Source organism: Mirounga angustirostris, unplaced genomic scaffold (assembly GCF_029215605.1).
Source record: "Mirounga angustirostris isolate CCGP_5_RB_7025 unplaced genomic scaffold, mMirAng1.0.hap1 SCAF_4, whole genome shotgun sequence".
Lineage (NCBI taxonomy): Eukaryota > Metazoa > Chordata > Mammalia > Carnivora > Phocidae > Mirounga > Mirounga angustirostris.
Genome location: NW_026991712.1, coordinates 9395890 through 9972605, shown reverse-complemented (window position 1 = coordinate 9972605; position 576716 = coordinate 9395890). Strand labels below are relative to the sequence as shown.

General features: G+C 45.2%; 5 protein-coding genes across 10 annotated transcripts in view; 1 reads left to right on the top strand and 4 right to left on the bottom strand.

Annotated features, from left to right (window-relative positions):
• Positions 1–31924, top strand: part of EFR3A (EFR3 homolog A) — a 115011-nt gene extending 83087 nt beyond the window's left edge. For all 4 annotated transcript variants that reach the window (XM_045895866.3, XM_045895864.3, XM_064587863.1 and 1 more), the window contains 11 exons: positions 495–667; positions 1130–1205; positions 5460–5621; positions 6299–6430; positions 7604–7671; positions 8608–8735; positions 16273–16364; positions 20756–20804; positions 24778–24881; positions 25396–25445; positions 29411–31924. In XM_045895866.3, the coding sequence (XP_045751822.1) occupies positions 495–667; positions 1130–1205; positions 5460–5621; positions 6299–6430; positions 7604–7671; positions 8608–8735; positions 16273–16364; positions 20756–20804; positions 24778–24881; positions 25396–25445; positions 29411–29516 (1140 nt within the window). In that variant the 3' untranslated portion in view covers positions 29517–31924. The remainder of the gene's footprint in view (positions 1–494; positions 668–1129; positions 1206–5459; positions 5622–6298; positions 6431–7603; positions 7672–8607; positions 8736–16272; positions 16365–20755; positions 20805–24777; positions 24882–25395; positions 25446–29410) is intronic.
• A 3823-nt stretch (positions 31925–35747) lies between these two features.
• Positions 35748–65082, bottom strand: OC90 (otoconin 90). The gene is made up of 13 exons (XM_045895576.1): positions 65037–65082; positions 59758–59823; positions 58374–58430; positions 55950–56124; positions 53387–53499; positions 51166–51294; positions 50963–51004; positions 49689–49739; positions 45944–45997; positions 41660–41776; positions 40385–40556; positions 37627–37733; positions 35748–36085 (listed from the first exon to the last, which is right to left on the bottom strand). Exons 1-13 carry the CDS (start codon positions 65080–65082, stop codon positions 35748–35750), a joined length of 1467 nt encoding a protein of 488 aa, XP_045751532.1.
• Positions 65083–72687: 7605 nt separating this feature from the next.
• HHLA1 (HHLA1 neighbor of OC90) lies at positions 72688–106065 on the bottom strand. The gene is made up of 15 exons (XM_045895574.1): positions 105987–106065; positions 104828–104887; positions 101022–101078; positions 99864–99947; positions 99096–99176; positions 98908–98991; positions 93704–93787; positions 91540–91596; positions 91343–91435; positions 88655–88900; positions 82687–82755; positions 82293–82367; positions 77041–77197; positions 74025–74107; positions 72688–72731 (listed from the first exon to the last, which is right to left on the bottom strand). The coding sequence occupies exons 1-15, from the start codon at positions 106063–106065 to the stop codon at positions 72688–72690; spliced, it is 1353 nt and encodes a 450-aa protein (XP_045751530.1).
• A 13691-nt stretch (positions 106066–119756) lies between these two features.
• Positions 119757–431238, bottom strand: KCNQ3 (potassium voltage-gated channel subfamily Q member 3). Its single transcript, XM_045895863.3, has 15 exons — positions 430562–431238; positions 174883–174973; positions 173392–173518; positions 169375–169547; positions 164950–165105; positions 163375–163485; positions 161720–161815; positions 160342–160436; positions 153393–153419; positions 137467–137669; positions 136486–136588; positions 134049–134180; positions 132146–132244; positions 130381–130465; positions 119757–128751 (listed from the first exon to the last, which is right to left on the bottom strand). Exons 1-15 carry the CDS (start codon positions 430942–430944, stop codon positions 128017–128019), a joined length of 2616 nt encoding a protein of 871 aa, XP_045751819.2. The 5' UTR covers positions 430945–431238; the 3' UTR covers positions 119757–128016.
• Positions 431239–500233: 68995 nt separating this feature from the next.
• On the bottom strand, positions 500234–570503 carry DNAAF11 (dynein axonemal assembly factor 11). 3 transcript variants are annotated; one of them, XM_045895862.3, is made up of 12 exons: positions 570411–570503; positions 561301–561468; positions 556322–556399; positions 547963–548135; positions 545886–546111; positions 539372–539564; positions 536603–536680; positions 531982–532047; positions 528426–528495; positions 527400–527495; positions 508008–508093; positions 500234–501260 (listed from the first exon to the last, which is right to left on the bottom strand). In XM_045895862.3, the coding sequence occupies exons 1-12, from the start codon at positions 570418–570420 to the stop codon at positions 501083–501085; spliced, it is 1422 nt and encodes a 473-aa protein (XP_045751818.1). In that variant the 5' UTR covers positions 570421–570503; the 3' UTR covers positions 500234–501082. The 3 variants fall into 3 exon arrangements, with proteins under 3 accessions (XP_045751818.1, XP_045751817.1, XP_054368423.1); XM_045895861.3 differs by having other exon boundaries at positions 500240–501260; positions 539372–539563; positions 545909–546111; XM_054512448.2 differs by lacking the exons at positions 500234–501260; positions 508008–508093 and adding an exon at positions 518899–519018 and having other exon boundaries at positions 539372–539563; positions 545909–546111.
• Positions 570504–576716: the final 6213 nt, after the last annotated feature.

Below are 576716 nucleotides of genomic sequence, written 5' to 3'. Positions count from 1 at the left end.
AAGATTTTATTTATTTATTTATTTGACAGAGAGAGACAGCGAGAGAGGGAACACAAGCAGGGGGAGTGGGAGAGGGAGGAGCAGGCTTCCCGCCGAGCAGGGAGCCCAATGCGGGGCTCGATCCCAGGACCCTGGGATCATGACCTGAGCCGAAGGCAGACGCTTAACGATTGAGCCACCCAGGCGCCCCAGGGAGGGAGAATCTTAAGCAGATTCCACACTGAGCACAGAGCCTCACATGGGGCTCGATCTCATGACCCTGAGATCATGACCTGAGAGGAAACCAAGAGTCGGACACTTAACCCGGCAGCATCACCCAGGTGCCACAAAATCCTCATTACCTTATAAATTTCCTTTTTGTTTTTCATTCAGGCTTATGTTCATACTTGCTGTTTCCCTAAGCTTATGGTTTTTATAAAACGGTTTGAGAATTTTACCAAAGAAGGACTCATGACAGGTTTTTTTGTTTCTTTGTTTTTCCTCCCTGTAATCAGGTAACCTCTGGATACAAAGCAAAGACAATTGTTACTGCACTGCCTGGATCTTTTCTGGATCCTTTGTTATCACCATCCCTCATGGAAGACTATGAACTGAGACAGTTAGTCTTGGAAGTAATGCATAATCTCATGGATCGCCATGACAATAGGGCAAAACTTCGAGGGATCAGGTATTGGGCCATTTTGAAATAGGCTTAGTGATAATGTTTTTAAGTTCCCACATTAATGTAGTCAAGTATTGTGATTTTTTTTAATCTAAGATTTTTAAGTTTTATTAATTCAAAGTTTTATTTAATTGGTATTAGACAATTTAATTATTATATTTAAGATAGCAAATATTTGAAGGTCATTTAATGTACTTTCGGAGATCTCATCTACTAGTAGTTACTAGTAACGTGAATTTTATTTTGGTTTTGCTTTAAACTTAAGAATGACAGGAGTCAAGATGAATTTATGAATTCCCCTTAATTGAGCTTGGTAATTCAGTAGTGTCATTGCGTATAGGCTTATTTCAAATGTTCACTGAAATGTGTTAAATAGTTCAAACTCCTAAGTATAACTATGATTTGCCTAAGAAGACATGATATTATGATTAAATGTGCTATTCATTAAGAATTATATGTTGTCTCTAGAATAATACCAGATGTAGCTGACCTAAAGATAAAAAGAGAAAAAATTTGTAGACAAGACACAAGTTTCATGAAAAAGGTAAGATTGTTTTCTTAAAAATAATGCATGATATAAGTTATAGCTGTTCGAATTGTTAGGTAGTTTTATATTGATCCTCTGACTTTAAAAGGAAGCCATTGAATTTTGTGGAGTTGGGAATCTCAAGTCGCCATCTTTAGCCTCCCCACATTACCGCAACCTTCTTGATGGCGTCTCTTCCAGCCTGTGTTTAAGTGTTGGTGGATGCTGCAGTGGTTCTGAATTCTGCATTTGAGTAAAAGTGTCTCCCTGTAATTTCTGTCCTACACTCCTCTCCACCCCAGGCACACACACTTACTCCACTTTAATGTTTTAATGGCTTCAGGTTTTTGGAAACACTTATCACCATTGAATAAACAAATATAATGAGGGTTTTATGTTTTTACTTTGTTTTTGGCATTGTTCTGTCATTATTTGGGATATAAGGATGAGGTAGGCAGGATCTCTGCCCTTAAACGTAATACGTAACCAGATTTTCATTATGATCGGTTGAATTTTGTACGTCTGTTGGCAAGTGGCTGAATTTAGGGAATCGTGACACCTAAATTTGTGTAGCATATTGAATAATCTTTCTGTGTATTCTTTATCCAAAGCTTGAGCACTTAGTATTTGCCAGCTTCTGAGCTCAACACTGAGAGATACAGTAGTATCCACGACACACATGCCATCTGGCCTCGCGATATCCCCGTCTTGGTGGATAAGTGAGCCTTGGTGTGTAGAGGTGCAGGGACAACAGACAGAGAGCCCGTAGGAAGACAGGTGCAGAGATCTGTAATCCATGTGCTTCTTTGGCTCATTTCTACAGCGTGCTTTGTCCCTGTCACCATCTTTATTTTGCTCTCTCTATTACTGTTGATTGCTGTGTTTCAGGTCAGTGTCCCCACAGTTTAAAAACTTCATTTGAAAAATGATTTCTAAAATAACAGTTACTAAATTAATGTGACTAGAGTAATTCTTTAAGTTTGGCTCTATTGTGTATGAAAAAAGTGGCTAATAAGGAGGGCAAAGGCATTAGCTCTTTCCAACTTTTGCTTTTTTCAGTATTTCCTTATATTATCCAGTTACTGAAAGAAACCGTTTCTCATAAGGGAAGAACTTTTAATCATGATTAATAGAATGAATTTTGAAAACTCACTGATAACTTTCAGGTTTTGACTTCATATAATGATAGTAAGAAATCCTGAATTTGGGGACTGGATTTATTTTATTTTATCTGGTATGACAGTGATAGAAATAATTCTTCTCTTTCCTTAATTTCGCTAGCCAACTAATTTTGAAAGGGTCCAGTTGAACCGAAAGATTGGACTATTATTCCATGTTAAATTTTGAATTCTTTTTTATTTTTTAAAGATTTTATTTATTTATTTGAGACAGAGAGAATGAGAGACAGAGAGCACGAGAGGGAGGAGGGTCAGAGGGAGAAGCAGACTCCCTGCCGAGCAGGGAGCCCGATGCGGGACTCGATCCCGGGACTCCAGGATCATGACCTGAGCCGAAGGCAGTCGCTTAACCAATTGAGCCACCCAGGCGCCCTAAATTTTGAATTCTTAAAGTTGTTCTCTGAATTAGTTATCCTTCGATTTTATAATTTAAAATAACTGGCTAAGCATTTGTTACTGTTAGTAGAAACCACTTCTTTTTAGTATATTTTTCTTTTGGTTCAATCTGTTCACTTTTTTTGTAAATCAAATTTTATTTTTACAATTGGACACCCTTTTTCATTTACCTTCCAATTTATCCTATCAGTCAAAATGCTGTTCGGTTTTCTTAGGCGGCTTTATTTGGCACCTTATGGAAATTTCAACAAAGACCTAAAGAAAAAAAAGTTGGCATTCTGTAGTCAGGGGATGATGGACTGCCCTTTGGATATTACTACCCAGCCTAAAACTGCTCCACCTGAATGTTTTAGGGACGTCGTAGACATTGGGTCGATGTTTGAAAGACTGTCCTGGGGCAGGAGGCTCTCACAGTTTACCCTGGGAGGTGCTCCTTCACAGCTTCTTTCCTAATGAAGCTGTACTTGCAGACACAAGGAAAAGCCACTGCCACTCAGTATCTAGTGTCTCTTCAGGGCTCCTCTCCTAAAGCTATAATCCTGGCAGACTGTCACCAGATGGAAAGAGCTCTTGTTAATGGTTTCAGCAATTCAGGGAATCACTTAGCAAAAAAGGTACCAATTATTACGAAATAAAAAATGCACTGGCATTATTTAATTACTCTGAAGTGAACAACAGTGTAGGCCTCCCACATGCCCAGCCTGTCCACAGCTCCGTGTCGTCCACAGTGGGTAGCAGTCCCCGTGCTTTTATGAAAATGGACTCCTTGCTTCGTTTTCTTTGCAGGTTGCCACCTAAGTGTACATCTATCGATTCCTGAACAATACAGTGTAGTTTTGTCAGTTTTTGTATTTTGAGTGAAAGGAACCACTTGTTACATGTTCTTTTATGTTTTCTTTCATTTAGCTCTACTTTGGTAAAATTCATATGTGTAGCTGTATGGTGTTGCATAACAGGAATATACCACAAGTTATCTGTTCTCCTGTTGGGGACATGTGAATTGTTGCAGACAGGGCTGCTGTGAACCTTCTTGTACATGTAGTGTACCGCATGTAACTCCCATTTCTCTAAGGCCTATAGGAGAGGCATTGCCAAGTAGTGGGTTCTTTAGGTTGATTAGACAATTCCAGACCACTTTGTGAAGTCATCACACCAACTTACACTGTATTATTATAGTTACATAATGTTAGATTTTAATGTTGTCTAACCTGATGGGTACATAGTAGGTATAATATCAACTTGAATTACTTAAGGAACCTGACATTAAAACTCCCATGTGTGCAAGCTTTAATGTTAATGATGTTTAGGAACCATAGGATTCAAGAATAGAGTTGGAGAGGGCCCAATATATAGACTGTTGTTGCACACCCAAGCATAGAACCATTTGAGAGAAGCAGAATCTGGATTCAGAAGACTGTGTTGGTCTTATTCAGTCCTTTCCCCTAAAATGAACAGTCAGATGAACCTGCTGAGAAATAGGCCTGGGGTGTTAAGCTAAAGTCCCTCCACATATGAGTGAATAGGCCCCTAGTCTTAACCCTGGCTGAATATTAGAATCACCTGGGGTGGGGTGCCTGGGTGGCTCAGTCATTAAGTGTCTGCCTTCGGCTCAGGTCATGATCCCAGAGTCCTGGGATCGAGCCCTGCATCGGGCTCCCTGCTCAACAGGAAGCCTGCTTCTCCCTCTCACTCCCCCTGCTTATGGTCCCTCTCTCGCTGTGTCTCTCTCTGTCAAATAAATAAATAAAATCTTGGGGGGAAAAAAAAAGAATCACCTGGGGAGCTTTGTGCTTCAGAAATATTTGGGCATCTCCACTAACCAGCTAAATCATATTGGGGGTGGGCAGTGGGGAGGGTAGAAGCATGGTGGTCATTCCACTTTCTCAATGATTGTAGTTTACAATTAGTGTTGAAAACCAATGCAACAGGTTGAGTTAATTACCACATAGTAATTAACCACATAGTCACATAGTGACTTTAAATGGAGAACACACTCAAATTTCTGTCAGCTCTCACTTAGCAGCTGAACCTATACTCAGGAATGCTTTAGATAGGAAAAGCTTTTCCATTCTGTATTAACATATTGAGATTAGTTTGGTTTAGGGGGAAACCTTTTGCAGTCCCTGGAGTGTTTCTGTAACCTCTTCCCTCGGCTTGCCTTTGGTCACTCCACACCAAAGTGTAGTGGAACCTGCAGATGCTCTTCCTTGGACAGCTCCTAACCTACCTCACAGGAGATTGCCTCCAAAGGCGAGAAAGCCTGAGTATATTTCCCCTTAGCCAAATGTTTTTTTTTTCTTTTCTTTTCTTTTTTTTTTAATCATTGCCAAGGCTGTATTGCAGAAGTATCTCCCGTAACTCTGTCAGCCATTTCAGCCTTTTCCCGAATCAGGCTATAACTTGCTTTTGTGTTTTCAGATTATCACTAAAAGCATCTCGTTGTTTACACTGGTACTCTTTCTTAGCTGCTGTTTTTATTTCTGGTTCATGCTTAAACTCTATCTTAGCTGGTAGTTGTATATCAGCATACTTGTTGATGTTGATAATTGTAATACAGTTTGACCCTCTGGTTATTAGCTTAAGTTTCTCTTCCGTGTTAGGTGATAAGACCACCTTTTAGGAGGTTAAATGCATATGAAATCTGCCTGTACTACTTTTAAGCAAAATCATCTTTTTCCTTTGTCGCTTCCCTTCTCAGAATGGGCAGCAACTGTACCGCCACATATATTTGGGCTGTAAAGAGGAAGACAATGTTCAGAAAAACTATGAGCTACTTTATACTTCTCTTGCTCTTATAACTATTGAATTGGCCAATGAAGACGTGGTTATTGATCTCATTCGATTAGCCATTGCTTTACAGGTATGCTTTCATAATCTTTCAGTGAAGAAAACTTTTTTTTTTTTTTAATGAACTAGACACCATCTTTAAAGTGGTGTTGCTGTTGCCTTTATCCAAGGACATGAATTTTAAAAGGGAGGTTTCTAGTTTTAAATAAAAAATACTCCAAGTTATGGTCATACTCATTCTTTTAACAAATATTGAGTGAGCATCCGCAGTGTGCCACATTTACTCAGAAACTTGAGAATATTGTGAAGGGGGGCAGCATGGCCCCTCCACCCATAGTCTTAAGTCTAGTGGGGAAGAGGGTCGTTACATAGTCATTACATATGTAGCTGTCTCATTGGAGTGTGCAAAGGACAGTGTGTGATGGGAATATGTATCAGATGTATTTTAGTGTAAGATACATATGGGTACGTGTGCGCATATATATACACACACACACGTATGTGTGTATTTGTGTATCCCCTCCACCCCCCAAAAGACTTTCCTAAGAAAGAGCTATTCAAGAGATTGAACTCTCCTGTAAATGGACATTTATTCTCCTTTCAGAATTCTTTAAAAAACAACTTCTTAAAAGGTAACAGTTTTGTTGTCACTCCAAACGACCTGCGGTTTTTCCGTATAATCATAGAGAAAACACTAATGGAGCATAAGACCTTTATCTGTCACAAGCTGTGTTTGTTTTTTTATTAAAGGACAGTGCGATTATCAATGAGGATAATTTGCCCATGTTCCATCGCTGTGGGATCATGGCGCTGGTTGCGGCGTACCTCAACTTTGTAAGTCAGATGATCGCTGTCCCTGCATTTTGCCAACATGTTAGCAAGGTAAGATGTTTGGAAAAGTCCTTCGACTTGATTTTTATATAAAAATGGCTGATTTTCCTCTGGACTGCTGATTATTTTTAATTTTGATGATTTGAGTATCAAATTACAAAGATAATGCTGTAAAAGTATGCATCACTTTTTCAGTAGTGACTTAACTGAAACTAAACTAAAACTACAGCTAGTGTTTATACTTTTCCTTGATGCCTGTTGCTTTAATAGAATTTTTTTGTATAGTGGTCAAGTAGAATGCATGGTTTTCTTCTAGAATGTCATGTGAATTCTAATATATAATTGTTTTCCTTTTAAGCCATTATGAATCTTAGTATCTAAATTATTTTTAGTTATACTGTTTTATACGATTTTAGTTATTGTTTTAAATCAGTCTACTTGAGCCAGGTCTCAAAGGTTGAAGGAAAACATTTGTTAGAGATTTGTCTTGTCATTCAACTATATTCAGCTTTTGTCAGCAATAAGTCATTAAATAGCTACTTACGCAATTTAATATGAGTTTCAGAGCCTCTAACTTACCTGGCAGAGGAAGTCCAATGTAATTTTTATTCTTTAAAGATACTGGTCAAGGAGAGCCTCATTTTTCTGAAATTGGAAGCACATCTCTCAGTCCATGCTAAAATGCAGGCTTTTAGTGCATTCTAAGAAATAAAACTCATTCATTCGTTAGACAAGTGGTTGACTACCTGATGCCTGCCCTTAGAGATACAAATGCTACAAAAGCAGAGTGCCCCCCTCTCTAAGTTGCTCACGGTGCAGAGGAGCCTGACCTCAGAAGTACGTTGAGACCTCAGGCACGTGCTACAGAAGAGTGAGAGTGCCCACGGCCTTGGGCTTTGTCAAGGGGTTTCCAACGCAGTGGCACTCGAGGTGTTCTTATCCTTTTGTCGTAGGTTCAATCAGATGCGGTACATCATTGTTTTTTTATTACATGTATTATTTTATTGTTACAGTTTTGTTACCTTCTGGATTTTTAAAATAATAAATGTGAAAATAAAATGAACCCTGCTTGTGTGCTCTAAACATAGCTTAAATTCCAAAATAAAGTGCTGGTATCTTTCCAAATGTTTAATTTCAGTGTTTTTGGTTTTCCAAATTTTCAGAGCCAGGTCCTGAGGAATGAGGTTTTTGATTTTTTTTCTTTTGTTTTTGGATATTTTTCAGGTTATTGAAATTCGAACTATGGAAGCCCCTTATTTTCTACCAGAGCATATTTTCAGAGATAAGTGCATGTATGTTAATTCTTTACATTTTAAGGAAAGGGCACTGGCTTGAGAAACCTTTCAGTGATGATTACGAAGGAGTAAACTGTTAGGCTATTTTCGTGTATTTCGTATTTCTGTCATTTAATGCATGTGACTTCTTTCCCTTGCTATAAAAGTTCTTGTACAGTGTAAGTGTAGACTCATGCACACACAGAGTCAATCTTTGATGAAAAAAATATATCTTACCTCTTTTTAGTATGGAGGTATATCTCAAATATAGCATGTTCTCATATATAAATAAGCATTTCCTTAAGAGAATACAGTATCCTATTCAAGACTTTCAGCACTCATAGCTAACAGTACTCACAAAATTGTGGGACAGAGAGTGTATTAAGAAAAACAGTGTTATACCCTTCCTTCTCCCTTGCTCTTAAAATAAGAACATATATGTGAACAATACTTTATTCAGACTTTGGAGCTGTAAAAGCAGTGTAATATTGGAAGCATCAGCATAAAATAATGTCAGACAGCTTGAGAAGAAAGTGGACCTTTTTATGTGATTGGGCTGGTGCTTCCTATCACTTTGATAGGTGTTTCATTAGCAATCGCTGAGCTACAGTTTGATTTTTCTTCTCTCAGAGTTTTAATTAGGTTAAAGCTGAATTTAGTCCTCTTCATCATTTAATGTGTGAATACCCACAGAATAATTAAGGCTGACTTCCCCATTGGAACGTTATTGGAGAAGGATTCACAGCAGAATGCTTAACATATGGGACCACATACCATGTGTTTTTATAGTCAGATTGGTCACCAAAAATACACTGATTTTTCTATCACTAATTACAGTTTAAGTTGTGTTTATATTTATATTTAGGCTTGGATCTAGCATGCCTGCATGTTAACTTATTTTTGCTCAGTAATTTAAATAATGCTGAATGACTTTTGTTATGATCAACCCGACAGGCTTCCAAAATCTTTAGAGAAGCATGACAAAAATTTATACTTTTTGACCAACAAGATTGCAGAGTCACTAGGCGGAAGCGGCTATAGTGTTGAGAGGTTGTCGGTACCGTATGTACCCCAAGTCACAGGTAAGAGGAGGGTAATTGGAACTCTAACTCTGGTGATGATGTTTCGGTAATTTTTCCATTAACACAGTTAGCAATGAAAATTCATTGTTTGTATACTTACTTTACCACAGTTTTTCAAATGCTTAGGTTTTACTTTCACTTAAATTTTGCTCTTGAAAACCTTTTGGTAAATCTCTCATGATTTTATCATGAACAAACGGAGTCTTTAAGTGATTGTTAGTATTATACTTAACATATTATTGTACTTCAAACAGAGGAACCCATGGGTATCTTTCTTCATTAACCCATATTGTGTTTGGCTTATGGAAATATATGTAAGTTGTTTAATGAGTGATTTGTGACTACTGAGCTGAATGAGGCAGGTAACTGCTGTCATTGGAAGCGCTGACTGCTTTGTAAAAAAAGTCTTCAGACCTTTTAAGTTAAGAATGTGTTTTCCTCTGTGCACCATGTATTTCTTTCCGTTCTCTTCATTGCCTCAAGTAATTCTGTTGTTTTTAAGGCAAAACTGCATGGTGTCTTGCATTTAGTGTTTAACAACTAAAATCAAAGTGTCTCTGTTCTGCGCCTTCATTGTCATTTGATGATCATATAAGTATTAAATTTGACAGAAGAACTACTTCTTGCTTTGGGGACACCTTTGTTCTATATGAGAATTGTTTGACTTAGGCAGTTTTCTGGATTAATCACTAAAAATAGCACAATCTTTGTAAATAGCTATCTTTTTTATAATGTGGATCCAAAACATACACATTTATTACAGTGATAGTTCGTAATCCTCTGAGATGTTAATGAATGCTTTTGCATTTTCTTTTACATTCTACGCTATGAAAGTTCTATACCTCATGAATTCCTTGGGGATATAACAGTGGTACAGTTTTGTAATTTAAAACATTTTTTAAAAAAGACCTTAAAAATATTTCATTCTTATAATTTGGATTTAGCTCTCTTTCCTTCAGGCAAAAAACCTGATAAACCCAGGCACAAGCACAAAGGTAAATCCAAGTGTCAGTTTGGCCTGCCCTTCCCTCACCTGTCCTCTAGGAAAATAGCTTAATAAAATTTGCCTTTTAGAAATGGAGCCAGTGGCCCGTATATTTTATGTAGTAGTAAGTTCAGTGGTTATTTCCCTTTACCTTCCCAGTAACCATAGTATATTTTCACCTTTGTTGTTTCCTTTTACCCTGTTCCTTTAACTCTTTTAACAGATGGGACTCTTAACAAGTAACAATTTTTAATGAAAATTATGGTACTTGTTTTTTTTAACAGATGGTTTGCTCTCCCCCCTCCCCCCCCCCAATAGATGTATTCTCATTCTTAATGCCTCTCTATCATTGACTGGAAGAATTCTGAATATTTCAGTATATATTTAATTTATGTAACTGCATAGAAATCCCTCAGTGTGAATAAGGTTTTTCTGATTTATAAAAACTTTGATAGTTTAGAACCAGTTTATGGCATGTATGCCCTGCCTTAATGCAGAGTTTGAAGATGCAGTGATGCTTTATGGTATAATCAATTGGTTATTAAAAATTTTTTTTGCTGTGTAACCATCAGATATTCATTTAAAAAAATCAGGGATTTAAGAAGAATATATCAAAAGAAAACGCAAAACATACTTAGTTTGCTGTGTATCATGCATATACCTATCATCATGAAAATATTAGCAGCCATTTAGTGTGCATTAACTCTGTTCCAGTCACTGAGATAAGCACTTGTATTCATTTTCTCATTTAATCCTTAAAGGTTTGGTGAAGTAGGTAGCATTATCTTTGTTTACAAATGAGAATAATGAGGTGGAAATTAAATAATTTCAGTAGGTAACACTACTGTTTCCCATGTACATAAAGATTGTTCAGTCATCCCTACTGATCCAGATTGTTTCTTTCATGTATTCCATAAACCTTGACTGACTGCCTACTATTTACCAAAAATTGGTGTGGTTTTGAGGGTAGAAAGATGTTAAGGATTAAAATCTGGTGGAGAAGGCGGACACATGATTAAAATATAATGGTAGTGGGTTCTAAAGAAAGAAGAAGTGGTCTGCCTAAAAGTTATTGAACTGTTGGTGACTGACATATAGTAAGTGGGCCCTAAATATAAGGTGGTTATAGCATTTTTCTTTAATCTCAAATCCACCTAGAACTTGAGTGAATAGTGTAGGTCTAGGCATGTGCTAAATACTCCTCCATGAGGGGGTACCGTAATAGATCAATCAGCTAGATCAATCAGAAGTGTCAGTGGCTGTAGTAAACTTGTATAGTTAAATGTTTATGAGTATTTACAGTTCCAGCTTCAATGCAAACAGAAGCAAAAACGAAGAAAATAGGTAGAAGTCCCTACTTTCACAGAATTGATAGTCTTTCTCAACTGGGTTCTTCATCTGGACCACAAAGCACAGAAGATGATTTGAGTGACTATTTTCTCAGTTCCCCCCATGATGGCGTTTTACCAGTTTTATTCCAGATGCATAGCAAAGAAGCTAATTCATTATACAATTTGTCTCGAACAGGACAAATAACTGGACAGTTACAGCAGACCTTCAGGGCTATGATCAGAGAAGTTTGGGGTCCCAGGCAGCAGCTAGGAGAGCATTTGGTGGTCCAGGTTTGGTGGGCCAGGGATGTCTTCCAAAGGGAACAATTCCTGGGCTGAACCTGAAGCAGGTGTGAGGCAAGTGTTTTCTTCAGAAGTGTGATGGCATGTGTGAAAGAAGGGACATAGGCAAGAACGTGATTCTTCAGGGAATTAGTATGAAGTTAGTGTACTTAGACTGAATCAGAGGAGTAGGGTTGGGAATTGTAAACACAGGTTGCATATTTTGCACTATTCTGCAAGCATTGGGGAGTCAGTGAGTGATTTTAAACAGGGTTAGGCATTGTACAAGTATTACTGTGGTGGTATTACAGCATAGTGGAGATGGAGCACCCATTTAGAATGCTCGTCAGTAATTTCCAGGAGAGAGGACCATGGCCTGCACTAAGTGAGAATACAGAGAAGTGGGTGGATTCTAGAAAAACCTACAAGAAAGAATTTATAAGCAGTTGATTGGCATGAGGGGACAAGGAGAAAGCCAAAGATTTGTCTTGGTTTCTGCCTTGGATGCTTGGGTGGATGGATGGCACACCACTGAGGGTAAGAGTGGAGTGTATTTGCTGCTTCAGTTGCTTTTGTTTTTTTTGTTTTTTTTTTTTTTTTTGGAGAGTTGGGTGATATGACTGGGTTTAATTGAAGAAAGAAAAAGATGCACATTTTAGATGTAACTGTCTATACGTTGTTTTGGATCTTGGATGACAGAAAGGAGTTTTTATTCACAGAAATGAATAGGAAAAAGTGGCTAGTTTAGGGAATCAGCCTCTTGCTGAGTATCTTTGACAGTGAGCAACCGTGTAGGGTGCCCTGTAGGCAGTTAAGAGTCACAGATGGGTTTTGTGTGGGAGTTCAGAGGTTGTAGTGAGCATAGCTCTGTCTAAGAATTGCTTCTAAACTCCCAAGTCCTAGTTAGAAACAATAAGGAGAGACGATGGTCACCATTGTGAATGAATAGCAGACACAGGAAGCAGAGCAGGAGGAGGGATGGGAAAGTGACGAGGGCACAGCAAGCAGTGTCTGGGACGACCCCAGCCCATCTTGAGGATGGAAAGCAGCGGTCTTCCCAGAGACCAGTGTATCACTATATCAGACCCTGAGATGGTGACAGGGACGTTCTCTAGACAGCAGGACGGTGTAGTCCGTGGAGGCTGCAGTGAGGCTGCTTTCAGTAAGCTTGGAAGAGCAGGTCAGGAACAGACGCAGGTGGCCCACAGGGACCAGGGGCATTATCTCCGTAAGCTCTGTTTTAGAAACCTTACTTTCGTGTAGATGTCCATGATATCTGATTAGAGTTGTACCTGGGCTTTTCTGCAGTCACCTGTAAGCACGTGATTGTATAGGTCAAAAGAATAAAGTTCTGAGAACATAACATTAGAGTTTCCCATTACGTTTTATTTTCTTCCCTTTAAAATTTTTTAATCTTAAATCAGCTCCCTCTGGACTATGTTCTCATTGGTTTTTGCCATCCAGTGATTCCTTCCCTGCCCTCACGCCTCTCTTCCCTTTTTATTTTTATCTTCGACTTAAAGCTGACTTTACTGTGCTCCCCATCAGCCTTTGTATGTTAGCCTAGAAATCCTTTATGGGTTTTTTTGTGAGAAACAGGCTGCTATTCCTCATTTTGAGTTCTGATGAGGTCTTGACAGCTGACCAGCTTAGAAGGTAAAAGCAAGTCAGCAGTGATGACCACATACTACTTTGTAGCAGTTCTATTGATGTCATTATGTTTGGTAATTTATATCAAAGCACATGATCGTGAAGAAAAAGAATACAATGTCTAGGTCGTAGTCATAGCCACACGCAGGAGATGGGGTATTTTCAGTCTGAAAACCGTAGCAGCGCAATCTGTATTGATGTGTCACAGTTGAGTATGTATTCGTCTGTACCTACAGCCTTCTTAAGCAGAACCCGAGTGAATCCTGCGTGGTAGGTGCAAAGCAGAGTTTGTCACTGAATTCCTGCTGTGATAACCGAGATAAGGCATTAAGTTACATGTCTTAGTACAAGGCCCAAGAAATGTTTGAAGGGTGCCGTTGATGGAAGGGTGATGGGGAAGATCAATCATAACTGTGATAGTAAGTTTTTGTATCTGAAAGAAAGAGGGATAAGTAAAAATAAATGGAGTAATATTTAAAATTTTAAGGAAGTGATGTAATATTCATTTAGGCCTTAGAAGATGTGAAAATTTGTATAGTGGGAGGATGTAAAGAAGGACAAGAAATAAAGTGTTTCCAGTAGGGGTTTCTGTTTCTAGAAAAGCATGGAAGGCAGGAGGCCAGAGCACGCTCAGAGATTGGAAAACAGCACATTTTACTTGAACATTAGATAAATTAGGGAGCAGTTGAAGTTACTGTTGGTAGATCTGACCAGAGACCCCAGAATGGCTTTTTAATTCATCAAGAAGTGGGTGGCTTTGTGGAGTGATGTGGTTAGTGTTTTAAGAAACTTATGATATGATGGTGGCATATAGGGAATATTGTAGAAGGGGCTATTACTGGTGAGGATGGACTGGGTCGGTGATTCTCATCTGAGGGTGATTTTGCCCATGCCAGGAAATACTTGTCTATCCTGGAGACATTTTTAGTTGTCACCACTGTGGGGCAAGGAGAGGTGGGGTAGGCCCTACTGGTTGCTAGTGGGTAGAAGCTAAACATCCTGCAATACACGGAAAACCCCCCCACCACAAGAATTATCTGGCCCAAAAGATCAGTAGTGCCAAGGTTTAACCCTGGCTAAGTTAAGTTGTGATAATAATCATAGGTTCTTAGTGGGTTTTTTTTTTTTTTTAAAGATTTTATTTATTTATTCATGAGAGACAGAGAGAGAGAGAGAGAGAGAGAGGCAGAGGGAGAAGCAGGCTCCCAAGGAGCAGAGAGCCCGATGCGGGACTCGATCCCAGGACCCCGGGATCATGACCTGAGCCGAAGGCAGACGCTTAACCATCTGAGCCACCCAGGCACCCGGTTCTTAGTGGTTTAAAGCAGTAAAGATTTGTTGCTCAAATTAACTGTGCATAACTTCATAGCATCCATATCTGGAATCCAAGCTGATGGAGTAGCTGCTCTCTAGAATGCTGCTTGTTCTTTATTGGCCAGAACTAGTTACATAGTCCCTCTAAACCACAGAGAAGCTGGAATTGCAGTCCTCCTTGCTGCCTAGAAAGAGGGTGAACAACCGTATTTGATCACCAGCTTCAATTACCACCATGGAAGCCTACCATGGAGTAGAAGTGGTCAGTAAGAAACCAGTTTCTTCATCTGTGCTGGCCTTCTTGTGGTTCTTTATTCTTGACTCTTTCCGTAGAAGAAAATCACAGTATGTATAAAATAGGATTAGAGAGATGGGGTGTTGCCAGATTATGAAGTGACTGTGCTGTCAGACATAGATTCTAGACCTGAGCTTCCCAGCTGCTTTTGGGAACATTTCAGATGTGTCTGGATATTGATCTCCTTAGCCCTTCTAGTAAATGGGTTGTGGCTGGGGCAGTCAGAGCCTACAGTGTGAGCAGCCTCTTCCATTTTACTCTGACATGTTCTAAACCCAACTGTAAAAGCTTGGGAAGCTCTGTATCAGTGCGTGGGCTGTATTTGTTTTAAAATTATAATTAAGACTAAAAATGATTTACTTTCAAAATAACACTATTAGCAGTATAAAAGGGAGAGATCAGGTAGGAAGCTATCCTAAGAATTCAGGCAAAAAAGATGCAGAATTTTAATGATGGCCCTCTTGAAAATAAATAGGGCAGTGTGACATAAAGATGGTTTATTAGAGATGTTAAAATTGGGTTTAGAACATGTTGAATAGAATTGACTAATAGGAAATTGGAAATACTGAACTGGAGCTCAGAAGAGAAAATATACTTGTCCAGTTCAACTGTGGTTGAATAAACCTCTAATTCTATGTATTGGAATACATAAAGTGGCTTCATTTTTTTGGATGAAACCGTAACTATTAGTTGTTCTCCTTGCACCCTGTCCTTCTCCATTGTGCTTCATTATTTCTGTAACTATTTGTTTATTTTGGGTCTTATCTGTTAGACTGTAAGCTCGTATGGACTACATTCAGCAGTCTGTCCCTAACACCTAACATGGTGTCTAATCACTTTATAGATTTATTGAATGCCGAAGGAGAAAATCGAAGTAGAAAAAAATGTGTGGGGGGAGATTATAATAAAAAAAAATTCAAATTTCCACGAAACGGTTAAGCTAAAATGGGCCTAGGGATAGCTGTTGAACTTACTGGGTGGGAAGACACTCTTTTGAGAAGAGTGGTTAAGGGCAGGATTATAACTTCAGGGGTTAAGAGTAGGTAGTGACAGATTACAGCAGTTGGTTCAGACCAAGCATGTTTGCAAAAGTGGGGAGAAAGTAGGCACTGAAGTGAAGGGTAGGTTTTTCCGGATAGGTGAGGAGCCGGTGGAGTTGAATGGCTGGAAAGGGTGGAGAAGGAGCTATTGACTGAAGCAGCAGATCCTTTCAGTCCACAAATGTGGTGCATGGTAAACACTTGCAGACATGGGTTCCTGAGCTAGATCCATAGTTAGTGCAGCTTTCACTGTTCAGGGGAGAAATGAGAGATATAAGGGCAACATTGTGAGTGTTCAGTAAAAATGAATGTATTCAATTTAGATTATGTAATTCCTCCTTTTAGTGTTGACTTTTGTTTTTTATTAAACTATTAGGGTAATGGTAATGTTGCTGCTCTGAATGCCCCTTTTTGGAAAATAAAACTGTTAACTTTAGTTCACCCCATCAGTTTTTTTTTTTTTTATCTGCTTGATAAAATTTAAAAGTCTGAGAACACAATGCTTCATACATTTAGAAAGAGCAAAAAAGACAACTGTTTATTTTCTGAGATTTTTTGAAATCTGAAATAGGTAGAGTTTTTAAATGATATACCATTTCTAACTAGCAAGTAATGGTGGAAAAAACCATTTTGATTTTAGATGAAGATCGACTTTCTAGAAGAAAAAGTATTGTGGACACCGTATCCATTCAGGTGGATATTTTACCCAACAGCATTCCTTCTGATGATGTGGTAAGTTGCTGAAAGTGTATGGCAGAGTACTTTCTTGAGATGGGTATCAATTTAAAATAACTTTTTGCCCCTCCATGCTTTCAAACAGGAGCAAATATAACTCTAAATTATCCCCATATCGACAGTGCTATTAGTAGACATTAATCTGATTTAGCCTTGAGCTTATTTTTTATTTTACTAAACTCATGTCAGCTCTCAGTAAAGATACATAAACTTAACATTGTGTGTTATGAGGTCATTAGGCTTTACATTGTAATTTAGTGTAATAAAAGGAACTGTGAAACAGAACTAAGTTTTTATCAGAAATGTTATGTAAGGCCTGTTATTAAATTGGGAGGTGCTCCAAATTCTATTTATTTTTAAAGATTTATGAAACGAATTAGGAGAATAAAGGGAACTGTACAATCTCATGTGAAGGCAAGTACTGTGTGGAAGGTTTCAAAGCCTCAGCTGGGAGGGAAACTTTTTTATCCTTTGATAGTAACTATAATGGCTTTAATGTCGGCTACACTGTATCAGTGCCCCGTGTACTCTTTAAGAACTGTGACTGACTTGAAGGGTCAGAGATTTGATGCTCTCCTCCTGTTTCAATAGAACACAGAAGTGTATCCTGAGCTTTAGGAAGAAGAAAACAGCCAGTATTGTCTAAGACTTACTCTGCACAAATCACCAGAGAATTTTTTGATGGTCAAGTAAAAATGCTGAAATACCAGGATGTCAGCCTCCTCCTTGGAGTTTATCTGTTGTTTGCCTTCCTAGGTTTTTCATTATTTCTCATGGTACAGTATAAATAATTAAGAGATTATCCATCTAAGAAAAGGGGAAGGAATTTGCCTGAATTCATGCTGTCACAGCGCTCCCCCCCCCCCCCCACCTCCCCAATCCCTGTCAGTCTTCAGGAATTGAACTTTTTGGTGGCCAGTTCCAGCCAATTAGCTTACATCTTTTATGGTGTTCCACTCCCCATTAAGTAGAACCAGTCAGTTTCATTAAGAAATTATCAGCAGTGTGTCAAGAGTAGTTAAGAGGCAGTTAGTGTTCATTTTGAAATAGAGTGGGTGTAGTTTCTTGCCAGTTTAAAGCTCAAGAAAAATCATCTTCCTGTTTAAATTCACCTCTTGAAAGCCATCTTAACGTATATACTTTTTTACTGGTCAGGAGGGTATTGTGCTAGCTCTGTATTTTAATGATTATGAATTTGTTGCTGTTACCTTTTGGGGGAAAATTAATCTAAAGCCTTGGTTTATACACTTTATCAAGAGTGCAGTAAATTTTATTGAGTGGTATCCCATTCTCTTTTTGTTAACCATTTTTATTTAAAAAAATATATATATATACATATAGCACTTCAAGGTGTTGCAAAGAAATCAATCTATTTTGATAAAAACATTTTATCATTCCGGGACAAAAAGAACTAAAGAAAATATTTGCATTGTATAAAGACTTAACTATAGGAAGAAGATTCTTAAACATACATTTTGCAATTAAAAGTCCATTAATACATTTGTTAACTTGTTAAAGACCCTGTTTTTTCTTTGCTGTAAGTCCTAAGTCAAATATGCTGCACACCAAGCATTTGAAAAGTTAAGTACAGTTTCTTACAAGATTTACCTGAGCACATTGGTGTTTCAAACTCATTTACCATTATGGAATCTGATTTTGCGTATTAGGAATGACTGTTCAAAAACCAGAAGACAAAATAACATTACCCTCTAGACTGGAACTAATTAATTTCATAGCATGGAAAGGAGAAATACACGTCAATTAAGTGCTCACCAATTAATGATGTAACAAAATATCAAACTATGAATAAGTATATTTGCTAACAGTCAAATAAGAGAATTACTCATTTAAAAAACAGTACTCTTGTATTTGATAAAAATTATTTGAAATTTTATATACATAATCCCAGTTAATCCTCAGATATATCCAATATCTGCTTTTAGAGCTTATATATTTTTTTAAAGTCAGAATGTTTAGATGAGATCATAGCAAACTTATGTTTTCCATAGATATAACTCAAATTGTTACTGTAGTCTAATGAATAATCACCACTCAGTTCTTCTTTCTAAAAGGTCATAGTGCTTAATTATTTGGGGGAATGAATGGGAGGCTATACATATTACATTTTCAGTGCATATTGAATTTTTCTTTGTACAAAATTAAGTCACTGGTTGGCTAAAAAGAATTGTCATTTATTCTAGGATAAATAACAGATCTTTGTTTTACACACTCCTGCCTTTTCCCATAAACGAATAAAGAAACTTGCATGTGTGCTAACAAAACAAGTCTAGTATAGTATGAGTCGGAAGCTGCTCTGCTAGGTGCTATAAAATTAGTAAGATATCAGCGGAAGTAACATAACAACTAGTCTGATTGGAAGAAGACAAACACATTTTATGTAGGCTCAAGGGTGTTGTACAGTCTAGGTTAGAGCTGTAGATCATGAATAAGGCAAAAGTCATCAAGAGTAAAAGGAGTGTTGAAACTCCTCGAGCCTGGTGCCTTTGCACCATTTCTCCAGAACACACAACTGGTGTTCTAGAGAGGCAAATAGACTGTAGTTTGGTTGGGCACCAAATGAAATAGGTGGCTTGTACTTAGTAGCTACACTGTATGAAAAATAGGAATTGTTGAACACTAATATAAAGCAGTTGGTCTTTTTTTCCTTTTTAAATAGGATTCACAAAAGGAAAGAGTGGGAAACAAGATTGAAGCCAAATTATAGAAGGTTTTGTCACCTGCCTGAGGGCTTTGTGTGTGATTTGGTAGGAAGTAGGGAAACCCTGAAATTTGGGCAGTGTCATTATCACGGCTATGCTTTCATGAAAGGAATCTCAGAAGCGTGGCTAGGCTGAACTGAAAAGAAGGGACCGGAGGTAGAGAGGCCATCTAGTAGATCCTTTTACTAGTCTACAGTTTGGGTAAGGAGGACCTGCAGTAGCCAGGCTGGAGATAAGGTAGGGGACAAGAGAGCAGTAGCCTGTTCCGGAGCAGGATGGGCAGGTCCAAGAAGTAACTAAAAGGGAGTCCGAGAAAGGAGGTTAAAAACAAGAAAGGAGAGGGGCAGAGTGACTGTATCAGGATCATCCGAATTAGGGAAAACAAGAACCAAGAGAGAAGAGTTCTTGGAATAAAGGACTTTAACTTCTCACTTACCAGGGATCAAATAGGTAATAATTCACAGTTATATGTAACAAGGAGGCTGGCCTCGTAGTTCTTCTGTGTTCTTTTCCCTGTACTGTAGTTGCTTCTCAGAAGTCTAAAACTCCTCACCAGTTGTAAGAACGACAGTGGGTTTTTTTCATTGAGGTACTAGACTGCTACTAGGTACAAATAATTAATGAGCCAGAGCCTAATCCTGTATATCTGCTCCAAATATCTAGAACAAAGCAACCGAAGATTCCCAAGTTTAATCTGACTTCAACTAGAAATATGAACCCTCAGTAGAAAAACTGAGGTAGTGGAACGCTTGCTGCTTGATTTCCAGCTAAAGCCTTTGTATTACAGAGAAGCTAAGGTGCAAAGCATGAAGTCTTGCTTTCGTTAGTCTTGCTGCCTTAGACTTAGCAAAAGAAGCTCATGAGCTAAAATTAGGGATGACCAGAGGCCCAGGCAAGTACTCAGGTATCATTTCATAACTTCTATTCAGAGATACTATAGTAACTGGGTGTATTGCTCCCCCTGAAAATGTGCTGGTGCCGTAAAAAGTATTACTGATTTTTTATCATAAGGCAATTGATTTCATGCCTTTTATATATCTCAAAGCAAGAAATGGGGGAAGCTTCTTATTAAAAGGTATTTCTGGAAAATAAGTGTAGGTGGTTGACCTTAGAAGACCCAGAATATGAATGTTTTAAGATGTTAATTGTACTCATTTGAACACTTCCCAAAGTAGTGGTGATTCTTGCTTCTAAACCATTTAAAGTTTTCAGTTTATTTTTTATTTGTAAACTGTATATGGCACCAAAATTATAGAGGGTGTAGAGTATACTTAGTTTTCATTTATTACATAACTGAACTGTATTGACGTTCTTTTCTCTGCCTTGACTCTCTCAAAGCACTGTTCACTTAGGGAAGCCTAGTTCAGTCAGTGGGCCTCAGGCCTGTTGCACACTCCGTGAGTGGAGATGGAGTTCTGTAACTCAGTGGTGGTTGGGTTGCCTACAGGATGCTGATCCTGCCAGCCTAGCATTAATCCCTGCAGTAGGCCACTGGTACCGAGGAGCAAGGGGAGATTATGGGATACTGTGGAGGATAATCACAAATCCAGCCAGCACAGAGAAGAAAAACAACTATAAAAGTTCTTAGATGACTTGTAACTAGGTGAAGGTGTTATTTATATTGACCTTTCTTAACTCTTTATTTTACTTAAAATCACTTTTCTCTAGGTTAGTAACACTGAAGAAATCACCTTTGAAGCATTGAAGAAAGCAATTGGTGAGATTTTTGTTAACTCTCCTAATGATTTGCTAGCTTATCTCTGTCTTAGTACTTGATGAGGTGCCAGAATAAACAGAAGCAGCATGGCATTTGTGCGTAGATCTGTAATTGATTTATTCAGCTATGTTTTTTATTTTTTATTTATTTTTCTTAAAGATTTTTTACTTATTTATTTGACAGAGATATAGTGAGAGAGGGAACATAAGCAGGGGGAGTGGGAGAGGGAGAAGCAGGCTTCCCACTGAGCAGGGAGCCCGATGTGGGGCTCGATCCCAGGACCCCGGGATCATGACCTGAGCCGAAGGCAGATGCTTAACAACTGAACCACCCAGGCGCCCCCCAGCTGTTTTTTAGACTTATACTTGTCCTGTCTTATCAGAGGTAGTTCTGCTCTGTACAGTGACTGTCCTAGAATTAAGAAAGCACGTCAGTATATTTTAATGCCACACTTATTTGGTAGCCAACCTGCAGGCTGCTCCAACTTCTTAGGAGAAATAGCATGCTTCCTTTTGTAGGACATGGGGGGATGAAAATTCTGAATAAATTGAGTAACCTAACAGGCACACAGTAGTGTGATTAGAGGCGTGTTTCTAATGGGGCAGGAGAAAGGAGCTGGCTGAGATTGTTAGCAGGTAGGCATGAGAGAGGACCATGTTAACTCTTGCTGTTTTATCGGTGAGATCATCGGTGCAGAGAAATTACCAAACTCTTCTGAGATCACATAGCAAGTAAATGCTGATGCCAGATTTTGTACCCACAGTTGACTGACTGTAATCTTTTTACTTTGCATAAAATATTACTCTGATTTTTTTTCTCCTTTGTCCCTTATGGAAATAAGTTTTGTATGATTTGCCTCTTTTTTAAAATTTTAAAACGGTTCTTTCAATTAAGTATTGATATAAATTACTGCTAGGCTAATGATACCTTGTTCTCAGTTTTTCTAACTGGTAAAGCAATATAGGGTGGAAATGGGCTCTCATCTTTTCAGAGCTGTTAGAAGAAAAAAATTAGTATCAAGGAAAGTGGAGTGCTCTAGCACCCATCATCCATGAAGTAAAATCTGACCTTTTTTGGCTTAATCCATTAGAGGATTTTTGAATTACTGTAATACAATGTCAAATTTACCAAAATAAAATTAATTGAATTCAGTAAGCAATTTTGAACATCCATTATATGCAATATATTTTGAGACGTTTAAAGATTAATAGGACATGTCATTGGGTGCGTGGCTGGCTCAGTTGGTGGAGCATGTGACTCTTAATCTCAGGGTTGTGAGTTTAAGCCCCATGTTGGGCATGGAGCCTACTTAAAAATAACAGTAACAACAGGATAGGACATGTCGAGAAATTTACAGTCTAGGACAGTGGTTCTCACAGTGTGTCTGTGGATCCCTCAGTAGCCTGTGGTGGCTCTTTCAAGGGATCCTTCACGCAAAACGTATTTTCACCTAACAGTGTCTTTACGCTGTTAGCCTTTGTACTACGTCAGATAACAGGAATGACGGAGACCATAGCACCACACTAGTCTAGCAGTGATCGTACTCCTTAGTACCACACACACACAGGTACTTTAAAATGAGATTTTATTTAGGAATGCTCTTACTGTAAATTATTTTATTAAATCTCAACCCATGGGTACGTATCTTTGGGAAGTACACATAAAGCACTTCTTTGATTGCCTTGATTTGCAAGCTGAACTAGCTGATTTTTTTTTAAAGATTTAGAGAGAGAGTGCACAAGTCGGTGGGGGGAGGGGCAGAGGGAGGGAGAGAGAGAATCTCAAGCAGACTCCCTGCCAAGCACGGAGCCCAGCACGGGTCTCAGTCCCATGACCCTGAGATCATGACCTGAGCTGAAGTCAAGAGTGGGCTGCTTAACCGAACGAGCCACCCAGGCGCCCCTAAACTGGTCGATTTTTATAAGGAACACCATTTTTATTTCAAAAAGAAAGAAAAAAAGACTGACAGAAAACCTGTGGTATTTGGTAGGCATTTTCTGGAAAATAAATGAAACAAAGCTGTGACTTTAAGAGGAAAAACAAAACCATCCTCACTGTATTTGCTTCTAATGATAAAATTTGCACTTTGAACAAAATAAAATTTTGACTTTTGTCTGCTATTGTGAGTTTGACAGCACCCAAATATTTAGACGCTTCTAATGAGATCAGTGGTAGTAACTACCAAATATGATTTTAAAAATCTTGTATAATGAAACATGTCTACATTTAGAGGACCTGCCTAAATCACTGGATCAGTATTCCACATGACTATTGCATGATGTTACAAAATCATGCATAAATAAAGATTATTCAAAGTGTAAAATAGACCAATGGATTTTACCATAACCAGTTACAAAAAGTTTATTAGTAAGATTTCAAATTTCGTATTGCAGCTAACTTTTAACAAAACTACCACTTTTCAAATTGTGTTGTAATGTCCAAGAAAAAAATACCGACAGTTCTGTGAAAGGCTATTAAAATACTCTTTCCCCCAGTACATACCTCTTTATATACTTCAACCAGAATAACACACTGCAGTGGTTTGGATGCATTTGCAGATAGAATCCAGCTGCCTTCTATTAGGCCAAGACATTAAAGAGATTTGTAGAAATACAAAGCAATGCCATTCTCTTCACTGAGTTTTTTCACTTTGGAAAGTATGGTCATTTTTTCATTAAAGAAATGTTATTTATGTTAACATATAATGGTGTCATAATTTTAAAATGAATTATTTTTAAAGGAATTAAATGTTTTTAAAGTTCCTCAGTTTTATGTTGTAATATGGAAAGTATCAGTGGATATAACGATTTGGTTTTTTCATAACTTTCAAGGATGTAAAGGAAAGGACTCTTGAAACCAAAAAGCTTGAGAACTGCCTAATGCATGGCAAACAGACTTGCTGCTTACAGGCCAAATTTAGTTTGAAGTATCTTCAGAAATTGACATAAGACCAGGGTGTATCTACCTCATCTTGCCCACGTTCCCTTATTTCCTACTGCTTTTACCTGACCTAATGTAAACATTTATGTGTCCCGCCCGGCCTCTGGCCATTTGAGCTGCTTACCCTGTTCTAGTGAACAACAGAGAGGTGATCATAAGTCTCTGTTAGTCATTCAGAAGTGTATAAATTCTTCAATTATTTTAACCTGCCACAGTTTCAAAGGAAAAATCTGTAAAAGCCTGTTTCCTTTCTACCTGCTATTTCTATTTCCACTTTTTAAAACTAGCTAATTGTAACCTACAGTTTGTCTACCTGAAAAGCAGCCTGGGTTAAAGAACGTAGAACACCGTGTATTTTATCCTGTGAAATTCTTGACCAGGAAAAAAAACAAACAAAAAAACAAAACAACCTGAAGAATTGCTGGGGGGTTGCGGTAGACCATTAACAAGCCATAAATCAGGCCTTTTTCCATATTCTTAAGCAGATGTAACGGGCATTTATTTATTTTACTATCTCACAAACTTTGGTCAGGCCACACATCATTTTAAGATAAAACATGTCTTTTCAAACTGGAAATAAATGCAAAAGTCTGAAACAATACGTTCCAAATGGCTGCTCTGTATTTCCACTGTGCCATTCAGTATCAAGTTCAGCAGACTTTTAATTTAGTATCTCATGTACCGAGGCATGAGTAGTCATACAAGAATCATCTTTCAGGTGGGGTCTTGAGGTTGTTTGGCTTGCAGGAAGTTGTCATTCTCCTGCTTTTTGGGAAGAGAGACAAAGGTGGTCTTTGAGAAAGGATCTTGTACTATGTAGCTTTAACCCTTAGATTAAAAAAATGTTTTGTGTATCTGCTCTCTAGCCTTATAGACATTTCAGGGATGTTCAGTCTTTTGCTTTTTTCCTTTTAAACCTAGTCCTATAAATAACCTTTATTTTTGATTTATAGAGTGTTTGCTTTTATGGTCATGGCAAGGTTCTGTGAAAATCTGTAATCCCTTTAATGGGTCTTTGTAAACATTTATATAGATACCAGTGGAACGGAAGAACAGGAAAAGGAAAAGAGGCGTCTTGTGATAGAGAAATTCCAGAAAGCACCTTTTGAAGAAATAGCAGCACAGTGTGAATCCAAAGTAAGTGAACAAATAGTAAAGGGGATGTGGGAAGAGTTTGATTTTGTGGACATCTTCTTGGTCATTAGTTGGTAGGTTCCACGCTTCGTGCAGATCCACAGAACACACGGGAATGTATCAGGTGGGGACTGAAAACCCTGGTGGCCTGGCTGGGAGGCCTCGGTGATCTGTGTGTGTAGTACAGGTCGATGGAGAAGGCAGCTCCTGGACTGAATGTTGAGGATCATTGCTGCTGTGGTACTTCTTGTGTAGTGGGTGTCAGGGACTTGGCTATGGGTATTTGGTTTTATGTGTCTCTTGGTTTGTTTCTCCCAGTGAGCTAGGAAGTGGAAGAGAAACTTGACATTAAATTCCAGTGGATGGGACAGAAGAAGCCAAAACATGAAAGCGCTCTGTACCATCAGCTTTGTGGTTGCACTTATGCTTTGTCCTTTAAATTGCATTTGCATTAGTACAGATGGATATTTGGGAAATAAAAAAATCCATTCTTAAACATTTTTTTTTCTCCTTGTAGGCAAATTTGCTTCATGATAGACTTGCTCAAATACTGGAACTCACCATACGGTAAGGATTTTATTACTACAACAGTGATAAAATAACAACAAAATAGAAATTGTTAAACCCCCATGTAGATTTGTGGCTGATCATGTTGAAGTAATAGTGGTTTTCAGTTAGGGCAAACACAAGATCACAGAGGTGCCTCTGTCTTGGTGGTTATTCTGTTTGGACAGACCTTGATAGCATTGCTTCTAAGTGTCTCCTAGCTGTCCTAGCTTTCCTTTTTAGATCATTCCTTCCTTCCATGTGGTCCGATAAGGAAATCTGGGTAATTTAGAAGACTCACATTCTAATGATATGTTTAACCAGGTAATTTCTCATATTTAACCCATTTTCATTTGCAAAAAAATGCAGTTTTATATGGTTCAACCTCATGGTTCTTTCCAGGGCAAGACTGATTCTCCCTATGCAGATGGCTCACTTAATCATTAGACTTCCTTCAGTCATATCCCATTGCAGTCCTGTTGTAACTTTATGTCCCAAACATACGGCATCTAACATACTTGGACACGTGGTTACATACTTGTGTCTGTTGGTGCTGAAGTAGGGAAGCACAAGACCGAGGGAGAGACAACAGCAGGTTCCCTCTAGGGAAAGTGTTTATGCACGTCCTTCCGTGACCTCAGTGTGGACGCTGGCCTTTGTCTGAGGTGGCACAGTGGAGGAGGCATAGTTCGAAGCTGTGCTTTTGGAGTTTTTTTTATACATCAGCTGTATGTTTTATATTTTTAACCTGATGAGCTAAGTCTGTTTTGCTTCAAGCACAGGATTCTGTAAATAGGAGAGACAGGTACACGTTGTCGTCCACTTGCTTTTTTAGTTCATTCTTTTTTCGGCTGTCCTGTGCAAGGCATGTTTTCATCAGTACACCTCTTATTCTAGGCATTTCCCCACCAAGCCTGCCACCCCCACTAAGCTAAGAATTACTCATTTAAAAAATTTCAGAACAGAAATTCAGACTATAATACACAATATGTGATATACCTTAGATTCAGAGAAAATTGATGGCTGTGGGCATTTACTTACTTGGTGCTGTTAATTATAATAGTTATGGTCGATTTTATAATGGATCTTATTCTGCATGTTTTCTATCTGTTATTTTTGCTAATTCTCACCACAGTCCTGAAAATATAGGTAGATGCTATTTTTTTTTGCTTTCTAGGTAAAAACACTGAGGCTTTAGAGAAATAACTTGTTGTAGGTCATCCGGCTACTGAGTGGAAAAATAAAAATTCAAATCCATAACTCTGTTCTTAAAAGGAATGTTGCTAGGACCCACCATGTTACATTTAGTCACACCGTCATGGCTATATGGATTGAATATTTTAGAATAAGGATTATGACTAATTCTGTTTTATCGGTACTCCAAAGCCTACTAATAGCATTTATTGAGCACTTACTACTAATAGTTATTATTTATTGAACACTTCTGCTTTTCTAGGCACTATACTAAGGACATTATTTCATTTAATGTTTATAACAGACCTTTAAAAAGGGTAGTGATTAATTTTACTTGGCAAGCATAGAAACAGAGGCACATAGAAGTTAGGTAACTCATCCAAGGTCACCTAGTTAGGAAGGAGGAGTTCTGGATAGCTTACATGATACAGAGCTTTTTGTTCTTGTTTGATATATTTCCTCTTGTTCATTTGCCTACGCTCTAACCACCAGACAGAGGAAAGGGTTTGTTTTCTCAAGAAAAGAAACAGAACAAACTCTTACACTTCAGTCTCCATTGTCCTTTCATTCCCTTTGATCTTAGTGCAATAAAGAAAATGATAAGGAATGCAAAGAAGCAGGAAAATACAGTAAGGGGAGTAAGCAGCCCCACAGATGATCCAGTTATTGGAATTAGTAGACAAGGACCTAAAAATACACACACATGTACATTAAAGAATTTAAAGGGAAATATACACATGTTTTAGGAGAGAAGAGGAAACTAAAAAAGAACCAGCTCATAATGCAAGAACAGAGTGATACAGTGCATGAAAAAATTTCATAGGATGAGCCTAATAGTATATTGGACATTATAGAAGAACGCTCTACAGTGCTCACAGGAATATAAAATGTACAAACACTTTGTAAAATTTTAGCAGTTTCTTACAAAGTTAAACATATACCTGCTCTTAATCCTGTAATCCCATTTCTCAGTATTTATTTACCCAAAGAAATGAAAACTTACATTCACAGAAAGATACGTACATGAATGTCATAGCAGCTTTTTTCATAATTACCAAATGTTCATCAACAGGAGAGTGGATAGACAATAGACAAATAGTGATATTCTTAATATAGTGAAATACTATTCAATAAAAAGGAACACTTTTGTTTGTTTGTTTGTTAAAAAAACATCTTGAGCAAAAGAAACCAGACATAAAAGAGTGTAGCTTGTATGGACCATTCTTACAGGCTATATGTATAGACTGTATGAAATTCAGGAACAAGCAACACTAATCGTCAGCAATAGCAATCAGAACATGGTTGTTGGGTGTGGGGATATGGGAGTAGGGAGAAATTGACTAGGGACACAAAGGAACTTTTTTTGAATGACGAACATGTTCATTATCTTTGTTGGGGTATGATCACACGAGTGTATATGTTTGTCAATTCTTGTCAAACAGTATACTTAAAACCTGTGCATTTCACTCTGAAAATTATCCCTCAGTAAAAAAGGGGGGGATATTACAACTATTGGAATGGTGATTGCAAAATAATTATTAGTTGCCAGAAATAGAATAATATATTAGGAAAATAGAAACAACTGAATAGCTTAAGAACAGTTTACAGTTAGACAGTTAATATGAAGTTAATATTTGTGCATACATTAAAGTCATTACTATATGAATGGTAATGAAAATGTATTCCCATAGATTCATAACCATAAAACACTAACAAACTCAAAGAACTAAATATGACTTATATAAAATAACTATAAATCTCTGAAATATGCATAGGAATACATCATAAATGAAAACTCACACCTTGCTTTGAATAGAAAATTAGTATCTTAAAGACACCAGTTCTCTGCAGATGAATCTATAGTTTTAGTCAGAAGATATCATAAGTGATTTTTTGGTAAGATTTTTAAGCATTTGGCAAAACAAAACCCAAAACACAGGGTTGAGACTCAAATAGTACAATTGTGGAAACGCATTAATATCATACAAAAAAAATTAGTTTCCCATATTGATAAGAGAAAAACATCTGAGTACAAATATAGGCAGTGGACTCAAATAGACAATTTGTTTTAAAAGAAACAAAATGGATACTTAATCTTTTGTGGATATCTTTGTGATAGGTAGCACTAGTAGTAACCCAAAAATTAAAAATAAAAATAGGAATGAAACCCCTTTTGCCTGCCAGATTGGCAAAGACTTAAAAAAAAAAAAGAAGAAAAAGAGAACAAATATACTCCAGTGTTGAATGTATAAATTCCTAGTATTCTGGCAATATATATCAAAGTCAAATTTGAGTATGCTTTGATTAAGAAATTGTGTTTGTAAGACTGTAAACCTAGAGACAATCAGGATAAAATGATGTGTGTATAAGAGTAGACCTCTGAATATTATTTATAATACTGGAAAATGGAAATGAACCTGCATTTATCCACTGGATTAGATCAGATACCCTTACAGTGTATCCACATAATGAAATACCATGCGGTCAGCAAAAAGGACAATATGTGTACGTATGAAAGATTTTTCTGCTAGTGAAGCAGAGCAAGCTTACCAGAATGGTATAGTGTAATCCTATTATAAAAAATTACACACACACATACTCAAAAGAAAATGTCTGGTTCAGACTTAAGAACAGCTTGGTAGCACTGTGATCTTTTGCCCCACATAGCCTTGTAGCTAGCCAGCAGCGACGCTGGGTGTCTCACTCAGCTGTTTGCATGCAGTTAGGAGAGTGTTCTGTGAAATGAACAGCTTTCCAGTGAACCTGTTGACCGTGCTTGTTCTCTCTTACAGCCCTCCTCCCAGTCCATCAGGAACACTGACCATTACTTCTGGGCATGCCCAGTACCAGTCCATCCCAGTCTACGAGATGAAGTTTCCAGATCTATGTGTGTACTGAGTGGCTCATGAAGACCTCAGCGTAGGATCTAAAGCCGAAAAATGAAGGCCACGCTGAGTTTTCAGGGTTTACTTAATGTGTATTAACATAATGCTTGAGAATAACAGTGAGACTTCTCTTCAACCAAACGCTTGGCACACACCACATTAGAAATGGTGGAGCCATCCATGATTTAGAATACTTTAGAAGATGGATTTCTTTTGCCGTTCCTGTTGGCTTTTGAAGTTGGACATGTATCGATCTCCCATTCCACAGTTAAGCAGTATATTTTAAACTTTTCACAAACATGTAATTTTAAAACATATGCCTCCAGAGGGTTGAAGATGTATGAAGTGTCTACTGTATTTCTTAAACATCTGCACAACTGCTTAGAAATAGAATTGCTTTTGTGTTTGTTTATCTGCAAAAGCAAATACATACAAATATATTGCTAATCTTGGGGCTGCAAAACTGTTCTGTGGCTTGTTGTCCCCACGTTTTAGATGTTGTGATCTATAACAACATGTGATAGGCATTCCTCAACTTGTTTATGGTAATAAGACATCTGTTGAGTAATAGTCCCACAATATGACCAACCCTAAAATCGCCATACTTAAAAGTGTCTAGTTCTTGTAATACTGTGTTTTCTGCCAAGAGTTTGACCATTCTACTTGAGAGAAGCTTAGCGCTTACTCTTGGCATACCAAACTGTGCAATATTTTTTTACATCATAAGATGTATTCGTTTACAGACTATACTTTGAAATTATAGTAGTATTTTGCTGTGGCTCCATTAATGAAATCAGATCTATATTTAGTGTAGGAAAAAAAGACTTTTAAAACAGCTACTAGTTCACCTGTGAAGAGTGTGTACATTTTGAGTTCTATCAAAAGCACATTACTTACATTTTTATATTATGCATTGTTTAAAATCTTCGTAGTCAGAAAATTCTCCAAATGGACTTTTAATTTGTAAGATTTGAACTGTTCAGTTGTATACATTTGTTGAGGATTTGGTGTATTACATTTGAAAAGAGTGCCTATGGCTTTAGCAATCGAGCGTGCTACGGATCGTCATTGTGAGCTTCTGTTGATTTAAGTTCCCAAAGTTACATGTGTACTCTACACACGTGCTCAGAGACCTGTAGTGTTTTCTCAAAATTATGTACATTTTAGTGAATTCCATCACACAGCAAAAATGAATGACTTTCTTTGCAAGTCTTATAAAATTCTCATAGGACATTTTTATAGAATAACCTCTTTATAATTGTATTGCCTTTTCCGATTCAGTTTCTTTTTACAAAGAACAATGTACATATCAAAAATTGTAGCTCAAAAACTAATTCAGTTTTTTTTTTAAAGATTTTCATTGCATTTTATTTTATGACCACAGCAACAATCAAAACTGCACTAGAAACAAATTCTTAGCAATAACACTAATTCAGTTTTTATCTTTTGTTTTTGTTTGAGAACCTACAGTGAGAATGGCAGGTTTGAGTTTATGATTATTATGATTATTAGGCACCTGTACAAGAAACAGAAAGGTCAGGAAGTAACAAAAGAACAAGCATACCCCAGATTTTTTTAATAAATGAAGTACAGCATCTTGAAACATCTTTCAAAATAGCCTAGTCATTTAAACCCATAAAATGATACTCAGCCCTCCTGGGCAGTGTGTTAAATGTAGGTAAGCAAGACCTTGTTTCAGAATGATAGTGCAGGCGTTGAACGGCCTTCTTGTAGCTGTCACTGTAACTTTGCCTCTTGAGTGGGTAAAATGTGTCGTCATATAATAGGCCAAGTTTTCTGTTTTTTATTTCCCTTTTTTTCTTCTTCTGTATTTTTAAAGAAGTGTATTAATTTTTGTGCATTTAACAAAATCTCAGCAGGGGGACATGCAAAAAAACAATCATCATCCACTTGGATGTCGTTTTATAGATTAACACTGTGTGCTTTTGTATGAAAAATATATATAATTGAATAGTATAAGTAAAGGAGATCTATATTCAGTTGGACTCATGCAAACAAACTTTACAGAATTTCATGTTTCTCTGTGGTACAAGAAATGCATGTATTGCATGTAAAGGAAAACCATTTGAATTAATGTTGATCACACCTTTCTTTTGGTCTGTTTGTAAACTGTTGATGTGGGGTTTGCAGGGTTTTTTTCTTGTTGTTGTTTTTAAATCACAGTAGACTTCTATATGTCCTAGATGACTCAACTGGTCTTGTTAATAATGATTCCCAAAAAGTGGGTCTTTTCTTTGGTTTGTCCTTTCCAGGAGATTGCAGGACATCCTGCCAGGTAATGGGTGTGTGTTCCGTATTCTAGCCAGTTTGGAGACAGAAAGTTTAGGATTTGTTGAAGTTCACCATATGGCTATATTTTTGTAGATATTTAAAACTCTTAATAAACTGTTAGTCATTCTCTTTTTGCTGCATACACTTGCTTTGTTTTTTTCCTTTATACTGAATAGCTAACATATAAACATTCCTTATATTTGTGTTGACTTTGTGCTTATAAAGAGTTCGACTGTCATTGGAATTCACCTGAATACACACACACATGCCCGTGCACACAACACAAACACCCCTTAATGCTTCTGAACTCATTATCTTTTAGAATAATACCACACTTCACCAGCAATTAACATTTCTCTTCCTCCTATCTGAACATGGAACTCATTTGTCTTATTCATGCCAATATATGTAATAAATGTAACAAGGTGAGTTTTTTTAAAATGTAAAAATTCACTTCGCAATTCATATATAAGCAATAAAACAAAATCAAATTACTTCTGGATACGTGGATATTTATAATTATTACATTTACTATATTAAGTTTATTTAATATTTTGCTTTAGTTAAAAATGAAGAGCTTGGGTAAAAATCAGGTTGCCGCGTGGATGCATCCTCACTTCCATGGAAGGAGAATCAGAACCATAACTGCTGGTCACGGCGAGATGCGGTGAAGGCAGAGCACGTAGTGTGAACTGGGAAAGTGCAGTTGCCTTCTCTGCTTCAGTTTTAATGTTTGCATCTCAACCCTCTCTCCTTGTATAACTTACACAAAGGATCTAAGAAAAAGAATAGTGGCTCTGGTTCCCTGTGCCACCCTGGTTTGCTTATTCCACCTCCAGGAAGCTGCGGTGTAGAAGGAGCGTCCGTGTTACGTGCTGTGTCACATGCTTTCTTTCCAGCCTTAACTGGTCGGACCCTGTCAGCTGTTCTGATAGATACTGATTTCAAGCACCAAGTTCACATGAGTGAAAAAGTAGAGCCAAGGTAGAACTTCAGGCGCCGCCTCCTACTCCTGCTATAAAATTTGCCAGTTACCTGCGCTTTGAGCCGCAGGCTCTGCTTTAAGAGAACTTGTGCTAAGACAGAGGCCGGCACGCAGGGGTTGTTCTGGGCTGCGATCCCAGCAGACCCGGCCAGGGCCTGAAACTGAATTGCAAGGAGAAAAGGCTCATTAAGAGGATTTATGTAGGAATTGTCCATCACTGTAGGTGACTGGAAGTCTGTCCTGCTGGACGTGGGTGGCCTGTTGGCAGCAACCCTCCCCCCATTTCAGGATTGTGTGTGCTTGAGAGCCTAGTAGTTTCCCAGGGTGCCCCATGCTTCCTCCTCAGAGAAGTCCTGTGTCAGAACGCATGAAGAAGGGAAGTTCGAAGGCAGACGTTGTCAGATCCCACCTCTCTGAACGAGGCAGGTCGAAGCCCATGTGCAGCTGGTTCACGCAGCAGTGTGTGGAGTAAGAGGTAGGTGTTGGATGATGTTGAGTCAGGTCAACAGTGTCCAGCAGAGCACCATCTAGTTTGGCATTTAAGGACGAGACTAAAGCTAGGAGCATCAGATTGACAATTTCCACACGTCCCCCATCTTGCTTAATGAGTCGAGGGATTTTTAAAGATGGGAGATTTTAGGACATGTTTCCATGCTGATAAGATTGATACAGAAGAAGATAATAAATTGGTTAAAGAAGGAAATATTGGGATGCCTGGGTGGCTCCGTCATTTAAGTGTCGACTCTTGATTTCAGCTCAGGTCATGAGATCAAGCTCTGCATCTGGGCGTAGAGCCTGCTTAAGATTCTCCCTTTCCCTCTGTCCCCGCTGCTCCCCCGTAACCCGCGTGCGCTTTCTGTCTCTAAAAAAGAAAAAGGAAATACTTAAAGGAATCCAACCCGAGAAGGCAATAGAGCATTCATTATACACAGAGCCTAGTTGGAGGGATTGACCTTTGATCTGAATAAGGAACGCTTAACTTCATTGTAACAAGACGGAAGAGAGAGACTGCAGGTAATTTTGTAGCTTTGGCAGCAGGAAGATGAGGGCATTCATGGGTCTGTGCATGTCATGTGAGCATGCAGACACCAACAGCCTTTATTCTGGACTATCTTCTCAATGTATTCTAGCAAACAGGCTCTAGGAAGGTAGGGATGCCCACCCTTTGGAGCCAAGGGCAGGCCTTACTGTTCTGTATAAAGATAATGTGTTTCAGGCGCCCGGGTGGCTCAGTCCATTAAGCGTCCAAGTCTTGATCTCGGCTCGGGGCTTGAACTCACGACTGGGACTGCCGGTGGGAGTGGACCGTTGGGACCTCGCTTCGGGCTGAAGGAGGGAGGAGCCAGCCAGCCATGTGCTAGTTGCAGCCAGTGCCCGCTCTGCCACTGGATGCCCGCTGGCTGACTGAAGCACCTGAAGGCTTTCTCTGCCATGGAGCCTGCTTTGTTCCCGTGTGCAGCAGGCCAGAAGGAGATGTCACCCTCCCCGGGAGTAAAGGCTGATGTGACAGAAGCTGATGTCCCCACCTCTCTCCTCTCGCGGTGTGTAGGGTATTCTAGTTGTAACTGGCTTGGTAACGCATCCTTCACTGGCTACCTTTCCTGCCCTATTTCTTCGGCCTCCACGCAGGCTTTCCCTCACTTGCCAACTAAACTTGCTCTCGAGTTCTTGTCAGAGGGGTCACTTCTGGGAGAACCCAGCTTTGGTGGTTAGTTAAGGTCACCAGGTGAAAAAGGTACCAATGTGTTGGATTCACCAAAAGGTGCTCATCACGGGACGCCTGGGTGGCTCAATTGGTTAAGCATCTGCCTTCGGCTGAGGTCATGATCCCAGGGTCTTGGGATCGAGTCCCGCATCGGGTTCCCTGCTCAGCGGGGAGTCTGCTTCTCCCTCTGCCTCCCCACCTGCTCGCTCTCTCTCGCTGTCTCTCTCAAATAAAAAGTCTTTAAAAAAAAAAAGTGCTCATCACATGAATCCCTTGGAAGGCAAGGAAGGAAGGATGTCTGCTATTGGCTTGGCACCACGACCTTTTAATTTCTTAACTTTTGCCAACTTCAGAATATTTTCCTACCATGAGAAGGTCAGCAACACTGAACTCTAGCGGTTCTGCTTTCCTGTCTGAGGAGCAGGCAGGGACTCTTACCATCTCACTACCAGACACGTGATTTATGGGGATTGAGAACCAAGGATGTGATGTGAACCAAGGACTTCGTGTTCCTGTCGAATATGGAGGGAGGTTCTCGTAACACACTACCTTCTGCCTGGTAACACGGGAGAATCTCTAAAGGGTTGGTGAGTGATAGAAGGATGGATATAATTTCAAGTTTTTACAATTACCATGATATTAATCTGCCTCTGTCAGCATGGGCGTTTAAACCCCCAAAACTTCCAGCCACTGGAATAAACCGTATTAAAAAAAAAAAGTTGGGTCCTCGACTTTTTTTTTTTTTTTTTAATACGGTTTATTCCAGTGGCTGGAAGTTTTGGGACCTTCTTCGTGGTGGTGGTGGCCGTGGCACATGGACACTCAGAATAACTTGAATGGCAGGTGTGTTTTTAGGGGCACATACCAGAAAAGCTGTCGTTTTAGTCCTTGGCACATATCCTCGGGTTATTGGTGTCCCACAGGTGATCCCCTAAGATTGATTAAATATATAACCCCCTTTTTTTTCTAATAGAAGGTAAAGTAGCTTTCAGTGATGAGGGAGTGGAGATAATTTTTGACTCCATGGCTCTGTCATCTTACGTTTGGCATTTACTCATGCACTAGTATCTACAGCATTTCTTCAAAACAAGACCAAAACAAACACTGATTGGAGTTTTTATTGAGCTCCCAGGGTGCACTGAAGGAAGTATAGAACACATTCCCATGCGAGCTGACAAGCATCACAATGCAAGGGGCTCGCCAGCTTTGAGGACGGGAGGACAGAGATGGAGGCACAAAGAGAGGACAGTAATGGGAGGAACCTATTGTGGGGGGCGCTTGTTGCTTTCTCCAGGGGTCTCTCTGGGGCCATGTTGTCGCCTAGTCCCCACAGGACCCAGTGACTTCCCCAGAAATCTTCTGGTTCTTCTGCGGCCCTCTGTGTGGGACATGGCCTCCTCGCTGTCCTCCTCAGAGCTGGAGCCAGGGGAGGAAGCCACAGGGCCCCCGGGCATGCTGTCCTCGCAGGACAGCTGGTGGCCCTGGCACTCATGTGCGCCCGATGACTTGAGGCTTTGGTTAAAGAAGGCAGAGGCCACGCACTCGGCCACCGTCTGGTCACAGGCACAAAGCAGCTTCGCACACAGGCTCTGCCCCACACCTTAGAGGGCAAGAACAGAGTGGCAGACGTGTGACGTAGGGTGGCATGTGGCCAGCCTGCCTGCCGCTTCAGCCCTGTCCCCCCACCCACCATCTTGGAGCCTCGTGACGTCCAGCATCCGCGATCTCCCTGCTGGGAATATTCTCACTTTCTCCTGGTGAACTCATACCTGTTTGTCAAGACTCCCCTTGGCAGCCCCTCCTCCAGAAAAGCTTCCCTGAGCCCCCAGGGTAGAGGGAATAGCTCCCCGTGGGCTCCCATCAGATCCCACCTGTGGCTCCTTCTATCCCAGCAGGTTGTGTGTTAATGACATTGTGCATGAATCAACTGTGTCTGTGTTTACCTTTCCCTCTCGCTGGATGGAGAACCTTGCTGGCAGAGCCCATGTGTTCAAGCACCTAAGTCAGTCCTTGACCCCTATTTCCTGAGTTGGCACTCGGAAAATATTTTTTGGACAGAACTGCTAAATATCTTACTTCCTTACTTCTCTGGGCCAGGCCTTCCCCCTTTGTCAGATGGAAGTAGTTCTGGAGCAGTCTATTTTAACATTGCCGGATAAAATATGGGATGCCTGGTTAAATGTGAATTTCAGATCAATATGTTCATATAAGTATATCCATTTGGGGCATACTTATACTCCCTGCCTCACCTGGCACCGCAGCCGTCCCTCACCCCCACTTTCTGTTCTTACACTGCCAGGAGTTCCCCAAATGCCACGATTTTCCTCTTTTCACTTCTCTTGGAACATCCACACCCAGCGTGGCCATCTGAGAACCTGACAACCTCTTCTAAGATCCCTCCTCACCATCATTCTGACTCTGCTCAGTTCTCCCACCTCCGCGTCCTGCTCTGGGGGCTCAGACCCCCTCCGCAACTCCCGGAGCCTCTGCACTCCGGTGAGCACCTTCCACCTGGGATGAGAGCAGTCAGTCACCTGCCCGACTGTCTGTCCTCCAGGCTGTGGGGGACTTGGGGCAGGGATCGTGCCTGTTCAGTGCCTTCCTAGTTCCCAGGAAAGGCGTGTGGGATAGATGAGTGAGTGAGTGAGTGCGGGAGTGGCACGGGGCTCCTGCACGTGACAGGTGCACGTGGTCCTGCACGCAAGGAGGCAGGGAGGTCCCTGCCGCTGCTGAGCGAGGGCAGAGTCCAGGCCCCACTCCTGCTCCCACCACCAACTTCTTTCTACAGTGTGACCTCGGCCTCGGCCGCCTCCTCCGTCAAGGGAGGACTCGGGGGCCTCCGCACAGGATGGTTGGAAGGATTAACCCTGTTAGTCCATCTTGAGAGCTTTGGCCGGCACGTGGCAGGCACTCCATAAGCATGGGCTCTGTTGTTCCTGGTCTGCTCCTACCCAGCTCTGACTTTCGGCAGCTGACTTAGCCTCTTGAACTTCCGTGCCCTCAGCAGGATCAGGGAGTAAGTGTGCCCCACGGTTAAGAAAAGTATTAAATCACATTATAGATGAAAACATGGTTGGGAAAGCATCGGGAGGCCTGACCTGAGTGAAGGCATAGCTCACTGAACAGGCCCACAGCACTTACACTTGGCTGTACCGTCCACACACTCCACTGGTGACCGAGGAAGCCTCTCAAGCAGGCAGCCCAGTTTCCTCACCTGCTCCAGGCAGCAGTGGTGGGAAAAACAGCACCTAAGACCAAGGAGAACCCAGCTGAGTCAGGAATTCCTACAAGGACTGCTTCTCCCACAATCCCTACAGAGAAGCCAAGCCCTCCTTTCCAGTGCACATAGGACCACCATGTATGGTTGTTTAGGTTGTGCACTGCACAAAGATGCCACATCTAAAACTGTCAGCCACACTGTATGTATATTATTATTTACAAAAAATCTTTTTTTTGTATTCTTATAATCACTTTGTTGACTGCAAAGATAACGATTTGTATATTTATGCCAGTAATTTGCCAACAGATGGAACTAGTCTTGAGGAAGGGGTGCCATTTTTCGTTTACATAAAGGTACCATCAGGACTAGCAGTGACCCCACTCCCTCCAACATTTTACCTAATAGAACAGTTAATCTCACATCCATAGGGCACCCCTTTGGACCCCAGCCTTGAAAGAGGGCAGAGTAATGATCTTGAGCATAAATAAAGAACAACATCTGGCAAAGCGTCCAGCATGGAGCAAGACCTCAATAACCATATGGGAATGAATTGGTATCAGTATCAGTAGGGCCTGATAAAGCCTCACAGTCTGCAGGTCCCCCAGCCACATGGACATCCAGAGGAATCTTGTGACAGCTCCAGCCCAGAGGAGCTCCCACTCTCCCAAAATCTTCCCATCACCACTCACTCAGCCCATCCTCAAATAGTTCTTACATGGCATCAGAGGCCACAGCCAGAGCAGGGCTCCGTCATGGCTGGATGCCTTTCTGTAGAGCCTGTGCTGAGCCAAGTATCAGCTTCCCATGTTGCCAGCAATGGGGGGAGCACCACCACTGTGCCTGGCACAGTGGCCAAAGGCTGGAGGTCTGTGTCGGTTACAAATGGCAGTCCCACTCAGTTGTCTTCACGGCTGAGCCACACACTCTTGGTGCGTGCACCTGCCTGGGGCAGGTGGTGGTGGAAAGCTAATATCATAGTTAAAATCTAAAGTCAGTGAATAAATCTGAAATCACCTGTGATCAAAATACCATTAGAAGTCACTCAAATTGCCCAGAATGTAAAGTATACATAGTTTTGAAAAGACACCCTTGCAGAAGGTGAGATCAACTTGAGTAACTCTTCCTTGGTCAAGGCGATGGCTTTGTTTTAATTTCTTCCCAGTGGAGGTCAGGGAAGCCATATTGTAACTTACTTGCCTGCCCGATCAAATCTCATGTTTTTGTGAAATATGGCCAGTGGTCAGGAGCGACCCCGGTTTCTTTCCATGGGGTTCAACAGGACACAGTGACTTCTGCCTAGACTCTTACCGCTTGCTTTGTCTCACTGAGTACTCTGTCTCGGAGAGTGGAGCCCACATTGTTGAACTTGCTCATGTAGACATGCTTACGATTCCACAGTGTGGTCTACACTCTGCTAGAGTAGACACATCTTCCGTGTCACCCGGTGGGAGGTAAGTTTTGAAGGTGGCCTGGGAGCAGAGCCCCTACCTTCCTCCCCACCGGATGCCCTGCAGAGCTTGGTCGGATGGTAGGGCCAGATGGCCGTGAGCAGTGAGGGGAGAAAGGGGAGGGAGGTGGGTGGCTGGGGGAGTGACACAGCCAGCCAGACACCTGCAGGTGACGTGCCCCATGTGCCTGCCATCACTTCAGGCTGCATATTAACGACACTGAGGCTTGTCTTCTCCCTGTCTCCAGTATCTACTCCAGCTGTGGATTTTCCTTCAGCAACCCCACCATCCCAAGGGTCCTACACCTTTTGAGCGCAGAGCCCATTGGCCATGGGCTGGGACAGTCCCCACGTGTGGGCAGGCTTTACATCTTATCAACTCTACTCTTGGAATATTCCTGCAGCTCATGTCTAGGTTGACTCCTCCACTGTTCCCCCTGTTTTGACGGCTGCATTTATGATGTTGGTGGTCTTTTGGTTGAAGTGCCCATCTCCTGCACCAGGCAGCTCCTCTGGGGATGCCGGGAGTTTCTTTCCCTCTGCTTCCTTCAGGTTTAACCATTTGTGTGTCTCCACCACCCAGCATGGTGCCTGGCATAGAGCAAAAGCTCAAGAAAGGAGGGTTGAACGCATACATAAATGAATGAATGGATTCGCCAATGCACGAGGTCCCTGAAAATTTTTCCAAGAGTGGCAGATATAAAATTGAGCAGCTATACTTAAAAGTTATTGAGAAGCTGGGGCACCTGGGTGGCTCAGTTGGTTAAGTGTCCAACTCTGGGTTTCGGCTCAGGTCATGATCTCAGGGTCGTGGGATTGAGCCCTGTGTCGGGTTCCGCGCTCAGCACGGAGTCTGCTTAAGACTCTCTCTCCCTTGCCCTCTGTCCCTCCCCACTGCTCACTCTCTCTCTCTCAATCTCTCTCTAAAAATAAGTAAATAAATCTTTTTAAAGAAAGTTATTAAGAAGCTAACTTTCATGTGGCCCCCTGCAGGGCAAAGACCTGGACCAAAGACCACATAGACAGGTCAGGATCTGTGTGGCTCTGCCCCTTCACCGCTGAGTGACCGTGGACAAGTCTGAGCCTCAGCTGCCCATGATGGTGAGCGGCCGTCCCGAGTCAGGCAGTGCTCTCTGTGAAGCCTGAAGCCATGCCCACTGGAGAGGAGAGTTATCACCTCCCACGGGGGACAGCGTCAGCACCACCGGCCTGCCACCCTCACATGTCCCTACCCGTCCAGGGCATCCCTTGGCTCGCCTCGTCCTTCTTGCCCACAGTAACAGCCGTAAGATTCAAATTCTTCTGGGCATCGGGATGTCAGGCAGAAGAGCATCTCTCCGAGCTGAGGCATCACCCATGCATTGTCCCTACTTCCCAGATGCAGGAAGGTGAACCTGTCACAGGCTGATGAGAAACAGGGCTGTCAGGAGAGCAGGGACATCGGGACAGAGTTCACACCAGCAGGCAGTGATCCAGATGGGTATTGAACATCCAAGGAAATGCTGTGTTCCCACCTCCCATTGCCCTTCTGCTGGGAAAGCTGCTACAGGCTAGTCCCCCTGTCTAGCATCCCGTCTGGCATGAGTTGGCTTTCAGAGAGCCAGTCTTCCTTGCCAGGCCTCTACAGCTCCGCCCAGACTCCTGGTTAAATCCCCCTGAAGGGTGGGGGGCTTGTCAGGACCAGAGGTGCTCTTCGGCCACATGTGATTGCTGAGTAGAGTGACCATGTCCCGCTGAGGCCCGGGCAGCGCCCAGCGTCCTGGAGGCATCCTGTCTGTCCTCCTAGGCCTCCTGACTCCAGCAGGTTAGCACACTCTGCCTGGGTTTGCCTTCAGAGCCCTTGATTTTTCTTTCTCTGCCCCTGCCTCTGCCCTCCTGCACCCTCCTCTCCACCCTTGTCCCCTCCTTCTCTGCCTGCAACTTTGGCCAAGCCTGGCTACAGTCCACTGTGCAGACCCCATGATCACAGGTTCAGTGGCGGGGTTGGCGGGGGGAACCAAGAAGCCAGGGCCCTTGCGAAGAGCTCCCAGCCCAGCCTCCCTCTCAAATGCTGCTTTTTCCATCACTCTGCAGTGCATGCTGTGGAGGGCTGGCCTGGTACTAACAAAGCCCTCCTCTGTGGCCATAGCTCCTTGCAGGTGCAGGGCCACTAGTGGGGCCCCTGGGAAGAGGAGAGAGAAGGGGGAGGGAGTGAAAGCCCAGGTGTTTCCTTCTTTGCAACAACCTGGTGCGCACCATGCCAAGCTCTTCCCTTGGGCACCAGTAAGAGGGATGGGAGCATTAGGCCAGTGGGCCCCTTTCCCCAGCTCAGCAGCTGAGTGGCCACAGGCAAGTCGGGTCCCCTCTGTGTCCCATGACCTCACCTGGCAAGGGGTGGTCCCCTCTAATCCCACCGACATGAAGAGGTCACGGTATGACACCATGGCCTAAGGGCCTTTGTTACCAACCCATCCAGAGGATCTCAAGTCTGAGAGAGGACAGAGGCTTCTCTGCCTGCTCCCACTCACCTTTTCCAGTTGTCTCCTCCAGGCCACTTTTGATGGATGACACAGCTAAGCCCAAAGATTTTAAACCGGCGGGGACCATGGTTACTCCTTTTGTCGAGACAACAATCTCTGCAGATCCTGAAAATGCACAACATTATGGCTCATATTCAACAAGCAGTTCAGGAAGAGGTTTGCAGATGGACACACGATCAACCCCAAATGCAGATATTTCAGAAGAACAAAGTGTTAGGATAGCATCCTCAATCTGGGCTTGCAGATCCACAGATGTTACATGAGAATTTCCAAATACTCTGTGATACAGAGAAAGAAACAATCAACAAAACTAAACGGTAGCCGATGGAATGGGAGAAGATATTTGCAAATGACATATCTGATTAAGGGCTAATATCCAAAATCTATAAAGAAATTACCAAACTCAACACTCAAAAAACAATCCAGTTAAGAAATGGGCAGAAGACACGAATAGACATTTTCCCAAAGAAGACATCCAGATGGCCAACAGACACATGAAAAGATGCTCAACATCACTCATCATGAGGGAATGAAAAGATGCTCAACATCACTCATCATGAGGGAAATACAAATCAAAACCACAATATCACCTCACACCCGTCAGAATGGCTAAAATTAACAAGGCAGGAACAAGAGAAGTTGGCAAGGATACAGAGAAAGGGGAACCCTCTTACACTGTTGGTAGGGATGCAAGCTGGTGCAGCCACTCTGGAAAATAGTATGGAGGTTCCTCAAAATGTTAAAAATAGAACTACCCTATGACCCAGCAATTGCACTATCAAAGGATACAAAAATACAGATTCAAAGGGGTATATGCACCGCAATGTTCACAGCAGCATTATCAACGATAGCCAAACTATGGAAAGAGCCTAAATGTCCATCAGCTGATGAATGGATAAAGAAGATGTGGTATAAATACAATGGGATATTACTCAGCCGCAAAAAAGAATGAAATCTTGCCATTTGCAATGACGTGGATGGAACTAGAGGGTATTATGCTAAGTAAAATAAGTCAGCCGGAGAAAGACAAATACCATATGATTTCACTCATGTGGAATTTAAGAAACAAAACAGATGAACACAGGAGACAGGAAAAGAAAGAAAAAGAAAAGGGAGGGGAGAAAACCATAGGAGACTCTTAACTATAGAGAAGAAAACTGAGGATTGATGGAAGGAGGTGGGTGGGGGGGTGAGCTAGTTGGGGGATGGGTACTAAGGAGGGCATTTGTGATGAGCACTGGGTGTTATATGTAAGTGATGAGTCACTGAATTCTACTCCTGAAACCAATATTACACAAGCTAACTGAGTAGAATTTAAATAAAAATTTGAAACAAAAATAAATAAATGAAATGTATTGTGCTAAAATATTAAATAAATAAATGGAACATAAATATAACAAACACATACTCTGTGATAACGTTACATTGGACAGGACCCCACGCTAGACCAGCTGCGTGACATCTTGCGACAAGGACTGTCCCAGACTATGTCATATTTACTACCATGAGCCTGCCATGCATGGTGTTCACAAGTGAAGAGATAAGAACGGTGGAGAAATGAAGCTAACTCCTGGTGCTCAGTAACGTAGGCAAGCACAACCCGCCTCGAACTCCTGGGAATCCTGGAAGACCTTCTCATCATAGTCTGAATTAAGTGCCAGGCCGTCCAGGTCTCCCTTCGCTCTGCGTCAGCCCCACCTGTTCTCTTGACCGGAGGCAGTGACACTTCCAACCCAATCTGGTCCAGACAAAGGGAGCTTTGTAGGCTCTGCCCCACCGTCTGCAAAGCCAGAGCGCTGGGAGAAGCCTGGGCATCTCAGGGGCCCCCTGACTGGCAGTCTCTCCCCAGACCTGCCATATTGGTTTGCTTCATACATCCGGGCTTCCATGTCTTTGCTCAGTGCTCTATTCCCTGGGGGGTGGGAGCAGGGCTTTAGTGGCCCTGTTGCACCCTCAGTCCTCTGGGTCTAACTAACATCATGCCCCACCCCCTCTCCAATCCCACAACAGAAACCCATGAACTGGTTCATTTTCACCATGCTCCAGACTGCTGGTAGCTGACAGACTCTTTCCTTGACCAGACTTTAGACAGGCTCCTCTGGGCCCTCTTCTCAACCAGGCCTCAAACTTGACCTATGAGAACTGCAAACTCGTGGCACAAACTATTTCATCAACGCCCTGCCCCCACACTAGGAGACTTACACCAACCCCAGCCTGGTTTCCCTGGGATGACCCAGCCTCCGGCTTCCTCTTGACTTCCTGCCCAAGAAAGCTCAAGGCAGCCCAAAGAACTTACAGCTTGAGACCCACACTGACCCAACACCTGCCTTGCCTAAGTTTTCAGAAAACAGCCCCCATCCCCTTTTTGGAATTTTCCCCTCCCCTGATTCTGCCGGACTTCCGGCTTATTGTCCACCCTCCCATTTTCCCTCTAAAAGGCCCAGTCATCTCCATACAGATCAGAGTTGAACATGGTTACCCTGGAGTCTCTCTTCCCCGCTACGGAAACCTGAGTAAAATCTTTCTTTCCACCTTTAACAAACACCTGGCTCCGTTTCTTTTTGAGTAAACTCACCCAGTCAGTGGAGTGGAGTGGGTAGAACCCAGTTTTAGAGGTAAGGAAATCTGAATATGCATTTTAGCTCAGCCACATACTAGCTATGTGATGTTGGGCAAATCACTAGCCTCTCTCAGTCTTGATTTCCCCATTTGTAAAACTGTATTAATAATACCTGTTTTGGCGTTTGAATAATCCTTCTAGCTAAATGCCTAGCAAGGAGGGAAGAGTCAAGACCAGCCATTAGAATCACTCAGTGAGTGTGAAGACACATCTGATCTGGGGTGAAGACTCCAGGCGGAAAACTCGACAAGCAGAAAGAGCCCCAGAAGTCCGTGTGTGCTCCCTGCTGAGTCTGAGTGTCCTTCTAGAAGCCCTCACCCTCTGAGCAAGAACTCTCTGGATTCTTGGTGCTAATCAAATGTGAGACCCCCCACCTCATCCCCTTAGATGAGAGCATGCAGCATTCATCACTCTTCCTGAATGGCCGCCCCATTTGGGGAACAGATTCCTCTTGCCCTCGCACCCCCAGCCTGAGAAGGTCACTGTGCACCTGAGGGCAAAGTTGGCCCAAGTCTCAATGCCCTTAGCGCTGACACTGGTGACCCATCTCCCTAAATTCGGTTAAGATATGGGAATTCTGTCCAGGCCTGGTCCAAAGCTTCCAGAGTGAGAGGCCAGTCCAGCTCGGATACAAAAAGCACGACTTTCCATTTTCATCAGAGAGGAGAAGGGGGAGAAATGAGCTACTGTGGGTTTTTTCTATTAACATGGTAGAGGTTTTTGTCCACTTGCTTTTAAATAATAGTAGGCAGCATCAGCCATGGGATACAAGTATGAGGGTAAGTTGTTTCGAATTTCCTCTAGGGCAATTTGGCAACATATGGATACATACATATTGTATGGATACACATAATGATTACACCCTCAGTAATTCATTTTCTAGGAATTTACTGTGACAAATTAATCAGAAGTGGATGGGTATAAGGTGTATATCTATTATTGATAAGAACAAATGTTAGAAATAATTGGTTAAATGCATTATGGTATTCCACACCAGAAACTATGGTATAGCCACTACTAAAAATCATGTTATAGAAAGATATTTAGGGCGCCTGAGTGGCTCAGATGGTTAAGCGTCTGCCTTCGGCTCAGGTCATGATCTCAGGGTCCTGGGATCGAGTCCCGCATCCGGCTCCCTGCTCCGCGGGAAGCCTGCTTCTCCCTCTGCCTCTCTCTCTCTGTCTCTAATAAATAAATAAAATCTTTAAAAAAAAAATAAAGATATTTAATGTCAGGGAATATCATCTCATTTTTTAAGTGATACAGCTCAGACTGCAAAGCCGTGGCGCCAAGTGATCTCAAAATCATTTTAATTATATTCATGGATATGTTCGGGCAGGTGGGAGATGTCAGAAGGGAGCACCTTCAGATAGTAAAAGTGGCTATCTGTATAACATGGAAGTACAGGGGATTTAAGTAGAAAACAAAACACAGTTTTCTCTATTTTTCTAAATGTGTCTCTTTATCAGGTAGGGTTCCATTTCTTCCTACTAATGAATCTACCTTTTAACTTCGTTTGTCTACTTTGGGGGTGGGGACAGCATAAAAGTAAATTAGTCTCAATGATTCTTCCGTGTTTTAGAACACACTTGAGCTCATAAACGTATAGGGACAGCCATCATCCGCAGGCTAGAGAAGCCGAGTGTGCTTACCTGGAGGGGATGTGGTCCCAGTGGCTTCCGTGTCTTTCTGGTCCTGGCCCGCTTCTGCCCACAACAGAAGAGAGACAGGGTGAGTGTTGACCCCAGCCTGTCCCACCTTGGTATCCGGGAGCAGTTCCCATCCCATGGGCACAGGAGGCAACATTGCTCCGTGCCTCGTCACCTCCCAGGGGAGCTGGTGATGGCAGGGTGACTGCTAAGACAAAGAGGCTGCGTCCCCAAACACAGACGTGCTGGCAAAGGCAGCTGCTGCCTGTTGGGCTAGAAGCAGGTGCATCTTTGAAATACTTTAGGAAAGCAGACTTCTCCGGAGTTCAAACAAAAAAAAATTTTTTTTAATCACATGTTTTTGAACAAAGAGAAACAAGGCAGCAGAACTGTGGATTCTAGTTCCCTGCTCTGTGGCTCCCAAAAGACTGCTGAGCCCTGGTTCTTGGTAAAACGAGTCCGTTATTGTTTAACCATTATTAGGCTCCTACTATGCTGTAGACTGAATGTCTGTGTTTCCCCCAAATTCATGTGTTGAAACCTAATCCCCAGTGGGATGGTCTTGGGGGCTTTTGGAGGGTGATTAGGTCATGAGGGTAGAGCCTTCATGAATGGAATTCATGCCCTTATGAAAGAGCCCCCACAGAGCTCCCTGGCTCCTTCCACCATGTGGGGACACAGCAAGATGGTGGTTATCTATGAACCAGGAAGTGGGCCTCACCCAACTTGACCGTGCTGGTGTCTTGAGCTTGGACTTCCAGCCTCTAGAAACCATGAGAGAGAAATTTTGTTGTTCACAGATGACTCAGTCTGTGATATTTTGTTGTAGCAGCTAGAACGGACAAAGACATACTACATGCCAGATACAGCATTAAGCGCTTGGTTTGTACCAACTCAACAACCACCTCACCCTCATTCAGAGCTGAGAAAGGGGACACACAGAGAACACAGGTCACTTGTTCTAGGTCATGGAGCTAGGAAGTGGCAGAATGCAAACCTAGGGCTATAGCTGATAGTCCTAACCACTGAGCTGGGCTGCTACTTCTCTTCTGACCATACCACAGAGAGCTAGCGAAGGTAACTCCAACAGGCTTGGGGAAGGAAGGACCTGCCTTAAATTCAATGTGTCAAAGATCAAGATTATGATGGTATTCTGTGGAAATCGGGCTCAGAAGTTGACTGATGATGTGGACATACAAAAGTGCTCCAGCAAAGAGAGAGAACCTCAAAGGTTCTAAACCGAGCAGATGGTTCTCTTCAAAGCAAAATGCTCAGGTTCAGAACTAACAGAATCCTATGCCCTATTACCCCAGGCAAACAACTGCTTCTTAGGGTGCCTCCTTTATCTGTCAAATGGGCCTCCTAGGACCAGGGGGAGGATTCAGAGGCTAGATGAAGGGGCTTAGGAACACGCCAGCCCACCAAGGTCCTCCCTGGTGTCCCTGCCTCTTAATCGAGGAATCCATTTGTTTATCTCTTCATTCTTAGTAATTGGTAAATGGTTATTATGAGTGATTTATGCTTATTAATAAAGAATCCATGGTTATCCATCACCACAAGCAAAGTAAATGGTTAGGTCACTTCTGATGACATCCTTGCCTAGATGTTTTCAGGTGCGAGGCTGTTCCCCATAAGTCACTACCATATCATGGAGACAAAACCAGTCTTGCAGCCCGAGGACAGGTTCAAGACCAGTCCAGCTGGTCTCATGATGGACCATCTGTAACTTTTAACCTCCCAGAGCCTCCGTGTCCTCCATCATCTGAAAAATAGGTCTACTGGTATTTCTTCCAAGCCTGTCAAAGAGTGGTCATCAGAACTGAACATGTGTATTGAGAAGGCGTGTCTCCACTGGATTCCATGCTGTGCTCCTATTGAGTCTGCCCTGCTTACTTGTCCTGGAGGGACTAGTCAGTGGGCAGCACTGGTCCCAGTAGCCACTGTGGAAAGAAACCATTCTACTTCAGTTGTCCACCCAACTCAGCACATAAGCCAGGCAGGGATCCCCTGCAAACAAGACAGCTTTCGGACTGGGGGGCCCAGGAGAGAAAGCTCATGGCAGTCTGATCAGGAACATTAATTGACACATTGGTCCTGATTCAGTGACAAGGAGTCAGATTAGCATCAGGCCTATGTTTGGGTGAAGAGACCTCTCTCTGGGAGAAAGGGCCATCATGTCCCCCCTTGCTGGAGCAAGTCCACGGGGGAGGGAGTTCGGTCTAGCGGTAAAGACAGACGCGGTGGAGGCCTCGAGCCCCAGCCCTGCCACCCAGCTCCCAGTCTTGGACCATTTCTTTCTCCAACTCCATGTACCATCTCAGTGTGGAGATTATGGAAATGATTTCACAGGGTTGTGGAGCAAGAAATGAGATCACATATTTTAAACAAGTTGTCCAGTGTCCTGCATGTGACTCGAGAGTGCATTGTTGTGTTTTACCACCACACCAGAATTTCTGAAGAAGATGCTGGTCCAGAATCTTCCCATGTTCTCTCTCATTTAATCCCCTGCCACCCTGAAGGACAGATATAACCATCCCTTTCCAGGGGTTGGTACACCATGGCCTAGACCTCAAGCTGCTTTTGTAAATGAAGCTGCAGATGAACACAGGCACACCCCCCCGGTTACAGATTGTCTATGGCTGCTGTCTCACTACAATGGCAAACTTGGGTCATTGTGACAGAGACTGTATGGCCCACAAAGCCCCAAATTATTACTCCCTGGCCCAGTACAGAAAAAAAATTGCCAATCCCTGCTGTCCGAAATGAAGAAATTGAAGCTTTGAGAGGTCGAACCATGCTTCCAGAGTCCTGCAGCTAAAAAGTGGGAGAGCCAGGATTCCATCCCAAAGCTGCCTGAGTCCAAAACATAATTGTTTCATTCCAGCATGGTAAGAACAATCACGAGCCCTATACCTTTTTCCTTCGTAACTGATGTTTGTGCCTGCATTCAGGCTGCCTCCTTTTCTGGAGGGCATTTGTGGGCACTGCTAGGTCGTGGGTATGAGTGCATGTGTGTTGGGAGATAAATTTGTCCTCAGTTTAGGATGGCGGTGGCCCCTGTCAATCCTACTGGGAATGGTTGCTGTGTGGGCAGGGCACAGGGTGAAGCTTCGGCTTGGAGTAGGTGCCATTTCTTCTTTTTTCTAGACCTGCTGTCCAAGGCACAGGCTGTCCGGGAGCTATCAGGGATGCGATGCCCTTGGACATGGAGGACAGCCAGGAAGGAGCTGCGCCAAGAGCGTCTGCTTCTGTTCTCATAGCAGGAGCCAAGAAGAGCGATAACACACACTTCTGGGGAGGTGGTTGTGCAGAGGGATCTCCCTGAGGCATAAGGTTGCCAAATTTGGCAAATAAAAATACAGGATGCCTGGTTAAATTTAGATTTCACATGAACAACCAATCACCTTTTAGTGTAAGTATATCCCATGCAAATTCTGGGACATACTTATACTAAAAAAAGTATTTGTTGTTCATTGAAAAGCACCTTCAGATGATTGAGGGTGAATGTCCTGCATCTGACAATTCTACTGAAGTGGGAGTAGGGGTGTGGGAGAAAGCAGAGCATAGAGGGGAGAGATCGGGGGGGCTGTGGTCAGGAGGAACTGAGATTGGCTCTGGAATGATCTTGGGGCAGTTTCAGTGCAAACCTGGGCAAGGGGCATTTTTGGGAAGCTAATTCCAGCCAGTAGGCAGATGGTACGATCAAAACGTGGGTATTTGGATTACACACTGGCCGCCTTGTGCTCACCTTCTCCTGAAAGGGCCATTGCACTGGTGTTCGTGGGCTCCACGGGAACCACTGAAAAAGAAAGCTCCCAAATCAGTGACTGATGGAACCGAGTGTCTAAACCAAGTACCACGAGTCCCAAAGGACAAGCGGGGATTGCTGGACCAAGGGAGGAAGGGGGCTATGAGCAGTGTTGCCAGAAAAGGGCTGCTGGTTCTGTCTTAGGCTTCCCTTGCCCCTCGTACATCTCCTGGGGCTCAGGCTGCCCAGCAGGACCTTGGCTCAGGAGGGACTCCAGCCAGTCCCGGCTTCTGGCCAGGGCGGTGACACTAGCAGACCCAGGCTGTGGCAATGAAAGGTCTGCAGGCCCCGAGGGTTTGTGGCTGTGGAACAGGACATCCCTACTTGGGAAGACCTCTGTTCCAAAGGGAATCAGATGGCACAGAAAAAAGAGCGCCAGACTCAGAAGATACATAGAGATAGGACACGTACACACACTCCTACTCACACATGTACACACTCCCACAGCCCTGTGCACACGCACACTCATGCATGTGGACGCACTGGTATCAGCTTTTTAACAAAGGCTGCAGCACTGGGAAGGAGACCTCAGCCCCAGGGAAGGAGAGGTGCTCTGCCAACGGGTACCTGGAACTTTCCGTTGGGACTGAGAGATCGTGCGAACACTGGTGAACAAGGAATAACAGGCAGAAGCTGAACTCTCGCATTTTCCATAAGATGCATGTTTTAGAGTAGGAATGATCACTTGCTTATTTCAGTAGACAGATATTAAGAGCCCACCCTGTCTTAAAAGGAGGCACACAGAAAACAGCCTCCCCCTCAAGGAGCCTCCATCTGGGTCCAGGCTGCCCTTTCTGCCGTAGGTTCTGGAAGGTAGAGGAGGGAGGCAGCTGGTCTGCTCCCAGGTGACCTCAATGGCCAGGAGCTCACCCAGCCGAGAGAGGCCTTTCTCTGTCATATCACTAGACCTGGTCCCGGTCACACTGCACACCAGGGCCCTGACCATAGAGCAAGAGAGAAAGAATTGGGGTCTACCTCTTAACTGGATTAAATGCTCACCTGTCCACGTAACAAAGAACAGTGTTGGCAGGAGGGCCATTTGCTATTGGATGTGTGAACTGGGTTTATCAGAAGTAATTGTGTCCCCTGGCCAGAGAAAGGCCGAGATCTAGCCAGTGCCGTGGGTCACTCCAGCTGGCCCTGTGGAGGGGGTGCTCCCTCTGTAGTCTGGCCCCCGTGGTCCAAGTAAAAGCAGCTTCCCTGCGAGACCTTACCTCTGGGCAGAAGCGTCGTCAGCTCTTCCGTGCTGGTTGTCTCTGCAAAGAGACACATTGGAAAGCCTGTTTAGAGCAGCGGGTCTGGGGACTGTCAGAAGGTGCTGGCCTGGCTTCTGAAGAAACAGCAACTATTGCTCCCATAGCAGCTCCCGCCCCAGATGGTCAGCCCCACCACTGATGCAGGGCCGGGTTCTTCCCACCTGGAGGCTGAGCCAGACAGAAGGAAGTGTCCAGATGGTTCAGGGAAGAGTTGATCCTGGACTGAGCTAAGCATTCTATGGCAGCCTTGTTGCAGGTACACAGCAGGTGCTCACAAGGGTCCCCGGACTCTGTGCACAGAGCAAGGGCAGAGCAGATTGGAAAATCTCATTTGGAATCCCGAGAGGTAATGCAAGCTCCCAAACTGGCCCCAATCTGCCCGCCGAGGCCCCACTCCTCCGGCAGGCGTCCTCCTGTTATCCACCTTGGCTCCGGGAGCTATAGCAGCATAAGGCCAACCTGGGAGTGGTGCCCGCTCCGTTTCTCACACTCACACCCGACCCGTCGGGCCATCCTATTGGCTCTACTTTTGACCTGTTTAGAGTGTGACCGCATGTCCCCACCTCCACGCCACTACCCTGGGCTTAGCCCCCATCAGCTCGTGCCTGAGTTATCTCAGTGGCCTTCCCCCCCACCCGCTCCTGTCTGCTCTCATGGAGGAGCCAGAACAAGGTGTTCAAGACTCAGGGCAAACCATGTCTTTTTTGGGGTTCAGAACCCTGCGACGACTTCGCAATCTATGGAAAAGCTGCTGTTCCTGTTCTCTTTCCTCCCTCATCACCCCTTTCTGACTGACTGGCCTGTCTCCCAAGCATGCCGGGCACCTTGAGCCTCGGGGTGCACGCACCTCCCAGATAGCCGCCAGCTTGCTTCTCCCCCACGCCTCAGTCTTTGCTCTGTGGGCATCTCCTCGGGGAGGCTTCCCTGCCCAGCCCTCCCTATGCCTTTCCCCTGCTTTATTTCCCTCCATGGCTCTTGTCACTGTTTAACGTACTCTAGCACTTTGATATTTTCAGTGTCTGGCAGCCAGGAGGAGATTTCAAAAGGTCAGGATATCCCCAATATCTAGATGATTGTCTTGCACTTGGTGTAGGTGTTCAGTATGCATCTGCTGGATGGATGGATGGATGGATGGATGGATGGATGGATGGATGGATGGATGAATGGTGCTTTCCCTGTCCACCGTGTAGTGATTTATGCCCATGCACCTCCTCACCTCTTTCCCGATGCACCATACTTCAGCCAGTCCTCTCTACCTGGTCTTTGGGGTCAGTTGAATCTGGGCTCAAACCCTGACTCTACCACTTAGCAGCTTATGTGACTTTGGGCAAGTTATTTAATTTCTCTGAGCTTTCCTGTCCTTATCTGAAAACTGGGAATAGTGACCCCATCTCATAAGATTGTTGGGACAGTTATATCTGCTGGGTATAAAGCCTATGGCACATAGTAGGTACTCCTAAAGGGCGGCTCTCATAGAGCACCCCCAAGGTGCCATGCACCTCTTCTCTCTGTGCCTTTGTCTCTTTTAATTCTTCTGCCAGCATTGCCCAGAGACACGAGATAAAATCCCTGGTGAGTAAGGTGGAGAGCTGAGATTTGCATCAACACATGTCTGATTCTTACAAACAGCAGCAACCACAAACCTAATTCATCCATCCCTGCCTCTCTTCTACTTCCAACCCTGACTTCTTCACATAGGCCAGTCCCTGTGTTAGCCGTTCTACATTTAGCACTGTTTCCATTTAACAAGTGTAACACTGTTTTACACTTAAGCATTGTTTAGTTTTTATGACAAATCTCTGAAGCAGGTTTTCTCCTCCCCATGTAGAGGCTGCCACTTGTTGAGTAACTGCTCCCATATCACACAATGTATCAGTAGAAAACCATCTGTCTCCCCAGGCTCCCAGGGTTGCTACAGTATAAAACTGTAAATCAAATAACCTGCCCATCAATTATTCTTTCATTTCAAAAAGCATTTATTGGGCGCCTGGGTGGCTCAGATGGTTAAGCGTCTGCCTTCGGCTCAGGTCATGATCTCAGGGTCCTGGGATTGAGCCCCGGATCGGGTTCCCTGCTCAGTGCAGAGCCTGCTTCTCCCTCTCCCTCTGCCACTCCCTCTGCTTGTGCTCTTCTGTCTCTCTGTCAAATAAATAAATAAAATCTTAAAAAAAAAAAAAGCATTTATTGTGCATGTACTCCTTGCAAGGTACAGATGCCAGAGATCTAGCCCTCAGGGGGCTTGGAGTATAGATGATGATGTCCTCAATGGTGGTGATGATGGGGGGGGAGGCCCTTGGAACCCTGGGTCTGGTCCAGGCCTGGGATTCTTGAACTGCCTGTCATTTCTCAGCCCAGCCCCCGGGGACACCTGGAGATGCTCACCACATGTGATCCTCTTGCTGACGCAGTTGACATCTGTGCTGAGCTTGGCAGGGTCTTGGAGACAGTCCATCTCAGCGGCCTCTTCAAAGCACCTGCGGTGCTGGAAGCAGCAGCTGGGGCAGGTAGGGGAGGTCAAGGTGAGAGCGTGGGGGAGGGTGAAGAGAGGGGAGTCTGTGAGTATTGTGTCTCTGGATGATTCCTGGCAGTGACCTGTTTCAAATAGTGCTCTCGTGCATACACACACACACACACACACACACACACACACACTATTTGAGTTATTTTACCTACACAGCAGGTGCTATTATCATTATGAGCATTTACACCCATGGGGACTGAGACGCATAGTGCTCAATAACTCGCCAAGGTCAAAGTTGATCACAGAGTGAGGCTGACGCTAAAATGGGAGTCAGGAGGCTCTTGCAGTGCACACATGAGGTCAGTGGAGACCAGTGTAAAAGAGAAAAAATATATAGACAGGTGATGGCCTTGGACAAGCTACTAATGTTCTCAAATTACCTAACTCAAGAATTTTTGGAGATTCAAGAAAACATCTCTATAGATCCTGCCCTGAGGTAGGCACTCAATAAATGACAGCAATTATTCTTTGAATCTGGTGTGCAGGTTCAAGGTGGAAATGGCCAGCCCTCCAGGTGTTTGGAAATCCACACCCCCAACAACTGAACTGTGTACCGTCATAGGAATTGGGTGTGGCTCATTATCCTGCCAGTTTGGGGCCATGAGCAGTTTCATCATTCAGACAGTGAATTACTGCTTCATTTCTTTGACTTCCAGGTTGACAAGGTATTCTAATAATTAGAGGAAGTGGTAAGGGAGGACCCGAAAGGTAACAAATTCCCAGAAACCATCCTGACGCTCTGCTGCATTCAGGATCCCACTCTCTCTTCCTGAACGTCAACGAGCTGAGTGCCGGGAGGCAGTTTGCTCATGGTCCCAAAGATGGGAAATACCCTTCTTATCCAGAGGCAACTTACACCTTCCCTTGGAGATGTGGAAAGGGGAGAGATCTATCGCTTGACTCCAAAGCCATTATCCCTGATCAATCAAGGATATCTCCCTTTTTATTTAATTAACTAATTAACTTGAAAAGCAGTTGGGGGTTGACTGCCTGGTGTGAGTTAATTTACCCCGTGCTGTGGTCCATGCTGAGGGTGCCAAGAAATAACACGGTGCAGGCCCCCCTTAGAGGACACTGGGTGGAGCAGGAGGCCGTGGCCATGCGCTGTCCCCTGTGGCCGGTGTTTGAGGAGCATGGAGGTTACCCTGGCGCCTTGTGGGCAAGGCGTCCGAAGAGGGCGTCCTCGTGGAGAAATGCCAGGGCAGACAATGGGCTGTCCTTCCCAGGATTATGAGAGCGCACACTCCATCACACCGGCTTCGGGCACAAGTACCACGCCAGGGAGGTAGGGCCATGGATCCCGGAGTACGGGGAGACACGTGGGCTCCGTTTCCTGCTTTCCTCCCGCTGGTGCTGTTGCTGTCGCTGTGGCTGCAGTTACTGAGATTACTAGTATTGCTAGTACTGTTACTACCCCTGGCATCACCCTACCATTCCCGTTACCGTTGCAACCAATCACTAATACTCTCAGTAAGTAAACTCAATGAGCCAGGGAGAGCCCCAGTCACCGTACTGTGTACTTGGTCATTTAATCCTAAATAATAATCCTATAAAGAAGGTATTATTACTTCCTCCATTTTACAGAGGAAGAAACTGGAACACAAAGAAATGACGTACCTCGCCCAGGGGTCACGCCATCCGTAAGGAGCAGAGAGCCGGAATTACAGGGTCACGGGTTGCACGCCTTGACACACAGAGTCTACCCAATTTTCCCAACTGCCCCTCCCAGTGTCAGTATCTGTTTATCAGATCCTTGCTGACACTCGATGCTTCTCAGATTTTAGATTTTATTGCCAGTCTGATGTGTAAAAGCGGATATCTTGTGTTAATTTCCCTCCCTGTGTGCAGGGAGGGCACGTATCTTTACCGACTCCTCATACCTTCTCTCTATTCCCCACTAGCTGTTTAGCTCTTTGAGGCAGGGATAGTATTCTGCTTATATTAAGCACAGTGTTCAAATGTTATTGGAGCACGTTTGTGGAAAATTAAACAGAAATCTTCATAGTTGCTTTACCCCTGGTGGCCAGGACTGTCTGAATAAAGAATAATTTTCTTATGTTTTAAGAGTCACCCGGGAGCTTGTTTGAAATTCAGACTTCGGGGTCTAGCTAAAGGTGGTCTGAGTCAGTAGGTCTGGGGTGGGTCCCTGGAATCTACATTTTAGCAAGCATCCAGGTAGTTCTGATACCTGAAGACCCAACTTGGAGAAACACTACACGGAAATTCTGCATATCAGACACATATGGGATCTTGACAACTCCCCAGGATGTGAGACAATCACAGAATACGTGACAGTTTAAAGGCGAGGCAGCCAGTCACCCCACAGGTAAGGAGAATCAAGACAAGACAAGAAAGCTCTCCACATCTGTGCTCTGCCCAGGTACCAGCCAGGCCTCTGACAGCTCACCTGTGGGTGTGGCTCACCTGTCAGACTCGTCCACAGGCGGCCCCTCCATCTCAAACCTGCAGGCACAGCCGTAGTCCTCGAAGTCCCGGGGGCAGAGACTGGCCACACACTTCATACCACTCACGAACTGGAGCAGCTCAGGGAAGCTGGTGAAGACAGCCTGCAGCCAGGTGAAGCGGGAGCCCAGGCAGTCTGCGGGGAGAGGACAGCGGGGAGGGGACTGGGAACCAGGGTCAAGGAAGGAGCACCTGTGCCTGGGACTTCCCACACCTCAGCAACCAATAAGCCCCTACTGTATACTCACAACTGTTCTGAACAATTGAAGGGAGGTGGGTTTATAAGCCATGGCCCCTGTTGGTTGTCCCCCTAACAAACAGTCATTTAATCCTTCTCCCTTACCAACAAAGCTGAAAGGGACTCAGGGGAGGTGAGCCTCCTCCCTAAGTCCCTGTGGACGTTTGACACTTGCTCATTCTCAGCTGGTCATGCTAATCCCAGGTTCCATGACAGTGAGTGGCCTGGGACTGAGCACGTGATCCAGATCTGGCCAGAAACACTTAAGGGGAAGTCTGTTAGAGGTTTTTGGGAATTATTTCTTTCATAATAAAGAATGCAGGCATGTAGGGACGCCTGGGTGTCTCAGTTGTTAAGCGTCTGCCTTCGGCTCAGGTCATGATCCCAGGGTCCTGGTATCGAGCCCCGCATCAGGCTCCCTGCTCCGCGGGAAGTCTGCTTCTCCCTCTCCCACTCCCCCTGCTTGTGTTCCCTCTCTCGCTGCCTCTCTCTACCAAATAAATAAATAAAATCTTAAAAAAAAAAAAAAAAAAGAGAATGCAGGCATGTAAAGAGATCCTTTTGATCTACACTTTTCTCCTTCCTTAAATATGGGTAAGAATATGCTGGCCAGGACTACAGCAACCACTTGGCCACCATGAGGCCTGAAGTCTAAAGTTGAAGAGCCAGTAAGCTTAGTTATAGCAGCGGGGAGAGAATGAAGCTGCTGGGTCACTGATACCTGTGCTAAGCTCTTGCACCAATCCTGGTGCTTTCAGCTTTGGTGAGATAATTAAATGTCTTTGTTATTTAAGTCACTATGAGTCTGCTGAATGGATTCCAAATGATACAGTCCCAGCACTGGGGAACTGTAATCCAGTGCAGGAAGAGAAGGGATATAGACACTAATAATTTGGGGCGCCTACTATGTGCCAGAAATTGTGCTAGATGCTTAAAATAGAATAATGGTTAAGCTTGCTAGTGAGTCACACTTTAGAAAGCATTCACTTGGTCCATCACCGCATAAACTTCATGTTAATCCTGCAGGGCAGACGCTATTCTGTCACTTCTATTTCACAGATAAAGGAACTGAAGGTCAGAGATCTGCCTGAGGTATCAACCAGTGGTAATGATTTGCCCTAAACAAGAATGCTCCTGTAAACAAAATTGGCAAGAGAACGATTTCCAGTTTTTGTTTTGTTTTGTTTTTGATTTTTACTTTAAGCATGCTCACCCTCCCCTTTCTCCACCCGTCTGATCAGAGGACTGTTAAATGCTAACAGGGTGACCCCACAGCCCTGATTCTAATGCACAGGGTCACCCACAGGGAAGCTTGGGGAGGTCAAAGAGTGGTCTGCGAGGACTAGTTTCACCCAGACTATTCTAGTTTTTCCTACCCCATTCAAACTTCCTTTCCCGTGTTTTGTTTCCACATAGCCTAATCAGAAAAATGAAGAAATAATTCTGTACTGAAGGAAAAAGACACTCTAAGGCTTGTGTGTGTTTATATAAATATTCATTTTCACTCAAAAACATATGGGGCACCCACACTTAGTCACCTACATATTTTCAGTGCCGTCCTCTGGCAAGCATGGTCTAATCCAAGAGCAGTTCAGCGCTCCTTGCTTCTGTCAATCCTGTGATAGCCTTATTTGGGGGCTACTTCTAGAAAACAATGATGGGAACCATCATGGTGCCTGGCAATCACTGGTCACAAGATAGATACCTAATTGAGAAATGGAATACTTGACAATCTTTGGGATTCTTAGGCTTTATGTATGTATATTTTATCATGTATATTTAGTAGTTGGGGAGAGAAAATCCAACAACTTTGGTGGAGGGCACTCAGCTCTGGACACAGAAGAGAGCTCCCTCCTTCTTGGCATGTCACATAACTCCCCTCAGTTCCTCCCCTGTGCAACAGGGGTACCTTTCCCTTCCTGGCCAGGTGTGGTCAGGACTAAGGAAGTAAGGACTATGAAGGCGCCTGGCAGCTTGGTGACTCATCTTGCAGTAAAAGACACCACTACTCTCTGGATCACACAGCTCAGAGCTTGCTGGGGTGGTGGGAGCAGGGGAGCCCCAGGCCCAGTAGTTTGCTTAGAGTTCCCACACTCACCCCATGCCCTGACACCTGGTGGATAGAAGCACCTTGGCATTTAACTTACCAAAAATGTCGGCGACACTTTCGACATTTTTAAACACCCCAGGGAAGGATGTGATATCTAAGTGGAAGGTAGAGAAAACAAATCAGAGAGCTCTGGTTTCTCCCCTTCCCCTGCCCTGCCTCCTCGCCCTGCCCCACCCCTGTGAAGAGTAAGCAAAACCCTTTCTCTTTCTCTAAGGATAGATTTGACCTTGGACTAACTTTCTAGTAACACGGGTTACCATGGAGACCCAAGAAGATGAGACAGGAACTGTGTTACCAGGCAACATTGCTCGGTGGTACAAAAGACCCTGGATGATAAGGTGTATCTGGACTTGGCAAGGACCATGGGTGAACTATAAATCCCTGGTGGGAAGTCATTGTCTGGGGGCTCCCTCAGTGTGATAACTCTTGCAACTGAAGCATGTTTTTTCTGGGCATCCCGGAAATTATACCTATGGAACTGTTACTAGAGATACTAGTTCTAATGCAGACTGAAGCTTCTAGGCCAGGGCAGGTCCTGTGGCTGCTTCATGTGAGTCCCATTCCCTTGTACCTGAGCTGCTCCCTGGGGGCTCCAGGGAGATGTGGGGATCACCCCCGGGGCTACTCTCCTTGAAAAGGAATGACTGGCATGGCCTGATGGCGCACAGGGCTTCCTGGCCTTGATCCTTCCAAGTGCCAAGTGTGGCCTGTGAGTCTTAACATCTACTAGAAGTTCTCTTTGGCCTGGGCATTGCCCTTCCCATGGGGGTGATGGCATTTTGAGAGAGGTCAGATGGTCATCTGGGTCTGGGTGGGACTGATCACTTTGTTTGCATGGGCTCATGCACAAAGAACTTGGTGACTCAGCTCACCTCTCTGCAAGGTGGGAAATGAATCTTAAATTCTGGGCCAACGTGACCAGATGGTTCACTATGCATCATGGTCTTCAGCAGTACCCATCTAGGAACCCACCTGAGAAATCTTCACAATCTATCACCAGGAAAACCTCCCCTTCCCAAAGGAACAATTACGGGTCCTCTTTTCTTATCGGTAGAGCTCTGGAATACCTTTTCTTTCTCTTTTTGTCTTACCTTCTAGAAGGCTCAGAGCTCAATTTGAAGCTGAAATATTGTGACCATATAACCCTCACGATCAGCCCATTTATTTCCATCCCCTGTTCCCTTTTCAGCTAACCTTCATTTGATGGAAGTTGTAATATTTTGTCTCCAAGGAGAGAGCAGAGGTGGGTCAGACTGAGGGGAGACTGCGGAGGGGGAGGCTTTTGAGTCTTATTTGAATCGCTTTGCCTACAAGAGCCCCAGCAGTGAGTGGTATATTCAGAAGGGGTCATTCTCCCTGCCAATATCCTAGACAACTTTCTACCTGGTGAGGTCGCCTAAGAAAAGTTCAAAAATCCTTACTGATATTTTTTGAGAGTCCCGGAGGCAGCTCCTGTGGAAGGTGTGGGGTGTCCAGAGGATGGCCCCCTATAATCAAGGAGGAGAGAAGGGTTAGTAGGAGCACTTCCACTTGCTGGGAGGGGCAGCCAGGAGGGAAGGGGATGCAGATAAATTCAATTCTATGTATTTTTTTCTAGAACCTGCTGTGTGCTGGGTCTCTGATGAAAATAAGGTGGTCCCAGTGTTTCAGATGGGTTGGCCTTAAGAGTAGCCTTCTGGTGGAAGATAGAGAGATTTGGGAACTCATCTTGAACCTGTTGTTGCATAGGAAGCAAACCATTTTAATTTAGATTGCATGTTTGGAGTGCCTTAAGATGAAAGATAGGCGGAAATAAGTGTGGACAAGGAGAGGCCCCCCCAACCCCCAGAGAGCTTATCATCAAGGACAGGGCTTTCCCACACTATCAGCACACAAAATGATCAACAGCTGTTAGGGATCCATGCATGCTGAGACTCAGCCCCCTACCCTTCATTTATCCACAGTGGAGACATGGTGAGAGGATGCAAGTTTTGAATTGTGTGAAATATTTGGGCAGGGAGCCAGTGGGACTTGGCCCTTTCCCATACTTGGTCACTAGGCTGGGCTATGTCCCCAGGGGCCTTGAGCGCTCAGTATGAAGCAGGGGATCTGCAGGGAATCGAGAGGGGCTGGAGCAATGCTGTGATATCAGATGAACTTGAGCCTGCAAGATCTGACCGCATGGGGGCGCCTGCGTGGCTCAGTGGGTTAAGCGTCTGCCTTCTGCTCAGTTCTTGGTCCTAGGGTCCTGGGATCGAACCCCTTGTAGGGCTCTCTGCTCAATGGGGAGTCTGCTTCTCCCTCTCCCTTTGCCCCTCCCCCCTGCTCATGCTCTCTCTCTTTCTCTCTCTCTCAAATAAATAAATAAAATCTTAAAAAAAGATCTGACATCATGGATCAAAGAAGTGTGTCAAGAGTGGATTAAGTAGCGCTGAGAGGTGTGCTGAGGACACGAAAATGTTACCCCAGCCATTCATCATTATTATGACTATTACTACCAACTTCTTCCACTCACTGCCCCCTGTCCCCTCCACACTAACAAATGGTTTGCATTGCTTGGACCTCACCTCTTCATCCACCTCATCAACACCATGGACTTATCTCAGGGGCACAGACGTCTTTAGCAGGTGCTGTCTGCAGGAGAGCAGTCTCCAATCTACAAACCCTGTGGGCTCGCCCTGGGTCCAGGCAGCCCCCAGACCCTCTGCTGTCGGGCCCTCCAGGGATGGGTTGGGGGGAGGCAGCCGCCCTCCTATGCACCGTACCCTAGCCCGTCCACATGACGAAGTCCGCCCAGCACCAGCCTCCCTCCCAGCTGGATGTGCTCTGTGGCTGTGGGCAGGAGCAACCTCTCTGGTCCTCTGGATTTCTCACCATTAAACACAGAGGGATGGTCCCACTGAGGGACATTCCCACTGGCCCAAGAGCCATGGGCTGCGCAGGGAAGTGCCCTGCAGATGTTCAGAAGGTGGGGAGACCCAGGACTTCCTTCAGCTCCAGGTGAGCCCTATCATAGAGCCCACGTAATTGCTCTGGTGCATTCCATATTTGGTGTAATTGCCTCAGAAATGATTTAATTAGCATACCAGCCAACAGCTAAGAATATCTGCTGCCTACTCAGGCAGCAACTGTGAAATAGCCCCTGGTCCTCGATAATTACTTCTCTGGTATCTCCTTGGCGTCCTGGCAGGTGGAGGTGGTCTGCTCACTGAGAAACAGCTAAGAAGGATGCATGCCCCCTACTCCCACCCCTACGTACTCTCAGGGTGTTGACACCCACACATTTCATTAGCAACAAAAGAAGCACCCTGGATTTGAAATTACTGATCCCAGAGGACTGAGTTGGCTCGCTCACAAAATCCAGAGGGGAGGCAGGTCCTTGGGGATGGGAGAGTTCTGGTTCCATGGGAGTGCTGCTCTAGGGGAAGGAAGCTAGCATTCGTCCCGTTCCAGGCTCAGTTTTGCAGGCATCCCCTCAAATCCAGTGCTTTGCCCAGTGCTGTGGGGCACGTTTTGCCATTGCCACTTTATCAACAGTGAAGTCGGGGCCCATGGAGGAAGCTCTAGCTTCTTCTGCCCTGGAACCTAAGGCTTCCCTCCATCTGCCCCTGCCTAGCTCTGCCAAACCATCTCCCTCTTTGAATCCCATGCTTCTGGGATGCTTATCATTTTCCAGACACCAAACTACTTCTTGCCATCCTGGCTTGGCTTGTGCCGTGCCCTGAGCCATGACCTGCTCCCTTTTGCGTTACTGACTTACGTTTTCGGATTCCATGCAAAGTTCGAGAAGTCCTACCAAAACCCCAACATGGGCTGGCGTAGGGATACCTTCCCTGGCTCCCGTAATGTGGGCACATCCTTCTCTCACTGCACTTATGACCCTATGTTGCAATGATCTGTTTATGTGACCGTTTCCCCCACTAAATTAGGAACGTACTGAGGGTCAGAACGCTGACACATTAAAGCACACGTTCAGTAGATAGCTCTTTAATGAACAAATGTGCACATAGTGGTTGAACTACGCCATCAAATGGCCAATTTCTCAGCCAGTGAGTGATGGCCCACTAGAATCATAGCGTCCTAGCCTTGTAAAGTTTAAGCAAAATTAGATGTCATCTCGAGAGAGTGGAAAGATGCAGTCTATTGGTGGTTACGAGTGGTGTTTCATATTATGAAGTATTCTACCCAGAAGATCAACCAGGGATGTACAAAACCCACCTTTGTCCGGCCCCTGTTCCCAGAGGTTCTGGAAGATGGACATGCAGAGAACGGGGAGTAAGAACCAGTTTCGCTGTGTGATGTGGGCTGGTGGAGAGCTCTCCAATGAAGGGAGCATGTGGTGTAGGTGGAAGGTCCAAGGAGATCTCCCTCTCCTGACAGACCTGACCACCATCCCACCGGCAAACGTCTGCCCTTTGAAGTCATGAGCCAACTCTCAGTGAAGAGAGGAGGGAGGGCAGCCCCTGCCCTGGGTGTGCTAGGGAGGCGAACAAAGAGGCTGCTCCCACTCCTGCCACAGGGACAGAGAAACATCCCAGAGGGAGGCCTGGTAGGGCACAGAGACCCTCCGCATTGTCAACACGCCCAACCTTGCCTTGAAATCTGAGTCAGTAGTGGGGGGCACAGCTGCGAGAAGGTGCCTGGCAGAGCTCCAGTTCTGCAAGCGGGGTGCTCTGAAGGCCCAGGCAGGGTTTGCACTGGCTCAGTGGGTGTAACACCATGGACCACCCAGGTCCTGGGGTACATGGGACTCTTCTGATGGACTCCTCCCTGGTGGCCTTGCCAAGGGCTCCTCAGATCCAGCAGTGATCATGGATGCTCCACCTTCACTGGCGCAGCATCTGATCTCTCCCCCTTCCTGGTTGCTGTCTCATTGCCTCCCTGTAGTGCCTGGACCAAGATGTGGTGTGTTTGTTGGGTGGGCAGTGTTATCTCTGTGGGAGTCACCCACTTAGCCCTGCAAAGTTGGGGCTGCAGGTATGGCACATTTAAATCCTCACGGACATGCATATGCTTGCACCTAAACTTTCTATGGCTATAATTTTTGGACTCTCGCTGTTTGTGTCTGAGAATAAAACCTCCCAGGACAGATGCCTAAATGCTTGTGACAGTTTACAATAACAGGAGACCATTGCCTCAGCCTTATAGAGAAATAAAACATTTAAAGAGATGTGTAAAAGGTGTCTGGGGGTTGTTGAAGGGGTAATTTCAATCACAGGGAAATTTATTGTTTTGGAAAAGGAAAAGGTCAGTTAGAGAAGAGAGTAAGTTTGAAAAATTAGAAGAATGGGCTTTGGGGGGTGAGACCTCATTTTATTTTAAAGATTTTATTTATTTGAGAGAGAGAGACAGAGAGAGAACGAACAGAGAGGAGAGGGAGAAGCAGGCTCCCCGCTGAGCAGGGAGCCAGGCACGGGGCTCGATCCCAGGACCCTGGGATCGTGACCTGAGACGAAAGCAGACACTTCATCGACTGAGCCACCCAGGTGCCCAAGATCTCATTTTAAAGAATAGGGAAGAAATTGAAAAGCTGTAGACTATTTCACAGTTTCATCATCAAAGACGAGACAAGTCAAGACCACAGTTGGAATTTGATCGAGACGGTTGAGGTCTTGGTAAAGGCGGAGCCCCGGCAACCAGCCCAGCGACGCTATCCCTGGGAAGCCACGTCACAGCAAAATGGTTTAGATGAGGAAAAAAATCATCCATGAAGGAACTCAATAATCAAGAGAAAACCAGCACCTCCTGCAAGTGGGTGTCCACCTGTCCTGCAGGGAAGGTCTGGGATGGTGTTTGGGAGCACTGGGGCCTGAAGAAAAGGCTTGGCGTCTTCTGTGAAGTGCTGTCATTTCTGCTCACAGGCTTCTGGGGAACATGTAAACCTCGGCAAATCCACTAACTCAGGTCAGAGTCACGATAAATTGTCAACAATATTGGTGGATTCACTGTGGCTCACCCTCACTATTGTGCTTAGAAAGGAACCGTAGAAGGAGGCTCAGCGTGTTGGTGCTGTGTGGACCCGAACAGGAGGAGGAAAGGAGAAAATGTCTGGATAAGTGGGTGATATCAGTCACGATGGAGCCTAAGCAGCTGTAGGAAGGAAAGAAGTGAGTTGGGCTGTTTGAGAGTTGCACCAATGTGCAAACAAGAAAGAAATTAGGAAGGAGCCAGAAGTCTCAGATTTGTAGCCAAGACTCCATGCAAACTCAAAATGACGACCCTGCCTGCCAAGGAGCTCGCTCAGGTGTCTTCAGGCTTCGGTGGGGTGGAGACCCTACAATGTGGGGTAGAAGTGTTTGCCTCTCCGCCAGACACACCGGCACAGGGGAAAGGGAGCTGCTGCATGTCAAGAAGGCTGACACACTCACTCCGAGGAAACCAGCGAAACACGGGACAGAGGTCCATGGGCAAAGGGAAGAGGGGATGCGCTATCAGGGGGAGGGATGGTTGCCAACAGGCCACCCAGTGGTGCTTTTAGTGCCTTTGGCTCTGCCTGGACGTCCACCTCATCGCCCATCCCATGCTTCATGCCCTGGATAGGGTGCTTAAAATATCAGCTGAACTAAACCCATAGCTTATCGTTACTGTTTGATTTCCATCACTCCTAGGCAAGGGGATAAAAGTAGTAATAAGCAAATCAGATGACATTTGACAGTCCTCCCCAGTGTTCATATTAATTATGGACCAAGCCAGAAATGCAGTGTAAAATATCATTACTCACCACCATGCGGGGCCATCAGCATACTTAGGAGGAGAAGCAGGATCATAGCGGGAGGGCAAAGGCTGCGGGGCTGAGGCATCAACTGGAAGAGCCTCCTGGGAGAGAAGTCAGCGGAATATGATGAGGATGTTTTCAGAGATCCCGGGAAATAAGAACCACCAGAGCTCTTCATCCCAGGGTGGAGTGCAGAAACAGGAAGAAGCCCTGAAAGGGTTTCTGTCCCAGCTTTGCCACTGACCAGCATTAACTAACGACATTCAGGAGATCACGTTCTCTCTCCGAGATTCATCTGCAAAGTGGAAACTCAACCAGGTGCCCCTTGAGGACACAGATCTGGTTATTCATTTTCCCACGGTCATTTATTGTGTTTCGGGCACATTGCAAGGATGCGGGAATGCACAGTGAGGGAAAAGCACTCCTTATCTGTGACTAGTTCACAGACTAATGAACTAGGAGGCAGTTGAATGAGTGCAATAGTTTGACTTTTGTAGACCGAACTGTAAAAAACCCATACATTGGGCTACAGCAGCCTTCCGAATACACCTTTAGCAGTCTCACTTTGGAACTATCCTACCATCACTTGACCCAGGAATAAATCTGGCGACCGCATGGTGGCGCTGCCTGCTAGCAAACTCCATCATCCTTCCCTTCCTGTAGCTTCAGAGCAATTTGAATACTTCGTTGCAGTCCAGGCGTTCAAGAGATAATGGCTTTCGGGACTGGGGGGCACGGTCCAAGGACCTACCGCCTTTCAATCGTCACTGCCCTGCATTCTGAGCCGCTCAGCAAATATTTAACTTCGGTAGGCACTTAGTGCACTCAAGCAGGTCAACCATGTATTTAATAAAGAAGGAAAAACATTAAAGACCAGAGGGATTTTAGAATAAAATCTTAGCTCCCTGGGAATATAACTCCATAAAGACTGTCAGATGGATGGTTGACTTGTGCATATTCTGCCGTAAAGCAGGTTTTGAGAACCAAGTGTGAATGATAATACAGTGTGATCCTGCTACCCCAGGGGGCACACAGGGCTGCTGGATACGGTTGTGTATGTTGTGCACTGTGCAAAGTTGTGGCACTGAGGGGCACGTAAGGGCTGAAATGTAACCAGTGCTCCACTCCCAAGCTTGTTCTCTGCAGGGCTGCATCAGCCTGGAAGAAGGAACACTTTCTGTAGTTTGTTCTCCCAGAGGCAAATGCTGCCCCATGTTCTGGCAAATGTCCCAGGGTCATGGTGGGCCACTCTGACTTGTGGGCAGGGGTTGATATTGGGGAAAGTGTCCCAGAGGAGAAGACATTTGTAGGTTGTAGGATCACTACCCTGTGAACCTTCCCCAGGGCCTAGCCCAGCCTCTGGTGGCCATAAAGTAAACGTTTGTTGAATGGGTGCGGAGGGCAGAACGTGAGTTCTCGGAGATTCTCACTTGGCTCAATCATCTTCTCATACTCTGGCTATTATCTGATGGGCATGATGCTCTGCTTTAACCTTTGGTAGCCACATCAATTCCTACAGCAGGTTCATGTTAAAGGTTAGACGGGCTCTCTGATTGTTCTGCAGAGATTTGGATCCGAATGACCCTTGATCAAGGCCATGAAACCAGACTGAAAATGCCGGGTGAGCCCTGGGACGTCTCCAGATGGAGAGGGGCTGCCCTGGCAACTCCATGGGTGAACGGCTGAAGGCATTCCAGCGGGTCACACCCACTGAGGTCATGCCCATGTCACCACCTGGCACTCACTAAGTCCTATTTGCTATTGTCGCCAGCATGCCATGAGAGAACGCTAGGATGCCGGAGCTCTGAGAAAGCGCTGGAACCATCTTGTTCAAACTCATTTTACAAATGAGTTCACTGAGCCTTAGAGACTGGCGATTTATGGTCCGAGTGTCCCACTTCCCAAATGTCCAGAGCTCATTATAACAGTACTGCTTCCGAGGCTGTTGTAAGGACTGAATGAGCTCCTCCACCCAGGGCACTGACCACACTGCGTGATGGAGAGAAGCGGCTTGGAAACATTCCCAATTATAGCCACTGAGTCTAGCATGCAGTAAAGGCTCCAGAAAGACCAGCTGTTACAATAAAGGCCCCCATTCCCTGATTGAGCGGAAGCCTCTGTCTGGTGAAATGAAGGAGGGTGCTCAGTTTCATGCAGTGGATGCTGTTCTTTTGCTCCTGGGACACTCATTTCAGGGAGGCAGTCCCCCGGGCTGTCCTGACGCATCCAGAAGACGCTAGGGTGACGCTTGTCAGAATTGCAAATATGTTGATTGGATTTTCAAGCATGTATTTCTTAGAAGGCAAATGAGCAAAAGTGACCCTGTTACAGACAAAGTCGTGACTCAGCTCTGATGTATTTGTTTAAAGTAGGTTACGGGGAGGGAGGATGGGGGTCATTGTTGAATGGGGACAGAGCTTCAGTTGGGAAGACGAGAGGTTTTGGAGATGGATGGTGGTGGTGGTACCACAACATGAATATACTTAATGCTATGGAACTGCCCACTTAAAAATAGTTCAAAGGGTAAATTTTATGGTATGTATATTTTACCACACTTAAAAGCAATGTAATTTATACACTCTAGGACTTTCTGCCTTTAAACCCTGCCTTGCATTTGCAGGGTCATTCTTTATGTCGGGTGCACCACTAAGCACGCATCTTAGACTGCCTCGTCAGGACTCTCACTGGCACACCTCTCGCTTTCCGTGCGGGGAACTGAGGCTCAGAGAGGTCCAGGAGGGCCAGGGCAGCCCCGGGCGCAGAGCTCAGACTGAGCCGGCCGGTCCGATGTAGGTCTTCGGGCCACGTATGGTACCCGCCCGAAATGGCCATCCTGAGCATTAAACCCCCAACAAGCAGCCTAGCCATCATTCACTGTTCAACTCTCATGATTTTTGGTAACGTTTGCTAGGGAGGCCCCTCCAAGTGGCCAGCCCCTGGCTGGGGTGTGGTGGGACGCGGCAGTTGACAATCCCCAGCTGAGCGCCACGAGAGGGAGGTGTGTATGCCAGCCGGAAATGGTGGTACAAGCCCAGCGGGGCAGGCACACTAGGGTCTCCAGGTGGGAGGGCACCGGCCGCTGCTGAAATCCAGCAGCTGTCTGTGGACCACGCCAGGTGCCCTTGGCTGTCGGGCTCTGTCCACCTGCAGGAAGGACCACCTCCTCTTAACTGACCCAAGGAGGCCTCCGGGGCTAACAGTGAACCTGACTGTCCTTGAGGAAATGAGGGCCCCCGCACCTTGCCTTGGTCTGCAGGCACTATCTGGGGTCCTGGCTGGGCAAGCTGTCTCCTGACGAGTGACTGCGAGGCAGCGTGGGAAGTGCCTAAGAGCAAAAGGGCTTTCTAGCGGACGGGCCCGGGGTGGGCTTGGCCTTTTACGTACTGAGTACCCTGAGCCAGGTACCAAAGCTATTTGGAACTCATTTTCCTGGGCAGTAAAATGCCCAGATGATGGTTCTTCATCATGGTGTCATGAGGGTTAAAGGGGGCACCGTGCCTGGCATGTAGTAAGTGCTCGGGAAGGCTGGCCCATTAACTGATGATTACTGTATTTTCATATGAGGTGCCCTAGGGAGAGACATTGGCTCACACAGGTTTGCAGGACCCTCACTGATGTGATGTAGTGGATTTTCCCCCAGGTACATTGAACAGGTGATGTCCCTTTGGCATCGCATCTCCTCATACGTCCATCCCGGACTAGCTAGCACCCAGGCCTCAGGCACCCTCCTCCCTCCCTCTCTTCTGCCATCCGTAGCTTCCTTTCTTCATCCCTCCATCCTTCCCTCCCTCCCTCCCTCCTTCCCTCACTCCTGCCCTCTTTGGCTCCCTACCCATCAGGAGAAAGGGGGTGCCTACCGTGAAGGTCCCACTTGGAAGCAGGTGGATGAACGATGCTCAGCTGTGAACAAGATGGTGAATGAGCCTTTATACCCCAAGGGAAGACCCTTAGTCACGTGACCCCCTCCCCCTCCTCACACAGAGAGGACCGCCTTTTGTGCAGGTTGGCAGGTGGGAGGCCTCTGAGGGGAGGAGGACATAATAATGCTATGACTTGGAGCAGGTGAGGCCCCATATTAAGAGGCCCATCTTGTGCCTCAGAGGAGACCCAGGCTCTAATCAGAGAACAATGGCTCCCCTGTTCCCCACCCCCCACCTCACCTCAAAGGCCTGGAGGCCCAGGGATTGTGTCTTGGGGTCATCAGGGGAACTCTGGGGGATGAAAGACCGATGAAAGGCACATGGGCTCTCCCACAAGGAGAAGGGCTGGCTTTGTCTGCTCTAGTTAATTCTTCAGCAAGAGGATCTCTGGGGTGATTCTTCTTATATGTTCCTGGCCTCAGGCCTGGGAATTCGATGCCTCTTTCCTTTAGGGGTTTCCTGCCCCAGCTGTGGGGTCAGGTGAGACGGGGCTTGATAATCAGACACGTGAGGATCAGGTGCCAGCCCTGCCCACTCAGCAGTGGGACGCTGACCTGTCGCTGCTCGGGCTTGGCTCCCGTGTGCATTTCGTGGGGATGACCCCACTGGGACTGTGCGAACAAGGTGAGCCGGGTGCGGTGCGTGGAGGGGCTGGTGATCCTAGATCCTCCAGAATTTCAGGTTTCCTTTCCAGATCTTAAGGAGAGCGAACGTCTACTGAGCGCCATTAGGTGCCATGTGTGTTTTCACGGGATTGTGTCCTCTCGTCCCTGAAGCTGCACCCCCTAGCTGCTCTGCTAATCCTATACTCACGACCCTCAGCAGGACAGCCGATGCCGAGGTGGGGGCGTTTGTCCGCGCTCGCAGGGATGGGCTCCTCCCTGGCTGAAAGGTTCGCCGGCTGCGAGCCCTCCAAGTGCTTCACCTACCACCCACCTGCTGGAGCACAGGGGTTCATCCGACGATTAAATCTGGGGGAGCTGAGCCTTTACAGAATCCACCAGCAGGCTTCTGCAAATAATTAATTGCCCCTGTGCGTTGAAGCTTTTGTTTATAGATCATTAGTTATTGCTCAGTGTCTCGTGAGCGGTGATGATGAGCAAGGCCACGCCGCCCCGGTCCTCACCCACCAGCACGGAAGACCCCTCATCTGTAAACTGTTAGGTCAACAGGCTGTATGGCTCGGTGCCCAAATTCCTGCCTTCCTCCCCCCCCGCCTCCCTGATTCCCTCGCTCCTTCCAGTTTAGCTTGTATTTTGAGCATGAATGAAACAGACAGGAATGCGCCTGTGTCTTTGCCTCTGGGGAGAGTCCTGTTTGGTGATGTTACAGGTGTAAATGCAGAGTCCCCTCCATCAGCAGGCATGCAGTAACTGCCCCATCTTTTTTTACCTTGTCAGTGAACCACTGATGGCCACATATGCACAAATCACCAAGAACTCTGGAGTGGCAGCACCCCCTGAGGCCTCCTCATTGCCCTAGGCACTCCCCAAGTCGGGACTGAATTCAGCTCAGGAGGGGTCAAACCTCCGCTTGACCTCCAGCAGACCGTGAACTCCAGGCTCTGGTCAGTTTGCTCTTGGGTCCTGTTTTCCTCCCACTGCTGCTGCTGGTGTGACAGATGGTGTGGCCCTAGAAAATTGGTCCTGTGTGGTCCTCTGAGCCTTTGTCTTTGCTGCAAGGTCAGATCCCTGCATGGGCCTCAGAGGTCCTCCACACGTGACCTTTTCAAAGTTAGCCATGCTCAGCCGTTATCCCCAAGGCTTTCCCCACAAGTGAACAGCCAGGGTATTGGGACCAAGTCATTTGTCCCACCTTCCCTGATGATAAATTACTCTTTGGGGAACCTCTGGGATCTTTTCCCACCCAAGATCCTTCATTAATATCAATGTTATCCATTAGAGAAGGTCTAGTTAGATTAACCCACACCTGATGAATGGTGCTATTTCTTGATTCCTAGCCAGATATGGGTCCCTTTGTCCTAGTGGATTTACTGGGTCCTCCTCAGCTTGGCAAACTAGAGGGCACGCTGCAGGCCCCCAAGAATCATGACAACAGGTATTCATGAGCTTGACCTTTGCATAACTTTGAGGGTCTCTGGAATGTTCTGGAGATTAAAAATATATCTGTGTGTGATCAGAGAGGGAAGTGTCGGGCCGCTTCTCTCTCCAAAGCTCAAGGTCTATCTTTCCAAGAGCCTTGTTGTTCACAGGGCGTGAGAGCAAGAGCCCTCAAGTGTCTTCCACTGGGGGGAAATCGGTTCGACTTGGACTGTAAATGGAAGTGAGTGTTTTCACCAAGGGGCATAGATCACAAAGGTGGGAGATTGATGGCCAGGCAGCCTACTAACGTGAGAAAGTGGAGCCAGAGCTCCAGGCATAGCAGTGAGGAACTAGGGGGTCCACCGAGGGCCATGGAAAGAGCAGACCGGCTCAGGAACGCTCTGCAGGGAGAGTTGGCATTCACAGGGGTGTTGGGGCAGCCCCAGACTTGGAGAAAGTTAAAAGGGACCTGAACCGATAATGGGGACACCTTCGCCTGGGGGTGCGCAGGAAAGGGTTGACTCAGCAGGTCTAGGGTGTTTGAACCCTGCATCTGCCAAAGAAAAGTCTAACCCTTGAACAGCACCCGGGGGCTAACCTCTGAACCCTTGGAATCTCCTGCCTGACAAGTGTCTGTCCACCTGGGGCTTTGGGCCACGCCAGACTTAGAGTCTAAGCTAACAGTGTGGTTTATAGTGGGGGCCTTGGGACGCCATGTCGCCTTGACCTCTGGAGAGCCTGGAGACTGAGTAACTGAGATCAGCTATGTGGGCACTTCACGCCTACATGCTGGTCCCCAGTCAAAACCCTGGCCTCCATGGCTCAGACGAGCCTTCCTGGTTGCCGATACTCCATATGTGTTGTCACGTGACATTGCTGGAAGAATTCAGTGCTGCCCCTGCAGCTTCACTGTAGAGGACAGACAGAGGTGGTGCCCTGCCCTCTGCCCCTTTTATCCTTGCTGACCTTAATCTCTGTCCTTTTGCTGTAATAAGCAGTAAATGTGAGTATAACAGCTGTTCAGAGCTCCATGAGTCCGATTAGCGAATCACTGAACCCGAGAATGCTCTTGGAGACCCCCAAATACAGTGGGACCCACAGAGGAGGAATCAAGACAAGACATCAACAACAAAAAACCCACAAACTCTCTATGTTTCTTCTGAGGGAAGGTTCCCATCACCTCCTACTTAGGGGGCTTGGGAGATTATCTGGATCCTATAATCCACAAGTCTGATTAGTTGTACATAACTGAGTGTGAGTTAATGGTATAGAGAAATCATATGTGAATCTCTCCACAGTATGGTTTCACTTTTCCTTATTTATCTTGCTGTCTTCCTAAAATACCAAGTTTAAGTCACTTTGGGTACTGTGTCAGAGTCTCGGAGCCTGCACTAGTTTGTTCCTGCTAGTATGACACCCCTCAGCCCATCTCTCCAGTCTCAGGATTGCTGCAAGCATCATGGGGGTTCCTTGAACACGAATTTAGGTTTCGATGCAGCCTCTAACACTTGGTCTTCCACCTTTCCAGGATTCACAGGAAAGAAAGAAATGTGACTTCCAAAAAGAACCTCTTAGGTTGATTGATGATCTGGCTGGTGCCTGGTGAAATCTGCAAGGACAGACCACTGGGGCCAGGGGCCAGGGTGAAGAGATGTCGTCTAATGTATCCTTAGATCCCATCGCTTTCTCAAGGCCTCACACTGACTGGCAGATATTCTCGAGGCATTTTTGTTTTAAGGCTGGAAGGAAAAAAGAAGAAGGAATTCAAGGTAGTGAGAAAGAAGGAAATGCTACAGGGAATAAACTCAGGCAGCATCAGCGATGGCCCAGGCTCCTCCGGAGGGCAAGGGTAGGGCAGGGCAGTGGACAGGGGACTCAGGAGTCCATGTCAGAGAGGAGGAAGGATGTGGGCAAGAACCCCCTGGTTAGCAACCCAGTCAAGAGGAGAACAGCCTTCAGCTCTGTACTCACTGCCCAGTGATGGTTTCCCGATACCCAATTCTATCTACCTGATCGCCCCAGTTTGCAGAAAGCTAATCTAACCTCATGAATATGTTGTTCAGGAGATGTAATATGTTGTCTGCGTGGAGATTTTAATGTGCCAAGGACAAAAGAAGAGCTAGTTAAGCATAAGTAGCTTGTAAAATTCCCTGCTCCCTCTGCCCATGCCAGGCAAAGGGATTTCTGTCTTTGACTGCTGAGCCCCCCACGCCTCCACCTCCAAATGCTTGGGCTTTGTGCTGCAGAATGAAAGTAATGTAAGTTCCATGTAGCTCCATGATTTTTAGAAGGTCAGAGTCCTTTGACTGGATAGTCCAGGTAGATGGCCAGAGCATTAGCTTGGGGACTAGCTAGGCCAGATCGGCCACTTTAGTCTGCAGGAGTGGGAGAGAAAACAAAGTTCACGTCTGGCCTCTCTGCTAGTAAATGAGGCTTTGATGCCATCAGGACCAGAAGAGGGTACCATATTCCCTACTGCTAGCACCTCATGATGCCTTCTTTATCTTGCATTATTCGGGGGCACCTGGCTGGCTCAGTCGGTCGAGCATATGACTCGGGTTGTGAGTTTGAGCCTCACGTTGGGTATAGAGATGACTTAAAAATAAAGCCTTAAAAAAAAACAAAAACAAAAACAAGAACAAGCTTTTTGTTGGATTATTTGTACTCATTTTGCTTTGGTCAGGAATTTAAGTGTTTCTCTTTGATTTTTCTTTGTTCATTTGTATTTTTAGCTTATGTGGGAGTCCAGGTGGATAAGAAACTTGCCCAAGATCAAAAGGGCTTGGTTGGGCTGACTCCTGCTTTTCTTTTTTTTTTTTCTTTTTTCCTATACCCAACTGCAAACATTGAACTGTTAGGTGAAGAGTGATCAGAAATACCCTCCACTCTTTTTGTCTAGAATTAACGAGGACTACATGAGCTGCACCTACTCTTACTGGCCCCCAATGACGGCAGGACAATCAGTGAGTTCTAGAAACCTTTCATAGAAGGCATTTATTGTCAAGTTACAACATGGTCAAGTGTATACTTACTGTGGGAGTGGGGCACCCTTTTCACCCTCTGACAGAGGTATGTTGCATTCTTCAGAAACCAGGAATAGTATTCAAGACAGTACCTAAAGATTCCAATTAGAGTGGAAAGCAATCATCATGCCTTGTGGCTAATGGAAGACAACCATCATTGAAAAAGTCATCACGGCCAACTACTCACAGCAAGGACCCCCTCTCCAACTTTACAGGGTGTAGGAGGAGAGGCAGAGGATGAGGCTGAGCGGGGAGAGGCTTAGACTTTGGAGTGAGAAAGATATATTTTTAGTCCTGGCCTCATTCCTCACTAGGATGTGTGACTTCAGGCTGAGCGCTCACTTCTCTGGGCCTTAGATTTTTCATAGGCAGTTGAAAGGCAATGCTAGAATCTACCCTCACAGGTTATCACCAGGACTAAGGGAGCTAACATGCGCCAAGTTCCCAAACAGGGCCAGGCTTGTAACAGGTGCTCGGCAAATGATGATGTCCGATTATTTGTTTTTCACGTGAGGTAGGCTAAGAACGCGGGGCTCTTACAGTTAACAAGACAGAAAATGCTTGCAAAATAATATCCTGCTCTTGGCTGGGGCTGCGGGGATGGCTTCGAAGGGCTTTAGTGAGAGAGCACCGAGCACATTATTAGGAAGAAGAGCTTTCTGTGCAGGCTGTACCACGGGCTCCCTGTGGACTCCAGGGATTCACCGCCCTGTCCCTCCCTCGCCGGATACATGAGGAGGTCCGGCTAAACATCTTCCCATTTCTCTCCCATCTCCACCACTCTGTGATTCTAGCACACCCCAGGGAGCAACTAACTGCTTGAGTAAAGCTGGCTGTAAAGATTCCCCAGGCTCCGTCACCCTCCATTTCCAGGATGCTGTGACTTTAAGGAAACCAGGGCACAGAGATGGACTGATTTGCCTGAGGACTCACTGCTCTCAGGAGAGAGTGTAGCTATTTCCCCAGGTAATCCACTTCACGCCAGAACGCACTGCCATTCTAATAGGGCTATACCCATTTTGCAGAAGAACAAACTGAGGCTCAGAGACGTTACACGACTAGCCTACAGAGCTTGTAAGTCCAGAGCCTAAAGTTAAACCCAGTCGGCTTGGTTTCACCCTATCCCCCATACAGTACACTAGGCTACCTACTAGCTTTGAGAGCCCAGTTCTGTGACCTAATCCCTAATCTCCCCTCAGCTAGCCTTAAGTGTGCAAGCTTGGCAAGATGTTCTTCTAACAACCACAAACCAACTGCTTAGAAATTTCCAAAACAGACAGGATATCAAACGACCCTGGGGAATGGGTTCAATCTGTTCTGAATGAAGGAGGAAATGCACAGCTGGGAGGAGCTGCTGGGGCTCTAGGGGAAAAGTCCAGACCTGTTTGCAAGCGCTCGCCAGATGCTTGAAGGAGCAAGGCCTTCCTGAAAAGGGACCTCTGCCTTTTCTGCAGCCACATTGCCTATCTCAGTGGGTCTATGATGTTCCGGGCTGCCTCTCGCTGTCCATGTTTGCACTTGCTATTCGTTTTGCCTGGAGTGGCCTCTCCCATTTCCTGCCCAGGAAGCTTCTATTCCTCCATCAAGCCCTATTAGTTGCCCTGGGGCCCACGGTGCATATTGGGATCTGCTACAATGCTCGTCATACTGTTTTGTAATTTCTCTTTACGTGGCCAGCTTCCCCACTCAAGAATGATTTTTTGATCACAGGGGCTGTGTTATTCAACACACACACTGAGTAAAGCCAGTCTCCCACTCTGTTATTCTTAGCCTGTACTCAATGTTTAGTATGAGATCATAGAACAGTGCACTATTAAGTGAACATACAGGGAAAAGGAAGGGATAAGCTCAGGTTCCTAGATGCTTCATTTCTCTAAATTTTAACTTAAAACTCTTCTCTGCGGTATTTGCAGTATAGACTTTTTAAATGTGATTTTTCTCCAAAGGGATGCTAGGAATAGGTCCTGCCTCTGGGTACGACTTGGTTCTGTCCCTTACTAGTCATATTTTAATTTGGGTTTATGACCATTTCTTCCACCCAACTTTGAAATCCTCAGTTTCTGGGTCTATGCCTGATTCACCTCTTAATTCCTGTGGTTCAGCAAAGTGCATAACAAGTGGCTAGGACTCAACTCATTGTTGATTTGAAGAGCTGCTGGGGGAAGGTCTGATAGTGGGCTGATCCTGTAAGAAAACATAGTTGCAAAAGTTTTCTCTTCTTTAGGATGAGATTTGGTGATGGGGAAATGCATCCACATCTCTTGCTCACACCTCGGGTCTATGGATCTTGCTCATTTCCCTCTCTGGGTGGAGGAAACATTCACATTGATTGAGGGATACAAGATAAGGATGTAATGGAAAGAGGCTGCAAACCTGGACTGGGGACTCAGAGAGAGTGGATGTTGGAGGTTTAAGAAGCTGAAGGGTCATGAGAGGACTTGGAAAGGAACATTAAAGATCTGGGAGAGTGGCCCCAGACCACTGGAGCAGAAGTGGTCATCTATGTTTGTTTGGTTCTGGGTTTATAGCCAAGACTAAACCCCAGAAGAAAGGGTAGAATGTCTATGCTCGAGGGCAGGAAAACGTCCAAGCCTAGAACTTCTAATATGAAGTGGGGTCTGCCTTCTAAATTTCGTTTTACAATCTTCTCATTTGGCCAGCAGATGACTGCTAGGGATTTAGAAAAAGCTGGAATTTAGATAGACATGTCCTCTGATTATTCTCTTCTGGCAAATCTCACCAGGCGGAGGCTAAGAGGGCTCCAGGACCACCGGAAGTCCTGTGTGATCACTCCACAGGTATGACTCAGCTCGGCTCAGTTCACACCAACTCAGCTCACCTCCACTAGACTCAGCCGCACTTGCTGTGTCAGGCCCTGCACTGGGTTCTGGGGACCCAGAGATGAATGAGTTTCTATCCTGGCTCTCAAGGAGGTTATGGTCTAGTAGAAGACCCACCGGAGAGTCTCTTCCTTGAGGCAGCCCCGAAATACAGACTGTGGGAAGGGACACCTGGTTCCGGTTACCTCATGGCCTCCGTCCTGGCCTCTCTCTTCCGGCTCATGCAGAGGCATTGCTGGAAAAAGCGGCACAGCTCCATCAGGCAAGGGTTGATCTTCTGGATGGCCAGGGTGAGGGGAGCGGTGGTGATGGCCCCCTCTTCGAGGATCAGCTGAGGACACCCTGGAAGATGCAATCCCAGACCACTGACATCAATAAGGATTTAGCAAGCATCTTCCCTCTGTTAGGTACTGTGCTTGGTGAATAGAGTCTTGCCCCTGATCTCAGGTGGCTCTGAGACTGACAGGTAGACAGCGTTGTTTCATCAGTGCCCAAGAAAGCTGCTGTGAGAGTCTGAGAGACAGGTGGAGAAAGGTGGGGTCCAGTTCCCAGAGGAAATCAGAGATGGTTTCACCAAGAGCAAATATTAAAAAAGGATCTAAAACATTAAACAGAAGTGGATCAGGTGGAGGCATTTCCAGGGGAAGAGGTAGAGTATGTGGGGACTCATCATCATGCAAAGGGATGGTTTGCTGATAGGGAAATGGAGAATAATTGGATGGTATGGAGGGTGTGTGTGTGTGCGTGTGTGTGTGCATGCGTGTGCGTGTGGACATATGTGTGCATGCATATGTCTGAGTGTGTGCATGCATGGATATGTGCATTTTGCATGGGTATGCAGACATATGTATGTACATGCATGCAGACTGTATAAGTGGATGGGTGTGTGTTGCCTGACGATCACTGGGTGGATTAAAGGAGACAATGTATACAAAGCAAAGTTCCTGCTATGGAATAAATAATAAATAATAGCTATTATTACTGATTTATTTAAAAATGTATTGAACAGGACACCTGGGTGGCTCCATTGGTTGAACGTTTGACTTGATTTCATTCAGGTCATGATCTCAGGGTCTGGGATCAAGCCCTGCTCAGTGTGGAGCCTCCTTGGGATTCTCTCTCTCCCTCTCCCTCTGCCTCCCTCTGCCCCACCTCAACAAAATGTATTGAGCATTCACTACATGCTGGGCACTCACGGACACAAGAGATACAACAACTCATAGACACGAGGAAAAGAGGCAGAGCGCCTGGGCAGCTCAGTCAGTTAAGCGGCGGACTCTTGATTTCAGCTTAGGTCATGATCTCGGGGTCCTCAGATTGAGCCCCCACCCCCGTTCAGTGGGGAATCTGCTTGGGATTTCTCCCTCTACCGCTCCCCCTGTTCTCTCTCTCTCTCTCTCAAATAAATAAATCTTTAAAAAAAAAGGAAAAGAGGCTTCCTCTTACAGAGCGCAACTTCTAGTGATTTGAAGATTATATTAGGATGTTGATAATGATCTTCCAACAAAGAATCACTAGTTACTACCAATAAAAATGATCTAAAACCTGGAAATAAGTTCTGGGTATTGTCTAGCCAACACTTGGGGGATTTTCTGGTTATATAACAGTGTGTATCTTTGATTGATTGATTGAGTAGGTGATTTTGCAACTCTGAAGAGGTTAACTGATAGCAGTGTAAATGACTCTTGTCTGAGAGCAATGCAAGTAATTCTTGTCCGTAAGCAATGTAAATGAATTTTGTCTGGTAAAGGTGCAATTGGTTTTTGTCTAGTGGGAAAAAAAAAAGAATTTTTTTGCTGTAGGATATCAGTTAGTAAATCCATTTCCAAATTCCTAGGACTAACTATAAAAATCCCTGTTCCTCAAACTCTCCATTGAGCCGATCTTAACTAATTCATTAATTAATGGTTGAATAGAATCTCTGGCATGTGTTCATTCCATATTTTTATGAGTCATGTTCTTACCTTTTTGAAAATTATAATTTAGCAGTTTTAGATTTACTTATTTATTTTTATATTTGTTATTATTATTTTTAAAATTTTTAATTCCAGTGTAGTTAACGTACAGTGTGACATTAGTTTCAGGTGTACCATGTAGGGATTCAGCACTTCTGTACATCACCCAGTACTCATCAACACAAGTACACTCTTCATCTCCATCACCTGTTTCATCCGTGCCCCCACCCACCTCCCTTCTGGCAACCAACAGCTTATTCTCTATAGTTAGGAGTATGTTTTTTGGTTTGTCTCTTTTTTTCCCCCTTTGTTTGTTTTGTTTCTTAAATTCCACATATGAGTGAAATCATATGGTATTTGTCTTTTTCGGACTGACTTATTTTGCTCAGCATTATACTCTCTAGCTCTGTCCACATCGTTGCAAATGGCAAGACCTCATTCTTTTCGATGACTGAGTAATATTTCATTGTATATATATACTACATCTTCTTTGTCCATTCATCTATCAGTTATAAATTTATTAAAGTGAAGAGAGGGTTCATAATGTTAGAGAAAGGTTTAGTAAAAAACAATGTAGGAAGGAAATGTATTTTGAATAGTAAACCCTCTGGAATATTTGTCAGTTTTTGTAAATATGCTATGACTTTTTACTTTAACATTTATTACACACCTGCTACTTATCAGGTACTTTTCTAAGTTTTTTACATACATGACTTCATTTAATTCTCATAAAATCATGTAATGTAGATATCTATTTTATAGAAGAGGATACTGGGGGTCTGAGTGATTCTGTAGTTTGATCAGTTATACAGTAGGCAGTGACTCTGGCAAGACCTGAGTCTGCAGCTCATACTAGCATGTTTTATACTGGAACATCCTTACCATTCCTGAGGCTTGATTTCCATGCCCCCTTCCCCTTCCCAACCTCTCCCATGCTTCTCCATCTCAGGAAATGGCACTTTGTTGCTCAGTTGTTCAAACTTGGGCAGGATGTTTGGTTACCTCCTGGTGATCACTCCACCACCATCACATTTCTTGATTCCTGAACACCACTCAAGTGTCCCTATTGAGTCAAGTCTCACACAGCTAACTCCTAGTTCTAGCCCCCATCATCTCTGGCTCTGGTTAGTACAACAGTCTCCTTGCCAGTATTCCTACTCCTATCTTCCCCTCTTTGGTCTCCACTCTGCAGCCAGAGAAAGTTTTCTGCACCACAAATCTGGCCATGTCACTCCCACTTGTCTTAGAAAAGGTCCACACCTCCTTCCATGGCCCTGGGGATCCACCCCCCACCCCACCTTGCCAGCCTATGCCCCCTTGTTCCTCATCAGTCTTTCCTGTAGCACCAGAATTCCTGCCACAAGGAGTTTCTTAGGCCCTGGGAAACATCCATCCTTTCCTGCCTCAGTGCCTTTGCATAAGCTGTGCCTCTGCCTGAGATGCATATTTAGAGACAACCCTGTTCAGATGCCACTTTCTTAATTGATGAAAACCTCTTGAACAATCCCTCCAGATGGAGCTAATCTCTTCCTCTCTGGCTGCACATAGCATTCACCTCTTTTTCTCTTTTTTTTTTTTTTTTAAAGATTTTATTTATTTATTTGACAGAGAGAGACAGCGAGAGAGGGAACACAAGCAGGGGGAGTGGGAGAGGGAGAAGCAGGCTTCCTGCTGAGCAGGGAGCCCAATGCGGGACTTGATCCCAGGACCCTGGGACCATGACCTGAGCCGAAGGCAGACGCTTAACGACTGAGCCACCCAGGAGCCCTCACCTCTTTTTCTCTTAAGAACCTTACCAATTTCTTCCTCAAATTGCAATTATTTTGTACAAATGGAGAATCTTGGGAGAGATAACATGAAGGGTGGAATGAGCACAGGCTTTGGAATTAGACAAATGTAGGTTCAAAATTTAGTTACTTTTTAAATGTAGTGCTCACTGAAATGGCTTAATGAAGATAACATTACATTACCTTACAGAATTATTGCAAAGAAAGAGTAAAAATAGGCTTAGCACAGTGCCTGGGAAACAGTAGGAGCTCAATAAATATTCACTGAGTGGGTGAGTGAATCAGTCTCAAAGGACTTTGTGGCATGATTTTTTTTTTTTTTTTTTTGTGAATGGGAAGAATCATTTGCCAGAAGTCCTCAAAACCCCTTTATTTTACACTTATATTTCTCATCGGATGGATGGATGGATGGACTGAAGAGAGAGAGAGAGATAAATAGATAATAGATAGAGCTATATAAGTAGATATAGATACGATACAGATAGTTATACAGTCAACTTGTTTTCTAAAACTCAGTCTGACAACTGCCCTCATGTGTACCACCAGTGTTTCTTTAGAACCTCTGGGGGAAAAATGGCTATAATTTCTTTCAGCAGTATAATCATGGCTTTGTGTCTGAAAGGCCCATTCACTGCAGGTTGGGAGTGGGGCTGAGGCAGATCTTCAGTGTATGAAAAAAGAGACTGTGTAGTCTCCAGGAATTTAATTATGCCCCGCTGACATATGCCTGGATAGTCCAGGAACATTCAGGAAATGAGCATAGAAAGGCATCCAGGAGTGGGAGGGGCCTGAGGATTCAACCAGCTTTGAAGGACTCATTTTGTATCAATTTCTGTCTTCTGGAACAGAAAAGAAGAAAAATGTAGCATGAACTCCAGAAACTGAAGCGCTGAGCCTCTGTGAGGAGTGTCGAAAACCCAGCCATAAACCCAGGACATGGTTTCCTCTAGAATTCCATAGAAATTAAGTGTCAGTGGTGGGGAAGGCAGGGTGTCCTTTAAAATGCAACAGAAGTAGGGGCGCCTGGGTGGCTCAGTCGGTTAAGCGTCTGCCTCCGGCTCAGGTCGTGATCCCGGGGTCCTGGGATCAAGCCCTGCAATGGGCTTCCTGCTTGGCGGGGAGTCTGCTTCTCCCTCTCCCTCCACCCCTCTCCCCGGCTCATGCGCATGTGTGCTCTCTTTCTCTTTCAGATAAATAAATAATCTTTAAAAATAATAAATAAAATGCAACAAAAGTAAACTGCACCCAGCGAATGGGGGTTGAATTTTGGAGTCATCCGTTCCTCCTTCTGCTGCCTTTGCTGACATCAGGCTCATGAAAAGAAACAGCCTCTGTTTGCAAAGCTCACAGTGCCTTGCTCAATAGGTGTTCACTCGATAAAAGTTGATTGAATTGTTATGTGGAGCTCTGTAGTTCCAAATCACTTCCACACACGTTATCTTACTCAATACAAGGCCGTGGGGAATAAAGACAGTTTTAGTGCCCACAATAATTGTTATTATTCTTGCTTCCCGGTCGAGGAAGCTGAATTCCCAAAGCCAAGTGCCGGAGACCCCCTCCCCGGTAAATGGTAGAGCTAGGATTTAATCCCAGCAGTCTGAATCTGTATTTATCAAACAAAACTCTTTTTATTGAATGACACAACCTCATTCCAAACAAACAGGAGCAACAGATTAGCAGGCTGCCGGTACGTACTTGAGACTTGGTGGGGTCCTGGGACCAGGGCTGGCTCTTCTGCAGGGGTAAATGGCCATGCCGCAGGAAGGTCACCTGCAAGGGGCAAGAATGGCCATGCAACAATCAGCACGAACGGGTCTTGGGTGATACACATGACTAAGGAATAAGAGCATCTTAAGGATAAAGCGTTCTAAAAATCTATAGGGAATTGTAGCCAAGAAAGAGGGAGAGCTTTATGCAAATTTAACAACCCAGCAAGCCTTGTAAACTAGTTCTCCTACCTCTTTTCCTGCTTGAACCAATGAAGTACAATGCCCAGCTTAGTCAGCCTACTGGTACCCCTGTCCCCCACCGAGCCCCAACCCCAAATCAATGTGGTATCAGGTTTCTCTTCCCAGCTGCATGGTCTTACCTGTCTGTGGATATTTCGGGGCCGGTGCCTTGGTTGGACTCGGGGTCTGTGTGCCATGGGTGGAAGTTCCTGGGATCAAGTGAGGGAGGGGTGAGCCTGGGTTTTTCTTGGGGTGCCCGATGGGGAGAAGAAGCCCCACGCCACCAGTCCTGCCCTAGTCAACCATTGGTGGTTATTAAGCCAGGTACCCGGCAGGGAGATGAGGATGCAGAACTGAGTAAGAGATAGAACCTGCAGTGGAGGCTCATCCAGGGTAGTGTAGGAAATGGGCAAGTCCCAGGGGTAGCTGTGATGCATTGTGTCAGATGCAGCTGGAAGCCAGCTAACACTAGCATGAAATGATGAAATGCATGGGAGAGGCTTGGCGTGTCGTGGGCAGGGTGAGAGCATGGCTGCTCCTGGGTGAAGAAAACGATGCTTTTCACTCATCTGAGTCAGTGCACACACTCACTCCATTCTCACCCTTATAAATTGTCATCTTCATGATAGAACATGGGCTCATCTCAGCAATTCTTTTGATCACGTTCATAAAGTCCTGGTTTAAGGACCCCTTCAGGACATGATCCTTTGCTGTCAGGCTCCTGGTCCCTGGCAAAACCAGCAAAGCAGCCTCCTTATAGGGGGTGAGGGAGAGGGAGATGTGACAGGTCGTTTCACTTGTGTGGTGAAGTGGGAGAAAAGAGGTGAGGCTGACCTGCACGTGAGCAAAGGATGGAGGCTGGGGACAGATGACATCTTCTCTGAGACACAAGAAACACAGCGGTTAGCGAGGAGAACGGGCCTTCCAGGCAGAGCAAGGAGCATAAGCAAAGCCCCAGACAAGTGCAAGGTAGGTGTTTGCTATGGCTGGATGGCTGGACTCTTGGGGATGACGTGGAGGGGTGAGGTGGAGGAGGAAGCCGGCTGCTTGTTACTTATGCTCCCCTGCTAGGGCCACGTGTGTGGCAGCGTCACATTAGACCCCGCTTCTGCTCCAAGCGACCACTGCGTTCACACCCGAGCTGGACAGCATCACTCATGTAAGACGACTGTGGTCAGGATCCCTCTGCAGGGCAATCTTGCCGTTTTCTTCGGGGCGGGGAGGGGATCGACATCTTTTTGGGATTCCTCTTCGGGCACAGGACTTAAGCCTCCTGTACACAGAAGGTGTCAGCTGATGCTTGCTACCTGGGTGTGTTTCTATGTCGTTCTAGAAACTGAGCAGCTTTAACCACAACCGAAACACAGAGTTTACTTGTCTGTGGTTGCTATTTACAGTTTAACTAAATGACTGCATAATGACAGATGCTTAGAGCGGAAAGGGACCTAGGGCGAAAGCAGACACATGCTCGCCTCGGGTAGTGTCCTGTTTGCCCTGCCCTTGCGAAGCGCGTCTCTGGGAGCTGGCCAGCATGCTGCACTGTGGGCGCAGTGGGACGGGTTGGTAGGCGTTGCCATGGGCTGAGTGTTTCCCAGGTGCTAGGTGCTGAGCTGAACACCTTATCGAAGCCACCTGATTCAATCCTCACAGCCACTCTGAGAGTAGGTATCCCCTGCCCTATTTTTGAAGATGAAAAAGCCAGGACTCAGAGAGATCAAGAGAACTGCCTGGAAAACAGTATGGAGGTTCCTCAGAAAGTTGAAAATAGAGCTACCATATGAACCAGCAATTGCACTACTGGGTATTTACCCCAAAGATACAAATGTAGGGATCCAAAGGGATACGTGCACACTGATGTTTATAGCAGCAATGTCCACAATAGCCAAACTGTGGAAAGAGCCAAGATGTCCATCGACAGATGAATGGATAAAGAAGATGTGGTATATATATTCAATGGAATATTATGCAGCCATCAAAAGGAATGAAATCTTGCCATTTGCAATGACGTGGATGGAACTGGAGGGTGTTATGCTGAGCGAAATAAGTCAATCAGAGAAAGACATGTATCATATGACCTCACTGATATGAGGAATTCTTAATCTCAGGAAACAAACTGAGGGTTGCTAAGTGGGGGTAGGAGTGGGAAGGATGGGGTGGCCTGGTGATAGACACTGGGGAGGGTATGTGCTATGGTGAGCGCTGTGAATTGTGTAAGACTGTTGAATCACAGACCTGTACCTCTGAAACAAATTATACATTATATGTTAAAAAAAAAAAAAAAAAAGAAGATAGCAGGAGGGGAAGAATGAAGGGGGGGAAATCGGAGGGGGAGACGAACCATGAGAAACTATGGACTCTGAGAAACAAACTGAGGGTTCTAGAGGGGAGGGGGGTGGGAGGCTGGGTTAGCCTGGTGGTGGGTATTGAGGAGGGCACATTCTGCATGGAGCACTGGGTGTTATACGCAAACAATGAACCATGGAACACTACATCAAAAACTAATGATGTAATGTATGGTGATTAACATATAATAGAAAACAAAACAAAACAAAACAAAATAAATAAAAAACTGGGTTTTGAAAAAGTAAAAAAAAAAAAAAAGAGAGAGAATGAGAACTGCCTAAGGACAGACAGCATTGGTGAGTCAGGATTTCAACCCTGCTGTGTCTGGAAGAAAGACCACAGCGCATAGCCTCAGGGCTGTGTTGTCTGCTGAGGTCCTGTTAGCCAAACCCAAATGTGTTAGCTCTTATTTCTCCTATGCAATCATGTGAGGTCGTTCCCTGATTACAGCTGTCAAAATTGCATTCCCAGATCTATTGGTGAATTGATTTTGAGCCTAAAGTTAAGACTTTGCATTTATACCCTCTATTTCTTAAGAAATTTAGGTGGTTCAGCAAACGTTTCCTGAAAGCCTGCTATGTTTCCTGGAACAGGAGACTAAAGACTCAGGCCCTTGAGAAGAGCATGGCCCAGAGGGAGGAAGGTCAAGTTAATGGACAATAAGCAGTCTTATGATCTACCGACTCTGGTGAGCTTGGAAGAAGGGCCTCCAGCTGCAGGTACGGAGGAAGTGATTTTAAAAACAAATGCAATAAATCTTTTTTGTTTGATTATATGCGTAGAAAATATGGAAAATTCATGACAGTGGAGTGAAGAAAAATAAAATCATATCTACTTCCCAGATGTAGTCAAGGTTAATACGTTGTGAACCTCTTTTCAGTCTTACTTTCTATTTTCTGTGTATGTTTATTACACACATGTAAATATACATAGAAACAGAATTGGGATCATGTTTGACAATTTTTTCCTTGCTTTTTATAACTCAGGCTTTCCTGATAGTACATGATTACATATTAATGCACATATCATTTTTGTATGTAATTAACAAGAATGCTACATTACATTGCATATACTTCGTGTATATGTAATTAACGTAATAACATTAATACATAGTAATACTACACCAAAAAGGCAGTCTGGAGGAAACAGTATTGGCTCCCAGTGGTCACTTCTTTCATGGACAGTGAAAAAGGGAAAAGAAGAAATTGGAAATTTCTAGGGTGCCTGGGGGACTCAGTTAAGCATCTGCCTTCGGCTCAGGTCCTAATCCCAGGGTCCTGGGATGGAGCCCCGCGTCAGACTCCATACTCACTGGGGAGCCTGCTTCTCCCTCTGCCCTCCCCCTGCTCATGCTCTCTGTCTGTCTCTCTCTCTAAAAAGTAAATAAAATCTTTAAAAAATATATTAAGAAAAAGAAATCGGAAATTTCTAAATTGGGCACATAAAAGAGAACGGGTGTGGAAGATTCCTGCAAAGAGGGAGTTTTCATTCACTCATTCTTTCATTCATTCATTCAAGGTGGGAAGAAAAGGGTTGGAGTAAAGAAAAGGAAGAGAGAGTTCACTTTATGGTTATTAATTATGATGCTAACTTAGGTTTTATTACTTTTCTGTGCATTATATTTCAAAAATTTAGAAAATGTTTTAAAGACAGACAGTGCTAAATTTAGTTTAGAAATGGGGGAGGTGGGAGCGAGCATCCTCTCTTACCTGAGGTTGGGTGGCCCTGGGAGGAGCTGCTGTGTGTGGCCGCTGTCCTAGCTGGAGGCCTGGACAGGCTCCTCGTGGTGGTGGCCTTTGAAGGAGATGATGGTGTGGAGGCCAGTGTTTCCCAGGGAGGTCCTGCAGGTGCCCAGGGCATGGGTAGTGTGGGAGTCCACGCCTGACTGCTGGTTGTCACCCATGGGGTCCTGGCTACCTTCCCGGTAGCTGCACATGGGACAGTAACAGGCCACTTATATTCTTGACCGTTTTGATTCTGATATAAAATTACCAAAACACTGAAAAGTTATCAGAGGGCAAATGCAATGTGCATGCATAAAACAGGTAACTCAGGGACCTAAGCTCTACCTTGAACTGGAATAAATGGACCAAAGTGAACTTTATTTTCCTAACTACTAATTTTAAGAAAGAAACCTCCAAATTCCTTGGACATCCAAATAGCGGGCTCTCTCAAAGTTCAGAGCACGTTTCTCATTGCATGACCCAGTGAAAAGGTTACAGGGTTTGAGGTGAGAAGACCGGGGCGGGTGGGCGGGGGGTGGTGGAAACTGCTCCCGCCTCGCCCCATGTTGTGACTTTAGGGGCACGTGACTTCATTTTTAGCTTTATCATTAGAATGGGGATGATCATAATGCTAACAACAATAATACAGTATCACAGCGTTGTGACAAAGACCAATCTTCCCTCACTGGTCTTTTAAACAATTCTATAGGTTCTCTCATTCATTTCCATGGTAGGCATGAAAATAATTTTTTCTCAAGTTTTTAAAACTAACCCCCTTGGAAAATTTTAAATCTATAAGTTAAGTTGGGAATGATTGCCATCTTTAAAATATTCAAATTTCTCATCCAGAATGTGGTATATCACTTTATTGATTTAAATATGCCTTTATTACCCTCACTAAAGTTTTATAGTTTTTCTTATATAAAACCCAGCACTTTTCCTTCTAGGCTTATAGCTAAGTATTCTATGATTTTTCTTGCCACTAGCAATCACATCTTTTTTTTTTTTTTTCATATTCTTCTGGTAAACTTTCTAATTATGTGGAAGTATCACGATACCGGCTAGTGTACTAACGACTTTCTGGTTAGTGATGTTGATTGCTTTTCCTCATTCTTGTTTTCCTGTCTGCCTGACTCCCATCAGTTCTCACCTCCTCCAGGAAGCCCCTTGCTGGGCTCTCCGGGGCCATAGCTCTTTGTAGGCTAGACCGTAACTGTCAGTTGACTTGCCCGTGTCTCCCTCCCTGGTCTGCACACTCAGGAACGAAAGGGAACGTTGAGAGAGCTGTGCTTTAGCAGCTAGCCTGGAGTCTGGTATTAAATACATGTCTTGATGAGTGAATGAATGAATGAATGGATTCTCTGACTCTCGTCCCTCGTCATAACTCATTGAGACAGTACTGGCTTTTAATGAAAGCGTTGTCTCCATTGTATCTTATTTCCAAAGAGCGTGACGAAGATGTGGGGAAGGAGGAACTCACGGGCTGACCCACCACGTGTGGCGGTTTTCCGTGCTGGTTTCAAGTCATTCACATACTCTTGGCATCATTTTCCAGCCCACTACAAATTCACCCAACCCTGCCATAAAATACGGCCCTCATTCCGCCACATGGTGTTCATTTCAGGAGAGACATTGCTAAATGCTTTGCTGAAATAAAAATACATCTTGGTACATACAGTGCACTTCACTTATGTAAGACATTCTTACTGGGGGGTGCTGGGCGAAGGGAATCAGGGAGCTCTCCGATGTCTTGTGAGCTCTCTGATGTCTTAGGCCATGTCTTGTGAGTCCTAAACTATTTCAAAATAAAAAAGTCATACAAATAAACGTTGGCAGGGCCTTATGCCAATGATGCTCACTGCCTTTGTTTGTCTGTAATGAACTCACCCTGGCTCATGTCGATCTCTTATTTCAGGGATGCTGAAGAAGAAAGGGGTCAGTGGAGAAGGGATAAAGGAAGGATTTAACTTATTTATGTGAGCCTAGGGGGAACAGGAGGGAAGAACAGGACAGGAGGGGAACCTGCGAGAAAGTCTCTTACCCAAGGCTGGGAGGGTGTGGGGGGCGCTGCCCTGCGTGGCCATGGCCGTGGCCCGGGCGTGGAGCTCCAGAAGCCTGTCTGTGCTCACAGCCTGTTGTCCATCTGCAGGGGATGTTGTGTCTGTCCAGGGAGAGGTTCTAGGAGCAGGTGCCCTGGTGCTCTGAGCTCCGTGCAGGCGGCTTGTCCTCTGTAGTGTCTGCTGGCTCGTGGGTGTGAGCTTTGAAGTCACAGCCGTGCCCCTGGGAGCTGTACATTCAGGGAGACGGTCAACGGCAGCTTTTATATGCTTGACACTTTGAGCACTAAATTGTCAAGCCACTGAAAGATTGTTGGACAGCAAATGTACTGAACGCAGAGATTCAAATCTTACTTGGAACAATACCATATGTCACCAAAGAGGAGCGTTTCTTTTGGAATGGCAAAGGAAGCTCAAATATCAATTTCCAGAAACACTGTGCAGAGAAGCACTGTGAACAGAATGCAAAGCTGTCAGACCGCAAAGTATCAGACATTCGACATGTTTCCTGACAGAACCCGAATCCGTCCGAGTCCTTCGCCCACCTCACAGCCCTCAGCCCTTTGATGGCACTTTTTCCTAGAAGGGGGACAGGGTTGCTCCATGTGTCCTGTGCGTGTGACTAGAGATCAGAGGCGGCATTTGGGGGCATCAGAAGCTGCTGGGCAGAAGCTGCTTGAAAGACAGGTCCCCACCGAGATAGCAGGAAGGTTCAATTTGGAGGGAGATCTAGCCGGTGCCCTTGGATGCTCCATGAAGACAGGGAGGAAGAAGCTCAAGTGTTCATGTGACTTTCTAACTCCCTTTGGGCAGCCTTTAGTGGTGGGGGCTGCATGTTAGGATGACAGGCTCCCAGGAGCCCATGGGTCCCTTCTTCTGGGTTAACTAAGGCCAGCCTGCAGGCAGGTGGATTCCAGCCCCCACTTGCCCCTTTGGCAGGTCACTGTGCAGGGCACATCCTGTGCAACAGTAAGTCGTCGTCTTGCAGCCTCATCTCTTCTCTCCTGCTTCACTTCTGGGATCAGTAATACCCACATGCACCACAGGCCTGGTGCTTGTTTCCAGATCAACTGGACATAGGGCTAAGTGCCTCCCAATCAAATCGTCACTCAGCCAGGTGACTGGCTATCAAACACATCAACCTTACAAATACGTGTCCACTTGTAAACATGTTCTTTCTTCCCAAGCATTCGTACTTCATAAAGGAGCACAAATGGGAGCTACAATTGAGATTGGCCTGGGAAGGTCATGGGAGGACTCTCTAAAGAATTGAAATTGACTCGATCCTCGGATCTGTCCTTAGAATCAAGTAGGTGAAGGGAATCCACCAAATGCCCATTTCATCTCCTTATCAAGAAGCCTCACTCGATGCAAGTTGAGGTCCTTCCTCAGCATAACTAAGATAAACAAACATAACTGCAATAAACGCAAATCAAGGCAGCCCACTGAAATGGAATTAGAGATTTACTGTAGATTTCATTTTACTCCAAGAAACACTGATGAAGAACCTACTATGCACATGGTACCATGCAGACACCAGGGGGAAGACGACTGTGGGGCTGAAAGAGTTTCGGTGTCTGCCTTCAAAGACCATTCAGTGAGGAGACACATGGCAAGTCACCTGTGTTCCAGCCTGGAGTAACACTGAGTCCAAATGACGGACGAGTGTCGTGTTATAGAATGGTAGAAGACAGAAGACATATTTTGATCGGGGGATTTTTAGGAAAGAGGAGGCAGCTGCTGAGCTGGTGACTGACAGACAAACTGGGGCTCTGAAATATGGAAAAGTAGGGAAGGAGTTCCAGGCGAGCAAAGTGTCATGGGCATGCAGAGAGATGCCATCTGCAAGAAGAGGCAGGAACTTCAATGTCATTTGAGCAGAAGATTCAAGGAAAGAGAGTAGATGAGGTTTGGCATGCTGACAGAGCAATGTATACTCCAGGCTAAAGGCTTTGGACCCTCGGCTCCTGACCCTCTGCTCCTGCAGTGAGGAGACAAAACCCAACTGTATTTTAAGACTATTGCTCTTACAGCAATGGATTGATATTTTAAAGACATATGAAACTGGGTCAAGGAAGACTGGTTCAGAGGCTATCTCAGGTCAAAAATAGATGACAAGGACTGCAACTAAAGTTAATCACAGCAGCAGCAGATAATCTTGGGGGACCAGCCAGATTCTGGAAATTAATTCAGCTAAAACTGACAGTTAAGCGTAGGGGCGAAAGTGGGCTCAAAGGTGGTTCCAAAAATGCCCCCCGTGCCAGGGAAAAGGCAAGCAGATGGGTAGGAGTGTGTGCAGAGGGGTAGAGGGTGATTGGGTAGGGGCTGGGTATTATAGGGTGACAATGTCTACAACAGGGTCACTAATTCAATTACCTACAAAAGCCAAGTAGTTAATATGAGAAAAAAGTGCCAGGCGATAGGGAGCAGAGAGGTCTATGGAAAAGAGGAGGAATGTGTCCCTCCTAGTGGGAGGGATGGAGACAGTGCCTACTCAACTCCAGTTGAGTTACCAGATCTTCACTTGTAAGAGAATCCAGAGATTAATTTTCTCTAGTGGTGAAATCCTTTGATTTTAGCACAGTGTAGCTAAATAAAACACCTGAGGGCAGCATTCGGTCTTCAGTTCGCTAGCTGAGTTGGAGACTATAGTAGGAGTGTGGGGGGTTTACACTCACCCAGAACGCCAGACATGCTGCTGGTGAATGTGTAGTTGATGACAGGAGATTTCTCCGCCATCTCCCAGAAGTCAGAAAGATTCCTTCCTGCAAAAACCACACAAAGAGGATCGAATCTTGGGTTCACCTGCTAGAGGGTTCTGTTTAATTCTCAGCTCAGAGAGCTTGTCAAAGAATGGCTGATGATTCACCTGACTTTCCTGTCATCACACAGATGAAGATGCAGTCGGATTCGTTCGTTTGACTCACTGAAAGACAAACCAGTACCCAAGACTTAGCAAGGCGTCTGAAGCTGTAGGTCTTTGGTTGAAATGAAAATCAAGCTAGAAATCCCTAGCTCAGGATGTTACAGGAAAATAAGGCTAATTCCTTCCTTTTAAGGCAGCCCTGATTTTCTGGGGTTTTTTTTTGGGGGGGTGGCAGGGGATACAGTATAATGTAATGGCGAAGGGCACAGCCTCTGGGGTCAGCTGCCAGTATTACAACATCAGCTCTGCCATTTACTAGCTATGTGGCTTTGAGTGAACTGCTTGATGTCTCTAGGACTCAGTTTACCTATCTTTTTTTTTTTAAGATTTTATTTATTTATTTGAGAGAGAATGAGAGAGAGCAAGCACATGAGAGGGGGGAGGGTCAGAGGGAGAAGCAGACTCTCCGCTGAGCAGGGAGCCCGATGCGGGACTCGATCCCGGGACTCCAGGATCATGACCCGAGCCGAAGGCAGTCGCTTAACCAACTGAGCCACCCAGTTTACCTATCTTTAAAATGGCGAACATTCGAATTCCACAGTTCCTCATTTGAGATTTCCAAATCCCGAAATCACTGTAAGATGGAAGGTTTTGTGTGAGTTTTGTACCAAAACTTATTTGGTGGCAACCTGACTTGAGAGATATGAGACTATTGACAGTCTTTATCTGTTTTGTTTAGTGTAAAGGGCCATGTTGCTAAATGAATGTGAGTGTGTTTGATTACGGTATGCTGCCCTGGATGCTGCTGGTTATGTTTTATCATGTATGGTATAGATGCCCTGTTAGACCTGCAGAAGTCTGAAAATGAATGAATTTCTAAGTGTACTTGTCCCTTAAGATGCTGCCCAAAGCTGGGTTAAGCCTCCGACTCTTGATTTTGGCTCAGGTCATGATCTCAGGGTCATGAGATTGAGCTCCACATCCAGCTCTATGCTGAGCATGGAGCCTACTTGAGATTCTCTCTCCCTCTCCCTCTGTCCTTCCCCCCCTGCTTGCACCATGCTCTCTCTCTCCCCCCCACCAAAAAAATTTTTTTAAAAAATATGCTGCCAAAAGCAATGTGGACATTTGCTTGCATGTCCTTCAAAGGATGGTTATGATGACCCAATGAGCTAATGTGTGTGGTGCCTGGAAGATAGAAGAACTCAGTAAATAGTCATAATAATAATAATTATCACTATGAATGTGGTCCTATCATTATATATATTAGCATAGTGAGCAAGAGCATGGACTTTAGAATCAGATCACCTGGGTTAGAATGCCATTTCTGCAGAATAACCTTGGGCAAGTTACTTGACCTTTCTGTACCATGGTTTCCTTACCTGTAACATGGGGATAAAAATGTAATTACTCCACAAGGTTATAGTGAGGATCCAATGAGGGAATACATGGACAGCCCCTGGAAGAGTCCCTGGCAGCTGATGATATCTACTACTATTTCTCTTTCTCCCTTCCCTGTTTCTAATACAGTAGTTGTTCCATGGTGCCACACACTGGCCTTCTGATGAGGCCATGTGTGGGCAATTGACTAGATCTGTGCTTTGCAAAGTGGGTCACTGGGGGAACGCAACTTGCTTGGGGGTTATATGAAGCCACCTTGTGAATGAGGCAGATCTTTCTCAACAGTATGTCTGACATGGGCTTGGGCTGCATATAGATCTGATAGTAAATTCTGAACTGACCTTGAGCAAAATAGGCAACCTCTCCCAATCTCAGTTTCTCATCTTTAAAATGGGAGTATAGCTATCTAGAAGAAGCTGTTTTCTTGATTCTGCCTAGATTCCCCTAATTCTGAGCCCTGGATTCTTCCTCCAACTTTTTAGATACCAGGAATAGCTCTGATTGGAAGATGGTGCCTTCAAATACTAGTGGTTGAAACTGGACAGCACTGATTGTCTAAAAAATACTTACACAGAGGTTCCTGGCAGCTCACCTGTGGCAAGGCTTGGCGGTGGGGGGGGTCCACTAGCTTTGATTATATACCCATGGCAGATGCAAATTCGTTTTGATTATATTTTGATTACATTTTGCAAATATTTTGATTTTGATTAGATTTTGCAAATTTGTAAAATCTCCAATTTCCCATGCATTTTCAAGATGAACACACCTGAGAGGATGGAAGCTGACTTAAAAATCTCTGTGAGGTAGCTGGTAGAATTTCCAATGACGTCCACCAGTAGGGCTGTGAAATCTGCAAGAAGGATTGACGAAATTTAAATTTCTGATCCAGAAACTTGAGGGAAAAATGTATCATGTATTTGGACTTTTCAGAGTAGATTTTACATGTTTAATTTTGTCCAGTGTTTTGAGGAATATTAACGATCACACAGGGAACTATTACTAATTATAAAGATGTCTTATTTCCAGGCAGGGAGAAAACTTCTGGATCCACCATCATAGTCCCCTTCCTCCTCCCATTGCCCTCTCCCTCCAAATCCCTCTGTGCCAACTCCAAATGGCTGTGAAAAGCCACATTACTGAATAATGGTTTTTCTCATTTGTTGTCCCCTGTTATCTCCTCTAATTGCTTTAGAATACCAAGTCCATCTGACAGGAAGCAGCCTCACAGTTATGCAACCTGAATTTACATAGTTTTGGATTTTCAAAATGTGATGTCAGCGTTAGTGGTGGGTTATAAAGAGACTAGAACCCTACACAAAACAGAACCAGGAACCCCTGCTCTTGTCTCCCTTGTTAAGAAGGCTGATGGGAGGAGATTGGGAGAATTTCACATTTCAGGCTATCAAATCTTTGTGAACTCTCCCTCTGAGCAGAGTCTGAATAAGGGCCATTGCTTGACATGGTGGACACCATTGACCAAGGAAAGTTCCCAATGTACCTCCAGGCAAACTGCCGCTACCTCCTCTGCTGTTCATTCATGGTTTTCCAGGATCCAACAGGTTTTTGGCTTACAGAACAAGGATATGAATTCTAGGAGCCCCAAACAGTAAGAAGAAGCTTCTGGTGTCATCTGGATAATCTCCTTTTGTGCTTTGTAAAAACACTTCTTTTACTCAATGGGATTATGAGCTCGGGTGGGGGGCAAGCTGATTTGAAAATATAGAACACAGAGGACTGGAAATGCAGAGCCCAGAGAGGCAGGAAAATGTCATGGGACAACCAAGGGAATGTTCAGCATGTGAGGTCAACAGGAGGTGGACGCCACTCAACGTGAACCAGAGCCATGGTGCGATTTTATCATACTGCGCGGACACATGGTCAACCTCTGGGAGGAGAGGCGTGGTAGAACACCAAAGCAGATGGAGACACCTGGCCATGCAGAAGTGACGTCAGCTTGGGTGTCCTCCTTTCCATGTCTATTTAGACCAGTCTGTCCTTGGTCACACTGTGGAAACTGAGGAAGGGTATTATTTCATTATTTCTTCCATCTATTTTCTTCCTACTTCTCAAATGTCTTTTTTGTTCATTAGTTCATTTATCTAATAAACATTCACTGAGTGTTTGCAGGGCACCAGACACCTGCTCGGTACTGAAGGGTTGTGTGAGACACCATCTCTGCCCAGCAGAAGCTGAGATTAGTGGGAGAGAGACTCGTAAGCAGACCAGTAAACCGCAATCTGCTACTAACACCTCACAGAAGCCAACACCGTGGCTCTGGAGTCAGGACACCAAGATGGAGTCCAGGTTGTGCCCAAGTTTCTGAGAGATGATGGAACTTTCCCAAGGTCCCAGAGGGTGTGGTGGAGCTTGAATTTGAACTGAGGTCTACAATGGGCGAAAGCTCCCACTCTTCCCAATGTTCCCACTGCTGCTCAAGCAACGTCTTACTCAACACACTGTGTGAACTCTCCCTTCAGAATGGCTTTTACAATCTCTCTATGAGGCTTGGAAGAGAACCAGCTATCATTATCTCAGAGACATTCTTTGTTTTGATGAAAATTTGAATCTAATTTACCAGCAATACCTATAGATGAGTGATTTCTGACTACTTGTATATATACATAGAAAATAGGGGGAAAAAGCCTTTTTGCCTATCCAACTGGTAATGATTTAAGAATGTGTCGTAGTATTTTGTGTTCGCAAGGGTGTGGAAAAACATGTGCTCTCCAACATTATCGGTAGAAGTGTAAACTTATGCAAGATGTCTTAGAGGAAATTTTAGCAATTTGAATCACCACAAAATTGTTTCCCTGTCAGACAATTCCATTTCAAGGACTGTATCCTACAGCGTAATTAGGCAAGTACTCCAAGTACTCTAAATACACAGGTATTCATCATAGCATTGTTTATAATTATAACAACACTGGGGATAAACTAAGGTTCCATCAAGAAGAGACAAATTAAATATATTATGGTACATTCTTTCAACGAATACTATGAATTCATATGAAGGATGAGACATATTTATATTCACTGGGCTAGAATGGCTTTTAAGATGTACTGATTAGTTTAAAGGTGGATTGTGAGGCTGTATGGAAAAGGTGGTAGATATGGCTGCCTGTCTCTCAATAACTCTTCTGCCACCTTCCTTTAATAAGAGAACATGAAATTTCAGTTGGGCATATGGTGGTTTAACATAAAATTACATTTTTGAGCCTATTTGCAGTTGGGTGCAGCCATATGACTAAATTCTGGGTGATAAAGTGTGAGAAGAAGCCATGTGGAAGGTTTCCAGACTGTGTTTATATAGTGAATGGGAATATCATCAGTTCCTTTCTCCTCTTCCATGTGGCTGGAATGCAGATGAGATGGCAAATCATCCTGGATTATGAGAACAAGGGCAATGCATTATGGGAGGCAGAACAACAGCCTAGAATGAGCCTGGGCTCCCTAAACCGTCAACTAGAGCAGCCCTGGTATGTTTACCAAGATGGTCACATACGAAAACTATTACCTTCCACCCTCTGCCAGGCACCTTATTTTGGGGTCCTTTGTCATAATAGCCTGGTTTGTATTTTAAATAATATAGAGAATACAGACTGGGATGGGTAGATAGATGGGCAGATGGATGGGGTAGGTGGGATGGTAGACAGGTAGGTTAGATAACTAGTTGACAGATGGCTTAGGTGGGTAGATTAGAGAGGTGGCTTAGACTGCCTTGGGTGATGTGATTACCTATGGATGTTGGGATTTCAGGTATTTTTTATTATACTGTCCCTGTTGTATGGCATTTTGACATTGTAATACGTTATTTTTTAGAATCAAGAAAAATTAAGCTATTTTCATTCAGAAAAAGAAAAAATATGCAAATACACCCTCACAAGGGGGGCTTTAAGTCAGAGTTGAGAATATTCAAGTGAAAATGATCCAGGTCTGAAGAGTACCCACAGAGACATCTTCCCCCAGGGACCGAGCAATGGCAAGATGCTAGCCTGCATTGAGCCTCTCATGGCAATGATCTGAGGGGAGTGGACACCAGCACATTGTGATGGGTCCATTGGAAACCTCATAAAAAAATTCCTGTGGCCTACCGGAGGAGCAGCGTGCAATTTTATCAGTGGTGACGACCTATGGATCAACTCTTCAAATAATCGTTTCAAGGGTGTGGAAATATGCTTTGGCTCACCGAGGGGAATTAGAAACTCTTTCCCTGCAGATGTGACTCCACTTTTTACAATCAGGGCAGGGACACAGTGCCCACACTAAACTGGGCCCCCAGCAGGGGCTAATGAGAGGCTGAGGAAACTGTGGTAATGGACAACATTTGTCCTCCCTCGGGTAATTTGTTGAGAAGATTTGAAGGGCCGGTTAAACAAGATAATGGCTGTGAGGTACTTGCTGCAGGGCCTGGCACACAGTACTCATTCAACATTACTAATTACTCTCTTTAAAATGTTCACAATATTTGTTCCAGAAATTCCACTTCAAGGAATCTATCCTTTGAGAGTAATCTGGAAAAGGGGAAAAAGTTTTATGCACCAAGATGTCCAATACGGGATTTTTTTATGTTAAGAAAAACTTAGAATCCACCCAAAAGTCAACAGTATATGGCTAAGAAAATGCCGACTTTTACAGGTTATGTAGTCACTACAAGTGTTTGCAGTTTGCAGCCTGGAAAATATTTTTAAGGTTGGGTCAAATGAGAAAAAGACCAGGAGGCTTTTCCACTTTCAGGCCTTACTTCTCTTACAATCCCTTTTTTTTTTTATGAAAAGCCAAAGAGATCCTCTTAAAATGTAAGTTAGATCATATCACTCCTCTGTGTGGACAATCACCTTGGCTTCCTTCTTATTCATTGTGAAAATCAAAATCCTTGCTGTGGACTATAAACTTCTACTTGATCCTCAACACCCTCCCTGCTTTGCTCCCCCAGCTCTGAGCTCATTTCCCATGCCATCTGCCCTGGCTCACCTGCTCTAGCCATGCCGGCCTCTCTCATCCTTACCCTGCTGCCTGGGCTTTTGTCTGGAACACTCTGTCCCTGGGTACCACAGGGCTGTCTCTCCACTTCCTGCCTCATTAGAGAAGACTTCCCTGACCCCCACTATATACAGCAGCTGTACCTGCCCCCACTTCCCTCCTCACCCTTTCCCCTGCTTTATTGTTCTCACGGTCGTGTTAGTAGCCAACATACCAGGCATTTTTGACTCTCTGTCCCTTCCTATAGAATCTAGTCCAAGAGAGCAGAGTGTGTGTATCCACTTTGCCCAGTGTGGTACCCCCACACTTAGAAGAGAGTTTGGCTAATGGTATGTTCTCAGTTAAGAACCACTGAATGGGAGGATTAGTGGTGAGATACTAACGTTCAGTTTTACTTTTCAGGATTCTCTTTTAATTTTTAACTATAAAAGTAATACAGGAGTATCCTAGCATTGACAATAAGATCCGGGGATACCCTCGTGTACTGCAAAGCACGCATCATGATCTTCTTTCAGAGGTAAACACCTACATGTGTCCAGAGATGTATCTCTTCACCAATGACAGTGTATTCTACACATTATTTTGTAACTCTGCTTTTCTAATTAATAATGGCATGGAAATGTTTCCAGACATGGGCCCAATCTGGCCACATCCATTCATTTATGCATGGCCTCTGCCTGCTTCCCAAAGTTTAGACTATTTAACCATTTTCCTAATGATGGGTATTTACCTTGTTCTCAGAGTTTTCTGTTAAAATAACGCTGCATGAACATTTTGTTCTTGCCCCTTTGTTCAGACATAACTATTTGTCTAAGATAAAAACCAAGAACAGAACTTTCTGTGACAGTGAATGCGTACACAGCTAAGCATTATAGGTACCACCGTCTTTTCTTATTTCACTCTAAGGAGAAAAAAAATCGAGTCAAACTTACCTGAAAGGGGACAAGCAAAATCAGGAAGGCCGCAAGCCTGGCGGGTAGCTCCACCTACCTGATAAGTCACTGGTCCTGTTGTTCAGACAGTAGCAGTACCGGGTGGGGAATCTGGTGGTGTCCACAGTCTTCAGGTTGGAAACTGTGAAGAGACAACGATCCACAGGGCGGTCCTGACACCAAGCCTGGCCCTGCCGGCCCACCCGTCATCATCACCACCGCCAAGAAGAGCCGGGCAGCACTTACTGTTGTAAATGGCCACAGAAAACTTGTGGAAGGCAAAGGAGCTGTAGGAAGTGATGCTTAGCAAGGAGAAGAACTTGGTATCTGCCAAAGATATTAAAATAAAAGAAGCCATCAGACAAATGCCTCCTGACAATCATAATACCATCAATTAATAAACAGATAATAGAAATTAAAAATACAATGAACAAATAATAAAAATAAATAACAAAAACAAATAATACAATAGCACACATTGGAAATAATACATAAAATCACTTAAAAGCAAACCAAAAACTGCATACGTACATGTCACTTGACTATTTCCTGATCTGTCCCTAAGCCCTGACAATTCTCCCACAGTGTAGTTGTGACCAGAAATGCCTGCACATAGGTCATGTCTGGAATGCAGCTTGCTCTCCAGATGCTGGTGAGCCTCTGACTTCATTTGGATATTTTCAATCTCATCAGGTGTCAGGCAGGACACTGCATTCTCCATCTGAACACGGAGAAGCTGGGGCGCAGAGAAGTGCCCTGTCTTGCCCATGTTGCAGAAGTGAAGCAGGTACAAGGCAGACGTGGGCCTGGATTGTGCTTTTTACAAACTGAGGGTTGCTGGAGGGGAGGTGGGCGGGGGGATGGAGTAACTGGGTGAGGGGCATTAAGGAGGGCACGTGATATGATGAGCACTGGGTGTTATACCCAACTGATAATTTATTGAACACTACACCTGAAACTAATGATGTACTGTAAGTTGGCTAATTGAATTTAAATTAAAAAAAAAAAAGGTACCTTTTAAATAAGCTCTATTCAGCATTCCATTCACCAGCTCTGTCAGGTTCAGGGCAGACAGATCGACCGACCTTGCAGGCAGCTCTGGAAAAGATTCGCGGATAATGTCACTGGCAGGCTTTTCTCACAACGGAAGTTCCCTGTTTCTGACATTGAGGCAGACATGCTTCCTCTTTGGACATTTACTGAACTCATACCCACAGCTGGGCGCAAGGAATTCAAAGATAAAAGGCAGTGCCTGCGCTCAGGAGGTGACAGCCGATGGCATACATCATGACAAGTTAGATAAAAGAAGTCCACGTGAAGGACAGGAACACTTACTTAGTGAATAATTTATCTCTGCGTTTGGAGACAGTAGGGATGGGTGGGAAATGTTCACGTACAATGGGAAGCCCAAGGCACAAGTCCTCAACAGCACTGCATTTGGAAATGACTACATCATCTAACAGACAATGCCCTCACTGGGCAATGGCATCCCTAGGAAAAAGGTTTTTTAAAATTCTGCAATTCTGGGGGCGCCTGGGTGGCCCAGATGGTTAAGCGTCTGCCTTCGGCTCAGGTCACGATCCCAGGGTCCTGGGATCGAGCCCCACATCAGGCTCCTGGCTCAGCAGGGAGCCTGCTTCTCCCTCTCCCTCTGCCTCTCCCCCTCCTCGTGCTCTTTCTCTCTCTCTGTATCTCTGTGTCTCAAATGAATAAATAAAAATCTTTAAAAAAAGTAAATAAAATAAAATTCTGCAATTCTGATGCTTGGGCTCCATTCTCACAGATTCAGGTTGAATACGTCTGGGATGTGGCCCAGACGTCCCCACCAAAATCAATCAACCAATCAATCACTCTCCCAGATATTGGTAGCAGGTAGCCGAGTGGAGAGACCCTGCTAGGTTAAAATCCCCCCATCTCCTAGCTATTCCCTGAACATCCAGCACAGCAGTTGACAGGTAGAAATAGTGGTTAATGCTCCTCTTTACATTTTTACTAACATGGTCTTTTTCAACGCTTACTTAACGCTCAGAGAGTTCTGTGCATCACACAATCTGAAGACTGGTGAGATGCTACACTGGGTTGTGGGGACTGAGAGTGGGGGTCTGGAGAAGTGGGGGAGCTCCTTTGGCAGCTGGGGCCACCCACAGGGCCCTAAGGGAGGAGGGGACTCACCTGTGGTATCCAGAAAAGCCACCCTTTTTCCCCTCCTCTCTTCTCCAAGGCCAGGAGCTGGGGAGAGAAAAGGCTTCAGGGGAGACACAGGAACCTGCAACCCCAGCCTCAAGTTGCTGGAGAAACCCTGGGGGTCTCTATGCAGTGGCCTTGGGCTAGTGAAGGTCAGAATCACTGGGCCTATGAAAAGGAAGAATCCTCTCCTGACACTGTAGTCTCCTTGGACTGACCTTGGCCTAGAAATCAACACTTTAATAAACAGGCGGGTTTAGATCACCAGGCAGGGTGTCTAATCTATCCCATCCCTTTACCGGATCAGGAAACCGAGACTCAGAGTGGACAAGAAACTTGCCTGAACAAGAGAGCCCAGGACCTGCTTCCTAAAAGCTGCAGAGCAGTGGCTGTTCGGAAATATCAGGTCACCTGCTCACTCAGTGGGGTCGTGCTATCAAAGAAAACGTCATGGGAAATCTTGAAATGCTTAAAGCATACATTCAGTCTTTATTCATTCAACAAACACTCACTGAGGGCCAAGCAATCATGCTGGGTGTTGGGTCTAAAGAGGTCGAAGGAAAGGGGCAAGTCTCCACCTCTGTGGGGCTTACAGTCTGTGCCTTGGGCAGGAGAAAGGACCCGCACGTGTAGCTGCACGTGAGGCGTGGTAGACGGGGCACGGCGGGATGCTTGAGCTCCTCTGTCAGGGCGCTTGGCCTGGTCTGGCGGGGAGGGGAGGGTCTCCCAGCGGAGGTGACAGAAAGCTCAGCTGTTTTGGACTAGGTGGCATTATGAGCATCCTGCATTTGTTGCTATTCTCGTTGCCATGGTTCTGTTTCCTGTTACATACCAGGGTACCAGGTGTCCATTTGACAGATGGAAAAACCAAGGCAGAGACAGGCTGAAAAATGTGTTCCAGAGTTCCAAAGCAAGTCAGGAGTCAAGGCTGGCCTAGTTACCTGCCACACCGAGGACAGGAGCCTCTTTTTCCTTTTTAACGTCTCTGTTTCCAGACACTGAAATAAAAGTTCTCATGAATGAAATAGGATTGTGAAAGCACAGCCTCACAATTTGTAACAGCCTTCCAAGTCACCTTGTCCAGCATTCCCTTAGAAGGGTGAGGAAATTAAGGCCCCGGAAAGCGAAGTGATGTACCTACATCCCATATCTAGCTGGTGGCCCTGTTTCCCCTCCCCGGAGTCCTTGGTAACCACCTTTCTACTCTCTGCTTCTAAGAGTTTGACTATTTTGGATATGTCCTAGAAGTGGTGTCATGTAGTATTCATCCTTCTGTGGCTGGCTTGTTGCACTCAGCTTAATGTCCTCCAGCTCCATTCATGCCTTGTGTATGGCAAGATTATCTTCCTTTTTTTTTAGATTTTATTTATTTATTTTGTCAGAGAGAGAGAGAGCACAAGCAGGGGGAGCGGCAAGCAGAGGGAGAAGCAGGCTCCCCACTGAGCAGGGAGCCCGATGCGGGACTTGATCCCAGGACCCTGAGATCATGACCTGAGCTGAAGGCAGATGCTTAACCGACTGAGCCACCTAGGTATCCCAATTATCTTCCTTTTTAAGGCTGAATGGTATTTCATAATATGTATGTACCACATTTTCTTTATCCATTCATCTGTGGATGGATGTTTAGGGTGTTCCCGGCTTTTCAAGCAGCTTGTGGGAACTTCGATCCAGTTAACTTCTGTCTGCTTAAGCCAGTTTGACCTTCCAGCAGGTATACTTCTTGGTTAAATACTGGAGCTTTGGGATCAGAGGTAGGTGGGGTCTGTGGTTCTCCTTCCCGACACATGGTTACTGGAGGAGGTGGGTTATGTGACCACAGCAGGAACTCTGAGACAGACGTTTGCCATCAGGCAGGCCCAAAGTTGGCATCCAGCTTGCTCTCCCATCTGGTGCTCTGAGTGGCCCTCCACCTGAGCGGTCTACATGATGTATCCCCAGTGACATTTGTGGTGGACACTGACTTCGCCTGTGACCAGGCCAGGAAGGAGAGACCTCCGTGCAGGTGAGGGATTGGGGTCATGTGGGCTCCCGAGCTCCAGGCTACAGGGGTGCTCTAGGCTATGGGGCTTGCAGGATTCCTGAGCCTGTGAAACCAGGTTGGTGGGCCCTGTGCAATTTTCTTAACCAAGAACTATCTTTGGACACCCTTCCTTCCACCAAGGAAACATCATTTCCACCAGTCCTTTTTATAATTGCAAACCTGTGGGTGGATTTTGCTAACTGTATTTGAAGTGTGAACCGAACAGCTCTGAAGCAGAAATTTCTGAATGGGATGCCATACAGAAGCAGTTTTCAAATAAATTGCCAGACGGAGAATATAAAACTATTGGTCTCTTTTTGTATAAAAAGACCACCATAGTAGTATAAGATAGAAGGTGTTGCTACTTTTCATACTTTTTCATGCTTACTATTTTAATCACCTTTCATCCTTTATGATTACCTGTGGAACAGAAATTTTTCCCATTTAAAGAGGAGGAAAAAGGCTCAAATAGGGGAAATATTGATTGAATATTGATTGAAAATTACGCTGCTTAGAGACGCCTGGGTGGCTCAGTCAGTTAAGTGTCTGCCTTCCTCTTGGGTCGTGATCCTGGGGTCCTGAGATCCAGTCCCAGATCGGGCTTCTTGCTCTGCGGGGAGCCTGCTTCTCCCTCTGCCTCTGCCTCTCTCTCTCTCATGAATAAATAAATAAAATCTATTTTTTAAAAAAGAAAATTACACTGCTTATACACAAGAAATTGGTACAACTATTGTCCTCTGGGGAAGGGAAGAGTTTGGCTGGGGACCATTTTAACCTTATACACTTTTGTACCTTTTGCATTTTGAACCGCATGAGTGTACTAATTAAAAATAAATAAAAATTAGGGGTGCCGGGTGGCTCAGTCGGTTGAGCATCCAACTCCTGATTTCAGCTCAGGTCATGATCTTGGGGGTGTGAGATCGAGCCCTGTGTTGGGCTTCACGTTGGGCTCTGTGCTGGTCTTGGAGCCTGCTAAAGATTCTCTTTCTCTCTCCCTCTGCCTCTCCCCACTGCTCGCTCTCTGTCTCATGTGCTCCCTCTATTAAAAAACATTTAAAAATGAAGAGTAATCTCCCCAACCCACCCCCCATTATCCTGCTTGTTTACCAACAAGTTAGGAAAAGCAACCAGGCCCCTGCATCCTACGTGTTCCTTATGTTACAATGCATTCACTGTCTTGCTGTATAGCCAATTTCATAACATCAAGAAGTAAAAAGAAAAGACAAAGAAAGATGAAATTATTGCAAAGGTGATGATGGCACATGACAATACCTCCCATTATGAAATCTTCCATGGTTCACAGAATATCATGATCTTTGTGGATTTAATAAGATCATGAGAATCCAGGTGTGCCATGAACCATAAAGCAAGAGCAACTCCCAGGAACTATTCCTATGACAGAGCTTGAGCTATAGACGCAACATTAGGAGAAGGAAGGGAAAAATGAAGGGGGCGAAATCGGAGGGAGAGATGAACCATGAGAGCCTATGGACTCTGAGAAACAAACTGAGGGTTTTAGAGGGGAGGGGGCTGGGGGGATTGGTTAGCCCGGTGATGGGTATTAAGGAGGGCACATACTGCATGGAGCTCTGGGTGTTATACGAAAACAATGGATCGTGGATCACTACATCAAAAACTAATGATGCATTGTATGGTGACGAACATAATATAATAAAATTAAATTAAAAAAAAAAAAAAGAAAAAGTGAGACCGAGAGAAGCCGAAGAGTTTGTCCAAGACAGAATGAGCTGGGCAGGAGCACCTGCCCCTTTACCTGTTGTGGGAAGGAGGGTCATGACCTTTTCCTTCTTGGCTTCTCCTTTAACAGCAGACACTAAAATAAGAGAGCATTCATCAGAGAATTATAACCCAAATTTGACATCATAAAATATTTCAAAATACTCTTTTTAAAGATGAGAAAATTATGATCTGAAATGGTGACATGTCTTGCTCAAAATCCCACATGTAGTTTGTTCATTCAATTTAGTCACTGAATATTTATTGATCAACTGTAACAACACTAATGACTGACAGTGTTGTTTGGTAGCTGGACTTTAATAAGCATGAGTGTGTTAGGTGCTGGGGATACTATGATGAACAAGTGGGCATAGATTCCATCCTTATGGAGCTTACAGTCTAGTCAGGAAGGCAGACATGAAGGAAAAGAAGACTCAGGATATTATTGCAAACGATGTTGAATACTTTGAAGGGCACTTTTAGGGTGTGTAACAGGGAGCCTGATTCATCTCAGTGGTCTGAAAGCTTTCTGGGAGGTGATGTGTGGCTGAGATCTGGAACATGAACAGTATGTGAATAGGGTGTAACTGGCTGAGGGGGTATTCAGAGTGTAGATGAGAGTATGTGCCCAGGGGCTGAGGTGGGCATAATTATTACTTTAAAGAACTGAGCAAAGGCCAACAGTGATACAGCACAAAGAATCGAGGAGGCAGGGTAGCAAAATGTATTTGTAGGAAATGGTGATGGCAAGGTGGACAGGGTCTTGTATAGCATGTGAAGGACTTGGGATAGTATCCAAAGAGAAGTAGGAAGTCACTGCATAATTTGGGGTAGGTGGAATGAGGGAGAAGCCTGGGAGATCACCCAGGCTGGTGAGGGGAGAATAGGTCATGGAGAGGCAAGAGGAGAAGCAGGGGCTGATTTCGAAAGCTCTCTTAGTGGCCCAGAAAAGAGAAGACAGAGGTTTGGACAAGAGTTGTAACAGTGGATGTGAATATAATTCTGTTGCAGAAATGGGACTCAAGTTCACAAAGTCAGAGGATAAAACCAGAAATGGGGAATTCATCATTGCCATTTTGATCAAAGTCATTTAGGATTCTGGCCTGAGACATTGGCTGCTGCCATTCTCCAAAGCCTAATGAAAACCCAAACTCATCATATAGAACAGGCACTTTTTGAAATCTGAGTGGACCTACCTGTGTTCCAAAGGGACAGGACACACGTAAGACCCACACATAGCCTCACTGGAGGACAGGGTACCAGGAAGCCTGGCATGTCTGTGAAACTCTGGCCCACCTGGAAGGAAACAAACAAGCCCTTGGAGGAAACAGGTTATATTACTAGGCACATGGATGCAGAATATCCTTGAGTCATTAGAAATACAATCTGTAGAAGGCTTTCAATAGTTAGGATAGGTTAGGTTATGCTGAGGTAACAAATTAACTCCATCATCTCATTGGCTTAATTCAACAACAGAAGTTGATTTCTTGTTTATATCAATACTTGCTGCAAATTGATGGGGAACTCTGCTCCACACAGTCACTCAGGGACCAGATTAATGGAACTTCACTGCCTTGTAGTTCTCTGTCTGGTCCCTGTGGGCTCCTTAGTCATTGGTTCATTATGGTTGTTGAAGGGACAGAGCTGGAGGATTATGCACCAACTCATATGCTCTGGCAGGAAGTGCCATGCGCACTTTTATTTATAGCTCATACCAGAATTACTCCCATGGCCCTGCATAACTGCAGAAATATGAGAATCTGGGAGGGGGATGCATGCATAATCACAAACAATCAATGTCTCTTCCATGGGTTTTCTGGCTGTTTAGCTGGGAAATACCCTCTAAATACAGCATCACTGCTGCTTATAAATAGGAAAATAATATACAAATGCATGGGAGTGTTCACGTTCCTTCTTTGTCTTCAGCACTGTGTGCCAGGCATTTGCTATACAGAATCAGCATGATAGTTCAAGCTGCAAAGCTGAGACTAATAATAATAATGGTGGAAAGTTATCAAGTGCTTGGGGCACCTGGGTGGCTCAGTTGGTTAAGCGACTGCCTTCGGCTCAGGTCATGATCCTGGAGACCCGGGATCGAGTCCCACGTCGGGCTTCCTGCTCAGCAGGGAGTCTGCCTCTCTCTCTGACCCTCCCCCCTCTCATGCTCTCTATCTCATTCTCTCTCTCAAATAAATAAATAAATAAAATCTTTAAAAAAAAAAAAAAGAAAGAAAGTTATCAAGTGCTTTCTGTGTACCAGACACCACACAGAATGCTGCCCAATGCAAGTGAGGTCATCACTTAGTAATTACAATATCTGCATGCGTAGATATTTATGTAATGCCCACTTAATATACGGACTGCACAGACTTGCTTTGAAGAGAGCAGAAATTTGCCATTGGTAGAGAATGGAATAGACCTTGGAGAGAAGGAGAAAAGTCAAGAGAAAGCGCCCTGGGGTTGGGAAAATGTCCCAGGAACTGAGCATCTTTGTAGCAAAATGTATTTGAAGAAGTTCTGCTGTCCGTTTAGGATGGAACCACCTTTGGAATTTTCTTGAAATATCCTCGTAAACATTTAAATTGCTTTTGAATTATGGGTAGATACTAGAATGGCATTGCTTCTAAATGCCACCCTGGACAGAGAGAGTCCTTACCAGGGGGCGAGAGATTAGGGCTTTCTTGTAGTCCTCTTACTCTCATAAATATGTTTACTCTCTGAATCTGCTTTCCTCATCTGCAAAATGGGGATAAGAAACCTAGCTCACTGGGTCTTTGTGAGGATTTAAGCTAATGAGTCCAAAGCATTTTACCCAGTGTCAGGCACATAGTAGGTGTTCAACACGTATACCAGTCATTGTGTGCTGGCTGGTGACACAGGGACAGATCAGACATGCCCCTTTCCTCAGGCTGATCTATAACTTAGAGGAGATGGACACACGAGCGATTAATTCACACTCAAGGCCAACTGAGCTATATTCTCCATAGCGAGATTTACAATGGGGATGAGAGAGACAGACAGACAGACAGGCTGCTGAGTCCAGGACTTAGCACACTCTCCAACAAAAGGGTACGGGGGTGAGGTGGGCAGGCAACATGGCAAACTACGTGAGGATTCTTTCCTCTGGCACCTCAACTGCTATGGAAACATCACCTCACCTTTCTGAGCCTTGTGTGTAAAATGGACAGAGTCATAGCCACCTTGAAGATATTTCATGAAGATTAAACGAGATCAAGAAATATGGCCCTTAGCGCCATCTCTGGACTAGGGTAGATACTTAGGAATCCTAATTCCTTTTTCGTTCTCTTGTCTTTTTCTCTTTTCTCTTCCTCCCTCTCCCACTCCTCCATCTCCATCCTGGGGCCCCACATCATAGCAGAGGTGTGAACAGGTACAAATATATAGTTGAAAAATAATTATCTGTATCTATATAATGGATACATTTCCCTTTTTTGACTCCTGCTTCACTGTGTTAACCACTGTCTTCCATTTACGACGGATAAACACGCTAATATTTGTTACCTTAAGAATGCATTTTTTATTGATTTTTTTTTTCTTGGAGAAAAATGTCTTTTTCCTTCTGTCTAGTTTTTTATTTTTGACCATTGGCCAAAACTGGCTCAATCAGCTCAATCAGCTCAATTGGTTCAATAAGCTATGTGTTTGGAGTGGGTTTTCCAAATCAAGCAAATGAAAATACAGGACACCTAGTTACATTTGAATTTGAGATAAACAATGGACAATTTTTTTCATATATCTCAGGTGGTATTTGGAACTACCCTAGTTTGGAAAGTGGGAGAGTTTTATTAAAGAGAACTTGCTTTTACCGCAGGCTGGATGTGGCACTGAGCCAGGAGTATTGCTCAGGGAGGTCTCTGCTGCACTAAACAGAATTTGTGGATTGAACACGTGAGCTGAGAACTGTGAGTGTCAGACCCTCTAGCCTTCAGATAGCTCTCTCTCCTTGTTCTAGCATTTCCACATTGCTGCCTTTTGCTTTTAGCCCCATTGGACCCCAGAAAGAGCAGTGAGAAGATGGAGAGAGATGTAGGCTGCATACAGTGGTTCGTGGGGCCGGGGAGGCTCTGTCCACCCTGCAGCTTACACAAGCAGAACTGGCTGGATTTTGCCTTTCAGCCAAACTAAGGAGGTCAGGCCTCTCTTGATGCCCCCGGGGGAGCTAGGCCACCGTGGGCCACTCTAGGGCAGGGGGAGGGTCTGGGGTTAAGTCAGAGACACTTGATTTTAATCTTGAGTTGGCCATTGACTGGTGCTGTCTGGATTAAGGCACTTGACCTTCATTCACTCAAAAACAGTTGTGGAATGCAGGGCATCACCAGCACGACCCTGGAGCCCGACTGCCTGGGTTTGCTTCCTGGCCCTGCCTTTCGATAGCTGTGCAAGTCACTGAGCCTCTCTGTGCCTCAGTTTCTACCCAACACTATCCTGAGGACTAAAACATGGTAAACAGTGTCTGCCACAGAACAAGTGCCATGTATATGTTTAACCAGTAAAAGTCGTGGTACTTAAAAGACATTGGCACTCCAGTAGCAAGCAAGGCAGACTGGATTCCTCATTCCGACAGAAATACAGTCCTTAAAGTTATATCTTACAAAGACTGGATCAGATGTCCAAAAATTTACCCTCAAACTAAGTTATCATTTCAGTGCATTCCCCGTGGCTCTTATCGGATAATTATTCAAGAATCATTGTTTTCTTCAGTGACATTGGCAGAAAAGCTAGTCATATGACAATTTGACAACAGTACTAATGTGCTGACAAGGATCAGAATATGCTGCCCCCGAATATGCCACCGAAGGCCAATGAGAATGAACAGATGCAGAAACAAGCCTTCCCAGAGCTTCTCTTATCTGATTAAGACAAGAATTTTTTTTTAAGATTTTATTTTTTTATTTGAGAGAGAAAGAGGGTGAGAAACGTTCAAGCAGGGGGAGTAGGAGAGGGAGAGGGAGAAGGAGGCTCCCCGCTGAGCAGGGTGCCCTACATGGGGCTCGATCCCAGGACCCTGAGATCATGACCTGAGCCAAAGGCAGATGCTTAACTGCCTGAGCCACCCAGGTGCCCCAAGACCAGAAACTTCTGACAATGCGGACTGTTATAAATCCCCTCTCCCTGGAAAGTCACACCAAAAGGGGCCTGCACACACATACCCTATCTTACATCAAAATAATCCCTATCTTCCATTTGTTTCCCCAGATCTTTACCTTCCCACAATTTAGGACCCTGGGAGCTCAAAACCCTTTTCCTCTCCTTGTCACTTCCCCACAAATTTATCATCCTTCTGTTAAAATGATGGGTAAGCCTCAGGGCCTGACCAGATCTTTTCATTTCATTTCTGGGAGGCCCATAATATGCATATGACATAAACCTTTTCTCTTGTTAATATGTCATTTGTCAGTTCAATTTGCATGGCCCCAGTCCATGAACCTAGAGGATAGAGAAAACATTTGTTTCCTCTCCAACAGTGTAACTTATGGAACCTCAATTCTGGGGCATCATGTCTGGTATTTTACCTTCTCAAGCATCTTTTGGGAAAGACAATGATATTCCCATCATATGAGAGCAGGACCCAGGGATCAGAGGTGGAATCCCCTGCTCGGGGTCCGACGACTCCTAAGTGGGAGCACTCTTTTGAACCAAAGTCTCTCAGACATGAAAGAAAGTCTGTTTCCTTTTTCACCATGTTCCACTCTACCACCTTCCCCTTCTAAATACCACCCCTAAGTGCCACGAAAGGCTTGATGTGGTAAACAAACAGAATTGATCATTTCAAAGTGTTTTGGTGGGCGGAAGGGGTTAGAAATCCAGTCACGCTCCTGGGAGTAGGGATGAGAAATGCTGTTATGCCTGAGCCAAGAATCTGCCCAAGAGTCTTGTCAAGTGAATTTATAATATGTCTGCATTTTATTGGCACTAGCCCTGGAGCTCGAAATGTGAATGGAGGGAACAAACCTGCTGGAGCCTTAATTAAACATTGTGTTGCTTCCAGTTAACAAAGATCACAGATCCACCAGGGTTTGTTTGGCCGGCCAAGTAAACCTACCTTCCCCACTGCACTTTGCAGCCAAAAGATGCCCAATCAGATACAGAATAAATGCCATGTTCCCTGGCGAGGTAAAAACTCACACAGAAGTCCCACCTCATTTGGGTCAGCCACAGGGAGAGCCTCATGGTTCTCAGTATCTTATGATCCATTCACTCGGCAATCTTCCACACAAGGATCAGCTCCCTCTTCTGCGGAGGACCCAGAGGCTTGGGGGTGCCAGACAACTTACCCAAGGTCCTTAAACTGCTGAGTGCAGCTGGCTTCACACTTGGGCAGGCAGTCGGCTCTAAGGCCCAGGAGACAACCCCAGAAGGCGAGCTACTGCCTCTGCAAGAAGAGTTAATGCAGAAAAAGAAGTGAAGAATCTAATATTTGTTGACTGTCTGATATGTTTGAGGAAACCAAGGCTCAGACAAGCGACTGGCCCAACAGAACGCAGCCGAAAAGCCAGGACTGAAACCCCCATCTGTTTTGCCACCCAGGTCTCTGATTGGCTGGCCACTGACTAAGAAAGGATAATTTTTAGCTGTTGCTTTGCTATCAGACAGTTTTTAGGGCATTCTTTTATCCTCATTCCAATATTTTTGGATTAAAGATGATGTTTCCTTTATCATAGATGTGAGGACAGGCCATCCCAGCAGATGACTGCATTAAGATTCTAATCAACAGCTTAAGGGAAAAAAACCAGAGACAGTGATCAAGGGGTGGAGTCTTAGTTTAAGTGCAATGTAGATAGTGGGTGATAGAAACTTCTGTCATTCAGCAAGCAGGAACCCAGAGCTGGGGAATGAGAGCAGAGGCATCCCTTATCTGGTTTCATGCTTTGGGGAAGAGAGGAAACCAAAGGGTTTTAAAGTATCTACAATATATGACTTACCTGTCTCCTGAGCAGGATAAATGACTTCAAAGAATTTAAGCAGTCAGAAAGATTAACAGCTAAGTCAGAGCTGTGGGGTTTATATGAGTTCTTAGTGAAAGACACAGAGGATGGGGGTGGGGAAAAGCTTGATAACTTTGCTTTAAATCCTTCAGGAAAAAAAAAAAAGAAAAAAAGAAAAAGAAATAATAATCCTACCAAGAACTCAGGGCGGTGAAACAGGATCAACCCCGTCGGAAAAAAATGCCTTTACTAAGGGCTGAATAGGCTCCGTGAGCAGAACGACAATGCACTGATTCAGCGTGGGATGGGAAGCCTCTTCTGACAGTAATTACGTGTACTGAAGGAGCAGAACAGGATCACTAGGTGATGATTTTCCCTTCCTGTTGTAAAGGTCTGTTAGCCATGCATCACCTGGCATGCAGGCCAGCGCAAGTCTTGTGAAGAAATGGCTCGGTCCTGTTGGTCAATTTTAGCAGGTGCCCAGAGCAGGGCAGGCAAGCCTCACCCCCTCCGTGTTTTTATAATGCCTGAAATAGTTTTACATTTTTAAATGGTTGAAAAAAAATAAAAAGAACAGTATTTCGTGACCTGTAAAAACGATAGGAAATTCACATTTTGGTGTCCACAAATGAAGTTTTATTGGCACATTGCGACACTTATTCATTTACATGCTGTCCGAGGCTGCGTTTGTGCTAAAAGGGACAGAGTTGAGGAGTTGTGGCAGAGACGGATGGCCCACCCAGCATGAAATATTGAGTGTCTGGCCCTTTACAGGAAATGTTTGCTGACCTCAGGCCTGGAAGCACCTGCAGAGTCAGATTCCTCCCACTCTTACCACCCAAGTTCAAGGTTGATTTGTCTTGTCTAGACTGCTGGCTCTTCTGTTAAGTTGTCACCCTGTTGTACCACCCCTTGCTTCCCTGAACAAATTTGCCTTCTATCAGCCAGAGAGATCTTGTTTTAAACAACGTTGCTGAGGCACAATTTGCATACTATTAAATCCACCCATTTTCAGTGTACAATTCAATGGCTTCTAGGTAATTTAACAAGTTGCCTAACATCACCACAATCTAGTTTTAGAACATATTTGTCACCCCAGTAAGATTCTTTGTGCCCATGTATGGTTAATCCTCCTACCTCTACCCCAGCTGCAGGCAACCATCTACGTTTCATTCCTGTAGATTGGCCCTTCCTGGACATTTCATATCCACAGAACAACAAATATGTGATCAGAGAAATCTTTCTAAAGCATGAATCGGATCAGGTCACAATCTTGCTTAAAATTCTCCCATAGCTTTCCCCAGTACCTGGAATAAAATTCCACCTCTTTGCCCTGGCCCACAAGGGCTCACATGGCTCCCCTCTTCCTAAGTCTTGAGCTGCATCTCACAGTACTTTTTCCCTTGTTCATAGCCTTGGAGTGACAGCCCCAGATACTTCTCCCTTGCTGTTCCCTCTAATTGGAATGCCCTTCCCCTGCCTTCTCTAAGGCCTGACCCCTTCCTAGCCTTCAGTTATCAGTGTAAATACTGCCTACAATGGAGTGTGTGTCACCAAAGGATGCTCTTGTAATTACTCTGCTTATCATTATACATTCTAATTATTCTGTTTATTTATTGGCTTGATTATGGTCTGATTCCCTGCCAGAGATGTCAGATTCATGGGCTCAGGGCCCTCCTCTTTCATATTCACCACGATGTTCCAGGATCTAGTGCAATGCTTGACATAAATATTCATCGAAGGAGTGAATAAATCAATTATTATTCAGCTAGACATTTGATAAAAATCTCCTAACTGTTCTTTCTCCTTTTTGATCCATCCTCCCTATTTCTGTCCATTAGAAATATAATGCAAACGACACATGCAATTTAAAATCTTCTAGGGGCACCTGGGTGGCTCAGTCATTAAGCATCTGCCTTCGGCTCAGGTCACGATCCCAGGGTCCTGGGATCAAGTCCCACATTGGGCTCCCTGCTCGGCGGAAAGCCTGCTTCTCCCACTCCCCCTGCTTGCGTTCCCTCTCTCGCTGTCTCTCTCTCTGTCGAAAAATAAAAATAATATCTAAAATCTTCTAATAGCCACATTTATAAAGTAAAAATGAATCAGGTGAAATTAATTTTAAGAATGTATTTTAGTTAACACAATATCTCTAAAATAGTATCTCAACATTAAAATCAATATTAACGATCATTAATAAGATTTTTCTGTACTAAGTCTTCAAAAGCTGGTGTGTATTTTGTACTTACAGCCTTTCTCAATTTGGACTAGTCTTATTTTAAAGACTCAATAGCCACCATGGCTGGTGGCTACCATGTTGGATAATGCCGCTGTCGAAAATCGAAGTGATTTTCCCAGACCACAAAACTGACCATGTCACTCCCCCCTTCACTGGCACCTCATCCCCTCTCAGATGAAGCCTGGGTGTGCTAGTCTGACCCGTGCAGAGTTCCCCACAATCAGACACCGGCCCCCTCCCCCTCCTATCTCTGTCACCCCTGACCTCACACGTTCTTCTCCATCAACACCAGACAGCTTGGGCTTCTTACTCAAACCCCTTCCCGTGGGCCTTCCTCTTGCTGGTCGGCTATGAGCAAGGGAGAAAGCAGCATGAGGTGTTAGTAGAGAATTAGGAAGCCCTGTGGGCCAGGGTGAGGGATTGGGATTTAATTTAGCTGTTGGAAACAGCTGTGGGAGGGTTTAAGCAAAAGAGAGACATGATCTAATTCATGCTTTTAAAATAGGCCTTCGGCTGCTACTTGCTCCTTGCATCTACCCACACCCCAAACTTCACCTCATCCTTTTTTTCCTCTTCTCTTTTTTCTTCTTTTTTTCCCCAAAGATTTTATTTATTTGAGAGAGAGAGAGAGAGAGAGCAAGAGCAGGGGGGAGGGAGGGGCAGAGGAAGAGAGCGAAGGACAAGCTGACTTCTTGCTGGGCAATCTTGGGGTTCTGGGATTGAGCCTCACCTCATCCTCTTTATCTTCACCTCAAACATCCCCTTTACCAGGAAGCTTTCTCGGATACCCTCCCATCCCATTAAGGGTATTGCATTCATATTCGTCCTAGCCTGCTGTACGGGGGTGATCTGTTTGCTTGTCTGTCCCCCTCAGGAGGTTGTACACACCTTCAGGGCAGGTACCCCTGTACTTCAAGTGTCCTGCACCCTCAGCCCCCACCCTGGAGTCCGACAGACACATGACAACCAGCAGTTTGACAACTGAGTGCATGAATGTTTGTTTTCTGCCCTTGGTTTTTCATTTGGCTCTCAGAGAACTCCTATTAATAGCCCTTTTTATTTTCTGGGCCTATCACCTTTTATTTATTACTCTGCCCTATTCAGTCTGCATCTTAAATGATTCCTGGAATGTAGATGCTGGAAGGGACTCATTGGGTTTCTCTTTTTCACTCAATGTTCCTTGAGCTCCTCCTCAAGGCAGGTGTCATGCTAAGGACTATGGACACAAGGGTGGACAGTTCTCTGTCCTTGCCCCCAGAGAGCTCACTGTCTATGAGTCATGGATGATTACAATGCAGCATGAGCAGGGACACACAGGAGTGTGACAGCTTTGGAGAGGGCCACCACACTTGATCTAAAGTATGTCAAGGAAAGCTTCCTGAAGGGCCATGATTTTAAATGACACATGCAGGATAAATATTTCAGAGCTAAAGAGTGGGGGAGAGTAGTGATTTCGCAGACTTTGATGTGTATTAGAATCTTTTGGAGGGGGCGCCTGGGTGGCTCAGTCAGTTAAGTGTCCCGACTCTTGATTTTGGCTCAGGTCATGATCTCAGGGTTGTGGGATCGAGCCCCGCATTGGGCCCTCGCTCAGCGTGGAGTCTGCTTGTCCCTCTCCCTCTACACCTCCCCCTACCCATCTCTAAAACAAACAAACAAACAAACAAAGAAATAAAATCTTAAAAAAGAAAAGAATCTTCTGGAGGGCTTGTTAAAATCCAGATTGCTGGGTGTGGTCCCCAGAGTTTCAGGGTCTGGTCTGACCGGGGCCATTTGTGACGAGCCCCCAGGGACTGCTGCTGTGGTGGCCGGAGGCAGGAGCTGCACAGAGACCGCGGACATTAGCACAGCCTCGGAGCAAGCAGAAAAGGCAGATGGTTCAGGCTGGCTGGAACGCTCTCAGGAGGTGCCGAGAGGTGGGGGTGTTGTTGGAGAGGGACGAGGCCAAACCCTGTCTACAAGAGTAACATAGGAGACTTGTTTCACCTGTTCGGGGTGTCGGGACCCAGCTCTGAATAAGCAGGTGGAGAACTCCTGCTCTCCAGGCTTGTACATTTCAGTTTGGGGACATCAGTTACCTCCAAGTCACTGTTTTCATCTGTGAAACGGAGATCACGACAGTAGCCTCCGCAGAAGGTTATCGGGATTGAATGGTCACAAGGAAAGAGCTTACAACACCTGGTTGCTGGCAAACATTTGATCATTGTTACCATTATCTGCCTAGAAAGATCGCATTTCCCCACTTTTGGCTGATTCCTGTGAGACATGCCTGTTGTGCTTACAATGAAACTTCTGGGTGAGGTGGGGGAAAAAAAGCCATAGCCGTGGTCTGGCTTCTGTGATTAGAAAGCTCTGTGGCCTTGGTCAGCTGCTTAACCTCTCTGAGCCTCATTTTCGGATTCTTAAAAATGCAGTACAAAAAGACAAATATTGCATGATTCCACTTACATGAGGCCCCTAGACTAGTCAAAATCATAGAGACAAAAAGCAGAATAGGGGTTGCTGGACTGTGGGAGGGGGAATGGGGAGTTAGTGTTTAATGGGGACAGAGTTTCCATTTTACAAGATGAAAAGAGTTCTGGAGGTGGATGGGATGATGGCTGCCCAACGGTGTTCCATGGACACATGGAACTGCACTCCTGAAATGGTCACTGCGGGATGTCTCTACTCGAAGCTCCCGTTCACCTCCTCTCTCTCAAGGCCACTCCCGTTGGGCATGAGACCAGCATCCCAGCAGGACTGACCTTGTCAAGGTCACCATGACCTCCACAAGGCCAACTCCTCCTCTCACTCAACTTCTCAGTAGCACTTGGTGCCACAAGTCGACCCCTTGCTCCTCGAGACCAGGTCTGCACTCGGCATCCCCAGCATCACACCCTCCTTGTTTTCTTCTCTCTCATCAACTGCTCTGCTCAGCCCCCCTGGCTGGGTCCCCCTCACCTCCCTGACTGCTGGACATTACAGGGTACAAGTCCTTGGATATCTTCTTTCTTCTCTCTACACTTGCTCGCTTGGGGATGTCATCTTGTCTCATGCTATCTACATGTTGTTGAATCGATTGATTGATCGATTAATCAATAGATGACAGATACAGAGATGCAGCTTCAGCCCCTAAGAATCTCCTTCACTACACACTCAACCATGTATAAAATATTTCCACTAGATGCCCCACATGCATCTCAAATTTAACATGTAAAAAGCCAAATTCGGGGCACCTGGGTGGCTTAGTCGGTTAAGCATCCGACTCTTGATCTCAGTTCAGGTCTTGAACTCAGGGTCGTGAGTTCAAGCCCCTCACTGCGCTCCATGCTGGGTGTGGAGCCTACTTAAAAAAGCAAAATAAATTCATGTCCTTATTACAAAACCGGCCCCTTCCCCAATCTACTCCTATCTCAGTTAATGATACCTTCATTCTTCCAGGTACTCAATAAAGAATTTTATAATCACCCTGGATTCTTCTGCTTCTGTCACACCTCATATTCAATTCATCAGCAGACCTTGCCTTTTTGACTTCAAATATATCCAGATTCTAAACATTCTCACCACTTCCGGCACTGCCGCTCTGGTCCAAGCTACTCTCGGCTCTCACCTGGATTATTACTAATGTGGTGTGGCCTCTGATTAACCTCCTTGCTTCTGCCCTTTCTTCTGTTAGTGGATTCTCAATATAGCGGCCAGAAAATCTCTTTTTAGCATAAATCAGGTCTAGTCACCCCTCTACTCAAAGCCTTGCAGTGACTTCCCATCTGACTCTGAGTGAAAGCAAATGTCCTTATAATGGCCCAGGAGGCCATTCACAACCTGACTTGCTGCTTCTCTAATTTCATCTCTGACTCCTGTTCCCTCTGCTAATTCCCTTGCCCTTCACTGGCCTGACACTGACCTGCCCAGAACCAGATGATGAACTGCTGGGAATGTTTTCATACTTGATGTGGAGGCAGGATCCAAAGACAATTGGACTTTTCTCAGGGGGGATACCTTACACGGCTTCAGTGAGGGGAAGCCACTGGGTCCCACAACAATTTGATGGCCAAGCTCATTGTTGGGAGCTGACATTAGTAGGAATGATACCTGGCTCCCAGGAGTATCTGGGATGCTGGGCTATGAATGGGCCATTGCTTCATTTGTACAGATGGAAAGAGATTTTCTCAGGGATATAATTTTCATGCTCTTTCTCTGTCATACAGTTGCATGAGACCGGAGGTGGGTAAGTTTTGTTGGGATAGGAGTATGTCACTGCAGAGTGGAGGCTCTTCTCATAACTGTAAAGTCAGCCACAGGCTTTTCTGATGACAGATGTGGACCTTGGAGCTGGATGATGACCTTCTAGAAGAAAAGCGGTTACCTTCCCTGGTTCCTGGAGGCTACAGGTACCATGTTAACAATGAGTCACGTTCATGGGCACCATGAACAGCTTGCCCAGTGTTGGGCAACTTTGTCCTTTGATTTACAGATTGAATTGTGGCAACCTAGCTTGCTTTTGTGTATGTAGTGTTTTTAAGTGGGCTTGTGTACCGGATGCTTCTGTCACTCCACCCTGTGTGTCCTCTGCCCACCTCTGAGTTCACCTGCTGTGTTGTGCTAGACAGGCTGCAGTCGCTGGCAGCTTCACTGGCCATGTGTCTCTGCTCCTCTGCTTTAGGGTTTTGGCATTTTGGGGATTGCTCTGCTGTAGCACAGGGAAACCTGACAGAGTAGGGGATTTAGCACCCCGGGAACAACCCTCAACCAAGGAAGAATGGGGGTCAGTGTATGAATGCCCTGGATTCTGTCCCAAGGTAGAACGACCTTTTGGTACATTTTACACAGGTTCTCATGAGGTTCTTGGTGGAATTTGAGCCCAGTTACCCATGGGATTAGCTCATTCTTTATTGGCTTGTCTTCCTCCCTGTTCCACTCTCCCCATTCTCTCAGTTGTGTTTTCTGGGATTACTTTCCAAATAAACTCCCTGCAACCACCATCTTGTCTCTATTCTTTTGGAAACGCAAATTAAGGCAACCTGGCATGTGGACACAGGATAGAGTCAAAAACTGTCACTCACTGAACATTTGCTGTTTTAGATCCTTCGCTGACTTCTATACAGACATCAACTCAAATTCTCCACCTTCCAGATGATGAACCAAGGCATCAAAAGATTTAGTAACCCCCCAGGGTTTCCCACGCCAACTCCTTCCTCATGAGAAAACATCCCTTCCGACTTACTGACACTAGAGAGAGGCAATCTGATGTGAGCTTTCCTGACTTCCTCCCTCACCATCTTTCTGTCTGAGCCACTCATTTGTTCTTCCTCCCACATGGTTTAGGAGGTGAAGCTTCTACAAAGGCAGTAGCATGAGGCTTGGGGTTGGAAGTAGGTGGTCCTGGGTTCCAATTGTGACTCTTCCCCTTATTAGTGTCTGACCCTGGCCAGGTCTCTTTTTGTTTCTGGGCTTCAAGTCCCTCATCTATAAAGTGGGAGTAATCATGTCTTAAAACTGCGATGATTGGATAATATTTTACTAAATGCTGTACTTCCAACCTGTATAGGGGCTGTTTCTGAGGAAGAATGCAATCCATATCATGTACTTTTCATGATAATGAGTTTCACTCTTTACTCCATCAATCAGTTTCTTTCTTGTGTCTTTATTCTCTCCCTCCTCTCCCACTCAATTGCTTCTTTTCTCACATTTACTAATATGCTCACGTCTCCTCTTTCACTCCCTCCCACAACTGGTAACAGACTGCTTGTCACTCCATGTTGTCAATGAAGCAAACATCACTCTGCCCCATGATCATTGAAATGTCTATTTATTAATAAGTGGTGCAGTATTTGTTTTAAGATAGAACATAAAAAATCAGGTAAGAAGTGTTTGCATAATATATATGGAAATCAACCTAGTAAAGTTGTTCAAATATTGGACAGAGCCAGAATAGAAATTACACATACAGTTTAAAAATTACAGGAAATCATACTATAAAGAGCACTAAAGGCCACTTGTGGAATAGTCGTGTTCCCGTGTAAGCCAGAATGTGAAGAAAGCCTACTTGTAGCATGGAGACAAATTCAGGGAGCAAGGCACCAGAATTCTATGCCGTTAAAGGGGGTTAAAGAAAATACAATCCCAAATCAAATACAATGGATTCTTGTCACTGGAAACCTCAATCTGCTCTGCAGAGATTGGTGTTTTCCATCACTGCTACATTAGGAAAAAAGAAAAAAAGAAAAAGAAGAATAGCCATATCCCATTGAAAGAAATGTAGAGAGCATTTTTCTCTTTAAAATAGGAAATGATTGACAGATCTGATGAAGTAGGCCCATCTTTCTAAGGTGATTTTTAAGATGGGGCAGAGCCTGCCTTCTGTCTCCAACAGTAAGATCTCTGATGCTTGGAACATGGCTGCCACCAATCTTGGACGTAGTCCTCCCCACGTGCATTCTTAACCCTCCCAGGAACATGGAAGGTGGAGCTGCTCTCCCTTCCCTTGGAAAAGTGTTCAGAGGGGAAATGGGGCCTAATTACCAGATCAGGTTGACTTCTCACTGGGGAACTGTTATATTTTTAATATTGAGTAAGAGAAACACAACTGTTGTGAGCTTTTGGCCTCCTAAAGAATGTTTCTGCAGACTCACCAATCTCTGCAGAATTTCCAAGGTCTGAAATAAGGGTCCAGCCTCAGGACAGAAGACCAAAGTCAGGAAGACATTTGAATTTGTTTGGATAAATCAATGACAGGAGATCCTCGGGGTGGGGGGTGGGGGTGCAGGGCAGAGAACAAGGGGCGTTTGTGGGATTATCTGCAGCCACGCCAAACTCCAAGAACTAATGGATTCCACTATGAACAAAGTGAAAAATTTATGCAGCATTATTTTCTGCCACTGACAGCTGAATTGTGAACCTACTCAAAGGAACAGGTAGGACCCACTGATTAGCTGAGTGGAGCAGCTGACATTGGTTCTCTCCGGGGAACCGATGGGTCTGACTGTTTTACTATAAAGTCCACTGGGCATAGGAGGGCAAGGTATGGGGGACGACTAGAGGGCATGATGTGGGAGCATTTCCACTGGCCTGGGAGATGAGATAGGTGAATAATCTTTGAAGGTGTATGAGCTTTGGTTACAATCGCAGCTCTACTTCTATAGTGTGTGGCCTTTGGCAAGGCATTTCCCCCCTCAGGTTCAGTTTCTTCAACTCTACGATGGAGACATTAACACCGCCCACAAGGGGTTGTGGTGAGGACCATGGGAAGTCCAAGAGAGAGAACCATCACATCACATGCAACTCACAAAGACAGCTTAGGGTAAGTTTCTCTCTCCTTCCCGGACCCGTCTTGTGGGCAGAGTGAGACATTGGAAGAAAACATGTTCCCATTTTTCACTCCTCTCAGGCATCAGGTTGTAGTCAATTTGACACATCTAAGAGGAATTACACATATATTCCTAAGCACTAGGCCAGGCTTTTGACTGCTTAATTACAAGTTACACTCAGGTTATTCTTATATAGAGCCCATGTTTGACTTATTTCCCCAGAATGGGGCTATTTAGAGGCTAAGAAGACAGGTAGACTGGTAGTCTAAAATTACTGCCACCTTTCTGACTTTGCCTTAGGAGTTTCTGGTTCAGTCTGATTCAGAAGACCTGAACATCCTTCTAGGAGTTTAGCAAGGGCTATTGGGGAGCCTTGCCAAATTCTAGCAAATTTGTCCCAAGCACAGCACAGCGTAAGTGGAAACCATGTTAATTCTCATTTGAGCCAACAGGGAGGCCAGTTTACTTTCTAAAATAATTTCCCAGTTACACAAGATGTCTTAAGTTGAATCCTGTCTGCTTTTCTGTAGTTTTAGGTGACAAGCCAAGAGTACCAGTTGTGACCCAGCAAAGATGGGCATTCTCTTGGACAAAGCAGGAGAAACAAGGCATGAGACCCAGGGATCCCACCGTGAATGGACACCTTAGTAGAACTAATGCCTTGGGGTCATATTGATCCCCAAAGAAATCACATCCTATTTTCTAAAATCAAACCCACTAACTTTTTTTTCAAGGCAAAATCCTGCAAAAGGATTGGCTTATAGATGAGGATACCACCTGAGGCATGGCTCTGGAGCTGAATGAGTTTAAGTGATTGGGCCAAATTGCTGAACCAGTCCAGGCTTGGTGGGACAAGGAGGGGACAAAGTAGCAGAGGTCAGAGAAGTGGAGGGGAATGCCTGCATGGCCATGAGGTTGTTCTTCATTCCTTTTTTCACCTGCACAGGGAAGCAGTGGTTTGTGCCAGGCCTTTGGAGGTCAGCAGGATTTGGGGAGAAGGAACATTGCCTTTAAAGGCATGAGATCAATCATATTCCAGAAATGTGTCTGGTTTAGCAGTTTCTCTAGTGGGCCAGGAAGTTCTCCATCTCCTGGGCCAACCCACAATGTTTTCTTCTCAGTTGCTATGTGACTGTCAGTTTTTGATCTCCAATATCTGGACCAGGAGTTAGGAGACCTGGGTTCTTGAGTCACTCTGCCACCCAATCACCCCTTCAGCCACTGGGCGACTAGTGTGATTCCCTTTATGCTGAACCTCTGCTTCCTGATCTAAGAAGAGAGGTGGTTGTTCTTGGTGATCAAGGTTTGTTCTTGCTCTGAGCATCTAGGAATCTATAAAACTGTATCTCCCTGCATCTGTGACAATGAAGCAAGCCACTAGTCACAATTTTCCTACAGGGATAACAAAGCTGAGGTTGTTAGAAGCTGGGAACAAATTCCCCTGGGGAGAGTTTGAGCGAGCTTGAACTCTTTCTTCTGGAAGTTCTCCATTCATTGCTAGGGTGTTGTCTGACAGACATCGTGGCATGCTAACTTTGCTCATCGCAACCACTAGTTCCTTCATATTTAATGGTTCCTGCTACTTGACTTCGCCTCCTACAGATCATCCTTTGAGAGAATGGTGCAACATGCAGTATTGTGGGTCCAGTGGAACTGCCACAACCCAGCCAGTGCAATCCAACAGTCCTGCCACCTTCATTCCAACATTCCTGCCATTCCTTGTTTCATTTATAGAGATGTACTTTTTGAGAAAAAGCCCCCATAAAAGTGCCTGAATCGGTATGGCATTTCCACTACTCTTTTTCCAAGAAAAAGATTTTCTGGGGGTAAATTTGGAGTTCATAAGTAATACTGAGGACTGAGGCAGTGGACTCCACACACAGTATTAAAAAAGGATACGTGTGACAGTCTCCAGCCACCACTGTACTGGGGTCTTTACATATACCAATTGTTCCATTTGAAAATCAAAACAGACCAAGAAAGTCAAACACTTGTGAGAGTCCTAAAACTCAAATTTTCATCCAGGTCATATCTATATCCTTCCTATCTCTGAGATTCCTACTGCTGGTTTCCCAAACCACTAAAGCTATGGAGATAGCCTGGTCCCTAGCATGTTCTCACCTGGGCATCAGGTTAGGGGACTTGTTGAGGGGACTGTTGGCTCAGTTTTGAATAGCGTAACGGAATGTTGGATGATTTGGATACAAAGAAAGGACTTCTAGTCTTTTAAAATTTAATTTAAAATTTAAAATTTTAATTAAATTTAATTAAAATTAAAATTTAAAAATTTCATTCCCAAATAAGTGAGCCTTCAAGGATGAGTGAGGCCATGAGGCAAATTCCTAAGAATGCCTGAGGTTCAGAAAGCAAAGAAAATCCGTATGGTCCTAAGTGCCTTGGGAGCATATTCACAGAAAACAAAGGCCAGCTGTGTGGCATCTTCTGGGGGAAGCCAGGGGTGTGCTTGTCAGTACTGACCAAAGTGCAGTTAACTTCTTAGACCACTGAACACATTTCTTCTCTTGCTCCAGGAGAATTTTATTAGCAGTGTCCCACAGGCAGAGTGACACCTTTCTCTTGAAATAGATGTGTCTTGGCTTGTACCATAAGCGTCTCTTGGTCAACACAATGAAATGGAAGTAGCCCAGCTTCTTGTCTGGACTCAATCATTATAGGGATTTGGAGAGGAGGAGAAAGCTAGTTTTTTTCCCAAGAACCTTCTCAGATACTCTAGAAACTCCTTTGTACACAGTGTATTTGGAGCTCTAAAGCCCAAAGCATTGAACCCAAACTCAAAGTCCTCATTCAACAACTCAGTCTTTCCTGCGCTGATGGGGTCATTACCATTTTGATGGAGAATTCTTTCTCTCACTTTTCTCCATGCTCAATCTCCCATTGATTCTAAGTGAGGAAGAGCTCCTATCTGTAGAGTTGTCTTCAGGGATAAAATCAGATACTTTCCATTCCTGGTAGACATAGTTTGAAGGGACCTCCAATATTTGAGGCCTCCAGATTCCTAGCTTTTTGGTGGCAGGAACTGTGGTTTTCTTAACTCTGAATTTCCAGGATGTTACACAGTGCCTAGCAGACAGTGGTGCTTAGTAAATCTTGTAAACAAGCAAATGAATGTTTTTATTACATTCTCAGTAGAGTGGTATGGATTTAGAAGAATGGTCTTATAAATTCTGAGTAGATCCTATTGTATTAGGATTTCCTACAAGTAATTATTCTTTCAACTTACAGTGTCTAGGAACTGCCCTGCACAAAACAGGCAAGGCATAATGCAGTCATTATTGACAAATAAACTCATCTTGAACTATGGTATATCTTGAGGGTTTTCTAGATGCCTTTATTGAAATTAAAGCTTCATTATATCATTGTTATATCTACTAAGTCCAAGCTTTCAGTTCCCAGAAAAAGTATAGTCAGTGAATAGAACTTTCTCATTTTGATGGTTTTTTTTCTTTTCCTCCCAGAGTTCTTTTTCTTAAACTTTTCATGTTTGCTGTGTGCTAGTGTTTTACTGTCAAAATGCACCCTTGATCTCAAGTACTTTCTTCTCAGCCCGACACGATCACCTCTCACCTAACATTTGGAAGATAGCTTTATCTCATTCATTTTGATCCTCCTAAAAAATGACCCCTTAAAGTTCTCCTATATCATATTGTGACACACAGAGACAGAACACCTATAATGGGCTTACACTTCCACCTGAGGAAATCATTCCTAGTTTTTACAATGGAATTAATTTGTCACGATTTCATGGGATTCTGCTAAAACTACTGTAGTTTCCTCGGCTAGCTTCAGGACCACTGGTATACCTGAAGTAGGATGATCTTGGGCCACATTATTAACCAGTTCTGTTGGATTTTTCCATCATGTTGTTCTTTCGTCCGACAGAAAGATCTTTGTGGAGGCACATGTTGTTTTTCCCCATAACTTAAGTTCAATCCCACACCTTGAATTCCTGCTTCATCAGTGCCAGCCAGGTGATGATGTTGTCTGTGAGCAGGCAACTTGAACAGTTTTGGCTTGCTTTTCTGGAATGGCCTTTTTTTTTTTTTTTTCCTTTTAAAGGGGTATCAAAGCAGAATATTCCAGAAGGTCATTTTTCTCTTTTTTCTTAGATGGGAAAGAAAAGCTCTTAAAAAGTCTTATCATTTAGTTATTCATGATCATGTATTTTGTCTTTGTCTGCATTGATAATGGCAGCTTACTACATGTTGGAGACATGATGGTAATTGACATAAACCCAGTCAATCCCTGTCATCCTGGCCTTATGATCCAGCAGGGGAGGCTAGACTGCCCTCCTATGGTTTAAGAAATAATACAAGCTCTTATCCTTTGTAGGTTTTTCAAAGAACCTAAGGCAGTCCTCTAACTTTCGATCCGTGGTAACTATTTTTAGCTTGAGGATGAGAAAGTCTCACTTGTCCACCTGAGAACTCCACTGAGTTCCTGGCAAATGCATCTGTTGGTAAGATACTGAGGCCAGTCAGTTCTGCAAGAATATTAATAAGGTAGGTAAAAATAATTGGTGCATATGTGGAGAGTTTGATTCATTCTCCATTTTTTTTTTGTCTCAAATAACTCACGTACATAAAGAAAACATAGTAACATATTAGATGATAGGTAGCTCAATCACTTGTAGTAAAAGATTCTAGGCGGGTCAGAAGCAAGAATCAAGCCCTAAGGAAGCGGCATAGGATTTCTTAGGTCATTAACTCCAATGGCACTTTCATGCATATGATCCATTCCGTTTGCCCTTCAGATTGCAAGAAGGTCAAATGGCAAACCATAGGGGAGGAGGGTTCAGGTCTGAATTGTGTGATCATTCTTGTGTATTTCCCACCTTAGACTTCAATGCCAACACCTCTCTATTTGTGAGATTCTCCATGTAAAATGCCATCTACCTCTCACGATGCTTGCCCTGGGCCAGAGACGGCAGGCTTTGGTTGTGCATTTCTAAAGTCAGGGACCACACCTTCAATACTATTGTACTCTGAGCCTTTTGCACAGTACCTGTTGACTTGTGGGTTGAAAGGAACCAAGATCTGAGAAACTAGTTCTTCGCTCCAACAAAGTATAAGGTTCCTGCATCACGTCATGATGAAACCACAAACCAGATGTCTGTCCCAGCTACCACTGCTTGACAAGACTGTGAGGAGAACATCAGCGGCATTTGTGTGTAGACTGTTAGGCCCTTTTGATCATCTTGATGGTCACCATGGCGACCGTCCACAACCAGTGCTTAGATGTGGGATAAGAACAAGACAGTGATAGTGTGGTGCTGTAATTTAGCTAATCTGGCCCAAGCCTAACAGAAACCTTTTCCATCAAAGTGTTTCAGAAAGTAGCGACACCTCAAAAGAGGCCAGAGGATGGCTTGTGCTTAATATTAATACTTATTCACTAGGGCAGTGCTCTCCAGGGGCTCTGCTTACACTTGGGTTAATCTTATGGCTACGTGTGGTTTAAAAAATCTGGAGGAGTAAAACTGGATGGTTCTGAAAATTTTTCCCATTTGCATATTAATAAATGTTGAAGCTTGCTTGCTTGAAGTGCTTGTTTTATTCCCCTAGATCCAAAATGCAATGCATCAAGCAAGCATGTTTTGCAGTAAAAGCAAACAGCCCCCTCCTGCTGGATAAATTGTGTACAACAGAGTCCAGGTATCTTGGCACAATTTTTAGGTCCCACTCTATAAAGGGCAGAGTGGTGTAGTAGGAGGAGACCAGGGCATGGAGCGAGTCAGCTGACTGGGTCCCAGCTCTCCAGGGGACGATGATGTGACCCCAGGCTTGTCTCTACCTGAGCCAAAGGTTTCTCATTTTTACAAAGGAGAACTTGGACCAGATAATTTCTGGTTTCTAATTTTCATTTGAGATGGATATTTTGTACAAATACCATGGGGAAGAATGTGAGTTGAAACGTCATCTTGAAGGCACTGATCTTAGCTCCTGCCCAGAGGGGTACCCTACTTCTGATAAATTTCATTATCTTTGGCTACATAAATTGGAAACTATTTGAAGTTGTGTATTTTCTCCCCTCCAAGTCATAACTCCCTCGAAATGCTACACTTGGGATTACCAGGGATGAGGGAACAGGCAGGACACAGATAATGGCAGACCAAGTGAGGTCCCCTCGAGAGCTTTTAGATGGTTTTGAGAGTTTTTCCCGAAAAAAAAAAAAAATTCAAAAAAATTCGTGGTTTTGGATAGGTGATGACCGTCTGTTCCTTTCCTAGTGTTTTAGCTCAGTTGACCACCTCTTTGATATGTAATGCATTTTTGTTCACAAACTATTTGCTTACTCTAGAATAATTACTGGTCTTTTTTACACAAAGGGGCAGTGGTTTGAGAAAGAACTTAAACTACATTCCCTGCTTACCAAACCAAAACCCAAAGCAGCCAACCAAACGGACAGATAGCACAGCTCATCAATAATTTCTCCCCGTCCTGGTCCAATCATGATTTAAAGTAAGAACAGCAGATAAGTGTGTATCCTAGAAGAGATTAGCGGTACCATTTATATATTGTAAAGTCATGCAAACCATGCTTAAAAGGAAGCGGCTTCACTGTGGTGACCTGGGGAGGAGGAAGGCCATGAAAAGCCCCTGCCCGGGTGGGGGGCCGCCACACACATGCATGTGTTTGATGTAGCCACTGGTGATCTCACGGTCAAGTGTCAGGTGTGAGAGCAAGTGAGCTATACAAAGTCTGTCTACATTACAAGGAGGACTCAGCCACGACCCCTTCTAAATGGGCTTGTTGGGAGGGGTCCATACTGAATCAGAAATCCCGTCCCCTGTGGATGACAGAGGTATGGAGCCACTGGGGGTGAAGGGGTCCGTATCCGTGTCTGTCTCACCCTCGGCGAGGTAACGTTTCTCCCTCATCCAGCTCGACCCCCCACTCGGGCCAAACACGTAATCGTCTCTGTCTTGGGAGATGCTGAAGCCACTTGGAGACCGCTCCAGCTCCTCATGATTGACCGACATCAGGGACAGAGGCGTGTCACTGTCCCGCGTGATGCTCCGTCTCTGACGGGGGGAGACCCGGTCCGAGCAGGGGCCGTGCAGGTCAGCCTGGGAGTGGTAGCTCACTCGGGAGTCGAGAAGAGTCAAGATCGGCAGGACGGTGGGCCTTTCCGCATATGTCGCTGCTGAGGTGGAAAGCGTTGCTTGAGCCTTTCCAGAACTGGGTCCTCCTCGGGGCAGGTTCACTGGGTCGTGGGCAAAAAACCCATAGGGGCCGACTTTGTCGAGGGGCAGCTGGTGGAAGCTGTAAGGGGCCTCGGGGGGGCCCGTCTCGGAATAGTTGCAGATGATGGTTTTTAGATCCGAATCTCTGTTGTCCTCTAGCTTCTCCACGTCTGCGGGTGAGGAGGTCCCCTTGGTCGGGTAGTATTCCGTGACGTGCACCTGCAGCCTTTCCATGTGCTGCAGGTGCATATCCACCAGGAAGTCCAGTTTCTTCCCCATGTCGTGAACCTGGGAGATACAAGGAAGTGGGCATCACTGCTTTTCCAGGGTGGCGGTGGCTCTTTCCACTCCGGAGGAAATACCACTGGAAAGCAGGAGGGTTCCTGCAAATCATCATCTTAACAACAACGGATTATTTCACGCGTCCTAACTTGGAGCCTCGCACATGGATTCGTGCTAATGTAGAAACAGCCTGGCAAAAGGGCTTTCTGGGAAGCGGAAGTTGGGACCCGGGAAGGGGTCTAAAGACAAGTGGTACCCCAGGAGGAGGTGGCTTTGCTGCTGCCATTTGGGAGTTCTTAATTTGCAAATAGTCGCTTACACAGAAGCCTGTGGGTGGTTAGTGTCCGTCCCTCCCACGGGCTGTGTAAGCCTCCTGGACACAAGGGCAGAGGGGAGCAGGAACTGTGCCTCTTAGAACTGGAGGTCCTACCTAGGGGCCCTGGAGTGGGAGCTGCACTTGGGTAAGCAGGATCTGCTCCAACCTGCAAAACCTGGGAGCTGACTTAATCTTTGTGAGCGCCTACACACAAGTGCGTGTGCATGTGTGTGTGTGCGCACGAGTGCGTGTGTGGTGTTCCCTCCACGACAATTCACAGCTCCCCAGAAGGCACTGCAGGCAGGGAGAGCACCTCCTCTTCTAGGTCAGGCCAGGTAGCACAGTACCACGTAGAGGTTGAAACAGTATTCAAGCCTGAACAGTAACTACTACTTAAGAGCACTTAGTAAGTACCTGGCTCTGCTTGATGTCCCTTAAAGACGTTGACTCATTTCATTGCCCACTAGCCCTGGGAGATGAAGACTATGATTATCTCTCTTTTGCAGGTGAGGAAACCGAGGCAGAGAGAGAAAATGGTTTGTCAAAGGTTACAGAGCTGGGAAATGGAAGGGCTGAGATTACAAATTAAAATTTAAAAATGAAAAAGGATATTCTTGATATGCCAAGAAAGAGCAATCCTTCAAATTTCCTCTTGCCTCTCTCGCACAGACCAATGTGGGGTCATGAATAAAATAAGAGGCCTGGTAGGGATCCTCGTGGAAACTGACGGAGCCATCCGTCCGGTGCACAGCGGAATGGGCTCTGCTCTCACAGAAGCCCCTTCAACGGAGGAAGTGACACGTGAGCTCCATGGGGTGCTGGGTGGGAACGGCTTCTCTTTCTGCCCTGACCGAAGCCACCCAGAGCCTGCCCTGCTCCAGGCCCCTTCGTGTGGGCCACCCACTGACCTGGACTCTGAGGCATGGAGGACTAGGGACACAGAAAGTGTGGCGAAGGAGACTAACATTTCTTCAGGGAGCAGCACCTCGAGGTACGTGCGAAGAGCAGCTATATCTATCGAGTGTCTGTTGTGTGTCAGAAGCTATTCCACACGATTCACGGGTGCCAACTCATTCAATCCTCATAGCCACCTTTTGAGGTATTCGAATCCCTATTTTACAGATGAGGACACTGAGGCTCAGGACAATGAATGAACTTGCATGTGGTCGCAAGTACGTGCTAACTCGGGATGTAATTTCCACATCCTTTTTCTGAGTGGTAGAGACTCAACTCTGTTATCTCCCTAGGGGGAAAAAAATGACATTTGAACGCAAATGTTCTATGGCTTGTTTTTTCGGTGAGGGAAAGGAGAGACCTACCTGTCTTTCGACTTTCACGAACTTCCCCATCATGCTTTGGTCTTCAGTTTCAGATGTGGATGCTCTGGCTACATATGGTTCATTCCTAGGAAAGAGCCAGTGAGTCTGTAAGATCGTCGTACCTATTTGTGCTTCGTCAGGCTGTCTCAGCGGAGGGGGCCATGGTCCCTGGATCTATCATCCCCATGCTCACGCTTACGCGGTCTGGAAGAGGCCCACTCAGCTCTGGAGGCACGAGCAAGTCAGGAAAGGGTAGTGTTCTCCTGCCTTCAGCACTGGGGTCTTACTTACTCTTCTCTGCAGCAATAGTTGAAGCCAAATATTAAGGTGTTTTTAGGAGGCTTTGGGCCAAAGTTAATAAAGCACCTCGCTGTGTCTAGAGGGTTCAGGGCCTTTAAATCACATTCCTTAGACTGCTTCTTAGAGAGAAGAAGAAGAGAGAGAGAGCTTTTACTCTGTGTGGGGGTAGGCTGGGCGGGGCTGGGGGTTGGCTAATCTCTGAAATTCTGTAAGGTGGGTATATCTCATCTGTTTCATTTGGTTAAGGCAGGGAAATAGATGCAGGATCTGGAAAATGGTGCAAAAGAGGTTGCTGGTGGGGAATGGGATTGAGATGGTTCCTTGGTGGTGCAGGTTATGTTCAAAGTAGAAGAGAACCTGCAGGGAGCCTGGCTATTGCTCAAAACCATCGTGTCAGGCACTTTGGGGGTAGTTGGTTTTCTCTTTCAGAGCGTCCTGACTCCTGCTCCGTCCCTGGCCTGTCTCCGGCTGAGCGCTCTTGAATTAAAGCAGACATGAACCGTGCACTCATTCCAGCCCACCAGTGCTTTCCTTAGCTTGCACAGTTTTAAAAACATTTCAAAAATAAGGAATTTCATATGACATCTGGATATTCAGTTTTTCTTGAAAAAGTAGACTCTCTGGAACCAGAGGATATCAATTCCTAAAATTAGCAGCAGCAGAGCAGAGGGACGATGATCTCCTTTAGTTGGCACACATGGCCTCCAGGACCCCCAGGGTCCACCACTCCTATTCCATCCCCCGTACTGAGGCTGAAGGTCAGATGCCTTCACATCATCCCACTTATGCCCTTGCTTCGTTTATAGTACGCAACCTTATCGCTATAAGGTTCGTGGGAGTGCTTTCTTAAGCCTGACTCCTTTACTCATCCACGCTCCCTGCCCTGAAGACCTCTGGGAATAAAGAAGGTATAAATTTGGGCAGTGGACTTTCTCCAGGACTGCTCCTGGTTCATCGGGGCCTGCACAAGGAACATTTCCAAACACTATGTGGGGAGAGCAAGACTGCCCCGGTGAGGGACAGAGTTCTCTGCCTGTGACCAGGCTGCCGGAGGCCTGACACCTGATTTCCTTCCCTGTGAGGGGGTTCGGACAGTGCAGAGCTAATGATGCAGGAAAGGCCAAATGGCCTCAACTCTGCTCACACGAGTTATTCTCTATGTTCCAATAAACTCATGGGGCTCCTCTTCTTTTATAACACGTTGAGGGTTATGTTTATTTTCAGTAACCACAATAGGAGTGTCACTCGCATGGTCTGGGAAGAGGGGCAGTAAGTCTTTAGTACAGAAACCTTGCAAATATTCCCAAACTGGAATAATCTTCAAGCTCTTTTCTTCATTTTATTGAGAAGAATGGCAACCTCCCCCCACCCTCCCACCCTGCCGCCCCCAACCATAACGGAAGCGAGCTGAGATATGGGAATAGGGACGGGCCATGCAGCCTCATTCCACGTCCCCACGCCTCACCTGGGAGACTGCTGGGATGGGTAGGTGAACGCTGCCCCTCTCTGAGACTTCTTATGTTTTGGGGTAGATGGAGGTCCAGGGGTGAAAATCATGTCTATTCTGAAAGAGACACACAAGGAGGGGATTACATTACAAAGAGCTTTACAGGTAAAGAGACGAGAGCAATTCCTTCTCTTCTCTCTTTAGCCAGGCAGGGTTTGAAATAATATAAGAGAAGGGAAAGGGGGGTGGGGAGAGGAGGAGGGAGAAAGAGGGAGTGAAGGAGACAGAGAATTTATAATCTCCATATATTATTATTATTATTATTATTATTATTATTATTATTATTGTGCAGTAGTAACGAGCATATCTCCCCATCCCAGGGGAGAGAGGCAGCTAAACCAGAGACAGGATGAGGGTCACATCTTGTTGGTTCTTATAGGAAATGTCACATGTGCCGCAAGCCTATCTGGTGTTCCAGCATTTTTATTCTTTCCCCAAACATCTAATTAGGCAGTTTTCTTGTACAACCCAAGTCTTCCTTTCAGCTGTGCAGATCTCTGCTGCTCTTCAGGCTTGCTGGCCATTGAGGGGATGGCTCCGCACCCACTCCTGCACCTTGCTTCCATTTCTGCATGAGGCGCCAGCTCGCCATCCATTTTGCCCTGAGCACAACCGGAGACAGATGTCCCCACTGCTCTGCAGGACTGGGCGGGGTGAGGGGCAACCTTGAAGGCTCATTACAGGCCCAGGACCACTAAGACCATGCACTCAAAAGTAGCCATGGGTCACTCTGTTTCTCTGCAGACCTGGTTGTTCCTCCACTAACACCACCATATATTCAATCACCCTTCCTTTCTCTCGGGCCCACCACCCTATCAGCGTGGCTGGGGATATGCAATTCGCTATCCAGGTGGTCAACCTCCAGCCATGACTCTTTGAAATACATGTGCCTAATAAACACTGAAAGCAACGACAGCAGGAAGGTCCACTTTGCGAGCATTAAGATGGGCCAATAATTTTGATCGAGTATGTCCTAGACATCACGCTCCCTCCACTGCTAAGAGAGCCATATTTGCATCAATAACAGCATGTTAGGCTCAGAACTCATTTGCACATCCATTTGTGAAGCTGGCTTTGAACACCGACTGTGTGCCTGCCACTATGCTCGGCTGCAGTTGATATTCCATTTATGGATAAGTCAAGGTCACAAATAAGTGTTCCTCCGACCCAACATCATGGTTAACTTCCTACTCATTCAATCTGATGGTCCTGTTCACTCTGCAGGACACCCCGGCAGGGAAACATGATTCAGAGGAGGAAACCAAGGTCCAGATAGGACTTGACTTGTGTCCACTTGAAATCTCACACAGGCCAGAGGATGAACCCCATGTAGGGCTGTGGTTTTCCGATGTCAGTTCTGTGTCTTGACCCCATATTGCCCTTTGGTTTTTTAAAATGGTTTTTTGTTTTAAAAGGAAATTTTTACAATTCATTAAAGATTTGATCAATTTCCATATTTTCACTGTTATAAATAATACCCGATGAACATTTTTTTAATATGGTGAAAAATTTATATTTAGAATCGGATATTTGGACTCAGTTGATCATCAGCTCTATCTGATTGGCAACATTCAAAGCATCATAGTCAGGGGCTAGTCAAACATATGTCTTTTCTCCATGAGGACTGATCAAGGTGTTGACCTTGGCTAAGGTCAATGTCATAGAGCTTCTTCACAGCCTGTTTGTTGCCTGTTGGCCTTCACAGCCACAATGCTTGATGAACATTTTTGTTCTTAAACTTGCTCCCCAGCACTCTGGACCATTTCTGAATGGCTTTCACCCTGAACTCTAGCTAGATTCCTCAAGCTTCAGTTCCTTCGTGGTCAGGAGAGCAGAGTTCCTCCAGATGCAACTGTCTTACCTGGTCTGAAGGTACTTTATCCTGGAAAGCATGTCGAGATGTCCTGCAGAATACTGCTCAATCACATCCTTCACGTCGTAAGGCCTCAAAGTCTCCTTAAATTTTTTTTTATAGAGACGGAATTGTAGAATTCTGCAAGGCGAAGTAAAGACATGTGTGCTTCATGAGTAGAGAGTAAAGGAAGCCTATTCAAGCCTAGCAAACTCAGAAGCAGGCAGAGCAAAGAACCAAAGAGAAAATGACTTGATGGGGGAGGGGAAGTTTCAACCCGTGGTCCTGGTTCCACCCCTCCGAACCACACAGAGTTAGGCTGGTTGGTACCTCTTCTTCATGACTCCCTCCCTTCAATCATTTGAATACTAATAAAATCATAGTAACAATAAGAGCTAATACTTATTGGGCATTCACTTCAGGTCAGACATGGAGCTAAGTGCTTTATGAACAATCCGCTAACAGATCAACTTGTAGATGATAAGACTGTGGCCCAGAGAGCTCCAGATCTTCCCAGGGCCACCTGGCTAATAATGTCAGAGCTGTCCTCAAACCCAGGTTTGTATGCTGACAAGGCCCACGCTCTTAATCACTGTGTCACACTGCTTTCTATTTGAGGACAGCTGACATAGTTCTTCCTCAACAGACTCTTTAATTATTTGGCTTGTGAGTGCCTAGAAAAGAGAAACTAGCTTCTGTTCCCTGAGTTTTCTCAGCTTCTTAATAAAGGGGGGTACCCAGAACTCATAGATGCCAAAGCCTCGCCTCCATCTTCCTGGTAATCAATAAAGGCACCCAGATGGCTAATATTCCTTGAAAACCCCATCACGGGGTCAACCCCCATTGAGCATGGTGTCAGTTAAAATCCCTCATCATAGGCCAGCGCTGGGAAACACAGCCTACCCCAGGCCCTCCCTTCTACTTGTGAGGGTCTCTTGCCGTAGTGCATTCAGAGTTCATTTTGTTTGTCACAGCCCAGGTCCAGCATCTCAACACTATTCTGGCTTATTGATTATGCCATCTAATTCATGTGCCATCCTTTCCAACTGGGTGCCCTTTTATAAGCCTGCCCTTGATGCAGCTCCCTCTGAGGTAGGTATCAGTAGGACAAATCTGGCCTACTGCCTGTTTTTGAAAGTGAAGTGATGTTGGAACACACCCACCCCCGTTCATGGACGTGCTGTCTGTGGCTGCTGTGTGCCACGGAGTTGGAGCGAAGAACTCGAACCGAGACCTGTGGACCACAAAGCCCGAAATACTTACTATCTGGCTCTTTACAGAAAAAGTTTGCCAACCCCTGAACTAAGGCATCAATAAAAAATTCTAAAAAGACCAGGGCAGAAGCCAGACCATGGATCATCCCAGCAGAGACCTCCCTTTTCTTTTTCTTTCTTTCTTTCTTTTTTTTTAATATTTTATTTATTTATTATTTGGGGGTGGGTGGGAGGGAGAGAGTGTGCACAAACAAGGGGAGGGGCAGAGGGACAGGGAGAGAGAGAACCACACGTGGACTCCCTGCTGAGCATGGACCCAATGAGGGGTTTGATCCCACGACCTTGAGATCATGACCTGAGCCAAAATCAAGAGTCTGACACTTAACCGACTGAGCTACCCAAGCGCCCCTCATTTGCTATTTCTTTGAATAAGATCTTTGAAGAAGTTATGAATCTAAGAGGTAATGCTTTAATCTTGCCATAATTCTGTCACATTGCATGTGTGGTGTCATGAGAAACCAGGTCAACGGCTCTGCTGAGGTTCACATCTTATAAACCTATTGTGCGTCCCTGATTGATTGGACTACGAACCTTGCTAAAAATATCACAACTAGTTCTTGGAGAATCCAGCTTAGTTTCTAGAATTCACTGCCACTGTTGTAGAGTGCTTATAAGCCCCTCTCCTGATCCAAGTTTTCTGTTAGTAAGCCTATTTTTATTTTCTAGTGGAATTCTGAAGTAAAACAAAAATAGCCAGGGTAGATTATAGTCTTGTCTGATACACACACACACACACACACACATAATTCTATAATTGACTATCTTGTTGAAAATGCTAATTAAAAAGAGCTAGATGGATGGAGACAGATAGGAAGAGCTATTTTGGGTAAGAAACCTATAAAGGAAGAAAACACCACATCAATATACCCCCCACACCAGACTTGTAAAATAAATGGTGGCCAAAGCCAAACAAGAGCATGGCAATCGGAAACAGTGTCAGGACCCCGTGGGAGCATTATTATAAACCAGCGAGCAAGAGTTACCCATGATGCCTTGCTAATGTAGAAATCATTTTTCTTCAGGCAGCATGCCCGTTCGAGTAATGACATACTCTGGGACCTGACTCAGGAGTTTCCTGACGGGGCTTCCTGCCCACCTTCCCAAAGCCAATATCCTGTGGGGGCTGAACTGGGGTCTGCATGGGCCCTCAGTGGGGGAGGAGGGGGCCTCACCTGACGGCTCGGATGGCGGCCTTCAGGGTGGGGATCATCTCTTCGATGAGGAAGTCATTCCCGTAGGCCCTGTCTTCCGCCATGGGATCACCTGTCCCAGCATCTGGGAGGGAGACACACAGATCAAACCGCAGGCCATAGCACTTGGAAAGGCTTGGGGACCCCATTTGGTCAGAGCCTTCGAGGCTCAACCGCCAGAGTCTTCGCTCCCACGCCATGAAACCATGTGGTGTTCTCCAGTTGTGACGCCGTTCAGGCCTTCTTAGCAGGTCCTTCTATTCTCCAGACATGAGTCGGAGTTGCCTGTGGTTCAGGACTGTTGACTGGGGAGAAGGCCAGCAAGGCAGGGACATGAGTTTTGGGGTTCCTGAGTGGTCTCTCTGAGGCAGCAAAGGGCATCCACGTGGGTGTTACCGTTGGACACCCGAGTCCAGATTCTTGCTGTCAGTCACTACCTTGGTGACCTTGTGGGGTCACTTTCTGAGCCCTCCCTGTCTTCCCTTGTCACAAGTAAAAGAGACACACAGAGGAATTGCTCCCACTGCCCCCACAGGGCTCTCTTCTATGACTTCTTCCCTCCCCCTGGGGGTGCTGAGGCCCCTGGGTCTCCAGATCATCCTGCACCTGGCCCTCTCTGTTGACCTCCATGGAAGTGCACCTCCATGTGGCCACCCTTAGGAGCCAAGGCTGTGAGTCCCAAGGCTCCCTGGAGGCATCTGTGCAGATGAGTGTGGCGATCCCGGCCCGGAGAACAGCTAACATGGGAGCCCCCCACTCCCCGAGCTGTGGGGATGCGTCACAGATGTCCCCAGCCCAGCGGGCGTGCATGAGATGAAGCACGAACCTGGTTCAGGAAGGTGGGGATGGGCTGCTCTAGAGATGGGGCAGGTCTTCTATCGGGGAAGAAGGGAGGGGAGGAAGGGGAGAGCGAGGCAGAAGGAGGAGTGGAGGGGACAGAGCGAGGGACGAGAAAGGCCTCACCTTCGGAGCTCTGCCAGAAAGCGTAGGCTTTCATGCGGAAGGCGGTGCGGAAACGTTCTTTATTGTTTAAGCCCACAGGCTTTGGTTCTTTAGAAGGACTTTCTTCTATGGCATCTACATTCAGAGGGGTAAATAGCTTTCCTTTAGTATTGCTACCACGAGGATTAGAAAGGCGAACCCGATCCAAGAGACCCAGCTTTTGGCTACAAAATAAGCAAAAGTGAACAATTTTCCTCCTTGAGTGCAGGCTTTTGTAATTACCCGTCCCTCTCCATAAAGACTCACACATTGACCTCCACGTGTGATGGGGGGAGGCGAGCCCTCGGCGCTAAAATTGATTTAACAGCTTGGACTGGGACAGGGCTTGGCAGCTTCCTAGCCATGACACTGTGGGCACGTTTCTTAACTTCTCTGCACCTCCCTTTTCTCAAATGTTGACATGGAGCTCAAATGGCCGAGAGGACAGCAAATGCCTAGCTCCCAGTGGCAGGTGGCTGAGCTTCATGCCTTCCCCTGTCCTGTCTCTTCAGTAACTTCCTTTGTACCACTTCATGGTGCGCAGGGAGCAGCTCTGGGCAGACTCGAATGACATAAATTACAGAAAGCAGGTACCCTAACCCGGATGGTTAGAACTTGGAGGGGGAGGTGGTCCCTGAGCTTGGATGGGAAAAACATTGCATCTTTAATTTACTAACCTCTAACAGAAATGAGTGTATCTTTCAATGATGAATGTAGATAATAAACCCTAGTAATACCCTCAATGCCCTGGTCTTATCCTGTGCCTTCCACAACAGAAATCCCAGGGCATTTTAGATCCTGTTATCTCCGGGGACTGCTGTGCTCATAGCTGTTTCCAAATGATGGTAGTATTCCGACCGGCCACGGGTCTTGTCCTTAAATCCATCACGGAGAAGCCCATATATAACTGCATCTCAAATGTTTCAATATTTTGATAGTTACCAATACAATCAGTTTCTTTTGCAACCGTATGCATTTTACATATGAATTGAAGATTGTGATTCTGAGAAAAGGTCTCTGGACTTCATCACAGGGCCAAAAGTGTTCTTGGCACAAAAAAAAAAAAAAAATAATAAGTCCAACATAAAGTAGCCCTGGTGCAAAACTTGTGTCCAGCCCCACCCCTGGCCATGCAGGTGACCTTGGGCAAATCTGTGCACTTTCTGAGCCTCAGGTACCTCATCTTTAAAATAGGGGTGCCCACTTTCTGCTTCATCTGGTTGCAAGGAGAGGATGTTTGCCAAGGATTTGGCATAGAGCCTGGCACGCAGTAGGTGCTCTATAAATATTAACCTCTTCCCTCTATTTCTCAACCTGCACCCTCTCCCTAGTGGGCAGGAGGAACAAGGCCCTCTCTGTGGGGTACATACCAGAGAAAAGCCACATGGCGAGTTTTCACACATTGAGAGACTCGACTTGGGGGCTTCCTCTCATTACCCCCCAACAGGGTTCGGCACACAGTAGGTGCACCATGTGCTTGTGGAATAAATATGGGCTGTTGACGCAGCTCTGCCTTGGCCTGAGCTAATTTAGTCTTTCTAAGGACTGTGTCGAGTGATTGCAGCCATGTGTTTCCTGCCAGAAGCTGTTGGTGTCTCTGGCGAGGTGCAGTGGGGAGGTCATGGGTGCAGGAGCTGTGGAGGAGGGTGGAACACTCCCCCTGCAGAGCAGGTGCCCCACGCCCTCTGAGCACCAGGTCCTGAATGGTAAGTGGGCCTAAGAGCACCTGCTGCGTAGAGGTCTGGGGAGGATTACATGTGATAACAGCTGCAGTATTTCCTGCCTTCAGTCTGGCACAGAGAAGGCACTAGGACGTATTTGGTTAATAAATAAATGAATGAACATATGGACGGGCAGCCGTTACTCCTGGCTCCCTCTGGACTGTTCTCTCTCACCCAGCATCGTTAAACTAATAACCTGACCAGAGTACATTCCGGGAAACTCTAGTACTCGGATGGCTCTATCCTCCCCGCGCCAAAGACAAAAATTTTCAGAGTGGCTTTCCTGACCAGTTCGAGATGAATGACTGTTAGGACAGAGAACTATATCAGGGTCCATGGGCTAGAAGTCCTGGACAAGGCAGGACGTCGACTGACAGAGGGAAGGCTTTCCTACCCATGAGCTCAGTACAAGGGGGACTTTAAGACAGTCTCTCCTCAGGTCTGCTTCTTTTTGGCCCCTGCTTCCTGTGTCTTGCTAGATCACCAAGAGGATCTGGCTTTCCATCTGCATCAAGCCTCTGCCTGCCCCGAGTCCCACCTGCATGCCGTGGCACGCCCAGTTCCTCCAGCTGCCATGCGCCCTGCCTTCTCAGCCCACCTCACTGCTATCTACCTTTAAAACGGCCCAAGCGCCACCCCATCCCTGGAAATCAGGGACTCCCCATGTGCTCCAACGACATGCTGCAGTTTTCTCTGTCACGCTCATACACACTGGTGCAGACCATATTTCCACGTCTGTCCCCCAATCCAGTCCCCCCCGCCCTGCCCCTGGAATGTGCAGTCCCAGCAAAGCAAAGACTCGGCCTGGTTATCTTTGAGCCCACGACCCGCCCTTCCTCAGCACATCCCCAAGTTCAGGGTGGCAGTGAAAATCATGACCTTTGGGGCAATCCCAGCCCTGAAGCATAAGATCCCGAGGAACATGTGAGCCGGGACACAGAAGTAACTCTCTCTGGCCCCAGCTCCTCACATGCGCAGTGAGGACAGCCCTCGCTGCCCGCGGCTCTGTGAGGGTTAAATGAGGGAGTGTGTGGAAAACACTCAGCCCACTTCTGGAATGAGGATTGGAGAAGGCTTCAGGACATGCTGGCTGTCACCATTATCTTGGTAAATAATCCTCTTCCTGCAGAAGCAGGAAGAGGGCTAATGACATGTGTGTTAAGGATGGATAAAATTTCCTGAGCCACGAGATAAGTGTTGTTTTTTTTTTTTTTTATAAACTGAAGATAAGTTCTGGGGATTTATATATTATTTTACAGTGCTTCCTAATGCCAGTCACACACACTCACCATTGCCACTGAACTTGACCTCAGCAGGAGATAAGTATATGCGGAGCTTCATTCCATGATCAACTAAGCAAGACAAACGTAATGGCAGCTGCTCTGTTCTGGCTGGAAATCTCAGCATAACCGGCAGAGAGTTAGGAAGTTAAGGACAGGGCCCTCTGGGTTCTATCTGTGCTGGGATTTAGGATTTGCCTGTTTGGCATTTCAATGCTTCATTGCAACCTCTAAGAGTCTGAACTGCTTCAGCTATGTTTACGTGATACGCCATGGTCGCAGATAACGGTTTATGAGAGAGAGATTCCAAGCATGTTAGGAACCCAGAGGCGTCAGGAACAAGTCAGAAACCTCAGATCTGAATTACTCCCAGGCATCACACCTAAGAGACTTATGGAATTCTTCCTCCAGTAAAGTGGGTGATCAGCTTACTTCTTAATCGCGTTGCTAGAAATCCAAGACTCCAAAGGATAACCAGATGCCAAAGTTCACCCCCGAAACTCAAACCCATCTCTGCCCTTCTCTGTACGGATTTCTAGCACATCAATGAGGCCTTGTGCTTAGAGGGTTCCACAGGTCTTGCAAGCAAAGCCTTCCCTGGAGCTGACATCAGATTTTCTTGGATAGCCGGGGCCCCTGATTTATCAAGTGCAGACAAACAATTTTCAAACATAAATTGTAAAACTGGAAATAGACTGGAGAAAAATAAAATCAAGAAGTAAAAATTTGCCCTGGCAGAGACAGCCCTTGCCCCGGGCTCCTGTCTTGGGTCACCCCAGGTACGCTCAACTCTACTCAGTTCCTTGACACTCACACTTCCACGCCTTTGCGTATGTCATGACCTGTACCCAGGAAAGCCTTCATCCCCTTCTTTTATCTAAACGACTCTGACTTTTCATATGAAACTTGGTCCAAGCATCTGCCCCAAGGCTCACTTCCCCTCGCAGTCCAATTACCTATCCATTCACTGTGTTTTCTGTAGGCATTTCACAACCATGGCACTTGGCCACCATAATGAAATCTTTGACTTACTGGGACTCTCTCGCATCAAAGCAGTGGTTCTCAACAAGGGACAATTATGTGCCCACCCCCCCCCAACAGTGGACATCTGGCAATGTCTGGAGTCATGTTTGATTGACATAACTTGGCAGGTGCTCTTGGCCTCCGGTGGGTCAAGGCCAGGGATGCTGCTGGACATCCTACAAACACACAAGGCGGCCCCTGACAACAAATAATGATCCCACCCCAAATACCCATGTTGTTGAGTCTGAGAAACTAAAAGGTAAGCTATTTTTCCGCAAACCATACTTTGGTCAATTATCCAGCATCTAACACAGCACCTGGCACGCTGTAAGCACTGAAAGTATTATTTGGATGTTGAATGAATGAAGGAATACAATATGTGATCTTCCAACCTCAGCTGAGAGAGGGAGTGCTGTGTGGTGGAAAGAGTGGACTTTGGAGCAAGAGACCTGCATTCAAACCTCTGCTCTGTAGTTAATATTTCAACTTGGTTAAGTCATTAGCTCTTTCTGATGTAGTTTTTCCACCTGTAAAGTAGAGCTGATGTTATTTATTTATTCAACAAGAATGTGTTCTACACCTTGTAAATGCTAGGCTCTTGGTAACTTGCTGAGGATATAGTGGTGACTGAAACAGACATGGTTTTCAGCCTCCAGTGAGCTTATGATGAGGTCAAGAAGACATACAATAAGCAAACAGATGCATAGATTGCTAGAAATCTGACCAGGAAACCAAGAGAGTGCTGTTATGGAGTGTAACGGGAGGCTGACTTTGATGGAGTTGTAAGGAAAGGCCTCTTGGGTGGATGGAAAGACCCATTAAGTGGCCAGTCTCAGTAGTCAGGTCCAGATGGGAAAGCTAAGACCTGAAGGGTGAAAAGAAGCCAGACTTCAAAGAAAAGGGGCAAGCACTCCCTGGGCAGAAGAATCACATGCTGGGTTTGTGTAACAGAAGGGAGTATATGACCAGAACAGTATGAATGAAGGGCAGAGTGGCACAAGGTGAGGTCAGAGGCCAGATCAGTAGGGATTCTAAAAATAGGATTCAGAATTAAGAATAGAAAATAGAAATTTCTGTTTGATTTTAAGGGCAACTGGAGGCCAGTAAGAGTTTTAAAAACTCTTTAAAAAGGAGAGAGTATTCCAACTTTGCATTTAAAAAAGAACACCCATGTTCAAAGCAACGCTATTCACAATGAAAGTCCATTAAAGAATGAATGGATAAACAAAATGTGGTCCATCCACACCACGGAATATTACTCAGCCTTAAAAAGGAAGGAAATTTAGACCCATGATGCAATTCATCTTGAAAACATTATGTAAAGTGAAATAAGCCAGTAACAAAAAGACAAATAGTATATGATTCTGCTTATATGAGGTATCTGGGGTAGTCAAGTTCATAGAGACTGAAAGTAGAATAGTGTTTGCCAGGGGCTGGGGGGAGCAGAAAACGAGGAGTGTTTTTAATGGGTACAAAGTTTCAGTTTTACAAGACCAAGACATTCTGGAGATTGGTTGCACAATAATGTGAATATTTACTTGAACTTGAATATATACTTGAATATATATTAACACTATATACTTGAGAGTGGTTAAGCTGATAATTTTTCTGTTATGTGTATGTTACCATAATCAAAATGGTAAAAAAAAAAAAAAAAGAATGCGATGGCTGCTTGGTTGTGGATTGGAGGGGAATGAGGACCAAAAGAGACTAGTGAGAAGTCACTGAAGTTTTCCAGGAAAGACGTGCTGGTGGTTTGGACCAGGGTGGTCACGGTGGGAGCAGACTAGAACTTTGACTTGTATTTTAGAGTAGAACCACAATAGTCTTCCCTGATGGACTCCATGTGGGTTGTGAGGGAAAGAGATGGATAAGGAAGCACTGCTACGTTTCTTTTTTTTAAAGATTTTATTTATTTATCTGACAGAGAGAGAGACAGGAGAGAGGGAACACAAGTAGGGGGAGTGGGAGAGGGAGAAGCAGGCTTCCTGCTGAGCAGGGAGCCCGATGCGGGGCTCGATCCCAGGACCTTGGGATCATGACCTGAGCCGAAGGCAGCCGCTAAACCGACTGAGCCACCCAGGCGCCCCAACACTGCTAGGTTTCTAACTACACAAATGGGTGGGTGGTGATGCCCTTGCTTCAGTTGAGCGTGATGGGACCAAAAAATGGGGTTTGGAGAGGAAACCAAAACTTGAGTTTGGCAGCCCCTTTCCATGACACATAAGCAACCACGCAGATACAACTTTGTGCAAGACTGTCGTGTGATGCAGATTTTACTAAATTATGAGAATTTGCCTCACAGCTCAAATAACTTAAATTGAATATTAGATATCACTACTAAAATATGTTAGAAAAGTGAAAAAAAATATAAGTTAATTTTGCTTTGTATCTGCATAAGGAAACTGGAAAGAAAGCTACCCTAGAAATTAAAAAAAAAAAAACAAAAAAAAAAAACAAAAAACCTGTGTGTGGGGGGATGGGAGGGTGGAAAAGAGTTCAGGGGGACACAAGTTGGACCACATTTCACTGTATGGCTCTACATTATTTTGATTTATAAACCATGTAAATGTTTTTTTTTCCAGAAAAGTAAAATTAAAAAAATTAAATTAAATTAAAAAGTAATTTAGACACTCTCCATTGGGAATTGCTCAGTGGCTCAGCCATCCTCCTGGATTCTGACCCCCCTGTACACTCCCATGTCTCCTTCTAATACACCCCCTTTAGGTTGAGTCCTTTCTTGCTCCAGTGTAGATTTTTCTCACTCCCAATTCAATTAAACTCTCTTTTGTCTCTAATTTCAAATTCAGCTCTATGCCCATTTTTTGCACATTAAAAACTCATAAAAGCGCTCAACAAGGTACAAAGAGAGACCTAGAAGTGGTACTTTTAAATGTAATTCATGCTCCACCCTCCCTTTCAGGATATGGAATAAGATGGTGATAGTAGGGAGTGATTCTCAACTAAGCTGGGATGCCATGGAGAAGTGGGAAGGGAGAAAACCCAGCAGGTAAGTGAAAGAATGTCAAAGGCAAACTGCGCTTAGTGAACAACTTCCCTTGGGACCAACCTGACTATATTCTCTACCCTCCTCATGCCACCTTTGTTGGGCATGTGTGTCCAGGAAAAGCTAGTGAAACTTAAATTAAAAAACAAACAGACAAACAAAATTCAGCTTGGGACGTGTTAGGAAGGAAGACTGAGAGGCATCCTGTCAAGGAAAACACTTACAGACCTTGTCTTTCTTATCTGTAGCTATAATCCCTACAATGGTTTCTGGGACACAGGAGGGTCTTCACAAATAATCACTGACTAAGAGGATGGATGGATGGATGGTTGGATGGGTGGGTGAGGGATGAATGGATGGTGGACACAACAAGAGTACAGTGTCACTGCAACCAAGAGAAGAGTCTTTTGGAAGAAGAGGTCAATCTGTCTTGAGTTATTTGTTGTGAGAGCCCCATGGGCACAGGCTGAGTGACCAGCACAAAGCAGTCAATCCCACCTATAGGGGCTAAAGCCTTAAGTTTGTTTCTACTCTCCTTCATGCTTTCATCCTTCCATCTTTCCAGATAGAAAGAGTGGGGCCTTATAAAAGACATACAGCCCTCTTTTAGAAGCTTCCTTTAGCACCACAGTCTGCCCCAGGAAAGACCGAGAAGGCAAAGAGATAAAGAAAACAAACAAACAACAAGAAAAACCCCCAAAATAAAACACCTGTCAAACTGTCACCATCCATGTGCCAAGCCTTTGAGGTTTTGGTGTCCTATTTTTTCTTTCTGAGAAAAGACTATGAATGCAAATTGCTATCTCAACTGTTTCTTTTTAATCAAGTGGGAAATCTTAACTGGGGATTAGATGACAATGAAGATACAGCAGGCGTCAGGGGCTGGAACTTGACAGGCCCTCCATTAATGGCATCAATGTTGAGGAAGACAATGATGATTTCTCTAGCTAGCTCTCACATTGTTTACAGTAGAGCTGGGAGAACCAAATAACTCATATCCTTTGTTTCTAGCTACAAAATAAATTTCCCTATCCAGAAATGCAGATGAATTTTATTTAGGCATTTTGTGCATTTTCCTTGGGGCATCTGCATGCTATTCTTCTTTATTGCGTTGGCATTCCTAGGGATTTCTCAGATAGAAAAGATAGCCTGTGGAAAGATCACTTCAAACTGTTAGTTTGAAGGCCAAAAGCATGAAGGAGGAAGGGACAAAATTAGGGTCTTACTCCCTCCCTTAGCCCAGTGAAAAGCTACTCAGTCCTTCACAGACTAAAGCAAAGTGCCTCTGTGGATCCTTTCCCAATCTGCTGCTATCGGCAGAACTCAGAGTTCCCTTCTTTTTTTGTTCTCTCTACCCCTGTGTCAGTAATATTCCCAAACCAGCACCCTCCACACTCCACTGTTCTTCCATTGACACATCTGTCTCCCACCAGATTATGAGGTCCAATTTTCTGGGAATCTCCAGGGTCTGACACAAAGCAGGGCTCTTAAGGAAAGGAAGGAAGGAAAGAAAGAGGGAGGGTGAGAGGGAGGAGAAAAGTATTGCAAAGCTAGGATTCAGACCTATGTTGATGTGACTCCTAAGCCAGACCTGCATTATGTAGAATAGACTGTGGACTAGGCTTTTGTAGAAAACCCAGAAGTGTGGGTGCCAACAAAAATAATAGTGATCATGATTAAAGCAAACCCTGTGTAGTACTTGTCATGAGTAAGGCTCTGTTCTAAGCATCTAAGTCTTACAACAGACGCAGGCAGTAGGTGGTCTCACCATAACTATTATATTGTGGGGAAACTGAGGCACGGAGGTTTGGCAATGTGTCTAAGAGCATGCAGTCAAAATTCTTAAAAGTGACCCATAACTCTTAGTGTCTAATGTAGCAACATAACATGGGCCCAATTCTGCTGCCCTGACCACAGACGCAGCACACAGATCCTGAAGTTGCTTAGTGCTCCCCTAGTCCGACCTAACCCAGGTAAGTGGTGGTTTCTAAGGGACTGTCTGGGTTGAGGAAAGACAGGGCAGATAAAGCAGGGACGAGGAGGCAGGATCGTGACTGGATTGGCTGCTGGGCTACAGAAACAGCTTCATGACTTGGAAATAACTCTGATGTGTTAATCTGGTTCTCTTTCCTCTGAACAGATTTGCAAAGTTAGCTGAGCCAATGGCCTACTTAAAATTCCTCTGATCCAGCAAATCTGGGAATCTCTGAGTCTTATTCCAGGCCATTTACAGCTGGTGCTCAGAGGACATGCAGACACACACTAATGTGAGTGAGGAGAAATACATTACTTTCCATCCTAGAAGAATTACTTTCTCCATGAATCCAAATCTCATGTATGAAGAACATACCAATTGACCAGCACTAATCTCTAATGAGAATTTACTATGTACTAGGCCACAGGTATCATTCCAACCAGCCTAGAAGGTTGTTTCTATTGTCATCCCCATTTCACAGATGAGGACATGAGGACAGGAGAGGCTGCTTGAGTCACCCAAGAACACTCAGCTAGTAAGTAGGGCAGTCATGCATTGAGGTCTAATGGACTACTTCTGGAGTCTGTTCTCAGCTCCTGTTGCTATGACTACCTCCTAATTCTACCACCTGGTTATTTTTAGTCCATGGTTAAACAGGAGAGAGGACCACAGTTCTGGAGGGAGCCAGGCAGATGTAGGATCCAATCTTATTTGTGCAATTTGGGCTGAGATTTGTGTGAGTTCTTTCACCTTGCTGAGCCCCCGGGTCTTCATCTGTGTAGGAGATACTGAAATGGAACTCTCATAAACGTCCCTCTCAAAATCATGTATCCTGGATCTGCTCAGTGTCCCTATATGCAAACCAATCATGCTTGCTGTTGGCAAATGTGGAAGATTAAAATGTGTTTCCCAAAAAATATGCTCAAGCCCTGACCTGATAGCTGTGAATGTGACCTTATTTGGAAATAGAGCCTTTGTGGATGTAATCAAGTTGAGATGTGCTCATACTGGAGTAGGGTGAGCTCTTAATCCAATCACTGCTGTCCTTATAAGAGAAAGGAGAGGGAGGCTTGGGTAAAGAGACACAGACGCACACAGAGGGAAGAAGACCATGTGAAAATGGAGGCAGATAATGGAGCGATGGGTCCACAAGGCCAAGGAATGCCAAGGATTATCAGCAACTACCAGAAGCCAGGAGGAGGCAAGGAAGTGTTCTTCCCTACAACCATTGGAGGGATATGGCTCTGACAACAGCTTGATTTCAGACGTCCAGCCTCCAGAACAGGGAAAGAATGAATTTCTGTTGATTTGAGTCACCCAGTTTGTCGTAATTTGTTATGGCAGCCCTGAGGAAACTAAGGCAGCACATAATGAGGGCATAGTGGGTGCATGATGGAACCACGCCGGAGAGCTGCGACACAGCTTTGTGTGCTAAGGAACGGTGTGTCGTGAGTCGATGGGAGGCTACATGAAAGGTAGGGAGGACCATCTTTTTACATAGTTTTGCCAAGTCATAAAAATGGAATTTCCATACTTTTAGAAGAACTGAGAAGAAACCTCCAGCCCTCAACTGGCTTTTCCCCACCGGAGGAGGTGAATTATCTGATTAACATGTTTTATTGACCCATCTTCTTGATTGGGTGAGCTTCCATATTAAAGGTCAGTTCTGTCTTCAAGGACACACATGGACTCTCTCTGGCTCTCAGTGCCCCATGGCCCCAGGTATCTGGCTGGGAGAGTGTTTGCTCTGTGTGCTGGTCCTAAGGCCAAACTTAGTGGGAAGTGTTAGGGTACTTACTGTTGCTCCCAGAGCCAATCCTGCCTCACACAGCAAATGTGGCCTATATTTTGATCTGTTTCTGACTATTTCTCAGTTAGCTCATAATTCAGAGAGAAAGTGGTGCTATGACTAGGCGCTCCCTATACTCCAAAAGGAAAATTGAGACTAAGCCCTCAGGACATCTTGAGGATCAATCACCCTGAATTTAAACGAAATTGGTCCAAATCTTACCCCTACATCTCAGCTACTCTGTAGACTGGACCAGTGTTGCAGGGTCTGCTTGGCAAGACAGAACATTAATAGCTATGGAATTGTGTCCAAGACTCTTATTTTGCTCTGGGCAACAATTTTCTCATCAGTAAAACTGGGGGATTGGATTAATCTCTAAATTCCTGCACACCTTTAACAGGCGCTGATTCTAGGGCACAGAAGGAGATTTATTGCAACATCATCCGTCACCCTGTGAGATCAATTTCAGGTGGCCAGTGTCACAGGGAGAAGGTAAAGTGTGAATTATAGTGTCTGACCAAATGCTTCTTCACTCTGTCGGAGATCCTGGCTCTGTGCCTTTCCCTCCCTCCACAGCCTCCTCTCATGGCAGGGACTCCAGCTACAGTGAGCCAAGGGAAAGTAGAAGAAAACCAAACAAGCAAAAGGGGACATCTGCAGGTTATCTAACTGTCCCTGACACCTATGACGACCAGTACGGTGCTGGACCCACACACCATGGTGGTAACCCAACCAGATCAACTTTTGTTCTTGCCACTGTCTAGTTGCAGGATCCTGTGCAAATCACTTATCTCTTTGAACCTCAGTTTTCTCATCTGTAAAATAGGGATTCAAAGTAGTATCTTCCCCATCAGGGTGGCTATGACGGCTAGATGTGTTTAGGATTATGCCTGGCAAATAGGAAGCATTCTTTATAAATTATTGTTATTATACTTAAATTCTTTGACCCAAAGAATGATCCTTACTAAAGGGGAGCACTCTGCAGAGGGGAGGACATAAGAACAAGATAGGAGATAAAGAAGAGGCCTGGGATGAACATCTTCCCTCTCCCAAGATGGATACAGAGCAGAAGAGTCCCAGATGCTGCTGTTAAGATGGAATTGTTTGAAAATACAAAGTAAACAATACGGCTCAAGCAAGCCGTTACTGTCAACAGTTACCTGTTTTGAAAATGCACAAAAACACTATTTTCTCTCAAACAAATGCCTCTAATTATTGGCTCTGCTGCATGTCTACTGAAGAGTTGTGAATGAGGTTTAAAATGATGTCCCTACCATAAACTTTCAGCCTTTTCTGGTATAATCTATGGATTAAATGAGCCTCAGTTTGGTTTATTGTTGATGTTCTTTAATGCAGCATTATTTTTGGGCATCTGAAAAATTTCAGGTGGGATTTATGCCTGTCATGGGTAGCTGTCATTTTTGCCTGCTTTATGTTTTCAACCCCTGTTCTCTGGGGGAAAGGGACCCTATTCGACTGGGGAACTGATTCCTCCAACTTCAACCAAGTGATTCTAATGGGGGCTGGCCCTCATGGCATCTTGAATGCACACTGCTCACTCTAACAGGTGGACACAGGACCCAGAGTTTGTCTAGTCATGGCCTCTTACTCTCTGAGCCATACACATTGTCCAAAGCATGAGTATGTGACCCAAATTGGGCCAATCTAAGGGCTTCCCTGGGGTTTCCCAAATTGGTGTTGGGTGAAGGACAGATAGAGAAGGAGGGAAAAATACATGATCATGGGGCTGCTTGCCCCCACACCTTCATGAGTATGCAGAAAGTCAGTGAGAGAGTGAAATCGGGAAGGAGAGTGGAGACAAGAGAGGAAAAGAGAAATCCCAGAAGAATCCCATTCCTTGTTTTCCGGGGATCTCACCCTCTCAGGTGGGGGTTATGTGAGCCATTAATCTCTCTCTTAGTCCAAAGTTTATGGAAAAGGTTTATGGGTTTATGACACTTGTAGAATAAGAGTTTGTCCATCCACCCATCCATCCACATGCTCACCCACCACTTTGTCAGTAAGTTAATATCTACTGAAAGCTAACCAAGTGTCAGGCTGTGTTCCAGGCACAGTTTTAGGTGCTGGAGATAACTCAGTGAACAAAACAGAGCCCAGCCCCTCAGAGGCATTCTACCTAGTACAGAAGGCAGACAAAAAACAAATACATAACATATTGGATAATCATCAATGCTAACAATGAAAATGAAGTAAGATCAAGGACACAGAGACTGATGGGGCGTGGGCAGAGGGTCAAAGAGGGTCTCTCTCAGCAGGTGACATTAGGCAGAGTTCTGAACAAAGTAAAGGAATGAGCTGTATGAAGATGTGATCTAAGAGTTCCTGGTCGAGAGAACAAGTGCCAAGTTCATAGGTCTTCAGACTAACCGAGCTCTCTCTCTACCCCTGAGGACAAGGAGGGCATGGTAATTACCTGTGCTGCTTGGGACTCAGCCTGATAGGATCCGGTCCAGTCAGATAGACCGGAAATTGAAATCCCCACCTTGGCTACTTCCGTGCTTGGTGAATGTATAAGTTAACTAAATGCTTGAGCTCAATCTCACACAAGTAAAATGATGGTACAGAACCTTCTTCATTAAGTCATTTATGAAGGGGGGTACACTCTATACTTCAGGTACAGTGTTAGCTCATGGTCTAGAGAGGAAGAGAGAATTTAAAGTTTTGACTATACACAGAACAAAGGCTTTATAGGGAAGTACTGAGTCCTACCTCAGGGCACCATGACGGGTAAGAATGGATGAGGGTGTGTGTATGTCAGCTGCCTCTGTTTTTATAAGAATTAATTAAGACGACCTAGGAAAAGTACTCAGATCCTGGTAAGGGCACAAGAGAAGCTGGTTCTGTTCCTTCTGATTAGCCTCAGAATCATAGATCCTGAGAAGCCTAAAATGATCAAAGCCAACTCCCCAGCCACAGAGAACTGAGATATGTTAAGTCACAGAGAATAGAACACTTTCCTCAGTCTGACACTTGAACACCGGGGTGGACCACCTACGCTTGGAGGGGGCAGTGAGATGAACTCCAATCTGATTCTGGCTATTTAAAAAAAATAATAAATAAGACCAAAACACCAGTTATCTGGCAAGCTGTTGAAGAAGTTAATACAAAGGTGGAAAATGTCCATCTGCAAGGATTCATCTAACACACGTGCACACTGCTCATCATTCTCTCGCCTTGCTCCCTGCCCTCCTGGATAAAGGAACTGATGATGCCTGGGTCGAGGGTTCTTCCAGAACGTCCACCAGGTCTCACGCCCCGCCTCCCAGCTTTGCAGCTAAAATCACACCTGGTGTCTCACCTGCCAATCCATCAACCAACCTGTCTGAAGAACAAACCCAAAATACCGCGCCAGAGCCTGGACGAGGGAGACCGCGTGGCTTACGTAACTGACCTTGTTCTTCTTCCTGGGAGGGGGGAGGATGAGCCAGCAAATGGCTGGCAACTCTTACCCTGAGAAATCATGAAATGTGTTTTCCCTCTGCACCCCTGGCAGAGCAGAGAGTTCTTGAGAGGGGCGTGAGGAACTTGCTGAGATCCCAGACAGCCCCTTTGTGATAACGGGAGCAGCATCCCCCGCAAAGCCTCAGAATGCATCTCCCCAGGCTCCAGGTAAGGCGGGAGTGCACGAGCCAGTGTATACGTGGTTTTTTGTATGTACATTCCAATTTGGCTGAATTTTGTTCATGTCTGCATAGAAAAGGCTCTCAGGTAGATATGGTAGTTCACTTAGAGTGTCAACACCTGCATGATTAAAAACCCTGTTGGTCATGAGAGAAAGAGAGGACAAAGTACCCCTCTGGGAGTCCTGAGACCTGGACTGTGTAACCCTGGTGCTCACGGGTTCAGGATTTGGGGTGAACCTGCCCTCTTCTATGAAGGGCACCTCGGCTTCGACAGGTGTATCTAGGGGAGGCTATCTGAGGTGTCTTCCTGCTCTGCCTCTGTGAGCTGTTGCAGGTTCTCTGATGACAAAAGTCCCCTGATGTTGTCATTGTCCGTCATTCGGCCCCCTTCTATGATCCCCAAACGCCCCTACAGTCCAAACTGGGTCCAGGCAAGAAACATTCCATCCATTTCAAGACACACACAAAGGAGGCAGAAAGTCGGAACTGTGCTTCTGCATGTGAATTAACTGGTGTGTCTTTAACTGTTTTTTCTCAAGAGGGATTACAGATGGGATGGGGCATCATGGGTCCCATTCAAGAGGATTAGACCAGGCTTCCCAAAGGCCACTGTCCTCAAATTGTTCCCTTATAATGTGGCCCAGTGTCCTGCCACCCCCTCCACCTGAATTCTGTCAGCTCTAGAAGGACAGCGGTGGAGCCTAGTGTCCAGGAGACAGATTGCAATGCCTCACAAGTAGTTTCTCAACATAAGGGATTAAACTAAATCTACATTTATAGTTATAAATATATAAATAAGCTGATTTTGGTGAGAGATGGTTTTTCTTTACAATCCCAAGCAGAGGCCAGAGTCCCCCTGATATGGTGACATCTTGAGAGGGAGAGGGAAGGGAGGGACACAGAAGTGCTCAGAATCCAGAAGCCCACCCTGCCTCTGCAGTAGCCTGGGGTGAGGTGGGGTTTACAGGGATCATGAAGGATCGTCTTGATTCACTTTTTGAGGAGCCATCTGTGAACCCGAGAAGGAAAGGAAGCAATATATAATGAAATAAGGTGGTCTTCATATTCAGACTTGAGTTGGAATATTGGTCTTGTCACTTGGTAGCTCTGTGACGCAAGGGGGATAACTCAGATGCTCTGAGCCTCAATCTCAATCCACAAATGGGGGGTACTAGGGATGGTCTTACACTGTGGCTTTGAGGACCAAGTGAGACAATATATGTAAGGACTCCAGGCACGGAACTCCAGGTGCTCCTGCTCACCAAGTGGCTGTAGCTATGATCACAATTGAGTTGTCCTTGAGTAAATTAACATAAAATGGCAGAGGAATAAGGTAGTCAGCAACAGCAGTGAGCCCCAAACTCAAGCTCATGACCAGCATGCTGCCTAGGGTCCCTACACCATACAGAACTGGCCCCTCTGTCCCGACATGGTGGTGGGAAGAAGGGAGTTCATGATCAGAAACGTACCTGGATGCTGCCTCCAGCTGGTCTTTCCTAAGAGGGAATGAGAAAGAAAAACATAGAGAAAGTATAAATTGCATGAACAGCTTCGCCTCTCCCCACAATGGGCCCCAAAGCGTCCCTTGGTGAAGATGAAGGCACACAGTGGCGCTCTAGGGTGAGATGGTGAGTCTGCAGGGGAACCAGTGAATGAGCTGACTTTTTCCGGCCAGACCCCAGGCCCCATCACAAAGGCTTGGCCCTAAGCTCTTAGGGTTCTTCCAGGTCATTCATTCATTTACTCACCCAGAGGATGGTTGCCGAGCTCCTGCTCTGGCCCAGGCCTTGTGCGGGGTTCAAGGGATTTGTTTAGCAGTGAGGACAGACCAGAAAACCAGGAATTTCATCACTTAGCGCCACACCCCCCGTCACTCTGTCACCACCACGTCACCATAGTTGACATCATCCCCATTATTGCTAATATTTATTGGGCAATAATTATTAGGCAGATACTATTTTTGGTTCTTTAGAAGGATTAACTCACTTAATCCTCATAACAACTCTATGAGGGAAGGATTAATATCATTCCCATTTTCCTGATGACAAAGTGAGGCACAGAGAGGTTAAGAACATTGCTCAAGTTCTCACAGTTAGGAAGTAACAGAGTCAGGATTCGAACCCAGGTGATCTGGTTCCAGAGCTTACCCTCCTAACCACGAGTGGTATGCACAAATTCCAGACACTGAGCCTTTGCCCAGGCTTTGCCCGGAATAGTGTTGCTCATCCTTCAAGTTCCAGCTGGAGGGACCTGTCCTGGAGTTTCTTATCCAAATCCCCAGGGTCTAGGCTGAGCTAATCTCTTAACACGTGGGACTGGACTCTGAACACACTCTTGTACAATCACACGGTAGTCTATGAGCTGCTTAGAGCAGAGCCTCTGTTGCTTTCAGCTCTGAAATTCAGCATCCCAAAGCCTGCCTGGCATGGGGGAAATGCACAATAAATGCTGAATGAATAAGTGGCTTATTACTGGGGTCTGGGGGTAGGAGAAATGGGGAGCGAATAAGAGGTATCATGGTAGAGAAGCAGAGGGACCAGCTGGGGGGTTCAAGTTCATGGGTCAGCTCCCTCTCTAATCTCAGGTGGCCTTGGATGGGTCATACATCTCTGGGCCCATCTCTCTATCTGAAGCATGTGCACAGAAAACACTCTGCCTTTCTAGAATTCTCTGGCTGTCTGACTCTGGAAGAAGGGAAAGCACTGAGAGGAGAGGGAAAAGGTGGAGGGGTGGAGGGCAGGACCTGCACAGGGGTGCCATGGAGAGCAGTGTTAAAGAATAGAGCCCCCCCCCCATTCCTTTCTCATTCTCCAAGACAAGGATTCCATGCCTTCTCTATCATCGCACTTCCCACCTCTCCCTTCCCCCCCAGGCTATGAACTTGACTCACTTCTTACGGAGACAGATCTGCCCCGTGTCCCCCCACCAAGTCGGCAACCTCGAACACTTAGCCCTGCCCACTCTGCTTCCTTTCTGTGCACACGGATGCAGGGTCCACACCCCTGATCCTCCACTCGTGCTCCAGAACCCATCCCTCTGCCCTGCTCTCTCCTCCAGCCTCTCCCCTCCCCACTGCATTCACATTCATCCCTCTCCTCTAGACCCTTTCCATCATGGCAAGAGTCCTGGCCCCACATTCCACTCCATCTGGCACCTGCACTTGCTGTCCCCACGTGTTCATTTCCACATCTCTCTTTGGTCTTTGCAAGCTTCTATGCCCATTGCTCCACGGAGATTGCTCCAGGCAAAGCTCCAAGAAACTCCAAGTGATAAACATCCAGCGGGCACTTCCCTGTCTGTGTCTCCATCAACCTTGTCATAGGATCAGCACAGTTCACTGTTATGCCCCCAGTGCCAAATACAGTGCCTTGCATGTAAGAGAGGTTCAGTAAATACCTGATGAATGAATGGGGTAAATAAATAAAATATTTGTAACTACATTCCAGACAGAGTGTTTAAGCCCCATTGTCGTTCACTAACAGTGGTTTCTCAGGACTATATTTGGGTGCCTAGTGTCTTTCCTTCCTGCTATAACACCAATACTTCCTTCCAGCCCAGATTCAACAAGCAGAGACTGAACACCTGCTCTGGGCCAGGTACTGTGACAGGTGCTTCCTTACATTCTATTCAATTTGACCTTCATGACAAGAATCTTCAGAAATGGGTATGATTAGGGCGCCTGGGTGGCTCAGTTGGTTAAGCGACTGCCTTCAGCTCAGGTCATGATCCTGGAGTCCCGGGATCGAGTCCCGCATCGGGCTCCCTGCTCAGCAGGGAGTCTGCCTCTCTCTCTGACCCTCCCCCCTCTCATGCTCTCTATCTCATTCTCTCTCTCAAATAAATAAATAAAAAATCTTAAAAAAAAAAAAAGAAATGGGTATGATTATCCCAGTAACCCTTGTCTTATCTTAATTTTACACAATTTTCTCCCTAAAAAACTTTTTTTTCCCAGAGTTACAATGGGCTTTGGTGTAAGACCTTGTTTTCATGTTTGTTCCATCACTGACTAGAGGGGTGACATTAGGTGAGCTAATTAATCTCACTGATGCTCTGATTCTTCACTGATAATATTTGGGTTATGAAAATGGAGTTACCCCTTCTTCTTCTCTTCCAGGGCATTCTAAAGATAAAATGAGCATCTCTTAAAGCAGATCCATGTTACTTGGCCATGGAGGAGGATTGCTACATATATTTCCTTCTCCATTGCTGAGCCCTTCAATAATCTTGATGCTGGTCATAAAAAGAGTTATACAAAAAATGAACGGGGTCTTCTTGGTGAAGTAACTTCTACCTCTTGGGCCTAAGTCTTGCCTCCATTTTAGTTCTACTATCTAATGCTTGTCCAGTATGGTAGCCACTAGTCACATATGACTAAGTTAAAATTAAATAAAATCTAAAATGTAGTTCCTCAGTGGTACTAGTAGTAGTCAGTTGCTCAAAAGCCACATCTGGCTAGTGGTACCATATCAGACAACACAGATGTGCCTTAGATAATTCTACCACAACATTTAGGGAACCAAGTGGTATGCACATTCCCTGTTGATGGAAAGCAACAGGTGGTCTTAAATAATTTTAAGTAGTAACAAAATAAAAATAAAAAAGGTATCCATCACCACTAGCCTAAACATATATATCCTTGTGAATTCATGAAGGACTGCACTGAGCTGGAAACCCTGTTTTGGGACCACTCCTTGGGATGGGCTACACAACTTCATCTTGCAAAGTCTTTGGGAGGAATGTCAGAAGATGTCACCACCATGGAAAACCAGTCTGGCACTTCCTCAAAAAATTAAACATACAGTTACCCATTCCACTCCTAGGTATAAACCCAAGAGAACTGAAAATTTGTGTCCACACAATGTGGACATCAGCATAATAGCCCCAAAGTGGAAACCTCCCCAGATGTGCATCACCTGCTGAACGGATAAACAAAACAGGGCATCTATAATAGGTATTACTCATCCATAAAAAGGAATCAAGTTCTGATACACAAGACAACCCAGATGAAATCTGAAAACATGCTAAGTGAAAGAAACCATACCTAAATGACCATATACTATAAGATTTCATTTTTATATGAAAAGTCCAGAATAGATAAAATAGAGATAGAAAATAGATTAGAAGTTGCAGGGGTTCAGGGAAGGGGGAGCCAGGAGTAACTCCTAATGGGGACAGGGTTTCTTTCTGGGGCAATAAAATGTTCTGGAATTAGATAGTAGTGATCAAGACCCAACTTTGTGAATATACTAAAAACCACTGAATTGTTCACTTTCAAAAGTACTTTTTAGAGTAAGTGAAACATAATAAGGTTATTTTTTTTTTTTTAGAAAAACATAAACAAAAGACAGTCTGTAGGAGGCAGGTGAGGACAGCTTTACCATGAAACGTATTGAGTGGGTTGAAATTCAGGGACATTCTTTTCCCAAGGGACTGACTTGTTTCAGAATGGTTGCTAAGTGAACCTCTCTATTGACTTTATACTTTTGTCCTTGAAGGAAAGAAAAAAGAAAGAAAGAAAGAAAGAAAGAAAGAAAGAAAGAAAGAAAGAAAGAAAGAAAGAAAGAAAGAAAGAAAGAAAGAAAAAGAAAGGAAGGAAGAAAGAAAGGAAGGAAGGAAGGAAGGAAGGAAGAAAGAAAGAAAGAAAGAAAGAAAAAGAAAGAAAGAAAGAAAGAAAGAAAGAAAGAAAGAAAGAAAGAAAGAAAGAAAGAAAGAAAGAGAAAGAAAGAGGAAGGAAGAAAGGAATGTTCTCTCTCAGTTTAAAAGCCATTCCCGTATCACAGCAGCTGTCTGCAGTACAATGTATTCCTCCAAGTGTCTGACAGCCAGGACAATGCTTTATTTATAATATATCACCCCAAAAGAATGGGCCTCTTGCCAAGACTTTGGGCTGCACAGCAAACGGAAATCATCTCGGTTATGCACTCACAGGGGTTGCACCTGTTCTTGCTTCCGAGTCCAAGGTCACTCTGTCCTTTTCAAGGGAGTCCCCCTGCCCCTTCGAGGACTCTTGTGACCCAAAAGAAGACTGATGTCATCCCTAACCAGAAATGATGATGGCAAAACAGAACTTTAGAATCAAAGGAAACCACAGAGACCATCTTCTGAGCCAGTGAATCTAACTGCAGGTGAGGAGATGCAGTCCATAAACCCAAACTCCATCACTCATTTATGGAAGCCTCGATTCTTCTTTCTCCCTAAGTCTTCTGCCAGTCATTACTCCCTGACACCCCCCCCCCCCCCACACACACACCTGCTTATTCCCTTTCTGGTCCTCTCTGCAACACCCTTCTCAAGCTTCTACTTTGGTCTAAGCCCTGGCTTGCTCTCACCCTGAACGCTGCAAGCCTTTGTTAGCTGATCTCCTCACCTAGAATCTTGAGCCTCTCCCACCCACCTCCATACCCTTCCTGTCATCTTCCTGACACACTGATCTGATCGTGTCATACTCGGGCTCAAACAGCTTCTCTTTGCCCTCGGGATCAAGGTCAGATTCCTTCGCATGTCACCTGCAATTGGTGGATGGGACGTCCTGAGTAAGAAGCAGCACCTGCCACTGGAGGATCCAGAAGGGAGAGGCAAGCAGGGGCCCAAGCTCTCAGGGCCCTGTCACTCATGGTCTGGTTGTGGATTTTATTCTCTTTGTCTTGGTCATCCATTGGAAGGTTTAATGCAGGGAAATGAGCCAGTGGAACCCCGATCTCTTGAGTCTCCTTAAATCTGTGCCACAATCTGGTGATGGGGGTGAAGGGCCTGGGTGTAGGTCCCATGATAGATGAGTGGGAGGGCGGGCTGGGGATGGAGGGGCCATTTGGCTAGTGTTGGGTCACGTTATGGTCCATGAAACCAAAGGGGTGTGGAAGACACACACTTCCGAGCCGGCCCAGCTCCTGATGTGAGACTGAGTGACCCTCTACTCTTCCTCCCAACCCAGGAGGTACGGCGGTTCCACATTCCATCCACACACTGTACGTCCCAGCTCAGGACTGCAGTGTCTAAAACCTAGAGAGGGGGCGCCTGGGTGGCTCAGTCGTTAAGCATCTGCCTTCGGCTCAGGTCATGATCCAAGGTCCTGGGATGGAGCACTGCATTGGGCTCCCTGCTCGGCGGGAAGCCTGCTTCTCCCTCTGCCACTCCCCTTGCTTGTGTTTCCTCTCTCTCTCACTCACTCTCTCTCTCAAATAAGTAAATAAAATCTAAAAACAAACAAATAAAAACCTGGGGAGGCGTGAGGCACAGGCTGTTTTAGTAGCCCAAGTAGTGAAAAGGCCAAGGGCTTTGGGGGCCTCTTGATGTGGCAGACATTGGCCAAAATGCCCGAAGTTTCTGAACCCCAGCTCGCCCCGCTGTGAGAGTAGCCTGGTGACCCGACCTCTCCACCCGTCTCCAGGAGCGAGCAGGAGCCACTCTGTCAGCCTAGCCCTGTCTGTCCAAGATGCTTTACTCCACCCACGTCACTGAAGCGGCTGAAGGCAGGTGCACGACCTGCATTTCCGCAGCCCTCTGCTGATTTTAATGCACCTTAGCGTTTGAGAGCCTCTGGGCTCTCTTACAGGGTGCCTGTGAGGAGTGAACGAAGTGTGAACTTGGATCTCTTGGATGCACTGGATGTCCAGTGAATATGAACTTCCCTTTTCCCTTTCACAGGTGCTGGCTGTGGGCAGAGATTCTTATTTTTTTTCCTGAGGCAATTAACTAACTAATTAAATTATTTATTTATTTAGATTTTATTTATTTATTTGAGAGAGAGAGAGCACAAGCCAGGGGAGGGGCAGAGGGACAAGCAGACTCCCCGCTGAGCACAGAGCCCAACGCAGGACTCGATCCCACGACCCTGAGATCATGACCTGAGCCGAAATCAAGAGTCAGACGCTTAACTGACTGAGCCACCAGGTGCCCCTGAGGCCTTTAATTTAATCTCCACCTCTAAGAATACAAAACAACATCTCTGGGTTATTGGAGGATTCCTTCTGCTGCTTCTTCTGCCTGCCTGTTCCCAGTATCCAGAAGAGTCTGCGGGTACAGGCCATGGCCAGGGGCGGGGAGCACCCGGACTGCTCGTGAGGCCCACTGTGCTGGCTCCCCACTTCCTCAGACATCGGCCCTGCTCAAACGATGATCGGACCTTCCCTTGTCAGCCACTCCACACTGTCTACCTGGCAACAACCCCTCGTGGGGTCACCTGGGGAGCTTAAAACGGTACAGATGCTTGGACCCCACTCTTATGGGGTTCTGATTTAATTAGCCCGGGGTGTGGCCTGCACAGTGGGATTACTGAAGCTCCCCGGTGATTCTAACAGGTGGCATACACTGGGAACCATACGCTGTTCTCCAAGAAACTATGAATCCACAGGCACAAACACAGACCCACGGAAGGGACGGCCAGTCACACCCGGAGCATTCAGACGGGTTGCCACTTGCCTGAAGAACGGAAAAGAGACGACCGATTCATAGAACCTCCATGTCGCCACGAGATCAATCCTGTTGGGGTTGGTAGCATAATACCTCCAGGCAGCCTGAGGAGGAGAAAAGAGGGGCTGGAACCACCAGATAGAACTGCAACACTCTCACAGAATCCCGCAGCATGAAAACACTTGGGAAGCTCCTGACTCCTAAGAGTTTAAATATGCATCGAGGTGACATGCAGAGAAGCCAGGTTTCCTGGCTTTTGTAGCTCCTTTGGGAAGGAATCCTTCTTTGACCCATCATCTTGGAGCCCTAACTGGTACTGTGGGGGTGTGGAGAAATGCAGTAGGGAGAAGAGGGTGCTGGGTATAAAATCCCCGGAAGGAGCAGGGGTTACTCCTGATGCAAGTTTCCCTGAGACTTCTTAAATAGCTAGGAGGATAAACATTGTCTTTTGTGCAACTTTGGGTGCAAGAGACGGCCCCAGAGATGACGTTTGATTCGAATGTGCTAGAACTTCAGGACTACTGTGATGGTCTGGGGTTTGGGGGATAATAGAGCATACCCTTAGAGACAGGGACTGGCCATGGCACTACATTATGTAGGATAACATCATGTACCATCCAGTGTCAGACCCACAGATGCACAGAGACCCTCAGTACACCGGACGCAAGCTCATGGTGGGTGGTCCCACGCAGCTGAAGTCAAGGTTCTCCACCCTCCTCTTCTCTGTTCTCTCAACAGCCCACAAAACCATGAATGAGAACACTTCTGCCTTTCTCCCCAGCTTGCACTATCCTCCCCACTTCCAGCCCACACTGCGGGAATTATGGAGCTGCTGGGCGTCCAACACCCACTGGTGCGTGATGGCCTACTGGGCAGGATAAATGGGCCAACTGTCCAATACTGAGCACAAGCAAGGTGTCTCCTCCTCTCTTGGCTTATGGGTTCTCTGTCCTTGGCTGATATGAGGGGCCACATCTTGTAGCTGACTGGCTAAGCACCTGGACTCTAGCCTGGTTCTTCTTGTGAGTCCCTAGGTCAGGACAAGGTGGGAAATGGAAGGAGGAGAAGCCTCGTATGGACTCAGACCCAAGTCAAATTCTCCACTCCAACACTGTTAGTAAAACAGCTGATGGCTTGCTTGGTCCCTGTTAGAGTCCTGTGTCTCTTTCTCACTTGGCTTAGAATCTGGATGGGAGAGAGTTGGGATGGTCGTCATGTTCATGCCACGAGGACAGGTCGAAAGATCACCATGGGAACACCCATAGCCGTGTACAAGCAAGCATGGCCCGGGATCCCATCCCCAGCCCGGGCACACCCACCGCCGTACAAGCATACACAGCCCCACGGGAGCTCCCGCCCGATCCGGTTCCTCCCCCGGCAGACAGACCTGAATGAGTTCAGCGGCCGGCTTCCTCCTTTTCTCAAAGTGCTTCTGCCGGTGTTGTTCCTGTACCTTGAGTGCTAGTCCTGACCCCAGGATGCCCTAGAGGGAGAAGTCAGGCCTGGGTCAGCCCCGCTGGCCTCTCTGGGGGCCCCACCCCAACTCCCAGGGCCACAAAGACTCCTTTATTCTCTTCCAGGGAGTAGGTCGCTGGGTTACGTGGAGGCTTGATGTCAGGAAGGCCTGGCTTCAGTTCCTGACTCTGCCACTTTCCAGAGGGGAGAGCCTGGGCAAGCCTCTTATCTCCTGCACCTCAACTTCCAGGGAACCGGGCTAATAGTACCTTCCTCATAATTTTGTTAAGCAAAACCTGAAACCATCTATCGGAGCCATTTGGTAAGAAGTATGACACAGAACAGATGCCCAGTAAATGCTAATGGAATGTGAAAATATTTTAGCCGCTTAACTGGTCACTTAAGACTTTTACTGGACTCTCCCAGAATTGTGACCTGTTTTGATTTCCAGGTCAGACTTCCATGCGGATTACCTGGATAGAAGCTCTCCCTTTTCAAGTTGGGAGAGAACTTCGAGACCATGCAGCACCCCCACAGCCCCTGACCTGTTCCAGATGAGGAAACTGAGATTCACAAAGGCCACATGCCCTAGGTCATCGAGCTTAGGAAAAACAGACAAGGTAGGTGACAGTGGAGGAAGAATATCACTAAGGCTAGCTCTGGGGGATGAAGGGGGTGGAAGTGGGCTTGCTCCATAAGAAGGTTCATTCCAGGGGCGCCTGGGTGGCTCAGTCGTTGAGCGTCTGCCTTCGGCTCAGGTCATGGTCTCAGGGTCTTGGGATCAAGCCCCACATCGGGCTTTCTGCTCAGTGGGAAGCCTGCTTCTCCCTCCCCCACTCCCCCTGCTTGTGTTCCCTCTCTCTCGCTGTGTTTCTCTCTGTCAAATAAATAAATAAAATTAAAAAAAAAAAAGAAGGTTCTTTCCAGCTTCATTATTAACAGCCCGAGCCCACAACCCAATAACCTTGTGATCGTGGAAACCTGATTGACCTGAGCCTCAGTGTTCTCGTCTGGACAATGGTGATTAAAAACTCACCAAACTCACCATGATGTCATTAAATGAGATTGAATGAGATGTAGGTAAAGCATTTGGCATGAGTCTACCACACAGTAAGTCCAACAAATGCTTTCTGTGACTGTTGTATTATACTTATGGGCACTGGGCTTTGGGGAGGTTATTCTATCATGGGTCAAGTACTCACTCTTGAGGACGATGCATTTTTTTTTAACATAAGCCAGTAAATGAAATGGTAGAACAAGGGAAGGGAGCTCATGTAGAGGAAGGACCCGCCTATGCAAGGTGCTGGGGAGACAAAATCCCAACCCCCAGGGAGCTCACAGTCTGGGGGTGGGGGGCCGAGGGGAATGCAGCAGGGGACCAGAAATGCCTTTATGGAGTTATGCCCGGGGCAGGCGGGGTGTCAAGTCAGCTTAAAGAAGGCAGCCTTGAGACTGGGATTTGTAGCAGCCAAACCTGTGGAGCTAAGGGTACAATAGGGTGGAAACTGAGCCTGAAAGGTGCAGCTGGGCCCGGGGGACAGGGAGGGGTCCCACCTGTCACACTAGGGAGAACGTTGAAGTACTTACGGCTGGGAGGGCAAAAAAGGAGACACCAATTAAGGAGAAGGTGGCCGCAATCAGGCGGCCTTCCCACGTTTTGGGCGTCTTGTCTCCATAGCCGATGGTGGCCAGTGTGATCTGGAGGGAGAAGAGATTGGACGTGGGTCTTTGCAGGGAAGTCAGGGACACATCAGCCGAGCTCCACCTGTAAGTCGTACTGCTTGGGGACGTGATTCCCACGGGAGAAAAGGTGCCAGGTGCCGAGTAATTACACGGGCGCCTTGCAACCAGGCCAGTTTCTAAGTTAAGGATTTCCTCCATAGAGTCGATCAGCTGACAAATTTTTCAATCATTGCAAACATGTGCACGTGCATTCTTGGCATATTTACATGCTTGTGATTTTGTGTACTGCTATGTTTCCAATGCACACATGCTGATGCGTGTACTTACATGTATTGTGTGCATATGTGTGCATGTCTCCCACCTGTGCACATGTCTGTCCTGCTGCACGTTGTACAGTCCTTGGTGTGTTTACAAGTGTAGGTTACTGTGTGCACGTGAATGCACAGGACAGGACAGCAGAGCAGTCCAGCGTGTGGCCTCTGGAGCCCAACTGCCTGAGTTCAAATCCCAGGTCAACCACTAACTGGCTCAGAGATCTTTCTTGGATTAATTACCTACTGGGCAGGATAAATGGGCCAACTGTCCAATACTGAGCACATGCAAGGTGTCTCCTCCTCTCTTGGCTTATGGGTTCTCTGTCCTTGGCTGATATGAGGGGCCACATCTTGTAGCTGACTGGCTAAGCACCTGGACTTTAGCCTGGTTCTTCCTTGTGAGTCCCTAGGTCAGGACAAGGTGGGAAGTGGAAGGAGGAGAAGCCTCGTATGGACTTGGACCCAAGTCAAATTCTAGTGGTTACCACTTCTTGCCTCAGTTTCCCAGTCTTAAAAAAGGGGGCTAAAAATAGGAGTTCTTTGAATTTAAAATGTCAATAAATGTGAGGTGTTTCGAACAATGCTCTGGAGCAAAGTAAGCCTTCAAAAAATGTTAGTTTGGGGCGCCTGGGTGGCTCAGTTGGTTAAGCGTCCTACTCTTGATTTCAGCTCAGGTCATGATCTCAGGGTCGTGAGATTGAGCCTCGCATCGGGCTCCGTGCTCAGTAGGGAGTCTGCTTAAGGATTCTCTCTCTCCTCTCTCTGCGCCTCTCCGCTCATGCTCTCTCTCTCTTAAAAAAAAAAAAAAATGCTAGCTTTAGTACCATGTGTTCCTGTGGGATGAGCTGTGGGTCTCTGGGTGTGTTTGAAGGTCTGAGTGCACATGTGTGCATCTGCGACTATGTCTGTCTGCACATGCATGGCTTAGCTGATAACAGCCTACAACTAATGAAGTAAGGTCCCTGAGAGATGATGAGACCAGACTGTGCCCAGCCCTGACTTCTTGTAAGCACTAAAGAAAAGCCCGTTCCAGGTGCATTCCCTGCAGAGGGAGCTCTGGCCTGTGCCTACAAATGCAGCTGCCCACCTGAGCCCTCCCCTGCCATGCCCTCCACCTCTCTCTAACAGTCAGTCCCCTTGGGGGGCCTTCAAGATGGTGACTCACCAGGCCCCACCAAAGGGCATCTGCATAGGTCTCAAATTCCTCCTTCACCTCTTCTCCTTGTGCATCAACCTCTGGCACATCTTTCTCAACCAAGTAGACAAGAAATGAAGAAAGGATGAGCGTCAGGAACCCAATGTACCAGGCAGTGATGAGCTCCTGGGAAAGCAAGCAGTGGACAAGGGAAGTGGTCACTGGGAAGTCTGCGGATGGATGCTGGAGGCAGACGCGCCAGGGTTGGGGTCCAGGTTTACCAGATCCATGACTGTGGGCAAGTTATTCACCTCTGAGCCTTACCTCTGAGACCTACCTTCTTCTTCTTCTTTTTTTTTTTAATTTGAGAATAGTTGACACACAAGGTTACATTAGTTTCAGGTGGACAACATAGTGATTGAACAAGTTTATACATTATGCTGTGCTCACAAGTGTAGCCACCATCTGTCCCCATACAGTGCCATAGCACTGACCATATTCTTTCTGCTGTGTCTTTTATTCCCATAACTTATTCATTCCATAACTGGAAACATGTATTTCCCACTCCCTTTCACCCATTTTGTCCAGCCCTCCACTCCCTTCCCTCTGGGAACCATTAGCTTGTTCTCTGTATTTATAGGTCTGTTTCTGCCTTTTGTTTGTTCATTTGCTGGTTGTTGTTGTTTTTAGATTCCACTAATGAGTGAAATCATATGGTATTTGCATTTCTGTCTGACTGATTTCACTTAGCATAATATCCTCTAGGTCCATCCATGTTCTCACAAATGGCAGGATCTCGTCCTTTTTTATGCCTGTGTAATATTCCATTGTGTATGCACATCACATTTCCTTACCTATTTGTCTATCGATAGGCACTTAGGTGGCCTCCGTATCTTGGCTACTGTAAATAATGCTGCAATAAACATAGGAGTGCATGTGTTTTTTTAAATTAGTGTTTCCGTTTTCTTCGCGTAAACCCAGTATTGGAATTATTGGATCATACGGTATTTCTGGTTTCAGTGTTTTATTTTATTTTATTTTATTTTATTTTATTTTGGTTTCAATTTCTGAGGACTCTCCCTACTGTTTTCCACAGTGGCTGCACCAATTTACATTCCCACCAACAGAGCATGGGGGTCCCTTTTATCCACATCCTCACCAACACTAGTTGTTTCTTGTCTTTGTGATAATAATACGGTCCTTATTTCCATCATTAACAGAACGAGTGTATGGCTCGAGGAGAGGAAGATTTCTGTCTCCGGATGACCTTGATATCACAGCTCAAGAGCCTTCACAGGGAGGCAGGAAGGCAGGTGAAATGGGCATCCGCCTCTGAGTCAAGGCACAGGACTCAGGAGACTTGATTCCAAGCAGGGCGGAGCAGATCCAGGATAAATCAGCACTACCAGGAAACTGACAGCAGGGGGAGCTAGCGTGGCATAGCGAACCCAGCCCGGCCACTGATTTCCTCTGTGACCCTGGGCAAATGGACCCCCTCCCCAGCTTCGGTTTCTTTATTTTCAAAATGAAGGGACTGGATCACAGTTCTTAAAAAGTGACCTGTGTACTCCCGATGGAAGGAAGGCAGGCAGTTTTTATGTTAAAGAGTCACATACTGATTTAAGCGATATTAAAAATCAGCATAAATTAAAATGAGCATAACATCTTTTATTTCGTGGATATTATCACATGATAGACTAGGACATGTGAGTAGGTGCACAAGAGCGAGTTGATTTAGAGAACAATGCTAAGGAATAGTAAGGATGGTGCAGGGATATGGCAAAGATCTGCAGATCACCGAGGTTTCAAACACCCTGACCCAGACAATCCCTAAGTCTCTTTCTATTTCTCTCATTCTATTCCAATTTCAAAGTTCAGCATGGTATGTTGGGCAGAAGAAAGTCAAGGTTATTGGCAAACGCAGTCTGGAGATGAGGCCTGACGCTCCTCCTAAGTCATCCCAGGGAACAAAGTTGTTCTTATCAATATACTTTATCTGACCGTCAGCGGCCAGGCAGCCAACCTCTGGGTCCGGAGAATCTCGGGCTTGCTTCCTGCCTCTCTCCGTGCCTTTGCTCACATTGGCCTCTGTCCCTGCACTGCCTTTCCCCGTGGGATGAAGAGAAGAGCAGCGGGTCATCTTGAGACGTGCATCAACTCCATTACGGAAGTTTTCCATTGCTCCATGAGATCGAGTTCAGCTCTAGTTCCTTTACGCTTTCACTATTTCCTGAGTAAGCTTTCTCGAAATCTCTAATACTTACTGTGCCCACTGCTTAGGTCTGGCTTCCCCCACAGCGTCACATACACTTGTGTGAATTCACTTTACAGCCCAGAGAGGTTAGCTTTGATGGTGCAGGCAATCCAGCCAGCCACTCCCTTCAGTGAGTGCCCTGCTCAGGCTTAGAGAAGACAAAGGCGAATTGGGTAAGTCCTTCCCCTGCGGCTGTCTGGGCAGGAGCCTCTCGCCTTGTTGAGTGCGGTTTCTAGCATTCCTATGCTCTTTCATTCCCTCTGTCCCCTGAATGCAAGGCAAACGTTTCATCTGGTGCTTAGCTATGGAAATTGTTGTCTGTGCATGAGCACACAGGAAAACTGGTTGTGTTGGATTATTAAGAAGTAGCATAATGGTCATTAACGAGGAGTGAAAATGTGTCCCAGTTCTGTGTTTTGCAGTCATTTAAAAGGCTATTCAAGGTAATTCCGACTTTACACGATTTTTTGCCAGTAACTCTGTGGCAGAGCCCGTGGCTGTTCCTCGATAGCCACAGAATTCTGCACATGCCTGAGCCGCCCTGAAGTCGGACTGGGGCTGGGGGTGCTAGGGGGCTGGGGTGGAGCCAATGTGGGGGAAATTCGGCAGCAACTTCCTGCCTGTTCCTTAAATCCATTCTGCAGGGTGCTCCCGGCCCCTTTTTGCTGCCTCGATGACTCAATGCTCATCTTCAACACAGATGAGGGCCACCTAGCCCGCGTCCGACATCGGAGAAGACATCGACCTTTTTTTGGTGCCAAGAGTCTCTGGGGCCTCTTTGTTCTGGTAGCACAGCCTGGCCTTATCCTAACTTTGAAACTCTAACCTTGTGCCACATGGGCCTTCCTGAGGAGCCGATCATGGAACATGGCCCAGAGGCCACAAGTTTGGAATGAATGGTTGAGGAAGTAAAGTGCTAAGTGCCCGTTACCAGGCTTAGAGGAGGAACTGGGCTAAGCTCTTGTAGTTACTAAATGGGGAAGCGGGACTCCAACCCAGGTGTGTGCTCACCTCCTCATCACACTGCAGACCCCAGAAGTGAAGGCTGGCCGGGCAGCCGCTGGGCAGCTCTGGAAAAGCACCAGGCTAAGCAGGGGGACGTGTGAGGGGGAAGAATGGCAGGTGGAGCCTGACCAGCAGTTGCTTTTCTGCCTTTGGTCTCCTACCACAGAGATTGTCATTTTGTCTCAAGTTCTGCCCACCTGACCTCAGTTGTAGGGTCTGGTGGTGGCGTGGACATATCTCGTCCCCGGAATTACCCGGTAGGTAGGCAACTGTTTTCTATTCCGAATCGGAGGGAACACAGGACGAGAATCGAAACCAGCCATTTTCAGCCCTGATTTCTACGGGAGCCGTGAATCAGCTCAGCTCCATGGATGAAAGGTTAGGTGTTACTAGCATGTCCTCTGATAAGAGTGGAAGGTCAGGTGGAAAACCCTCGAAAGAAAGCTCTGACCTCACCGAGTCTGGGGTCAGAGGCAGCACAGACGGTTTAAAACGTGCAGCATCGTGAGGTGGACTCTGGGCGCCTTTCATTTGTACTTCATTTTATTTAGGTATTTGTACTATTTGTGAAGAAAAGCATATCTGGAATAACAAACACTACCAGTAATGAGTGCCTACTATTTACCAGGCACTCAAACGTACCTCTTCTCATGTGAGCAGCCAGAAGGATCCTCATTTTAACTACTGAGGCAGCTCATAAAAATAGAGCCCGTTCTAAGTCTTTTCACTCTAGGAAGTGAGCGCATTATCGTCCGCATAAATGCAGGAGCCAAGACCCACTGAGGTTACAGAAAACCCCCAGCGTCACACCAATGGAGTTTGGACTCCCACGAGTCTGGGTGAGTCCGGAACCTTTCCCTCCCATCCCGAGCTGCCTTACGTTGGCTCACCTGACCCCCTCAACCACCTGGAGGCAGAGCCATTATTCTCTCGAGGTTAGAAATAGGAAACCGAGGCTCAAGGAGAGCTGAGAGACTTGGCCACGGTCGTCGGCACTCGGTGGAGCCGAGGACTTGGACCCAGCTCTGCCTGCTCGTGCTCGCTGCGGCACCCCCGCTGGTGCCTCTCCTCTTCCTCCTCCTCCTCTTCATCATCCTCACCAGCGGTGGCCGAGTGACCACCCTCTGGGGATGCCGTGAGGGAGGGGGATGCCCCGAAAGGCACAGGTCGGGGAGAAGGTTCTCCGTGGCACTTACTTTGCTGTGGGCGCAGATGGCCGAGCCCAGGAGCTTCCACGTGCCGCCCCTGCGGTCCATCCGCAGCATGCGCAGGATCTGCAGGAAGCGCAGACTGCGCAGGGAGGTGGCCAGCACATTGCCCTGGTTTCCCACGGCAACCACCGGCACAGAGGCGATCAGCACGAAGATGTCTGGGAACGAGGACAGAGGGGTGGCGGGGGAGAAGGAAAAGAAGGTCAGGCGAACGCGAAGGAACCACCACAGGCACTGGACAGAGCCTGAGCATGGGTGTCTGTCTTCCCAAGGCTACAGGGCCGGATGGACATCGCCGAGTGGGGACTGGATGCGGGCCTGTCAGGCTCCAGCCCTAATTCTCCATCCCAGGGAAGGGATTCCCCGAGGTCCCCAGGGTGACAGGGTCACTCGCAGGCCCAGAGGGGTCAGGGATATGCCCCGGTCGTGTAGGGGAAGCCTGAAGCTCAGACGTGGTTGAAGGCAGGTTTCTCCTAAAAGCAGCACCGAGTCAGGGCCTTGGCCGTGAGTGATGCACAGGGAGATCATCTCAGGAGGCATGAGAGAGGGGAGAGGGACACAGGAAAGGAGAGAGGCAAGGTAAGGGGAGTTATAAGCAGCCTCCCAAGGTGGTCGCTCTGGAAGATGGGAGCTGGGACCTCTGTCCGTTGGCTCCCGTCCCCTGGTGGTGGAGGGTCACCCCTGGGGTTGCTGATGGCCCCACACTTCTGAGCTGCATGGCCTGGTGGTCTCCCTCAGCTTCAGGGAAGGCCCTGAGCTAGACTGCAGTAAAACATGAAGCCCACCCATGAAGTGGGAGGCTGGTCTCCACAGAGGTGATGTGAAAACGTCCACCACAGCTGTGACTGAAAGCAGAGAAGGTGGAGGGGATGAGGGGCTTCTGGAAGGGCCAAGCTGGCTCCTGAAGCCAATAGCCAAGGACAGAGGAGTATGCCCTGGTCCATCCCTATTCCCTTCAGTGGCCCCCAACACCCATACCAACCATCTCCCCACCACACTACAGAGGGTCCACAGGTAAAAGGGACCCCGTAGCCAAGTAAATTTGGGGAAAAATTGATGAAGCACGTTTTGCTACTGTAGGACTTCTAGAACCTTCAAAATGCTAATATGCACTGTGGCTCTCAATTACACACACGAAGCAGAGCCTTTCCCCAAAGATTTTGGCTATAGGACTATTTTTTTTTTTTTTTGCAAGAGCATCAGGTTCTAAGGGACACACTGGAAGAGATGTTTATCCACTGGGTAAAGTCCAAGCACCTGAAAACCCTCTGACCTGTGAGCCTTTCAGAATCTGGTGCTCTTTGCTGAGCACAGGGCTCTCTCAGACCTCCATACCTCTGTATGTGTCGGTCTTCCCGCTTGGAACAGGCCCCTCAATTCACACCTGGGTACGTCTGCCCTTTCAAGGTGTCTCCCAGATGTGCCTAACTTTGGGGAAAAGCTCAGTGTCAAACATCTGGATACCAATATGTCTACCCTTAGCCAGGCCTCTCAGTTTATCTGTGCAAAGTTACCCACTTTTAATGTTTGCAGAAAGCAAGAGGAAACAAAACCTGGATATGGGGTAAATGTGAGTTGAGTCTATGATGCTCAGAGAGAATGGGAGATTCTGGCCCAGATGGACGCACTCACACCCGAAATGGCAGGGTCTGGGGCTGCCTTGAGTATGAAGGCCATGATGTGCCCTGACGGATAACCACCCTCATGTCAAACATGCAGAGGAAAGCAACAATTCTCGCAAGGCTATGTTATGGGAGAAGTTGAGAGGAGGAGAGCAGAAAACACAGGCATCCCAGAAAGGAAGCTAGCCAGGATGGTGATGCTGAGGGCTGGCCTTGGCTCTCCAGGGGAGGTTGGCAGTGAAGCGTGATCCAGAGCTCAGTCAAATCAGCCCCTTTTGGAATAGTGAAGACTGTTCCATGGGGAATGCTCTTTTCCTGGAAGCGTCCAGGCTCCACACAGTACTAGGATGTTCTCGAACTGGGTGAGAACCTCTGAATTTGGGTATAAAGTCACCTCCCCCACCCCCTGCCAACACACGCAGGCTTGCATACAGGAGCGGGTGTGCAGGACTTCTGGTCAGCACTGGACAGGACTCTCCAGAGGAGAAGAAGTCCACCTAACACCTTGCAAAAGACTCGAAAGGAAGACAGAAGAAGAGGGGGAAGGCAAGCTGGGGTTGCTATGGGCTGAATGTTTGTGTCCTCCCAAAATTCAGCTGCTCAGATCCTGGCCCCCAATGGGATGGGCTTAGGAGGCGGAGCCTCTGGGAGGTAATGAGGTCATGAGGGTGAAGCCTTCACGAATGGGATCAGGTCCTTAATAACAGAGTTTCCGGAGAGCTCCGCGGCCCCTTCCCCGGCGTGAGCACACAGCAAGCAGACCAAGAAATGGGCAGCCTGTGACCTAGAAGAGGGACTCGACCGGAGCCTGGCACCTTGATCTTGGACTTCTGGTCTCTGGAACTGTGAGAAATACATTTCTCTTGTTCATAAGCCCGCAGTCTGTGGCACTGTTATAGTTGCCTGAATGGACTGAGACAGGGGCAGACAGGGAAGGAGGACAAAGAAAGAGAGAAGGTTGAAAAATATGAAAAGAAATCAGTAACTACAAAATCCTCCAAAATTGTGTGCACTCATGCACTCACACCACATAGCCTCTCCTTGCATTAAACGTGCTGAGCGATACACAAAACCCTCAGGTGTCCAACCTCAGAAGGAGATGGGAAGAAGGAAGAGCGAGTTCAACAGGCAGTCAAGCGGTACAGTCACTGTGCCAAGCAAACTGCAAGCAAGGCAGGGCCCCCCTGGTTGCCCAGAGAGAAGTGCGGCACATAGGACAGAGGACGGCTCCAGCTCTCCTTCCCTGGGCTGGCCATCTGCATCCAAAGGGCTGTGTTCAGTCCTGGGGGTCATTTTTTAAAAGGGCGGTGAGCATGCTCAGAGAAGAGCAAGAACGATGCTGAGAACCTGTGGTACAAGGAACAGCCAGAGCCACTGAGCACCCTTTTCCACTGCTGGAGTGGAGAGAAGAACAGAACGACTGAACTCAAGTATCTGAAGAGAGTCAGAGACTTCAGATGGAATAAATACGTTGGAAGGTGGTGAGCGCCCCAGAACTGGAGATATGCAAGCAGGTGACCACTTGCAGGCTGCTATGAAGGGGAAGGGAATATCAGACGGGCCGGCGTGTTGGACTAGGTGCCTTTGGAGAGCCTTTCAAGGCCCTGTGATCCTGTAACTTTAATCATCACTAGGAATTTGAGGTTCCAACTCCTGCCCGTCACTGTTGCTCTATGATTTTAGTGGGATCTTCAGATGGAAACATATGGGTTCATGCTGCACCAACAGGGGTAAGTGGAAGTGTCCACCTTCTCTGCTATCTAATGCCTGCACCCAAAGGGAAGGGTGTCAGAGACATCTCTCCAAAGCAACTTGGGGGTCAACACCCAGCAACGTGGGAGGGATGGAGGGCACAGGTGCTAGATTCTTCCAGACCTGATGTTATTAGGATGGAATCTGCGGCTTACTACCTGTGTGACTAGGAAATGACTCAGCACTGTGAACCTCAGTGTCCCCCTCTGTAAAATGGGCACAACGTGGGCCCATAGAAGTAATTCTCAACCAGCAGTGGTGTCACCCCTCCCATGCCCACAAGCACCAGTCTGGAAGGGTGCAGGCAGTTTTGGTTGTCACAATGCCTGGAGGCTTCCAGTCTAGGGACTGGGGATGCTCAGCGTCCTACAGTGGGCTGCTCCTTCACAGCCCAAATGCCAAGAGTGCCCCCCATCACGCTCATTAAGAATCACAGCCCTGTAGAGCCATCAGGAGGGCAAGCCACAGAAGAAGGAATTCTGCGTCCGGAACACTGGAGCGGCTCTTCCTCACCGAGGTAGGGTCAGAGGCTGCGCGGGCTTCCATAAAGCCACATTTCCTCGGGGAAATGGCGCACCAGGAGCAGGGGGACCGGGGCGCCCCCGACTCAGGGTCAGGGCTTACCTACCGAGCATGCACAGGGGCTTCCTGGCAAACTTGAGCCTTCCCCGCCAGCCTTTATAGCGGCAGCAACATCCGGCAGCCCAGATCCTCAAAGCAAACTCGGCTCCAAAGATGAAAATAGCAAATGTTTCCTGCATTAAGAACATATGGAGAGACACGGATCAACTGGGACCCAGTTGTCTGGGAGTACAGATTTCTGCTCTGAGGTTCTGAAGAGCGGGGTTTCCGTTGCTGTTGCTGTTTTGGTGGTGGAGGGGGAAGAAGAACACGTTATCACCTCCGGGCACTTTTGGACAGTCCCCGTGTCCATGCTAATGTGCTAACTGTCCCTAAGAGCAGCCTTGCAAAGGGATTCCTTGTTTTTTCCTCTCTGTTTTGGTTCCAATGGATCCCTTTAAAAAAAAAAAGTCTATTTTATGTACGAAAAGCCTCTAAGTGCGGTTAAATTGAAAAGAGAAGTTATCAATGAAACACAGTCTGCTAATCCCACCCAGTTGCCTGGCCCCGGGAATTGCTACTTACGGCCAACAGTTACTAAGCAGGGCTCCTGGGCCAGGCTCTGCTTCAAGTGTTTTATGATATTATTCTCATTTTATGTTTCGAGAAACCAAGGCAAGGAGTAGGTACACAAAATCCTCCAGACTAGGACGTGGCAAAGAGGGATTCCCACGCTGCTAATCAGGCTCAGAGCACCAGGCTGTGCTGTCTCCCTGGACCCCGGGTTTCCTCCTTCCCTCCTGCCTCTCTTGTTGGTCAGGCAGACACCTCTGCCCCCCCCCCTTTGGTGACCTCCTGGGACCCTTGGGGAGTTGCTGCTCTGTAATAATCCCTGAAACCTAGTTCCTGGAGCTAGATGGCTTCTCAGGATTCACCTGCTAAGATCTTAGCGTGAGACTGTGTGAACTGGAAACACCTGCCTTCAGAAGGAATCCCCCTGACTCCGGCATCATGGATGGCATGCTCAGTGCGAGGTGAAGGTTCTGCTATTTTGTAGACCCTAATTGGGGGGCTGGCACCCCTTGCCTGTATAGATGAGGGAACAGAGATAAAACAGGCAGAGGTCCCAGGAGCAAGGATGTGGAGTTCAATGTAGAAATGGGATTTGGTACTTGGCCTTGAAGAGAGTCAGAGATCCTCAGGGTTTTAAGGAGAAAAAGCAGAGGCAGGTTTTAGAACAGAGAATGCCTTTGTGTTAACTTTCAGAGGATTGAGAAGCCGCCATTTATCATATAACTAATGTGCCTTGGTTTTTGCTTTGACCTTGTTTGTGCCCCCTTGTCTCTAGTCTAGAATAACAAATACCATTCCCTTCCACCTGTGCCCATGCATACCTGCCCAACTGATCCAGTCATTGCTTTCTCTTGGGACTGGACTTGGCCAGGAAGCCAAAACCAGTTGTGCCCAAGGGCAGCCTCCTTGCTCTCAACTGTGAGAGTCCAACCAGAGGCATCTACCCCAGAATCGCCCCCCCCGGGGGGGGGGTGCACAGTCTCACCAGTAATAGCAGCCAGTCTCCCGAAACAGTCTCGTACTCCCTGAACGTGGTCAGCACGGCCAGAATCAAGCATCCCAGGACAATGAGGAACCTGGAGGGAAGGAAGGAGGAAGCATCTAGTCCCGGCTAGCTCCAGAGGATGGTGTCAACCAGGATGAAGCGACAACTTCCCTGAGACGTTGGCATGTGCTTGATCTGTTTTACCAAGTAACCTCATCACAAACCGATGGGGCAGGTAGGAATTATTATTCCAGCTAAAGAAAACAGATCTGAGGAAGGGTAAGCAATGTGCATACTTTTACTTAACCAGCTAGTTAATGGAATGAGCTGGGTGGCTGCAGACACCTTTCATATGAAAAGTTCCCACAAGCTTTGGTAAAGCAACAGGAATATAAATGAATGAAGAGTGTGTCCTGCACGTATAGGACAATGGTTTTCAAACATATGAAACGTTCTTATAACGGCTTAGTATTACTCTTTTTAGAGTCCCTGGTTACTGAAGGAAATTACCTCTTTCATCTGAGGCCCTTCAGAATTGTTTCTGAAATTGCAAAATGTACTTCCTACTAGAAAGAACAGGACCCGCCACAGAGAAGGATGCAGAATGCTGCTCCTGGAAAAGTCACGGAGAGGTCATCGGGTTCATGCCCCTGTCTCAGGCAGGAGCAAACTGCAAACAATCCTTTGAGATTATTATCTGCGTAAATTCAGTTGGCGGGGAGGGTGGGGAGAGGGAGAGCATGTAGCACATGTGTGTTCATGTGTGCGCATGCTTCATCATATCGGCAAAGAAAAATGGCTCTCCCTCCCTCTTGGTGGAGTGTCTCTGGTTCAGTGCTCAGCACCAGGCTCCCTAGGGTCCATGGGTGACACTTGGTACTACACACTCCAGGTTCTTCTGCTCTATGTGATCTGGCTCCCCACCCTGCTGGGTTCCAATCCATGCGCTGTGGGCTTGCTTGTGTAAGTGGGGACCCATTGGTGCATTCGTTTACTCGATCATTCATTCATTCCTTCAATTTTTATATGGCAGGCACTGGGGACACAGAGCTGGAATTCCATGATGAATAAGCTGGATTTGTCCTTATGAACTCACAGTCCAGCCAAATAGAAAGCTATCTCATGCCATGATGGTAAGGACCACAATGTAAGGTTTGAAAATGTCTGCTCCTGGTCTTGCCTGGGGACCCAAGTCCTGGCTCTGACCCTTGGTGATCTTGATCACATTTTCTGATCAATAAGCCTTCTGATCTGCAGACCTGAATCTATATTTCCAACCTTGTCTAGGAACCTAAACCAGATTTTCAACTCCCTCCTCTGGGGCCATTTTACTTCAGTTTACGGCTTGGGACCCATGCCTGGAATCTGCCTACCCCGAACCCCAAATCTTCTCAGGTGATGATGATGATGATAACAACATCAACTCCCACACCACCCATTAGTGAGCACCTACCCCTCACTACTTTACATCTATCAGCTCATCCTTACACCCACCTTCCAGGGTAGACATGAACTCCCATTTTAGAGATGAAAAAAATTCATCAGACGGATTCATTACCATCTGGATAATTGTGTTGGCAGTTAAAAAGACCAGAGTGTGGAGTCCAAAGACACAGGCTCAAAGGGAGGCTCTAGTACTTTCTATGTGATCTTGAGTAGCTCACTGACCTTGGGGACCTCAATGATCACATTCATAGAATGGGAATAATGGATCCACCTGGAGATCATGGCTATTGTGAGGACCACAGGAGACAATGGATGGGGAGTGGTTTGGTCAACTGTACAGGATCATGCAAATGATGCCTGGTGCTGTCCCATTCACACACTCATCACTGGCTGGGCCTGCTGGGGAACGGGCTCTTGGATGATTCTGCAAATCCACACTCCAGTTCTGTCAAGACTGGATTTTATTCCTTCTTAGGCTCTGGAAATAAGCCCTAGATTAGAATTCCCTTCTGCCTCTTATGCTGTGTCATCTTGGGCAAGTTACACAACCTCTTGGTGTCTTGGCTTCCTTATCTAGAAAACGAACCCAATAAAAGTACCCACGACCTCCATTATTCAATGATATAGTCTGTGTCAGGTTCCTAGAGGAGTGCCTTCACTAAATGTTAGCTATTATTTTATTCTGATTTAATGTATTGAGTGCCTCCTGTGTCCCAGGCACAGCACTGGTTTTAAGGATACAAACATGAATAAAATCTAGCCCTCATTTTCAAGGAACACCTAGTGCAGTGGAGGAAACACAGGACAGATAATTACAGAGGTTATGATCTGAGTGTTCACCACATGCTTTCAGGGTACAAGATTGAAAGCCTCCAAGAGGCTGTGGCCAAGGGGTTGGAAGTATATTTGAGGCTTAGCAAGAGTTGACTGCTATGTCTCAGTTTATCCAGGACATTCCCCAATTTATGTGTGTTGACCTGGAGTATGGCCCCCGAGGCATCGTGAATGACATGCGCATATGCAGAGAGTGCGAAAAGTTTATGGACACAGAACCCAGTTCAATCTTCTCCTTTAGCAAGGGATGCGGGCCTTTGATGATCTGGACTTGCCGTCCTCACAACCTTATCTTCCGCTGCTTCCCCACTCCTAGGCCAGCAGTCCTGAATGAGAGCATTTCCTCCAACTCTCTGAGCCTATTTGTGCCTGTCTCGATGCTCTTCTCTGCCCACTTCTCCCAACCTCCCTCCACCCCCCATTCTCCTTAACAGCCTTAACATTCTGTCTTAACAGCACAAGTCTTGCTTTGCCTCCGGAGACTTCCATGACCTTGGCTGCTCTCTACGTGTTCTCCAGTGTGACCTCTCCGCTGGGGTCACAGAGCACCCCATTGCATTTCTATTCCAGTGCTGATCATAACCCATTGTCATTTTGTAATCATTCGCTTGCATTGTGTATTAATTAAAACATACTGTCTTAACTATGTTGTGGACCTGCTGAGTTTGAGGTTCAAGTGGAAATATCCAGCAGGTTGATCAAAATTCAAGTCTAAAGCTTAGGGAAGAGGGTTGGGCTGGAGATCTAAGTTTCTTTCAGCTTTTACAGTCTACGATTTTATTTTATTTACTTATTTTTCATTATTTTTTAAAATTTTATTATATTAGTCACCATACAACACATCATTGGTATTTGATGTGGTGATCCAGTCTATGATTTTAGAGCCAGCAAAAGGAATCATGAAATGCAGTTGCAACCTGACTCCCAGCAGCAGGGTGTGCAGAACCAGGCTTTAGCCAGCAGGGGACAGCAAATGCCTGGCAGAGCTCCGCATTTTCTCATACCTCAAGGAATTCAAAGCACCAGCAACCTCAGGGAATTTACTTTCTGAAACTGGAAAACAACCCTTAACTGATAAAGCTAAGAGCATCAAGGAACCCTCCTTAATCAGGGAAGGGGAAAATGCTCTTTGGTCCTTCACACTTTTTAATTTACTCTTACGATAGGCACTTGATCTCAGACACACAGACCAAATGACCAGTCTCACCACGGAAGCCAGATGTGTGTGGGAGACAGGGTCTTCCCTCCTCCTATCGTTTTTGGCTCTCTCACTCCCCCCTGCTTCACCAATGATTCTTTTACTTCCTCTGTCACTTTCTTAAAGTTTTTAATTTTAATTCCAGTGCAGTTAACATACAGTGTGACATTAATTTCAGGTGTACAATATGGTGATTCAACACTTCCATACATCACCCGGTGGTCATCAGGACAATGCACTCCTAATCCCCATCCCCTATTTCCCCCATTACCCCATCCACTTCCCCTTAGATAACCATCAGTTTGTCCTCTAGAATTTAGACTCTGCGCTTTTTTTTTTTTTTGGTCTCTTTCTTTTATTCCCCCTTTTGTTTTGTTTCTTAAATTTACATATGAGTGGGGCGCCTGGGTGGCTCAGTTGGTTAAGCGACTGCCTTCGGCTCAGGTCATGATCCTGGAGTCCCGGGATCAAGTCCCACATCGGGCTCCCTGCTCAGCAGGGAGTCTGCGTCTCTCTCTGACCCTCCCCCCTCTCATGCTCTCTATCTCATTCTCTCTCTCTCAAATAAATAAAATCTTTAAAAAAAATTTACATATGAGTGAAATCATATAGTATTTGTCTTTCTCTGCCTGATTTATTTCGCTTAGCATTATACTCACTAGCTCCACCCATGTCGTTGCAAATGGCAAGATTTCATTCTTTTTATGGCTGAGAAATATTCCATTGTATATATAGACCATATCTTCTTTATTCATCTATTGATGGGCACGGGCTGTTGCCATAGTTTGGCTATTGTAAATAATGCTGCAATACACATAGGGGTGCATGTTTGAATTAGTGTTTTTGTAGTCTTTGGACAAATACCCAACAGCATGATTGCTGGATCATAGGGTGGCTCTATTTTTAACTTCTTGAGGAACCTCCATACTGTTTTCCAGAGTGGCTGCACCAGCTTGCATTCCCACCAACAGTGTAAGAGGGTTCCCCTTTCTCTGCATCCTCACCAACACCTGTTGTGTCTTGTGTTGTTGATTTTAGCCATATCACTTAGATTCCTGCTCTGCAGCCATCCCTGTCTCCTTCACTCGACTTTCTCTGACTTTTCCTCCTTTCCCCTCTCCTTCCTCCCTCTGCTCCTTGCCCACACTCTTCCTCCTCCCAGCGCCTGCAGGATGGCCAGGGTCTGTGGTGGATGTGAGTCTGGGGGAGAGCCAACAGCTGTCCTCCTATCTGCGGGGTCCTGGCTATCTTAGTGAACGAGGTCAGTCAGGGTCAAGGGTCTCAGACACGCCCTTAAATCACACACCACCTCCTATGTGCTTCCACCGGAATCCTCTGCATCTTCTCCCCAGGCTGGGGTTGTGGAGGGTGGGAGGGAGGCTGCTTCGCAGCTGTACTTGGAGTCTCAAGTGTAAGGTCCAAGCCCCTTGACACCAAACCTCTGCTGGGTCACAGCTCTGCACAGTGGCACCCGGGATTCCCTGCAGCTTCTTCTCAGCCAGGCCTGGACTTCCTTACAGGAACAAAGCTGGACCCGCTGGGAATGAGTGCCTAACAGCCAAGGGTTACCTACCAGCTCCCCTCGGGGTGGGACAAACAGGCGGTGAAAACTCTAGAATTTATCTAATCATTTGTGCATCATTTTCTCATGTACTCATGAGAGGTGGGGTCTCAGTCATCATTATATTTACATCCCCATTTTACAGATGAGGAACCGAGCCTCCAGGCTCAGGTGGTGGGGTCACAACAGGAGTAGGGTTAGTGCCAAGAGTGGTCACGGGGCCCGCAGGGAGACACTGCGGGAACAGGCAGGGCACAGCCAGCCGGAGACCGGGGAGGGGGCTGCCGGCTCGCAGTTCAGCCTCGGCAGGACAAGCCCATCCCTTCTCCTCTGGACTCCCAGGTTGGGAAGAGAAACTCTCAGTTCCCTTTCTGGGTAGTTCCCCAAGATCCCAGCTGGTTCGTGCTCCAATTACAGCTGCTCACAGGCAGCTTTCGGAGAAGGCAGGAGCTGACCACTGGATTCTCCTCCTTGGGATCCCTGTCTGTGCGCCATTGAGTGGAGATATGTAGAAACGCTCTCCCTGGCCAGGAGGAGGCAGAACTGAATCCTCTAACAGAGCAGGTGTTGCTGGCGCCACAGTAAGCCCACAGGTCCCGATCCTCAGTCAGCACCCTTGGTTCTTGCTCTTGAGCAGGAAATACAACCCCTCAGTCTATATCAAAATCCTACTGACCCTCAACAGAAAAGCCCCAAAGGTAAAGCACCCACTATGTGCCAGGGATTTCCTTATTCCCTACGAATCAGTCCAACAGCCTCTTTGAATCACAGTGACTGCTATCTTGCTGGTAGATTCTCTCTCCTGCTGGCTTTGATGACAGAAGCTGACCTGGAGGAGAGGCCCATGTGGAACTGAGGGTGACCTTCAGCCTATGGCCAGTAAGGAACAGAGACCCTCAAACCAACAGCCCCCAGGGAGCTTGGAACACCCACAAAAGGGAGCTTGGAAGAGGATCCTTCACCAGTCACACCTTCTCATGAGACCTCAGCCCTGGTTGACACCTTCATTGTGTGGTCTTTGTGAGAAACCCCAAGCAGAAGTCTCAGGTAAGCCATGCCTGGATACCTGCCCCACAGGAACTGAGATGATACATGTGTGTTGTGTTAAGCTGCTAAATTTTGTGGTAGTTTGTTATGTAGTAATAGACAACTGATACTGGTGAAGCAGGATCTGGATCTTGGCCACCTAGAAACTAGATGACTTTGGATAGGTTTATTTTTCAGAGCCTCAGTTTCTCATCTATAATGCAAGGGGTTTTTGTTATCTTATTCTTTATCCCAGTCCTTATGGTTAAGAGAGACTGCACAGGGCAGCAAAAATCCCCATAACCAAAACCCATTTCTCTAATGAGGTCTCCATGCAAACATCCTTGATGATTTCACAGCAGTTTATAACCTGGTGTGCATGGCTATGAGGGGCCGTCCCTGCCTCTCCATCAGGTATATCACCCAGTAGTACAATGTGAACTATTTGCAGAGTGAAAAGGCAAAACTTACAGAAGATGCAAAATTTCATGAAGTTGATGGACATGATGATGGAGAGATGTTCTAAATACAGCAAAGCCATTAACAAGTGACAATCTCACTCCAACAATGAAAGACAAATCAATTGATACTTCAAAGGATTAAAAATCTCATACAATCCTTCCCTCCAAATGCTGAGAAGATAAAATGTAAAGTCATATTGTAATATCATATAATTTGGGCATAGAAAATATACCCTCAAATTAACACTCGATTCAGTCTTTGTTCATTCTAAAAATTAGAGCATAGTTGCAATTATAACCTCTATTTTGTTAATCATGAGATACAATAAACACATTTTTGTATTTTAATTTTTTTGTGTGATAAAGTACTAATGAGATATTTTCTTCGCTGTTTGGTATGAGGTTTGGTCCCATTTCCAGCAGATTCTCTTCAAGTAGATTTTCACTGATTCCCATTAACTGCAGAATAAAGGGACTCTCTAAATCTGCCTCATGGGATGGGCATGGGGTTAGAAGAGAATCACATTATGTGAAATGCCTAGAATTCTGGCAAACATCAGGCATTCAGAGGTGCTGCTTTCTTACCCACCTTCCTTCTTCTCTTATGCTCACAGAGAAGAGTAGAAAAATTGACATTAATAATACATAGGGAAAAGAAAAGCTTTGTCTTTAAAAACTTCCATATTCTTGAAATGAGGCAAAAATATCATACATAAATAACCGCACACAAATCTATATCTATATCTGTCTATACCCTATCCACACCAACCTATAAATCCATTCGTGTGTAATGTAGTAGATGCCGGTTTTGACCATTTAAACCAGGAGTTAGCAAACTACAGCCCTCGGGCCAAATACAGCTGGCTGCCTATTTTTGTAAATAATTTCTTTTTTTATACCACAGCCACACTTACTTGTTTATATATTATTGGTGGCTGCTTTTGTAGTGAATAGCTGCAGGAGAGGCTGTCTGGCCTACAAGCCTAAAATACTTACTATCCGGCCCTTTAAGAGAAAGTTCCCCAACTCCTGACCTACACTAAGAGTCAAGGGCAATTTAACCCCACCAGGATCATCTGAAGATACATTCCACATCTAACATGAGGCAGAAAAAATATTTTAAAACTTAAAAGGGATTTAATCTTTTTTTTAAAAGATTTTATTTATTTATTTGACAGAGAGAGACACAGCGAGAGAGGGAACACAAGCAGGGGGAGCGGGAGGGGGAGAAGCAGGCTTCCCCCTGAGCAGGGAGCCCGATGCGGGGCTCGATCCCAGGACCCTGGGACCATGACCTGAGCCGAAGGCAGACGCTTAATGACTGAGCCACCCAGGTGCCCCAAAAAGGAATTTAATCTTAAAAACACCTTTGTTGAGTTCGATACCAGATTACTTCACATGATTAGAGGAATACAATAAGAACATATGCAGGTTTATGGAGAAAAAGAAATAAAAATTTAGGGGAAAGAATACAAATAATAAAATACTTATACTGAATAAAAACTCATACAAGGCCACTGCTTAAGCTTCATTAGTTTCATGGTGAATCTGCCTCTAGAAACATCTATGTAAGTTTTTTGGTATGCTACCATGCATTTTTCTTGAGTGTCCCTCTTATTAATGTTTTTTTTTTTTTAAAGATGTATTCATTTATTTGAGAGAGAGAGAGAGAGAGGGAGCATGCATGCATGGAGGGGCAGAGGGGGAGGGAGAGAGACAACCAGACTCCAAGCTGAGTGTGGAGCCTGATGCAGGGCTTGATCCCACAACCCTGAGATCATGACCTGAGCAAAAAAACAAGAGTCCAATGCTTAACTGCCTGGAGCCACCCAGTCGCCCCTTATTAGTGGTTTTTAAACAAGGCAACAGCCCTGTTTGAACTCACTGTTGCTGTCCCAGGAGCATTTCTGTAGATGGTACTAACTGCATGACTTTGGGCTACAAGGCAAACTTCTCCATGACCTGACCAAATGTCATGAGGACCTCCTGTCGGGGAACAGTCTGGGCCCTGGAGCCGGACACGTCAGGGTCTCGGGTTCCCCTTACCACTGTGCTTCTGGCTCCTCATCTACAGGGAATGAAGTGCCAGTTACCTACGAGAGTTCAATGATGTAACAGATATAAAATGCTGAAAGGCAGGCATGGACACTCAGTAATTAGCAGTTTCCTTCCAATTTGCCCATTTACCAAATATTTATAATTGGGAGCATACATTTGGGAATCAGGCATAGAATGAGTTTAAATTTTTACTACACTACTTACCATTGTGTGACATTGGTAAGTAACTTAACCTATCGGGCCCTCCAATCCCTTGAATTCATTATGGGGATAATTATTCAACCTCACAGAGTTGCTGCGAGGACTGAAGTGCCTCACTTTCTCCATCTGTAAAATGCGATGATAAAATGTTAGGCCTTGCTTAATAAATGTTAGCAATTATTATTAATATAATGGTTATTTTCTATTATTCTGTAAAACACAAAGCCTGGGGAATTTGTAAGTTCTCAATCGGAAGAAACTGTCATTAATACAATATATTTGGAATTCTTCAAACACATGCCATCTTTGGGTAACTACCAAGTGACACTATTAATTGTAAGACACGTAATTGTATAAACTACTAAAAAGAAAAAGAGGAAGCTGCCAAATAAATTATGACAGCCACTGATTGTACTTCACATCCTCATTTCAGAGATGTTAAAATGGGGGAAAATATGCATTCAGAATTGATGAAACAGAGGTAGGTAACATTGCCTTATAACCAAGTCCTCGGAAACCCTTTGACCAGGACAAGGTGCTAACACATGACTCAGGTGTGTCAGAAGGGCTGGAGGTAGATCCTCTGTCCCCAGCACTCGTGGGGCACACCAATTCAAGTCTGGGTCCATGGTTTATTTGGTCCCAGACCTCCTAGTTTTATTGGCGATGTTATAACTCTGAGTTTGTCTGACTCTCCACATATTTTGCTGGAACTAAAGCTCCCATATTTTCATGGAATGAGACTTTCTGGGGCTCACCTAAGCTAGCAGAGTGCTGGAGTCAGGAGCTGAGATTTGGGAATCGCATAATGTTCTGAAGTCTGCCAGGCTTTATTCCTTTTTTGGACTTGAAACTAACAGGCACCCCTGTTTATAATGACCTGGGTTTGGATCTGGATTCCTCTTGTGAGCTGTAGAACTTTCAGCAAGATGCTCCAACTTTCTGAGTCTCAGCTCTTTTATTTGAAGACTTAGAGATGAGGATGCAAAGGGCTTCCCACAGAGCTGTGATGAGTACTCACTGGGGTAAGGTGTGCAGGTGCCCTGTGGATCTGCAGCCAGAGTGCAGAGTGCCCTTCTCACTCTCCCACTCCTTCAGCAAATTATACCCATTCTTCCTCTGATGTACTATCAGACATCTGGTCTACTTCTCTGTTTCTATGACCAATGCCCTTGTCAAGCCACATCGTTTTTCCCTCTGATCACTCTGGTGGTCTCCTGACAGCACGCCTATGGCCCTCCACTGCCTCCCTTCTAATCCCTCCTGGGAGGGCAAGCCTCCTTCCCAGCCTCATTTCCATCACTCCCCACCCACCATATGCACACAGTCTAGCGTCATCTGAACAACTTGGTTCATTAGAAAGAAAAAGGTCTTAGGAGGTAGGCTAAGCTGTGTTTGGATTCTGGATTACATTTCCAGCCATGTGTACTTGGTCACATCGTCTTGCCTTTGAAAACCTCAGTCTCCTCATTAATACAATGAGGCTAATAAAACGCCACTGTGAACCTGTGCCAGGGTGCTGTGATCCCTTTGCGGGTGAAGAGTGAACACCAGTGAACATCAGTCACTTGCAAACCCCTTCCCATGCCTGAAGTGCAGACCCCACTCATTTTCTCTCACAGCTTTCAACCATGCTGATCAGATCCTATCATCTTACAAAGCTTTCCTGCATGCACAGTGCATCCCCAGGGGAAAAAAAATACAGTATTTCTTTTATGCCCATTTAGGAAAGCAGATCCTAGAATGTTGGAGAAAGCGCAAAGCTACATTTCCACTTGGGCCACTTTACCAAGACCGTTTTTATTGACTTTTTCATAATTTCTTCAAGACCTTATCATAGGACGCACAGTATCAGAGAGCTGGATGGGGCTGGGTGGTGCTCACCATCAAAAGAGATAAGAAAGTAAACCTTGAGAAATCAGAAGAGAAACAGCAGGGGGTTACTTTGCTTTGTTGCAGGAGTCTGCATTACATTATAGGGTGGGAAAAACAAAGGCATGATTAAAAATCCATAAGCCTCAACTAAAAGTCCAATCAGTTTTGTGAACAAAACAGTCTTTGTTTCACACTGTGGGTGGTATTTTTGAGGTCTGAATCCATCCTTCTGGAGACATCCAAGCTGCCATAGGAATGATACTGAACAACCTCAAGAAGAGGTTTAATTTAACAAACACCTGCAGAGCACCTACTATGCTGTGATATTGTGATTGAGGATAAAAAATACATGTGGTCTTCGTCCTAGTTTCTGGCACAGAGCTCCTAAACCCCTTTTAATTTCCTAAGTGATGAGAGCAATCAAGGTGTCTTTTGTTGAATGAGGTGATTTTTGGACCCATCTATGGATGGGGGCTGGTGGCCAGGAGAATGAACTGCGTGGTTAGAGGGTTGGAACTTTCAGTCCCTACATCCAACCTCTGGGTAGGGCAGAAGGGCTGGAAATTGAGTTCAATCACAGATGACCAATGATTTAATCAATCATGCCTATGTAATGAAGTCTACATAACAACGCCAAAGGACTAGGTTCGGAGAGCTTCTGGGTTGGCCAACATGGGAGGAGCAGCAGTGTGCCTGGAGGGGGCACAGAAACTCTGTGGCTTTCCCATATCTCACCCTGTGCATCTCTTCCCCATGGCTGTTCCTAAATTTTATCCTCTTATAATAAGCTGGTAATCTAGTCAAATGTTTCTGTTTCTATGAACTGATCTGGCAAATTAATGGAACCCAAGGAGGGGGTCATTGGAATCTCCAATCTATATAGCCATGAACACAGGTGACAAGCTGGATTTTTGATTGGTGCCTAAAATGGGCCAGGAGGTGGTCTTATAGGACTGAGCCCTTCAACTATGGAATCTGATGCTGTCTTCAGGTAGATGGTGTCAGAATTGAGTTAAACTGTAGGTCACCGGCTGGTGTCAGAGAGTTGCTGGGTACTGTGAGGACCCTCCCTCCCCCAACCATGAAACAGAATGGGGGTGCAGAGCTCTTATATGTGCATTTCTGAAGCACCTATATGAATGAAGCACTAAAGGCAGTAGTGGGGAGAGCATGCACTTGACCATCAGAGACTGCCTTAGATCCCCAGCCCTTCCTGTTCAAGTTTTTGTGACCCAGACAAAGTTATTTCATCTCTCTTAGCTCCCTCATTTGTGCATTGGTAACACCAATGTCCACCTTGCAGGACTGCAGCACAGACTGATGATGAAGGCTGCAAAGTCCCTGGAGGCACACTCAGGTAGGTGGGAGGTTCCAGGTGTGCTCAATGGTAATGTGGTTGTGACTGCAGGTACTGGGCACAGCACTGGCTTCCAGGGAGGCCAGAGCAGAAACTGTCTAGAGTAGCTGCACCTATAGATGTTGCAGTGTAGGGTCACTGCTCTCTCACCGAGAGGGCTAGAAAGGTCCAGTAGAGGCTCCCCAGCTCCCCTTCCTCAAGCCTGCCTGGAGAGAGTCTTTGGTCTATGAGGGTGGAAGGGGAGAAGGTGATGGGGGAATGGCAAACAGTCTGCACAGTTCCCCTCTCCCCTTCCTTCCTTCCAGAAGGAGAGGGGCATATCTGTCCTAGGCTCACAGTAGACGCCAACATTGTTTCTCTAGTCCTGCCTCACGTGTCTTCCATCTGGGCATAAGGACCTTCTGAGAAGACTTGGAGTATGTAGTCCAGAGTCTACAGTCCAGAGCGTGTGCTCTAGGACACCCCTTTCCTTCCCCTGTCACCTCTGCTCCCAGGGGCTTCCAGCTCTCCATCAACAACCCAACAACATTTTCCCACCTCTCATCGGTTTCTGGTCACCTTGCCTACAATCAGATCCCTCATCCTGGACATTTCCAGTCCTCTTGAGTTTAAAAGACTCAATTCACAAAAGACATTCTGAAGCGAATGATGCAGACTGAAATAAAAGAATCATCATATTTCATTCTAAGCCTAACAAATCAACTCTTTTCTTCCCCCCCCCCGCTGTCCCCTCTCCAGCCCAAGGACACAGGCATATACAATTTTTACATATTGCTTTGTCACAACATTATGTTCTACATTTTATCTTATTAAAGCATAAATATTCTTCCACTTAGCTATGAAATATTCAAAACAATCATGTTTAATGAAAGAGCAGCATTCAATGACATCAATGCACTGAAATATATATAACTAGTATCTTATTGCTAGATATTTAGGTTTATATTGCTTCCAGTTCTGTGTTATTATAAATAAAGCTAGAGTAAATATCTTTGTGCATATAGTTTTTCCTCATTGAGGACCAATTCCCTAGAATAAATCTCCAGTATATCCGGACTTTGAACATTTGTATGGAATCTTGATACATTCTTCTGGATTATTCTAAAAGGATACATGACTTTACACTGTCCCCAGGAACATATAAGGACCTTATTTTCACCCAGTTTTACCAGCAATGGTTATTACCATTTTGCTAATGGACTTGCTAGTTTAAAAGGAATAAAATGGCACCTGGGATTTGCATTTTAAAAGAGAATAAAGCCCTGCACCAAAATACAAGGTACCTCTTAAGGGACCTCCAGCTGAGGGACAAAGGTTTTAGGAGAAAAGGAGCAAGTTTTCCCAGCAGCTTGGAAATTATCCCAAGTAGTCATTCACCTTCTCCACCTCCATGATGGCCGAATCAGACTCCAGCCTTTTCAACTGCCTTCAGGCTGAAGACAGTGGGAAAAATGCCAATGTGTAATTGGTGTATTACTTACTTTTCTCACCATGCCCTGGAGACTTTTCACATTCACATGAAAAAAAATGGTGCTTTCAGACCCAAACCAAAAGGTGTAAACATCTTATATTTTCTTATCTCATTAGCACCTTCCTACAAATGGCTCCACTGTTCCTTTTGAGAGCCAAACACATAGACACAAAGTCAGATCTGGGTTCCATGCTGTTTTTCCCCCAGCATGATACAGCCCCGATTATTCTAGATTTTTTTCCCCTCTCCTTTTGGAAATCTCATTAGAATGGAAACACTTAGTGGTTTCAAGTTTCCAAAATGAGAGATTAAAAAAAAAAAAAAGTGTGCCCCATGTTAGCATTAGCATGGTGGAGACACATCTGTCTGCCCAGCTGTGCTCTGGAAACAACAGTCATCATGGCTGATTGTTTTAGCAATTCCCTTCTCTCCTTGGACTCTGCATTTATCTTTAAACGCTCCTGGATTTTATATTCACTCACTCAGTCCTTGATTCAATACATGTTTACTGAGTAATTACTTTGTACTGAGCCCCTTGTCAAGGTACAGAGGTAACCCAAGATTCAGGTTTGCCTTCAAGATATTTATGGCATTATAAGGAAACCAATTATTCCAGTGGAAAGTGATCAGCATTAAAGTGTCCCTCTGCAGGGACAGAGGATGGTCAAGAGCACCCTAATAAGTTCTCAGGGGTTACCAGCTATTAGCTATAATTTCAAAACTGCATAGCATCTTGGGGCTTTGAGAGGAAAAACAGAAGATCACTTACTAGCCATGGGTGTTAAGAATTATGCCAAGCTTGGATTCACCTGGCTCTACTGTTCCCAGCACTTAGGACCAGTGCCATACGTAAATTGGAGTACAATATTTATCTGGGGGTGCACTGAGAAAAAGGCACTAGTTGCTATGTTTTTCTATGCAGGAAAAGAGAGATGGGAGGGGAAAGGAATACTAGGATCAGGAAATCTGATTTCAAGTCTTTGCGACCAACTACCTGGGAGATCTTGGGCAAGTGGACTCTGAGCCTCAATTTCCTCATCTGCAAAGTGGGTCAAAGAGCTTAGAGCAACTATTAGAGGTAGATTGAGAGAATCAATGAGAGCATGCATGCAAAATTCTAGTGCAGTGCCTGGTACACAGCTGGCCTTCAACTCACATTCATTCCACACCTCTCTCTCCTAAGACACCTTTTGGATCTAGAACATGTTTGTGATTTTTACTTGCATCAGGGTCTAGAAGGTGCAGCAGGTTGTGTTCTGGCCTTCAGGCTACTGGAGAGGAGGTGGACAAGACAGAGTATGGCTTAGAATAGGCCCCTGGGGCTCAATTATGGGGGAGTGGTGATGGGCAGGAAGCAGGCAGGCCATTTCTTGGGAACCATTTACCTGTGTAGGAAGAGAGAACACCTGTGGGTGTCTGGGACTTCTAGACACACTGGGAGTGATGCCATCAGGCCTCATCTTCATTGATGATGACAGGCAGTGGGGTTTCATGTTCATTGGCCCTTGCCTCTCTCATTCATCAGTAACTTTCTGACCTCTTTGTGAGGTATCCTCCTCATTCCCTGAACTCACATCACCCCTCTATATCTTTTCTTTTTCTTGTCTAGCAGCATTTATCAGAGTACATGGGGAAAATGGCTGGTAGCAGCTAAGCACAGGTTGAATGGGGCCTTGCCCTCCTTAGGCAAGAAGAGCTGGATATAGAAAAAAATGTTTGTGTCAGTAGAAAACTATGATGCCAGTTATGAGCATACCTTATCCTGAAAATTATGTTTTAGCAAGGACCTTCTCCCCAGATGTAGTGCTGAAATGGATTTTCTAAGCATCCTGTGTCCTGGAACAGGAGTTTGTAAAGTTGCAAATTAAAATCACCTATGGATCTTAAAATTCCCAAAAGCCAGTGACTGCTCCCAACCCATGAATCTCCTAATTTAATTGCTCTGAGTGAGCCCTATGCTAGCCCGGTTTTTAACCTTCCCCCACGTGACAGTACTGTGCAGTCAGGGTTGAGAACCACTTTCTGGAAAGAATAGATCACCAGCTAACACTCTGGGCTTTAGAGTCAGACTGTATGGAAGTGAATCTGGTCCCAGCTGGTCTGAGTCAGAGAAGCACATGAGCCTGCAGTGGGCAGCTGCCCTGGGAAGGCCATCTCTGCAGTCAGAAAGAGAGGGCTCTGAATCACAGCTCTAACACTTTCTAGTAAGGGGCACTGGACAAGTTACTTAGTATCTATAGCCTCACTATTTGTATGAATTTTCCAACAAGTTAATACAAATTTAGCAGCTTAAAAAACATACATTTATCATCTCACAGTTTTTGTGATTCAACAGCCTGGGCTCAGGTTAGCTAGGGCTTCTGCTTAAGGCTGGAATTGAAGTGTTGGCCAGAGCTGGGTTCTCACCAGAGGCTTGACTGGGGAAGGACCTGTTGCCAAGCTCCTTTGGGTTGTCAGCAGAATTTATTTCCTATGGCTGTAGGGATTCATAATGGCTGCTTGCTTCTTCAAATCCAGTAATAGAGAGAGACAGACAGGGAGATGGAGATAGAGATAGAGATGATAGAGATAGATAGATAGATGATAGATAGATGATAGATAGATGATAGATAGATAGATAGATAGATAGATAGATAGATAGATAGATAGATGATAGATAGACTAGCAAGATCGTGCTACACTTTTATGTTATCAAGTATATCAGGAGAGGGGATCAAAGCGTTGACTGTAAAGTCTATCCATTACACTACTTTCATCTGGAAATTGGGGATATTATATATACCTAATGGTTAGTTGCAAAAATTAAACAAGACAATCCATTACAAGGGCAGGACACATGACCACTCAGTGAATGCTTTATCATCAACAGTCTGCACAGAAGCCACTCTCACGCAGCTTCCCACATCAGAGGTCATGGTGTCCTTCTCTGGGCCCCCGTAGCATGCTGCACAGACCTGTCTCGGGGCAGATGTGGCACATTGCAGCATCTTCCATCCATCCACCAAGCCTGCTGGGCCCCTAACTGAAGTCTTGCTGTGTGTCGGTTGCTCGTCAAAATGTAAGACATGCATCATTTTGTCTGATCCTCACAGCAAACTATTGGTACACAATCATTGCTATTTTCAAGATGGGCAAACAGAGGCTCTACAAGGTATAAGGAAGTGCTTCAGTGGAAGACTCTGCTCTGTTCAGCTCACACCCTTCTGGGTTATCTTAAGTCTTTCATTGTCTTTATTGACTTTAGTCTTTCCCTGTCTCTGAGCTATTTTATAACTGTAAACTGTATATAACAGATAACAATGCAAACTAATTCATGTCTTAAAACGTGCAAATTCTGTCCTGTCTAGTAAAGATTCAATTGACTTCTTTCTCTCTTGTCTTATGAAAAAAACAATGTTACCTCATTTGCCCATTCATCAGATCCCATTTGAGCCCTTTATAACATTTGTCTGGTTCTGTCAACAATTGTAAATTAAAGAAAGTCCTTAAAATATATTTATTTTTATATCTGTATGAGAGTCATGAATTTACTTTTTTTTAAAATTATTTTTTAGCAAAGTTTACATATATTTCCTGGGCCACATGGAAACAAGCATTCAAACCCATCCAGGTTTGTCTGGCATCAAAACTCACATTCTTGACCAGATACTATAATGCTACACACAGGGTAAGTGCACACTGATGCTTGTATTTGCCCATCTGGTCAGCTGATGTTCTTTTACTCATCAAACGCAGAGCATAGCATCCCACACTCACTTTTCCATCTCCAGGGGTTTACCTGATGCTTGCAATTCCTGAAAAATTCCTGCAGAAGTCCCTTCCATTGGCTTCAGCCCCAAGGACCTCTGCAAGTCTTTCCTCTAAAGAAGTCAACACCTGTTTCCCCATAAATTCCACCCAATTGTCCTCTTTTTCCCTTCTGAAAATACACATAACACCACCTTTCTTTCACAAGTGGCTCTTTGAGCATTGGAAGGTGACTCTGAAGGTCCCAAATGTTTTCTGTTTCTGAATCAGGCTCTTTAAACCTGGCCTCCTTTGATAGACCTTCAAGCATCTTTGCCATCCTTTTCATTCTCTTTCAGACACATTCTGCCTCTGTGTACACTTAACAAGGGATCCTTAGATCTACCCACAAGGCGGTCTGACTACGTATAGTGAAAGGTCCCCCTTTTGTAGGTCCAGGCACGGTGACTTTAAGAAGACTCTTCAGATAGAGATTCACCTCGGGTAACTTGTCAGGCTTTAGTCCCCAGGCTGCAGACCCTATGCTCCTCCTGCAGACACGTCCTCCTTGCATCGCTCTGCTTTGCTTCCACTGACGTTACCATCCATCCGCCTGAGCTGTGATGCCGGCTTTCTCCACATAGGCATAAACTACTTGGGGTAACTCTCTCCTTGCCTGAGCCAACCGGGGATGCTCTTCTGCATACACAGCCTTGCAGGCAGTCACCAATGGACTGCCTGGGGCTGTGGATAAAGGAGGTGTGCTCCTTCTGGTCCCACCATGGCCTAGTCAGCCAGTCTCTGATTTCACTGGAGCTTGGGGCACAAGAATGACACTGCTGAATTTTCAAAGTGAAATTATGGAAACATAGGCATTTTTCCCCCCAGTTATTATTGTGAAAGCAGGGATCATTTATTAATGCTTGTGTAGTTGACTTCTTCTTGGACCTAAGTAAAATCCTCTTCTTTTATCTTTGCTCAATTTCTTCTTCTTAGACTTGGCCATATCTCGAGCCTGCAATCATTTTGGAAACTCAGGTCTGTTGCTGGAGCATTAATGTCTGCCCCAGCTTTGCCATCTGAATAACAGTCCTACTAGTGGCACACTGGACTTCACTAATGAAAGAGCCACTATTCTTCCACAGCTTCCATGAATTTGATGCCCTTTCCTAGCCAGACCCTCCCAGGGGGAAAGAAGGATTCTGGCTTAGGTTTCTCACTCCCCTCTGTCTCCCGGAGCTCATTTTCCAGAGAGCTTGCCAGTTTTCACCCCTCTATTATTTGAGAGTAGCTGCGAATAGGATTGGGGCTCAAAGACCCAAACCAATACCAGCTACACTCAGCTCCTGCAAGGTGCACATCATCCCCTCCAACCCTGATAATGGCAAAGCTTGTCCTTGGTCTGTCCCTTTCTTGCTGACACACCACAGGCTCAGAGGATGTGGAGAGAGAGAGCTCTCTGAGTGGGCATGTCTGAAGGCCAGCTACCGCTTTGGTAGGCTATTGCAAGCTCTGGTTTGAAAACCATCCTAGCCACAGTAGCAAAGACCCCAGATCCATTTATCAAGGCCCCTGTGACCTCATGGGGCTCTAATGGGGACTGAGTAATCAATGCTTCTTGAGGCCGAGTTATGGGCTGCATGGGAAATGTGTCATGAGTTCAGCATTTCAAATGGGATTTTTTTTTTTCTCGTCTCTCTTTAGAGATGAGGACACTAAGTTTTCTCCTTGAAATGAGGACAAGAAAACACACACACACACAAAGAGAAGGAAAATATGCAGAATGACTCAGAATTAAGGTGCCCAGCTAATGCATTGTACATACATACTTGTCCTCACCATAAAGCTTTGGGATCTATAAAGCAAGGCATGGAGGAAGTGGCAGTGAAAGACTCCAGACTGGAGTCAGAAGGCCTGGGTTCTAGTCCTGGCTCTGCCCCCAACAACCTTAGTGACCTAGGGCAAGCTATGTTTTCTGTCTGAGCTACAATTTCCTCCTACTAAACTAGATAATTTCTGTAGATCCTCAACTACTTCTAATACTAACACACAGACCACAATTTAAGCAATAGATGTGCTCCTGAAAACACAAGGGTAAATTTTGTACCCCCAACTGGAGTTGATTTTTAATGAGCCAGGCTGATATTTCCTTCTCTTTTTCTCCCTCCTCCACCTTCTCCCCTTCTTCTTTCTTTTAGGAGCAGAATCCTTTCTTCAAAAGCAAATCTCATGCAGGAGCCCAATAAATATGACAGAAAAAGTATAGTGGCTTTATGGGGAGGGATGAGGGAACCCTGCTTGTTTGCCCATCTTGGTTCCTCTCACCTCCTCCACTTCCCTCCTTCCATGCACACATGCAATGGGCACCATTTGTGAAGCATCGAATTAGGCCATTTTCTTATTTGAATGAGTCCTTGTTTTGATGAATGCTCTACCCAGGAAAGCCAATATGACACCGCCACATGGGGCGCTAACAAAGCACTTTCATGTCATTATCCCATTTACTCTTCTCTACAAATCTGTTGGGCTGGGTGATTTAACCCATGCCATAAGTGAAGACGCTTGGCCTCAGACAGATGAGAGGTGGAACATGTCATTCCTGACCACTGCTGTTTCCCAGGCACCTGGGGACAGTGTCTAGGGCATAGCCAGGGGTCCAAGAATAGTTGTTGAGTGAATGGCAGCAGAACTTGCTGACCCTCCTCAACCAATCCCTGCCAGGGCTAGGGCTCCAAATCCTTTTGACCTTTGCTGGTTCATAGGTACTGAGATTTCTTTTTTGGAACATATGATCACTTCCAAATATCGCCCTATATATGTGGATTGTTGGTTGGGCATGCCTATTCCCCTCTTCCCCCTAAACAACAGCAACATATTATCTAAGAGCCATACCATCATTCATAGAAGAGATAAACCTGTATCCCACTGTCTTCTCTTTGGAGAGACAATTAGGGGAAAATAGAGAAAGACAGGTATTCCAAAGCCTTGAGTAGTTCTGTTTGCGCTGAACAATTGTAGCAGATGATTCTCTGACTGCTTTTATTACTCCCCAAGCTTTTGCCTCCAATGAGGTAAACCTGCTATTCTTCTTTGGAAGAAGAAGCCCATGGACTGCTGAACTGCTTTATCTGTAGTTGAGAGGAGGGCAGGAAGTGCCCACCAGATGGGGGTGGGGCTTACCCAATGACTGATGGGTAAGGAAGCTCTGAGCTGCAATTCACATTCCAGAGCTCCCTGTGAGATCAGGTTTAAGCTTCCCTCCATGGAACTTTGCTAAAATCATCCCTTTGTATTCTGTAGCTTACAGTGGGTTCTGGGGAACTTGGGTAAGACTTGCAACTGAGGGTCCATGACTATCAGTAAACATAATGATCTGAGAGTATGCAAAAAAAGCATAAATAGCCACATATGTCTGTATAATAAGCTCTGCTCATGAGCCATGGAGAGGAGGAGTTGCATTTTGTGGAACAGCTGTAGGATAGGAGGCCAGAGAAATGGAAGATGGGAGGCTTTAAGGAGAAGAGAGGGCCAAACCCCATAAGAATGTAAGACAATAATGACAACAACAACAACAGCAATAACAAAACACAACTCTGCAATGGCCTCGAAGCTCAGGAACATTTGCTGCATGCATTATCATGTGTGTGATATTCTGAGGGACTTCAGGGGAAAGGGGCTGTGTTCCAGGTCTGAACGCCACACACATCCATGAGGAAGTGCTGATTCCTTCCCTGGATGATGTCTGTGCAGATTTCTCAGCCAGAGGACAACAGGCAAACATAGCCATGCTCCAGCTCAGTGCTCAAGGAGACTGGGTAGTGGGAAGCAGACTCTCACTGGTGGTGCGATAGGGTCCACTTGGACCCCAAAGGACAGGGAACTTCAGTGGACATCTGGGTTTCACAGTTTGGATGGTACAGACCCCCAGAGGAAGGGACAAGTGCACCAACAGCTCTTAACACACATCGGAGAAGGTGAAAAATGCTACGAAAGGGTGCAAGCAGGGTGCTAATGAAGCCTCACAGGGGGAGAGAACACACCTCACTACTCAGTTGTTTGCATGCACTATATTAGCCCAACGTCCTCTGAGACAGCACAGAAGGGGAAGAGTGAGAGCACTGGGGTTCCAGAGTGTGCATGTGTTAAGTGGGCAAGAAATGGCCGTGTCCTGGAGCCAGTTCACGGGGCTCTGGAGGGCCCACTGTTAAACTCCCGGGAACCTTCAGCTGTAAACACAACTGTTATTAAGAACCAAATGATATAAACTTACAGTGAAAACATTATATTAAAAACAAAGGTAATAAACGCTCAAAATTCATCGCTACCTAATTATTTTACATTTCACTGTTATTTATGCTCTTGGTGTTGTTATATCCTTTGTTTTCTGTATGATAGAAATATTATATAATGGTGCCCATCTCTTCCTTGTGTTCAGTGATGTCACCCAGATAGTTTGAACTTTACTGTGGTGGAATTCTTTACACCACAGAAATCAGCAAACACTGCAAATCAGGACTCTTCCCTTCCCCAGAATCTGAACTGGTTGTTAAATGCTTACTCTAGTACCTCTGGAGAAGAGTCCTAAAAGAGTGTCCAGACAGGGTGCAGAAGAAATAAGTCAAACAACTTCATTCATTCATTCAACATTGCTTATTGAAAGCCTACTATGTGCAAAGTGCATGTAGTCACAATTTCTTCATGGCTGGCTGTAACAGCAGGCTCAGTCAAAACTGACTGGCTTAGTTAATTGGGCAGGGGCCCATGTAAAACACTGGAAGTCCCAACTATTGAGCATCTTCCCATAAATGCATTCTGATGACTTTCCAGCTCATGGGCAACAGTGACTCCAACTAATAGCTAACAATGAGCTGCCAAGGAGGGGTCTAGCCAGACCTGCTTCAATAAATAGATAAGGATCATTTACAAGCAGCCCATTAAGTGTTTGCATGCAAACGGCCCTGCCACGCTCCTTGAAAAACAGTTTGTTCTCCTAAGGAGGTTAAATATTTTCAGTCTTGTTTGTGTTATTAATTTGCTTAGCCAAGTGTGTGGTTGTGGGTGCATTTTTAATAGAGGATGCAAAGACCTTGCAAAATGAGCCTTATCCTTGAAACCTAAATGAGAGAGGTTTTATGAATCCCATCAAAATGACCAGAGTTTGCCTGTATTCCAAGGAGTAAAGATCTGTGCCCCACTCAGGTAAGGTAGCCCTGGGGAATGAAATAAAAAATGAACAAACTCCAGGATGGTGCCTGCCTAGCACCTAGGACAGTACCCAGCAGAGATGTAACCCACAGTGTGGGGGATATAAGAGAACAATGAACAAGGCTGGTAATATTGTAGCCCTAGCACCTAGAATAGCACCTGCCAGGTGGTGGGCATCCAGTAAATTTCTATTGAATGACTGAACGCTTCTATGCCATAATTCTAACCACAGTTTTGATCAAAAAGGGTCTTCTAAAAATGGCAAAGAACAATAACAGAAGAAAAAGAAGGAAGAAGGGGGATTTATAAAAAGAGTTAGACTCTCTTCATATCATATCTCATTTAATCCTCACAAACATCTGGAAGGTTTTATTATCTTCATTTTATGGATGAGAAAAACTGAGGTTAATCAGGCCACCCAGCATCTCCCAGGTAAGGAAGTACAGAGGGAGGTCAAAATCTGGTCTGTTTCAATTCAAAATCCATGTTCTTTCCATACACTATGAAATGGTGACAATTTTCCTGGAAATGCTCAATTTAGAGAGAAAACTTTTCCCTTGCCCCCAACCCCCCCAGTGTGATGAATTTCCCACACTGGAGCAGACAGAAAACTGAAAACTCACACCAGAATCACAATGGTGTCCTAGCACCCCTTCCTCACTTTCTTTCCTCTTTCCTTGACCATAGAGGAATGGTGTGTGTGTGTGTGTGTGAGAGAGAGATTATTGTTTTCCTTTGTTTTCTTGAACTTCAACGTTTGCTTCAATAGTGAGCTCAGTGCTAAACTCTACTTACAGTATCTCTATCCCAAAAAGTCTTTGTAAGTTGAGCACTATGGTCTCCATGGTGGGATGAGAAAATTCAGAAAAGGAAAGTGATTTGCTTGAGGTCAATACCAGTAAATGCAACACTGGGGAATTTAGCACAGGCTTATCTATCTCAAAAGCCTTTTTCTGCTAACGTTTTTCTGAAAAGCCAGTGTGTATGGGCATTGCTTGGGGGCCTCACTAAATGCAGATGTTGATCCAGTAGATCTGGGGTGAGGCCTGACCAAGGTCTCAGGTCACATTTGATGAGCAGGTGTCAAGGTCAGCAATTCAGTCAGTTACACAGAACCTGTTGGTCATGCAGGGTCAGTTCTCAGTTCATTCTCCTGTTCACCAACCACCTGGGGGACCTGATAGGGCTGGGGGGGTGGCAGCCATCTATCTCCCCTGGAGCCTGGGGGGGGCTACCTCCCTTTATCCCCTCTCTATGTCTGGGCCATCGCACTCTTCACCCTGGGACCCCACAACTTCCTGTTCCTCTGTCTTCCCATACACACAGCAACTACCTCTGTAAGTGGCCTCTGAGCCTGCAGTCTTGGCTCTTTGAATCCATTTTTCTTAAAACAGTCATTGTGAGATTTTACGATGTAAATCTGATGATCTCATTCTAGTTCTCACACTCCTTCAAGAAAGAGAAAGGCACCACCCCCCGTTGCCCTGCTCCAAATCCTCTTTAACAAGAGTACCTTCGTTTTCATCTGCTGTGAACAGTGTGGTTCAACACAAGATTGCTTTGAAAAGAAAAGATTTTGCTGCTAAAGAAATATAAAAATACCCCTGACTAACTAATCTGTTTCTTCCATTTTAGAGATGAGAAAGATGAGTCCCAGAGAGGTCCAACCCTTTTCCCGAGGTCCCCCAGGAAGATAATTGTAGAGCTGGTATGAATCCCAAAACCCTGCTGATAGTTTCTTTGGGTTTCTGGTTCTCTTTTCCATTACACCACACTCCTTTCTCCGCCTCTTTTTTCGCCAGATATTACTTTTCTAAGATCTACTAAGTGAGTTCCTTTATTGAGTGAGAGCAATATCCTCAAGTCTGCATGCCTTCTCCAAATCTGCCCCCTGCAATTCCAAGCATAAAGAAAAGCAGAAAGACATGCAGACTCTAGGTTTGTTTCCATAAAGAAGCCCGCCCCAGACTAGATTGACTGCTTGCCCATGAAATCCTAAGCTTGGGGACAGTTGGGAAGAAATAAGCAACAATCATTCCAGCCACCATCTCCTTTCCAAAATTGGAGGAAGAATTTTTAAAGCTTTTAGGAGGTAAGCTGATTCTCATGACATGATAAAGTGAGTGCAGAAACTGATCGAAATGAATACTTTGGGCCCTGAGCTGATGGATTTTTTCCCCCTAAAGTATTATTTGTTCGAAAAATATCAAGAATATTCTTTGATGAAGGAAATTCCTCCCTTCAATCATGAAGTCCACCAGAAAGAGCCTCTGTTTACCAGATCCATAAAGGAAACAAGGATCCCTAAAGTTGGTTAATTTCCACATTGATCCATTGATCTCAACACCATCTAGGATAAATGGCTAGAAAACACATTCACAGTGGGGTTAATACATAGTCCTTGAGTGAATATGTATGTGGTGAAGCCTACTATTTGCAGAGAAATAAGAGAAGTTGGTATACAATCACTTGCTTGGTTGAATGGTCAAGTTGGCCCAGAGAAGAGAGAGCTTACAGTGGATCTAGAGTGAGAGAAGGTATTCTGGGTGGGCTTTGGGTTAGGGAGAAGAAAACAGTCAGGAGGAGCAAAGTCTGGAGGTAGGGAGGTATGTGTCTTTTGCTAGATACACTAAAGAGGTGTCAGGCTGGAAAGAAAGCAAGAGCCATAAGTAGAACATCTTAAAATCTGAACCAAGAGCATTACTGTCTAGTGCAGTCAGCCACAGGAAGGCTTAGGACAATGTCTTTCATACAATGTAGGAGTGTACTCACGGGTGGTTTACAGGGAACTTTTAGTAGTATAAATATAGCTATATGTTTAAAGCAGATTTGAAAAAAGAATTTAGCACATGACTTCACAAATAGCATTGCTTAGGATTAAATTTATGGAGTAAGAACCAGTGAGTTTCCTTAAAGAGAAAAATATTAAATCAATACCAACTTGGTTGTGACAAAAATCATGAAGGTGAACAGGAGTGGTTGGTAACTGACAAACACTTGGCTGAAGCTATGTATCAAGGATCATTATTGGTTGTCTCATCAAAGTCACACTGTGTGTGAAACTGCTTTGTAAATTCTGTTCCTCCACAAATGTGAAAATTCACACACTCAACAGATTAAATAAGACACTATAAACAATAATGACCAGGAAGGAAGGAAGGAAAGAAGGGAGGATGGATGGATTTTTATAGACCTACTAAGAGCCAAACAATGTGGTAGGAACAAGACAGTTTTCTGTCCAGAAGGGAGGTAGGCAGCTCTAGAAAGAACTGTAATCTCATGTAAGAATTAGTTTCATGGAAATGGGTACAAAGTATGAAAACATGTGGAAGTCATTAAAGTAGGCATAGTTTGCAGAGGTGGGGGTATTTGAGTTTAGCACCTTTCGCCAGATGGAGCTATCATCTGTATTAGTTACAATGAAAGCACTGATTTTAGTACATGCACCCCAAGATACTATAATCATTGAAAAAGCATAAATGCAAGCTATTACTATTATGTTTTCTGCAATGAATGATATCAAACTTTAGTGATGACCTATAGACTCATTTTAAAGTGCACATTTTGGAACTCTTCCCTAGAGGTTCTGATATGGTATGTGTGGAATGTGGTTGGGTTAATCTGAAATTTTAGTAAAACCTCAGTAGAGTCTGATGCAGTAGGTACACACGTTGAAAGACTCACAGTAGGGCACTTGTCTTGAGCACTGGGTGTTCTGTGTGAGTGATGAATCACTGAATTCTACTCCTTTAACCAAAATTGCATTGTATGTTAACTAGAATTTGAATAAAATTTTGAAAAAAAGAAGAAAGACTAACTTATAGAAGGTAGGGATCTTATTTACTTTTGACCCCTCAGTATTGAGTACGATGCCTTGTGCAGAGCAGGTGTTGAATAAATGTCTGGTGAACATGAAAAATAATAAATTATTAAAATCCAATAACAAATCTAAGCTCCAGAATAATATTTTGTTTTCCAGTGGATTTAATTTATTGATTTAAAATTTATATTTACATCCTTCTAGAAAGTAATGGACATAGCCCATAATTAAAATTCAGTCACACAAAAACATAAACTGAATTAATTGCTTTTTAAAATTTAATTTTATGGATTGATTAGCCTAGACTCAGGCTTATAGGCTGCTGGGCCTCCCTTCTGGCAGTGGAGACTCTGAGTATCTATATGCCCTTGAAAGTGAGGAATCGGGGCGCCTGGGTGGCTCAGTTGGTTAAGCGACTGCCTTCGGCTCAGGTCATGATCCTGGAGTCCCTGGATCGAGTCCCGCATCAGGCTCCCTGCTCAGCATGGAGCCTGCTTCTCCCTCTAACCCTCCCCCCGTCATGTACTCTCTCTCTTTCTCTCTCATTCTCGCTCTCTCAAATAAACAAATCTTAAAAAAAAAAAAAAAGAAAGTGAGGAATCGTTCTTCTGAAGAACATTCTGCCTTGCTCCTCTCTAATTCTGACCTGTCTCCCTACTAATTGGTCTCGATTAGAGGGGGTCTGATGCACCAGGTTCAATCAGCAGAAACATAATGTACCCTCAAGAACTATACCCAAGGCATGCTTTCTCATTTTGCGATTTCCTATCTCCAAAAAGTGTTAAAATTAGATTCATTGTGGCTAATTAAGTCAAAGGGAACAGGACAATCCTTTTTCTAAATGGCTGAAAAATGAGCCAATATCCAGTCCAAGGTCAACTTCGATACCTTGATTTGGAGACTTTTGAGCTCTCAACCCTGTGTCTTAGCTTGCCATTCTGCTCATTAGAAGCTGCTGTGCCTAGCATCGCCTATACAATACTGGTTCAGTTAGTTGGAAGAATGAATAATGAAGAAAGGAAGGAAGAAATGAATAAATGAGCGAATGCATGAAGGCAGGGCGAGGCCTCATTATTCAGTATTTACTGTGTTCCAAGCATTATGCGAGGCACTAAATAGGATGATGGACAGAGCAGACATGGTCCCTGCCCTCTCCAGGCTTACAATTTAAAGGAGGAGGCTGCATTCATCAAGTATTTATGATAAATATAAGACAGAATGGACCCACAAGTTTGTCCCCTGTTTGTGAATCAGGAAGTGATGTGGAAGTGATCCCAAGAAGGGCTTGTTCTGAGTGAGCCCCAAGAGAAAAACACTGCACTCTGTAGGTAGAAGCAACCTTGAGAGATATTATTCCCCAAAGAAAAGAATTTATAAAACATTTTCACACTTCCCATCACGAATATGAAAGTAGCTAGTGCTAAGTCCCTTTGTGGAGTCAGTGGGCCCTGAGATCTTAGCCAGGATGCACTGGATCCCAGAGGAGTCAGATACTCAATCTAGAAAGATCACTGGAATCATCTTCTGGGAATGAGGGAGGAAACTGTCCCTGGGGAAGCAGCAGAGAGCCTCCTGCTCTGCTAAAAACTCATTAGGAGCAGGTAGGATGGGGGGCAAACCAGGACAGAGGAGCTAAGGTGGGTGAGGATGTGGGCTTCAGGCCGAAGACCAGCAATGCTATGAGACTTCACCCTGCTTCCATGTGATGCCAGCTGGGTGACAGCGATATCCTGGAGCTTGCTCACACTGTCTGGCAAGAGCCAATTATGAGCACCTCTTCCTGACTCTGATTTCACTCACTTTACACGAGTAGCTTGAAATTGACCACAGGGAGAGTACATCTACCACAGAAAGTGGCAAGTGCCACAAACCAGGGGCTTTTCTTTAAAAGTTCTTTCGTATTTAGCAGCAAGCACACCATTGGTTATGGAGTCCAGGCTAACAGCCTAAAGCCCCTGCACAGAATTAGGCATTTAGAACCAGAGTTGTACTGGAGTAACACTGCTGCCTTGGAAGTAATGCATTTCCCATTATGTGCTGTCAGCAAGGAGATTCAACTAGCACATGGGGGCATGGAACACATGATCATGAACTGCTTCCTCCCCCCAGAGTCTGCATTCCTGTGCTAGAAATAGTCATGGAAGGTTTTAAGACTGCAGTGGTGATAACATACGTATGAAAATTAAATACCACACTATGGAGTGTTTTCATCCATTACTGGTGGAAAATGAGGGGGCTGTGTGTGTGTGTGTGCACGTGTGCATGTGTAGGAGCCCATAGGCAGGTCTGGAGAATCATGGTTTAGTGGTTTATCTAAAATAAACCAAGGAATTGACAAGTGGCCAAGGCCCAAATTGGAATAACTTCCAAGAAATACAGAGCCAGAATGCCATTATTTTACACACCAAGCATGGTGTTCTTAAAAATAAACTCGAGTTGTAGCTATTAAGGACTGTGCCATTTTGCAGAAGCATAAAGAGAGGCAGCTTGAGGTTAGTGCAAGGTCGCCCTGTGGAGACAGCAGTGTATCAGGTATCAGTGAGCTCCTGGAGCTGTAGTCTGACAAGCAGAGAACGACAGGTTTCATTGTAGATACCGCCAAGACCAAATCAATGAATATGAACTGAGTGAGCAGGATATCGTTCCATGCCCACATTTTGGCAACACTCTCTAAGTGATAAAAATAAAAGTAACTAACATTCATACCAGGATTTTGAGAATTTCAGATCCATTATTTTACTGCAGCATCACAGGATCCTTAGAGGAAAGTATCACTGACTTCATTGATCAGAAGACAAACTCTCACTTGCCCATGGTTGCAGAGAGAGAAGTGGCCCCCACAAGTCAGTATGTAATCTAGGGCTTAATGCATACCTCAGTTCCACGAGATCCATTTAATGGTTCTTAATTCTGCCCCTGAGAAACATCCCTACTTCTCATACCTGAGTCTTTCTTAGACTTTCCAAGAGAGTATGATTCTCTCTTTTGCCCTCTGTCTTCACTTTAGAGTGATGCCATTTTTACTATTAGGGACAGAGCTGTTTGGGGGTTGTTCTGGATTTAACTGTGTCCTCAGATTCATATTATGCAGCCCTAACCTCCAGGACCTCAGAATGTGAATAAATTTGGGGATAAGGTCTTTAAAGAGTGATTAAGTTAAAATGAGACCCTTAGTGTGGTCCTAATCCAATCTGACCGGTGTCCTTATAAAAAGAGGAAATTTGGACATAAAAAGAGACACCAGGGGCTTGTGCACACAGAAGAAAGTCCACATGAGGACACAGAGAGAAGGTGGCTGTCTCCAAACCAAGGAGAGAGGCCTCAGGAGAAACCAGCCTTGCCGATACCTTGATCTTGGACTTCCAGCCTCCAGAGCTGTGAGAAGATGCATTTCTATTCTTTAAGCCACCCGGTCTTGCTATTTTGTTATGACAACCTGAGTTGACTCATACAGGGACCTAGTTGACTGCTGTTGTGTGGAAACCTGAACCCACTGAGGGTGACAATTATCAGGGTCAGTGGCACATTGATTCTGCCGGTGGAAGCTTTGTCAGCCTTCTGAGGAAGCGGCCACGGCTCATGTCTGACTCCTCATCTTCTATCTTTGGGTTATAGTAAACACACCCTCATCACGGTTGCCCACTCCGGGGCCCTCCATACCTCTGCTACCGTGCACGTGTTTTATGCTCACAGAGTCTGGCTGACTTCATTTCATGTTTTCACATTTGTCTCTTGTTACGAGGCATCCACTTTTTGAGAGACGCGAGTAACCTTTCAAGCCCATAACAATTACCAATTTTATATATGTTCGGTATTTGTCTGAGAACACACAGCTAAGTCTGTCTCTCCCTACCTCTGTACACAGTGCCTGGCACACAAGATCCACTCAATAAATAAATGAGTGATTTTAAAAATGAGATGAAATATCCCAATGTTCCCAGCCCAGTAGGTGTTCAAGAAATGTCAGTTTTCTCCCTTTGATGGTGACAACTAACACTGAAATTTGGCCCTCCGTGAGATTAGAAGGGAGTTCTTTTCCCCAAGCCCATTATCGGTGGTTTCGTAGACGACTTTGTCATTATGTGCAGTGGGTTCTACCACCATTCCTACTTATTCTCTTGCCTATAAGAATATTGCAAATTCACCTCCCATTGCCTAGGTCTTGCAATATCTTCTTTGCTTCATGAACTGCAGATATGCTCAGACTCAGAGAAGTTAAGAAGTTAAGAAGCATGATAGAGTTCATGCAAAAGTTAAAAACAATATAACCCAACCCAGTGGGATTGTGTTTGGTTCCATCAACAGTGAATAACTGCATTTGATGAAAACTCCTCTGCTCGTGCAAAATCATGTTGACAAAATCAAAGCTACTGCAATTAGCCAGAGGGAGCTCATATTAACTTGTCACACATTTACTTAAGACTCAGGCAGTTCTGCCTCTGGCTAAACTTTTTTGATTTATACAAATCAAGTTCACATGATTTCTCAACTGGTGGGCTTTTTTGAGAACCCAAATTATTCAGGTCTCAAAGCGACAAATGAATATTTTTATTGAATAATAGGGACAGGGGGCACCATATTACACTAAATAATTTCCTTATCCATCCATCTGTTCACTCATCTATTAAAGAAAATATTTATTGAGCACCTACTACGAATCTGGTAAACAATTAGGCATGGAGAATTCATGATTGTAAAAGAAACAGTCCTTTCTTTCAAGGAGTTCCCGATCTAGTACCTATCTCAGAAAGATGTGAGTTTTAAATTAATTACTTCATGAAGTAATTACTCTTGGAAAAAATGTGTATAACATAGCAAACACCCCCAAAATGTATCCTATGTTTTTACTGTTTTCTAGTAGGGGAGTGAAACAAGAAAACATTTTCAGTTCACTATGCCAAAGTTTAGGATAAGGGAAATCTTGGGGTAGAGCTGCAGAGAGTTACCTCTCCCAACCCCAGGGGTGTCTGGAAATCTCCCTTCAGGACTATCCCCTCAGTTGACTCTTGGAAGAAAAGCAGGAGAGGCTGATAAAGAAGAAAGGAAATGGGGCGCCTGGGTGGCTCAGTCGTTAAGCGTCTGCCTTCGGCTCAGGTCGTGATCCCAGGGTCCTGGGATCGAGTCCCACATCGGGCTCCCTGCTCAGCGGGAAGCCTGCTTCTCCCTCTCCCACTCCCCCTGCTTGTGTTCCCTCTCTCACTGTGTCTCTCTCTGTCAAATAAATAAATAAAATCTTTAAAAAAAGAAGAAAGGAAATGAGCTCTATGAGATGAAGATGGGGAGATGGAGGCCAAATCCTAAATAGCTTGGTATGTCATGTTAAAGAACTGAGCATTTAATCTTGCAGTTAATAGGGGGCCACTGAAGGTGAAGGCATCCAGAATATATCATGTGGCATTAAAAATGATTTTGAGCTGAAGACATCTGAGAATCAAAATATGCAGAAAAGGGCTATGTCTGAACTCTACCCCTGCCCTCATCTGCCTAAAAGCAAAGCCTTCCAAAATGATTCAGCTGTCATAAACCCTTCAAGGGAGGCTTACTGTGCTGGGGGAAGATTGAATCCTATCACAGCAAACTAGAAGTCCCCACTGGGATGAGAAATCGCATTAACAAACATAGTCACAAAACTCTCATAACTCCCATCTCTTCCCCTGGAGCCCACTTATCTTTCCCAAAAGTCATTTCTTTTTCCACAAGTGCCCTTCCTCTCCCTCCCCTTCTCCTCAAGATGGTATGAGCTCCAAATTCTAATGACTTCTCTGAGACACATTTTCTGTAATGTACGTATGTGGATAAAGTTTGTCTTTTCTCCTGTTAATCTGTCTTTTGTCAGTTTAATTTGCATGTCCCAATTACTGAATCTCAGAGGGTAGAGGAAAAGTTTTTCCTCTCTGACAGAGGATTTTAAGTAGAGGGAAGGAGTGCACCCATGATCATATTTGTGCTTCATAAAGATCTTTCTGGATGTGTGGTGAAGAATGGCATGAAATGTGCTCCTAGCACAGATTTTCCCAGGAGACTGTTGAGATGAAGGACTCAACCAAGCTAGTGGCACTAGACAGTAGGAGAAGGCGGACTCGAAATACTTTGAGGACTTACAGTTAACTTGCCTTTGTGACTTCAGTAAGGAGGATGGAAATTAGAAGAGAGTAGGGATTGGAGGATGGTGTGGCTAGGAGCTGCCCTTTGCTGAGTTTTGGTACAGAAGCTGGTGTGGAAGAAAGCTGGTAAGTTTAGTTTTGAAGGGTGTATTCAAGGTGCCTGTGAGGTAGTTTCCGGGTGGTGATAGCTAGTCAGCAAACACAGGCTAGAATTCCTAAGACGGCTGATCTGGAGCTAGAAATTTGAAGTCATGAGCCAATAGGTGGTCTATTACATTATGAAAATAGATAGGATCAAACAGGGCATTCACGAAGAGCAGAGGGTGGTAGTAGGGCACCCTCAGACCTTCCAAGAGGTGTGTTCTTGTCGCTAAATACACTGAGCAAGGGAGAAAACACAGCATCACCCCAGGATGGAATATGGCAGGACAGAGATAAGCCCAAGGCTGAATGCATTAGGACTAAGGATGCACCACCATCTCCTACAAGATGACTGGGGGTGGGCAGAGTGCTAGTAAATATTTCAAGCCCTATAATTGGCACCTTTCATAGAATACTGTGGTAAAGAATTGCTGCTGGCTCTGGGAAGGCAGGCCGGGGTCTGATCACTCATTTTCCATCTGGGAAACCTGCTCTGTCAAACACGTTTGTTTCTCTGCCTCGGGGCCATGTTGGATCTAGCTCACCTGTTTACAGGTGACAGCACTCAATGCAGCTCCCTTGAGCTGTCTCCTTGGGGGAGATCCAATCAGCATTCAACCCCTGCCAGGTCTCCCAGCAGGAAGTGCCCCTGGGGGCTGCAGAGTCCTCCTCAGCACCCCGGCAGCTGCTTCTTCAGTTTCCCAGGCCAGGATAAAAACAGCTCCGTGCCTTCCAAGATGAAGCCCCCGCTAGAGAAAAGAGAAATCACACCCACGCCCAGCTGAAATTCGTCTCCCATTTTCCCAGCCTGTCACTGCTGAGAAAGAGACAGCTGCTGCCGCCAGCACAGGCAGAAAGAGGGGGGAAAAAAAGTAAAAAAACAACAAGAAGAAACCACCACACCCTCCAACCTCTCACCATATTAAGTCACAGGAATTTTCTTACAGTGTCTCCCTGCCTCTCACTCAGGAAGGTCCCTGTGACATTATTTTGAAAGTTTCTACAGAGAGCAGGGAGGTGAGAATTTATCCCAATCCATAGGCAATGGAGCAAAGGGAAGACATAATTCTTAAAAGTCATACCCACAGTAGTTTTTGGAAAGAAAGCCCTATTTCTCACTGGCTGTTTCCAAACCTTTTTTTTTTTTAACATTTAGCCGGGGCCATATACATTAGGTAGTTCTCCATAGCTTCAGCAACCCCCATCACTCCAAAATCGCACCCACTTCTCACCAAGAACCCTTGTTTAGTATTACGGGTGGAATTTTGTCACCTCCCTCCTGCCCACACAAAAGATATGTTGAGCTCCTAACCATCACTACCTCAGAATGTGACCTCATTTGGAAATAGGGTCTTCCTAGAGATCATCAAGTCACAATGAGGTCATTAATCCAATATGACTGGCGTCTTACAACAGGGGGAATTTGGACAGAGACACAGGCCTGCACAGAGAGAGGACAATGTGGAGACACACAGGGAGCAAGCAGATACACATGTGATTGGAGTGATGTATCTACAAGCTAAGGAACGCCAAGAATTGCCAGGAAACATCAGAAGAAGCAAGGAAACATTCTTCCCCAGAGCCATTAGAGAGAGCACGGCCCTGCCCACACCTTGCTTTTGGACTTCTAGCCTCGACACTGTGAGAGAATAAAGGTCTATTGCTTTGCACCCAGTTTATGGCACTGTGTTATGGCAACCGTAGGGAAAGAATGAATGAAGATGGGTGGGTCTCCGCAGACGCCTTTAAGCTTTTCCTGCGACTTGTGATGTGCACCCCAATCCTCTGCCAGGTTCCGGGCCAAGCTCATAGTTTGCGTGACGGCTCCAAGTCATAATGCTCATTCGCTCTTTCCCCCGTTCTTAGCAATGGTGGTCCCGATGGTGGCACAATACTTCCAATTTTGCATATTCTTAGAAAAGAAATTTGCATCGATTGAGCTCCCCACAGCATGCCTGGCAAGGTGCTCAACACTTTGGATGTCCTGTACCTCACACCCGCCCTGTGGCCAATAGCGACAATCCTCTTGGTCATTTCCAGCAGAGGTAGTTGGTGAAGGTCACCCAACTAGGAAGTGGAGAGACTTAGTTTTAAATCACAGGCAAATGACTCCTGAGCAAAATGCTCATCCCCCTCAACCACAAAATGATCTATCTTTGTCCATGTCCAAGTCCGAATTCCTGTTTCTGCAAACGTGATCAAGCTACTTTTACACCGGAGCTTCGCAACATTCAATGTGCACACATGAGTCACTGGGGGATTTTGTTACACGGCAGATTCTGATTCAGTAGGCCTGAGAGACTGCATTTCTAACAAGCTCCCAATGATGCTGGCCTATGTACCACACTTCGACTGGTGAGGATTTACACCAATAGAGGATTTTAGCCAATAGTTCCATGGTTTTGTTTCTAACTGTCCTGTGGATAAGTTCTTCATCACACACCTTCAGCGTCTGCTATGCTTCTAACACTGTGCTAGGTAATATGGACACAAAAAAGAATCAAGAACTTAATTTTGAATTCCTTAAGAGCACTGGCTACCATTTTGATTAATTTTCCTTTGAACGGCCAACACAGTGGGCACATAGTAAGCACTCAGTCGGCATATGCTTATGTTGCCAACTTCAAAAATACAGCACTCAAGTACCAAAATCAGTACCAAAATTAACCCCTGTGGTAGATGTTCTTAGTCAACCACTAGCATTTCACTCCCCCTTCTCTTCATTACTAATGGATACCCAGTTTCAGTAAGAACAGCCCAAACATGAATTCCCTGTGGATTGGGTGGTCATGTGACAGTTCTGGCCAATGAGATGTGGTAGACAGTCTTTTGGCTTTCCTTATAAAAGGCCTCCTGTGTCTTCCTTCTGTCTTGTATGTGGGTTTAATGCCCACAGATGCAGTGTTTTATGACACTGGGACAAGTAATGGGAGGGAAAACCAAGATAGTCATTCAGACATGGCTCTGGCATCGTTGAGCTGCTGAGCACATGTCAACAGCTGCCTGCCTCTTATTCCTTGTTATGTGAGAAAAATAAAATCCTCTCCCAGAAGCCAATCTTACTGGTGACCGGTATCACTGCCTGAAGGGTTCCCAAATAATACTACCCCTTCCCAGGAGAGGACATTCACTCATGGCACCAGCAGAGCTAAGAGGGGTCTATTCAAAAATTAGAAGCCAAACGACATCAGACATCACAAACTCATGGTTTCAAAATCAATTCCAGCCAAATAACCACCAGAAGCATATTCCATGACTGGGTTTGGATTCTTCCAGAAGCAAATCTTCTGTCCTGTTTTCATTTTCCCTTTCTTTCTAATCCAGATTCTATTAGTCCATTTCCTAAAATAATTTCAACTCAGAGGCTAGTATGAAAAATGTTAAATCCTAGGTTTACCCGAGGATTGTCAGTTCAACCTCAATATTTTGCCAGGGTGTATGGGGAGCCCAGTGCATTTAGGATGCATTATGGGTTATCTTTGAGCCGCAGGCTCAACATTAGCATTGACTCAGAGCTAATAAATCACCTGGACAGCCCACTCTAAAAGCATCAATGAAAGTCTGGTTTCCCTCTTCAACTCCTAGTGCTGATGGGAGGGGAAAGCAAAGATGTACATTCTGCTTTCCACCGTTTGTCACGCACACGAATACATCTTTCTTCCTCACTGCTTGAGAGAGATGTCAATCTACAAAGGCTCCTCATTTCCCTCTGTTTCAGCCTGTGGACACACACAAAAATGTTTGCCTTTATTAATATTTTATAGAAACTTAATAGAGATATATAACATAAATTAGATCCTTATGCACATATGATGGAACTGCGTGTTAGGTTAACTAGATTGTAAAGTCAGAGAAGAAGATCCTTTAATAATAATCATTTTAAAACACCTTGAAGATCTCCAAAATTGCTCTTAAATTGTCAGAACCTTGCACTTTTTGGGATTTCAGCTGAAGCAATAAAGGAAAAGTCTAATTTGACCAGTGGGAAAAGTGATGAAGTGAATACATTGAGGAACCAAATAATTTATTGTCCAAACCAGACCACTTTTAACAGTGAAAGGCAGAGCTATTAATGTTTGTGCTGGGACAGCAGGAGTAAACTAGAACAGACCTCAATGAACCAGGACATGTGGTCACCCTATAAATCAGAACTGTCGTCTTTAGTTTTCTCCCAACCGTACACAGCTGAATTCTGATCACAGACGTGCATGGAGGAGATGACGCCATATTGCATTTATGAAATAATACAAAAGACTCTTTGCATTTGTATAGCTCCTTATGATTCCTATGGCATCTCATATGGAGGTCTCCCTGGGTCTTCCTTCCAGGTCTTCACCTTCCTAAAGTGGATGCTAACGTCTCCCTTTAAAGGGGAAACTGAGTTTCAGAAGGGTCGTGATTTTCCCAAGACCACACAACTTGGTGGCAATAAAGTCAGAACTGTGCAGAATTGTCTCATCTCTGTGAAAAATGTTTTTTTCTTGGTGGGTGGAAGGCCAAGCTCTTCTCCCATTCCAGATTTGGGAAATTAACTGTGTAATGATAGCGGAAAGTCCGAACTGAGTTCTTGAAAGCCAACCTCAAGGTGGGACTGCCTTCTGAGGGCAGGTAGGGGCAGGAGCCAGGGAGACAGGAAGCTCCAACCCAGGAGCTCTGGAAACAGAAAAAATGACACTTACAGAACACACCCTACATCTTGGGCACTGTGATAGGACATATGTGTATTTCATCTGGTTTGGTTATCACAGCAAACACATGAGGTGGCTATTCATCCCCACCTTTCACATTGGGAAACTGAGGCTCAGGTAAATTAAGTGATCTGCCTGTGGTCAGGCAGCTGGCAAGTAGTAGATCCAAAGCGAGGCTGTCCAGCCTCAGACTTGTCACCACATCAGGCCATCTGTTTGGAACACTGGAAGCCCCAGGACCACCTGCTTCTCTCCATCACCAGCACTGGTCCGCCCACCATCCACCTCACCCGGACCACTTCAGGAGCTTCCCTGCCTTGCCCATGCAACCCATGCTCCACATAGTGCCAGAACCACCATTTCAAAAAGTAAATCAGATCCACTGGTGCTGGTTGCACTACCTTGTGAAAATACTAAAAATCAATGCATTGAACACTTTAAATTTTGGTAAAATTTTGTGGTATGTGAATTATATCTAGAAAAGCCAAAGGACACTGGGCAACCAACAGAACAATAAACTATAAAATTAAAAATAAAAAAGTAAGTCAGGGGCGCCTGTGTGGCTCAGTTGGTTAAGTGACTGCCTTCGGCTCAGGTCATGATCCTGGAGTCCCGGGATCGAGTCCCACATCGGGCTCCCTGCTCGGCAGGGAGCCTGCTTCTCCCTCTGACCCTCCCCCCTCTCATGTGCTCTCTGTCTCTCTCATTCTCTCTGTCTCAGATAAATAAATAAAATCTTAAAAAAAAAAAAAAAAGTAAGTCAGACCCCACCATTCTCCTGCTTAACACTCACCAGCACCTTCCCACTGCACTGCATCTGAGTGACATGCAGCACTTGGTGTCCTACGAAGCACTAAGAGATTGCACTCTGCCCAGTCATCCACCTCCTTGGCTCACTCCATGCCAGTCATTCCTTGAAAACACTGTACAAACTCCAGGTTGGGGACATTTGCATTTACTTGACATGGGGCCTGGAAGATGCTACGTGGCTATATAGGGCTGCTCCTTCACATTATTCGGATCTCAGCCAAAATGTCATTTCTTGGAGACGCCTCCTCAAATAAAGTGAACTAGCACCTCCCTAAGCCACTTTCAATGGCATCACGCTGTTCACTAGTTGATGGCACTCAGCCCTGTCTGAAATCATCCAATGTAAGGGTATCCATGTCATTGTCTACCGCTTGGCATGTGCTCCGTGGGAATGGGTCCATGCTGGGCTTCTTCACAGCTGTATCTCTCTGGCCCAGCCCAAGTGCTGGCAGGAAACAGTGAACAACTGGGATTCTTCTCTGGGTGAATCCATTCAAAAAGCCCAATTCTCCTTAGTGCTGCCACCTACATTGACATGGCAGGGGGACTGGGCAAAACTAGAAAGAGTATAGAGTTACCCACTTGGCTCTTCTTAACTCATGACTCCTGGTAAGAGATTTCTGAGCCCAAGTACAGAATCACAACTGCCAAGGGCAAATGATTTTCATTTAGATGATATTTGATTGTACCTGAGAGCAAATATTTTGAAAATCCTTTCCTAAGAGACAATTGTTTCCCAAATGGTGACAGCTTAACCTTGACCTCCATCGGGTTAGTCAATCCAAACACACAAAACAACCAATAAATCTCTGAAGCTTGCAGAGATCCAATGTTTTTTCTTGTAAGTTAAAAATAAAAAAGAGGTAGTGTTGACCCTGAGGACACAGAGGCCTGACTGAGAACACGGCTGAGATTAATATTAACAATGAAAACAACCAAATAACCATGGCCACCACTCAGTAAGCATCTCCTCATGTGCCAAGTAACATGCAAGAGGCTAATTCATGTCATTCTTTGAAGGCCCATGATGGCAAATTTTGAGGTAATTCCCAAGATTCCCTGGTCCCACATAATTCCAGCAGCTGAATGTGATGGTTTCCAACCCTGTGATCAGGTTATTTTATATGGCACAGCTGACTTTAAGAAAGGGAGGTTGTCGGGTGGGCCTGACCTAATCACATGAGCCCTTTAAATCTGGGACGAGAGGCCAGAGAAAGTCAGAGCTTTGGAGCATGAGAAAGGTTCAAAACAAGGAAGATTCTTCACTGCTGGCTTAGAAGGTGAAGGGGGCCACGAGGCCAGGAATGTAGGTGGTCCCCAAGAGCTGAGAATGGCCTCTGGCTGCCAGCCAGCAAGGGGACAGAGACCTCCATCCTGCAACCACAGCAGCTGAATTCTGCCAACAACCTGAATGGGCCTCGAAGAGGATCCAGGTGAGAATGCAGGGGGCCTATACCTGACATCAGCCTCCTGATGCCCTGAGCAGAGAGCCCAGCTGCACCATGCCTGGGCTACTGTTCCACAGAACTGCCAGCTAATAAAAGGTTCTCCCTTAAGCCACTAAGTTTTTAATAATTAGTTGCATAGCAATGGAAAAGGAGTACACTCACAAAAACCTTGCAAAGTACGCTGAGTCAGATAACACAGTGGGGAGTGGATAACAGGGATGGTGGTGGTACTGGTAACATCCACTGAGTACTTACTGCATGCTCAGGGCCGAGCACATATGATCTCAGTTGATCCTCACACTGCACTTTATAAGGCAAGAAGCAGTATTTCCATTTTTTGTCTGCAGCTGAGGAAACTCACCAACATTCACCTTATTTATGGCACTGGCCCCAAGTTCTGCTTAGAGCAGAGGCATGGTTTCAGCCTAGGGTTAGTCTGGCCCCAGCTTTGTGCCCTGAACCAGCATATGGCACCACCTCCCATAGCCCACACAGGACAGCAGGCAAGGACTTGACAGAGGAGGAAGGGGCCTGGTCCGGTCGCACCCCATTTGGGGGGAGGCTGGTCCAGGCTAGGGGGGGCAGCATGAGCACAGGCCCAGAGACATACAGAGATGGAAGGAATATAGAATTGAAAGCTGGGTGATATGCTTGGGATTTGTGTTTTAATGGCCAGGGCTTCTCGATTGGAAATAACAGAAACTAAATTTAAAGCCACCTAAGAAATAAAGGGAATGTATAGTTAAAATAAAAAATGAAAACCAAACAAAGCCTAGAGAGTCTCCTGGGATTGCTGAGCTGAGTCTAAGGTATTATAAGAGGCAGGCTCAAACGCTCCCTCTCTCCTTTCTACCTCATTCTGTGCAATGTCCTCCTCCTCCTTGTCCTCCTCCTCCTCCTTCTTCTTCTTTCTCTCTCTCTCTCTCTCCCTACATTCCCTCTATTCCCCTGGATTCTTCAGGCAACATAATTACAAACAGCTTCCCAAATACATGTCACACTCCAAGCTCCCAGAAAGAGAATGACAGCTTCTCTCAGGCCTAAGACTGAATTCTCAGGGAGCCCAGCTTGGGTCAGGGCTTCCCACTCCCAGCCCAATCAGCTATTTCCATGGGTCACAGGTCCTAATCTGGAAGCTTCTACTGAATGAATGGGGAAGGAAGAGGGAAAGCCGTGATAAAGGGATGCTGAATAAAGACCACAGGTGTACATAGCAATTGGGCAGGGCAAGAAAAGACTCTGGAGGGAAACATGGGGTTGGGGGGAGCTCATGAAATACTTTATGGGCCTGGCTGATGAGCTTAACTAATGACTAATTAATTGATGGACGGAAAGGCTTAACAGAGCCTTAATTACTAGGGGACTGACACATTACAAAGAAAGCCCTGGGCCTCTTAAATCATTTTATTTGGAGGATCGGCTATTCCTCCATAAATCAGTCCAACCCTGAAACAGAGGGAAATCTGGGGAATGATGTAAGAACTACCACTGCCCCCCGCCCTACTCTAGTCCTCCCTCTAGCTTGGTTTGATCCCATGGACTGATAGCTCTTGCAAACACACCCTGCTCTTGGCAAGTTCCTAGATCCAACAAGATAAAATCAACCATGCTCTAACAGGTGAATAAATAGCCGTGTGAGCGACTGAGGGAATTTGACACCTCTGTAAGTACCTCGATGGTTATTGCCTGGAGAATGAAAGCACATTTCATGGAAGCCACTGATTTAGGAAGCTGCCGATGTGAGGATAACAAAATGAGACCCACAGTAATGTGGGAAAGGAGGAGGCTGGAGGGAGAGCTTTGGTCCTGGAGAAACAGTGGTGGATATTAACACTGAAACTGGCAGGCTGCAAAAGGCTGAACACCACGCTCCGTGCTGCAAAGTCCATGCCATGGGTGACCCCTGTGACGATTCTGGTGAGATGTGATACTTAATACAGGCTGAAGGGATTGAACCAGGCCCTACAGATGGCCACTTTTAAATCGATTGTAGAAAAACTCTTAGTGAAAGATAATACGGCAATTCCTGAATTTGAATCTTTAGCTTTACACGGCAACTGATGAACAATCTTGGCCATTTAAACGTTCTGAGTCTCAGTTTCTATGTCAAGAAAATAACACCTGAGTTGCTGTGAATATCTCAAGGTCCGATGTGATCACATAAAGACCAATCTTTGACAGAGAGTAGGTAATTCAGTCTATGCCAGCGTTCACATCTCCCCACTTCCCTTCAAATCATGGGCTCTGACCAGTACTTAAATCCTGGCTCTGCCACTTATTTTACTACCCTGGAAATGTTTCCTGTCTAATAGAAATTTTGCAGCTTGAGTCTAATGCGCCATTTCCACTTGGGCTGGGAAACACTGCAGGAATTCTGCCTTCATGACCAACAGCTCATGCCACTAAGTGTTGACACACAGATAGACAAGGGAACCAGCAGCCACTCCATCCTCTACGATGTTTACCTCCCTTCCTTACTGAGCCTGGAAAATAAAGCAAACTTTCCTCCAAACAGGCAGCCAATACCTACCTTGATGCCTGGACTATCACAGGAAGCCCCTTGACCAGTACAAGTGTCCTGGCACCCCCTCCCCATAAGGGCAGAGACTTCTAGCTTCCCAGATGCATCCAAGAACCTAGCCTCATACCTGGCACATGGTAGGCTCTCAATGAATATTTGTGGAATAAATAAATGAGTTAATGCGTCTAGAGCGTGCCAGGCACCATATTAGGCACTTTACATATATCCTCCTTTAGTTCTCAGGACAACCCTATGAAATAGCCAAAATTATTATAAATATTCCATGGGTGAGGAAATAGACTTTCGTGATGTTAAATAAGTTGCCCAAGGTCCCACAGCTGGAAAACTGCCAAAGTCCACCTCATGGTACTTATCTGCTTCTAAGTACAGGGTAAAATTCTTCTTACTTCATAAAGACATTAGGCAATAATATTATTTTAAATAATCATTCTGTTATTACAATTATTATCCATCGCCTCCATTTGGCCTTAGAAAAACACTGAGTGGTAGAAGGGAAAGGCTTGTTGCCATTTTTCCCAGAAGTGAAAAAGAAGAGGGAATTTAACTTACTCAAGACTGTATCAAGCATTTCACAATCAAGAGCATCTGGATAGACCAAGGCGATTTTAATTAGCTTAGGAACTTAGTCTTTTCTGCCCAACCACTTAACAACAAAATCAAATTTCTTCTGAAGCAGGAAGTAAACCCAGCTCATTTCCCCCCCATGCATTAGTGGGAAAGAAATGTCTATTTGAGCCATGTAGATTGGCAGATAACGTCTATGTGGGTAAGTAAGAGCTGCTGGCCCAAGAGGTAGGTTGGTTAATGCATCTGCTTGTTTCTGTCCAATAACTTTTTTGTATTCGATCAACATGCATTCATTGAACACCCATTATGTGTAGGTCACTGTGCAAGGAATGATGGGGAGGAGTACGAGGAAGGCATCCCCACCCTTCTAGGAACTGGAAGGGGTGCTGACATCCATGGCATCCAGTATGATGTGCTGGCGACCTATATACCTCGTCTCATCTGACCACCGAAACAACCTTGTAATACTGCCTCTGTTTCTGCTTAGAGCTGTCAAGGGACCTACCCAAGGCCACACAGTGGGAAGTGGAAGAGCTGGGATTTTACTCAAAACCTCTCTGATTCCAGAGCTGCAAATTTAACCACTATATTACACCACCTTCAACAGCACAGCATCTAGTTTAATAATGATCTGTTTCCTTGTTTGTGGTCCTGAGGAGATAAACGGTAGAAAACTCAAGTTGATAGATATGCTAAAAATGTAAATTCCATGTCTGTTCATTTACCACTGACTCTCCAGCACCCAGGACAGTGCCATGGGTGCAGCAGGTACAAAATGCACACTTACTGAATGAATTAATAATTGAATCCGTTTCTGTAACAGAATTCCCGGAGTTTATCCTGGCTTCCTGGAGGAGGTGACAGTGGCTTTGGTTTGCAAAGCAGGGCAAGTGGAAAGGGTGCAGGGAGGGAATTCCAGCAGAAGAACAGCAAAGGTCTGCAAAAGCAGGGATGAAAAGGAAACACTTGTAGAGTTCTAATGGGTTTCAGCCTGATGGGAAACAGAGTCAAAGGAGTAAGTAAAAAGTGAATCCTTTTCTGGCCCATGTGCATTGGAACCCTCATCAAGTAAGACAAAAGTTGCTTCAGGGAAACAGCAGTTACCTTGGAGTCAAATTTGGTGTCAGATCCTGATTCCTATCTTAATAGCTGTGTGTCCCTGGGTAAATTACTTAATCTCCCTGAGCCTCAATTTCATAACAAGATAAAGTTGCTAATGGTTCAAAGTACACAGTAAGTGCTCAATAACTGTTCATTTCCCTTTATTTCTTCCCTTCACTAATGAACCTGTAAGGGTAGAAATGCCCGGCAATTATCCTTGTATCCAGATTCTATGCTCTTAGGCTAATATATTGACTCCACAATTTAGGTCTTACTATTATTGAACTGTGCATGTGTGCCCATCCTTTACTGAGAATCTGAGGGGAAATCAGTGGCAAGAAGCATTAGCTGAGCCTTGGGAGGCCAGCTGCTGAAAGGAAAGCAGATGTCCTGGATGTCACTGTGCAGATTCAAACACCAACGAGTGACTGATGAAGGACCGAAGTCCTTGGTCCTCCACTACCCCCAGAATCTCAGGACTGGACAGAACCAGAGACAGCAGCCAGAGCAGGGTTCTCAAGCTTTACTGATGACTTCTCCATATTTATTTCACCTGTACCATCAACTCCTTATTTTTCTTGAGCTTGAATTTTTAACATTTATTTTAAAAAGGAAACTATATTATTACTTGCTATAAATAGGAGGAAACTAGAAGTAAGCGCAATGGAAAAAAAAGATTATGACTGAATTATAACCAGATACTGTTGCCTGGTGAATGTTCTGAGGCCAGGAAGTCTCTTTTTTTTTGTTTGTTTAAGAAAGAAAGAGAGAAAGAGAGGAAGGAAAGAAGGAAGGAGGAAGAAAAATGGGGAGAGGCAGGGAGAAGTAAAGGTAACGAGTAAGGGATAGGGAAGGGTTAAACATATACTGTCATCAAAACAAGACTTTCTCCTTTTAACCAGAAAGATCAAAAGAACAATAGGGTGAACATTCTTATACAATGTGATTCCATGTTATCTAGCATCCTGTCTCTCCATTTTCTTTTTTAAAAACATCTCATGGACAAAATCCATGTTTGGGAGAACACGGACCCGGCCCCTCACTGTGCACACAGGAGACTGAGGTCTAGTGTGAGGATCCTGAATTCAAGTCCCACTGCCTAGAAATGAGCTCAACGTCCTCTGCTCCCTTCTCCAGGCTGCACAGAAGCCACTCTCATTCCTGCCTGTGTCATACCGTCATTGTTTATCTGCAACTCTGGAGCCTTGAGGTAAACATCTTTTCATTACTTATGGAAGCATGGCTTTTATTGTAAAAGTATCGTGACCACAGCACTGAAGTGAACCAATGAAAAGGAAAGATGAAAAAACTAGCCACATCCCATGACCCTAACCCATTGGCATCTTTTCTGTTGGCATTTCTTTTATGCATTTATTTAATCATTGCAAGGACACTATGCATTTTTTAGCATCTTGAATGGTCTTGTCACATCTCCTAAGGGATGTAAGGTGTCATCTCAAGCTATAAGTCATATCTGTCCATATCAAAAGCCTCAGGAAAGAACTGAGCTTCCTCCTTGATGGTTTTCATGTGTGGTCCATCCTTTCGTTTCCTCATCTGCAAAATGGGAGTATTGCTAGGGTACTTGGTCACAGGGCAGTTGTGAGGGTTCGATGGGATGATAGACAGGAAACACTCAGAATGGGGACTTTCACGCAGAATGAGATCTATTTAAGTTCCTCCTGAGTTATTCTGACTCAGTTTACCATATCTGTGCCAAAACTGGAACTGACCAGATCTCAGGGGCTGTGCAGGGACTTCGGAAAGTTGAGATGGATTCAACTCCTATTCAAAGACCTAACGTTAACCCTCCTTTCCATGTAGGTGCCCCTGCACCTGCCAGATCTAATCTGTGCCTGCATTTCTCATGCCAGTTCCTGCAGTTTCTTCCCCTTTGTAAGCGTGTTGTTTAGGATCATAATTCCAGAAAACTATCCATTCATCAGAGCCCTATTCAGATGTGCTCTCCTACAGAAAATCCTCCCTTCTTCCTCAAACTCTCTCCTTTTATGTCTGTAGCCTATATGACCATCTAATGTTACATTTAGCAATTGAACTCCTAATATGTAAGTGAAATATACTTAGGGATTTTAAAACAACAGATATGGTTAACAAAGTCTGGAGTCTTTAAACCACCTGTCTTCATACCCACCAAGAAAATAACAGTTGCTTCTGCCAGTTGTTTTCCAAATTAATCATCAAAGTGACATTGGTTTATAAATGTCACTGACATACCTGTATCATACTTAATGTATCATCTCCCTATTCAGCATCTCAGGTACATAAGCATATTAGGACATGCAGACTTCCTCATTCTTTCTAACTGCTGCACAGTATTCCCCCTTGGGAATAGGGTCTAAATCTTATTTACCTCAGTAGCCTCTTAACATAGTAGAGTATCAGTTACATATGAAATGCTCAATGAGTAGTTGGTGAATGGATGAAGAAATAAATGAATGAATGAGTGAATGAATGAATGAATGAATGAAGAGAAAAATCAAAGGATCACTCCATAATCCAGACATGGAAATGAGAAGGCTTTCTTGATTTTTTCTTCTCAATCCACTGACCTTGAGGAATCAGAGCATGGGCAGTTTTCCACATGGGACATGGCTGGGGGCCCTCAGTTATTTTAGGGGAGCCCAGCTGCTTACAGTAAACAGACTGCCTGTCCCATTTTTCAATTTCTGTGCAAATGCCCAGAGCCCTTTGGGCACAGGCAAAGGCGATTTAAATAAAACCAGGAAATAAATAAATCATTGCTTCAAAATAGCTAAATGGGATATTTCCAATAAACCATTTCACTACGGGAGAGAAGGAATGTGGGAGAAAAAAATGCCAAGGCAGCAAATTTATGAAGAAGCTATAAAGTTAACAGAAATAGGAGGTTTGCAGAGAAATGTGCTGCTTTAGCATCCCATCATCTGGGTATTGCTGGGGTGTTGGTTTCTTTTATGAAGCAGTCGTGAAGTTGGAAATATAAACACTTTAAATCATTATTTAGCAAGAGGGGAGAAATTTCTTTGCTTAGGCAAGCCCGATCCCTGCCCTGATACTGCCCCTTGTTCATTTGTTCTCTCTCCCCCTAGAAGTTGGAAGTATTTGATACATTGTTACAGTCTGTGCATTATCCACAGCAGGGCATTACATCAGATTATTTAATGGGGTGTTCCATTTCAGAGTTGAGACAGTGTGTTCTCTCTCACTTCCCTGCCTTTATTCAAGCTGTCCCTTCCAGGAAGGTCTTCCTTTACCTCTGTCTTTCCTAACCAACTCTGCTGAGCCCCCAGCTCTCAGCCCAAACATTACCTCCCCCAGAAAGCACTCAGCACCTTGGAGAAGTAGACTGCAGGGGCTCTAAGCACTAGGCGAAACATGGGTACCACTCTGTGCGTGTGCTTTAAACTCTGAGTTTCCATTTTGTAATTTAGAAAAGAGAAAGAATATGGGCACCTATCTCATAAAGTTCATGTAGGTAATGAGATGTTTATAAAGTATGTGCCAATAGACACTGCCTAAGAAATTATAGTCATTGTAATAGTAATTGCCATTAGACTCTTATCACTGGTTGTGGCTCTTATTACATACATTGTTCTGTAGTCTTCTCCTTACCTACCTTTTCCCCTAGCTGCAATCTCCTGGAGAATTCAGGTTCTCTATGAACTCCAACAGAATTTTAACCTTTTCCATGTATATACATTTCCTCTCCTCTATCTTATTTTACCCGCCAAATAAAACGAGATTAAACTGTGTACGCTTTATGTTTTGTTTGGACAGAAGAGAAAATGAGGTTCAAAGAGTCTGAGTGACTTCACCAGGGCTCCCCAGCTAAGGTGAAGTCCAAATCCATAGCACAACCTTGTGTTAACTCACATTAGCCACCCTAATGCCTTGTTTGCCACACAGGCAAGGGAAATGCCCATTAAAGGCTGAGAATGTTCCATTCAGCATGATCGTTTGGAACAAGGAGGGAAGAATGAAAATAACAGTAGTATACCACTTAGCAGGTGCCAGGCACTGGTGTAAGAACTTCACAGACATTAACTCTTTTATCCTAACCCAAACCCTAGCAGTAGGTACTAGCATGATCCCTGTCCACAGGGATGGACAGAGACATTAAACAATTCACCGAAGGCTACCCAGCCCATACGTGGCAGCGTTTCTGCTCTTCTGATACCAGAATCTACCTTTAGAGTGGAGTGGCTCCCCAAAGCTGGCTCCCCAAAGCTGGTCCACAGCCCTCTGCAATCTATAAACTCCATATATAGATATAGATATAACACGGGACTGACAGTGTTCTTTTGCCAAGTAAGCACATAAATAAGCATGTGAATATGCTTATATACTCATGAATACCTAATACATATATATACTCATATGCTTATTTATGTGTTTACTTGGAAAAAGAGAACACTGTCAATCTCATTCTTGTTCATTCTCCAACCTTCACCTCCAGATTAAAAACCAGAAAGTGGCTAGAGCCTGGAGTCCTTCGGATTGGCCTCTAGGGGGAGCTGATGACCCTCTCTGCCTCTCTTAGAACTCAATCCAACACAATGGGCAAAGTGGAGGGACAGCTCATATTCCAACATTTGTTGGGGATTTTCTTCTAATAAGGGTGCCCCAATATTCTTTACCTATCCTTCCACTCCCATACGCTCATTCTGTGCGATTCACATGGGGCTTCCCCTCCCCACTCACCAGGGGTAGGCACAGGTCCCAGATCCCAGCAAACAGCAGATTCCCTCCCCATCCTGCCACAGTGATTGGTGACTACAAGTTAGCTCAGTCAGGGGCAATGCAGGACGGATGTTTGCTGGAACTACAGGAAGAGAGGGATCTCTCTGCTGGGATGGCTCACTGCTGGGACATCATTCCTGGAGCAGGCCGGGTGCAGTCTTGCCTCTGGGAGGGGACAATCTGACAGAGAACGGCATCCACATGGAGAAAAGCCTAGCCGAGAAACAGAGAGTCCTGACAACACCATCTGAGCCCCTGGACTCCGCCTGGCTAGAAAGATCTTCAGCAATTCTTTAATGAAGAAGAACAGACAGGCCGACCCTGTGGAATCATGTCTGTGAATAGGACATGTGTTTAGGCTTAAGTTAAGTACATAGCAAACAGCCTGTGGTTATCATTTCATATAGGGGGGACATAATATATTTGAAAATACTTCATAAAGCCCTAACTTTCCGAGGCGGGTTTAAATAGGACGACACCTACCTTAAAATAAGGAGTAGAAGACTGAGGGCCTCAATGGCCTAGCTGCATATGAATGTGAACAGATTATAAAAGCAATCTCTGAGGAGACATTTGGCCCATTCACAGACCATCTCGCTATCTCCAAGAGGAGTGGGTGGACCTTGAGTTCGGCCCAGGCCCTTTGGGACACTTGTGATCTCCCAGAAGGGCACTGGCTCTCCCCCAGATCAGGGCATCCCTTCCACCAGCTGCTCCTACCTGGCAACATGCAACAAACATCTGCCCTTAGCATACTCCAGGAGGTGACCTCAAACTCATCCCTACCCACTAGCTACCAACATTTTGGCAGAAGGAAACTTTATCGAAGGAGGATTTGGTCAAGTGCAGTTTATCAACGGCTCCAGATATTCTAAAGTCAATGCCCGGACAGACAAGATCAGTATGATGTGAATTTGTACTGCCCTCCAAAAATCTACCGTCACTGAATGGTGTGGAGGTGAGCTGCACAAACTGTTTCTTATTCCTGATGGAAAGGACCATGTCTACCACACAGGATCCCAGTTGGCCTCATCTGCTGTCCACCTCGAGGTCCCTGAGGATGTCCCCATCTGACAGATCCTAAGGGCTTTTACTCACAGGTCATTGGCACTTAGAAAGTGACGCTGCTCCAGGTGAAACACCGCCCTCTTGCTTTTGTCTTTGTCACTGTTTTTTAAGATTCCAGCCAATCCATTTTGCCCTCCTCATCAGTCGAATATTTAAACTGCCTGGAAAAGCACCTTTTCACTTCTTCAGACAAAGATGTCACAAAAGCTTCTACACTGCTCTTTCCAGAATTTGCCCACTCATCTGTTCAAGCAAGAGCACATAGTGATGGAGGGTGTGCTGTGTGCCAGACACTGAGCTGTGCGGGGAGACTCCTCCAAAGCTTGCATTCTAGCATAGTGAGGGGTTTGCTCCCAAAGAAGTAGACACAAGACTTGGAAGTTAGATGTGGGCACGGCTTCTGGCTCTGATTCCAGCTGCCAGCCTCAGACAGATCACCCTCTCTGGGTTTTCATGACCTAGTCTATAAACTGGGACCACAATTCCTCCTCAAAGAGTTAGAAATGTTTAGTGGCATCATGGATGGCAAGGGCCTAGCAAAGTGCCTAGCAATAAAAACAAGAACTAACATCACTAAACACCTACCGTGTGACAGGTAGTTTATGCAGGTAATGATGTTATCCCCATTGTACAAAACAAGAAACTGAGGCACAGAAGAAATAGGCCTGAAGTCATGTCACCAATAAAAGTAAGCTCCTTTAGGTTGAGTGATTCCAGAAGCAATATGCCTTCCTACAGCTTCTGAGACAGAGTGGCCCTCAAGTCTATATGTTTGCATTCTCCTTCTGCCTCCCCTTCTGTTTTACGCACCTTTTCTCTTCTCTCCTTCCCTCAGTGGGCTTAGAGAAAAGATGTGTAAGAGCCACCTGGCATGTTTTGTAACCATTCAGCTTTCTCCTGTTTTCCCTTTACCAGGACTGATAATGCACAACACTCAGAGAATCCAACCATGATTGATTTTACAATGACCTGGAAATTCCCTCCATCTATTCCTGGCCTTTGGGCAGAACCTTACAAGAATTCACAGTAGAAGATGAACTTCTTTTCCACTTGGAGCACCGAAGAAAATCCCACAGGCTTCTTCTGTGACCTACATTCTAAGGTTCATGTGCATAAATAGCCCAGGTGGAGAAAGCAGATGGGAGCTATTTTCTATCAAGAAGATGTAGAGGGAGGGCTTCGAAAGGCCAAAACTGCTAAATCTTTTGACTCTTGGTCCACAGATCGGCATTACCTGAGAAGTGGTCAAAATGCAGACTCTCAGGAGGCACCCAAGACCTACTGAATCAGAATCCGCATTTTAATCAGATTCCTGTGCCCATTAACATGTGAGAAGTGCAGCTATAGCAATAAGGGAAAGGGACAGAATGAACAGAAGAACAGATGACCTCCCTCTCCACTGCTTGGTGATGAGTAGATGCACTCCATTTTAAGCAAATGACTGGTAACCAAGAAATACAGAAATTACAGGGACATGTAAGGAACAAATTAACAATTAAAAAAAAAAACTTGTATAGACAAATTAGGAATACAGACAATGCATAGTGAGATATACTAGCCTCTCTCCTGAGGATGCTATCATGACCACACAACTACTGGATATATCATCACAGGATATACTTCTATTAATGCCTTTGTCACATCATATTTTCATTACATGTGTCTGTGAGCTCTCTGAGGGCAAGAAATACATATTACTTCTCTTTGCATTCCCAAAAGCTAGAAGTGAAGATTTTAAGAATAAATGAATGGAAAAGACCATTAAGGAATGGCAAAATAAGAACCTCCTAAAGTTCTCCTAAAGTCTTCTCCTCCATAAAAGCAGTGAACACTAAAATCAACTCTTTCAGAACTCTGGAAATTGGGCGCCTGGGTGGCTCAGTCGTTAAGCATCTGCCTTCGGCTCAGGTCGTGATCCCAGGGCCCTGGGATCAAGTCCCACATCGGGCTCCCTGCTTGGTGGGAAGCCTGCTTCTCCCTCTCCAACTCCCCCTGCTTGTGTTCCTGCTCTCACTATCTCTCTCTCTGTCAAATAAATAAATAAAATCTTTAAAAATAAAAATAAAAATAAAATAAAATAAAAAGAACTATGGAAATTAACCAAAGACTTAAAACCATCTGGGAGTATTTATTCAAGAAAAACAGCTGAATCCCGGTAGAAATAGCAAGCCTTGTTGCATTTTAACATGCTTTAGTCCCATTTCCCCCTCCCCAGCCCCATGATAGCCTTAGACACCAATAGCCTCACAAATCAAAGTGAAAACCAGCAGTCTAGTAGCCTCTGGAGGGGACAGAATGGGGTTGCAGAACCTCCAAAGCCCAATTCCCAGATAGTTGTCATTACTTGATCTGTCTGGTAGTTCCCTGAAAAATCCCACTTGCAGAGCTTGTCTAATTTGACCTAACTCAGGACTTGAACAGTGAAAACAGTTTTTGCCAAAGAGTATTTTGTTGAAAACAATCTGTAGAAATTGTTAAACACTGCAGCTGATTGAGTTGGGGAAAACAATAATGTAACTAAAAACCTTAAAGGAAAAATCTGAGCTATAAGGGCTCGTGCATATTCCTGCAAATGTTGAAGACCAATCACATGTTTAGGGCTGGGAACATGCCCAGGGCTCTGTGCATGCCCAGGAAAAGACCTGAGAAGGCCCTAAACTCTCACTTCTAGTTAATTATGAGGCTCTGCACAAGCAGGAAGTGAAAGCTAAGGTGGAATTATAAACTGCCTGCCTGGGCATCGAAGGCATGACCCAGCAGGCACAGAATCCCTCATCAAAGACAGGGAGAATTTACTGGCCCCATGAATTTAAGGAAATCCCTGCCCAATCACTAGTTTTTGACTCAGCTAATGTTCATACATGAAAAAGAATACAGATTTTACAGAACTAATTCAGGAAACTCACTGAACAAATAAACACCAGCAGCAACAAGAAACCCTGGGGATATCTGATTTCTAGAGTTGACACATTCTATTACTTAAAATGTCCAGTTTCCAATAAAAAATATGAGTCATGAGCTATGCAAAGAAAAAAGAAAGTATTGCTCATATACAGGGAAAAAAAAAGTAGAAATTGTCCCTGAGGAAGCCTCACTATAAGACTTACTAGACAAAGATGTTAAGTCTGTTATTTTAAATGATCAAAGAACTGATAGAAACCATGTATAAAGAACTAAACGAAAGTTTGAAAATAATGTCTTGCCAAATAGAGAATATCAATAAAGAGGTAGTACATATATGTGTGTATATATAAAAGAAAAAAACAGAAAAGGACAAAAAGTGAAATGAAATAGTCACTAGGACTCCACATCAAATCTGAGAAAGAATAAGCCAACTTGGAGATAGGTCAATTGACATTATTCAGTCTGAGGAACAGAAAGGAAAGAAAAATGAGGAAAAATGAATAGACCTCAGAGATCTTCAGGACACCATTAAGTGTACCAATGTATGCATAATGGAAGTCCTAGAGAAGACAGAGAGAAAAGGGCAGAAAAATATATTTGAGTAAATATGGCTGAAAACGTCCCAAATTTGATGAAAAATATTTATCTACACATCTAAGAAGCTTAATGAAGTCCAAACTTGATAAACTCAGCAAATCATATCTAGACATCTCATAATCAAACTTTCAACAGCCCAAGACAAAGACAGAATTTTGAAAGCTTCACAAGAGAAGCAACTCATCATGCAAAATTGATCCTCAGTAAGAATCACAGCTGATTTCTCATCAGAAGCCATTGAGGCCAGCAGAGTGAAATGGAATATTTAAAGTGCTAGAAGAAAAATATTGTCAACCAAGAATTCTAGATTCAGCAAAACTGTCTTCACAAATAAAAGAGAAATTAAGACAACCCAGATAAACAAAAACTGAATTTGTTGCTAGTAGTCCTGGCCTACAAGAAATGCTAAAAGTTTTTCAAACTGAAATGAAAGAACATTAGACAGTAGTACTTCAAATCCACATGAAAAAATAACAACAGCAGTAAAGATAACTACATAGGTTAAAGATAAAAAACTTTACAAATGTATTTTTTTATTTGTAGCTTTTTTCTCTGATTTAAAAGACATAAAAGATAATGTAGAAAGCAATAATTCTAAATCTGTGTTCATGGGCATTCAAAGTATTGAGATGTAATTTGTATGTCAATAGTAGCACAAAGGAGGGGAGAAAGAATGGAGCAAAGTTTTTTAAAACCATTGAAGTTAAGTTGGTATTAATCGGAATTGGATTATTATAAATTAAGAAGTTATTTTAATTCTTAAGGCAACCATTAAGAAAATGCTGAAAAATATATTAAAAGAGACAAAGGAATTAAAAATAGTACACTAAAAAATATCTAACACAAAAATAAACAGCAACTGAAGAATACAGGAATAAGAAAGATATTAGACATATAGAAACCAAAGAGCAAAATGGCAGATGTAAATCCTACAGTTTTAGTAATTACATTAAACGTAAATGGTTTGAACATTGCAATCAAAAAGTAGAGTCAGGAAGAATGGATTTAAAAAAGTTAAGATAGAGCATATGCTCTCTACAAGATACACACTTACCTTTAAAGGCATAAAGGTTAAAAAAAAATAAAAGAAAAAGATGTACCATGCAAACAGTAACCAAAACAGAGCTAGAGAGTTATCTTAATGTCAGACAATAGACTTGAAGACAAAAATTGTTACTGCATACAAAAAAGAACATTTTATAATGATAAAAGTGTTAATCCATCAAAAGATGTAACAATTATAAACATATATTCAACTAAAACAGGGCTCAAAATACATGAAACAAAAAAGACAGAACTGAAAGGAGAAATAAGTCAACAAAAATCACTGGAGATTTTTATACTCCACGTTCAATAATGGATAGATCAAATAGACAGGAGATCAAAAACAAAACAGAAGATGCAAACAACAGTATAAACCAAATAAATCCAAAAGACATTTATAGAACATTCCATCCAAGAAAAGCAGAATGCATATTCTTCTCAAGTGCATGTGGAACATTCTCTAGGATCACTATATGCTAGGCCATAGAACAAATTTCAAAATATTTAAAGGGACTAAAATCATACAAAATATGTTCAACCATAATGGAACAAAGTTAATAATAACAAAGAAATTTGGGAAATTTCTAAATACATGGAAATTAAACAACACTCTCTTAACTAATCAAGGAGCCAAAGAAGAAAGCACAAGGAAGATTAGAAATTACTTCAAAATTAACAAACAAAGCCATGACATATAAAAACTTATGGGATGCAGCAAAATTGGTGCTTAGATTTAAATTTATAGTTGTAAATGGTTATATTAAAAAAGAAAGATCTCAAATAACCTAACCTTCTGCCTTGAGAAACTAGAAAAATAATAGCAAGTGAACCCTCAAAGAGACAGAAAGAAGAAAATAATGACTAAAGCAAAAATGATGAAATAGACTATAAAAAAACAATAGAGAAAAATCACCAAAGCCAAAAGTTGAGATTCCAAAAATATCAACAAAATTGTTAAGCCTTTAGCTAGGATGACAAAGGAAAAAAGATGTCTCAAGTTACGAAAATTAGGACTGAAAGAGAAAACATCACTACTGACCCTACTGAAATGAAAAGGATTAAGATTAAAAAAAAAATGCTCTGAATGATTGTATGCCAACAAATTAGATAACACAGATGAAATAGACAAGTTCCTAGAAAAACACAGACTATCAAAACTGATTCAAGAAAAAGTAGAAAATCTGAATAGATGTTAACAGGTAAAGAGACTGAATAACTAACCATGCAACATCCTCCCTCAACAAAAAGGTCCAGGACCAGATGTCTTCACTGGTGATTTTTACCAAACATTTAAAAAGAATAAACACCAATACTTCATAAACTCTTATAACAAACAGAAGAGGAGAGAACTCTTACTAACTTATTCTATTACCCTGATACCCAAAACAGGTAAAGACATCACATGAAAACCACAGACCAGTATCTATTATCAACACAGATGCAAAATACCTCAAAAAAACACTGGCAGACTGAATCCAGTAACAAGTGAAAAAAAAAAAAAATCACATGTTATGACCTAGTGTGATTTATCCCAGTAACACAAATTTGGTTCCACATATGTAATCAGTCAATGGAATACACCATATTAATAAAATAAAGGACAAAAGAAACACATGATCATCTCAGTAAACACAGTAAAACCATTTGACAAAATCTAACACCTTTCATGAAAAAAAAAAAAAAAAACAAAAACACTCAACAAATTAGAATAGAATCTGATAGATTCTAGAATAGATCCCGGTGGCTCAGTCAGCTAAGCATCCAACTCTTGATCTCAGCTCAGGTTTGGATCTCAGGGTAATGAATTCAAGCCCTGCACTGGGCTCCACGCTGGGTGTGGAGTCTACTTAAAAAAAAAAAAAGAATAGAATCTGATAAAAGGCACCTGCAAACCTACAGCTAACATCATACTTAATATATGGTAAAAGATGACAGCTTCCTTCCCCAAATCAGGAACAAGATAAGTATGTCTCACTCCTATCAACATTGTACTGGAGGTTCTACCCAGGGTATTTAGGTGAGAAAAAGAAATAAAAAGCATCTGAATTGGAAAGGAAGAATAAAGCTATCTTTGTTTGCAAATGACATAACCTTGTATATAGAAAATTCCAAGAAATCCACTAAAAAACTATTAGAACTCACAAATGAGTTCAGCAAAGTCACAGGATACACAACAATATGCAAATATCAATTATATTTTTATTCACAAAATCAATGAACAATCTGAAAATTAAATTGAGAACACAATTTAAAATGGCATAAAAAAGGATAAATTAATTAGGAATACATTTAACAAAAAAAGTGCAACACTTGTGCACTGTAAACTACAACACACTGTTGAAATTTTTTGCAATTATTTTTTAAAATTTAAGTAAATGTTAAGACATCTGTGTTCATGGAGTAGACTTAATATTGTTAAGAGAAAAATACTCCCCAAATGGATCTATAGACTCAATGCAATCCCTAGCAAACTTCCAGCTGTGTTTTTGCAGAAATTGACAAGTTGAGACCATCGGGCTCCAATTTGACCTGTCTTCCCAATTTTCTTCTCCAATTACACATGTCAATTCCAAATATAATGAGAAAGTTGCTCAAAATGCATAGTAGGTTCTATTTATTCTTTTCTGTCTGAACTGAGGGATAGAAGAGCTGTGTCCTCCTTTACCACAAGGAATAAGGAAATTTATTCATTCACTTAATTATTGATTGAAGATGTTCTATGTTCTATGAGCTATGGATACATCTATATATCCAAGAACAGAGCAGGAAAACATTCTCTCCTTTCAAGGAGCTTACACTCCAGTGGGAATATAGGCAATTAAAAAATAAGCAATAAATGCATATTATATCAGATTTGGTACGTGCTATGGAGAATAATTTGGCCAGATAAAAGGGAAAGGGGGTAAGTGTCTGTGAGGGAATAAAAAAATGCTTGGGAGTGAGTGGTTGGGGTAGCACTATCTGGAAAATGGCTTCTAAGAATGAGGAAGACATTTAATCCATAAGACTTTCTTGCTTCTCACCATGAAATGCTCTCCATCTAATTCTCATCCTTGTAAAGCAGCAGCTAAAATCAAATGTTACGTGCTTAGAGCCTCCATAGTTCTTCAAGAGTCCATTTCTGCTTTGAATCATCCAACTCTTCATCCATCAATTATCCACCCATCCATCCACCCATTATCTGTCCATCCAATCATATTTCATCTTCCCGTTCATTCATTCTTCATTCTTTCATTCTTTTATTACTGAGACCTAATTCACATACCATAAACATCACTTTCTAAAGTGTACAATTCGTTGGGTTGTAGTAAATTCACAAAGATGGGCAACCATCACCACTACCTACTGCTAGAACATACCAAACTCATACCAACTCAACATTCCCAATAGCCCTAAAATTTAGGAGTGGGTTGAGAAAAGTAGGGGGTGTGGTGAGGTGGGTCCTAAAGTCATCAATCCATGTTGATGTACTGGTTTTCTCCCTGAAGACTGAGGTGCCTCCTCCTTCTTATACTCATGCTTCCTAATACAGCCCCCTCACATGCACCTGCCTCTCTGCCCCAATCACGGCCACCCTGCCCCCCCACCCCCAGCAGGCTCTGCTTTGCTAAATGGCCCTGCACAACCCGCCCCATGTGCAGCCCATGCCCCTGCAGGCATTCTTTGGCTCTGTAACTGGCCCATATCCTCATCCTCCGCTCTGCAGTGGGCTTCTCAAATGGTGGAGGATGCTTTGAAGCTTGGAAGAGAAGGGCAATGCGCAGTCTTCCCTCCACCTTCTTTGGAAGAGGTGAGTGGCAGGCACAGTAGGGCCCCAGCTGCAGGAGCAGGTGCACCTGGGAGAACAGGAGAGTGATGATAGTTTTGGGGGGCCCAGGGAGTGGGGGTCAAAGCTGTGTAGCTCCCTGTTTCCAGACTTCATTTGCACAGTTGCTGGATGCCATGTTGACACCAGGGTTGGGGACCCTAGGCTGCTCTACTGGTTTGCACCTCAGCCATACAATAAAGCTCTTCACAGGGAGAATCAGGGCGGGGACTAGGGTTAAGGGAGTGAGACACTCACCTCATGCCCACACTGTCACAGCAGCATGACTCACAACTGCCAAAAAGTGGATACAACCCAGATGTCCATCAACCGACAAGTGAATGAACAGAATGTGGTCTCCCCATACAGTGGAATCTTCTGTGGCAATGACAAGGGAGGACATACTGGCACATGCTACAATGTGGATGAATCTTGGAAATAATAAGTGAAAGGAGCCAGACACTGGTGTATGTCTGGGAAATATGAAATGTCCAGAACAAGCAAATCTACAGAGAGAGAAGGAGATTAGTGGCTACCAGGGTCAGGGGAGAAGGAAGAATGAAGAATGGCTGCTAATGGCTATAAGGTTTCCCTTGGGGGTGATAAAATGTTCTAGATTTCATTTTGATGACAGTTGCACAACTCCATGAACGTACCAGAAACCACTGAACTATATATTTTAAATGGGTAAACTGTATAGTATGTGAATTTGATCTCAATAAAGCTGTTACAAGAACCAATTTAAGGAGATGCCCAAAATCTCAGCAAGCAAGATATTCAATGCAATATTTAAAAAGTCACAATTAATGTAAAAAATCCGTGTTTAAATGACAGGATCTGACCGTGCACTTGCTCATGACTGGTCCACACTCACCTTCCCCTCACCTTGGCCCTGCATAGCAAATTCATGTGTATTATAACCTCTGTATCTGCAATAGTAGGTACCTCGGCAAAGGGATCATAACCTGTGGAAAGAGGGGATACACAAGGGGCTTCTACTTCCATATTTGTAGTATTTTATTTCTCAAGTTGGGTGGTGAGTCTTCATGTTTTTTTGAACATTAGAAATAATTAATTCATTAAAATTTTTTTAAAGTTTTTTTATAATCTCTACACCAAATGTGGGGCTCGGACGTACAACCCCAAGATCAAGAGTCGTGTGCTCTTCAGACTGAACCAGTCAGGGCTCCTAATTTATTAAAATTTTAAAATATTTGCTCCCGAAGGTAATTATTAAAAAAAACCCAAATATTGCATCACCATTAAAGAAGTTAAAGCATACATAATCAATATAACAGAGCAACTACTCCAAATTCTCCACTGGGGAATCCAGAACCCAATGGCAATTCAATCTCTCTGACAACACATGTCTCTCGAGTATGCCCATGCTGGGGAAATGTAGAGGTGAGTGGTGGTCAAGACCTGCCTCATTCATTCAAAGTTGCACTCATCCTGTATTTACTGAACACTGTTGCCATGGCAGCCATGTGCTAGGGACTGTGGATTCATGGAGGAGCTGGAAAGGCTCCAGAATTCCAGGAGCTCACTGTCTTACCTGGAACAGCCAGGTGAGGAGATGGACAAGTAGACCAATTGGTATGGTCTGTGGCATGATAGATCTGAGTCCTCAGTGGAGGTGTCAGTGAGGGCTTCTGTGGGGAAGTGACCTCTGAAATGAGGAGTTCGGGATGGCTAGGTGGGGGAAGAGCATTACAAGCAATTGGAATAGTGTGTACAAAGGGAAGAGGCAAGCACCAGCAGGCTGCATCCAGGAGATGCACCTTGCACCATGACATGCTGTTGAGGATGAAGACGCATGCTAGGGAGGGTGGAGGCCATAAACACAAGGTGCTTCCGGTCCCCTTTGACACCACAGAGCTGCCACACCAGGCTCGGACAGGCTATTTCCAGACTTCATGTACATGAGGGAAAAAGAAACAACTCTGTTTCGTTATTTAGGCTTTATGTTTTATACATTGGAACCGAAACCTAACTGAAATACCAACACCATTTATTAAGTTCTTACCATGTGACAGATCACCTGCTAAATCCTTTGAACAAACTGACATGTTTAATTCGGCCAATGACCATGTAAGTGGGTACAATCATTGTCCCCAGTTTAGTCCAGGAACCTGAGGTACTGAGGTCTGAGTAACTTGCCCCAGAATCTGCACTAACTAGGAGTTGGAACTGGGGTTAATCGATCTGACCCTAAAGCCAATACACCCTGCATCCTGTAACAGTCTCCGACTGAGGCAGGATTGGGCTGGCATCACGCTTTCATCCTGCTGCTCTAGTCCTGATGTCACCACTAGTTTAGATGGTGACCAAGGACCATGTGGCTGGGCTGGTCCAGCTCTTACAGATTGGTCCTGGGCCTGGCATCTGCTTGGCAACCCGTCCACGTGTAGGCAATAATCTCAGTTCTTGGTGTGCTCTCCCAAGGACTGACCTCCTGGGGCTGGACTGCTTCCCATAAAGAGACTGGTCTAAGGCTGCTTGCTCTACTTTGTGTCTCCACTGCGGTCCAGTTTCCGTGTACTGCTCTCATGGTTACTGGCCCAGACTTAGCAGGTTGCTGCTAAGGATGCCTCCAGGCTGGGGCTGGTTTTCCTGGCCATTACCTTCAATGCCAGAGGCATTTGGGGCTAAAAGAACCCACGCTTGTGCTTAGAGCTGTGAGCTGTGTGACTTTGGGCATGGCACTCAACGTCTCTGAGCCACAATTGTCTCATCTGTAAAATGGGAATAGCTACATTGTGGGACTGTTGAAAGGCCTGATAGTAATGAAAGTCTGGGGTCCAGCAAAGTGCCTAGCACATAATAGATGCTCAGCAAATCACAGCTATTGTTAAGGTGTTCTAGAATAAGAAAACTGAGCTAATTTCTACTGAATCTGGTAGTTTTGGGATGTTATTGGCCATTTATCCTTTTTCTGTGGATGAAACAGGCCCTCTGTATTTCCAAACAGGAAATTCATATTTGCTTGTGAAGCCAGACCACCTGGTGTCAACGAGTATGCTGAGAACCTCAAGAGAGGGGTGTTCATGGCACAATGATATTTCCTTGGCAATAAGTCGATCCGTTATTTCCAGGCTCTCCCAGGACACTGAATTGCAGGGCAAGGGTGAGGGGGCTTTGCACTCCTCCTGGGCCTCACTGTTCTGACAGGGTCTGCCCTCTCCTGGGCCTTGAGCTGGCCTTCCTAACCCCCAGACAATGTCTGAGACGCACAGCCAATTGCCATGGAGATGGGGCTTTTCTCACTGAGGCTCGTGTGTCACACACTGCATCAGCAGATTTTAACTATGACACACACATCCAGACTGACGTCAGAGCCCTCCACAACCTCTGTGTCTACGCTCACAGAGAGCCTAGCTCATCTGGCTTTTTAATGGTATCATGTGAGTCAGTTTGCCTTAAATCTCTGGGATTGTTTTGTTTTTGTTTTTTCCCTCCCTAGAACAAGGTGAGGAGACACACACGCACATGCCTTTAACGTCAGTGTCTTTTTCTGTCTCTCTCTGCTGTCATCATCTACACTGTGAGCTCCTTGGGCTTCAGGCTTCACCCTTTATTTTCCTGTCTGTTCTCCAGCCCCGAGGTGGCAAGCCAGGTAGGCCAGAAAGAGTCAGGCAGGAGCTCTACTGTCATTTAGCAGCTGGGGACCTTTGCTAGGCAGTTTGTCTCTCAGAGCCCCGGGTCTCTCTTCTATAAAAAAGGGAGTTAGATGTTGTACCTCCCAAAGTGTAGGTAGGAATAAATGGTACTGTGTATCTAAATTGCCTTTCAGATAGTGGGAACTCATTCAGTGCTACCTCAAAGTCCTTATGTATGGAGTGAAAGCATTTGCTAACTGAGGTGATTGGTGGACGGATCTCTCTGGATGCGTTCCTTACAGAGGAAGAACAGAGAAGTTCCCAAGTAGCATAAATGATGGAAGAAGACCAATCATCTCTGGACCTTCCTGGAGACTCGGGGGCGAGATGGGTAGGGGATGAAAAGTTACTGAGCATCTCTTCTGAGCCAGGAGCTGAGATCACATTTTATCAAATAATCCTCACAGTCTCTCTGTGACCATGCAGGATTGTGCCTGTTTTACGGATGGGAAAATAGGGACCATGCTGTAGAAGTCTTCATCACGACCTGTTTTTTATTCTTTTGGATGCTCAGACTACAAATCCCAGACTGCCTTGCAGTGGGTGTGGCCAATGGAGTGGGCAGAAAGTGACCTATACCCATTAGGACCTCGTGCTTCAAGCTTGCTATACATGCCTCCCCACCCTGCCCCTTCAGGCAGGAAGCGGAATGCTCAAGAGGGCTGGAGCAGTGGTTCTCAAACTTGAGCTGCTTCAGAACCCCTGGAGGGTGTGTGAAAGCCCAGATTTCTAGGAACCCCCCAGAGTTCCTGATTCAGTAGGTCTAGGGTGAAGCCTGAGAATTTGCCTTTCTGACAAACTCTCAGATGAGGCTGCTGGTTCAAGACCACACTTTGAGAACGTCTGTTCTAAAGGACGGCAGAGCTACAGGATAAAAAGTGCCTGAGTCCCTGAATCACCAAACGGAGGAAAGCATCCCACTGTACTTAATATTTGAAATTTTGTGTTACGCATCCGAAATGTGAAGGTTTATATAGTTTGGCTGCTAGAAGGACACTCCAAATAAAGGCAAAAGAAAAGGCTGTGTCCAGGTGGAAATGGATAGTTTTATAGGAAACAAAAGCTGCCAGATGGACAATGAGGAGCCGTGGGTTTCACACAGATGTCACCAGCTCAGATCCTTCAGGAAGCTCCGATATGCTTTCTGTGGACTGCAGTCCTGATACCAAGAGCCAACTTCAAATTCTACTGAATATGAAGAAGGGGCTGTCATCGGCTACTGGGGACACAAGCAAAGAAATGAAATAGCCTGCATAAGCAAGGTCCCTGATTGTGTTCAGTCTTTGTTACTGGAATTCAGCCACACTCCTTCCTTTTGCTTCTCACTGCCATTAGCTCAGCTCAGAAGCAAACACTGTAACTGGATGGTGTCGCCCACTTCCTCTGTGCCGGGCACCATCTAACTTCTTTGCATGTATGACCACGCTTATGCCTAGCATGTTCTTCCTGGGTGCGTGCAGTGGCTTTCTAACTCACAGCCGGCGGATCAACCTTCTCAGAGCCACACTTTGAACATGTCACTCTCCTGATCAAAACCTTCAGAACCTCTTGACAGCCTAAAGAGCAAAGTCTAAACTCCTCAGCAGGGCCCGAAATTCTCTCCAAAATCTCACACGCTTGTCAATCCTAACCCCTGATTACAGCCTGCATCAGCAATTCCTAAATGTTAGTGTATATCAGCACTCCTGGGAGGGTTATTGACCCTCCTTAATGAAAGTAGCTGGTGATGGAGCCCAGGAAATTGTAGTTTTGACAAGCTCTCGGTGTTTCTCGTGCAAATGGTCTAAGAACCACACTTTGAGAAACACTGCATTTTAAACATTAATTTATTGTTACTCATAGTGTTGAAACAACCAACCCCTTACTCCCTGGTGCCAAATGGGATTTTTATCAGATGGAAACCATCCTTTAGGTTAAAGCCTTGTTCCAGCAGCTAGAATTCTCCTAGAGGACTCACAGAATTTCCCTTCCCCACTAGAATGTGAGCCTTTTGAACACAAGGCACCTGATCTCGGTGCCCCTCGCAAATTTCTGTCCTCTTCTAACTCCTGTCCTCTCTGCATCACAGCTAGACCCAGTGCAAGGCCTGATGCAGAAGAGGGACTCCAAAAATACTGCTTAGATGAGATTTCTGTCTTTGCGCTTTCAGGCAACAGCAAGGTTGTGTGGATCAGGCATAAGGATGGGTCTCTCTCTGCAGCCCACACCTATCCGAACAGAGAATTTACAGTTGGATCACCATCCCCGATAATTTTGTATAAATCTGTGAATAATTTTATCAGGTAGTTTCCAAGGGGCTCATTATCTACAGGACCCTTTCTCTAACCTTCCAACTTTCTTATTGAACACCATAGCTTCCCTAGGATTTCTAAGCTTTATGATTTTCTAAAAAAAAAAAAAAAAAATTAAGCAGACGTTCGTATTCAGCTTTGCTAAAGTAATCAGAGAAAACTTTAATTTGGTGTTTCAATTAAAACTCTGGCGATGCATATTGACACTGCCAGATTGAAAACTGATGGTGGGGAAAGGCCGTTTTGCTAAAAATACCAAGTCAAGAATTCTCTATAGTTTCGAGCTACTTGAAAGAGAATCTCCATATGCGGGGAGTCCTGCTTGCAAGCATTTCATTGCAGAAATGGGCACATTTTATTTTCCAAACATGCTCATCTGAGGTTGTCCTTCCAAGAACTGTGGGCAACAGAAGGCGAAACCTGTACCACCTCCCTTTTAACTCTGATCATGGGCAAGATTTTGAGTCTGGGCCTCAATTTTCCCATTTGTAAAATAAGGAGGTTTGGACCCAGGGACTGGCAGCTACAACCTAGGGGCCAAGTCAAGCCATTGTCTGTTATTGTAAATAAAGTTTTATTGAAACAGAGCCACATCCATTCACTTAAGTATCATCTATGCCTGCTTCCACACTATAAAGTCAGAGCTGAGTCATTGCAACAGAGACCCTCTTACGTCTGAAATATTTAATATATGTATAGTTTTACAGAACTATTTGCCAGAATGTTTGTAATAGAATATTTTTTAAAGAAGAATATTTTTACAGAGTATTTCTTTATAGAAAAGATTGGCCGGACATTGGACTAGGCAATGGTCTATATCCTTTCCATTATAAAGGTTTCAGAGAAGGTTCATTCATTCATTTACTCACTCAAATTAAATTCGAATTCTAGGATGGGACCCAGCGCTATTCATTTTAACAAATTCCCCAAGAGGTTTGTCCACATCCTAGGCTTTGAGAAATTCTGGTCCTGGCAACTGTGTTGCAGTGATTCGTGATCTGTTCCCCGTGAAACACTTAGTGACCAAGTAAAGATAAGGAAGGGCAACTTGATAACACATGCCAACAAGCATGTATTGTGCCCTGATGATGTGCAAGGCTAGCTCTTCCTGGCATGGGAGATACAGAAAGAACAACTTGGACCACCTCTCTGCTGTCATGAAGCTTGCATTATATCCAGGAGCCCCTAGAAACAATGCTCCAGGTGGAAGTTTCACTGGCAGAGGGAGGAGGGTCACTAGAAGGTTTTAAGTGGATTCAGGACATGAGTCATCTCATTATAATCAGACCACTTTGAAGGGAGTTTGTGGTGGCCAGGGTAAGGATCTAATTTTTCTTTGCTTCCTCAGGGCCTGCAGGATCCCTAACACGTAGCAGTTATTCAGTAAATATCTGTGGAATCAGTAAGCCAACAAACAGACAAAGGAGCGCTCGGGAAATGCTTTCTAAGCTACAAAGCATTATAAACGTGAATGGGTGAGTGCTACTACTTGAAGATAACTACATACCCTTCCAAATCAAATCAAAGCAAACTCGGTGACTTCACTGTGAGACCCCGTTGCGGGGGAAAGAGAAGCTAGCACCTGCCACTGGGAGGGATGTAAGCCCAGCCAGGGTTTTCCCCACCCAGCCTCTGGGAGGTGGGAGGTGCTGTGAGGTTCTACCCTACAGGCCCAGCACGGCCTCACAGGGGACTGTCTCCATGTGCACTGGTTGTCACTGGTGACATCTCGACCACACCCCCACCCCCGGAACCACTTCCCAGACCCAAAGAGTAAAACTAAAATACCACCACCACCACCATCTACAATTCGCCGAGAACTTACTAGGTGCCTGCCACTGCACTGAGCACTTGTATGCATGACCTCATCTCATCTACACAACAGCCGGGGGCTGGGGAAACACATAATAGGTCTTTGATTCAAGGGCTTTTTAGGCGAATGAGCAAAACCAGAAATAAACTTTATATTTCTTTTTTATGGTTTGTTTGTAGAAATGGAAATACTGCTAGCAGCTACATTTATTGCATCTCACTGCATGTCAGAAACAGTTCTTGGCACTTTTTGTGGACCATCTCACTTCAAGCTCACAGCCACTCCAGCAGGTAGGTGTCTTTTATCACCTTTACAGAAGAGGACACGGAGGTGCTGAGGTGTAAGGGACTCAGCAAAGGTCACATGAGGAGGAGCAGCAGAGCCACCAACAGAGCTGCAGGCAGGTGGCTTCCTGCTAAGCACCTGCCCCGGTGGGGAGTCCACTTCTCCTCAGAGGGCAGCCCTTTCTGCCTCCAGGCCCGATGACTTTTCAAACTTTCCTTCTATTGACTCAAAACGGGTGTCTCCGCTCATTTCCACCAGGCATTTCTATCCTACTCCGAGCCTCAGCCACACCTACATTCTTCTGAAACATCACAATGACCCCCCCATGGTCGGCATCATCACCCCCAGGATTGTGAATGTAGCAAAGAGCGTGTGCCCCAGAAAAAGTCAGACAGAACCAGGCTTGACTCTGCATTCGGAGCTGGGCAACCGTGGGAAATCACTCAGCTCCCATGAGTCTGTCCAACAGGGTTAATGACACAGATGCCAATGCCTAGCTCCGAGCCACTCTGTGGGACCAAGATGCCATTATGTGCACACAGCACCTGGAACAGAGTAGGTACTCAAGCAATGAGCCTTCACCTTTGTCTTCTTAGCACAGAGTAAAAATGCCACATCAACGAGGCATACACATTATAAGTGAAGGGAAAATGCACTAGAACTGGCTTGAAGATGTCAAAAAAGAATAATGCTTTTTAAGAGAAAGGAAAAAACTTTATTGAAACTTACTGTGTGTGAGGCAATATGCTCAACATTTTTACGTTTTAAGTTTACAGCCTATAAGGTAGATGTCATCAGCCTCCTTTCATAGATGAAAAAGACTGGGACTCAGAGATGTTAAGCAACTTATCTGAAGTCACACAGCTTTTAAGCAGCAAATTCAAACTCAACATCCTTGACCCAAATCTAGTTCTCCTTCCACTACGGTCTTCTTTCCACTCCGACATCTGTCCAGCCAAGGTTATTATCAGTGTTTGCTCAACTCTGGAAAAGATGTGGATTATAGGAGCACTGCAGATACACAGGGGAGCTAGATGGCCAAGTTTGCAAAGTAAATCCTGAAAAGTCTTGGAGGAGGACCTACGAGGCTGCCAAATTAATCCGAAGGAGGACTCTATAGAGGAGGAGGGAAGGGAAGACCGGCTGGGGAGACAGATTTTTGAGCGTCTTTTCACGAAATCTAAAAATTACTAACCTTCTACATGTCAAAAGATTTTTTTTTGTCAACACATGCAAGAGCGCCCTGCTGAGAAGGAGCCCAAATGAGCAGATGGGTGAGTTCGCAGACTCAGACGTTGGAGTTGGAAAAGTCCCTGCTGACAGTCTCCAAAGGACAGGCCCAGAAACCCCAGCCCTGCCCTGCCCACTGTGAGCTGGGCTGGATGAAATATCCCTCCGGGAGCCGGCAGGCTGCTGGCCTGGGCTGGAATCTCGCTTTCTGGAAATCAGGGCAGACGAAGTTCCTTTTGCTTCCTATGATGATGTTCCTACCTCTACTTTCAGCTCCCACCCCTCTCCTCTGCATCTCTCCATTTTCCACTCAATGTCTCACCATCACTTCAACCTTCACCCTTGTAGGGACGGGGGTCACATCCCTCTGTGACAGGTGGAGACTTACTCAAGGCCACAGAGCTGGAATTCAGATGAGTCAGGACATAATTACACCCAAAACCATCTGTCCTCAAAGACCATGAGATTTCCACAGCTCCACTCTGCCTCTAAGTAAATAGAGAATTCCCCTTTTTGTACTCCAGAAAATTACAACTCAGAGATGTCATATGAATTGCTTGCAAATGGAATGATAAAAACCAAAGATAAATCAATATACAAAAAATAGAGATAAAATCCCGATATCCTTCCAAATTTGGAATCATTGGCAGTTTCTTTGGATGTGAGGGAATGGAGCCCCTGAGCCAGACCTGGGGGGTACAGTCCAGTGGAGCTAGGGTAACATGGTCCACATGCAGGACTCTTGGGTATCTGACCCTAAGTTAGTGGTAAGATCAACCCCTGGCCTAAGTTAGCAATAATATCTATGCAAAGTGTGGCTTGAAGACCAGCAGCATCAGCATCACGGGGACGTTGGTAGAAACGCAGGATGTCGGCCCCTTCTGGCCCATGAAATAGAATCTGTACTTTGATGAGATTGACATGGGATGTGTGTGCATTGAAGTTTAAGAAATCCTTCTCTAGAACAAGGGCTCCCAAAGTACACCTTTCTTAAGAACTGCAGCGTTCATTGAAAATATGGATTCCGGAGGATCCATCAGGTCTAACCAGGAGTTAGACCCCTGGTTCCCAAACTTGGCCACACGTTACTGTCATTGGAGGGGCTTTATAATAATACAGATGCTTGAGTCCCACCACCAAAGATGCTGATGTATTTGGTCTGGGGTGTGATCTGGGTATCAGGATCTAAGACATCTCCCCTGGTGAGTCTACTGTGCAGCCTGGGTTGGGGAGCCACTGGACCAGAGCCAGAGAGGCTCTGCTAAGAATCTCACCCTAAGATGTCAGTGGCCAACTATTAACGAGACTTAATTCAGACCATGTGAGAGCCAGGTTCCTACTCCACGCCAATTAAATGAGAATCTGTGGACATGAGGACGGAGCCTCAGAAAGTGTTTAAAGTTCCACGGATGGAACTATTTCCAGCCCAGCCTGGAGGCTCACCGACTAACGCATCTAACACTGCATCTGGTGCCCAGTAGGTGATTTGTAAAGGTTATAGACTATTCCTTAATAATAAATGAGTATGCTCATGTCAGGCTACTAACAATTCACTAATTCACTCAGCTAGCATGCTCCCACTCGCTCTCTGTATTAGCAGAGGCTCAGAGGAATTAGCCATTAAGGGGTCAATTCCAGACCTCTGAGCCAGGCTGACGAGCTCAGGAGGGCTGGAGGTTCTTTCCATGATCCTCAAACCACAATCCAGCTCTAAGTGACAGCCAGGCCCACTTTCCTCTATAACAACAAGTTTCTACAATAGTTATAGGAATATCACTAGACCTACAGAACGCTCCAGCAGCCTCTTCTACCAGACAGCTCAGAATCACCACTCACAGGCCAACAATGTAACACACTCTTGTGAAATATGAAATCCCAACCTCCAACATTCTTGGAGGTAAGAAACCTGAATTCTAGCGACATGTGTGACGTTAAGTACCATGTGACTTTGGAGGAGTCACTTTCCCTCCAGACTCAGGGTCTTCGTAAAGGTTAATTTTATGTGTCAACCTGGCTGGGCCACAGTATCACGATATGTAGTCAAACATGATTCTGGATGTTTCTGTGAGGGTGTTTTTAGATGAGATTAACACTGAAATTGGACTTTGAGCAAAGCAGACTGTTTTCCATAATTGCTCTCTTGTCTGCAATTCCCGTGGATTTTGGACCTTCCAGCCTCTTAATCACAAATAATTTTTTAAAACAAAGCTCTTTATACAAACACACACATATATTCACAATTGGTTCTGTCTGTGGCTCTGTAGAACCTGGATTAACATGGTCCTCAACTATAAAATGGGTGTTGTGTGTGTTTGTTACAGGATATTGATTTAGATAATAAGTTCCAAAGTATGATTCCTGGAATGATCATAGACGCTTCTCAAAAGGGAAAAAAAAAAAAAAATCACACATGTGAGGAAAAGCTAGCTTAAATAAAGAGGTATAAAGTTAAGGCAGGACTTTTCAGTGCCTTTAATATGCTCATGTACACTGTGAGTGTGGCTTGTCTATAACATATCCTAAATTTATTTGACTTGATACTTAATTATTGTATGAACATTTAAGGTCTCTTAAACTAGGGTCCATAGATCCCTTCCCCATTAAGGAATGTGACAAGAGGTCAGTCCATGAACTTAGATGGGAAAAATTATTTATTTTCACTGGCCTCCAATTTAGGCACTGGTAAATTACAGTCCATGGGACAAATCCAGCCCCACTGGCTGTTTCCAGAAAATTTTACTGGAATATAGCCATACCCATTCTTTTACATTTTGTCTGTGGCTGTTTCTTTTTACAACAGCAGAATCAAATAATTGTGAAAAAGACTGTCAGTTCTGCAAATTTGAAATATCAAAAATATTTACTCTCCGGCCATTTACAAAATAGATTGTTGACCCCTGCTCTAACTGAACATTTACCATTTCCTTCAATTATGAATGTAGACAGACTACAGTAGCATTAATAGTCATTAATACAATAGTCCTTGTCATTAATAAAAATCAAAGGCACTTTGGTATCACAGCATATTTGAAGCAAATTCCTCAAAATAGCATTTACCCTGTTCACTACTTTGTCATTATGATAGTTACTAGACATGTTGCCTGATCTTGTTATTTAACAAATTAATAAAGATACACATATATTCGTATTTTTAAAATGGTTTGTTTTGAATTGTGATAACTGTATTTCAGTATAATTGGCTTCTTTTGTAATCCTATTAATTTTATTTAATGCATTTGAAGATGTTTTCCTGAGAACACCATAAGCTGACTGCCAAAAGGGTCCATCACAGACGGCAGATAACAATGCTGATCGGAAGAGACTGGCTCCCTAAGATCACACTCTGGAAACAGCATTTTCCTTGAGCATTTTGCACTTCCCCAAGCCCTGCAGAGACAGATAAGAGAGGTGCAGAGCTGAAACTGGACCCATAACTGATAATTTCAATTTGGACGGGAAGACAAGCATCGTTCTCATGAAATCAATGTCATGACCATGACTTCATCGTCCCTCTCTGCATCTCTGGGCCGTCATCAGGAATGCGATTTTACAGACGAGGAAATGGGTTGCACAGGCTCTTCTTGGCCCTTGGTTATTTCCCCTCAACAGGGGCACTGGTCATAGTGATGTGGGGCCAGTCTTCTGGTTTGGGTTTTGCTGTAAGACCCAACAGAGCCAGTTGCTTATCTTCTCTGTTTCTTTCTGATAACTGGGAGGAGGATAAATCCACCCAAGTCTGGGCATAAGAGTGCGTGTGATCTGGTCCTCCCTAAATGTAGACAAAATATGGGACTCTTCTATCTGAGGCTGGTTTCCACATCTGCAAAGTGTGGATATTATTAGCTGCTCTGTTTGTGATGATGCCCATAAATGAATGCAGTGGATGCTAGAACAAGGCAAGGGTTAGGGGTGCTGACCCCTCCACAGTTGAATATCTGTGTATAACTTTTGCCTCCCCCCAAACCTAGCTTTAATGGGCTAATGTTGACTGGAAGCCTTAATGATGACATAAAGTCAATTAGCACATATTTTGTATGTGACATGTATTACATACTGTATTCTTAAAATAAGGCAAGTTAGAGAAAATAAAATGTTAAGAAAACCATAATGGGGGTGGTCTGCGTGGCTCATTTAGCTGAGCGTCTGACTCTTGGTTTCAGCTCAGGTCATGATCTCATGGTCATATGATGAAGCCCTGAGTTGGGCTCTGCGCTCAGCAGGGAGTCTGCTAGAAGATTCTCTCCCTCTGCCCCTCCCCCCCACTCACTAGCACAATCTCTCTCTCTCACAAATAAATAAATAAATCTTAAAAAAAAAAAAAGAAAGAAAATCAGGGTGCCCGGATGGCTCAGTCAGTTAAGCGTCTGCCCTCAGCTCAGGTCATGATCCCAGGGTCCTGGGATCGAGCCCCACATCGGGCTCCCTGCTCAGCTGGGATCCTGCTTCTTCTTCTCCCTTTGCCCCTCCCCCTGGCTTGTACTCTCTCTCTCTCTCAAATAAATAAAATCTTAAAAAAAAAAAATCATAAGGTAGAGAAAACATATTTACAGTTCTGTGCTGTAAAAACCCCACATATAAGTGGACCCGTGCAGCTCACACACATATACCTATGAGTCTATATCCATCTCTGTACATACATGTGTTAAGCATAGACATATATGATTTTACATGTATGTACAATGTACCCATATGTACTACATATGCAAACATATATATAAATATGATTGTTGAGGGAAATCATGGATCTGACAAGCTTTGACAAATTCCATAAGGAATTAACGAGTAGGATAAGGGTGTAGATTGGCATTGACTTGTTTATTTAACATAATTCACCGAACACCCAGTATAAGTCAGACTCAGTTCTGGGTCCTAGGGTACAACCAGTATTCCCTTAGTGAAAAAGAAAAACCAAGCCTCTATCTAGTCCCATAGAACGTACGCTTCAGTAGGGGAAAGACCAGCAAGGAGTGACAAGCAAATACTACAGATAATTTCAGAGAAAGAAAATTTCTATGAAGGAGATGTGCCGGGGAGCCATGATTGAAGAGGGTTGGCCTCGTTAACTTGGATGGTTGAAAAAGATGTTTCAGTGGAGGTGACATTTCAGCTGAGATGAAGACGCAAGGAGGCAGCCATGAAGGTTTGCAGGGAGTGTATCCTGGGAGAAGGAGTACCCGGTGCAAAGATCTGAAGGTGGGAATGAGATCATCATGGTCAAGGAGGGAAGAAGGGTCAGTCTCTGCAGTGTAGCTGGCAAGGGGGACACAGGTAGGAAATGAGTATGGGGTTAAGTGTTATAGGCAGAGTGATGTGACTTTTTTATGTGCCTGCATTCCAGGGAGACCGGAATGGTAGCAAGCACCAAGGATGGTTGTTGGGGTTGGAGTGGGCAGAGAAAGCTAGGGCCGGGAGCTCACACAGACTAAGCACCAGCTATGTTCAGCGGTGGGCAGTGGCTGCTTTCTTTCATTCTCCACATCAGCCCGGTGGGCAAGATATCATTATCTTTCCACTGGACAAATTTGGGGCCAGAAACAGAGCCCGAGTGACTTGCTCAGATTAGATGCCACCTTCCCTTCCATCAGGACAGCCCTGTGGCCTAAAAGTACACATATGAGAGAGCTTGGAGTCAAACTTCAGCTGTGTGCCAACATCCTCGGGGCCCATCAGCCCCAGGAGGGAGAGTCCGCTGCCCTTCCTCTTTTCCTACCTAACTCTTGCCGGGCAGCACTGACCCCCCACCAAAGCCATGTCCCAACCTAACAAATCTACCTCCTATATATATGTATACACACATATGCATATACAAATCTACCTTCTCCTGTGTATCTATAATTCATATACATGTATCTATAATTCATGTGTGTATATATTTATGTATAATTCATCTACTTCACTCCCCCTCCACACCTGTCCATGGAGACAAGTGCAGTAGCCCCACCTGGCCCCTCACCGTCACCTCTGACTTAAAGGCAATGCACTGCTACCTGGGAGAACGCCTTGAGGGCAGGGCTTTGTATACCCTTTCATGCTTAGCACCCCATAGTGGCTTCCCATTGCCCACAGGGTGGAGCCCAGCTCATTCCAAGGCCAAGGAGTTCCGATGACCCTCCCCTCTCACTTCTGGTCTTGCTCCTCTCACTGATGGTCCTGTAGCTCTGGGAACTTCCTCTTGACCTTTCCTCCCTGCTCCTCATCCATGCCTTCCCTCTGTCTGCCATAGTCCTCATACTCTTCATCCATTTCTCTCCAACCCCTCCTTCCAGCTCTGGCCCAGAGGTACCTGCACCTTAAGGCTTTTCCTGACTGCACCAGGTCATGGTTCTATCCCCCCAATACCCAATGCAAGACTCGCTAGAAACACCCACCCCGTCAGTACCAGGAGGTCAAGGACTGGTTCTGTCTCCCTATCTCTAGCAGAGTTTCAGAAAATAAAAACATCTACCCAAGTGGATGTCAGGGTGATGTCCTAAATAGCAGAGCTGGAGAAGGCCCTCCGAAGGCTTACCTTCCAGCCCTTTATCCTGTTCTCAAGCAGGTTAAGCAGGGCCATGTGCTTTTCCTGAATTTTCACAGAATGAGAACCTCAGCACTTGCTCAGGAAGGGAATCGGGGAGAGCAGGACGCCATCCTGTTCCCAGCCCCATCTGTTCCCTTGCCCAGTTTTGAGGGACTGAACACAAGTCTGTTCCTGGCACATTCCTGCCATCTCCCCGGCTGCCTCTCAAGAGTGCAGTAGGCGGGGTGTTTTTCTCCTCCTCCCTCCCACCATACTTCTTCCCCCTCACTCCCCCACCAACCAGCTTTTGCTGTTGCAGTCTCCCTCCTGTTCCCCTCCAGGAGAATTCCATTTCTAAGATTCATGCTTTGCCAGGGCTGCCTGGCACAGGGCTGCCTCTCCCTGAGATGTCTGCCAGGCCATCCCAAGCACCGAGGCAGGCACCACCAGCCCTCCCTTCCCTCGACATCGGATGTCAAGGGCTCTGCTGGCCTGAAGCCTCCAAAATAGAATTGCTGTGTGACCTCCACTTAGCAGGTTGCCCTCCGGACGGACAACCTTGCCTGCTCTAAGCTGGTGGCCCGGCCCTGTGACCACAAGGATGCTCAGAGGCCACAGGGTCTCAGCAGAGTGCTGGGGGAAGGGATGCTGGCAGGAGGGAGGCAGGTGGCAGGAGGGAGTGAGGGAAGGAAGGGGCTCAGTGTGGAAGCCAAGAGGAGCCTGGGCAGAGGGAGGGAAAAGGAAGGCAGCAGCTGGAAGGTGTCCTGGTGGGAAACAGAGCATGATGAAGGAATGAGCAAGAAGGGACACAAGTAGAACTCTCGATTAGTTGTGTTTTTCTTGGTGGAAGCTACCTATAGCATTTCTTACTGAGTATCTGCTCCATTGTCTCCAATTGCCTGTCTGAGGCTTGTCTCCCGCTAGGTGTTATTATTAATTCTCATTCTCCAGAGGAGGAAACAGAGGCTCAGAAGGGAAAAAAAAGACAAACAACAACAACAACAAAAACCCTCCAAGTATTTGTCTTTGACTCTCCAGCATACAGTTCAGTATCAGATTATGAAGCAGGTTCTATTAAAATATTTGTTGCATAAAAAAATGAATAAATTAATGGATTCAATATGTCCGACTCCAAATCCTGTTCTTTTTCTATTATATTTTCCTGCCTTTCCCTCAACAGAAAACACACACATGGAGGACAGACCAGCACAGTTAAGCGAACAAAAGTGATTTATTCCTTTCCATGTTCTTCTGCATTTTGCTGGCAGGGACCCCAGGGCTGGACGGAGGAGCCTCTTCCTGGTTTCATGTAAGTCATTAATAGTGCAGGACAGTATGGCCAGTGGGTTGCTGACCCCCAAGATGTCACTGCCACTCCTCATCACCTGCACCCTATGCCAGGGTGGACATTGGGGAAAAGTCATCGATGACACATCACACAGGTTTGGAAGTGCTCTGAAAGCATTGAGAAATCGACACACATGGAAGGTGATCACTGTACTCTTACCCCTGTAGCTCTATGAATAGGAGCTGGGGCATCTTGGACATCATCTTAAGCAACCTGGTTCCTTACGACATTAGGAAAACGTGGGCACAGGATCACAAGGTAAGACCAGGAGGTAAGACCAGGAGGATCAGGGCTAGAATTCCTTTTTTTTTTAAGATTTTATTTATTAATTAGAGAGAGAGCATGAGCGGGGGTGGGAGAGAGGCAAAAGCATAATCAGATTCCCCGCAGAGCAGGGAGCCCAACACGGGGCTCAATCCTAGGACCCCGAAATCATGACCTGAGCCGAAGGCAGCTGCTTGACTGACCGAGCCACCCAGGTGCCCCAAGAATCCCAAATTTTTAATTCTTATTTACTATTCCAGCAACTATTTGCTGGGCTTCTACTTCTGTGCTAGACACTAGGTATACACATGGGGCCCCTTTCTTCATGGAGCCCAGAGTCAGAGGAGGAGATGTAGGTTACATAAGAGGGCAAACACAGAATTACAAATTGGGTTGCATGCCATGAGGAAAAGAGGCCGCATGCTATGGGATGGGTTCCGTCAACAAGAAGAGGGCCAGACAGTCTCTCTAAGGAAGTGAGTCTAGGGTCTGAGGAAACATTCCTGGACATGGAGGTAAGCATCCCTTCTATTGTATGTTATACCTCCAAAGGCACGAAATCAAGAAAATGCCAGATCTACTGTGATTCAGTAATAGTAATAACCATTTATTAACACCTCTTATGTACGAGTAGCTGTCCAAGTTGACACAGGAAGTGGCCAATCTGTCAGCTCCGGAAGCTCTACTGATTTCTTTATGTTCTCTTGAGATGAGCACCCCCTGGAGATGAGAAAATGGGAGCTGTGCATGGAGAACTTCCCACAGCGTTTTTATGAACATCTTCCCATGACAAAGAAGTTCAAGTCCTATGGACTAGGTTTAGGATTAGACACTCTGTCTTGATGAGAAAGTACTGTAGATATGACAACTGCTGTGACCCTCTCTAACTTCCTAACAGAAATATTTCCCATGTTATTAAAAATTTTGTGGAGTCATTTTCCATGGCCAAGTTATAGTCCAAAGTCTCAATGGGAATGATCATACCCCCATCTGCCCTCAAGGGGCTGGAGGAGTTTCAGATAGTCATTAAAGAGGTTGGGAATAAAACCAGGGAGTGGTTGGAACTGAAGCCAAGTGGAGTCATGCAGGCCTGACTATGGATACTCAAGTTCCTTTTAAAAAAAAATGAACAACCCAGAAATTCTACTCCTAGGTATGCACTCAAAAGAATTAAAAATGGGTGTTCAAACAAAAACTTGTACACAAATGTACATAGAGCATCCCTAGTCATAATAGCTCAAAGCTGGAAACAACACAAATGTCCATAAATACATGAGTAGATAAACAAAATGTGGTCTATCCATATAATGGAATATTATTCAGCCATGAAAAGAAATGATGTACTAATTCATGCTACCACATGGATGCCCCTTGAAAACATTATGCTAAATGAAAAAAGCCAAATATAAAAGGTCACATCTTGTATAATCCTATTTATATGGACTATCCAAAGTAGGTAAACCCATAGAGACAGAAAGCTGATTAGTGGTTTCCAGGGACTTGGGGGAGAAGGGGTGGTGAGTGACTGTTGAATGAGTCCAGGGTTTCCATCTGGGGAAATGAAAATGTCTGGGAGCCACATGGAGGTAACGGTTGCACAACATCGTGGATATACTAAATACCACTGAAGTGTATGCTTTAAAATGGTTAATATTTTATAGGAATTTTCCATCTATTTAAAAAATTAACAAATATTCATGTTTCTGATTTTGCCCCTCTGTCTGCCACCTTGGGAGCTCTGGAAACTCACTGGGATTTATTCAGCTACTTCCTTCTTCTTGAATATATCAGGTATTTCCTCCTTTTCACATCCATGAACACTTTTATGCTTGACATCTTCCCATACTTTGTTTTATTCCTTTAGGATAAATTTTTGGAGGCAGTATTCTCAAGATAAAATATATGGATATTTTTATGGTTTTAAATACATACGGCAAAGCGGTTGTGTAACAAAGTTCGATTAACTCAGTCTCCCATAAATGGCATGTGAGGGGTCCGGTGCTCTCATCCTCATCGGCATTCCCATGTTACTGACCATTTTTTTTTTTTTTCCTGTTCCTTATTTTTTATTCCTGTGCTTCCCATTATAGTTTTTTTTTTTTAATTTTATTCTTATGTTAATCCCCATACATTACATCATTAGTTTTAGATGAAGTGTTCCATGATTCATTGTTTGTGCATAACACCCAGTGCTCCATGCAGAATGTGCCCTCCTCAATACCCACCACCAGGCTAACCCATCCTCCCACCCCCCTCCCCTCTGTAACCCTGTTTGTTTTTCAGAGTCCATTGTCTCTCATGGTTCGTCTACCCCTCCGATTTCCCCCGCTTCATTCTTCCCCTCCCGCTACCTTCTTCTTCTTCTTTTTTTTTTTTTTTAACATATATTGCATTATTTGTTTCAGAGGTACAGATAATTTTTAAAAGTTTTTTTGTTTACAGGACATGAGGTATCTCACATTTTCCCCTTCAGTCTTATAAAAACCTCTTCTCCCCATCCACTTTCCCCAGGTAGTTCTCTCATGTAAATGTGGGCTGTTCTCCAGTTTTGGGGCCCCCTGTTTACCTTTAACTCTATAAGCTGTTCTCATTGCCTTACCCCATAGTGTTCCTGTTGCTTAAAATGACCTTCCTGGGGCACCTGGGTGTCTCAGTAGGTTAAGCGTCCGACTCTTGGTTTCAGCTCAGGTCATGATCTTGGAGTCATGGGATCGGGCCCTGAGGTGGGTTCCATGCTCAGCGTGGAGTCTGCTTGTCCTTCTCCTTCAGCTCCTCCCCCCACTTACACTCTATCTCTCAAATAAATAAAAAAATAAAAATTTTAATAAAATAAAATAAAGTAAAATAAAACTCCCTTCCTTGTAAGTACCAACAAATTCACCAAGACCTCGATGGCCCACACTTCTCTACAGCTGACTGTAAATGAGTCCCGCATGTAAATGAGAATTCTGTGGGGCAATGTTTTGCCTGGGAAAGACAGGTGCCTCTAAGACAACAGAGAACCAACAGAAAGAAAGAAAGAGACAGGAGGAAAACCAGGACATGTAGTGTCATGGAAGATAAAGGAAGAGATTTCCAGAAGTGCTGAATGCTACTGAGGTGTCAAATATGATAAACATTGGAAAATGTCCACTGGATTTAAAGTTATGTGCTAGAGACCCTGGAAAGAATTATTTTGGTGAATGGTGGTAAAAGAAGCCAGACTGGAGTGGGTGGAAGGGGGGTGGGGGCAGAATGGAGACAGCAAATCCAGACAATAGCACTGAGGATTCACGGAGCTGGTAATGTATATCAAGGGCTCTGCAGAGCGCAAATACCTAGGAGGTGCACCATAAATGTTAATTTTTTTTTGCCTTTCTCATCTGAACACAAATAGACTTTCCCTTTTGGATACTGAGAGAGATTAACACAAATGTTCCTTTCACAGCTTGGGAAAGGACCAATAAAAATAATTCTCTATTGCCAAAGTTTAGCCTGATGCGAAATATGCACAGAACCATTTATTATTGTTGTTTTCCGGGACATTTCCAATGTCAAGTCATCAAAATGATATCATAATAAAGACCATCTGTTAATTGAGGTAAATTAATTTTTATACCTCTGCTAGAGTTTGCAGACATGTTTCTCGATCACATGTAACCACACTTAGTTCAGATAATATTGTCCCCAAAGTGTATCTATGATTGTATACAAGATTTGCATTATCTATTTTAGTTACTAAAAATCCCCAAGAGACTTCACTTGAGGAAAATAAAGGCTTTCACTTCCTGAAAAAAAGGTATGAAAAATGCTATCCTTGCATAGTTGGATGCAAATCAACTATTGAGATCCATCTAAGAAGAGGACCCCAGAGCCAGGACCTCCAAATTATTGGGGCGATTCATTCACTCATGCTGTCCATAACTGAGTATTGGATGCCAGATGAGGACCCTAAGGGAAAAAATAATTTTAAAAAGCCAATAACAACATTAATCCTGTCTCGAAAGACAAAATTAGAACAGATCTCTCCCCAATGTTCATAGCAGCAATGTCTGCAGTAGCCAAACTGTGGAAAGAGCTGAGATGCCCTTCAACAGATGAATAGATAAAGAAGATGTGGTCCATATAGACAATGGAACATTACTCAGCCATCAGAAAGGATGAATACCCAACTTTTACATCCACATGGATGGGACTGGAGGAGACTATGCTAAGTGAAATAAGTCAAGCAGAGAAAGTCAATTATCATATGGTTTCACTCATTTGTGGAACATAAGGAATAGCATGGAGGACATTAGGAGAAGGAAGAGAAAAATGAAGGGGGCGGGAATCAGAGGGAGAGATGAACCATGAGAGACTATGGACTCTGAGAAACAGGGTTTTAGAGGGGAGGGGGAAGAGGGGATGGGTTAGCCCGGTGATGGGTATTAAGGAGGGCACGTACTGCATGGAGCACTGGGTGTTATATGAAAACAATGGATCATGGATCACCACATCAAAAACTAATGATGTATTGTATGGTGACTAACATAACATAATAAAATTGAATAAATAAATAAATAAATAAAACTGTAAAAAAGAAAAAAAAAGAACGGATCTCTTGGCCTACATGGGTTGCAGATAACAGAAGAGAGATAACAAAGGAAATATCCTGCCTTACAGATAGTCCACGGCTTGACTGATACAGAGCAGGGGCTGTTGCTGGGTAGACTGTAAGACAACTGTCCCCAAAACAGCCCCATCCCACCCTAGTCCTGTCCAAACACCTGAAATTGTTCATTACTCATACAGTTAAGAGTTCTGGAGTCTCCTTTTCCCATACTGAGTTATAATTTTCAAATGGTATGTTCGATCGGGGGCGGAGCAAGATGGCGGAGGAGTAGGAGACCTGGATTTCGTCTCCTCTCAGGAATTCAGCTGGATAGGGATCAAACCATTCCGAACACCTACAAACTCAACAGGAGATCGAAGAAAAGAAGAGCAACAACTCTCTCATCAGAAAAGCGACCACTTTCTGGAAGGTAGGACGTGCGGAGAAGTGAATCCGAGGCGATATTCGGGAGGATAGACGGCAGGGGAGGGGCCTCCGTCCGCCGCTTCTGGCAAGTGATAGAGCCGCGGAGCACAAAATCGGAACTTTTAAAAGTCTGCTCCGGGGCGCCTGGGTGGCTCAGTTGGTTAAGTGACTGCCTTCGGCTCAGGTCATGATCCTGGAGTCCCGGGATCGAGTCCCGCATCGGGCTCCCTGTTTGGTGGGGAGTCTGCTTCTCCCTCTGACCCTCCTCCCTCTCATGCTCTCTGTCTCTCATTCTCTCAAATAAATAAATAAAATCTTTAAAAAAAAAATAAAATAAAAAAATAAAAGTCTGCTCTGCCGAGGGACGTCACTCTGGTGGCTAAGCAGGGGGTGGAACCCTCCGGGACAGTGTGGTCTCAGGACCCTCGGGGTCACAGAAAGACCGGGGGTGCCTGAGGGCGGCAGAGCTCCCAGGGATCGGAGCAGGGAAGCCGGCTGCAGAGGCGGAGCCCAGGCGCGGGCTCTCAGCTCGGGGTGGCCATAAACCGTGATCCGCGGCACAGTCAGGCCCCTGCTCCTCCAGCGGGGACCCAACAAGCGGCAGATCCGGGGAGACTCACCTTCCTCCCCCGGGAGGAGCCGCGCGGGAGCGCACCGCAGGGATCTGCTGGTTTGGAGACTCCACCCGGGGTCGGGTGCCAGAGATAGAGGTGCGCGGTCGCAGGCCAAGTGAGCACGGAGTGCGGCCGGAGACCGGGGAGACGGGAGTGACTGACGGCTTTTCTCTGGGGGCTCACTGAGGAGCGGGGCCCCGAGTTCTCGGCTCCTCCGGGGCGGAGATTGGGAGGCCGCCATTTTCACTCTCCGCCTCCAAAGCTGGACGGAAAGCTCGCAGGGAACAAAAGCCCCAGAGAGCAAACCCGAGCAGATGACTTAGCCGGGAGGGGGCAAGGGCGGGGCAATTCCGCCTCCCGCAGAGACATTTGGAAACCACGGCAACAGGCCCCTCCCCAGAAGATCAGCGAGAACAGCCAGCCAAGACCAAGTTCACCGATCAATGAGAACGGCAGAACTCCAGCGCTAGGGGAATACTGCACACAGAATCCATGGCTTTTTTACCATGATTCTTTAGTCTTTCAAAGTTAATTTTTTTTAACTGTCTTTTTTTCTTTTTTTTTTCTTTTTGAATTTTTCTTTTTCCCTTTTTCAACCAACATCTTATCAATCCCTTTTTAAAAAAAAAAATTTTATTTTTCATTTTTAGAGTCCTATTCTATCCCTTCATAGTAGTTACCCATATTTTTGGCTTATATATATAAGTTGTTCTCTCTTTAAAATTTTGAGATAGTTTCTTCTAACAGACTAAAATATACCCTAAATCTCTAGTATATGGTGTTTTCTATTCCCCTGCCTGATCACATCTTCTCCCTTTTTTTTTCTTTTTTTAAATCCTCTTCTTTCTTTTTTCAAACAACTTCTTATCAATTCCTTTTATAAAATTTTTTATAATTTCCATCTTTACAGTCATATTCCATCCCTTCAACATATCAACCCTTATTTTTGTAAATATATAAGTTTTTCTTTCTTTAAAATTTTGGGAGGCACTTTCTTCTAAAAGACCAAAATACACCCAAAATCTAGTGTGTGGCACTGATCTATATACCAGCCTGATCACATTTGATCACATTCTGTTTTTGTTGTTGTTGTTGTTGTTGTTTTGTTTTGTTTGTTTTTGTTTTTATCTTTATCTTTTTCTTTTTTCTCTCTTTCCCTTTCTTTTCCCACTGCTTCAGGTCTTTTCTGATTTGTTTAGAGTATATTTTCTAGGGACATTGTTACTCTGCTAGCATTTTGTTCTCTCATTAATCTATTCTCCTCTGCACAAAATGACAAGACGGAAAAAATCACCTCAACAAAAAGAACAAGAGGTAGTACCGACTGCCAGGTTCCTACTCAATACGGACATTAGTACGATGTTTCATCTAGAGTTCAGAATCATCACTTTAAAGATACTAGCTGGGCTTGAAAAAGTATGGAAGTTATTAGAGAAACCCTTTCTGGAGAAGTAAAAGAACTAAAATCCAACCAAGTAGAAATCAAAAAGGCTATTAATGAGGTGCAATAAAAAATGGGGGCGCTAACTGCTAGAATAAATGAGGCAGAAGAGAGAATCAGTAATACAGAAGATGAAATGATGGAAAATAAAGAAGCTGAGAAAAAGAGAGATAAACAACTACTGGATCACGAGGGCAGAATTCGAGAGATAAGCGATACCATAAGACGAAACAACATTAGAATAATTGGGAGCCCAGAAGAAGAAGAAAGAGAGAGAGGGGCAGAAGGTATAATGGAGCAAATTATAGCAGAGAACTTCCTTAATTTGGGGAAGGAAACAGGCATCAAAATCCAGGAAGCACCGAGAACCCCTCTCAAAATCAATAAAAATAGGTCAACACCCCGACATCTAATAGTAAAACTTACGAGTCTCAGAGACAAAGAGAAAATCCTGAAAGCAGCTCGGGAGAAGAGATATGTAACCTACAAGGGTAGAAACATTAGATTGACAACAGACCTATCCACAGAGACCTGGCAGGCCAGAAAGGACTGGCAGGATATATTCAGAGCACTAAATGAGAAAAATATGCAGCCAAGAATACTATATCCAGCTAGGCTGTCATTGAAAATTGAAGGAGAGATAAAAAGCTTCCAGGACAAACAAAAACTAAAGGAATTTGCAAACACAAAACCAGCCCTACAGGAAATCTTGAAAGGGGTCCTCTAAGCAAAGAGAGAGCCTAAAAGCAACATAGACCAGAAAGGAACACAGACAATATACGGTAACAGTCACCTTACAGGCAATACAATGGCACTAAATTCCTATCTTTCAATAGTTACCCTGAATGTAAATGGGCTACATGCCCCAATCAAAAGACACAGGCTATCAGACTGGATTAAAAAACAAGACCCATCGATATGCTGTCCGCAAGAGACTCATTTTAGAACCAAAGACACCCCCAGATTGAAAGTGAGGGGGTGGAAAACCATTTACCATGCTAATGGACACCAAAAGAAAGCTGGGGTGGCAATCCTTATATCAGACAAATTAGATTTTAAACCAAAGACTGTAATAAGAGATGAGGAAGGACACTATATCCTACTTAAAGGGTCTATCCAACAAGAAGATCTAACAATTGTAAATATCTATGCCCCTAACATGGGAGCAGCCAATTATATAAGGCAATTAATAACAAAAGCAAAGAAACACATCAACAACAATACAGTAATAGTGGGGGACTTTAACACCCCCCTCACTGAAATGGACAGATCGTCTAAGCAAAAGATCAACAAGGAAATAAAGACTTTAAATGACACACTGGACCAAATGGACTTTACAGACATATTCAGAACATTCCACCCCAAAGCAATGGAATACACATTCTTCTCTAGTGCCCATGGAACATTCTCCAGAATTGATCCATCCTAGGTCATAAATCAGGTCTCAACCGGTACCAAAAGATTGGAATCATTCCCTGCCTATTTTCAGACCACAATGCTTTGAAACTAGAACTCAATCACAAGAGGAAAGTCGGAAAGAACTCAAATACATGGAGGCTAAAGAGCATCGTACTGAAGAATGAATGGGTCAACCAGGAAATTAAAGAAGAATTAAAAAAATTCATGGAAACCAATGTAAATGAAAACACAACTATTCAAAATCTTTGGGATGCAGCAAAGGCAGTCCTAAGAGGAAAGTATATAGCAATACAAGCCTTTCTCAAGAAGCAAGAAAGGTCTCAAGTACACAACCTAACCCTACACCTAAAGGAGCTGGAGAAAGAACAGCAAATAAAGCCTAAACCCAGCAGGAGAAGAGAAATAATAAAGATCAGAGCAGAAATCAATGAAATAGAAACCAAAAGAACAGTAGAACAGATCAACGAAACTAGGAGCTGGTTCTTTGAAAGAATTAACAAGATTGATAAACCCCTGGCCAGACTTATCAAAAAGAGAAGAGAAATGACCCAAATCAACAAAATCATGAATGAAAGAGGAGAGATCACAACCAACACCAAAGAAATACAAACAATTATAAGAACATATTATGAGCAACTCTATGCCAGCAAATTAGATAACCTGGAAGAAATGGATGCATTCCTAGAGATGTATCAACTACCAAAACTGAACCAGGAAGAAAGAGAAAACCTGAACAGACTTATAACCACTAAGGAAATTGAAACAGTCATCAAAAATCTCCCAAAAAACAAAAGCCCAGGGCCAAATGGCTTCCCAGGGGAATTCTACCAAACATTTAAAGAAGAATTAATACCTATTCTTCTGAAACTGTTCCAAAAAATAGAAATGGAAGGAAAACTTCCAAACTCGTTTTATGAGGCCAGCATTACCTTGATCCCAAAACCAGACAAAGACCCCATCAAAAAGGAGAATTACAGACCAATATCCCTGATGAACATGGATGCAAAAATTCTCACCAAAATACTAGCCAATAGGATCCAACAGTACATTAAAAGGATTATTCACCATGACCAAGTGGGATTTATCCCTGGGCTGCAAGGTTGGTTCAACATCTGCAAATCAATCAATGTGATACAATACATTAACAAAAGAAACAACAAGAATCATATGATCCTCTCAATAGGTGCAGAAAAAGCATTTGACAAAGTACAGCATCCTTTCTGGATCAAAACTCTTCAGAGTATAGGGATAGAGGGTACATACCTCAATATCATAAAAGCCATCTATGAAAAACCTACGGCAAATATCATTCTCAATGGGGAAAAAACTGAGAGCTTTCCCCCTAAGGTCAGGAACGCGGCAGGGATGTCCACTATCACCACTGCTATTCAACATAATATTGGAAGTCCTAGCCACAGCAATCAGACAACAAAAAGAAATCAAAGGCATCCAAATTGGCAAAGAAGAAGTCAAACTCTCACTCTTTGCAGATGATATGATACTTTATGTGGAAAACCCAAAAGACTCCACCCCAAAACTGCTAGAACTCATACAGGAATTCAGTAAAGTGGCAGGATATAAAATCAATGCACAGAAGTCAGTGGCATTCCTATACACCAACAACAAGACTGAAGAAAGAGAAATTAAGGAGTCGATCCCATTTACAATTGCACCCAAAACCATAAGATACCTAGGAATAAATCTAACCAAAGAGACAAAGGATCTGTACTCAGAAGACTATAAAATACTCATGAAAGAAATTGAGGAAGACACAAAGAAATGGAAAAACGTTCCATGCTCATGGATTGGAAGAACAAATATTGTGAAGATGTCAATGCTACCTAGAGCAATCTACACATTCAATGCAATCCCCATCAAAATACCATCCACTTTTTTCAAAGAAATGAAACAAATAATCCTAAAATTTGTATGGAACCAGAAAAGACCCCGCATAGCCAGAGGAATGTTGAAAAAGAAAAGCAAAGCCGGCGGCATCACAATTCCGGACTTCCAGCTCTATTACAAAGCTGTCATCATCAAGACAGCATGGTACTGGCACAAAAACAGACACATAGATCAATGGAACAGAATAGAGAGCCCAGAAATGGACCCTCAACTCTATGGTCAACTCATCTTTGACAAAGCAGGAAAGAATGTCCAATGGAACAAAGACAGTCTCTTCCACAAATGGTGTTGGGAAAATTGGACAGCCACACGCAGAAGAATGGAACTGGACCATTTCCTTACACCACACACAAAAACAGACTCCAAATGGTTGAAAGACCTGAATGTGAGACAGGAGTCCATCAAAATCCTAGAGGAGAACACAGGCTGCAACCTCTTTGACCTCAGCCGAAGCAACTTCTTCCTAGAAACATCACCAAAGGCAAGGGAAGCAAGGGCAAAAATGAACTATTGGGACTTCCTCAAGATAATAAGCTTTAGCAAAGCAAAGGAAACAGTCAACAAAACCAAAAGACAACCGACAGAATGGGAGAAGATATTTGCAAATGACATATCAGATAAAGGGCTAGTATCCAAAATCTATAAAGAACTCATCAAACTCAACACCCAAAGAACAAAGAATCCAATTAAGAAATGGGCAGAAGACATGAACAGACATTTTTCCAAAGAAGACATCCAAATGGCCAACAGACACATGAAAAAGTGCTCAATATCGCTCGGCATCAGGGAAATCCAAATCAAAACCTCAATGAGATACCACCTCACACCAGTTAGAATGGCTAAAATTAACAAGTCAGGAAACGACAGATGTTGGCAGGGATGCAGAGAAAGGGGAACCCTCCTACACTGTTGGTGGGAATGCAAGCTGGTGCAACCATTCTGGAAAACAGTATGGAGGTTCCTCAAAAAGTTGAAAATAGGGCTACCATATGATCCAGCAATTGCACTACTGGGTATTTACTCCAAAGATACAAAAGTAGGGATCCGAAGGGGTACGTGCACCCCGATGTTTATAGCAGCAATGTCCACAATAGCCAAACTGTGGAAAGAGCCAAGATGTCCATCGACAGATGAATGGATAAAGAATAGGTGGTATATATATACAATGGAATATTATGCAGCCATCAAAAGGAATGAGATCTTGCCATTTGCAATGGCGTGGATGGAGCTGGAGGATATTATGTTGAGTGAAATAAGTCAAACAGAGAAAGACATGTATCATATGATCTCACTGATATGAGGAATTCTTAACTGCAGGAAGCAAACTGAGGGTTGCTGGAGTGGGGGGTGGGGTGGGAGGGATGGGGTGACTGGGTGATAGACACTGGGGAGGGTATGTGCTCTGGTAAGTGCTGTGAATTGTGCAAGACTGTTGAATCTCAGATCTGTACCTCTGAAACAAATAATGCAATATATGTTAAGAAAAAAAAAAAGAAGAAGAAGGTAGCGGGAGGGGAAGAATGAAGTGGGGGAAATCGGAGGGGTAGATGAACCATGAGAGACGATGGACTCTGAAAAACAAACAGGGTTCTAGAGGGGAGGGGGGTGGGAGGATGGGTTAGCCTGGTGGTGGGTATTGAGGAGGGCACATTCTGCATGGAGCACTGGGTGTTATGCACAAACAATGAATCATGGAACACTTCATCTAAAACTAATGATGTAATGTATGGGGATTAACATAAGAATAAAAAATAAAAACAAACAAACAAACAATGATATGTTTGACTCACCTGTTGCTACTTAAGTCATCTATATTGAAATAATCAACTACATAAAAAGTAGACAATGTTTGAATCTCACTGTAGTGAGGAGCTCCTCACAGATGGCTAGACCTTGCATATCTTGGTTTCCTCAATGTCTACAGTAGGTGATTAATAATAATGGCTACTATACCTCAGGAAGTGTTCCTGAGACTTTAATATCTCAGGTACTTCTCACCCAACCCAAGAAGTATGAAGTAAATATTATTATTCATCTCCAGCATGCAAATGAGGGAAAGGAGGTTCAGAGAGGCCAAGTCACATGGTAGTAACTTACAGCTGGAATCCAAACCCATTCAATTTGACTCCAGAGAATAAGCTATTGACTACAACATTACAAATATTTGTAGGTGGATATACAATAGGAAGGAAAGAGGGAGGGATGGAGGGAGGAAGAGAGAAAGGAAGGGAGGAAGGATGGACAGACAGGACAGGTGGAGATGGTTAAACAAAGGCATGAGTGATGGATCAACAGAGGGAAAGATGGATAGGTGGGTGGATGGATGGATGGATGGAGAGTTGGATATATGGCTAGTCATTTGTCTTAGGCTCACTGAAAACCATGAACTTCCCAAAGGATTATCAATAGTGATTTAACACTGATGTCTGCATGATTTTAATCCAGTTTCACATGAAGACATGTGATGCAATGCTCTACCTCTTAATTACATGGTGACTGGATTCTGTGTTGAATGACTTATGGTTATGCAGTTGTGCCTGAGGACTTGTCACACCTGAAGAGGGAGGTCCTTCTTGGTGTCAGTTCACAGAAGAGTCAGGTCTTCAGAGTGGGGCACTGGAATGAAAAGGAAGGCATTGGGTAGGGAGAAGGGTTCTATTTCTCTAGGTCCTGAGTATGAGAGAGTCATGATGTGTAGGACAATGCTCCGGAGACTTGTGTGATAAGATGCTATGTGGCAGGTGCCACAAGCAAATGACTCATGCAAGGATCTCTCTCCCTTCAAGTCTCATGCAAATTGGGACAGAGCTGATGAGCTCTGCAGAACTCTCTCTGGAAAGGATCAGAATTCTCTCCTTCGTAAATGCTATTGAAAGTAAATTCCTCACAGGTTCTGAAATTACCCCTCTAGTTCTCTCTTGGAGTTCAGTAAGATAGTTTTGAAAGATGAGTTTATTCCAGTTATGCTAAAGGGATTTGGGGCAAGGAGTGTAGGAATCTGTGGGCCATTATTATGGGAAACAATGTTTCCTTGGGGTCACCTTAGGATGAAAAGGAGAATCAGAGAGAAAAAGGAAGTTTGAAACGGAGACTTAGGATTCTTGGTCTATCTGCCCTCTCCATTGGGAAATTCTCATTCTGAGGCTAAACCCTTAAGATTTTGAGATTTCCTTTATAACCCAGGGAAATACCTTTATAAGTACTCATGGGATGTCTGTATGATCAGATCCTTTATATTTTCTAAAGTGTAGACATCCAACTTATGGCTGAGACCCTACAGTCCCATCCTGGCCACACTGGTAGCTTCTCACTAAGCATTGCCCTGCTAAGAGTGGTGTTTTTATACACCCTTTGTTCACAGAAATGTGGAACAGATCAACTGCTGGTGTTAGGTCAGGTAATTCATATATATTTTCTGTACTCCTTAAAGCTACTGAGCACTTAAAATGTGGCTATTGTGACATAGAAACTGAATTTTAAATTTCATTTCATTAACTTTAATTCATTTAAATCGAAATAGTCACATGTGGCTAGTGAGCACCATATTGGACAGTGCAGAGTAGAACACCTCCATCACTGCAGAAAATGTTACTGGTCAGTGCTGACGGAGAGCAGCAAGTCATCTGCCCAACAAGATAGAATGTGCAGGTAACCATGCCAGGATTTGAACTTCAGTCTTTCTGACTCCAAAGCTTCATTTTATTTCATGACCTCAGGCTACCTACAATTCTGATTTCATGGACAATTTGTTGACCAACAATTTTTCTTGTCCAAGAATGTTTACCCCAGCTTTTCCTAGAGCCTTCCTCATTGCAGCAGAAATACAAACTAACTCTGTGCCATAAACATGTTCTAAATGATAGATCAGTGGATCAGTCATGATAGGGTAATTTATGCTAATAACACACAATCTCCGAATCTCTGTGGCTTCATATGATCAGAGATTATTTCTACTGCACTCATATTACAAGTCCACTGTGGGGCTGGGCAGGGACTAGGATGGGGCCTGTACTGTCATCTCTTCTTCCCCAGCCACCCTGACACCCTAGATCCCAATGCTGACAACCACAGCTAACAGGTCAGTGCTATTCTCATTCGTTGGCCAAAGCAAGGCGTGGGCCAACTCAAAGGGCAAGAGGTGGAAATAAATGGCACAGGTACTCCTGACGGCCGTCCTCTTGAGAGTATATTTTAAGTCATAAGAGCTCTTTGGTTGTTCTGATTCTGAAATCATAAACTTTTATGCTTTTGCTCCCCTAAGAGGATTACTGGGCATGCAGATTGCAGAGCTGTGTATTTGGCTCTCCAGTAGGGGAGAACCATGTTAGGGAAGTGATGTGGTTTCCATCCATAGGGAGTCTACTGGCTAATGAGATGCACGGGGTGACCAGCCATCCTGGTTTGCAAAGGACTGAGGAGTTTCCCAAGACATGAGACTCTAAATGTTCAAAATCAGGACAGTCCTCAGCACACCAGGATGGTTTGGCCAACATAAGATAAGACCTACGTCAGTCAACCAGAAGGCAACGCCAGCTGGGACTAGAGCCTTGTAGCTTGAGCCAAAGAAACCTTGGACTAGTGGATGGCAAACCTTTCCTGTAAAGGACCATACAGTAAGTATCTTAGACTTTGTGGGCCATATGGTCTCTGTCACAGCTACTCAGATCTATTATTGTCACATGAAATCACCCATAGATAATACAGAAGCAAATGGGCATGGCTGTGTTCCAGTACAACTTGGTTTACAAAAAGAGTGGGTGGCCCGGAGGCTGCAGTTTGGCATCCCCCGCCCTGGACTCTTAAAGGTCACGTGGGTTTCGACAGTCAGTGATTGGGAACAGAAGATACTTCACAGAGCTCATTAGTCTGTCATAATTCAATCTTCGTTTAGCACCTGCCTTGTTCTAGGTGCTGGGTTTAGGGCCCCTAGGGGAATATTCTAGGAATGATCTCTTCTCTCTGGGGTTTGATGGGCACCTCTACCCAAGTACACAGACCTTTGTAGAGAATTATGATGGGAGAGTGTGGGTTGTTTTCACAGATGGGGCATCTCTCCAAAGAAGGCAGTGGCGAGGGTAACAATGGGGGTGTAGGGATGAGTTTCTGGAAGGGAAGTGTGCGCCAGGCAGAGAGAACTGCACGTGCAAATCACAGAGACCAGACGGAATACGGCCCATTTGGCGAATTGCAAATGGTTAAGGAGGAACAGTGTGTAGAATGTGACGTCGGGCGGGGGGGGGCACCCTAACACACTGATTCAGAATGTCTGGAGGGAGGTCTGCAGATTATTTAATTATTTTATTTATTTACTTTCTATTTTTACTAAAATTGTTTTCAAATGAAAATACATTCATATGGCACAGAGTTCAATAGGCTATCAAATAAGGTTTCCCTCTTTCTCTGCTAGACAACTCTTTCCATTTCCACAGGAAACCAAGGCTCCTAGTTTCGTATATATTCCTTCAGACATAGACTGTGCAGATAGAAGAAAATATGCACATTTTTTCCTCCCCAAATCATTTCCCACACAACTGTTACCAGACTACACACTTTCATACATTTTGCTTTTATCACTTAAAAATCTAACGTGGAGGTGGTTCCAGAGCATTTGTATTCATATGAAAGCTAGATTCTTGAGAGATTCTGATGGACGTCCAGGGTTAAGACTTGTGGGGGGAACTTGTTATTTCATCTGTGCATCCCCTGTGCCAGCAACATTCATGGAAAATTCCAATTGGGTGGATCAAGAGACTGAATGAATACATGAAGGAGGTGAGAGAAGGAAAAATGCATTTTAAAATGCGATAGGGATGGAAAAGAGGAAGGAAGGATCTTATTAATATTTAATCCCTTGGAAGCATCTTGCTCCAAGATCTGAGAAATGGCATGTCCTCATTTTGGAAAATAGAATATAATTAGGGAGGTGCCCATGGCTTTCAGCCTGCAGGTCCCACTGCCTCCTCCAGAATCAGCACACAACTTTTTAAAAGTCTCAACCAGGCAATTCTTTCTTGCCTCTCTGAAAAATGAAGCAATTTAAATTCTGTTTATAAGGTCACAGAACTGAGCCCAAGGCCGGGCAATGATGGAAATGCTTTTCCTGTTGGCAGAGGGATGCTGGCTTATAAAGAGGCCATGTGCCCTCTCTGTCCTCTCAGAACTCCCTGGGCATCCTTCTGTTCCAGAACCTACAGCCCTGGGTTGTCAATATCTATGGTGTCTGTTTCCCTGATGGGTGACGGGTGGGAAGCCCTTAGTGGGCAAGGGTTCCATCTCATACCTGTTTCTTATACTCATCTCTGACGTATCAACACACACAGAGCAACCTGAGTCCAACTGCAATGGGGACAGATTGAAAGAATGGGTTAATTAGGGAAGGGAAGGGAAGGGAAGGGAAGGCAAGGGAAGGGAAGGGAGGGGAAGGGAAGGGAAAGGAAGAGGAAGGGAAGGGAAGGGAAGGGAAAGGAGGGGAAAGAAGAGGAAGAGGAAGGGAAGGGAGGGGGAAGAGAGGGGAGGTGAAGGGAAAGGAAGAGGAAGGGGAAGGGAAGAGAGGGGAGGTGAAGGGAAAGGAAGAGGAAGGGGAAGGGAAGAGAGGGGAGGGGAAGGGAAGGAAAGAGGGGATGGAAAGGAAGAAGGGGAAGAGAAAAAGACAAGATAAGATAAGACCAGGAACCATTCCATCATGGAAAATGACACAAGTTTTTGCATTTTCCCTTCCTGACAGGGAAAGCCCTTTGCTGCCATTTCACGTGGCAGCAACTTGGAAGCAGCAGCTGCCCATTTGACAGGAGTGCCCTGCACAAAGATAAGAATGCATGGATTTGTTTCACGATTTCTATTTTTGTTCCCTGTAGGAAGGGCTATTTCCGTCTCAACTTTGAGGGGTTGCTGAAGGCAGGCACACTGCAGTGCTCACAGGCTGTCTAAAAGTGGCAGTCTGTAAAAACAGGTCCCTGCTGAGGGGTGCCCCAAAGGTCTTTCATGGCAGTGGGAAGTCTAGAACTCTGGCACACATCAGCGCTGGGCACCATGACCCCATAATTGTAGCATCAGAGCCAAGCTGGGTCTTATGCCCAGGCAGGGTAGGGGAGCACTGTGGTTTCCAAAACTACCTTGCGAAAGTTAATTCCACCCACCATGCACTAAAACAGAATCTTGGGGGAACTCCCCTGAGAAACTAGGCTTTAAAGTGAATCTCAAGTAACAGTCATGTTACAGAACTCTCACCTGCCTGGCCTCTGGTATGTTAATTCTCCTCCAGGACCCCTATAGCCTCATCTATAGGAGGCTGGACTGGCACCACCAGTGACCTGGTAGGCTTGGTGTGGGAACGAGAGAAGACGATGAACAAGCACTTTGACATCTGGAAAGCACTAGAAAGGGTCCCCTAACATCAGGATGGTGATAAATATTCTCATTAATTTGCTGCTCTAACAAGGGATTATAACAGCCAATGAGGAATGAGAAACATTGCTAGCTTAGCTGTTTTTTCTTCCAACTTTGCTAGAGAGAAGGCTCATATTCGGTCAGCGCTTAGTGAATCAGACTAAGAGGCAATGGGCTGCCTTTCTATATACTTCATGGCCCTCTGATGTGCAAACTCTCCCTCCAACACTGCCCTTGCTCAGACATAGCCCAGGGTCCAGGTGTCTTGTGGCCGCCCCAGTGTCCAGTAAACCCCAAGCCCATAGCCCATGCTGTGAGCCTTCCCCACTATCATCCTTAGCTTCTCTTATGCTCTGTTCCTTCCTACTTGGGACATGTAGACACAGATCTCCTGCTCAAGAACCAGTAAAGGCTTCCTGTTTTCTGATGCACAGACTCTGAGTATTTGTTCGAGGCCTCCAGACCTTCCATAACTGGCCCTTTGGCTCACCCATCCCATCTCATTCCCCTCTGTCTACCCTTCCCAAAATATTCCACTCCAGTTGGGCCATCCCGCCCTTCTTGCTATAAAACAGCCCCTGCTCACTCCAGCCACTATTCCACCCTCCTTGGCTGTCATTCTCTTTTGCCCTCCACCTGCCCCCAGCCTACAGGGCCAGTAAGGTCCCACCCCATTCCGTTTTCCTCAGGGAATGGTCCATGACAGCTGTAGTCCTCACTGTGCAATCTACTCTGAAATCCTCCATGATAACAAGCCCACAATTAATTAATCAAGGAAGTATTTACTGACCATCTACTAAGTGATGATAAGGGCCAGCCAAAGGGGAGGGGATTAAGTGGAAAAACTGAAAGAAGGTGATCGGCGTGATTAAAAAGTTGAGGGCAAGGAAGACATCTAAGATGACTCCCCAATTTCCAGCCTGATAAGTGGGTGAGGGTGCTGCCATTCACTGAGATGATAGCATAGGAATGGAATCAGGCTGGTGGCAGCGGATGCAAGTCCATTTTGATTGGGGCAATCTGAATCTGAGGTTGCTGGGAAGTACTTGAGGAGCGGTGTCTGGCAGGAAACTGGCTATGTAAATTGTACAGTCCTGGAGCTCAAGAGCACTCTGTCTAATTGAGAAGACCCACAACGAGCCCACAAACTAGCATATAAAAAAGTAAATGCAACAGCCAAGGTGGAAATAGAGCTATGAGAGCCCAAGGGAAGGAGCAAATGCCTGGGTATGTGGAGAGACTTCTAGAGAAGGGAAGACTTCTTGAGCTAGTCCTTGAAGGACTAGTGTAGGCTTCACATAGGAAAGGGAGGGAAAGGAACTGTGGAATGAAGGCATAACATGTGCAAATGTCCCAAGGTATGAATGAAGATGGGATATTCCAGAAGTGGAGAGCAGGCCAAAATGGCAGAAGAGGAATGCACATGAAGGAACCAAGGGCAATGGAGTCAGGGCAGGTGACAGGGCTGCAAAATAACAGCCCTTGGACCAAACCTGACCAGGAGATATGCTCTACTTGGTCTTACAAAGTAAGAAACTAGCTATTTTACACTAAAATCTAGATTTCCCTCTTCTACTGAAAGAGAAAGAAGAGCCCAGGTTTTTCATTCTTACATGTGACAACGGTCAGGAGGAGACGTGGCTGCTCCCCTGAACAGCTGTGGGCTTTCCAGCTTGTCACATCCCCCAAACCACTACTTCACTCTTGATACTCTCCACCGGCCCTCATTTGAGACTTGACCTATTGCCATGGTTGGAAAACATTGCTAAGGAATTAGGAGTTCTTTCCGAGGGCAATGCAAAACTGCTGAAGCACGAGTAGTCACAATGGACAAAACAATGAAGACACAGGGATAAAGTCATTTCCTTTGAGTCCCTTCACTTGAGAGGGTTGACCACAGACTAGTCCTGAATAGACGCCATCAGGACATTCCAGGTCTTTAGAGTCATTTTCTTAGGATTTTCTTAGGATTCGGCTTTCTTCTGTCTTCTGCCCTTTCAAATCCATTTGTAACAATGCTGTGTCCCAGATAGAGTCAGAATGCCTCTATCTTATTTTACCAGGATATTTACACTTCCGAGGGCCCCTCAGCATGGCGGTCCTTTGGCCCACGGCGATCCTGGACACCCAGAGATGTATGTGTCTTTCCAGAAGGCAGCAGACCATGTTTGCATGTGGCTCAGGAGAACCTACTGCATTATATTACAATCCTCAGGCACCGCTGAACCACCACCTGCTGGGGAGGCCTGCTGGCAAATGTGTGATGGCTGGGAGAAGAAAGTCTCAAGTCAAAAGGATAGCAGGCTTAAAATACTCCAAGCCAGAGCTATTGATCGCCCAAGAACAGGAGTGTGCAAGGAACCCAAGAGGGAGGCTGGTAGGTCTGAATTTTCTCTCAGCAGAGATCTTGTTGATCTATAGAATTTAAAACTATGAAGGAAATAGATGAAATTAGCACCAACAAGCCCATAGTACAGCATTAACAATTCAGTGTGTATGGAATCCATGAAGGCAACAATGAGGAGAAAACACTCACTTACAACACTTTTTCTTTGTACCTACTATGTGCCTCCCATAGTGACTCAGTTCTTATCCTTAAGGACCTCATACTCTGCTAAGAAATGTACATGATTAAGGGACGCCTGGGTGTCTCAGTCAGTTAAGCAGCTGCCTTCGGCTCAGGTCATGATCTCAGGGTCCTGGGATTGAGTCCTGCATCAGGCTCCCTGCTCAGTGGCAAGTCTGCTTCTCCCTCTCCCTCTGCTCCTCTCCCTGTTCATGTTCTCTCTCTCTCATATAAACAAATAAAATGTTAAAAAAAAGAGAAATGTACATGATTAAACAAATAACTTCAACGCAATGTGAAAAGTGGACTGAATGAGATATTTACTAGATATAATGGTGACATGTATTGAAAACTTTGCTTGAGGATTATAGAAACTTCATGGAAGAAGAGACAGTTGAGCTGGATCTTGAAGAATGAGTAGGAGTTGTCTGAGAGGCTGAGAAGAAGGGTATCAAGGCAGAGGAAGTAGTTGTGCTATAGAGCTGAGTGCTTTGGGACCCTGCAGAACTGAGTTCCTATCCTGGCTCCATCATCTACCAGCCAGGGCATCATGGGCATATCACTTAGCTTCAGCAGGACTCAGCTTTCTCATGTGTAAAATGTGGATAATGGAAGTAGGCTTTACAACTCAGAACGGCACTGTCTAATACAGTGGCCCTGGCCGTATGTGGCCGTTGAAATGTAAATTAACTAAAATGAACTAAAATTAAAAACCAGCTCCTTATGTACAATAGTAACAGTACAAATGCTCAGTAGTCCCCTGTGGCAAATGGCTACTGTATTAGCCAATACAGAAAGTTCTGCTGGACAGTGCTGATGTAGAAAATAAGACCTCTGGGTATAAAAGACACCTTGTGTAAGTGTCACCTAAAAATGTTCATCAATGTAATATATTACGTTATGTTATATTTATACAATATAGATACAATTTGCAAAGACCTAGAGCAGGAATTTTCAAAGCATGGAAATGAGGAGAGGATGTTGCTGTGACACAGTTGAGGAAGAATTACTATCAGTTGGGAAATGAAGCAGGGGGGCAGAGAGCAGAGAGAGAAAACAGAGCAGCCAGGCAGGGAAGGGTGCTGGTTCCTCTACATTTGTCCCCTAGAACATTTCTCCCTTTCTTGATCATCTTGTCTGGGCTCCCTTGCTGGCTACCTTTTGGTAGGGTGTGGCTAATGGAAATGAGAAATAAAACAGAAACCAACTTCCAAAATGAACACTGGCCCAAAGAAGGGATAAAATATGAACCAGGACATGAAACACCAGTTGAGTTCATACAGCTCCATATGTTCCAGGATAAGAACAAAAACTGATACAACAACAACTCTGTATGAACTCATAAGTTCCAGAGATAAGACCACTGATTGTTCCAGTGACTTACCTGGTTCATAAATTCTGGTCAATCTCTGCCCAGGCCAGGCTTATTAACTGCCGCACAAAACCCCCCTAACGAGCCCTACACCCTTACAGGTACCTTCCCGAATGCTTCTCCTTTGAGATATTCTTGAAACACCAGTTCATGGCTGGTCTTCCTTGCTCTTTGCGTTTAATAAACCCAGCCTGGTTTATTAAACCAGTTTTCCCTGGTGGTGGGGACTACAAAAGGAGGCCATGGTGGGAGCCAAAAGGGTGGGGACCAAGGTGAGCCATGACTTCCCCAACTCCCCAGCCAATTTCAGCACCAACTCTGGCAGTAGTTGTACCTACCCCCCCACCCCCCAATTATAGCTTCTGTTTCATGGCCCTCACTTTGGGAACTCCCAGCCACAGTACCTCCTCCTGGCCCTTTAACCTGAGGTGGTAATGGCTTTTGCAGTTGCTAGCCTCTGGGTGCCTCACTATCCTTCCATTGTTCCCCTAGCCCTGCCCATCATCTCCACAATATCCCTTCACTAAATAGTCTTTATTTGTGGGCTAATTGAATTTCTTCTTTTTTCATGTTATATATGTATATATATATTTATATATATAAAATATATATTTTATTAAAAAAATATATATATAAATATATATTATAAAAAAAAATATATATATATTTATAAATATATATATATATATATTTTTAAGTAAGCTCCACACTCAGCACGGAGCCCAACATGGGGTTTGAACTCACAACCCTGAGATCATGATCTGAGTTGAAATCAAGAGTCAGATGCTTAACCGACTGAGCCATGCAGGCACCCCATGAGTTACTTGATGACAGTGCAAGGTTCTATTTATTGTCAAACAATGTGCTACGTTCCCTCCCCTGGATTGTTTCTCCTTAAATCTGCACAATAGGGACTCAACTCCATTTTATTGACTAGGAAATTGACTCATAAAGTTGAGTGATTCACCCAAGGCCATGCCAATCAAAGTGCAGGGCTGGAACACACGTCTTTCAGATTCCAACGTCTGTGTTCTTTGCATGACTCTGCACTGAACCCAAGTGTGGGCGTTTGAAAAAAAAAGTCTATCCTTCTCCTTCCCTCAGATGAATATTTTGTTGGCTCCTGGAAGTTGTTCTCAGCATGTTTGTTTTTGTTTTGTTTTTTTTTCTCTCCCTCCCAATCCTGGTAATACTTTCCATTAAGCTTTCACAGCTTCGCCCCAGGAACTGACATGTTTCTTTCACTTTCTCTAAGAAGCAGCCAGCCAAAGGAATCACTTTCTCTCCTTGCAGATCCCCGATTGTCCATTTCATAGTTGGCCTCAGCCTTGGCAGATGCCAGAGCCTGGAGACCGAGAGTCAGAGGCCATGCAATGACCCTCGAGGAGGGCAGAGCCTCAACTCCGTTTCCAGCTGAGGGTGCACAGCTGTGACATGGCTAAATCACACCAATATATGCACATCTGAGTTTATTAACAAGAGAAATCACTATAGGAATCAGACAAGCCAGGAAGAGTTTGTGTGAATTATCAGTTAATATAAAAAGGAGCAAAATCTTCCTAGAGAAATGGAACAGATAACCTTAGAAAAAAATGACATTTAGGGGAAAATGATATCCTTTGTTATATACACACACACAAACTGTTCTGGGGGAAGAGGATAATGGAATATTACCTGGTTTCACAAAGACAGAACATCAACAGCATTCCCTTAACTTGAGCTGGGAGTTGGCAGAAGAATCTGTGAAAGAGTCTATGGGATTCTACATGGAAATAAACCAAGACAGGATACAAAATGGCTCAGAGGTTGGGAGAGTCTTGGTCAGTGACACTGATTTAATACACAGACTACAGAATTTGTGGGGGAAGGTTGAGTTCACTATTATGTGTAGCTAAACCTGATCCAGCCACCTTGCCATGAAAATATTCTTTACCAACCAATGACTGAGCATAAAAACATGGAACTCAATGGGGAGATCTTGGCATCCAAGTGGGCAGCACCTTAGAAAGACGTGTAGGATTTGGGCCAGCAATAGCGCCTGAGCAGGGTGAAAGACCAGCCACCGGACTGCACAGGGCCTGTGCTCAACAGTGACACTATGTGGCAGTGAGAAATTATAGCATGAATGGAATGAGGGGACTTTCCTATTTTCACAGGGAGCACAAAGAGTAGGGCTGGCTCTTTTTTGGACCCCATAAACTGCTTGGGATTGTGGCTAATTCAAGAGGGAGCTTCTAGTCTTCCTGCTAATAAGGAATAAACTGGGAAGGCAGAAGTAACGTAGTTCATAGCAATCACTGGGAAACCTACAGCTTAGTTCTAGGGATATCACTTGCTGGATGAGACTTGGACCCAATCACTTCACTTCTCTGGGCTTAATCTGCTCATCTTTAAAACATCCTTTCCAGATCCAAGACTCCTTGGAGGACTGTAAGCTCCATAACAGCAAGGCCAGTGTTTTGTTTAGTGCAGAATCCCCAGAGCCCAGTGGATGGCACAAAGCACTCATTCACAAATACCTGTTTAATTGAATTGAATTAATGGTCTCAAGCATAATCTCTTCCTCAATAAGCTCAGGCCTGAGGTAAATGCAAAGGAAGAATCAGCTTCGGGCCAGGATAGTGGTCACTAAAGAATTCACGGTAGTGCTGAGTATATGGAAGATGACCCATAATGTCCATCCCTTCATCTTTTCCTTCTTCTTCTTGTCTTTGTAAACTTTACTGTAATTTTGAGCGTCATACACTCTTGGGCACAACAAAAGACATGGAAATGATCTCGTTCAGAGGCTTTTTAAAAAACCAAATAAGGGTACCTATAAAAGAAAAGCACAGAGGAAAGCTCAATATGTAAAACACTTTAGTCAGAGCTATTCTGATTGGTGGGGTGAGAAGGGAAGAGCTTCCGTGATTGGTGGCACGTGCAGGGGCGGGGCCTCTGTGATTGGCAGGATAGTAAGGGGAGGAGCCTTGGCCACAGAGGGGCTGGATCAGCCTGAAGAATGCTTTGGATGGTGCTGAACACAGCGGGAAAACTGCTCTTCTAATCAAGCTTTAAGTCTCAGAGCTGAGGAAACAGAAGATCAGAAAGGTTATGTGACACCTGAGGAGTCACAAAGCTCCCTTATGGTTCTCTTTACGCTTCCTGGTGACAAAAATGCATCCGCCAGCTTCTTTTCTTCCTGAGCCAGCTGGTTCCTCCCATGAGAGCCTGTCTCCTCCTCTGGCCCTCTGAGGATAGCAGCGCTTGCTTCCTGTCCTAGAAACAAGCATGAAGGCTTCCTGGGGCTTCCTGAGAGTTGTCAGTGTCAGGCCTGCAGGGAACCACAGGGACACAGGCAGAAGAACAAAGAAAGGCAGGACGACTCTGGGAGACTCAACAACAGAAGCAGTCCCAGGTTTTTGGTTGAGTAAAAATAGAGCTGACCTCTGCAACTCTACCTGGCTTTCTTCCTCTCTTCCTCCATGGCCCCCTTGTTCATCAGCATCTCCAACTGCAATCCTGCCCTGGACAAGCTGGTCCAGTGAGGAGGAGAGCAGATAACGAGGCAACTGGGCATCCACCATGACAAGCACCCCTGGAGAGAAGGGTATAGGGAGGGCTGCAGGAGCGCACAGAGGTGGACTCAGCTAGCTGGGAAGGGCTGGACAAGGGACTTGGCTCTGGAGTGAAGGTAGACATAGGTGAGCAGGGAAGGCATTTCCAGAATACAGCAGCAAGAAGAAAAATGGGGTTCCCAAAGCTAATCATTAAGGATGCATGTGAGGGGCATACATGAGGCGGATGTGTTAATCAGGCACTGTAATTCAGACCACCTGTATTTATCTTTATAATCATTATTAGCAGCAATGAGTGTAATAATAACCCCAAGAGGTAACATTTACTGAGTCTTCCCAGTGGGGTAAGCACAGTGACTGATACGATTTGCTTCCTCATATAAGTCATGAAAGTCTCACAATAACCTCATGACATGAGAATGTTGTCATCCCCACTTTACAGAGAAACTGAGGCTCAGACAGGTTAAGTATATCACTCAAGATCCGACAGCTAGTAAGTGGCAGAACCAAGATCCTAGACCAGGTCTATCTGACTCCAGAGTCTGAACTGTTAACTATTATTATCTCCTGCTGCTTATTCATTCCACAAATATTTATTAAGCACCTACTATATGCCAGGCACTGTGCTATTATATTTTCTTATGTTGATTCTTGGTATTTGATTTAGAGGCAGATTTGCAGGGGCATAGCTACTGTGTGGGGCAATATGCCTGCTGGAAGAGATGCATCCACTAATGAATGGTTCAGCTCCCCTACAGGACTGGTACCCCAAACACTGGTCTGCATAGATAGGTTTGCCTCAGAAAATGAAGCCAGCTTCCAGCATCATTGTCAAACAAACTGTAACACCAAATAGCAAGGACCACATGCAAGAAATCTGACTCTCACCACGTTCCAGCAAAAGGAATGAACTAGTATCTGTGTAATTGGGATTCTGCAAATAAAAAAGTGAACTGAAGAAGCCTAAGAAGGTGGGACAAATCTATACTGTTTTGATCACCAAGTCCTGCAAACAGGTCCCTCTATGGAAGTTTAAATCCCAGCCGTCTCACAGAGAACTCTGAACTGGGAAATGCTGAACTTTGAAGGGCCCTAGATCCCTCCCAGACCTTCCCAAATGTGCGTCAGTCAGGGTACCCTATCGCCATCTTTGCCTCATCTACTACCTGTACTCTTAATTACTTTATCTTTTTAAATCAACTTTCTTTTCACTTAAACCCAATGACAGCATACGAAAAGGAACTTTATAGCACAACCCTTACTAGGCCAGATATGCTCACATAAAAGAGTTACTAGAAGAACAAATGTGCTCCAGAATGTTAAATTCTAAGCAATTTATTTCTTTATTTAAAAGGTTTTATTTATTTATTTATTTATTTATTTATTTGGGAGAGAGAGTGAATGAGGAGAGGGAGTGCAAGAGAGTCTAAACCAGACCCGGCACTGAGCATAGAGCCCGACACAGGGCTTGATCCCACAAACTCGAGATCATGACCTAAGCTCAACCCAAGAGGCGAACATTCAACTGACTGAGCCACCCAGGTGCCCTAAGTTCAAAGCAATTTTAAAAACAAAGGTAATACCCAACTTTTACATCAACATGGATGGGACTGGAGGAGATTATGCTAAGTGAAATAAGTCAAGCAGAGAAAGTCAATTATCACATGGTTTCACTTATTTGTGGAACATAAGGACTAGCATGGAGGACATTAGGAGAAGGAAAGGAAAAATGAAGGGGGTGGGGGAAGTCCAAGGGAGAGATGAACCATGAGAGACTATAGACTCTGAGAAACAAACAGGGTTTTAGAGGGGAGGGGGAAGGGGGGATGGGCTAGCCCAGTGATGGGTATTAAGGAGGGCACGTACTGCATGGAGCAGTGGGTGTTATATGAAAACAATGGATCGTGGATCACCACATCAAAAACTAATGATGTATTGTATGGTGACTAACACAACATAATAAAATTTAAAAAAATAAAAAATAAAAAATAAATAAAAATAAATAAATAGTTAAAAAAAAACAAAAACAAAGGTAATACATATGCATGTCTAGGGGAGGTCATTGAGCAGCTGAGCAGAAACAAGCCTTGCTCACATGGCTGGGCAGCTGCTGCCTCACCAGGACAGGCCCTGCGGACTTTGTGTCCACACCTGGGATGCCTTTTCCTGCTATCCTGTTGCTTAGTGGCTGTCCTTTCTCACTTACTAGCTGTTTGTCTGACTGTATCACTGTGCATCCTCAGGCGCAGGTCTCTTTACCCTAAAACCGTCCAGCCCCCATCTCCGTTGCAGGCTTCCCCTCTCTGAGCACAATCTGTTGCCCATGTCTCTTAAGGTTCCTTCCACTCCGTTCTTCATGGTGAGTGCTGGGGTGGGAGCAGAGCATTCCACTGGGGTCTCCACGGGGAGGAGGAGCAATGAGGAGCAGGAGTGATGGGCTGCCAGGAGATGAGCCTCACTGCTTGGATTGGGCATTTGCTCCTATAACTGACTGAGGTGAGCTTGGTCATGTCCCTCAACACCCCACCTCCCCAACGTACAAAGAGGCGGGGAAGGGGGTTCTCAAGGTGGGGTTGGGCATCATAGGAAAACATAGCTGAACATCCTGACTAGGAAGTTGGAACTTTCCCAGTTTTTGTATTATGGGCTTGGGGTGACTCAGGCTGCTGGGCCCAGAGGGCGAGTCCAGAAACCCCAACCAAATGTCAGACCCAGGGATGAGGCTTCTGACCCCAGGTTCTACCTGATGATGGGAGACAAAGACCAAGGGCCGTGGGGTTCCCAGAGTGTCTGAAACTCAACAGAATGTGTGTAAGTCAAACTCATTGCTCTACACACTGATAATTTGGAGTCAAATTTGGTATGCAAGCTGAGTGGTGTCTACTTCTAAAAAGGGCTAAAAGTAGATTTGCAAAACTACATGTGACTACATTTTGGAATTGATTCTTTGAAAAAATTCTGCAGGGGGCGCCTGGGTGGCTCAGTCTTTAAGTGTCCACCTTCAGCTCAGGTCATTATCTCCAGGGTCCTGGGATGGAGCCCCGCATCGGGCTCCCTGCTCCGCGGGAAGCCTGCTTCTCCCTCTCTCACTCCCCCTGCTTGTGTTCCCTCTCTCGCTGTGTCTCTCTCTGTCAAATAAATAAATAAAATCTTTCAAAAAAATTCTGCATGGTTTATTAAAAAGTGATGGGTGTTGGACAGGGGAAGATGGTGATTATTGGGAACCTGCAAAGGTTCACTATGAACTACTGTGTCAGAGTCACCCATGCCTATATTTAACATGAAAATCTGTTAAGTCTGTAAACCTCTATGGAACATCTAGAATATGTCAGGTGTTCACTATGTGTTCTATACATACCACTGCATATCTATTCCAGAGGTCCTATGTGAGATCAAAAGCGAAGATGCCACCAAATAATCTGGAAATTGAGAAATAAGATTGCCCTCTGGTTACTGACTTATTTTAAAAGTAAGCATTACAGAATGGGAGGCCAGTTATGTAAATGTCCTTCTGGAGACAGAAAGGTTAAGATGACCTCTACCCAGGCTCCTCCCACGCCTCATTAAAATACCAATGACTCAGGAAAAAAAGGCTAAATGTCCTAACTCATCACCACATCCAAACCCAAAGGTGGTAAGTAAACTAATGTCAGCATTTGGAGTTTTTATTAACTCTATTTGATGAATTCACACATGTAAAGTGCCTGGCACATGGAAATACTAAGTAACTGTTAACTATTATTAATTTAAATCAAAGGAGCTAGACCATGAAATGACTCGGTGACCTCTGCAGACTTTGTCTTACAGAAGAGGGAGGCCCAGCCAGGTTACAAGGTGCTGAGGTAGAGTGGGTTGAATAGGGTCCCCTCAAAATTTATGTCTACCCAGAACCTGAGAAGCTGCAGATGTGATTAGTTAAGAAGAAGCCATACAGGAGGAGAGTGGGTCCTAAACCCAATGACTGTGTCCTATAAGAAGAGGAGGAGATGCACAGACACACACAGGGAAGAAGTCCGGGTGAGGATGGAGGTGGAGACAGGAGGGATGCATCTCCAAGCCCAGGAACACTGAGGGTGGCTGGCAGCAATCCAAAGCTGAGAGAGGCCAGCAAGGATTTTGCTTTCAAACCTTCAGAGGTGGCCCTGCCAACACCTTGATTTCAGACATTTGGCCTCCAGAACTGTGAGAGAATAAGTTTCTGTCGTTTTAAGCCACCCTCTTTGTGGGTACTTTGTTACGGCAGCCCGGGGAAACTCAAACAGGTGGTATCTGCCCTCTTCTCTCCATGGGCAGAGAACCAGGGTCTGTATTCACCAGGAAAGTCTCCACTGGGACTGGAGACAGGAAGAGCTTGGGCAGGGGGTGCTTCCTGTGCCACAGACTGATGGAAAAGAACCCAGTAATTGTTTTGCCAATTATTTTCCCAAGCAAATAGCAGAATTCAGCATTTCCTCCAATCCAAACACCAAAGTAACACCTATCAGAGGGTATGAGACGTGTCCAGTATGAGCAGGATCCTCATGCTGAACGTCAGGCAAACAAGCGAGGTAATGACATTCATAGGAGGCAGAGAAGATGGAGAGGCAAATGAACGGCACGACATAGCAGAACGTGTTCTGACATTTGCAAGAAATTGGTTAGACTGAACACAGAGTTCCAGAACAGGGGGCAGAAGGAAAGAAGTCCGTGAGGGCAAACTGGATTGAGATAGGGAGTTTGGACTCTGTCCTACAAGTGATGGAGACCCAACTGCAAAATAATTTTCAGAAGATCAGAGACATGGCCAGGTGAGTATCTTAGGGAGATCACTTAGCGGGCAAGGTGAAGGAGACACAGGAAAGTGGGAAACTGGATACGATGAAGAGGCTGATGGAAGACTCCAGATAGAATATGGGGAAGGCAGGGAATAGGGAGAAGAGGACATGAGGAAGAAGGTGGAAAGATACAGAACCCAGAGCTGCTTACGCAGGAGAACCAACCTGGCTCATGGTCACCCGGAAGGGGTCAATTGTGAGAGCACAGGGGTGGGGGTGGCATTTCCAGTTCGTAGCAGCAGGGCCACCGATGGAGAAAAGGAATGCAGGGAGCGGAAGGCATAACTGGCTCGGAAAAGCTTACGTGACCCAAGACTGATGAGCTGTGACCCCAGCGGTTGAAAAAGGTCAAAGCTCAGACTCTCAGGGTTTGACTTACCCAGCCTCTACCTTACAAGAAACATTGGAGTTTCTCCCCGGTTTATTTTATTTTGGGAGTCCTTTGTGTTGTCATATAGGTTTTCTTCTGTGAGTACTTTCTTCAAGCTGAAAGATAACTTATTTCTCGAGATTGCTCAGTTCCTGTTTTTCCTTTTAGGAGGGCAATCTGCGTCCTTTATTTTTCTTATAGCTGAAATATTTCTATTCAATTAGCTAATTTCTCCCTGAAGCCATATCCTTCACTTAAATAAGAGGAAAACGAGGCCGATCCATGTATTATTAAACTTCATTTCAGGCCGAAATTGAATTATCAACCATCACTAGTCCCTCTCATGTATCACAAGTTATTGGCCTATGATTCATGCTTCTGAATGGTTTTCAATCTTTTGGAGGCAGTAGGGGAACGGTCTTAAAATAGCCTGAACATGGCTCAATGAATATTTTTGAGACGTCTATAATTTTGGAAACTTTTATAGAAACATTTTTACTAACAGTGACCCTGGCATGGGGAATTTGCTTCAGGCTTTGAACATGTGAGTTACTGTTTGTTTCTCTGCTTATCTCCTTTTCCTGAACGTAGTTGGTTTTTTTTTTTTTTTTTTTTAAGACCACATTTTTGTCCCCAGATGAGGCACAGTGATTAAATGGGACCCTTTATCCAGAGTCATGATTTCGCATCCCTCAACATCATCCGTCCTGAAAGCTCATGTTTAAATGCTCCTCCGCTCACCTTGTCTGCCTTGCACACTCTGTCTTCTTTTCTGAATCACTCTGATGGCCACTAACTACTCACCACCTTGTAGATTTGGGTGTTAGGAAGGAGATGAAACCCTCAGTTAATAAAGTCTCTAAAGTCAGACCTGGTTAGAACCCTGGCTCTACCAATTCCCTAGCTCCGTGATTTGGGGACAAGCTCCTGATGTCCCCAAGATTCAGATTTCTCATTTGCAAAGTGTTGAAAGCAGAATTTCCTTCTCCATGGGCCACTGTGAGGCTCTGTGTGTGATCCTGGAAAAGAACACTAATGTGGCATCCAGCCCAGAGTAAATGCTCAACACTGTACACACACACATGGCATCAGGCAGCATGAGATCAAGTTCTGGTGCTGATGTAGCTGTGTGATCTAGGGTAAGTCACCCACCCTCTCTGAATCTGTTACAACCATGAGGGAATGGACATGGATGTGATGCAGGTGGTCCCTGAACCTATACTCTGAGTGCCTAGTCTATGTGAGACACTGTGCTAGGTGCCACAGAAGCATCAGCTGGGCCTGAATCCATGGCCCCAAGGAATCCTGGGTCCTCATCCTTAAGGATATCTAGAGCCCATGACCTTGGAGAAGTGCCTTGGATTGGCCAGAGAAACATTAGAGTGTGAGTGTGGGAAGATGCAAAAAGAGAGAATATGAAAGATGAGGGAGGAAGGTTTCAGGAAGACTGAATCATAACAAGATTGTGATCCCCAAATGCCCCCAAGAAGGAAAGCGGTGGGGTAAACCAAGGCAATCCAGAACCAGGGGAAATAATGATAGGGCGTCTTGGGGTAGGGAAAGACATATTAAGAGGATGGTGATATTTCTTCATGTATCCCAGTGTTAGGAAATATTATAGAGGCCAGAGGCACATCAGACTGCACAGATTATAGACTGTCGGGGAAACTGAGGCTCAGAGAGATTGGGGAGCTTGTTCAAGCTCAAGATCACTCAGCTGATGTGATGGGAATTTGACCCTGGGTCTGCTTGGGTTTTCTCCCAAATCCTGGGAAACTAAAAATGTGAGATCACAGGATCTGGCTTGATGCCTGTCTGCTGGGGGGCTCCTTTTCATCCTGCGTCGTGGCCTCCCTGAGGACAGGGGCCTCCGTCTCACTCATTTTGCCTCCCAGGACCCAGCAGGCATAGTACTTTTTGGTTGAGTGAGTTGAAAGAATAAGTCAAAACAGGTGCCTTCACAACACGGCTGAGATCAGAACAGATCAGAACTGAGAGCTGAGGGGCTCACTGATGGGAGCCAGGCTGCCCCCCTGGGTCGGTCTGACCCTGGGCTGTGGGCCTGTGAACTAAAGAGCCCCTGGGCGCCCACCACGAAGCAGTGGCACCGCCTGGGGGTGATGGATGGCAGCCACAGGACCCTCTGGACTCCTGCCCCCTCTCATGCTCATCTATAATCCCTGGATCACTGGCGCAGCATGATGTAATGGGCTTTCCATTGCTCTAATGGTCTGGCCTGTCACTGTGGATTTATCACTACACAGATGGGGACGTCGGGGCCTGTTCAGGACTCTGACTTTTAGCAAAATGAAGAGTTTACTTAGGCCGGCCTCCATCGTACCTTCTCAGGTCCTCAGAAATGCCTCTCCCCTCACCCCCACGGCACCAGTGGTGGCCAGCCTGGGACACAACTTAGCTCCCTTCCTGAACTACATGTTGAATGAATGAACAAAATAAAACATGAATAAATGCCTGACATGATTTCTAGTGAATCCACAAGATTTTCCTTCTAACAAACGGCAAAGTTGTCAATTTGAAAGTATCATCCTTAAAAACAATTAATACATGGTTGGATTTATATAGTTGCCACGTTCCACAGCATGTATCAGTTTATCTGATGTCTGAAGGCCAAGGTCATATTCCATTCCTGGTTTTGTCATTTATAAGACATGTGACCTTGGACAAGTTCCTGGACTGTCAAACCTCAGTTTATTCATCTGTTAAAATAGGTTTGATGATGCCTATGTGCACAGGCCAACGCAAAGAACACCTGAGACAAACATACGTAAAGCACCATCATCACCATCTCTTTGGAATGCTGGCCTTATCTAGTGGGAATGGCATTACCTGTCCTTTGTATAGACATAGCAAGTGAGGCTCAGGGAGATTTACGTGATGTGCCCAAGGTCACAGTGTCACCGAAACCCAAGACATCTGGCTCACCACTGTACTCTAGCCAGAGCCACTTCCCAGCCTGAAATTTACCCAAACTGTTCATGATCCTGGTAATTCTCTTTGACTGGCTCATCCCACTTAATTCTTTTTTTTTTTTTAAGATTTTATTTATTTATTTGACACAGAGAGAGAGAGAGACCATAAGCAGGGGGAGCAGCAGAGGGAGAGGGAGAAGCAGGCTCCCCGCTGAGCAGGGAGCCTGATGTGGGGCTCCATCCCAGGACCCTGGGATCATGACCTGAGCTGAAGGCAGATGCTTAACCGACTGAGCCACCCAGGAGCCCCGTCATCCCACCTAATTCTAAGGGCAAAAAGCAGCCCATGCTCGACTCAGAAGAGAAGCCAGAACTTGGATCTTTCAGGAGGAAATCTAATAAATACTGACAGCACCACTTGCTCAGAGCCAGAGCCCCTGAAATTATATTCAGCACCAAGCAGAAGAGGGAAGACTTAATGAATCCATGAGCTGCTGTTATTTACAGCAGATGAGAAAACAAATTAATGCCAGCGTCTGGTGAAGTTTCAAAATATTCGCAACTTATCGGCACCTCCATCCACACCTGCTGACGCCCCTCTACCCACTTGCAAATGTGATAACGTCCTCTTCACCACATTTCCACTCCTAAGTGGTTCTCAACCACTGCTGCGCATTAGAATTACCTGGGTGACAGGTGAAAAATCAATAAATAAGCAGATACGCTCAAGATCTACCTACACAGAGGTCAGATTCAAATGATCTATGGTGGGACCTGGTCTTTGCATTTCTAAAGCTCCCAGGTGATTAAAGCATGCAGTGGGGCGAGAACCGCTGAATTAGGTCATAGTTATTGAGTGGTTGGTTAGCTTGAGACATAAAGTTGTCTCATTTTGTAGAGTTGTAGAGATACTCAGGAGTCATAGAAACTCATGATGCCTGATACATAGTGTGTCATCTCCAAAACTGTCCCCCATGTCCTTCTAGGTCCCACGAGGTTCTTATCACCCTGCTACTACTAACACCTGGTAGAGCCCTCCATTTCACCCTGCTAAAATCTGCTTAGGCACCACCATTTTGCTCTGCTAAAATCTTGGCCACGGACTACCATCTTGCCCAGCAAAAATCCAGCTTCTATACCACCATCTTGCCGCGCTAAGAGTTGGCCATGGTACCATCTTGTAGAAGCCCCAGGTGCGCCACAAACACTCTCTTCTCCTTCTAATTCCTCCTTGAGGCCCTCCTCACCCCCCTTCCCTGTGCCATTGTTTGTTCCCTGCCTTCATTTGCTCTCCCTCTAGTAGACAAAGAAGGGTGCATCTAAGCAGAAAATCTGACTGTGTCACTTCTGGCCTGGATTCAGACTCCTACAGGATAATGGAAACTTCTCAGCATGACCCACAATCTCAGCAAGACCTTCACAATTTCTCCTGGTTTCCTGAGCACATTATTTTGTGGCTTCCCCATGTTATTTATACCTGAGACAAACTCATCTATGTTCCATTTCTAGAACACACTGTTTACTACCATACCTCTGTGGTTTGGCCCAGGATGTCAAGAATGTCATCCACACCAGTGGGAACGCTGGGTGAAATCCTACATTTTTTTTGTTTTTAATCTACTACATATGGAGAAAGAATCTAGCATCATGAAAGGAGTTCTGGACAGGTACTCCTCTGAATGGCCCACTCCTCACCTGTGCCAGCCAGGCCCTGGGCCATTTCTGCTTGTGGTCCCTCCTGAGCCCTAGGGGATAGGCATTATTATCGTGCCCCCATGACAGACGGAGAGCCAGCACAGAGGGTTTTTTAAAGCACAATTTCTGGAAAATGACTTGGGTATGGCCTCCAGGCTTGGTTTGGTGGGAGTGAGAGAGCCCAGAGGGGAATGAAAGAAGATAGGGAAGATGGATAAAAAGTCAGAGTCACACCATGGGCCTGGGGAGAGAGGGACTAACAAAGATATTTTGGCAAGTGAGCAATTCTTGGGGATGCATTAACTGAATAACAGAAATCTTTAAAAATACAGTTTTATTTGCTGTTTCGTGCTTGATTTGCTTCTCCAGTCTGTGTTGATATCCTGAGCTCTCAAAAAAGTCAACTCTACAGACAAATGCTTCAAGAGAGAGATTTGGAGAAAAGTCAAGGCAAGGGGCTTAGTCGGACAGCTTGGAGTGGAGAGGCGAACAGGCATAGCAGATAAGGCATGACTGAGATGGAACATTTGTTGGAGAAGGAAACCCTGCCCTCCTCCCCCACCCCCCCCAAGTGGTAGGGAAGTTGGGAGAATGAAGAATAGCTCATTGGGTGTTCCCAACATACCTGCATATGTGGAAGAGACATAGATAAGTCCCACCTTTCATTTAAGTCTCAAAGATGGGGTGACCCCAAGGAATACTTGTGTGTGCCAAAACATGATTACCACACAGGCCAAACCTTCAGACTGCAGACTACATTCCCTTGTTCAGCTTAGATCCATTGGCATAGGAATCTTGGGGCAGGTAGCTTCTTTTTCACCCCTTAGATGCCAGCTCTGAACTGTACAGGCTTCCAAGCCTCCACATAACCAATTAAAAACAAGTATGTTGTGAAGGCTTTGGACACAGTTGGCGATGACCCATTTGGGGGGAATGGAGCTTCCCAAAATAATTACATTTCTCCATGTAGCCCAAAGACAAATGCAAACTGGGCCACTTGCAAGTTTATGGGGTTGGTGTGGAGCCAAGCACCCTGGTCCCATTGTTTCAGAGCAGTAGTCCCTGGGTCCCTCTCTTGGACGTACATCTGGTGAGGCTTCATTTTTCCCCTAGGAAGCAAGGAAGTCATTTCCCATCTGTACCAGACTCTGTGCTCAGTACTGAGGCTCATACTTTGTTTGAATATTCAGATACCTTCTGCCTTCTTCCTCCCAAACCAAATCCTGATTCTGTTCACTTAAAGATGGGAGGAGTGTGGGAAGGGATCCAATGGCCTCAAGAAAGATGGCATTAGGCTAATGGATCTAAGTCAGGGGTCAGTAAACTGCAGCCCGTCAGTCAAATCCTGCAAATCCAGCCTGCCACATGTTTTGTAAAAAATGCATATTTCACTGGAAGACAGTCATGCCCATTCATTTATAGGTTGTCTATGGCTACTTTCATGCTACAATGGCAGAGTTGAGTAGTTATGACAGAAATTGTTTACAGCCCACAAAGCCTAAAATATTTACTTACTATCTGGCCCTTTAGAGAAAAAGATTGCTGACCTGACGTCCTGATAGAGGCACTTACAGATACTTCTCATTGAATCCACACAACAACCAATGGTAAACATTATTGTCCCCATAACAGAGTTAAGTAATTTGTCCAAAGTCACATAGCTTCAAGAGTTGAAGCTAGGATTTAAACTGGGATCAGCAGTAGAGTTACAAAGATACCCAAGGCTGCCCCTGCCCTCAGCACTCACAACCTTCTTACGGAAAGAGAATACAGTCCTTTGAAAGTTGGAGCTGCAAGAGGTCTCTGAGATCATCCTGAGCCAATCCCCTTATCTTACAATGGAGACACCAAGACCAACATGAGGTGTGTGCACCTTACCTTTGCCAGGCCCACTTGGGCTGGCTTGGTTTCCCCTGCAGGCTCAGTCCTTCCCAACTCCCCAGTCAATACCAGCTAGGACACTGCGTACCCCAAAGCCCCCAGCCCACCAGACAGAAGGGTCTAGAGTAAGTTATGGTGGCCACCTATTTCCTTGGGTGTGAAATGAACTTTGGGCTATCTCATCAGTGGTGATGTTTCTGACCCTAATGTGGGACTCCTACCCTAAAGAATTTACTTACCCTCTGGTCATTGACTTATTTGCTATGACCCTAGTCTCCTATGACAGAGGCTGGACATCTTTCTAAGGTACAAGTGCTACAAGGGTCCCACCCTTGATGAACTGTCCACTTGCAACCATGGTATCCCATATGTACCATCCTAACCTAGGCCCCACAGCATCTCCCATCGACAGAATGGACTCCCTGGGATATCAACACCCAAGACCAGGATTCTCTGACTGTAAATGGACTAAGAGTAGTTGGGTTTCCTGAATACTCTTCTCAAACTTCACAATCCTGAACATCTTCCTTCTCCCCCATGCTTTCAACCACAGTCCTTATATCGATGACTCCCAATCTCTCTCATTAGCATGGATCACTCTGCTGAGCTCCATACTCATAAATCCAACCACCTACTGGGCTCCCCCACTTGGATATTCCACTGGCACTGAATCTGATCATGTGTACGCCTGAACTCACCAAACCTAACCCACATCGCTTTTCTTCTAGCTTCTCCATCCTGGGGGCAGCTTAGAGGTCTCATACCTCCCCCGCACACTTGACACATCCATAACTTATTATTCCCCCCACCCCAGACCTGCTCCTAGCCTCTTTTAGGAAATGGCAACATTACTGAACTAGCTGTTCGAATCAAAACTTAGGTTTGTTCTTCAACTTCTCCCTCACTTCTCACTTTATTAAAGTCATCACATCTATTGCATCCACCTCCATATTTTGAGCATGTCCCCCCTTTGGTCATGTCCCCGCACTAGCTGAATCCTATGACAAGCTCAGCAGAACTATGGAGATGAGACCACTCTCAGCCTCGCCCACCTGCCACTCCACTACCACTCTGCTGAAGTCTATTTAAAACACATCCGATTGTGTCATTCCTCCTTGACACTTAATACGCTCGCATCACTTACAAAAGGAAGCCAGAGCTCCTGATCTCAGTCCCCGAGGCTCCAACGATCTGATCCCGGACCCTCTCTCCAGCCTCCTCTCCCACAGTGACAGTTGATGCTCCAGCAACTACACCCTGCTTGTGCTTTCTCTGAAACTGCCATCCTGTTTCATGCCTCCATATCTAGGTTCTTCATGCTATTCCCTCAGTCTGCAACACCCTCCTTGATTTTCCACCTGAAATATCTTACACATCTTTCAATACCATGTTCAAACGTCAACAACCCCAGAAGCCCTCTGGGACGTCTTGTATCACCCCTGATGCATGGCAAGTTGGCTGAGCCTCCCTCTGCACCGCACATACACTTCATGATGATGGCTTGTACTATGCTGTCTCTTCTCAGCAAAACTATACAATTTTTGAGAGGAAGGACTTTATTTACTTACCTCCGTATCCCTAATCTCTCAACACAACATCTTGAAATCAGCAGATACGTGTTAATTGGATTAGGCGCATAGATGCGTGATTGAGCAAATGGAGGCCTGGGGATAATTGTCAGCCCTCACTTCCTTTTCCTTACCCCATGAACTGCTGTCTCTAAGGGAGCTGTTCTTGAGAAAAAGGGAAGCAAACACAGTCTAATGTGAATTTCCCCTTTAATAAGGGGCCATTTATGGAGCACCTACTAGGTACCAAATGTTGTGCCAACTTCTTTATGTACATATTATATCAAATCATCACACTGGCAGAAAAAGGACGATGGGCTATCAGCTCCATTTATTACTTTTATTTATTAATTATTATTTTTTATTTTTTAGAGAGACAGAGAGACAGCCAAGACAAGGAGAACTTTAAGCAGGCTCCACACTGAACATGGAGCCTGACATGGGGCTTGCTCTCACGATCCTGAGATCATGACCTGAGCCGGAATCAAGAGTTGGAAGCTTAACCAACTGAGCCACCCAGGCACCCTGATCAGCTCCATTTTTATCAGATGAGTAAACAGAGGCCAGATAGTGACCTTCTGAGGGTCTCCGAGCTGACAAGGGATGGGACGGATGCCTCCAGAGCCCAGCTGTTGCAACTGTAACCTGCCACCTTCCTGTGCCTTCCTGCGATCAGCTCTACTGTTATGTAATTGTTTTGTGAAGCAAAGTTAGAGGCTTCCCAGCCTGCACAAACCCAGAATAATGTTGTATTCACTGTCCTAGTTAATTTTTTTCTTAAAAAAAAAAAAAATCAGGCCAGCGTGTTCCCTGGCCTTCATCCTGCTGTTTCTAGGATTGCCCTACACCATAGCTCAGTGGGAGCTGGGAGTGGGCAGAGCCAATGCCCACACAGTGACAGACACTTTCTCCTGCCTTTTCCTGAGGCCCTGGAGGGAAGGATGGGGGAAGATGGGTCCTCCGGCAGTAATGAAAGGACAGACTGGCTAATCACGAGGGCAGCAAATGGGTTTCAGAAAATGTCAGTCACATGGATGGAGAGGATAAACAGTGTGATGGGAGTGAGGGAAATGGGTCCCTTCTAGGCTCTAACACAGACTTGGGCCCTTGACCAAGACCCTTCCCTACTCAGGGACTCAGTTTTACCCTCTGAGAAAGGAGATGGTTGGCTGACATGGAGCGAATTGTGTCCCCCTTCAAATTCATATGTTAAAGTCCTAACCCCCAGTACCTCAGATTGTGACCTTATTTGGATACAGGGTCTTTACAGAGGTAATTACATTAAAATGAGGTCATAATCCCATATGACTAATGACCTCATAAGAAGAGGAAATTAGGACACAGACACGTACAGAGAGAAGCCAACTGGGGACACAGTCAGGAGAAGATGACTACCTATAAACCAAGGAGAGAATGAACCAACCCTGCTAGAACCTTTGATGTTGGACTTTGAGCCTCCAGAACTGTGAGAAAATAAACTTTTAATGTTTAAGTTCCATAGTCAGGGGGTCTTTTGTTATGGCAGCCAAAGGAGTTTAATATAGCTGGACACACAGACATCCAGTTTCTGCTCCGGTTGTGACACTGGGAATAGATGCGTCCAATTCTGTGGTCCCAACTGAAGAGAATAGGATTATAAGGCCAGGAAAGGTAGCCAAACACAGAACTGGGACGATTTAGTTTGGGGGACCGAAGACATGGGGAAACACAACCTTCACACATCCCGTGAAGAGCCCTGTGGGAGGGAACCTGTCTCGGTCACTTCCAGCCGCTATAACAAAAATACCACACACCTTGTGGCTTAAACAACCAACATGTATTTCACACCATTCTGGAGGTTGGAAGTCCAAGATTAAGGTAGATTCTGGTTCTGGTTGGAAAGTGACTGTCTTTTTGCTCTGTCCTCACATGGCAAAGAGAGGGACCATTTTTCCCATGTTTCTTTTCTCATAAAGGCATGAATCCCATGACCTCTTCACCTCCCAAAGGCCTCCCCTCCAAATACCATCATATTGGGAGTTAGGTTTCAACCTACGAATCTGGGGGAGACACCAACGTTCAGTCCACAGCAGACCTACATACCCCGAATGGAAGCAACAAGGAGAGAAATGTCACCTCAGCATGAGGTCATGAGCCTCCCATCTCCAGGGGTGTTCAAACTGGATGGAGTGGGATGATGCCAACGGCTCACAGCTGAAGGAGGAAGTGTGTGGAGGCAAAAGTTGGTGCAATGTATAAGATAAGATTGGAAAGTTTTCTCAGCAGGAAGATGGCTCTGAAATAAACCACAGGGTTTCCAGGCTTGGGGACACAGGCAAGGTTTCAGGGCTACCTGCAGGGTAGTGTGGATTCCCACCCCTGGTCAGAGTTTATACCAACACACCTGTATTCATCCACAGCACAACCCATTTGCGCATCCACTGTGTGTCAGACATAACCCAAGAGGCTAATGACACAGCAGGGAAAAGACCCAGTCCCTGCCCTCAGACAGTTAATATTCATTCATTCATTCATTCATTCACCCCATCAGAGAGTCTTCCCTGACTGTCTCTTCTAAAACAGCTCCTCCCAAATCCCTTTCCCTGTTTTGTTTTGTTCAGGCACTTATAGCCTCTGGCCATATTCTGTGTTTGGTGCTAAATTTTCTTCCAACTCCCTAAGATGAAAGCACCAGACAAAGGGGATTTGATTATTTTACTGGTTTATGCACTGCTGTACCCAGAACCCAAGGAGTCAGCAAATTACTATTGAGTCTGACTGTGGGCACAGCCCTGAGGCAGGTGCTGGGTGAACAGGGATGAATTTGACAAATCTGGTCCTTGTCTTTGCGGCCAAGAAACACACCATCTGAAGGAAACTGAGAAAAGAGCAAGAGCTAACATGGGGGCTTTCTGCATGCCAGGCACCCTAAGACCTTCCATTCCTTCCATATCCGTAGTCTCTGTGAAGTTACGTGCTGTCCTTATCCCCGTGTTACAGAAGAGTACACTGAGGTTCAGAGAGATCAGTAACTTGCTCTAAGCAGCATGGTAATAGACAGCAATGGGGCTTGCACCCAGATCTATGAGTAGTACGGCCCCTGCCCTAGCTGACTTTAGGGGCCCCACTAGGGTCTTGCTCCTGCTGTGCCCCCTGCCCCTGCAAGGAGAAGATTCTGCAAGACCAAGGGGGTGAGCCAATTTGGAGTCCACGTTCCCCCTTTCGTCCCACAACACAGAACCCAGGATCATGCCATTCCTCTGCCTAAGTTTCAGGGGCTGGGTGAGCCTCCTCTGGGTCTAGGTTCCCTGGGACAGCCCAGGCCCCTGCAGGCCCATGAAGATGTCTAAGGCAAAGCTGAGGTTGTATGTTATGCCGGCGGGGTGGGTGGCAATGGAGGAGCATGGACTTGTGAGCTGAGGATCCACAGGCATGCATGCCCGTGAAGCCCCTCACAGTATGGGGAGGGAAGGGACACAGGAAGCCCATGGCCTGGAGGGCCCCATCTGTACCACCGCCCTTACCTCACAAATGCTGGGGGTAGGCCTATGGGACTCCAGGCCCAGGTCCTTAATCTCCAGGCTGTATCCCTCGAGGACATCCTACCTGGCCAAGAGCCAGACTGGGTGAGGGCGAGGGGGATGCCTGCTCTGGACGCTCCTGCAGGACACAGTCTTTTAAAAAATGTTTGCTCCGTCTCTTAAATAAACTTTATATTCCACATTTTCATCAAAATCTGGTAATTTCAAAAGAACATAAAGTGCTGGGAGGATATGAGATTCTGTAGGGAGAAGTCAGGAGGGAAACACGCTGGAATGGATGGGTCTGGGAGGTGGGTGTGTGGGCTCTATGTCATGACCACCTTCTTTCGGCTTTTCTGTGTTGTGTAAACTTGAAGTCAGAACTAGGACTTTCTATTCTAGCCACTTTGAAGGGAATGAAAGTTTAATGACTCAAGTGTCTTCAGGATTTCAAGGCCTCTTCTTCGTAGAGAAATCCCTACAAACCTAAACGGCTCATCTCCTCAGTACAGCGTTGACTGGTTTCCACAGTTCAGTAAAAGGAATAGATTCCCAACTTGGCCTTAAATAGACCCAGGAGAATTGGAATTTTTAATCCCTTAAATGGAAACACGTCCAATTTAAAAAATGTTATAAAAAAGAGTCAAGAGAAAGAACAGGTGAGTGGAGGAAACAGGTAACATGGAGTGAGTGGAGACAGGTGGCAAAGAGATCTGGAGTTGCTGGCTGTGGGTTGGTCTGTGGGATGGGGTTGGGAGGTGGGCCATACGGTGGGGCTAGGGTGGGGTGGGCCATTGGGAGTGGGGGTGGGTCTGTGGGGTGAGGGTAGGATGGGCCCATGGGGTGGGGCTGGGGTCGGGGAGATCCCATGAGGTTAGGATAGCCACAGACTTTGTGGACCTGGGTTCAAAACCCTAGCCACCACTTACTTCTCATTTTGAAAGCTGGGGCAAAGCCTGACTTTTCTGGGCCTCACTTTCCTTCTCTGTAAATGGGGATAATAACCCTGAATTTATTGAAACTTGTTTCCATTTAAGAGATTAAAAATTACAATTCCCCTGGGTCTATTTAAGGCCAAGATGCAGAATCTATTCTTTTTACCCAACTTGGGAACCAATGAATGGTTCACACCAAAGGAAAAGAGAAGATGTGAGCCTTCCTTATACCCCATTTCAGATGGTCTGTTTCCTCGTTAGTGAGCTCCTGGGCAGGTAGGAACTAAAAACCACACCCCCAAATCCAGAACACAGTAGGTTCTCAGTGACAATTTGTTGAGGGATGGTAGCCAGCAAGGGAAATAAAGTGAGCAATAGTAAGTGAATAACAATGCATAATACATTATTACATTTTATATTAATAATAATAGTAAATAATGTATTATTATTAAAATTAATGATAAAGAAATCATATACATAGTTAGTATGGAGCACGGCGCTTCAGAGTAGCAGGGCCAGGTGAGAAGGAGGGGGGCAGTGCTTTAGAGAGGGAGATCCCAAACAAATTCTCTGGGACCCAGGGAGATGGCATAGCAAAGGCGGAGAGGCTCTTTGGTAACAAAGCACTTGATATGGTGAGAAACAGAAAGGAGATCAGATTGGCCGTGCAGAACAACTCCCATGTCACAGTCTGATCGGGGGCACACTGACAAAGCACTGGAGGATGTGCCGTATCCATCACCCACCTTCTCCCAAGGGATCCCGATGTCTCAAGAGATCTCCACATTATCAGGGCATGCAGGTCAGTGGTCACGTGATAGGCAATCTGTAGTATGCTCCAACCATCCCTGTCTCCTAGTGATCACATGCTTGTACAGACTCCTCCCTCTGGTGTCACCTGGACTTAGAGACTTACTCTTAATGCTCAATACAGGGCAGAAGTGATGGGATGACATTTTTGAAATGAGGTTATAAAAAGACAGTGACATCCTTCTTGAAGACACCCTCTCATGAATTCTCACTCTCACTTGGATCATTAGCCCTGGGGGAAGTTGGCTACCATGTTGTGAGGCAGCCCATGGAGAAGTCCATGTGGCAAGGGAACAAGGTCTGCCAAAGATGACAAGTGTGAGCCAGGAAGGAGACCCCCTCCCCAACACACTAGCCATCAGATGAGACTGCAGCCCCACCGGACTGTCTGACAGCAATGCATTAGAGACCTTGAATCAGAGACCCCCAGCTAAGCCACAGCCAGGTTCCTGACGCAGACAAACTGTATGACAATAGATACTTGTTGTTTCAAACTGCCAAATCTTGGGATTACTTGTTGGGGTGCCTGGGTGGCTCAGTCGGTTGAGCATCTGCTTTCTGCTCAGGTTGTGACCTGGGGTCCTGGGATGGAGCCCCATGTTGGGCTCCCTGCTCAGCAGGGAGTCTGCGTCTCTTTGTACCCCTCTCCCTGCTTGTGCACTCTCTCTCTCTCAAATAAATAAATAAAATCTTCTAAAAGATTAAAAAAAATAAATACAGCAGAACATAATATACATAACTAATGCAGGTCTGAGTGACATTGGCATAGTCACTGGTTTGCATTATCATCCTTCCTACTGCCTACCACCCACCTGGCTAATGCCATGAAATAGTCTTCTCAGCATAAGTTGAGGCCAAGGTCAGCAGCATGGGAGAGTAAGTGAGAGGACTAATGAGGCTATTCTCTCCAACTGCTGCTTAGCTGTGAAAGTTGGGCAACTCACTTAACTTTTCTGAGCTTCAATGTCCACACGCATGGAGTGGAGATAAATGGTGGCTGGCTCCTTCTCGGGATCCATCTGAAGATTCAGTGAGCGGAAGGCTATGGACATGCCTCATGGTCTACCAAGCTCTGTGAGGCAGGCACCATGATTGGGCCAATTTTCTCAGCACCGAGACACTGAGCTCAGAGAGACTAACAGGGCTTACCAAGGTCACCCCGCTTCCTGGTGACGTGCCAGGATCTCAGGCCAGAACTCCAGAGAATCCCATCAGAGACGTCAGTCCACAGTGCATGACTGTTTCTGGAGACAGCATGCTCCTGCCTTCCGGGGCACCTGGTGGCACCACTGCCACAGCATGTGGCGCCTCCAGCCCTGGGCTAAGCTTCTCTCTGCTGGGAGCACAAAGAATCAGCCCCCTTGCCCCCTAGCCCTTCACTTGTCTGAAGTAGGTGATCTAGTAGTGGCTTCCCTTACTTCCAGTTACCTTGCTCTAGGCGGTGTTTTCCTGCTGGTTCTTGAATCCCTCTTTATTCTCCACTATCCCCACTCCCAGCATCCACATATGTTCCTATAATACTAAGAGGTTTACACTGTCCTGTTCCCACCAACAAGCCTTTGCTCAAGATGTACCCTCCACCTGGAATTCCCTTTGTCCTCCTTCTCTGGCCTAACTTGCTAATACCCCTCCTTTTCTAATCCCAGAAACACTCTGTGAGGTAGGATTTATTATCCCTACTTTATGGATGACAATTAAGGAGCATGCCCAGGAGGATATGAGGATCTGAAACCGGGCAGCCCTCCCCTGGGTCCATGAGCCCAAACCCTGCACCCTCCACCTCCCCTCTGCCTGGCCAAATCCTCCCTTGCCTTTGACCTGTCATCTCTTCCTCCCAGCAGGAGTTTATGGCGCGCTCCTTCCTCCTCATAGTTATTCTCAGTACTAAGCATTCTTCATCTTATCACGATTGATTATTAAATCTTTTTTGAGTCAGAGATGCCCCAATGCAACCAATAAACCCCTCTCTCCAAAATGATCGTATGCACAGGCAACAATTCAGAGCTTCCTATCAGGTTGTTCAGGTTGTGAACTGTATAAGGGCACCAGGCCAAGAGTCCTCCAGCAGAGGCTGAAATTCAGCTCATATGGCACTAAGCAAGCCCTGAGTCCTGGGGCAGGAATCCCATTTTGGTAATGAATTTGCCCAAGGAGGAGGCCCCTTTTTCAATGATTCCTCCTGCAGACGTTGGGGTTCACCTCTTCCTAATTTGGATAAAGCTCCTTTATGAGCTAGTGTTGGCCACGCCACATACATATAATTCAAGGGGAGCAGAGGCCCGGAATCCTGTCCATGGACAAACCAGAGAAAGAATAGTTCCTCAGGTCAAGAACTGCAGAATTAGCTCTCCCTTATGAATGATGAGCTGGTACCAACAGGCCCTGTGTAGGTCAATAGCTTGGGGCTCAGAACACATTTCTATAGACACAGAACTCACAGAGTGTTAAGGGCTCAGCACACCCCAGAGCTGCTGACTGCAGTTCAGGAATCACGATGCACAAACCATGGCTATGGGTAAATGCATTCAGGCTTAGTGTGAGGATAAAATCCGATGCGCCTTGGCCTGTGCCTGGCATATAATAAATACTCAATATACCCTCCCCTGCTCCTGGCCCTTTTGGGGGTTGATTCTGTGCTATGAAGCCAAACTTGGAAGTCTGACAGCGTAGAAATGAGCTCGGCAAAACACCAGTCAAGAGAGAAATCCCATAAAATGCATGTCATATTCCTAGCATCCAAAGATTTTTTCCAAATCCACCTGACACAGGGAAGATGGGAACCACCTCGGGTCTGCGTAGGGATGAACTGAGTAAGAGGGAAAACGTGGTGGTGAGCTTCAGAGGGTCAAAAGGTTGGAGAGACAAATGGCTTCTGTAATGTTCTCTCTTCAATGTCCTGTGAGCCTCTGAGGTGCTGGGCAGAGTGTGGAGGGACCGCCAGCACATGCTATTCCTTCTAGTTCTTAGACGACCGCCTGAGACTGGGTGTTGCCACACTCAGGAGACCCAGAAAGTCGGGGCTTCCATGTGGCCCCACAGTCACACACAGATGCACAGGGCAGAACCGGAGTTGTACTCTTGGATCCCTGGGTCCCCAGGACGACCCCTGCTCGGCTCAGGGCACAGATCTGGGAGTCGCACTGGCTGGATTCAAATCCCAGATCTGCCATTTCCTGACTGTGTGAGTTGGGACAAGCCCCCCGCCCTCTCTGGGTGGGGATAATCGTGGTACCCACCTCAGAGAGTGGCTGGATGGTTCATCTCTGCTAGTGTTCAGAAGAGTGCCTGGCACTTGGGAACCTTCATGTCACTATTATTGCTGTTACTTGGATCGCTGCTCTTTGGAAGCCGGTGCTTTGACAGTGGTATGCGGAGGAAAGCTGAGGGTCTATGGGAACACTTGCTAGCATCAGCCCCAAACTGCACCCGCCCATCCAGAATTCCCATCTGTGCTCTCAGGAACACGCCGGTTGTTTGTCAGCAAATGCCCTTTCCCACTGAGGAGATGCTGACACAGAGAAAAGTGAGCTGCTCTGTTAGAGCCCTGGCTCTGGGGGTGAGTGATGGCCTGTGGGGTGGATGGGGGAGGAAGGAGGCTGAGACCACATAGCTATGTGAACTCCTGGGCCTTCTTCATCCCCCTCCTCAATAGGCTGTCTCTTAGTCAACCTCATATTATGGGGGTGGGGGTGGAGGCTGGCTTGGCAAACCTCAGGAGAAGCCGTGCAGAGCATGGGGAAGGACCCCGACAGAACAAACCCATTAAAGAAGTTGCGTACTGAGAGATCCCATTTCCCACAGTGTAAGAGCGCCTGGAATACGAAGGAAAAGCCATCAGAGTCAGAGATGTGGGACCTGGAACCAGCTCCTGTCCTACCATTAATCAGGCAGCTGTGTGGCTTCAGGCCAGTCTTCTACCCTCTCTGGGCCTCAGGTGCCACCGCTCAACAATGCAGGGGCTGGACCACAGCTGGACCAGGGACCTCGCAGCTGGGACTAATGAATTTTTTAAGAAAATAAGAATCTATGTTGTATCTTATCTCTCTTTTTTTTTAAAGATTTTATTTATTTATTTGACAGAGAGAGACACAGCGAGAGAGGGAACACAAGCAGGGGGAGCAGGAGAGGGAGAAGCAGGCTTCCCGCGGAGCAGGGAGCCCGATGTGGGACTCGATCCCAGGACCCTGGGATCATGACCTGAGCTGAAGGCAGTCGCTTAACCAACTGAGCCACCCAGGCGCCCCCTGTTGTATCTTATCTCTTAACTCTTTCCCTTCATCCATCCATTTGCTCACTTATCCATTCATCCCACCAAGTCAACGTGGGTGACCTAGAGGCCCCCTTACCCCTCAAAAATCTAAATTGAGCCAGTGTGTCCTCAGGGATCCTGAATGCCTGGGAATTCAATGTGTTCCCTCAGATACCTGCTGCAATGGCCTGAATGTTTGTGTTTCCCCAGAATTCACCAGTTGGAATCCTAACCCCAAGGTGCTGGTGTTAGGAGGTGGGGCCTTTGGGAGGTGCTTTAGGCCATGAGTGGGTAGCCCTCATGGATGGAGCTGGTGGCCTTCTAAGAGACCCCGCACCGAAGATATTTGCAAATGACCTATCCAATGAAGGGTTAGTATCCAAAATACATAAAGAACTTTTATAACTCAACACCCCAAAAATAAATAATCTGATTAAAAATGGGCAAAGGACTTGATTAGACATTTTTCCAAAGAAGACAAACAGATGGCCAACAGACACATGAAAAGATGCTCATTATCACTCATCATCAGGGAAATGCAAATCAAAACTACAATGAGATATCACCTCACACCTGTCAGAAAGGCTGAAATTAAAAAAACACAAGAAACTATTGTTAGTGAGGATGTGGAGAAAAAGAACCCTTGGGCACTGTTGGTGGGAATGCAAGCTGGTGCAGCCACTCTGGAAAACAGTATGGGGGTTCCTCGAAAAGTTAAAAATAGAGCTACCCTACGATCCAGCAATTGCACTACTAGATATTTACCCCAAAAGTATGAAAACACTGTGTTTATTGCAGCATTATTTACAATAGCCAGATTTTGAAAGCAACCCAAATGTCCATCCAAAGATCAATGGACAAAGAATGGACAAAGAAGGTGTGCGCATATATATATATATATATATATGCGCACAATGGAATATTACTCAATCATCAAAAAGAATGAACTCTTGCCATTTGCAACAACATGGACAAAGCTAGAGAGTATAATGCTAAGTGAAATAAGTCAGTCAGAGAAAGACAAATACCATACGATTTCACTGAAATCTGAAATTTAAGAAATAAAACAAACAAGCAAAGGATAAAAGAGACAAGCCAAAAGTAAACTTGTAACTATAGAGAACAAACTGATGGCCACCAGAGTGGAGGTGGGTGGGGATGGGTGAAATAAGTGATGAAATTATGATGATGAGCACCAGGTGATGTGTGGAATTGTTGAATCACTACATAGTACACCTGAAACTAATGTAACTGTGTTAACTACACTGGAATTAAAATGAAAAACTTAAAAAAAAAAAAGATATTCTCGGGGCGCCTGAGTGGCTCAGTCGTTAAGCGTCTGCCTTCGGCTCAGGTCATGATTCCAGGTCCTGGGATCGAGCCCCGCATTGGGCTCCCTGCTCGGCGGGAAGCCTGCTTCTCTCCCTCTCCCACTCCCCCTGCTTGTGTTCCCTCTCTCGCTGTGTCTCTCTCTGTCAAATAAATAAATAAAATCTTTAAAAAAAAAAAAAGATATTCTCTCTTCTAGAGGAGCAGTCTGGATTTTAAGCAGCAAAAAATAGTCTCTTGGGTGGCGTAGTCGGTTAAGTGACTGACTTCATTTCTGCTCAGTTTGTGATCTCAGGGTCGTGAGATTGCTTCGGGCTCCGCACTCTACTCCAGTCTGCTTGGGATTGTCTCTCCCTCTCCCTCTGCCCCTCCCCCTTCGCTCTTTAAAATAAACAAATAAATGTTTAAAAAAATAGTTTCCTTCATTGCATATATATTGAGCACGTAACTAAGCACCAGGAACTGAGCTGGATGCTGCGTGGATACAGAAAGCTGCAAGGTGCAAGGAGTCCTCAGTCTCAGGCTATGCTATCTTATGCACTAGCCACTAGCTACATGTGGTTATTTAAATTTCAATTACAATTAAATCACATTTATAATTCAGTTCCTTAGTTGCACTAGCCAAATTTCAAGTGCTCAACAGTCATATGTAGCCAGTGGTTACCATATTGGATAGTGTAAATATGGAACATTTCCATCATCTCAGAAAGTTCTCTTGGACAGCTCTGGTCTAGAAGGAGTAAAGAGAAAGGGAAGAGAAAGCCAAGCCAGCCAGGAGGCAAAGCATCAAGCGCGGATGAAGAGTCCTCCTGAGCTCCGCATTAATGCCTGACTGCCCCACAGGTAGGAGCTACTGGTAGAATTCAATGGCAGAGCTGCCTGTTGGAGAATTGACAGTTCAGTCTTTTCCAGACTTAAAGTAGGATAGGAATGCCATCTACACAGCTGGATACAAATTCTCTCCATCCTGAGGGGTTCACCTCAGATGCCTCCCTCCTCTTCCCAGGTGCTTCCATCCTTAACTCGTGAAATCTTCATCTTTTCACTCCAGCCATATCCACAGACATTCTACCTTGGATCAGAGTCATGTATGTACATGTCTTACGGTCCCTTCTTCCAGCTGTGAGCAACTTCCCTATCCTCAGTTCCTAGAACAGCAATTTGATAACTGAATGAATGAAGGAGTCCATGAAAAATGAGTAGGTAAATGAATGAAAGCACACACAGTGGCCCATTCGACTGTGGGTTTAATCTAGACCTGGTTTCTCTGTTGTAAACCTATCCACTCACTGTTGAACTTGGAGAGGCTGAGGTTCTATGTCAGCTGTGTAGTTACCATCTCTTTAACCTTAGAAAGCTGTGGAAAAAGATCCACAGGGCTTATCCACCTCTAATCACCCAGTACAAAACTCACTAGAGTTTTCACTAGACAAAAATAACTCTCATGAGTCACATTTTTTTTTCTCCAATAAAGGGGATGGCTTTGCATGCACAAAAACGTCCTGACTCTTCTACCCAACCCCTCTTCATATTTCTGTTCCTTCTAGACTTGGAGAAGTGTCCTTTCTGCTTGTTGAGCCCTCTTTCCATGTGTCCTTGATTCAATCAATAACCTCCTACTGCCAGTGGTTATTGATCTATCAATCACCGGCCCCTCCCTTGCCCAACCTCACATCCATGATTGCCCATGGCTGGTTTTCCATAACTTCAGATAGAGGATGCTGATCTGTTTGCTTCTTTCAATGCCCTAAACGCACTTGACTGCCATCAAATCTCTTCAAATAGGTGCCATTCTGTCACTTCCCACTCACCCGGACATCCGACTTTATCCCTCACCTATTGACATTTCCTTCATAAGGAATCGCTGCCCCTATTCTCATTACCCAAACCACCATCTAATTTACCAAATCCTTCCTTCTCAGGTGTTGTTTCCGAGTGGAAAGAGGGACAAGGAGGGCAAAGGTAGCCATTCAGAACAACAAGACAGAATGTGGCCCATGAGTGTTTTGTTAAGGCGGTGAGGTATTTTAGAATGAAGAAAATGACCATAAAAATCCGGATTTGCCCCCACTAGTGACAAATGAGATCTGGCAACACCGGCCTTCCATTCCTACTTGGCATCAGTCAGCAGAAGCCGTGGTTTCTCCCCCTAGAAGAGCTAGACCTTGCCAGTTCCCACAAGCCCTACCAATCCCTAGTGTCTCACATTGATCACATTACTCATTTGCAATAGTTGTCAGGTCCCTGTAGACATTTGGGTTTGTAACTCCTGGACCATAAAGTTTCAAACTTGTGACAACTTTGTTTTTGCCTTATGGTTATTTTACAATAAAAGTGTTTCAATCCTTCCAAAGGTATAGTCATAAAAATCCAAACATCACTGAACGCTTGGAGCTTGGATCATAGGTAGTTCTTGCTCATGAGATAGGGCTTTTCTTGCCCTATCCACTACACACTATTGCCAATTTTCTTATACACCATAGCTTTTTTTTTAATCACTTACAGGTGAGTAAAAGAAGGCAGAGTGTCACTTCTTGAATGCCTCTGTGCTGAGGTCTGTGAGCTTTTCCTACAGGCTAGTGCCTTGTCTCAGTTCCTGAAGGCCACAGTGAAGTGCAGGGCTTAATCTGGTCCTTCTTGAACATGAACTTATATTCTGTATAAGGCCTGCTTGCATGTCCACTTCTTCATCCTGAAACACTCTCAAAATCCCTTGGTGGGCTACTCTATTCAGTGGGTTTGATGGCTCACTCTATTTCTTTCATTCAGTTATTCATTCATCCATCATATCACTTATTCCTTTATTTGCTACAATTTTATTGAGACTACACTGTGTTCCAGATCCTGTGGATCCAGGGAAGACACACATTTGCTTATACAATTCTTATGGTACATACATCACGCTGCCTGCAGTACATTAATCTGTGTTCAGGTCTTGGCACCAGGGATTGGAACCAGAGTCCAAGCTGAACCCATCTGTGTCCCAGGCACCAAGCTGGGAAAACACAGCAGGAAGGCCACATAAATGCTTATGAAATTAGATTGAGCCATTAGACATAAAGCTGGCAGAAATCAGAAAAGATGAAAGCTCAATGACCTCACAGGAATTAACTTCAAGGCTCCAGCCAGCCTCATCAAGGGCCATCTGGAATGAGGCATCATGAGTCATTTCAGGAAGGCAGGAAGAGGACCACCACTAAGGTGCTGTTTGTGGCTTCCTCAGAGACCTTACAAAGAGAAGCTGGTTTTTCAGCTACTCCTACCACCCAAGAGATACTCTCTCCCTGACTTCTCCAGCCAGAGGTGACATTCCTGTGGGGACAGCCACGTGATGTCCTGAATGACTTTGCATGTAGTTCTCCCAAACTTTACAGTATGAAGTTCTCAATTACGTATTTTTTCTACCCTGAGATGAAAGGAATATCTGTGTCAAATCTGCTCACTGAAGAAGACAGGAAATGAAATGAGATTTACAGACAAGATGCTACTCATTTTTCCATTTTGAAGACTATGGCTGAACAGAAGAAAATATCCTGAGAAGTTGCACATGTTTTCTGTGCTTAAATCAAGCTCGTTGCTGGGCAGTAACTGACCTGTGTGTACAGGAGCTTTTGGTGGGGGATCCAGGTCTCTCTGTGAATATGATTTCGGTAAGTGGGAAAGTATATTATGAAATATACCCAAGGAGAAAGGGGATTCTCCAGTGATACACTATGACTCCATCCAAGGATATCCAGGTAATGAAGAAATGTCCACTATATAGAGAGTATGGTAGGATTAGTATCCTATTCTCTAATAATATAAATTTAGAAGTAACACTCACATTTGCTAAACACTTAGCCTTCCCAGGAACTTCATAAATGCACCATATTCAAAGACACCAAGCCAAAGCTAGATCCACGCACAGGCTGAGTGGGAAGCAACTACTGGGGGTCACCTGAGGGAAACTGCACGCCTTCCTTCCTTTATCTGTCCACTGCAAGCATCTACTCTATAGGAGGCTGTGGTACCTAGAATGTTTGACTATAGGTTCTCTCCTGAAAGGCCTTCCTAAAGGGGCAAATTGATTTTTTATAGGCTCATGACATTATGTGGAGAAAACGACAAAGTGTCCTAAATGAAAGAATGAATTCATGTTTTATTATGATGAAAAAGATGTGGGTACTGGAAGAAGAGAGATCTAGATTCAAATATAGGTAATGATAATGCTTTCGCATAGCTGTCATGTGTATTAAATGAGATTGTGTGTGGAGAGTACTAGTCATTTTCAGAGCTGAATAAAACAGACATTTACTGGGTTTGTTGTAGGTGTCAAACACTATCCTAAGCACTCTACATATATTGACCCACTGACTCCTCAAGAAAACTTTATAAAACAGTGCAGTTATAATCCCCATTGTATAGATGAGAAAACTGAGGCCCAGAGGAGTTAAGAAAAGTGCCCAGGATCACATTAATTCACCAGGGTTGGAACCCCTATAATTTGAATCTCTAGACCCAGGTAACCAACACATAGCAAGTGACTTTGTTTATATTCTTGGGAAAGACCCAGCATAGACTATAGGTGAAGGGTGTAGGTAACTGATGGGGACACATGCATGGAGGTGATGGGTAAGGCAAGGCCAGTGTAGTAGGAGCAAGGGAGGTGGGGGAAGAACGAGCTGCGGAGTCCAGTGGTGAGAAGGGGGCTGGGTACTTTGGGTGGGACAACTTGGTGGTGGGTTCCTGGAGGCTTGAAAAAAGGGGGAGAGAAGGAGAAAGACAAAGGATGTGCAGTACTCCAAAGATGAGGACAAGGAGCTATGATAAAGTGATCGATTTCTCAAGGTCAGCCTAGCTGGCAACATCCAGCTCCACACGGTCAATGGTGCCGTTCTGCGAGACCATGTTCCCATTTGGTGAGCTGATCAAGGGGCACAGTGTGGCAATTCTAATTTGCTGAGGGACTCTGGGTGAAACCTTATTCCTCTTTTTCCCTCAAGTCCACTGACACAACTCCGATGAAATTTAGATTACCACTGAATCAGTGATCAGAAATGAATATTGGAGTTCTGGTTCAATTGTAGAGTAGCTGCATTCACTCAGCTTCTCTTGTTTGTTGAATGTGGTCCCTCATACCCAGCGGGCCTCCCTGCCTTAGATCTGCCTTAAGGATTAAAAAAAATACAACGAAGGTGAATACATTGGGAATTTGGACAGAGTACATAAAACTGTGGGAGTGTGATGTTCCAGGAACTTGTTCAAACAAACTAGTAGGTACAGAGCACCTGCACCATGCCAGGTCTGGCTACACAGTGGGGGATGCAGCATTGAACAAAGTGGTTCTGGCCCATGAAACCCACATCAGATCAGGAAGACCACTACTACTTGAATCATTACTTGAGTCCAGTTGTGATAAACACTATGAAGGGAAAATCTCATGTACACTGAGATAGCACACTTTGGGACAAGCCATGATCTGGGTTAAATCCTATCTCAACACTTTACAATTAGGAGGGTTTTTTCCCCCCAATTACATAAATCACTTAGTCTCAGTACCCCTATTTCTAAAATGCAAGAGCTTTGGAGAGTGGTAGGAGAATGAGATGATAAGCATGGAACTTGATACATAATAGGAGCTCAAGAGTTATTATTTATTTTCCATAATGGCTATAACAACAATGACGATGACAACTGTGATGGTAATGGTGATGGTAGTGATGTTAATGGTGTGATGGTAATGATGGTGATGATGATGATGATGATGGTGATGGTGATGATGATGATGATGATGGTGATGGTGATGATGATGATGGTGATGGTGATGATGATGGTGATGGTGATGATGGTCATGGTGATGATGATGGTGATGGTGATGGTGATGATGATGATGGTGATGATGATGATGATGGTGATGGTGATGATGGTGATGGTGATGGTGATGATGATGGTGATGATGATGGTGATGGTTATGATATTCATGATGATGGTGATCGTGATGATGATGGTGATGGTGGTGGTGGTGACGGTGAGGAGGATGTTGATGAAGATGATGATGGTGATGATATTGATGATGGGATAATGATGACAGATACAATAATGATGATGGTAGTGATGATGGTAACAGTGATAATGGTGATGATCCTTATGATGGAGTGAGGATGATAGTGATGGTAATGGTGAGGATGATGATGGTGGTGATGGTGATGATGATAGTGATGATGGTGATAATGGTGATTAAGTTGATGATGGTGATAATATTTTTTTTTTAAGATTTTTTTATTTATTTGACAGAGAGAGACACAACGAGAGAGGGGAACACAAGCAGGGGGAGTGGGAGAGGGAGAAGCAGGCTCCCGGCCGAGCAGGGAGCCCGATGCGGGGCTCGATCCCAGGACCCCGGAACCATGACCTGAGCCGAAGGCAGATGCCCAACGACTGAGCCACCCAGGCGCCCCGATGATGGTGATAATATTGACAGCGACAACAATGGTGATGGTAATGGTGAAGATGGTCGTGGTGGTAGTGATGCTTGTCAGATGGTGACCGTAGCTGGTCCTACTCTTCCCACCACAGAGGACACATAGGGGTTACTCTACAAGTTAAGTCTGGAATTGAAAGCCACGTGGACACCCTGCTCTGGCTGTCAGGTTCCAGAAAGAGCAGACTGGCATTTCCACACTGCTTTTCTCCAGCTACATTTCTTCTTCTGGCCTCTGCTCATGCAAGCATCACCTCACCCTGAGAAATACCAGCCACTCTGAAGTGAGCAGAGCCTAGGGAGGCGGGGGCGGGAGCATCTCTAAAGGTCAGGATGACTCAGCCATCCTCTGAGAAGCCGAGGGTAATCTGGGAGGGTGATGCTGTCAGCACAAGGGAAGACTAGAGCTCTCTCCACCACTTTCCATCACAGCTCGGAAGCTTGACTCACAATTTCTTTCCCTTCTTTGGCAAGTTTAATGAGGGAATGTGAATGATTTATATTGTTGAGCAGCAACTGATGGTTTACCTCCAAAATGATGCAGCAAATTCCTCGATATTTGCCTAGAAAAATCTCCCAGGAGGTACAGGCTGGGAAGCAAACAGGTGCCCAAGAAGCAGCAGGGTGTCCCACTGGCCAGCCTCCCCCCACCCACAGGTCAGAGTCTAGGGGAGGAGAATAGGAAGCTACTCCCTCCAGTGCAGCGCTCTCTAGGAGGATGGCCTATGGGCAGAGCAGCCTCAAATACAGAGCAGCTGTTTTCTGAGGAATGGAAGCTGGCAATGCTTATGGAGATGCCGGGGGAGAGGAATCTAGTGCAGAACAGTCTGGTCAGCAGTCCGTGTCAGTTGGCTGGTCTTGTTTTTACACAGTTGAATTGAACCCTGTCTAACTGATGATGCTGGGAGTTTTGCCATCATCATCTATTGTCCTGTGTGGGCTGGTCCACATATGTATTATATCAGCCTGGCTCCTGTAGACACCTGAGATTTTAGCCCCTGAGCTGGCTGATTTTAAGGATCTCATTTGCCCCTAGAGTCCGTGGTTCTCAGAAACTAGCACCTGCAAATCAACAGGAATGGATTCTAATCCTGACTTGGCCACCAACAAGCAGTGTGACCCCACCAGGTCCCTGGCCCTCCCTTTATCCATCCAATATTTCCAGAACCTAGTAAGAACCTTTGGTGATTTCCCAAACTATTTTTTAGTATAGCAATACTGCAATAACTGATTTGTTTGCTTTGCTTTTTGCTTGTATGTTAGTTAATGTCCTTATGCTGGAAACACGGCAGCAAATAACATGGCTGTGTTCTCTTATCTCGTAGAATTATCTGCTAGTAAGGGAAGGGCACAGAGAAAGGTGAACTAAATACTCAAGCTGATACATATTAACAAGTGCTGTGAGGTAAAAAGGACAAGATCCTCAGAGTGAAGGACAGCAAGCAGCAAGTGAATGAATCTAGATGGCCATATCAAAGTAGGGCTTTTTTTTTTTTTTTTTTTTAAAGAAATGATGTTCAAATTGATACAGGAAGGATTAGGTAAGAGTTATCCAGGTAAAAAGAGAGTTATACAGATAAGAGGAATAGCACATGAGGAAGCTTAGAGGCAGGGAAGGACTTGACACTTCTCGGAGGCTCTGCTGCCATTTCCTACAGTGTAATTCACATTAAAATACTACATTATAAAGACTGTGATCTGTTCCTACAAGTTAACTCTAATTCATACCCTAGGGGAAGTGAATTACTATTTGCAGCTTCTAATCAGGAACCAGAGCTTTGGGGATGATAAACCAGGGTATGAACTGCCCTAATTGGAATCAACATGTTCAGAGGTGGTTATTTAACACTGAAAATATCTCTGTAAATTTGCAACACAGGATTTGCTGGTTTCCATACGGCTGTTGGAAGTAAGTTTTCATGGGTGGTATTTACATTAGAACCTGGCAAACCCTACAATTCAGGGTCCCTGTGCTGCGTGGGAAATTCAAGGCTACACCATCCAATAGAACTTTTTGTGATGAAAGAAATGTTCTAGATCTGTACTGTCAATATGGTGTCAGTGGCTACACGAGACTGTTGAGCACTTGGAATGGAGCGAGAGTGATGGAGAAATTATGTTTTTAATAGTATTCAATTTTAATTAATTTAAATGTAAATAGCCAAATGTGGCTAATGGCTACCCTATGGGATGGTGCAGGTTCAGAACCTGGCTAATCCATCTTCCCTCCCCTTCATGGAGGGCTCCCCCTTCTACCGGGACCACAATGCTGGCAAGTCCTGCTTCAAAGAGGTGAAGTGGCCAACCAGGGTCAGCAGGTTAGTGACTCAGGTGCATCTGCCCCAGGTGTCTCTCATCCTCCTCTGACCAATAGACTTGTCAGAGCATGTTCTTTTCAGGGCTTGGCAAAAGCTTAAGAAGGCACACATTTTCACATATGTGTGCCTATTCCAAGCCCCCACTTGCATCACATCTGTGGACATCTCATAACATCTGTTGGTCAGAAGGAAGTCAAAGGACAAGCCCAGACAGAAGGGACAGGAAAGTCTACTCTGTCCATGATGAGGACACTGAGGCCACACAGTTTCATTGCTATCTCGAGAAGCCTCCAAAAGACCCTCTCAACAGAGGAGGGAAGTCAGTAGCTTGAGAGTCTTCATAATAGCCAATATCTATTCAAAACAAACCATTCGCCACACCACCGGTTAAGTTCATTTTATGAATTAAGTCATTTAACCCGAACGAAACTTCCATGCACTGTGAGGCCAACACCGATCTTAACCCAGTTTTAGATGAGGAGGCTCAGAGAGGCTAAGCAACTTCTCCAAGTTTACAGAGCAAGGAAGCAACTGATTTGGGACTCACTCCCAAGCAGTGCTCTGGAGGCACTGGTTCTCACCAGGGGTGGGGATGACCGTCGTGGGCAAACGGGTGAAAGGCGTGTTTTTCTCCCCCAGGGGCCATTTGGCAAGGTGTGGAAATATTTCTGGTTGGCACAAGTGGGTGGAGCTGCTGCTAGCCTCTGGTGGAGGCCAGGGGTGCTGCTAAACATCCTACAATTCAGAGGACTGCCCCCATAACAGAATTATCAGGCTGGAACGATCAATAATGCTGAGGCTGAATAGCCACGGTGACTTCAGAGAGATACAGCGAGACTCACAGAGGAAAGCCACTGTCCAGGGCCACTGTGCTGATTAAGTCAGTTGCTGCCCATGGGCATGGGGGTACCTTAATGTTTCAGGGGAAGCGAGGGGCTGGGTGGCAGTGGGTGAGGGTGTGCCTTAGCGCTGGGAATGACAGCTCTGACCACAAGATGGCGCAAGTAAGTGACAAGAGCAGTTCATTTGGTCAACCTGCTCTTCTGTTTTTTTTCTTTGATTTTATTTTTCATTTTGATGGCGATTATGCTATTTTAACCTGTTAGGAAAAAATACTCGGTGACTCATGTGTCATGACTTTATAGCTGATTTCATGAGTTTATGACAGCTCCGTCGTGGTTCCTACAGTTAAGGATCATTTGGGGAGTTTGGGGATCTGAGCCTGCTCCTCACTGTCCTGACCCCAATTCCACACGTAGCATGATGTCCGATAAATGCCTGGATAAATGGTTTGGATTTACAAAAGCGTTGGCAGTAGGATTCTGACTGCCAGACCTGGAAGGATGCAAGGGGCAGAAAGACCAGAAGAAATGGGAGGGGATGGAGGGGGAGGGAGAGGATTTTCAGGCAGAAGGACTACCAAAAAAAAAATTGATAGACAACCTGAGGCAGCTATTGGCACTTGGAAAGGGTCAAAACCAGGGAGTGGGACAAACGTGTCCAAACCTTGGCTCTTGGACAGACCTGGTCAAATCTTTCTGTCTCATTCCCTCATCTATAATTTGAGGTAGCAATATCTGCCTTGACAAATTTTGGATTTTTACAGCATTAAGGTGAGATCATAGGCAAGAGAGACCACCGTAAGCTCTAAAATGGCTAAAGGTGGAGGTTATCACTGCCTTGTGGTTATGAGTGTGTGTTCCTTATCCGTCTACTAGCTCCCTGGGGGCTGTGACCAAGTTCTTGTCTTTGCATGCCCTCAGCACACAGCTCAGGGCTTTGAACAAGAGAGGGCTTGAACTGTGTAAGTTATGTGAGATGTAGGAGCTTCTTTGGTTTTTTTCCTGGTGCCCAACTTTTGCTGAGCACTCACTGAACCCCCACTGTGTAAGTTTGAAGAAAATCTAAGAAGGGTATCTATAGGAGAGACAGCTGACTGCCATGTACCCTTACAGGGTGGAATTAAACATTAGTGCATTTGTCATTTTCAGGATCTCCCCTCTCATAGGTAGACTCACATTAACCAAATTCCAAGAGACTGATGTATAAAGCAGCATGCCAGATAATTACTGTACAGCAAGAACAATTGCCAAGAATACTAGAAAATAGTTCTGTGGGTTAGGATAGTCTATCCCTGTAAACCAGAAGTTGTCTTGGTGAGATAGGAATCAAAACAGGAGGCATTAGTACATATTTGAGTGTTTCTTGGCACTGAGCTTCCAGCCAGCTGGACATTTCCATTTCCACCACAAGGACATGCAGCCACGAAAACCAGACAGGTCATGTTCTTGGGTCAGTATAGCCTTGGGTCAGTATAGCCTCTCCCCTGGACAATACTCAGGGGGCACTTCCCTCTCTGCTCCTCAGACTCTCCATATCCAGACTTCATGGTGGGCCAATGCTACTTCTGGTAGGCAAATTCTCTCTTTAGAGATTTTCCTACCTTCTGTGAGAAGGCAGCCTGGTCTTGCTCTGGAGGCAGAGTCTTCCTGCCTCGCAGACCCCAGCTCTCCCCCTCTGCCTAAGCTCTTCTCCGCTCCTTTACTGCTGGGCTTGCAGAGAGGGTGTACCACCCGCCCTCCAGCAGTCCTTGGTAGCCACTGCTCTTCACATTTCCCAGCAAGCAGCCTTCCGACATGGGGAGGGCTGGGTGTGGGGTTTCCACAACCCCACAGCGGACCTGGAGTATCACCCTGGCATTGTCTCTGCCACTGTCTCCAAGGTACAACCCCAGAGAACAGTCAGCAAGTGTCCGTTCTCAGTCCTCGGGCAGCAACTAGCTTGAGGTGATATTTAATTAAGAGCTGATCTATTTGTGGAAATGTCACAAAGCACCTCTAGAAACAGGATTGAGGTCAGGATGTAGAATGCTTCCCTTTACCTTACTGCAAAGCTGTGGGTTTGGTGAGCATAAATTACTGCTATAAAAAGACCTCAAGGCCATTTGTTACCTGTGGTGAGCAGGAATCACACATCCAGGAAGAGCGCTCTCCTGTTTCTAGTAGAGACTTAGGCCAGACCCTCTGTGACTCCGCACCGACCTGCACCATCACAGGCTCACTTGTGTCTACTAGCTTCCTAACCCCCTGAAAATGCTGGCCACACCCCTCCACCCTCACCTGTCCAGGAAGAGGCCCCGACCCACGGTGGGACAATCATAATGTCCCGCCTCTCTAGTGCAGTGATTGGTTCAGGGATTGGCATATGACCACAGCCTGCCAATCAGAACACTTCCCTGGGAATTTTCAAATGAGTGTTGAAGAGGAAGAGCTCAGAGCGATGAGGAGGTGAGCTTTGAATTGGCAGCAATCATGATTCCACACTTGTGGGAAAGCAGGTCTGGAAGAAGGAGGCGGGCAGCCAAAGAGAAGTGGGGTGGGAGAGAACACCAACCAGTTTGGGGTGTGTCTGGTTTCAGCGGAGGCTGCCCACCACGTGGTCTGCTGACATGAGCTGACCTGTACCCTTTTATGCGGAAGCTGGTTCCAGGTGAGGATTCTGCCACTTGCGACCAAACAGTCTAGGCTCATGGGACTTCTGAGGCACATTCACCCCCAGAAATGTTTGAGCCAAAGTCACTTAACTACCCTGGTTCTCAATTTGCCTTCCTAAACCAAAGACGTTCCAGATTCTCAGAAGGTCCTCTTCGCTCAGAGGAGAGCGGAGCAGCAAAAGGCGGACATCCCCTGGGCTCAGGAAGTCAGGTAAGCAGGGCTGTGAGGGCAGGCCGACTTTGAATGTCAGTGCGTGCCCTTCCGAAGGTGATACCTCAGGCAATCTCACTTCCTCACTGGGGCTCAGTTTCCTCATCTGTAAAAGGGAGACAATCCCAGGGCTATTGGGGGGCTTTTAGGAGACACTGAGCATAGCGCCAGGCACCGAGTGGAGGGAGGCTCCATAAATGTTTGTTGCTTGCTATTCGAAAAGCTGCAGAAGACACATCTTCTGTCCTCAGGCTGCTCGCCCTCAGCTATGAGGTTGGCACCACAGAAAGAAAATGTGTCTATTCAAAGACAAGTTTCTCTAAGATAAATATTCTGGGAAGACTGCTGGGCTGGGGCGGGAGGTCTTGTCCTGGGCTGATGTGAGACAGTGAGCCCTGTGTTCCGAAGCACAGCCTCAGCCCTTGTAACCTGAGAGAGCTGAGATGTCCCAAAGTCCCTTCCATCCCAAATGCTGTAATTTTCAGGACAAGGGATGTACGAAGTCCTACTGGTTACTGAGAGTCTGTGCATACCCAAGCACTTTGTGCCCATTGGCTCATCTAAGCCTCGCCACAGACATACAAAGAAGGTACTTTTCCTCCTCGTTTTGTAGATAGGTAAACTGAGGCAAAGTGAGGCTAAGTGGCTCACTTTCCATTTGAGTAGGATGAAAGTGGGGGAACCGGGGTTCATTCCCAGTCTGACTCCTGACCTGCATCTTCACCACCACCACAGTAAAGCACATGCACACTCATATGGTGTAAGTGCACGCACACTCTCTCTCCCCATCTACTGCTGAGTGTGCCAATGCACAGATCAGCTAGCGCTGCTGCTCACCCAAGGCTGTCCTGGACAGCAGGGGCCCAGACCCGCCTCAGTACCCTCTCGCCGAAACCCACCCTCCCCCTCCCCCTCCCCACCTCCCACAGACTGAGGCTCCTTCCCTGAGCACGCGTCCTTGCACAGCCCCTCCTGGCTGCTACTGTGAGCCTAGGGATCGAGGAGCCCTCCCAGGACACACAGACCTGGTCTCCAGACAGACGTGCACGACACCAGATGGTCTAGCGTGGGGTTCCTGGGTTTTTCCGTTGCCTCCTCCCCTTGCGCCCTGTGCAGCATTGAGCTCTCCTATCATATTTCAGAGCCTGTTTCCAGAACTCGTCCATGGAAACAGAAAGCTGGGTTCACCCAGGGTTTCATGACCTCAGCATTAGTGCTCTGATAATTCCTTGCGGTGGGGGGTGTCCTTCACACCGTGGGATGTTCGGCGGCATCCTGGCCTCTACTCACTAGATACCACTCCACCCCTCTCCCAGTTGTGACCATCACAGACGGCTCCAGAGATGGCCAAATGTCCCCTGGGGGGCAGAACTGACCCCAACGGAGAACCATCTGGGCAAAATGATCTCCAAGGGTCTAGCACTCTAGGCTCAACATCACTGTCATGGTCATATTTCATAAACTTCTCACACTGCCCTCTGACTCTCCAGGCTGTGCACTGGGGCAAGTCTCAGACAGTGTCTGTCCCTTCATCTAACATCCTCATCGCTGGGATTGGGGTGGGAGTGGCAGGACATTTATTACCTCTTTCCTTACAGTCCCATAAAGGTGAGAGTATCCTTGCTGGTCCCTAGAGGAAGCCACCCATGAGTATCTTCCTACTTTGGGGATCAGGCTCCTCGGTAGACGCCAGCCCTCCATAGAGTTGGCCTGATAGGCATCCACTCTGCAGACCTGCCTCTCCCTGGAGGAATGTCCCATGGTCTGTATTCAGAAAGAGAAATACTAAGAAGCTTTTTTGTCTCAGGACAAAGCCCCATTTCCTAATGAATTATTATCAGCAACAAAGCTGAGACACGGTCCCATCTGACTTCTGCGCTATTTCCCAAATGCTTTACAACTGGGAGGAAAGGGAACTGTGATGAACACTCCCTTCAAAACCTCCCACACCTAACTCTTAGTAGATGCTAACTAAATATTTGTTGAGGTTGATTCGTTGAGTGATTGCCTAGGAACGGGATGGTCTGTCTGCAAGGTAATGAGTTCCCCATCACGAGAAGAGAAAGAGCAGAGGGAAATGGCCACATAACAGAAATGATATGGAGACAATTTAAGTATGAGTTTAGAATCAGATTAGGTCGCTTTTTAAATACGTGTCAAGTTGGAGGTCCTGCCGTCCTGTTGCTTTGGAAAAAATGAAGTAAATCCAAAACAATTTCTTTATAATAATAGTAATAAAAGGCCCTAGGATTCTGGAAGTTGAGTCACTCAGGGAGCACCAAGAACATCTTGAAAATCATCTCTTTTTAAATGAGCCAGAGAATACTGTGTTACTCACCCAGTCAGGCCATCTGGCAGGAGATTCACTTGACTTAAAACAAAAACAACACCCACTTTCTTTTATGTCCCTGTCTCAGTTTGGGCTTCCCCCAAAGGAGAGCCTGAGAAAAGGGCCTGGGGTGGGTGGTTCACCGGGGAGATACCTGCAGGAAGCCAGAGTGAGGGAGCGAGTGGGGACAGAGAGGCAGTGAGGAAAGCCAGTGTGGACCTGTGCTGCAGGGACAAGGGCCTCCATTCCCCCAGGACCACCTGAGACGCTCCCAGAATCTCCCAGAATTATCTGCATGAAGGACAGGAGGATAGAGCATCACTGCACATCTCCTCTCCCCCAGTGGCTGGGTGGACACCAGGATCGTCCACTGTCCTGCACTGTGGACTGAGCTTGCATGCACATGGGCCACGGGAGGTCAGTCTGCCAGTGTGAGCTCACATGGGGCCGCCCCGGCAGCCACCGTGAAATGAGATGGGGGTCAGGGGAAGGGACAGGTGGCACCACAGGCAGCTGCAGCCCCAATCACTGCCCCGTGTCGAGCCTCTAACTTGATGTCACTGCCCTCTGTCGCATCTATAGCGCTCCAAACTCAAGGCCCCACATGCTGGTCTCAGGGCTGTTGTGTCTACGATCTCGGTAAGATCGTCTGCCCTGCGCCACACCCTCATGGCTGCAAGGCAAGCCAGAAACCATGACGGCTGCATTCGAAGCCCTTCCTGATGGGACCCCCGCCCCATCAATTCATCTCAGCCTTCAGCTATTCCTTCTCTAACTAGAGTCCTCTCCTGCACCCCATGAGTCACCTGCCCTTCCTGACAGTGGTATAATTGTTAATATATTTTGTCTTTATCCCAGTTCTGGTATGCTCCTCAAACTCTTGCAATCTCTTAACTGACAGCAGTGTCTTTGGTCATTCATTTTGAATTTAGGCCAGTGAGGCCTCTTAGGGTGGGGCCCCTAGATACCTTCCACACGGGGCTGGTCACCAGAAGGACCAAGTGGTCAGAGGGTTGGAATTTTCAGCCGTCCCACTGACCTCTGGAAAGGGTAAAGGGGATGGGCTACAGATGAAGCTCTACAAAAACTCTTGAACAACAAGATTTGAGGAGCTTTCATGTCCAGGGATGTGCTTGTGGGATGGGTATGAACCCCTGAGATAAATCCTAATGTGTGCAAATGCACACTTTTCCTGAATAAGGACTCAGCGCTTTCAACATATTCTAAAGGGGGTCTGTGAGCCCCCAAAGATGAAGGCCCCCAGACTCCCTGATGGTCCAGTCTGGCAGTTCATGCTTCTGTTGAAAACACACAGAGACCATTAGCTCACACAAAGAAGGGAGAACAATGGGTCGGGGCCATCCCCATTTATTTCTGGAATGCTGCCTTCCATGTGCTCATTAATGAATTCTCTGCACTAACTCCCCTCATGCTTGCCATCCCAATGGGGCCCTCAACCCCATTACACACCATTTAAAAAACCAGGCAAATTCTCGCTCGTGGGTTTAAATCTAAGAGGGAGAAATGTCTCATCTGTGATTCAGATCAAGTATATTCTGCTAGGCAACCTGCACCTTGTATTTTATAACCGAACACCTTCTAATTGTTGGAACTGCTTCCGGCTTGGTGCATTGCTCATTGCCCTTCATCTTGGATGGGCTTATATTCTTGGAACTCTTCCAGGCTCTGTCCTGCTGGGAGCTCTGGGGAAGCGGTCTGTGGTTCCCTCAGCCTCCTCTGCTTGGGTCAAGCCAGTGGCGACACCTTCTCTACGCAGCTTCACCATGCCCCTTGGACACCAGGGTCTTTGGACCAGTTAGCCGGTTAGACGTCTGGGGTTGGATTTCTGCATCAGGGAGAGAGCTGAATCTGATCACATACTCTGGAAAGACCTTGAGACAAATCCAGCTCCCCCCATGTGACAAGGTGAGCGAGTTCATTAGTGCTTCCTAATCATATTAGTGGTCATTAGAGAAACTAATGATGATGCCCCTGACCTAACAAATAATTTTTTTTAAAGATTTTATTTATTTATTTGAGATAGAATGAGAGAGAGAGAGAGCACATGAGACAGGGGAGGGTCAGAGGGAGAAGCAGGCTCCCCGCCGAGCAGGGAGCCCGATGCGGGACTCGATCCAGGGACTCCAGGATCATGACCTGAGCCGAAGGCAGTCGCTCAACCAACTGAGCCACCCAGGAGCCCCCTAACAAATAATTTAATGGGCGTTTACAAAGCACCTTCATGGTCCTTTAAAGATCTCTTCTTTGGCAAGTCTAGGTCAAGGCACCCACCTGGCAGGTAAACAAGATCACATTCACAGGAACCCCGGGCCCAGTCTCTGTCAACATCCACAGAATTTTCTCCTATTTCTCTGCTGCCCCCTGCCTGTGTTTACCTAGCTTCTGACTCCCATCTATACTTCTGGGCCTACACTGGCCCCTTACATCTGACACTAATTTAGTTTCTCAGGCCCTAACCTGGGCACCCCCATCTTCCTGACACCATCTACCCTTGACTGCTGTTCTAGCTTCTTCTGGTTATTACTGCCCAACATGGCCTCAGTTCATATGATCCTAGGGCCCCTGATTGGGAGAGCAGCCACATAAAGAACACTTTGCTATGGCCAGTGACATTCTGCTCTCTCCGAGCTTGCAATGTCACCTCCTGTCCCCATCCCCCTCCCACCAGCATATGTTGCTCCAGCCAGGCTGGCTTCCGTGCTGTTCCTGGAATTAGCCAAGCAACCCCTCAGTCTAGATTTCTCTGTAGCTCCCTCCCTCGTGCCCCCTCCCCTTCACTCTGTCCCTCGTTCATGGCCATTACGGCCGCCTGACCTAGGACCTGGGTCTCCCCATTGATGGTGCATCTCCTCTGACCAGAATGTAAACTCTGTGAGGGTTGAGACCGTGTTTTGTTCACTGCTATTGCCCCGCACTGGAACAGTACCTGGCACATAGTAGATGCTCAAGAACTTCTAGCAGAACAAGTGAAGGATCACACTTGAACCTCACAGAAAAAAACACCTTTGAAAGAGGTGTCAGCCCTGATCATATCCCTCCCTACTCCCGGACGGGGTCCTCCACTCAGGAGAGCTGGGGGCTGCTCACAGGATCTGCACCCTCTGCCCTGCAAACCAGGCCCTCCCAACACCTCCATCTCCTGCTGCCTCTGTTCCTGCCTCCCTGGGACGTCACCTCAGTTCATTTCCTTCCCTGTAGTCTCCACCCTCTCTGCTTCCCTGGCTTATGCTTTTATTTCCCTCTTTACTCTGTGTTTCACTCTTTAGATTGTGAATGTCATGGAGTTGGGACCTTGTTTGGTATCCCTGAGGTCCAGGACAGTGCCAGGTGCACAGTAGTCCTTTATAAACAGGATTGTGCCAGAAAAGACGGGAGGGAAGAAGGGAAGCCTGGCTTCATCCTTGCTGCTCAGACCCTTCAGGGTGATACTTCTATCAGGCTTTTGCTTGGTTCTTCTTATTGGCTTAAGTCCAGGGTGTACTTTTTTGATTTCCCTCATCTCTTTGGTTTTCATTCCACCCCCCTCACTTAGCACTCCATGCAAGTTCCCCAAATCGCAGCCAATAGTTGGCTTCCCAGGCCTGACCTAACCAAAAGCTAGTTTGGACAATGGGCATTAAATCACCCAACCTAATATGTGACAGCCTGTAAGAGCTGGGTCCAGGCCCTCTGATGCCAGACCCCAAAGGCTTACCTTCATGTTTTCTCATGTATGTGTTGACTACCTTCGATGTATTTATGGTCTATGGCCAGGAGCTATCATCAGGATAATTGGAGGAAGACAGAAGTTGTGTTTGGATCCTCCATCATGGCCATCCCTGCTCTCCAGGGTGGAGGACTCCATATCCCCCACCTCTCTCACAATAGCATCCTCCATGGGAGGAGCAGGCCTACTGATTAACCCACTGAGTGCCAACTTTGAGGATAGAATGGCAAAGTCTTATCCAATCCTGTAATCCCAAGGGTAGAGGGAAGGAATTCAAATGTGAATTCCAACAACCAACAATTACTAAACACCTCCAATGCCCTTTCGCACACGCCACCATTCGGTCTTCAGCTGGGTACCTTGTTTTGCATAAATTCTTTCAACAAGTGCACACTGACCACTGTGCTAGGAAAAAATAGAAAAAAAAATCATGATACTGCTGTCAAAAGGATAAAAAGACCATGTAGGGACCTAACACAGTTGGGGGGTTGAAGAAGGTGCCACAGAAGAGCAGTGTTGAATCCGGGTGCTGAGGGCCCCAGCCAGGATGGAAGGGAGCTGACCCAGAGCAACGGTGCCCTTCCCGGGGTCACCTGCCTAGGAAACCCAGGAATAAGAACTAAAGGAGATGATGATGGCACCTTCCTCACAAGCTAGTGTGGAGACCGAGGAAAACCACAGATACAAATGTGTTTGGCAGCCCGTAAAGTCCTCTAACAATGCAAGGCATTACTATCACACCAGGACCATCAGAGGAACTGGGGGTCACTTTGGGGGACTCTGAACCAACATAATGCTCAAGAAGGAGGAGAACCAGTCTGTTCTGAAACCAAGTCAGGAAACGACCCCTGTTAGGTTCATATTTAGAGGTTGCCTACTGTGTTCTGGGTGCTTTATTCTTTCATCCTTATCACCAGCCAATTAGTCCATTTTACAGATGAATAAGCTGAGGCACAGAGCAATGATCTCACTGCTCTCTGACACAGAGCTAAGAAGCTGGGAGGCTGGACTCTAAAGCTCAGGCCCCAACCCCTCTGGAGTGGCCACTCTGAAGACAAGCACTTTGGTCATCAATGGAATTGTACCAGAAACTCCTTGCCCAAGCAAAATGCTTGGCTTCACTTCATACTTGTCGGACTAACCTCTCCGGAGACCTCTCACCCCCGGATTCCCTTAGCAACACTCCCCACCAATGTCCATTTCTGGTAGCTCCCAGACAAAGGTCCTTTATTTCCAACATGGTTTTTATCTATTGATCTTTTTTAAAAATCAGTATTTTTTATCCTCTGAAATACTCAGGGTGCTGACACCTTGATCATGGTTGTTTTAATTATTTACAATAGCAACTCTGTTTATCAACCTGTGAAATTTCTATTTGTGGGAGATCTCTCTGATACATAAATAAGTAAAGAGACCTGAAGAGATGACAAAATAGCCAAAGTAGTCAACGTTAATAGTAATCAAAGAAATGAAAATGAAATACACTTCCTTTTCCACCCATAAAATGAGAAAAGTCAAAAAGGCAGTAAAATAGAATTCTCAGAGTCTTGGTAATTATATTTTGTGAATTAGTCCGGGCAAGGTCTATTTAGACCTGCAAACTACCCACTTTTGTGTTTAAAACCCAGCCAGAGATAAAGGCCCAGGAAAGTCTTGAGAGTCTTATTTGTAACAAGGTTAATAGTGGAAAATAGCAATCCCCTTAAATTAAATCCAGGAAGAGGAATATTATGCAGCAATTAAAACTACACAAACAAAATGATGTCAGCAAATATGAAGTAATAACATTGTAAAACACTTCTGTTTTATGTAAATGAAATGAGTAGGATTTTGAATCATAAGGTGAAAACTTGGACAAAAAAAAAACAAAAACAAAACGAGAGAAACCCTCTAAAAAGTGTTAGTGTTTTCTCTTCCAAGTTGGCTTGGGCAATTTTTCTTTATCAATCTTTCAATATTTCAGAAGAGATCGCTACTAATTTCATACTGGAAAAATAAGTATAATTTTAAAAACCCTCAAAATGTACCTGCAAACCATACAACAAAATCCTCCTACGTCTTAGATTAGGTCTACCGGAAGGTTCCAAACATAGGCTCTGTTATTTTCTAAGAACGCTGCATTTGTACCTGTAGAAACCCTTTAATCCTTACCACTTATCCAAATTCAAACCACGCTTTAAGGACCTGTCAAAATTCCACTTTGCCAAGTCATTTGCAAACATCTGCTGAGCACCCATCAGCTCCTGTGGAAACAGAAAGGAATCAGCCAAAGCTGTGCCCTTGAGAAGTCTCAGTCAGCGGTCAGCGCGGGGAGACAAAGGAGAAGATGCTCCCAGGGGCGACTGTGCTCACTTCTGAGCAAGTCTCAAGGGCACCGCTGGACGGCACAGTCACTGAGGTCCCCAGATGCCTGGAAGTAGGACACGTGAGAACACACAAAGGGGCTGCAGGATTATTCAGGGAAAGAGGGGAGAGCATGACCAAGAAGATGTGCAGCAAGTGCAAAGGCAAGGTGGCTTGAAGGGCATGTGGTCTGCAGAGTCACAGCTGGTGGGAGGACAGATGTAATGAGTTGGGAAATGACAAGAGGAGGTGAGGGTTTATGACGGCATTAATGAGACTTGTAATGAGGAATTTGTAAGCATGGTTGGGGGGCACAAAATCCTACTCATTTCATTTACGTAAAACAGAAGTGCAGGAGGAAAGTGTAGGAGGAAAAGGAAAAAAAAAAACACCCCAATACAGGGTTTCAGAGGCGAGCGTGAGGGGAGGCAAGAGGCAGGGCATGCCATCAGGCAAGGATCTGAATGGTGAAAGGGAAGCCACGAACGCACAAGTGAAGGTAACATTGTAGAGGAACGCCTGGCATCTAACAGACTGTCGGTGACTACTATGAGTAAGTCAGGCAAGAGCAGAGCCCAGGGTAAGAAGCCAGATCCAGAAGCCAGCCCTTCATTCAGCAAAACCCGGCCACCGGCAGGAGCGTTAACAAGATGTGTTGATTCAAATCTCTCCAAGAGTACTAAGTGGAACATTAATTCTGAAGGATATTCGTAGGTAATGCCCTCAAACACAAAAGGGTGCTGTGTAGCAAACAACTTTGGGAAAGGCTAGAAGTTGCTGGACTTCTCAGAGCCTTTAATGAGCTGATGGATGGATGTAGTATGACTCTCCACTTGTTGGATGAGCATCTCCCAAATTATTTTGCTATTGAACCTTTATTTCCATAACTGATGGTGTCTAAACCCAAGCCTAAGATAGAGGCCCAGGAAAGTCTCTGAGTCTTATTTATAACAAGGTAATAGTGTAAAGTAAGCTCCTTAAACTAAATCCAGGGAGAGAAATATTATGCAGAGATTAAAATTATACAAACAAAATGATGTCAGCAAATATTACTTAATCGCACTGTAAGTACTTCTGTTCTATGTAAATAAAGTGAGTAGGATTTTGAATTATATGATGAAAACTGGAACAAAGAAAAAGTGAACGAATTGATTGACTGGTGTCCTTCGGAACACACTCCAGACAATGTTACCAGGCCATGGGGTGTGTGTGTGTGTGTGTGTGTGTGTGTGTGTGTGTGTGCAGGATATGGTTCTGATGCAAATATACATTCATATAAAAAAGACCCAAGAGAATTTGCAATGCAACATGTCAGGAGGGCTCATCGATGTATTCCTAAAAATCCACATCTCAAAGGTGCTGACCCAGGGTGACCTTCCAATGGTGGCAACTCTGCCACCATCTACCCTGGATGGCTTCTTTTAGCCTGCAATCTTAACCCAGGGCCAAGAGCAGAACCCCCAACTAACAGCTGCAGGGAGCTTGTTTCAAACATTCACTAAGTTCTTTCCAAAAAAGTTCCATGCCCGACCCATTTTAACCTCTATGTCCTCCTGGCTCCCGCTTCTTCAAAATGGTCTTCCTTTCTTCCTTCCACCCTTTGTACTTTCCAAGTGCCAGGGACTGGTGATTTCACTCTTTATCCCTAGCTGACCTTATATTTAAAACTGGAATCTCTCAAAGAATCTAAACTCAGATGCAATTCACTCTCTTTTGTAAAAAGTCCGCGTGTATCATTGAAGGTTGCGCACTGTTCTTGGCTGTAACATAATTCACTTCTTCATTGGTGACTCTGATATTTGCAGAAAAATATTGTCCCCAAATGCCATTAGTTTCAACTCTTCAATCCATCTCTCCTGACATTTAGTCAATGATTCTCTGGCTCTAATTCATCACATCGGACATAATGCAAAAATTGAATTAAAACATTTCAGGGCAGGTGGAATACAGATTAGACACAGGATGTGGTTAACATTGTGCGAGGCAATACTGCGGCAGATGCAATTTGAAAACATTTAAGGAGGAAATTACTGTAGGAGGAAAAGGAAAAAAAAAAACACCCCAATACAGGTATCTAAGTGTTGGCAACACACTTAGAGAGCTCTGGGTTGATGATTTCACATTATGTAGCTACAATGGATTCCCTAAGGCTTCCCCATTGAATGTGCCTTTTCGTCACGAAAAACTTCTCTATCATTGAGGAAGCCCGCCTTGGTGATTATCCTGGGAGGGCTCAGGAAGTAAAGTGGTGAGAGCCCAGGCAGGAGGAGAGTCACTGCTCTTGACTGCAAATTCCAGAAGGGGAGATACAGGTATGTCTGACTTACCACTGTGTGCAGGAACCTTGCATTGGCCTGGTACACAGTAGGTACTTAATACATATTTAACAAATGGGTTCAATAAATGGATGGATGGATGGGTGAATGGATGGGTGGGTGGATGGATGGGCGGATAGACGGACGGACAAATGGATGAATGGCATGTCAAGGTCAGCGTGAGCTCACGGTGATACTACTACACAACTACTCGAAATAATAGTAATCATATAAGAGTGAACACTGATAAATTGCCTATGCACTTTTTGGTAGAGATTATTCGACCATAGAGTATGTACTGTCATTTATTTGCCTTGCTTTACAAAGAAACCAAGGTTTGGAGTTTAAGTTGGTCAAAATGACATGGCTAGGAAATAGTTATCTCCCATTCTCCACCTCTATCTGGTAATAACGAGTATCAATACAGTGACAATGTCCATATCAATATAGTGACAAAATATCAATTAGAAGGTGATAAAGGCCACGCTATCAGTCCTGCTACTGATTCTGTTTTGTTTTTAAGTTGTTATTATTTGTTTCTTTTCTCCACTCATTCAATATTTGTTCTTTTTTCTATCAGAGCCAAGCATAAAGACTGTAATAAACACATTAATGAATAAATGCTAAGCCTATTTTCTGCTGGGCTCTCTCCTAGGTCAAAAGGACTAACATTTATTGTGTAGCTACTCTGTACTGGGCACTATAGTAGATGCATCACACGTGTAAAATCATTTAATCCTTACCATAATCCTCCAGGCATTTTTCCTCTATTTTATCCATTAAGAAAAGACAATGAGTTGGGTGCTTATGCATATTTTTCCTAACACAGTAACTGTTTCCTGTTATTTCACAATGTAGCACCATGGATGAAGTGCGGAAGAAAGCCAGGGATGAACTCCCTGGGTTTTTAGGCTGGCTCTGCCATTTTGTGGCCAAGTGTGACCTTGAGCAAGTTACGCAACCTCTATGTGACACAATTTTCTCAGTTGTAAAACAGACATGATGATAATAATGTTGTATACCTTGTGGTTTGTTATTAGATTAAATAAATAAATGCTAGTAAGGTAATAAGGACTTTAAACAGAATCTAGAACAAAATAAACTTTTGCTGTATGAATATATTTGTCTAGTTAAATAAGCATCAGCATATTTATATTAAGTTAATTTTATAGATGCATCTAGGCAGAACGGACATCTTTATGTAAAGGTTTTTTAATTCAAAAGCATGCCAAGCCCTCCCATTTGTTTAAGGCTTTTGTTAAAGACCTTTGGAGTAGTTTAAAGTTCTTTTCATGTAACTCTTGCACATTTTTGGTTAAGTTTATCCTTAGGTATTTTATCTTTTTTTGTTACTATGGTACATAAGTTTGTGGTCCCATTTTAATTTCCATATTGATTTCTGTGGTTAATTTTTGCCCCCCCACCTTACTGAATCTTTTCAGCATATATTTAACTTGATTCTTTCATGTTTTCAGGAACTAATCATATTATCTGAAAATAGCAATAATTTCATCTTCTTTTTTCTAATTTTCATATTTCTAATTCCTTTCTCTTATAGAATCACATTGGCTAGTATCTCTAACACTATGTTAAATAACAGTGTTAACAGTGGATACTCTTGCTTTTCATACTTCTTTACTCTGAATGTTCTGGTATTTTCTTGGTAGGTATAATGCTAGCTTTTGAATTAAGATGGGTCTTTTTTTTTTTTTTTAAGATTTTATTTATTTATTTGACAGAGACACAGTGAGAGAGGGAACACAAGCAGGGGGAGTGGAAGAGGGAGAAGCAGGCTCCCCACTGAGCAGGGAGCCCAATGCGGGGCTCGATCCCAGGACCCTGGGATCATGACCTGAGCTGAAGGCAGATGCTTAACTGACTAAGCCACCCAGGCACCCCAAGATGGGTCTTTTTTATCAGGTAAAATAGTATACATCAATTTTAATTTTACTAAGAAAATTTTCAAGAAATGTATGTTGAATTTTGCCAAATGCATTTTCAGCATCTATCAAGATGATCTTGTGCCTGTTCTCCTCACATCAATTTGCTACAGTGAAAACTGTTATTGATTTCCTAATGTTACATCCCAGAACAAATTCCACTTGATCATGGGATCTCTTAATGTACTGCTGACCTCTGCTGATATTTTATTTAGGATATTTGCTTGATATTCATAAGTGGAATTGGGCTACAGTTTTCTGTTTCTGTGCAGCCTTCATTATGTTTTGGCATCATTGTTATGACTGCTTTATAAAAAGAATTTGGAAGTTTTCCTTCTTTTTCTTTCTGAGCTGCACATCTTAAAGGATGACCAGGAATTAGTCCAAGGGAAGATGTTGTAAGGATAAAAAAAAAAAAAAGCATTACACTGAAGGCACAAATGTAAGAAACCAACATCACACATCATACGTGCAGAGAACTCTGAGCCCGAGCCCACTGCACCCCAAGTCTGTCTTATGTCTTTCCAGTCAATCCCTAATGCCTGTTCAGAGCCAAGTGCAAATCACTGTTCTCTCCTGCATACTATCCACAATTATTTCCTGTACTAGTATATTTTTTCCTTTTTCAGCAAGATTATGAAATCCTCTGTTTACCCCAGAGAATAAGTTCTTAAATTAAACTTCAGCAGGAAACTGGTGTAGAAAAAGATAGACTAATAAATTAAGTCATTTTCACATTTATTCAGTCATTCCTTTACCCAACATTTATTAAGTCTGTTGGCAAGACCTGGAAAAATCAGATATAGCCCCTGCATTCCATACCTCAAAACCAAGAAAAAAAAGCAAAAGGGTAGCTTAGTCCTAATTTTGCATGACAAATTAAGCTACTGGATGGATTTTGTTTTTCAACTCAAAAACAATTTCGCCCACACATTTTTCTTAAACCTCTAGTGCCTGACAGCCAAAACTCAAAGATAAAATCAAACAAACAAGAAGCATCAATGGGATTAGTTGGAAGCAGAGGCAGTCTGAATTCCACAACTATTTCTGGTAGACCTCGTGCTGTGGGGTCATCTTGTACCTTCTGCTAATACCTTTGCCCCAGATCACTTGTCAGAAGGAAACATACTCACATGTCACTGCGTTCCACCGAAACGACATGGCTCCCAGGAGCTCTGCCCCTCCAAGCCATATTTGAGAATCAGAATGTGCGACTCCCAGAGAAATAGAGCAAACTGCTAGGTACACAGTAGGTGCACACTGAAACATTTTGACATTCAACTACATGAACCCTGAGTTTGCATAAGGAATACACTGTACTGCTACAAGAGCAACAACACCTCTTTCAAAGGGTCATCATGGGGCATCAGCTCCCTCCATCAGGGATTAGTGAGGACTGGGTGTTAAAAATGACAGTAAGAATCAACATGAATAGGGGACTTACTCTGTGTTGAGTTTATAATGTCTGATTTCTTTTTCACAAGAACCTTATTTGGTAATAAGAGTATTATCTATATTTTATTTTATTTTTTAAAGATTTTATTTATTTTAGAGAGAGAGAGAGAGTGGAGGGGGGAGGAGCAGAGGGGGAGAGACAGAATCTCAAGCAGACGCTGCGTTGAGCACAGAGCCCGACACGGGGCTCAATCTCATGACCCTGAGATCATGACCTAAACTGAAATCAAGAGTTGGGTGCCCAACCAACTGAGCCACCCAGGCGCCCCACCTACATTTTACAATGAACATTTTAGTTTAGAATAGTTTTAGATTTACAGAAAGCTTGTGAGAAGAGTAGAGAGCCTATATGCCTACAACCAATCTCCATATTGTTGACATCCTACGTGACTGTGGTACTTTTATCACAAGTAATGAACTCATGTTGATACATTATTATTAACTAAAGTCCCACTCTATTTAGATTTCACCATTTTTTTCAACTACTGTCCTTTTCTCTGTTCCAGGATCCCATTCAGAATATCGCATTACATTTAGTTATGTTCCTTAGGCTTCTCTAGACTGTGACAGTTTTTCTGACTTTGCTTGTTTTTGATGACCTTGACAGCTTTGAGGGGGTACCGGCCAGGTATTTTGTTGAGCGTCTCCCAAAGGTGTCCTTCTCATGAGTAGACTGGAGTTATGGGCTTGAGGGGAGATAAAGCGCCGTTCTCATTACATCTATCAAGAGTATATGCTGTCAATATTACATGTTGGTCTTGACCACATGGCTGAGGCTGTGTATGTCAGGTTTTGCCACTGAAAATCTACTCCTAGCTTTTCCTCTTTCCACTGGACTAATTGGAAGGAAGTCACTGTGTGCAGCCCACACTTAAGGGGTGGGGAGTAATGAGTTACCTGAAGAGGATTCTCTAAGCAAATTATTTTGAATTCTTCTGCTCTGGAGATTTGTCTAGAAGCAGTAATACCCCAATAACAATGAGCCCACCACCAGCCAGATTTTGATTTCTAATCCAGCAAAAGGAACCAGAGATCTCTAAAAAATGGCCGATTCCAAGCCTGGGACATAGACTATAAGATGAGCCTGAAGGACCACACGGCACAAGAAAGTAGTGTGCGTAAACACACACACACACACACACACACACCATCAATCGCAGTATGTCAAAGGGACAGGAGCCAACTGGAAGCTCTCAATGGCCAAAGCTGGAGCTATCTGAGCAACCAAATAAATAATGTATAATTAGACTATCACCCAAATATAAAATATATATCCTTGATTCCATACTGACATAGATATGTGATTGAATTGCCAGCTTTCAAAGATGAGGGACTGGGCTCAGCAAGGCTCAGTAACTTGTCCATGATCACACAGCAAATAGGGGTGGAGCTAGGATTTAAACCCAGATGTTCCAACCCTACAAACAAGTTCTAAGTGTATCCACACGCGGCAGGTGAAGCTGCTTGAGATAACGTGTGCACAAGGTTTAGGAATGCGGGAAGTGTGACCAGGCTCTCAATCAATGTCTACAGTTGTACATACCATTATTATTACCTCCCCCACCCAGCACAGCTCTTTAACTGTGCTTTCCCAACCATAGGCCATCCCAGAGCTGCTCTCTTCCTCTGCCAACCATGCCCATTAACCACCCCCGCCACGCCTCAGTTTCCCCTTCCTTGAATCCCAGTTGTCTTTCAGAAGTCCCTTCTGACCCCTGGCTTTTTCAGCACTCCAGGTGGGCACCCTCCCCCTCATCATAATCTCTAGCAGCTTGGACCTCCAAAGGTAGCTGCAGGAGGGCAGGAACCATGAGCTACACACAGTAAGCGCTCAATAAATAACGCATAACATGCATGTATGCATGAATGGATGGGTGAATGAATGAGTGAGTCTTGCAGAAACCTGACCCCAAAGAAGAAAGAGGAACCATTAAGGGTGTCCTGCAGCACCCTCCTGATGCTTACCTAGAGCAGCGAGTCCCCAGTGGCTCCCGCGGGCCAGCAGCTGTTGGTAAGCTGCTGGTGTGTTCCTTCTGGCAAGCTCTCTCTGCCGTTAGAGCTCTGTGCTTTCTCTTTGGCCTCAAACAGCCCCGATCAATAGGAAGAGGAGAGCAAGGATGCTTGGCCGAATTCAGCGGCAGGGCAACAGAGGATCCAGTTACACAGTTGGCAAGGTTGGGAACCACCCATTCCAAGCCCGGGCAGACGCCGAGGAGCAGAGCCCACTGCCAGGAATGCCTGTCTTCCTGGTACCGCTGGAAACCATAATTGCATTAGTAACAAGAGGCAGCATTTCTGGAACACTTACCAATGTGCTAGGAGCTGTGCGGAGTGCCTTCCGTGCCTTCCCACTGACTCCCCACCACTGCCCGGCACGGTGCCCACAGTCATCTCACAGCTCTGCCTTATCTTCAATCTGACTCTCCTTGAGGGCAGGAACTGAGCTTTCTTGTCTCCCTCAGCCGAAGAGGACACTCAGTAGGCATTTCATACACACTTGCTCGTTGACTGTTTTGCTGGCTCTTGCCACTTCCCGGGCCTACTTGTTCCTCTGGAGTCTCTAAGCCACTGTATGGAATTGCAACATGATCTACTGGAAATGATCCTGAGTCCCCAGACACTTTATAATTTGGGTAAGTGACTTATTTTCAGAAATTGTATCATTGTTCTAAATGAGACTGATAGCCTACCTCCTAGGGTTGTCAAATGTAGGCCACAAATATGTATTGAGCGCTGAGTCTATGGTTTGAGGAGCCTGAAGGAGGCAGACATGGAAACCTGCAGGATGCAAAGAAATGTAGGAGGGAAGCCTCAAACTAGCCTAGGCAATCAGAGACTTCCTGGAGGAGAACACGCCTGAGCCAAGACATCAGGGATGAGAGGGAAATGGCCGGCGGAGGGAGTATTTATGGCTATCTTCAACACACTGGTCCCCACAGAAGAACGGGGCTTGTTAAGATTAAACCCTCTCTGAAGGCATGCCCTGTTTACAACTGGAGGAAGTATTTTCCAGAGGGATGGAAGGTGGCACTTGTCTTCATGCGGAACCAGCACAAGCAGGCAAAAACCAAAGCTGCACCCTACCCCCCACCATGAAAAAATAAAATCCTGTTCCTTTAAGACTTGAGAAGCACAGCTGGATCCTCCCAAGCCTTGGCTCGGAAGTCAACAGTCAGTAATTCCAGAGTAAATATCAGCAGAGGAGGCCTTGTGTTCCTTCCATCTCCCCTCCGCACACGGCAAACACATTATGCCACTGCCCTCTGGTGAACAACCATCTTCAGCACTGGCCTGCAATCCACTCTTGAGAGCGACTCCAGGGGGAGGCTTGTCACCATTTAAGACGCCATTGTTCCGCACAGGGTAGGCGCAAAGCCAAGGTCAAGCCCTGGAGTTTAGAGATTTCCCAGGCCTGCCATGCTGCCAGCCTCCAGTGGCCCCCCAGTGTGTTCCCAGGGCCGACTCACTTCATCTCGCAGCCCCGGCTCCAACAATGGGCACATCTCTAGCTTTTCTGTGGCTTGGCCTGGGCTGCCAGCACCCCGTGCCATCTGTTCTGTTCCATGTGCAACCTTACCCCACCAAGGGACGCTGGTTGGGCTTTTCTGTCCACGGCTGTATCTCTGAGAACAGACTGTGTCTCTGACGCTGTTTTCACCGACACTCTCTAGCTCGGTATTCTTGGGCACTCTCCTGCACGTCTCCAAGCCTGGCGCTCCTCATCCGCAAAACGGGCACCCTGACAGTTCCCACCCCTCAAGGCCCTTCTGAGGTTGGAGTGAGTGAAGACATAAAAGCATTTACAACAGGGCCTGGCAAGGTGGGCTCAGGGGAGCACAGATCACTCTTCTTAGGATGACGTCATGGGTTCCTTGTGACTATTACAGGCAGAAATGCAGGCAAACTGCATAGCCCTGTTCCCGGAAGGAAGCACTCCGTGAAATTAACTGTGGTTATTAAGGAGCAGGAAAAGGAGGGAGCAATGGAAAGGAAGCACAGGAAAATGAGCAGAGCCTTAGCATCTCCCAGAGTTGCCATGGCCATGGTCTCCGGTTGGGATCCTAGGTCTCTCTTCAAGGTGAAGGCCCCACAGCCCCCCCCCCTTTCTTGTCACCAAAGATGAGCTCAGCAAATTCCCACCCTCTCACCAGAAAATCCACTCCCCCCGCCCCCGCACCATGCAGGCCTCTTCCATTGAAGAAGCTCCTCTTCATGCAAGAAGAATATGAGTTCAAAGCCATGCCAATATCCAGGCATCCAGCATCGGCCGGAAGTGGGCACTGAAAAGTTAGCTATTTACAGTCAGAATTCATAGGGTAGAGATGGTCCTGGACACCTATTTAACCTCTCTGAGAAAGTCACTTAACTTCTCTGAGCTTCTGTTTACTTACCGAAATCACTGGGGCAATAATAAAACACCTAACATGCAGAGTTCAGTGAGAAGGTTATGACGAGACATGCCGTAAGCGGCTAACACATCCTAATAAGACATTCTAATCTTAATGTGTTGAGTGGAATAATCAAATGTTAGGAGTGACATCTGCCAAGTGCTTTCTCTCTGTCAGGCCAAGACCTAAGTGCTGCACATGGTACGTATACTGATTCACCTGATTCTCATGCCAACCCTCCAGGTAGGTCCTTGCATACCATCTCCATCTTACTCCCAAGAAACTGAGGCACAAAAGGATTAAGTCACATGCCCAAGGTAACACAGCTAACAAGTGGCAGGTCAAGCCTCTGCGTTGAGAGCCCCCACAGACCCGATGCAGTTTCGGCCTTTGCTCGCTGACCACATTGTACAAGGTGAATGAATATCCGTTCTCTCTCTCTCCTCTTGGGTGCTCCCTCAATGGACCAAGCTCGGTACCTGACATATAACAGACACCCAGTGAGCTCTGCTACATGCTGAAAGCAGACAGCCTGCCTTGAAGCTGAGTCGCCCACCCCCATCCCCCCCACCCCGCTCCCCGGCTGCCAGCTGGTTGTGCCCAAGGATGAGCTCATCACTGGCTGTACATTTCTTCCCAGAAGCCCCTGCAAGTGGCAAAAACCTCCTCAGGCTAAGATCCACTCTGCCAGATCCAATGTCCAGAGTCTGCCACCAACCACGGTCAGAGTGTTCTCCAGACACCATCTGAGACCACCCCGCAGGGCAGCCAGGGGACAGGGGCCCACAGCCTGGTGGCAGCTCTCACAGCCCAAGACCTCCAACACCCGCATGACACTGAAGATGACAGGTCATGGGAGAGACCTGCCCAAACTCTGGAGTCAGAGAGATTGGGCTTGCATCCTGGCTCTGCCCTGCCATGCTCTGCCTCTTTGGGAAGGCCACTTTCCCTCTCTGAACCTCAGTATCCTCATTTGTGATATCCAAACCCTGCCAGCACCTTCTCACGGTGATGTGGCCATGATCAGTGAGATGAAAGACACAAACGTCAGACCCCGTACCGGGGCTTTGGGAAGTGGTACCTTTTAACACCTAGAATGGAGAGTAGTGGAGGAAGGTTTGTCCTGGGCTGCTGGTTATCTCACTACCCCCCTCCACTCCCTCCTGCCCCATTTTCTCCTACCCTTGGGCCAAAAGAGCCTGAACCCAACACTGCCCCCTGCTGGCATCCTCTGACTCAGGCTCTCCCAGAAAGCTAAGGCTTAGTGGTTCTCAAAATTTGACATTCTTAAATGTTATAGAGGCGCCTTTTGTTTACTGGATCCTATTTATCAATATTTACTCTACTCTAAGTTAAAACTGAGATATTTTAACATATGTTTAATTCATTTAAAAATAATAAACTTATTACATTTGAGCATAAATATCTTTTATGAGAAATTGCTATCTTTCGCAAAACAGATCATCACTACTGAGAACAGCACTATTTTGCCTTTCAGCTCCCTCTCTTTAACGTTTGTCTGAACAGAAGACAGTGGACTCTCATTCCTGCTTTTGTATTCAGTCTATCTCGATGGAGCCACTGAGAAACATATGCTCACGAGACAATGAGACTGGAAAAGGCAAGTAAGGGTTGAGCATTATGAAGAAAATAGTTTTCACCTCTCAGACTCCCTGGAAGGGTCTCAAGAACCCTCAGGGTCCTCAGACCACACTTTGAGAAAAGCTGCTTTGTACCCATTCTTTGCACATTGGCTGTCAGGGTGATTCAGTTCCTTGCTGGTCTGTTCTCTATGGGGTTAATGTCTACTGGTTCTCCCTGCTTTCTGGGTAAGTGAGGTCCAAGCCGCCCCCCCTTCCCCCTCCCAGTCCAGCACCCTGTGCCCTCTCATGGGCTGGGGCACTGCCTCTCTCTCCCTGACCCTCCCTGAAAAGAACGAACAGCCACATCTCCCGCTTGAGTGCCCTTGCCCAGATTAACCCTTCTCTCTGCAATACTGGGCTAGCTTCTCCTCCTGGTCCATCGCTTAACCCTGGAAACATACCACAGACACCACTTCCTTTAGGAATTCTCCCAACCCCTCCCATCCCCAGGCCAGGTAAGTGCTTACCTGAGCTCACCTAGCACTCTCTGCACAATTCATCCTAGCACTCACTGGGTTGGGATAGGTTTTCCAGGCTAGGAATCCGTATCATTTATGGACTGTGAGCTCCTCGAGGGCAGGGGTATGACTCAACACAGACCCCGGGGCCCATCTTGTGTTAGACTCTCATGGAACATTCATGTCAGTCAGGGTGTTTTATCTCACTGATCTTGCCTAGCATGCCAAATTTATTTTCTATGTAACTCCATCTGCCCAAATTCCCATTCCTACAGTGATTATCCTAATTCTTCAATTCTAAGAGAGACACTTCTTTCTTCTCACATTATTATATTTCTGAGATCAGAATGTTTTAAATTGATGTGTACATTTAACGTTTCTTGTTTCTCTTCCCCAAAAGCTGTAGCTAAATTGAGTCTATCTTGCAATCAGCGGCATTTTACCTTTTATGAATATAATTCTCCTGTTCCAAATTCACAACTGTGCCTTTACCTATGGGCTTCCATACAATCCTCACATTGTTGTCACATGGTCTCATTAACTTGAGGGGAGGGGTGCAGGCAGGGAGAAAGGAATGGAAAAATTTCAGACACTGAACCTAACTGCTGAGAACTGAGAGAGGGAGAAGGTATTTCTAGCCTCGAGTCATGTGATCTAGGAAAAAAACCATTACTTTTGTAGATGTGACTATCCAGATGCCAGAGAGGTTGGTCCCAAGCCCTTTGGGTTTTTGTTGCTGTTGTTGTTATTATTGGTTTTTTATTGTTGTTACTGTTTTGTATTTGGGGGGAATTTTTTGCCCCATAGATAAGTTTCTTTATTTTTACTTTTACTTTTATTTTATTGTGGTAAAAACATTTAATATGGAATCTACCCTCTTAATGAAGTTTTAAGCGTGTAACAATACAGTATTGCCGTCTATAGGTACAATGTTGTAAGTAGATCTCTAGAACTTACTCGTCTTGCTTAACTGAAACTTTATGCCCATTGATTGGTAACTCCCCATTTCCACCTGCTGCTGGTTCGGAACCATCAAGTCATTGACAGTTGACTTAACCAAGCCAGGACTTCCTGTTCGGTGGAACAATAAATGCCCCTAGTGTACAAGTGCCCTTCAGCTGGGTTATCTTTTACTTGCAGCCAGAAGCATCCTCACCATCCAGGTACTATCTGTAACCTAGTTTGGGTGTTTGCTTTTCACCTTCTCTAATATATGTGGACATCTCTGCACATTTATAGACAGAATAATAAAAATTAACGTCTATTAAAGCCTTACTACTTGAAAGTACTTTAGGAAGCATATTATGAGTACTCTCTCATTTTTATTTCCATGACAGCTCTTTGTGGTCAGAAAGATTAGCCTTGTTTTTCAGATGACAAGGAAATCAGAGTTTGGAAGGGGAGAACAACACAACAACTAAATGGAGGGGCCAGAATGTAAACCCAGGCCATTCTGTCAAGAGTCTAACTTTCTCCTCTATAACCACAGCCCCCAGGATTCACCCCATCACTGACAACAGCTGCAAGACACCCCATTTTTCTGTATGTAATGCAACTACCCCCAGTGATGGCCCATGCCCAGTGAGGTGGGGCCTTTCTCCCTTTTCCCCTCCATGGCCCCTACAGCTGGCCCTGCCTCTTTGCTCTCTTCCAATTATCCTGATTCCTAAAGATGTGAAACAATAATATTCCCCGATTGCTTCCTCCTATAATTTCACATAGTGGGTCCCCTCAAATAGTAAGTCCTTAATTTTAATTGCATATTATGTTCCATTTCTAAGGGCAGACAGCTATTTATTCATCCAGCTAATTGTTCAAGAGACAAAGACATGGAACATATCGCAACAAATTAAGTATTTGCTAGTTGCTGTTACTACTGGGGCTATGTTACAGTCCTGATTTCCCTTCTAGGAGCTCCTGAGGAAATCTTGGCATCTTTTTAAAAAAAAATTATTTTTTTGGCTTAGCCTACCTATGATTATATAAAAGCCAACAAATCCTGGAGTTGTATTACTACTGGGTATGATAACAGTAATTAAGACAACGTAAAGATGCACAGCCATGTTTTCATAGATACAAGAAGAAAACATACAAATAGTGTTAATTGAATCCTTCCTCTGTGCCACACATTGGGCTGGACACATGAAAAAATTCACCTGTTCCCTGCTTTTTTTTTTTTTTTTAAAGATTTTATTTATTTATTTGACAGAGAGAGAGAGACAGCTAGAGAGGGAACACAAACAGGGGAGCGGGAGAGGGAGAAGTAGGCTCCTGGCCAAGCAGGGAGCCCAGTGTGGGGCTTGATCCCAGGACCCTGGGATCATGACCTGAGCTGAAGGCAGATGCTTAACGACTGAGCCACCCAGACGCCCCTGTTCCCTCCTTCTTATTCAAGAACTACTTGTGAGACTCTATTATCCCCACTCTTACTGATAAGAATTGAAGAGTAGAGAAGTAAAAGCATACATCTGCACCCAGGCACATGGTAGAGCAACAGAAGAAGGGAATTTTGAGCCCAGGCCAGTATAAGCCTGAAGTGTGAGTTCTTTTCTGCCTATCACAGATATAGTAGCCCCTCCAGCCTCGTAACTGGTCCTATGAGAATGAGATAAGCATCTCAATTCCTAGGGTATACATATGGTCACCTTCACAGACAGGAGGTGATTCTCCCAACTTTGGTGGCTCAAGCAATGCATCAGAAGCCAGATGAGGAAGGCATCAGTCATCACACAAAACAGACCCCTGAGAATAAAAAGTCTGCCCCTCCGCCTGGCCCACTTCCCAATCTGCCCAGGCCAGACAGTCTCATGCTTGCCCCCTGTATGCACATGCCCTGGGTCTTTCCCCTAACACACACACACACACACACACACACACACACACACACACATGCACGGCTACATGAATTTGAACCACATTCACCAAACTTAAGACATCCAGCTTTTATTCCTGGGGAGTCAGTCCTACAGCTGAGTGACAAAAATGTCAGAAGGGAACCATCAGTTCATTGAATTCATACGTCCTGAACACCCAGCCTGTGCCAGGCAGGCCCTGTGACTACAGAGATGGGGCAAACACAGCTATGACCTCACAGATCTCCCAGCCCCAGGGGAAGAGTCCCAGCTCATCAAGATGTACGGCTGTAGGGAAAACTGGGCAGGAATTAATGCCCTCTTAGCAGGAAGTCTTATTCGGAAGAGGACAGAGGTGTGGCGTGTCTGGACAGAGGCTTAATGCAGGCTGCCCCTAAGAAGTGACAGCCCTGCCCAAAGGGGGTGCATGGGCTCCCAGACCACAGGACCCCCAGTGTTGAGAGATAGCCAGAAGTGTTATTCTGCAAGGAAGAGGAGAGGACTTTCCTGCATATGGAAGATTCCCTGGCAGGAGAGCTCCAGCTTACATCACCGTCAGCCTGCAACGAGAGTTCAGTCGTTCAACAAATATTTACCGAGCATCTGTTATGTGCTGGGCACTGCTTGGTGCTTGGGATACATCAGTGAACAAAAGAGCAAAAGTTGGCTGACATTCTAGCGGTGGATGCAGAACGAGCGAACACCCAGCAGCCTGGGCCTCACAGGGCCAGTGTCCCTTCACTTGGGCTCAGCCCCTCTGTGTACCCTGGAGGATCCGAGAGGCCTGGGCAGGCCTGACTGTGGCCAGGGTCTGCCTAGAGGCAAAACTGGGGTGTGAACATCCGGACACATGTGTGGAAGCCTCCTGGGCTGGGTAGCCCAGAGCTAGCTCATCCCGCTGGGTGTGCTCCCTCCCCATCCCAGCCTCCACTGTGCTAGCTGGCCAGAGAACCTGTCCCAGTCACATACGTAACAACCAATGCAAGAATCAGGGGAGCAGGAGGGAGGAAGGAGAGTTAGGGGGTGGACACCATAATACAAAGTTTTGAATCTTTGCCAGTTTTCTTTTAATAAACAGTTTTATTGAGCTATAATTCACCTGCCATAATATTTTACAAGGCTTTGCACCACCTCACTGTGAGGGTCAGACTTTTGGGAGTGAGACAGGGAAACGGGACAAGGCCCCAGGAGAGACGCTTTTAGCATCAAGAAAGTAAGTACAGACTCAGGCTCTAAGCTGCTGAGGAACTCGTGACAAGAGAGTAGAAAAGTGGCAGGTGACATGCCCTCTTTCACAGGGTGATACTGTGGATGAGCAAAGGCCCAGGGGCCCAAAGGCCTGTACCCAGATCCTGGCTCTGCCACTTCTTAACTCAGCTCACTCATGTAAGAAACTAACCCTCTGAACCTCAGTGCTGCCATCTCTAAAATGGGGCTAAGGCAAGTACCTGCCTCAGAGAGCTGTTGGGAAGACTGAATGGGAGAGGGTCCCCAAAGAACCAAGCCTTGTGCCAGGCCCAGAGCATCATCATGAGAAGCGTCTAGTTCTTCCTAAAATTCTCATTTAGAACAAGCAAAAATCCAGCCCCTGTCTTCTAAGAGCCCACAGCTGAAAACACCCCATCCCCAAATCATTGTCTTCTTTCTCCACACAACCAGCAACTTCCCTCTGAAGACCGGGTGTCCACCTGGATACGAGACAGGTGAGGTGGAGAGAGAATGTTGGGGAGGCCTGTGTGAGTGGGGGTAGGGCTGGCATCACAGAGGAATTCCTCCAGCCACCAGGAGGCAGCGCAGCATGCGGGGGCGGGGAAATCCTGCACATTTCCCACATAAATGACTTGGGCAGTATGTTTCGTCTACAGAGTGCAGGATCATGCTGGGGACAGGGCCAGGTGGAAAGGGAGCAGGAATGGGGACAGAGGGGCACTGCCAGCCTGCAGGCAGCTGAGTGGGGGTACTGGATGCACAGCAGAGGTCAGAGAGAGCCTCAGGCTGCCAGAGAGGCAGTGAGGGAAGGGGGGAGGCTGGAGATGATAGCCAGGTGCACTGGCTTAGTGCTGAGATGGTCCGGCATCCCTGCACTCACACACTCAATAGACCTTGCTGAGCCACGTACCACTTAACCCCAACTAGGGACAAAGACTCTCTCCTTGACCACACTACTGTCAAGCTCCTCAGAGCCCTCCTTCTGATGAGGCCTTGACCTTGGCTCCTGTCTTGTCTTTGGCCTGCTCAGCCCAGTTGTGGCAAAGAATCCTGCCAAGTCTGTTTAGTGAGAACCGCCCCCCACGCTTTGACTGACACCTGGTGGTCAGCACCATCGATAGCTGATCAGGTTCCTCAGCCCCACCTTTGAGGTCTCCATCCCTGGTCTGCCTTTCAGACAGTTTAGCGGGACAGGTCAGTTTAGCGGGAACCCCCCACCCTTCACGTCTCCTCACCGTGATTTTCCATCCAGTGGCACCCTGGTTAGCGCCCCCCCACCACCACTCTTTGGCTGTATATCCCACTTGTCCTTGTATTCATTCTGAGATAAGCCCCATCTCTCTTCCCTATTGCAATAGTCTTGAATAAAGTTTTCCTTACTGTTTCAACAAGTGTCAGAAGGGCCCACACTGGTTCATCCCCGTGGCCCAAGGCACTGAGAGTGGTGCAGCTCTATCTACTTCCCAGCATCAGCCAGGCTGGTCTTTGAGCTTTTGGTTCTGCCTTTCTGTCTGAGCAGCGCCAGGCAGGGAACCAAACTGTACCCTTGCCATGTCCCGGCTGTGTGACTTTGGGCACGCCATGTAACCTCTCTGGGCTCCAATGTCTCCTCTGAAAAATAAAGATGAAATGAGTGAAGAGAAGAAAAGCATCTAGATAGTTTCTGAGTTAAGCATCACCTACAATGAGGTGTGATGACCTTCTTCAAACCTCCATGTCTGAAAGGAAAAGCCCCACTGGGGAGACTGGGTGTCAACACAAGGTCTTCCATCTGTCATCTGAAAAACGCCTATGCATCTTTCAAATCCCAAATCAGAGCTCACCTCTCACAGAAGGCTTCTCTCCCCTACAGCCCCCTCCCCACACTCAGCAAGTCTTTGCTGGGTCTGTCTCCCCGACGCTCGCCAACCCCGAGGCCCTGCATCTCCCCTTCTGGTCTGTCTCCCCCTCCCCGTGGGCTGTGCTGGCTAACTTATCTCCGTGAACCCACCACCCAGCACTGTGCCTGGCAGGGAACGAATGCCAGCACATTTCAAAAGATGAATAAATGGAAGAATGAATGAGTGATCTCCCCGAGAGGGGGGAAAATAGAACAAAAGAAAACACAGTGAAGTAATGTGCCGGCGTATTTGAAATTCCGGAATGGAAACAGACTCCTACAAGCATACAAACAGAAACAAAGGGTTCGTGTATAATGGGAGGTAGAAGAATCGGGGCCCCAAGACTGATCAGCACAGTGCATTAAACCATAGAAAGTGGTGGAACATCTATCCAGAGGCTTAATGGGAAAAGGTTGCATCCAAGAATTCCTAGCTGCCACCTGGTCACTCAGGGGAAACAGCAATGTGGAGGCGGAGTGAGAGGGTCAGTGGAGACATACGGGTTCAAGGATTTTTTTTTTTTTTTTTTTTTACTACTAAAAGTAACTGCTAGGAAAATGGAAAGCAGGATTTACACCTTCCGTATCAGTATGGAAGTATGGAGGCGGTATATTAAAGTCAGATTGCCTGGGTTTGAGTAACAATTCTGTGGCTCAGTGACCAGGGGCAGGTTCTTTCACCTCTTGGTGCCTCGCTTTTCCACCTGTAAAGAGACTGGCAGTGCCGACTTCACGGAACTCTTGTGAGAGAGTTGAACAGGATAATCCATATACAACACGGGGTCCCGTGACTGGCACACAGTAGGCTGCAGTGAGCACTGTGATGTGCCACCCAGATGCCCCTTCAGTAGCAAAGGACTCCCCCACCCACCCCCGCAGATGCTGGAACACTACCAGAACATCCCAGCAAACAGCCTTCAGGGGATGGTCTTGGCTGAAGGAAACTCTTCACCCAAGACCTTGCTTCTTTCCAGAGGTGGTCCACAACCAAGCACTGACCAACAGAGAGGTTCAGTGGCCTAGTTCCCTTGCTCGAACTTGGGACAATCTTGTGAAAGATCATTCCAGCTTCAAAGACCTGGGTGGAGTTGCCTGAGGCCAGTGTAAGGAACACAGTGCACCAAACTTCTCACTATGCTCAATGCTGCTTCATCTCTTCCTTTCCACAAGTGCTAAGTTCAGGAGCACTCTACAACAAATGTCCTGCAGGCTAATATCATCAGAGTTTGCTTTCTGGGGACCCCAATCTGCCAGCAAGGAGACCAATACAGAGATCCCATACAGCATGGTCACTTGAGAAGAACAATCAGCCACTGGGAGGCAAGGTGAATACACTGTAGCCCATCCATCCAGAATGGGAAGCCATTCCACTTGACAGAATGGGCACACATTCTGTGTCTGGCTATCCCTTTCCTGCCTTCTGGACCTCAGCCAGCACCCTGATCTAAGAACTTGTTTGACTAGCACTGGATCCCACATAACATCATGCCAGACCAAGAAATCCACCTCAGAGCAAAAGAAATGCAGAAGTGGTCCCACACTGAAACATAGAATACCAAGGGAATAGCAAGGAAGTATAACGTACAGAAAGCATAAAATAAAACAAAATAATGATGACAGATGATAAAATATACAATAAATGCAAATAGGTTAAAATAGTCTTAAAACACTCTGAGAGGGGGTAAAAAAAAAAAAAATCAAGCCTAACAAGCTATTATCTATTAGCAACATACCTAAAATAAAGTGACAAATATGAAAAATAAAATAAAATAAAATAAAATAAAGGACTTGGTGGGGGCAGGGAAAATATTAGAGTTTCTGAGACTGCATATGTTGTTTGGAAAGTAGGTGATTTTGATACCTACTTTCCTAGGACAGCACACTCTCCTGACGAAAAAGAAAATTATAATGGGCACATCTCATATCAGAATTTAAGGTGGTGCCATCCACCGCTGTTTTCAGAGGAAAACACGTAGCCTTTGAGGTTGTCAATATTGGAGAAGTCTAGGTTAAAGTAAATGGAGTAAGCTTTCAATTGGATCATTTAAAACTTACGGAATAGCTTAACGGAATTAAAAATACAAAAATATAAATTAAGAGTAAAATTGAAAAATAAACTAAACCTGGACAAACATAGGCAAATAAAATTTTAATAAGAGGCTTTTATAATCACAGAAATAGATACATTTTTGAATCATATAAGTATGTTTTGTAGCTGGTTCTGTGGAGTTTTTTAAAATGTAGATGACATAGATGATTTCAAAGGAAAATCTGAATTATCAAAATCAGTTCCAAGGGGAAAAAACAAAAACTCAACAGAGCAGAGAGAGACAATAAAAAGTTATAAGTTCTTTTAAACCATCAAGGAATGGATCGTGAATCATTCCTCTGGCTCCTGGAAAAGCAGATGTTTTGCCAGTCCATTTTGGGGAGCATAGCATCATGTTGAAAAACTAACCAAAACAGGATATAAAACACAGAAAAATCATTCTATCAAATATTTGCAGTACAGAAATCCTAAATAAAATCCTGGTGGGAGAATCAAAGGGCACATTTAGAAAACAAAACTTATTATATCCAAAGAGGACATTATGTTCATTAATGCCAAAAATAGTAGGGCCTTTAATGCCAGAAGAATAAGACAGTCTCCCCCTAAGAGGAAAGTATATAGAAATACAAGCCTTTCTTAAGAAACAAGAAAGGTCTCAAATATACAACCTAACCCTACACCTAAAGGAGCTGGAGAAAGAACAGCAAATAAAGCCTAAACCCAGCAGGAGAAGAGAAATAATAAAGATCAGAGCAGAAATCAATGAAATAGAAACCAAAAGAACAGTAGAACAGATCAATGAAACTAGGAGCTGGTTCTTTGAAAGAATTAACAAGATTGATAAACCCCTGGCCAGACTTATCAAAAAGAGAAGAGAAATGACCCAAATCAACAAAATCATGAATGAAAGAGGAGAGATCACAACCAACACCAAAGAAATACAAACAATTATAAGAACATATTATGAGCAACTCTATGCCAGCAAATTAGATAACCTGGAAGAAATGGATGCATTCCTAGAGATGTATCAACTACCAAAACTGAACCAGGAAGAAAGAGAAAACCTGAACAGACCTATAACCACTAAGGAAATTGAAGCAGTCATCAAAAATCTCCCAACAAACAAAAGCCCAGGGCCAGATGGCTTCGCAGGGGAATTCTACCAAACATTTCAAGAAGAATTAATACCTATTCTTCTGAAACTGTTCCAAAAAATAGAAACAGAAGGAAAACTTCCAAACTCATTTTATGAGGCCACCATTACCTTGATCCCAAAACCAGACAAAGACCCCATCAAAAAGGAGAATTACAGACCAATATCCTTGATGAACATGGATGCAAAAATTCTCACAAAATACTAGCCAATAGGATCCAACAGTACATTAAAAGGATTATTCACCATGACCAAGTGGGATTTATCCCTGGGCTGCAAGGTTGGTTCAACATCTGCAAATCAATTAACGTGATACAATACATTAATAAAAGAAAGAACAAGAATCATGATCCTCTCAATAGATGCAGAAAAAGCATTTGACAAAGTACAGCATCCTTTCGTGATCAAAACTCTTCAGAGTATAGGCATAGAGGGTACATACCTCGGTATCATAAAAGGCATCTATGAAAAACCCACAGCAAATATCATTCTCAATTGGGAAAAACTGAGAGCTTTCCCTCTAAGGCCAGGAACAGGGCAGGGATGTCCACTATCACCACTGCTATTCAACGTAGTATTGGAAGTCCTAGCCACAGCAACCAGACAACAAAAAGAAATCAAAGGCATCTGAATCAGCAAAAAAGAAGTCAAACTCTCACTCTTTGCAGATGATATGATACTTTATGTGGAAAACCCCGAAGACTCCACCCCAAAACTGCTAGAACTCATACAGGAATTCAGTAAAGTGGCAGGATATAAAATCAATGCACACAAATCAGTGGCATTCCTATACACCAACAAGACAGAAGAAAGAGAAATTAAGGAGTCAATCCCATTTACAATTGCACCCAAAACCGTAAGATACCTAGGAATAAACCTAACCAGAAAAGACCCCGAATAGCCAGAGGAATGTTGAAAAAGAAAAGCAAAGCTGGCGGCATCACAGTTCCGGACTTCCAGTTCTATTACAAAGCTGTCATCATCAAGACAGTATGGTACTGGCACAAAAACAGAGACATAAATCAATGGAACAGAATAGAGAGCCCAGAAATGGACCCTCAACTCTATGGTCAACTCATCTTCGACAAAGCAGGAAAGAATGTCCAATGGAAAAAAGACAGTCTCTTCAACAAATGGTGTTGGGAAAACTGGACAGCCACATGCAGAAGAATGAAACTGGACCATTTCCTTACACCACACACAAAAATAGACTCCAAATGGTTGAAAGACCTGAATGTGAGACAGGAGTCCATCAAAATCCTAAAGGAGAACACAGGCAGCAACCTCTTCGACCTCAGCTGCAGCAACTTCTTCCTAGAAACATCGCAAAGGCAAGGGAAGCAGGGGCAACAATGAACTATTGGGACTTCATCAAGATAAAAAGCTTTTGCACAGCAAAAGAAACAGTCAACAAAACCAAAAGACAACAAACAGAATGGAAGAAGATATTTGCAAATGATATATCAGATAAAGGGCTAGTGTCCAAAATCTATAAAGAACTTGTCAAACTCAACACCCAAAGAACAAATGATCTAATCAAGAAATGGGCAGAAGACATGAACAGACATTTTTCCAAAGAAGACATCCAAATGGCCAACAGACACATGAAAAAGTGCTCAATATCACTTGGCATCAGGGAAATCCAAATCAAAACCTCCATGAGATACCACCTCATACCAGTCAGAATGGCTAAAATCAACAAGTCAGGAAACAACAGATGTTGGCAGGGATGCGGAGAAAGGGGAACCCTCCTACACTGTTGGGGGGAATGCAAGCTGGCGCAACCACTCTGGAAAACAGTACGGAGGTTCCTCAAAAAGTTGAAAATAGAGCTACCATATGATTCAGCAATTGCACTACTGGGTATTTACCCCAAAGATACAAATGTAGGGATCCGAAGGGGTACGTGCACCCCGATGTTTATAGCAGCAATGTCTACAATAGCCAAACTGTGGAAAGAGCCAAGATGTCCATCGACAGATGAATGGATAAAGAATAGGTGGTATATATATACAATGGAATATTATACAGCCATCAAAAAGAATGACATCTTACCATTTGCAACGACGTGGATGGAACTGGAGGGTGTTATGCTGAGCGAAATAAGTCAATCAGAGAAAGACATGTATCATATGACCTCACTGATATAAAGAATTCTTAATCTCAGGAAACAAACTGAGGGTTGCTCGAGTGGTGGGGGGTGGGAGGGATGGGGTGGCTGGGTGATAGACATTGGGGAGGGTATGTGCCATGGTGAGTGCTGTGAATTGTGCAGGACTGTTGAATCACAGATCTGTATCTCTGAAACAAATAATACAATATATGTTAAAAAAAAAAAAAGAAGAAGAAGAAGATAGCAGGAGGGGAAGAATGGACGGGGGGAAATCGGAGGGGGAGACGAACCATGAGAGAAGATGGACTCTGAAAAACAAACTGAGGGTTGTAGAGGGGAGGGAGGGTGGGAGGATGGGTTAGCCTGGTGATGGGTATTAAAGAGGGCACATTCTACATGGAGCACTGGGTGTTACACACAAACAATGAATCATGAAACACTATATCAAAAACTAATGATGTAATGTATGGTGATTAACATAACAATAAAAAATAAAAAATAATTTAAAAACCGTAACAATAAAAAATTAAAAAAAATAAGATAGTCTCCCATTACGAAGTTTATTAGTGGGAGTCATCGCATTAATAAGTCAAAGGAAAAAATCCATATAATCATCTTAATAGATAACCAATGACAATTGATCAAGTTTGATATCTGTTCCTGGTATTTTAAAATTAGTAGCCCTGAAAGAATTCCTCAGTATGAGAAAATTGTTTGAAACCAACAGGAAACATCTCACTTAATGCAGAAAACCTAGAGACAGTCCCACTAAGACAACATAGGGAGGGCTTTAAGAAGCAGAAACTCCAAGATACAACCACACCGAACAAAAGTTTGACAGGGTAGATCTTGTACATAATGACGTGAAAGTTTCAAAGAAAAGAAAAACAATGTACTTTAAAAACAAGTGACAATTTGAAAAATATGTTTGCAATATGACTGATAATCACAATATCACTGTCCTTAATAAAGAACTCTTACAAGACCTCAGCAAGTTACAAAAGAAGAAACATAATGAGTTATATAGATATCATTTATATATTCACTTGAAACATTGAAAAAATAAATATTAAAAATAAATAAAATACATTAAAATAAATAAAATTTAAAAAAAAATTTTTTAAGTGATGGTGCAAGTAGTTTTGAAGATTCTGGGTAAGAGGCACTGTTATCATTTGCTTAGAGAAATTTAAATTTGTTCAAAAGTTTTTGGAAAGCAATCTGGAAGCAAGTGTTAAAATACTTATAAATACCCATACCTTAATCTACTTTAGTCATGCATTCTGAAGAAATACACTGGAGAGAAAAATGAGGACTTCAGGACAGAGGATGTTATTTATGCTAATTAAAAACTGGAAATAATGTACAAATTCAATAGCTGCGCACTGGGTAAAAACATTCTACATAGGATGAAATACCAGATAACCAATAAAAATTATCACTTAGAAAGAACTTAATAATTGGAAACAGGAAACGAAATCAGAGAGGGAGACAAATCAGAAGAGACACTTAACTCTAGGAAACAAACAGGGCTGCGGGAGGGGTGGTGGGTGGGGGTAACAGGGTGATGGGCATTAAGGCGGGCACATGAAGGAATAAGCATTGGGTTTTATATGCAACTGGTGAATCGCTGAACTCTACATCTGAAACTAATGATACACTACATGTTAACTAATTGAATTTAAATAAAATAAGATAAAAAATTGAAAAAACTGAAAACAGGGAAGATCTGTTGTCAAGTAAATAAATCATGCTGCCATTCGCATGTACAGCATGACCTGAATTCATGTAAATATACAAAGACCAAAAAAGACGGAAGGAGATAAACAAAAGCTTTCATTCTTTCAAAAAAATATGAAGCATCTACAAAGTGCCAGGCTTGTTTCCAGGTACTGTCCAGTAAAATAGCCTGGACGCCAGTCTTCATGAAATAAATGAATGCAGTTATTTCTGGGTGGTGGAGTTAGCAGTGGTTTTCCTGTTCTTCTTTGAGATTTTTATACTTTTTCCCAAATGTTCTGTATGAAATGTGATTTTAAGCAGAATGTGGTAGTTCTCATTCCAGGCTATAATTTGGACTTTACTAGGAAGCTTAAACAAATACTAATACAGAAGCTGATAAAACACAGTTTTCAAAAAATATTCCTGAGAAAATTCGGTAAAGAATGGAAAAAAGATGAAAGTGAAATATGACTTCTACCTCCCACTATACACAAAAATCAGTTCCAGGTTGATGGACCTGGCTATGGAAGAAAAAACAATAAAACTTTTAGAAGAAAATAATGGAGGTGATCTTCATGGCATTTGCCATAAAGGAAATAATTTACCAATTTCATTGTATTAAAATTAAGAACCTTTGTTCATAAAATAAAATAATAACACAACCATTAAGAAAGAGAAAAGTGAAGCCACGGAGTAAGAAAAGATATTTGATGCACATACAACTAATAAAAGGCTTTTATCCAGAACATGTAAGGAAAATGCCAGCAACCTAATGGAATGGTGATCTGGAAACTGGAGTGGCCACTTCACAAAAGAGGATCTCCATATGGCTTTTAACCAAATTAAAAGTGAGAAATCTCATAAGCCATCAGGCGAATGCAAATCAAAGCCACGAGGAGATACTCCCACACGCCATGAACATGGCTGACAATGCTAGAGCCATTGAGATGTGGTGTGGAGAACTCTCCTACACTGTGGCTAGTACAAAATGATAGAGCCACGTGGGAAAACAGACACAGCATACCATATCTGAAGATAAACATACTCTTGATACAACGACTACACTCCTAGGTATACACCTTGCAAAAACATATACATATATGCACCAAAAAGCAGATACAAGAAAGTTCCTAACAGCATTATTTGTAATAATCCAACACAGGAACCAACCCAAATGTCCATCAATCGTGACCCATGGTGGAGTCATACAATGGTATTCTATAGGCAAGGGAAACGAATGAGATACAGCGACACGCACTAATGTGGGTATATTTCACCAACATACAGCTGAATGAAAGAACCAGATGCAAAATAACACCTTCTATATGGTTCCAGTTCCAAAAAGACCCCAACAGGTGGGTCGACTCTTGAGTTTGGGAATGAATACTTGCATCATGGAAGTACAAAGAAGAGCAAGAAAGCAATTGCTGGAAAAGTCAGCACAGTGGTTACTTTGGGGCAAGACTCTGGGTTAGAGATGGAAAGGGACCGTGTAGGATCTGACGTGTTGGCAGTGTTTTCACCAGGGTGGTGGTGTCCCCTTTCCGTTAATTTGCCAAACTGTACATTTGTGTTACGCACTTTTTCATCATGAGTGTCATAGGCACAATAAAAAAAGATATCGAAGCAGAGACAAGAGAAATACTGATGCTGGGCCCCACCCCAGGGCAATGAAACAGAAAGTAAGGGGAGGGTGTGGCGTCTGTGTTTTCAGAACCCCCCGCCCCCAAGGTGAAGCTCATGCAGCCTGAGGGCTGAGAAGCATGGGTCCCAGGCCCCGGGGAAGCAGCACCTCTCCAGTCTGTGTCTAAACTTAAAGGCCACCTCACCTCTGTGACTCTGAGCTCTCTCCTGTGCCTCTGTTTCCTCTTCTGTAAAATGTGGGTACAGTAACAATATTTCAAAGTAGGCTGTCAGGATTACCCGTGAAGGTTTTAGAACATTACCTGGCACATTTTAAGTGCTCAGGAAGCATTAGGCTGGCGTCTTAATAATAATAAAGTAACAGTACACAGGATTTTTTAAATGAGATGATAGGAATGAAGGGGTCAGTGTAATGCCAAACATTCAGTAGGCACTTAAAAATGTTATTACTATTAAATATTTGGTTTCCACATTCCTGGACAAACTATGATCACTTCACTTGTGGGCTGGGAGCAGGGGATGGGGTGGGGAGAGGGGATTCCATTTCAGAAAAGCGCGAAATGTCATTCAGAATCGAGAGAGATGAAGTAGTTACAGAGTAAGTGGATATTTCCACCTAGGAATCCATCCCCTAGTTTTGTAAGTTTGTTACTTCCCCAGAGACAAAGCCCAGCTCCTTCCTTCCTCGATTCGGCTGACAGTGGCTACCGTATGCTCCGGGAGGGGTGATGGGCACTGATGCCGGTCTGGACTGAGGCGCATTTGGTCTGCAGCTCAGACACTAGCCCTGAGGACTGGGGTATCAAAGGCCAGATCTTAAACATCCCTCCACCTTCCACCGGATGGGTGACTTGGCCCAGGCAAATAACCTCCTATCTGTCTCTGTAAGACGGAGAGGAGGACTAAAGCAGCTCTCACCGGTCCTCGATGTTTTGGTAAGGCTGCCATCAAGATAAGGGATACAAAAGCCCAGAACACACACCATGTGCTCAGCTACAAAATGGTTTATGCCCCCGCGCCCGGCAGGTGGCTGGGGAATGACACCGATAAAACCAAATTCTGTAGGCTGATCTGGATTTTAGGAGGCTGTCAAGCTAAAACAAACACCACCGAACTGCTTTGTAAGGCTGCCCTGGGGTACAGAGTGCTCACCAAGGGAACAGAGTCAGAAACATCTTCCCCACTGTCTGCAGCAAGCAGAAGAGAAAACATCTTCTGGTTCCCCACAGCAGGAGACTCAGAACAGCTACCCTGTTTCTCATCTTCCAAACCCCCCCCCCCCCCAACCGAGGCTGATTCTCAGCAAATGCCAGCCAGCCTTGTGCACCACGTTCCACGTGGGGGGCAGCGTTCGGCAGCCACCAGTTCTGCCGATGACGGTGCTTCCAAGACAGATGTCACACTGCCTAGGGAGCTGCCGTCTTAGAAACTGCCTCCAGTACAGGAGAGAGTGAGTGTGGACACAGGGTGTTTCTTGAATCAGAAAAAGGACAATAAGGACCCATTCTCAAGTCCCCAGGAGATGCCTACCGACATATGAAGAGCAAGGTCTATGGGGCCCCAGACCCCACTTGTGGGGGTGTGCACGCTCTTCTATGTGCCCATGCTGCCCTCGTAGACTGTCATGGACTTTAATTACCTAGAAGCTCCAAGCTAGATGGTCTGAATGCCTTCAGCATCCAGTTTCCTCCCTGGAGAAATGTATCTGGTTACACTATAATTCCTCAGACCCATACTGAGTCACTTTGTGTTCACTGGAACAGTGGCTCTTCAGCTCTTGGGTCAATTTTATTGACTTGTGTCCAACAGAAACCCTCTGGAACTCATCTTTGGTCCCTAGGTTGGGTTAAAATTTTCCAGAGGAGAATTCACCATTCTTGCTGTGACCTTCAAAATAGAGACATTCTGCGGACCTTCAAGCCCTGTCCACATTCACCATTTTCCTAACTGCCTCAGCTACACTAGCCTCCGTGCTGTTCCTCAAAAACGCCAGGCATATTTCTACCTCAGGGCCTTTGCACTAGGTTCTTACCACATGCAGCCTGGCTCACCCCTTCATACCTTTTGACTCTTTGTTCAAATATCACCTTCCCAATAATGCCTACATTGATTCCCCTTGATCTGTTCAGCATGATACAAATCTCAGGCCGCCTCAGGGCTACATTCGAAAAACTACCACACTCTCCACCACCCCGCTCTGACCACCCCATTAGCCTCCTCTGCTTTATTCCATAACGCTTTTCATCTTATAATTCAAGATGGAGTTTTTTCCCTTTTTATTATTTTTTGCAGTTCTTCATTGTCCATGTGTGTCACATGCTCTGGACTATAAATTCCATGACCGTAGTACGGTTCTGTTCACTTCTAGGGCATCAAAATGAAGCCCATAGGAAATACTTGATAAATACTTCTGAAAGTTTTATTTCTACCTCACTGATGTCTCCAGTCTGTGGAGAAGTCATCGGCTTCATAGGCAGACCTCTCTTCAAATCTCACCTCAGCAGCGAGGCTGCCCCATCTAAATAGCTTCCTCTCTGCACCTTTCTGGAAAAGGCCAAAAAGTAAACATTTTCGGCTTTGCAAGCCATACTGTCTCTGTCTCAATGACTCAGCTCTGCCTTGTAACATAAAAACTGCCATCAACAGTGCATAAATAATGAGCATGGCTGGGTTCCGAGACAAAACTTTATTTACAAAAATGGATCCTGGGCCAGATCTAGCCTGCAGGCCATAGTTTGTTGACCCCCTTGCTCTGTAACAGTACCTGGCACATAGTAGGTGTTCAGTAAACATTTGCTGAATATGAGTGAACTGAATAATTTCTCAAGTGCCTGCTCTGTGTTAGACCACGCAGGGGCTTTCCTCCAAACATTTCATTTCAGCCACAGAACATTACTCATCACACTAAGGACTCAGACGTCAAAGGACAGAGGCTAAGGGCGGCCCTATGGTTTTTCTTAAGGCCATCCCAATTCAGTGACAAAGTGGGGACCGAAATTCAGTGTTCCAGGCCTCTGCTCATCCCACCACTGGACATGAGCCTTCCATTCTTATGACACTTTCCGTGAAAATGCCAAGTCACACTGAAGATGAGGCTATCATCCTTCACCACCCACCGTGTAGGTATTCTTTACTTGTCTGTCCAGCCAGGGTGAGCCCCGTACATACCACGTCCCTTGATGTGTCCCATGTCATAGAAACTGCAGTCAGACTCGGGTCTACATTCAAGTAAAGAAGCTACCAGCATGCAGCAAGGATAGACCATGTGGCAGGCACTGGGCATGGCCATTACAAACCCTGATTCTGACCGAGGGCCTAGCCTCGGGAGGAAAGACCAAAAGCCGAAGCACTCTGAGGGCCTTCCGTGTGCCGGGCACAGCGCATCACCCTTCCCTGCCACACTAGGAAGAAGGAAATGCCAGACAAAGGTTGGGGAGCTCTAAAGAGAGAGTAGACTTTGACCTTGGGGCTCAGGGAAAGTTTCAGCAAAAGGTACAGTGAAGCCGTGGGTTTTGGGGAGTCAGACCTGGGACCAATTTCCATTCCTGCCACTTACAGTAGCTTATGGAGACCTTGGGGACATGGCTCCATGTCTCCCTGTCTCAGAAAACAGTGATAAAAATAGTACAACCCCCATGCCCCCCAATTTTTGTTAGAAAATGTAATGGGTTAATATATGAAAAATGATTTCCATGATGCAGAGTAAGTACTTAAAATGTGGCCACAATTGTTACCCTCATCATCATGATCTGATGGGGTCCTTGGAAGCTGGAGTGGGGCTCAGCATGCTGTGATGAGTATGGGGTGGAGGGAGAAGCTCTGGGACTGCCCAGATCCTGAGACCCTTATTAATTAAACAGCCTGAAGCGAGGAAGTCCTCAAGTTGCATTGTTTGCTTATTGAACCAGCACTGCGCACCGCAGAGGGAGTCCAGGTGCTACTAAGAGATGCTAAGTGCCCCTTGGCTAGGGCTGCCTGGATGGCCTGGGAAGACAGAATGTGCTTCTGCCCAGAGATACCCACACTCGAGGACCAGCTCCAGTGGCACAGGATGTGGAAACCAAGCTGAGGCCTGCTGGGAATGGGCCTGAACCCTGGCAACCAGCCCTAATTCGATTAGCCAGCGCAAGCATCACTCATTCGGAGGGCACAGACTGGGCACCGTGCTAAGAGGTGCTTTTTCATGTTCCCTCCCAGTCCCGCTGTTTTTCCTGGAACACTCCGTGCACACCATGCCCCAGGCGAAGCATCAGGGGGGTGTGACTCCGTAGCAAAGAGATGGCCTGAAGTCCAATTCACATACTGCAGCTCAAATCGAGGTGGTCCCCTATGCCATTCCATGTATACAGCCTTTGCAACCGAACGTAGCTCTTTTTCGACCTGCCCGAGCATCAGAGCTCAAGGCAATTCAGAAACATAAAAACAAATTCAGGAAAGTGGAGAGGCTTTTAATCACAAAGCAATGGTAACACCCTGTATTTATCCAGCATCTCGGCCTTGGGAGATTTCTGATTCTGCAAGTATTTCGGGGCTTCTACAATGTGTCAGGGTGTTCGTCAATGCACCTTATTAATTTCCTTCAATAACCTCCGGGTGAGCACCGGGCTGCCGGTGAAGCCCAGGGACAGACATATGGGACGTACCCAAGCCACACAAAGGAGCATCACGTAGTGGAGGGACACATCTCCCCAGAGCCCAGGAATGCACACAACTCATGGGGACAGGACCCGGCGGCACTCAGCGATGACCTAAGCTAGCACTCCAGTCCCACAGACGCTAGGCTCAGGCTGCGGTCACATCCCTGAGTTCAGCCCCACCTCTGTCTGTGATCTGTCTGGACGTGAGCACCTTACCTAGTTTCTCTGATTGCAGTGTCCTCATCCGCTCAGTGGAGCTGAATCTGGTATCTCTGCCTGGGGTCGTGAGGGTCAAATGAGACGGGAGGACGGGAGAGGCTCTGACACAGGCTATTGTCACGACTTTCTTCTGAGCTGGGATCTCTGCTCGATGGACTATGCACGTAGTCTCGTTCATCTTCCCAAGGAGACACCACTCCTCCCATTTTACAGATCAGGGTAACAAACACTTGGGTGTCCAGGTTCCATTTCCATGGAAATCGAGTCTCTAGCCATGACCTCTGCTGAGCCGTGAGACTCTGCAACCAAGAGCTGATCTTTGCAGAAGCTGAATATACATAGAAGAAAAACAATCCGCTGATACCGCAAAGACCCCCCGCCCACCTGACCTCCTCAGAGCCACGTAAATGGTCAAACAGAAACCTGCACCAGGCAGGAGCTCCATGTATCCTACTGCCAAGAGGGGGAAGTTTCTTCTTTTGTTTTTCAAACTGGGTCTTGGTTTTGCCCAGTCCTGTCCCTTGCAAAGGTACAAATCTAGATACGAGAACCTGGGAAAATACCAAAGATACGAGGACAGTTGCAGTAGGCAGAACGCTAGGAGAGTCCCCATGGTTCCTGCCCCCAGTGTCCACACACAGCAGTGGCTGGATTTGGGTAGGCTTCAGCTGGTCCAAGGGGTCTGAGGCAGAGGGAGCTTGCCAGAGGTGAGCAGGCTTGGAAGGAAAGGGATTGGAGGAATGAGAGAAAAGCTGAGTGTGCTTTTCACATGTGTGTGAACACTTGGTACCGTGTTCAGGGTAGAGCCAGGGAGTCTAAGCTACTCTGAAAAACTTTTGAGAAAAGTCAATGTCAAGAAGCTTTTCAGGGAGCAATGACTATAACCCCTTACCTTCACTTTCTGTGAAACCACAGAAATCTTCCACTTGCTTTTCATTTATTTTATTTTTAAGATTTTATTTATTTATTTGACAGAGAGAAAGAGGGAGAGATTGAGCACAAGCAGGGGGAGCAGCAGGCAGAGGGAGAGGGAGAAGCAGGCTCCCCGCTGAGCAGGGAGCCCAGCACAGGGCTCCATCCCAGGACCCTGGGATCATGACCCGAGCCAAAGGCATTTGCTTCACTGACTGCGCCACCCAGGCATCACCCACTTGCTTTTCAAGAAGAGCATTTCTTTTGAGTGAGCGTAGCAATGTGCCAAACAGACCGTGAGGTCAGACAGCCTGGCTTCAAATCCCAGCTGCATCCCCGACCACCTGTGTGACCTTGAGCGAGTCACTGCACCTCTGAGGGTGAACTTCCTTGTGTGAACGGGGGACAGTCATGGTATACATCCCCGCAACTGCTTTGGGGTGGTGAACCATAAAGACACAGCATGAAGTCGGTCCTAGGTAAGTGCGCAATAATGTCGTGTGGCTCTGTTATCATTCAGATGACTTGGTTCATTACAATTGACCCTTGAGCAACAGTTTTGAACTGTGCAGATCCACTTATATGTGGATTTTCCCCCAGAAATCCAGTACAATACTGTAAATGTATTTTCTCTGCCTTGTGATTTTTTTTTAAAGATTTTATTTATTTATTTCACATAGAGAGAGAGAGAGAGAGAGAGAGAGCAGGAACACAAGCAGAGGGAGAGGGAGAAGCAGGCTCCCTGCTAAGCAGGGAGCCCAATGTGGGGCTCGATCCCAGGACCCTGGGATCATGACCTGAGCTGAAGGCAGTCGCTTAACCAACTGAGCCACCCAGGCACCCCTTCCTTGTGATTTTCTTAATAATATTTTCTTTTCTCGGGCGCCTGGGTGGCTCAGTTGGTTAAGCGACTGCCTTCAGCTCAGGTCATGATCCCAGGGTCCTGGGATCGAGTCCCGCATCGGGCTCCCTGCTCCGCGGGGAGCCTGCTTCTCCCTCTGCCACTCCCCCTGCTTGTGTTCCCTCTCTCGCTGTGTCTCTCTCTGTCAAATAAATAAATAAAATCTTTAAAAAAAAAAATATTTTCTTTTCTCTAGTTTACTTGATTATAAGAGTACAGTATCTAATACATGTAATACACAAAATAAAAAAGAAACAATAAAAATGAACACAATAAAAATTATTTATTTTTAACACTTGGGTGTCCAGGTTCCGTTTCCATGACCTTCCAGTCAACAGGAGACTATTAGTAATTAAGTTTTGGGGAAGTCAAAAATTATATGCAGATTTTTTACTATATCGGAGGGTTGGTGCCCCTAATCCCGCATTGCTCAAGGGTTGACCATATTTTTGAGAACCTATTCTAGTCCTGGCCCTGCACTCAAATACCTTTCACATAATCATGTTAATGCTTTCCATGGTGCTTTAAGTAAGGTATTCAGTTCAAGTCTGCAGTGAACAGGGAAGGAGCCCTATTTTCCCAGAGGGCTGTTGCAACGTTATTTTTTAAATTTGAGACAATGTATTTGACACACAGTACAGTAGCAAGAGCACCCACAACACTTGGCAGGAAGCAGATCAACAGCCTACAAAGTTGGAAAGTTCTAGGCAGGGCTCTCAAGTGGGGACGGGCAGCTGGAGAGGACAGGGAGGTTCCCACGCAGGGCCTGGGTTTGGCCAGTGGGCTGGGCCCCTGCAGATCTCCCACTGGTTCCACCTCAGGGATCTTTGGAAGGCCTCGGCCCTAGAGTACCCCATCCTAAAACCCTCTGCCTCCTCCACATCTGCCTCCCAGCACCTATGGTCCCATTTCAGCCCATCCTCTCAGCCCACTGGACTACACACACCATCTTCAAGCTTCACTTCCCGTCCACTGTTTTTCTCCAACTTATTTTGAATTTTTTCAAACTTACAGAAAAGTTGAACGAAAACAGCCAACGCTTATATGTCCTTCACACAGATTTATCCATTGCTAATATTTTGGCCACATTTGCTTTAGGTACATTTTTTAAAAAAATTGTGACCCATTTGAAAATAAGTTGGAGACATCATGACATCATGGGGGCAGAATAATAGCCCCCAAACAGATTCATTATTGAATCCCAAGAACGTGTGAATATATTGGGTTCTACAGTGAAGGGGCAGGAGGCTTGCAGGTGGGATTTAGATCGTGAATCTGTTGACATTAAGATGGAGAGACTACCCCGGTGTCCCTGATGACACCTAGATTTTCACCCCATGGTTATTATTATTCCTGTTTATCATTTATCTTGATGACTACAGCTTGGTTATGTATGTCATCTTCTGACATTTGAGCCCATTATTTCCCAAGTGGCTTATTATTATTACTGCACTTTTCATAAAAAGCCCCACTGCCAAAGACACACATCAAATCCAATTGATCTAGTTTGATGGTGGCTTAATGGGCTGAAATCTCATTTTACCAAATCACTACCTGAAACTTCAGCACTCAGTCTGGGAGCCTGAGCGGGGTGCCCTGTGTCCCATGTGACTATCTTGAGTGAGGCTGCCCATCAGCCCCCATCCTGCCTGACTCCCTTTTAATGCACTGTGAGCTGGAAGGGGGCCTGGCTGGAGAGCAAGTACTAGTTTAACCTCAAGCTTCCTGCTCCTTCTCGCCTGGTGACCCGGCTATGTTGTTTAACATCACTGGGACTCGGCTGCCCCTTCTGCAGCAGTTAGAACAGGAAGACGTATACCACCCAGGGCTGGAGTGGGAATCCCATCAAATCTCACATAGGAGAGTGCCCAGCACAAAGTAGAAGCTCATGAAATGCTCTGTTTTCTGACAGTGATCTCTAAGGGACTGGGACAGGTTTTTTAGAGCCCATCAGCTGTGAATTTAAAGCAAGTGTTCAATAAAGTGTGCTTGGGGCACCTGGGTGGCTCATTTGGCTAAGCATCTGATTCTTGATTTCAGCTCAGGTCATGATCTCAGGGTCGCGAAATGGAGCCCCATGTTGGCTCCTCACTGAGCATGGAGCGTGCTTGGGATTCTCTCTCTCCTTCTCCCTCTGCCCCTCCCCTCGCTCGGGTGCACAATAAATAAATAAATAAATTGTGCTCAACAAGGAGTTACCATGGGTGACCCAGTGAACCTCCTCAGCTTGCAGAACATTTAGCTTGAAAGGCTTTTTCTTTTTCATTTAATAATTTTTAAGAGGTTAAAAAATAATTCCCAGACAAGTAACTTGTTCAAGGATGCAAGTAAGATACACGATTCACAATTATTATCACCTAACTCCTGACTTCAAGAATTTGTATTCTTCATATTTAGCTAAGTGCCAACTACCTACCCATCCATCCTTCTCCTGTCTGCCGTCCCTCCCTCCCTTCCATCCTTCCTTCTGTCCTTCCTTCCTTCCCTTCCTTCCTTCTGCCCTTCTTTTCTTCCCTTCCTTCCTTATTACCTTCCTTCTTCCCTCCCTTCCTCCCTTCCTTCTTTCTCTATTTGAATCCTAAAATTGTCTTCTAAAAAAAAAGTATATCTACTATGAAAAAATCAAACTTAGAACATTTACTCTTTGTGCAAAACCTCACAAGGTTATTTGTGTGTTGTACTGGGGTGGTTTATTGGGGATAGCAGGAGCAGAAAGATGGTGTCAGAGGCAAACACTGGGTATCAAACTCTGGGGTTACACCAAATTCCACATCCATTGAAAGAGAAAATCAACAGGTCTCTAGAGAAATCATCGTGTCTTCTAAGGCAACCCAAGTCCCAGAATCCAACATTTACTCTCCACAAGCAATCCCTGCTGGACCAAAGCATGGGAGCAATGGGCTTCAGCTCTGCCATTTCACATTCTGGTTAATTTTTGTTTTCATTTTTTTTGTGCAATACAGTCTCCCCAAATTTTGGAGCTTCTTGGTATTGCTTTTGCATTTTATGAATTTTTTAAAAAATGAGTTATAGTTGAATAGAATGGGAAGAAACCAACTTACAGTAGCTTTTATTTTTTAAATGGCATTCTCCAAAATGATTTGCTTATTCACATTTTCTAAATTCTCTATGTACTTTGCCAAAAAAAGTCTCAAATGTCAGAATCTTATTGGGGGTGCCCTCAAAACTCGACATTTTATTAAAGGATACTTGCATAAGCCTTTCCTCCTGCAAAAATGTTATTTTAATTTTGCTAGAAATGTATAAATAGTGTAAATATTACTTGTTAAGTGGCTGGATTTAGAGAGACAAGAAGAGATTGGATGATGTTAGAAGTGGAGAGGTGGGTGGAATTGGGGAGGGTAAAGGGAGAAAGGAGCAAGATGGGCTGGGAAGATGAGCCAGGAGCAAAAGGAGAAAAGGGAAGAAGCAGACAAACCATACAGCGTGTCTGATGGACTGACCGAGCATCCTTGGAAGCCCAGGTGATGCTGGGTCTGCCCCAAAAGGAAGGAGCTGAACATCATACCGCATCCCCCCAGACGGCCCCGGCACACTCCACCTCTGACCCCAGAGGGAAGCCACCGTGCCTGCACATACATGAGGAGGCATCTGCTGCAGCCACACGTCAAGTGCCCTTTGAACCAGACCATCTTAGAAATCCACCAACGAAATGGGAAGGCTTCCCCAGGCCTTTGCCCAAATGATGGGAGGTCCACAAAGATGCTGGAGCACCTGCCAATGACATCATATGACATATGATCTATGCATTTATTCATAAGCTGTAGTTCTGTATATGCAGTGGAATCAACCTGCTTCCCAGGTTTTTATGAACAACGTTGCAATAAAAACTCTTTTAAGGATCTGCAGAAATAGCTCTCACCTCTGTTGCCCCACAGAGCAGCCTGAGCCTCAGCTTTTGGGGGGCATTTTTTCTTCCAGTGCATTTGAACATTTTTTTGCAGCTCTCATGGGAAGCTGTTATATTAGCAGGCAAACAACAAGCTGTCTGCCCCTCAGGAAGACAGCTCTCCTGATGCACCAAATTTTTCTCCTTCCTCTTACCCCATCCTTATCATCCTGGCCCTCAGCAGCCATTTTGTAGCTGAGACCCACAGGGCTAGGAGAAGGGAGAGAAAGGGGGCCTGAAAAACCCCCGAGATTCCAATACCACCCCCTACAGTGTCCCGAATACCAAGCATCTATCCAGATGGAAGCACCTCATGGGTGTTTCCATCAAGGTCATTACCATGACGTACTAGCACATGCATGGCACCAGAATCCTGCCCACCTCTAGGTCCCCAGTCGCCAGCCAGGGCCTTCCCCCTTACCAGCTATTTGACTTCAGATAAACTCTCTCTGAGCTTCAGTTTTCTCTTCTGTAAAATGGAACCATTCCTGTCTATGATCCACTTTCAGCACAGATGCTGGCGAGATGTTACTAAAACCAAAGTCGGCTCACATTATTCCTCAGAACTCTCCAGAAGCTTCTGAATTCCCCAGAGTGAGGGTTCAGGCCTCATGGTGGCTCTGGGGTCCTGGTGGTCTCTGCTCCCAGCCTCCTACCTCTCCAGCCACAGACCCTGCCCTTGCCCGTGCTGGTCTCCCTGCCGCTGCTGGAACACTCTGAGCCCGTTTCATCCCTCAGCCTGACATGTTCAGTGTTCTTCTCCTCCCTCCCTTCCTTGAGCTCTCTGCTCCAGCGCACCTTTGAACAAGCCCCCCTCACCACCCAGTGCATCACAGCCAACCACCCTGCCTGCCTCCCATCCTTGCTGTTTGCCTCCAGAGCAATACGACCACTCGATCCCTCTGCGACATTCACACACTTACTCGCTGTCTTCCCAGTGACCCTAACTGAAACACCAGCTCCGCCAGGGCGGGACTCTTCTCTGCTTTGCTGACTGCTGCATCCCACTGCCTAAAACACTGCCTGGCACAAACAGTGCTTGATCACTATTAGCTGAATGAAGGGTTATCTCAAGCAGTAGACAAGCGTTATGTGGGGGCATGAATCAGCTCCACAGTGTGAGCGCAGAGATCAGGGGACAAGTTGGGACTATTTGGGAGGTCCTATTGCTTCCTTAACCTGACTCCTCACATGCTGAGGGTAGATGGAAGCTGATGGAAGATGTGCTCCAGATGCCCTCACCTCCCACACAGTGGGCGGGCCTCTCCAAGAGGAGTCCATGACAGAAGCCAGCGCGGCCTCCATGCCTGATAACCTCACTATGAGGAGGAAGTGAGCCATCCGAGAAAGCTTCCCAGAGCAGCAGGAATCTAGGATGGGCTTTGCAGGATGTGCAGGACATCAATTAAATACAGGTCAAGGAAGTGCATCTGGCTCAGAGACCAGCACACACCAAGGTGGCGAGACAGGAGAGCGGAGCATCTTTAATGATCTGTTCAAGCGTCTTGTACTGACCATCTGGCCTTGTATCCTGCCTTGTGCTCGGAGCTGAATGGACTCGAGTCAGAGTCTGTTTGTGGGGATCACATGGTTTCTGACTACAGTGAGGGAAGAAGGGTAGGGACGATCATTTTCCGTATGGTACTCACATTGGTTCATGGAACAGCCAATGCAGACACCAAGGAGAGATGTGGTGCGGCCTTACCCAGGAGGGAGACAGTGCAATGTCAATGGTTTGACAGTGGGATGTGCATGCATTAGAGTCTGCAGACATGGCAGATGGGTAGGAGACCAGTGCAAAGGCCCTGGGGAGAAAGAATAAAGGCCTGAGCTAAAGAAGTAAAAAAAATGCCAGATACTCGAGGCATTCTCTTCCCAACCTCCTCACACCCAACCCAGCGACAAGACTCATCAGTTCACATATGGGTCCCATATAGGTGGTGGGGAACAGCATGGGCTTGGCAACCAAGCTTCCTAGACACATGCCCTGGTTCCTCCACTCCCCAGCTCTGTGTCCTTGGGCAAGTGAGTTCTCTAAGCCTCCACTCTCCTACCTGTGAATTGGCGACGGTAATAGGACCCATCAAATAAGGCAGTTGGAAGTGTCATTGAAGTCACTCCCGAATATGTGCTAAATATCAGCTATTATTACCTTGAATGCTAACCTCCCCTGCCCCCCGCCTGTCCAATCCCATCACCTCTCATCTGGAGCCCCGCAGAAGCCTCCTAAGTGGTACTCCAACTTCTATTTTTGCTCCTCTTCAACCCATTCTTCACAGCCCTCTCTTCACACAGCCCTCAGCACTAAGAAAATCCAGAGGAAATGAAAAAACAAGTCAACCCATCCAATGGCTTCCAGCTGCCCTTAGAAGAAAATCTGAGAAGACTCTGTATGAACAACAGGTCCTCCAACCACATCCCATGGTGCCCTCCCCATTGACCACCTGGTTCCATACCCACTGCCTTTTAATGAATCCCTCCAACAAGCAAAGCCCTCCCTGCCTCAGGACCTTTGCACTTACAAATTCTCTATACCCGCAAGGGCTGATTCCCTGACATAAGATTTGATCCTAATGTCAACTACTGAGAAAACTCTTTTCTGACTCTCCAAAAAGCTGCTCAGTCCAGAGACTATGGTTTTACTCTATTTCATTTCCTTTCATATTTGTTAAATTGATTCAGTGATCTCCCCACTTTAGATTTTTGGCTCCATTCGGGCAGGACACTCTCCATTTTGTCCGGTGCTGAATTTCCAGCTTAGCATCTAAAAGCTGCTCAATAAATATTTGCTCAAGAACAAATGAACACACATCCCAATTTCAGAGCTGGTATCAAGGTAGAGAGCAGACAGCACATGCTACCCCCAGACTTTATCATATAATTTAGCACTTGCTTCTTTTTTGTTTTGTACTGTTCCTGATTCTTCTCCCTAGTAAGTCATCATAGATCCACAACCAAATCATGCCTTCTCTCACTCTCAGTTTCACTGAAAAAAAATTATACTACCTTCAAGAGATTTAGACTCTTAGCTGAGTTTGACTTGAACTACCCAATCATTCATTTGTTCATTCATTTCATTCTCTTGGCCAGTGGTCTACTATGTACGCTGTGAGCCGGACGCAGCTGGAGACAGAATCATAAGGCATGGCCCCTGCTCTCCAGGCACTTACCGTCTAGTGGAGCAGATAACCAGGTAAACAGGCAAAGTAACGTGGAGAGATACATACTAAGGAAGGGGTACGTGCAGGAGAACCTCTAATGTCACCTATTTGCCTCAGTATAGGGCTGGTCATGGCTCATGCGATGCACGGTATGCATCCTGCACAATAACCCAAATGAGAGTGACGCTTGATACACTTGGATCTCTCCAGGCTGGCCTGGAGAGGCTACCAGGGGTCCCAGCACCACAGCCCCACCCCAGCTCTGACTCCAGCCACCAAGGAAGCCCCAGTCAGTGCAAGAAAGCTGCACATATGCTGGGCTGAAGGGACTCCCCCTTCTGGGTCCCGTCCGTAAGGAAAGCAATCCCAGAGCCTTGTCCGCATGGGGAGAGACAGCCAGGGAGGGGGCACAGAAGAACAGAATGGTGAGGCTCTCCTGTGGTCTGGATGCTGTGTGCTCACAAGTGGACATGATGGACGTGAACTGCGGCCCCTCCCTCTCCCTTACACTGTCACGCTGGCTGTTTCACCAGGACCTTGAGAAGCAGATGGTGGTGTCTGTTTCACGCCCGCAGAATTGTGGCTCAGAGTGGGACCTGCCAAGCCCCGACATGATCTCAGAGCTCTGTTCATCCTCAGCCAGAGGCCACAGCCAGCACTCAGCAGAGGCGGGCTGGGAAACCCTCGATTCAGCTTCACAAAACTCGCACGACAAGGCCGAGGCCAGGGGTGGGGTAGGAGAGGCCAGCAAGGCCACAGGGTATCAAAAGAGGAACACCTGGGCTGGGATACGTGGGAAAGGTTCTTCACTCCGCCAAACTTTAGTCTGGCTCCTGAACCTTCTAGGCCCATCTGTGCATTTCCTCGTAAAATCTGGTTTTGGCAAGCACCCTGCTCAGTGAGTTTAACCAGAACCCCCGACCTGCATACCTCATCACTTTGGATATCAGGTTCCTTCTCCTCCTCCATCCTCCAGGTGATGTCCGACCACCTGGCCTGTCTTCAGCAAGTTTCCTATTGGGTTTGTTTAGCTGGAACCCATCCCCCCCATTATGCCCAATGTTTCCTCTTAGTAATTTCCCAACCACTGACCTCTGCCCTGCCTCTTGGCTAAAAATCCCCACTTGTCCACACTGTATTCGGAGTTGAGCTCAATATCTGTCCGCCATGGTAAAATCCCAATATAGTGGTCCCTACAGCTATAGCGACTGTCCTGAATGAAGTGCCTTACTATCTTTGACAAGTGGCACTGGATAGTTATTCATTAAAAGAGCTAGGGCTGCCACTGTGAACAAGGAGCCATGAATGCAGGATCCTCCCAGCTGGGGGGCTTCCAAGGATAACAGAAAGAGAGGACCCGATTCCGTAAGACAGTTGGATAAGCAGATCCTACCACTAGAATGTCCCGTGTCCCTTTTAACTGCATGAAGATGGATCCTGACTATGCCAAGAATTGGGTAGGATGAAACACTTCCAGTTGCAACAAATCAATCTGCATTTGGAAAGCAATAAAAGAACCTCTTCTTGTCATTCCAGGCTCTGCCCCGCCCACCCTCCTCTGAAGGGCAGTGTTAATGGAGAGCAAGTGCTTGAGACCTATATCAAATGCTGTAATACTTTCACGAGCACTGGCCTCAGAGGGAGGGACAGTGGCCAGCTAGACTTGGCCAGCGGGACCTGAGAAGAGGCTCAGAGAATCCAGAGGCTGAAACTCTCAGATCATTGCACCCTTCTGAGCAAGTGCGCTAACCCAGTGTGCCGGGTGGGCAGCCACCCAAGCAAATCCCCAGGGAAAGAGTTGACTGTGTCTGTGTTTCCCCTGGAGGGCAGGTGGGCACGTGCCTGCAGTGTGGGAGACAGGCAGGATGCAGATTCTGAAATATCAACCCCAGAGATCGCTCCATCCAGAACGGTGGAGAATCATCTTAAGTCATCCCCCTGCCCAGAGTGTGCATGCATATGGGGAGAACCGTCCAATGAAGGGACCATCCATTCATTTTGCTCTAATTTCTTCCTACTGTCTGTTGAGCATCAACACTTTCCTCCTGGCTTAAGGAGCACAGCTTGAGACTGGTCCCCAGAGCTGAGGGCCATCCCACACTGCACTGTCTGGTGGCAAACGTCTGTTTGGTGAGCTCTTAGACTGAGTGTTAATTCTTTCTTAAACAGGCCTGATCACAGCTCAGCACAAACCTCCAGCACATTTTAATTCCTAAAGGCACTGAAGGCTGCTGTTATGGGGTATGGCCTTTCCTAGGTCCCCCAGCAGAGCCCAGAATGACCTAATAGGTTGTTTACAAATGCCTCCTTGGGCTCATTTAAAGGCTTTGCATGTTGTGCTATGCATGCTCCACCTGACTTCCAGCAGGTGGAGCACGGGAGGCTTGGGGGCAGTAAAACTATTCCGTGTGCTACTGAATTGGTGGCGACAAGGACGCTATGCATTTGGCAAAACCCACAGAATGGTGTAACACCAAGAGTGAACCATGATGGAAACTCTGGACTTCAGGTGAAGGATAACGTAGCAGTATTGGTGCCCCTGCCCCCCGCCATGCATGATGTTAATAATGGGAAACTGTGTGGAGTAGGGAATGGGATGTGCAGGAAATCTCTGTACCCTCTGCTCACTTTTTCTGCAAACCTAAAACTGTACTAACCAATAAAGTTTACTAATGTAAAAAAAAAAGTGTTTTTCCCAAAGCAAGAAAATGTCCAAATGAGCCACGACCCGGAGCCCTCCCCTCTACGGTCCAGGGAGCCCCTTGGGTCCGAGCCACCCCCAGACTCTGTAGTTGGACGGTCTCCCTGGCCGCTTCAGCCAGAGCCTTCTGCGTACAGACGGTGGCCCATTCCTGCTCTCCAGGGAGCACGCTTCTCCAAATGCCATGTCTGGCACATTCGAGCAACAGCAGCTTTGGGTTCACTAATTAGCGGTTGGGGTGTTTAAGCAGTGTGCAAGCATGGGCTGCAGCATGAATCTTGCCTCCCTGCCATGCCTCAGAAACACCACCTTCCGATCCACCAGCAATCCACCCAAACAGTGTAGATGGCGAACTTCAAAAGCCTCAAGGATCAAAGCCTCATCATCCCTTTTCCACCAGCCAATGTATAGGAATCTTTCAGAACTAAGCTGCGAAGTCATCTCCCCTGCAAGTTTCTGCTGACCCATCCCATCTGGGGCTCGAGACTCGCTCCTTCTGTGTTCCTGGAGCAGGCAGCGTTTACCCTGCTGGAGGAAACCATCCCTCTGTCTACCTTCTCTGCAGCCTGGCAGACCCTGCAGAGAACAGGGACCTGGTTTTATTCATCCTTTGGACACCTCAGGAAACACCCGTCGCTGGGCTTGTTTTCAGCTACTAAGACCTCCCCACGGGGCCAGGACTACAGGGTGAGTATGACACTGTGCTCTCCTCAGAGCCACCCTTGATCGCTTCTCTCCGATTCTCATCTGACGCCAAATGCCACCAGGTACTCCTCAGCTGACCTGCGCCTTGAGTTGGCCAATGCAGCTCACACTGACCCCATTTCCCCTACTTTTCTATAAATTCAGAGCAAACGGAGGAACATGGGGGTTTTGATTAGGGCAGAAGGAAGTAGGTCAAAGTGTGCTCTGCAGATCAGTGGTTCTAGGATGGGAAGAAAAGTCATGGAGCACTTGAGAATGTTCCCCTGATGCTCCGACTCCCCTCTCCCACCTCCACTGGTTAGGACCTGGATTGTTTGTTTGTTTGTTTTTGATGTGTCAGCTGAGCCAGGTAGTCTGTCCCCAGTTATTCAACCACTAAGCGTTCCTGTGAAGGTATTTTATAGATATGAGCCAAGTCCCTAATCAGTTGATTTCCAATAAGGGAAATTGTCCTAGATAATCTAGGTGGGTCTAATTGGATCAACTGAAAGGCCTTATGAGCAGAGGAAAGCCTCCCCTGATGGCGGAAATTCCACCTGTGACAGTGGCTTCAGCCTGATGGCCTCCCCTAAGGATCTCAGACTGCCTGGCCAGCCCTCCCGAGCTAACTCCTCCCAATAAATCTCCTAATATGTGTCTGTTGCTGGTTCTGCTTCTGGGGCTGAACCCTGACTGAGACAAGAACTAAAACGCTTGGTAGTCACTCCATCATGGGACATTCTTGGTGGAGGAAGCAAGGGAGAGAATATTCATCAAAGCATTTTATATAAAGACCAGGCAATTTGAGTATGATAAGCATTTATCTTAATTTTCACAACCACCCCACTGTCCTGATTTTCCAGATGAGGAAGAGAGAAGACTCCTGAGTGACTCACCCACCCGTGTTAGAGAATGACTAAGCTTTGAACGTGTCTCCCTGTAACCACAAAGCCTGTATCTTCCTGCCACACCCAGGGTTGGGGTGAGGTCAGGGGAGACAGGAGGGGGAGATGCAGAAGGGTGACGAGGAACACTGCAGCAGCAGATGAGCATGCGCTTGCCTGATTTCCCATTCTTCAGGAGTTTGCCACATTGTTGCCCCAGGCTGCTTTTGAATCTGCACGTGGAGGTGTGAGAAGGGGACGGACCCCACCCGTGAGTCCTCAGTCCACACACTGCATGAGGAGATATCCTGCTGCATGAAATGGCCATTCCCACAAGGAACAGAGATCCCCAGGTCATGCAGCCCCCATGTCACATGCACTGCAGATGACAGATTGCTTCTCAGCAAGCATTTCTTGCAGTTGGGTTCAGGGTAAGAGAGATTGCTAGGGCTCATTTCCCCACTGACTGGAAGGTGAACTCCCAGACGTGGTTGACTGGTGATTACTCCACGCCATCGAAGAACTCTGATAAAGCACCCACTCGGTGCCAGGGGCTGTGCTCGGCCAGCAAGGATGGGGTGCCGAAAGGAGCAGATGGGTTTCCCTCCTTCGGGGAGTTTGTATCCTGGAGCGGAAACTGACAAGTTCAAAAATAACTGGCTGGTTCCAGGCAAGATTAACACTGCAGGAGGGCCCGTCATGTCTTCGTGTAACTAATACTTCTTCCTGCGGCAAACACTATGGATTTTGTGCCTACAGCCTGGGCAGCAATATGACATCACAACAAAGATGGGATGGGGCACTCTGGAAAGGTGCGACAGAGGCAGGGGTCTTCAAAGGAACAGCTCCCCCCTTGAAATAGAGCTGCTTCTTCTGAGAACCTTACTCCCCAACAGCTTGCAGGTCAGGAAAGGCAACAGGGAACTGAACCCAGAGCCACAGAGAACAAGAAACCAGGCAGAAATGTCCCAGGGGGTGGCCCTGCGTGGGTGACCTGAATACTCTCTGCAGCATTTCGTCATGTGCAAATTGGGGGTAATAATGCCAAATTTTCCAGTTTCACAAGGTTATGGAGGATTAAATCTTTTAATTGGGGGAAGAGTGCTGTTTCCAAATATTTAACCCCAGGTACTGCCTGGACACTGCGTTATCAGAACAATGAGGGGGGCTGTGGGTGCCAGGTGTTAACTTTTTTTTTTTTTTGCAGGATCAAGTGGTGCTAGGAATAGAAATCTTAGGGGGTGAAAGAAGGGGCTCAGGGACTCGGGAACTTGGGGCAGCAATGTCTTCCAAACCCACAGACAAAGAAGAACGCCCAAAGGACCAGTGGCCTCACCCATCTGGCCCTTAGGGCAGCTGATGTCCTCTCCGGCACAGCCAAGCTCCAGGACTATCTCTGAGGGGGAGGAAGAATGGAATCCCCCCCTGAAAATCATTGGTTGGTTTTTCTCTCCACCCTGAAAAGTAGGTGCTTGAGCTAGATTCAACTGGAGTTAGCCAGGTTAAACGGGATTCCGAACAAATCTATGTGTGTAGCCTTTCTTGCACCTGAGAACTGGGTGGTCCTTCAGACCACCTTCACCTCGATCCCAGAAGCAAGGTGGCACTATATTTCCTTCCCATTTCCATTTCCTCTCTCCCTCGGCCTTCTGTGGTGCTATTCCTTGTCCCTGGAACAATGGCTCACCTGCTGTCGGCACCTCCTGTCCCCACCACCTTCCTCCATCATCACATAATGAAAGTGGGCACTTGCTGGCCTATCTCCCCGCCACCACTACCAGGCTAGCGGGTCTCAAACTGCTGCTACGTACCCCCAAGAACCTAGGATGCTCATAAAAAGTACATATTCCTGGAGTCCCCACTTGGACAGTAGAACTCAGACAGTCTATAGCAGAGTGCAGAAATCTGCATTTTCTCCATGTTCCCCAGGGAACTGAGGTTCAAGCAGCCTGCAGAGCACACCATGGGTAACTCTGGGCTAAAGGAAGAGCTAAGACTGTCTGGTATCAGAGCACCAGTGCCCAGCGTGCGGAGGGGGCTTTCAATAAAGAGATGTTGCATACTGGCTGGTGCAAGTTGCTGGGTGGAGATATGAGTGAGTAAATAAATTAATTCAGTAATAACGAACTTATCCACTTACTCGCTCACCCACCCATCCACTTAATTAAGCTCTGTGCCAAAGGGCTATAAAAAGTATTGAGCAGACTACGAACGCCAGGTAGCATCTTCTCTTTTCCTTTTTCTCCTCCTCCTCCTCCTTCTTATTCTCCCTCCTCCTCCTCCTCCTCCTCCTCCTCCTCCTCCTTCTTCTTCTTCTTAATCATCATGGACTAAATTCAGCAGCCTGGTTCTTAGATATTCAACATTGAATGGCTTCCTCAAAATTCTCCCTAGAAAACTCTGGCATAATATTCCATGAAGATGTTTTCAAGAATCCAACAATATCTCAAGGCTATTTGCCAAATAGTGGGGCAGAGTTTGAGTCTTCTGCTTCTACCTTCTGGGTGCATTGGAATCCTCCGTGTGCCCTGCTCTGCTCCTCCAGGCATGCCCTGACCTTCAAGGAAGCTGATATCTGGCCCTGTACTCTGTGCTAGGTACCGGGGATCCAGGGATGGATCAAACATGGGCTCTGTGGCAGGCTGCCTTCCAAGATGGCCCCAATCTCCCAGCCCCAAGTGTGCACGCCCTATGTCCTATATAATCCCCTCCCCTTGAGCACATGCAGAATTTGTGAATAGGACGGGATGACACTCTTATGGTCGTTTTACCTTATATGGCAGAAGGGATTTTACAGATGGAATTAAGGTCCCTATTGATTTGAGTTGATCCAGAGGAAGATTATCCTAGGTGGGCCTGACCTGATCTGGTGAGCCCATAAAGGAGGTGAAGAGGAGCAAGTCACCATGTAGCAGAGAGGGCTCAGTAGTAGAGAAAAGTATTGGCATCTAGGAGCTGAGGACGAACCCTGGTTGCCAGCCAGCAAGGGCAGACCCTGGGTCCTACAGCCACAAGGAAGTGAATACGCCAACAACAGGGAGGTTGGAGGAAGACCCTGAGTCTCAGAGGAGAATACAGCCCTGGCTAGCACCCTGATTTCTGCCCTGAGATCCTAGAGGAGAGGAGAATACAGCCACACTGTGCCGGGCTGCTGACCTGCAGAATCTTTAAGATAGTAAATCGGTACGAGGAGCTGCTAAATTCCTGGAAATCTGTTATGCAGCAATAGAAGGACTAACAGGATCCCTCCCCCAAGGAGCTCACAGACCCAAAGGGATGATGAATGGGAGCAAGTAATTCTTAGGTTATATAGTTTCCGAGGTTAGAGCAATTCATAGCTTTATTGCTTTTCAAAAAGTTGAGCCCAGCTTGCCTTGAAAAAATGTTTCAGACTTACCTCCAATTCCATCTATGCATCCATTTCATCTACAAACTTGTGTTGGGCTCCCATTCTGTATCTGAGCTGTGCTAGGCCCCCGGGACTCAAGGTGACCCAGAGACAGTTCCTGATCCTCCAGCCTCTAATTTCTGGCCCCAAGTCTCCTTCCCCAACTTTGCGCCACCCACTGATCCCCAACACCCAGCTTAAACTCAACCTCCCAGATCCCGCTTCCTAGAGATCCCATCAAAATAAAGAGCCCAGAACACCTGGGTGTCTCAGTCGATTAAGCGTCTGCCTTCAGCTCAGGTCATGATCCCAGGGTCCTGGGACCGAGCCCCACATGGGGCTCCCTGCTCTGCAGGGAGCCTGATTCTCCCTCTCCATCTGCCTGCCCCTACCCTACTTGTGCACATGCACTCTCTCTAATAAATAAATAAATAAATAAATAAATAAATAAATAAATAAATAAATAAAGCTATCTTTAAAAAATAATAATAAAGAGCCCAGTGCCCAGCATTTCCAGGGCAACCTTCATGCCTCTGCTTATCACTTCTTTGTTCCACTGTGCATCTGACCAGGAAGAATGTGCATACAGCTCGCTAGACTGTGAGCTCCTTGGGGCAAGGACCGTGCCCCAATCTCTATCTTCAGAACCTGGTGCCTGAGATGCAGAAGAGGCTCAGGAAATATTGGTTGAATAAATGAGCATCTCATCTAATTCACTCTTGCATCCCCTTACCACTCAGCCCTCGGCCCCACTTATTCCTAGAGGCTGGTGCATATTGAAGTGAGAAAACACTTCAGGCCCTCAAAGAGCCAAATGTGAAGCCCACTTCTCAGACTGGTCTTGCTCGATGACCCCAATCAACCTAGACTACTTAGAATAATTATCCTGGGCATGAGCATGGGCACCCTCCGCTTATACAGAAGGTCAACTGCAGAAATGGCATGCATAAGCTGAACTGTGTAAGTCAAGCCATGTTTTAAAAGCACTGGGGCAGGTGTTTCCTTAAGGGATGACTGCAATGAGTCATCTTAAAGAGAGGAACCACTGGGGCGCCTGGGTAGCTCAGTTGGTTAAGCGACTGCCTTCGGCTCAGGTCATGATCCTGGAGTCCCTGGATCGAGTCCCGCATCGGGCTCCCTGCTCGGCAGGGAGCCTGCTTCTCCCTCTGACCCTCCCCCCTCTCATGTGCTCTCTCTCTCTCATTCTCTCTGTCTCAAATAAATAAATAAAATCTTTAAAAAAAAAGAGAGAGAGGAACCACTTAAAATATTCTTGACATCACCACTAATTTTTAAAGGACATATGGCAGCTTACGATAAAGAGAGAAACTGACAGCGGAACGCAAGATTTTCAAAAAGGAAGGGTTTAATTTATTGGGAGCGAGAAGAAAGGCAGGCCAGGAGTCTGGGCCAAGATCGTCCCTGAGCTTCTAGAAAACCAGGACAAGGAAGGAAAGATGTGGGACTTTCTACTGTTGCTGCCAGGTGCAAAGAAGCAGCCCATCGCCCTGGAGAGCGGCACCTGCCCTTGGGACACCTCGATGAGGGGTTCACGGGGGAATCCCATGAGAAGCTGCACCACGTGTACCATCACAGTGCCTGGCATATAGTCAGTATCAGGAAGGGCCGGTCAGTGGCGGTGCTTTTGTCTTTCCAGGGACATCCTTAAAAAGAAAACTGGATGGTATGTGACACATTACCTTGAATGGCAGCTCTGCGGAAATGCAGTCATATTTTTCTGACCAGAATTTGGGATACACTGAGACTCAGGGATGCCAAGGTCAGGTCATTACACAGAGAGATATTTTTGGAGACCGCTTAGCTAATTTATAGACAGTGTGACAGATGGCGAAATGGGACTCTAGCCTTGGTCTCAGCCAGGTCTTCTTACAATAGCTACCACCTGCCCCCTGCTTTTCAAGGTGAGGAGCAAACCAGCACTTCTCCAACCTTGCTGTGTATACACAGCACCTGGGCGTCATCTTGTTCCAGTAGTTTCTGACTGGTAGGTCTGGGATGGCCCCCAGGAGCCCCGTGGCTATAAAGCTGCAGGTGATGCTGAGCGGGAGGGTCAGCCATTCCCAGGGGCAGGTGCTAGGACAGCTAAGCGGGGCTGCATTGACTCAGCTGTAAATGTTGTATGGGGAGAAGGTAAAAGCAAAAGGAAGTGTTTTTTTTTTTTAAAGAAATTTCTTGTGAATTCAATACTGTCTGTGTGGGGGAGGGGGTGGGGAGTGCTTCATTCACTGTCATCTCAGATCTAGGGAGGACTTTGAGACCACCTAGAGACTATATGTGTCCCCTGACATAGGATGGAAGCGACACTGGAGAGGGGCTGGGCAAGGGGGGGGGTCCATTAGCAAAGTAACTGCGCCCCAACAACAGTGAGTGGTCCAGTGTGCTTGACTCCCAGGGGGCAGGCGATGTGGGGCCAGGGAGGTAGGAATGTCCCACGAGAAATGCTGATGGGCCTTCTGCCTGCTGGAAAGGCTCTCTGACAAGAAAGAGGCTGGAGGTGGCTCTGAGTGGGGACAGCTGAGGGGACAGCCCAGGGGAGGCAGGAAACTGGGAAGGCCCAGGAGAGGAGGCGGCCGAGCCGAGCACCTGCCCCAGCCAGGGACACATAAGCAGAAACATCAGGACCACCACAAGAGGCCTCCTGCTCCCCACCTCCGTTCCTCTGCTCTTCCCTCCCCTGCACAGGAGCTAAAAGCAGCCCCGGGGCCGGTCCCGCTGAGACTCCCTCCCTGGGACCGCAGGAGGCTCTTTTCTCTGAGCGCGCTGATCAGCCACATCCTGGCAAGGAGCATGAGCTCCCAGGGGGGTGGGGTGAAGTGGGCAACAAAGGGGATGACAATACAGCTGCTGCGGGTGCCCCAGGCCCCGGTTCTGTCCAATGAACCGCCGTGCCACCGCTCCAGGCTCCAATTCAGTGTCAGATCAGGACCTCACAGGTCTCATAGGCAGGCGGAGTATAAACCTCAGCTTCACCCCACACTAGCTGAGTAAAATAAAACACTCACTCCACTGCCCACCAGGCCCAGACTGAGGATGAAATGAGCCCACTGCGTGATGCCCAGTACAGCGCCTGGGACACAGCAGCGGCTCCAGCAGTCCCTTGCTGATTCCAGGAAAAAAAAAAGCTTTGTGCTTTAAAATGGTGCTTCTCAGACATGAAAAAGTTCAGAATCACCAGGGGCAGTGATTAAAAATGCAAACTCCCTGCCCGTGCCACCGGAAATTCTAATTTCGGTAAGTCTGCATGGGGCTCAGGAAGCCGCCTCCTAACCATCCTTCCAGGTGACTCTGATTCAGGTAAGCCACAAAGCACACTTTTCCAAGAAAAGATGCTCATGAAGGATATCGGAAGAGGAGGAGGAACAGATGGCTCATTTCTACCCTAAAGGAGTGCCACGCCATCTCCAACTAGGACCCTCAGCATTCTGGAAACATTTTAGGCATGGAGCAGAAACCCTTTGGCAAACACCGATGGCCAGCTGAGCAATCTGAAGGTAAAAGAGGCGTGTGCATGGGTGTGTACATCGGTGTGTATATCGGTGCATCGCACGGCCGAGCTTTCAGCCTAACTGACAGCAGGGCTGCAGGGAAGAAAGCCAGCAGGCTCGCAGAACAGGAGGGAGGCCATGACCGTGCCCCAGACGGATTCTGGGAGCTAAGGGAGCCCAGCACGGCCACCTCCCCTGCCTCAAGACAGCAGGTGGAGGACGGCCAGGTGCTATGCAGCAGGATACCTGGGGCTGCATGTAATGTCTCTCAAAACAGGGTCCTCCTGCAGGTTCAGATCAGACCAAGAACTTCGTTCTGTTGACCTTGTTTATCTACAGCAAAGTAATACTGATCTGACCCGACAGGCAGCCCGGGTGTCCCTAGCCCTCACCGTGATCTCAGCACATCAGCCGTGTGGCCTCCTCTCCCCACTGACACCTTGCAGTGTAACACATACCAGGCACTAGAGAAATAGTTTCTGTGTAAATAAAAGGATGAGTGGACAAATTTGTGAATAAATGAATGCACAAACTTACCTTCCAGTCTCCAAATGTCTGGTCCTCCGCCCGGTCTGCACAATGCTGTCAGAGAACTATTGCCATAATACAAATCATACCAAGTTCTCCTCCTCCCCCAAAGCCAAAAGGGGCACCTGCCGAATCATGTGCAAACTAGCAAGGTATCCCAGGACCTCCATGACCTGGTTCATGCCCATCCTTCTGACATTCATCTATTTTGTATTCTGAAAACACCATGGTTTCTCACATGGTCCTCAAAATCCTCCTTCATCCAAAAACTCCAGCTCACCCTCCAAACTTCAGTTGAATGATCACCTCCTCTGGGAAGCATTCCCTGACTGCCACAGGCTGGGTTAAATAGCTTTCGGTCAGTCAGCAGTTGCTTATTAATTCAGTAGAGGGTTATTAAATACCTACTCTGTGTCAGCAAACCCTTCTCTGAGTTTCCATAACATTCTGTATGGATCACCATCCATCTCTATTCTCTCATGCCTAACCTAGGGCCTGGAACCCAGTGCAAATGAAATAAATGACTGTGCAGTCATTAACTAAGTTGATCCTATAATTCCCAGGGGACACACGCCCCCCCACCCATGGTTAACAAACATTGTCAGACGTTGTCAAGGACAACAGTGGGACGGAAAATACCCCCTTCCTTCCAGAACAGAACAAAGCTTTTGCCACATATGGCCCGGGCAGCAGATTCACCACCTCCATTTTCAGAGGCTGAGGTTCCTGCCTGTCTCCTCCAAGAAGCAGGGCTTCCTCAGCGTCTGTGTGTCACGCCGTCTGCACGAGCACGTGACTGGGGAATCCCATCTGTTCTCTCATGCACGCCCACCCATGACAAATGAATTCGTCTGCAGTGTTTGCCAGGAGCTGCTGCTTCAGGAGCAAAGGAGACTGGCGATGAATTATTCATGCTGCGGAGATGCTCGCCCCAGCCTCCCAGAGTGGGTGCAGCCTGGAGCAGCTCCCCTACGACTACCGGGCTCGGGTCCCACTACGCAAGATAATAATAATTAATAAGGACAGTAGCATCTACCTCGTCTTGAGCTCCTACAGCATGCCCTGTTGGGAGCTGAACCTAAATATTAATTTTCACAGCAGCCCTGTGGGGGATGAGATCGCATCATCCCCATTTACAGATAAGGAATCCGCACTGCAGAGGGGTAAAACCACCAGCCCCAGGTCCCACAGGTTTCCCTGGTCTCAGGAAGGGATGATTCCCCGGGCGAGAGGGAGGAGCATCAGGGAAAGAGCCGGGAAGCTGCTTCAGGAAAGCCCAGGGAGGGATCCCCTCTAGCAGAGCCTGGGAAAGCCTGCCCTCCCAGTCCCCCTCTGGATTTCACATTCAGAACAGCGACACAGGCAGGCAGATGACTCTGAGCTCTCCCCAGCCCCAGCCCTGTCTTCCAGCAGCTTCTTTACCCTAGAAGCCCTGTCACATTTGATGTGGCTGCATCAATGATTTGGGAGGACAGTTAGATAGGGTGGCTGGGGGAGGACAGAGAGGGAGGGAGGGAGGGCGATCTGTAGGAGCTCAACCCCTAGACACCGCTATGAATAGACCCCACAGACCGACCGCGGTAAAGGAGAAGAGACAAGTAGCACTATCCTTATAGGAGAGGAATATAAATGAAAGGGCAAGAAGCAAAAACAAAACAAACAAACAAACAAAAACATCAAGGGGAGAAAACAGACATTTTGCTTGCTATGAATTTATGACCCTCCCACTTTCACAAAGGATTTGGAGTCACTTATAAGATTGCATGCACTGGGCGCCTGGGTGGCTCAGTTGGTTAAGCGACTGCCTTCGGCTCAGGTCATGATCCTGGAGTCCCGGGATCGAGTCCCGCATCGGGCTCCCTGCTCAGCAGGGGGTCTGCTTCTCCCTCTGCCCTCTTCCCTCTCGTGCTCTCTGTCTCTCATTCTCTCTCTCTCTCAAATAAATAAATAAAATCTTTAAAAAAAAAAAAAAAAGATTGCATGCACTATGGCAAAACAGAAATAAGCAAAGAAAGAAAGAGAGGAAGGCCGCATCGTGAACAATGAGCAGTGTGTCTGGCAGGAACAGGGATGGAGAGCGGGCCCAGCTAGGGCTCCGAGCCCCCAACCATGACCCGGGAGAGGCTGCAGTCAGTTCTGCCAGAGACACATGTCACCTCACCAGTGTCAATGAGATCAAAGGCCCCCCAAGCTAGACCAGGTGCAGAAAACCCTGGGTGGACTCTCGGCATCCCCCCGAGCCACACACAGCAGGGACCCCGACTCCAGGCTGAGCCCACCTTGTCCTAACCATGGTCCATGGCCCTTCGAGGGGCTGTATGTAGGACTAAAATTTCAGATGATTAGGGAAGGAAAGTCTATGGGCTCTTTAAGGGGGCACTAATGAACAAGAGGTTGAGAAACACAGATCCATGCTGTTCACACACCTGACAGTCCAGTTGCTAGAGGCCTCCCAGCCACGCCTCTCATTTCTCAGAAGAGGAACCAGAGCCCAGCAAGGTCAAGTGACCCATCCAAGATCACAGTGGCAGAGCTGACAAAGGACTCAGGCCTGGGACTGCTGGCTCGACCCTGAGACACCTCCTGTCCCCGACAATGAGATTTCTTGAGGCGTTCAGTTTGCTTTTGTTTTGATGTTTCTAAACAAGAAAGGATTTTCCTTTAAAAAAAAAAAAAAAAAAAACCTATGAAGATCTATTGCTAAGATGGCTTCTCCCAACACTTTTGCCTTCTCTTTAAAAATTCCAAACCAGACTGTTCATGAGAATTCTAAAATTGGCCTTCTCCTTGCAATTCCAAAGTTACAAGTGATTCGTGATTCCCAAATTCATTCAAGAGAGGTGTTCATGGAGCAGCTCCTAAGCTTGAGGCTCTCAGGCTGCAGAGTGGAGGAAGACTGGGAACCTGGCCCCCAGGGGTTACCAGTCCAGTGGGGCGGTGTTGTCTGGGGCTGGGCCCACTAGAGAAACTGCAAGGCATAAAAAGGAAGACTAGGCATAAGGAGTCGCCTCCGAAGGGAAACTTCCCTGTTGCGTGAGACAGAGAAGAGAATCGTCCATGAGGGGCTCACAAGGATGTGCAAGGGTGTGAGTGTGCAAGAGTGTGAGGGCCCGAGAAGCTGACAGTCCTCCAGTGGGAAACCACCAGTGTCTGGCCCGCCCTCCTTTTGCCCAGAGAAGAAATCCCTGTTTAATGTGGTGGGCTATGTGAGTCCAGGTACGGCACACTGAAATAGAAATTGGGGGAAATCTGTAAACAAGGACTGTCTACAAAGGTGGGGCAGGGCTGAGGGAAATCTGCGAGGGAAGGTAAAGCCCCCTGGGACTGGCCCCAGCAAAGAACGGTCACCACCTCTGGGCCCAAGCGGCAAAAGGAAGAAACCAGGGAGGCTTGAACAGTGCACAGGCCCTTCCCCACGGAGCCGTCCTGCCTCATCTTGGGGGGCCGGGGGGGATGGACTTCCCGCAGGTGGCCAGGGTCACAGATAGGCACCTTGACCTCTAGGAATTTTTGTGAACACAGAGTGTGAGCTCCTCTGGCAGCTGGTGGTTTGGAATAAGAAAGCCGATGCTGGGTTTTCTCGGAGCAAGAACATTATTACCCACATTGAGTGTCCCACAGGAAAATGAGGAGGAAACAATTACTTTGATGCCCGAGGACAAGATACATATAAGCTCAGATCATCTGCGTTCTGGACAGAGCCCGCTCTAACTGGCGTCTGGGGGGAAGAGATCCGGCATCTGGTGGGGGTTAATGGGGCACCCGTCGGGGAGGCAAGGCAGGGAGTAAAAAGGAAGCAGACACGGGAGTCAGTTCTGGGTCCCAGCCTCGTTCTGCTCCTTACTGGCTGCGAGTTGAGGGTAAGTCATTTATCCCCCACTCTGAGTGTGAGCTTCCTCATCTGCTAAATTAAAAATGAAGATACCTGTGGGCAGGGGGCAGGTGAGCAAAGTGGCCCCTCCATGGTGGTGGGGGGGGGGGGGCTTGGGAGTCAGACCTTGGTTCGAGTCCCAATTCAACCTTTCAAAGCCATGCGGCATAAGGCAAGCCAGTGTTTAAGCCTCAGTGTTCCCACCTGCAAAATGGCTATCACAGCACCTACAGCAGAGCATCTTTGTGAGGGTCAAGAGAGATACAGACCAACATCTACACAGCAGGGACATGAGAAGGGCAGTCAACATAACTGAGAGGGAGGGGTTCAGTCTAGGCAGGTCTGTAAAATACCCTCTTGTCAAAATTGGAGTGCTCTGGGGTCTCAGGCACAATGGCAGTCCTTTCAGAGAGGCAATTCTTGCCCCTCGTGAGCTCCGGGCTGGACAGCACGGCTCCCACCCAAGCCTCAGCACGGCAACTGTCATGTCCACGTTCAGCTGTACAAACAGCCTTGAAAATGAATTAACTGGTCACAGCCATCCTTGAAGACAGAGCCACCTGAGTAAAACTTAATGAGTGTTGTAGTTTTCATCTGAATATTGCCTTTAAGAGCATGATCTCCCGCTGGATTGTCACTGAGATTTTACTGATACCAAAAGCCACAGGGGAAGGAAGCACCTCGAGTGCCTGGCTCCCGGGACCAGACAGAAGGCTCTTCTCAAAGCACAGCGCCCAGTGCCCCCTTTATCTGCGGGGGAGGCATTCCAAGACCCGCAGGGGGTGCCTGAGCCTGCAGAGAGCACTGAACCCTGTATACACTGTGTTTTTTCCTCTATGTACACATCTATGAGAAAGCTTAAGAGACGAACAATCATAATAATAAAACAGAACAATTATACAATATACTGTAATAAAAATTATGTGAATGTGCTCTCTCTCTCTCTCAAAACACCTTCTGGCAACGACGTGAGAGGATAAAATGCCTGCGTGATGAGATGCAGTGAGGGGGGTGACATGGGCATGTGACACAGCAAGAGGCTACTGCAGACCTTCGTTTGGACACTAGAGCAGGACGAGGATCGTCTGTTTTCGGACAGTGACCGTGGGGAAATGGAAACTGAAGCCGTGGAAAACAAACATGCAGGTGAGGGGCGTGCTACAGAGGAGAGATGGCCATGCCCAGCCCTCTTCCTCCGCTCGAGCTGCCTGTGCCTAAAGAGAGCCCTCTCGGCTGAGAAGAAAGAGAAGAGCTACTTTCTAGGTGACCAGTATGTCCAGGGAACCATTCTGGGTGTGGTACCAGCCTGATTTCTAATTCTCTATGAGGGTCCATGTTATGAGGCCATTTCACAGATGAAAACACTGAGGCTCAAAAACCCATAAGGCAACCCAGGAACACATGAGCAACAGATACTGATGAGGACTGCATTTGAGCTCAATAATGTCTGCCTGGAAGGCCTGCGCTCTTGCAAACATGCCATTCTCTCTTCAAAGGAAAAACAACAACAACAAAAAGACAGGGCGGCTGTGTTGGAATACGTGGGCACCCACCCAAGGGGATGAATATTTGGCTGGGTGAATTCTGATCTAAGAAAACATCATCTCGTCAGTGCACGGGTGGTCTGTCAGCCCCCTGGGCTGTCACAGTCAGGAGACCAACCTGGTGGCACTGGCATCTGTCCCTTTCCCTGGAGCCAGAAGCATCGCGCGCCGGGACCGCACGTCTCCTGGGCTGACACCCGGAAGTGTGTGGGCTGTGTTCTTTACTCAAAAGGAGACCGAGATTAACCAGATCCCAGGCAGCTCAAGGCAGGTCACTGTGGTCAGAACAGACTCTGGGAGGGAAGAATTCTCTAGACAAGCACAAGTGTTTATTTAACTGCTTTATGTCTCGATGAATAACTAATTTGTACCAAACCACAGTGTACTCGAGATGTGTTGATTAATGATGCCGCAGAAACATCGTGTTTCTGAGCTTTCGATGTGTCTTGAGGTTGCAAGGAGAGAGCCCACCTCCCCGAGGAGGCTAGGGGTGCTTGGAAGCATAGTGCAGAAGGCCCCCTGCGTTTCTCCAGGGCAAGAACTGGGCCTCACCTCCCTCTGGAACTCTGTAACCCAGGGCTAGCACATAGTAGGTGCTCAAAAAAAGTACTGCTTGGGTTAACACAGGATACATTTAAACTTTAATCCAAATGGTAGATACGATGTTTGAAAGGTAAACCAGAAGGCAAGACTAGCATGTTCCAAAGGGAACTTTGGGCAGAAGGCAACAAAGGTGAATGATTCAAAGGTTTATGTATAGTCAACGAGTGTCCTGAGATGTGCCTTGCTCGATTTTCTATGTTTTCTGATTAGAGGTATGTATATGCATGGATATAATATACAATACTGTGCTCACTGTAGCTGTAGATATGAATGGCAATGGATTTTAATATACTTGATGACAAATCAATGCATTCCTGTATTGGTGCATAGAAGCCCCCAGTAAAATGGTAGCTTACGCTGGTCCAAGAAAAGCTCTAAAACTTGAAGTCCCGATAATGTGAGACTGTTTGCTAAGAAGTCTGGAGAAACCGATGTTGGGAACTGGGCAATGCTTTCCAGTAACCACCAATTACGAAAGGGCAGGTGATCAAAAGGAAGGAGACGCAGGTGACATATGTAAAAGTGTTTCAAGTCTGTAGGAAGAACAGGAGGACAATGTCAGCCCAGAGGAGCAGAAGAGATACCAGGGTGACCAGAACCGTGTTGCATAACCTTGTGGAGGAGGGTGGAAAACAAAATGGGGCCTCGCTTGGGGCAGATGGTGGACTGCAAAACAGATGAAAGACAGAAAGTGGTCCTTTTCACCGCAGTTGGTGATTCTGTCTTCAGCAAAAAGAATGTGTGTCAAGCTAGAAAATGAGGAACAAACCTGAGGAAGCAGGAACAGAATGGAACATAGAAAAGATCATAATCCTGTGCCGTGAGTCACTGGCCCAGTGCACCATTGGCATTAAGAAAGAGGAAGGTCATTAACCTCTACTCAGAGCTGCTGCGTCCCCACCCAGCTGCCCAGTCAGCTGACACCCCCAGACAATTCCCATCATGTCCAAAACAGGCTCTGGATTTCACCTCCAAACTGGGCTCTTCCCAGGGAATGGCACCATTGTTTAACCCAGTTCCTCCAATCAGAGACCCACAGACATTCCAGACCCTTCCTTTTCCTTTATCACATCTACTTCCAGAATGAAACCAGAAAGCTCTGACTCGCCTTCACTTCTACACCCCAGTCCTACCCACCATCACCTCCCACCTGCATCACTGAAATGGTCCCCTACCCAGTCCCAACCAAGTCTGTTCTCCACAGGACAGGCAAAGGGATCACAGTGCCACAGCATATATTTACATACAATTTACATACACCAAATCTGAACTCCCTAGCCTGCAGGCCTGCCTCTCCAAACTGATCTCCTACTGCTCCGCTTCCTGCAGGACATCTCCCAGCTCCTCTGGCCCTAGCCTGCCTTCAGTTCCTGGAACACACCAGCCTTCCCACCTCAGGACTGTGGGACTCGGTTCCCTCTGAGAAGCAGGTTCTCCCCCACCAGCCCTATGCCCACACACCAGCCCTGGGCACCACAGCTACATCCCAGGGCTGCCTCCTCCCACCTCCCTCCTTTTCTCTCATTTCTGGTTCCAAATCTTCATGCATAATTGTTTGTCCATTTACTTGTTCATCTGTCGGACTCTGCAACTAGAATCTCAGCTGCCTGGGAGAGGAAGTGATGGATCTTTACGCCAAGGTCTGAGGATGCAAAGGAACCCAGGTGTAGATGGCGGAGGGACAGAAGGAAGGGAATTTCAAGTAGAAGGAACAGCAGGAGCAAAAAGCACAGTCATGAAGCGGCACCTCCTGGTAAGGAGCAGGTCCTGGAGGAGGATGGCAGGGAGACAAGGCTGGCTAACTTGGTCAAAGCGGGAGCTCCTTCCCGGGGCTCACATGCTCTAGCTACTACACTGTTGAGATGCCAGTGCCTTGTCCAGGGGCAGAGAGAGGCCAGAATTCTTTGTTTGATATGGTCTGACAAAAGGGAGTATTGCCATGACCCCCCACCCCTGCTGCCTGTGCAGAGCAGGAGAACATAATGTACATGCTCTCTGGGGGACATAAAAGCTTCCAGGATGGGCCACCACTGCTGGGAGGGGCCAAAAGGAACCATTTCTAGGAAAGGAGGGTAAAGTTGCTCACTCGATATTCACTGGTGTTCCAGGACATTCCCCCAATTCCATTCAGTCAGGTCCGCTGTCCAGTCACCTCTCTCCCCTCTGGACCCCCCGAATGTGTAAGGCTTAGCTTCTTGCACCAAATGGCAATACTCACTACTGAACATCCATCAGGAAAGGCAGAGGGGGCAGTGGTCAAGAGTGTGGATTCAAGCCAGATTCTTGGCTTGGGCATTCCACAGCCATGAGACATGACCATGAGAGTTACCTAATCTCTCCCTGGCACCACATCCTCATCTCTAACACAGTTTATTAATGACTCCTGCCTGCCAGAGCTGTTGTAAAAATCAAATGAGGGAATCCCTCCGAGGAAGGCTCATTTATCCCCATTTTGCAGCTAAAAAAATGAGTTCAGAGAGGTTAAGTAACATACCCAAGGTCACACAGCTACAAGTGGCAAAGCCCATGTCCTGACCCTCTGAGCCACGCTGACCTGCTCAGGCTTCAGGTGGAGCCTTGCCCTGACCCACCCTGTCCATCCAACACTGAGACCCAAGCAGCTCTGAAGGTCACTCGAGGACGTTGAAAAAGCACACTGTACTTCAGCTCAGTTAACTAGAACTACATCCTGAGCACGACCAAAACTAGGTCAAAAGAATTATTTCTGGGATTAAAAAAAAGAAGAAAAAAACCTGCAGGAATATCCTAAATGTGTCTCCCATCATTTGCAGCCAAATGATCTCAAACGGAGAGCTTGCTATTATTCTTTTCCTTTCTCACCATGTCAAATCCCTGTTCCAGGGAGCAGCTCACACCCACTGCCACCCCCGCCCCTGTCCTGCCCCCTCCTGCCCCAGCTAGCTGTCTCCAGGCACAGCGAGGTGGGAGGGGCAGGCTGAGCTGCTGATTCCCAGCGGTTCTACCCAGGCGGCACATTCAGAAGAGCAGACGTGCCCCCTGGCCCGGCACACTGCCCCTTCTCCCCCAGGTTCCACTGAGCCCCAGCCTCTACCCCCTGCTGCAGGTTACAAGTACTTGACCACTCAGCCTCACCGTCTCCAAGGATTCGGACTCAAATCTCAAGCCACGCTGCTCTAGTATTTCATAATCCTCTCCCACGCCCTTTATTTCACAGATGCGGAAACGGAGACCCAGAAAGTGAACTAGATTGTCCCAAAACCCAGAGCCCACATTAGTGAGGGACCAGAGGAAGAGCCCAAGGCTGCTGGTCATCTTTCTGTCCCACCAGCAGAAGGGGCCCTTGAGACACCAGGGGGCCATTAGTTTCCTGTTGCCTGTAACAAAAGACCTGCCTGTAACAAACACGGAGGCTGAAAGTTGATGTATTCTCTCACAGTTCTGGAGGCCAGAAGTTCAAAATCAAGGGGTCAACATGGCCTCATTCCCTCTGAAGGCTCTAAGGGAAATCCCTCCTTGCCTCCTCCAGCTTCTGGTGGCCAGGGGTTCCTTGGCTTGGGGCTGCTTCCCCCTAATCTCTGTATCAATCCTCACACGGCCTTTTCTTCTTCTCTCCCTGTGTCTCTTCCTGGAGTGTTTCTTATAAGGACACCTGTCGTTGGGCTTAGAGCCCACCCAGGTAATCCTGGGTGATCTCATCCCAAGATCTTTAACTTAATTACGTCTGCAAAGAGGCTTTTCCCAAATAAAGTCACATCCACGGTCCCCAAATCTTTTGGGGATCACCGTTCAACCCACTACAATGAACTTGTACTTAGGGACTCCAGGCACCTTTGGAAATCAGGAATTGCGAGCCCAGGTGTGGGTAAAGACCCTCCGATCCAACTTACACCTGCCCACAAAGCAGAACAGCACGTGGTTCTGCAGCAAGGATCAGCCCTCGCAGGATACCAGTGCACCTGTCTTACAGTCACAGAGAAATGGGGAACACAGAATGTCAGGATAACGAGAAGGGCTCACCGCATGGGAGGCTTACAGCATCTCAGGCATTGTGCCAAAGGGTTACACACATTCTCCTTCATCCTACAACCACCCCATAAGGGAAGTAGTATGTAAACTCCATCACTTGTTAGCTGGGTGACTTCAAACACTAAATTCTCTGGGCCCCAATTTCCTCATCTGAACAATGGTATAATAATCAAAACTGCCTTGAGAGGCCCTTAGGAAGGTAGAGGGGAAAACATAGGTGAAATGCCCAGCACCAGGCACACAGACACACTCAAAAGATGCTCTCATCCCCGGATCTGCCATCATCACAATCATTACCCACTTCTTTATTCAATGTCTATATAGCATTTTTTGAAAAATCAGTGCTAGGAGTGGGTTCCATGGTGTAATGGTTAGCACTCTGGACTCTGAAAAATCAGTGCTCCATCTCCTTTCTCTTTTTTTTAAAGATTTTATTTATTTGAGAGACAGAGAGAGAGAGAGCACGCGCACATGCACCCACAAGGGGCGGGGGAGAATGGGAAGGAGGGGGTGGGGAGGGGCAGAAGGAGAGGGAGAAGCAGACTCCCCGCTGAGCAGGGAGACCAGCACAGGGCTCGATTCCAGGCCGCTGGGATCATGACCTGAGCCGAAGGCAGATGGTCAACCTACTGAGCCCCCCCAGGCGCCCTGCTCCATCTCCTTTCTTAACAGCTGTGACTTCAAACCCTCCATGGAGTGCAAGCAGTACTTATGCACTTGGAGATGCACCACGAAGTTTGCTGTGTACAGGAGCCCGTGGGGGCTCCATCTGCAGAGGCTTACCATCCTTGGGCAGGACGGGCACGGACACTCTCCATGTTTGCCTGCACGGTCACATCCCGATGATCTAAGCTGGCAGGACTCCTGAAGTTCCACGGACTTGCGTCCCAGCCTCGGCGACACTCAGCCCCACTGACTGCTTACCTCGCTCTGATTCCTAGACAATGCCTGTTTTCATTTAGGATGTTTTGGTTCTCCCAGCCATCACAACGTGACAGACAAAGAGAAATGAAGAAGGAAATGAATTCTATGACTAAACAATAGCCAGGTGTCATGAAACACAAGCAGATGCAGCACTGAGAGCGACTGATGAGCAGAAGACAGGAAGGACCACGTGCTGGTTGTCCACACCAAGCTCCGGGCAGGAGCCTCGTGCAGTGGGATGGGGAAAGGCCCCAGTCTCTTGAGGCCTCAGCCCGGGGTTCAAATCCCAGCTCTGCCTGTCCCCGCTGTGGAGTAAGGCCTAAAATTAAGGCTCAACATGATGTGTTGCCCTGACACCAGGTGAAATTGTGAGGACCCTGTACGGCCTGATGGCAAGTTCCCTTCCCTGTTCTACTCCCATGAATAAGGTCCCCCACTTCTCAGAGGGACCAGGCACAGTCCCTGCTTATCCCTGAGTAGCAGGTCTCAGTTTGCTGCAGCCCCAGATGAGCTTGTTTGCTGGAACAAGCTCAACCCATCCTCCTGTGAAATCCAGGGGCACCCCGCTCTCTTGATACTACTAAATCCTGCCTCCCACTGACCCTCCTTGTTCATGATGCAGCTGCCACGGGGCCCTGCTTGGCGTGCAGGGTCCTCCTCCCCTGGGCTGTGAGCACGTGTGATAATAAACTACCGTCGATCTCATCTGCCCAGTGTGGGACGGTGTGTTCAGCCATTCCCCTAACCCTAGGGCCAGACTTCTCCCTTCACCAGCAGGGTGATTAAAACTCCAACTGTGTAGGCTTCGCCAAACTCTCTGACTCACGCATGGCTCCCTCATCTTCCCAGGGAGGATGAAACCTTCCATGCAAGAACCAAAACTCAAATTCTAACTATGGGAGCTTCCTTGAGCCTCCGCCCAATAAAATAAGCAGAAATATAAGGACATAAATTCCACCGAGACTGGACTATACATCACCTCTTGCTCCCTAACTTTCACACATGAGCAGTAACACTTGGATACTAGAGAAGGGATGGATGATTCTTCTACCTCTAATATCACATGTGTTATGATCAGTCAGTGGATAGCAGGCCACAGATCAAAATTAGAAAGCTACCTACATAAGGAAGAAAAGCCTGTGTCAGCAGGAGAATACTGTATACTGCAGGGAGAGTAAAGATAACTCATCCCAGGGGCAGAATCTACATGACTGTTGGTCCACAAGCCCTGCTGCAGAAGGCTCTGCAAGCAGTGTATCATGACTGATTGGTAACGCCTATGATTGACTAGTGATGCCTGCCATGGGAAAAGCAGTGGGTCAGGCAGCAGGTTGTGGGCTTAGGTGTCCTCCCTCCCTCCTTCAACAGGAGGAAGAGCACTGGCCTTGCATGCTGAGCCCTGGGCTTCTGGTCAGTCTGCCTCTCAGGGCCTCAGTCTCTATCTGTAAATGAAAAGACCAAACTAGTGATCTCGGGTCCCACTCCCTCCTTCCTTGTTCTGGCTCCTTTAATCTAATTAATCACATCACAGTGAGAGGCCAGCATGAGGTCAGTGATCTCAGGAAGGGAGAGAAAGAAACCATTCTGATCATTCTTGGATAATTACACTATTTCCTGATTAATGCTTAAAACCCTACCAGGTCTGATTCCAAAGGAAGCCTCTGTAGCAAAGAAATTGCTGCAAACCATAACTCTTGTCTGCAGCAATAATTCAAAATGTAAGGTCACACCCTTGTCCCAGGAAGACCTGGAGGTGGGCGGCAAAGCCAAGGCAACCAAGGCCCTTGCAGGGCCCTGTGCACACTGCCTCCCTAATCGAATCGCCTGGGGAGGGGGCACCCCCAGCCCAGGCAGAAGGAAAGGAGGGGGCAAACAGGACTCTCCCAGCCCCGCCCTCGCACTCCATCTGCTGAAACAACAGATGAGCACTGGGGAGAAAAAGGCCCAGGCTCATCTCTCTCTTCCCCAAAGAGGCTCAGATCTCTTTTCAATAAAATGGTCTTTAATCGCTTTAAAGGTTTTATAAGAAGTTCCCCATGGACCAATTCTAGGCAGTGCTTCCTAGCCACGATCTATCTCTCAGTCATGCCCACGTCCTCTGTCCTCCTGTGCCTCCGCCTAGGAATGCTCCCTCGGCCTGCTCCCTCTCCCACAGTCTCTTCCCGAGGGCCTGCCTCTGTGTCCCCATTGTCCCTCTGCAGCCTGCTCTCTCCCTACATCACACCTGTCTCCATCTCTGCATCTCAGCCCTCATCAGGTCTATCCCCCCGCTGGTGCTCCCTCCTCCTGGCCTCCATCTGGGGCTCTGCCTCTCTCCCAGCAAGTGCCCCCCCCTCCCCCTGCCTCCTCCCTGCTCCCTTTCCCTAAGGCAGAGTCCTTCTGCTACCTATGTTCCCTCTTCATTCTTCAGAGAAGCTCTTCCAACTTGGAATGCCTGCCACAGCTAGTCCAAAATTCCTTGGAAACATCCCCGTGAAACTACTCTTGCATAAGGCAACTTATTTACAAAACATTATTGCAATAATTAACACAAACAATTGAAAATAGCAACCACAGCCTCTGGTCCCTGAAAAACAGCACCTAGATACAAGTCAGCAGTCCCTTCTTGCCCAGGGCCTCGGGGAAAACACACACACACACACACACACACACACACACACACACACCCCAGAGATTCCTGCAGTTCACTAAAAATGATTAACCCTTAAAATGCTACCAGGTTTGTGATTTCCTCTAATACACCTTAAAATGGAAAATATAGGCCAAGATACGCAACTTAAATTATATATGTAAATTTATGTTTTATAAAAATATGTAGCAGGTGCACCTGGGTGGCTCAATTGGTTAAGCGTCTGCCTTTGGCTCAGGTCATGATCCCAGGGTCCTGGGAATGAGTCCCTCACTGGGCTCCTTGGTCAATGGGGAGTCTGCTTCTCCCTTGGTCTGTCACTCCCCCTGCTTGTGTTCCCTCTCTGACAAATAAATAAATAAAATCTTTATAAAAATATGTAGCACATACCTTACCAGAAACATTCATTGAATGCATTTTATTTTTAATTAATTTCTTGAGAGAGAGAGAGAGAGCGAGAGTGCATGAGCCGGGTGGGGAGGGCCAGAGGAAGAGAGAGAATCTTAAGCAGGCTCCATGCTAAGCTCAGAGCCCAACGCAGGGCGAGATCTCAGGACCCTGAGATCATGACCTGAGGTGAAATCAAGAGCTAGATGCTTAACCGACTGAGCCACCCAGGCGCCCCACTTGAATGCATTTTAGAACACCTTTCCCATTGGCACAAAACTCTATTCATTCGGTTAAACAAGCAGAAATTAAGCACTCCTCGTGTTCTGGGGGCTGACATACAAATAGGAGACCAGCCCACCAGCCCTCCCCTATAAAGGTACTTGAACACTGAGGGAGGAAACAGACCTCCAAATGGAACATTACTGTATGATATGATAAAGCCCACAACAGAAGGGACACCTGGAGGAGGCCAGAAGGACCCAGACGGAGACTTCTGAGCTTATTTCTTGAACAGGATGGGTTAGCCATTTCATGCCATGAAATAGGGGGGTGACCTTGGCATTTGGAGTAATGCTTTACATTTTTCAAAACATTATTTAAAAGCGAAACCCCCTGGTCCCTCTGTTCTGATCCTTGCCAGCACAGCACCGGGCACGCTGCGGGCCCTACCTGCATGTGTGTCAGCCAGGAACAGAGGATTGGCTGCGTGACCAGCTCTGGGCGAGCAGGCGTCGTGCCTTCTTACCTTGCAACCTCAGTACCACGCCCGAGTCGGCTCTCAGCAGACATCCCCTATGCGTGTGCTAAGTATCTGGAGGAGGCAGGAAGTGGAGACATCATATCCTTATTTGATAGATGGTAAGACTAAGACAGAAAATGTAATCCCACTGGATGGCCATGGTCATCCAGCTAATTAAAAGAACTGCTAAGAAGAGAAGCGTTGTCATCTACCATGAGACTCCATCCATTCTATTACATGCCCTATTCTCTCAAACCCTGATTTTTTTTTCTTATTCCAAAGAACAAGTATTTCTAGGTCCATTCTCAAAGGTATTGTCTTGATTTCAAATCATGAAACAGAAGTGGAAAAAGTGCTAAGAATGGGGGTTATATAGCCACCCTGCCCAGAATTCCTTTGCTCGCTGCCTCAGATGGTTTCTAGAACAAGTGCTCCCATTCATTCATTCATTCATTCAATGAGCAGTTACTGATGCTCAAACACCTACTACTCCCTGCTATGCCCTGTGCCAAGAACCAGACATAGTAAGGGGCTCGCAGTGCCCTGAGCAGTTGACTGTCAATCAGAGACATTTCTTGCTTCTTTCATGAGCCATTTCTTCTTAGAAATCATGTTCCATGTGTGCCTTGGTAGTTGTCCACCCAGACCTTCCTTTATAAGTATCATTTGGAATTAGTTCAACTGAGCCATTGGCTACACATTAGAATCACCAAAAACATTTAAAACACACACACACACATACACACACACACAAATCCCAGTCTCCAGGTCAGACCCAATAAACCAGAATCTCGATGTGGAGCAGGATAGGGCCACAGAAATTCTAAAAGTGAGCAGGCCCACTAGGAACTGCTGAACCCACATTCCAGAGCATCTTCTCAATGTGCAGTATGGAAAGGTCACAGAATCGAGCTGAAAGGCCTGAGCACCAGCCCTGGGTCTTCAACCAGCCTGCCATGGGGCTTTGGGCAGGACGCTTCTCATCTCTAGACTCGGGTAGTTTGCTCCTGTGTGAAATCTAGGAGCCAAATTAGGGGGTCTGCCAGGGCCTTTCCAACTGTCATAGTCCGTGTGCCTACGAAAGCTCTAGCAGTTTAGAAGCCGCTCCACTCCAGATGATGAACACCTGCATCAAGGAACTGGTAGAGAAATCATCGCCAAAACCTCCTCCCTCTACATTCAAAACAATTAGCTTTGGGGGAAAAGTATCTGTTGATCTTGGCGTCCTTCCCCACATGGTAATAGCTGGAAGATGTTCCCACTTAAACTCTCGAAGGCTCGTAAATAAATACATCTTGGAGGTCGTTCAGTTGCCCTCACTCTCGTCCCCACCCCATGCCACCCCAAAGTGTCCACGGCTGCTCTCCTCTGGACCTCAGTAAAAGGGCTCAGGAGGGGCTGCTCAGCCCTACTGTTCCTGCCATGTCCCCACACTCCCCGGGGGCTCACACCCCTTCCACTGCACTCCTAAATACACAGCAGAGTGGTGACCCCCTGGCTGGGACTTTATGCCTGACAACCACTCCTCATGCTCAACCCCCGACTGGCTTAGGCCCTAGAACCTTCTTCCTCAGTCTGCCCCCAGGCAATGCCAAATCCAGCTTAACCCAGCCTCCCAGAGGCCACTTATATACCTTGAAACCCCAAGTTCCACACATCAGGTTTCTTCCATTCTGCAATCCCTAAGAGAGCTGTGTCCTAATCACATACCTGGATTAGGAGAGGCTCTTGCACCTGCTGCTACTCACACCAGAGTCACATTCTCCCGGAATCTGAAGGGACTGGGGATGGTATGGTCAGCCATCTATGCCCAGGGTCTCAATCCTATGATGACGCTCCTGCCGAATGGTCACCCAGGTTCTGCCTCCTCAGTCAGGGGACACAGCTGTCCCTCGCCAAGCTCTGAGCTCTGAGGAGTCCACAGTCATGCCCGCACCTCCCGGTCCGGTTCCCCTCAGAGCCCACCATGGACATATGTGATTAAGCCAGATGTTCTCCGCAGGACCCAGCCTCTTCTGTCTCCCAGAGAAACGGGGCTTGCCTCACCTCAGAGAGGATCTCCGCCTCGTCAGACATGTGGATTGAGGTGTGCTGGCAGCCATCCTTATGAGTGGCTCCACAGTCCCCAGAGCGGGAGGACAGGGAGCATCCTGGGATGCCTCATCTTCATGGCCCTCTTGGGAAATGTCTGCATCATTCTTGCAGGGGACAGACAATAGCCTGGGGAATGCCCCACCTGCACAGAGATCCGGGGGGGAGGGAGGAGCCTGGGAGGCCAGCCCATGTTCTCCAGCCGGGCACGTGCTCAGCCCTTCCCATCTGTGGCCTTTAACCCGAGCCAGAGGCCTGGACTCATATCTCTTTGCTTTTCCTCATGCACTGTGCAACCTTGGGCAAGTGATTTTGCATCTCTAGACATCGGTCTCACCTTCTCTAAAGTGATTTTAATAAAATCTGCTTCACGGGGTTGCTATGAGGAACCACAGAGAACCATAGGTAAAACACTTATTGATTTCATTTAACTTCACCTGATTCATGCCCGAAGTTTTCCTGTTAATTCTTTATAGACCCAAAAACAGAAATTCACATTTCTAGGGGACCACGTTCTCTTTATCATTATATCGGCAGCACCCGAGATGGGACAGAGCCCTTGGCTGGCTCTCCATGCATATTAGTAGAGTGAGCTGGAGTGGAATGAATCAGGGTTAGGGTAAGAATAGGGTAGAATTCCAGTGGTAGAGATGTGACCAGCTAAGACATCTAGGCAACCCAGTGGTAGAATTCCAGTGGTAGAGATGTGACCAGCTAAGACATCTAGGACCTAAGGCAGAAAATGAATGAACGTGGAAAAACCCGAGACGTAACAAAACTGCAGTCTGTCAAAATATTGGGCGTTGTTTTCAAGTCCAGAGTTTAAATCAATCATGAATTTATTTAAATACATTAAAGTCAAACTCTGCAACTAGGTTGGAGGGCATGCTCAATTTCCTACATTCTGATGTTACTCCAATAAGGTCTTCACCAGCCTCCTGACTGGTCTCCTCCTTCCAGTGCCTTGCCCCTCTGCTTCACACTGAGCACTAAAGTTAGAGTGATCCTTCTAATGCAATCACTCACTCTGCTTAAACATTCCCTTTTCTGCTCACAGGCATAGGGCTCCATCTGTAATCTAACCGCTGCCCCGACCCCTCCCTGTCTCCCCTGCATCCCTGTCCTCCATACCAGACATACTGCCCTTAGCCACATTTTACTGCAGGTGCTCCTTTAAATGCCTGTCTTCCCCACTACACCCAAAGCTTCATGGGGACAGGAATTAGTGTCTCTCTTGCTCTATCCCCAGTGATTATCATATTGCAAGGCACAGGTAAAGTGCTCAAGGACGATTTGTTGAACTAATGGCCCCATTCTTGCTGAGAATAATCTGCCATCCCCTTGAAAAGAAGAAAACACAGGGCACCTGGGTGGCTCAGTCAGTTAAGCGTCTGCCTTCAGCTCAGGTCATGATCCTGGGGTCCTGGGGTCCTGGGATCAAGCCCTGTGTTGGGCTCCCTGCTCAATGGGTAGTCTGCTTCTTCCTCTCCCTCTGCCCCTCCCCCTGACCATTCTCTCTTTAGAGCTCTTGCTCTCTCAAATAAATAAAAATCTTAAAAAAAAGAAAGAAAGAAAGAAAGAAAGAAAAGAAAACACACGAACAGGTATAGCAATCTCATGACCCCAAATTCTGGGTGACATAAAAACGTTAGTCTTTTTTTCTTGGTAGATGAAGAGTCCCCATTTGGGGTTACTAGAGTTATTGGCTTTTTTAATGTCCAGAGCCCATGGGATCAAAGAATCTTATCCTACTGGAGAAGAGTCTGAGCAGGCATCCTGAACTCTCCAGGACTGGGACGTCATAAAAGCTAGCGCCATTCATGTGGCTCCTCAGCCCCTACCAGCTCCTAATTCAATGAAAATCTCCCACTAGCCACCCGTTTGTGGAAAACAACACCCCACTGACGTGTGCCTTAATTCTGACTCAACAGAGACCACTTAGCTCCTTCATTTGTTTCTGGGTCAACTTCTCTTCACGTCAGCAAGAGTGGTCCAGCCACAGAGGCGGTATTCCAATTTTCTGAAAATTACCAGGAGAACTGCTGATGGATGTGCGTGGGAGGGCAGGGTACTGCCTTTCTGAAAGTTTCTGGAAGTTGAGGGAAGCTGATAAAAGTTTGTTAAATTGTCTTATTATTTTTGTTGCTAACAAAATAACTAATAAATGCTATTTTACTATTTACTACTTTACTACTTACTACTACTAACTAAATAATGGTATTTTAAAGTTGCCAAATTGTGTCCAATTTTTCCATCACCCTTATTCTGCTCTGTTTTTCTCCACAGTTGTTTTTTTCTAAATTAATTATTTTTTTATTGAGGTATAATTGACACTCCATAGTTCTTATCTACAGTATGTTTATCTGTAATATGTTTAACATACTATAAAGTGTTCCTAGTTCCTAGTTGTCATGTTTATCATTCACCTCCAACTTGAATGCTCATTTCATGAAGGCAAAGATTCATTTTCCTTTTTTGGCTCACTTACGTATTCTATGCACTGAGAACAGCACTCGCACATAGTGGATAAACATTTGCTGAATGAATGAATCTGCTCATGTGGTCATCACAACCTCCAAGGGCAGATTTCTGTAACCCTATTATAACAAAGAGAAACTTAAGGCTTAGAGAAGTTATGCTGTTGGGTTTTTTTTAAAAAGATTTTATTTATTTGAGGAAGAGAGAGAGAGCAGAAGCAGGGGGCAGAGTAGAGGGAGAAGCAGGCTCCCGGCAGCCTGCCACTGGGCTCGATCCCAGGACCCAGGGATCATGACCTGAGCTGAAGGCAGACGCTTAACCAACTGAGCCACCCAGGCACCCCTAGAAGTTATATTATTTTTTGAGATTATCCAGGTATCTTTCAAACTAAGATGTGGCTTACTCTAAAGCAACCAAGACAAACAAGATTTTAAGTCACATTGAAATAATAAGAATGCAGGGAAGTTCTAGAAGCCAACTCATGTAAGATGAAGGGGCTGACAGTATCCTCGTGGGGCAATACCTGAACGGAAGGACTGTGCGTGGGCAAAACCAAACGATGCCCAGTATCGCTAGGGAGCGCTGGGAGAGGTGAAAGGAAAAGTGGAATTCTGTGCCATGGAAACAGGGGGGCTTCAGAAAGAAGGTGACCAGAAGCCAGCAGGCCCCGGGGACAGGGAAAGGGTCAATACCACATGGAATTGATATGAACCTCTTTCTGCAAGCTTTTCTAAGCCTGAGAAGTTTCTGGCCCCAAAGAGTGAGCTCTCAGGCCTGCATACATGGGATTCTTTTGTCGCACAAATATTTACTGCTCACCCCATGCTGAGTGCGTAAGGTCACACCTAGGGCCTGGTGCAGAACACAGGCCCATAACCCAGGACTTAAGAGAAGGTGCGAAAAGCTCAAGGAGCAATGCTCAGGACATTCTGGACCCCAATCCAATGCTTCCACGGGTAACTATTATTTCTTTTCTTTGTCTGATTTGATTTGATGTCTTTAATTGTGTTAACTGATTCTTTCATTTGTTAGCGTATTAATATTTTCAGCACGTAATAGGTGCTCAAATATTCTGTGAAATGAAACCATGTATGTACAAATGAATGTAAGAACAGGTGTGGGGTTTTTCAGCTGAGGGAACAAAAGCTCAGAGCCACTGTGTCAGCTGACTTTGAGCCTCACAAACGAGGCAGATGCAGCTATTACTCCCCTTACACAGGAAGGGCTAAAGCTCTCAGGGCATAAGTGACCATTTCACAAGTACTGGAATGGGGCTCTCAACCTGAGCCTGTTACCTCAGCCGCGACCTCCAGTGCAAAGAACCCAATTCTTTCTCTGCACCTTGGTTCTAATGTCGGCAAAGCCCACTGAGCTCTCCAAAGAGCTTCATGTGCCAGGCATCCCTCCTCTGGATTATTTATGATAAAATTTTACATTAATGTTTTGATTCCTTGCAGGATGTCTGTCACCCCGTGCCATGCCCCCCCCCCCCCCAGCTATAAGCTCCATGGAGTCAAACGACCTTTTGGTTTGGGTTCACCTTTGGCTCCCCTAGCGCTTAGTGATGTGTGGGAAGCAAAGGCAGAAGAAAAATTATTAAATTTCCTTACTACCTAGAGCCCATTGACAAGTCCTTGAAACAGGCAGAGTGGCCTTCCTCTAGGGACTCAGCTGCCTTGATGTTAATACTTTGCTAAGGGCAAAAGGCAATCTTAGCCTGACTGCACCCCCTTCCCCAGGATCCTGTAAGCCTGCTTTAACGTATAAAAATTCCTTTGCAAACTTCCTTTATCTCTAAACTCCTCAAGGTATGTGTTGGCAATCATCCCCCAAGCATATGACCTACCAATATACATCTGAAGGGTCTCATGACTAAGGTTTTATTAGATGGCAATAAATGACATTTTCCCAATAACAGCTAGCCCCCTCAAGGTCCTGGAAACCTTACTTCCAAAATTCCTTAGAGACTCACGCTATGCCTACCCCCTTCCCAACTTGAAAGTATATAACAACAGGCCACTCCTCATGACCCCAGTGCCACTCTTTCTGCCCACGGGTACTGTCCCCGTGCTTTAATAAAATCACCTTTTTGCACCAAAGACGTCTCAAGACTTCTTTCTTGGCCGTCGGCTTCGGAGCCTAACATCGTCTTTCGTGCATTACTTAGCACAGAGCCCGGTACATAGTAGGTGCTAAATATATCCTTTGGAGGGTATAAACTGCTGCAAGGCCAGGCTCTAGCCTCAAACACCAAACTTCTCAAAACACTAGGGGCTTCAACCAAGATGCGCCCGATCCTCCCTCCATTCACTCCCAGGACAAGCCACCCGGAAAGCCTACTCCAGCTGTAGGCCTAGGGGAGCCTTAGGGGCTCCTGACAGGGGCCTGTGGGTCTTCAACTGACCCTCTGAATTCGGAGCCTTCTCCTTCCCCAAACAAATACCCGGGCAGGGGACCACTCCCCCAGTGGTGAAAGCATTTCACTTTAAATAACATACTCCTGCTTCGTATTTTATTGGGAATATAAGCAGGCAAGCTGAAGCTTTAGCAGGGCATGTTTTTCTCTCCTCTAGGCTTAGAGAAAAAAATGTATTCGAGGTATTTTTAACTGAGTACAGCCAGCCCCCAGCCCTACCCCTACACCCATCTCTGCCCCAGAGAGAGGCCTGTGGAGGCCAGAGGCTCAGGCTATAAATCCTCATCTGTGGCTGGTAATCCACAGGGAGAAAAATGACAAATGCTCTATTTAGCCCTATTTCCAAGGAAATTAGAATTACAAATCAGAGCTATATCACTAAGACCCATTTGAGCATAACCTTTGGAAATCAAGGTGGGGAGGGGGCGGGGAGGACTGGCATTTGATGGGCCTGTTTCATTGTCAGGTTCATATTTGCAGGAAGCTGACTCACAATGGAAATCACCCCCACCCCTCCCCAGCACCACCAATTAAAGCCAGTGGCCCTGGGGTATTCACTCCCCCACGCCCCGCTTTGTTCAGTGCTAAAGGCACCACCAAACCACGTAAGCAATCTCTTCCAGGGAAAGGACAGAAAATTGCTTCTTTAATTGCACAGATTTGAGGGCTAATAATAATTTAATTGGAAAACAGCATTAAGGAGAATCAAAGCAATGTGAAAAGGGGCCGTGACAAAGATGCCCACACGTCGGAGATGAGTGAGCACCTGGGTTCTCAGAAGGCATTTGGGGCAAAGGGCTTGGTCAAAGATCCATCACTATCACCCCCACTACCTCCACCGGCCCCCAACACCCTAACCCTGCCCACTGCCCCGCCCCCGGCCCTCAGGCGCAGAGGTACACACACCCTGTTCTAGGTGCTCCTTTCAAACCATCCACAACTGAGGCTGCTTTCTCAGCCTTCCAGCAAGTAGTGAGATACAAGGGAAGCAGGATGGATTTACAGGGGGTGTGTTCCAGAAGTCCTAGGTTCAAGTCCTGCTCTTACCCTGTCAGGACCCCAGTGGAGTCACACCGGCCCTTTGATACTCTTCTCCTTACCTATTTGTCTTTTTTTTTTTTTTTTTAGATTTTATTTATTTGCGAGACAGAGAATGAGAGACAGAGAGCATGAGAGGGAGGAGGGTCAGAGGGAGAAGCAGACTCCCTGCCGAGCAGGGAGCCCGATGCGGGACTCGATCCGGGGACTCCAGGATCATGACCTGAGCCGAAGGCAGTCGCTTAACCAACTGAGCCACCCAGGCGCCCTGTCTTTTTTTTTTTTAAGATGTTATTTATTTATTTGAGAGACAGTGTGTGTGTGCACAAGTTGGGGGGGGGGGGCAGATGGAGAAGCAGGCTCCCCACTGAGCAGGGAGCCCCATGCAGGACTCATTCCCAGTACCCTGAGATCATGACCTGAGCCAAAGGCAGATGCTTAACTGACTGAGCCACCCAGGCGCCCCCCTATTTGTCTCCTTTATTTACTTTACACCTATTTTCATAGCTAAGTGCCAGACAATATTCTTAGTGCTTTATAAATACCAAGTAATCTAATCCTCACAGCAAGCCCGCAAGACAAGCCCACTCCGTGACCCCTTTCTGATCAGAAGCCTGAAAGGCACAGAGAGGTTAAGGTACTTGCCCAAAGTGACAGAGCTGGTAAGTTCCAGAGCTGAGATTCGAACCCACGCAGTCTGGCTCCAGAGCCCACCCTCGGGTTGTAACATGGAGATGATACAGAGTTTCTCCTTTCGGTTTAAGCCTGCGTCCCTTCTGGCACTTTCTCACCTGCCTCTGGTGTTGACCCTTCTGCCCTCACCCGGCCACCACCACTCATTCCTGGCAGTAAGCTCTGTTTCTGCACATGGCCTGAGAACACTGGGAATTCTGAGGCTGTGTCTTCATGCCACAACCAGGGTCATTTGTCTGTCCCAGGTGGAGATTCCAAATAGGCACAGGTTCATAAGAATAGGATGGCACCCTGTACAGAATGTAAGCAAGGACTCTGCAGGCCAACAGCCAGTGTTTGAACATGGGCAAGTCACGTCCCATTTCTGTGCCTCTGTTTCCTTATTTGTAAAAATAAAGAAACGGGATAATAAAACTTGCTTCCTAGGGTCCTGCAAAGTGAGAGAGTTAGAATCTAAAGAAAACCACGGCTGCGCGGTGTGGGACAAGTGCAAGGTGTTACTGTTACTGATGGCAGACAGACTGCAGAGGGCATGGGGTCAGCAAAGTAACACCACGCCCACCTCCATGCCTGTCCCTTTTATGTAAATGGAGAAAATCACTCCTGCCCATTGCACCTGGTTGCAAGGAGTCAAGGAAACACTGAGCTCGCAAGTGGTTTGGAAATTACAAAGCAATCTGAAAAACAGTGAGCGTTATTCTTAGACCAGACTGGTTGGTGAGACACTCACTGTAAGGGGCTTTGGGCTTCTGAGTCAGTGTGGACTGGCACCTTCAGGGGGTTTCCAGATCACATGCTCTGCGCTCCATCCCCATCATCTCCTGACGCTCACTCCTTCTCACCCATTTTACAGACTAGAAAACCGAGGCGCAGAAACATGAAAGGATGGGGAAGTGGCAAAGCAGACATTCGGACTCAAGTCCCCAGTGCTCCTAATCGTGGTGTCACGCTGTCACCTTTGTGTCACTGTCACTTTGTGGTGACGAGGTGGCCTTTCAGAAAGGAAGAGTCAGGCTGCAGGGCAGGAGGGCGAGAGGCAGTCCCCAGCAGAGGCAGAGAGGGAAGAGCGGGCCGGGGCGGGGGCAGCTCTCCTGCACGGTGGCCCCTTGCGCTCCATGCCCGCTGCCCACCGCAGCGCCTCTCCTGGCCCTCGCTGTCTCCCCACCAGGCTGAGTCCACTGCGGGCAGAGACTGAGGATCTCCCGCTTCCGTATCCCCTGCAGCGAGTGCAGCGCCCAACACCTCCGAGCGAGCCGGACTGACCCAATGAGACGAGTTAGCCAGAGCACAAAGATCATGTGAAGAAGATAGAAGAAAAAGGCTCCAACCTGCAGTGAGGCCATGAGGACCTCTCCCCCCGTCCTCCAAACCAAAGGAACTAATTACTGGCGTGCCAGGCATTTCACATACAGAATGCCATTAACACTTCACAACTAGCCCAGCGTACAGAGGAGAAGTTGCATTAGTGGCCCAAAGTCATTTGGTTAATAAATGCTTGATTTAATCCCAGGGCTCTGTTTCGGAGGCCACACCTTGGCTATTTTTCTACATCTCCTCTCTGCTTGCCAACATTCCACGAATTTCCAGGCAAGAAGTCTGTCGTCCATGGGACCCTGCCCAGTGCCAGGCACAGAGCACCGCACTCCCTGGACATCGACAGAGTTAAACCATACTTAGTCACCTGCATCTCTTCAAATGTTGGACTCTTTACCGGACAGGGCCCAGGGGACACAAGCCAGGGTACTGTTTCCCTCTCAGAGCAGGAAAAGCACCAGATGACCTTCTGCGACGTGTTTATTCCTAACAGCACTATGGTGGCTTCCCGATCTTCATCTCAGCATTGATCTGCCTACCTTCAGCTCCTATCAATGCAATGCTTTAACTGTGGCCAATGAGATTAGTGCCCAATTAATAACTAATTTGGGACGTGCTGTGTGGAACAGCTTGGTAAACTGCATCAGGCCACACGTTCACTTGACCTAAGGGAGCCCCGCCTAGAAATGGACAGAGCAAAGGGGCTCAACAAGGCTCAGGAGACGCAGGCCCTGGTGTCCTTTGCCACTAGTAAACTGTGTGTCCTTAGGCAAACCCCTCTCCCCTCTCTGGGCTCAGGTTCTTCATCCCAAAGGCCTCTTCCAGCTCCAAAATTCTAGAACTCTGGGACACCATTAAAGCCATGCATCTACATGTCAGCAGAAATTCCCAGGGAACACGTAATTACTGGCACTTAACCAACCCATAGTTAACTCCAGCTAATTTCCAGAGGATTTACAGCAACTCTGAAAGCTATTTTTCGAGGAAGCAATGTATATTCAATAATGTCAGTGCAAGAGGCAAGTTCTCTATCTCCAAGCCCATAAATTATCCAGGGCGTCAGGAGGACAAAAATTACCAAGGGCTTGTACAAGCAGGCTGCTTCCCAAACAGAAATCAGGATTTATAGAAAGCTGTAAAAAAATGCAGGAGATGAATATAAAGCCAGAGCCACGTGAGTGGTGTGTGTGGGAGAATGTGTGTGTGTGTGTGTGTGTGTCCGTGGCCTCCAGAAATCAAAGCGCAACAGCCCCGTGGAAGTTGCAATGCCTGTAATGATGATGAACTTGACTTCTGTCTGATGCCATTCCACCAGCGTTTCCTGAACCCCTCCTAGGAGCAGGTGCCCTGCTGGAGGGAACCAGGCTGAGTCCCCTGGGACCTGACCCTGCATATGCTCATACGTGTGGTGCTCACTCTCCCCTGTATGACGCTGAGTCATCTAGGAACCCATCAGATGCCTCACTCTTCCACAAAGTGAGAACCCCAAAGCTTATGTCACGGAGTCATGTATGCAAGAAAAAGATTTCTAAAAATCAGTGATAATCTGGTTATAAGTGATAATACAGAACACAATGGGCAGAAAAGGTCATCATAAAGGTAACCCCCCCCCAAAATATATAAAGGATGCTAGAAGTTTCTAGGTAGAAGGTCCTGTAAGAAAGCAGGAGAGAGCAGAGAGAAGGTGAAGAGGTGCCTCTGGGTGTAGGAGGAAGTACCGCACTGTGCTTGGTGAGGGACAAGGAAAGGAAGGTGACAAGGCAGTGAGAACAGAGGAGAGGGACGCATCTGAGACTAGAGCAGCAGAGGAAGCAGAACAGCGGGAGAAGAGAAAAGAGGAAAAGAGAATATAAACCATAAGGAGTTGAGATAGAACAGGTAATCAATAAAAATGCCTAAAGTTGATTCATCAAGAGACAGCCCAGGATTTAGAGATTTAGAGCGGGGAGAAGCACCAGGAGGTCTGAGAACAGAGGAAGGAGAAGGGGTTGCCTCTTGGAGGGGCATGGGAGGGGCTAGGATGGCGCTGGCCTGGGGCTTTTCAGCTCTGCATGCCTGTATTCTTTTGACAAAATTAAAAGTAACTGAGAACCTTTTAAAGGGATGGAAAAGGAAGTTAATGCTGAGTAAGTACTCCACACCAGACATCACCCTCAGCAACTTATAAAGGGGATCTCCTTCCCTGTCCCAATAACCCTACAGGGTAATCCGATCCTCTTTGTATTTTCCATTTAATGTCACCTACTCCGGGCCATTGTTGTGAGGATTAAGAGTTAAGGCAGGTAGAGCATCTGGAAAAGGGCCCCGTGAGCTGTAAATGAAATCCAGTGAGAAGCAGCTGTGAGATCCATTGCACAGATGCTGACAAGCTCTCCTCCCTCTTCTGGGAACTGTTCTGTCCCCCACTTTGCCGCAGCTGTCAGGCTCTCTCATGACCCTTACCCCCAAGGACGCAGGTTGGGAAAGAGCATCCAGCAGTGGGCACCTGAGTCCCTAACTTGAGAACCAAAGAAGCCACAGGGACAGAGAGAGGGAGAGCTCAGACACTGTGGGTGACCAAGGCCCCCACCCGGGGGCAGGGGGGAGTCTGCCGAGAAGCAGAGATGACAGTTCCTGTCTGGCCAGTCCTCCAGCCCCTGGCTCCAGATGTTCTTGGCCCCAGGTAAACCCCACTCTGGATCCTGCTCCTGATCTCCCTCGGGGTCCATGAGCCAACAAGCTCTCCAGGACTCCTCAGCTGGTTCTGGCTGGGCTTCCTTCACTGGCCTGTAAAAGCATCAAAGTCAGCATGTGTATCTCTCCAGGGGCTTTCCAAGAACAGGTGCTTAGGCTTGGGGTTCCTGATGTACAAGGGGAAAGATGAAAAAAGAAAAAAATGCACAGGGCATCCAGGGACTCTGCATTTGGGACGCTTCTGTTTCAGAGCCGAGAGGAAACTCAGCAAAAGCAATCTCTGGTCACAGCACCCAACGAGTCTTTGCATTTCCATCTTTCCAACCCACGATCTGTGCCATTTGGATTTCGTGGTCTAAAAATATCTCCCAAACTTCCAAGTATGTTGGCATGAGCTGCTGGACTCAAATTTTTAATCCACTTGCAAATGATTTTACACAGCTCTTCTCCCCCCTCCAATTCTATTTCTTGCTGAATCATTTCCATCACTCAGTTTGACATTTATTGTGAGCAGGAAGGAAATCGTCTTGCACACAAATGTCAGCCCTGGCCCTGACGATTCCTGAAGGCTGCAGAGAGAGAGAGAGCGTGAGAGAAGGAAGGGCCCCCACTGGCGGGAGAGTGAAGTGATCGCTACACCGATACCATGTGGAGAGCACAGGCCTTGGCAGCCCCTGGGCTTACTCTCCTTGGCTGCATCTGGCTGTGTGACCGGGAGCAAGACACTGGACCTCTCTCAGCATGTTCTCTTAATGACAAGGTGGGGAGGATGCAATTCAGCTTAGCGGAGCTGCTGCAGAGATCTGATGGGTTAGACTACCACGTGTCCCTCCTCGCCCAAGACAGGAGCTTAACAAAATGGCCCCACTCTGGATTGCAGCCGCCATCCTGGAACAACTAACTACCACACGTATGCCTCCGTCATCTCTTCTCCACCCAGCAACAAAGTCATTCTTACAAAACACAAACCTGATCATGCCATGCCCTGCTGGGAACCCAGGGGTCTTAGGGTCAGACTAAAATGCTCACTGTCTACACAGCCATGTCCAATTCCCCATCGTCACCTCACCCAGGCTTCCCCACCTGCCTGCCCTCCAGCTTCCAAGCAGGATGTTCGCACTCAGCCTCACGTGGTTTTGCCTCCAACCACTGGGCTCCGAGGGGCTGACTTCCCACTGCCTCCCACAGGCAAAGACCGGAGTCCAGGAAGGGCAGCACAGGTGAGGAGGAAGGAGGAGCCTGCATGCTTTGTCCTTCTGGAGGAGTCTCACCACTCCTGGCTCCGACCCCATTCCTAGTCTCCTCCCTTTGGTCTCTGCCTCTCTGAGGGTGAGGGACGGGGAGGGGAGTGGGAAGAAAGAAGGAAAGCAGGTGCAAAGGGGTATAAAGGGTGGAAGAAAGGGTTGCTTTGGAAAGTCTTTTCAGAGAGGGATGGAATTAAACCCTCCAGAAATAATCCAGCTGACACCCTTTGTTTTGGGCCTTCCAGAGCTTCTCCTCAGCTCTCAAGATGAGGCTTAAGCATCAACTCCTTTGGGAAAACCTCCTTGATGCACCCCCCCTCCCCCCACAGCAGGCAGACTCTCCTGTGTGCCCACCAGGCCAGGGACACACCACCTTCTACATGTGAAGGTCTCCACAGCTCCAACACCTGGGAGAGGGACTCAGCCGGTGCTCGACAAATGTTGAGTGAATTAGTTAATGAGGGAGAAGGCCACGGCCATATCCAGAGCTCAGGGAAGGATAAGACTCAGTCATGAATAAACAGAAACACAGGCAAAGATCTGACAAAAGGAGTCTCTTGGCACAGGGCTCTGACTCTGGAGCCGTGAGGAACAGGACTTGGCTGAGAGTCATGGCAGACGTCTGAAGTTGTAATTGTTGAAGATATTTAACCCATGCCATTTTCTCCAATGACTTGATAAGATGAGCTCTGATGTCCCCGAGCCCACATGTAGGCCAGGTACAGCTGTCCGGCCAGCCTGGAGCATCATGGGGCTCAACTGGGGCAGGAAAACAGAATCAGGGAACATTTTCAAATAAAGTTCATTTTACGTAGAACGAACCACCCCAGAACTAAAACCAAGACGTCCAAACACCCACTCCTGGACCCCATTTCTCACGCCACAACCCAGTGCAGTTTCCTTTGTAATTGTGGAAAAGTGAACATAATGTCACATCTACCACTTTAACCACCGTTAAGTGTACGATTCAGGGGCATCTACATTGTTACGGAACCATCATCACCATCCATCTGCAAAATGTTCACGTCCTCCCAAAATGAACTTCTGCCCCCATTAAACAGTAAGTCTCCCTTCCCCACTCCCCCAGCTCCTGGCAAGCACCATTCTACTTTCTGTCTCCGTGATTTTGACTATTCTGGGCGCCTCATATAAGTGGAATCACACAATACTGGCGCTTTTGTGTCCAGCTTATTTCATTTGGCATGATGTCCTCAGGTCCATTCAGGTTATGCAGCAGGTGTCAGAATTTTCTTCTTCTTTTTTTTTTTTTTAAAGATTTTATTTATTTATTTGAGAGAGAGAATGAGAGAGAGAGAGAAAGAGCACGAGAGGGGGGAGGGTCAGAGGGAGAAGCAGACTCCCTGCTGAGCAGGGAGCCCGATGTGGGACTCGATCCCGGGACTCCAGGATCATGACCTGAGCTGAAGGCAGTCGCTCAACCAACTGAGCCACCCAGGCACCCGAGAATTTTCTTCTTTTTTAAGACTGAATAATATTCCACCTCCACTGGGACCTACAAGCAAAGATGAGTCACCCTCTTCGTTCCAAGACAGCCATCCCTCTGCAGTCAAGCCTCACTGGTACCAAGTTCTTGGTCTCATCGGTAGGTGATCCTGCTGGTGCTCCTACCGACCGCTCCTTGAGCCGGCTTGTGAAACTCCAGAAAGTTAGTCCTCACCCGCCACACAGGACTTGGGATGTCTGAAAGTGAGGCTCACTTCCCTCTTCCCCTCCTTTCTCCAAGCTAGAAATATTTCCATCTACCAAGCAAGGCAGGGGGTTTAGGTCATCCACTGACCATCCCACTCATCCCCCTTCTAGACGCATTCTAGTGAGTCTATCTGGGCCACTCCATCAGTCCACAAACACATGTTAGGACAGTCTGGCCCCAAGTGGGGAACGGGGGCACCTGGTGAACTTGTGGAGCTTGAAATGTAGCAGAGAGAGACAAACGAGTAAATAAATGCATACCTTAGAGCTTGTGGACATTACAGCTGATGACGCGGTACTCCGAAGGATATAAATCCGGTGAGGACTGACGTGGAACGGGCTGATCAGAGACGCCCCACCTGGAGACTGAAGAAGCCATCTGACACCAGCTGAGGCCCTTCCCGAGGGGAGGCAGGACTTGGTGTGCCCTGGGGAGGGCCGCTGTGAGCGGGACCTGGGAGCAGCCTGGCTGAGGCGGTGAGGGGGTGAGGGCCAGATCCCTCGGGCCTGTGAGCCTCTGCAGCAAGGAGAGCGGGTTTTGTGCCAGGGCCCTGAGGTGCCGCCGATGGGCTCTGAGCTAATGAGGCACGTGATCTAATTCACATCAGAAGAGAACCACCTTGGCTTTAGGGTGGGCAGGGGAGGGAGAGGGGCAAAAGTGGAGGCCAGAAAAGAAGTTGGGAGGTTGCAGGGTTGAGGCGAGGGATGTTGGGCTGCAGTCATCCGATGGGGCTCCTTGAAGTCAGCGAGCATGGCCCATCATCTGTACCTTCAGCTCTTCTTACAACAGAGCCTGGAGCTCCATGCCAGGGGCTGCACCCCTTAGGCTCATGGAGCCACCAGCCCCCAGGCTCAGAGGCCAGTCAGCTCCTTCCTAGTTCCACTCCAACCCACTAACGCCTTCCCTTCCACAAGGCTGGTCCCTAACCGAGCAGTCCCCATTGGTCTGTCATCTCTGAACACAGACAACCACGGACTCAAACCTGACTAGAATCCACACGCAACACACTCTGGCTGAATTCTGCTAATTGGCCGGGATGGATACGAGGAACTGGCAAGAGAGCTGACCCAGCCCGACCGGAGAACCCTCTCCACAGGCTGTCAAGCTCCCTGTGTGTGCGTGGAATCCCCACGGAAGTCAGCTGCGTTCAGCTTTCCAGCCTCAGCTTTCAATGCCCACGTTCGGATCTGGGTTTTGTTTGGAACTCTGCTTAGACGCTGCACGGCCAAGGGGATTAGTCAACAGTGTTTGTTCAACATGGACCCTGTGCCTAGCATCATGCCTGGCGCTGCCAATGAAAAGAAAATGTATCATGCATGGCTCTTGCCTGCGACAGAGCCACGATCTGGTTGGGATACTCATGCAAACCTGCCAAGGCACAGCTTAATGCAGGATGAATGGGGCACCAGGTCTGCTGGAGCCCAGGGAGAAAGGCCAGGGAGGGACCGGGAGGGGAAGCTTGTCTTCAAGCCCACCCAAGTCCCCGTCCAGCTCCACAGCCAAACCGCTGTAGGCCCCTGGGCAGGTCACCGCACCTCTCTGTGCCTTCACTTCCTCATGTGCACATGGGGTCATGGTGAGATTAAAATCATGAGTGATGTGCCCAGATCCAGATGCTGTATGACTAACAGCAGTTCCCCTCGACAATGCTTACCATGTGTCAGTCCTGTTCCAAGCGCTGTACATGTTAACTCATTTTATTCTGTCAACACTCTAGGAAGGGAACATGAAGACCCCCACTTTGCAGACGAGCCCAAGAGGGATGGAGGAATTGCCCAAAGTTGCCTAGCTAGCAAGCAGTCACTTTAGTGCCCAATACATGCACGATCCTTCTTCCTCCTCCCTGCCATGGAGCAGTGCATGGAATGGACTTGAGATACCACAAAAACACAAAGAGGACCTGGAACAGGGTAAAGCGTTAATGTGGCTTCCCAGGCATCATTCACAACCACCAAAACGTGGGAGCAACCAAGTGTCTGCCAACAGATAACGGACACACCATGTGTTGTCTCTCCAGATGACGGAATATTACCCAGCCTTAAAAAGGAAGGGAATTGGGGCACCTGGGTGGTTCAGTTGGTTAAGTGTCTGCCTTTGGCTCAGGTCATGATCTAGAGATCTTGGGATCGAGCCCCACATCGGACTCCCTGCTCAGCGGGGAGTCTGTTTCTCCCACTCCCTCTGCCCCCCCACTCGTGCACTCACTCTCTATCTTAAATAAATAAATAAGATTTAAAAAAAGAAAGGGAATTCTGACACATGCTACAACATGGACAAACCCTGAGGACAGCGTGCTACATGAAATAAGCCAGTGAGTGACCAAAGGATAAATACTGTATGACTCCACTATATGAGGGACCCAGAGCAGTCAAATCCAGAGAGACAGGAAGCAGAATGGAGACATCCAGGAGCTGGGGGGGAGGGAGGGATGGCGAGTTAGGGTTTAATGGTGCTAGACACTGAATGCTCATGTCCTCCCCAAGTTGAATGTGATGGTATTAGGAGGTGCATTAGGAGGTCATGAGGGTGGAAGTGACCCCAGCGAGCTCCCTTGCCCTCCCACCACGTGAGCACACGCTAGAAGCTGGCCGGCTGTGAACCAGAAAGAGGGCTCTCAACAGATATCAAATCTGCTAGCACCTTGATCTCGGACTTCCCAGACCCCAGCACCATGAGAAATAAACGCTTGTTGTTGAATCTACCCGGTTGATGGTATCTCTGTTCTAGCAGTCTGAACGGACTGACACCAATGAGTACTGTGTTTTGGTTCTGCAAGATGGAAAACGTCTCTGGAGGGTGGTGAAGGATGCATAGAATGTACTGGTGGGTCCAAACTGTACTCTTATGGCTGAAGTGGCAAATTTTACGATACAAATATTTTACAATTTAAAAAATTAACGTGGCAGAAGAAGGCAGCCCTTCCCCCACTTTGGTGACCCACCGTGACTCCCCGTACCCTTATTTGCCTCTGTTTCTTTCTCCAGCTGGCATTTTTTGAGGACCTACTCTGTTTACAGTTAGAATCCTGTAAGCCTGAGGCCTCGATGAACCTTCATCATCCTAACAGCAGATACATACAGCCCCAGGTTCTTCTGCCTGGTTTACATTTATGAAGTCGTAGAATCCTCACAACCACCCTTTGAGGCAGGTACTGTTCCACCCCCCGTTACAGGTGACGAAAGTGAGATACACAGAAGCAAAGTGTTCTTTGCATGGGGTTACTCAGCCAGGACTTGGACCCCTGCAGCCTAGCTCAGACTCTCTGTTCCAGCACATCTTTCTCACCAGAAACAGAAGCCCCATTCTCATCCACGTACCACCTCCCCATCCAGCCAGAGCACCCAGGCTTCTGGAGTAGTGAGCTCCCCCGCTTGGGGAGGATCTGTGCTTGATGATATCCCAGTCACAAGTGCACAGCCCTGCCATTTCCAACGTCAGCATTTCCCAGTGCTTGGTTTTTTCCAGATAGAAGCAACAAGGTCCCCAGCTTAATTTGTTTCATGCAGGGACACTAATTAATATTCCAAAAGCTGAGGCTGAGGAATCGAGGTGTGTGTGTGTGTGTGTGTGTGTGTAAGCACACATGCGTGCTTGTGCATCATGTGGTTCCTACCTGGGTAACTTTCATTTTCCCCAACTTCTGAAATGATGAATGTGGGTGTCTTACCTGAGCCAAACCGTTGCGGCTCAAAAGGCAGCTCAGGCTTTCTTGAGGTCATAAAAACACTGTACTGACCCCACGAGTGTAATCAATTCTCCAGCCTCCTACGTTTATTTTTGCTTGGACTCATCGCCGACAGTATGATCGCTGGGCCTCTGAGGCCAGAAACATCAGCCACACAGTGACGACCTCCGGAGGCTGGTGGGCGTCAGCCAATGGTGCCCCGCCCCCATCAGAACCTCGGGGAAAGTCTGGGAGCGGTTTGGTTTAGCACAACTCGGGGTTCTCATGGCATTTTTTAGGCAGGGCCCAGGATGCTGAAAACCCTGCAAAACGGGAGACATTGCTGCCCAGCGAGGAAGTGTTCCCTCCAGAATGCTAACAGCATCTCCCACTGAGAAACCCTAAAAAGTATCCAACGACCTAATTTTTCAGGGAAGAAGGAAAGGCACAGAGACATGAGTTTCTTGGCCAGAGCTGCATAGCAATTACAGACTTAAAGAAGGCTTGACCCCTCCAAGCACATCTGTTTTGTCCCCTCACCGCCCCGTCACCTCCCACCCCGCCCAGAGTCCCCTGCTGCAGCCCCTAGGATAGTCACACCTGACTCCCCTTCTGCATTTCTCACTCTCAAGGCTTCACCGAAGTTACTCCTTCTGCCTTCAGCCCTAACCCTGACCCTGAAGCCACTGCACCCTTCTATGACTAGATCACAGGTTGCCGCCTCCAGGAAGCCTGCCAGAGTCCTATCCCGGAACCAACCCACAGCAGTCTGTGGGTTCATTTTGACCTGTCAGTCTGCCTCTGTAGGAGTCATTTGTCACCACTGTCAACAGTATGGAGGCAACTGCCGTACAGCCCTGAAGCCGTCCTAAGGTCAGTGGACAGACGGGCAGGTCATACTTTCCCATTCTACCGATGAAAAATTTGAGGCTCGGGAAAGTTACACAATTTACTGGAGGTCACACAGATGGCAAAATAAGGATTTGCTCACATGTGAAGGCAGAGCCCACATCACAGCTGTGAGGCCACCCTGCCTCGCTGTGTGGTCATGTGCATGGGCCCCTCCCGTCTGGACAGTGAGGTCTTTAAAGGCAGGAGCTGTGTCAGGTCCACCCACTCTTACTTTATGGCAAACCCTCTGGAAATAACGTCAAAGAGCCCAGAACAAGAGCCCTGCTATCCTATCCCCTGTGCCACGGCCCCTTCGTTCCAGGAAGCCACCTCTGGCCTGATGTGACTTCCCTTCAGGTACAAGGAGAGTCAGGGACAGGGCCACACAGTGAGACGTCCCCTGAGGTTTCCTGCTTCCCACCCCAGCCCCAACAAGCAACTATAGTTAAATACAGTAGCTTCAATCAGACGAACTGATTACCATCCAGTCATTTCTTTCTGGCTCAGCAGTTTGCTTGGATATTGCTACAGGCAAGGCCCACCAGGGCTTCCAGAACCGTGTCCTATACCCTCAACCACTTTGGGTAGGAAAGGCAGTTGTGGGCACCCCAGAATCTGATGGCCACTCGAGCAGGGCCTGAGGAATGACACGGCAGGGAGAGAAGACCCTGGTGATGTTGGTCATCACTCCCAGCCTCTAATATGGGCTCCTAGTAACAACAGCATGTGGACATGCTGGAGTCTACTCAGAAGCCACTCCTCCACCTTCTCCTCCTAATAGAACTCCATTCTGTCTGGCTGGCTACGTGCCAGACCCTCGGGAGTGAATCAGAACCATTCATGGTAGCCATTTATGGTACTTCCCTTGGCCTTCACCTCAATGGTCCATGGAAGGGGAGCAGGCGACCTAGTTCTGGTTCGTGATACAGAAGGGAAAACATGCTGTCCTTCCTATGGTGACCAAGGAATCAGTCAGAAGCAGCCTGGCTCTGGTGGATCTAACCAGATGATGGTACACAGGTAGGACCTGAACGCCACTTCTTAGGGCGATCATGATTTCATAGACATCAGAATAAAATGGGGGCAGAGTAAAGAGTAATAGCGAAAGCCAGACAAGACTTGAAGCTGAATGATGTGGGTCCAGATTTCAAGTCTTAACTGTGAGATGTAGAAGACATGATTGCACCTGTCAAGGCTGAGCTTCCGCGTCTACATCCCAGGTCAGAGGACTCATGTGCATGCAATGCCTCACTTCAGAGTCCTCCAATTACATTCTTTAAAACAGACTTTATTTTTTAGAACAGTTTTCGATTTACAGAAACACGGAGACTATGGTACAGAGAGTTCCCATATAACACACGCTCAAGTTCCCCATTACCAACATCTTAGACTAGTATGGTGCGTCTGTTGCAACTGGTGGGCCAATGCTGATGCATTCTTATTAAGTAAAGTTGGTACCTTATTCCGATTCCCTTAGTTTTTACCTGATGTCCTTTTTCTGTTCCAGAATCACATCCCAGCATACTACATTTCATTTAGTTGCCACATTTGCACAGCCTCCTCCCAGCTGTGATGGTCTCTACATCTTCCCTTATTCTAGATGACCCTGACAGTTTTGAGGAGCACTGCCCAGGTATTGCGTAACTAGGCAGGTGTCTTTCTCGGCACCCCTGCTTCCTCAGGAAACCTGAGTCAGGCCACAGAGTCCCTTTCTCCACACCCTCCCCCCCGCCTCTGCCTCTTCCCCCCGCAATGTCAGTTCCTTCCTTGTACCACATTAGTCACACATTCTTCTAGAACATCATCCTATTCAGGGCCACAACTTCAAGGTGGAAATTACGAGAGTGACCTCAATATTACTTTTATTCGCTGACATTTTTATTTTAGCAGGACTGCAAAAGAACAGCCATTTATCAGACACTGACCATGAGCCCAAACTAGGTTTTGGACTGTATTACAACCATTTCATTGAATCTTTACACCAACTATGTGCATAAGCATGGTCCATGTTACAAAGAAGGAAACAAGTCTGGGCTTCTTAAGCCATTCGCTCAAGGTTACTCAGCTGAGCAATGGCACAGCCGGGATTCAAAGTCACTCTTACTGATACTTGTTTCTGCTTCTGTCACTTAAACTGCACACCTCTTGGGGCTGGCACTATGTCCACTGACCCAACCCTGGGCATCGATGTACCAGGTACAGCCTTAGACTTTGGGCTGCAGAGAATGGATATTGGCACATAGCAAATGTTCAACGACAAAGCCAGCCTCCAACCTTTCTAAATAACCCAATGCAAGGTTCATCCAGCTGTTGGTTTTATGGTCCCAGTTTCTCTTGCCTCAATTGCAGCCCCTTTCCTTCGGGGTGAGAATAAATCAGACTTTTGAGTTCACAGTCATGGTCACGGCCACACGTGGGAAAATGAAGGAAGCAATGGTCTTTAACCCTGTATATATGTTGAAATCTACTTTTTGATGATGGAAATCTTCCCTGATCCATGTTGACAACTTTTCCTGAGCCCCAAGTAGACTCAGTAAACGTATACACTAGAGTGGGTATCGCACCACTACACAATTAGTTATTACCTACCCAATCATGAGCCTGTCGAGGGCAAAAAGTGACTTATCCATCCCTGCCTCCCCTAGTGCCAGCCCAAGGTCTGGCATCTGTGAGGCCTGAAATCAACGTCTGCTGAACAATCAGGCAGAATTCCTTGAGTTCCATCAGCAGATACTTGGACGCATGGATATTACACCTAAAGGATTAATATTTCCCCATGACATCTCTTCCCAACCACATAAGGTGCTAAAATCATGGCACAAAAAAGAGAGTTCAAGAAGAAATCTTGGGGGGGAGGGGGTGTGAGCAAGATGGCGGAGGAGTAGGAGACCTGGATTTCGTCTGGTCTCAGGAATTCAGCTGGATAGGGCTCAAACCATTCTGAACACCTACAAACCCAACAGGAGATCGAAGAAAGGAATAGCAACAACTCTCTCATCAGAAAAGCAACCACTTTCTGGAAGGTAGGACGTGCGGAGAAGTGAATCCGAGGCGATATTCGGGAGGATAGACGGCGGGGGAGGGGCCTCCGTCGGCCGCTTCTGGCGAGTGACAGAGCCGCGGAGCACGAAATCGGAACTTTTAAAAGTCTGCCCCGCTGAGGGACGTCACTCTGGTGGCTAAGCGGGGGTGGAACCCTCCGGGACAGTGTGGTCTCAGGACCCTTGGGGTCACAGAAAGACCGGGGGTGCCTGAGGGCGGCAGTGCTCCCAGGTAACGGAGCCGGGAAGCCGGCTGCAGAGGCGGAGCCCAGGCGCGGGCTCTCAGCTCGGGGTCGCCATTGACCGTGATCCGCGGCACAGTCGGGCCCCTGCTCCCCCAGCAGGGACCCAACAAGCGGCAGATCCGGGGAGACTCCCCTTCCTCCCCCGGGAGGAGCCGCACGGGAGGGCACCGCAGGGATCTGCTGGGTTTGGAGACTCCGTCCGGGGTCGGGTGCCGGAGATAGAGGCGCGCGGTCGCAGGCCGGGTGAGCACGGAGTGCGGCCGGAGACCGGGGAGACGGGAGTGACTGACGGCTTTTCTCTGGGGGCTCACTGAGGAGCGGGGCCCCGAGTTCTCGGCTCCTCCGGGGCGGAGATTGGGAGGCCGCCATTTTCACGCTCCGCCTCCAAAGCTGGACGGAAAGCTCGCAGGGAACCAAAGCCCCGGAGAGCAAACCCAAGCAGATTACTTAGCCGGGAGGGGGCAAGGGCGGGGCACTTCCGCCTCCGGCAGAGACATTTGGAAACCACGGCAACAGGCCCCTCCCCCGAAGATCAGCGAGAACAGCCGGCCAAGACCAAGTTCACCGATCAATGAGAACGGCAGAACTCCAGCGCTAGGGGAATACTGCACACAGAATCCATGGCTTTTTTACCATGATTCTGTAGTCTTTCAAAGTTGATTTTTTTTTAACTGTCTTTTTTTTTTTTTTTTGAATTTTTCTTTTTCCCTTTTCAACCAACATCTTATCAATCCCTTTTTAAAAAAAAAACATTTTTATTTTTCATTTTTAGAGTCATATTCTATCCCTTCATAGTAGTTACCCATATTTTTGGCTTATATATATAAGTTGTTCTCTCTTTAAAATTTTGAGATAGTTTCTTCTAACAGATCAAAATATAACCTAAATCTCTAGTGTATGGTTTTTTCTACTCCCCTGCCTGATCACATTCTCTCCTTTTTCTTTTTTCTTAAATCCTCTTCTTTCTTTTTTCAAACAACTTCTTATCAATTCCTTTTATAAATTTTTTTATAATTTCCATCTTTACAGTCATGTTCCATCCCTTCATCATATCAACCCTTATTTTTGTACATATATAAGTTTTTCTTTCTTTAAAATTTTGGGAGGCACTTTCTTCTAAAAGACCAAAATACACCCAAAATCTACTGTGTGGCACTGATCTATATACCCAGCCTGATATTTGATGATATTCTGTTTTTTTGTTTGTTTGTTTTCTTCTGTTTTTGTTTGTTTTTATCTTTATCTTTTTCTTTTTTCTCTCTTTCCCTTTCTTTTCCCACTGCTTCAGGTCTTTTCGGATTTGTTTAGAGTGTATTTTCTGGGGACGTTGTTACCTGTTAGCATTTTGTTCTCTCATTAATCTATTCTCCTCCTGACAAAATGACAAGACGGAACAAATCACCTCAACAAAAAGAACAAGAGGTAGTACCGACTGCCAGGGACCTACTCCATATGGACATTAGTACGATGTCAGATGTAGAGTTCAGAATCATCACTTTAAAGATACTAGCTGGGCTTGAAAAAAGTATGGAAGTTATTAGAGAAACCCTTTCTGGAGAAGTAAAAGAACTAAAATCTAAGCAAGTCGAAATCAAAAAGGCTATTACTGAGGTGCAATAAAAAATGGGGACACTAACTGCTAGGATAAATGAGGCAGAAGAGAGAATCAGTAATATAGAAGATGAAATGATGGAAAATAAAGAAGCTGAGAAAAAGAGAGATAAACAACTACTGGATCACGAGGGCAGAATTAGAGAGATAAGCGATACCATAAAACGAAACAACATTAGAATAATTGGGATCCCAGAAGAAGAAGAAAGAGAGAGAGGGCCAGAAGGTATAATGGAGCAAATTATAGCAGAGAACTTCCCTAATTTGGGGAAAGAAACAGGCATGAAAATCCAGGAAGCACAGAGAACCCCTCTCAAAATCAATAAAAATAGGTCAACATCTAATAGTAAAATTTACGAGTCTCAGAGATAAAGAGAAAATCCTGAAAGCAGCTCGGGAGAAGAGATATGTAACCTACAAGGGTAGAAACATTAGATTGGCAACAGACCTATCCACAGAGACCTGGCAGGCCAGAAAGGACTGGCAGGATATATTCAGAGCACTAAATGAGAAAAATATGCAGCCAAGAATACTATATCCAGCTAGGCTGTCATTGAAAATTGAAGGAGAGATAAAAAGCTTCCAGGACAAACAAAAACTAAAGGAATTTGCAAACACAAAACCAGCCCTACAAGAAATCTTGAAAGGGGTCCATTAAGCAAAGAGAGACCCTAAAAGCAACAGACCAGAAAGGAACACAGACAATATACAGTAACAGTCACCTTACAGGCAATACAATGGCACTAAATTCATATCTTTTAATAGTTACCCTGAATGTAAATGGGCTCAATGCCCCAATCAAAAGACACAGGCTATCAGATTGGATTAAAAAACAAGACCCATCGATATGCTGTCCGCAAGAGACTCATTTTAGACCCAAAGACACCCCCAGATTGAAAGTGAGGGGGTGTCTTTACCATTTACCATGCTAATGGACACCAAAAGAAAGCTGGGGTGGCAATCCTTATATCAGACAAATTAGATTTTAAACCAAAGACTGTAATAAGACATGAGGAAGGACACTATATCCTACTTAAAGGGTCTATCCAACAAGAAGATCTAACAATTGTAAATATCTATACCCCTAACATGGGAGCAGCCAATTATATAAGGCAATTAATAACAAAACCAAAGAAACACATTGACAACAATACAATAATAGTGGGGGACTTTAACACCCCCCTCACTGAAATGGACAGATCGTCTAAGCAAAAGATCAACAAGGAAATAAAGGCTTTAAATGACACACTGGACCAAATGGACTTCACAGATATATTCAGAACATTCCATCCCAAAGCAACGGAATACATATTCTTCTCTAGTGCCCATGGAACATTCTCCAAAATCAATCACATCCTAGGTCATAAATCAGGTCTCAACTGGTACCAAAAGATTGGGATCATTCCCTGCCTATTTTCAGACCACAATGCTTTGAAACTAGCACTCAATCACAAGAGGAAAGTCGGAAAGAACTCAAATACATGGAGGCTGAAGAGCATCCTACTAAAGAATGAATGGGTCCACCAGGAAATTAAAGAAGAATTTAAAAAATTCATGGAAACCAATGAAAGTGAAAACACAACTATTCAAAATCGTTGGGATGCAGCAAAGGCAGTCCTAAGAGGAAAGTATATAGCAATACAAGCCTTTCTCAAGAAACAAGAAAGGTCTCAAATACACAACCTAACCCTACACCTAAAGGAGCTGGAGAAAGAACAGCAAATAAAGCCTAAACCCAGCAGGAGAAGAGAAATAATAAAGATCAGAGCAGAAATCAATGAAATAGAAACTAAAAGAACAGTAGAACAGATCAACAAAACTTGGAGCTGGTTCTTTGAAAGAACTAACAAGATTGATAAACCCCTGGCCAGACTTATCAAAAAGAAAAGAGAAATGACCCAAATCAACAAAATCATGAATGAAAGGGGAGAGATCACAACCAACACCAAAGAAATACAAACAATTATAAGAACATATTATGAGCAACTCTATGCCAGCAAATTAGATAACCTGGAAGAAATGGATGCATTCCTAGAGATGTATCAACTACCAAAACTGAACCAGGAAGAAAGAGAAAACCTGAACAGACCTATAACCACTAAGGAAATTGAAGCAGTCATCAAAAATCTCCCAACAAACAAAAGCCCAGGGCCAGAGGGCTTCCCAGGGGAATTCTACCAAACATTTAAAGAAGAATTAATACCTATTCTTCTGCAACTGTTCCAAAAAATAGAAATGGAAGGAAAACTTCCAAACTCGTTTTATGAGGCCAGCATTACCTTGATCCCAAAACCAGACAAAGACCCCATCTAAAAGGAGAATTACAGACCAATATCCTTGATGAACATGGATGCAAAAATTCTCACCAAAATACTAGCCAATAGGATCCAACACTACATTAAAAGGATTATTCACCACGACCAAGTGGGATTTATTCTGGGGCTGCAAGGTTGGTTCAACATCCACAAATCAATCAACATGATACAATACATTAACAAAAGAAAAAACAAGAATCATATGATCCTCTCAATAGATGCAGAAAAAGCATTTGACAAGGTACAGCATCCTTTCTTGATCAAAACTTTTGAGAGTATAGGCATAGAAGGTACATACCTAAATATCATAAAAGCCATCTATGAAAAACCTACAGCGAATATCATTCTCAATGGGGAAAAACTGAGAGCTTTCCCCCTAAGGTCAGGCAGGGATATTCACTATCACCACTGCTATTCAACATAGTATTAGAAGTCCTAGCCACAGCAATCAAACAACAAAAAGAAATCAAAGGCATCCAAATTGGCAAAGAAGAAGTCAAATTCTCACTCTTTGCAGATGATATGATACTTTATGTGGAAGACCCAAAAGACTCCACCCCAAAACTGCTAGAACTCATACAGGAATTCAGTAAAGTGGCAGGATATAAAATCAATGCACAGAAGTCAGTGGCATTCCTATACACCAACAAGACAGAAGAAAGAGAAATTAAGGAGTCGATCCCATTTACAATTGCACCCAAAACCATAAGATACCTAGGAATAAATCTAACCAAAGAGGCAAAGAATCTGTACTCAGAAAACTATAAAATACTCATGAAAGAAATTGAGGAAGACACAAAGAAATGGAAAAACGTTCCATGCTCATGGATTCAAAGAACATATACTGTGAAGATGTCAATGCTACCTAGAGCAATCTACACATTCAATGCAATCCCCATCAAAATACCATCCACTTTTTTCAAAGAAATGGAACAAATAATCCTAAAATTTGTATGGAACCAGAAAACACCTAGAATAGCCAGAGGAATGTTGAAAAAGAAAAGCAAAGCTGGCGGCATCACAATTCCGGACTTCCAACTCTATTACAAAGCTGTCATCATCAAGACAGCATGGTACTGGCACAAAAACAGACACATAGATCAATGGAACAGAATAGAGAGCCCAGAAATGGACCCTCAACTCTATGGTCAACTCATCTTTGACAAAGCAGGAAAGAATGTCCAATGGAACAAAGACAGTCTCTTCAACAAATGGTGTTGGGAAAACTGGATAGCCACGTGCAGAAGAATGAAACTGGACCATTTCCTTACACCACACACAAAAATAGACTCCAAATGGTTGAAAGACCTCAATGTGAGACAGGAGTCTATCCAAATCCTAGAGAACACAGGCAGCAACCTCTTTGACCTCAGCCGCAGCAACTTCTTCCTAGAAACATCGCCAAAGGCAGGGGAAGCAAGGGCAAAAATGAACTATTGGGACTTCATCAAGATAAAAAGCTTTTGCACAGCAAAAGAAACAGTCAACAAAACCAAAAGACAACCAACAGAATGGGAGAAGCTATTTGCAAATGACATATCAGATAAAGGGCTAGTATCCAAAATCTATAAAGAACTTATCAAACTCAACACCCAAAGAACAAAGAATCTAATCAAGAAATGGGCAGAAGACATGAACAGACATTTTTCCAAAGAAGACATCCAAATGGCCAACAGACACATGAAAAAGTGCTCAACATCACTTGGCATCAGGGAAATCCAAATCCAAACCTCAATGAGATACCGCCTCACACCAGTCACAATGGCTAAAATTAACAAGTCAGGAAACGACAGATGTTGGTGGGGATGCGGAGAAAGGGGAACCCTCCTACCCTGTTCGTGGGAATGCAAGCTGGTGCAGCCACTCTGGAAAACTGTATGGAGGTTCCTCAAAAAGTTGAAAATAGAGCTACCATATGATTCAGCAATTGCACTACTGGGTATTTACCCCAAAGATACAAAAGTAGGGATCAGAAAGGGTACGTGCACCCCAATGCTTATAGCAGCAATGTCCACAATAGCCAAACTGTGGAAAGAGCCAAGATGTCCATCGACAGATGAATGGATAAAGAACAGGTGGCATATATATACAATGGAATATTATGCAGCCATCAAAAGGAATGAGATCTTGCCATTTGCAACGACGTGGATGGAACTGGAGGGTATTATGCTGAGCGAAATAAGTCAATCAGAGAAAGACATGTATCATATGACCTCACTGATATGAGGAATTCTTAATCGCAGGAAACAAACTGAGGGTTGCTGGAGTGGGGGTGGGATGGGAGGGATGGGGTGACTGGGTGATAGATACTGGGGAGGGTATGTGCTCTGGTAAGCACCGTGAATTGTGCAAGACTGTTGAATCTCAGATCTGTACCTATGAAACAAATAATGCAATATATGTTAAGAAAAAAAAAAAAGAAGAAGAAGATAGCAGGAGGGGAAGAATGAAGGGGGGGAAATCGGAGGGGGAGATGAACCATGAGAGACGATGGACTCTGAAAAACAAACTGAGGGTTCTAGAGGGGAGCGGGGGGAGGATGGGTTAGCCTGGTGATGGGTATTAAAGAGGGCATGTTCTGCATGGAGCACTGGGTGTTATGCACAAACAATGAAGCATGGAACACTACATCTAAAACTAATGATGTAATGTATGGGGATTAACATAACAATAAAAAATTAATTTAAAAAATGAAGGCAAAATATAGAGAAAAATATGAGAAAACTAAGAGGATTTGTCACCTGCAGACCTGGCATATACTAAATGCTGAAGTATGTTTAAGCTTAAGGGACACCATATACAGTGGATACTTGATTCTTCAATAAAAAATGAAAAACATAAATGGTAAACATATTGGTAAAAAGAAAACATTTTTTCTCTTTTTTTTTTTTGGTAAAAAGAAAACTTTTTCTCTTAATTTTTTAAATGTACATAAGACTTTTTAAAGCAAAAATTATTGCATTAGATTTTTGTGGGACTGGCAATGCATGAATTGTAAATATATGGCAATGCATGAATTATAAATATATGATAACCATAGGAAAAAAATACAATTGTACTTTTTATGCATTTGAAATAAAGTGGTACAATATTAACTACAAAAAAAAAGAAGAAGAAATCTCAACATTCCCTCTATCATTCCAGAATCCTGAAGTGTGAATGTTAATTACTTCCCCAGAAAACCAGAACGGAGGCAAAGGACGAAAGTCATGGGATCACACTTTACAACCATGATCCTTCCATTTTCTCAGCAAAAGATGTGTTTGTAAGAGCAACTGGAATATCTATTTTCATCTTGTTTTGAAAATGCTAATGTTTCTCACATTATAAATTAGTAAGATTTTTCATTCTTTGAAAGTATTGCTAAAACCACTCAGAATCATAGTGTCAGCAGGAGTGAAGGTCTCCAGGCTTATTTTAAGCAACTCTCCTGTTCTATTTTGTGAAAATTCCTAATATGTGAACACACGATAATCTCAACAGGAGACAGCTCCTTCCCCCAAAGGGTATCACAGACAATGGTTTCATGGTGCCAGGTTTGAGAATTCTGGCACACAGCGGAGCTCAGAAATGTTAGCTATCGCTAGAAACCAGGCACTGAACTGACATATTTACACATACTTTTATTTCAGATTTTTTTTCTTGAATGACTGTCCTAAATGAAAAATTAATGACGGGGAAAAGCACTACAGAATTACCATGACCCTCAGGCCACAAAGACTTCCTTTACTTAAGAACCACTGAGAAGACATAGAAACACCTGTGAACTCATATCACGATATTTCCTTCACTTAAACGATGTGAGTAGCAGTCATGGTCGGTCCCCTCCCATTCTGCTCCAGAACCCACTGGCAGCACCTGCCAAATGTGGCCTTTGACAAATACCTTTGACAAACAGCCCAAATTTCCGTCGAAGGGATTTCTCTGAGAGGTAATATCACGGAGCAGCCCTGAGCCAGGGATGGATGGAGTTTGAGGATAATTGTGCATCTTTTCACACTGCAGTCCAGGGTCCCCAGGGGCTGAGCTTTAAGGACCCCATGGTAACCTGCTTGAAAATGTGTCCTCCAGCCACTTTCTCCTTTCTGTCGGATTTCCCTGCCTTTCCCCTGTTTTAGTTATTTCTCTCTTTTTTTTTTTTTTTTGGAATCACCTCCTAAATTGTGCATTCTCAATAGGAATGGTATCATCTTCAAGAGGGGCAAAATCAGTTCTTGGGGGGAATGGGGCTAGGTGAAAAAAATCTTACTCTTTTTTTATATCAAGCTCAGATATACACACAGTCTACAAAGAAATATGCAATATACCTGTGGCATTAAAATGTCATAGGTGGGGGCAATTAGGGGAAACAGGTCTTAAAAACTCCTCAGAGAGGAGATAGTGAAAGCAAGATGGGATAATCCTGTGTTAAATAAACCATTTGCCCTGAGCTCTTTGGCTCAGAGAGCAACCAGAGGAACACAGGCTAAGATCCAATGCTAGCACTCTGCTGAGCACTTGCGTGAATTACTTCATTTAATCCATTCAACAACCTGTAAGGCAGGGAGTATTAGGTCCATTTAACTGATTAAAAGTAAAATGACTTGTTAAGGCTACAGAGCCAAAGAGCCGAAGCCTCAGGGTTAGAACTCTGGGATCCTGGGGCTGGGCTCTCAGCCACACGTTAGGAGAATCATCTCGAGTGTTAAGCCCAACATGGCACAGGGAAGCAACTCTACAAATGTCAGTTCCTCTTGTTAATGAAAATAAATCAGGTTTCCATGAACGGACCAAACGGCAGTGCTGTCCCATATGTGACAGTATAACAACCCAAACGGATAAAAACATTAGTTACAAGATGCGGGTTTTGAATGCTCCAACTCCGTGCTGACCTCAATGGAAAGCAGAGACTACTTGATACGACTCTTGGCAGAGGGCTAGAGGGTGGGGGGTGGGGGGGAGGTGGGGAAAAGGTGGTCTGGGGAGGTGGGGAAAAGGTGGTCTGGGTATTGGGAATTTTAGCAAAAGAGAAATCCTCCTTGGCAAGAGGCCGCCTGGAACCTGTGTATGGACTCCAGATCAGCCTGCCCCTGGCTTTCCTCTTTCTTCTGTTCATTTGATCCAGACCCTAAGCCAGTGCAACCCAGAAGAATTCAGCTGTAGCGAAACTTCTCCATTGGTACACAGCTGTTGGAGCATAATGAGCAGAAGCCGACGTGGCTGCATGGAACCCAGCCTTGGAAGAAGACCCGAGTTCAGGTCCTTCCTTTGTCATCAGCATGACTGCAGGCAAGTTTTTAAGGGCTCTGGACCTCAGTTTCATCTTCTCTACCATTCCTTCCAGCTCTGAAGTCCTCTGAGGTCTATAATCGGCCAAGTGCCTCTCTCGGTGCTGGGTCCATAAATCCCATAAACTGCTGTTATGTAATTACTGCTGATCAGTTTGATTAGTCTTGCTGAATACTAAGGCCTTCTGGTTCCATTTTCTGGACTGACATCACCAGGTGGAGAAGCATCCATGACTGATATATGTGGGGTGAGATAAAGCAAAAGCTGGGATTGATGTAAGACTCTAAGAAAGGGTAGGAGTAGGGAGATAAACAGTGTGATAGTGCTAAGTGATTTTCCATTAGTACAGATGGTCGGGACTGGATGAACACATTCCCCTAGTGCAGTATGTTGGATAATATTTCACCCCATCCCTTCAAAAAGACACCCATAATGGCAGAAACGGGCTTGAACTGCTAACGAAAGTTTACAAAGAATCTAAGGGTCAGTGGCAAAGAAACTCTGTCAGGCTGCCTACTCCTTAAGAAAGCCAGATGTGGCAAAAAAAAAAAAAAAAAAAGAAGGGATTTGCTCTAAGAATTTTTGTTACTCATATGTATAAAGCAGGAATCCTATTGATGTTGCCCAAGGAGGGCTATAATAAACTATGAAATGATGCAAAAACATTGCTTATAATTGATATGTTGGGCTTATATGCCCCAACTCAACTGTTACAGTCTTAGAGGGTCCAGACGATTTTACACGTCTCTGGAAGGAGGGAGGATGGAAGAGAGGAAAAGGAGATCCTAGCTCAGGTCTTCAGCAAGGAGAGAAGCCCACTACAGGAGGAACCCAAGCAGAGCCAAGGTATGGCGTGTTCCATGAGCCAACTGCTACATACACACTTTTATTCTTCATAAACTACAAGCAAAAAGCAATCTTATTCCTGAATTATAACCTAGTTTGTTCTCCCAAGAGCACATTTCAAACAAATTCCTCTATTCCTCTGTGGCAGAATGCAAAGTCCCATCCAACAAGACCACAGTTTGGAAGGCACCATATCTGCATCCTATGACACCAGCATAACCAGAGGTGGCCCGAGACCGCAGTATTGACATCACCTTGTCACCTGCAAACCTCTTCCTCGTCAGTGTCCCCAAAGGTCCCCTTCCATCCCTGTGGATGTGCATGCTGAGTTAGATTACTGATGGGTTCCTGGTATCAGGTAATGCATAACAACAGCAATGTGGCAAATGTGTGCGTGGGCAGATTCTCAGACCCAGACAGAGAGGTCCCAACCATGGACTCATCTGATCCTTCTAGAGCTTTAGGGAAATGCCACCATAGTTCCCAAAGCATTCCCTCACACATTTTCTCCCGGGATTCTTACATCAATCCCATGCAGAAGGCATCTGCAGATGGTGGGACTAGTGAGGTGTCCGAACCACATGGCTAATGCAATTCTCCTAACAGCTCACCCAATGACCTTCTCACAAACCCACAGCTGTCTTGGGCCACCCCAGACCAGAGCCACATGGCACTGTGTCTACAAAGGGTTTTTAATCAATCCACACTGGAAGACCTTTCCCTTGCTTCTTTTTACATTGTTCAATTTTAAAGAGATGTAACAAATTCTCTTTTCATTCTGTCAAAACTTCAAGACCCAGACAAAAAAAGAGAGAGCAGGACGTTGATTCTTTGGAAAATACCATAGGATCCCCGTTGACCTATGAAACTTTCAAACATAGATGGAATTATTTTTCATGAATACAAACTTGAACGGGGGAGCTTCCTAATAACACAAGAATAATAATGGAGTATCCAAGTTAATTGCATGTAGCCTTCGGTTCTCGAAGCAGGAGAGGAAGGTTGGTCATCAACTGGACAAACAGTAGGACCTTCATCTTCCCTCCAGTCTCATAAATCTCCTTTGGAGGAATCTCCTTAACACAACACAGGAGGCTCAACAGTGCATGCCCTTTCTGCCTACCTGGTTCCTCATTTGCATACTATTACTGCATTTGCTAGACTACTCAAATTTAGTTGTTTCAAGTGTCTCCCTCCATAGGAGAATTACGGCTCATCTGCCTCAACAGCCTGGCACACAGCTTGGCACCTGACTCAGCGTGTGCAGCTTTGACACGAATGACGTTGGCCCACTAAGCTATACCTCTGTACTGTCTGTTGGCATTACCTGGACAAAAGCCCAAGGTGGACAGGAACCTCAGGTACGTTCTATACAGAATCCATGAACCAACAAAGCCTGTCCAGCTCGGCCAATGGTTCTCAGGCCTGGCTTCATATTGGAATCACTTAAGGACCATGCCTGGACCCCCACAGACCAACGGCATCAATTTCTGGGGTGGGGCCTGTCATCTGTTTTCCTATATGTGCCCTGTGCTGTCTGTGTGCATTTAGTCTTTTTTTTTTAAGTACTTTTAACTTTTTGATTTTTTTTTAAACTTAAAGTTAAGAGTACTATAATACCCATATACATTCTCTTCGCTGTGATCTTCTGACTGTTAATATTTTTGCCATAAGTGCCTCCTTCTCTCTCTTCTGTGGGTATGTGGTATGTGCACATTTACATGTTTGCATGGTCTGTATGCGTGCCCCACATGGCAAAGTAAGTTGTAGGTATCATGACACCTGACCACTAAAGATTACACCACGTGGCTCGTAAAAAATAGAACATTCGCCTACGTAGCCACAATGCAATGGCCACACTCAAGAAATTAAATTTTGACATAATGATGTTATCTAATATGGAGTCCACGTTCAAATTTTCTTCACCTTCCCTATAATAATATCCTTTATTGTTATTTATTTTTTTCAATCTGGGATCCAATCAAGAATCATGAAAGTCACTTGTGTTTTTTCCAGCTTTACTGAGACATAACTGACATATAACATCGTGTAAGTTTAAGATGTACCATGTCATGATTTGATACATACATATATAATGAAATGACTACCACATAAGGTTCAGAAACATATCCAGCACCTCACACAGTTACCTCTGTGTGTGTATGTGTGTGTGATGAGGACTCTTAAGATCTACTCTCTGAGCAACTCTCAAATATACAACACAGTACTGTTGACTATAGTCTCCACGCTGTGCAGTAGATCCCCAGAACGTGTTCATCTTATAACTGGAAGTTTGTACCTTTTGACCATCTTCACCCAATTCCCCCCAGGCCCCAGCCACTGGCAACCACCCATCTGATCTCTGTTCCTAAGTTCAGTTTTTTAAGATCCCACATATAAGTGAGACCATACAGTATTCGTCTTTCTCTGTCTGACTTAGTTTTCTTAACATAGTAGCCTCAAGGTTCATCTGTGTCCATGTCATTGCAAATGGCATGATCTCCTTCTTTTTCATGGCTGGACAGCATTCCATTGTGTGTATATACTACATTTCCTTTACCCATTCATGCATCCGTGGACATTTAGACTGTTTCCTTGTCTTAACTGCTAAACATTTTGCTGCAATTGGGGTTCCACATGTTATCAAAGGTAAGACAGTGCTTACATTTCCTTCAGACAAATCCCCAGAAGTGGAATTGCTGAATCATCTCATAGTTCTATGTTGAATTTTTAAAGGAACTTCCATACTGTTTTATGTACTGTGATAACTGTATACCAATTAAATTCCCACCAACAGTGCACGAGAGTTCCTTTTTCTTCATATCCTCGCCAACACTTGCTATTTCATGGTTTTCTGATCATAGCCATTCTATCACCTCTCTGGGGTTTTCATTTGCATTTCACTGATGGTGAGCAGGTGTTGAACACCTTTTCACGTACACATTGGCCCTCTGTGTATCTTCTCGTCTATTCAGGTCCTGTGCCCATTTTTTAACAGGATCATTTGCTTTCTTGCTGTTGAGTTGTAGGAGTTCCTTATATATTTTGGATATTAAGCCCTGATCAAATATAGGATTTGCAAATATTTTCTCCCATTCTGCAGGATGCCTTTCCATTCTGTTGACTGCTTCTTTTCTGGGCAGAAGCATTTTAGCTTGATGTGGTCCCACTTGTTTCTGTGCATGCACTACATTTGGCTGTCATATCTCTTTGAGCTCCTTTAACTGAGACAGTTTCCTTATTTGTTCTTCTGACAGGGACCCTTTGGAAGAGACTGTGCCAGACATCTTGCAGGATTTCCCACAATGTGAATTTGTTTATTATTTCTTCATGATTGTATTCAGGTCATTTTAGGCACAACTGCAGGTATGTTGCTCATTTCCACTGAATTATTCAAGAGGAGGGTAGGGTCCATTGTATTAATTATGCACAAGTTCAATGACTGGTTCAAGAAATATCTGCCAGATTTTCCTTAACGTCCCTTCTTGCCTAGGTGATTCACATGTATATCAAAGTTTGAAACATCTTACTGTTACTCCATGTGTACAAAGCCGGCAGACCAGCCGATCTGCTTTCCCCTGGGGATTTTTTTTCAAAGTAAGCTCTACGCCAAACATGGGGCTCAAACTCAGGACCCTGAGATCAAGAGTCTCATGTTCTACTGACTGGGCCAGCCAGGCTCCTCTCCCCTGGGGACTTTTCAGGAAAGCAGCTGTACAAAGCGCCTGACCCAGGAAGGTAGAGTTTCAGTCTCTGCTACCTTTCTTCTGCATCGTCTGCCATTGGGGACAACAGTGACATGATGAAGACAGTGACAGAGGTGGGACACTCCTGCGGGGTCCCAGCTCTACCACTTAGGTAGCTCCAAGCATCTGGACAAATCACATAACTTTTCAGAACCTGTTTTCAGTTGTAAAGGAGAGAAAATGTACCCTCCCTTCCAGCACCGACAGCCACCTGCGTAAGCCTGGCTCCTAGACAGTGAGATACCAGGCACCTGGGGTCACAGACCCTCTCAGCGCACCGCCTCACTGGGGTCCAGACACCTGCGACTGTGGGTGCTTGCAATCAACCCCTTCCTTGACTTTTTCATCTGATTCCAGTGGTTTGCAAGCATCATAAAAAACAAAAGCCAGGAATAAGGCAAGGAGTTCAGAAAAGGAAAAGAAAATAAAACAAGGTTATTAGAGAGGGGAGGGGGCAAGGGTTTGATGAGAGGGGCAAGAGGAAGGCAGATTAAAATAGGATTGAGAGGAGAAGCAAGAAGGAAACAATATTTACTGACTATCTTCAGTGTGTTGGGGGAGGTCACTGAGAGGACGTGACCGCAGGGTGACCCTCGAGTTGGACCTCACCACCTCCCCCGTTCTTGGACCGTGCGCTCCCTCCTCCACCGTTCCCACAGTGGGAGCTGTTCCAAAGATGCAGCCTTGAGAGTAAGGTGCTGCTGACACCGTCTGTATTGGGTATGTGACCAAACCCCATTAAGGACTCTCTGAAAACCTTTAAGATTCTGGAGAGTGGGTGGGAAGACCTGCTCATCTTTCAGTGTCCAAGACAAGCCTCACATATAAGTCCCCTTGCTTATGAAACCTGCCACTTAGGGATCTGGAGTGGCCCTCCTCTTACTTCCCTCTCCCCTTGCCCTCTGTCTGCAGAGGGGGCCAGTTTTGGATTTAACCTGGGGAATGCCCAAGGTTGCAAACCAACATAAGGCAATGTTTAGGTGTTGTATATCATCACCTCAATTAAATTTCACAAGAACCCCGGGAGGTAGGCCTGACTATCTCCATATCAGAAATAAAGAAACTGAGGGGGCGCCTGGGTGGCTCAGTTGGTTAAGCAACTGCCTTCGGCTCAGGTCATGATCCTGGAGTCCTGGGATCAAGTCCCGCATCGGGCTCCCTGCTCAGCGAGGAGCCTGCTTCTCCCTCTGACCCTCCCCCCTCTCATGTACTCTCTCTCATTCTCGCTCTCTCAAATAAATAAATAAATCTTTAAAAAAAAAAAAAGAAATAAAGAAACTGAAATCCAGGAAAGTGAGCAAATTACTCCAGGTCACACAGCCAGAAAAGAGCAGATTGGATTAAACCTGGGTCTTACTCCAAAGACCATGCTCTTACAGCTGAATAAAGATTGTCACAATGATACCGCACCTCACACCTGTCAGGAGAGCTATTATCAAAAAAAAAAAAAAAAAAAAGACAAAAACGGAAACAAAATCAAAACCAAGAGAAACAGTGTTGGTGAGGATGGGGAGAAACTGCAAACCTTGCACGCCGTGGACGGGAATGCAAAATGGTGGAAACATTGGAATGGGGGAAACAATGGAAAACAATATGGAGGTTCCTCAAAAATTAAAAATAGAGCTACCATATGATGCAGCCATCTCACCTTTGAATATGGATCCAAAAGAATTGAAATTGGGATCTCAGAGATATTAGCACTTCCAGGTTCACTGAAACACTATTCATAATAGCCAAGATGTACAAATGAGCTACATGTCCATCAACAGATGAATGGAGAAAGAACATGGAATACTGATCAGCCTCTAAAAAAAGGGACTGTAGATCTTCCAGTCAATAGGCTAAGACCACCAGCCAAGCCCTTACATTCCAGAGCAGCTGCTGGGTCCTTGTGCCCCACCTCTCAGCTTTGCCTGCCACCTCCCCCAACCTGGTCCCCAGGGGCCAGCCCACCTCTGAATGCAAACGGGAGGTACTTCCTGTGACCATGTCCCCTTGGTCCGTCAACAGGTGAGTGAGTGATGGCTGCAGGGAGGTGGTGAGAGGAGCAGAAGGTTTGTGCAGAGAGTCCATCCAACAATAGCACCAAGAAGAAGCCAGCATCTCTCTGCTGACAGGCTAAGGAAGGGGAGTCCCAGGACAATGTCAGAGCACGACAGTGGTATGTGCTTTTAAGGAGACCCCTATTCAGAATCAACTAATGAATATTCAGTGCCTGGTGTTGGGCTAATTTCATTCATACACTTGAAACCTGAACACCACCCTGTGACAGGGGCCAATCCCAACCTCCAGGCCATGCAAAATCACAGAGACCTCAGGTGGTCCAGATGGGAGGAGCTCCAAATCCAGCACTTTCTCCACAACAGCAGGATCCTTTTCAGGCTCAGGAAGCAGAGAAGGGATCAGGCTCACTGGGGTCAAAGCATGGTCTCCCACCCTGTCCCCTCCTCCCCTTAGTCCTTTTTTTTTTAAAGATTTTATTTATTTATTTGCGAGAGAGAGAATGAGAGACAGAGAGCATGAGAGGGAGGAGGGTCAGAGGGAGAAGCAGACTCCCTGCCGAGCAGGGAGCCCGATGCGGGACTCGATCCCGGGACTCCAGGATCATGACCTGAGCCGAAGGCAGTCGCCTAACCAACTGAGCCACCCAGGCACCCCCCCTTAGTCCATTTTAAGACTTCTGCCAGCTATTCTTTTCACTAAAATCCTATAATGCTGACTGTACCTACTTGTGGTGGTGATGGTGGTGATAACATTAAAACCATTCACAGCGAAGTCTCAGTGAGCTGAGAGTATTCTTTCACTCACCCAGTCAATCAGTGCTTATCCAGTAACCACCACGGACCCCACAGCCTGCCAGAAACAGAACGCCAAAGAACACCATGGCCCTATTCCCAAGTAGCTCTTGGTTCAATGGCAGAGATGAGCAAACAGATCAATCTAATGTAATGTGCAAAATCCTACAGCTAGGGACATTGCAGAGGAGGGCAATTCTAACTCAACCTGGGGAGGGGGTGGTGGGGTCAGAGAAAAGCTTCCCAGAGGAAGCCACATCAGAGCTGGGCCAAGGTGAAAGTGAGTAGCCAGGAAAAAATAGGGATGAGCATTTAAGGCAAAGGGAGCAGGGTTAGGTAGGGTGGGGGTCTTTGGTCTCCACATTTGCTGTATTCTACCTTCAGGACAGGAGCAGTGGGGGGGATGGGAATCGCATCTCATGGGTCCGATTCATTAAAAAGATAAAATAAAAGTATGCACTAGATTGTGAGCCCAAGGTCAGCCCAATTTCCCAGCCCCCTTATGCCATTAGCTACAGCCCAGAACAGGATAACGGACGCTTCGAAGCACGAATTACAGTGCCTTGCAAAATCCTGAATCATCAATGAAAAGTTCAATTTGTTCACTTGACTGCACTTCCTGCTAAGCTGGGGGGGGGATGCACAGTGTATCCACTGACTGGGTATGCTTCAGTATTAGGAGCTCACACCCAGCCCAGCATGCTTTCCTGTATAATTCCCAATGAGTCAGAACCTGCAATCCCACCACCGCCTTAGCCCACTCCGCATTTCCTGAACACCGTGCTTCCCTGGGTTCCGACTAGCCCCTGTTTTGTTTCCAAACCCCATTTCTAGCCATTAACAGCTGTGAGCTAGCAAGTGAAGGCGGAGGTGTTCTTACGAGCCCTGTGTTATCAATGGGCAAGGGGTACCCAGTGATGCCCAGTGAAATACTCAGAGCCCTGCAACTGTTGGCAGAGGGTCAGAACTGGGATCCAGCTCAGAAACACAGTTGACCCACTGCATTCAGATGTGAGCAGCCAGAACAGCAGCTGTGTGATCTTGGACAAGGGGTTTCACTGAAGTTTTCTTACTCTCATCTCTAATATGTAGACAGTAATTCCCACCTCATAAAATCCTGGAGAGAGTTCAATGAAATAAATGATTTGCATGTCTGAAGCATCTGGCTAGGTCTTCACCTCTTCCTTATGCCACGCTCTCAGATTTTCCTGGTCCTCTCTGGGAAACAAGGCTACAGGTTTGGGCATTCTCAAACCTGCTTCTGCGTGATGGAATAATTCGAAAGAAGGATAAAATCGAGGCTCCGTCAACAACAGGCCTTAGCTATCCCTCCCCCAGGGGTAAGGCAGGCAGGGCAGGGGTGTTGTCTGGGAATGGCGGGAGGTGAAGAAAGAGGGACCCCACAAACTTCAGTGAAACCCCAGGTTTGGAAGTCAGCCAATAAATAGTGAATGCCATTTACATGCAAAAGGACATGTTGAGTCTCTTTATGTATGGGTGCACTCAGATCCGAGCTTTTTTTTACTATCACATTCCAGTTTCAATTTAACTAAACACTTAATTTAACTGAACCCCCTTCAGTTCAGTTGAACTAAACACAGTGCTAGAAACAGAGATGAATATATTTTTCATCCCTTTTTACCACCTGAAGAAAGCAAATGGAAGAGTAACCCTTGCTAGGCCTTCTCTCCAGCCACGAACACCTGCAAATTCAGGAGGAAGTGGATGCCAGAGGCTGGACCATCAGGAATCCATGTTCCTGGCTGGATGCCCCCTCCTTCCTGCCAGTTCCTCAGCTTCAGGGAGGCACCCTTTCCAGGCTTCTGCAACCTCTCAGAAGAAACCTGTTGCCAAGTCTGAGGTCCTGGGCAGACGCCCCCACCTGGTGGCCAAACCTGGAAAAGCCATTGCAACCAAAGATGATTGGCAGGTAGCAACTCCAAGGCTCCCTGAACTCCCTGGGACCACAACAGTCGTGGTCAGTTGGAGGAGGACACAGAGGAATATCCACTACTAAACGCACAAGAAGGGCCAAAGTTATGGCCAATTCCCCGCCCAAACCCTGATAACGTACAGCTTCCCAAGAAGCAGCCATCAGAATGACTAAGCCCCAGACAGGAGGCAAGGGGCAACTGGAGATGCCCTGCCGGCCCTGGGGTGTAGGCTGACAGCTCTGATTTTGTCTCCTAGGTGAGAAGTCACCACTACCATCCTCCCCCCCACTCCCTCAAGTGCAAGAAGATTTCCTGTCCCGAGTGTCAGTGCAGAACGGAGTTCCGTCTTCCTTCCCTGGCAGTGCATGTTCATCCTGACTAGCAAGGAGATGCTTTCTAGGGGAAGGGTGCCTGGGGTCAAACCTCCAGTCCAAGCCCCATCACATGGCCCGCACCCTTGTCCAGCCAAAGTGAGAGAAGGGGACAGCAGTTGATGTTGAGGGGATATCAGGACCAAATCATGGAGGTACCTCAGCCAAAATAAGCCCCGGACCTGATCTGGCACTGTTAAGCCCCAGCTCCTCTGTCTAGGTTGGAGCCTGAGATATTCTCATTCTCTTATATTCTCTCTCCTGCTCATTAACTTCCATAAAAATAATCCAAAGATGCACATTTTGACCAGTCCAAGCCCCCAACTAGGGCGACACCAGGTTCTATATCAGGATGGAGCCCTAAGAAGGGTAGCACAAGCAAGCTACTGATACCCGCGCTCATGCGCGCGCTCGTGCACATACGCGCGCGCGCGCACACACACACACACACACACACACACCACTATGGGCAGTGTACCACTCCCATCCCTAACTCCAGGACGCATCATCTAAACTCAGTAGCGATCCCAGGAGAAGGGACCCACCCCAAGCAGAAACACAGAGCGTATGGGAGGGATCCGCTTTATCCTGTTCATCCTCCACGTTAATTGGAAAAACCACATCATTCTTTTAAGCTTCAATACCAACATCCGGAGAAGGTGCCATAAATGCGCACCCGCGCGCGCACAAACACGCCAATCCAATCTCCAGATTAGCTGGGGAACCACGCTTGGGTCTTTGAAGCCCTGGTGTCCAACAGCCAGAGAGTGGCTCACAGACACACGGACACACACAGCGGAGGAACACGGAGGACAGACTGGTCTCCTCCTCAGCCCACCGGCGCCCCTGGGCTTTAAGGCCCCACAGCCGTCCTGGCTCCAGCCCGCACCCGAGCCCCAACCTGCGCCGCCGAGCGGCTGGGTACTCACACGAGCGCGTGGTAGAGCAGCGCCCAGCCCCGCGGTCTCTCGAGGGCGTCGTAGATCAAAGTTTGGATGCGCCGGTACTTGGCGTTGTTCCTCTTCACAGGGCGGCTCAGGGGGGTCTTGGCCAGGAGCCCGATGCCCTGCGGGGTCCTCCGCAGCCCCTCGTCGCGGCCGCCGCCCTCCAGCAGCAGAGTCCCGTCTTTGTCAGCTCCGGCCCCGAGCGCCAAGGTGACTTGCTCCACGTCGCCCGGCGCCAGCCCCACTTTCCGCTCCTCGTCGCCGGCCGCCGCCGCGTCCCCTCCGGCCGGGTTAGCGGCCCCGCCGCCGCCGCCCCCGTCGCCGCCGCCGCCAGCCGCCCCCGCCGCCCTGCGCGCCTTGAGCCCCATCTGCCTCGCCCCCGCCGGCCGCTTCGCCTTCTCCGCTGCTGCTCGGGGAAGAAGGGGCGCTCGGGGTGCGTGGATGGGGCGGCGGCGGCGGCTGCAAGCCCGGGAACTCCAATGCCATGATCCGCGCGCCGCTCCCCACCCCCCCAAAAGCAAGCAAAGGCGGGCCCCCCGGGGGGCAGGGGAGGCCGGGCAGCGGGAAGGGGTCACATCCCGCGCGGGTCAGCCGCGGGACCCCGAGGGGCGCGGGCCGGGGGCTGCGGGGAGCGGGCGAGGGCGCGCGAGGCTGGCGCGGAGGCGCTAGGGCGCGCGGCGGCGGGAGCCTGGCACCGGGGCTCCGGGGCGGCGGCGGCGGCGGCGGCACCCGGGCCGGCGAGCCCGAGACAGCATCGCAGTTTATTTACAAGCCCGGTGCCAACCGCCCGCCCGCCCGCCCGCAAGCCACACGCGCCGCCGCCGCCTCCGCCCTCCTCCGCTCTCCCCCCCGCCCCGCGCCCCTCCCCGCCCGCTCCAGCCTCAGCCCCGCAGCAGCCGCGGCGAGCCAGCGCGCGGCGGGCCGAGCGCACGCCGCCGCCCCGCTCCCTCGCCGGGGTGGGGCCCCATTGTCCCGCCCCGTCGCGGCGGGAAGCCCCCGCAGCGCCCCGCCCCCCTCGCCGCCCCCCACCCCGCGCGCCTCGCGGGTGGCCTGCTCTGAGGCCGCCAAGCGGGGCTGCCCTCGCCCCTGTGGGTGTTAGGGCTTTCCCCGGGCTGGGCGTGGGGACAAAGGGGGGGAAGGCGGGGAGGGACCGAGGCGGGGTTGGGGGGGTTCTTCTGTCGACCTTCGGCATTGGCCTGACCGCTGCAGCTTTATGTTCTCTGGTCACCTCCCAACCCTGCTTCTTGGCTTTGGAAGTAAAATCCAAGTTGCTGGGTTGGCCAAGGCCCAGCGCGCCGTGAGCCCACACACTCTGGGTGGCTCCCTGTTTGGTTTCTGGTTCATGGTGGATAGAGCAGCCCTCACCTCCCTTGGCCCTTGGCCCTTGGCCCTTGCCGGCTCAGGCGAACAGAGGTTTGAAGAAAGAGAAAGAACTCCCAGAATTGGCTTGGCTCTTAACCTGGGCTCTAGCAAGTCATTCCCTCTCTTGCCTGAGTCTCTGTTCATTCATTCAATTACTAAACCTCAAGTGAGTGAGCTTCTACTGAGAGGGGCAGTGTTTTCGGACCTGGGCATACAAGATCCCTGCACTCATAAAACTTGTATTCTGGAAAGATGGAAGACAGTAATGGAAAACAAACAAATAGTGTAATTGCCAAGATTGGTGGATGCTTTGAGGAAACAAAATAGCTAGAAAATGTGCTAGAAGTGGGGAATTTCTTTACATTGGCTGGTCCTGGAAGGCCTCTTTGTGAAGGTGACATTTTGGGGTGAGACCAAAGTGACAAGCTGGGGCAACTATGTAAATGTCAGGAAGAGCATTCCAGGCAGCAGAACAGCAAGCTCAAATGTGAAATATGGCTTGAACGCACTGAGTCAGAGGAGGGCAGAAGAAGGGGAGGCCACTGTTAGGTAGGGACTAGATCACATTAAATCACTGGCAGAGGGCGGTGAGGGTCCCCTGCTTTGAACCTCTCAGCTCCCTCCCACATGGCCACCACCATTACAGAGATCCTGCTGTCCCCTGGTACCTGGAGCCTCCTTCACTTCCCACTCTCTCCAGGCTTGTCTTGGGCAGAGGGGAGGGTCTACGAGCAAGGCCAAGTCAAGGATCCATCCCTAGTGTGTGAGCCACCAGAAGGCCTGCAAAGGAATGCCAGCTCTGTATTGCCTGAAGGAGTTGGCCAAGGAGAATGAGAGAAGGGGAGGAGACGGGAGGAGAGGGGAGGTGGGATGGGGGAGGGGAAAGGCATGGAGAGAAAGAAGCGGGAGGTGAGGGGGGGTGGGGAGAAGAGAAGGAAGTGTGAGTGTGGGAATGGGGAGGAAGGAGGAGTATCTGTATGAATGAATGCCAGAGGGGAGAACCTCAGAAATCTCAACCAATAAGGATAGTTTTGAGAAAGGAGTTAAACTGTACCCAGGCTGAAATCATTAAACAGTGTTGTATAGGCACAAAAATAAACCGCTTAAAGCTACAGAATAGTTTGTCCAGAGAGTGACTCTAATATGGGACCTTAATATAGAATAAGAGCTACAACCTGACTGAGAGAGATTATTCATCCATCAGGGGGCTGCGGGTTTCACTTTGTGAACATTGCATGAACTGGTTTATGGACATGTGACTGCACGCACAGTAGGACCCCCACAGATGTTCATGAAGAGAATGATGCTCAGCAGTGAGTTAGTTGGAGGCTGGTAAGTAACCGGTCAGTGCAAACACTGGAAACGAGAAAGAGTGCAGAGGAAGGGACTAGCCTAGGTGAGAGAAGCTCCAAATGGAAGCTGCAACTCCCGCCCCCCCCCCCCCCCACCAAGCATGCTTCTGAACATCTGTTCACCCTCCACCCCCAGCACACCAGCGCAGGTTCCTGAGCTTTCCATTGCATTCCTATCCCAACTGACTAAGGAACAATTCCATCCTTCTTGTTTGAGCCCCTTTTCTAAAGTCGCCCTCAATCCCTTCCTGTTTTATTTATTGGTTACCTTTATCACTGCCTAAAATGATCCAAGCTGCGTTTTGTTTACTACTATCTCACTAAGCAAGAGCGGGGTCTCAGGGTTCTATCCCTGAAGCCTAGAAGGATGCTTGCTGTTTAGTAGGCTCTCAATACCTATTCATGAATGAATGACCAATAAGTGAAGGCAGAATGTAAAGCCCCAGAACAATGCTTGGCTCACAATGAAATATTGGCTGTATGTTTGCATATGGGATTTGGTTTTGTTTTTTACCATTGTGAAAATCTTTATTCTTGGAAAGTCTTAGTACCCATTGCAACTCAAGTAACATGGTGACAAAAAAACAAAACAAAACAAAAACATTTTGACAGAATTTAAAATAAAAAGACTCACCAGATAAGCATCAAAGGAGACTAGTCGAGGACCCCATAGAAAGAAGACATCATTACTGGGCAATTAATCAAAAGTTCAGATTTTCAGAATAACAGTTTGGATCCTCCGGCATGTGAGGAGACTTCTATTTTGATGAGAGCTGCAGACTATCAAATATTAATGTTTTAAGATCAAGTGTAGGGGCTATGTTCATGCCTCCCATAAAACGTGAGGTAAAGTCAATATAAATCAACCCTCTGATCCAGTTAAATCCAATGATAGGGAAACTGCCATGTAGTTTGGAAATTGATTTGCTTAATGGTTTTATAATCCAATGCAGAGTGTTGTTCAGATAGGAGGCTTGGAAATGTCACGAAAAACGGGAGGCATTCTCAGTGCCATTTGGGGGACTGTGTAATCGCAACACTCCGTAGCACAGATTCCAGCTAAAGGAAATCAAATGTCCTATATTCCATTGAAAGGAATCTTCTTTGAGGCTTAAAGTCCCCAAGAACCTCAGGTACCAACAGGGTGTTGGTACCATGACAGAGTTCAGGAACACAGTATCCATCAGGGCCAGACTGGGGGCCCTGGTACAAACAACAGGGCATTCCACTGCTGGTTTCCATTCCAGCTCTGCACAACCTCAGTGTGCGACCTTGAAAACCCAACCAATTCCTAGTCTTCAGATTTGCCACCTGACGCCCCTCCCCTATGCCTTTGATTTGTTTCCCCTTTCACTGGTCTTCGTCTCTGATGAACTCCTTCTCTCCTGCAGGTGGGGAGCCTTCCTGGGAATGAGTAAGGAGAGAGAAGCCAAAAGACTTTCTCTGAGCCTGAGTTCTTTTCTCTGTACATCCTGCTTCCCCGGGGGTGTAAGCCTCCAGGGATGAGATGAACAGAAACGTGCTTGCCGAGAGATGATGCTCCAGGGACGATTTCTGTAATCAAAGGAGCAGGACAGAATCTCAGGTTCATGGGCACAAGTTAACAGGGGCCCTGCCCCCCCACCCTGTTCCCCAAAACACATTAAATGACTGTCTTGGACCATGTTTAAATTTGCTTTTATTATTTGTTGCACAAGAAGTGCCTCATAGTTATTATGAAATACAAAGCAGCAAAAAGGCAGCAACAATGATTTGTCATCCTGTTACCCAGAAGTACCCTCTGTTAATAGTCTGGTGGTGACAATTGCCAAAACTACTGCAGCATGCCTGACCTGCGGAGAAGACCAACGCTGAGCCTCCAGTATGGCACCTTCCTCAGGGGTTCAACCTGGTGGCAGGTTGATTACACTGGACCTTGCAGTCATGGTTGGGGTTGGGGAGATGTGTCTCAGGTAGAACAGACACATCTCCTGGATACAAAATTGCCTCCTCTGCCCATCATGCTTCTGCAACATCACCATCCCTGGACGTAAGAATGCCTCACTATCACAAGATTCCATAAAACTGCTTCTGACCAAATAACATATCCTCCAAATGCTTGCTCCACACCTGGTTATAAATCTACCTCTGGGAGGAGCCAGTGAGACAGGTCTTTGCATCCAAGGAGACAGACAGACACCCCTTGCCTTTTGGGAGGAGACCAGGCAAACCCCAGTTTGGGTCTTGTAACAATTCAAGCCAAAAGCACATATATTTGGAAAGGAAGGATCCCCTCTACGTATTCTTTATTCTTGAAAACTTAACTACAGCAAATCCTCAGAGGTGCTGCCCTCTCTCCTCCCTCCATACTTTTGCTTTGTTTTCCTTTTTCTGGACTTCATATCACTCAATGGTAGGGCACATGGACCCTTGATCCCTTGCAGGTGAGAAACCTTCCCAGAAATGAGTAAGGAGAGACAGGCAAAAGCACGCCCTTGCACACATCACCCAAAGGATGAGGTCAGCCTAAGCTATGGAATTTAGACCCTGATTCAAATTCTAGTCCTGGCTCTGTGACTTTGAGCTTAGTGACCTTGGAGAAGTCGCTGGATTCCTACCTAGACCGTTTCCTTATCGATAAAGTGGGCTAATGTTTCCCAACCTCCTTACCTCCGACTTGGTCTGAACACCATTCAGGGATCCATTTTGAGGTAGAGCTTTGCAGTGTGTGATGTACTATGTACATTTACTACATTACTCGAAGGAGTCTGGACACATGACCGTGGAAGGCAGCTCAAGTCAGGACTGATGGGCAACAAGTGAGCTCTGAGCCAAACGGCACTCACCTTCACTCTAGATGGCAATAATTAAAGGACTTCACTTAGATTGTTCTCAATTGGAAAAAGTGTTTCTTTTCCCTGCCTCGCATTTGCAATTCTTACGTTAACCTTTACATTTATTTTGGGTGTTTCTTGAATATCATTTTTTCCCTTTTCTTTGGACTAATTATACAGGTATCCCCAGCTTTTCAAAAGTGTATATAATGCCACTTCACTTTTACAAAAGACCTACATGAGGACCTGTTTTCACTAACTGAAAGAAATTGGAAGAGAATTTTGCTTCTAGAAAGAAAGAGAGGAAGGGAGGGAGGGAGGAAAAAAGGAAGGAAGGAAGGAAGGAAGGAAGGAAGGAAGGAAGGAAGGAAGGAAGGAAGGAAGGAAGGAAGGAAGGAAGGAAGAAAAACTTTAGCATTCAATTTTTGCTTAGCAATGAGCCATGATAGAGGCAGTAAGCACCCCAAGCAGGAAGAGCGGCGCCCCCCAGCTCCTTCCCTGGGAACTACACTCAGCATCCGGGCATCAAATGACAGAGCTTTGAACTATGTCTATGAACATCTGTGATTTATCTCCATTTATTTTGTGCATCCGTTAGCAAAATGTGTCCTAAGGTATCAGAAAAGCCTAAGAGAGGTTTTTTTCAGGGTCTAGAAATGCTAAAAAAAAATTTCTATATAAATTAATTGCTTCTTCGCTCTATACCGTTTTGGCTTACAAAAGGTTTCATAGGAATGATCTACTTTCAGATAGTGGGGGGCACCTGTTGTGCAGGGTAAAATATTCAATTCATCCATTAATGAATTCATTCATTCATCCTTCCAACAAGCATTTGCTAACTGCCTGTTTCATGAGTTACTCTGTCTGTGGGAAACAGGAGGGGGAATAAAAGAAAATTGAATAATTAATTCCATATTTAGTTGAAAAGATGAGATAAACAATGCAAATCAGTTTACTCATTTCTGTATCATCATTGCATTTCAAGGACCTGACTCATGATAGATATTCATTCATCATCATTACTTACATTTACTGAGTGCTTACTATGTGCCTGGCACTGAGCTAAGTGCTTTATATAGATGATCTCATTTAATCCTAGCAACAAAGTTATGAGCTAGGCATTATAGTTATTGTTCTCTGTATTAACCATGATGAAATGACACTTGGAAAGCCTAAGTACCCTGCTCAAGGTCACATGGCTGAGAAATAATGGCCCCAGGATTCAAGCCCAGGTTATTTGGAGTCTGTGCTTTTAGCCACTGAGATGTGTTACTTTCAGAGAATGCTGTGCCAGGTGGGAGGCTTAGCACATGCAAAGGCTCGGGGTCAAGACAAAGCATGGGGCTTCCGGGGCAAGATGTCCGGAGGCAAGCATGAATGGAACAGGGGCCACATGGGGCAGGCTTGCCTAGGTGCCAGGCTTATGAACTTGGGGACCATGAAGGTGCTTTAAGCATACAGTGATGGTCCCAGGTGGTTTCAGAAAGGTCTTTCTGATGACTTAGTAGGTTGCAGATTGAGAGCGGGAGAAACAAATTCGATGAGAACAGCTACAAGACATTGCCCAACTGAGATGTTGAGGTCCAGAAGGAAAGTGGTGGCAGATCCTGGAGACGAGAGAGGATGATGGCCAGAAGTATTTAGGAAAGAGAGTCCCCAACAATTGGTATCTGAAAAAAAAAAGGCAGGGCTGGATCATGGGTCACTTGGCATTTCAGCAGTGGAAACAAATGCACCCAATGTCCCAGGCTCCCTGCGTTCTGACTGTGGGTTCCCGAAGCTGAGCATCCATCCTGTGGCTCCAGTAATTGGCTCCCTGGGCAGTCTGTTCCTTTCTCTCTACCAAATTAAGCGCCTTCTCTCTGGGTCTTGCTTGTTAAAACACCCTCTTTGCCCATGCCATTTACATATTCCAATTACCCACTGCCATTTCCCTGCTAATGAGCCCATGTACCTGCTTTCAAGAGCGTCTGGCCCGGAGCCTGCTTGCGCGGGAGGGCTGGATGCTGTAGGCAGACGCTATTCACAGTGTCTTCATACAAGGAGTGCCAGGACCATTTTCTCACCTCCTTCCAGTCCTGAAGGACTAGACCTTTTTGCCTCATTACCCGCCCCCACAGACATCGCAATGCTCCGTTTACCTTAGTGACAAGAAGAAAAGCTCCATGCCAACTGGAGAAGTGCTCGGTGTTCTTACTGCAATCATCAAAGGCCCATTGTACCCTTAGCCAATCACATGCACAGAGCCTATTAGTCCAAGGCCTTCCTAATTTCCATCACGGAATTCTTTGCAGAGGGGAAGCTGATGCCTGGGTGCTAAGTAACTGGGCAGAGAATTATGGGTAGCTGCACAATGATGCTGAATAGGGAAAGCCTATTTTGAGAGAGCCTGCTTTGGGCAAGATTCCTGTCTCTGAAAAATGTTAAATATTTGACCCTGGACAGTTTAAATAACCAGTCTCAGCCTCACCCGTAAAATAGGAATAACAATTACCTTGAAAGGATGTTACAGGAGTGAAGGAGTTAACATTTGTAAACCGTTGGCACTTAGAAGCGCTTACTGCGTGCTGATACGCTGTGAATACTAAATGCTAATTATCGTCATAATTAATATGACGTCCAAATTAGAAGAGAAGTTTTGGGTGTCAAATCCAATGTTGTTCCACCTTTGGTGACTGCCATTTTATATCCCAGCCCAGCCCACATAATACGATAAGACATATAACTAAAATAGTGCTATCCCAATGTGGTGATATCTTCTGATACATGCAGTTCCATATTTTATAAAATACTGATTTCAACTTGTATTAGTTTGTTACCACTACCATCACTAAACCCCACAGATGGGGGGCTTAAACAGCAGAAACTCATTTTCTCACAGTCCTGGAAGTTGGAAGTCCAAGACCAAGTTGTTGGCAGGGCTGGTTTCTCCTGAGGCCACTCTCCTTGGCTTCTCACTGTGTCTTCACATGGTTTTTTTCTGTGTGTTGCATACCCTGGCATCTATGTGTCCAAATCTCCTCTTCAGAGACACCAGTAAGATTGGACTAGGGCCACTCGAACATCTTCATTCTAACTAAATCACCTGTTGAAAGGTCCTATCTCCAAATAGAGTCACATCTGGAGGGACTGGAGGTTAGAGAGTCCACATATAAGTTTGGCGGGAGATACAGCTTGGCCCATAACATGAACCCACCACAAGGACCTCACGTTCCACTGAGGGATCATGAACCTAGCAAGTTAACAATGTTAATCTGTTTCAATCTATAGCCACATTCTTTGGTCTCTGCTTGAATATCTCTGGCCAGTTGTCTTCCAAGGGATCCCATTGTTGTGAGCACCTTTCCTTCTCTGCCTCATTCAGCTGTCACAACCACCCAAAGAAGTAGGTTCTACACAAACATACCTTTAAGAATGTCTGTGGATTGGGGCGCCTGGGTGGCGCAATAGGTTCAGTCTGACTGTTGGTTTCAGCTCAGTTGAGATCTCAGGGTTGTGAGATTGAGCCCTGTGTTAGGCTTTGTGCTCAGCATGGAGTCTGCTTGAGATTCTCTCTCTCCCTCTCCCTCTTCCCCTCCCATTCATGCTCTCTCTTTCTCTTGCTCAAATAAATAAATAAATCTTTTAAAAAAATGTATGTGGATTGCCCAAATGTGGATGTATGGATGTATGTGGAGTGTATGTTAACCAAAGAATAGTGACTGAGCAAAGACTCAAACCCAGATGTTTCTCTAAAGCCCAGAAGGTGGGGTCTCCATTATTGGGAAATTCTTCATGACGAGATGAAATTTTCCTCAGGGAATGTGAAAATATCAAAAGATGCAACCATTCCAGTGTTTCATAGGAGGGCAGTGATAGCCCAGGGTTGCATGTTGCAGGATCTAGGTTTCAGTCCCAGCGTTGGCACACTGTGGCCAAGTGGCCTTGGGCAAGGTATGTTAGTTCTCTTAGACTCAGTTTCCCTTTCAGGAAAATGGAGATGTTACTAAAATTTTCTTCACAGGGTTGTGGTGAGGTTAAAAGCTAACACTAGAGACCCAAAGGACTTAATATCACATTACAGGTAGATTTGGGGGCCACATTATTTTTTAAAAGATTTTATTTAATTATATTAAAGGGGTGGGAGGAACAGAGAGAGAGGGGGAGAGAATCCCAAGCAGACTCTGCTCTGAGTGCAGAGCCTGAACGGGGCTTGATCTCATGACCTGAGATGATGACCTGAGCTGAAATCAAGAGTAGGATGCTTAACCGACTGAGCCAGCTGAGTGCCCTTGGGAGTCACACTGTTATTGCCGTCTGGCCCATTGTTAATCTCTTTGAACCTGATTTTCCATTTTTACTATCTCTGCCTGATATATTAAATCTTATAGTCATAATGATAACTTCCTCAGAAGCTTACAGAAAGATGAGCTCGTTTAATACATGTACATTACGTTATGTAGAATTTCATTGTTTCTTTTTTTTTTAAGATTTTATTTATTTATTCATGAGAGAGAGAGAGAGAGAGGCAGAGGGAGAAGCAGGCTCCCAAAGAGCAGGGAGCCCGATGCGGGACTCGATCCCAGGACCCTGGGATCATGACCTGAGCTGAAGGCAGACGCCCAACCATCTGAGCCACTCAGGCACCCATAGAATTTCATTGTTTCGACTTTTCTTTTGATGCTACAAACTGATGAAGAAAAACTGCAAAGAATACATCAACCTTCTTCCTCAAAGGAAGAACAGCCTAGTGTGTTGACTTACGGGTCCCTTTTAAATGGGTGTTAAGTGTCCTGTAAATTTTATCAAACCACCTCACATAAGTGCAAGTTCCAGCTGGGGTTTGCAAACCCTTGTGTCCTTGGGGAGGAGGCATGGAGCTTCTGGAAAATGTAGTGCACAGGATCTGCCACCAGAGGGGGCAATTCATAACTGGTAGCAGCAAGCGGGCTTGCGACCATGGTGATGAGGAAGACGAGGAAAAATGGAATTAAGAGGAGGAGGAGACCTTGGACCCCAACCTGTTCCCCATCTCCTAGGTTTCATTGAGGCCGCACTTGGACACAGCCCTACTCCAGGAGGAGGTTCCCAGTTCTATGAATCTGTTATTCCCACCCTGCTGTCAAACTTTTTCCTTGGGTGGTACCCCAAATGGTTGTCCTTCTTCATCTTTGGTTGTTGACCATAAGGTGTTTTTTTCTGTTACTTATTTGTGGCAAACATAAGAATAAACAACGTGTTAAAATAAGTCATTAAACATTAAATGCCATTTATTGTTGCATGTGCCATATTAGAGCTGTTACCTTCTTTTAACTTAAAATATTTCTCAAAATTCTTTGAGCAAAACCATGTGTCATGGCCATGAGTATTCTGTCATTCAGTATCCCCCTCCCCCAGCCATGCTTCTGCAAACCTCCATGTGCCTTATTTAAGAAATGTGTTCCTCAACTGACTTTCAGTGGCTAGCACCCATTTGACATCACAAGTGAGCATAAAATATCTCCCCAAGAGCCTGCCACCGCTAGAAGATTATGTCATGAAACCAAGCATCAGCATGAACTCATTCCCAAACTTAACCGTTTGCTGGACAAACTTATTCTCTTTCACTTCTGAAAAAGGGGCAGGTGGTCACAGCTGATCTCTACACTTAAAACACTCTTGGTCCTGTGTGTTTGCATAGTGCCTCTCTGTCCACACTTTTTTTTTTTTCAAATCTTAGCACAACTTGATATGGACGGGAAATTAGGGGAATGATCACTGTTCAGCAAATATTCACCCCCCCACATCTATGAGAGCACTACACTTCCCACTAATGTTGGGCTTGTTCGTATAACTTGCTTTGGCTAATGGAATACGGGCAGAAGTGAAAAATACCATTTCCAGGCGAGGCCTTACGAGATATCACATGTTTGTGCTTGCTCCTCTGGGAGCCCTGGCACCCACTTTGAGAACAGCTTGCTCCAGAAAGCTGCTGCCCCCTCCAGCCTGGGCTCCAGAATGAGACACATGGAGCAGAGCCATCCCACAGCCTCCTGACCTGTGAGGGATGAATAATTGCTTATGATTGAAAGCTATTGAAATTTCTGTGGTTTTCTATATCAGGAAAATTAGAAAACAGCAAAAGAGATTATTTAGAGTCCTTTTGGTAGAGTGCTGAAAGCCCTCTGGGGATTTTCTGACCTATAGACATTTATACCTTTGGCTGATATCCTGTACAGGATATCTTTTTTTTTACCATCTTTTATATTTCACATATATTACATTTACATATATTTGCATATAATATATTACATATATTATATTATATTTTTACATATCTTTTATATTTTACCACTCCACAGGGTCAAAAGTTAACTCGAAAACTGATAGCAGTGTAGATGAATTTTGTGCTGTGGAGATATGATATATTTGTACCCTATGGAAAAGATAATCCCAAACCTTAAATTTTATGGCTTGTTGAATTTTAACCTGTTTTGCATCTTTTAGAAAATTCATTTCAGCATTCCTGATTATCCGTACATGCCACTGTTCTTCAAGATCTCCTTTGAGCTGGTCTCAACATCTTACTGATTCTCTCATTACTTAATGGATTGCATAAAAATCTTTGACATGTATTCATTTTATATGTGCATGAGAATTATGTTTTTAACTTTACAATGAACTCTAGCCATTGTTACAAAGCATTAGCTGACTGATACACTGGGGTTCTAGTATGGTTTTGGTCATCCTTTGATTAAGCAACTTGGAAAAGCTGCACAGTCCATCTGGGCCTCAGCCTCTTTATCTGTAAAGTGAGGGTTTAGGACAGTTTGTTTCTCTATTCAGTCCTAAAGTTGGTCCTCTCAAGGTCTTGAGGGGCAGGTGAGGGAGGGAGAGTGTTACAAGTCCATTTTACAGGCAGGGATGCTGAGAGTCAGAGAGGTTTAATTATTTCATCAAGGTCACAGGATACCTCTGCCTCCCATGTTAGCTCACCATCTGCTGGACCACACCAAAGGGACTGTCAGCTCCACAGATAAAAAGCGTTTATGAGAGGCACCTGGGTGGATCAGTGGGTTAAGCGTCTGCCTTCAGCTCAGGTCACGATCTCCGGGTCCTGGGATTGAGCCCCGCGTCAGGTTCCCTGCTCATCAGAGAGTCTGCTTCTCCCTCTTCTCTCTCTCTCTCTCAAATAAATAAATAAAATCTTAAAAAAAAAAAGCTTTCATGAGCTAATATTTAAATTCTTGCTTAGAGAAAAGAGCAGTGTGTGGAGTGTCACAGACCAAACGTGAATCTTGGCTTCGCTAATTAGTAACTGCTTAACTTTGGGCAAATTGCTAAATAGCACTGAGTCTCAGTTTCCTGATACATGAAATGGGGATAAAAATGTGTACTCTATAATGTGGCTATGAAATGACAGAGGAAATGGCTGGTGCCCACTCTTGTGCCTGGCACAGTGGGGCAGCTCTACACATGTTGGCTTGCCCTCCATCCCTTTCAGCAGAGCCAGAAGAATACCGGCTCTAGAGTCCAACCAGCACAAAGTTCAATTCCCGGCTCTGACACTTCCTTGCTGTGACCTTGGGCAGGTGTTCAATCACCCTGTGCCTTCATTCTACCGTATATAAAGTGGAGATGCTAATACTACTTCTCAGAGCTGTTCTGAAGATTACAGAAGTTCTGAGCACAGAGGGCTGCAATACAGATGCTAGACCATTGTTCTTAAAAACACGCAGACAGAGTGAAGGTCAAGGACAGCACCAACAAAGACCTTTGTATGGGATTCTGAACCGAACCTGCTTTGCAAGCAGGATTCACATCAACAGGGATTCAGACCAAGGACTATAGATTTGGGGAGTCCTGTTATCAGCTGAAAGGAGCAGAATCACAGGGTGAAAGAGCTCCTGCTTAATCAAGAAATTGCGTAAACCCTAATTCCAAAAAAATCTTAATGGAAAGTATTATGTATTTATATGCAGTACTGAAAGATTTATGCCAGTTTTAATGGCTTGAGATGTCCTTCAAATTTTCCATCTGCCTTGGAATAGGTCTAATGTGATAACAAACAGGAAATCGGCTGGGCTAAAGGACACGCAGTCCTGTTTTGAACCATAAAATATATGAGGCTGCTGACATCACATATTAATTAGCTGATCCTTTCCTTTCCAAATTAAGAGCTTAGTTTTGTATTACTTGCACGGACATAAAGCTTGGCCCTCTGGTTTTGGATGCAGGAGATCTCATTCACTAAATATGTTTGGAGGACCTAAGAGTTTCTAGGATCTTCCAGGCTTGGCAAGGAACAAGGTAAGACATAACCTAAACCATGCAACATCTCTCACTATCTAGGAAAATGATGGAAGGATAAGACAAAAAAAAAAAAAAAGTGATTGCAGTCAATTATGCAAGAAATATCGAGGCTTTTCCAAAGCATCCAGTGTGATTATTATCTGGCAGTCTCTGGGAACCTTGTGAGCCTCGCATTTATGTCTTTGCTTTGGCCAGAAGGCTGAGAGCTGATTCTTCTGTGTATATGTTTAAAAACTTATTCATTCATCTCCTAAACGGTTATTAAAGCAACTACTGTAGGCCATGTCCTCTGCTAGACACCAGAAAAAGTTATAAGCAAAAGAGGCAAAAATTCTGGACTCGGAAAGCTTATATTCAGGTAAGGGAGATCAACAGTAAACATGACAAACAGGTAAATATGAGCGTAGGCTCCTACTTCATGTGCCAGTTAGCTATTGCTATGTAGCCAATCGCCCCAAACCCACTGGTGCAAAGCAGTGGGCCTTTTATTCCTCTCGTGGATTCTGTGGGTCAGGAACTCCAACAGGGCACAGTGGGGCTGGCCTGTTTCTGCTCCATGATGTTTGGGCCTCAGAAGAGGAGACTCAGAAGACTCGGCCAGACCACCTGGGATGAGAGGGTCCACTTCTGAGACAGCTTCTCCACTGGGGGTGGTTGGAAGCTGGGGGCACTGCCCGCATGGGGCCTCTCCGGCATGGTCGCCTCAGGAAAGCTGGACTTCTCACGGGGCAGCAAACGTTCCAGTGGATGAGGCAGAAGCTGCATGGCTGTTTGTGGCCCAGCCTCAGGAGCCACACTGTGTGGCTTCCAATGGACTCCATCGGTTGGAACAGTCAAAAGCCCCTCAGACTTGGACCCTGACTCGGCGGACAAGTGTGAAAGAATTTGTGACTAGTTTTCAAACCACCCACTCCTTTAGGACCAATACAATATCGTGGTGAAAGACTTCAGATGTGGGGTCCATTAGACCAGGAGCTGAACCTCGGCTCAGCTACGTCTATTCATTTCCTTAGCACCCATGATTGGGAGCTTAGTCCCTGTGCTAGGTGCTGGGGGCTCCGTGTTGAACAAGGAAGATGCCGTCCCCCCATTCCCAGAGCTTGCAGCAGGTAGCAGAGTCAGGTGGCTAAGCATGCCATCGGGAGACCGCTGATAAGGGCTGTGGCAGAAGGCGTGTCGTGCCATGGGGCCACACAGAAGAAGGGTCGGCTGCGTGAACTCTGGCAAATGAGTTAAAGCCTCTGTCGTTGGTTTATTGGTACACTGAGGCCCTAAGACCCACCTTCTGAGGCTGGACAAGGGTTAGATGGGACAAGTAACCCAAAGGAACCCCCAGTCATCCTTTCACATCATCTTGTTTTAGGTCTCTGGAAACCACACATCACTATACGGCCCGTCCCAGTTTTGTTTGTTTGTTTCGTTGCTTCCTGTCTAGAATTCAGAATCCAGAAGGTAAGAGAGGCAGTTTATAGAGTTCTGGCCGCCCTATAGGACACTCCCTGCCTAGAAAGCCCTTCCCCTCAGGCGTTGATGTGGACAACTCCCCCACCTTTTACAAGAATTGCTGAAATGTTGCCTGAACGCTCTGCTTAACATTGTATCCTGAAAGCCCCGGCCGCTCCCTGATTCTGTTCCACCTTTCCTTCCCCACAGCACTGACCACCTCAAGTACCCTCTGTAAGGTCCCCCTATGAACTTCACCAGAGCAGGGCGTCTTTGTTTCTCACTGACGCTCTGCACATGAAGTAAGGGAATAAATGACTGCATTGGGATCGGGAGACAGGGGGCAGAAGGGTGGGCAGGGGTCTTCGTGAGCCAGGGTAAAGAGTTTTATTTTTTCTTAAATCTCTGTGATGCATATTGTAGAATTTTATGACACGAACTGATTAACATTTTTCTATTGTTCTGGCTGCCTTATAGAGAATGGAATACCCCAGATCAGGATGAGATGGAAGGAAGGAGTGAGGGGCCACCTCAGGTGCCAGGAGAGATGCTGGTGGCTTGGACCACGGAGGTGATGATACTGGAGGTGATGAGGTATAGATGGATTTAGGGTGTACACGGCAGGCAGAACTATAGGACATGTAATGGGCTAACTAAGGGGGAATAGAAGAAGGATACTGAAGACAACTAGCAGGTTTTTGATTTAAGTAATTGGGTATAATTCAATGTCACTTACTGATGAGAAAGACTAGGAAAAAAACAGAAGGTGTGTGTGTGTGTGTGTGTGTGTGTGTGGTATTGGGGGGGGGTGCCAGAAAATCAAGATTATATCTTGGCTTTGTTAACTGTGAAGGTATAACAGGTATCATCTAGAGTATTCTCCATCTAGAATCTATCCTAATTATCCTAAGGAAATAATCAGAGATGCCCACCATGATTCAAACAAGTTCTTTACTTCGTTATTTGTAGCTGGACGCTATCATGATGTCCAGCATTATGAGATTGGAGGACTAGCCGTCCTTCAAAGTGTTGCTTATGAAGCCTATAACGAGACCAGAAAATTCTCATTTAAATAAACAAATGAATGAATGCGTGAACGTTTACTGCTGTGTGTTTATTACTATGTGATAAGCATTAGCAGAGAAGGGGCCAAGAAATATTCATGGTAAACCCTATAAATCATGGAAATTCAGAATCGGAAGAAACCTTAGTGGGGCATCATTCCAGAAAACGAGCTCTAGAAGGATCGTCGAAGCCTGGATGGCCAGAAAATCCTTGTTGAGGCCATGAAACTTGATTCTATTAGTGGGAAAAGACTTGAACTACGAAGGAGCCATGTCCTGGTCCCTGCTTCTGTTGCTGCTACTCAGGACTGGGTGGCCTTGGGCACACCCTGAACCTCTCTGAGCTCAGTTTCTTCAAAGCTAAATAACACAGTTGGTAATCCCTGGATTCCTTACTTCTCAGAGTTTCAATGGTTTAGATGCCACAGACTTCCTATAGCAAGGGTAGTTTTGGCTGGAAGAGCTGTGGGGTTCAGACCTTCCAGCCCACTCACAATACAGCTGAGGTGCAGAAGGCAGGTGACCTGGCCAAGGGCACACAACTCTTCCCTAAATTTCAGCTTATAAGCTTCAGTGGAAGAGGCCGATGCAAACAGAGGGCATAGAAATGGGGCCACTAGAAGAAAAACTAATGACAGAAAAAAAATAATCATTTAGTCTCGGTGTTAAAACATTCAACTGCAACTTTAATTTCAAAGGAAATAGGTTTATTTACAAGGTCCATTAGACTACTGAAAGTTATATGTGCATCAACCATCAGGGTTTACCTAGAAAAATTAGACTTCTGTGAAACTTTTGCTTCCTACCTCCTGCTTGTCCCTGACTGCCGGTCCATCCTCCACAAGGGGTGCCCAAAGCGATCATCTAGAACTACAAGTGTAATTCTGTCCACACACCCCTCTGCCTTCCGCCCCTGCTCAATGGGCCCCCACTTCCTGCGGGGTAAAGACTCGGGTCCCCAGACCTGGCCCCACCTACCCACCCCAGCTCCCTCTCTTACCGAGCTGGCACGTGTCAGGTGGTCTCTCAAACTTCCCGTCTCCACTTGTGCTATTGTCTTGTCCTTGAGCGCCTTTCCTCACCTGGCTCTCCAAGCAAACATCTACTCATCTTTCCAGACTCAGCTGAACAGTGTCCTCTATGAAGTCTTTCTGACCTCTCTCATCCCGGGTTGATTTTTGTTGCCTTTTCCCTTTGTGACTGTTGAAACTGTGCCCAAACAGGCTGCCATCCCCCCAGCATAGCAATTCGCTGCATTTATCTCTTTACTTGTCTAGGCCCCAGAATCGACTAAAAGCTCCTTCAATGCAAGAGACTCTGTTATTTCATCTCCATATCCCCAGGACCTATTGGGATATTTTCATTAACCCACGATACAAATCCGTTCAGTTCCTTCTAAGTTCCCTGCACTTTCTTAGGCAGTGGGGGGTAGAGCAGAGTGGCGGAGACCGTACTCCCCTTCTTCCATGGTGGTAGGGTGTTAATCTCTGTATGTAGACACCCAACTAAAGAGCACGTTTGTCAGCCTCTCTTGTAGTTATGTGGTCATGTGATCAAGTTCTCGGTAATGGGCTATGAACGGAAGTGATGTGCTCACCTTCTGGGTCATGATCTGAAAGGGAAAGAGAGTAGGGAAAGAGAGTCTTCCTTTTCCTCCCTTTTTCTGCTGGTTTGAGTGTTGACGTGATGGCAGGAGCCATAGCAGCCCTGTAGGGTCATGAGATGGGAAGCTGCATGCTGAGGTGGCAGGACAGGAATTAGTAGTAGGCTCCCACATTATCCCTGAGCTGCTTCTAACCTTATAGGAGAAAGACACATTACGATGTGGCTTATTTATAATAATGTATTTGGGGGCTGTCAGTCCATTTCGGCTGCTATAACAAAATAATGTGGACTGGGTGGCTGATACACAGCAGAAATGTGTTTCTCATCATCATGGAGGCCAGGAAGTCTAAGATCAAGGCACTGGCAGAATCCGTGTCTGGTGAGGCCCACTTCCCAGTTCACAGACAGCTGTCTTCTTACTGTGTCCGCACATGGAGGAAGGGGCCGGGGATCTCCCTGGGGTTTCCTGTATGAGGGCGCTAATCCCATCATGAAGGCCCCACTGTCATGACCTAATCACATGCCAAAGGCCCTGCCTCCCAATCCCTGTGATGTTTGGAATTAGGTTTCACCGTGTGAATTTGGGGAGGACACAAATATTCAGTCTATAGCAGGCTCCTCGGTGACAGCACCCTACCCTGCACCTTGCTCAAATAAATGGTCGTCTAAAGCGGACATGATCTCTTGGCCGAATGAACTTGCTTAACATAGACTCTGAGCACATGGCTTAACAAGTGAGCAAGTGAATGACTGAGCGAATAATATAGTTCAAGTTCTAAGCAGAGCCAGCTAGAAAAAATAAAAAATAATTTGTCACAATAGGCAGACAGCATCATGAGCTACAAGGCTCACAGTCTTTGGAGCTCGTTTTTCGGACAGTGGGCTAAGCGTTCCCACTTCACGACTCCGTCTGCCTTTCCTTCTCTCTGCAAATCCACTGTGATCCTTTCATTCTTCCTCCATGCATTGTCCTTATTCGGTTCCCTCCTCGTCTTCCCCCAAGCCAGAGCTGTAATTCAGGTGCTCATTACCTCGTACCTAAACCATGGCACCAGCTGCTGAGCCGGCCTCTCCACCTCCAGTCCTTCCCCAGTGCTGTTGCCATGGCAATTCTCCCCTGGCACAGCGATGATCAAAACCTTCCAGGGCTCCCCATGGCCTTCAGGTAAAAGGCCAGCCTCCTTCAATTAGCACCGTGCTTTGGTCTCCCGCTCGCCGACGCCGCTTCCCTGTCCCACGACACACTTTGCCACCTCCTTTCTGGATGCCTTTTTCCAAGCTGACCTCTTCCCTGGAATGCCTTCTTCCTCCAGCCTCACTCCTCTCTCTGCCTGTTAAAATCCTACCAGCAAATTCTTTTTCTTTATGAGGCTTTTTTTTTTTTTTTATGTTTTAGGGTCAAAAGTACTCTACCCTCTCTGTGGAGTTCCCGACCCGTGGATTCCCTGATACGGTGTTTGTCACACTGGGATTAGGATTGGATGCAGGGTGCACAGAGGGGAAAGATAAAACAAGCACTAATTTAACAACAATGGTAATAACGTCTAACCATTTGCTGAGGGCTTGCTACGGGCCCAGCTTCTCCCAAGTGCGTCAGCTCCATTAGACGTCAGCAGCCTGAAGCGGCCCGGGGTGGGGCGGGTAGATACCACCGTCTTCACTTTAGAAATGGGGAAGGCAGAGACGCAAAGAAGTCAGGGTCTGCTGCTCAGGGTCACACTGCTGGGATTCTGAATCTTGACCTGCCCACTTAGCAGACACATGAATTTAGGCAGGTCATTTGGGCTCTCGGAGCCTTAGTGTCCTCCCCTCTCAACACAGCAGTTGTATGGCGTGATGTGTGCAGACGTGCCCAGACCAGCTCGAGGGCTGGAGGAGGCACCCAACTCAAGGCCTCCTCTTGTCTGCAGGACTATGGCTCAGAAGTCATCTCTCCATGACTTCTCATCTATGTCCCTGTGTACGGTCAGTGTCTGCAAAATGTCTGCTTCTGCCGTGCTTCTGTTTTGTCTTAGCTGTCACGGTCCTGGTCATACTCTGTCCACTACCTCTCAAGACGAGATATAGTAATGGAGTGGCTGGGGCAGGGAGTGCCAGCTGTCCCCTGATAACTCCCTGCTTTACTGTTACCTTAGTAACAACATTACATTTTAATCTAACACAGGCCTTTGCATGCTTCTCTTGGTGCTAGACCAGACCTCATAACCCAGTTCAGGCCAGGATTCTGAGAGCACAAGTGATGCAAAATGCCTCTCCCCGTCATCCCCCGGTCCCTGCCCGCTCTGCACCCCCTGCCCCGGGGATGAGGATGTGGCGCTGAGGCACCATGCAGATGGGGAGGCTGAGTGGTCAGAGTGGAGGGGCCTGGTCCCTGACAGCTTGCGTGAGGACTGACACGAGAGAAAATTTAACTCATGAGGTGCTTAAGCCCCTATATTTGGGCCTCTGTTGCAGCTACCAAAGCTGTAGCCCGACTGGCATTGCCGAGTGAGCCCAGGAGAGCGCAGCTGCACTGCTTGCTGGCTGGGTGACCTGGGGACGGTCCCTGAACCCTCAGTGCCCCAGTTCCCTCATCCGCGAGCTGCCCCAGCAAGGGCATCCGTGCCATCGGGCTGCCCTGAGGATACATGAGATCACACGGGCCAGTTTAGCACAGCGCTGGGCACACCCCGAGAGCGCAAAAAATTGTAGTGATTACTGTTATTAGAAGTCAGCTAGAGTTGCAGCTTTCCAGATGCTGACCCTGGATCTGGCTGGGGCACTGCTCCTGCACTTGAAATAGATGGTGTGATGATCTCAGCCTCCTGTGTTTATAGAATTGACTGCCCAGATACGTTTCTCTCCAGTCCCTCCTACTGGTGTTTTCGTCGCCCTCCCTCCCCTCGCCTTGTGCACAGCGCGGCAGGGCTCATCCCAATCCCAGCAGGAGAGCAGGGGAAAGTGGCACCCCTGTCGCCAAAACAGAGCTTTGAAGGGCTGGTGGGTCTGCAGGGTGGATACTCTGCTCAGCAGGGGCGAGTGCGGGGAAGAGTTTCTTCAGGAGCAGCTCCGGTGGCCTGGCGCTCCGTCGGCACCGCGCACGATGCGTCCCACGTGGTCTTCATTCCGACCAGGTCCGGGCTCTGGATACAATTACACGGATGTGAAAACGAAGGATGAGGGATGTGAAATGACCGGCTCAAGGTCACACATCTGGGCAGTGAAAGACTAGGGTGGCAAGGAATGCCCGAAGAGCTCTCTACCTTTAATTAGAACGGCTTGCCACCCGAGGAGGAGAGCACCCGTGTGCAACATTGATTTTGGGGGCTTGTGGGGGGTAATTTTCTTCTGAATAGTGTTTCTGCTCTCTGCTACCTGCCTTCAGTGATGAAGCCCCAAGAGGGTCCACCAACACTGGTATTCCCAGTGTGCGCCTCCAGGGTCATCCGATTTCCATCCTGCCAAAGCTGCTGCCGAGCTAAGCCACATGCTCTCCTGCTCCCCAGATTCTATTTTGCACGCAGGTCATATTTAGGTTTAAGCAAAAGAGAATCCAGATTGTAGTAATGGATATTTTCTTAAAGAAATAAAAATGCAGGGCGCCTGGGTGGCTCAGTCGGTTAAGCGACTGCCTTCGGCTCAGGTCATGATCCTGGAGTCCTGGGATCGAGTCCCGCATCGGGCTCCCTGCTTGGCAGGGAGCCTGCTTCTGCCTCTGACCCTCCCCCCTCTCATGTGCTCTCTCTCTCTCATTCTCTCTCTGTCAAATAATAAATAAAATCTTAAAAAAAATAAAAGAAATAAAAATGGAGTGCCGTATAAATTGTACATCTGTGTGTAGGGCCTCTGGGGGATGGTGCTGGGTCCTGTGGTTTGCACGCCCTTGTCCCAGGGCCCAGGGAGGGTCACAGGTCCACAGCAGGTGAAGACTGGAGGACACTGGGACTCAGAGAGGTCACACAGGCAAGGTGCTGTGCGGCTGGCCCCAGCTGCTACCCTAACAGCTTAATTATGATCTGTTTCATATATGGAGATTTTATCTAAATTTCATCAGGGGGAGAAAAAGCCCCTGCTGGTAAAAATAACAAACAAAAACGTGTCCAAACCGTTGATATATTAAAAAAATCATTGATAAGGGATAGAACAATCCTTGTTTCTAAGCCTTGATCCTCTGCCATGAGTTCTTGGGCAAATTTCCTTACCTCCCTTTCTTTACCTATCCTCAGAAACTCCGTGTCCTCATTTGCAAAATGCAAAACCCGTGTCTCAATTTGGAGGATTGTTTTCGAAAATTGAGATCACAAGTGGCTGTCATCATTAGCCCACATTCAGAAATCTGGGAGCCCATGTGGGTTCTCACCCTCTCTCCTGGCAGAACACACTCTGAAGGAGCAGCGATGGCAACTGACAGATTACACGGCACAGATTCATTTAAGCCAGCAGTCCTCAAAATGCTGGCCCAGTAATAAAGTGCTTGTTAATAATGTAGATTTTTGGGCTTGACCCAGAACCACTAAATCAAAACTTCTGTGGATGGGCTGTGAACTCTGAATCCACACTTTGAATGAGCAGCCCGGGTAGTTCTTAGGCGCACAGAGGTAAAAATAATCCTGGCTTAGGTGATAAAAACTGATGGGACCTGCATAACCCACAAACAGCTCAGGTTAAAAAGTCTGACGCCACCAAGTGTCAGCAAAGAAGCAGACCACCTGCTTGGAGTTTTTGTTCACACCTGCGGGAAGCTTACAGTGGTACCGCGACTGTGGAAAACCATTTGGAGTATCTCCTAAAGCAAAATGTGCAATTTTTCTATGATGCAGCAATTTCTCTCCTACAGATCTACTCAAGAGAAGTGAATGCCTGTGTCCACAAAACGACATATCAAAAAACTGCCCGTGGTAGCTTTACTCATAACTGCAAACTGCGAAGAACTCAAATACTCATTGACAAGCAAATGGATAAATGAATTGAGGTGATGCCATCAGGAAATATTTTCTAAGACTTGGAAAGAAGCCCGAGAGACCCCTGGGTGTCCTCCTGGCACAGTGCTGGGTGTCGTCTAAGGACCCTTCAAGGGGTCTCTGAGAATCTAGAGGGTGTACCCTTTTATGGAGAAGTGACTTCACAACTCTGGAGGGATAGAAGTGAAGTTATGGAAAACTGATAGCAATGCAAATGTTTCCTCTTCCGAGCAATTAAAATGATTCCTGTTCAGAGCAATGCCCACACATTTTATCTTGTAGACAATATAAATCTCGAAAGTCAAATTTTCATCGGAACCTGTTTTTAATGTTTTCCTGATTCCCTCATCAATTAATGAGTTGAATAAAATCTTTGATATGTGGTAAATTTACATTTGTGTCAGAGTCAAGTTGTTACCTTTGGAAAATTATAATTTAGATGTATACCTGGAGACTATGCAGGTATAAAAGAACAAGCCACTGATATACACCAATACATGGGTGAATCTCACAGATCTCACACTGACGAAAAGAAGTTAAATACAAAAGCTCACCTACCCTACAATCCCATTGATATAAAGAACAAAAATGGGCCAAACCAACATGTGGTTTTAGAATGGAGAACACTAGTTTCCTCGGGTGGGGTGGGTGCAATGCCTGGGAAGAAAGCACCCAAGGGAATCTTCCAGGTGGTGAAAATGTCCGACATCTTGGTTTTGACAATGGTCACACAGGGATGTACATCTATAAAAAATCATCAAGATGTACATTAAAGATGCACATTAAAGATGTGTTACATTTTATGGTTGAAAGCAAAACCTCAGATTTTTCTAAAATGCCAAACATTTTAAGGAAATTTAAAGATGGCACTTAATCCTCTTAGTTGTGGTGTGACGCAGGTCTACACTGCGCTGGCCTTCCTGCTGGAACTGGGTCCAATGGGAGGTGGGGGAGCCAGATGGCCCCCCAGGGCCCATGTCCTCATCTCAGGGTGGCTGCTGGAAAGCGTCTCCCTGACCCAAGCCTCCAAGCCTCTTCTGGAGCCCTAGTTGGTGACACACTTTGTCACTCTAACAACTTCATTAAAGTGGCTGAGGGCAGAAATAACCCCACGTCCAGACAGCTGGGAGCAGATAGATGTTACTCATTTTAAAGCTCAGCAAAATGTATTTTAGGGAAGCCCGAAAGAGCTTTACAAGGAAAGTCTGTCAAAAATTATCACAGGCATCCATCTCTGAAATGGCCCTATCAAGCAACATCTTTTCTACGAAATCAAATCCAAACAGAGTCTTTGCCTAGAAAGAAAATTTCAACGACATCCTAAGGCTCCTCATTTGCAGGAATCAGTCCTTGAATCCTTCTAGAACATCCTCACCAAGGTATTGTCCAGCCCTCATTACCGACAGGGCAACCCCTAGCCTCTCAATATTTATAACTAAAACTCACTGAGGACTTACTTGGTTTCATTTCATTTAATCCCTACAACATCCCAATGAAGTAGGTACTATCATGACCACCATTTCACAGATGAGGAGGCAAGATTAGCAAGATTAATGAACTTGCCTGAACCACACAACTGGTGAGAGGTAGAGCCAGGGCTCATGCCCAGCTCTGCCTGTCCAGGGCCAGAACACACAACTCTCCTGGATTCCACTTCCATAGGGGTCAAGTTCACCCTCGGACAGTTCTGGTATTTAGAGAGATTGTCCTTATAATGAAGACAATCTGCCTTTTAACAGTCCCCCTTCTATAACCTCTGCTGAGTTATTCTGCCTCTACTCTTTGGGGCTACATAGAATCATCTCTTTTTCTCATACATGTGAGAACCCTTCAGATATTTGAAGATAGCCCCCATTGCCCCCTTAGTTTTCCCTTAACATGAGTTTTACCTGATAGCCACGAACTGCCAGGATTTGCCAGGGACTGAGGATGTGGGACTTCCCAGGCTAAGACCTGGACAGTCCCAGCAAACCAGGCGATCCTTCACCCTACTTATCATTGCGTCCTGATGGTGTTACCTGTTGTGTAGACTGTATTTTCTTTACAAGGCTTATTCTATACAATTCCTATATCTGTCAAAACTCTTGTTGCAAGTGCAGGAACCACTCAGCTGGCTCAAGCAAAAGGGGGTTTTATGGGTTCACAGAGCTGCAGAGCTCAGGTGTTCCAGAACTCAGGGCTCAAGCATGGCAAGCAAGTCCTGGCCCCTCTCCACCCCTCAGCTCAGCGGGCCTCAGCTCAGGGCCAAAAAAATAATAAAACTTACCACTTGGATATGTGGTAGATTTACATTTGTGTCAGAGTCAAGTTGTTACCTTTGGCAAATTATAATTTAGATATATACCTGGAGACTATGCAGGTATAAAAGAACAAGCCACTGATATACACCAATACATGGGTGAATCTCACAGATCCCACATTGATGAAAAGAAGTTAAATACAAATCTCACCTACCCTACAATCCCATTGATATAAAGAACAAAAATGGGTGGGGAGATATGGGATATAAAGAACAAAAATATTATTTTTGCTATTAGCTAGCTCTGTCCAGGCTTTTATTCTCCCTGCCTGGTGACCCCAGCAGAAATCCTCTTGCACCCCACAACACAAAGTTTCAACAAGACTGGAAAAACTAATCCCATTGGATTAACTCAGGTCACATTGCGGGAAGGGATGTGATGGTTGAATGCACCTTGATCTCTTGACTATCTGTGAGCCATGGGATGGGGAGGGGGATATTCACCTAAACCATTTGAGCTGATACTAAAGGACAAGTGTTTCCTACAAAGGATATCCTCATGCTGTTATGAGAAAGAGGGCGAATGACAACTGGTCAGGAGAGGATGGTGGCTGGCCATGGCACTTCTGCTCGGTGGGTCCCCTCCATCTATTAGAACACTGTAACAGCTGAGGGTAGCCTTCAAGCCCCTGATGTTATGTCCCTCCCCCACCTCTCCAGTCTCACCTCCCCTCCTCTGCCCCTGCTAAGCTCTAGACCTTGCTGTCCCATTTCAACCTGGGTTGACTACTCCAGGCATCTTTGTGTGAGAGAGAAATAAGTGTGTCTTTAAATGACTGTTATTTGGGTTTTTCTGTTGTATGTGTTCTATACAGAGGACTTACTTTTGGTTGGTAATCCATTAACTGTTTGAATAAAGAAATACAAGTGTGCAGGTACATGAGTGTGTAATTGGTTAAATGGCGGAAATGAGATTAGCTTTTCTGTTAACTAGCTTTCAAACTGAAGCATTCTACTTCACCTCCTAGAACTGCAACTCTTTCAGTTTTCTATTTAGAAGATTGTAAGCCACCAAGACAAAGGATGCGTCGGTGCCTATAATGGATCTTCTGACTCAAGAGTTCTGGTCTTTGTTGGAGAGAAATGGGTGACCAGGGAATAAGGGAAGGTTAATGGTGGATCTAACTCATTTGACAGAAGGGAAGTCTTCTGTCTCTTTTGTATGAAGTCTTTCTTTTTGGAGCTAGACTTGCACTTCCTGATTTAGGCTGAAGTAAAGACTGACCCTGGTTATCATCCTGAAGGAAACAGAGGGGGCAGATCTTGATAGGCATCTACTTCAGGTGAGGTCTTTATAGTATCTCCATGGAAGAGGAGGCTTTTTTTTTTTTTTTTTTTTTTTCTCTTTCAAGGAGAAGGAAGCTGCTTCTCCCAGCCACAGGGTTTAGGAGAACTTGGGTTTGAGATTCTCAATCGCATCTGCCTAAATATCCCCATGCCAGGTCTCATGGTCCCACTCTTTCCCTATCATGGCCTGGACTTTAACATAGGAATGCTGTCAAGATTACATATCATTTCCTTTGAAAACCTGCATTCAGAAATACTCAGATGCTGACCTTTATTTTCAGCAGTTTGCCCCATGACTGTTGGAGATGAGATGCTCTTTAGAAAACTGCCCTACGGATGGTCTGGCTTTAATAGCAACTTTAAGTTGGCAATTAATTACTCTTATCTCATCTTACTCATTTTTAAAGCCTCAAATGCCATAAAAGGAGGTCACCTTATGCATTACTCCTCATACTCATCACTGCGCCCATACTGGTCAAATGCAATTGCTGTTTGATTTCTCAAGCTTTTCATTCCACCTCAGTCCAATTAATGCTTTGTGAAACTCTGGTAATGGTGATGCCATGTCATATGGGAGGATATTATTACTGCACTTACCAAAAGCAGTGGGGTTCCCCTTGCCTTCAGACTCATGGGAAATTCAACTCCAAAACCTCATCCTAGAGGGTCTGTTTTCTTGGATCACTTCTGGAACCCATCGTCTTAGCCTGGATTTCCCCAAAAGCAAAGACCTAGGCTAGCTTAATTGGATGGGTGCAATCCCAGGAGAATACACAAGAGGCAGGGAAGAAAAGGACACAAATGCATGTTGGCCATAGCTTCTCACAGGTGGTGGCTGGGTCATGTGGGATATCTCTGGAGGGATTGTATGGAATCTCGGCATCTCGGGGAGGAAGAACAAGTGATTTTTTTTTTTTGTGGGCTTCTGCTCATCTCATGTCCCTCTGGTCAAAATCCATAACATAGTGACATCAACACACCCAAACATTTGATTAGTGGTTTTTGGTTCCCATGGGCATCCACTGGGGAAGCCAGAACTTGGATGGGTCTAGCTGGCTTGGACCCAGGTAGTGGAGCAGATTCAGTTCCCTCTAGGCCCTGAGAGGAAGCTGCCCTAATGGCCGTGTTAGGATATGAAACTGTGGTCACAGGGGCTTGACAACACAGGAGTGGCAGGAGCTATGAGTCTCCTAGAGAAAGCAAACCACAGGGAGCCTAAAGCATCGCATGTACAGGGCTGGGGATACGTATGCATTAGCTGTTCTACATCTGTTCCCCTAGGCCCCCACTTATTCTTTGCCTCTCTCTGCTCTGTGCCCTGAGGATTGAATTACCTTTTCTGCCTTTCCCTGTCTCTTCTGGTTGGGTTCAGCTAGTGCGAGATACCAGCAGGAGATCAGAAAATAAAGCAAAGCGTTGTAGAGCATTTCTTCTCCCACTGTCTCCCTGACTGTTGCTGTGATTTTAGCAGTGGCTGGATCCCTCTGTGACTCAGGGCTTGTTGGATGGCCCTTCTTTCATGCCTCTGGTAACATGGGTTCTTCTCCTTGTCTTTACAAGCCGGGGGTTGGTAACAGCTTATTGTCAGTGGTGTCCCTTATTTTGAGCAGGCCTTTGTACTAGCACCCTTGATTGAATTGTCTTCAAAATCCTAGCTGAGTGCCTTCTGTTTCCTACTGGGACCTTAAGTCTAAATTTTCTTTACTTATCTCATGCTGGTTTTTTTTTTTTTTTAATCAATTTTTGTTTGAACTTTTAAATTTTAAATTAATGTTCTTATTAAGTTATTCTACAATATGAAACAATTGGGACACATGTCCTTCCATTCTATGAGTTATGTTTTTCAACAGGTTGGGCTCTATGTCTGAGTTCTGCATGCCGTGCAAATTTCGTAAGTATATTTATTTCTTCTGTACTATATTTGCTGAGTCATTGTACCATTCATTTCCATTTGGCCCCTTCATGGGCAGCTCTGTGCAGATTTCTATTTCCTCTGATACTGTGGGGCTGATTATTGACCCTTTTCTCACTGTATCTGGATCCCTTTAAATTTTCCTCTAAGGTATAGTGTGAGCAAGGAATGGGTGTTTGGTGCTCTCTCCATTTCTCCAAGCTAGAAAGGAGAGCTCAGATGCATGTGTGCATGCACACGCAGGTATGTACACATGCACACAAACCACGGAGAGTGCATCTAGGGTTTTCTCGTTCTTTCAGTCACCCAGAGAAAGCCCTATGTCCTTTATACTTCCTCCTTCTTCCTGCCTGGGATGCAGGATGCGTCTGCTGCTGGATGTACAGCAACAACTGTAAACCTATGAGAACAAAAGCCACACATTAAAAGAAGGCAGAACAGCCAGACAGAGGGAAACTGGCTCTTTGACAGCATTTTTGAGCCATGATACCTGTTTCTGGACTTTATAAAACACGAGAAAAATAAATCCCTTTCTTTCATAAGTCACTCTGGTAGGATTAGCCGTAACTCACAACTGAATACAACCTACAAACACAGTGAGATCCTCTGTATGTATTCCAAGCTCATTTCTTGCAAGCCTCAAGGGCTCCCTTCTTTTCCACAGAGCAGGAAAAAGCTTGGTGAACAAGTGCGTATTCTGACCCATAAACACAACCACGTTGCTCATTCCTTAACTCCATCATTTTCTCTTTTTTTAATTACCAGGAGAAAGATGGAGCTGTCATATATTTAAAGAGAGAGTAAGACTGAATGTGCACTTGTTTTTTTCACTTGGAGTAAGATTAACTCATCAGCAGAGAGAATGAGGTAGTGGAAGAATTTATTTACTATTTGTTTAATATTGAATAAGCCACATAACCCTTCCAAATCTCAGCATCCTGGTCTGTAAATAAGGGAGAAAACACTGATGTGCGCTCTATTTGCTTCCTGTTGCCACTGTAACAAAAGGCCACAAGTTTAGTGGCTTAAAACTACACAAATGTATTCGCTTCCATTTCTGGAGTAAGACGTCCAAAAGAGGTTTTCTCGGACTAAAGTAAGGGTTTGGGCAGAGCTGGCTCCTGTGGAGGTTCCTGGGGAGAATCCATTCCTTGTCTCTCCCAGCTTCTCACGTTGAAGCATGCTCGCCCACATCCCTCTCCTCTTCCAATCTCTGCCTGCCTGCGTCACAGCACCTGCTCCTCCTCTGACGTCAGGCCGTCCTCTGCGCCCCCACCCCCACTGTGGGCCAGCGTCAAGGCTCCCCCGGCTGCCTGCCTGGGTCACAGCACTTTCTCCTCCTCTGACGTCACGTCTCCCCACCTCCCTGCCTGCCGGCGTCCCAGCACCTCCTCTGACGTCACGTCTCCTTCCACCTCCCTCTTTTTTGCACACTTGTGGTTACACCCTGGGCCCTTCCCAATCATCCAGGATTATCTCTTCATCTCAAGATGCTCAACTTAATCATAACTGCCAAACCCCCCTTTGCCATATGAAGTAACATCAACTGATTCCAAGGATTAGGAGCGGTCATCTGGGGGGGAGGGGCGGACACTAATCAGTCTGCCACCCCCAAGACCAAAGTAAAGCAGGACGAGTACAGGAGAGGTCCGTGGAATCTTCTTGAACTTGAGTGGCCTGATTCCTCAGGGACCCCAGCAACGTCAGAGAGCTTATCTCGCTCCTCTCTGGTAACACACTTGGCAGCACAGGATGCTTTTGGGGGTTTGACAAATGAATTAGTAAGTGCATTAAAGAGTAATGCAGGATGAGTAGGATGGCTGAGGAAGTGAACCGTGGAGGGAAAGGCAGGGAAGTAAAGGTGACTCGCCGCCAAATTAAGCACACTCCGTGCTGGACCTACAGCTCCTACAAGGGAAACCGTTTGCTCATCTGGACCCTGGGGGAGAAGCGTAGTCACACTGTCCCCTACTGAGCACCTCCTCTGTGATGGGCTCCCCACCTTACCTTTCTAACCTGCTCTGTAGCCTGCAAGGGAGCTTGGGTCTCTTGTTCATAAGCAAGGGAACGGACGCCAGAGGTGCTCGAGGTTCCCAATTACCCAAGCGAGGGAGGGTGCCACAGACTGGGATTCAAACCCAGCCCTCAGTGGGGGACCCTGGGGAGATTTGCAGCAGACAGGAAGGCAGGGTCCTTGAGGGGGGAGGAGGGACGCACGTCTGCTGAGTGCCTGCTGTGTGAGGTCACTGTGGTCAGCATTTCTTCTTGGAGGTCTCAGCTTCGGAACAGCCCTGGGGGATCGGTATTATGGCCCCACTTCTTGAGCAGGACACTGGGTCCCGAGATATTAGGTATACTGCTCTGAGTGGAGCGGAGGGTAAGGGCACCCCTGCATTTGAGCCCGAGCTGACTCCAAAGTTGTGTTCCCAGCCATTCGGGAGGGTGCTGGCCAGGGTTGAGAACGAGGCTCCCACTCCTGAGGGAGGAGAGGCAGTCTTGTGGGGCGAGAGGACATAATTAGGTAAGGAGAATGGAACTCGGGTCAAATCACAGCCCAGCTCCCTAGCTGGACCAGGCAGAGGCCCTTTACCCCACGGTCAGTGCCAGGGTCCTTGGCTGCTCTGGCCCCACACCCTCAGGGCTGGGAAGGGACTGCAGGACCCCAAGCCTGAGGTGTAGGCTAGTTCAGACAGGATGAATTCCACCTGCCTCAAAGCTTAGAGAAGCAGATGGAGTCGGCTTTGGGGAACAAGGTTCCACCATTCCACCAAGGATTTGAGGAGGTGATACAGCCGGGAACTGCTGGGGAGACAAGGTCAGGGCAGTGAGGAGACAAGGCAGCCCTACCTCTGACAGGGGTGCTCTGTGGCCTGAGACCCCTCTCTGGACCTGAGACCGCTTCATTCCCCTCTCTGGACCTCAGCACCCCCTAATTCACCTACGGATCCCTGAGTTATTTCAGCCCTGACAGTCTGGGACCACCAGCCATACAACTAGCATCTGGTCATGGGGAGTGAGTCAGTGCAAAAGGCAGTTTTTGTGTCCTTCTAGGAGCATCTGGCTGTTGGACAGTATTGACGAGGAACCCATGATGTTCCTGGATACGGGGAGAACTCTCCTCAGGCTGAGGTAATGACTTTGACCCGCTCTTGAATTTTGCTGAGATCATAATCTGATGACTTCAGGAGGGCCAAATTTCCCTTGCAGACCAGTTCTGATTAGCCAGCACTGAGTGTTAAAAATCAAAACCAGGAGCACCTGGGTGGCTGAGTCAGTTAAGCCTCTGACTCTTGGTTTTGACTCAAGTCATAATTTCAGGGTCATGAGATGTAGCCCTGAGGGCAAGGAATCTGCTTGAGATTCTCTCCCTCTGCCCCTCCCCCCTCTGCATGCGAGCGCGCCTTCTCTCTCTCTCTCTCTCAAATAGTAAATAAATCTTTAAGATACTAAAAAAGAAAAAACCAAACCCAAACCCAGAAACTGCATGCCCTCACATAGGGCATGCCCTCACTGCCAGGCCACAGACCCTCTCCCTCCTTTGTCTTGGCCCAGATGGCATTTGAGTTTGTGCCTGCAAATTAGACACCAAATTTGCATTCCAGAAAGCTGGTCCAAGCCTCTATTTCTTCTTATCCTTTCCCACCCAAGGCAGGCGGAGGGCAAAGTGTAATTTGTGGGCTGCCCTTTCGCTGAAGGACAAGCAACAAGAAAAAAATGTCTTCATCTTCCCTTGCAGTGTGGGGCCGTGCCCAGCAGCCCAGCCCCCGGAGAAGCCAGAGCCCAGCGTGAGCGGGATTCTCTCCCATGCATTATTCACACCAGTGCTTCCCTGTCTATTTTTAATGTTCAGCGTATAGCGGTTCCCTCCACCGGCTATTTTTAGCAACGTTGCTGCCAGCTGACGGCAGAGACAAAGGCACCCAGGCACCTTGAGAATGACAAATGGCAATTTCAGTGATGAAAATAGAAAGGCTATTTTTCTTCCTGGAAAGAAAGAGAAGAAAACGACCACAGTTGCAAAGTAGCTGGGGCTTGAATTGAATTTATAATTTGGAACACAGAGACTGCCACACACATAAAGGATTTCCTCTCTCTCTCTCTCTCTGCCATTCCCTCCCTCCCCCACTCCCTCCTTTCTCTTTCATCCTTTGTCCCAGATCAAATACACCCTCCTCTGTGAAGCTCTCCCTGATGCTCCTCCGATGAGCCCTGCCCTCTCTCTCTCTCTCTCCATAGAACAGCCCCCTCCTGGCCAGGCTCACCTGGTATTGTAAACCTTAGCTGCCCTCCCGGCTGTGAAGTGCTTGAGGGCAGGACCTTGTTTGATCTCCGGGGCCCAGCCCTGAGAAAACCTAGCAGCCCCTGCCAGGCAGAAGCCCATCGGGCACTCACGGCTGGGCCGTTCCACCCTCCTATTGGACACAAACCATCTCACCCAACCCAACAACAGACAAGGCTACTCTGGGACTCAGGGACGTTGAGACAAAACAAGGCCACTTCAGAACTTAGGGCCAAGAAAGAAATCTGGAGATGTCTTTGGTGCAAAAGGGTGATTTTATTAAAGCACGGGGACAGGACCCGTGGGCAGAAGGAGCTGCACCGGGGTCATGAGGAGTGGCCCGTTATATACTTTCAAGTTGGGAGGGGTTTAGGGATAGTGTAAGTCTCTAAGGAATTTTGGAAGCAAGGTTTCCAGGAACTTGAGGGGGCTAGCTATTGTTGGGAAAAGGTCATTTATTACCATCCAATAGAACCTTAGTCATGAGGCCCTTCAGATGTGTATCGGTGGGTCATATGCTTGGGGGATGATTGCAAACCTTTGTCTTGGGAGGTTTAGAGATAAAGGAAATTTCTAAAGGAATTTTTATATGTTAAAGCAGGCTTACAGGATCCTGGGGAGGTGGGGGAGGGGTCAGGCTAGGATTGCCTTTTGCCCTTAGCAAAGTATTAATATCGAGGCAGTTGAGTCCCTAGAGGAATGTCACTCTGCCTGTTTCAAGGACTTGTCAATGGGCTGTAGGTATTAAGGAAATTTAATAATTTTTCTTCTGCCTCTGTTTCCCACATCAGCCAGTCCTGAGCTACTACTTTGTGCTTCATTGTACTGATTACCTAGTTCTGATGAGGGAGCAGCAGGCCTAGCTGAAGACAAAGCATAAGCTGACACCCTGCAACCTCCCCCATCAACTCTTCAGACTCCTGGGAGGGGTGTGTGTGATATTCTTCCAGGAAGCTCCCAACTGTCTTAATGTTATTGCCTTACTAGAGGGAAAAACAACCTTAACTTGACAATGGCAAGGCTTCTGGAATCTTGTAGGTCCTCTTTAGCGTAGGAAAGTTCTTTTGAAACCTCCCTTTTCCTTACCTCCCCCAACCCCATAGTATATAATCAGTCACCCCCAAAAGCCCCCCGGTACAGCAGCTCTTTTTGCCCATGGGTCCTGTCCCCGGGCTTTAATAAAGCCACCTTTTGCACCACAGATGTCTCAAGACTTCTTTCTTGGCCACTAGCTCCACACCCCACCCCAATAAACCTCACCCATATTCCAAAACCACATCAGTTCCATCTCACAACAAGCCTGTGAGGTAAGCCCTATTATTTCCATCAATTTTTTGACCTGCCAATAGATCCTTCAAGAGGCCAAGCAAATACCCTAGGTCATCGAGGTCTTAGGTAAACAAGAGTCTGTACCGGGTCTGGCTGGGTTCCTGCCCATCATGACATCCTGCACGTGCAAACCTGAAAAACAGATGGACAAATTTAAACGCAAAATAGGCTTGAAAGTCCTAATAAGAATCTTCATTTGAGGACTCTACCTGTATATAAGGGGCTGAGTGTTGTGTCCCACCTGCAAAAGTGTATATAATGAAAGCATAATCACGTAATTTCATCCTCCCTGCCAGTGGCTGGCTCTGAAACCAGTCTTTGACCTACTTCCAGGAAGTGAGGCAAGAGAAGGAAGCCTCTGGTGTGGCTTCTGGGAAATGAGCTCCTAGAGGAGCCGATCCTCTTCCGTCTCTCCATATCGCCTTGTTGGCGTGTGACGCCCGAATGTTGCTGCGGCCTCGGTGCTCCGAGCCCAGAGTGAAGCTGGCCAGAGCAGGGCTCAGCCAACCCCTCCTGGGAGACGCACGTCTCCGCATTGACGAGCCCGGTTCACACCCGAGGAGGGTCTGGTACTTGCAGGTAATGGACTCCTCGTCTTGTCCATCATGGCCTCACCACCATCTCGAGCAGTGCCTGTCACGTTGGAGGCAGCCAGAGAATAGTGCTGGGGTACATTAACACGTGGAAGGTGTTTGAGTGAGTCAAACCCAGAAGTCTTCTCGTGAAACTTCAGCAAAATCCAACCCTGAATGACGTTGTTCAGGGGTAGCTGCTGGGGTGAGATGCACTGACTCACCCAGATAGAGGACAGGAGCAGCCAGGTGTCCAGGCCCGGTGGATCTGAGTCCAGGGGCCCTGTTCCTAATCACGTGCCCACCACCCGGCTAGACACGAGGGGCTGGGGGTCTAACCCCTGGTGCAGGCTGTGCTTTGTGTAGAAGGTGCAGGCTGTGAGCAATAAAGCTGATGATTCCATTTTATTCGGCATCGTCCAGTCCACACCCTGTTGGGAGTTGTGGGTCAAACTCTCAGGCCCACGCTGTGACCGGGGGAACATGTTTGGAGCAGAGAAACTCAGAGGATGAGGGGTCTTGAAAACTTTCAGGGAGTGAGGTATGTTTGTACAGGAAAGGGGAAGACTGCAGGGGTCAAAGGAAGAGTAGGAGGGATGAAATGGGAGTCCAGGGTACTGTATCCCTGTGGCGCTTCCACGCCTACCGAAGGAGGTCCTAGGCCGGCTAAGCGGTCATGTGCTCTGTTACCAAAGGGAACAGTGAGAACAGAGCAGGCTGTGTGTGTGTATGCACACGTGTGCACCCCCGCATGTGATTTTGGAACTATAGATCACGTGTGGGTACATCTTGAGGTCACACAAGGAAGTCTTCCATAATAATTTCCGTTAGGTCTGTTGGTTTTCATGTCAGTGCTTTTCCCACAACGTTGAGATATTGGTTCAAAGACTTACTTGCATCTACCTTTGGCCACCTCTTGCCACTGGGTTAATGAATTCCTATATGGAGTGACCTCCTACCAGCCTGGAATTCTTGGGTTCCCCCATCAGCCTTGTGGTTTCCATCTTACTGTTTTGTCATGGTTGTTTCAGGCTCTGGACTTGTATTCTTCCATCCCTGATGTCAGTAGTCTGGTACTTCCAAAGGTGGGTCCATGGCACAGTCCTCTTATTTTTCAACCCTGTGGGCTTTTATCCTCTCACACTTCCTGAGAAAAGAGAGCAGCACCTCTTCTGGGCCTGTGTCAGCCTGGCCCTAGTGGGGGTGGAGGGTGTGCATGTGGCCTTAGAAGGTGCTCTCATGTGAAAGATGATTATAATTGTCCTCAGCAGACCCATGGGGTGAAAACCACAGAGAGACAGATTTCAGCTCAATATTAGGAGGAAGCTTCCCATATTAGGAAGAGCAACTCAAAGATACATGGTGGACCTCTTTATGAAGTAGTGATATGCCCAGCACAGGGAGCATACAAGGAGAAACTGGAATCACAGAAATGCTTGAGAGCACCATTGGGGGTTGAGGAAGTCTGGCAGAGGGTATCAGCAACATTGAAGAGTTGTTAAAATAATTGCAGAGTCTGAATTGATAGGCTTCCTCCCCCACCTCTCCTGCAAACACATATTGTGAAATGTACACAAATGCCATTGTGGTCCATGAAATAAAACTTTATTTAAAAGACTTACTAGGGGCGCCTGGGTGGCTCAGTTGGTTAAGCGACTGCCTTCAGCTCAGGTCATGATCCTGGAGTCCCCGGATCGAGTCCCACATCGGGCTCCCTGCTCGGCGGGGAGTCTGCTTCTCCCTCTCACCCTCTCCACTCTCATGCTCTCTCTATCTCATTCTCTCTCTCAAATAAATAAATAAAATCTTAAAAAAATAAAAAAAATAAAATAAAATAAAAGACTTACTAGACCTGTAAGTAGCATTGTTTCTCCAGCAATGGATACTAAAAATACAACTACTCTTTTGTGGGGATCTGCGAGATTTTTTGATCCTACAAGTGACCTTTTATTCTTGAAAGATTTGAGAATCACAGTTTCAGTGGATTCAAATATCAGATGTGGGAGAAATCAGATCAGATGACATTTACTTTCCTTCCAGACCAGTTCTCAGATGGTAAGTAAGCATTCACCTTTAATTAATATTTTTCCACAAGAGAGAGAGAGGAAAAATAAACAAGCAATTAGCAACAATGAGATTTCTATGTGTGTGATGTATTGCGTTACCAAGAAATGGATCATTATAAAAAAATAGGCAAGGGTCATGCCCACTTAAAAAAAATGGAAATTGTACTTAGTAATTCAACTGTCCATATATCCGTAACTGACATTAGTTTAACACTTAAAAAATGATCCACTTGGACAGGCCACGCAAACATCACTTACATGGCCCTGAACTTTAGGCATCTGCTAAAGTGAAGCATGCATCACACCTGAGTCTGCAGCAAGGAAAAATTCCTTAGGGAGACAGGCACTCGGGCATTTTTCAAGCCCACCAAGGAGCTGAAAGAAACAGAGGCAGTGACAGAACTTATTCAACCAGCCACAAAGTAGGACTTTCTGTCAAATTCCACAGCCCTTGCTGGATGGGCTAAAGCTTTCCTAAGAGATGGGCTTGGATTTTCACTTTTGTGGGGTTTGTGTGGCTTCTTACCTAGGAGATCCCATGGCATCCACAGAAAGAACAATAAGCTTAATGAAGCAAAATGTTAATAGTATATTTAAGGGAGAAATGACATAACCTGCATCTAAAGGTGCCAGAAAGGTCTTTGGATTGAGCCAGGCGACTTGTGTTCCTGGTTCAATTCTGCACTGCACTTCAGTCTGGGGCTCAGATCTCTGGGCTGCTGCGTTAATCATATTACCCTGGGTAAGGTGTTGTGAGGCCAGGTTCAGATCAAAAAAGAGAAACTGTTGGGGCGCCTGGGTGGCTCAGTCGTTAAGCGTCTGCCTTCGGCTCAGGTCATGGTCCGGGTCCTGGGATCGAGCCCCGCATCGGGCTCCCTGCTCAGCGGGAAGCCTGCTTCTCCCTCTCCCACTCCCCCTGCTTGTGTTCCCTCTCTCGCTGTGTCTCTCTCTGTCAAATAAATAAATAAAATCTTTTAAAAAAAAGAGAGAGAAACTGTCAAAACTCTAGAGGAGAACACAGGCAGAAACTTCTTTGACCTCAGCCACAACAACTTCTTACTAGACACATCTCCGGGGCAAGGGAAACAAAAGCAAAAATGAACTATTCCGACTTCATCAAGATAAAAAGCTTCTGCACAGCAAAGTAAACAATCACCACAATTAAAAGGCAGCCTACAGAATGGGAGAGGATATTTGCAAATGATGTATCTGTTTAAGGGTTAGTATCCAAAATCTATAAAGAACTTAATAAACTCAACACCAAAAAAACAAAAAATCCGGTCAAGAAATGGGCAGAAGTCATGAACAGACATCTCTCCAAAGACATCCAGATGGCCAACAGACACATGAAAAGATGCTCAACATCACTTGGCATCAGGGAAGTACAAATCAAAACCTCAATGAGATATCACCTCACACCGGTCAGAATGGCTAAAATTAACAACACAGTAAACAACAGGTGTTGGCGAGGATGCAGAGAAAGGGGAACCCTCTTACATTGTTGGTGGGAATGTAAGCTGGTGCAGCCACTTGGAAAATAGTAGGAAGGTTCCTCAAAAAGTTGAAAATAGAGCTACCCTATGACCCAGCAATTACACTGTTAAGTATTTACCCAAAGGATACAAAAATACGGATTCAAAGGGGCACATGCACCCAATGTTCACAGCAGTATTATCAACAATAGCCAAACTATGGGAAGAGCCCAAATTTCCATCAACTAATGAATGAATAAAGAAGATGTGGTGCACACACACACACACACACATACACGCACACACCACAATGGGATATTACTCAGCCACCAAAAAGAATGAAATCTTGCCATTTGCAAAGATGCGGATGGAGCTAGAGTGTATTATGCTAAGTGAAATAAGTCAGAGAAAGACAAATACCATATGATATCACTCATAGGTGGAATTTAAGAAAGACAACGTGAACATATGGGAAGGGGTGGCGAAGGAGAGAGGAAAACAAACCATAAGAGACTCTTAATGATAGAGAACAAACTGAGGGTTGATGGAGGGAGGTGGGGGGTGGGGAGAGGGGCATTAAGAAGGGCACTTGTTGTGATGAGCCCTGGGTGTTGTATGTAAGTGATGAACCACTGAATTCTACTCCAGAAACCAATATTGCACTGTATGTTAACCAAAATTTAAGTAATAAATAAGTAAGTAAATAAATAAATAAATAAATAAACAAAAAAGAGAAACTGCAAAGAGTAGACTCACAGCTGGGGAGATCTCACCTGGGGAGATCACACCATGCTATGTGGGGTCACTTGGGACGTGGTGGGGTCAGCCATGAGGCAGAGAGAGAGGAGGGATCCATGAGCAAGCACCTTTATTGTGGTCTCCTTAGGTGGGGATGGGTGAAGGCAGAGCAAGCAGGCTCCGGATTAGCTAGTTTAAATAATTTTGGTAGGCTCTGGGGCATCGGGCTGTCCCTGTTGGTCTGGTACCCGGCCCTGGAGCTATTAGGGTGGGTGTTGAGGCCTGGAGCATGAGAGAGCCATGAGGAAGGTGGTTGGGACTGTGGACTTACAGGGCTGCTCAAGAAGGGAAGCTAACTAGCCTCTGGCCAGTGTCCTGAAGCTAGGTCGGCGTGGCCTTTACAAACCACCGCATGACACAGGCCTTGAGAAAACCACCTCCCCTTTTGGGGCCATGGCTTCCTGATCTTTAAAATGGAGAATGGGCTTTCATCAAATTCCCTTGGATTTTGAAATGATTCACTTTGATGAAAGTGCTTTCTGAGGTCATTTGCAACATCTGCAAGAAATCCAGTGCTTTCCAGCTCAGACACGCTAGAATTCTAATTTTTTTTTAAACTTTTCTTTCTTTTTTTTTTTAAGATTTTATTTATTTATTTGAGACAGAGAGAATGAGAGACAGAGAGCGTGAGAGGGGGAGGGTCAGAGGGAGAAGCAGACTCCCTGCCGAGCAGGGAGCCCAATGCGGGACTCGATCCTGGGACTCCAGGATCATGACCTGAGCCGAAGGCAGTCGCCTAACCGACTGAGCCACCCAGGCGCCCTAGAATTCTAATTTAATATTAACAATAACTTTCAAAATATTGCCAGCATTGTCTGGAATGCAAAACACACTGTAGAATAAATAGGACGTGCAGAGATAATTTTTAATATAACATCTGGAGTCCTGGCCCACAAATCGTCCACCTCAGCATTGTTCCCACCTGAAGTACAGATTGCCCCTCCAAAGGCTGTGTCCTGGCTTCCCTTTGTTTTCTTTCTCTCCAGGGCTGTGCTCTTCCATGTTCAATGGATTGTCCCCTTCTTAGGGATCATGAATGTCATTGTCCCTTCATTCGTTCATTCAACCACCCAACACACATTTATTGACTCAAAGATTCTACTTACCAGGCATTGTGTAAGCACTGAGCATACGAACAAAAAAATACTAAGGCACAGTGCACGCCCTCAATGATTTCAACATCTAGGTCAGGGAGCTATTCGTTTCAACAAACACGTTAGGGACAGTGAGAGAGAAAGAGCGGAACTTAAAACATTCTCACAATTGTCAGTGTGTCCCAAAAGAATGGACACCCAAATTTCTGTGTGTATAGGAAGTAGGAAAACCTGGCCTTGTAGAAAAAAAAAAAAATTGTGAAGGAAGTGATGTGTGGCTTTCTTTCAATGGACCTCCTTCTCTTTTGCATCTCTTCACAACCACCCCACCCCCACCGCTGGATTACTCAATCTCGATGTGCCTTTCCCACTGGGGAGCTATCTCCTGAACTCCCCCCACTTCCTCCAGCCACGGAAATTTTACCAAGCCCAGAGCTGGTCAGCAAAGTCATGTTGGGCAGACAACTTAAAGTAAAAAATCAGACTTGAGTCGTAGTTGTAATCTTCAAAAAACTAGTCTTTTCTCGGGGTGCCTGGGTGGCTCAGTTGTTAAGCGTCTGCCTTCGGCTCGGGTCATGGTCCCAGGGTCCTGGGATCGAGCCCCGCGTCGGGCTCCCTGCTCTGCGGGGAGCCTGCTTCTCCCTCTCCCACTCCCCCTGCTTGTGTTCCCTCATTCGCTGTGTCTCTCTCTGTCAAATAAATAAATAAAATTAAAAAAAAAACAAAAACTAGTCTTTTCTCCTAAAGGTTCTTTCTTTTTTTTCTTTGTTCTTTCTTTCTTTCTTTCTTTCTTTCTTTCTTTCTTTCTTTCTTTCTTTCTTTCTTTCTTTCTTTCTTTTTCTTTCTTTCTTTCTTTCTCTTTCTTTCTTTCTTTCTTTCTTTCTTTCTTCTTTCTTTTTCTTTCTTTTCTTTCTTTCTCTTTCTTTCTTTCTTTCTTTCTTTCTTTCTTTCTTTCTTTCTTTCTCTCTCTCTCTCTCTTTCCCTCTCTCTCTGTTCTCTCTCCTTCCTCCCTCCCTCCCTTCCTTTCTTCCTGTCTCTTTCTCTCTCTTTTCTTTCTCGCTCTCTCTCCCTTTCTTTCTTCCTCCTTCCTTCTTTTCTTTCTTTCTTTCTTTCTTTCTTTCTTTCTTTCTTTCTTTCTTTCTTTCTTTCTTTCTTTCTTTCTTTTCCTTTCAATTCACAGAGATAATTTGTATGTCCCTGTGTGAGAGGAGGTGAGCCAGTGCTATTCGCTGGGCAAGTACTGTGCACGGAGGTCTGGGCTGGGCCCTGGGAGTTCCTGGATCCTCCCAGCAGCCTGATCAGGTGGGCACTCTCAGAGAATGACGGAGTGAGAAACGGGGCTCGGAGAAGAGAACACTTGTGAACTGGGCAGATGCAACAATTTCAAACTACGTTAACTTTAAAGAGGACATCAGTTTAACTAGGGAAAGAGAAGTTGGATGGGGGTGCGGGCAGAGGGAATCAGCAATTTCTGGGAAGGACTTTATTCTGTGGGATTCAGAGTTTTGTTTTTTTTGTGCCTGATTTTTATTTTCCCACGCATTTCCTTTCCCTCGGGTTTTCATATTTGCTGCTTTAACAGGTTCATAGCCCAGATACATAGACTTAACCCCCCCTGAGCTTCACACCTGCCTCGATGCCTGAAGCCTCCCTTCCCCGAGTCACCGTGGCAAGGATTTCCACCTGAATACCCCAAATGCCTAACAAGCTCACGCCCAAACACACCTTCCACCCCATCTCCTGCTCCTTGCTTTCCCCACTCAGGGTCCACCTGATCTCACAAGCCACAAATGTGGAGGCATCCTGGGCTCCTGCCCGCCTCCTCCCCTCTGCTTCCACACCCAGTCACCCCTTTTCTGTGCCCACCCCTCCTCTCCACCCCTCTAGCACTGTTCTAGCTCCGGTCCACATGGCCTACCCGTGCTCCACCCGGTCTTCTGGAGTCCAGGAAGAGGCTCCTTAATGACGGGTGCTTTCATTTTGGTAAATGCATTTTCCTCCTAACAAAAGCAACTTAGACTAGCTTCCCCAGAAGCAGACACTGGTACGAGGATTTGCGTGCAGATGAACCTGGAGGATGTGTTCCAAGGAGAACCTGCTCAAGAAGCAGGGGAAGCAGAGCAGGACTCAGAAAGAAGCCCTGCGGGAGGAGGCCACTCCAGGCCAAGTCTCCAACCTGATCCCGCAGGAAACTCTGGGGTCTAAGGGGTGCCCAGACAGTCTGTCCCAACTCAGGGAGCTGGGCTTCCCTATCTTGCGTCAGTCAGTCCTTGGCTTGGGACAGACATAGAAGCAGAGGTGAAGATGCAGGGAGACCAGCTAATTCCCTAGTGCCCCACTGGGTAGGTAGGGGAAGAGGTAGAGCCCAGGCAATCTGACTTTGGACCCACAGATTTGCCACCCCCCCACACTAGCCCCCTGCCCCACTGACATGAGGGCTCTGACACTCAGTGCAGCCTGCAGGGCTCACCCAGGAGTAACTGGCAGGTAAGAATTGGAAAACAGTTCTCTCAAAATTACTTTTCCATCTATAATTCCATTTGCCAAAGCCCTACCAGGCAAGTACTATTATCCCCTACTTGACATGAGGAACTCAGGGTACCAAGAGGCCAAGTGACTTGCCTGAGGTCTCACAGCCACGTAGTGGCAAGGTCACAATTCAACCCCCAGGTCCTCTGATCCTGTTTCAGGACACGGTGGCAGCAAGGGCGCATCCCAGAGAATGATGCTGGTGAAACTGCATGCTGATGAAGCTTGGGGATCCATGTCCCCCTTTAGTGTTTCCCTGGAACACCTCAAAACACCCTCTCCTCTCTCCTTCTGGCTAAGTAAGGTCTGAGTTGTAGGAATGGGAATGGGTAGATCCTGGGAGCTGGGAGCATAGGTCCCAGGAGAACAAATGAGTCAGCTCACATCTCCCCACCCCCCCCTGATGTGCTTGTTAAAAGGGAAGTCAGAACATTGCTCTAAGCTTCCATTGGTCTGTTTTACCCAGAGTAGAAGATGTCTTTGTGAGGACCTCTGCAGCCCTACAGGACCTTCCTCCCCCACTCCCCACTACCTTTCCCATCTTACTTCTTACTCCCCTGTGCCCACCTGGCTCCAGCCACACCTGCCTTCCTGCTAGGCTTCACACAGGCTCAGCAGGGTCCTGCCTCAGGGTCCTTGCCCTTGCAGGGTGGGGGGGGGTCTCTCTACCTGAGATGCTCTTTTCTCAGATAACCACTTCTTTCCGGTCATTATTCCTGAGTACTCCATCTCAATGCAATCTCCCCCGTTACTTCCCATTACTCTTCTCTGCTTTAACTTCCCATTTCTACCATAATTTTACTTATTTATCTTCATGATCTGTCCCACCTCCCACCCTCTGCCCTTCCGCCCTTGGAGCTCCCGAGAACAGATACTATTTCTTTCTCCCTCACTCACCACTGTATCCTAGTGCCTAGAGCAGGGCCCGGCACACACAACATCTAAGAGATTTGTTGTCACAATGAACGGACCGTTCTAGGGGATCATGTCTGTGGAGTTTTCTACCCCCTCACCCCACAGCAGGGTGAAGAGCATGTGCTCTGAATCACACAGACTAGGCTTAGACTTTAAGAGTTAATGACCATGTGGCCTTGAGTCAAGAATTGCATCTCTGCGAATGGAAGCCTCATTTTTAAAGTAGGGATTATTATTCATATCTCACGAGGTCTTAGGGAGACTAAGACATGAAACACTGGTACAAGGTATACACCTGAGCCCATATCTATGTATATCCCCTATGAACTATGTGGTGGGTACTGCCTGAGGATCCAGGATAATTTTAAAACCAGGATAATTTTAAAATCTCAAATATTCACAGACCTGGGTACTTAGTCTCACCTCTGAAATTAGCTGTTAAGTGTGAAAAGAAACTAGCTGGCTGGTTTTGCAGCATGAGGCCTGAGATACTACCTTAACAGATAATTTTAGTAGACACATTAACAACACTTAAATAGAAATTTGGGATAATTAACGAATAAATGAGAAATAACAGGTGGAAAACCTTTTCCTTTTCTAGGCTTTCTTTCCAAAGCACCTTAAGAAACCCTTTGCATAGATAGTTCTCCTTAATGTCTGATATTCGGTTTCCTCCTGACCCCCTCCATACATTTATGTTGCTTTAATATGTAAAATCAATAAGTTATATGTAATAAAAATCCTATCATATAAGGGAGCATCACTGACCTCTCATTCGCTCATTTCCCCTACTTCATTCATTCACTGAACAAATGCTTATCAGATACTTCATATGTGCCAGGCCCTGCGCTGGACCCTGGGGGGTTGCAGAAGTAAATAATAGATGGCTTTCATAAAGCTCCCAATTTAGGGAGGGAGAGATATTAAAACCTGCATGCAAATATCAACAATCTAATATTGAAAGTGATCCAGAGAGATACAGAAAAGGGATATGATAATTCAGAAAAGGGGAGAAATTGCTTCTAGGTTGAGTCATCCAATTGCACGTGACCTTCTTTGACAGAAATAACCCTCTCTCTGCTGGCACAGTGTTCAGTTCCAACAGAATGAGATGGAGAAAAGCGGAGGGTAGTTAGCAAACAGGAAGGCCTCAGGCTTCCCCCACTGTCCTGGCTCTTCTGCCAGCTCTGTCATCCTTCTACTCGCTTCCCCAAGAGCCTTCTCCAGTTCTTGTCTACGTGGTCCTTGGGCACAACTGGCTGTCTCCTTCATGAAGCCGGTCTTGCCTCAGCTTCTCCTGGTTTGATCCCACCCCTTCCTCTGCCCTCTGGGGTCTTCACTGAATCACTGTCCTGTGATCATGCCTGCAGACCAGGGTCCCTTGGACCTCCTTTGCCTCTCAAGAAAGAAACCTCCAAGATGACAGAAAATACTACCTCCTCCACAGGACCATTTATCTCATTAGCAGCAATAATAGTCACAGTATTTGTAATCCAGGAAATGCAATAAAATAAGACAAGGGTCAAAGAATGAGGTGTAAATGGCTCCCTTCTGATGAGAAGACAGGATGTAGACCTAACCATCACCTCCCACCCAAAGCCAGGGAGTGTGTGTGCTATGAGTCCTAAAGGGTACTTGATTGAAGGGGGCAGAATGTATAGAGTTTACTGAGTTTATAGAGTTTATTCACTCAGGTGCAACTCTCCTGAGTCTAAGGGAATTTAACATCCTGCCAAGGACCCAGAGTGATCCTGGTAACATGGAAAAAGCAATGCCTTAAGCTGAGCGAAGTTGAAATGCTAGACTTGCCATGGCAGGTGGGGAAGTCTGAGGGCAGGGGCATGCTGAAACAGAGTGACCACTTCTACATTGAGGAAGACCCACTCAAAGGACAAATCATTTCCCACAAACATAAAGAATACTCTGTTGAGAGGGCACCAACAATACAAAAAGTGGGGGAATCTCCTCTGTGGGCCAGGGCCAACACAGGAGAGGCTATGAAAGAGCTTGGCTTGCAAATAGCAGTGGGGATGATGGGATCCTAAAATAGTAGAGGCCAGCTGGCAGCATTTAACGAGGGTTTTGTAACTACTAAAGTGTCAAGCAGGAAGGCCTGACACGCAGAGGACTATGGAGATGGTTAACGCAATGGGGCATCCTTAGGGGCAAAACAGATGGGCAGAGGATGAGGGCAATACTTAGCTGGTACCAGCAGAAGAAATGAAGGACCACCATCTGGTAGCTGAAGGTGAGTCGTTTGTCCTACTAATTTCTCTCCTTTCTAAGCTTTCCCTTAGAAAGAGAAGCCCACCAGGGTCCTGGAGGACTGAATCCCCAAACATATATGGAGAAGTGGATCCAAACAGGGAGTCAGGAGGACCATAGTATATAGCAGCACATCTACTGCTGCAGGTGCTTTTTCCAGGAAGAGCTTGCTGTCTCTTATGGGGTGTGGTCAGCATAAACCCTCCCGTGGTTTGCTCCTTCAGGGTTTGACTGAGCTACCTCCCCAAGATCACTCCTCTCCTAGGGCAGCTAGTGACCAAGGATGATGGTAACAACCCCACTGTTAACTAGTCCTGTTGAGTCCTCCATAGCTTTCTCACATCTTTATAAGTAAATAATCCTCTGAAGAGGCCCTTCTGGAGTTATCCTATTTTGAGAGTGCCCTGACTCTGATCAATACAATGACCCATAAGACTGGCACATTCATGGAGACACCCAAAGAAAAGATTTGGGGGAGGCACATTTTGAAGTTCGGTTTTATTTAGCAGATCAGTGTAAAACCATTAAATCTCAAATTACAAATATCAACACAGGGCTGTATGATATATCCTGCTCGGAGGTTTCTGAAAGATTTTTGCATGTGTTCTCATCAGCTTATAGATGGAGCATTGCATTCTCATTCCAGGCTGCTGGCTGCCTTTCTCAGATGTCACCCACTGAACATGGCACCGACTGGCCATCATCAATCAGCCTGGAGTCGATGTCTTTTCAACACGGCAGATCCTGCCAGGCTCAGGAAAGCATTTGTTCTCTGGGGGCTTCCAAAAATATTGACAGTTCTTGGAAGAGATTCAATACTAATTTTGGGGACTTTCTCTTTTTCTTTTCCATGGTGACAGCTTTCCTGACAGCATGAGGCCAAGCATTTTGGCTGTTTAAATGGTGATTTTTTAAAAAAGATGACGATGATCTCATCTCCGTAGCTCTGTCTGGGTGGGTATGAGTGGCAGAGACATCTCAGATGCCAGGCTGTGTAATGAGCTCTGGGGAGGAGGATGAGCTCATCTGATTGCTAGTGTGACTGTGGTCTTGGGGTCAGGCTGCCTTCTGTGTATCCATGGCGTCTGGGTTCTTGCATATGGGCACCTTTGCTTCTGAAGATGGCACAGCTGGTCATTGGCAGCTCTTCTTTATAGAAATTATACTTGCCTCAGATGCCTTCTCAAGCAACGCTAGATAATGCCATTCTTCCCATGTGCCCTCTAACTGTCCTGTCTCCAGACCTCTGCTGTTTCCTCCACCTGGAACGCCTGCTCTACCATCTCCGTGTGTCCAAATTCTAATTATCTTTCAATGACCATTGTCGCCATTCAGTAGTCCCACAGTGTTGGGTTTAATATTCCCCTTACGTGAACATCCACAACATTCTACTTCTGTGATAACTTAGAAATAATATCTGTGTAGCATTTCCACTTTCTAGGCACTTCACACTCATAGTATTAATCCTTAAAACCTATGACATTATCCCATTCGTTGTTGAAGGCTTGTCCACTGTGGCTGTCATTGGTCTACCGAAATTCGCAGATCTCCTCTTGGCACATAATAGTGTTGCCCTTCCTGCTCCTATGAAGTTAAGTGAAGCCACACGGCTTGCTTCGGCCAAGAAAACAAAACCCGATGGGTCATTCCTGGGTCAAAGCTTTAAGAGTCAGGGTGCAACCGGCCATACTCTCTTTCACTCTAGATCGTAATGACCAGCAATATTGGAGGTCATGGTTACTCTGACAGCCTGGATTCTTTGCTGAGTGTGGAGAACACAAGGTGGGTAGAGTGGATGCAGCCTTGGAGATGCTTGTGGGCTAGTGCAGAGCCACTCATGCTAGTGCATTCATTACCTGTGCTAGCACACGGATTACTGTGTTAAAATGAAGTAATTGCTGTAATAGGGATATTTTCAGAATCATGTAGGTAGGTGGGATGAAGACCCTCAACGATGAATAACGTTAGCCAGGCCCCAAAGTAGGAGTGGGCTATTTCAAGAGGCATGCGCAAGGTACAGAGGCAGGAAAAGAGCTTGAGATGACAGACAAGATAAAAGTAAACGAATGGCCTCCCAAGGAGAGCATAACGAAAGCTAACACTCCGGTGCCTTTGTGAATGTGTATCTTTATTATGGTGTCTCGATTATTAATGGCACAAAGGAAGTACTGAGTAAATGATCATCCCCATGCCTCCCTTCCCCTGTCAGACTCTGTATTGTGTTTGAGGTCCGGGATGAGGGCTATTTTCATATCGTCTCTATAAATGTTGTACAAGGAGACCTGGGTCTTTTCTCCCCAACACTTGCCTCTTGCTTCTTTAGTCAATGCCCAGGTTTAAAATTGTCAATGGTGCCCAGCAACCTTCAGGAGGAAGTTCACACTCCTGGGGAGGCATTCCAGGTCATTCCCAGTCTGTCCCTGAGTTATCTTTCCAGGATCCAAGTGCACTGCGTTCCTATAGAAGCAAGTGTCCTGAACTTCCACTTCTCTGGGTCTTTGTTGATCATTCCTCCACCTTGAAGACCCTTCATCCAAAGCCAGGGCCATCTTTCAAGGCCCAACTTAAATCTCTCCTCCTATGTGGAGCCAGCCTCTTCCCTGACTCCCTGCCCTTTCCACTCCCACAGAATAGACCCCTTCTCTCTGTTACTGTTGTTCTTTGCTCTAGTTGGTTCTAAGAGGGTTTTTTCCCCTTTGGTTTTTGGCAGTTTTCCTGTGATGTGCTTAGGTGTAATTTTTCCTTTTATTTATCCTGCTTGGGATTTGCAGAGATTCTGAGTTCTCTAGCTTGCTGTCTTTGGTCGGATTTGTAAACTTCCCAACCATTATCTCTTTAAATAGTGCTGCTGCCCTATTCTGGACTTCTGTCTTTATGGGGCTCCGTTACCCTGTCTTCTGTATTTACCCGTCTTTTCTCACTTCTCGTTTGATTCTCGATGTCTTTCCATTTACAAGTCCTCCTCTTGGCTTGGTTTAATCTTCTGTTAAATAAGTCCATAGTGTTTAATTTTCGTTACTATATTTTTTCAGTTCTAAAATTTTAATTATTTGATAGTTTCTGATTTACTGCCAAAATTCTCAATCCTGTTTTTTATCTTCTAGATTATATATCTTTTTTTTTTATAACTCCGTTATTTATATCACCCATGGTCTGTTTCAATTTCCTATTTTGTTTTCCATTCATATCAGCTTTTCTCCTGGTGTGTCTGGGTTTTTTATTGAGCGCCATACATTGTACATGAAGAACTGGGAAAAGCAGACAAAAGATGCTACATGACGATGATCCCGGAGAGATGGGAAACATACGAGTTGAGCCCATAATTGTTCCAGTTTTCTGGCGTGGGGAACTTTCTAGAATATTATAGAGGGAGATGAAAACCAAAAAAAAAAAAAAAAACAAAACACAGAGGTTTTGGTGATCTGGAGCTGCTACAGTGGGTCGATTTTGTGGAATGGGGTACCACAGAAAAGGATGGAGCTACACAGATGAGCTCCAGAAATATGCACAGGTTTCACTGCAGTCTGACCGAATACTAACCTGCACGTGCACAGCAAGACTCTACACAGCCCAGCAGAGCAGAGGTGAGCTGAGTGGAGATTCTGGAGACCTCCTAGTGCTGAGGACAGAAGGTGTTCTGGCCAGACAGACAGACCTTGGGAAGCCACCAGACCACTCAGTTGACACCCCCCCCCAAAGTCCTTTTAAATTCAGAGTGTCCCTTGTAGTTATGTGGTTTTTATCACAGATTGCATGCTGGGGGTTCAGGGAAGTGAACTTGGCACTTCACTTCATGGGTCTTCCATTTGAGAAGAGCCGTATTTAAGGAAGCACGCCCAGTGAGCCTCGTTGACACCCAGACCCAATTTAGATGATGAAATTCTGAGGTTGTAATGATACGGGATTGGGGGGGGGTCTTGGGTAGGAATAAGTGCATTTTGCACGTGGAGAAATAATTTATGACCACGAGATGGGCATAAGTACAAGTGGCCACAGATTCTCACACTCTGCCCATTGGGAGATGGACCCACCCTCTTCCCTTGACCACTGAGATCAGCTCCTAGGCCAGCATGCCCTTCTGGACCTGTTTTATGTCTGTCTTGGGAAACTTGGGTTCAAGAGGGTCTCTCCTCTACTTGACATGTCCTCCCCAAGTGCTCTTGTCCCTTTCTTTGCTGATCTAGGAATAGGCCACAGTGTGCTGGCCAAACAGTTAACTGAGGAATCAGTGTCTCCTTCTTGCTGGCATACACCAGTTTTTATAAGTGATTCTCTTGACCCTTTTTTCCCTTGGCTTGGAGAATGGGAACCCTCTACACGTCTTCCATTCCCTAACCAATGGATAGGGATGGAGCAGGACAGGAGGGATATAACTTCTCCGTACCATTGCTGTATCTTCTCCTGTCATCTCAAGATTCAATTTATGTGGGTAGGCAGAGATAGGGATCAGTGGTGGTCACAGTAGGAGCTGTCTTGCTGAAGCAGTAACCTCTCTGTAAGCCACCAGGAAGCGTCTGCCGAGAATGGAGGGTCTTCTGTTTTCACTCATGCCCTTAGTTTTCATTCTAGAAAGGAAAATGAGGTCCCATCCATGCCCTAACAGCATCCTTTTACATATTTATCATTTTCTCTGTATTCCATTAGTTACCAATTGATTTTAAAAATCACTGCAATAGACTGAGGGTTGCTGGAGTGGTGGGGGGGTGAGAGGGATGGGGTGGCTGGGTGATAGACATTGGGGAGGGTATGTGTTATGGTGAGTGCTAATGAAGGGGGGGAAATCGGAGGGGAGATGAACCATGGGAGACTATGGACTCTGAGAAACAAACTGAGGGTTTTAGAGGGGAGGGGAGTGGGGGGATGGGTTGGCCCGGTGATGGATATTAAAGAGGGTACGTATTGCATGGAGCACTGGGTGTTATACACAAATAATGAATCATGGAACACTACATTAAACATTAATTAATTAGTTAATTAATTAAAAAAGGAAAAAAATCACGGCAGTATAGATTAAGACCATACCAAAATACAATGTCGCATCCTGCCTCTTAAGACTAACATTTTAATAGAACTATTTTCCATGACTTTTCAAATTCTTTCCAAAAATAGTTTTTGACATCCATAATTTACTTAACCATTTCTCCATTAAATATTAGATGCCTTAAAAAAATTCTAGCATTATAATTAGGGCTGTGATGAACATCTTCAAACATAAGACAGCTTTATGTGATTCTGATTATTTCTTGAGATTACATGATCCAAATTAGAACTTTGAGGTCACAGGGCATAAACATATTTAATATTCCTGCTACCTCCACAAAATGTCCTTTCCAAAAAGGTTGCAGCAGCTGACACCACTCCAGCACCAGGCAGGAGAAGCCCCTGTGACAGGTCTGAAGAGGAATCAAAGGCACACGGGTTTTCCCTGTCCTCAGAGAGTGACATCATCTCTTGGTGTCTCTGCCAAAAACAATTCTCTGTTGGGTGGGCTGTGAAGCATGACTGTGTTTAAAGCCAACGAAAGGCTCTCTGAAAATGGGATTTTACAGTTTTTTCAAGTGAGTGGGAGGCCAGTTGGCTCTGGATCTGAGCTACAAAGATTTTTTTTTAAAAATGAGAGACACACACACGAGGATTTTCTCTTTACATCTAAAACCTCCAACAGAACAGGAAGACACTTAGCACTAAATAGTGGTTTCCAAACTGGGTTCAAATCCTGACTCATTAGCTAGATGAATGTCATCATTTATCTCTGTAATTGTGCTTCCTTCATTGTACGATGAGGTGAATAATACCTCTAAGTGTTACCGAAGCATAAGAAATAATATCTTCCACCTAGTCCTCTCCCCTGAATTCCAGACATTCTAGAAAGGAAAATGACTTCATTTTCCTTTCTAAAATGAAAACTAAGGGCATGAGTGAAAACAGAAGACCCTCCATTCTCAGCAGACGCTTCCTCGTGGCTTACGGAGAGGTTACTGCTTCAGCAAGACAACTCCTACTGCGACCACCACTGATCCCTATCTCTGCCTACCTCCCATCTGCCTACACAACCCTCCTTGAGTATCCAGTAGGTGTTTGTAGCTCAGGATGCCCAAGCCCAGGCCCACCTCACCCCTGCCCAAATGATCCCCTCCTGCTCTTTCAGACCTCTGTTTAACTGGACTTATCCTTCTTGTTTCCCAAACACTCCAAAGTCACCCTAGACTGTCTCTCTCAAAAACACACACACTCCATCTGCAAATCCTGATGTGTCTCTCCTGAAAATATATACAAAATGCAGTTACTTTTCTCAACCTTCCCTACCACCCCCTAATCCAAGCCAGCATTGTCTCTCTCTGGATTGTCCCCACCACTTCTAACAAGTTACGGTTTTTCCCATTACCCCTACAGAGCAACCAGGGTGGGCCCTTAGAAAAGTCTTACACATTGCTCCCACTCTTCAGCATCCTCTCTGCCCACTTCTGTCTCAGTCAGAATGAAAGTGAGGAGTTGGCAGAACCCTGTGAGGTACTGTATAATCTGGCCCCATTAACTCCCTGACCCTATCTCCCCCTGGAGGATTCCAGCCATGGAGCCACTCTCCATTACTCTTCCAAGGTCATTCCTACCACAGGGCCTTTGCAGTTACTGTAAATCTACTTAAAACCCTCTTTCCCAAGAAGTCCATTCTGAGCCTGACAAACCAGTTTATTCTTTGCCCAAATGCCACCCTCAGGACCACATCATTTAAAATGCCAGCCCCAATGGCACCCTGTAGGCCCCTCTCTCATTTATTTTGCTCCATATCTCCTATACCATATGGTTAGCTTATTTGTTTATTTATTTATTTTCTGTCTCCCTTCAGTAGAATGTAAACTCCCTAAGGATGGAGATTTTTGCCCATTTTGTATATTGCTATATCCTCAGGCTGGAACACAGCAAGTGTTCAATCAATATTTGCTAGAATAAAGTATAGGTCATGCAGTGATATTTAATAAATGTTAGTTATTATTATTCTCATTTTTATAATATTAGATTAACCTCACTTAACCAAATATGTCATGAGGATGTGCAGGTGAACTCAATTTTCTGGTTTATTATGAATTAAGTCATTGTTGACGAAAGAACATGTTTAAAATTAAATTTTACAAAATAAGTTTTCTTTAAAAATAAGAACTGACTAAAATGACTCTTACTTGCTGACTTACCCAAGGCTCATGGAATGGCCTTCATCAGGTATAATGAAAAAACAATGGCAGCTCTTCAGCCCCTTGCCAACAAGCACCACCTCTGCCTCTCTCTTCTCTGGAGCTCCTAGCAAAATCTTACAGAGGGACAGAATAGTGAGGAAGACATACTAAGGGAGCATTGCTCACTCACCCTCTAAGAAGTTTGGTTTCTCCTGTTAGATATAGGCAGATGCTGAAAGTGTTCATATTTGTGCTGCGATGGCTGAGCTCCTGATATATCATCACCATCACCATCATCAACATCATCACTACCCCACCATCATCATCAACATCATCACCATCCTCATCACCACCATCATCATCACCATCACCATCATCAACATCATCACTACCCCACCATCATCATCAACATCATCACCATCCTCATCACCACCATCATCATCACCATCACCATCATCAACATCATCACCACCATCATCATCACCATCATCATTATCATCATGATCACCAATGTCATCAATATATCATCATCGTCATCATTATTACCATTATTTTAATAACTAATAGTTATTAAGGTGCTTACTATGTGCCAGTAGCTTTATGTGCCTTTAATCCTCACACTAACTCCATTAGATCAGCATTATTATAATCTGTATTTTACAGATGAGGAAACAGAGACTCCAAAGGGTGAGTAGTATTTCTAAGATCATATATCCCATAAGTGGCTCACCAAGGATCTGTCTCATCTTTGTCGGAACCCATGTCTGCCAGGGTTTTCTACAGTACCATAGCGCTTCCCTCAGCTACAACCTTCTTGTCAATTATGTGGTCCTTCTCTAGCCTAGAGGGGGCTGTTTCAGGTGTTGGACAGATGGACCTGGCCTGAGTTTGCTTTATTTTATAAACATCTGAATGAGTAAATTTTCATCTCAAATAGGATTTTTAAGCCTTGTAAATCTTTTAAAGACTGATATTGTCCACTTTGGGAACCACTGGAGTTTACACCAGAGAGGAAATTCACAATCCAGGCTGGGCTGCCGGATGACCTACTTGGAGAGAGTTCCACTTGGAGGCCCCACTGAGCTCCCCTTTGTTCTCCCACACCCCCTTTCCCATCCAGCACGGGGTTCCTGGCACTGAAAGCAGGGGCAGTGTTTCCATGGTGCCAGGGAGTTGCCCTGACCTGTCCATTAGCACGAATCACAATTGATCTAGTTGCTTGGAGACGCAATGTGCTCTATTTAAGGGGTGAGCCAGGGACAGAATGGTTCCAGTTGGGAACAACTAGCTCTGGAAGCCTTGCACCCTGTGTTGGAGATAGTGCAACTCGTGGGAGCAGAGTGATCGGAAGGACACTGGTGGGCAAGGGGGATTTCACTTCTCTGACCCTAAGATTCTGCTGATGGCTAATGCAGACCTGCTGATATTTCTGCTGAGTTCCCATTCTTGTCTGAAGTCAGCAGCAGAGGGGGTGCTAACTGCATTCAGGTAACACTTCAGAAGGTAATTTCACGCCCTGCCTCAGTGCTGATGAGGCACTATTAATTTGGGGACATTTTAACACCACTTCACTGTGCCAGCTTAGCAACCTGGCTAATTAATAGGAAAAAAAAGAATATGGGGTTGACTTAAAGAGACATTGCAATGAAAAATTAAAAAGTCACTACAAATGTTTTGATACAAGGAGAGAGTTTGGGACTCTTTATATGTCAATGGAGGTACGGTTATAATCTTATTGATACACAAATATGGAATTTTGCATATTTTTCTTATAAATCAGTATGGTACAGTGTAAAAGAATCATGTACAGTGGGAAGTGTTTGGATTTAAAATAAGATAGATCTGAGTTTCAATCCAGACTCTATTCTTACTGAAACAGCATGAAGTCCTTCAATCTCAGTGAACTCCACATTCCTCATCTGTAAAGAGAACTAAGACTTCCAACATGTCAGGGTTATTCTGATTGGAGACTGCTGTATATAATGCATTTAGTGTTGTGTTGGTCCCATAGGAAGTACTTTATAAATAGTTTATAAATTATAGTCAAATATGAGAACTCTTCAGACTAGACAAGCATTCTTGGAGTGGATTCTATGAATCCAGGGTTTTTTGGACATAAAACTCTCTTTAATACCTTCCTGTACCAGGAATTAGCTGAAACTACAGTCAAGAAGCCTGCTGGGTCTAGGTGAAGGTGGGAGGAGTCCTTCAAATTGCTTATTATGAGTGGTTCTGGGGAACCACTCATGGTTAAGGTATGGTCTGACTCCCAGAGAGATGAGGAGAAAATAAAATGGAATAATTCAGAGTTTGCTGCACACTAAGGCTTACAGAGGCAAAAACCTAAAGCAGTGAGTCCTAACCAAGAAGGAGATGAGGAATCTTATAAGAATGTATGGTGTTGGAACATGTGGGGGTTATGATGGGTAGCACCTCTCTTTTTACTGCCTCAATTCAGATGCAATGAAAGAGAAGCAAGGATGGACAAAGTTTTCCCTTGAACAATTCCAAGAGTGGAAACATTTTTTTCTGCAAAGGATCAGAGAGTAAATATGGTAGGCTTTGCAGGTCATGAGAAATGCAGAGCTAAAGCAGCAATGGACTTTGACAGTGGAATCTGGATTTTCTGTAATTTTCACATATCATAAAATACTATTTTTCTTTTCTTTTTTTTTTTTTAACCTTTTGAAAACATAAAACTCATTCTTAGTTCACAGTTTGTACAGAAAAAGGTGGTGGGCAGTTTCAGCCTGTGAGTCCCAGTTTGCTGATCTGCCCTCCCCTCTGCAGTGTCTTGGAGAGTCACTAGCTCACCAAGGTGGTGCCCTCAAGTGGCGAAACACTGCAGGACCAGACCCTTGTCCTACCAGCACTACTGGGAGAAAATGGGGACATAACAACAAAAACAAAGTTTGAGAAAATGATTATGCACATAAAATTTTACATAGGTTATATATATAATGAAATATACATGTGCATTCTATGTATGTATATATATATTCACTCTTGGTGAATATGTTCTCTACTTGGTTCCACGTGACCTTCTTATTCTTTTCTTTAGTAGAGACAATTTATTGTTTAATTAAAGGAGTGATTTAGTTTACATTTAGATTGAATTTTAATTTGGATTTTATATGTCTTTCTGAGTTCACAAGGCAGGAAACATCGTGGCAGGTGGCATATCCTACGTGCTATCTGGGATGTTGGGCATCTTCTCTGACATTCTGAAATAACATAGATTGCCTGCCTCTCAGTTTTCCTTTTCTCCCTCAATGTCCTTCCTGCAACAGCCAGCTCAAGGGTTCATTGTATGAATCAGGCAATGAAGGATGTAAATGAAAAACACAGGTCTCGTATGAATTTGTGACAGGCTTGCTCTTTAAGGAGGGACGTAAGGGCTCCTGCCTCTTAATGTCCTCCCCATTCATTAGGCCAGGCCTGAAAAGCAGCTCTGAATGGGGACAGTTCATTTTCGAGATTCTATGACTTCCTGTCCGCTAGAAAGTAAGGTCTTCAGGGAAAGAGACCATGTTGGTCACTGGTGGTCCCAAGGGCTTGGAACACTGCTTGCTAATACTAAGGACTCCTCATATTTATTGGAAAAATATTTAAGTGACTACCAATCTAGACTCTTCTGCTTCTAGTTGGCTGAATTATTTCTCAAATTCCCTAAAAGCAATATAAAAATGAGAAATTAATATTGACTTATTGATTTGCTTTCCCTTCTCCCCTGACTTAGGATCTAAGCTTTCTGAAGAGAGTTAATCATGTTCTTCAGCTCATTACACATCATCCTCATGATATTCTGCAAAACCTCTACATGGCTTGTTTCATGTATGTATGTATGTATGTACATATGTATGTATGTATGTATCTTAATTATTTTCTCTGTCATCCCACATCCCCATGCCCATTCCACTCCTACACAGCATCCAATTTAGTTTACTCAGTTTGTGCCTTTCAAACTATGTTCCTAACATTTATTTTGGGATATGTGTGTCCTTTTAAAAATTGTGTTTCATCAAGTATGTCATTGAAAAAAAATTTACAAAGATCATATGTGCTTTGACTTTCAGGCTATCTCTTACTTTTTTAACTTGATTCTAATTTTCAAGATCTATGTTTCCGCACATCCACCTAGCTCATGGCATCTGACCACTTGAAAAGAATGGCATTTGAAGCATAAGCATCATTGTATTCATCCATTTCCCTGAATGTTGGACTCCTCCAAATCTATGCTACAACAAACATTTCTCCGTGGACCGAGGCGTGAGTCTCGCTGCGATGCATGTTGCAGGAAGGACTTCCGATGTAATTAGTCAGGCACCTATTCTGATGGGCTGTTGCCCACAGGGTGCCAACTGTTAGAAGATTTGACCATCACCTTCCCCACACCAAGATCTGCAGGCACGTTTCCAGAGGACAGAGAGTGTTACGCTTTCTCCACCTCTTTCTGGCACTTAATAGCAAGTTTTCCTATCTCCTTATTTAATTGGTCTCTTCTGATTGCTGGTCAAGTGTGCTTGTTAGTGTTTGGATATTGCCTTCTGTCAACGTCCTAGTCTTTTTTTCCCCCCATCGGTGTAAGTTCCCCACGTGTTTTATTATTATTATTATTTTAATTATTATGTTATGTTAATCACCATGCATTACATCATTAGTCTTTGATGTAGTGTTCCATGATTCATTATTTGCATATAACACCCAGTGATCCATGCAGAACGTGTCCTCTTTAATACCCATCACCAGGCTAACCCATCCTCCCACCCCCCTCCCCTCTACAACCCTCAGTTTGTTTTTCAGAGTCCATCATCTCTCACAGTTCGTCTCCCCTCCGATTTCCCCCTTTCATTCTTCCCCTCCTGCTATCTTCTTCTTCTTCTTTTTTTTTTTTTTAACATATAAGGTATTATTTGTTTTAGAGGTACAGGTTTGTGATTCAACAGTCTTGCACAATTCACAGCGCTCACCATAGCACATACCCCCCCATATCTATCACCCAGCCACCCCATCCCTCCCACCCACCCCCCACTCCAGCAACCCTCAGTTTGTTTCCTGAGATTAAGAATTCCTCATATCAATGAGGTCATATGATACATGTCTTTCTCTGATTGACTTATTTCGCTCAGCATAACACCCTCCAGTTCCATCCACATCGTTGCAAATGGCAAGATTTCATTCCTTTTGATGGCTGCATAATATTCCATTGTGTATATATACCACATCTTCTTTATCCATTCATCTGTCAATGGACATCTTGGCTCTTTCCACAGTTTGGCTATTGTGGACATTACTGCTATAAACATCCGGGTGCACGTACCCCTTCGGATCCCTACATTTGTATCTTTGGGGTAAATACACAGTAGTGCAATTGCTGGATCATATGGTATAGCTCTATTTTCAACTTTTTGAAGAACCTCCATACTGTTTTCCAGAGTGGCTGCACCAGCTTGCATTCCCACCAACAGTGTAGGAGGGTTCCCCTTTCTCTGCATCCCCGCCAACATCTGTTGTTTCCTGACTTGTTAATTTTAGCCATTGTGACTGGTGTGAGGCGGTATCTCATTGAGGTTTTGATTTGGATTTCCCTGATGCCAAGCGATGTTGAGCACTTTTTCATGTGTCTGTTGGCCATTTGGATGTCTTCTTTGGAAAAATGTCTGTTCATGTCTTCTGCCCATTTCTTGATTGGATTATTTGTTCTTTGGGTGTTGAATTTGATAAGTTCTTTATACATTTTTGGTAGTAGCCCTTTATCTGATATGTCATTTACAAATACCTTCTCCCATTCTGTCGGTTGTCTTTTGGTTTTGTTGACTGTTTCCTTTGCCTTGCAAAAGCTTTTTATCTTGATGAAGTCCCAATAGTTCATTTTTGCCCTTGTTTCCCTTGCCTTTGGCGATGTTTCTAGGAAGAAGTTGCTGTGGCTGAGGTCGAAGAGGTTGCTGCCTGTGTTCTCCTCTAGGATTTTGATGGACTCCTGTCTCACATTTAGGTCTTTCAACCATTTGGAGTCTATTTTTGTGTGTGGTGTAAGGAAATGGTCCAGTTTCATTCTTCTGCATATGGCTGTCCAATTTTCCCAACACCATTTGTTGAAGAGACTGTCTTTTTTCCATTGGACATTCTTTCCTGCTCTGTCGAAGATTAGTTGACCATAGAGTTGAGGGTCCATTTCTGGGCTCTCTATTCTGTTCCACTGATCTATGTGTCTGTTTTTGTGGCAGTACCATACTGTCTTGATGATGACAGCTTTGTAATAGAGCTGGAAGTCCAGATGCCACCAGCTTTGCTTTTCTTTTTCAACATTCCTCTGGATATTCGAGGTCTTTTCTGGTTCCATACAAACTTTAGGATTATTTGTTCCATTTCTTTGAAAAAGGTTGATGGTATTTTGATGGGGATTGCATTGAATGTGTAGATTGCTCTAGGTAGCATTGACATCTTCACAATATTTGTTCTTCCAATCCATGAGCATGGAACATTTTTCCATTTCTTTGCGTCTTCCTCCATTTCTTTCATGAGTATTTTATAGTTTTCTGAGTACAGATTCTTTGCCTCTTTGGTTAGATTTATTCCTAGGTATCTTATGGTTTTGGGTGCAGTTGTAAATGGGATCGACTCCTTAATTTTTCTTTCTTCTGTCTTGTTGTTGGTGTATAGGAATGCCACTCATTTCTGTGCATTGATTTTATATCCTGCCATTTTACTGATTTCCTGTATGAGTTCTAGCAGTTTTGGGATGGAGTATTTTGTGTTCTCCACATAAAGTATCATATCGTCTGCAAAGAGTGAGAGTTTGACTTCTTCTTTGCCTATTCGGATGCTTTTGATTTCTTTTTGTATCTGATTGCTGTGGCTAGGACTTCTAATACTATGTTGAATAGCAGTGGTGATAGTGGACATCCCTGCCCTGTTCCTGGCCTTAGGGGGAAAGCTCTCAGTTTTCCCCCACTGAGAATGATATTTGCTGTGGGTTTTTCATAGGTGGCTTTTATGATATTGAGTTATGCACCTCTATCCTTACACTCTGAAGAGTTTTAATCAAGAAAGGATGCTGTACCTTGTCAAATGCTTTTTCTGCATCTTTTGAGAGGATCATATGGGTCTTTTTCTTTCTTTTATTAATGTATTGTATCACACTGATTGATTTGCGGATGTTGAACCAAACTTGCAGCCCCAGAATAAATCCCACTTGGTCATGGTGAATAATCCTTTTAATGTACTGTTGGATCCTATTGGCTAGTATTTTGGTGAGAATTTTTGCATCCATGTTCATCAAGGATATTGGTCTGTAAATCTCCTTTTTGATGGGGTCTTTGTCTGATTTTGGGATCAAGGTAATGCTGGCCTCATAAAATGAGTTTGGAAGTTTTCCTTCCATTTCTATTTTTTGGAACAGTTTCAGAAGAATAGGTATTAATTCTTTAAATGTTTGGTAGAATTCCCCTGGGAAGCCATCTGGCCCCCCTGGCTCTTGTTTGTTGGGAGATTTTTGATGACTCCTTCAATTTCCTTAGTGGTTATGGGTCTGTTCAGTTTTTCTATTTCTTCCTGGTTCAGTTTTGGCAGTTTATACATCTCTAGGAATGCATCCATTTCTTCCAGATTATCTAATTTGCTGGCATAGAGTTGCTCATAATATGTTCTTATAATTGTTTGTATTTCTTTGGTGTTGGTTGTGATCTCTCCTCTTTCATTCATGGTTTTATTTATTTGGTGATTTCTCTTTTCTTTTTGATAAGTCTGGCCAGGGGTTTATCAATCTTATTAATTCTTTCAAAGAACCAGCTCCCAGTTTCGTTGATCTGTTCTACTGTTCTTTTCATGCCTGTTTCCTTCCTCAAATTAGGGAAGTTCTCTGCTATAATTTGCTCCATTATACCTTCTGCCCCCCTCTCTCTTTCTTCTTCTTCTCGGATCCCAATTATTCTAATATTGTTTCATCTGATGTGATCACTTATCTCTCAAATTCTGCCCTCATGATCCAGTAGTTGTTTATCTGTCTTTTTCTCAGCTTCTTTATTCTCCATCATTTGGTCTTCTATATTGCTAATTCTCTCTTCTGCCTCATTTATCCTAGCATTAGAGCCTCTATTTTTTATTGCACCTCATTAATAGCCTTTTTGATTTCAGCTTGTTTAGATTTTAGTTCCTTTATTTCTCCAGAAAGGGTTTTTCTAGTATCTTTCATGTTTTTTTTCAAGCCCAGCAAGTATCTTTATTATCACCATTCTGAACTCTAGTTCCAACATCTTACTAATGTCCATATTGATTAGGTCCCTGGCAGTTGGTACTGCTTCTTGTTCTTTTTTTTGAGGTGAGTTTTTCCGTCTTGTCATTTTGTCCAGAGGAGAATAGATGAAAGAGAGAACAAGATGCTAACAGGGTAAGAACGACCCCAGAAACACATACACTAAACAAATCAGAAGAGACCTGAAACCAGGGGAAAAGAAAGGAAAAGAAAGAAAAAAGAAAAAAAGGATATGATCAAATATGATCAGGCTGGTGAATGGATCAGTGCCACACACTAGATTTTGGGCGTATTTTGTTCTGTTAGAAGAAAGTGCCTCTCAAAATTTTAAAGAAAGAAAAACTTATATATGTACTTATATATGTACAAAATAAGGGTTAATACGATGAAGGGATGGATGATGACTGTAAAGATGAAAATTATAAAAGATTTTATGAAAGGAATTGATAAGAAGTTGGTTGAAAAAAAGAAAGAGAGATTACAAAAAAGGGGGCGGGGGAGAGAATGTGATTAGGCAGGAGACTAGAACAAAGCCATACAGTAGAGATTTAGGGTATATTTTGGTCTGTTAGAAGAGACTGTACCCCCAAATTTTAAAGAGAGAACAACTTATATATATACCAAAAATAAGGTTAACTACAGTGAAGGGATAGAATATGACTCTAAAAATGAAAAATAAAAAAGATTTTTAAAAAAGTGTTTGATAAGATGTTGGTTGAAAAAGGGAAAAAGAAAAATCAAGAAAAAAAAAAAGCAAATGAAAATTAAAAAAATCAACTTTGAAAGACTAAAGAATCATGGTAAAAAAACCATGGATTTTATGTGCAGTATTCCCCTAGCGCTGGAGTTCTGCCGTTCTCATTGATTGGTAAACCTGGTCTTGGCTGGCTGTTCTCGCTGATCTTCTGGGGGAGGGGCCTGTTGCCTTGGTTTCCAAATGTCTTTGCCGGAGGCGGAATTGCCCCGCCCTTGCCGGTCAGGGCTATGTAATCTGCTCGGGTTTGCTCTTGGGAGCTTTTGTTCCCTGCAAGCTTTCCGTACAGCTTTGGAGGCCGAGAGTGAAAATGGCGGCCTCCCAATCTCCGTCCCGGAGGACCCAAGAACTCAGGGCCCCACTCCTCAGTGTGCCCCCAGAGAAAAGCAGTCAGTCACTCCCGTCTCCCTGGTCTCTGGCCACATTCTGTGCTCACCTGGCCTGTGACCGAGCATTTCTATCTCTGGCACCCGACTGGGTGTGGTCTCCAAACCCAGCAGATCCCTGTGTGCACTCCCGCGCTGCTCCTCCCGGGGAAGGAAGGTGAGTCTCCCCGGATCTGCTGCTTGTTGGGTCCCTGCTGGAGGAGCAGTGGCCCGACTGTGCTGCCGATCATGGTTTATGGCAACCCCAAGCTGAGAGCCCGCACCTCGGCTCCGTCTCTGCAGCCGGCTTCCCCGCTCTGATACCTGGGAGCTCTGCCACACTCAGGCACCCCTGGTCTTTCTGTGACCCCGAGGGTCCTGAGACCACACTGTCCCAGCAAGGGTTCCATCCCCAGCTTAGCCACTGGAGCGATGTCCCTCAGTGGAGCCAACTTCTAAAATTTCTGATTTTGTGCTCCACGGCTCTATCACTTGCCAGAAATGGCTGACGGAGGCCCCTCCCCCACCGTCTATCCTCCCGAATATCACCTTGGATTCACTTCTCCGCACGTCCTATCTTCCAGAAAGTGGTCACTTTTCTGTTCAGAGAGTTGTTGCTATTCTTTTCTTCGATCTCCTGTTGAGTTTGTAGGTGTTCAGAATGGTTTGATCCCTATCCAGCTGAATTCCTGGGACCAGAAAATCCAGGTCTCCTACTCCCCCACCATCTTGCTCCCCGACATCGACATTTTTTGATAAGTGTACTCGAAGTGTCAAGAAAAACTGATAAAGGCTCTGAATGGGGCAAATACAGATTGCTGGGTGGTCTGCCCACACACCTTCCTGTGCCATCTCCCCTGTCCATCGTCTGATCCACAACTGTGCAAGTCATAAACCCCTGGGAGTCCAGTGGGTTGTGTCTGGTGGATTGCGACTGACCGCTGCCCTGTGGAAGGACCCATTTTGTGTCTGTCTGTGAATTCGTGGAAGTGGACCTTACAGCCTCTCTGCTACTGATTTGCAAGTTCTCCTCGGGACGGGTTGTGACATCCTACTGTTTTGCTCATTAGTGAGTTAAGTACAATCTTTGACATTTATTTATTTATATCCGTAAGGAAGTTATAGATTTACCTTTTTTAAAAAATTGTTGTTTTTTTTTTTAACAAAAGTGATACTTTTTCTTCTAAGCATTGCTTTAGCTTCATCTTTAAGATTTTGACCTCTGATGCTTGACAGCTAACACTGAGATCAGTCACCGTCCAGAGCCCTGGGGAAGCTAGCAAGGGGAAGGCCAGAAAAACAGTCACTCATGAGCAGCTCAAGTACAATTATCTCAGTTCACTGCTACTCTCAAAGAAATATGGCCAAAGGAATTTTTTTCAAATCTTTTTATTTATTCTTAATTTTTATTTATTTTTAGAAAGAGTGAGCACATGCAAGCAGGGAGAGGGGCAGAGGGGGAGAGAGAATTTTTTAATAATAAAAATTTTACAGTTTTTATTTATTTGAGAGAGAGAGAGAGAGAGCGCGAGCATGAGTGGGGGGAGGGGCACCGGGAAAGGGAGAAGCACACTCCCTACTGAGTGCAGAGCCCAATGTGGGTAGGGCTCAATCCCAGGACCCTGAGATCATGACCTAAGCTGAAGACCAGATGCTTAACCGACTGAGTCACCCAGATGCCCTGAGAATATATTTTTTAAAGATTTATTTATTTTGAGAGAGAGAGTGAGTAGAAAGAGAGAATCTCAGGCAGACGCCCTGCTGAGCATGGAGCCCGATGCCAAGCTTAATCTCACAGGACCCTGAGATCATGACCTGAGCTGAAATCAAGAGTCAGGATGCTTAACCAGCTGAGCCACCCAGGTGCCCTTGGCCAAAGGAAATTTTTTAAAAACACTCTTTTCTATTGTTCTCTGCATGACCTAAGGAACATTAAATGGGATATCATTCAAAACTCTGAATAACCCTTCTAGACTGCATCCAAGGATCTTCATTTGGCCATAAGTATTGGCTTGTAGTTTTACTTATAGAACCCTTCAAGGAAAGAAGCAGTCAGTGATGTGTGTGATGACACTGGTCCTGAGGTAAAATTAAATACTTGTCCACCTCACCATTGTCCCTATCTTTCATTCATAGAACCGGAGAGGAGCCACTTCCTGTTTTCTTTGGGAGCAGGAAATGTTGCCTAAAAGAACTTGAGTTTCTTGGAGGAGGAAAGGCACTATGGTAGACTCTATCCTCCTAACAATGTCTCTTGTCCCACATGCTCTTCTGGAAGCTAGCCATTCCTCCAGCAGACGTAGAGATGGAGTCTTCTCCCTTTGAAGCTGGACTGCCTCTGCGACTGCCCCAATCAACAGGGTATGGCAGAAGTAAGCTGCCATACATTTCCTGGTTCTTTTGGGATGCTCACTCTTGGAACCTGGATGCCATGCTCTGAGGAAGGCTAGACCAGCCCTCATGGACATGTGCAGGTGTTCTGGCTGTCAGCCTAGCTGAAGTCCTGGTCAAAAACCAGTATCAACTATCAATTGTGTGAGTGAAGACACCTCTAGGTGATTCCAGCCTCCAGATTTCAAGTTATCTCCAGCATAAGAGAGAAAAGACAAGCTATCTCCATTGTCTGTCTGTATTTCTGATCTACAGAAAGTGGGAGCATAATGAAATGGTTGTTCTATGTCACTAAATATGGAATGATTGTTATATAGCAATAATAACCAGAACAGGGCATTCTGATTTTTTCCCTTAGGTGGTGGAGGTAAGCAGACTCTACAACCCAGTTCTTCATAACCCTGAGTGATGTCAGGGGAGCTCCTGGGTCACTCTGGTCAGTGATTTCTCCCTTCAACAGACTGTGGACAAGTGCACTTTCCCAGAGCACCTGATGCAAGATGATGGCCTGTCAAGTTGGTCTTAATTTCTCTCTGAATTGGGCCCCAACCAATGTTCCTGTGAAGGAATAGATGCTGTGTGCTTCATCCTGCCTTCCCCCCTTAACAGCAGGGCCTCCACTCTGTCCCAGGGCCTTGGCAACATCACCCTGCTCCCATCCAACCCTGAGAGGGCTCACGTGAGCCCTCAGATCCAGTGCATCACCAGCCTCAGCTCAGTGACACCACCTACAGAGCTTCTATGCATGGGTAACCCCCACATGGCTCTCATGAATGGTGACAACTCTGGTGTCATGGGTAGGTTGGGGCTCAGGGGCAAGTGGTGGGAGATGTGGCCTCACAGCAGGATGGGGTCCAGATCTTGTCCTTTGGGCAACAGTCCAAGGGGATGTTTAAGTCGAGGAGGGGTGAGGTAGGGGTCATGTTGACAAGTGGATGATGGGAGATTGAGTGCAAGCAGTGGAAATGGGTTTAAAGGAGACAGGAGAAGCTCTTTGTGAGGTAGAACAGACAGGATTTAGTTGCCAACTGAATGCTGAACACAGGAAGCAGTGATGGTGTTTTCCAATCAACGTGAATGGAAAGTGAAGGTATAAAACAAGAGCCAGAGGACAGGAGGCAGAACAAGGTGAAGGGGCAGGAAAAGAGGAGAGAAGTTGATGGATGACCTGAGCGTTGGACCAGGAGGAGTCAGGTGAACTTTAGGAAAGCATCGAAGGCCTGAAACGGGGATTTCAGGGGGCATCAGCCAAGAGCTGGCAGCAGAAGCCACAGGAATGGGCCCAGGTGTCCCAGGAGGGGAAGTGTACCCACAGAGAAGAGGATGGGGCCGAAGGGCTCACCCTGGGGGCCGGCCTTATGTGAAGGGTGGAGGGAGCAGTTACGGAAAGAGGACGAGAACTGGGAGAGTGGGCTCTCAGAAGACAACTTTCCCTAGCACCTGATATGGCTCCTGGCACCTAGCAGGTGCTCAGTAAATGTTTGCCGAGTGAAGAGACCCAGCCGCAGGGCCAATGGAAGTTTATCTCTCACACAGGGAAAACACCAGACCAAATCGGAGGAGCAAAAGTTAGGGAGTGAATTTGGAAAAGAACAGCTACTTTTGGCTACGGTCTGTTCCAGGAGTGTCAGACACGTTGGCCTGACAGGCGTCAACTGGAGACGGGCTAGCGCTTTCCATCCAAATGTGTCAGGCAAGCTGTGACAGACTGCAAATGGTGACAGACACGCGCTGCGTGGTGCGGCCCCTGCTGTCAGGCGGAGGGCAGGCTTCCTGTGGCGGGGTAGGAGGGATGGCGGGGAAGGAGGGCACTGCAACCCAGGCCCTGGGGCTGGAGCAGCACTGCCCGCCCCGTCCCTGTGACTGCCACGGTCAGCGGTCTCGTGCCATTCACAGGCCACTCACAGGCGAGGGTCCCACTGCCAGGAGCGGGATGCAGAGATGGAAACAGCTGTGCGGGACACAAGGGGACATGATGGTGGAGAAAGGACAGTTGTCGCTGCTCAACACCAGCTACAGAGAAGCAGGAGGAGAAGTTTGTGGACCTGAGGGCATCTGGGCAACAGGACCAGAAGCTGGCATCACATCCGTGAGATTTTTCTCTCTCCTGGGGCCTCTCCTGCCCCTGGAGGCGCTGGTGTGGGTGCAGAAACAATGAGCCTTCCGGAAGCAAGAAAAAGCAGAAGCAGAGGTAAGGAGGATGGCGCAGGGAGGACCCGCAGAGAGCAGCCGGAGCACCAGATTCCGGAAGCGGGGTATTATTCGCATAAACGGAACACTGAATGCTCACCTTGCAGCAAGTGATTAAAACAACGTATTTGTGTCTCCCACTCTTCCTTTCCTCTTTCTTCAACTGGGTGGCCCTGCCCTGGATGAAGATGTAGGCAGGTCCTATGGACGTTTCCTCCTACTCTTGGGGAATAGAGGCCTTTCAGTGCTCCCAGTCTCTGCTCAGTAAAGTCACCACCCTGGCATTAACCTTCTCCCCTCCTCTCCCTCCCCTGCCCCGGGCCATCCTGGAGTCAGGAAGGCAGGGGCAGGTGAGGAGAGAGAGGTGAGGGGGCATGTGTGGGCTCCATCCATTGCCGCCCTCTACCATGCTGTGGACCCTGGGAGCATGACCTCTGAGGGCCACATGGGCAGGCTCCCTTGCCCCTGGCTTCTGGTCAGGTTTGGCCGGTGGGAAATTCTAGCAAGAGATTGGAGGGAGGAGGAAATTAAGGTCACGATGTTTATTTCCCCATTTCATCCCTGTGGGCTGCAACCCTGGAAGAAGGTCCCAGTTCCTGCTGGCTGTCTACTGCCTTCAGTTGTCTCTCTGGGTCCAGGTGACCACTCTCTCTCTTTACCCATTCAAGTCCAAGGCTAGGAACTGCCAGGACCTTGACTGGTACAGGTAAGATGGTCCTCACTTGGCTTGGCCAGGCTTCTTGCTCTGCTAGCCTAGAGGACAAATGAAGCTGACTATTCTCCTTCTTGAGGCCCTTTCATGGACTCTTCAGAGGCTCCCCGTTTGCCCCTCAACTATGTTCCTGGTCCTGGGCAGTCCTCTGAGCATCCTTCCTCAGCCTCGCGCGCAGTGGCATGCCTCCAGCCTCCTCCCTGTGCTCCTCACCCCTCCAGACGGCCCAAATGGACAGAGCCCATGACAACCCACACCTAGTCCTTGGAAAAGTCTCATGCTTCCCTGTCCCCAGCCAGCTGTGGGAGGGGGCCACACTCTCCGCTCCTCTGGCACAGCTTTTCTCTGGTCCCATGGATGATTGCCCTAGCAGGATGGGACTCTGGCCCACTGTCAGTTTCAGGTTTCTCAGGCATGAGTCAAGCACCAGCCTGTGTGTCCCCAGACTTCAGGAAACTCTTCAAAACTCCCTGGTTCAACCCTTTGGAGGCCCTCTCACTAAGCTTGGGCTACAGAGGAGGAGCCCCGAATCGGAAGTGGAGCTCACAGTAAGGTAACAGCTCTCTCCAAAGACATGTGTTCATCCATCTTCACCCCCAAAGACATCATCCCCCACAAAGCCCCTCTACCCTCATACTTCTTTTCATATTTCCAAAGGGAGTGAGTCTTTTTAAGATTCATGAAGTAGGTTTGTGCCTATTTTCTTTGAAAACATTGCCATGTGAACCATATCATTCACTTTGGTAGGTAAAAGTCTTTCATATTAGAAACCCAGTCAAAAATGACTTAATGAGAATCTCATTCTAACATCTTGTTGTGCTATCTTAGAGCAAGCCACCTGATCTTTGGGAGTCTCAGTTGTAAAACATAACAGTGGGTTCAGAAAAGTTAGCTCAGTTTGCTAGTATAATTGATCCACATTTGTTTGCATCACAAAAATATAGGCTCAGTGAAACCCAAGAGATGTTTCTTTGGGTTCACTATTATACTCCCTGTACTTGGTCCACGGTAGGCACATTCCTATTGAATGAAAAATGAACAAATGCTTAGTTGAGAGGATTTCTCCTAAGATCAAAAACGAGATGGGCATAGGAAAATATTTGGCAAAAAACCCCAAAAACAAAATGCTACAAAATCCAAAGACACTCCTTTGGGAGCAATATGATTGCCCAGTGGTAGGCTTGCCTTTTTAGATCAAGCATTGTCAGGGCCGCCTCTCCATTAGCTCTCCCAGCCCTTCTCTGATACTCTGCCCTGCTCAGCCTGCTCCAGTCACCCTGGCTTACTGGCTGTTCCTGAAACCATGTGCTACCTCAGGGCCTTTGCACATGCTGTTCTCAGTTTTTAGGACACTCTTCCCCCAGGTATGCCCATGGCTCACTACCTCATGGCTGGATCTCGTTGGAGATCCCTGCTACACTGCCCAGATTTTATCCTGTGAATCTTCCTCCTAGCCTTCTGTAAAGAGGTCTGCACTTACCCTGGATGACTGTGCATTGATAAACAGAGTTTTCAGGGGTTACTAGACACCAATTCTAAACTGCTGGTAGTTCCTGGGAGACCCAAAACAACAATGTGGTTCACAGTCAGGGGGAGGCTGTTTTTTTATTTCAATTGGGAGAGACTGGGATGAAAAAGTTTTATTTTTGAACCTAGCCAGTTTAGTTCCTTTATATTTTCTCTAAATGCTGCTTGAAAATGGACCAATTATTTGTGTCTTTTTTTTTTTTTAGATTTTATTTATTTGCGAGAGAGAGAAGGAGAGACAGAGAGCATGAGAGGGGGGAGGGTCAGAGGGAGAAGCAGGCTCCCCGCCGAGCAGGGAGCCCGATGCGGGACTTGATCCCGGGACTCCAGGATCATGACCTGAGCCGAAGGCAGCCGCTTAACCGACTGAGCCACCCAGGTGCCCTATTTGTGTCTTTTGATTTGGAGCTAAAAACACTAGTGGTCCTCTGGCATTCTACTTGGAAATCTCTTTCCCTACACCTACTCAGGCAGGAGGTACATTTATAATGTTTCCACGTGACTCCAGGCAACAGCTCTGCTAACCTTTCCTCCTCTATGTCCAGGGGTCTCCTTTCCCCCAGCACTGAAGAGCACTTTCTTCTTTCCCATAAGCCCTCAGGACAGCCTCCTCAAGGCTGGCGGAGCTTCTGTAACCTCCTGGTGGCACGACAGAGGCGCCCAGCTCAGCTCTCCCCAAGAGAGAATCTGCACAAGGAGTACAGAGCACCAAAAGTCTCCCGCCCTGGCCACCAGTCTCAGGGCAGGGAGCTACTGGCCAAGACCTGAATATGGCAGGGGTAGCTGGGCTCAGCCATCTTGACCCAAGAGGCTCGTCTTCTGTGGACAACCCTGTGCTAGAGCTCCCGCTGGGCTGGCTGGAGTGCTCTCAGAGCTGCGCTGTCTCCCAAGGCTCCATTTAGCCCATCCTCCATCCCCCTCCCTCCACCTCCTTCCCCTCATTTTGTGGAAGTCAAGCCTATATCTACAGCCTTAGAGGTTCTCCCTTCCTACCTCTGCTCGCTCTCCTCTTCATCATTCCAAGGTATTACCACCAATAATCATGAGAAGAAAATTGAAACACTGCTAAAATCATATTAAAGCATTCCGATTCGATCTGAAATTACAGTTTTAACTTCTGAGCTTGACCAATTTGCTGAAGTACCAATTTAATAATCAGGCCTTTTATCTCTGACTTCATCTGTCTGCATTAGCAGCCAGTCCTATGATTGAAAATCAACGTCTTAATGTAATAGTTCTTTGATTTATGGAACATTTGCACTAGGAGCATTTTATTATAGACAAATGAGTTATAGCATTTTAAGGTGAACATTTGAATTTTAAACTAGTTTAAGAATATTACTGTATAAAGTAGAAGCTAAAACACTGGAGTAGTAACGTTGATAAATAACTCTGTGTTTACCGTAAATGGTCTGCACACACTCTGCAATGAACAGAACTGGGTCTGGTGGGTCCATCGATGCAGCCTGATGTTTCAAATCAATGGAGGCACTTCAGGGTTATCTTCAAAGTCGGGATCTTCCTCACTTGCTGTAATTTTGGGTTCAGATTGAACTCTTCGGGGCCTGTGTTTTTTCTCTTGAACTATGTTAGCCACATCAGGGAAGGAATGCTTGCTAGGATCTACTTCTAGTTTCTCAATTTGCTTGCTTCTACAACAGCAAAAAAGGCAAAAGGAAATTGAGATGCCTTTTTAAATGAAATTTCAAACAGAATCAATCATTCATTCATTTATTCAGCAAACATCAGCAAGTGCTATCCTTAGAGCATAGAGATGCTTATAGAGCACACAGCATAGAGATACAATAAGAGACTGTCCCTGGTTTCAGGTAGCTCAGAGCCCTGTAGGAGCAAGAGTGGAGAAGTAAAGTGCTGGAGAGTTAGGCTGGGAGACTCTGCTCATTTGAGAATCTGTATTTATTCACTTTTTAAAAGATTTAATTTTTAAGCAATCTCTATACCCAACATGGGGCTCGAACTCACAACCTGAGATCAAGAGTTGCATGCTCTACTGACTAAGCCAGCCGGGTGCCCCACACCTGAGAATCTTTAAATGATACAGCAGGCAAACCCCACAGCCAGGATCAATAACAGAACCACTATGGACAGGTCTTACTCCTGAATGTAGTTAATCAGGCTCCTGGACCCTGCTGCTTTAGATGATCCAGCCTGCATGCAGGAGCATTTATATACATTTGGGTGCCTAGAAAGCTCTGTCCACCAGTTTCCCCCACAAGATCCCACTCCTGCTGCCGGCACTCAGATCTCTTGGTGACAGTTACGTGAAAACAGAACAAGAAAGATCCCCATGCCTCCATCATATAGAAAATTCTAGATACTATAGGTCACTGGGCTACTTCCCTGGTAATTTCAATCTGTAGGTCTGGGGTTGGGCCCAGTACTCTGTATTTATATCAAGTTCCCCCCAGTGCCTTTGATAATCAACTTATTTTGGAATCACTGTACTGGTCATTCTGTCAGTCATTCAGCAGAATATATTAAGTGCCTCTATTCCAGCCCCCAGCCATCCTATGGTCTGTGCAAATAGGCATGTTTCCTAGTAGCATCTAACAGTACAGCATAGAGCTCGAATAGAACATTTATCACATTATCATGTAATTGTCTCATTATTGGTCTGTTCTCCCTATTAGACCAGCGTCCTTGAAGCAATTATATTGTCTTTTTCACCTTGTATCTTTGGTATATAGCTTTACTGAATACATGTTAAATAAATGAAAAAAACCTTATACTACTGTGCAATCCTGAAATTAAATAAGACATCTTGACCTACAGAAAATCACAGTTGGCTTCATCCAGGAGCTCCATACTGATGTCCTCAGACACAGTGTATGGTGGGGAGGGAGGTTTGACTTTCTCTGGAGAGTGTAAACCCTCTGTTGTTCTTGTAACCTTTCCCCCCTCATTCCTGTTGGCTGAGTAGCCCTTGAAGGCACTTGAGGTTTTTATTTTTCTCAGTGTTTTGACTAATACACATGGACCCGCTGAAGGAGAGTGTAATGTATACAAAGAATATAAAGCATAAATATTCCAAAGACCCAGACTGTATGCTATAAACTATGTAGTCATTATTAAGTATAGCTTTACATTTTAATTCCCATGCTCTTATTTAAAAGGCTATCGTATCTATGACTTAATTAAGTAAATACCTAAATTCGTCTATTATAATTATGTTGACTTTGAGGAAAAGCAGCCTATCTCACTTCCAGGCATATACCTCTTGGGCCACAACTTCTGGATCTTAGTAATAAACACTGAACTCAGCCAGATGTCACCCCCTTCAGATGTTGTGAGGAATAATTTGCATGTAGGACTTTAATTGGTCATGAGTCTCTGGGTAATGGACAGTGAGCAGATAGGCCAGGGGCACCTGTGGATCACACTAATCCCAAAATAAAGAGGAGAGGGGCTTTTGTCCCCCTCAATGTCAGATGCCCAACAGATGCCCATTACCAGTTTAGATTTACCCACCACCTGACTGTCAGCACCAGAACTTCTGGAGTCTAGTTAAGAATAACTGGAAAGCAAAATGAATATTTTTATCACCATGGAAGAAAGCAAGAGAAAAGGTCTAAAATCACTAGGCATAAAACACATCAAAGACTGATTCCTTTTATTAAAGAACATAAGGAAAGAACTTGCTTCTGGTAATATGGAAGGCTAGCATATTTGGACCAAAGATTCCTGCCTCCCATTAAAAACTTTAGGGAGGTCAGGAAAGATGTGATAAGATAATAAGGAACCCTAAGGGCAGAATTCAGTAAAAGGAGGAAGGAGGGAGGAAGTAGATCCCTGAAGTCACCTTTGCCCTGAGGGAATTTGCTGAGCCCCTAAAGTGGTGCTTTTTGGTCTTGCTGGCCTTATGGAGTCTGGGAACAGAGGTCAAGGCCCTGAGTGTGCCAGGTGAGCAGTCTGACAGGACAGCCTCTCTACCAGAAGGCTTTTCTGTCATGTAAGAGTGAATGAAAAGTAAACCCACTCTGCCCACCACCCTGGGGACTGTGAGAAGAGTGGGACAGAGAAAGGCTGTGTTGGGAAAGCCATGGTTAAAAACCACCGGTCTTGAATTTAGAGTAAAGTGGTTCCGAACTGGCAGTGTCCTCAGGTAGGGTCTGCCCCAAAGCACATGCCTATTTTTTTCCCAGGCTCAGCACCTCCCAGGCTTCTGAGAAGCCCCCAAACTATTTCCCAAGGCAATGGAGCAGCTCACCATCAAAATTAAGAGCACCCAAGGAAAAGGGTCACTTTGCATGAGAACAAGCAGAAGCAGTAAGAACACAAATAGAAACAACCTCAGATTTTGAATATGAAAGAATGAATTATGAAACCAATAAGATGTTTCAGACTTAATAGCATAATGTTGAACTTTTCTTCTGGGACTGGCAATCAGGCAAAGATGCCCGCTCTTCATCTCCATTCTACATCGTACTGGTGCCTTTCCCTACCCACTAAGGCATGAAAAAGAAGTAAAAGATACAAGATTAGGAAGAAAGAAAGTCATCATTCTCTGTAGATATATAGAAAATCCAAAAGGACCAACAAATTAATAAAATCAGACGAGAGATCAGCAAGGTTGCCAGGTACAAAATCAAACACAAAAGTGAATTACTTTTCACTTCCACCATCATCTTCCACCAGGTGATGGTTGTAAATTATTGCCATAGATGCCACCGAGTTGTATACTTTTAGATACTTAAGATGGTGAATTTTATGTTATGTGTATTTTACCACGATAAAAAAATCAATGGCAAATCTGTATACTAGCAATAAAAACACATTTTTTTTAAGATTTATTTATTTATTTATTTATTTGAGAGAGAGAGAATGAGAGACAGAGAGCATGAGAAGGAGGAAGGTCAGAGGGAGAAGCAGACTCCCTGCCGAGCAGGGAGCCCGATGCGGGACTCGATCCCGGGACTCCAGGATCATGACCTGAGCCGAAGGCAGTCGCTTAACCAACTGAGCCACCCAGGCGCCCCAAAACACATTTCTGATAGCGTCAAAATACCATACACCTAAAAAATTAATACAACATGGGTATATTTAACATGAATCTAGACATAAGCCTTGCAGCCTTCACGAGAATTAACTCACTATGGATCACTGACCTAAACACAAAATGCAAAACTGTGAAACTCCCAGAAGAGAACGCGGGAGAAGAGCTAACCAGCCCTGGGTACGGCGATGCCAGTTTAGGTACAACAGCAAACGCACAGTCCATGAAAGAAATAGTTGACAAGCTGGATTTCATTAAAATTAAAAACTTCTGCTCCATGAAAGACGATTTTGGGAGAGAGACAAGACAAGCCACAGACCGGGAGAAAATATTTGCAAAAAACATCTGATGAATGACTGTTATCCAAAACATACAAAGAACTCCTCAAACATAAGAAAACAGTGTGATTGGAAGATGGGCCAAGGACCTTCGCAGACACCTCACCAGCGAAGATGTACAGCTGGCAAATTGGCAAATGAAAAGATGCTCCAGACCATATGTCATCAGGGAAATGCAAATTAAAACAACAAGGAGATACAAGTACGTGCATGTTAGAATGGCCAAAGTCCAGAACGTTGACACTACCAAACGCTGGCAAGAATGAGGAGCAACAGGAACTCTCATACATTACTAGCAGGGATGGAGAGTGGTACAGCCACTTCGGAAGACAGTTTGGCAGTTTTCTTACATAACTAAACACACCCTTAACCGTGCAATCCAGCAATCGCACTTCTTGGTATTTACCCAAAGGAGTTGAGAATTTATGTCCACACAAAAACCTGCACACTGTGTTTATAACAGCTTGATTCATAATTTCACAAAACTGGAAGCAACCAAGATTTCTTTCAGTGGGCCAATGGATAAATAAATTGTGGTCCATCCAGATAATGGAGTATTATTCAGCACTAAAAAGAAATACATTGTCAAGTCATGGAAAGACATGGAGGAACCTTAAATGTGTATTACTAAGTGAAAGAAGCCAATCTGAAAAGGCTACATACTAAATGATTCCAACTCTAAGACATTCTGGAAAAGGTAAAACTAGAGAGACAGTAAAAAGATTAATAGTTGCCAGGGGTGGGGGTGGGGGAGAGAGGGATAAATGGGTGAAGCACAGGTATTTTTAGGACAGTGCAACTACTCTCTATGATATTATGACAGTAGATAACTGTCATTATATATTTGTCAAAACCCACAGAATGAACAACACTGAGTTTGAACCTTAATGTAAACTATGAATTTGGGGTGATAATGATGTGCATCAATGTAGGTTCAACAGCTGTAACAAATGTACCACTCTGGTGGTAGATGTTGACAGTGGGGAAGACTGTGCATGAGTGGGGGCCATGGACATATGGGAAATCTCTGTGCTTTTCACTCAATTTTTCTGTGAACCTAAGACTGCTCTAAAGAAAAATGTCTATATATTAAAAAAAAAAAAAAAAAAAGACTCCATGAATGTAGTAGGAAGGCAAGCCCAAGAACAGACTAAGAGTTATAATTCTGGCTCTATTATCACTTAGCAACTTTGTGATCTTGGGCAAATTAATCTCTTTGAACCTCAGTCCATTAGGAATAACCCAATTTCTCTTACAGTAATTTTGAAGATGAAAGACAGAGTATCATGGAGCACAGACTAGGCACTCCACACTCAATAAAACCATTCTGAGCAAGTTATGTGTCCTCCTTGATCAGACAGTGTCATGGGACTATGAGAGTTCACAGCATCGGTTACCTTCCCACAAAACATGATCCCCTCTGGTCCCAGTGAACAGAACCTTACTCCACTGATCTTCCGCCTGCAGTCACTCTGTCTACATAGTAAGAGCAAAGGCTCGCTCTAGCTATGAGAGGTCTATTGTTAGGTCCGCCATCCTCCTCCCCATTGAGCTCACAGCTGCCTGACCTCGTTCCCACGTGCAGCCTCCACAGGCAGCTGTTTGGTTCATGGGATCGCCCAGCCAGAGGCTGAGGTGACGTGGATGGTGACGTTTGTCAATGATGAAGGAGCGCTGCCACGAACAACCCTCACATAGATATGTAATGCATAGCTGGGAGGTGGTTATTTCTCAGCAGTACAAACGAACAAGAGAGGCTTTGCAAATGTAACATAGGAAGTAATCACTGTAATGGTGATCTCCCCGGGGTCTGAAGACCAGCTCCATGCTGTTTGCCATGACTTGGCTTCCTGTTCCTGCGATTCCTTACAAACTGGATTCACACTCCTTACATGTGTGGATGCTGCTGGGGGTCAATTATGACCATGGATATTCGTAATAGCGTAATACCCTTGAATCTCTGTAAGTTACACATATGTCTGACATGGAAGCCACTAAACTAGGAAATATGAGAGTGGGTCTCCAAGGTTAAAAACAGAAACCCACCTTTCAGAAGGAATCCAACTCCACACCTGTTGTTCAGACAAACCCGTTTGAAAATCCACAGAACTTCCACAGTTGACTCAGAATATATGAATGCCTGACTGCTTGTATTATGCAAGACGTAAATATAGCTCTTGTTCAGGTATTTTTGTGATGATAATTTCAGCATATACATTTGTATCACAAAGATAGTTTGCCTGGGTTCAAAATAGATTTTGCCATCTGGATGGTAAGAGTCTGGAAATCATGACACGCAGAAGGAAAGCCGAAAGGCCTGGGATGTGCATTCTAAGGAAGAACTGAAACGAGGAGACCTCTGTCCAGAATACTTTAAGGGATGCCACTGCTCACAGGAGCTGGGCTTTGTTCTGAGGGTCTTCAGGCTGCAGAACTAGAATGTTCAGCGGGGAGTGGAGGAGAGGCTTCCTGCCACTGGGGAGTATGGAGAGCAAGGAGGGAGCCGGTGGGAGAGAGGTTGACGCAGAGGCTTGAAGATCACCTGTGAGTAGGAGGTTGACAGGAGGGTACATGATGGGGCCTCTTGGCCCTTGCATCCCTGAGAGTTTTAGGATCTATGAAGTGACATATTACGGCTACCCGAACTTCAGACATCCTAAACTTCTCTCTCTCATTTGCCCTGTCTGTAAGCTGAGGATAAAATTGGGAAGGACAAAGTGTGTTAATATGCGTGAAGCACACAGAACAGTGCCTGATACAAAGGGAGTGCTCAGTCAGTGTTAGTGGTCACTGATGCTGACATCATCAGTCTTACCATTATCGTCACAAGTAACTGGGGCCTGTACGTACACAAGGTTTGTTTTTTTAGGGATCAAGAGCCCTACAAATCGAGAGTCTACATTTTGGAAATAAACATTAACATTTACAGCAGGAATCCTTTATAGACTTTAAATAACTGTATCTCTGGGGAAGGTACATTCTAGACACCAAATGACAATGAAGAGAACGATAATAAAGCTCAAGACAGACAGCTGGGGAGGTGGTACCTTTGGTTCGAGTGCTCTCTGCTGCTGTCCAAGGTACTTTCCCCAGGCTTTGATGTTTGTCTCCAACCTGTGATTACTCCGTCTACCTGAAAGCAAAATACAACACGCACTAAGTGGTACATTACTCTCTGATATACCCTCAAAAATATACACTATCTATGTATTTTTAAGAAGTTAAAACATTTTAATTTTCTCTACACAGTCCATAAAAGAATCTAACTATATGCCCCTGTATGTGGTATGAGAAAATTATATCACAAATTGTATCTGTGCACAATACTCTTGCAAAGCCACAAGCTATCCTTCATCTGCCAAAGGCCCAGCAAGAGGAATACAGTGAATCAATTCATGTAACAAATATTTTCTGAGAGCCAGCGACATGCCAGACACTGCTTGGGGGTCGGGGGGTGGGAATACAGATGTGGTGGAGACATTGCCTCTGAGCTGCCCCGCTCCACACGCATGTTGCAGCGGGAAGCACACCGAGGTGGAAGCCCAAATCCCAACCTTCCCGGCACACTGAACCCCATGAGATATGAGCTCGAAGGCCACTTCTGGTATGAAAAATTCTGTAAAAATTCTGTAATTCTTCCACTTATTTTAAACCAAATAAGCTCAGTGCTAAGGATGTTGAGTTCTCAATAAATAAAACTGATTTAATCCAACAAACATACAGCAAAGATTATTCACACCCAGCACCTTTCCCTTAGGAAGCTCAAAGGTACAAGAGTGTGGGGGCAGAAGAGAACATGTGGCCATTTACTAGACCCAGACACCACGCTGGACATATATGCCTGCCAATATGAGGCAGTTCACCTGTTTTATTTAACCCCTAACTCCCAGTATTCCTATGAGACAAGGATTATTTGTAGGCAGATAGAAGGAATTTTAAAACTCCTCTTTTCGTGTTGTTTTCATCCACTGACCAAGATGGCGGCTCCTGCCTTTTCTTTCCAGGGAAGAGAGAGGTCTGGAGTGTGTACATTTCCCTCTCCACCCTAATCATTTTTCTTTGGGGAAGAAGTACTTCATTTACTGGCCATATCTCACTGGTGGGCAGGGTCACTCCTCTGCAGGTGAGGGACATTGCTGCCCTTTCTCTTTTGGGCCTGAGACTTCACTTACTGCACAGCAATGGTCAGATCCATGAAGAAACAGACTAGGCTTGGACTTGGAGGGTCTGGTCACCATCCCCACTCCCATCTGCAGGCTCAGGCAAGCATACTGGACTCATTATCTGCGCATGGGAAGGTAATCAGAAGCCCCAAGGTAGTCTCAATCTTAAGCTAGATTCTCCAATCCAAGCTTTACCAAACCTCTGAATCAGAGCGGTGGCCCCTTAATCCAATTATTAGATGGGGTAATCTGTTTCCCATCTGACTAACGATTCTTGGTTGTATGTCCCATTGGTCAGAGCCCCAGAAAGCCTATCCCGTTGTTTGTCACATGAATGTTTAAGGAAGTGAATGGTGAACAAAGAAATAAAGTAATGAATCCTAATCTGAGGGACGGTAGAATCAAATTTAGGGCGGGCCCCCCGGGTGGCTCAGTCATTAAGCGTCTGCCTTCGGCTCAGGTCATGATCCCAGGGTCCTGGGATCGAGCCCCGCATCGGGCTCCCTGCTTGGCAGGGAAGCCTGCTTCTCCCTCTCCCACTCCCCCTGCTTGTGTTCCCTCTCTCGCTGTGTCTCTCTCTGTCGAATAAATAAATAAAATCTTAAAAAAAATAAAGAATCAAATTTGGGGAGGTGAATGCCTGATGGATAACTATCCCTTGATGGTAATCTTTCTATGTTGTGGTATAGAACCAGTGTTTTAGATAGTGCAGTTGTATATTTATCATATTTAACAACAATTCAATCCATCTGTGGGTGTGATTTCATGCAGCTCCCTTATGCAGAGGAAGATGCAATAGGTTTGCCCTTCCCTTCCCATAGACCTCATGGGAGGGCCCCTGTACGATGCAGAAAGGAAAGATCTGCTGAAACCCCACCCTTTCAGTGTATCTACTGAATACTTGACTGGGAAAAATACCTGTAAGTACCACACATGGTTTGTGCAATGGCCAGACTTGTGCTGAGACCCTGGGAGAAAAGAGCAGTGAATATTGCGGGGACCAAGGACACTACATTTCAAGTCTGGAAGAGTTTGTTCAGAAGCGTTTTAAAAGAGTCTGCAGAACAAAAACTTATAGAAGAATACTGTGGAAGAATCAGCAGCTAAAGCTACCAATGCAATGTTTACTGAATAATTAAAGGAGGTGACTCATGGAAAGGTTTGCCCAACGAAGCAGATTCTATTATCATCAAACACTGGTTTTTTTATTTGTTTTTTGGAGGAGGTTGATTCTAACATGTTTTATTTCCTACGCTTTAAAATGCATTAATGTCATAATTTTGTGTTCCATTAATTTCTTGTTGGCTAATGATTGATGTTATATTTTCAGATGTTAATGTTGGTAAGGTATGTGTTTACACTACTTAAATATGAAAACTTAACTGAGTTTTCCTCCTTTTGTTTAACTGAACTAGTGTGATGAATGCAAATATTTCCCCCACCTTCCTGGCCTATCCTTGAGGACATGGAAACACTATTTAGTAGCTACTGAGCCCAGTTCTATTTTATTAAGCCATATTAATATCAAACATGAAGGAAAAGATACAACTGAGGGGACTAAACAGGGACACGTGCAGTTGAGGGGAGCAGAGGGAGAGGTTGCTGATGTTAGGGTAATGAGAACTGGCCCCTTCTTCCTGCAGTGTCTCAGGGAGGCAGCAGGACCTCTGGGACACGTGGCTGCACCGTTGGGTGGAGCAACACTGTCCACTGGAACTTTCTGCAATGAAGGAAATGTTCTGTGCAGTCCAACATGGGGTTCCCAAACATCTGTCAGTATACCTGAGCTACTAAAGGTTTACTTTTATTTAAATTTAAGTAATTTTAGCTAACCAAGCCAGAGAGGTGGGAACATGGTTATGGTGAGCCCCAAATGTATGTGTGGGCTGCCTGATTCCTCTTCAGGGTGAGGGACTTCCATTCACACCAGTTACCCCTAATTCATCTGTGGTCCTTGACTATATGGCCTTTACAGTTCTGGAAGTCTCTGTCCCTTCCTCAACTTCCCAAGGGTACCTGGGACCTGGTACCCTTATGGGAGTGTGAGAACTTGGGGCCTGGCTCCCAAACTCTCTGATCACTGATCTTGCTCCTGGCTCAGTTCTTCCCTCCCCCTCACAGGCAGCTGTCCTGAGGGCACGCCCTCACAGACATGGTGCATGCTCCTCTCCATCTCAGATCTGTTCCCAGGGAGCAGTGGCACCTTTGCATTTTTTTTTTTTATTTTTTAATATTTTAATTACATTAAATGAGGCCAATGTTAGTTAAAAAATCATTAAATTGTCAATTTTAAGAAAAAAGCTCTTGAGCCAAAAGTACAAATTTTGTATTGCTTTGCGTTGTAAATGCACTAACAAGAATGGGAGCATATGCATAATTAGAGTCTTAAAACACCCCGTTTCTAACACTGTTATTTGTCACATAATAAGCTCAGACAAAGATTCACTGTGTTTATGGAAATGCAAATAGAATCACAAATTTGGAACTTTTCTTCACAGAGAATTTGCTGTGCACCAGAATCTAAATGTGTTTCTTATTTTTAAAAGATATTTTCAGCTTATTTAGTTCCAAAGATTCTTTTAAGTTTAAAAGTTAGGAGGAACTAAGAAATCAGTAAGAAAAATATTGACCCCAACATTCATATTAACACCGAAATTCATCTTAACACCAATATTTATATTAACAGCAGGTAAAACACTTCTGATGAGATCTGATTTTCTCCAGCAGAAGATCGCAGGTTCAGGTCCTGAAAAACTGCCGGTTGTTTTCCTACTGTACTTACAATGCTAGCATTGCTCTTCTTCTAAGAAGTGATGTTCATCAACACTAAACATCTTAATCATTTGTACTATGTTTAGGGATGACTGATGGATAAGCTGTAAGGGCCAAAATATGTTCAATAAATTAGATCACGGGGAATAATGGTTTCCTGAATCCATAGAAAGAAATGTAATCAGCTTCCTGAAAATTCAATTGTGGGACAGGCACAAAGGTACAAATTAACGTTTTAATGATGTGATATTACTTTAATTCTCATAGAGTCATGCAATTTCATGCAGTTGAAAGTTGAGAGTGAACATGGAGGTAGTAACCACGTCCCTTTTTCTATAGAAGGCAAATGTCCCTTCTAAGGCTTTCCTGGCAGATGACTTTCCAGCTTTTGCTGAAATCCTACCCTGGGATGGAGTCTCATGACTTCCTGGGGCAGCACCCGGCACTGAGACAATCTCCCTCTACTTTTATTTTATTTTATTTATTAAAGAAAGGCAGACTGCCACATGGACACCTCATTTAGATGTGTCTGGAAACTTGACTACCCTATGTTCTCCTACAAATGGACCTTGAGTTTGTTTGGAGGACGTTGAGTAAATAGCGCAGCTATTCCTATACCCTTGACAGAAGAACAGTCCTCCTCTAACAGGGAGGGTCATCCTCTTCCACTGAGTGTGCAGCTGTGGGAGGGACGCACATGGAACAGTGAGGGAGGAAGGGGACACCCGCCTGGCCAGCCAGATCAGCCCAATCAACCCTGGCAATCAATGGGGTGACAGATGTCCTAGTCAGATCACCCTCACATCCTATTTTATTTTTTTTAGTGTAATTTATTTTTTTGTTTCAAGTTTTTATTTAAATTCCAGTTAGTTAACATATAGTATAATATTGGTTTCAGGAATAGAATTCAGTGATTCATCACTTACATACAACACCCAGGGCTCATCCCCACAAGTGCCCTCCTTAATGCCCATCCTCCATCTAGCCCATCCACCCCCCAGCAACCCGCAATTTGTTCTTCATAGCAAGAGTCTGTTCTACCATTTGCCTCTCTCTTTTTTTCCCTATGTTCATCTGTTTCATTTCTTAAACTCCACATATGAGTGAAATCATATGGTATTTGTCTTTCTCTGACTGACTTACTTCGCTTAGCATCACACGCTCTAGTTCCATCCACATTGTTGCAAATGGCAAGATTTCATTCTTTTTCACGGTTGAGGAATATTCCATGATTGTCTTGGCTTTTTCCTTGTACCTCTACTTTAACAAAATGTTATGATTGCTTTCCCAACTATAGAAATCACTAAGACAATAAAACCCAGACTGGGTGTGCTGGGTAAAATTCAATAAACAGACACAAGGGAGAGAGACCCAGCTCTCGATCCTTGTCTTCAGGTTGAACAATAGAAATTACCAATACCTGACTATTTTTGCCCTACAAAACAGTGATTTCACATGGTTCAACTTGTTATTTATATGAGGCTGAAGACGAATGAGCAGTCACTCCACTACAGATGAAGACTTGCTATAATGATAAATTAAAAGAGCACATGGACAAAGAACAAGGAATATAACTAGAAATAATTATTGAGGAACAAAATATAAAACAATCAACCTTTTAATTTTTTCTTGTGAATTTACCCTGTCTTCTTAAATTATAGTCTTCAGCAAAATCAGAAGTAAATTTCTCTTTTCTTGGATTTTCACTTTGTACCATAATTTCACCTATTACCTCCATTAAATCTTCTCAAGGAATATTTACTGAGCATCTACCATGTGCCAAACATAGGAGTAAGTGGTAGATATGGAATGATAGATTGAAAAATTATCCCTGATCATCTCAGGAGAGATAAAGACATATAAGCAATTAAAATACACTGGAGAAAGTGCAACTGATAGATACATGCATATACTAGTATGGAAGCCCAGGGAAAGGAGGGCTGCATCCTGGTGGCATGGGGAAGGCTTCCTGGAGGACGTGAGGTTTGATATGAATTTTAAAGAATAAGCAGGAGTTTGCCAGAAGATGGAGATTATGTGGGAATGAAGAACATTCCAGGGAGAGAAAGAAAGCCTAAACAAAGACAGGAAGGTAAATGACCACATAAACTAGACAGAATATTGGGCAGATAATAGCTGGAAACAAGGGTGAAGAACCAGGCAGAGATCAGGTCTCAGAAGACTTTATTTTAAAGGGTTTGAACTTTGCACAAGAGGTGATGGGAATCTCTGCATTTTTTTTCCCCTCTACTCAGCAAAACAGCAATATTCTCAATGTACTTTTATTTTCATTAGTCAAAGTGTGTGATGTGAACAAAATGTTTAAGTCCAGGGGAGTGGTAGTTTTTGAAAGAAAGTGTTTCTTTCATCATGAGGTAAAAATATACTCTTTTTTTTTTTTTTTTTTTTTTACTATTACAGTTATATTGCTTCCTCCTCACCCCAAACTTTATTCTGAAAGTACTAATGACATGCAATTTTGTTGGGAACTGTGTAAACGTGTGTTCTGGTCATCAAACTTATTGTCAGAATACTGACATGTAAATTACTGGCTGACTGATCTGTTCTTCTGAGCTCCTGTTTGCCTGTCAGCTCCAGATGTGTGTACATTTCTCTAGCTTCCCACTGTCCGCCATGAAGGAGGTTTTAGACTCTGCATTCAGGATCACTGAGCACTTCTACATCCTCTTAGAAGGCATCATTTGCATGAAGCACAATCCATTACTCACAATTTCCCCTGCGTGGGAGAATAGGAAAGTTCAAATGGAGATTGGCCCTTAAAAGAATTTAATGTTAATAATTGATTTTCCCACTCTTCAGGCGAGGCTTCTGTGGTATTTTCATGAGGATGTGATACGGAATCCAAACCCACAATACAGGTACTGAGCCTGTTTGCTGTTCTATGCACGCGTTGCCCCGTTTCTGCTCTATAGAGTCCTGGGATATGGACCTTCCAGTTTTCATTGCCCAGCTTCCCATGTCACGTGGCTTCCAGCTGGGTGTGGCGAATGGGAAGCACTGGAGGGAAGCTGGCGGGCTAAGAAAGAGGCTCCAGATGCCTCTCCCACAGTCCCTATTTGCGAGAACAACTTCTCCAGCAGTGGTAGAGTCTACTCTGTGGCTGCCCAAGAGGTCACTGCAGGTCTGGTTTCTTCCAGGTGACGCTAGTGCATGGTTTCTGCCAACACCACCTCCTCCCTCTGCCCTGGGAGAAGAGGTAGCCACCTGATGTTCTAGGTTTCTGGGTGGTCTTACTCTCCCTTCTTTGGCATCCTAGATCTTCTATTACCCATGTAATACATTTCCTGATTTACTCCTATAAGGTACATTGCTGTATAAATTTCCTGTATACATTTTCAATACTTAAGTGTTTCCTGATTTTTCATTAGACCCTTAACTGATTTCCTCCATGTTTCTCACACCTCTGGGTACTTGTTACAACACACATTTCCACAACATCTAATTAGAATCTGCGGATAGTGGTCTAGAAATCTAGTTTTTGACAAGCTCTCTCCAGGTGATTCTTAGGATCAGGCAAGTTTTGAAAACAGACTTACTGATCCCACAGATTTGAGGCTTTTTTGGATGCGATTCATTTAAACAAGCCACATCTATGGGATATGATAGAGAAAGACAGCTATTGGTAGGTTTTAAGCATAAGAATAAAATGATCTGATTTATGTTTTAAAAAGGTCACTTTGGCTTTTATATGAGGAAGGAATCAAGAGGTGGAAAGCACAAAAGTAGGGAAACAAGAAGAGGCCTGTTTGAGGTGGTCCAGCTGGGAGATGACACCAGCATGGACAAGGGTGTGGCGGGGAGACAGAGGTGAGTAACAGAATTCAGGATATGGTTGGGTAGTGGTGCTGACCAGGTGGACATGCGAGGGTAAGAGGTAAGTTCAAGGATGTCTTCAAATCTTTGACTTGGACAACTAAGTATATGATGGTGCCATTTTCTAGGACAGGGACAACTATGGGGGGAGCAAGTCTGCACAAAGAAATTAGGGGTTCATTTGGCCATTTGAAATTAGTCATGCTGATTTTTTTTAAATTTTTTTTTTTAAAGATTTTATTTATTTATTTGACAGAGAGAGAGATAGCGAGAGCAGGAACACAAGCAGGGGGAATGGGAGAGGGAGAAGCAGGCTTCCTGCCGAGCAGGGAGCCCGACGCGGGACTCGATCCCAGGACCCTGGGATCATGACCGGAGCCGAAGGCAGATGCTCAACGACTGAGCCACCCAGGCGCCCCCTAGTCATGCTGATTCATGCATTCACTTTGGCTTATCAGTTGACAGGTACATATAAACAGTCTTTGATTCAAAACCTATACAGCTTGCTAATGTTACATTTTTTATTTTCCAAATAATAATTATATTTTTTGTTTCCTTTGAAGTTTAATAGCATTTTAGGACAGTATTTTGAATTTCTCAATTTATTTATTGGTTTACTCTGTAATTTATGCTTAGTATTATTTTTAATGACTAGTAATTAAATGTAATTTCCATGATTTCCTTTTGGAAATGAAAATGAAGTTTTCATAAGGTTTTGTCTATTATGAACTTTTAAAATTATCTTAACTATATTGTTCAAAAAATAAGTGGTCTCACTTTTTGTTGGTCATATTTATCAAAGACAGAAATTGGTCATAAATTGGGAGCCACACTTGTGGTGGTCACAGCATAAGGTACAAACTCGTCAAATCTCTAAGCTGTGCACCGGAAACTGATGTAACGTTATGTGTTAACTATACTCAAAAAAAGTTCAAGGTATATATTTGGTGGCTGTGAAAGTGTTCGTATGTTTGTTCTCCCCTCTCCCAACTTCCCTATTTTCATGTTTTAATCTAAGTTTTAAAATTCACACAGCTTTCTTTTTATATCATCCTCATTATTTTTTCCAAGGAAAATAACTTTCTGACCCATTTTGAAACCTCATTCAAAATAATGACAACTGTTCCTGTAAGACCACTGAAATCCTGGAGAAAGATGACAGCGTCTCAGTGGCAGAGGACTAATGGGTGAGGGGGTAATGGGGGTAATGAGGACTGGGAAATGAGAAGCCCTCCCTAGGGTTTCAGTTGAAGCGAGATTACAGAAGGCACAGCAGACTCAAACCGGATCCCCTTAGAAGAAATCCCCGGGACGCCTAACGCAGTGCAAATCTTCCTTTTGTTTTGCATTTCTAAGAACATACCAGAACACGCAGTAGGTGCTCCCTAAAATATATGGAATGTCTGAATGGATGGATGGGTGAATAGATGGATGGCAGCTATAGAACTAATAGAACTAATAGAAAAGACCGCTAGAGACTCCTGTTCCTGTCTCATGTCTACAGTTGGGGAAGAGGCAGGAGTTCTATGAGAGCTGCAGCTTCGTGCATGCTGGGCCCTGTTGGTGCTGGGTCTAATTGGAGGAAAAGGCATTTGGGGAGCCTTAGGAGCTCCCATAGTTATAACTATGACACTAGTCTCTGAGCTGGTAACAGAATTTCAAATTTAAGCAGAAGGGAAGATAAGCTAGTTAAGAAGAATCTGAGCCTGTTTGAAACTGAGACTCAGGAACTGGGGCGAGGGCAGAGCTGGGTCTGCAGGAGGTCATGGTCAGTGGATTCAGCAGGGAGGAGACAGGAAGAGGGCCCTAGGAGACCCACTTCATTTTTTGTCTCTTTCATAGTAATTCACATGGTGCTTTATTCGTAATAAGTGCTTAATAAATCTTTGATGAATTCAATAAATATTTTAATTGATTAATTAATAATTCAGTAATTGTCTAAAGTTTTTCATAATTTGGCAGAAAGTTTTCTGAGTTCTAGTGCCTTACTTCCACGTGTGGCAACAGACACATGCTAAATACTTCCCTCATCTGATACGAATAACTTCCATATAATTTATTTATGGGTGTAGCATGTCTTTTCTCTATCAGCATTGTGCTTAAGTATATGCATGCAATGTCTTCACCCACGCCTCATAAGCAATTTCTGAACTGCCTAAGTCCATTAGATACCAACCCGTGGTGATGGGAGCCACTCGTCTGATCTGGAGGGGAGGGGAGTTAAGTCCAGTTACTGAGTGAGCAGTACTTAGTGACAAGGCCCAGCCCTACGACTGAAATAGACCTCTACCATTCCTACATCAACTACAGAGGATTTGGGTCACCTGCAAATCCTCCACCTTCTTACATATTTCTGGTGTTTATTTTATTAATTAGCCACAATTCTGGTATTAAACATTTGAAAATGTGAGGTTCAATCTCCCAAAAAAGAATATTATTAATCTAAAACTTTAGAATATATAATTTCTAATTTTCCTCTAGCATTAGAGGAAGTTTACATATATATCCAAATTCATTGTTGATATTCTAATAACTTGATTATTTCTCTACTGTGCTCTGATTGACTTTACTAAGAGAAGCATGTAATTCACTGAGTCTAATAAAAAAGATTTCTTGAAACAAGATCTTTTTTCTATTTAAAGAAAGATGATCAATCCACAGTATTAGAAAATAGATAAATTACCAGAGGCATATTATTTAAAAATCTTTGAACAGATGAAAATACCTGTATAAGTTAAACATTTTTGAACTATATTCTATCTCGGGGCACCTGGGTGGCTCAGTTGGTTAAGCGACTGCTTCGGCTCAGGTCATGATCCTGGAGTCACAGAATCGAGTCCCGCATCGGGCTCCCTGCTCGGCGGGGAGTCTGCTTCTCCCTCTGACCCTCCCCCTCTCATGCTCTCTGTCTCCCATTCTCTCTCTCAGATAAATAAATAAAACCTTAAAAAAAAAAAAGAACTATATTCTATCTCAAACAAAGACATACCTGGCAGCAAAAAAAGTAAAAAGAAATTAAATTTGGGGAGAAATGATCAGAAAAATAAGAAGGATAAGAATACTGGCTTTGATTCCAAAGACACTCAAGTAACCTGAGGAAATTTTAGAAGGTGCAATTACTGACATTTATATGTAAAATCAATATGACAGTTGCATAAGACAGTTACATGGCTTTGAAATAAAAGTAGAATAAATCTAACTATCAAATGGTTCCTCCAAAATTCTTTTATACTTGTTAATGCAATCTTATCTGACAGCTCCCCATGGATGATCATCTTCACACAACAGCCTAAAATGAAAATGATATTTTATTAAGTTAGGACAAACATCAAGGATGATAATGATGTTTCAAAAGAAAAGAAAATATCCTTTTACAATCTTGCTAGAGATAGTCTCAGTGGGAAATATCCTCCATTGACATGAAAGAGTTCATGGTTATTCTTGCCAGCAGTAGTGCAGAATGCTGGGGCATTTATACCACCCCCTTCCGCCCACCCTCATCATGGGGCACAGCCATCAACCAAAGGTTCTCAGTGTTGGTGTAGTACTACTCTAGTTCCATTCCCCCCCTTAGGTAGAGTTATACTGAGGTGTGTGTTTTGCAATTTCTCCTAGAGCTTTCCCACTGGGGTAACTAGTTTGATAGAGCACTCTCTATTGGCTACCTTCCTTTCCCTACTTCCTGACCACAGTCCCTTACCACCCAAGTAAACTGCTGCACTCACATCCCTATATTAGGTTCCACTTCTGGGAGATCTCATATTAAATAGTGTTTTACAATCTGTGTCTCACAATTTAATATCTACAACATCTAATTAGAACCACAAGCCACATCTATGGGATATGATAGAGAAAATATGATAGAGAAAAATACCAAATCTTTGACTTGGACAACTAAGTATATGATGGTGCCATTTTCTAGGACAGGGACAACTATGGGGGGAGCAAGTCTGCACAAAGAAATTAGGGGTTCATTTGGCCATTTGAAATTAGTCATGCTGATTTTTAAAATTTTTTTTTAAAGATTTTATTTATTTATTTGACAGAGAGAGAGATAGCGAGAGCAGGAACACAAGCAGGGGGAATGGGAGAGGGAGAAGCAGGCTTCCTGCTGAGCAGGGAGCCCGACGCGGCACTCGATCCCAGGACCCTGGGATCATGACCCGAGCCGAAGGCAGACGCTCAACGACTGAGCCACCCAGGCGCCCCCTAGTCATGCTGATTTATGCATTCATTTTGGCTTATCAGTTGACAGGTACACACACACACACACACACACACATATCCAGGCCTGGTATTCATCTGAGACCACCTTCACTCAAGTTCAAGGCTCAGTTTTAGGGCCATTTCAATAGCCACTGGGATAGGCTGCTAGATCTTCTGAGGATTGGCTAGCTTCTTATTCACTTTACTCCTAGGTTATAGTCCTTCAGAGTCACAACCCAAAGTGAGTATGGTTTACTGGAGTCCCCACAAATGGACCTGGACTTTTTTCTTCTCACCCCTGTGTGGCAATTGAAAGTCATTCCTTTTGGAAGAGTGGACAGTAACTATACATTATCATATTAGGTATTATACTATTAAGATGTTTAAAATACGTGGTCCATCTTCCTAAATTTTGCTCAGCGTGATTATTGTTCCTGATTACCTTGTTGGCAATCAGCAGATGATGTAGCTCTAGATGTCATTTAAAGTCACGAGCTGAGACGAAATTAACATAGGGAATGAGCATATGTAGAGAAGAGAAGGGGTCCCAGAACTGAAGGATGGACATGCCAACTTTCCGAGGCCAGAGTATGAGAAAGAACCCACAAAGCAGCAGCCCATGGCAGAGGACATCCAGTGAGCAGGGGGATCTAGTGACTTAGGAAGAGAACCAAATGAAAGCAGTGTATCTAATGCCAAGTGAACAAGTGTTTACAAATGGAGGACCAATTGTGGTGTAAAACACTTCTGAAAGGACAAATCAGAAGATGATGGCTGACCGCTGGGTTTAGTAATATGGAGGTGACTGGAGACCTCAAAGGGATGTTTCCATGGAAGGGGGGTAGGGGGGATGATTGCCTAGTTGGAGTTGGTTTTAGACATTACGAGGAAGGAACTGAAGCAGCAAATACATGTCTGTTACATGAGTTTTGCTGTAAAGCAGATGAGGGCACTAACTAGAGGGGGATGCTTTTCTTTTGTACTGTTTTGCTCTAAAGAAGGAAGATGTGTTAGCATGTTTTCTAACGTGAGATGCAGAAAGGAGAAGTTCAATGAACAAGTAGAGAGAAGAGAAATTCGTCAGAGAGGAAGAAGAAGGTCTTTCAAGAGCCTGTGGAAATGGGATCCCACACATATTTGGAGAGTTTGGATAGATCACAGACAGCTGGTTCACTGAATCAGGAAGGCCAAGGAGGCCAAGCAAGGGAAGATGTGGTGGTTGGAGTATATGGAAATGATCTTTTTTTGCTCCTGTTTTTTCCGTGCTGGAAATTTGAGAAATGAGCTAAGGATAAGAAATAATGTTCTGAAGAAGTAGAAGTATGAATGGAACAGGAAAACCTAGCAAGATGAGCAGGGAGCCCTCACTACAGACCCACTTGAACTTAATAATCAGAGAATAAAAGTGAGTTTATATTGAATATATCATGAGTATATTTGGGTAGAGAGAAAGTGCTGAGAACTACATGTCCAACTAATAAAGGGAAGGGAGTCTGAGGCTGTGTCTTAGGATTGTCATCTGTAATGTTGACCTTAATATGTGACCTTCACCTCCAGGGCTCAATACAGCAGAATCAAGGAAGATGTTCACCAACTGAAGCTGTAAATATAATTTGCTGTTCAGTTCAGATAGCAACTTCCTTAATCTCAGTTAATTATTCTGAAAGAACACCCAAAGGAAATCATGAAGCGTATTCTTGGAGTGTTCCTGTAACTTGTCAATTGAGAGTCTAGATGGGAGTTTAATTTAATGACTTGAAACAAGCTTCTCAGTGAATACAAAATTTCAGTTAAATCTTGTTAAGCTGGACTGTAATGAGATCATATGCCAAATATTCCAAGGCTGATAGTGGTAAGATTGTTTATGTACGTATAACTTAGTTTGACCACACATTTAAGAAAACATACTGAAGACCAAGCATAAACTCATAGAAAATGTGATGGGGAATAATTCCACTCAAAATAGGATGAGAACCATACGTATGGTACCTATAAATAAACCTCAGAAAATACGTAGCAGGTCTGGAGAGAAAACTACCAAGGGAAAAAAAAAAAAACTTCTGAGGGACATAAAATAAGAATAATAAATGGAAAAACGTACATTATTGAAAGCACAGTTTTGATTATGTAAATATATGAATTCATTCCCATAACAATCTATAAATTCAATGAAATCTCAATAATAAAAAAATGTTGAAGGAACACTATTAATTAATGCAACAACATTAGTCACTAGTAACAATGAATAACACGAATTAATAAACAGGAATGCAGTGTGTGTTATGTCCCAAGATCTTCTAACGTATGCAAAGGTACATATACTGATTTACATAATCTTCAAAATAACTTTTTGTGGTATGAATTACTATTAATATCATTTTATGGACAGGGAATCTGAGGCATCGAAGGATTAATAATTTGCCCAAAGCCATACAACTGCTGAGTGGAAGTACCAGGATTTAACCTGGGTTCTCTGGCTCCAGAGCCCCTTCCCTTAATCATTTCCCCTCCTTCTAAATTGCAATGACAACAAAAATCCCAACAGCATTTTTGGAAGCAGAATTAGATAAATTTATTATTATTTTTTAAGATTGATTTTTTTAAATTTACTTATTTTAGAAAGACAGAGAAAGCAAGCATGTGCAAGCAGGGGAGGAGCAGAGGGAGAGGGAGAGAGAGAGAATCTCCATCAAACTCCCTGCTGAGCATGGAGCCTGATGTGGGGCTCAATCCTACAACCCTGAGATCATGACCTGAGCTGAAATCAAGAGCTGGACGTTCAAGTGACTGAGCCATCCAGGCACCCTGAAATTATTTTAAAGTTAAGCTGGAATAATATGCATGGAAAAATAATTAGGAAATGGTTGAGGGAGAGAATAATCAGGGAGGAGATTCATGTTCCAAATATTAAAATGTATTTTTTTAAGATTTTTTATTTATTTGAGCAAGAGTGAGAGAGTGAGAGTGAGAGAGACAGAGAGAGAGAACAGTGGGGGAGGGTGGGGCAGAGGGAGAGGGAGAGGGAGAAGCAAGCTCCCCGCTGAGCAGGGAGACCAACATGGGGCTCGATCCCAGGACCCTGGGATTACGACCTGAGCCGAAGGCAGATGCTTAACCAACTGAGCCACGCAGGTGCCCCTAAAATGTATTTTAAAGATACATTCAAGGTATTTACTCATTAAACAAAAACTTACTGAACCCCTCCTCTTTGCCAGGTTCTGCTTTAGGTGCCAGTGATGGAGTACTGACAAGAACAGACAAAAAGCCCTGTTCCCATGAAGTTTAAATTGTTGTTGAGGGAAACAGACAAAGAAATAGACAAATTATAGACTGTTATAAGTCGTGATACATTCTATGAAGAAAAATACAGCAGTAGGAGTAATAGAGAATGCTGGGGTAGAGGAGGGGATGCTTTCTAAATATGGGGGTCAGAAAAGACCCCATTGATAAGATGGCACTTGAACAGAAACATGGAAAAGTTGAGAGAGCAAACCATGAGGGTGTCTAGGGGAAAGGCATTCCAACAGAGGGGACAATGAGTGCAAAGATCCTGGAGTAGAAGGATGCTTGCCATATTTGTAAAATAGCAAGAAAGCCAATGTGGCTGGAATGATTGGAAGGTAAAATAGTAGAAGATGATGTCAGAGGGACAATAGCAGGGGCAGGTTATCAGGGCATTTTGCCTCTAACTCTGAATGAAATGGGAAATGTGACTTGGTCTGACTTACATATATTATAAGATGATCATTCTGGCTGCTGTGTTGGAAAAGGAATTACTAACTCTTCTCCAAAAACGAGTGAGTTCCTGGTGGATAGATGACACCCAGGGGCCATGTTTCCTGACTGGATATATCTAATGTGGTAAGAGGCTATGCGCACTAGAATTGAAATTCTCTCTACCACTCCCCAAAGCTAAGACGAGTGAATAAAAGTGTCAGCAGCTAGAAAGAAATGCCACCAGACAGTGGAAAGGACGGAGAAAAACCTCATGAAACAGAATGTTTCCTACTCCGCTGTTACCTGGGCAGTTGATCTTCTATTGCCCGATGCTACCCTTCTGAGAGAGCCAGGGTACATCCTCATCCACTATCCCACTCATCACTGCTAACCGAGACATTGGCCCTTGAAGTCATGGTGGAGGAGGTAGAGTCAGGGATGGCATTCTGGGAGACACGGTACCCACAAGTTAGATTATAAAATGGTGGGTGGAGACAGAGGAAGTTTAGCAGCATGCTAGGGGCTGTGATATTTGTGTATTAATTACATCAATCCACAGGATATGGACTCAGTGGCAGATGTTGGAAAGCATCTGGCGTTGTAGATAGCATGAGGGAAAACCCTCTTGGAAATGTGGAGCTGAGCTGGGAGAACCCTCTGGCATGTCAGCAGCAGAAAATGTTGCCATGACCCCTGTGACAGGGGGCAGACTCAGTGAAACTTGCCTAATAGCCCCCGGTCTGCATGGATCCAGCCTCATTTAGGAGTAAGAAAAGAGAAAAAAAACCATCAATCTGACATCTATGACCAAATGCTGAGGGAAGTGTCTAATAAATATTTTAGCACTTTGTATATAAATGTATATTCAATTATAAATGTTACGTCCTTGGAATATGTATACGAAGCTCACCCTTGAACTTCCACAAATAAATATAATATAATCAGCACAGCACAGACTCAATCAAATAGGTCAGCTCTTCGCAGTATTCTTTACAAACATTATCACAAAAGGGAAGAGCTAAATATCAAATCTGATCTTTTCATTAATTCATCTGAATATTAAAAACTACTGAAGGGCCACAGTAGATATTTCTGGAAGTACTAGGTTATCAATATGTTAAGTATTGACAACGCTATTTTATGAATGAATCAAAATTGTACCCAAGTGTTTACCTGATTTTTATAAGATGCTTTAAAATTCCAAGATGCTGCCTCAGTAATTATATAATGCAGGCCAGACTCAGACAATTCTACAGTAAGTGAGAAGCCTGGACATATAAATAGCTCAGTGGATTGAACTTCAGTACTTCGAAAGTCTCTATCATTAGGAATTATGAAGATGTTAATTTTCAGTAATACATACTTTTAATAATAAGCGTAAGTAAAATTAGAGTTTTGGTTTTTTAACTTTTGCTGATTTTTAAGAAAAAGTTTATGTTCTTTGAACTTTAGAGTCCTTGCAATTATCTAATTCATGAATGAAAACCAACTAATTTGGGGCAAGAAATTATTCTCCAGAGGTTGTTTTCACTATCTTTTAGTTTCAGGTGCGCAATTTAGTGATTCAATAGTTAAAATCCTAGAGGAGAACACAGGCAGGAGCCTCTGACATTGGCCGTAACAACTTCTTACTAGATGCGTCTCCTGAGGCAAGGGAAACAACAGTAAAAATAAACTATTGGGACTACAGCAAAATAAAAAGCCTCTGCACTGCGAAGGAAATCATCAACAAAACTTAAAGGCAACCTATGGAATGGGAAAAGATATTTGCAAATGCCATACCCAATAAAGAGTTAGTTCCCAAAATATATTTTAAAAAACCCCGTAAAACTCAACATCCCCAAAACAAATACTCCAGTTAAAAAATAGGCAGAAGACAAGAACAGACATTTCTCCAAAGAGGACATCCAGATGGCCAACAGACACATGAAAAGATGCTCATCATCACTTACCCTCAGGGAAATGCAAATCAAAACTACAATGAGATATTACCTCACACCTGACAGGATGATTAAAGTCAACAGCACAGGAAACAACAGGTGTTGGCGAGGATGTGGAGAAACCCAAGAGGGTTCCCCTATCTATCTTTTAAAAGTGATAATGATAGAGATATATAAAGGAATGATAAGAGGAAATCATTTAATAATTAATAATTTAAAAGAAATAATGACAGAGATAACATCAATGTTACTTTAGCATAGTAGTCTAAAACCTCAAAAATATGTACCTCAAAGGGAAAATGTTATTCATAGTTTATTATCGAGGAAAAAAAAAGTAGAACCATTCTGAGGCCCTCTATGTAAATGATCTCATCTTCAACCACGCACTTCTAGAATACTTTTTCTTTAATGAGCCATTTTTTATACTTTTCATGTGTATTTAACATGACAAATTTAGACAGATACAAAAACAAAAAGGATAATGGAAATAGAATGCTACATGTATTTAAAAGATTCATGAGCAGGGACAGAGGAGGCTTTCTCATCAGTCGCCTGGCACCCTGCAGAAGGTGCATAAATCATAGATCTTGATTTTCTTTTAGGAAATAACAGTTATCATTTAATCTTTGGTGTTTTAGTTAGAATAGAAGTTTCAAAAAAAGAGACTGCTGATCACAGTGTCATACAAATGTGTCAATCAAAGTACTGGGGTAATTAAGTTATCTCTTTGATTCCCCTATAGGCTATTCTAATTAGCATACAAGCACTTTCTTAATTCGCTGTAGTCACCAAGGACAATGTGATTCTAACAGCTGTGTTTGTTATTTTACTGCCTGACAGCAAATTTTATTTGCTGTTTTATTGACTTGGAATAAAAATACATAATTGATTACCCATAATCAATCTGTTACAAATCTGGCTATGGGAAAAGGGTTAATAAATCATATAGAAACTTACTGGTTAATCAAGTTCATTCTCAATGACAGACACTCCTGTCCCCATTCTTCTGCAAGAGCACAGCCCCACTTGACCGGCTTCTCTACTCTTCCCCTTTGAAACCTGAGTGACTGGGCAAAGCTGACCCCACCCCAGCTCATGAGATGAGACAACAGTAACCAAAATAAAATGATAGAAACCAAAGTACTACCATCTCTTTGGCCAGAGACTGGTTTCATTGCGCAAGGTTAAGCTAATCAAGACTTACTGGGCGTTTCAGCTAAATTGGCTAATTAGTCCAGAGGAACTTTCATTCCACAGTGATGGTAAAGCTCCTTTCTCTGCGTCTTTCCCTGACTCTCTGTTTGTCTATCTTCATGCAAGGCAAGGACAAGAAAGCATGCCACCCCAGTGGCCGCCCGTGCGCCTCTCAGGAAGGAAGCCAGTTAACATATTGGAAAGGCCCTGACCCTCCCCTGTCTGAGCCCTTCCTACCTTCTCATGTCTTGTTATAAGAGATGAAACACTTCTTTATGGTTAAAAGTACTGATCCCCATGTAATAGGCATGCTGGTGGTGACTGCCCCACTTGGAAGAACGATGGGACTTACACACCTCAACTCCCCGCAACACTCTGGCTGCAGAGGCAAGGACCACGGGGAGATCGATGGCAGGATGAGGCCCCACAGGTCCCAACTGCATCCTAGTCTCAGCTCTCTGTTCTCACAGGTCCCGGTTCTCCTGCCTGTGCTGGGGTGAGTAGATTTTCTGGTTGTCTCAACCAAAAGAAGTCATCATTAGCCCTGATAGGTCAAGTTCCTTCAGGAACCAACACACCCAGACTTGAAATTGATCCAAGGAACCTTGCCTACCTTGGGCATGCAGATCACCAAATGCCCTGTCGTCTGAGATCGTTTGGCAGAGCTGCTGTCAGGCTTGACTTCTGCAGGAAGGACAAGCTGGAATGGCTGAAAATAAACAGGAAGTATCCCAGAGAGGGAGTGCATGTCACGTGAGAGGGTTACTTCAAGATGTATTTTCATTACCAGTTCAAGATTCACCATTCCATTTTTAAAAACATGCTGAGACTTAGTAGGAAAAAAAAAATGTCTGGGCTATGCTTGATATGCATGAACTATTTTACCTATTTTAGTGAATGGACTAAAGAACAGTCAAAATCACAAACAGTGAAACAGTCATTGGTCCATTTATGTTAACATGGCTAATAATAAAGAATTTATAGATAAAACTTCTTGTCATAAACCATCAACATATTTCCACTTTAAAGCCTTCATATGACTCCTATGAGTGCTCATAATCAGCAAAAAAATACTATTTCAGGGGTGCCTGGGTGGCTCAGTCGGTTAAGCATCCGACTCTTGATTTCAGCTCAGATCATGATCTAGGGTTGTGAGATCGAACCCACATTGGGCTCTGTGCTGGGTGTGGAGCCTGCCTAAGATTCTCTCTCTCCCTCTCCCTCTGCCCCTCCCCCTGTTGCATTTTCTCTCTCTCTCTTAAAAAAAATACTATTTCAAAAATAATAAAATTACAGTTGCTATGAATGAAATGATTGACAATTTAAAGGGGGGTATATTATTTAAATCTAAGTTCAAGCATAGGCTATCATACATATAATCACCTTATCAGATCTGAAAGAAGTACTAACAATAGACACAAGTTAAAAATGCTAATTTCATGGAGCTACACAGTGGTTAGTCAACAACCAATCTTGCTGTATACCACTCCCACTGTGTAAAATCATGTGTCTAAAAAATAGCTCTCTGATTGGGCTTCTTTTCTTCTCTTTTCATATTATGTTGACAATTTTTGAGGCAACCTAGCTTAGTTTGAGGCTTGGCTTTTGAAACTGTAACAGTCTACCGCATTATGCTCACCTTTCCTTTGACCATGACTCGGACATAAGTTGGCTGCACATCAACATTGATTAAAGAGGTGTCCATATACCTGCAACGTGAAACATAACAAATCTTACCATTTTCAGAAACATTAAGTTAAAAGAAGTGCAAATAAAAACTACCATTTCCGGAACCATTTGAAATGAAAGAAGCTTCCAATTTCCATGCTCAACAGGTCTTAAGAAATCTGTCTTACATTAATCCCTAAACCAAAGGAAATTCAATATATCAGCAATTTCATTTTTAGACCCACAAGTACTCTTGGCATTGATTGCCCCTAACCTAAAAATATCTGCGGCCTGAAACGCCAGAGGTTTGCGAAAAACAGCTTGCCATGTTCTTTCATGAATATTTTATTTTAAGCCCCTGCGCCTGACGTGAATAGCCAGGAAAGCTGAATCCACGACGCTTGGGGCCTGCAACCAGCAGCTCCTGCTTCCCGAGCCGCTCTCCCTCCCCTGCAGCTGTTCCGCAGCTGCCGCCATGACATCCTGCTCAGCTTCTCCCTGCTTCTCCCTGCAAAGCCCCCTCCTGCTGAACAAGCAAAGCCTTCCATTTATGGCAGTGACCCCAGGATCAGGGGGTGACAGTTCTCCTTGACCTGAGGAACAAACAAAAGAGTTAGGCTTCATCTCACTTGTTTAGACGAATTATCAGACGTTGTAGAGGTGTACATTTAACAATATTGATCGTGGACATTAGCAAATGCAGGGATGATTCAAAAGTCACACACGTTAAGGCAGGGAGGATGATACCAGGGCTATGAGCATGGGCTTCAGTCACACGGACTGTGAGGAAGGGTCTCCACCCCCTCCTGCTCCTTGGACCACGTTCCTCAACTGCTCTAAGCCTCAGGTTCTTCATCTACAAAAGAGGATGTGAAGTGCCTATCCCTTAAGATTGCTGTGAAGACACATGCAGAGTGTCTAGTCCAGAGTCAGGGTGAACACAGCATCGTTCTATTTTATGTAATAAAAATTCTTGTAAGAATAAAAAGTGTAGGCAAGGTTTCCTAAAACCTCATGCTGAATAGCTACGGCATTAATGGATCACATCTTCTTGTCCATGTGTACGGTCTCCTAAAGCGTTCATCTGCCCCCATGTCCAAGGTCTTGGCCTGTGCTGGTCCTCTGCCTGAAACAGCCTTCTGCTGGTTCTCTGCAGAGCTCACTGCTTCTCACCCTTCAACTGTCAGCTCATGTCAGCAGCTTCCCTGACCATCCCCACACTGCCGACCACCAGACTGTGCACGCCATTGGTCTCCACCCCTGAACTCTGGCCCTTCCTGGACAGCACGCTTCTCCCTTTGTAATTACTTATTAGATGCCTGCGTGTTTATTGTCTGTCTCACCACAGGGCCATAAACTCTAGGACAGCAGAGACTGTAATCCGAACATGCCCGTTACAGTCTCCCCGTGCCTGATACATAGTAGGTATTCTGTAGATATTTGCTGGATAAAGACAGGAAGTATATATGAATGAATGAATGAATGAACTTAATTTTCATACATCCACATGCCAATGAAGCTAACAAGGAATTTTAGAGTCATTAGTACAGACAGAATCATGGGAAGGGAAGGATTTTACTACCTAGACAGGAGAAATCTCACCACTCCTTGAAAAAGTACATGGTAGGGGATGGGGAAAGTTTTCATTTGAGGACTGAACGTGAAGGAGCCAAGAGAGCTACAAAGAGAAAGGGGTACACATTCATTAAACTCCAGGAATTTGGCCTAAACATGGAAAGGAGGACTTAAAAGTATGAAACTGAATGTTTAATGAAACACAGCAGAAGGGAGCTTGGGTTGCTGCAGGGACAGAGAACATGGGATCAGCTGGAGAAGAGCTAGAAGCCTTTTAAAGGCAGTGGGCTGGCAGCATGGGGGCAGAAGATTTAATAGGAGGCGTAACGGGGTGGCTCGGCACGAGGAGGAAGGTACACACTAAGAACTAGTCCTTCCTCACAAGAGCCAAAGGTGGAAACAACCCAATGTCATGTACTGATGAATGGATGAACAGAAATGTGGCCCAGCCATACAATGGAATATTACTCGGCCACAAACAGGAAGGGAATTCTGACTCGCTACAACACAGACGAACTCTGAAGATGTGACCCAGAGGTATGTGTGATTCCACTTCTATGACGTATGGGGAATTGGCAAATCTATAGAGACAGAAGGCAGATTTGCAGTTGCCAGGGGCAAGGGAAATGAGGAATGAGTACTTAATGGGTATGGGGTTTCCTTTTTCCCCCCCCCATGAAAATGTCCTGGGGCTCTGTGCTGGCAAGGCTGCTCGGGCCTGGTGAAGTCACTGAGGGCCACTGAATCTCCACTTGAAATGGCTGACAGGGTGAATTTTAAGTGATGTGTATTTTACCACAATTAAAAAAACAAAGAGTTGGCCCTCTGCCTGTAAGTATTTATTTTGACAAGACTTACCCTCCAAAATTTACTCCCTTCTAGATAATTTCAGGATGACAAACCCTCATACTCCACTGGGTTTACTGGGAGATTAGATAAGATAGAGCACACAAAAAAGGCCTTCAAAAGAGAAAGGACTTTATTATCATTCAGGCTTGTAAATGTCCTCTGACTCCCATTACTGGTATTCATTCATTCATTCACTCATTCATTCCTGAGCTCACAGAGCTCCAGGTGCTAGGCGCTGGTGTGGGTGCTGGAGAGACAAGGAAGAAGGAACAAACAAAACAAAGTTCCTGCCTTGCCCACACGTTTTTAGAAATACAAGTAAATGTATGGTTGGTTGGGTAGAAATCAAAAAGCAGGAGAGGTGGAAGGAAGGGCTGGAGCAGAGATATGCGCTTAGATGGGAGGCTGGGCAGAGAGGCCTCTATAATAAAGTGACCTCTGCCCAGAGGCCCGCAGGAGAGGAGGCAGCAAGCCACGTGGAGCCTAGCATGACTGTGGCACAGGCAGACGGATACGTGGGTGCAAAGTCCTGATGCACGGGGGGTCCCAAGGGACTGGAGAATTAGAAAGACCCCATAGGTGGTCACTGAAGTCAGAGGCATGAAGGGCAGTGAGCCAAAACTTAGAAATCCTGAAGGAATGAGGCAGGGTAGGACACAGGGAGGGGGGGAGTGCCTGCTGGAGATAAAGAAGCTGCAGACTACACCCCTGGGTCTCTAAGGTGGGACTGGAAGGCAGCGGGCACCATCTGATGCTTACTATTACATCAAAGTTTTAGAAAAAAGAGAGAGACCGTAAAAAGTACAGTGGTAGTGAGAGCTGAGGGGGAAGCAGTAAAGCTCTGAGAATTATTTAAATTCTGCCTTAGAAGAAGAGATCGCAGAGTTCTTAGCCCTGGGACTGTGGGTTTATTTACTTCTGCCTTTGTTTTAATTTTCATGCTTTTTCAAATTACAATACGTTTTCGGTCTTAAAAAAAAGAAGGACACCTTCATTTGGCAAACCAAATACCATTTCAAAATACTTCAGAGCTCAAGAGATGGCACTGAGAACAAAAACAGAAAGAAATGACATTAAATAAATCCATAATGAAATGTCTTTACCTATAGACAGCAAGGTCCAGGATGATCTGGTTACGTTTTTCATCATCTTTCAAGGAGAAGTCAAGTCTAAGGAATAATCCATTCGGGGAAAAAAAAGACGATGTCTTTAGCAATACTGTATAGATAACTCATCCCATTATCAAAAGTAAACTTGGTAATAATTATATAATAATATCCAATGACAAACTTATTTTGGTAGGTGGACAATAAAATGTCTACATTTTTTAAAAAATTCAACAGAAATCTACAATATATTCATAAATTATTTGTTTACATTGTTAACATGTGAGAATCCTAAGGTAAATAACATACAGAAAATTAGCATTGGTGCAGATATAGAGACATCTGGTGGTTAAAGCTTCCTTTTCTATTTCATTCAAGTTTGCTAGAAGCAAACTAAAACACTGGACTTATTTATGGGGAAGTAAATGTTTTATTTGCTTCCTTGTATCCAGGATTCTATCCCTTTGGTTTTTTTGTTTTTGTTTTTTTAGATTTTATTTATTTTAAAGGTAGAGAAAGAGAGAGAAAGCGAGAGCATGAGCGAGTGAGCACGAGTAGGGAGAGGAGCAGAGGGGGAGGGAAAGCAGACTCCATGCTGGGTACAGAGCCCAATGCACAGCTCCATCCCACGACCCTGAGATCATGACCTGAGCGGAAATCAAAAGTCAGACGCTTAACTGACTGAGTCACCCAGGTGCCCCTATCCCTTCTGTTTTAAATAGTCTTGTCTTCCTTCTTTCTCCTTGCAATCTTTCTTTTTCTCCTTTTGTTGTTGACCTTTGCATCACCCTGGAAAATGCTGAGACACTGCCCGTATCTATCACCTCCATACAGATGATGAAACAAAGGTTCAGGAAGGTTGACTCAACTGGGAAAGAGGCCATATGAGCCTGGAGAGGCAGGATTTCAAAGTCCTACATCTGGGTGGCTCAGTTAGTTAAGCATCTGCCCTTGGCTCAGGTCATGATCCCAGGGTCCTGGGATTGAAACCCACATCCGGCTCCTTGCTCAGCAGGGAGCCTGCTTCTCTTTATCACTCCCCTTCTGCTTGCTGCCCGGCCCGCTTGTGCTCTACCAAATAAATAAATAAAATCTTTAAAAAAAAACAAAGTCCTACATCTTTCAACTTCCTAGGTATAACTTCCATAGTGGCAACATACCATTCAGAATTATTTGGTTGATTTATTTTGAGCACATCACTTGTCATATTATTCTGTAAAATATATAATCCGATAATATTAAAGAGTGTAAGCTAAATTGTTTGGAACGATTTGGCTGTCAGCAGAAAGTCTGTGTGTGGCCGTCCCTCTTGGTGCTTTCAACAACCCAGCCATGCGGGACTCCTTCAGTTGCTCAAATGACCCACGCATTCGTGATCTCATGTCAGGAGCTTTCTTATGTTTGGGCCCCTCTGCCTTCATTGCTTATTCCCCAATTGTCCAGCCAGCCAACTTGAACTCTCCCTTCATTTATCACTTGAAAGGTAATTTCAGAGAGGTTTTCTATAGCAGAAATTGCTATTCATTCCCCACGGTCCACTTCCCCTTTATCCATAGTAATAGGACCCCTGATTTTAACGAGGAACATGGCCGTGCAGAATAAAGACAACACTTTCCAGCCTCCCCTGCAGCTGGATATGGTCATGTGATTTAGCTCTGTGAAGGAGAGCACCTTATGGTGCTCTCCAGGAATTTCCTTAAAGAGAGAGAGTGTGTGCCCTTTCCTCCCTCTCTTCTTCCTCACCCAGCTGAACAGAAGAGATTATGGGAGGCCAAGAAATGAGCCACAGAGACTACTTAGCAAGCTGTTGTAACTGTCTAGGCAAGAGGCAGATGACGTATTCTAAGATGGGGGGGATGGAGTGAGAAGCGGTTGGATTCAGGTGATACTGAAGGAAGAGATCATAGAGTCACTGATAAAATGGCAGAGAGAAGAATCAAGGATGGATCCAAGATTTTTGGTCTTACTAAATGGGGGATGCTCGCTACTGAGTTGGAGAATGTTGGGGGACAAGCGTGTTATGAGGGAAAGTGGTAGTGGGCATGGGAATTAGGACTTCTGTTTCTGTCATGGTAAGCTTACAATGCCTAATTCATATTCACACGGTGAGGACAAATAGCTAATTAAACATCCAAGTCTTGAGTTCAGGGAAGAGTTTGGTCTGGTTATAATGTAAAGACAGTGTTTAAAACCATGGGATTTGGTGAGAGCCCCACAGAGTCAATGTGAAAGGACAAGGCAGCTGAGGAGTTGGCCCGGGAGCACTTAGGTACATCACAAAGAGAATCAGGCAAAGCCTGTGAAGATGAACAAGTAGGATGGTCAAAGAATCAGAAGCAAAGGGAAGAAACTGCTGTAAGAAGGAAGGTAATGATGGGGGCACCTGGGTGGCTCAGTCCATTAAGCATCGACCCTTGATTTTGGCTTAAGTCACGATCTCAGGGTCCTGGGATGGAGCCCTGTGTCGGACTCTGTGCTCAGTGGGGAGTCTGCTTGAGGATTCTCTCTCTCTCCCTCTTCCTCTGCCCCTCTCCCCTCTAAAATAAACAAATAGATCTTTAAAAAAAAAAAAAGAAGGAAGGTAATGATCAATTTGGTCAAATTTGCTGGGTCAGGTACATAGGGCCTGAGATTTGAAATGATGTGACTGAACAGAGAAGCAATGTGAACAGGGAACACAGAGATGATAGAAACATAGAACACAGAAATGATATGAACATATAGAAATGATTTGACTACAAAAGTTTTAGGTGACAGAATATGCAGACATGGTTTCAAGAAGGAAAGTGAAGTGAGGAGCTGATGACTGAGTCCAACATGTCCATGGGAACCTCGGCTACTAAGAGGGGACAGAGAAATAGGACTGTAGCTGCCAGGGAAACTAGAGAAAGGGAGCTTACTTGTTGTTTTTTAAATTTTTTAAATTTTTATTTATTTTTTGACAGAGAGAGAGAGACAGAGAGAGAGGGAACACAAGCAGGGGGAGTGGGAGAGGGAGAAGCAGGCTTCCTGCAGAGCAGGGAGCCCGATGCGGGACTTGATCCCAGGACCCTGGGACCATGACCTGAGCTGAAGGCAGACGCTAAATGGCTGAGCCACCCAGGCGCCCCTGTTGTTTTTTTTTTAGATGGATGATATCACAATGTCTATAAACTGATGAGATGGATCTAGTAGGAGGGAGAGAAATGATACAGAAGAGAAGGGGTCATTGCAGAAGCAAGTCCTTGACAGGAAGAGGGGTGGGATCAGTATGCCCACAGAGAGAGCTACTCAGGAGGGGAAGTTCACCCACTGCAGCAGAAGAATAGAGAATATGTGCTACAGGTCCGGCGACACTGATAAATTGGATGAGAAAACTTCTAATTTCTTCTGTTTTCTCTATGGAGTAAGAAATAAGGTCCCCAGCTGGAACCACAGAACAGAAGTAAGAAGGGAGCAAAAGGGGTGAAAGCAGCCTATGGGAGATTGGAGGAGTGAATTATCCAACAAAATACAGTATGATTTGCAGAAGTCCACTTGAGATACAGGGTAGTAAATTTCCAGTAGACCAGCAAGTAGACACGGGTGTTTTCCTCCAGGCATGCATGAGGGCAAGTCCAGAAATGCGTGTCCGATTTAAATAGGGTTGAGATGAGGATGTGAGAATGAACATAAGGGAAGGAAAGAAGGACAAAAGAGTTGAAGATCCATGTCAAGGGCGAATCTCTGTGATGACAGTCCCTTGCTCCTGGTCCTGGCATAGAAAAGGAAAGGGAAACAAACAGGCTTTGAGCAATGAAATGAAGCCAACAAGATTTAGTCCAAAGGCTTTTTGGTCTGTATTTTGGCTACAAAAGACCTTTTTTTTGCCTTCTTTCTAGTTTTAAATTTTATGACAGCCCGACAGGGTAGATATGATTATCCCTGAGGATTTCTGGTTTGAATATTTCCCTCTCTCATTAATGTCACTGAAGTATCTACATCAGTTTCTTTCCTTGGGCCTCCAGTGCTTTGTAGATGTGTCCCAGAGTGAAAAGTAGACAGACACAGGCGCCTGGGTGGCTCAGTTGGTTAAGCGACTGCCTTCGGCTCAGGTCACGATCCTGGAGTCCCGGGATCGAGTTCCGCATTGGGCTCCCTGCTCGGCAGGGAGCCTGCTTCTCCCTCTCATGCTCTCTGTCTCTCATTCTCTCTGTCTCAAATAAATACATAAAATCTTTAAAAAAAAAAAGAAAGAAAGAAAAGTAGACAGACACATGGGAGAGGTACCAGTATTCTCAGTCAGCTTGTTTATGGCAGAGCTTTAAACATTAAGAAACATAACAATAACGCACTTGGAATTTTCAGGCAGAAAACTGTATATGGTCCAAAGTTTCAGGGGATACATAAATAACTAGGATTTCCAAATGTCAAGATCATGTTCTGAATGCCAAGACAATGAAATATAACATCATGTACTAGAAAACATCATAGATGCTCTGCTTTCAAATATGCACACAGTGACATTCCTATTAGGCTCATCAGGCTTGTTAAGAGCAGTTAGATATATTCTCCACAGAGCAAACCTGCAAATGAAAACCATCGTAATGACCACCACCATACATTCTGCTTCTTCGAGTATCCCTTTGGCCTCACGTACTTGGGATCATTTACATTCAAGGCTTTCCCATCTTTAGTGATCAAAATCCTGGGTGGTTTCACTTTCTTCTTCTTTTCACTTAAGATTGGAGGTGGATGGGAACCAGGGGCAATGCGGAAAGAGAAAAATAAACAAAGAGAATGTAAAAGAAATATTTTTGTGAAACAGTTTAAGAAAAAATTGATCAGGTATCTGTGAATACATCAACAATTCACTGTTATGAAGCCCATTCTTTTAATGTTATGCTGGGAATTGACAATCAAGCCAGATTTCTTTATGATTATATCTATAGCTGTAAAGCAAAAATGTGACCAAGACAATTTGGCAAATAATTCAAATGGGGGGGGGGAGGAGATCCCTCCTTTTCATGAAATATCCATGAATATTTAAATTAGTCTATTTTATGCGTGATTTAGCCAGATAACTGTCAATTCCCCGTTTGTGTATATAGCCTCTGCTTTAGTTAAAAATGATAATTTTTAAAATGCCAAGTAGATTCTATTCTATAGAAATAAAAATACCAGTACATAAGAATCTACATAAAAGGATGTCTATCACAGTCTTAGTAGCGGCAAAACCCCAGAACTATGATGAATGTCTATCAGTGAAGGGGTCATTGGCTCCACTGTGGTATGCTCATGCTATGAAATAGTTTGTGGTTGTTAAAAAATGTGTTTGCTCTTCACCTATTGGTCTCAAAAGTGATAGAAAATGTTGATGATGTTATTTAGTGAGCACAAATACATAAAATATAAGTCCATTTTTGTTTTTTAAAAAAGATCCCAAATCATAGATTTGCAGAGATGATTTATACGATTGTAGAGGGTGGAGAAAGTTCTGGTGGGATTGACCCCAGCCTGTTAACACTCATCACCTAAAGGGGTAGAGACAGGAGGAAAAGAAATGGTGCAGAGAGGAAAGATTCATGGGATAGCATGAAAGAAAAGTGCAGAATGTAAGTTTTAGCTATTTAAACAGTAACAAAGATATATACAAACTTAAAAAGGCATATATGGACGAGCACTGGAAGACCAGATGGAGAAATGTGTTTAGAAGATGGAACTGTAGGCAATTCTTTGCCTTGGATTTCTATTCTTTTAATACGGATTTTGTATCAGTTAACTTTTTTTTGAAATGTAAATTTATGCACATTTTTCTGCATCTTAAACTGGGTCCCCAGGTCCAATAAGTTAATATGTCCATGTACGGCATTATTCTCCATGACCCAGGACAATTAAGGGACATCCAGGAGAGGCAAGCATCTCAGGGACCCATGGGACTGGGTACACTAGAGCATACTGTATGGAGTGACTTGCACTTCTACCCAATTCAGCTGTACTTTATTTTGGTTGTTCGGGAGAGAAAAAAATGTTTCCTGGTTTCAGGCGCAATACAGTGTATTAAACAATGTATTGTACTATAAATACATTTTATCTGTGTATACATATATACACACGATGTGTATATATGCGTGTACATTGCATATATGTCAGAAAGATGACACGTATTATATAAAAACATGTCGAATTTCCATTTCAGAAGTTTCTTAAGTCTGCAAAGTACTTTTACACATTGGCTCCTATGATTGTCTTAACAATGTAGTGGGGGAGGTAAGGCAGGGACAAGAATCTCTGTTTAGCAGACGAGGAAACAGATGAGAAGTTAGGTATTTGCCAGCATCCCATAGACAGTAAGTGGCAGAGTCGGCACGTGAGCCCACATTTTCGGATGCTATTCCAGTGCTCTCCCCAAAGCATGGGGTGGCTTCTCTGTGTACAAACTACCACATTTTACAAACAAGCATTTTGGATAAAATTCAATTTTGATACCTCCCTATCATCTAACTAAAGAAATAAAATGGCATGAAAGCAGCAGCGATTGCTAATAGTCTTTTTTGTTTTTATTTTTATTTTAATTATGTTATGTTAGCCCAGTGGTGGGTATTAAGGAGGGCATGTGTTGCATGGAGCATTGGGTGTTATACACAAAAAATGAATCATGGAACACTACATCTAAAACTAATGATGTACTGTATGGTGGCTAATAGTCTTTTTTAATCTTTTAGGTTCTTGCTTTCAGTCGATAACCACAGGGAAAGACACTGTCCTTCACTCTCGTGACTTCCATGCAGACAGACGTATATCAGAGCTAAATGATCCCATTCCCAAGCACAGGAATTAGAAGTATTTCCATAAGTGGTACATTTTACATACTAGACCTGAGCAATGACATGAAATGACACAGAGCTTAGCTTTTAAAAAGCCTCTCTGAGAATAACAGTTTAAGCATTCTAGCTTCTAACAAATCATCAAATTATAGCTAAACAATTCAGAAGTGAAAGCATACTGGGGAATGTCCAAGAGAGTTGTATTAGGAAAATATAAGGCCTAGTGAAACTAATTTCTAACTTTGCAAATTACGAGACACAAAGGAACTTATTCATCCCTTTTCTTGGTGGCATGATAATCAGTATCTCTAACCCGGGCCATACTTGCATTTGATTCACTGAAAGTTGTTAAAAAATTAAAGACATCCAAACAAAACTACCTAAAATGCCATCATTCATGACATCCTAAAGAATGGAGTCTGATATTAGCAAACATTACTAGGTACAATGCAACAGGAAGCTGAACCTAGAAGAAGCAAAGTCAATGCGTGATCGCTAGCAAAGATTGAATGCAGATGAGGAGCAAAATCATGTGCAATCATGAAAATATAATCCCTAGGAGAGTATTGTATCTCTCTCAATGATAGGAAAAAGTGAAATACCTTAATTTTTCTTGGTCTTTCCGTTGTTTTTCCATATGCCTAAGTGTTTCCAATCGAGATTCAGGAGTAAACAAAGAGGGCTTGTTCCAGAATTCCAGGTCATCTTCGCTGTCCTTGAACTTCTTTTGGTTGCATTCTCCTTCTTGTCCTTCTGGTGCCTGGATGTGGTCTTTGCTCTCTACTGAAAATGGGCTTGGAAAGAATGAATAGATCCAGAGCGTGTAAGACCAATACTGGGTGTCATTGAGTTTTGTACTCAATGCTGCCCCTAAAATCTCTTACACATTTTTCTTAGGTTATCGTCTTACCTTTGAATGACAAGACATCTCTGAAAGAGAGCCTATGTAAGCCAAGGTGGATGAAAGTACTGCCCCAACTGGGGTAGGCCCTCATCATCTAACACAGGGCACACTGCAGTGCAGACGGAAGGGCTCCCAGGCCTGGCTGATGAGAGTCACCTGGGGAGCCTTATGAAGACCACAGATGCCTGAGCTCGCACCAGAAAGTCTACTCAGTAGATGTGGGCTTGGGCCCAGGAATCTGTGTTTTACGATATTTTGCAAGAGGTTCTGATGATCAAACTCAGAAACCACTGGGCCTTCCCAATCAGCCTACCTCCACTCTGGCACTCCTCAGTTCCATCCTCCACACTGCTCCCAGAGGAATCTTTCCAACAGGCAACTTAGATCAGATTATATCCAGGTTCTTTAATGATCCTCTAGCTCCAAAATTCTCTAGTGGGATATATGAGATCTTCCGTGGTATGGCCTTTTATGGATAACTTCTGATGTCATAGCTTTAGATTGTAACAGTACTGTGTTCTCTTTTTTATTCATGTTTTGTGGATTGTCAGAGAGTTTAATGATGTCTCTATATGATACCAAATGGGCATATGGGGTATTCGACATTCATTCAGTGGATTCAAGAAGTATTTATTGAGCATCTTCGGTGTGCCAGGCACAGACAATGACACTATTTTCAGGAGATGCTATTCTAGCAGAGGAAAAATGACAGCATTCAAACAGTAAACACTGGGAGCTTCTCTCCCCACAGCTCTCCCTGCAACATACACTCTCTTTCAAAATGATGTTACATGAAAAAAACCACGTGAAGCCTTCAGCACCAAGTATGGCAAATGGTAAGTACTCACTAAATGTTACATTTTATTGTTGGTACAAAATGAGATGACACCAAAGGCTCGTTTAGTTGACCTTCAAATAAGATGCTTTCTGAAGGGATGGGCCAAAAACACTAGAATGTGAAATTTAAACAGTATAAACAGAACACAGAGTAAGATTCTGCTTACACTTTGTCACATATTACAAAATGTAGATAGTTTAATAAGCAAAATCATGCAAATTGCTGAAAACGAATGTTTTACCATATAGCTACAGGTCTTTATGGTGTTAAAAAGGCAATCTATTCAGGGGATCTATACTATTCTCCAACATTCTAGGTAATCATCACTGAAATAATTGGTTCCATTTTCAGTTAAAAGAATTTGTTTTTGCTGGAAACTAATTGGCTCACTTTTATCTTTTGCAATGTAAAAAAATAATAATAAACATAAAAATAATTGCACTTCAGAAAAACTATAGAAATATCAGCTAAATAACTTAAGCCTCCAAAAGCAAAATGTATGTAAATGCACACAGCTGGGTGATGAAGCAGACTGAGCTCATTAGGATATGAACAATGTGCTCTTCAGCCACTTCCTTCAAAGCTGTGCTCTCAGAACTCTCTTCCCGCTCATGAGCACATCCCACAGCCCAACAGTCCCCAAAATAGTCCCATCTCAGCTAAAGGTATTAAAGGCCTCCAGTTCAAATAAAACTTCACTTACATCCAAACTGAAGCCCTACACCTCCCTTTCCAAACCCTCCTCCCCTCTCCCAATTCATGACTGGGCTGTGCGTGGGGAGAGGGCTACTCCAACTTCTCATTGCTCATCTACTCCTTCCCTCTGTTTCCCACCTCATGGGCTTTTTCAGGTCCCCCCTGACTTCAGAAATTTGGGCCTGGGACAAAGGATGGGGACAAGGAGGCAAACACCTCTTCTTCTTCTTTTTTTTTAAGATTGTATTTATTTATTTGACAGAGAGAGACACAGCAAGAGAGGGAACACAAGCGGGGGGAGTAGGAGAGGGAGAAGCAGGCTTCCTGCTGAGCAGGGAGCCCGATGCGGGGCTCAATCCCAGGACCCTGGGATCATGACCTGAGCCAAAGGCAGATGCCTAACGACTGAGCCACCCAGGCACCCGCAAACACGTCTTCTGAGACAGATGCTCTTAGACCTTGGCTTCTGGCTCCCTCTCTAGGGCTAATGCCCAGTTACTGGCTTTCTCTTATGAGCACATTTATTGGTTCTTAGTGATATTACAATAGCCTTCCAAGTCCATTGTTCTCTGTCAGAGTGATCAACATACGACCCAGCTGGCTGTGTGTGACAATTCCTCAGCTTCTGCCACTGACAATCCACCCCATGGTCTCTTATTGCCACCACTCTCTTGGGCAGTAGCCCTTCAAAGACAGCTCAAGTGCAGTTCCTTCTACCATATGTACTTGGCCCATGGGATATTCACAAACCCTTGCCATGACAGATGCTTGAAGTATAAGCTGATTCCATTAATGCCCACTTTCCTGACCCTTTTGCTCTAGGCTATTCCAGGACACATCTCATCTCTTCAATTCTTTTTTTTTTTTTAAGATTTAATTTATTTATTTGACAGAGAGAGACAGCAAGAGAGGGAACACAAGTAGGCAGAGTGGGAGAGGGAGAAGCAGGCTCTCCGCTGAGCAGGGAGCTCGATGTGGGGCTCGATCCCAAGACCCTGGGATCATGACCTGAGCCGAAGGCAGGTGCTTAATGAATGAGCCACCCAGGCGCCCCTCATCTCTTCAATTCTTAAGGCTGGAAGCAAGCTTCAGATCTAGTCAAGGGATGAGATGCTTGTCTCCCCTTCTTGCAGCCCTGGCATCTTTATGGTATTTCTTCTTGCAGTCTTGAAAGGGGAGTAGTGCCCTACTCCTCTTTAAGTCAATGATTCACTATCTCAATGACCTTCCTCCAGAATGTCTGGGTTTCTGTTCAAATAGGTGGAATGCAGTCATAGGAGCAATGGCTGAAGGACCAGCCAGTCAGTCCTGTGGGGAAGCAAGTAGGCACCTGCAAAAAACCCAACTGTATGCTTCTACTCAACGCAAGCAACAGATCATTTTAAACATTTGTAAACTTGTATAAACCAAGAAGAAGAAGAAATGATCCCCAACACAATTCATGTGCCTATTATAACTTTGATGTAAAACACTGGGGAAAATACAATGAAAAAAGAATATTACAGCATAAACTCACTTATGAATACAGGTTTAAAAATTATAAATAAAATATTAGCAAAATGAATGCAGAAATCTATTAAAAATATGCCATGGATAAAGTGAATCTATTCTGGAAATTCAAGGATGGCTTAATATTGGAAAATCTATTCATGTGACTCAACACATTAATAGACACACATGGCTATCTCAATAAATGCAAAAAAAGCATTTCATAAGATCCAGTATCTGTGATGGTAAAAGCTCTTCATCAATTTGGAATCAAAGGAAACCTACTTAGCTCTACCTAAAACCCCACAGCAAACACCTTAGATTGGAAACATTCTTTTTAGAGTCAGAACTAGGTAGATTCTCACTCTTACTGTGGCTATCTCACTCTGTACTGGAGGCCTTAGCAGGCACCATAAAGAAAATAAAAAAGCAGAGGCATAAGGATTGGAAAAAAAATTTTTTTTAAGATTTTATTTATTTGAGAGAGAGAATGAGAGAGAGCACATGAGAGGAGGGAGGGTCAGAAGGAGAAGCAGACTCCCTGCCGAGCAGGGAGCCCGATGCGGGACTCGATCCCGGGACTCCAGGATCATGACCTGAGCCGAAGGCAGTCGCTTAACCAACTGAGCCACCCAGGTGCCCAGGATTGGAAAATTTTTTAAAGTTGCTGTTTATAAAAAAAAAAATGTGTTCTATATAGAAAACACAGGATCATTTACAGACTAATACCACATCTTTTTAAAAAGGTCAGCAAGATTGCCTAATACAATATCAGTATACAGAAGTCATTTGTCTCTTTATACAACAGCAAGAACCAATTATAAGAGTATTTTAAAAATCCCATTCTACAAGATACTTAGAAATAATCTAATAAAAGATGGTGTAAAACCTCTATGGAGAAAATTACAAAACCTTATTGAAGGACTCAGAAGAAGGTCTAAATAAATAGAGAAAGCTATTCCAAAGTTCAGCAAGGAAAAAATCAAAGTCATGAAGATGTCAACTTTCCCCTAATTAACATATAAATTAAATGCAATTTCAATCAAAATTACACTAGGGATTTTTAGGGAATTTGAATAGCAGATTCTAAACTTCTTACAGAAAAGTAAAGAGCTAGGAACAGCTGAGATCAATTTGAAAAATGGGAAAAGCTCCTACCAAATACCAAGATTTACCATAAATCTATAGATATTAAAACCATATGAAGGTGCATCCGTGAAGCAGTCTAGGGAGCCCAGAAATGGACCCGTGAGCGCACAAGGAGAGGGTATATGGTAAGGGTGGTGTTACAGATCAGAATAATAGCGTCTTAATGATGGTGCGGACAACTGGCCACCCATATGGGAAATGGCTGGTAACCTACCCCACACTGTAGTCAAAGGCTAATTCCCCATAGACAGATACGACACTGGAATAATGAAAAATTTCATAAATGCGACCAAAAAAATACAAAAATAAACTTAACTACGTTACTATATTTTTGAATTCTATAAAGCGGAAGCACTTATAAAAATTAAAGATAAGTCGAAGGCTGGAAGAAGATATTTGCAAGGCACATAACTGCTAAAGAATTTGCACCTAGGATATAAAAGAACTATAAATCAATAATAAAAAAAAAAACCTTATAACTTACTTAAAATAGGCAGAGGACCTGAAGAGAAGAAATATGAATAGCCAATAAAAATAGAAGCAGACATCTAAGATACGGATACTCACTAGTAATTCTAGGAATGCAAATTAAATAAAATATTAGGTGGTATTTAACAACCAACATGATTGGTCCATGTTCTAAAATATCATATTATCTAGTGGTGGCAAGGATTAGGAACTCTTCTATACTGTTGATATAGGAGTATAAATTAATGCTGTTCAAAAAATTGGGCAATGAATATAAAGTGGAAAAAACGTTCTTAATTAATGATGTGGCAATGTCTCTGCTGAACACTCTAGAGAAACTTTCATACCTGCATGAGGAGGCATGTGCAACATTGTCCGAAGAAAATGAAAGCAGGGAAACGATCTAAATGACCATCCAATGAGCGATGGCTGCACCAGGGCTGATCTCCAGCTGGCAACCACCAGGAGGGCCCCTGCAGGCTGTGAGAGCTGGTGCGCATCCTGATCTATCAGGGCCAATGAGTCACCAGCTGTCAGGTATTTTGAACATCACCTCTGGGATAAATTGTGATTTAGTCATCCAAAGGAATGTTATTCCCCAGTTAGAATGAATGAACTAGCTCTACCTGTCTTTATATGTAAAAATCTCAAAAACATAACGTTGAATGGAAAGCAAAGTTGTAGAAAGATATCGTTTGTGAGAAAAAAAAATACACACAGCCACTCTTGTTCAAGGAGGCATAATTACATCATAAATATATTTCAAATATATATATATATGGATGGGATCACATATACCAAATATGCACTTAACTCTTAGGATGGTGGACCCACTGAAGATGAAAGGAGAATGGGATAGACTCTCAGGGATATTTTATTTCTTATTTTTAAAAAGATCCAAAGCAAACATGCAAACTATTGATACTTATTAAATCTGGGTGGAACTATAGTGTCTATTGATTTTTAAAACATTTATGTATGTCTCAAATATTTTATAATTATTATTTTCTAAGATTAAGAGATGCTGTTTTCAAAATATTTAAAGCTTTCACTATATGGAATCAAATCAACTTGAATAAGCAATTCACTTAAACAAGCTTGAAAATTTATGCTTGTATAAAAGACCAATTCAGAGGCTTATTAATCACATTAGAATGTATTCATTATATAATTCACAAAACAGAATATTTTATGATGTAATCAAAATTATTTGACTTATAATAATGTGATTTACATTTAACTTTTCTAAAATATCTCCACTATTTTAAATCAAAGTACACATGTCAATTCATTTTTCCTATGCATCTTATAGAGATTTGTCTGAGGATAATCTTAGATGCAAATTAAATTTGCTAGCTTGGAAAGGCATTTTTTTCCTAAGGGAGGAAAGCCTCAGAGAACTGACCCAAACAATGAGACGTTCCTACTCTTTCCTCCAAAATTCACATCACAATTTATTCTTCAAATCAACCATCTGAAATATGATACCACGAACACTTTGGGAAGTGAAAATAGTTTGCTGCTTTTAACCAAAGTTAAGTAGAAAGTAAGCTCTCGTAATTTGGTTGTGCGTAAGTAGCCCTGATGTCTGCGTACCTCTGTCCCTCAAAGCCTGGGTAACTTCTCCCCTTGGCTTCATTTTCCTCCTCTTCTCGCAGGTTCCTCTGAGCCTCTTCCTTGTCTTTGGCTCGTTTGAGGCAGTAAGCTTTCTCTTGCTCTCTGATTTGTTGTTCAATTACTGGAAAGTTCTGCAATGCCTGGATCCTTTCTGATCGCTCTATTTCCTTACCGTCCAACCACTTGAATAAAAAACAACCAACATGGCGCAATTATTCAAAAGTCACAATTCAAATCAGCCCCAAGTTGACTTTGATTGGAATATTGTGAATTTAGAAACCATAAGTAATGCACCATAGTGATGCGGAATTAAAAGCAAAGTAATTAATGGGAAACATCAGGAACTTTGATCAAAATCATTTATTTAATACAATTAACAGGGTTACAAAGTATCTTTACTGGTAAAAAAAAAAATAAGTAGGTCTTCTGTTGAAACTAATTAGTAATGACAAGCTCTCAAAATATATTGATTTTGTAACTGTTCGCTATATGAAGGCCGTCAAAGCCTCAAGTCAAACCACAGCTCCAAAGTGTAACAATGACACGTTGCAAATGCTCTTGACAAAAAAGGGCCTTGTGTGTTACACCAGTTGGGCTCTAGTACAAATGGGCACATGTTCTACCTTCAGGAACAAGATGCACACACTACACTGTTAACTGTTACGGTCACTGTTTATATCTGGTGTTTTTATAGTGATTTTCCAAGCTGAAATATTAAAATAATTATCTGGATGGGCCCAGTGTAATCACAAGCGTCCGTATAAGGGAAAGTACCAGGATCAGTAAAATTATAAATCAAAATTATAATGTGGATATTTGGAAAGGTAATTTACAGTACATTTTGGGTATAAGGACTCATACGGGCTGCAGGTTTCCGGCACCTGGCTGGCAGCTGCCACAGCTTTCAGCCTGAGCGCACCGCAACAACGGGGGCTCCAGCACCCCTCCGGGGAAGTGGCTTATAGTGGTACGCTACAGGATCCATTCCTGCGATACGCGGGTTCTTACCAGTTCAATTTTTTAGTACGTCGTTCGTTGTATAATGATGATCAGCTTGGGTTATGCTTGAGCTAATTTATCATTTTATTATAAATATGTATTCCAGATTCAATTACCTGAGGCACTCATTCTCTTAATCAAAAAAAAAATTACATTAGGCGAAATGCGTTCCATAAATCCAGCGATCTCGACTATGCAGAACACAGCAGCCTAAAAACAAATGTCCTCTGAGAATAAAAGGAAATGCCTATCACGAAGCCAACGCATCCCTGCATTTTTTTTTGCAGAAGCATGGGGCTGCACGCAGGTCTGAAACTCTGGGAATTACATGAAAATTAACATTACTAGTTGAACATAATCGGGTATATGATTTCTCTAGAAACCATCTGTTTTTCCCCAGGTTTCAAAAACATTAGGTGAGGGGAGATAGAGCATTACAGGTTAACACATAGAGCAAAGGCTCTTGAATGAGGTCCCTGGACCAGCAGCATCAGTGCTATCTGAGAGTTTATTAGAAGTGGAAAATCCTGGGTGCCAACATCAGACCTATGAATCCGAAACTCTCGGGTGTCACCCAGCAAACACCACGCAAGAATTCCAAAGCATAGCAGAGTCTGAGAACCACTAACATAGAGAATGAGTTAAGAGAAAGCAATGAAAAAAATTTATAAAAGCACAGTAGTTTAAGACAACATAACACAAAGGTATCTAGCTGTCATCATCTCAAAAACTCTAAGCTTTTGGTTTGCTATTAGTAATGATGAATGCCCTCCATGACTATGATTTGTGTTCAAGAAATAGTTCAGCTAAGCTCCATTGTGTTCTAAATGAGAAAGGAGAAAGGTATTTAATTTATTTTTCAAAAGTTTATTAAAGCTATTAAAACAACTTTAAAGTTCCAGTAAATCGAAGGATTAGTTCTGATTTTCTGGAATATTCCACACATTCCCTAACAATGCTGTGAATTAACAGGCATTATTGCAGTTGCTTGTTTTCATTTCTCTGAGATTTCTGCATCATTAAAATAAGCATACCTTTAATTGTTGAAGAGTTGCCACCACGAACTGCCTGTAACCATCAAAGTCAGCACACGGGTTGCCCATGAGAAAGAGCTCCTTCAGGTGGATATTGTGCTGAAGGGTTTTAATGCTGCTCAGCTCTCCAATGAAATTTACAGTCAGGTCGAGTTTTGTCAGCCCTTCACATCCTGTTGAAAGAAGTAAAAAGAAAATAAAGCAAAAAAAAAAAAAATCACACTGGTAATGAAACGTGTGCAACAGCTCATGGCAGGAACAACTGCAATATTTTTAAGTATGCTGATTAATTGCATGGCTTACCAATAAGTGGATTTTCAGAAATACCAACTCAAAGGTTTAGCCCTGACTCGCTTCTCTATGTGCATTTCCCCGTCGCCCCTCCAGCCAGGGAAAATCACTTTCGCTGTCCATATCTGCAAGCCCTGGGCTGGGTAACATAAGGATTTGGTCACTATGTACTGCTAGGGTGGACACGACAGCAAAACAAAGCTCCTCTAGAGAGGACACCTGCAATCTGTTCTGAGAATTTTGTCAGGTAGGTAGGACACATCTCGCCATGAAGGGTGATGGTTGGGAGGGGTCCCCAAAAGGAAAGGCAGTTCGTAAAACCCAGGCATCAGAATTAATATTTACAAAGTCACACCGAAGAGACAGAATGACTCCAGGACCGCTAAGAACTGCACTGGAAGTATCAGCAAATGTTAAGAGTGAGAGTTTGGTCCTCAGAGGAGTAATAGAAAAAGGATGAGTCATGGATGCAAAGATGGTAGTAAATCTGCCCCATCCACCTTCATTATAGAGATGGCTGGATGCTACAGAAATTTCGGTCGACTCCCTTCACTCACGTCCCATGGGAGCTTGCTAGTTAGGAATGCAGACTTTAGAATTAGGCAGATAGGAGTTCAAGTTCTGTCTTGGTCATATCCTTGCTGTGTGATGTTGGATAAGTTATGAGCCTCCGCCTTTGCTTCTGTGGTATTAAAACAGCATTGGTACCCAATCAGGGGCTGCTGTGAGGACAATATAAGATGATTCATGTCAGGTACTTAGCACAGTACCTGCCACCTAGAGAGCTTCAGTAAACACTAGCTAGGATGAGAAATAACCCAATAACCACTCTTAGGATTATGTTGAACAATGTGCTTATGGGGGAAGAAGGATGCTTGCTCTCTCGTGAGCAGAGAGTTTGCAGTTCCTTGCTGTGGACTTAGGAAGAGTTGACCTGGTTCATATAGCAGCCTCTGTGGGCTGGGCTCAGCAGAAGGCTGTCTCCCCTGTGGCTGGCTCATGCTTGTTGGATCAACCTGGCAGATTTTGTGGCCATTAATACCGAGAGAGCCATTTCCAGCTGAAAACCCAGCCCCACCTTGTTGTGCCCTCATTTCTTCAAACATCTACCTGCTCCAGCCCTCCCCTATGCTTCCTGATTATATCTCGCTTTTCTGTTGTCTTGTGGCTATATAACGTAGGGCAAGCTTTGGTTCCTGATACAGTAACTTCACCAGTACGATTTGATTCAGTTGGATTCATAGCTCTGCAACCGCGTCACCTTTAGCAAGGTTCTTCTCATTGCTGAAGGCTTAATGTTGGAAACAGCTTCATTAAATGCTAGTATTCTCTCATCCTTACCCTTTCTTTTTTTTTTTTTTTAAAGATTTTATTTATTTATTTGAGAGAAAGAGAATGAGAGAGAGCAAGCACATGAGAGGGGAGAGGGTCAGAGGGAGAAGCAGACTCCCTGCCGAGCAGGGAGCCCCATGCGGGACTCGATCCAGGGACTCCAGGATCATGACCTGAGCCGAAGGCGGTCGCTTAACCAACTGAGCCACCCAGGCGCCCTCATCCTTACCCTTTCTTGATGTTAGCATCTGACTCCATCATGTCCAGAATTCCAAGGTTTCCTCCAATCTAATCATATCCCAAACTAGAATCTTCCAAATAAGATAGTTCTACCTTAGTGCTTCCAGATGTAGGGCCTCACCCTAGAGTCATCCCTCCATGCGTTCATTCATTCATTCATTCATCCAGGAGTTAATGGGTACCTGCTATGACCAAGTTACTGAGCCAGGTCTTCAAGATAAAGTGGTTAAAAAAATCCATGGCATTTCACCTCAAGCTTATGTCTAATATGGAGAAAGGAGAAAAAAGATATGCAATCTAGGAAAAAAAAATTCCTGGTGAAAGAAGTGAATCTGAAGAAGCAGGCAGAACCAGAAGTAGGCAATGCCTATTGTTATAAGCCAGCCTAAATTGATATGTACTGGTTCTTTCTCCATCCCCATTCATTGTTCAGCCCATTGGTTTTGGCTTCCATCCTCAATATTCTACTAGATTTGCTCCCCTAAAGGTGATGAAAGAGACCTTCATGTTGACAAATCTAACAGACCTTCTCAACCCATTATGTCACTAGAACAGTCCACGCATATGGCATGATTGACCATAAATTCTTTTTTTTTTTTTAAGATTTTATTTATTTATTTGAGAGAGAGAATGAGACAGAGAGCATGAGAGAGGGGAGGGTCAGAGGGAGAAGCAGACTCCCTGCCGAGCAGGGAGCTCGATGCGGGACTCGATCCCGGGACTCCAGGATCATGACCTGAGCCAAAGGCAGCCGCTTAACCGACTGAGCCACCCAGGCGCCCGACCATAAATTCTTTTTAAAAAACTTTTCTAGGGTGCCTGGGTGGCTCAGTTGGTTAAGTGGCTGCCTTCAGCTCAGGTCATGATCCCAGGGTCCTGGAATCGAGTCCCGCATCATGCTCCTTGCTCAGCGGGGAGCCTGCTTCTCTCTCTGCCTGCCACTCTCCCTGCTTGTGCTCTCTCTCTCTCTGTGTCAAATAAATAAAATCTTAAAAAAAAAAAAAACTTAAAAAAAATTTAAAAACTTTTCTAAAACTTTTAGTTTTCTTTTTATCTTTATTTATTTTTAAGTTCTTGTTTTAATTCCAGTTAGTTAACAGTGTTATATTAGTTTCAGGTATATAATATAGAGATTCAACAATTCCATGTATCACCTGATGCTCATCATGTCAAGTGCACTTCTTAACTGACCATGAATTCTCTCTGAAATGTCTCAGTTGTCTTGGAAACAATGATACTACTCTTTCCTTCTCCTCTTTTATAATGCAGCTTATTACTCTTGGTCCTTTTTACAGACTTTTCCACTCCATCAATGGTAATATATCCCAGATTTCCATCCTTGACCCAGTATTCTCTCTCCTGTTTCTCTTGATGACAACAGTCATGTTCCCAAATTCTGATGAGTCCCAAACAATAACTTCATAGCTGATGATCCAACTGAATGTCATACTCCTACTTCCAAATGTCTGTAAGACATCCCATTCAATATGTCTAAAAATGAACTCTTCATATTTTCTCTCACTCTCCACTCCTCAAGACAGCTTTCCTGCTGCCTCCTTGATGTCTAAATCCTATTAATGTCATCACCATTTTGGTATCAGATGCCAAGAGTCAAGTCACAGCTAACTTGAGTGTTAACCTAAAATGCTCTCTTAGCCCCTTCACTTCATCAATCACCAAGCCCCGCAGAACTCAACCCCTACATTCTTCCCACCTACTTCTTGTCCACTGTAATCCTATAACCAACAGGCCAGCTCAGGTTCCTATTCTCTTGTGCATGAAATATGGCATATCTCCTAAGTCATCTCCCTATATTTTGAGAAAAGGAAGGAAGGAAGGAAGGACAAAAGGAAGAAAAGGGTGACATTTGAAAGACTCCAACATGTTCAAAAATTTATATAATTTTTATTTTGCTGTAATTTTGTAGATAAAGGACCCTCCAAATGTTCATTATATTTTTCAAAATGATAAATCTTAATTTTTCTTCTACCTGGCCTACCCATAAGAAAGTACACCACGTCTGCCATCCCAATGAACAATTCTTGCTGAACTAGCCAAGCTTGAGAAAGCCGCTCTCTCTGGAGTTAGGCACTCCTACCTTCAACTGAGTCCCACTGTCCATCTGTTCTTCGAAGATCCACCTCAATGGTCATGGGGGTGAGAAGGTCATTAAACTGACAACATTGATTTCCCAAGGGGGGGAACCTCACACTATTAGAAACCCCACCTCTCCTTCCAGGTTAGAGTGGGTAAGAAAGAAGGCTGGAAAAAGAAGGCAATTTATTATATCCCAGTGAATCCAAAACAGAGGGGGAAAAAAGTATGCTAGCTAGCTTTTGCCATCTAGCAAAACATAAAAATAAACAAGCAAAAGTCCATCTTATGTTTAAAATTATATTGAGATTAACTCAAGTAGGTGGGCTGAGTGTATATCCATCATCCTCCTCTCACCTCAAACCTTTAAAGTTAAACAGAGTACATATTTACCAGCTGATATGATGCATCCTCCCTCCCTACTGCCCATCCCCCCAAACATATCCTCAAACTACTCCGCACCCAGCGCCTCCCTTAGAGGTGGAAGGCGGCGCTCTCAAGAAGCGCCCAGGTAGAGGCCAGCAGAGGGCTGTGGACTACAGTTCCCAAAGCTCAAAAAGACAATAGTGACGATGCTGCCCTCTCGTGGCAGATGAGCAAAACATACAGGAAAACAACTCTCCGTGTCCTTCCAAGATCCTTTCTTAACAAAAACAAGCCCTTTACATGGCAACTGAGAATGAGAGTTTTAATTATTTCTCTGACATTACAGATTGACATTTTACTATCACAAAACATGCATGCAGAGTAACTTTTGTTATTCCACTTGTTAACATGAGACTGCGCGACGGGGCTGTAGAGTGTGGCAGCTGGAGAAGGACGGCTCCATCTCTAATGCAGAAAAATGCCCATGATGGAAAGAATCTTCCCGGTTCCAGCGCTGAGGATGGCTTTGGCCCTTTGATTGTGATGGTATTTTAGGTTTTGAGGATGAAAATTCAGAACGTATGATGAATACTTATGTCTTTGTTGCTCTATAACCTTGAGAGTCACCAAAATACCCATTTCTACACTAGGAGGCAAACAGGCTAAAATCCATCATACCCTAAGTAAAGTCCTCCTAATTTTAGCTCTTGGCAGATGGGAGTGGGGTGGGGAGAGCAGCTCGTCCACCTCTGCTCCATGCCCCTGTACTCCGGAGTCAAGCCTGCCAGTCGCCATGCCCTGCTCACTCACACAGAGCCCCCAGTAGCCCTGCCAGCCAAGTGAGAGGCCGGATGTGGAAACAGAACCTCACAACCACAGAATGAGCCTGCACCAGCCACCTAATCAGCCAAATCCGTCGTGATTATGAACAGACACCAAGTGTTACCAGGCATTTTAAAAAATAAAATAAAAGCACAAAATAGAAGCCTACAAAGTGAAACAGGAAACCTTCCAGAATATAGAATAACAAGACAAAGAGGTTTAAATAAGGAATACAGTGTAAGAGAAATGGAAGATCAATCTAGTACTTTTAAAGAAGTTCTAGGGGAGATGAGAGAAAACAGAGGTTATGGGTATGTCTATTACCTTGACTGTGGTGATGGGTTTCACAGTGTGTACATATATCCAAACTCAACAAACTCTTTACATTAAATACGTGCAGGTTTTGTATATCAATTATACCTCAATAAAGCTATTTTTTAAAAAAACACTCTGCTCCAAAGAACACCGTCAGAGAGTTGACAAAAAACCCACAAAATGAAAAAAATGTATCTATAAATCATATATCTAACCAGATTCTAGTATCCAAAATATATAAATAGGCTTTACAATTCAACAGTAAAATGACAGATAACCTAATTAGAAAATGGGCAAATGTTCTAAATAAACATTTCTCCAAATAAGGTAGACAGATGGCCAATAAGCACATAAAAAATGCCCAAGCTCATCAGTCATTAGGTAAACACAAATCAGAACCACAATGAGATACCACCTCACACCCATCAGGATGGCCCCTATAAAAACAAACACATAAATACAAATATAAAATAACAAGCGTTGGCGAGGATGTGGAGAAGTGGGAGCACTCAGAAACTGTTGGTGGGAATGTAAAATGGTACAACTACTTTGGAAAACAGTTCGGCAGTTCCTTAAAAAGTTAAACAGAGAGTTACCACATGATCCAGCAATTCCATTCCCAGGTGTATACTAAATTAATTGAAAACACATGTTTATGCAAAAACTTGTACATTAATGTTCACAGTAACTTTATTCATAACCAAAAAGTGGAAACAACCCAAACGCTCATCAGCTAACAAGTGGGCAAACAAAATACTGTGCATCCACATAATGGAATGTTACTCGGCCACGAAAGGGAAGGAAGTGCCACAGCATGTATAAACCCTGAAAACATTACTCTATAGACACAAAGGACCACATATTGTGCAATTCCATTTTCATTAAATGCTCAGAATGGGAAAATCTATGGAGACAAAGGGTAAATTAGGGGCCAAGGCAAGGAGTAAATGAGGAGTGGATGTCAATGGATACAGGGTTTTGTATGGGGTGATGGAATGTTCCGGAACTGGATAGTGATGATGGGCAGGCACACAACCTTGTGAATATACTAAAACCACTGACTTGTATATTTTAAAATGGTGAGTTTTATGGTGTGAATTATATATCAATTACAAAATAAATCGTTCAAATATTTCAATTAAGAGACATTTTGAGAAAAAAATACAATTTTCCACATTCACCTTATTTTATTTTTTATTGAGGTATAATTGACATACAGCATTAAATTCGTTTCAGATATACAACATAGTGATTTGATGTCTGTATAGATTGTGAAATGATCACCACCAGAAGTCTAGTTAATATCCATCACCTTACAGAATTACAGAATGTTTCTCCTTATGATGAGAACTTTTAAGTTCCACTCTCTTAGCATTTTCAAATATGCAACACAGCATTATTAGTTATAGTTACCATGCAGTGCATGACATCCTTATGACTTACTTACTTTATAGTTTTAAATTTTGTACCTTTTTTCATTGTGCATTTTTTTTTTTTTTACCTTTTGACTTCCTTCATCCATTTTGCCTGCACCCCCCAACTCCCACAACTGGCAACTACCAAATCTTGTATTCTTTTTATCTCTGAGCTTGGTGTTTTGTTTTGCTTTTTATATTTCACATATAAGTGAGATCATATGGTATTTGTCTTTGTCTGACTTATCTCACTTAGCATAATGTCCTCAAGGTCCATCCATGTTGTCATAAATGGCAAGATTCCATTCTTTTTTATGGCTAAGTAATATTCCATTGTGTACCTGAGTACGTGTGTGTGTGTCTATCATGTTTTCTTTATCCCAAAAATACATTGGTTCCTTTTTTTATGTGATAAATTCGAGATGTACTAGAGAAATTAAATGTAAAAAATACAATCATTAAAACCAGAATATAGAATATATTTATATTCAGAAACTATAAAGAAAAAATATTGATAAAGTTGAGTATATTAAAATGTAAGCCTTCTGAATAACACTAGCGTCATAATTGAAACAAAAGAAAAGTAGTCAACTCAAGAGAAAATATCCATCCATACATGAAGGATTAATATCTGGAATGTATAAGAGCACATTTAAAAAAAAAGATAAATCAACAGAAAAATGACCAAAGAATATGAAGTAGTAATTCACATAATAAGAAAAACAAATACTCAGTAAAAATTGGAAGGGGTTATACTGACTTTCAATAATAGTAAGTGAGATGCGAATTAAAAAAATTATTTGATAACAATGCTTTCCCATTTTTAAAAAAAGATTCCTTATAAAAAATATTAGTGAGCTGGTGTAAAAATGTGGACTCACGTGGACTACCAGTACAAAAGTAAATTGATACAACCTTTTTGGTGAACAATTTGGCAATATTTTTCAAAAGGTGCATATTTAAACCCGGGAATTCCATGTCTAAGTGTTTGTCCTATAAAAAAATGTACACATACACACAGTGCAATGTAAAAGAATCCTCATTGTGGCCATGCTTATTATAGCAAAATGCTGGAAACGACCCAAATGTCCATCTGCAGAAAAACTGGGAGATAAATCAGTGTACCACCATTCTGGTAGAGAGTCCCCACATTTCCTGGATAGCAAAGAACAAGGTAATTTCATAGAAGAAATCAATTTTCAAAAGAATACTCATAGTATGATCCCACTGATACAAAGCAAATGAAACAAAACTACCTACTATCCCTGGGAAGGAAGCTGTTTTAGGAGGGGGTGAAGTGGACTTCCATTTTCAAATTTATGTACCTCGTTACTGTTTGAATTTTTATCACAATAATTAATAAACATAAGACTTAGGTAAAATGCTAACTTGAAAAGTGTGCCTATTGTTTAAGTGATACTGTTTAAATTTAGTTGCAAGTCTCAATTTTAATACATAATAAAATATAAGAAGGAAATTCTTACCTTCCAAATTTTCAATTTTTTCAATGTTGTTTAAAGCTAAATTCAAATATTCAAGTCTCTTGAGTTTGCTAACATTTTCTGAAATATAAAAAAATGTAATTAATTAACCTTCAAGATAAAAGCTATTTTTACATAATCTGCTGTGAAAATTATAATGGGAATCTAAGCGTTAGTATGGTTATCAAAACCATGTTGCTTATTGCACTACTGGGTATTTACCCCAAAGATACAAAAGTAGGGATTCGAAGGGGTACGTGCACCCCGATGTTTATAGCAGCAATGTCCACAATAGCCAAACTGTGGAAAGAGCCAAGATGTCCATCGACAGATGAATGGATAAAGAAGATGTGGTATATATACACAATGGAATATTATGCAGCCATCAAAAGGAATGAGATCTTGCCATTTGCAACGACGTGGATGGAACTGGAGGGTATTATGTTGAGTGAAATAAGTCAAACAGAGAAAGACATGTATCATATGATCTCACTGATATGAGGAATTCTTAATCGCAGGAAACAAACTGAGTGTTGTTGGAGTGGGGGTTGGGGTGGGAGGGATGGGGGGACTGGGTGATAGACACTGGGGAGGGTATGTGCTCTGGTAAGCGCTGTGAATTGTGCAAGACTGTTGAATCTCAGATCTGTACCTCTGAAACAAATAATGCAATATATGTTAAGGAAAAAAAAAGAAGAAGAAGAAGGTAGCGGGAGGGGAAGAATGAAGCGGGGGAAATAGGAGGGGTAAACGAACCATGAGAGACGATGGACTCTGAAAAACAAACAGGGTTCTAGAGGGGAGGGGGGTGGGAGGATGGGTTAGCCTGGTGGTGGGTATTGAGGAGGGCACATTCTGCATGGAGCACTGGGTGTTATGCACAAACAATGAATCATGGAACACTTCATCTAAAACTAATGTTGTAATGTATGGGGATTAACATAAGAATAAAAAAAAGAAAAAAAAAAAAAAAAAAAAAAAAAAAAAGAATAGAAAAACAATAAACAATCCATAAATTTTCAGCCACATGATTTACAAAAAAAAAAAATGGGTGGAATTCAGTGGAAAAAATAATGATGATTACTTCAATAAATAATGCTGTGTCAACTGGAAAAAAAAAAAAAAAAAAAAAAAAAAAAAAACCATGTTGCTTTTTCATGTCTATACCTGGACATTAGACATCCTTGGTTGCCAAATGCAGCCTCATTTCTTCCTCCATCCTTCCTAATAGAACCCACTTCTGCTCTTGACTCTAGCCAGCTCTGACTCCAGGGACTTTGACTTAACCAGGCTGGGCCAGTGCATAGCAATAGCAGGTCCCTTGCTAAGGACAGCTCAGGAACCTAGGCTTCAGCCAACTAGCCCATGGCCATCTCCTAGCAGCTATGTGATGGAGGAGTGGACTTGCACATCAACTGCTCCCAGTCAGAGGAGAGGCAAAGATCTATATTCCATGCTGGGGGACTGCCTCTTTCTTTCTCCTGCTGGATGTGAAAAGGGAAGAAAGTGATATTCTGATTGCTACCAGAGTCATCCCGCAGCCATGACGAAACCAGCTGTAGGATGGAGCCCACACTGGGACCGGTGGAGCAGAAAGAAGGAACCACCCAACCCTGGAGCCTGCGCTGTCTCTAGACTTACAGTTGCGTAAGCTACACTAAGTTGGGTTTTCCTTTACTTGAAATCAAGCTCGCCCTGCTACACACAGGATTATTGTTTTTAATAAATATGGAAGCTCAGAGAGGCAAAACAATAAGCATATATGAGTCAGAGAATTGCTGTAGGATGGGGACATTTAAAAATGCTAAAATTACCATAGTTAATATTGTCAAGGACTTATTATCTGCCATGTACTTTCCTAGGCATTTTGCATATATGATATCATTTCATCCTCATAATAACCCTAAGAGGTAAAAATTACTGTTGGCTCCCTTTTATAAATAAGAATACCAATGTGCAGAGACTTAATCCATTTGTTGAAGATTAAATGGTGAAGCCAGGAAATTTGACTCCAGATCTTGGCACTGAATTGTTACACTAAAAGAACAGTCCTTTCTAAGAGGACATGAACGTGGGGAACCCTGCTAGGGAATGTGCATGGAGGGGACTCCTCACTTAAATAATGCTCTTTCTGCCCATTTTCCATGGATATGAGGAAGATCAAACGTGATGGCTTATGGTCATCATCACCCTTACGATCGTCACATTTCATTTAAAATTTAGAAAATACCATGTACTTGTTCATGTAGACCTAAGAATAACACCTCTGTGAGCCTCAGCTGACTCATTTTTTAAAATGAGGATTTTAGAATAAATTACTAATGTTTCTCTCAGCAATTAGATGATTTTAAGTAATACTGATGTTTCTAGAAGGTTCTCCAGGCAACACCTGAGCATTCAATAGTCAGCAGATTTGTGGAACTCTATGTGCCCAGGATTATGACCAACATAGTGCAATCTGTATCCCGAACAAAAATACCTACATTTTTATGTTATTATCATTAAAATTGCCAGCCTACAATAAAAGACTTGTTCCTTTCCCACATTTGTTATATGTATAGCCCTCTAAATGTGAAAAGAGTCTTCTGGTAGGAAAAAAAAAATTGTTTGGGAAGGATTTCTTAAATTATCCCTCAAGAATAATGAGCCAAATTGGTCAGGGGAAAAAAAAAAATGGCTCTACAGATAAAAATGTGCAGCGCCTCTTGGACAGCAGGAAGGGAGTCCGCAAAACCATGGTTCTAGCCCAAACCATCCCGGAAGCAGTTCTCCCCAGTTGCTACCACCAGACCGACAGACCTGTGGTGGACCAAAGCCATCCCCCAGAGCAAGCGGCTCCGCTCTTACCTTTAGGCCCTGGGCTCACTGGGAAGCTGTTACAAATGCAGATTTGGGGAGCCCATCCCCACAGGTTCAGTCAGTAGGTCTGGGATGGGGCTAGAACCCCACTTTAACAAGACCCTGGAAGGTCCTCAACTCGCACTTGGATCAACACTCGGCACAGCCCCGCCCCGAGCCCGTCTGTATCTCCCAGTGAGGACCAGAGCTTTAGGAGAGGCGACTGTTCTGCAAACTTCTACCTCAATGGCACCAGAGCAAGTGAGAATCCTAGAGAAATACTTTTGCTTGCTAAATAAGCGCCTACATGCCTATGGGTGGAGCAGCACTGAAAAATCCCATTATTAGGATTTAAAAGAGTGTTTAATTTAAGAATACTTTGGAAGCAAAAATTTAAGCTTTCTCACAGCTCTGAAAAGGCCTGAAATACTATGCTACTAATTAGTAATTGTGACGGACCCAGCTGTGGAGATTAAAATTTCGGGAACTCTTTTAGATCTGTACAATTAGGACGGCTCGTTAATGCCCCCTGCATAAAAGCTGGTGGTTTTCTGTAACAGTCTTTTTAATTGAACAATGTGCCAGAGTTTCTAATTTCTGGTAAAGTGAAAGATGTTGAAAATAATTATCTGAAGAAATATAAAGAATTGTAATAAATCTTCAAAAAAGAAAAATAATGCAAAATCTAGGCTTTTTGCAACCCGAGGACCAATTTTCAATTATCCACCCAACCAGGGGCAACCACCTCAGCAGGGTTTATCACCCTCAGGGATACTAATGTTGTGGGCCGGGGGGTTCTTTCTTGTGGGGCCGTCCCGTGCACTGCAGGATGGTTAGCGATGGCTCTGTGCACCATACGTGGTAGTGGTGTCCCCCTCCCCCGCACACACTTGTCACAACCAAAACCGTCTCCAGAGGTTGCCAAACACCCCTGTTGAGAACCACGGCACATCTCGAGGGCAAGTTCAAACATAGCCTAAGAGCCGACCTCTGGCTCCGGCGCCACGGCCCACAGAGGTTGGCACTCCTTCTGCCTTGTGGACCCTAAGCATCCCTTTTCCCCCACCTCCGCCCCTACCTCCACGTGGCTAGCCTGGTAAATGACAACTTCAACAGCAACGGTAGCAGCTAGCATCTGAGTGACTGGTTCATAAGTCCCTGGCATATACACGGCAAGACTAAGTGACCTGACCTAATTTCACACAATTTTCAGTGGCTGAGGGAGGGACCAAGCCCATCAGGACCTGTGCCTCTTCTTGCCACTAAACTATAGGTTGCTCTTCTGAGTGTGGGGGGCGCTCCTGTTTATGGGTGGCAGGACCCCCTCAGAGTGACTCCACAGCCCTCCCTTCTCTCTGCCACTTAACTCTTTCTTCCCCAGGGGATTGTGGGGCAGGCCCACCTAGCTGATGGATGAACTGGGAGAAGGAACTGGGCATGGCCAGTCCCCCCACGCTCCTGGCTTCTGGGGTCTCCCTGCCAGCAAAGAGTACGCACTTTCGTCCCCTATGCAAGGCCCACGTACTGCCCAGCCTGCATGAGACCAGGTGGACAGATGGAACTTGAGGGCAGTTAGGAAGCCCGCTTGGCTGCAAGGCTAAGCCACCTTCTCCAAAAGGTTTTGTCAGTTATAATGCTGATGTTTTGATCTATTTCTCATTCCATTCCAAACTGGAGCAGTGAGCAGGGGTGTAGTTGTGGAACCCCTCTGATGGCCAATACAGAGAATAATACCTTGCACATCCACGTTCTCCATAACCACGGCAGAATCAGCCACCCCAGGCAATCTGCCGAGGGTTTACTCAACTTGCACACAACCCTTTCAGTTCTATGGAGTGATGCAAAACTATGACGAACGCCTGGATTCTATTCTCCTTTCAAACTTAGACAAAACCAGGCTATAAATGAGCAGGTCAACAAGTATGCTCCCACCTTTAAGGGTCCCTTGCAACTCCTCGATGGCGTCTGCGGGAGCCCCGGGAGAGGGTCCACGCACAGCTCCCGGGAGCCGGCCGTGTCTATTTCCCCTGTATGGCTCTTTTTCATCCGTGTTGTCTTCCTCTAAGAATCACACCGCCCCCCCCCCAAAGTTCTCCCATTCAAAATGTCAAAGAAACCATGAGCACAAAATCCTGAAGACTCACCAATTTTTCCAATGAGGTTATTTTGAAGATAGAGGATTTTTAAATCCCGGCACCATTTGTCAATGTGTTCTAGCCTTTCTATTTCTTGCTGATGCAAGGAGAGTTCCTCCAGGGAAAAAATTACACAGTCATTGTGTTCAGCATTCCGTCTAATAAGATCTTCTGTGACTGAAAGAAAATTTGTTACGTATTACATCTCCATCCCTGTGCTCATCATCAGGTTATTACATTAGGAATGCATTGGTTTTTCTTCCCAGTTTGATGTCAGTCCTCCAGGCCCCAGTGATTTTCAAAAGGGAAGAGAACAGAGAGGTGCTGCCTCCTGCTGGTGACACCGTGATTAGTCAGAGAGCTTTTTGTCTTTTTTTTTGCACAGGGTCTACCTACATTTTGCTGTCTGGACAGGGACAGAGTGGGAGGGTAATGACCGTGAGAATGTTGATATGGAATCCCATGGTGATATCAGGTTGAACTGGATGAGACCCACTAAACAGACCAAGACAGGGCGACTCAGACTGAGAGGCATGGTCTGGCTGCCAGAGGGTAAAACCAGGAAAGCATCTCCCACCATTTCAGTAAGGAAAGGTCCATTCATTCAACTGACATTTATCAATTTTACTAAAGTTGAAGAGAAAAGAGAGGCGCACCCTAGATGTTGCATTGCAATCTTACACGGCAGCTACCCTGCGGTCTGTTTCTGGGAGGAAGAAAAGGAGCCGCTCACAGGAGGAGGGTGAGGAGAGTCCCTGGCCCACTGACAGGAGTGCCCTGCAGCATGGGGGCTGGCCTGTTACGGGGATACCAAGGGGCTGGAGACAATGCCCTGGTCCAAGGCTGGATCCAAGAGCAAGACAGGAATCCCCTTAATGAGACACACTCAAGGTAAAGACGTGATGACAATGGACAAACCTTTGTGTGTTCCATTGCTATGAAAAACATCAATAAAAGGGCACCTGGGTGGCTTAGTCATTAAGCGTCTGCCTTCGGCTCAAGTCATGATCCCAGGGTCCTGGGATCGAGTCCCATATCGGGCTCCCTGCTCGGCAGGAAGCCTGCTTCTCCCTATCCCACTCCCCCTGCTTGTGTTCCTGCTCTCGCTATCTCTCTTTCTCTGTCAAATAAATAAATAAAATCTTTAAAAATAAATAAAAATAAATAAAAACATCAATAATCCATTTTAACATCCACATTTTAGGTGGACAGTGGAACGTTGCATGTCCAGCCCAAGAGACAATAAAGATTTATTTATTGCCGCTTACAAAGTGCCAGGCACTGTCCGAAATGCTTTCGTGTGTTCGCATATGAGTATTTACACTTGGCAGATGAGGGATTGAGGCACAGAGTTGAAATAACTTGCCCAAGGTCTTGGTGGTAAGTGCCAGAGCCGGGTTGTGAGTGTAGGGGTCTGGCGTCGACCGTGGGCTCTTAGCCACTAAGCTACACCGCCCCAAACAGGAGCAAGGAAGAGCCTCTCAAGACGTCTCAGGCCTCCTCAATGGTACAGACCCCTCTAGCTGAGACAGAGTTCTCCGGTTCTTCTGGAGTCCCCTCGGCTGCCCTACTTCCATGCCACATCCTGAAAAGGCGACTTGGCCTTTTTAAAAACAATGTGAAAACAGGTTTGAACTCGATCAGTTGTATGCAGTTAGCTGAACCCCTGCTATTTCTGGTAGAAGGAGGTGGGGTTGCTTGCCATGACAGTTGTTTGGAAGAAAGACAGGGGAAATGTAAATGTCCAGAGATTAAAATACTGTACCTGGGGTATTTCCCTGCTGTTCTAAGTTTTGCCTCAACTCGCCGGCAGAGCTGGCTGCACGTCGGGTCCTGGGGAGGGGCAGGCCAAAGAGGCAGCAGGGAAGGGGGCTAACAGGGCAGTCCTGCCAGCCCCAGCTCACTGGGGTCCCTGCCGCTTACAGCTCTCTGCTGTCTCTGGAGGCCACAGCTAGTAGGCAAGCTGGTTTAAGCAGAAAAGGACTTTCCAAAAACCAAACCTGGTTTGGGCATTAAAACTACTCTCCACACATCCCACTACCAAACCAAAGTTGGTTCTAACAGCTAAAATCAACTGATAATGAATATGTGGGTGCAGCCAAGTTGAGGACACAGCAAAGCTGCTGTGTAAAGTCAAATGTATTAGCTGTTTCTGTAATCAGCTACAAGAATTCTCTTAGTAAGGATGCCAACAGGCATCGAGGGCTTGGGATGGCACAACCAATGTTATTTCAGCTACCCTAATGAAATGTGGGAATTATTCACTACTATGAATAAGACCCTCAGTGACCAGTGGGGTATATGTAACTTGAACTATATCAATCCACAGAGCAGGGGGCTAGGTTTTGGAGGCCTTGCTGCCATCAGACCTGGAGTCAAAGGGACCAGGAGGATGTGCCCATCCAGAGCCCATGCCCTTCCCTCCAGAACATGTCCCAGGTAGAACAATAGAATTCTCTGCCCAAGGGGCCCCAAGCCTGCCTCCAAGCCCTACACTGGCCACTTCTCTAGGTTCATTCCTGAAGACATCCCTACCCCCTGGAGTGTCCAACGAGCAGCTCTTTTCTGGAGATCCATCCATGTGGATGGATATGTAGGCTGGAGTATCCGCCTTTATACAGGGGCTTGAGGGACCAGGATAGAGCCAGGGATAGGAAGAGAAGGGAGGGGTAGGCCGGGGAGCCAGCTCTTCCCATACGTCCCCCTCCTCCCCAGCTCTGGCACAGAACCCAAGGAGTTTGAGAAACATATTAAATGTAGCCTTCTGGGTTGTTATAAAGATACTCTTGTCGAGAGAGGAAAATGCATTTTATCTGGCAGTTTGATTATAACTTGACACATGAGCGTCCATTATATTCTTTCCGTGGGTCACCCAGGAAGGCTTAGTGGAACATTCATATTGAAGATATAAACCCAAGTTGGATCCCACAGTAGCTGTCATCTGTAAGTATGGTTCAGTCCAATGTGTTCAGAGGAATTCTGAAAGTGTCTTGTTAAAGCACCACGGGGGGTCCGGCCTGGGATGGCTACGTCAGCATCTGCACAACCCACCGGGGCCGGCCCGGGCCTTGGAACACTAAAGCGATCATGGGCCACTCCAGCTCTTATAGTCTTAGAGGATTTTCCGATTTGTCCAACCCTAAAGACCCGCGGGTTCCTCTCCAGATACCAAATATCCTTCCCATGTTCTCTTGCTACACCTTTCTTAAAATTAAGAAACCCTTTTCACAATGCTATTTCCTGTGTGAATTTGATCACTTCCATGCAATTGTCAACTCCTCCCTTTCAGAGGCATGTACCTTCCCACGATCTGAATCTGCTAACCACGAGAATTAAGATGATAAAAATCACTATCAGTTGAAAGGGATGGGGGTAGAGGAAACTCCCTTTGCATGAATAGCTAATTTGCGCACACACACACACACACACAGGAGAGGAGGGTCAACAGTTGCCAAGACCTGCATGAGTGGAGCAGTAGGGGCTGAGAAGAACACTGACAGTTTAAACACAGATTCAGACTTATCTCACTAATGGAAAGCTGCCGAGGAATCCAAAGTTTTAACCATGACTCACCGGCCAGCCTACACTTCTTTTCAATGAAGTGGGATGACTGGGTTTTCAATAACTTGAGGGAATGTCAATAAAATGACTCTTTGGGGTAGGGGTGAGGCAAAGGGCAGAAGGAGAAGGTTTCTGGAATACTGGCAGTTGTCAGGCCGTGTTTGTTTCTACGAAGCTTTTCAGTGTGTTGAGCAAAGTTCTAGAAACTCCCAAGGCCAATAACGAAGTGTTCATTCATTCAGGCTTTACACTATGTTTTGTAAATAGCCCTCTATATCTCACTGGATTAGAATAAAATCGATAGTATATGTTTAGGGCAGATTTCAGCGGAATTTGTAAACATCCTGAAACACCTAGCAGATACATCTATGAAACAGAAATGTAACAGAGATGAAGGGGTGACAAATAGGAGAAGGTCACCTCTTGTAGCATTTACACTTTTTTTTAATTGTTTTCAATGGACACTTTTAAAAACAGAATTACTCGTTTGCCCTGCCTTTTGTGACTGACTCGGGGTCATCATAGCAAGCACTGCTAGCCATACTAGACCCAATCCAATGATTCACGTAGAGAGTGCTATTAAAGAACATGAGTGAAGGGTTATGGGGCAGTGATGAACACAGAGAGAACAAGGAGTGGGGAGTGACCAGTGTTACTGAGTGACAGGAGGGAGGTCAAAAGAGGCATCGTGGAGAAGAAGCCTGACCTGAGTTTTGAAATGTGAGTAGGTATTTGCCCAATAAACAGATGAGGAAGGGGTGCTCCAGCCTATGGTAGATGCTGTGTTGCCCAGTTCCCTCCTTCAAAACTGAATGATCAGTTCTTCTAGCTGCTGGGAGTTGTGCCAGCAGACTGCCCACAGTTGCCCACCTTCTTCATAAGTCACTTGGCTGAAGAGACACCTCAACCGACATCGTGCCCCTTCCCAGGGAAGCCCATATCCAATGACTGGCTGTTGGGGGCCCTAATGGCCCAGCCCTCTCACCTCAGCTTGGGAAAATCGAAAGGTCCATTCCCAGTTTAGAGGTCCTTCGAAGTTTCCAGGTTGGTTAGCTACGTCTTTTGTTAAAACCCATCACAGCCCAACATCCTTCCTGTCCAGTCTTGCTGCCTTCCCTACCCACTCCACTAACACTCCCTAATGAACCTCCTGCATGCTAATCTCCATCAAAAAGTCTGCTTCCTGGGGAACCCAACCTGGAAGAGTGGATACCAGAAGTGGTACGTGAAGGCAGATGCTAACCAAGATGGGCTTCTGGAGTCGGAGTCTGCTGCCTGAGGTGCAATGGGGACACCACCACTGGAGGGAGGTGGAGCACAGATAGTGTCCAGCACAAGGTGGCTGTGGGATGTTTAACACTTGCACTTGTGTTGCAAAGAGAACAGTGTCAATCCATCTGGAATACCATAACACAAATACCATAAAGTAGGTGGGTTACAAACAAGAAACATTTATTTCTCACAGTTCTGGAGGCTGGAAGTCCAAGATCATGGCATGGGCAGATTTGGTGTCTGGGGAGAGCCTGCTTCCCCACTGATGGGAATCTCACATGGTAGAAGGAGCAAGCTAGGTCTCTGGGGCCTCTTTCAGAAGGGCAATAATCCCAATCATGAGGGCTCCCCCTTCATGACCTAATCACTTCCCAAAGGCCCACCTCCTAATACATCACTTTGAGGGTTAAGATTTCAACATAGGAGGGGTGCCTGGGTGGCTCAGTCAGTTAAACACCTGACTCTTGGTTTCAGCTCAGGTCATGATCTCAGGGTTGTGAGATTGAGCCCCCTGTTGGGCTCCTTGCTGGGTGTGGTGCCTGCTTAAGATTCTCTCTCTCCCTCTTCCTCTGCCCCTCCTCCCCATCCTCTCTGAAGGAAGGAAGGAAGGAAGGAAAGATAAGAAAGAAAGAAAGAAAGAAAGAAAGAAAGAAAGAAAGAAAGAAAGAAAGAAAGAAAGAGGAAGAGAGAGGAAAAGAAAAGAGAAAGAAAGAGATTTTAGCATATGAATTTTGGGGAACACAAACATTCAACCTATAGCAAATAGGATACTAATGGAAGGGAATGCACTAGTAAGTGTGACATGACACATCAGGTAGTAGAGAAATATGGGGGAAATCGTAACTTGAAAACTTAAAGGACAGTTGCATTGGGTGGCTGCTGCTGGATAAAGAAAGCCTGGGTGTGATTAGTTGGACATTAAAAAAAGCCAGAGTACCACACTGGCAGCATCTAAAGAGGTTTGCTTCCTGAAACCAGAGGGTAGAGAGGGCAGAGAACCAGGACCAGCACTTAATCACAAGAGGAGGAGGGACTTCAGGTTCTAGACATGATGGAGTCATAGGGTCAAGATTGAACCTCCAGCCTAAAACAACTAAAATCCAGAATACATGAAAAAAAAAAACCATAAAAAACAAACAAACAGAACAAAACTGGGCATTAGGAAATCCAAAGGGAGATAAAGTATTTTGAACAGAACAAAAAATGAAAAGCCATATCAAAATGTGTGGGATATGGCTAAAACATAAGTTGGAGGAAATTTTACAGCACTAAATGCCTAAAGAAAGGAAAAAGGTCTCAAACATCAGCTTCTTCCTTAAGAAACTAGAAAAAGAATAAATTAAACCCAAAGTAAGCAGAAGAAGGTAAATAACAAAGATTATACCCAAACTCAATGAAATGGAAACAGAAACAATTGAGAAAAGTCGATGAAAATGCTTTAAAAAATAAAATTGGTAAACTTCTAGCCGAACCAATCAGTGAAAAAAGAAAATACATAAATTGCCATTATTGGGAATGAAAGCACGGCATTATATAGATTATATAGTATTAAAAGGCTAGTAAGAACTTCATGCTAATAAGTTCAAGAACTTAGATTAAATGAGAAAATTCCTTAAAAGTCACAAACTACCAAAGCTCACGTGGGAAGACACAGATAGACCAAACAACCCTGTATCTACTACAGTAATTAAATACGTAACTCAAACCTTCCCACAAAGAAACCATAGCACAGATGTCTTCACTGATAAATGCCACCAAACATTTAAGGAAAAATAATACCCACTGTACACAGTGGGTATTATTCCATACCCACTATAGAATAAAATTTAAGAGAATTTTCTATAAAATTTGAGAATTTAAGAATTTAAGAAAATTTAAGAATACTTCCTGAGATAATTCTACAAGGCCAGCTTTAACCTGAGTCCCAAACCAGACGAATACAAGGCCAAGGCTAACCAGGGGAGATGTTGTTCTAGACGTGGGCTAATTGATAGAAACTGGGAGGACAGACTCTTGAAACAATGAAGGCCAAGTAGGGACATTTAACTTTAGAAGTTAGGTGGACAGATGCCATAATGAGGGACAAGGTTGGAGTGGTGGCCAGTGGTCCACATCCATGGAGGGCTATGGGGATGGAGAACAGAACATGACATTCCTAAGAACAATACAGCCGAGCAGCCAACAAAGGCACTATGCCATCTATGTGATCAAACTACAACAAGGATTGATGACCGGAAGGCTAAGGACAATTGGCTCAATAAAAATTCACAATCTCTTGCCTAGTTTCCAGACCTCAGTCAGTTTTTGGACCTGAAACTAGGGTTTCCATATTTAGCAAATAAAAATACTGGGTGGCCTGTATTTTTATCTGACAACCCACTGACTAAAAGAGAGGCAGGGTCCCCAAGAGTACATGGCAATGATTGATCCAATCCTTTCCAAAAGGACTGCTGGCCATTTATTTGAATAACAATACACTGGGGAAGGGGGAATACCAAATCACATTGTCGCCTGCTGGACACAGGATTTGAGTTGTCATTAACATCTGGAAACACAAAGCATTGCCAAGTGTTCTTACCAGAGTGGGGACATGTTGGGGGCCAGGTAATAAATGGAATCATGCCATGTCCAGTTCACAATTGGTTAATCCATTAACAAATGTTGACGGATATGTGGATTGTTTCCCTTTTTTTGGCTACTATGAAAGCATATGCTATAAATGTTCATACACAAAGTCTGTGTGGACGAAGGTTTTCATTTTTCTTTTGTAATATCTAAGGATGACATGGGTGGGAAACAAAGTTTGCCTTTAATTTTTACTGCTGATGGTCTAATTTTTTTGTCTATTGCTTTAGAGAAGAGGGAATACCAGTAAGTGGTTTAGGAATGGGGCTTTTACTATTTACAAATCACCTGCCCCTTCCACCAACCCATCAGCTCTTCCAGGGCAGAAACCCCATCATCCAGCTCAGTCTCTTGATTTAAAAATATTAATTATTGGGCGCCTGGGTGGCTCAGTTGGTTGAGCGACTGCCTTCGGCTCAGGTCGTGATCCTGGAGTCCCGGGATCGAGTCCCGCATCGGGCTCCCTGCTCGGCGGGGAGTCTGCTTCTCCCTCTGACCCTCCCCCCTCTCATGTGCTCTCTCTCATTCTCTCTCAAATAAATAAATAAAATCTTAAAAAAAAAAAAAAGTGCAGGGCCCCAGGGTGGCTCAGTTGGTTAAGCGACTGCCTTCGGCTCAGGTCGTGATCCTGGAGTCCCGGGATCGAGTCCCGCATCGGGCTCCCTGCTCGGCGGGGAGTCTGCTTCTCCCTCTGACCCTCCCCCCTCTCATGTGCTCTCTCTCATTCTCTCTCAAATAAATAAATAAAATCTTAAAAAAAAAAAAAAGTGCAGGGCCCCAGGGTGGCTCAGTTGGTTAAGCGACTGCCTTCGGCTCAGGTCGTGATCCTGGAGTCCCGGGATCGAGTCCCGCATCGGGCTCCCTGCTCGGCGGGGAGCCTGCTTCTGCCTCTGACCCTCCTCCCTCTCATGCTCTCTGTCTCCCATTCTCTCTCTCAGATAAATAAATAAAATCTTAAAAAAAATTAATTATGACACTTTTATGGTAAGTGAGCAATTAGGCTGAACTGTACAAAACTGTCACAAACGAGAGTAAGATCGGAAACGGTGTTGGCAGGCAAATGGCTCAATCCAACATAAATGTTAATTCCGTCACTTTGCACATTCTGCGGGTGTATTCGTAAACAAACGCTTGGATAACGCTTAGCCCGGTTTGTAAAACAATACCGTCGTTGCCCTCCTTTCGGAGATGAGGTTTGGGCCCAGACGGGCGAAGTCACTGGCTCTAAGTCTGCAGGCTGGGAGGCGGCGGAGGCGGGCTCCCGAGCGGGCTCCCTCCCCCCCCGCGTACGCTGCCATCCCCGAGGGCGAAGGCTGCAGCTCTGACCGTGACTAGCCCAGGACCGCACGCAGGGCGAGCAGGGCGACAGGCGGCCCGAACCCGGCACGTCTGACCCAAGCCCTGCGCCTTCCACCGGCCCCTATCATGAAGTCGCTTGCCTGTCTCGCCCACCCATCTTACAGATGAGGAACCTGAGGCTCGCAGCGGCTAAGCTGCCCGCCGGGCTGGTGGGCGGAGAGGCTGGCACAGCCGGGCCTGCGGAGGGCGGGGGGCCCAGGTGGGCCGGGAAGGGGCGGTGGTGGTGGTCTGTGTCCCCTGGGACCCGGGACGACGCCGGGAAGGGGGACAGTCGAGGGTGGCAGGTGGGAGGGGACGCTTACTCCGGCCCATGGCACGTCTCCGGCTCGCGGGCGGGGGAAGCAAGGCCCGGACCCTGACGGCTTCCTTCGCGCCTCCCAGTCACGCCCCTGCGCGTCCGCACGGGGCCCTGGGAGCCATGGCAACGGCGACTCTACGGCGGCCGCGCGGGGCCAGGCTCCGCCGCGTTTCCGGCGCCCGGGAGGAGCAGGAAGGAGGGACCGGGCGAGAGAGGGCTCGTAGCATAGATAGAGGCTCCCCCGACACCGAGTTCTCTTCCCCGTGCCCGCTCCACCTTCCGCAGACCGTTTCCCTTTCCCCAGATCGGCGGGCCAGGCTAAAGACCCCAGGGCTCGCGCTTCCTGGTGGGTCTGCCTGCCGGGCGTGCCTCCCCTCCTGCCCTCCCGTTTGCCTGTCTGGGTAGTTGACGCCCTCCCGAGCCAGGGGGTCGGGGTGTGGCCCCCACTCGCCTCGCTAGCCGGGTGACCTTAAACCTCCTTAGCCAGTTTCCCCATCTGTAAGATGAATAATCATAACTTCAAAGGATCTTTGTGAATGTTTTTAAAGAGATGATTTGAGTGGACTAAAGACTTTTTTTTTTTAAGATTTTATCTATTTGTCAGAGAGAGAGCACAAGCAGGGGGAGAGCATCAGGGAGCCTGATGTGGGACTCAACCCCAGGGCTCTGGGGTCATGACCTGAGATGAAGGCAGAGGCTTAACCCACGCATCCCCTGAAAGACATTTTTTAAAAACAGCCTCCATATAAAGGGTAGTTGCACTGTTGGATTGCATGTCCTTGAAGTTACAGCTCAACAGGGATGCCTGCTAACAAGTTTTCCAAAAACACTACCCTCCATCCACTTTCCCTACCCACCACTTTCTTAGCTGTAAAGAATAGAAAGTGCATCTCCTACCCCCTTACACCAGTTAGAATGGCAAAAATGGACAGGGAAAGAAACAACAAATGTTGGAGAGGTTGTGGAGAAAGGGGAACCCTCTTCCACTGTTGGTGGGAATGCAAGTTGGTACAGCCACTTTGGAAAACAGTGTGGAGGTTCCTCAAGAAGTTAAAAATAGAGCTACCCTATGACCCAGCCATTGCACTCCTGGGTATTTACCCCAAAGACACAGAAGTAGTGAAAAGAAGGGCCATATGCGCCCCAATGTTCAGAGCAGCAATGTCTGCAATAGCCAAACTGTGGAAAGAGCCCAGATGCCCTTCAACAGATGAATGGATAAAGAAGATGTGGCCCATATATACAATGGAACATTACTCAGCCATCAGAAAGGATGAATACCCAACTTTTACATCCACATGGATGGGACTGGAGGAGATTATGCTAAGTGAAATAAGTCAAGCAGAGAAAGTCAATTATCATATGGTTTCACTTATTTGTGGAACATAAGGGCTAGCATGGAGGACATTAGGAGAAGGAAAGGAAAAATGGGGAGGGGGAATCGGAGGGAGAGATGAACCATGAGAGACTATGGACTCTGAGAAACAAACAGGGTTCTAGAGGGGAGGGGGGAGGGGGGATGGGTTAGCCCTGTGATGGGTATTAAGGAGGGCACTACTGCATGGAGCCCTGGGTGTTATACAAAAACAATGGATCGTGGATCACCACATCAAAAACCAATGATGTATTGTATGGTGACTAACATAACATAATAAAATTTAAAAAAAAAAGAAGAAGAAGAAAGTGCATCTCCTGAAATTCCCACTACTCCTCTCGCATTTCCCCAGACCCCTCCCCAAAAGTGCCCAATTGGTTTTACCCAATTCTGCACTAGGAAGAACATCACTAATCCATCCTCTTTCATCCTTATGTGTTCATATGTGAGGGTTTTAATGGATGACACCTCCCAAAAGTTGTTTTGTTTGTTTGTTTATTGCCACATTTACCCATTTTGCCCACAGCCAACTGCCTCTGGCAACCAGAACTAATCTGTTCTCTGTATTTATGAGTTCGTTTGTTTTTTTTTTTAGATTCTGCATATAAGTGAGATCCTACAGTATTTGTCTTTCTCTGCCTGACTTATTTCACTTAGTATAAGACCCTCAAGTTCCATACACGTTGTAACAAATGGCAAGATTTCCTTCTTTTTGATGACTGAATAGTATTCCAATATACACATAATTTTTCAAATGACTGAATAGTATTTCATTATATATATGTATAATCACATTTTCTTTATCCCTTTATTTTTTGGTGGACGCTTAGGTTGCTTCCATGTCTTGTGTATTGTAAATAATGCTGCAAGAACATTGCATGTCCTTAAAGATATTTTTTTGAATTAGTGTTTTCATTTTCTTCAGGAAAGTACCCAGGAATGGAATTGCTAGATCATATGATAAGTTCTATTTTCAATTTTTTGAGGATCTCCATACTGTTTTTCACAGTGGCTGCACCCATTTACACTCCCACCAATGGTGTAAGAGGGTTCCTTTTCTCCACATCCTCGCCAACTCTTGTTTCTTCTTGTCTTTTATATTATAACAGGTATGAAGTAATATCTCATTGGGGTTTTGATTTGCATCTTCCTGATGATTAGTTACATTGAGCACCTTTTCATTTACTTGTTGGCCATTTGTTTGTCTTCTTTGGAAAAATATCTATGCAGATTTTCAGTCCATTTTTAAATCACAAAATATTTTTTATTGAGTTGCTTGAGTTCTTTACATATTTTGCAAATTAACCTTTTATCAGATACATAATTTGCAAATATTTTCTCTCATTCTGTAGATTGCCTTTTTCATTTTGTTTGATGTAGTCCCACTTGTTTATTTTTGTTTCAGTTTCTTTTGCTTTTGGTGTCAGTCTCCCCCCGCCCCAACAAAAATCATTACCAACACCAAGGAACTTACTCCTGATCTTTTCTTCTAGGAGTTTTATGGTTTTGTTTTTAATGTATTATTATTACAAAAGTAATTCTCGCCCTCCATCCATTTGCAAAAAATAAAAAAAAGAGAAAGTGCTATGTGTAAAATATTTTTAAAAAATTTCTCCCATCCCAATCACAGTAAATAGTACAAAGTCCATGTTTTTATCTTGATATGTGTGTTATGTTTACATTATAAAAGAGGACTCAGGGGCGCCTGGCTGGCTCAGTTGCTTAAGTATCTGACTCTTGGTTTTGGCTCAGGTCATGATCTCAGGGTCATGAGATCTAACCTGCTTCCAGCCCCTGCTCAGCATGGAGTCTGCTTCCCCTCTCCCTCTGCCCCTCCTCCTGCTTGTGCACTCTTTCTCTCTCTCTAAAATAAGTAATAAAACTTTAAAAGATAAAAGAAGATTCATAGAGTAATGTATTGAAGAAATGTATTCTTTCGGCAGACACCTGTTGAGCATTTACTGTTGCAAATTATCAGTGTTTGTCAGGTGGATACAAGGGCATGAACTGTGACAGAGAGGCAGGAAAGTTGAACAGGGTGGCGTGAAGGAGGGGCTGGGAAGCCAGTCAGTTTGGCAATGGAAACAATTGCATGGATGTGATTAGAGCAGGGATAATGGAGGCCATAAATGTCAGGCCAAAGGAACTGAACTAGAATGGTGGGATTTCAGGCGCCGTCTCCCCACCGCGAGAGAACTATTTGGAGTTCCAAGGAGCCTCCCAAAGGCACTCAAACTATAAATTTAGGTGACATCCTCTGCTCCTGCCAAAAAGCCTGGTTCTCATCATTTCACTATTTTTTTGGAAGGAACACAGTGTGGGGTGAAGAGTGTGAACTCTGGCACTGGAGACCTGGTTCAAATCCACAGATGTGTTACTGTGTGGCATCAGACAGATGACTCCACCTTCCAGAGCTAACACCTCCCCATTTCCACATGGAACTGACAGTGCAGGCAATCTATGGCTATGCCACTGAGAGATCTGTGTGCTGGTGTCTGATTGCTTACGTAGGAGATGACATGCCCTCAGCAGCAGGCTGGTTTAGCAAAATGCCTATGCTTGAACTTGTGCATTGGACAGTGAGAGGTTCATCAAGCCTAAAAAAGATCTATTTCTGGCAGGAGGCTGGTACTGGGGGATAATCCAAGTGGAAGTTTCTGAGCTAACTGAGACATGAAGTCAGGACCAGTAGGAAGGACCTTGGCTTCTGGGTCAGAAGAGACAAGAGGAGATGGTCGGGGACTCTAGAAAGTTCTCAAGACCAGTTGCAACCCATGTAGGTATGTGGTATGCTGGCTCTGAACTTTTATTCTCACCTTCAGAAAGACCCACTCGTAAACTCTCAACCTCACTGTTAAACTCTCTAGGGGTCTAAAGGGCCTTGAATTTTTCCCATGAAACTTAATATCTGTTTCACATGAAACTTAATATCTGTGGAACTGGGGTATTCTATCCATTTATACACAAGTGAACAAACAATGCTGTCATTCTACTGCATAAAAGTCTCTAGGATGTTTTTAAGCGCCATGTACTCAACACGGCCCAGTGTTTTGTAAGTCTTAACTAATTCTCACATTAACACTTGGAGATAGACAATGTTATCACCTACATATTGTCGACAAGGAAACTGAGGCCCAGTGAGATTGTATTACCAGAATTTTATGCCCCAAATTGCACTCCATACTGCATTACTTTTGAGGCAGTGCTACCTGAAGGCAGGGAGGGAGTTTATTTTTCATCTCTGAATCCTACCTCTCAGCACAATTCCTAATACTCACTAGGTGCTTAATAAATATTTGTTGAATGATTGAATGAATAAGTCAGTGAGTCAATCTCTCCAAGAGCTTGGCATCCTGGATGGATATATCTCATGACTTAAGTAGGATCACCATGAAAGTGTCCGTATTTTAAGGGGATCTATCAGGCTACCCAGGAAGAGTGTCTCATTCTTTTGGTCATTGGACATTTCCTTGTCTTAGGACCTTTCACCAAAATCTAGGATAAGAGCTCCTTTGGGAAGCTAGGTCTTGACCAATTGTTCTACCACTCTGGTGGAACAGAGAAGAGCCTCAAATGATAAAACAGAGAAACCAGGAATATCTACTTCATAATTTGTCATGGGCCAGGCTGGGCTGATTATGCTGTGTTCTTCCTCAACCCAACATCACAATCGCTGTGTTTCTTAGAAACAAAAGACCCATGGGGCACAAAGGACAGGTGTACAATGTGCTGTGATTGTTACAGTCCACTGATGGAAGGGAAATGAAAAAATAAATCACAATGCGAAAGCTCCAAGTAAAGTAAAGTTCATTTTACTCCAACTGAATGAGTTGTTTAGAGTCATGGTATGTGTCTATTTATGCAAATCATTTTTCAAAACAGACGAGTTTCTTTGGCTCCTGGAAATATAACCAGATGAGTGGGGCTTCCTGGGGAAACAACTACATTATTTTTGTGTCTATAAGTAGGAGAGGTAAATCTCAAAAAGTTTTTTTTTTTTTAATTTCCAAATACAGCAAAATAATCCTCCTGCTTCTTTTGTGCTGGATAAATTCAAGAGACATTGACCTAGAAAGCTATTTGTTTCTTATTATTTTCGCTATTATATATAATTTAGTATTTTTATGATGTGTAACTAATACTGTGGTTACAATTTGTATGTGCTTTGCATTAATTTTCCTTTGGAAGAGTTTCCCATTGCATCTTTATGACAAGTAAATAAGCTCCCAAGTTTACCAGCACCTCTATAATATCAATTGCTTGCTTGCTTCCTTCCTTCCATCCATCAGCAAATATCTATCAAGTGCCTTCCATATACCAGGCACTATGAGGAGTAATTGAGACAATATATGTAAAATTCTTAGAAGAGTTCTTGCCGTGTAAGAAGCATTCAGTAAGGGTTAACTATTCATATTTTGAAAACAAAATAACCTCCTCCATAAATGGTAATCCTAAAGTAGGTACTATTATTACCCCCTTTTATAGATGAGGAAACTCTGTCTATTTTGAATCAACCCAATGGAAAAGATCTAAGAAAATCAGACTTAACAGTTTTGCTTTTCTCAGGGGAGATTGGAGGTGGACAGCATTATTTAAATTGGCCTATTATATCCATTTGAGGGATGACTTCTCCCAGCTACACCTGATGACAGGGAATGAGAAAAGAGATGGAATAGGACAAGTAGATAATGTTCTAGTGCTTCCTTGATCTATATCTATGGATATGAATTGGTGTTATTGGATGTGAGTTCCCCAAACATGAGACACTCCCACAATCAAATGAAAGTACAACACTACATCTCAAAATCAAGTATTAAATGTTTTTATTTTCTTCGTTCATTTATATTCTTCATCTATCTATTAAAAGATAAACTGAGGCACATTAAAACTTTCAAGAGTTTAGGGGCGCCTGGGTGGCTCAGTTGGTTAAGTGAC

What these genes read in the sequence shown, in the direction of transcription:
- OC90 (XM_045895576.1), bottom strand. Translation starts at nt 65,082, where the DNA reads ATGATCCTGCTTCTCCTCCTAAGTATGCTGATGGCCCCGCATGGTG. An exon ending in GACGACGCTTCTGCCCAGAG is followed by an intron (nt 49,740 to 50,962) that starts GTAAGGTCTCGC and finishes TTTCTTTTTCAG; the next exon opens with TGGTTCCCGTGGAGCCCACG. An exon ending in GGAGGAGACAACTGGAAAAG is followed by an intron (nt 40,557 to 41,659) that starts GTGAGTGGGAGC and finishes GTTTCTCATCAG; the next exon opens with CCTGTGACAGGTTCACCTTC.
- DNAAF11 (XM_045895862.3), bottom strand. An exon ending in TAACCTCATTGGAAAAATTG is followed by an intron (nt 556,400 to 561,300) that starts GTGAGTCTTCAG and finishes TTTATATTTCAG; the next exon opens with AAAATGTTAGCAAACTCAAG. An exon ending in CGCAGACATCAGGGCTACTT is followed by an intron (nt 539,565 to 545,885) that starts ACGCACAACCAA and finishes CATTCTTTCCAA; the next exon opens with GCCCATTTTCAGTAGAGAGC.
- HHLA1 (XM_045895574.1), bottom strand. Translation starts at nt 106,065, where the DNA reads ATGCCAGGCTTCCTGGTACCCTGTCCTCCAGTGAGGCTATGTGTGGGT. An exon ending in GAATAGAGCTTATTTAAAAG is followed by an intron (nt 99,177 to 99,863) that starts GTACCTTTTTTT and finishes TATCTTTGGCAG; the next exon opens with ATACCAAGTTCTTCTCCTTG. An exon ending in CAGGACCAGTGACTTATCAG is followed by an intron (nt 93,788 to 98,907) that starts GTAGGTGGAGCT and finishes TCCTTCTTGCAG; the next exon opens with ATTTCACAGCCCTACTGGTG.
- KCNQ3 (XM_045895863.3), bottom strand. Translation starts at nt 430,944, where the DNA reads ATGGGGCTCAAGGCGCGCAGGGCGGCGGGGGCGGCTGGCGGCGGCGGC. An exon ending in GAAGCCCCTGTGCATGCTCG is followed by an intron (nt 169,548 to 173,391) that starts GTAGGTAAGCCC and finishes CCTCGTTCCCAG; the next exon opens with ACATCTTCGTGCTGATCGCC. An exon ending in CCTTTTTTGCCCTCCCAGCC is followed by an intron (nt 161,816 to 163,374) that starts GTAAGTACTTCA and finishes TTCTCCCTCTAG; the next exon opens with GGCATCCTGGGGTCAGGACT.